The sequence below is a fragment of the Urocampus carinirostris genome, chromosome 15, assembly GCF_059441175.1.
Source record: "Urocampus carinirostris isolate Australia breed hairy pipefish chromosome 15, RoL_Ucar_1.0, whole genome shotgun sequence".
Taxonomy (NCBI): Eukaryota; Metazoa; Chordata; class Actinopteri; order Syngnathiformes; family Syngnathidae; genus Urocampus; species Urocampus carinirostris.
The window spans coordinates 23,629,297-24,042,514 of record NC_142363.1 but is presented as its reverse complement, the minus strand read 5'-3'; the positions used below and the strand labels follow the sequence as shown (position 1 = coordinate 24,042,514).

Here is a 413,218-nt window from a genome sequence, read left to right as displayed (position 1 = left end):
AATTAATAAAGCCAAATTTCTTTTAAATTATAATGCATTGTATTTATTATATTGTTCTCTCGTTGTGCCATATTTAACATATTGTGCAGAAGTCTGGGGCAATAATTACAAAAGTTCACTACAGCCCCTTTTTATCCTTCAAAAACGTGCAATAAGAACCATACACAGAGTAGGATATCGTGATCATATCAATATTTTATTCATGCAGTCCAAATTATTAAAATTGGATGATTTAATACAATTTTTCACTTCACAACTGTTATTTAAGGTCAACAAAAACATAGTGCCAGAAAACATACAAAGATTATTCACTCGGAAAGAGAGAAATTATAACTTGAGGGGCTGTGGTGAATTCAAAATCCCAAAGGTGAGAACCACTAGGAGAAGTATGTGTGTGTCTGTGTGTGGAGTCAGACTTTGGAATAATTTGCAAAATGAAATCAAACAATGTCCAAATATCCATGTGTTCAAATTTAAATACAAAAAAGCATTACTGGCGAAATACAGAGATGAAGAAAATGGGATATGAGGGAGACTGGAAATACTGCACTTCAAACTATGGCTAACTTGTTGTTATTGTGCTATTATCACATCAGAACTGTTATAAGTATTGTGTTTATTTTTATTGATATTATCACTGGTGCCGCAGTGACATTATGTGCATTATGACGTTGAGGGATAGGTATTGCGAAGATTAGTGTATAAAATATGTGATTATTGTAACTATTATAATTATTGATATCTGACCTATGTAATAAGTATATCCATGAGATTTTGGTGTATTGGACACAAGAGGAGCTATCTATAAAATGTATTTAATAGGGAAGATAAAGGGGTAGGAAAAATAAGCATCTGCTTCTGACTACCCCTTTTCGCACATGTTATGTGACATTATTCTGTTGTTGACTCATTGTTTTTGTCCTGTTTTTATTTTCATGTTCAAAATAAAAGTTTTCATTCATCCATCTATCTATCTATCTATCTATCTATCTATCTATCTATCTATCTATCTATCTATCTATCTATCTATCTATCTATCTATCTATCTATCTATCTATCTATCTATCTATCTATCTATCTATCTATCTATCTATCTATCTATCTATCTATCTATCTATCTATCTATCTATCTATCTATCTATCTATCTATCTATCTATCTATCTATCTATCTATCTATCTATCTATCTATCTATCTATCTATCTATCTATCTATCTATCTATCTATCTATCTATCTATCTATCTATCTGATCCTTCTGTCTATCTATCTATCTATCTATCTATCTATCTATCTATCTATCTATCTATCTATCTATCTATCTATCTATCTATCTATCTATCTATCTATCTATCTATCTATCTATCTATCTATCTATCTATCTATCTATCTATCTATCTATCTATCTATCTATCTATCTGGGTCTTTGATTGTTTTATTTTTAGAATTTTGATTGCTTGAACTTTAACAGTCATTTAATTGTAAATCTTGCAGTGTAAGCACGAACCTCCAAGTCTGGCCTCTTGAAATTTGAATATTTGGCTCCGACAAAGCGTTTTTGGGGAGGTGGCGGGTGCTAGGAAAACGAAAAAGAAGGTTGGTATGCATTGTGCAGGGGATTTAGGGAGGTTTCCGTACGGGAATGCGATTTGGGGATCAGACAGTTGTCTGTGCGCATCTTCACACGCACCCTTTAGCCATTTTTGACTGCACATGTGAGTTTTTTTTCCTTTTTTTCCTCAATCACGATAAACACTGTTGACAGATAAGGGTCAGATGTGTTTTTTTTGACAAACAGCGCAAGGTACGTGACGGGAAAGAGGAATTCGGTGCTTTTTCAAATGCATTTATGTCTGGAAGATGTATGCCCCCGCCCCCACTACATTATACAACCCCCCCCGAACCTCCCGGCCAGGCTCATCTCTCGGTTTCTTATCTCCTTTACAGGAGGCTTGGTGAATATGAATAAACATGTGAGAAATAAATCACAAAAATTCCCCGGTTTCCAGAATACAAGGAGCTAGGAGAAAATTTATTTTTAAGGGTTTGAAGTGCCATTGGGTTGGGGTAGGATGGGGTTAGTTGGAGAATGTTTGAGATCATTGTGAGAAAATTATGGCTTGATTATAGTTTGAATAAGCCTTTGTATGATATTATTCTCAAAGTACCTTAACGAAGCCAAATATTATATCCAGGCGTTGTCTTTTGTCACAAATGTATCAGCTCAGGTAGTTAATTTCCCCCTTCAGACTTGGAAATGACGCCTCACGGACTTTAATTAAAATAAATCCTTCAGAGATGGCGCCTGGCCGTCTCACCTCCCTTAAATGTGCCTCTCCTACCTATCTATGCTTCCTTAGAAATACCCTGCATCACTTTTGAAGCTTACCATAAATAATTAAAAGGAGGGCTAATTTTTATCTTCCAAGGTCAGTTGGGAGCTGGCTGGGTACTTTAACTTCCGTTTCTCATTTATTATGATGTGCGACACCTAGAGACCAGCATTATTTCGTTTCATGTAATCATGTGATCTTGTTTAAGCCAATCAGATGTGTTGTTTTACGCCTGTGTCTTGAATAGATGAGAACGTAGTTATCGGATGTGTGTGATTCCTCACTGAGCCGATTTTGGAAGCAGATGTAAGGGACAGCTCAGACGGGATGCGCCTCAGACGAAAGGGCTACCCAACTCAATCTCCGACACAGAGTGTTTCTTTCTCTACCTGACAGAGTTTCTTAATTTTTAACACAATCGCAAGTTTTAACCTTGACATCATGCCCCCAAATCACTAGATGATATCTACAACATACAAGGGTTAACTTAAATTTTTCTTTCTACCATGGAGGAGGAAGTTGCCTAACTCTTAAAGCTCATCTTTCAAAAGTAAGTTAAGCTCAACTTTATCTTTATAGAGCATAATATTTTATGAAATGTTTAATTTTTAGTACAAAACAATACAGGTTACTTTTAAAAGCCTAAAACATACCGTATTTTCCGCACTATAGGGCGTTATAGGGCGCACCCCCAAAAAATAGTTTTTGGTCCTATAACTTCCATAGATAAGGCGCACCGGATTATAAGGCGCTACAATGGGAACGTCGACAAAACAGTCAGATGATTCAGTCCAACTTATTACCCCCTTAATATTCCCAAAGCTTGCAAAGAAGCAAATACGTGTCGTAGACACGTGCGAATGCGGTGTCCGTACGATGTCACTCAAATGCATCGTTCCAAATATCATTCGGAAGGTTAAAGTCTTGGGATTCAAGAAATGCCAACCATTCCTTAGTTTCTATTTTCTTTTTCGCTCTCAACTTTACTGTGCATATGACAATAAACACTTGGAATTGAGTTGAATTCACTCAACTCATCACAGCAACATCAAGATCGTTCTAAAACAAGATACCGGGAAAATATAAAGCCGCATAGCTCACCTAAGTTCTCACGTTCAATAATGATACGCAACCATGGTCTTCTTACAACCGTGAGTGAAGTAAATCCAGGAGAGTAAAATATTTATACAGACTAATGAAACATGTTTCTTTATGGCGTAGTTTAGCAAGCTTGCTATTCACAGTCATCTTTTTCGGCCAATCGCAGGGTTTGTTTTGGCCTTCTAGCCTATCCGAGGCTCCGAATAACTTCAGCCAATAGCGACCAATTTAACTGATGATTGACACATGTTTTTCGGCCAATGGCAGGGTTTGTTTTGGCCATCTAGCCTATCCGAGGCTCCGAATAACTTTTGCCAATAGCGATCGATTCAAATGATGATTGACACATTGGTTAGCCAATGAAACGCCAGTATATAAATCCCAGCATACACCGCGGACTACTCCACGTTCGGGGGGAAATCGAGTCGGCGGCTGTTGCGTAAGTAACGAGACCTTGCGACTTAATATTGAGCCATATATAAGGCGCACTGTAATATAAGGCGCATAGTCAGCTTTTGAAAAAAATTAAGACTTTTAGGTGCGCCTTATAGTGCGGAAAATATGGTACTTATACAAACCTTAAATATACAAAATATAGCACTAAAGCAACTTACGAACAAATTCAACTTACGAACGATCGTACGGAACCTATCTCGTTCGTGAGTAGGGCAGCGTCTATATGTTGCTGTTCCTTGATACATACACCCTTATGCCGGCTCTGCTTCGGTAACAGATTTCATAAAAAGAAAAGGTTCAAGGGAGGTCTTTTAGAACAGGTTCTCTTCTCCCTGCAAGGCCAGAACCTTCCCTTTTTTGAGTGTCAACAGTAAAATTATCAGATTTGTAATTGAAGGTTTAGTTTTATCTAATTTCTTCAGATAAATCAGTTCTAGTGTTTTTTTTCCACAGCGCTTGACTACCCAAGAAATTCTGTGCATGCTATTTGGCTAATTAAAACGATACTGAGTCATTCCTTTGCATGCTACCCATTTCCATTTCGACGCTCTCTCCTTGTTTGCTTTTCGTCTTTGCTCATCAGTGAGTCAATTCTGGCGTCTGCTCAATTTTTTTTTGAGAGATCCTAGAACAGTCAGAAAATGTAGTCGTGTCCCCGGTCTCCCGTCGTTCGCATGTATTTGAGGACGGATCAGAGTGCTTCCATTTGCTCGTTAAAACGGCGGTTCCTCGCCAGGCAAAACATGAAAGGTCTCAAGCGTCTCCTGCCGTTTATGCCACGACTCTTTGTTTTTCCTTTTTTTTTTTGACGACGGCGTCTACGGGTAGACAAGAGTTCTCCTCGACATCCCGACTTGAGCGAAAGTGGGTCAGATGATGTTCTTTTCTTCTGAAGCGAGAGCATAAACCCCTTGCCAAGAGCTTCCGTGGAGACGTCTGGTATATCTGACACGCTTCCTAGACAGGAGCAGGCCGAGTGAGTCGAGGAGACAGCATGTAACCAATCACCTTTGAATTTTTCTTCTGATTCAAATGTGGAAAATATATATAGAAAACACATTTATTCACACCAGTTTAAGATATAAACCAATATAACACATTTTGACAGCTGAATTTTTGTAACAGATGTTAAAAATGTGATTCTGCATGGAAGGACTACTTTTTAATTTAGATGTTTCTTCTAAACCCTTAGTCACTGTCGCACATTTTGACACATAATTTATTTATATTTCAATTTTTGCTGCAGCTGTAAAATATTGTAGGCCTGAATGTGCGCCGAATTCAGTCATTACCTCAGATCACACGTTCTGACAGCTGATTTTTTTCAAAAAAATGTTAAAAAATATGGTTCAGCATGGAAGGCAAACCTTTGGTTGAAACCTCACTTCCGATTTCAGCTAACCTGCATTGGCTCTCTGTTAGCTTAAGCTGTGATTTTAAGGTTCGGTTGGTATTATACAGAATCATGCATGGACTGGAGCCTTTGCTCTGAAAATGCTGGTCTACTAGTGATCACAAGAGCCAAGAAGAGATCCGCAGGTTTGAGAGCGTTCTCCATTCGGGCCCTGGTGGTGTGAAATACTCTGCCCCCTGAGATTCGATCTTCAACCTCAGTGCAACTGTTTAAATTGTTGTAAAAAGTGGCCAAAAAAAAGCAATCCAACCATTTTCTTAACTGCATCAAATCCACGCATAAAACACACGTCTAGTCTATAGCTTATGAATGACCTTTATTTAATGTTGACAATATCTGTGTATTATTTGTTACTGCAACATCCATTGCAGCCTGGTCAAGCACGGTGGAGAACATGCAAACTCTGCACAGGTCACACATCCTGACAGCTGAATTATTGTAACACCCTTTGGGAATAACTTCAACTTTTGAGTTCTGTGTGCAAGCCAAATGCTCCTTTGCGGTCATATTTAAAAGCCTTAGTCCTGGGGTCTCCAACATTTTTCAAGCTGAGAGCTAGTTTTTGTTACTAATTAGTGCAAAGGGCACCCAGTTTGGGATCCATTTCTGAAATAACAACTTATCATGTTATTACTGTGTTGTTACTATGTCATTACCATTTTTTGGGGGGAAATCCACAGGTACCTCTGCTTACAAATGTCTCTACATACAAAAATTTCAGGGTGCAAAGTACCTGAAATGGAAGATTTTGCCTATTTACAAACACGCTTCACATTATAAGGTAAAATATACACTACAGTACGCGCTGCTATTTGCCGCTCCCAGAGTTCTGCATAGCAACCCGATGCATATACGTGAATCCTGGCATGCTCTGCGTGTCGCCAGTTAAAGTGAAAAGGTAAATGAATATTTTTGTTATTTTCTTTATTCTTTGTTTTATGTGGCTCTCGTTTTATGTTTATCGTGCGGTAATCTAATTTTAACATGTATTTGTTTTATTTTCTGATGTTTTTTTTTATAATTTAATTTAAAAATAGATCATACTCTTAGTGGCTAGGAACACATTATTGCATTTACTGTCATGATTACTAACTCAGATCACCTGGAGCAATCATGTGGCGCCTGGGTGGGCGCCTTCTGATTGGCTGGCACTCCTCTCTTAAGCGCCCTGCGCCCAGAGAGAAGTGTCAGAGCGTACATTCTTGTAACTTTGTGTTTTCTCCCGATTTCCCGTTCGTTTAGAACTCTGCTTACCTGATTTTGCCTGCCTCCGATCCGACCTGTTTCCGTCCCACGTTTTGATCTATTCTTCAGTCCCGGTAAACACGACCTGCCTGATTTCCGCACTACGGTTGACGACTCGTTCAGAAGTTATCTCCCTGGCGCCGCTGCTGACGTCTGACGGCCATCACGTCTCCCGCAAGCCCTGAACGCTTCCTTAATAAAAAGACTTAAACGAATGCTCTGGGGTCCACTGGTCTGTTCTGGTTTTCTGACATTTACACTCAAAAGGCGTCTCTACTTACAAATGTTTCAGGTTACAAAGGTACTCCTGGGAATAATTAAAGGCTTAAATAGACTCAGTCAACCACTAAGAATTAATTTTACTAGAAAATCATTAGAACCCCTTCCTTAGTCTTTCTCAACTCAAAGATACACTGCTGAATTCTTTCTACTATACGTAGCAACTGCTGGTAACCATTGTGGTCCGGTATGGAAGCCAAATACTTCTTTTTCAACTTAGTTCGAAACATTTTGTTTTTCAAAAGTAAAATAAATACAATTGGTTGGCTGATTTCTTTCAACCTTTTTCCGTCAAAACTTTAATAAATCACATCTCCTAAATATTGTGACACTGCAATTAAAACAAACCCATTACTGAAACCTTAAACCCATTTATACCCTCCAGAGCTGCGTTCTACAGTCTGCTCCACATTTCCGTTTGCTCTCTTCCACCAACTACTAAAACATAAATAGGTGAGACAGCATGAGTAATACATGAAAGAGGTCATAAAATAATACGTACACGCACATATCGAGTTTGGGTCCAATTAGTTTGCTCTGATAACTGTGTCAGATTATTGCAACGCACTGTAAAGCCTCCAGGCTATTGAAGTCGTGCCGTGTACACTCCTAGTCATGCATGTGAGGCCACAATTAGATTAGACGAATCAAGCTGAAACGCTAAACAACCCTTGTCTCCATAAATGTGTGACAAGGGCTTGAAACGATAGAATATTCAATACATTTTGGTATAAATTTCAAGTCCTGGAGCTTTTTCTCCTCCAAGGATTCTAATCAACATCTGGGTTGTGAGACTAGATGGGTTAAAAAGTGTGCCATTTCCGTCCTCAAAATAAAACAAATAAAATTTTATATATTTATATGTTATAATATATTCCTGGCTTGTTAATACAGAAAAAACTGCGTGTCTTTCACACAAACCATTGTCAAAATGGCGGGCGGTGTTTTCTTAAGAAATGGCCATAGTTTGTAAAGAACAACCCTTGTCTCCATAAATGTGTGACAAGGGCTTAAAACAATAGAATATTCAATACATTTTGGTATAAATTTGAAGTCCTGGAGCTTTTTCTCCTCCAAGGATTCTAATCAACATCTGGGTTGTGAGACTAGATGGGTAAAAAAGCGTGGCATTTCCGTCTTTAAAATAAAACATAAAATTGTATATATTTATATGTTGGGGCAGCACGGTGGCGCAATGGTTAGCGCGTGTGCGGCATAGCTCTAAGGTCTTGGGAACCTCCTGTGTGGGTTCAAATCCAGTGCGGAGTTTGTATGTTCTCCCCGTGCTCCTCCCACATTCCAAATACATGCATTTCAGGTGGATTGGCTGGTCCAAATTGTCCCTAGGTGTGAATGAGCAAGCGAGTTGTCTGTCCCTGTGTGCCCTGCGATTGGCTGGCAACCAGTTCAGGGTGTCCCCTGCCCACTGCCCGATGATTGCTGGGATGGGCTCCAGCACCCCTGCAACCCTACTGAGGATAAGCGGTGCAGCTAATGAGATGAGATGAGATATTTATATGTTATAATATATTCCTGGCTTGTTAATACAGAAAAAAACTGCGTGTCTTTCACACGAACCATTGTTAAAATGGCGGGCGGTGTTTTCCTAAGAAATGGCCATAGTTTGTAAAGAACAAAGCCTGGGATAAAATAAATGTCTTAACAACCTTGTTCTGAAACTCGACAGTAGATAGTTCATTCAAATATTCTGATAATTATAAAGTGAATTACCGTATTTTCCGCACTATAAGGCGAACCTAAAAGACTTAATTCTTTTCAAAAGCTGACCATGCGCCTTATAACACAGTGCGCCTTATATATGGCTCAATATTAAATTCGCAAGGTCTCGCAATTTACTCAACAGCCGCCGACTCGATTTTACCCCGAACGTGGAGTAGTCCGCGATGTATGCTGGGATTTATATACCGGCGTTTCATTGGCTAACCAATGTGTCAATCATCATTTGAATCGATCACTATTGGCTGAAGTTATTCGAAGCCTCGGATTGGCTAGATGGCCAAAACAAACCCTGCAATCGGCCGAGTTTAGCAATGGCGTAGCAAGCTTGCTAAAGTACGCTATAAAGAAACATGTTTTAGTCTGTATTTGTAAATATTCTACTCTCCTGGATTTACTTCACTCACGGTTGTAAGAAGACCATGATTGCGTATCATTATTGAACGTGAGAACTTAGGTGAGTTATGCGGCTTTATATTTTCCCGGTATCTTGTTTTAGAACGATCTTGATGTTGCTGTGATGAGTTGAGTGAATTAAACTCAATTCCAAGTGTTTGTTGTCATATGCACAGTAAAGTTGTGAGCGAAAAAGAAAATAGAAACATAGAAATGTTTGGCATTTCTTGAATCCCGAGACTTCAACCTTCCGAATGATATTTGAAATGACGCATTTTTAAGTGACATCGTACGGACACCGCATCCGCACGTGTCTACGACACGTATTTGCTTCTTTGCAAGCTTTGGGAATGTTAAGGGGGTAATCAGTTTGACTGAATCATCTGACTGTTTTGTCGACGTTCCCATTGTAGCGCCTTATAATCCGGTGCGCCTTATCTATGGAAGATATAGGACCAAAAACTATTTTTTGGGGGTGTGCCCTATAACCCGGTGCGCCCTATAATGTGGAAAATACGGTAATTCCAACTGAATAAATTGAATTATCAAAGTAAATAAAAAAATATTATTTATTAGAAAGAAACGTTCAGGCTAACTTAAACACTTTTTGGGTGAAGATTATGATGTTTTTAAATATTTTAATCAAATATAGCCTCCTGTAAAATAAAGAACACCAAGGCCCAGGTCTTTCCAAGGCAAACTAGCAGTTAGCATGCTATCTTATTTTTGCTAAACACAACATCTTACCTTAAGCTTGAACAGTTAAAATAGCAGATGGAAAACATGACATCACAACGAACCAATTAAAAGTGAACTAAAAGGAAATAGACGTAAACAAGCTGACAACAAGGTACCCCTAAACGAGAGCATAAAATAACAACAACAAAGAATAAAAACGGGGCTCTAGGGAACAGAACTGACGTAAACAGATGGCGGAAACGGGCTAATGAGATATGAACGAGGCACAAAGAAAACCAGAGTCGAAAAATGGATTCAAAGTAGTCAAAATGTTATAAAGACCATGCCAATTCATCATTAATATGTTTTAAATATTAAATCCAATATTTTGAACTGAATTCAAATAAATATATCAAGACCTTTACAACCCTCACATCACTCTTCAATGACTTTGGCGTTTATTGTTTTGACATTAAGGCTAGCTAGCTACAATTCGCTAACATCGCTACCTTTTAAATTTTGTTTTAAATTTATAGTTGTTATTTTGTCCAAGTCGTTTACTCTTAGTCGGTAAGAACGTCAACTTGAGGTGAGTTTGACCCTAGAGAGATTTTACGAAAAGGCTTTGCAACTTCGTGGATATTCACGTTTCGGGGGTGTTCCGCCCCCATTAACCGCAATCACAGCAAATACTGTATTTTACAGCTTTGTACAGATGAATAATGAATACATAAATACAAATTGTACTTCTATTTCATGCTGTCTGAAAACTAGCTTGAATAGCTAGCTTTAAAAACAACAAACGTTAAATCAAGCTTGAGTTTGAATCCTTTCTAAAGGACAAAGGTGCCTTGCAGGGGCAAAGCGCGACCCATAAAGAATCTCCCAGATGGGCCGTGACGGCGTTTATCACCTGCGCCTGTGCCCCATGAGCTTTTCAGGCCAGGGGCCCTTTCATATTTTCAGAGAAATAGCAGAAAAAAAATGTAGCGCTAACAGCGCTAATCATCACACGAGTGCTTCTGTTTCAAATAAAGAACATTTGATACATTAAGAATCACTGACTGTCAAAATCCAGGACTGTTTTTAAAATATTTCTCCTTAGTTTTTAAGGGAACAATTTGTATTTTTGGACCACTAAATGTCGCTGTATTTTGTAGTGCAAACAGAAAAACGAGTGCTACAAAGCACAAGGAAACATTATTCAATCAATAACAGGGTTTAGCTTTTTACGATTTTTTTATATATTTGTCAAACTATAATCTGGTTCACGACAAAATAGCTAGCTAGCGCGTTACCTAGCATAAAGGGATTCTTTCATCCTATAGTATAAGTCAGTGTCGCTCAACTGGTTGGTAACAGACCAGTTCTCAGTAAGTCGCAGGCCTTTCTGGTGGGAAAATATTGCTAAGAAAAAGATATCCGCGGGTCAATTAAACTCCTTAACAGTAGATGTCAATAATAATGAAAAACGTGACCAGTTCTCCAGATTATTCCCCCAAACTCAGGTTAGGGTTACTGCTAATGTAAAAATAAGTACCCTTTAATTTTCTTCAAAAAAAAAACGTTTTTTTAGTATTTACCTATTGATAAGATAAATAGAAAAAAAGGTTAATTTTGTGAACCTGAACAATTTTAAATCACCCTTATTTTGTAATTTATTTGAACTTTGTGAAAAATAAATGGGACAGAAACAATTGATTTTTTTTCACCCATATTGCAGTCTTGATTCTTAACATTCAGTAAGTGTGGTTTCTCTGCTAAAGGTACATACAGGTAGGTAAAGTTGTTTTGAGATATCCATTCATCCATTATCTGCACCGTTTGTCCACCGTAGGGTCGCGGAGGTGCCGGAGCCCATCCCAGCTATCTTCGGGCAGTGGACAGGGGACACCCTGAACTGGTTCCCGGCCAGTCGCAGGACACACAGAGACAGACAACTCACTCCCTCATTCACACCTAGGGACAATTTGGACCGGCCAAGTAACCTGACATGCATGTTTTTGGAATGTCTCCCACAAACCGGAGTGCCCGGAGGAAACCCACGCAAGCACGGGGAGAACATGCAAACCCCGCACAGGAAGGCGGGTAAGCTGGATTTGATCCCATGACCTCATATATATATATATATATATATATATATATATATATATATATATATATATATATATATATATGTATATATATACACGGTATATATACGAGATATATATATATATATATATATATATATATATATATATATATATATATATGTATATATATATATATATATATATATATACATATATATAGTATATATATTGCAGTGTTTGCATGTTGAGTCTGCTAAAATGGCTGAAACTACTGAAGCTGCAGCTTATTTAGCATTAAAGGGAATATTCTTACTAGCTGTTTTAGTTTTGCTGGGGATTTTGTTTAAAAATGTCATGATTTTATTCTTCTACATCTGCTTTTAATCATTTCATTCAAGAAATTTCAGAAGTGGCTTGTAATTAGGGTGGGATTGTGGGTCCTAAAGTCAGACCAGTTGAGAATCACTTACAGGAACAAATTCTGCCCGGCAACAGATCAGTCAACAGATGGCCACTTTGGTGAAATATTCAAAATACTGTAATTATTTCATTCAAATGTCGCACCCAATTACAAAAAGGAAATAATACCCTTTAAGGGTTCGCAGTTGAGACAAAATTTGTTCCTAACTGTAGAAAAACGAGCTTGTCACAGTTTACGTTTGATGAAACAGGACAGAAACTCATAATGTACAAAGAAAAAAGAAAAATGCATAGAATTTTTTTCCCACGTGCTAAAAATACCCTTTTAAATAAATAAAAGAGGAAAAAGGCTCCAGTTCTTTCATTGATTCCGCTGACTGTAAGATCGACGTGACGACAGTGACCCACTTTGTATCGCGTTTCTCAGCTCGTGTAAAGACGAGCGGGAAGCAAAATCACACAAGGAAGCTTAGCGTCTAATTAGGAGGAGAACGATGGAGGGACCCAGTACCTCCAAAAATATTTATTTTGCACACCCATGATTATTGGTGGTGTAGATATGCACACACACAAGACCACGTACACACACGCCTATCTGAGTCATGCCGAGGCCGTCTAACCCCATCCCCAGGCCTCAGTCCTGCACACCATCTGCACCGTTGGCTCTCTGCTTCACGGCCCTGATTACACATTGCAACGAACATGAACACACACACACTCAATGCTATGTATGTGTACACATGCAGAAATGAAATCTGTGAAATCTGCATGCAAACAAGAACAAAAAAACACCCGACTGACTGATGGCACGAGCCAAACGGTGACACGAATCCGACGGGACCCAACTGGAGCTCACGATGGATGGATAGATGGATGGTTCGATCTATGGATGGATGGTTTGATCTAAGGATAGATTGATAAATGAATATATACATTATTAGACAGATGGTCGGATAGATGGACGGAAGGATGAATGGCCCCATGCGCAGATAAATCAATGGATGGATGGATGGATGGATGGATGGATGGATGGATGGATGGATGGATGGATGGATGGATGGATGGATGGACAATTTGATCTATGGATAGATTGATAAATGAATCAATAGATGAATAGACGGATGGTCAGATATACGGACAGAAGGATGGATGGCCCCATGCGCGGATATATCAATGGATGGATGGATGGTTGGATGGATGGATGGATGGATGGATTGGATGGATGTATGGTTCGATCTATGGATGGACAGTTTGATCTAAGGATAGATTGATAAATGAATATATACATTATTAGACAGATGGTCGGATAGATGGACGGAAGGATGAATGGCCCCATGCGCGGATATATCAATGGATGGATGGATGGTTGGATGGATGGATGGATGGATGGATGGATGGATGGATGGATGGATTGGATGGATGTATGGTTCGATCTATGGATGGACAGTTTGATCTAAGGATAGATTGATAAATGAATATATACATTATTAGACAGATGGTCGGATAGATGGACGGAAGGATGATTGGCCCCATGCGCGGATATATCAATGGATGGATGGATGGTTGGATGGATGGATGGATGGATGGATTGGATGGATGTATGGTTCGATCTATGGATGGACAGTTTGATCTAAGGATAGATTGATAAATGAATTAATAGATTAATAGATAGATGGACGGAAGGATGAATGGCCCATGCGCAGATAAAACAATGGATGGATGGATGGATGGATGGATGGATGGATGGTTTGATCTATGGATGAACGGTTTGATCTAAGGATAGATTGATAAATGAATATATACATTATTAGACAGATGGTCGGATAGATGGACGGAAGGATGATTGGCCCCCCTTGATACATCCATCAATGGATGGATGGATGGTTGGATGGATGGATGGATGGATGGATGGATTGGATGGATGTATGGTTCGATCTATGGATGGACAGTTTGATCTAAGGATAGATTGATAAATGAATTAATAGATTAATAGATAGATGGACGGAAGGATGAATGGCCCATGCGCAGATAAATCAATGGATGGATGGATGGATGGATGGATGGTTTGATCTATGGATGGACGGTTTGATCTAAGGATAGATTGATAAATGAGTTAATAGTTTAAGAGATAGATGGACGGAAGGATGAATGGCACCATGCGCAGACGAAATGAAATGAAATGATTTGCATTTATCTTGCGCTTTTCAAGTCAAGGCTTACCAAAGCGCTTTACAGTGTGCTTCACATTTCCCAAGAGCGGCCGTGCAGTCATTTTACAGTCTACTCGGTATTTCATCAAACAACTAACTTTGGTCTATTTAGCTAATTCTTGCTAACCTGCTTATTGGGGGCATTAGGGGTTCAGTGTCTTACCCAAGGACACTTCGACATGTAACACGGAGGAGCCGGGATTCGAACTGCGATCTCTTGATCCCAAGACGAGCGCTCTACCTCCTGAGCCACTGCCGCCCCAATGGATGGATGGATGGATGGATGGTTCGATCTATGGATGGACGGTTTGATCTATGGATAGATTGATAAATGAATTAATAGACGGATAGTGGGATACACGGCCAGAAGGATGGATGGCCCCATGCGCGGATATATCAATGGATGGATGGATGGTTGGATGGATGGATGGATTGTTCGATCTATGGATGGACGGTTTGATCTATGAATAGATTGATAAATGAATTAATAGATCAATAGACGGATGGTCAGATAGATGGACGGAAGAATGGATGGCCCCATGTGCGGGTAAATCAATGGATGGATGGATGGATGGATGGATGGATGGATGGATGGATGGATGGACGGTTTGATCTATGGATAGATCGTTGAATGAATTAATAGATCAAAAGATGGATGTCGGATAATGGATCGATACCCCAATGACTGGATGAATAAATGGATGGATGGTTGAATGGAGAGTTTGATTGATGGATGGATTGAAAAATGGATTGATAGATCGATAGATGGACGGTCGGATAAATGGAGGGAAGGATTATGGCCCCATGGGTGGATGAATCAATGGAAGGATGGAGGGATGGATAGATGGGTAGCTGGGTGGTTGAATGGATGGTTTGATTGATGGATGGCCTAATTGATGTATTGCTTGATAGATGGATGGATGTTGGGTGGATGAAGGGATGGAAAAATGGATGTATTGATAGTTTAATAGGTGGATGGATCAATGGACTCATAGACGTATGGGTGCTTGGATGTATGGATCAATAGATAAATAAATCGGATGGATGGATTAATGGCCTGATCATTTATTTAGTGGTCGGATGGATGGATTAATCTATAGCCCGATTGATCATTGGATGGATGAATGTATACATGTCCCAATGGATGAACAGATCAATTGATAGATGGGTAGTCAGACGGATGGTTGGATGAATAGATAGATGGATAGCCCAATATTGCATCCCTGGTTGGATGTATGGATTCATTGATACCCCGATTAATACATTGATGGATGGATGGATCAACTGATTGTAGATAAATTTGGGTTTTGAATAAATAAAAACTTTTTCCATTAAATGGAAAAAATATCAAAGTATTAAATAATCCAGAAAAATTGCATACAAAATAAATAAACAAAATCAAATTACAATAAAAAACGACTCCAAAATAATTTGATTGTAAGTCCCCCAAATACCTACTTAACCTATTTTAAATCGTTTCATTAACAATTGCATACGCAAATTGCAAATTTAAGACAACATTGAGCCCAGGGTAAGAAGTTCTTCTGTTTTATTCAACAAGCTTATTGATATTAGCATCACACATCAACACATATAAAAACATAGCTCGTAAAAAAGAGCTGAAGAGATCAATAGCAGTAGTCATAATGTTAAATACATTTTTTACACTCAAAAACAAGACGTTTGATACTCAAAAGCACTCAAAAAATGCAGCGATGGCTTGTTAAATTAGAGAAGGGAGAAGACCTGAAGAAAAGACATGAGCACTGCGCTCTCAGAGGGATTTAGTAGGAAATAGCACAAATATTTTGTCAAACTGGATATTTTTATTTTGTTAATTTCTTTCTTAAAAAGAAACCTGGTAGGCAAAATGTAGATACAATTTCGAAAATTCCCTTGATAAGAGGTGGACCATTTGACATGTTGTAACCAGTGTTCCCTCTAAGCTGCTTGCATATTCTCAGCGCACAAGAAAATCTAGCCAGCGCACAAAAATCAGGGCTCAAAATTACTAATTAAGAAGTGACTTAAGTCAAAGTTACAGTGCATGAAGGTAAAAGTACATGGGTTCCCCTGACGTTGTGTCCTAAATGCGGTATTTTGAAGTCGAGTAAAGTTAGTACAGTTTGTCGAGAACCGGCTTCTTCGGGTCGGCTCACTAAAAGAAACCGGCTCCTTCGGGTCTTAAACGGCTCTTCGGGTTGTTTTTTCTTCTTTAATCCCAACATGACCAAATATTATGTAAAATTATGCACAGAATGACTTAAAGGAAGGGGGGAATAGAACAAAAAAGAAAAAAAAATACCAAAATTAAAAAGTAGTGAAAAGCTGAGAAAAAATAAAACAAAAGGAAGAGAAAAAAAGAAGAAAGAACTTAGAAAAAAAACAGAAAAAAAGAAAAGAAAGAAATGTAGGAAAAAAAAAGTAAATGGAGAACAAAAAGAAAAAAGCAACAGCTCGGAAAAAGTAAACAGAATGAGATTTTTTTGAAAGGAATTTAAAAAAAGTAGAAAAAAACACGGAAAAAAAAAGTAAAAGTTTGTGTTGTGTCAAGCTTGAGTGTCCGTTGTCTTTGTTGTTCTGGATCGAACTGCTCTGTTTCGACTCATGTTTGTGAGTCACTCCTATATAAAAAGACTTAAGTGGTTGAAAATAATGAAAGTTTTCATAAATAAGAATTCTTACGAAACTCAAAAAAACAGAGATCAATGTTTGTGCAGAATCCTACTAAATAATAATTCCACTGAGAACCGGCCTGACACGAAACGCCTTATAAAATACATTCCATTCATACTCTAATACAAAATTGCTTCGAGGAGATTGTTAGAAAATGGTTTGAGTAAAAATGTACAAAAATTAAAGCACTTGTAAAGAGATTTTGGATGGAACAACACAAAGTATGGTAAAAAGTTCATTTTATACAACCAAGTTGAAACTCAAAGCGTGGTTCTTCAACATGGAGCTCATTAATGTTTATTATGTAGATGACGCATTTGTATAATATACAGGAAATATTTAATTTACATTGTTGAAATGACTTTCAGGTTTTTATTTTTAAATTAAATTGCATACTTTTATTTGTACTGTCACGGTTGCCATGGCGCCCAATTGGCCCCACCTGTGTGGCACCAGCTGCGGCTCATTGACAGATTGCCTTTCTGTCTATTTAAGCTCAGTGCTCTCATTTTTTCCTTTGTCAGTCCGTCAAGAAACTTCTGCCCCGCAAGACGTGGGTTTCGACTCGGTCCTGTTCCTGTTGGTATTTCCCGTCCGGTATAGTTCCTGTTTATTCTGTCCTGTTTAATTTCGGTTTCCAGTTTTCTCTCATCTCATCTCATTAGCTGCACCGCTTATCCTCAGTAGGGTCGCCGGGGTGCTGGAGCCCATCCCAGCAATCATCAGGCAGTGGGCAGGGGACACCCTGAACTGGTTGCCAGCCAATCGCAGGGCACACAGGGACAGACAACTCGCTCATTCACACCTAGGGACAATTTGGACCGGCCAATCCACCTGAAATGCATGTCTTTGGAATGTGGGAGGAAACCGGAGTGCCCGGAGGAAACCCACGCATGCACGGGGAGAACATACAAACTCCGCACAGGAAGTCCGGTAGCTGGATTTGAACCCACACAGGAGGTTCCCAAGACTTTAGAACTGTGCAGCACACGCGCTAACCACTGCTGCCGGTTTCCAGTTTTGTTTCCGTCTATTTTCGTCCTGTTTATTATTTTCTCCAGTTTTCGTTCTCGTCTAGTTTGTCCTTTTCGATATCCTTTTGCCTTATCCATCCAGTCTGTCCCGTCCTGTCCGGTATCGACCCCATCTTTCCGATATCAACTCGGGCAATTGGTATCGATCTCGTCGGCCTTTGGCTTCCTATCATTTCACGCCACACGGCTGCCTAACGTGCATGCATGCCCATTTCCCGTAAAATAAAAGGCCTTTGTAAGTAACGTCACGCGTTTGGGTCCTGATCCTTTTCTGGTTCATGACATTTTGCACCACTTTACAATAAAAGCAGCTCTACCAGATGATATGATGGTAAATCTGCAATGGACAAAGTTTTTGCTTTGACAATGAGATTTAAAGTAATAACAATAATAATAATGATAAAAGTCCAGAAAACAGACTTAACCCGTCTCAAGAGTATTAATTCCCCCTGGTTAGAAAAACACAAATACACACAATTTTAGTTTTTAAATTATTGTTTTCTGCACCATTCCAGTGCCATAAAAAATACATAAACGTGTTAATTGACGTTGTTGTGCTTGAACTTTAAAATCACTAATGTGATCTAGATTTTAGGTATTAAGGTTAGGTTTAGGAAATGCACAGTTGGGATTTCAGGATTAGGAGTTAAGGTTCAGTGATAGAAAATGAGTATGTTTTAGAATTTCTGGTTTTGTTTTGAACAGTAGAGTTAAGGTCAAAGTTTAGGGTTGAGATTTCAGTAACATTTTTTAATTGGGAGCTTATTTGTTTAGGGATAAGAGTTTTAGTGTATATTACGATTTGGGTTTGACAGGGTAGAGGTCACCAACCTTTTTGAAGCTAAGGGGCCGGTCACACAGACATTTGCGGCTGAATCACGGCCAGAAATTTCTGCCTGTGAGGCAGACGCTATTGGACGCTTTGAGATCGCAATGCAGACGAGATACAGTAGTGCTTAACACGCGGTCGGAAATTCGCACGCGGGTGGCAGCGCGAAAAAGTTTTGCGCTGCTCAATTCTTCAGAGCGCGGGTACACAGCCTTTCACGAGCGTATCAAGGCTGAACCACGGTCAGAAAATTCTGGCCGCGAAGCGGATGCTGTTGGGCGCTGTTGGACGTTTTGAGACCGCCATATAGACGAGATACAGCAGTGCTTTACTCGCGGTCGGAAATTCACACGTGGTTGGCCGCGCGCAAAACTTTTGAGCTGCTCAAAAGTTTGAGCACGTGTTAAACCGCGTGCCGCACACGTGGTCAACACGAGGTAATGACGCGGAAATGACGCGGAAATGACGCGGAGCGACGTGCTCTGGCCGCGGCCAGGGCGTGGTTACACATGGGTAGGACGGGAAATTTCAGCGGGTAATCGTGGGTCGAGCATGGTAATAGCATGTTCTGCGCCTGTATCGCGGTGTTCTTACGTGAAATTAGCGTGTTACGCGTGTGACAGTCAAACGCCTTTCTCCGCGTATATACAGCGCGATTTGCCGAGCACACAAGCACACGTCAGTTGTGCTCGAGACGTCAAGGGGGTGAACATGGATCCCCGTCAGCGTAGTGACCTCGTCTTAATCCATTTTTATTTCTTGACATTTATTTTCAAGATAATAAAATAAAAATGATGTCATAGCTTGAAATCTTGATCTTCACGGGACTGTGTCTTGAGCGGTTATGATTTCTACAGCCCGGTGTTATCCGAGAAATGCATCCCTGCCGAGATTTGCATCCCCTCGCTACTACAACCACTTTTACCTCGTTTTATCTCACTTTTAGGGAATGTAATGGCGAACATATAACCAAAACCACTTCGTCTTGCATTTGTTGGAAATGTAATACAACTTAAACCATTCCGTCTTTGTTTTTGTTGTGAACGTAATCGAACGGTAAATCCTCCCCCCCTCGCGTGAACGCGCATTCTGCTGCGCTTCCAACGAAAGCGATCGTATTCTATATAAAACACTTATTAAAACTATAAAGCGAGCTAATTATAACAATTGGGAGATCCTAGTCTATATAACGCGTTTATTTAAACAATAAAGTGCGATCGTATTCAACAACATGCGTTTGTTAACGCGGATTAAAAAGTCACCAACGTCAATGCACGCTTACAACAAAAGCGATCGCAGCAGAATGCGCGTTCACGCGAGGGGGTGGGGGGGGGGGTGTTGCGTAGGAGTCGGATTTGGGCACAACACCGGCTCAGGAGCTTTTATACCCGTGGTCCACACGAGAAAATGATGCAGAAATGACGCGATGAGGAAGCGGAACAGTCGCCGGCGTCTGTTTTGCGGGCATACCACCGATGAACAGCGGGTTGGCCAATTTTGCGCATTTTCCATCGCGGGCAACCACGGGCAAAAAAAAAACGCAAAATTGTAGCCGTGATTCAACCGCAAATGTCTGTGTGACCGGCCCCTAAGAACTGTTATGCATTTCTTAAATAACATAATACTTACTATTTCATTACTATGTTATTATAATTTAACCAGGATCCTAAGAAGTAGGGTAGGAAAAGGTTCACTAAAACATCTTCATATGAGGGGATCAATTTACATATTTAGATTACAAGCACATTTTAAAAATAATTCTGGAAGAATGTATCATGTATTTGAAGACACTGATCAAAATTCCAGTTCAAAATCAAATTTCCTAGATAATGACAAAGACCCAAGAGAAAAAGAAGCTTTTTCAGAAGTGGTCAGTGGGCTACTTAGGTGTTTTTAGCAGGCACCACGTCCATGACCCCTGCAATAGGGGTTAAGAGAATCAGGGTCTGGGTTGGACTTGAAGATTCAGGAATAAAGTTGTATTTGACTTTATATTTCAAGGCTTAGAATTGGAGACTGATGGGTTTTACACCCCAGCGAGGTCCTGGTTCTTACTGGGTTAAGCTTTTCACAAATATTTGCCCCTCCTACGGGGTTCAGATATTTCTGTCAAAGTTAAGGGTTGTATTCAGGTTTAATGTTCATGGTGAGTGTTTAAGGGTTGGATGTTAGGCTGATCCATCTGGATACAGTTGATAGAACTCACATTAAATCTTGAACTAAGGGTTTACAGTCTGGTTTAGGATCATCTACCTGTCACCATGTTGGTGACCCGTGATACAGGGACTAAGAGTTTGGGGTTCTGGGTTGGACTTGAAGACCATAAGTTTACAGATAGAGAGGTGTAAGATTGTGGAACAAAGTTGTGTTTAAAGGGTTAAAGCTGGGGTGGGATGTTTTTTTGTTTAGCTTTAGAACACACATTAATTCTTAGACTGGATTTTAAAGACTAGGTTAGCATCATCTACCTGTATGTAGATGATATCACTCACTCTTGGGCAAACAAACACAGAGACAGTAGTGTAAGAGCAGGGGGTCCAGAGGTTCCCTGCCCCTGTGACTCTTTTTTTCTGGTAGTGTACGGTAATTGCACTCCAGAGAACTCTCAGTCAAACCAAATCAAATTAGGACAAAGCCCTAAAATCCCTCAGTGTAAGACTTGAGCAGAGGTAACCGCATTTACTTGGCTACATCTAGTGACCACGTTGTGTGATTTGAGGCCTTAAACTCCTGTATTCCAGTACGCCTGGATAAGGATGTGCAACTTACTCCGACTAAAATCCACATTAGCAGTGAGTGTTTAAGGCTTGAAAGTCAAACATCCACAGCAGAAAGTGTTAGGGGAACAAACAAAAGCAACAAACAGCTGCAGTCATCTTCAGCAACATCAGCGTAGCCCGCGGTTGTTTTGCTTTCTTGTCCTTCTTCGTCCTCTCAAAAGAGAACAGATTTGAACAAATCTGAGGCATTTCGGAAGTCTATCGCCTCCCACAGCAGCAGATGTTTTTTCCTTCCTCGTGGAATTATCTATCTTTCTTTCTTTCCTGGCCGTTTGGTCTCCATCCTCTGCTTCTTGCAGATAACTGATGGAATAACATCAAATGATTTAACTGGAGAACTCTCATGGATTTAGAGCAAATATGCTGTCCTGGATCGGAAGTTCCTGTCAACACGCGTCGCAATTCAAAAGAAAAGCATTCGCGCCCTACCCAAAGTCAACTGGCAATTTTGTACCAGTCTGAACAAATCTCACACAATAGGATACTGTTTATCAAAAAACTCAAGTTCATGAAAGACAGTGAAATACAAACTTATTTGGACATCTCCTTCCAACAGGGAAAAAGGCCAAATGACAAAATTGAAAAGAAAAAACTGGCATCTTCGAAGCTTGAGTTTTAACACTAACTCCTAATCTATCAAAACAAAATTGCTGAACAGACACAACTGAGTGCCATTGTTCCCCATTTCTCCTGAATGGTACTGGCTCATTGATTTCTAATAGTTGGATTTGATTTGTTTCTGCTGATTCATCAAAAGAATATGAGTGCAACACTCCCGTTAGGTGGCGTTATAGCATTCGTTCGTTCTGCAGCGCCTTGTAGTAGTGCTCCTGCTCAGCATGGCTGCGGGCCGAAACGGACGGCCGGCGTGGGAGTGTCGATGAGCGGGACAGCATCTGGTCATCGATCAGCAAGTCGGGGTGAGGCGGAGGGGGGAGCATGGCCGAGCACGAAGGGTGGGGAGGGGGTGGTGGAGGCATGGAAGAGGCTGGGAGTGGAGGCGGGGGTAAGGGAGACAAGGAAGTTATCGGGGACACCTGAGAAGGAGGATGAGAAAGCAGAGAGGTTTGAGGGGGAGGCGGTGGGAGATGGGGTGAAGAGAGTTGGGGTGGGGGAGGCAGAGGGGAGGTGGAGGTTGGATGGGGTAGTAGTGGGGGCTCCGGAGGGTCGCTGCCCTGTGACTCCTTTTTCACCGGGAGTGTCCGGTAGTCGCGGTACAAAGGGGCGTTGTCCTGCCCCCGCAGCAAACCGCGATGCTTGTCCAACGCTGCCGTGTCGCCGCCCATCAGGTTTCCGCTGATGGTGTTCCTCCATTCCCACGGCTTCCCGTTAGAGGCTGTTACTCGCACCACTGGGTGGTGGGGGGCATGGGCGTCTATGGTGACGATGCTGCCACTGCCGGCGATGCTGCCGGGGTTGCTTCCCATGCAGCTTTCTCGGTCAGAGGGGATCCGGTAGTAGGGTGACTCAGAGCAGTTGGAGCCGCCGCCGGATGATGAGCCACCACCCTCCAAAGGAACCCCACTGAGGCTCTGCTGCTTGGACATTGCTATTACCTGCAAGAGTGGAGATACGTTAGGAAGGATTTTTTTGACTCATCTGGAGTTTGTCCAGAAGGAATCTGATAGATGTCTGGGGTAAACCCCAAAATGGTCTTTGTCCGAATTCAAACAAAAAAAAACCCTTGGGCAACAGGGACTGAAAATCATGGGTAGGTGTACACTTGGAAGACACATACAGACAACTAGCCTTTTAGATTGACAGCTATAGAAAATTGAGAGTCTGAACATCTGGAAAAAATGGACAAAGTCTGTTGGTGTTCTTGCAACATCCATTACAGGCTGATGATCCTAGATGCAGAATTACCTCATGTACAACCCGTTTTTACGGATTTTTTCTTAACTTTTGTCATGCTGAGGTTTTTGTTTAGTTTTTCCTTGCCTTCATATATGCTTCAGATCAAGGGATGTTGTAATGGGGGTCTGTGCAGCACTTTAAGACTTTTAACTATTAAGGCTATACGGATAAACTTGACTCAAATTGACACAAGTATACAGAAAACATTGCAAGAAACAACACCTTGTAACTGAGTGGTAACTAATCAATGAGAGAGAAAGGATACGGTGTCAGCATCCAAGCTGATCTGCCCATTAGCAAGCTCTGTCGATACCTGCTTCTGATCTTGACCTTTGACTCGAGTTTGTTAGAGTCCCAAAAGGTTTCCAATTTTGGAAGAGCTGACTTCACTAATTATGGTCCATGGTATGTACCCTTCTGAGATGGACTCCAGCTGAGCCAGGATGAAAATGCATGAACGATTCATTTCACAGTTAGAACTCACCTGAGTGACTCTCGGCTGAGTGGGTGGATGAGCAGGTTGCGTGTTGGGCACCCTGGGGGTAGACACGGCAATGGGCCCCACGCTAGGTTCCTTGGTGCCACTCCTCTCTGCCTCGGTGAGTGACAGCCACTTGGCGCGAGTCTTGGCGCTCTTAGGGGAGACGGGAGGCGGGCGCGTGGCTTCTTCTGGGATGTGGACCAGTGGCGGGGACACCACCATCCGAACCCCTGTAGGTGTTGCAAGGCCTTTGTTGGCTTGCACTTTTGGGTAAAGGGATGAGGGCACCCCTTGGTCGCACGTCTCTTCTGCTGTGTCCGCCGCCTCTGCCCGTTCATTGGCCTCTTCTTCATCCCGGGAGCTTTGACTCCTCAGCTCCAGAGATCGTTGCTTCCACTCGGACACCAGCTGCCGGGATCTCTGTGGGTCCAGGGGCACGTGGAAGGTCATATGGCGCTGAGAGGTGGGTGGCTCGTCGGAAGGTGAGATGGGGCTGTTTCCGTTGGCCACCCGAGGTAGGGTGTTGCTGAACGTCACCATGGTCTCTTTGCCCATGGGGCCGCGAGTCGCCAATAACTCCACGTCTGCACTGGCTCGCTTCAAGGAGGCCAGGGAGGCTTTCTCTCGCCTCACTTTGCTACGGGTCCCGGAACCCATGGCCACGGCCAGTTCTTCACGGCTCTCGGACCCACGTGCGGGTTTTCGGTAAAGGGAATCGTGACTGCGCTGACTCAGCACCCGAAGGGTATCCTTGTGTGGAACCGCTGACATTTTGGGGTAAGGTAAAGTATCTTCTTCAGATGCTTTGAAGTTTGCCACTGCATACACAGCCTGGAGGAAGAAAGGTATGAAATCAGAGGCAAGATCTGATTGTGTAAGTCATCAATATTGCATGATTGTATAATAGTTTGTTATTTTTTTAATTAAAAAAAAAAAAAATTCTGGGGCAGCACGGCAGCGCAGTGGTTAACGCGTGTGCGGCACAGTTCTAACGTCTTGGGAACCTCCTGTGTGGGTTCAAATCCAGCTACTGGACTTCCTTTGCGGAGTTTGTATGTTCTCCCCGTGCTTGCGTGGGTTTCCTCCGGGCACTCCGGTTTCCTCCCACATTCCAAAGACATGCATTTCAGGTGGATTGGCCGGTCCAAATTGTCCCTAGGTGTGAATGAGCGAGCGAGTTGTCTGTCCCTGTGTGCCCTGCGATTGGCTGGCAACCAGTTCAGGGTGTCCCCTGCCCACTGCCCGATGATTGCTGGGATGGGCTCCAGCACCCCCGTGACCCTCCTGAGGATAAGCGGTGCAGTCAATGAGATGAGATGAGATTTTTTTTCTGAATATTGAGCCCAATGAAATCTGCCTAGCAACATGAACATGATCAATTCGATTGGTTTAGCACTTACCGGGCACATTTTACTTATAATTCCTTTGAAAATATATAGATTTTTAATTTGTAATTTTTCATTCATGATTGTTATTTATTTAATCATTTTTATATGAAGGCCCGACTTTTTATATTTTAAATTAAAAATTCTTTATCTTCTTATCTGCAACTTTGTACTTATGTTGAAAGTGTGCATTTTTCTATAAATAAATATATTTAAAAATCAATACTATTAGCCTTACTATGACTACTAAAACCAGAAATTGTACTACAACTATGACTTCTAATGATGAACATTTTATTATACTCTAAATTAAATGAATTGGAATATTTTCTGTGCATCCTAGTGTACTGTTGCTGGTGACAAAGGAAACAAGTTATTTATCCAGTATATATTCATTTTGAAAATGTTTTGGGTCACATATCATTTTTAACAATGTTGAATAATGGAAACTAAAAATTGATATATTCAAAAATATTTAAATATACATTTATAAAAACACAACCAAAAAATACATTTTTAAAAAAATCCACCATTAAGTAGTATAATAAAAATATTTCAATACCTTGAAATAGTTTTAACAGGCAAAATAGCCCATGTAGATAAAAGATTGGATTCGGCTGCTTGGTGTGGTCAGTGTTCGGGAGCTGCAGTGCCCAATTTGAACAGCAGAAACAGGTTACAAAAGAAGATGTTTATTGATTTTGTTGGTATTTACTTGGGGTGCCTTGACAGGAAACCTACCTGAAGTCCTAAAGTACAAATGTGTACATTTTCCCTGAAAATGTGTGAAATCTGGAGCCTATAAGCCACCAACACTCAAAACAAGATTTATAAAGTAGTTTAGATTTAGATATCCAAATTATATTTTCAATAAGGGTATCATATATCTAACTTTGGGTGGGCACAATCAATAATCCCTACCATAAAGCGGTAACATTTAGTTTCCTCTAAACTAGAAAAAAAACTTCCTCTTCTTTATGTGAAGGACATGAAGGAAAATCTGTGACAACCATTTTTTCCTTCTTCTTTTTCTTTTCTTTCTCCTCCCAAAAGTGTGAAATTGCTGCGGCAAATTCTTATCCGATTACCGCTTTTCTCTCTGCCGCTCTCGTAATAAGGAGAGCTAAAAATAGCTCGCCGGGAGAGAAAACCAAAGAGTAGGTGACGAATAAAGAGTTTGTGTTGGCGACCACAGAAAGACAAACACAACTTAAAAGTGATTTATCTTTCTAAAGTGACGGCGACTTTCTACCTTTTCCAAACACTGCCTGGTTGTTCATTTTTGTAATATCCTATTGGTGCCATGCAAGCTGCGCTTACACAACTCAATAACTCCATTTTTATCAAAATATTGAGTATTGCAGTGTGTCCCATCCTTGCAACAAATGTTCTGAATGTCAAAGTTCTTATTTTTAGCTTCCTACATCTCGAATTAATAAAAGCGTGCTTCCTGTTTAGCTTTCTAGGATGAAAATGGTGAAAGTAAGAAAAGAACTGTTTCAAATATGGTCGAAATGCCAACCCAAACCACAAATAAGATAAATAAAGAAGAGTTTATTTGAGTGTTTCTAAGAGAGACACATACATACACACACCATACAAGCAGCTTCACAGATGCTGCAATGATAATTTCAGCCAGAAGATGGCGTCAACAAGTAGAGTAATCTGAAGTTACGGACACCACTTTCAAAGTTGTTTTATCTAAATTAACGTTTTGATTTATGGATTTTCTTTTTCTCACATTATATTATGAATATAATTGATACAACTAGAATGTAACCTATTACTGTGCTGAACATCTGCAGATGCAGAATGAGGCCAGCAATTTTCTTGCCCCATGGTAGAGGGCGTCTGTGAGACCAAGGATTCTGATTTGTCGCTGGTGTTGGGAGTAACATGTTATAACGGAGCGCATTCCTAGAACGCCATTACTTTTCTCATTACTGAGTACTATAACGCGTTATTAGTAATATTTTCGAACACAACTGTTGTTACAATACGGTGCGTTACTCCGCTACTTTTTGAAATATACCTCTAATTTCAATGCACTTTTTTTGGTGAAATAACGATTCCTTCTCTGGCTTGTGGGAAAAAGATCTTAAGCGCCCTCTACAGTTCAACATGTTAATTGTTTTGAAAGCGAAAATGAAAGCAGCAGAAACACGGAGACTGTGAAGCAGAGGCACGGTGATACGCTCTGTAAAAATTCCTTAATTTTTTGTTGCTTTGGACAATAATTGTCTGTAAGTATGAAATAGATTGTGATGACTTTTATGGATATAATGTTTATTGTAGCATTTTGTACACATTTGCCTACTTTTATGACTCGGTATTAGCCTGCGTTAGCTTAGCACGAAATGTTTCTGTATGGTTAGCAAGTTAACAACACTTTTTGTAATATTATTTCAGTTTTACAGCGACCTTATAATGGTGATTCAGGACGTCTACTGTCTAGATTGGCCAAATCGGTGAAACTTGGGAGCGAGGGCAGCATACCAAAACAACTCCGAAAACAACATACGGGCATGTTTATATCTACCTACAAAATACAACTGAATACAGTTACTGTGGCATCGTCTCATGCATTGAATGGAGAATGTGTAATTTCGCCCCACTGATATTCTCCCTACCATACATACTCAGATCCACGCCATATTATCAACAATAGAATAAAACACTGAAATCAGGGGGTCAGATTTTAACAAATATATGTAGTTATGCGTGCCACCAGTAGTCAATGGTCGGAAGTGTTTGGGGAGTGGGCGTAGCTTCATCAGGAAAAACATAGGTGCGAACGGAGGATGAGAGTGCTTTTTTTCTGTTAAATTATTTCTGCAATGTGCCATGCTCTAAGAAAAAAAGAAAACATTACCTAGAAATGGAGACGGAAATTATCAGGTCGTTTGAAGACAAGCGCCAAAATTGATATGGAGTGTCTTGACTGTGTTAGTTTGCAAGATTGCACAAGCCAAGAAATATGAAGGCTTCACCGTTTCTACAGGTTAGTGTCCACATTTTTTTCTATTTCCTTTGTCACGTGGATATTTCTAAGCAGTTTTAGGGGGCTGGTTAAGTAAAAAATTTGTTCCGCATTTTGATTAACGGCTGTTTTGCATCATTATCGCTATTGGCCAATCATGTTGCTGTTCTTTGATACCACATCCTTTAAGGCTGATCTGTATTTGTATTTTGAAGAATTAATGAAAAAAAGAGAGGGCTCACAGGAAAGCTTTAGTAAGGGGCAAATTTTTATATGAAAACTCTACTCTCAATCCTCTTTGCAAGTTCAAAATCCATTGATGTCTTCTCACCTAATTTTGAGGTTATTGAAAATGTGCTTGGACTTTATTCAATAATTAAGGTAAAACAATAGTTTTTCTATGCTATAGTTTATATATTGCTTTTTGGTTAAGACAATCATATGATGTATAGGATAATGTTCATTTATTTATACTGTATATCTGACTGTGCCTAACAAAACACAATTCTCATTGCACGTTACTGGTACAAAATGGCCCTTTAGTGAAAAAATGGGTAGCTTTCTACACCAACTTACCAAGTAGACGCCGATTCCGGCTCCGATTACGTAGCCCACATAGACGTCAATTGGGTGACTCCGATGCTGGGTTATTTGCGTGAGTCCGGCTAAGCCCGCCGCCATGCAGAATCCAAAAACCAGGAGAGGCTTGAGTAACTTTGTGGTTGCTCCAATGCTAGCGTTGAAGTACATCTGGGGTACAAATTATAGAATATAATCAATATTCACTGCTATTCCAATATTATATTCTGTATTGTTTCCTGTTAAGTGTTTTAGAATGTGTTTACCCTGTCGTGCCACGTCAAATCTCGTAAGTAAGGTACGCTACTTTGTTATCAGTGAAAAGAATTCTATTCTATTCTATTTTATTCTATCAATATACCAAAGCTATATTTCGACACACTGACATTTACTATTAATTCATTCCCCTTTGCTCTTCCCAACCTGACACCAAACATTACGCTCACAGCATGAGGGGTGAGTTGCTGTTCCATGCAACCCTTCATCAGTAGGGAGGCTCGACAACAAACAACGGTTTACCCCCTCCGCATCATTTGCGTTGATATCAGTCAGTCTTAACTATCCTTCGCTATTCACATCCATCCCTAGCATGCACTCTTAAGTTCAGTAAATTAACTGACCTCACATCCAGAGCATGTTTCACCCCTTTCACTTATTCTTTTCCCCACGACTTCTGCACTAGATGCTCTTTTAGTCAAACGGCCTTCATCCATTCTTTCCATATGTCCAAACTATCCCAGAACGTTTTCATCAACCCTCTCAGCAAGCTCTCTCACAACATCCGTTGTTCACCTTACTTCCTCATTCCTTAGCGTATCCAGTTGTGTCACTCCACACTACCCAAACATCTCATTTCAAAGAGATTTAACCTATTATGCTCATTTACGCTCAAAGCCCACGCCTCTGAGCCATACATCACTGTTGTTACCACCACACCTTCATGCAATCCTCTATTTCCACCCATTTGCAGATCTCTACATTTGAACAATCCGTTCAGCACACCCATTGCCTTGCACCCTTCACCCACCCTCTTCACATCTGACTCTAAACCACCAACTGCTGCCACATACGAGCCCAAATACTTAAAACCGTCTACCTCCTGTAACTTTACACCATTCAACACAATCTTTACTCCACCTACATTAACACCTCTCAAACACCTCATTAACTTACTCTGGTCTACCTTCTTCTTTGGCTTCTTTCTATTAAAAACGCTATCAAACTCCAATACCAACCCAGTCAGTCCTGCTGCAGAGTAAGGCACCAAAGCAGTGTCTCCTGGAAACAACAGCTGACTTACATGTAACCCACTCTCACACACATTCTATTCTATTCTATTCTATTCTATTCTATTCTATTCTAAAAAGAATAATCTCCATATTTTTTCATGAACGGGGTTTTTATAGTTAAAAAACTGCAAAAATGCCAAACAAATTAAAATGCTCCAAAATACAGTATATGTCTTTTTGAAATAGCAAAAGAAGGACAAAGAATGTAGAAAAATTATATTAATGATTGATTATAACTATGTAGTTAAAAAGAAGAAAAAAATGAAATTCAGGGAAAAAAAACAACAACTCCAAAGCAGTGCAAGGCCTGGCAAAATAACCCTGATCTCCTAAAATATACATATTATCATGATGACTGATGCAAGGCACCTGAGTCTGCTCCTTTGGCGCCAATTGCTTCGGACGCTGATTGGTTATCTGTCACTTTCTATACCCCCGTGTTCCTGTCACCGGTTGTCAGTCCGTCTGCGAACCTGAGCTTACGCTAGGCAAGCCTTTCGACCCTGACTCTTTCCTGTTTCCTGATTTCTGTCTGTTTCCCGGCTCTGACCCATTTTCTGAACTTGACTACGATTTTTGCTCCCTCGTCCCGGCCACAGAACTGTTTTTTCCCGCTCTCGACACTGCCATCGATCGCCACGGAAATACCACTTCCGCATCTGAGCAACCTGCTCCCCGCAACCAGCGATCTACGGGTCGTGTGTACTATGCTTTCCCTTCTTCCAAATAAAACTAAGAGAAACACATGCAAGTGGGTCCTGTCCTCATTCTGGTCCTGACACACATACAGTAAAATTTACTTAATTTACTTAATTTATTTATGAGAAAAAAAGAAGCTTAAACTATTAAAAGAACTCCACAAAGTGAAAATGATACAAACACACAAAAATAAGCTAAATGAAAAAAAATTTGGAAAACACCATAATAATCATTCTAATGGTCAAATAAATAGTCAAAGAATAATTTTGTTCGTTTTTAATCCCTAATTTCAAAAATAAAAAATGTGATTTAGATAAATGTGATTGAAGGAAAAAATGAAATATAGTAAATACAACTTTTAAATAAACAAAAGTAAAACCCAAGTATGAAATGAATAATCCCTCATTTATTGCTTACAGGTAAAAAATGAAGTTGTTAATGAGAAGATTTTTTTAAGGCAACTATTCTATATTTCTTGCAATTTACCCTAACGAAAATACTTTTACATAAAAAGGAATCCCACAATGTCATGAACCGAAACAGGAGGGGAACCCAAATGCGTGACATTTCTCACACAAGCCTTTATTTTACGGGAAATGGGTCAGTCATGCACGTTAAACCAAACGCCAGTGATTCGGCGATTGTTGGGCGGAAGGCAGCAGTCTGGCGTGGAATGACACGAAGCCAGAGGCCGACGAGATCGATACCAATTGCTCCAGCAGATATCGGACAGATGGAGCGATACCGGACAGGATGGGACAGACAGGATTGAGACCAAAACTGGATATTTAAATTAAACAGGACAAACTAGACGGGAACGAAACTGGAGATCAATATTAAACAGGACAAAATAGACAGGAACAATACTGGACAGGAAACACAGGCAGGGAACCGGACAGAGACAAAACCCACGTCTTGCCGGGCAGAGGTTCGTTGACGGACTGACAACAGGCGAGTGAAAGGACTGAGCTTAAAAAGGACAAGGAACCAATCAGGAAGCCCGCAGTGGCTGGCGCCAAACGAGCTGGTACAGGTGATCCAAATCAGTCATCATGACACACAAACAGGAACAAAGTAATAAATTTACCAAAAAAGGCAAAAATTAACCCTGTAGTGAAGGCAAAAACTTATGTGAAAAATATCAGTTATAATGTTCCATGTTTTTGCTCAACTTCTGAGAAATAATATCTGTCATTACCATTATTAATGTTATTATGACTATTATTATTTTCAACAATTTGGAATCATGTATTCCCCATTGCATATACAGTTTATGAATCCACACTGAAAAACTAATAGTTTGTTTACTGAAAGAAAGCTGACATGGTAGAAACCTTCCTTCTGCTGTGTCAGCACTTATGCAAGACACAACAAAAAACTCCCGGATGATATTCGTCCACTGACACCCAATTTTAAAATCTCACCCATCCGAACAGCGTTGGTTTTCTTGCACTTTGCAAAAAATAAGAAAATAGAAATCGGCTTACGGAAATGTAGACGGCAGCAAAGCCAGACAGTGTTGCATGCTGGGACGGGAACGTTTTCCTGCAAAGGTAAAGAAAAAGACGATGAAATATGAGTTGGTGCAACACAAGCCAGATGTTTCATAGGGATTGTTATTAAGGTGCTCTATATTGTGTGTTTTTTTGCGTGGTGGGATTAGCTCGCTATCGGCGGAATTAGAAATAATCTCTATTGTGGTGTATAAGCCGCGTTACGTGGAGCACATGAAAGTGAAAAAGCTTTGAAAAATACAAAATATGATGTCCTACCACTAATACTACACTCATAAATGTATTTTTCTTTTATTTGTATTATTATTGGGAATTTTAATTGTTCTCTATACATTGTACCCATACAGATTTGAGTGAGAGGAAACATTTTTGCTTTTTGGTCACTTTGAGTCTCCGTAGTTTGTATTTTTCCTTGTGTTTTGTAGCACTCATAATTGCTTGCACTACACAGCTCAGCGACATCTAGTGGTCAAATAATACTACGGGCCGGCAGTAGCTCATGAGGTGAAGAACTCTGCTTGGGATCAAGAGGTCGCAGGTTTGATTCCCGGTTCCTGGTTATATGACGAAGTGGCAAGACACTGAATTCCTAATTCCCCCGTTAAGCAGGTAGTGTGTGAGTGTGTGTGAATGGGTAAGTGTGAAGCACATTGTAAAGCGCTCTGAAAAGTGATCTTGAATGTAGATTTGGGATTATTATGTAGGTAAGTAAAAGTTAAACACAACCATATTGGCTTTTAATAGAGAAATTTACACATACAATTTTATACAAACAATTAAAAACATTTCTTGGAAATGTAACTTTGTACAAAAATAATTCAAGTAAACAAAAATATGTTTTACATATTATCAATAAGAATTCACCAAACAAAATGCCCCATTTCTTTTTTTTTTTTAAATATTTAATTTTCACTTATTTAAAAAAAAAAATAAAACAAAATAATGTTTTATCCTATTATTTCGAAAAAAAACGATGAAACTCTTTTTCAAATAGTTTAGAAAAAACTTTAAAAAACTGATTAACTGATATGGGAGATACTTTTTCAGATGGTCGAGTAAAAGTCAATCATTATTTTTTTTCTTCCTTACTGTTGTTTTAGGTTGTAATGTATTCACTTACTACTAGATGGAAGTCATGACTTGATTGCGTCAATTGTTATTATGCCTATCACTACAAAACAGTGACGGGCAGTCAGGGGAGGCAGGTGAGGCAGTTTGCATCGTGAGGTTTCGCTTTTCCCCATGAATATATCTATTATATGCAGACAACCACATATTTGGGCTCCAATTTCAAATGTAAATGTAAATCATATAGCCCTTTTCAAGTCAATGAAGACCTCTCAAAGAGCTTTACAATGTGCTTTTCCCTTTTACGCACTAACTATCGGATAGCAGCGTTGTTGTAGAATGTAAACTTGCATTTGCAGAATAGATTTGCATATGAAATGAATGATCTGCATTTATATAGCGCTTTTCAAGTCAATGACTTCCCAAAGCGCTTTACATTGTGCTTCACATTTCCCAATAGCGGCCGTGATCTGTGCAGCCATGTAAGGCGCTAACCTGCTTATTGGGGGTATTGGGGGTTCAGTGTCTTACCCAAGGACACTTCGGCATGTAACACGGACAAGCCGGGATTCGAACTGGGATCCCTTAATCCTAAAACGATCGCTCTACCTCCTGAGCTACTGCCGCCCCATACATTTAGAAAGAAATGTAGAAAGACTTGCTTACATTTGGGAGAAATGTTGCTTACATTTCGGGAAGGTCTCGGCGGACGAATTAGTATAGACAATCCTCCTTAAGGGAGGACAAGAGATAACGGCAAAGGGCAAACTGACCCAAACTTAAAAATATTTCCAAGAATTGATGATTACTGAATCCGCATGTACACGTGAAAGGGACGGGGCTAAACCGGTTACACATGCTGTGTTGAAACTATAAAGACCCATGCATATCTGAGATTCTTGTTGAAATTGTTGTATCAATAAAAAAGAGCTCCCTCTGACGTCATCGATTCCTGCATTCTTTGAACACGTATGAGACGATTTCTCGACCTATCTTCTTCAGCGTCAGCCATGCAATTACCTGCTATGGGGGGCATTAGGGATTCAGTGTCCCAAGGAGGAGCTGGGAATCGAACCTGCGACCTCTTTATCCCAAAACGAGCGCTCTACCTCCAGAGCTAAAGCAGCTTCTTTAACTTGCTTAACTGTTTTCAGTTGTGCTAACATCATTGCACAGGGTTTTCTAATCATCTGTTAGCCTTCTGACGCAATTTGCAAACGTATAGTACTATTAGGGCACCAGGGTTGGGTAGGGTTACTTTAACTGGATTACTTTCAATTACTTTTGGATCACTCCAATACCAAATATGCTAATAAAAGACAAAAGAAACTAAATATGTATAAAATTATGACTCACAACACGTGGTAAGCTTTCTCTCCTAGCTTTGATCTCTTTGATCTCCGGTCAAACTAACATAAAATGCGACAGAAACAAAATGAAAATAAATCCAAACAGCTTGCCAACATCATTTTTGCCGTTCCATGTATTCCGTTACTCCCCAAGCCTGCACAAAATTTAGTAATTGTATTCATATTTAGTTTATTTTGTCTTTTATTAGCATATTTGGTATTGGAGTAATCCAAAAGTAATTGAAAGTAATCAAGTTAAAGTAACCCTACCCAACCCTGTAGGGCACTGGAGTCTTCATTGAGAAAAAACTGCTTTTTCTTAAAAAATAGGGAAACCTCGAAGCTACCATAAACTTTTGAACGGTAGTTTAAATACTGACAGGGAGCCAATCTGTCAACATCCTTTGCTGTCTGGTAATCCTGGAAGGGGGATACCACAAGTGCGGTTCCTTCTCAAGGTTTCTTCATTTTCCTCATGTTGAGGTTTTTGAGTTTTTCCTTGCCCTCATGTTGGTTCCAGATCAGGGCATGGTGTAATAATAGTCTGAAAAAATAGTCTGTGTAATAACCTGTGAACCCCTTTGAGACTCTTTGTGATTAAGGGCTATACAAATAAAAATGACTTGACTTTACTTGATTTGACTAGTGTGCATCTGGTGATTGTAGTCTTTTGGATGTTACCTCGCTGACAGGATAGCGTACTGGTCTTTGCCCATGCAGATGTCCTGCGTGACATAGGCGTTGTTATCACAGGCCACGCCCGGTGCCGTGTAATTGGGCTGGCAGACGGTGAGGAAAAAGGGTGCGTGGTACCCGGTAGCTAGCTGGATGACGTCCGTCACTAGCGCCGTTGCTAGGAGACCAAACACGTGAACACCTGAACGGTAGAAAGCAAAAAAGCCGTCAAGGTCATTGTTCAAAGTGTTGGTCCGAAAGCGAAAGAAACAAAATCCAAAACAAAGCGCACTGTGTTATTTTGCCACCTGAACGCGCAAACTAATGGAGTAGCTCAATTTGTGTGTGCCTCCAGATATTTACTACGATATTTAGCGCTTGGTCACCCTTCAATTAGCGCGTATAATTAGTTCATTACCCGACTCGGCAAAAACAGGTTAACTGAGACTCCCTCGACGCTCTAATATGTAAGTCTGTGCATATTTTTTGTCATCATTTTTTTCACGTTCAACAACAAATACATATTTTTAAAAGAAAGTTAAAAAATACAGTATTTTACAAACCTTTGTGTACCCGTCACTTGTCTTTTCACAATGTAACAATGAAAAGTAGTAAATAATAACCGCATGGATGTATTGTTCCCTCAAACTATAACTGAAATATAACCAGGGTTGGGTAGGGTTACTTTAACTTGATTACTTTCAATTACTTTTGGATTACTCCAATACCAAATATGCTAATAAAAGACAAAAGAAACTAAATATGAATAAAATTACAAAATTTTGTGCAGGATTGGGGAGTAACGGAATACATGGAACGGCAAAAATGATGGTGGCAAGCTGTTTGGATTTATTTTCATTTTGTTTCTGTCGCATTTTATGTTAGTTTTGCCGGAGATCAAAGAGATCAAAGCCAGGAGAGAAAGCTTACCACGTGTTGTGAGCCATATTTTTATTCATATTTAGTTTCTTTTGTCTTTTACTAGCATATTTGGTATTGGAGTAATCCAAAAGTAATCGAAAGTAATCAAGTTAAAGTAACCCTACCCAAACCTGAATATAACTATATAACTAAAAAGAAAGTACAGAGTCAGTATTTTTTGTCACTACCAATATTTTTTAGCACCATTTGGAAAAAATAAAATAAAAATAATACTTTTTGCTATGTAATAAAATATAACCATATAGAAATAAAACAAGTTGTATAAATGAATACAATTATGAATGAATGGTTGAATGATGTGACTTCTGTGACCCGACCACCAATAAGCGGAAGAAAATGTTGTCAGGACCAGAACAGAGACAGGATCCACTTGCGTTACGTTTCTCTCAGTTTTATTGGAGGAAAGGAAAGGATTGCACCCACGATCCGGTGATCGCTGGATGCGGTAAGCAGGTCCCTCTAAACGCAAAGTGGGACTTCCGTGGCGAGCAATGGCGGTTTTGGGAACGGAAAAAACGGGTCAGTAGCCGTAACTCAATTTCTAATACCTTACCCTTGGGCAAGAATGCCCAATTGGGCGCTATGGCAACTGTAGCAAATGGATGGATGGAAGGATGGATGGACAAAATAAGCCCAGGTTTCACCTGTTGATGCAATCCACATAACCCAAGACAGGAGAGCAAAAAACGTGGTCGAGATTGGAAACAAGTCGAAAGCCAGGAGAGGAGAGTAGACGTGGTTGAGATCAAAAACGGATCGTTATTTGAGGCGGGAGAGCAGGAGTGGTCGAGATCAAAACAGATCGTAGCGGGAGACAAACAGGAGCAAAAAACGGGACAGGCGAAAAATGGCTTGCCAGGTAAAAACAGATTCGCAGACGGACCGACAAAAGGGGTCTGACAGGACAGAGTTTAAATACTGACAGGGAGCCAATCTGTCAACAAGCTGCAGCTGGCGCCACACGGGTGGGGCCAATTGGGCGCTATGGCAACTGTAGCAAATGGATGGATGGAAGGATGGATGGAAAAATAAACAAATACATCAATGAAAAAAAAATCCTGCAGTGAAATAAGTTATGAAAAGAAAGCATAAAACGAAACGAGGACTATAAATAAATATTGAAATGTTAATATAATTTATAAATAATATTATTATAATATATAAATGCAAAGCTCATATTTAAAATTTAAAATTGAAACAATGAGTTTAAAATCAAAAGATATATAAATGTATCAACACATAAATGTACATACAGTAACTAATAAATATTCAATAATTATATAACTGTCATACTTTTTAGGAAAAATGGAACAAACTCTCAATAAATGGATAAATAGATACAATTTTCCTCTGATGAACAAATGATTAAAAAAAGGATTAACAAAAATACTGATCAAGATCATCATAAAATATTAGTATCAAAAATGATAATGACAATAAATTATTATTTAATGTGAAAAAAGTTTGGACTGTCAAGGGGGCGGGACCAAGAGAAACTTCAGCCTTTTCCCGTCACACTTGATTTTCCCTTTGTTTTTTAATTGTTTAATAAAGTTGCTTGATTATGAATCAATCGTAACCTGAAAAAATAAGTCAATCAAAAAAATGTCAATCAAATTAAAATAACAATAATTAACATACATTATAGTAAAAACACTGATACAATACTACAAATATAAGAAAAAAATATATAAAAATAATAATAATATACAAACAAATACAAAAACGAACTTTGGTGATCTGTGTCCCATACTACCCCACTGTCATTTCATGTGCCACAGGGTTCTATTTTGGCGCCAGAACTGTTTCCTTTATATCTACATCCCCAGAGATTTGTACGCAATAATCATTGTCTTTAAGTGCCTTTGTGAGTGAATAAAACCAGGTTGAGTTAAATTCCCAAAATAATAATGTCATGATTTCTGATTCGGGGCACCTGAGGCTGCCCTGTTGGCGCCAACAACCCTGATCGCTGATTGGCTCCTTGCCACATTTTAACCCCCCCGGCTCCCTGTTACCGGTGTCAGATCGTTGCAAACCTATGCTCCCAGCTAAGCAAGCTCATACCTTCTGACATTTTCCTGCCCTGTTTTTTCCTGCCTGATACCTAGTTGCCGACCTGTTTCTGGACCCGTTTCTGCCCTGATCTGCCATCCCGACTTGATACCGCCCCTGCTCTCCCTTCCCGGCTAGTGACTAGTATTTCTGCAGCCAACAATTATCCTCGCTTGACACGGAAGTGCCACTTACGCGTTCCAGCCACCTGCTACCCGTGTAAGGCGATCATCGGATCGTGGAAACAAGCATTGCTCTCCCTCTTTATAAATAAAACTGAGTAAACGAACGCTACTGGGTCCTGTCTCCGTTCCTGGCTTGTTCAAATAATACAATTTTGATGGGGTGCTCACCCACGAAACGCACGGTCCTGCGCAAAAAGGAGTTGAAACTGCATCCTCCGGCATTAATGCTGCCTTCTTTCCTGGGGCAGGTCTTCAGTTTGGACTGCATGCAGTACATGAGACCCTCCCCCATCATGATCTGTGGACAAAAAAAGGAAATAAACAATAGGTCAAACATCTAACTTTAAAAGCGAGCCAGTTGAGAACGGTGGCTAAAATGCTATCGATGTTAGCGATCGCCTCCAATCAAGGTGATGGATGACTTTGCTGCTTCTTTCAATGCTGCTGATGGATTAGCATTGTGTATGTGTGTGAGGAGATGGAATTATTGTCTCTGCAAAAATTCAGTATAATTATTCATGCATTGCTTCTCAGTGCAGTTGAAAATGGGGATTTTAGCAGGTTAGGACACTGGTTTATCCTATAGCTTACTGTAAGAATACAATCTCTCAAATTCATGTTTTACAGAAAGTGCAAATTTATTTGGAGATACGGTTTTGGTAACATCTGTAGAGCAAACAAGCCCAGCACAAAATTGACTTCCAGGTAACTCAAGACTTTGGAATGGATGGAACAACTGTGTCCCCTTTTGGACAATTCCCGAACGTACCAATTCACCGTGTACCATAAAGCATTCTCAAGTATTGAACATTACGCAAATTTCTCACTTCTTTGGCTTTCCAATAAGTTTAGCAACTTCAATGACCCGACACTGTGAGTATCAGATATCTAAGACTACGCTCATAGAGACATGATCTGGTCAAGCGTCCCTGGTCCATACAAAAAGAGGAACTGATCGATAGTTCGCCCTCTTTTCCACTGCCCTGCATGGCGGGCGCTTGATGCGGCCGTGCAGGCCTGCACTGGGGCCTTGAGTTCGGCATTCGGGTCATGCGTTGTGACGACACCAAATCTCTCCGCACAATGAGTAAGAGGACGGTTTCAAATTTGACACCATGTTTGTTGGTTCTTGTGAATGAGCGTTTTTTTCCATTCAAGGGAATCCCCCACAATCGACAAGGATCATAGCGGGAAACTTTCTTTTTGTGCTATAACTTCCAGCAGTAATCTCCGCCTCACACCTTTTTTTATATAATTGAGTCTCTGTGTTAATAAATTGTGTGTCTTATTTCCATCAGCCTGGTTCATTGATTTTCTTGGGTTATAAATTCATATCAGAACTAAAAGAACTCAAGTAATAACGCATTTTTTTTTCATCAGTGTAGGAAATTCTAGCATCCTTCAGAGAAATAAAAAGATTTATGGTGGAGCACGAGCAACACCTAGAGACAGCAGTAAAGAATAATTTGTTTCAACCCTAATGATTTTTCAAATTAAAGCTAGAAGAATCCCTAAACAAAACACAAAAACACTGATACTGTTTCTTACCGATGCAGCGGGTCCTGCAAAAGCCAGGCTGAGCAACATAAGCAGCGGGATAAGTTCGTCGCCCGTCTCCACGTAGGGCATGGAAAGTTGTCGGTCGTAGCAACGGAAGCCAACCACGGCCGGAGACAAGACATCAGTAAGCTCCAGGAAGTACAGCGACACCAACGATGATAGTACGATGGGGAGCTAAAGCGTCACAAGCAGAGGATTTATTCAATTGAACGTTCAAAACATTCTGAAAATGACGAAATAAGCCCAGGTTTCACCTGTTGATGCAATCGACATAACCCAGGCTAATTATCGGCAGACTTTGGGGGCAATTCGTACATGGACGTACCTCTACAAAGTAAAAACAGGGCAGCAGGGTCATGCTGTCTTTGGGAGGTTTCTTCTTGGTTCGGTTTTTCGGGGATGTCATCTTGGGGTGGGACCACTCGCAAGCTGGGTTGGACAAAAAAACATGGTACTAAGTTACTCATACATATCAAGGATATGTTGTGACCTTAATTTCTTCATTCTTTTGTCCTCTTCTGACATCCCAAAGATTTCGTTTTGGTCCCTTTTCTCCTTCAAACCCCTGCCATTGCCGTTGTTTTTGGTCTCTCCTAATATTTCTTGCCAGGATCTGGCATGGCCAAGGAAAGTGGGTAAACTGCGCACACCCGCAACCCATCTTTGCACACCTAACCTGGATGATTGCAGTACTTCATATTGACCGGGTCCGATGGCTTTCGCCCCGTTGTTTTGCCCTGGCACCTTCCTCCCAGCTGCCCTATTATCATCGTTGGCCGGTCTTAGACTTCTTGGAACCGTCTAGCCATTACTTTTCTGGACTATGTCTTTCTTTTCTCGTTTGTTTTCTCCTCCCGTGTTGGAGCACCCTCGGTTGTCCCTGTTTTCCCCAATAGTCTTTCTCCTAACTACGACCTAGCTCTTAGGTCTGCACCCCCAAAATGTAAAACAGTGGAACGTCGGTTTTCGAACGCCTCTCAGTTCGAACAAATCGGAGTCCGACCAAAAATTTCGAAAAATTATTGCTTCGCTGTTCGGTCAAAAATCGGAATTCGAACGCCGGTAATGCGTGAGTGCGTACGCTAGGGTGCGAAGCTGAGCGGCGTACGGGTGTTTTAGCCCCTAATTATTCCTCAGAAGAAAGTCACTGCAAGCAGCGAAGTTGCTACAGGTGAAAAAAGAAAAGTAGTGCGTACAACTATTGCATTTAAGAAAGAATTAATAGCAAAATATGAAGGTGTGCTGATCTTGCTAGGGAATACCCCACCATCCACCTGCGCCTTCTGCTGACCACCACAAAGGTAAGAAATCCTCATCATTATTCTTTTCTTCTTAATTTTTAATTTTACACGTTCGTGTTAGCGTAATCTTTTGTACGGAAGATTACGATAACGCGAACGTACGATTAGCCTGGGTTAGCGTTGTTTACGTTAAACATTCAAGTTAAACATTCAGGGTGTTGGAACGGAGCCCAACATTCAGGGTGTTGGAACGGAGCCCCCTTTCCAATGAAGTGCTAGCCACTTCTTGTGGAGACCCGGGTGCTAAATGACTTGTAAACGACCTGATTTTTTTTATTTTTACACGTTCATGTTAGCGTCATCTTTCGTACGGAAGATTACGATAACGCGGACGTACGGTTAGCCTGGGTTAGCTTGATGTTTACGTTAAACATTCAGACGAAACATTCAGGGTGTTGGAACAGATTAAAACGATTTACATTATTCTTAATGGGAAAAATGATTTTGGTGATCGAACAAATCGGTTTTCGAACAGGGTTCTGGAACGGATTATGGTCGAGAACCGAGGTTCCACTGTAATTACTTTCCCCCTCCCGGAATCTTCTATAATTTAATGAATGAATGAACCTTTATTTAGACCATGAAAGAAACAACGACAAAACATAAGTCTTAAAACAAAAACAATGTTATCATTAAATATTTTGACTCGTTTACCTACTGGTGACTCCGCCTTAAGAGTAATAGGGGGTTTGTTATCTTGCTTGGTGATACTTGGACACAAAGGCCCGGGATCTAACGCAAAAGCTTTGCATTGTGGGAGGATCATTGGAGCGCTCATGTCGCCTTCCCTTGTGATCTTCTTTTTAGTCTCTCCTTTCCTATGTAACCGCTACTAATTTATTATGTTGCCTAAGGGGCACTCCTTTTGATTATCCTCCTCAAGTTCATGCCCTTGAAGTATATCTACACTCTCTCTCCCGAAGTCTCCTTTCTGACGATCGCTTACTTCCCATTATCACTTTCCATACAATGTTTTACCCATGTCCCTTTTCTTTGAGGTCTTACAGATTCATCTTAGAATGTCTATTCCTTGCCTAAAGACAATATCCAGACAGAACTGGTCAATGTTTGAAGTTGTCTTTCCTAATGTCTCTACTACAATCCTGTTCCTAATGTCTCATTTCTATCCTTTTCCAGTGTCTAACTCAAGATTCCAAATGTCGCCTCGTTTTTGACAGTTTTCCTTCTTTATGATCCCATTTTCCAACATCTGCTTCTGCCTTGTCCTTCCTGATGTCTCAGTCCAGGCAATTTAGTTGAAATGGTCTTTCCCAAAGACCCTTGCCTAATGATTATTTTCCTCAAATTATATTTCCTTAAGTCAACTTTTTAAGATCCATTCCTCAAAGGTGGGGTGCATAGTTTAAAGCGTCCTTAAAAAAGTTTAAAATTAAATATTTTCTCTATTAAATGGGAGTTAACAATGCCCAACTTAGTTCAAAAAACGTTTATACCGTAAATTCCGGACTATAAGCCGCTACTTTTTCCCCAAACTTTCAACCCTGCGGCTTATTCAGTGATGCGGCTAATTCATGTAATTTTTCTAACGGCTGCCAGCGGCGCTCGAGTACAAAAGGTAAGATTTAGACCGGTGGAATATATGCGCCGAGGAAGACTGCAACTTCTTGGCTTGACTAGCGGCGAGAAATCTTTCACTAAAACTGGCCGCATGCGAAAGGCAACTTTTACGCAAGTCTGCCAGTGGATCCTGACAGCGTGGGGCAGCATCAAAAAATCCACCATCACCAACGGGTTCCGAAAAGCCGGTCTGCTGCGAGTGAGGCTGCGGGAGCGTGGGACGACGTCTATATGACACTGTTTCTCTCCGACACTGAGGAAGACGACTTTGATGGCTTCAGTTATAAGGAGGAAGATGAGGACGGTTTACCGTGATTTTTACAAGTACGGTAGGTTTTATTAACAGACCCGTTTACTGTGTTGCGAGCGGGTGTTGCTAGTGTGTTGCTACCATTAACTGCCCCGATGAAAGATATATTATTATTATTAAAGCTTTGAAAACTCTCTCGGTGTACCGTCTTTCTTTGTAAATATGTGTAACCATGTATAATATGTATTTGCAACTGTATATTTTTGTAATGTATTTATTTGAGACACTTATTCTGATATGTTTTGCAAATTAAAAAAGAAGGGCAGAGCAAACGCGGGCTGACGGGAAGTGGGGTAAAGGTCAGTGAGACCTGTTTGTTGTCGCAGCGGACAATAGTGGATATATATTTTTCCCACCCTTACCTTTGGAAATATACACTCTTTTCTTTGGATTACTTTCAACGGGACCCGGACTCTGCCGGTCTGCATCAAACTTTAAGTACCGGTATCATTTTCCGTGAATTTTGCCGGCTGTGATTTTTGGACTGTAAATATTGTCAGGTATAACGAAATTGTGAATAACGACATTGTGAATATGCTTAATTGCTGTTAAGATTGTCGAGAAAAATTGTTCAAACCTCACATTGTTTATTTGCTGTTAATAACATTGTTCAAACCAAAAAGAAGGATATTCAGTTACTATCGCGAGACTTCAAGTCGGGTCTGGGTAATTGCGGCTTATAATCAGGTGCGCTCTATAGTCCGGAATTTACGGTATATATTTTTTACCGCGCCTATCTGCTTTTATCTGACTTTTACCCTCTCGGCCATGGAGTGCATTAAGCTGGAGGAAAGGATGTGGGGGGGTTGGAGTATTGGAGAGCAATTTCATGCGTGTGCTGTCGTTCTTTTTTCATTCTACAATAAAAATGGTGAGAGTAAGAAACGGATTTTTATAAATACAGTCCAAATGCCAACCTTAACCCAAAAAACAATGAAAAAGAAAGAGTCACATACTTGCACGCGCAACAGAAGGAGCTGTGTCTTCCTAACTCAATTAGTGGCTTAAAAAAACCCCACCAAATCTCAATGTTCCTTTCCATACAATGCCTTTCCTTTCTGAATTTCAATTTACTTCTGTGTCTTTCCTTAGTATCCCTTGGTATTTCTTCTGAATGCCCTCTTGTTTTCTTTTATGATGTCTCCTTGTGTTATTTTTCTTTCTGTCTTGCTTACGGATCCTTTATCTCCTAATCTCAGATCTCTTTTGTCAAGACTCTTTCCCATGAACCGTTTCCCAATATCTCCATCCCAAGATTGATTTTCCAGTTTCTCCTTCCTTGGGATATTTTCTTTGGAGATATGACCTTTCCTCCCATCTCCTTTCTAGTTTTCTTTCTTGATGTCTCTGTCAGGATCTGGCACTCCATTTCCCCCCTAGAGGGCATTGTTCTTGAGGGAACACCCACCTGAGCCTAATCAATGTCCACACCTGCACCTCATTATTCCGGCTCCAACACTAAAGGTTGTCAGGTAATTGCCATTGCCAACTCAGCTTAGTTTTTGCTTCTTGTTTTAACATTTTGTTCCTTGTTTTGCTCTGTTCCTGGGTTTTCTCATAACGCATCGTCTTTTTTGAGGCATGTATGCCAAGGTTCCTGCTCCCCTGCATAATGGGTCATGACAGTCTCCCTCCAAATGTTGTCTGTCCTATGTAGTTTCCCCTAGTTCCTTACCCTACATCCTCTGGAAGACATTTTCCCTTTTAAACCTTTAATCAATATCTCCGTCCAATACTTCTTTGGTAGTTTTTCCCTTCTTAGGTTTTCTTTTTAGCTAGGAGAGATTTCCCAGCATCTCCTGCCCATTTTTTCCCTAATGGGTTTTTATGTTGTTTTCCCTTCTTTTTCTCTTTTGGATGAATTTTCTCATATCCCCTTCACAAGACTCTTCCCTTATGAATCTCTTTTGCTTATAACTCCATCTATAGATTCATTTCCTGGGTTGTCCATCCTGGGTTTCGCAATGACCTTTCTTCCTTTTTTGTTTCTATTTTTCTTTCGTATGTCCTCTTTCCTGCTTTCTCTCTTCAGGATCATTGTCAGGTTCAAAACGATGTCCAGAAAAAAATAAGAGACTTTTAAGTTACAATTAAACTTGTTTATTAAAGAAAAGCAAGCATATTGCAAAAAGGCAAAATTGCGTTCTTGGATTGCGATGAAAAATTCCCACAGACTGAAGCGTGGGCCTCGTTCTTATACTGTTCCATAGATCTCTGATTGGAGGATAGAATAAAACACGTGCACATAAGCACATTCTGATTGGTTTAGGCATTAATCACAGTTTTAAAGGCAGTGTGTAATGTTGGTCACTAGATGGCGTGAGAGTATAATAAATGATACATCCCAGCAGTTTAATGTTTGCACATAGATAGGAGTCTTGGGAAAATAACCAGTGGCCTCCAAGTTGTGGAGACAGAGTTAATTTGGCTTGGGAAAGTTAAGCTCTGGTCCTTGGGTTGTACGGGTTTGCTGAAAGGAGTCCTGTGCACTTGTTTGATAACAAATAGGGAGCCTCCAGAGCCGTAGTTAATTTGGCCTGGGACACCCACGCTCCTGACCCTCGAGGCGCTCGCTCCGGAAAACTCGAAAAAGCAAATCGACTATTATTGAGTGAATATTAATGTATAAAAGTAAAAGTAATATAGCATAAAAGGAACACTTTTTCGGAGCAGGACGTATACACAAAGGAGCAGAGAGAATCGAAATGAGAGGGGACACGTTGATTATTTCATCCAAACATTCAGTCGTGTTCCAAAGTTGTCCAGGCAACAGTGGCATTTATACTGTGTTCTGTCAGCACATGTTGTTTTTCTCTTGCCGGGCGAGCGATTCGAATTGCCCTGACCCAGCCAAATTCTTAACAGTTAAGCAAATAGTTGGAGTCGCCCTGACCCAGCCAAAGTCCTGTCAGTCCTGTTTCTACTTTTATTACACAATAACTTCGACCATAATTTCCCTTACAATCATTAATCTCAATCTTTTCCCAATATCTCCTTCCCAAGATTGCTTCCCTGGTTTCTCCTTCAATGGGTTTTTCAATTTACCTATGAGACTTTTCCTGCCATCTCCTTTCCAATGTTTACACTAATGCTGTCTTCTTGCGTCTCAAATAGTCTGATTGACTACAAGAAGTCCAGTGTTCTCTTTTGCCCGCGTCCCTGCGTCCTAGACGCATCATTTTTGCTGGGGACGCATAGTCTCAAATCAACGTGCGTCCCCGGGACGCAACCTTTTTGCCACAAAATTGTCATTATTACCCGATTCCTTTTTTTAAACAAAGATTTACTGCACTCCAAACTTTTCTTCAGGCAGATCCGCCATTGTTGTTTTGGTCTTGCGGTTCGAGTTTTCGTTTGCACGCCGATCTCGGCCCACAAGATCTTGTTGTACAGTGAAAGGAAGTCCGTCATTTTTTAGAGAACCGGCTTTTTTGGCTCAACTCATTAAAAAGAGCCGGCTCTCAAACGGCTCACTTGCTTTGATGATTCATAGTACGAATTATGTTGTATAAAGAAGTTAAGAAAAAAGGGAAGTATAAAAGGAGAAAATAAAAAAAAGACTGGTTTGTGGTTATCCCTTTAATCGGTATATTACCAACAATAATTTGATGCAGAAAATGAATTAATAATTTGATAATTAAAACTGAATGAATATATAGATTTATATTATATATTTGTCACCGATTTACGATTTCAACCTCGATAACACTAAATTTTGGGGACCCATAGATCTCTGTTGGGACCCATAGATTTTTTAGCATGTGAGTCCCCGGGACCCATCACTTTTCAGAGGTAAAATGAACACTGGAAGTCCCTTCTTTTTCCCCTCCAAGGTACACCATCCACCTCACCTTCTTCCTCGCCTATGTCCACTGAGCAACATATCAGCTAGAAAAGGATGCAGGGATGGATGGATGGATGGATGGTCTCCAGTGTGCCGGAAAAGCAGCTTAGCAAGAGCCAAGACAGCCCCCTCCCCAGTCTCATCTCAATGACCTGCTCCACTCACATACACTTAAACCTGCCCCCCACTAAATCACATCACAATCCCAGAAACGCACACACGCAGTTTTCCTCTTGGAGAACAGCGGCTTTTTGTTTATCTCTCAAAACAGAATTTGCCTCTTCGAGGCGATTTGCATGAATATGACAGTGAAATGTCGCTTGGGCCGGTGGGCTTCTGTCAAGACTTTAACTTTCTGTATGTGTGTTGTGGACACAATCACAGTATGTCAGTCTGCCAGACAGTCCGAAAGACCACCAACATAAGCGGGGGCGGGATTCATTCTCACGGCCGACACTGGAAGAATAATATGCAAAAAAAACTCCTCCGAGCTGCATTACACTGCCGGATACCACGCTGTCATGGAAACAGAATCTTGGGAATGTTTAAAACAGATTGGTTAGTTAGATTTAAGCAAAGGAAGGGAGCCAATCATTTGGCCTGGAAAGGGATGGGCACCACCGAGCTGGACTTGCCCAAGGTACACCACAGGAAATGATGCCCCATACAACCCTAGTGGTTAAGGGATTCACACACCCATCAATGTGGTAAAAAGTAATATCAAAGAGATAAGACGCTCAACAGAATAACCCAGAACGTTTTAGGTATAATAAAGAAGTCAAGTCATGTTTATTTGTACAGCCCTTAATCACAAAGAGTCTCAAAGGGTTGCACAGATCAAACACTATTGCAAACTATTATTACAGTTTATTATGACACCATCCCCTCATCTAAAACCTACATGAGGGCAAATGATACACATATTATCAACATAAAGTATAGGTTATTCATATGCTATAGAGTAGAAGTGTGTTTTAAGTTTAGATTTAAACATGTCCACTGAGGTTGCAGATCGAATCTCAGGCGGAAGAGCATTCCACAGCACCTGGGCCCGGATGGAGAACGCTCTCGAACCTGCAGATTTCTTCTTGGCTCTTGGGATCACTGGTAGACCAGCGTTAAGAACACTTGGAAAAACTGTGAACTGTATTCTATCTCTGTAAATGAGATTTTATAGGATGCCAATTTATTTTCCTACTATTGTAAACTGTTGTACGTTGTTTTCTCTGTTATAAACAGTTCACATCATTAACACCATCAGCCAATCATATTGCGGTTCTTTGATTTTCACACCCTTTAGGGTGGATTTTCCATTGTAACATTGGAGATTTAGTATAAAGAGAGGGCTGAGGTAGGGCCTACAGAAAAGCTCGGATCTATAATCTGAGGTTTAGCCTTTCTCCAGATTCTCCTTGCAAGTTCAAAACCAATTAATGTCTTCTCTCCTTATTTTGAGTGCTTAAAAAACTTGAAACTTATTGCTACATGACTGAGTTTTGTTATCGGGTAGCAGGAGTAATTCTTGGGATTTCTTCACTAACAGTACTCAATAAAACCTCCTTTTTTGTGATCATACATAATTAAAAAATTAAAAAAATAAAAATGTAACATTCATTGGCCTGTATTCAAAATTTATATTGACTTTGAGTGTCATTTTGCAAAAAACCAAATCATTAGCGCAACATGAATACTTAAATGTTAATAGACCCCCACCAGTGTTAATTTAGCACCTTTCAAAGTGTCTCTGTAGTTTTTCTCTTAACAATGAATTGGGTGTTGCCGTCAGCCTCAGTGTTAAAACGTAATTCTTAAAAAGTGTTAATTAAACACTTTTGGGTTTAAATGTGGCAGCACGGCAGATGGGTGGGTAGCGGGGGGCCCCACGGTGCGGAGATTCAGGGTTCAAGTCCAGCTACTGCAGCCTCCCCGTGTGGAGTTTGCATGTTCTCCCCCTGCCTCCCACATTCCCCAAAGATGCATGCCAGGTTAATTGGCTGTCCAAAATTGTCCCTAAGTGTGAATGAACGAGTGAGTTGTTCAGCTTGAAGAGGGTTAGGATGGGCTCCAGCACCCCCGTGACCCTACTGAGGATAAGCGGTGCAGATAATGGATGGTTGGATGGGTTTGGAATGTAGTTTGTCTGTGTGGATTTTCTTACACCTTTCTCACTTTTATCAAAATATTAACAAAAAACACCATCTTTTATGTAAACATTAAGTCTTCTTATTTCCTTCACCTGTCATTGGGAGTCCAAACGCCCTAAATCCAACCCCAAACGCCAAGCTCCAAGCAGGGAGGCAATGGGTACCAATGCTGCATGTCTTAGGAATGACTCTGCCAAGGCTGGAACCGGCAACCTCCAAGTCTCAGGACGGAAGGCCCCCGAGCTGGTTTGAATGAGGACTTTTAAATCAGTGCTAATATCAAGTTCCTTCTGCTATACTTTCTTTGTTGGTACATAAGAAGTCTTTAAGGGCCGCTTTTATATTAGCAAATAATATTTGCGTAATTCACCGCAGTGCAAATGATGTTTTTAACATTGTTTTTTAATGCAACATCCATTGCAGCCTGGTCATCCTGGAAGGGTATTACCTCCGGAACGGTCCCTTTTCAAGGTTTCTTTATTTTCATCATGTTGAGGCTTTTGAGTTTTCCCCTTGCCCTCATGTAGGTTTTAGATCAGGGGATGGTGTCATAATAGTCTGTAATTTCAATAGTCTGTTGTCTGTGCAGCCCTTTGAGACTTCTTGTAATTAAGGGCTTTGCAAAGTAAACATGACTTGACTTAAATTGTAGTTTAAATGAAGTGTACAGAATTTAGATCTCTGTTACTCTCCGCCGCCATCTCCTGGCTTTTGTCATCATTGCAGCCTCAGTCAGCTTACTCATGATGCACGTGCAAGTACCTGCAAATAAACTCTTTCTTTCCATCTTTTTGGGGTTTGTGTTTGGACTCTGCTTGAGCCAGGCCTTTTCTTACTTTCACCATTTTCACGCTATACTAACAAATACAAAAAAAAAAAAAACCTGCGAAGACGAGCATGAAAACTCTTTCACACATACCCGCCTTCTCCCATTCGTATCACCTCATGTGTTCCGGCCTAAAGAACTTTGCTAAAAGTACGATAAAAGCAGGTAGACGAGGTGGAAACCAAAAATTATAAGTGCTTTTTGAACTCAGTTGGGCATTGTTATAATGTCAGTTCTTCTGCTAGGATTTCTTCATTGGTACATTAGCAATGTTTGATTTTTAATTAATTACAAATCATCACAATGCAAAATTATATTTATGAAATTATCCAAGTGAAACAAAGTCTTTTTGACTCACAATATGAATTAATGTATGAATGAAAACTTTATTCGAACATCAAAATAAAAACAGAACAAAAACAATAACTCAACAACAAAATAACGCTACATAATATGTTCGAAAAGGGGTAGGAAGAAGCAAGTGCTTATATTACCTACCCTTTCATCTTCCCCACCAAATATACCAATGATATGACAACAAATGTAATGATATTAATAATAACAGTTATAAGAAAAGCAACTAGACGCACTATTCCCAATCTCCCGCACCACTCATACCCCACCCTCCTCATCTCTGTATTCCGCCAATAATTTTTTTTTTTGTATTTAAATTTGAACAAGTGAATAGTTGGACACCTTTTGATCTCGTCTTGCAAACCCTTCCAAAGCTTGACTCCACACACAGACACACACATACTTTTCCTGGTGGTTCTCACCTTTGGGATTATGAATTCACTACAGCCACTTAAGTTATAATTTCCCTCTTTCCGTATGAATAATTTATGGATGTTTTCTGTAACTATGTTTTTGTTGACCTTAAATAGCAGTTGTGCAGTGAAAAAATTTACTAAATCATCTAATTTTAATAATTTGGACTGCAGGAGTAAAATATTAGTATGGTCCCGATATCCTGCCCTGTGTATGGTTCTAATTGCTCGTTTTTGGAGGGGGCAATATAGCCTGTGGGTATTTAAAATGAAGATATAACAGTATAAGTAATTGATTAAAGCTTCTTAAAAGCTAAATCATGAATAATCACTTCCAATGAGTTTATCAATTGCATGTGGAAATATACACCCACGTACACAAACACAGACGCTCACCTCTATCCCGGGGGCTCCGCGAATTGACCGAGTCCCGTCTCCCCCTTCCTCCCCGGCGTGCTCTGGCGTGCTGCTCCAGTTTGGCGGCTCTCTGTCCGTCCGTCCCTTTAATCCATAATCACGTCCCCCTACCAAAAACCGAATCCCATTTGGGGTGGATGCTGGATTGGGATGCTGAGGATGATTTAAGAGGGATGCTGAGGAGGGGGAAGTCCACCAAAATGTGTTCCGATCCTGGAGTAAAATCTTCACGTGCTTCCACCGTGGTGATGGTGCAGGCTTGTAGAAGAGAGGCGGGGGTCCGGATCCTCCCCTTCTTCCCAGATTATCATCCAGCGGTATTCAGAAGAATTCCGAATCCCCGATCCTCAGAAATCATACAATCAAGGAGGAATCTTCAGAAATGTTTTCTTTCCAAGGGAGAGACCCGGTGTCGGGTTTATCCGGGTATGCAGTCACAAAGGCAGGGACGAGATGTGGGGGCTGGGGTGCGGGTTGGATGGGGGTGTTAAGGGGGAGGAGAGTGTGGTGTGCCGACGGTGGGGGGAGGAGACAGTCTGCTCCACACTTCTTCGCTTTCAATGAGACAAAAGGGGGCGATGGGTGGAGGGGTCTGTGCACAAGCATGGGATGAGGAGGAGGAAGAGGACAAGCAGGAATAAGTCAGGACCTCCTCAATGGAAAACGGGGTGTGTGTGTGTCTTTGATTGTGTGCGCCTTTGTCAATACCTGAAGGGTGTGTCCACGTGGACCCCCTTTCTGCAAGTCATCGAGAACTGGGACATTCATCCCCATGCAGGTTTTATATTCAATGCAGGGCATTGATTTATTGAAAAACTGCGAAACCATGGATGATTGTGGTATTTATGTTATAATAATAATAATTATAATAATTTCCTTTGTATTGTCATTCTTTGTAACAATGTACACAGAACGAAATGTCGATACACCTGACCCGTTGTAGCGAGTCGATGCAGCCGCAGCCAACAGAGGGCGCCGCCATTATACCAATTAGGTATGTCTCGGCCGAGGCGCAAACCAGCGACCTCCCAGTCTCAAAGCGGGCACACTACCATCTAGGCTACTGAGCTGGTATTATTGTGGTATTTATGTTGCCAGTAGCGATAGGTTCGGTAGGCGGCTAACAGGACAGGGTTGGGTAGGGTTACTTCAACTAGATAACTTTCAATTACTTTTGGATTACTCCAATACCAAATATGCTAATAAAAGACAAAAGAAACTAAATATGAATAAAATTACTAAATTTTGTGCAGGCTTGGGGAGTAACGGAACACATGGAACGGCAAAAATGATGTTGGCAAGCTGTTTGGATTTATTTTCATCTTGTTTCTGTCGAATTTTATGCTCGTTTTGCCGGAGATCAAAGAGATCAAAGCCAGGAGAGAAAGCTTACCACGTGTTGTGAGTCATCATTTTATTCATATTTCGTTTCTTTTGTCTTTTATTAGCACATTTGGTATTGGAGTAATCAAAAAGTAATTGAAATAATCCAGTTAAAGAAACCCTACCCAACCCTGGCGATAGGTGCGGTAGGCGGTGAACTGGAAGGGAGGATGGAAAGAAGGAAGGACGGAAGGAAGGAAGGATGGAAAGAAGGAAGGAAGGAAGGAAGGAAGGGAGGCAGAAAGGAAGGGAGGATGGAAAGAAGGCAGGAAGGTGAAAGGAAGGAAGGAAACAAAAAAGGAAGGTAGGGAGGTAGGAAAGAGGGAGAAAAGAAGCAAGGAAAGAAAGAAGCAAGGAAATAAGGCAGGAAGGAAGGAAGACAGGAAGGAAGGGAGGAAGGAAGGAAAGTAAGAGGTGAGGAAGTAAGAAAGGATGGAAGGAAGTAAGGAAGAAAGAGAGGGAGGAAACAAGGAAGGAAGGAACCAAGGAAAGAAGGAAGGATGGACGGAAGGAAGGAAGGAAGGAAGGAAGAAAGGAAGTAAGGAAAGAAGGAAGGAAGGACAGAAAGAAGGAAGGAAAGAGAGAAAAATAAACATATACACTGTAGAGATGTAAACACATTTAACTCAGTATACAATGCTTTTCCATTGTATTAATATTTCTATGTTATTCTTATTATGATTTGTCCATTCATGTATTTCTTTAAATTATAATAGTAATACAACTTCCACTAATACCACTCCAACTGATTTTTTTCTGTTTCCACATAAAAGTAGGAAACAAATGCCTGCCTCAAAACAACCTTAAACCTTTCACCAAGTCATACCAGTGACGTCACTTGTTAACAGGCAGTTTTGGGAGTGAATTCACTACTGCACGATTGGCCAATGACAACATTGCTTTATGTCAACTAAGCCTCAGGCAATTAACATTAGTGTAAAGCTTTTGGGACACATTTCAAAAGGAAATAACTCTTTTCTGTTTTAAATGGTAAATGGTGTGCATTTATATAGTGCTTTTTAAGTCACTGAAAACTAACTAACCCTAACCCATTCACACACACATTCACACACCGATAGCGGCAACAGCCATGCAAGGCACCCACTCTCGTACTCTCAGGTAGATAGGACATAATCAAGTACTCCAAGACGGCGAGACCATGAAACATAACTGAACAAACCATGAAAATAAGACGAGCACATCTTTACTCGTGGAAAGTCTGAAAACGAGGCCATGAAACGGTATTGAAACACCAACCACTTCTAACTGAACACAATATGGAGAAGGACAGCAAAGGATATGTTGAAACACTGACTAGCTCTAACTGAACAACACATTAAAGGAGGAATATTCATGATATGTCCTCACACGTGGCTACAACAATAACATCATTGCCAAGACAACGAGACTATAAACCTTAACAATGGAACGCTAACTGGTTCTAAGTAAACAAAACATGTAAGGAGAGGATTCAGGATATATGGTCACACATGGCTGTAACTATAACAAGAGTGGCAAGACAACGGGACCATGAAACAGAATGTTGGAACGCGAACTGGCTCTTACTTAACAAAACATTAAAATGAGATAAATTCTTTGAGGGAACGGTCTATTGCTCTAACTGAAAATAACATGAAAGAGACGGTTCAGGATATGTGTTCACACATGACTATAACAATAACACCAATGCCAAGACAACGAGACCATAAACCATTACAATGGAAAGCTAACTGGCTCTGAGGAAACAAAACATGAAAGGAAGACGATTCATGATATACGGTCACACGTGGCCGTAACAATAACGAGAGTGCCAAGACAACGAGATCATGAAACAGAATGTTGGAACGCGAACTGGCTCTTACATAACAAAACATTAAAATGAGATGGTTTATTTGGAACAGTCTATTGCTCTAACTGAAAAAAACATGAAAGAGACGGTTCAGGATAAGCGCTCACATTTGACTATAACAATAATGATAGTGCAAAGACAACGAGACCATGAAAAAAAATGTTGGAACACGAATTGGCTCTTACCTAATAAAACATGAAAATGACTAACTGAACAAAACATTAAAGTGACCGTTCAGGATATGTGCTTACACGTGACTCTAACAATAACGAGAGTGCCAAGACAATTATACCATGAAACAAACTAATGGAACACAAACTGGCTGTTACTTAACCAAACAATTTTTTGGGTAACAGTCTTTTGCTCTAACTGAACAAAATATGACAGTAAAGGTTCAGGATAAGCCCTCACACTTGACTATAACGATGACGAGAGTGCCAAGACAACGAGACCATGAAAAAAAATTTGGAACACGAACTAGCTCTTGCTTAACAAAACATGAAAATGAGATGATTTGGTTTTTTTGAACAGTCTATTGCTCTAACTGAACAAAACATTAAAGTGACAGTTCAGGATATGTGCTTACACGTGATTCTAACAATAACGAGAGTGCCAAGACAATTATATCATGAAACAAACTAATGGAATACGAACTGGCTGTTACTTACCCAAACAATTTTTTTGGGTAACAGTCTTTTGCTCTAACTAAACAAAACATGACAGTAAGGTTCAGGATAAGCGCTCATATTTGACTATAACAATAACGAGAGTGCCAAGACAACGAGACCATGAAAAAAAAAATTGGAACACGAAATAGCTCTTGCTTAACAAAACATGAAAATGAAATGATTCGGTTTTTTTGAACAGTCTATTGCTCTAACTGACCAAAACATTAAAGTGACAGTTGAGGATATGTGCTCACACGTGACTCTAACAATAACGAGAGTGCCAAGACAATTAACCATGAAACAAATTGATGGAACATGAACTGGCTGTTACTTAACCAAACAATTTTTTGGGTAACAGTCTTTTGCTCTAACTGAACAAAACATGAAAGTAAAGGTTCAGGATAAGCGCTCACACTTGACTATAACAATAACGAGAGTGCCAAGACAATTAACCATGAAACAAATTGATGGAACATGAACTGGCTGTTACTTAACCAAACAATTTTTTGGGTAACAGTCTTTTGCTCTAACTGAACAAAACATGAAAGTAAAGGTTCAGGATAAGCGCTCACACTTGACTATAACAATAACGAGAGTGCCAAGACAATTAACCATGAAACAAATTGATGGAACATGAACTGGCTGTTACTTAACCAAACAATTTTTTGGGTAACAGTCTTTTGCTCTAACTGAACAAAACATGAAAGTAAAGGTTCAGGATAAGCGCTCACACTTGACTATAACAATAACGAGAGTGCCAAGACAATTAACCATGAAACAAATTGATGGAACATGAACTGGCTGTTACTTAACCAAACAATTTTTTGGGTAACAGTCTTTTGCTCTAACTGAACAAAACATGAATGTAAAGGTTCAGGATAAGCGCTCACATTTGACTATAACAATAACGAGAGTGCCAAGACAATTAACCATGAAACAAATTGATGGAACATGAATTGGCTGTTACTTAACCAAACAATTTTTTGGGTAACAGTCTTTTGCTCTAACTGAACAAAACATGACAGGAAAGTTCAGGATAAGCGCTCACACTTGACTATAATAATAACGAGAGTGCCAAGACAACAAGACCATGAAAAAAATGTTGGACATAAACTGGCCCTCGCTAAACAAAAAATCAAAGTAAGACAGTGCAGGATATGTTGCAATACTCACTGTCTCTAACTGAACAGAACATGAAAGTAGAAAGATTCAGAATACGTGCTCAGGTGTGGCTTTTACAAAATTCAACAATACCATGAAACAGAATAGTAAATTTTTAAAAAAAATAATCAAAGCCCCAGCGTGTAATATTGCACTGTTGTCTAATGCAAACCAGTGGCACAGCAAGCAGCAAGACGGCCAACAATAAATAGATAAAATAAACATTGCTAGGTTTCTTAGTCGTGTTATTGAGTTCTTTGGTTTATTATACTTCCGCTAGCCCCTTGGCCTGGTTCTGAGAGTTGAGTTCATGTTCTGTTACTTTACTTTTACTACCTTTTTGTTACACGCTTGTTTGCCTCCATTCTTGCTACAGCACACTCAAAATCCCATTTTCCTGTATCAAGTTATTTCCGTTACTCGTCATTTAAAACCTGGTAGCGCCTACTTCCACAAATCAATGTTTTTGTTTTTTTACTGAATGAAAATGTTTTTGTACCTCACTGTCCCTTTAAGATTAACATTTTGAATTAAAAAAAAAAAAAAAAATCATGGTCACTTCCCCGAGCTTTAGTGTTACAACTGGAGTGCATGTGACCAGGGTTGGGTAGGGTTACTTTAACTGGATTACTTTCAATTACTTTTGGATTACTCCAATACCAAATATGCTAAGAAAAGACAAAAGAAACTAAATATGGATAAAATGATGACTCACAACACGTGGTAAGCTTTCCCTCCTGGCTTTGATCTCTTTGATCTCCGGCAAAACTAACATCAAATGCAGCGTTGGGTAGGGTTACTTTAACTGGATTACTTTCAATTACTTTTGGATTACTCCAATACCAAATATGCTAAGAAAAGACAAAATAAACTAAATATGGATAAAATGATGACTCACAACACGAGGTAAGCTTTCTCTCCTGGCTTTGATCTCTTTGATCTCCGGCAAAACGAACATAAAATGCGACAGAAACCAAATGAAAATAAATCCAAACAGCGTGCCAACATCATTTTTGCCGTTCCATGTATTCCGTTACTCCCCAAACCTGCACAAAATTTAGCCATTTTATTCATATTTAGTTCCTTTTGTCTTTTATTAGCATATTTGGTATTGGAGTAATCCAAAAGTAATTGAAAGTAATCCAGTTAAAGTAACCCTACCCAACCCTGCATGTGACACATTCCCATACATAGACTCCCGCAGGCCTCTACAGACGGGATGCTAATAGCTAATATCCGCACATTCCCGAGTGCTACAAAAACAAAAAACACCCTCACACTATGAATAAAGGCGCCATATTTATCCTCCCTGTTGTTGCCAGGGAATCTTTGGGGGTGGGGTATGGGGTTCAGGGGTCATCCCGCAGTCATTTCGGCTCTTCTCGGAGAACTAGCTCTTATGGCTCAGGCCGCCAAAAGAGTCGGCCTTTCGGCTCACAATCTGTTATTTGGATTTTTTGGGCATTAAAATGGCTCATTTTATAAATGTGTTACAATAGCCCCTGAAGTTTCAATATACAGTGAGTTTTTACCGAATTTAGATAGATAGATAGATAGATAGATAGATAGATACTTTATTCATCCCCGACTTTAATATTGTTTTTTCTAAGCACACAACAGAGGTGGCGCCACTCAAATCGGCCATTCATGTGCGCCTTCTTGAGAAAAAGAGGAGGAATGGAAAAAGATAGAAAAGAGAGAGAAAAAAAGAGAGACAGACAGAGGAAAAAAGGAGCGGAAAAAGTGAGGAAACAAGAAAGGAGATAAAGAATTAACGAAAGTGAGAAAAGAGAGATAACATGGAGATAAGGAGAAAAATCATACAAAGAGAAAGAAAACAAGGGATAAGAAAGAGTGATGAGAGAGAGAGTTTAAAGATAGAGAAAAGGATGTAAAGCGAGACAGAAAAGAGAGAAATCGAGAAAGAAAAAGAGAGAGAGAGAGACAAATAGAGAGATCATTTAAAGATAGATAAATAGAGGGAGGAAAAAAAGAAAGAGGGACAAAGAGCAGGAAATAGAGAGGGAAAAAAGAAAGATGACGAGAGAAAGAGAAAGTGAGAGGGATAGAGAGGGCGACAAAGATAAATTATAGAAAATCGAGGAGGCAAGAGAAAAAGTGAGAGAATAAGAGAGAGAAGGATACAGGGCAATAGAAAAAGAGAAAGGGAGCGAAAAAAGGAAAGAGAGAGAGAAAGAGAGAAAAAGAGAGCGAAAGAAAAGGACAAATAAAAAGAGAGGGACCAAAGAAAAAGAAAGAAAAAGAGTGAGTGAGAGAGAGAGACAGAGAGAGAGAGAAAGAAAGAGAGAGGCAGTAAAATAGAAAGAGGGAGCAAAAGATAATATAAGAAAGGTAAAAAGAGAGAAAGATAAAAGAGAGAAAAGAGAAGAGAGAGAGAGAGATAAAGAAAGAGAGAGGTAACGATAAAAAAAATTAAAAAGTGAATGTAATAAAGAAAGAGAGAGAGATAGAGATAAAAAGAGAACAAGAGAAGAAGAGAAATCAATAGAGATAGAGAGAGTTAAAAAGATAAAGGAAAAAAAGACAAAGAGAGAAAGAGAGATCAAGAAAGAGAGAGAAAGAGAGATATAAATATTGAGAGAGAGAGAGAGCAAGAGAGAGAGCGAAATAGAGAGCGAGGGGGGAGAGGGAAATCGAGAGCAAGAGAGAGAGAGAGAGAGAGAGAGAGAGAGAGAGAGAGAGAGAGAGAGAGAGAGAGAGAGAGAGAGAGAGAGAGAGAGAAAGTAAGAGAAAGACAGGGAGTGAGAGAGAAAGAGAGAGAGTGAAAGAAAGAGCAAGAGCTAAAACCCCTTATTAATAGGGATTGGAAAGAACCGGCTCTCAGAGGCTTTTCGTTCACAAACTACCCATCACTCCAACCTCACATCCAATAAGAGTCTCTGCCTTGGTCACAGCTGCTCACAACTAATAAACTCATCCATTCTGTTTAGCGGGTGCACAAAAAGCCTATTAGACCACAACCTGTGGGACTGAGGAGGCCATAGGGGGGGTCCAGAGAGGGGGGGGGCGGGGGGGGGGGGGGGGGTTCCCCCTACATGTCAATCAAAAGTCATTTCATTGCTGTCTTTCATTTTTTTCCCATGATCAAATGAAGATGTGCAAGTCACATTGGCAGTTTTAACAGTGTAGATGGAAATTCAGGGTGGGATTGGCTATTCTTCAATCTGTTTGCAGTTTTTTTCGTATTTCATTTGTAGTATCTTTGTAGTATTTCTGTATTTTGTTTTTTCAGAATAAAGGCAAAATACTATATCAGGTACCTTTCATAAGCACATAAATTAATATATTGTTTTTTAGTATTAATGTAGTGTTATTTTTGTAGTATTTTTGTAGTATTTCTGTAGCCAGATATCTGTAGTATATTCTATAGAATTAATTTCTGTAGAATTGCTGTAGTAGTATCTTTGTAGTATTTCTGTCTTTTCTTTTTCTTTTCAGATTGAAAGCAAAATTATATATCAGGTACCTGTTTTAAGAACATACATGAATATACTGTTTTGTAATATAAATGGATTTTTACAGTATTTTTGTAGTATTTCTGGTGAGTATTTTTCTAGAATTTTGGTGGTAATATTTTTGTAATATAGTATTACTGTAGTAGTATTTTTGTAGCATTTCCGTAGTAGTATTTTTGTGGTGTTACTATAGTTGGATTTTTATAGTATCTTTGTAATATTTCTGTATTTTCTTTTTCTTTTCGGATAAAAGTATATATATATCAGGTGCCTGTTTTAAGCACATGCATTAATATACAGTTTTGTAGTATTTCTCCGGATGTTTTTTTGTAGAATATCTGTGGTAGTATTTTTGTATTATAGTATTACTGTAGTAGTATTTTTTCGTAGTATTTCTGCGGTAATATTTGTGTAGATTTTTGGTATTTATTTCTCTTTTCAGATTGAGAGCCAAATAACAAATGAGCGCACTCTTCTTAAGCACTAAATTTGATATTTAGTTTACTAGTTATTTTGTAGTATTTTTTGTAGTATTTCTCTGGTAGTATTTCGTTGTAGAAACACAGAGGAACAATGTGGAAAAAACTGGCACAAAAATCGAAGATTTTGCAATCGGTAATATATTATTTACTATCAAATTTACTGTTGTTATATTTTGACGATTTTGGTTGGATTAAAAAGCCTGCCAGGCCGGCCGCATGAGGCCCGTGGGCCCTAGTTTGCCCACCTCTGGTGTACTTAATAAAGTGTCCATTTGTGAGCTGCATTAATTAGTTTCTTACCCTGTGGGGTTGGGGGGGGTTGATGAGAGGGGGGTGGGGCGTGGGTGTTCTTGGGGGATTCATAATTTTGATTAAAATTACCGCCGCTTGCACATGATCTTGCTACTCCGTGGGAGCTCTCACATATCATTAGTAAGTATAGATTGTTTTTTTTTACTTCAAATGGAAAAAAATTAAAAACAATTTCTTTACCTGAATTATTTCCCACCCAGGTTTCTGATTTTAGGCCCTAATATCACAAATAAACAGACGTTTGTATATGAGACTGTAAAATGTGTTTCAAAATAAGTATTAGTGCAAAAAAAAGGTCATTGTGATTTTCAATTGATGTTTTAGTGGTTGATTGAGCCTTTTTCGGGGTTCGCACAGGTGCTTAAAATCATTTAAAATGCTTGAAATGCAATGTTGTTGTTTTGAAAAGTGCAGTCTGACTTGGTAAACCATACATTAAATCAAGAAAAATACAAAATGTCTGGCTTTCTAACAAGTTTAGCCATTTCAAACACCATCATCCAATACTGGTGGTATCAGATATCTTACACCATGCCCAAAGAGGTATGTCCTGGTCAAATGGCAAATTAATTGTAGACTACATGTAAAAAATAAATAAATATTAATACTTCACATATTCATCCTCTCACGGATTCTTTTTGGAATTTTACCTCAAGTATATCTTATTATTTGTGTAATTCTCCCGAAATCTAAATTAAAACAAACACAAAAAACTTCCATCTTCCAATTAGAGATTTTGCTATTTTTGTAGTGCTTGTGTAGAATGCTTGTAGCATTACTACTATAGAGCAAACAAGCCCATCACAAAAAAATACTACCACATTTGGCTTTCTAACAGGTTTAGCAATTTCAAACACCATCATCCAATACTGGTGGTATCAGATATCTGATACCATGTCCAAATGGGTATGTTCTGGTCAAACTCCAAATTAATTTTATACCAGATGTAAAAAATAAATAAACGTTAATACTTCACATATTCATCCTCTCACAGATTCTTTTTGGAATTTTACCTCGAGTAGAGATTTCGCTACTTTTGTAGTGCTTGTGTAGAATGCTTGTAGCATTACTAATGTAGAGCATCACAAAAAATACTACCACATTCCTTTTTTTATCACCATGTCATTTGTTTTTCTTTCTTTTCCACGAAATAAAACTGAACAGTTACAGTTGCCCAGTTCAAACAACTCAGAACTTTGGAATGGATGGCGCGACTGCGCCCCCTTTTGAGCAGTTCCCAGGCATACCAATTCGCCATGTACCATAATGAATCTGATAACATGAAGTTTTGAGTGTAATTGAAATATCCAATAATAATTGATAAAATAATGTTCTCACGGTACATAAACATGTCGATTGGAGGGACATTCTTAAGTAAAGAACATTACTTAAACTTCTTTGGCTTTCTAACAGGTTTAGCAATTTCAAACACCATCATCCAATACTGGTGGTATCAGATATCCAATACCACGCCCAAAGAGGTATGTTCTGGTCAAACTGCAAATTAATTGTATACCACCTAGGGACAATTTGGACCAGCCAATTAACCTGACTCACATGTCTTTGGAATTTGGGAGGAAACCAGAGTGCCTGGAGGAAACCCACTTAAGCGCCAGGGAGAACATGCAAACTCCGCACAGGAAGACTGCAGCTGAATTTGAACCTGTGACCTCAAAATTGTGCTGCGTACGCAATAACCACCCAGTCGCAGCGCCACCCCGTGGTTAAGAACTGGTAATACAACCTCATAGAACACCACACAGCTTGAGAAGAGCAGGATGATGATAACAAGTATTATTGTAATAATATAGTCATTCACATTTAACCAATTAAGTACAACACAAGAAATAGAAATGATATACTGTATCACAATATTATATTACAAAAGGGTTCGATATTTGAATGAATGAATGAATAAATGAATGAATGAATGAATGAATGAATGAATGAGTAAATATGATACAATTATATTTAAAACTAATAAAGTAAGTAAATATTAGTAAATGTTTTCGCCAATAATCAAACATTGATGGCAAAGCATACCAAAATATTTTGGTTATGGGGTACTTTGACAGATAAAATATTTTATAAAATAAGAAAAATAAAAAGGTTGTACTCAATTTTTGCACTTAATTTGCCGTTTGTCCCCATCCCAAAAATATTTACCAGAAAACAGCCACATAAACCATTATAGAAACCCCTCTCAATTTATGAATTTCTTGATTTATGCCTGTCACGGTTGCTATGGGGCCCAATTGGCCTAGCCCGTGTGGCGCCAGCTTCGGCTGGTTGACAGACTGGTTTACCTTCTATTTGAGCTCAGTGCTTTCACTCACCCTTTGTCAGGCCGTCAACGAACCTCCGCCCCGCAAGACGTGGGTTTTGACTGTTTCCTGTCCGGTATTGTTCCTGTGTATTTTTGTCCTGTTCATTATTATCTCCAGTTTTCGGTCCCGTCTATTTTGTCCTGTTTAATTTTGATATCCTGTTCGATGTCAATCCTGTCTGTCCCGTCCTGTCCGGTATCAACCCCATCCGTCCGATATCTGCTCGGGCAATTGGTATCGATCTCGTCGGCCTCTGGCTTCCTGTCATTCCACGCCAGACTGCTACCTAATGTGCATGACTCCCCATTTCCCGGCTTGTGTGAGAAACGTCACGCATTTGGGTTCTCCTCCTGTTCCGGTTCATGACAATGCCCCCCCCTGCCACCATATTCATTTTTCAACATTAACATTTCTACACACAAGTTATCTTAAATCTCTCCTTCTCTTTCTCTCTCTTCCTCTCTCTTTTTTTTCTCTCTGTCCTTTTTCTCATTGGTTATTTCCTTTTTTTTCCTCGCACTTTTTCCCTGTCATTCTCACTCCCTTTCTTTTTCTGTCTGTTTCTCGTGCTCACTCTTTTTCTCTCTCTTTCTCTCTTAGTTTTTTTCTCTCTCATTCCTCTGATTTTTCTTCTCTTTTCTTTTTTTCTCTATTTTTATTTATGTATCTTTCTTTTTCTGTCTCTTTCTCTCTCCTACCCCCTCTTTATATTGTGCTTTCTCTATTTTTCTCACTCTTTCTCCCTTTTTATGTCTCTCTTACTTTCTCCCTCTTACTCTGTCTAACTTCTTCTTTTCATCTCTCTCTTTAGTGCTCTCTCTTTATTTCTTCTTTCTTTAAAACCTAAGATTTCGGCCCCCAAGATAATTTTTATTCAATCGTGTGGCCCCCAAGTTAAAATGAGTTTGACACCCCCGTTTTAAAGGAATAGAGGGCTCTAAATCACAATTACCGACACAGTCTTGCTATTATTAAGGTATAAACTGGACTTGGGCGTCTCTTAGTGGTAAAAACTGGTAATACAACCTCATAAGAGCACCTTCAACTATTGACGTTTATGATTTATGACCCCACTTCAGAAAAGGTCCTCCAAAGAAAGAGAGAGATAAAAAGAGAGAGAACAAAGGAGACAGAGTAAGAGAGATCGAGTATGAGAGACAGAGAGAAGGAGGGTTGTGTAGGGTTACTTTAACTGGATTACTTTCGATTACTTTTGGATTACTCCAATACCAAATATGCTAATAAAAGACAAAAGAAACTAAATATGAATACAATGATGACTCACAACACGTGGTAAGCGTTCTCTCCTGGCTTTGATCTCTTTGATCTCCGGCAAAACGAACATAAAATGCGACAGAAACAAAATGAAAATAAATCTAAAGAGCTTGCCAACATCATTTTTGCCGTTCCATGTATTCCGTTACTCCCCAAGCCTGCACAGTTAGTAATTTTACATACATTTTGTGTACCCCTTTTTTGAGCTCTGCCCCGCCCCCCCGAATATAAGTGAGATAGTATGCACCTTTCGTATGTATAGAAATGTTTATTTCAAAACATGGAATGATCCATAGCATAAAATCTCCATGAATGTGGTTACATTTGTCTATAATTTGATGAGTGAAAAGTAGTTTTTGTTCTTTAGCACGGCGCTCGAATGCAAAATGGTCAGTTATGAGCGGCACTGTTTTTGTTGAAAAGCCTTTGAGCAAAAACTTCGGAAAAACCGCAGTCATATTGCACACAATTGACTGGAGATGGGAAAAAAGAGGAATTCACAATGGCCGACAATATCTCAGTCTTGTATCCCGTTTTAAAAATAGATTTCTTGACAATTACTCTCATTCACTCAGAAAGGCGTCCATAGCTGCGGGAAAGGGAGCGATAGCGCTCTCTACTGGATAAGAGCAGAACTGAAATGCAATTCTGTACTTGAGTTAACTGCACTGCTATTCTGTATAGAATCAAATAAAAATACAAAATTCTCTGAAAAAATAAATACTATTCAGATGTATATGGCCAAACTGTAACACATTCCATATTATACTACATATATATTTTCTTAGAAATATGAATACATTAATGATGAATAATACAAATATAATACTTTTTTATCCCATTGATTTGAAAGTGTAATTATGCATTACTCATCCAAATATTTCTATCTTGTTAAAAATTCGTTATACTAAAATAAAATATGTTATTTATTTTTTTTTCCTTTAAGGGCCCACATAAACATATTTACCACGCAAATAAGATGCTTTTTGATAACATTTACAAAATAATACATCGACCTCTTAGAATAAAATAAATACATTCATTTTAAAAATATCTCTTAAAAATGAATAAATAATGATAGGAGAATAAAATATTTAAAAAAACAACCTTAATAATGAGGGAGGAAAATAATATAAATTTTAGTTTTGAATGCGCAATAAGTAAATTTAATCAAAACCAATTGATTGAACACAAACATGAAGCACAAAAGCGTTCCTATAAAAATGTATCTTATTTTAAAAATTAAAAAAAATAATACATTATTCAATTATTCAAATTACGGGAAGAAAAATTGAAATGCAATGCTAAATAAAATTGAAATACTTGAAAATTAAATTTCATAATATCAGATTTTTTTCCACAAAAATGTATAAAGATGGTCCTTTCTGAATCATTCTGAATCAAAATGGCTCTGTAATAAATCACAATACCTATTTTCCCGCAGCTATGAACTCATTCCCCTCAGTAGTGATCCAATCAAGCCCCGCCCCCTGCGTCTGATTGGCTAGCTCTTGTCCTCTCTAAAGTGCTGAGAACACGCGCCAGGTTGGCTTTCTGCCGGTCCAGGCTCAGAGAGTTCCGAGCCGACTGGCCGGGACCGGGCGGGCCGGGCCGACTTCGGTCCAAACTGGCAGAGGAAGATACGCGTGATTGGCTAACGCGGTTATCCATCACTGTGGGAACCGGGCGCGCTTGTAGGGCTCGCCCTCGGTCCAGACTGTTGATGGTGTTCAGTGGACCGGTTCTGCCGAGGTTAGCCAGGACGACCTGCGTAGGTTGGTTGTTGAGGGTCTGGCCCGGTCCTTCAGGCTGAGTGGCACTGGTTTTGTCCGTGCTGATGTTTTGGACCCTCAACCGGTCCCGATCCCGTTCTCGCTCCAAGCTCGTCTGAATCTCCGCCCTCCTCGCCAAAGCCTCCCTCAACTGGTTTCGGAAGATCTCGATCTTCTCCTGGAGCTCCTGAAGTTCCCCTTCCCACAAACTGGTCTGACCGCCCCTCACCGCCAGAGGGGAGAGCACCAAACCCGAAGAGGCCAGCGCAGAAACGGGACCCCCGTTGGCTTGAAGGCTCAAGTTCCCCAGGCCGGGGAGACCCAAACCGCCTAGACCCAACCCGGGTCGGCCCACCATGCCCGGGCGTCCTCGCACAGAGGCGGTGTGGGTGCGCAGACGGTAGCTGTGGAGGGTGTCAAGGTCAAAGTGGACCCGCTTTTCTTTGGGTTCGTGGGATGGAGATGAGGAACTGCCGCTGTCGGCCACCGAGCCGGATGCCGGGAGGGATTTGGGCGGAGACGGCAAGGGAGGCTGCTGGTGCTGTTTCCTGTGCAGGCTGCAGTTCTCTGAGATGCAGGAGGAGGCGCTAGAGGAACACAAAAGGAACCGACATTTTTATGCAGAAAATGTCTAACAAAGGGGTGTCCAACTCATTTTAGCTCAGGGGCAAAATAGTAGAAAAACATTCTCATGGGGGCCGGAATTAATGGCAATAAAGTACGCCTTGACTGGAGGGCTGGGCTCTTTTTGGAGGCTCACAATTAAATTATGATTCAGGGATGTAAGATTTGAGTATAAAATTATATTTGAGTTTTTTTTTTTAACTCATTATTATTTCCCTTAATTTTGATTTGATCTTTTGGCGTGCATTTGTGAAGAAAAAGCAAAACAACAATTGAATTAATTTCCACTACAATATATTTAATAAAGGCGGCACGGCGGCACAGTGGTTAGATAGATAGATAGATAGATAGATAGATAGATAGATGGATAGTATCCTTTTGTTGTTTATCAACAGATTACAGGATGGCCTCAGGGTGCTGTGTTGTAGTTTAGCCACAGTGGAGTGGATGAAGTCACACGCTAGTCCAAAAGTTCGACGTCCCTGCAGCAGATGGAAATCTTTGTGCCCAGGGTTACACTACCTCGTGTTCACGTATATAGCGAGTCCACCTCCTCTCCGCTTCCCGCAGGCTTTTGTGTCTCTGTCTAACAGCTCTGAAGCTGAGTAGCTCAGGATAGCTCCACGTTAGCGTCCGGGATGCTACACGTGAGCCACGTTTCCGTGAAACACAGCAAACTGCACTCCCTGTACGCTTTGATGTTTTTCACCAGCACAGCCAGTTTGTCGGTCTTATTTGGTAGAGAGTTCACATTTACCATGATTATGGACGGTACCGAAGACTTATAACGCCGCTAGCCGCTTAGCCTTAGCTCCGGCTCTGCATCCACAATAGGGCCCCCTCATCACGCCGGCACGAGAATTTCTCAGGGCAAGGAGTTGATTCCTCGAATAAACGCATTTTTGTGCGTTAACACCCATAACGATAGGATAGAAAGTAATCCAAAGTGTAGTTGTCAAATGGGACGAAAAACACCGATTCGAAACACCGGTTAGCCCGTGTGCGGCACAGTTCTGAGGTCATGAGATGGAACCTCTTGTGTGGAGTTTGTATGTTCTCCCCGTGCCTGCGTGGGTTCATTTCGGGTAATCCGGTTTCCTACCACATTCCAGAACATGCATGTGAGGGTAATTGTCCCTAGGTGTGAATGAGCGAGTTGTCTTTGTGTGCCCTGCGACTGGCTGGCAACCAGTTCAGGATGTCCCCTGCCCCCTGTCCGAATGTAGCTGGGATGGGCTCCAGCACCCCCGCGACCCTACTAAGGATAAGCGGTCTAGATGATGGATGGATGGATGGATGGATGGATGTTTCCCTTACTTCTGTTCAAGGCCCGTCAGCTCCTTGCCTTCATCCTCATATGCCGTGTGGAGGGCTCGATGTATTTTCTGGGAAATATAAAAAAAAAAAGACATTTACAGAAAAACAACAACAAACGAAGAGAATATTAAAGCCTGTCTGACCTTGCGAAGCTGACTGATTTATTGATTTATAGCGGCCTGGTGAGCCACGCCCACGAGCAATGACAAAATCTCCAAATCTTTAACGCATCCATTTGTTGAAAATACGTGCTTCCCATTTTGCTCACTGCTGGTCCAAATATTGAGAGCAAGTTTTTTTTTTTGAATGGGCCACTGGAATTCACAATGGCTTCTTCAAAATGGATCCCTGAATAATGCAAGAGTGAGGCTATTGTTCTTTAAATTTGGATTAAATATTTTTAAAGAAGAAAAATTCATTTAGAAATGAAATTATTTGTGAATGAGTTCATATGACAGAGGGTGGCACGGTGGGTGAGCGGCTAGAGCGGGTGTGGCACCGTTCTGAGGTCATGGGATCAAATCCAGCTGCCAGCCTTCCTGTGCGGAGTTTGCATGTTTACCCCGTGCCTGCGTAGGTTTCCTCCAGGCACTCCGGTTTCCTCCCACATTCCAAAAACATGCATTTCAGGTTAATTGGCCGGTTCAAATTGGCGCACTGTTTTAAAGGGCGCACTCTCCTTGGTTCAAATACATTTTTGGCAGCTCATATTTGCGCACTGGCATATTAGATGCAAGTCTCACGCAACTGCCTTTATCACCAAAACAAGTGTGCGTATTAAAAAAACAAAACAAAACAGAAAAACACCGGGAACAAAACTGAGTTTGATTTTGGTTTAATCAAGTCTTTATCACGCGCAAGAATAAAACAAAATTGTAAAAAAAAAAGTAAGAAAAAAAATATAAGACCAGTTTGGTAATGACATTTTTTAAACAAAGTCTTCAAACTCAGATAGTGGATGATAGTGTTGGACAGATAGTGAAAAGTGTCACTTGGAGGCATGCTTTCACAGTCAGTTTCAGACTGTCAGTGAAAGTTTTGGATTGATAATGTCATGATTTGTAAATTTCCCTCACCCGCGCTGACTCTTTCAGCCCCAGCTGCCACTCGTTCCCTATTTAGTCATCCTCCTATCTGTGAACGAGTTCATATGACAGAACATACAGGAGAACGGAGCTTGGATCGGGGATTGATACAGGAAACACAATCAGGTTACAGGTAGCCGGCTTATTCAGTGATGCGGCCAATTTATGTAATTTTTCTAACGCCCGCTAGCGGCGCTCGAATGTTGCTACCATTAACTGCCCTGTCAAAGATATATTATTATTATTAAAGCTTTGAAAACTCTCTCGGTGTACCGTCTTTCTTTGTAAATACGTGTAACCCATGTGTAATATGTATTTGCAACTGTACATTTTTGTAATGTATTTATTTGTATTTATTTTAGACATTTATTCTGATATGATTTGCACGGTTGAACGAAAAATGAGTGGCGGAACAAACGTGGGGTGCCGAGTTTGAGTGGGGACCGCTAAAGGTGAGGGACAGACAAGAAAAGAAGAGGGGGTAAAAAGTTGGTTAAAGAAAAAGGAGTTGCGTGAATAAATGTGTTCATCTGATATGTTTTTCCCACCCTTACCTTTGGAAATATACACTTTTTTCCTTGGATTACTTTCAACTGGACCCGGACTCTGCAGGTCTGCATTAAACCTTAAGTACCGGTATCATTTTCCATTCATTTTGCCGGCTGTGATTTTTGGACTGTGGACTTTAATGAAGGACATTTAGTTTCAATCGCGGGACTTGAAGTCAGATTTGGGTTAATTTTGTGTTACATGTTTGAATGTGGGCGCATGCGGCTTATATACAGGTGCGGCTTGTGTATGTACAAAATCGGTCTTTCCCTTAAAATGTGGTGGGTGCGGCTTATAATCAGGTGCGCTCTATAGTCCCCTTAAAATGTGGTGAGAGCGGCTTATAATCAGGTGCGCTCTATATATATATTTATATTTGTCTTCAAATGTGTGTCTTGGGCACCCATCCTTCTCCAAATTTGAAAATAGGCTCAACAACCTGAGACCGATCGTTTGATCGTCCCCGAGATGAGTGGAGAAACAAAATTATGAATTATGAAGAGCCATTATTCTTGTCACACAGTGACGGCTCATAGAGCCCGCTTTACATTTTAATCAAATTATCCCGACAGTCAATTCAAGCTTAAACGCGAAGCAGCTTAAGACTTTTCCCTCCAACGATGCATACGAGCACAAGAAAACGCAACGGGTGGGTTTGACCTGAGACGTAAGACGTGACGCTTTGGTATAAGAGCAGATTATGGGATGGATGCTGCAGAGCACCTTAAGGGGTTGCCCTTTTTTTTTAAAAACCAAGCCTTGATGTTCTTGCCACTGACACATTTCTAATAATAACTCAAAGCCACTGCCAAGAGCTTCTCATTTAACGGCAGGGCATGCGTGACTTTTACGCCGTCCGTTTTGTTGACTTTTTGTTGATGTCTCAGAGCAAAACTGCGCATCAGTTTTCTCAATAAAACATTGAAAGCTAGGACTTTAGAAAATGAAATAGCACTATGTGAGGTTGCCCGAGACTGTAAATATTTTAGAAACAAGGGCAACAACAGATATAGTATAAATGATGTAAACAAGGGCGACAGGGCGTGTGAGTGGTTAGCACGTCAGAGGCACAGTTCTGAGGTCATGGGATCAAACCTTCCTGTGCGGAGTTAGCATGTTCTCCCCATGCGTGCGTGGGTTTCCTCCGGCCACTCCGGTTTCCTCCCACATTCCAAAAACATGCATGTCAGGTTAACTAGCCAGTCCAAATTGTCCCTAGGTGTGAATGAGCGAGCTAATTGTCTGTCCCTCTGTGCCCTTTGACTGGCTGGCAACCAGTTCAGGGTGTCCCCTGCCCACTGCCCGAAGACAGCTGGAATGGGCTCCAGCACCCCCGTGACCCTACTGAGGATAAGCAGTGCAGATAATGGATGCTGTAAACAAGCTAAGAGCTGAGCTGCCAAATATTGAGAATCATATATCGCAATGGATAAATAACATTTCCAAATTTTTGATATTTTTTTCTATTAAGAGCACCGTTTTAGGTCGAAAGTAGTTCTTAGACTAAAAGAAACTGCACAGCAGACCGTCTGTTACTGCAGGGGTGCAGCAGATGGCGCCGATGGAGCATAAATAAACAAGAAACAATCAGCATTGTCAATACAAATAGGAGATATGTTAGGAGTTTTATTCTAATCATTAGGTGGTATCAATCAATCAATCAATCAATCAAAACAATTTATTTGTCTCCAAGGGGCACATACATACAATAATCTAATGTTCGACCGTAAAGTGCTAAAGTGCTGAAATCCATACAATAAATAAGACTGAATAAAATGTTTAAAAGCAGGTAGGCACCTATATAAATGCAGACCATTTATCATTTACCATTTAAAAGTGAATCAAATGTGTAAAAAGTACCAATATAAATGATTCAGAGCACTGTTGTGAATGATGCAGGGGGCAGAACACTACTGAACACTAGGGGGCGGGGGGCTGCAATTGCTGGTGCCGAACAGCCCTGGGGATGAAGCCAGTCTTCCTCCTTTGAGTCCTGCTGCCGGGGTGGCAAAGTCTGCGTCTTGACGGCAGCCAGACAAGCTCCGGGAACAGGATGTGTGTAGGGTAGGATTTGGTGGTTTGTTGCTCACACAGGGTTGAGAGACCTCTTAGAGGCTGGCATATTATTTTGGAGCAGACTTTTACAGTGTTCAACAAGCGGTTTCTATTCAGTAAACTTAAGGAGTGGAACCAGGAAATGAAGGAGAAGGTGATCACACTCTCAAGGAAGGAGTAGTAGAAGGTGTTGAGGATGTTACTACTGACCCCAAAATATTTGAGTTTCCTGAACAGATACAGTCTTTGTTGGCATTTCTTGAAGATCTCTTCAACATTTGAAGAGAACTTCAGCACGCTGTCAAATGTAGTGCCCAGGTATTTGTACATAAAATAAAGGGAGACCGGTCTGCATGACTCTATGCAAAACTGTGCTCCAGGTGAGGCTTGAACTCACAACCTCGGCATTGCTCAGCTGAATACTGTCATATAAGTACCGCGCGCTAACCGATTGCGCCACTGGAGCTCTGCAATATCATAAATCCAATGTTTAATGAGCATAGATAAAATAGGAACTTCTGAGCAACATACGGGGTCTGTAGTTTGACACCCTGACTGTAAACTGTGGTGGGAAATATTCTCTCTAAATACTGGACCGAACCGTTCTAAATACTGGTGCTACTTCACTACAGATGAGATTTGAGAGTACAATTTTATCTCCTGGTCCTATGAACTCATGGAAAAAGCCATATATGGCTCCGTGAGCCGTAGGTACCCGACCCCTGCTCTAGGGCATAGATGTCAAAATCTGGCCTGCACATAATTATATATGCAATGTATCTATATTTGGCCCCTAAGGCAATTTCAAATTAGTATTAGAGCTGACCAGCTTTCAAAATTTATCTCAGAAGTCTGCAAACCAAAAGAAGGCTTACAATTTTTAGTTATTATGCCATACATGCTTTTTTAATTCTGACTATGACTACTATTGTCATTATTAGACTTATTAGCTACTTGATTCTGCCCACATTGGTAAGGACATTTGCAAGACACAGGACAAATCTCCAATTCGAGACCGGGCGGAAGCACATGTTGGCACATTACCCAGTTTGAATTCAGAAAACACATTTGGTACTCTAATTGTTTTAGAAGATTGTAACGCAATATAATGACAATAAAAGGGAAATGTAAAATAGCTTTTATTGTTTGATAATAAAACCCTCTGGAGCTCATTGTTGATCAATTCATGTTAATCATTTACAGGGTTTGATAAGGTTACTTTAACTTGATTACTTTCAATTACTTTTGGATTACTCCAATACCCAATATGCCAATAAAAGACAAAAGAGACTAAATATAAATAAAATGATGACTCACAACACGTCTTAGATCTCTTTGATCTCCGGCAAAACTAACATAAAATGCGACAGAAACAAAATGAAAATAAATCCAAACAGCTTGCCAACATCATTTTTGCCGTTCCATGTGTTCCGTTACTCCCCAAGCCTGCACAAAATTTAGCCATTTTATTCATATTTGGTTTCTTTTGTCTTTTATTAGCATAATTGGTATTGGAGTAATCCAAAAGTAATTGAAAGTAATCAAGTTAAAGTAACCCTACCCAACCCTGATTCTAACCTAGTTACAAGCCTAGATGCAGATCAAGACAACATTTACACTCCTTAAATGTAATGAATGAAAGAAGAGTGCAACCCTGATCATTTATAAGGACAATTTCCCCTGCACTTGCAGGTTCCTGACAGTAGATGGGGCATGTTCCTTTGAAAAATAACTGCAGAAGCTAAAGTACCTACACTAAAACGTGTGTTTTTGTGTTTGCACTCACCTGGCTAGTGTGAAGCCAATACTGCATGCTGTGTCTGCGGCGGAGTCTGGGGATGACCAAGTGGTAGAAGGTGTGCTCCCCAGCCAAGGTCAGCAAAGCTCCGCCTACTCCCATGCACAGGAGCACAAACAAACCCGAAAAGTGCTGGATGCCCATCTGGAGCGTCTGCAGAGAGCAACGTTGGAATGTGAGAAGGAAACAAATGTGGAAATGAGCAGAAATGTCAGCTGAACAATGGAGGCAGCCAGCAGGGAGTCTTTCAAAAAAGAAAGAATGGAAACGTTTAAATGCAGGGAATAATCCCATCGGAAATGTTGGATTTCTGGAGAAATCCGAATGAACCGTCTACATCCCTAGAGAAAAATTAGTAACCCCATATAGATGGTGTTCCGATTTCAAGGGTGAAGCGGGAGCGACGTCGCTACAGAAATTTTCACATTTTATTTTGACATAATTAATTCATGTTTTTTCCAATGTCAGTCACCGAAAGAACTGTGCTTGTTCTATCCAAAAGTGATCTACATTGCTGTGTATCAAGTATTTTTAAGATGTGTTCTGACGTGGCTAGCCAAAAGTACACTATATACGGATGGATTCAACTGTGACTTCCACTCCTTATAGATAGACACACCTGTGGTATTTTTACCATGCAGGCAGAAGTACGTCCAGAAAAATTAATCAGTATAGATAGATAGATAGAAAGATAGATAGATAGATGGATAGATAGAAAGGTACTTTATTCGTCCCATTCATATAATTGGATAACAGAAGTCAAATTAGAAAATTCAGGGATTTTTTTCTAACATAGGTAAACATACAGCATGGTAAGCGTTAAGTATTACATTTTGTAGCTTAAATTGTTTGGTTGTTGTCTGTTAACTGTGAAAAATAAATAAAATAAAGCTAAATTAAAACATTTGATCCCCAAGTTCCGTGGCGAGCGATGGCGGTGTCGGGAAGGAAAAAAAATGGGTCAGTAGCCGGGATAGAAGAGCAATAACGTGATCGGGATCCGAAACAAGTCGAAAGCCAGGAGAAGAGAGTAGACGTGGTCGAGAACAAAAATGGATCGTTATTTGGGACGGCAGAACAGACGTGGTCGAGATCAAAACAGGTTGGAATTCGGGACGGGAAAGCAGACGTGGTCGCGATCAAAACAGGTTGGAATTCGGGACGGCAGAGCAGACGTGGTCTAGATCAAAACAGATTGGAACGGAAGACAAACAGGAGCAAAAAAACAGGCTAAAAAAAGGCTTGCCATGTAAAAACAAAGACGGACAGGACCGAGTTTAAATACTGACAGGGAGCCAATCTTTCAACAAGCTGCAGCTGGCGCCACACGGGTGGGGCCAATTGGGCGCCATGGCAACCGTGACAGTTTTTGCAATGTGCACAAGCAATTATTCCAATATTCTCCCGAGTATCTTAGTTGATTTCTGTTCTAAAAAAAGATCAGATTTTACCTGTATTTTAAGATAAATTCCCTTCTAAAACAACATTCATTTATTGTACAGTATTTTGATTTCCCTCACATATTGAGATTATATGATAATCACTTTAAAATTATTCTAATATGAATTATTATATTTACATTTGTTTAGAGCCTCAAGTAGTCCCTTGAATGTTCTTAACTGTCCCCAGACGGAAGAGTTTCCCATTTAACACCCACTACCTTGGGAGATCCAATGTAAAACATTCAAAGGTATCATATTCCAAAACCCTGCATCCTTAAGAGTCATATAAAATGTTTACCAGTTAACACAAGACAAAATGCTGCTGAACTCCTTGACCCAGTAGTTGTGTTTGTTGTTCAGGCATTTTTGTGTGTCCTCATGTGCATCTGTGTAATTGTGTGTGACAGTTGGCTCGCAGGCGGCGTCCCACAGGGAGTATTATTTCTAGAAGTGTCGCCTTTAAACGCAATACACGAAGACGGCCGGCTGGAGTCCAGAACCCCACCCGCGGAGCGCCGTCACTCACCTCGGTCACGGCGAAGACGCGTTTCCCGCAGGGCACCACCTTGTACCACTTGTCGTGCAGCATGTCCATGAAGCCGTCCGACTTGTAGCGGCTCACAAACTCGGACACGTTGCGGGTTAGGGGGGAACCTTGGGGTAGGCCGATGCCGTAACCTGGAAGAGACAGACCTTAGATGAGGACTTTGGTGAATGACGTGAAAGTCCTTGTCGTTTTCTTGACGCTTGAGTGATAATCATAGTCTTTATATGTCTTTAATAAATTATTATTATTTATATTTAAATGTTTCAAGATGGCGGTGCGCGTGAGTGCAGCGGCTTCACGGGCTCCAGTTCGTCTTTTGTTTTTCAGTGTTCTTTTATCCCTCATATTTTCCCTTCGACTCCTTTCGCAACTACAATAACATCCACAACATCCCGAGGGATATACAGAGACCACCGGATCTCCCTGGGTGATCTGCCTGCCGACAACGACGGAGCAAAAGAAAAAGGCTGCCAGTCGGGCCTGGGCTAAGAAGGCGACCACACAGACCAGCGCTCCCAAGCATGTTCCTAACCAATGCCAGATCCATCGTCCACAAAATGAGTGAATTTGAGCTGCGGATCGCCACCAACAACTTCGTCTGAAATTGGAGTATTTTTGTCATCACGGGGTCTTGGCTTCCTCGACGCCGCAGTCCAACTAGCAGGACGCACGCTTCACCGGCACGAACGAACCGGAGACTCCGGTAAAAACGGGTGGGGGACTATGCGCTACAATAACAGCCGAATCATCGACACACACTGCTCACTCGATATAGAGTTTCTAGCAGTATCGTGTAGACTCTTCTATCTACCGAGGGAGCAAACTGTGGTCATTGTGCTTGCTGTTTACGTTCCACCGGATGCTAACGTTCCACCGGATACTAACGTTAGAATAGCGCTAAATCTCCTGCCCGCTGCTATCAATAAACAGCAGCTTGCACACCCTGACGGAGCTTTTATCGTCGCCGGCGACTTTATTCGGGCATGTTTAAGGACTGTACTTTGCAAATCCATTCAATACGTGGACTGAGCAATTAGGGAAAAAAACACTCGACCGTGAGTACAGTAAGATCAAACTTCTAGTTGGATCCGCCATCTCTGTCTGTCCCTCACCCCCTCATACACCCCACCTCCAGAGGAAAACAAAGCCTATACAACAAGGACAGTACAAACATCTTCTTTGTTCCTTTATCTCTTTGTCTTCCTTATCCTCACTCTAAAATGTGGACCTGGAGTGCCAAGTCAAATTTCGTTGTCACAATACATCCCATGTTGTAACACACGCGTGGAGTTTTCAGGGTTGTAGTACACGTGGTTCAACATGGCCGATTTACAGATGAAGATTCTCCGAAAGAAAATCCAAAAAAGAAACAAAAAAGACAAAGAACGAAAGCGACTAAAAAGGTATATTCTATTCTATATCGAACTTGGCTGTCTCAAACCTCTTTGCGGTTTCATTCATTTATGGCGCTTTTCCATTACATGGTACCTGCTCAACTCAACTTTTTAGAATTTCGTTTATGACAAAGAACCTGGTTCCTGGTACCAGCTTTTTTGGTATTGCCTCTGTCGAGGTTCTAAAACACAGAGCGGTACTACAACGTGACGACTGTCACTTCTGACATCTAATTGGTCAGAAAGGCTCATCATCACTAGGAACAATAACAAGCTCCTGGCTTCTCGCTTAACAAAATTATAATTTGTATTACCGGAGTTAAAGAAGAGAAACCTCCAAAAACATGCAGGAAATACAGCTATCGAGAACTGTGTTGCCCACCCCTGGTCTAAACCACTCACATTGATGTACACTCAGAGTAATTAATTTAGCACAAACTTGGTCCCAACTGAATTATTCCAGACTATGTTTCGAACCAGGCAGCATGGCGGCGCAGTGGTTAGCGTGTGTGCGGCATAGTTCTAAGGTCTAAGGTCTTGGTCCTGTGCGGAGTTTGTATGTTCTCCCCGTGCTTGCGTGGGTTTCCTCCGGGCACTCCGGTTTCCTCCCACATTCCAAAGACATGCATTTCAGGTGGTCCAAATTGTCCCTAGGTGTGAATGAGCGAGCGAGTTGTCTGTCCCTGGGTGTCCTGCGATTGGCTGGCAACCAGTTCAGGATGTCCCCTGCCCACTGCCCGATGATTGCTGGGATGGGCTCCAGCACCCCGGCGACCCTACTGAGGATAAGCGGTGCAGCTAATGAGATGAGATGAGATGTTTCAAACCTTCAAATCTTTCGTTAGACTTTTCAAAATCTTGGATTAGATTTCATTCAGCAAAACTAGTTATCATTATTAACTCAGCCCAACTTGATTCCAGTTTTCTATCGTATTTGTCCGGGACAGTTTCAGTTGTATGGTGCTGTGGAATGCTCTTCCCCTGAGATCCGATCTGCAACCTCAGTGGAAATGTTTAAATCTAAGCTTAAAACTCACTTCTACTCTATAGCATATAAATAACCTACTCTTTTCGTGGGCTCCAGAGCAGGGGAATGTATGATAATATTCTGAAAAATAGTCTGTGTAATATAGTGTAATGATCTGTGAAGCCCTTTGAGACTCTTCGTGATTTAGGGCTATACAAATAAAAATGACTTGACTTGACTAATATTGACAGACATTGTTCATATCTTAAGTCTTGGTGTTGTCTTTGTCTCTTTTAAATACTCAAAGTTTTAGGCCAAAACATTTCCAAGTTTTGGACTGGACTTGGTCCTGCCATGTCAGGGTCTTTAGTCTGTTTCAAACACTCATATTCTTTGACCAGAAGTCCTTTAAGTCCTTTACTGGACAGGCCCTTGCCATGATATATTCATCAGTCTGTTTCACTCAACACTCAAAGTCTTTGACCAGAACACATAACTGGACTTGGGCCTGCTATGTCACAATTTTCAAACACTAAGTCATTCACAGGACTTGGTACTGGCATCTCCAAGTCTTGAGTCTGTTTTAAACACTCCAGGTCTTGGATCTTGACACCTTTGGGTATTTTACTGGATTTGGTCCTGCCATGCCACGATCTTTAGTTGGTTTTAAACAGTCAAATATTTTCCTTCAAGTTCTTCAATGGACTTATTCTTGTTCTTGACAGTCTTTAGTCCATTTGAAGCATCCGAAGTCTGGACTTGATCTTGCCATATCAGTATTTAGTCAGTATTAAACATGAAAACTTTTAGACAAGTCCCTTACGTTCTTGACTTGAATTGTTCTTGCCATGTCACAATATTTGATCGGTTTCAAAGACTCAATTTTTCAGACCAGAGCACATTTACTCTAAGTCTTTGACTGGACATGATCCTGTCATGTCACAGTTATTACTCTGTTTCAAACACTAAAAGTCTTGGATCAGGAATCATAGAAGGCTGAACTCGGTCCTGCTTTTATATTGACCTTGGAGAACATTACTATATTGAATTGTAGTTATGCATACTGATCACCGCTTTGCTAAAGGCAAATCATATAAGACCCAAGACTTTTGCATTATACAGTAAGGAAGAATTATTCAGCCTTGGTAGAGGTCAATTGTGCATGCATGGCTAGAGAGGCACATTGGTCCTCTCCTCACTGTGTGTGACAGCGAGGTAGTCATGTCGAAAGCAGCCGAGGCCTGCTGTGTTCGTTCCTGAGGAACAAAACCAGTCAGTGGGTCGGCCTCAATTAGCTAAAGGGCAGATGCTCTCTGAAATAAGATTTATTGGCTCACAAAGCTTCAGCTAGAATCCAAATCAAGCACTTTGCAGCCAAGTGCATTGTGCACGGGCGTGTGCACGCACACACACAAACACGGTAGGTTAGTGAAACATGGTGGCCTTTTCACAAGACATGATGGGCGAATACGAGACGCTTCAAGTGCAGAGCACGGTCACCGGTTTCTTCTTTTTCACTTATCAGTGTTGTTTTCTGATAACATTCTATTCCTTTAAAATACTTCAAATTTTAATTGGGTTTTGATCCAAATCTGTTTGGTTATAGTCTAGGCTCTTTCTACAAAGTTATTTTCAATGGGTATGAACTTGTCACTTCTGTAATAGCAAATTGTTCTAAACCATGACCCCTCAGAGTTTTGGTTCTGTAAAGTTTTCTCATCAACTCAAAGTAGAAACTGTTGTGGTTTTGGACTATCATTCTTTTGACTCCCTCAAAGTCTGTTGTGCCCTTGTCCCAAATATGTCCCATTACTTACTAAATATAGTCGGATATAAATCCTGACTTGGGCTTAAAACAATCAAAGTCTTGGTTCCATTACGTAATTGTCTCATCACGTCAAAGTAGACGCTCTTTTAGTTTTGGCCTATCATTCTCTAAACCTTGACCTGATCTTAACCCCACAAAACTCTAGGTTTTGATATAACTTTAACCTGAATAGGACTGATCCACTCAATGTAGTAGACTCCAAACCCTGAGTTGGGCTTAACCCCTTCTGGGTTAGGGTTTCATAAAGTCAAAGCTGTTGTACTTTTGGTCTATTATTCTTTAAACCCTGATTTTGTTTTCACCCCTGAAATGCTATGGTTTCATAATGTCCTTGAGCTGAATATCTCCCATTAACTCAATATAGTACGCTGTAATCCACGACTTGGTCTTAAACCCTCAAGGTCTCAGTTTTGTTAAGTCCTTGCCAAGACTGACTCATCATCTCTTAGTAACAGCTGTTGTAATATGCCCTATGGAGTACAATGCTCTGACTTGCTTTTAACCCCTGAAATCATCAAGGATTTTTTTTGTCAGGTACATGTCCTGACAATGTCTTATCACTTCACATTAGATAAGCTCTAAACCGTGACTTTGTCCAAATCAGTCAAAGTCTCAGTTTCGTAAAGTCTGTCATAACAATCTCACCTCTCCAAGTAGAAGCCGATGTAGTTTTGGTCCACTGAGTTCCAAGCCCCAATTTTCTCCTTATCCTACAAAGTCTTGGTTCCCTTAAAGTTTTTGACTCCTGACCGCATTGCAACCCCTTCAAGTGTTGGTTTTGGCTTTAGTCTTACTCATAGACAGTGTTTTCAGTTCATAAGAGAACATGTCTTATCCCACCATAGTCTTCGTCTTTAGATAGATAGATAGATAGATAGATACTTTATTCATCCCCGTAGGGAAATTCACACTTCCAGCAGTCTACCCCGTTGTTTATTAACAGATTAACATGATGCCCTAGGGGTGCTTGTAGCGGAGTGGATGACGTCACGCTAGTCCAAAAGTTCGACATCCCTGCGGCTGATGGAAATCTTTTCTTTGTGAAAATCCAGGGATACACCACCTCGTGTTAGCAAGTCCGCCTCCTCTCCGATTCCCCCCGGCTTTCGTGTCTCTGTATAGCGGCGTTGAAGCCGGATATCTCCGGGTAGCCCCGTGTGGCTACACGTTAGCGTCCGGAATGCTAAACGTGAGGCACGTTTCCGCAAAACACAGCAACTACGCTCCCTGTGCGCTTCGATGTTTTCCACCAGCACTCGATGATCTTATTTGGTCGTGAGTTCGCATTTACCATGATTACGGATAGTACCGAAGACTTATAACGCCGCTAGCCACTTAGCTAGCTCCGGCTCTTCTTCCATGATAGGCCCCTTCATCATGCCGGCACGAGAATTCTTCAGGGCAAGGAGTTGATTCGTTAAATAAACGCATTTTTGTGCGCTAAAACCCATGTCCATAGGATAGAAGTAATCCATAGTGTAGTTGTCAAAACGGGAAGAAAAACACCGAAGATAGGAGCAGACAATAAAACAATAGGGCAGCTGCTGGAAAAGGCAGCCGCTCGTGGCAGCGCCGCTTTGATCTTAATATTCATTTACTTGCTCCACTTGGAGAGTAAATTAAGTTAAACTTGCCTAAATTAAACCTATGGTTTGACTTCATATTGATTCAAACTCCTTGATCTTGACTTTGTATTGGTTTTGCCTTCTTGAAGTCCTGGTATCTACTTGCTGCCAATTCCTTAAACTCTTGGTAACCTCGTGGTTTAAATTGATTTGAACTCTTGGTTTGGACTGAGTACCAACCTTTCAAAACTCAGACTTAATTTGGTTCTGTACTAGGTGCACTCTCAGAGTGCCACAACACTAGTTCATTTTTCCAAGATGAAGATGCTACAACAGAAGACTGACATTTTTTCAGGTTCAGGATGACCTTTCAGTGATGTCAGAGTGATGAAGGGTAATACAAAAAAAACATCTGGTAAGGATGTCAACATGTGTGGGCCACAAGAGATAACATTTAAAACAATTAGCAGATTTTGAGTTTCTCTAGTCTGCTAGATAAGAACCCTTGCTGTAATACTGTCTTGAAACAAAAGCATGCAATGTCCTTTTCTGCAAATACCGCTTGTTCCGTTCTCATTTCAGTCTTCTGTTTATCTTCATCATTCCGTCGCTCTTTTCTCCTCGCTCGCTTATCGCTGCTCACTTTGTCTCGCCTCGTCCCCTCCTCCTCTCTCAAAAATACGTCACCATTGCTATTGCAAGCCTCAGTTTGCCCATTTAATGGAGAAATGATGGAATGCTAACAGGCCGACACTTATCATTCCTTATGGACTTAAATGCTGCACAAATCTCCGCCGCCGCTACGCACGCACGCACTTTAAGTTTCAATCTATAAGACTTCTGCGTGGGCTTGCTGACAGGAACGAAAATCAGGGACACTTGTATGGTCAAATGATAGTTTTCTGGTTTGATTGCTATCCCTAATGACATCTTTACTGTTTGAAGCTCCTGTCTTGGATTAGCAGCTTTGAACAAGTCCTGCAGAAGCTAGTTGAAGTCTGAGAGGCTTGCAGCCTTGAGGCAGTCAAAGACCATATTTCTGCTAGAAGCGGACCTACTTTATTGGACATGAGACAGGAGCTTAGCACATTGCCCTAAGGGAAAGAGAAGATCTTGACTTGGATCGAGGAGACAGTCCTGATTGAACACACAGGTTCTTGCCTTTACAGTATACTCCCGGGATTCAGCGTCCCTGCCTTACAACATTTTTAGTTAACGGTGTCGAATAGGATGTTTAGTTTCCCCCTCTTAATGGCAATTTCCCCACTATAAAACATCGACAACAAATAATTTCGAATGGCCTAAGAAAAATCAAACGAGATCGTGCGCATGGCACTCTAAGATACTTGTCTGCTATTGCAGAGCTATCTTCCACAATTTTTTCCTCTGTCCTCTCTCATTTTAGAATCTCCTGTGCTCTTAAAAGTCTTTGTGAGTCGGTAATATAGACGCTCCCACACTGACGGCCATTCGACTTACGTAAAACGGTAGATACAAACATATTTTTCGGGATGTCGAAAAATACCCGGACATTGCTGTCATGTAGATATGTGCACCTTTTTCCGAGTACAGGACGTTACTGTAGTGCTTCTTTCCACTGCTACCGGTGTGTGGCGCTGTGAGACGTCACACACCATCCACCTGGAAGAAAAAATCTGCTTCCTCTTCCTAGTTCTCTTGAAATGAAATGATCTGAAATGATCTGCATTTATATAGCGCTTTTCAAGTCAATGACTTCCCAAAGCGCTTTACATTGTGCTTCACATTTCCCAATAGCGGCCGTGATCTGTGCAGCCTTGTAAGGCGCTAACCTGCTTATTGGGGGTAATTGGGGGTTCAATGTCTTACCCAAGGACACTTCAACATGTAACACGGACAAGCCGGGATTCGAACTGGGATCCCTTAATCCTAAAATGATCGCTCTACCTCCTGAGCTACTGCCGAACCTCTTCTATACTGTCTATGTTTACAGGTATACTATCTCCAGCGCGCTAAGAACTTTGACATTTGTATTGTTTAATATCTCATGTATCCGCCCAATATGGTTGGTGTAAAGTGTAAAGAAGAGGCGAGCCGTTTCTTTTGAAATGAAAGTGGAATGAGAAAGCTTTTTACCATAGGGGGAACTCTTGAAGCGCATCTTCCAAAAGTAAGTTAAACTCAAATTTATTTATCTTTATAGAGCATATTATTTTATGAAATGTTTATTTTTTAGTACAAAACAATCCAGGTTACTTATACAAGCCTTTAACATACTTATATACATTTTAAACATACAAAATATAGCACTGAAGCAACTAACTAACGATCGTCCGGAATCTCGTTCGTGAGTAGGGCAGCGTCTGTACAATACTGTATTTATTTTATTTTTAGGTGTACCCAAACTACAGCCCAGGGGCCATTTTGGGCCTGCAAACCCTTTCTGGTGGCCTGCAGCATATGCTAACAATTCTCCTAAACATTGTTTTTGTTCCACAACTAATTTTTTAAAGTAACATTATTGAATTTTATCTTTTAATTTAAGCAATCTACTTTGTGGCATTTTATAATAGACTGAAATACATTCCTTCATTGATTAATTCTTGGGTAATTTTGCACAAACAAGCAGCAAAATGACACCCCGAGATTGGCTCATATGGTAGGAAATGAATAAAAAAGGGTGATTGCTTTAAAAAACACAAAACATTGGGTAGTTTTTAACAAAAAAAAAATCCCACAAAATTGGATGAAGTTCATTCAAGCACTGAGTGTTGACATAATTCGGGTTATTTTGGTATTTTCCGAGCATAGAAACAATTTATGTTTAAAGAAGGATAACTTAGTAACTTACAGTCAAAATATATTTTTATATATATAGTTATATATGGGCAGCATGGCGGCGCGGTGGTTAGCGCGTGTGCGGCACAGTTCTGAGGTCATGGGTTCAAATCCAGCTACCGACCTTCCTGTGTGGAGTTTGCATGTTCTCCCCGTGCTTGCGTGGGTTTCCTCCGGGCACTCCGGTTTCCTCCCACATTCCAAAAACATGTATGTCAGGTTAATTGGCCGATCCAAATTGTGCCTAGGTGTGAATGAGCGAGCGAATTGTCTGTCCCTGTGTGCCCTGCGACTGGCTGGCAACCAGTTCCGGGTGTCCCCTGCCCACTGCCCGAAGATAGCTGGGATGGGCTCCAGCATCCCCGCGACCCTACTAAGGATAAGCGGTGCAGATAATGGATGGATGGATAGTTATATATATGTAGTTTTCATCTTATCAAAACTAATTTAGAATATAGTTGTTTATATGAGACCTATAAGCTGAACTGATTTTCCTGAAAATTGACACAATTGTTCTTTAGGCTTCTGTGAGTGTCTTTAGCTAGCTTTCCCGTCAAGGCACCCCCAATAAATATCTACAAAATGGATAAACATCTGCTTCCGTGTACTAGCGGCTCTGGTGCTGCATGCCTCCCTTTGGCTCCCTGGCACTTTTTCAACAAACCATGATCCCCAAATCCTCGCCAAAGTAGAATGCCTGGCAACGCCGAAACCGGCAACGCCAGGACATTATTCTTGTCTAGATATAAATGTCCCTTTTAACCTTCAATGTTTCTTAACAGGGCCCTCTAGGACTTTGCTTTACAGTATTCATATTGATGAAATGAAATGAAATGATCTGCATTTCTATAGCGCTTTTCAAGTCAATGACTTCCCAAAGCGCTTTAAAATGTGCTCCAGATTTCCCAATAGCGGGCTTGCAGCCATGTAAGGCGCTAACCTGCTTATTGGGGGTATAAGGGGTTCAGTGTCTTACCCAAGGACACTTCGACATGTAACACGGACGAGCTGGGATTCGAACTGGGATCCCTTGATCCCAAGACGAGCGCTCTAACTCCTGAGCTACTGCCGCCCCAAAGTAAGGAATTTTTTTTGCTCCTTACTTTGAGCTTCTATTTGACTACAAATACATTAGCTAAAACCAACAAACATATGCAGTTTTAGTATATAAAGAGTGAATTTATTATCATTTTGTCATTTCAAACTTGGGGATTTCCACAAATTTGGGATGGCTTCTACTCTTCACCTCGTTAAATTCGATCCACCCCTGATCGAAAACCCAAAATTTTAGAAATTGCATGCAGTGAAATAACCACGTTTGATATTGATGATACCTTTTAGCATAGTTAATGGTATAATTTATTTAATAGTTCACACCTCCAAAGCCTTTTTTATTCTCATTGTTACAGGGGAATAATGCACAAGCCTTGTCAATCAGCCCTACCCCATTGCTACGACGCTTTATAATAATTACTACACAAAAGTTGCCTTGTCCAACAAAGTGTCAATCAAAAACGTTTTATTATTCCTGTGAAGCAACATTGTTTGATGCAGCTCCAGCGTATCGGATCTCATTAGGTGCGGTCCCTAACGAAGTGTCTGGCAAGCACGGCTGTCCATAAACAAACACGGCCATCGGGGGCCCAAGTTGTGCTTCTCCTCACGTCGCCGATAGCTTATCGTCGTAGCCCGAGCATCGGGGAAAAACTTTTGAGGAAGGTGCTGACGGCCAGACAGCGCCATCCATTTTGCTTTTTTATCTGTGAACGGGGCGTGGCGATGATGTAGTGAAAGCATAAACAGACCAGGACGACATTACCGGGATATATTTCAGATCTTTGTATATGATCTCTTAATTGTTTTGGGGATAGGGAGAACGCAACAGTCGACTGATTTTTGAAGGACATGACTGAGTTTTGCAGAGGGATCAAAAATGATCCGAACAGATTTCTCCGTGGTATTAAACTTGTTGGACCTCAAGATGTGAATAAACGCTATCTAAAAAGAATCAAATTTTGGTGATGATTGCATGGGAGTCAAAACTGAGCGAGTGCTGAGCGAGACTGATGGATGACTCGCCAGCGGCACAAACAAACGTAGAGATAAACTTTCAAACGTTCTTACTTCATTTTTTTACTGAGCGCAGACGCAGCAGATAAAGTCAGATGGCCTGATTAATGTTGTGATTTTGAGGTTTTTGGCAATGTCTAGATCTACAAAATTAGGGATTTTAAACAATTTGAAGTCCAAAGTTGTCTTATCTCATCTCATCTGCTGCAGCGCTTATCCTCAGTAGGGTCGCGGGGGTGCTGGAGCCCATCCCAGCAGTCATCGGGCAGTGGGCAGGGGACACCCTGAACTGGTTGCCAGCCAATCGCAGGGCACACGGGGACAGACAACTCACTCGCTCAGTCACACCTAGGGACAATTTCCCCCGGGCACTCCGGTTTCCTCCCACATTCCAAAAAACATGCATTTCAGGTGAATTGGCCGGTCCAAATTGTCCCTAGGTGTGAATGAGCGAGTGCGTAATCTGTCCCTATGTGCCCTGCAATTAGCTGGCAACCAGTTCAGGGTGTCCCCTGCCCACTGCCCGAAGATTGCTGGGATGGGCTCCAGCACCCCGGTGACCCTACTGAGGATAAGCGGTGTATCTAATGAGATGAGATGAGATATTATGTCAATAAATCATAAAGGTGTTTTTCTATTCTAATTTAATCTATTCTATTCTATTCTATTCTATTCTATTCTATTCTATTCTATTCTTAATATTACATGAATTGAGGTCTTTATCTCAATATATCCCAGAGTGAGATTGATACAAAAGTGGACAATACTATATTGGCTTTGAAAAATTTAATATTTGTGTCATTCCATTTTTTTTTGTCCTAAATAGTTTTATTTATCTCAGCCTATCCAGATTAGCACTAAAAAATATAAAAATATTTTTTTTCATTACTGGCACCTTGGATGTTTCCCATTTAAAAAAAATAAAAATAATAATTAGAAAAATAATAAATAAAATAAATAAATAAAATCTTTCCAAAAAAGTATGTATACATGAACTGAATAACTTGTGGAAAAATAATTCTGAACAAGCATAAATTGTTTGATGCATAATAATAAGTAATATAATTAATAATAGAATACTACTAAAATACTACTAAAAATATACATTAAAGTCAATGAAAAAAAACAACAAAATAAATCTATACAAAAACATAACTAATGGAACTGCATACATTTTACATTATATTAAATTTATTATACATATATGTAAATATACATATATAAATATACATTTCAAACAAATCAAAAGACCTGTCTTATTCGGCCAATCGAATCAAATGCAATGAAGTTTGCACACCGCTGTGTTAATCGCTACCCCGCTGCGATGCCCTAATTAAAAGTTCCCCTTTCAGGTTGACTTCCTCAGATATCGTGATCTCTTCAAAACGCATCCCCTTCCCCACTCTCGACTTTCCAAAGTAGTTAGCAAGAGTCAAAATTACGCTTTATTGAACTTTTCCCATTAAAAGTCTCCAGCAGACGAGACGTGAGCGGCCTGATCAACATCTGTCGGTAAAAGAAACGAGAGAGAGAAAAAAAAACAACAAAAATTCAAAAGCAGACGGTCGTCCGCTTGTTGTGATATAATTAATGGGCCTTTCTAACCCATCGCCCCTTTTTGGAGAAACCAGATTTCAGGTCGTGTTCTCACCTGGTGAGCCTGCTCAGGGTGAAAGTTTCTCTTGATTAGACGACTCTGCAGACCGCCTCTTTTATCAGCCAAATGAAGGATTGCCCCTATCTTCCGCGCCTTTGCAGAGTTTGTGCTTTTATTTTTGTTTCAATTGTGTTTACTGTGTAATCCCCTAGTTTTTATCTGCTCTTATCACGTCCTCATGTGCCTTTTGAATCAAACCCAGGTCGGGATAATTTAGTAACCCGAAATGCTAATCTAACCCTCTAACGCTAACCCCTTAACCCTAACCTTTGTCCTGCTGAAGGCCTGTGCGTTGGAGCTGGGAGACCCTCTACAGCGCATCTTCAACCTGAGCCTGGAACAGGGGAGGGTTCCCCAGCTGTGGAAAACATCCTGCATCATCCCAGTCCCAAAGAAACCCCGACCTGAAGAACTCAACGACTTCAGGCCGGTCGCCCTGACATCACATGTGATGAAGACCATGGAGTGGTTGCTGCTATGCCACCTGAGGCCACAGGTCCGCCACGCTACTGACCCTCTGCAGTTTGCCTACCAGGAGAAGGTGGGAGTGGCGGATGCTATAGTCTACATGCTACCCAACATCTACTGATCTGCTGAACCCTTGCAGGACTGAGGAGATCATTTCTTCCTCATGCCATGAAGCTCTTTAACTCCACCCGGGGGAGTAAAAGCCCACATTAAACCCCACCCCCACGTTTGCATATTACCCTATTTTTATTAGAGTGTGTATTTTCCGTAGGACTATTTAAATACTCTACATACACGTTATATTGGGTATTTTTGTTTTTTATATCTTTTATTTTATTAGTTTATTTTTCAACACAAGGATAATCTGTGCAGAAAAATGATAAGTCAAATGTTGCGGTTTGGTCGCTTTGAGTCTACCTAAATTGTCTTCTTCTTTGTGCTTTGTAGCACTCGTTCCTGGATACAAATAACAACTCAGCAACATCTAAGGGTCAAATCATACAGACTGTCCCTTTAACAAAACAAAATATTTAAGTAGAAAATAAAATGAACATTATTCAGATTCAAATGTGTGTTTTTACTGTCTTAATCCTTTAACCTTCTGAACACAAACGGAACTTTTAAAGTGTACTGTTCTGCACATGGCTTCTCGCACAATAATTTATAGTGACATTAAATTTTATCTGCACTTTTGTGGCTGAAAGCAGCAGCCGGCACACAAATCAGACTCCTTAACGTATGACCACACGACAGAAGCAAATTCAACCAACCATGGTCGAACAGATAAAACATGTTTAACAAACTCGGCTTAAACGCAGAAACTCACTGAAATGTAGGTGCATTCGCTCTCCTCTAAGCTTTAGTTCAACGTCAACTCTCAACTTTCTTGTCAAATATGCTTTATGCACAACATACAGCAACAATGATATTACTTCCTCTTCCCTGTGTGGAAACATGCAATAAATAAGACATACCCTAAATTCCGGACTATAGGCCGCTACTTTTTTCCCTAAGTTTCAACCCTGCGGCTTATTCAGTGATGCGGCCAATTTATGTAATTTTTCTAACGGCCGCCAGCGGCGCTCGAGTGTTGCTACCATTAACAGCCCTGTCACAGCCACCGTTTGGGATGAAAGCTATATTATTATTATTAAAGCTTTGAAAACTCTCTCGGTGTACCGTCTTTCTTTGTAAATATGTGTAACCCATGTATAATATGTATTTGCAACTGTATATTTTTGTAATGTATTTATTTATATTTATTTTAGACACTTATTCTGATATGTTTTGCACGGGTGAACGAAAAACGAGTGGCGGAACAAACGTGGGGTGCCAAGTTTAAGTGGGGACCGCTAAAGGTGAGGGACAAACAAGGAAAGAAGAGGGGGTAAGTAGTTGGTTAAAGAAAAAGGAGTTGCGTGAGTAAATGTGTTCATCTGATATATTTTTCCCACCCTTACCTTTGGAAATATACACTTTTTTCCTTGGATGACTTTCAACGGGACCCGGACTCTGCAGGTCTGCATCAAACCTTAAGTACCGGTATCATTTTCCGTTCATTTTGCCGGCTGTGATTTTTGGACTGTGGACTTTAATGAAGGACAATTAGTTTCAACGAGAGGCATCCTTGTTTGAATTTAAGCTTTAAGTTGAAAAATATAGTGAAATAATACTACTTACGTGTTTTCCACGTTTCTTCAGGTTCTAAGATCTGATTGTCATAATTTCTCTCACGCAATGGCTAACAGGCCGGTTGCATGTCTAATCTATCTCCATCCATGTTGAACAGTTAACAATGCAATGTCGGATGTTTCTAAAGGTGTTTATATTATATATAATCAACTATATCTGATTATAGATGTAAAGTTTTATGCACTTTATTTTGTGGACTTATTGGCACATAGTATCAATAATTGTAATGTACTTTTGCAGTTTTCACCATCCGGAGAAGGAATTAATGCATCAATTACATGTCCACTGTGGTCACGGTCCTTTTTTGGTGCTTAAGCTTGGTATCATATAGATGACACTACAGTCATATTATGGCGGGGGCGCCAAACTTTTGAACAGCGTGCGGCTAATGGACCGCGGGCAGCAAGTTTGAGACCACAGATCTAAATCAAAGCTTATCAATCAATGCGGGATAACATTACCTCGAAGAAATTCGCTACCAGTTGCGCCTCACCTTGAAGTTACATCTTTCATTGTCGCAAAATCAAGCCCCGGCTTTGCTCAGAATGGCTCGATTGGAAGTTGAGCATCTTAATCGGGTTTGTGAGCTAGCGAGACCACTTGGGGGTTTACTTCAGGTCGTCTCCAGGACGTCACGCTATATTTTGTCTTTTGTGCTGCAGAGTGAGGTGCTGACACATTTATTCATTTTAAAGTGTTTTGACATTTCTAACAAAGGCCTTATTGTGCTCCCTGATTACACACAAACTAAATCTACGAGATGAAAAAATAAGCCCTTTGCAATGAGGGATAAAAAAGCTTTTACTGCCCTTTTCCATTCTTATGAAATAAATCATAAACAGCAGGTTCTTCAAAAAGCAGCCGGTTCTTTAAACTTTGCTGATCTGATACCCCACTGTTGCCATCTACTGGTGATTGTGCATTAGTAGAGTGGTTTTGACTCCGAGAGCCAAGAAGTCTGCAGGCTTGAGAGCGTTCTCCATCCGGGCCCCGGTGCTATGGAATGCCCTGCCTCCGGAGATAAGATCTGCAACCTCAATGGAAGTTTTAAAATCAAGGCATATTGTCCTGTCTTTTTCCGACTGCCTGCATGGTGGTGATACGAAGGAGAAGGACGATTTGAGATGAGTCAGCGGACCAGCGTTTGACCTGAAGCATATGAACGCCTGCATGGACCAGCTGGCAGAGATGGGAAGCTACGTCGTGGCCGTCATAGACTTTCTGGACTAGTTTACAGGGTAGGGGCTCGCTATTGTCGTGCACTTTCCGGACAAATTTTCAACATGTTACCTAGTGTTTACTATGTTTGTGTTCTGTAATGCTAAATGTAATTCACCCTGGTCATCCTGAAAGGGGGATACCACTTGTGAGGTCCCTTCTCAAGGTTTCTATTTTTCCTCACGCTGAGATTTTGAGTTGTTCCTTGCCCGCATGTTGGTTTAAGATCAGGTAATTGTGTCATTGTAATCCTGTGCAGTCCTTTGAGACATTTTTGTGATTAAGGGCTATATAAATACATTTTACTTTACTTGACTTTTGAAATATTCACCACCAACCATGCAAGGTAAAAAAAAAAAGCAACAGGACGATTTAAACATCAGACGCTGCCCTACTTACGAACGAGAGGTTCTGGACGATCGTTCGTAAGTTGATTTTGTTCGTAAGTTGCTTCAGTGCTATATTTTGTATACTTAAGTATGTTTAAGGCTTGTACAAGTAACCCGTATAAAATAATATGCTCTAGAAAGATAAAGTTAAGTTTAACTTATTTTTGGAAGATGTGTTTCAAGAGGTGCTCCTCCTTGGTAAAAAGTGGCCGAAAAAAAGCGTTTCGACCATTTTCTCAACCGCATCATCAAGCTTTCTTATTCCACTATAATTTCAAAAGAAATGGCTCGCCTTTTCTTTACACTTTACACCAACCATATTGAATGGATGCAAGAGATATTAAACAATAAAAATGTCAAAGTTCTTATTTACAGTATTGAATGTTTACACACGAACTAGGAAGAGGAAGCGGATTTCTTCTTCGGGGTGGATGCTGGGTGACCTCTCACAGTGCCACCACACGCCGGTAGCGGCGGAAAGAAGCACTACGGTAATGTCCTGCACTCGGAAAAAGGTACACACAATACAAAATCTAACTTACAGCAATGTCCGGATATTTTTTGACATCCCGAAAAAAATGTTCGTATTTACTGTTTTTCGTAAATCGATTGGCCGTAAGTAGGGGAACGTCTTTATTCAAATTTGCCAGAGTTGCTAACATTTCTTTTGTCTCAGATTTATAGGACGGACCAAATATATATGCACCTATAGAAAAACAAAACAAAATTGTCAAAAATAAATGACAAGAATGATAAAAATGAATCAAAAATACACAGTAACTATAAATACAAATACATGATTTCCAAGAAATTTTAAATACTCTAAATGTTTTATTGTTCTCTATTTTATAGAAATAAAATTGCTAAATCTATTGTAGAAAATGTATCAAATAATATGTAACTACCTGTCAAAATAAACCAACAAAAATGAATAAAGAAATAAATAGACATATGCAATTTTCTAAATATTTAAATCAACGTTTAAGTGAATTAATGGATAAAACAACTAATAAATGAATCAACAAAAGAAAAGAGGCTGAAAGATGGATGTATTATTATATTAAATCGATACATTATATTCCAAAAACAATTACATGTATTCATAAAGAAATATCAGAATTTAAACAAAATTATTTAGGAAATTACTGTGATCCATCAATAAATACATAAATGCGATATGAATATATAAATGATTTCCCAGAAGGTTTAAATAAATAAATAAATAAATACAACATTTTTTCAATAAAATATGTTTACGAACAAATTATACAACATATGAATATATGCAGGCAGCACGGCGGCGCAGTGGTTAGCGCTTGTGTGGCACAGTTCATGTCATGGGAACCCCGTCGTGGGTTCAAATCCAGCTCCAGACTTCCTGTGCGGAGTTTTTATGTTCTCCCCGTGCTTGCGTGGGTTTCCTCCGGGCACTCCGGTTTCCTCCCACGTTCCAAAAACATGCATTTCAGGTGAATTGGCCGGTCCAAATTGTCCCTAGGTGTGAATGAGCGAATGAGTTGTCTGTCCCTGCGTGCCCTGCGATTGGCTGGCAACCAGTTCAGGGTGTCCCCTGCTCCAGCCCCCCCCCGCGACCCTAATGAGGATAAGCTTTACGGCTAATGAGATGAGATGAGATGAATATATGCAAAAAAAAAAAAGACATTAATATATAAACTGATTAGCTCCATTCTTAAAGCAAACGTCTGAATGAATGCATGAACGAATAAAGGAACTTATAAATACATGGATGGATGATCAATGTATATGATATTTTTTGTGTTTAAATTTATTTTGTTGAAAAAAAGGGACTTAATCCGAAGGTCACATCATCAACATTAATTCACAATTTGTGGAAATTTGCACAAATAAAATAAATGAATAAAACAATACTTTAAGGCAGCACAGCAGGACAGTGGTTAGCGCGTGTGCCGCACAGTTCTGGGGTCATGAGATCAAACCTTCCTGTGTGGAGTTTGCATGTTCTTCCCGTGGGTTTCCTCCGGGAACTCCGGTTTCCTCCCACATTCCCCAAAAATGCATGTCGGGTTAATCCGCTGGTCCAAATTGTCCCTAGGTGTGAATGAGCGAGTGGGTTGTTTGTCTCTGCGTGCCCTGCGACTGGCAACCAGTTCAGGGTTGCTGGGATGGACTCCAGGACCCCGCGACCCTACTGAGTATAAGCAGTGCAAATAATAATAATGGACAATACTTTAACCGAGAATCACCTAACCCCTCCTATAATGTATTCTTGCAAAAGATCACCACACAAAGCTAATTCGAACCGCCGGGACCTCCGTAAAGGTCACTTTTAGATCCTTGGATTTTTTACAGTAAAAACGAAAATCTCTCCTCTATCACACTTTCATCCCAACCTCAAAGATAACCTCCAGCACCTTGCCTACCACTCTCCTAACGTCAGAAAAATCCCGAATTACGCCGGTGGATGACCCCTAAAAAAAGGTTATTTGGTTGTTTTGTGAGCAGGGACGCAGGATGTTTGTACGTTTATGACTCGTGTCTGAATGTTCTATGCGTCTGAATAATAGATGGCGCCCCGGGTAGGTTTACCCCACGGTAGAGGTTCATGCGGTGAATCACGACTGCCACTCACCGAGATAACAGACTATTTGATGGTCCTACCGTCTCTCTCACGGCAGAGTGTACATGCGTCAGAATGAAGGCAGCCCGTGGCCGGTGAATAATGTGCAGCTCTTGCCGCCATGCAGGTACATTACTTATGGTGCAGATGTGCACGTGACCCATATTGTACAGCGGGGGTGTTATAGGTTATCCAGTCGGAGATGAATCATCTCGGGTGATTCTATATGGTTGCATCTACTTCGCCCTGCCCACTAATACCTACACCTTTGAAATATGTTCTGGGTTTCTTTCGCCTTTCCTCTGGGAGAGGTTCATTTCATAGGACAGTATATGTTGGCCAAAAGATGTATCATGTGACGAAAACGATAACGGTTTGATTCAACATAGCAAGATTCAATTCGCAAGGCAATGGTGTGGGTATTTTACATTGATCTGAATAGACAATGGATTTGCTGTCTCAATAAGATGCAGATATTATAATTCATAAATTCATTACTTGATTACTGTAATGTATTGCTTTCTGGTCTCCAGATGTCAAGCATCAAAAGTTTGCAGCTGGTTCAAAATGCTAAGACAAAAAAGTTGGAGCATTTTACTTCTATATTAGCTAACTTGCACTGGCTCCTAGTCCGCTTAAGAGGTGACTCCAGCAAGACTCCCAAGAAAAGGAGGATATTTTTTTATGTCTCTAGGTCACTAATGTGAACAGCCAGACTCTTTGATGTTTGACAACATGACAGAAGCAAAATGTTGAGTTGTTTTATAAACAGGGTAAAGCAGGAAGAAACCATTTTAACAAACAGTACAAAGGCAGAAACCTAATGAAAGTTACATACAAGGTGCATCCACCAGTTCAACAGCAGTGGAAATTTCCTCTATTTCCCCCCGCCACCTCCCCAGTCCCTTTACCACTTTTTCCTGGTGCGTAAACTCCAGCTCACATGTGCACTTACTATCATTTACTTAATATCGTGGTAACATTGACTTCAAAACACCACGTTTAAAACACACCACAGAGGGAACCTGCATTGTACAGTAATTTTCGACAAATTTCCCCGTGAATTAATTATGCGATTTCAAGCCCTGATTTTTATGCCCTGGAAAGATTTGTTTTGTGCACTGAGATGGTCTGGGCAGTGCGCAGTTTCCCACGTGCACAGCTTAGAGGGAACGTTGGATCTCAGCTGTCCATTGGGGGCACATTGACAGAGATTCCTATTCTTTACTATTATAATTTTAGTTTGTAAATTATGTGTTTTAACTCACCTTCAATGGCAAAGGGCTTTCCAACCGTTAACAGTTTGCAGTCGGCATCAATGGACACTTCAAAATCCAGCAGCGCTTTGTCCATGATGAAGGCATCTAGCGTAGGAGGATTTGTCCTTTAGCACAATAGAAACACACAAAAACACTCATCATATACGTTAGCATCTTAAAACATGATCTGCTTAGTTGGATTCAGAAGCATAGCTAAAGGCATCTAGCCAAGATGAACCTGTCCTTCCCGGCTAGCGGGAACGCTAACAGAGTAAGAGTCCGTCCCAGCATCTTGGAACACGGCTTCACTAAAGCGTAAATATAAAGCGTTGAACGCCATTAAGCTAGGCCCAGTGTAAACACATATATCATTTGGCTAAGCCGACAGCTTCTGTGGCAGGCCGATAAGACTCCGGACATGCTGCCAAAGAGTCTTCTTCTTCTTCTCTTCCTATTGATCGGCCTGAACCTAATTGACCTCTAATTATGGAGCGCTCTTCTACGCCGGCCAACAACGGGCGGCTGGAGATAAGCGTCCGCGCAACAAAGTGGATTTAGAAAGTCGAAACACGGCAGGGATGTCCACTTTGGGTAAAACAATTACACCGGGGAGGATAACAACATGCGAGCCGTGTTTACGTTTCTGAGAAGGTTGTTAATCGGCTGAATTACAGCCTGAATATATATATATGTATGTATTTTCAGCTTTTGGGAAATAAACCCTAATTAGAATTAAGAAAATTGAATTTGGCTTTTACACAGAAAACAGCTTCTTTGGTGCATTGGATATTGCGACAGTTTAATAATTTGATAGTTGTGAGTTCTATCCTGATACGGAGCATTAACTTCTCATTTTCAACTTTTGGAAAGTAATCCCCCCAAAATGAGAAAAAAAAAGATGTTTTTGCCATTTTGTATGAGTAACAGCTTCGTTGGTGCAGTAGGTAGCGCGCCAATCTCATAATCTGGATGAGTTCAACTCTAATGCTAAGCATTGATTTATTAATTCAAGGATTTAGGAAGTATTCCCCCAAAATTTGAGAATAAAAATATTATGTTTTTTTTGCAATTTTCACAGGAAACATATTCATTGGCCCTTTAGGTAGCCCGTCAAAATCTGAAGGTCACGAGTTCAACTCTTATGCGAAGCATTGAATTCTCAGTTTTATCATTTGCGATTACCAGGAATAGAGAGCAAAAGTAGGAAATAGTTTCGTGGCACAGTAGGTAGCATGTCAAGTCAGAAGGTTGTGAGTTCAACTCTCATGCTAAGAAATTAAATTCTTAATTTAAGCTTTTGGTATTACCCCCCAAAATTGAGAAAAACTTTATCATGTTTTTTGCAATTTCAGCAGGAATAATGTCTCTGTTGGCGCTCTTGGTACCGCATCTTGTATATTGAACGCCAGGAGTTCAATTCTCATGCAAGGCATTGAGTTTTTAATTAAAATTTTTGGTAGGTATTACCTCAAAAATTGATAAAAAAACTGTATTATGTATTTGCAATTTGAATAAAAGTAACTGTTTCGTTGGCGCAGTAGGTAGCACCTCAATCTCATGAACTGAAGGGACGACAACGACCATTAATTATGGTTAATGTGGACCAGAAACCCTTCAGGAATCGCGAAAATCCGCCAATAACCTGCCTTCAATTTCTAACAGGCGCTCTACTGGCCCCAGCTCATAGAAAAACTCAACCAAGGATAATAGATCACGGCAACAAGGGCGCTGTTCATTTTAGGCAGGCCACAATGGCACTCTTTAGCGGCCCAAACAGAAATGAATGTGCTCTGTCCGCCCCTTCTCTCAGCAATAAGTAATTGGGAATAATGGATCGTGTCCAGAACCGTGCATTTCAGTTTGGGCTGGCCAGAACAGCACCCTTCCCGACAAAAGTGCTCTTTGACGTTCCCTGCTCGCAGCAATATGCAATTGGGAATAATGGATCACGGCCGCACAAGTGTTGTTAACTTTTTGTAGATAGAACGGGAAAAAGAGCACACCAAGCTTGATGAAATTGCGCTCTGCCAGCCCCCGCAAGACGCAATATACAATCAGGGATAATGGATCACGTTATATTTTTCAACCCGCACTGCAATGAAGCCCCAATGTACAGTAAATACAGAAAATTTCATTCAATGTGATCATTTAAGGCTTTTTTTCTAAAAGCTATAAACAAAAAAAGATTTCCACTTTTGTAATTTTTGTCATTTCAACTTTTCTCTCGGCGTTCAACTCACACTCACTTTCCAATTTATTTCTCTCCCTTTTATTGCGTTTCCCTCTGATTCTTTTTTTCTTTTTCTTTTTTTTTAAATCGTTCATATATTTCCAGCGAGCATGGACACAATCAGACCTGATTCCTACTTGTTTACAATTCTTCACCTACAAATGTGCGGAGCTGCCGCCACTTTTGTGGAAGAATGCTTCCCGGAGGACACGTAGAGCGAAAGAAAGTGAAGTTGAGTGAGAGAAGTGAATTGGATGGCGGATTTGAAGTGTTTCTTACCATCCGGGGCGATGTGAGGTCTCAATGGAGAAAGTGAACGCTGTTATAAAAAGTCAAGCTGTTTTGTATTCATTTACTGAGTATATTTTATTTACTTTGTTTATTTCGGAAGCCAAAGCAAGTGACATCAAGCAATTATGTGTTTAGGGATCCATTATTACTGTTTCCTTAATTAAATTATCAACCCTTTTTTTAATCGTATATTATCTTGTATTTCTTTGTTACATGTTTATCTTGGGGTCCCACATCTCATTTCATGGTCAATTCATGGTTAACAATGACACAAAAGGCTATTTAAATTGTAATTCTATTTAAATAAATAAATATGCCATTATTTTTGGGTTGAATTAAGTTTTGAAATATACAAAATTGGTGATTAAATACAACTATAAGAAAAAATCATTATATCGCTTAAGGTAAAAATATATGTATTTTTTAGAGTCCTATTTCTGACGTGATATTTTTTAAAAACGTTTTACATATCTATAAGAACAAAACAGCAAAAAAAAAATGTTTTCCATTTCGCGGGGATAAGTCCTTATTTTATGATATTCAGACGCTCCCCTACGTAGTCACGAACTACGGTACATACAAAAACATTTTCGGGATGTCGATACATTTCTGGACATTGCTGCAAGTTAGATTTTGTTTTGTGAACCTTTTTCCGAGTGGCACTGTGAGAGGTCACCCAGCATCCACTCCAAAAAAGAAATCGGGCTTTTACTTCCTGGTTTATGTGTATACACACTGCACTGTATCTCTAGCAGGCTAAGAACTTAGATGTTTTTATTGTTTAATATCTCCTGCATCCATTCAATATGGTTGATGTAAAGCTTAAAGAAGAGGTGAGACGTATCTTTTGAAATGAAAGTGGAATAAGAAAGCTTGATGCGGTTGAGACATAATACAATACAAGCCTTGAACATACAAAATATAGCACTCTATCAACTTACGTAGAAATTCACATTACAAACGATCGCCAGAAACCTATCTCGTACGTAAGTACGGCAGAGTCAGTAATAGCCATTCACATTTTTAAATTGAAAAAAAAATGTTTTATATGAGATAAGAATCATTTAACAAAAATACGTTTTTTTTTACATTTGCTTGTAAGATTAAATGGCAAATTAAAAGACATAAAATTAACTATTCCACTAAAGTTTAAAAAGTATTTTTTCCGATATGATAGCTATTTATATAAAAATAATTATAAACCATATTGGATGAGAATGACTCAGCAAAACATGAATGTAGGTTTCCCTAATGAGGATAGAATATATAATTGCAATCTTACAAACTTAAATCAAAACAAAATGGAAAAACTTGAGTTTGTAAAATGTAACAGAAAATTATTTTAAACATAAACATAGGTTTTTAAAATCATTACTATAATGGTCTTTTTGAGCAAAAAAATGGTTATTTTACGTAAACGTGGCAATACTTTCAGATCTTACATTCAAGTTCCTTTTGACTTTAATAACAGTAATTATTTTTAGGGCAGGTCATTTACTTTAATTTAAATTTTTATATATTTTTTGTGATTTAATAAAATGTTTTATATTTTGAAACTTTGCTGACTTTGAAATGAAAAGATTTTTTGGGCAACAAAAGATCTTGCATTTTACGGGGTATTACTCTTACTTTTCTGATAATATCCATCAAAAAATGACATTGTTGTTGGCATTTATGTAAGCTATCACAAATCATAGGCAGGGATAAAACGAGAATTGCTCTATATTGGTGGGTTACACGCCCTCTTCGTCCATGCCAAAACTACGCCCCTGATGGCAATTTATTCATATATTTTTTTAACTTATCACTAAGGACGACATACGTGAATCCAGAATATACAACTACATTTATTTCTCTCCTTATTCAATATTGGAAATGTTTACCTGCAGACTATAGATAGGCTGAGGTTATTTATTTATTTATTTTTTGCCGCGCTAGCAGAGCGGCAGTGTTTTATTGTTTACCTCGAGCCCGGCCTGTCAAGCTCAAAGAAACATCGAGGCGAGAGGGGGAGTGGGGTATATGGCTTTGCAGATTCCCGGGACATGAAGACAGTAAAGCTAGCTGATGTTCCACCTGGGTGGCAGCGCATCACAACGAACACTGCAATAAATCTCCGATAAAAACACCGTATTTTCTGGACTATAAGGATAACCGTAATTTCCGCACTATAAGGCGCACCTAAAAGCCTTTATTTTTTTCAAAAGCTGACCATGAGCCTTATAATACAGTGCGCCTTATATATGGATCAATATTAAGTCGCAAAGTCTCGCAACTAAAGCAAGCAGCCGCCGGACTAGATTTTCCCCCGAAGGCGAAGTCGTCCGTGGTGTATGCTGGGATTTATATACCGGCGTTTCATTTCCTAACCAATGTGTCAATCATCATTTGAATCAGTCACTATTGGCTAAAGTTATTCGGAGGTAAAGGGGGCGGATCCTTTTTATCATTTACAGGCTCGCATAGGCTAAAGGGGCGAAACAAAGCCTGCAATTGGCCGAAAAAGATGAATGTGAATCACATGTTGGGTTGCACTACGGCATAGAGAAAACATGTTTTAATATTCTGTATTTGTAAATATTTTACTCTCCTGGATTTACTACACTCACGGTTGTAAGAAGACCATGGTTACGTATCATTATTGAACGTGATGGCTGCAAGAGAACGTAGGTGAGCTATGCAGAGCGGATTTATATTTTCCTGGTATCTTGTTTTAGAAAGATCTTGATGTTTCTGTGATGAGTCTATTTTTACACAGTGGCCAGCAAAAAATAAAATGGAAACTAAGAAATGTTTGTTTGGTGACATCGTACAGACACCGCATCCGCACGTGTCTACGACACGTATTTGCTTCTTTGCAAGCTTTCGGAATGTTAAGGGGGTAATAAGTTTCTGACTGTTTTGTCGACGTTCCCATTGCAGCGCCTTATAATCCGGTGCGCCTTATGTATGGAAAATATAGTGTCAATACAATTGTTCAAACAAAAAAAAAAATAAAAAATGTATGGAAAATATAGGACCAAAAACTATTTTTGGGGGTGCGCCCTATAACCCGGTGCGCCTTATAGTGCGGAAAATACGGTACCTAAAAGCACCAAATTGGCCTGAAATTTGAAAGGGATAAGATTAGAAATGCATACTGTATTTATAGGTGTACGTTACTAACCAAGGTTTTACGAAATAATCACTGGCCTTAATCACTGTACGTTGTATGCAATGGGATTCAAACTCGGGTCGTGGTGGTGAGGCCACCTACACTGTACCACTAGACCTCCAGTGGTACTGATAATATCTGAAAATGCATTAGAAATGATTTCATTCTTACTCTATTTTTAATCGGAATGCCAGAAACAATAATTTGCATAGTGCATTCTGACAGGTTACAGTCTCTCCACTTTTGCACCCATGTGTCAATAACGTTGCGAAAGACAGACACAGAAAACAGAAGGTTTTCCGAAAAAATACTACACAAGCTTTTTTACGTAAGCAAGCAGAACAAATCAAGCTGAGAGGTTATTGATGCACAGCTGAAGAAGTATAGCGTATACTCATCAAAATGCACTATGCAAATCAGAGTTTCTGGCACCATGAGTAAAATTAGTTGGATAATGACATGAGCTCTCATGCAGGGGTCTCTATTGTGGTGCCCAGGGTGCCCTCTAAAGACAGCTGATGTAACCGCGGACCTGTTCTGAAACCAGCTCAAGCACCTTTGCTGGGTCATTGTGATTTACTAGTAAAAAATATATTTTTTTATGGTTGACAAAGTCTATTTAATACTATTTCCAATAACTAACCAAGTAAATACATAGTAATAACATGATTTGTTGTTATTTCAGAAATGCATACCAAACTGGGTGCCCTTTGCGCTAATTAGTAACATAAAGTAGCGCTTAGTTTGAAAAAAGTTGGAGACCTCTGCTCGAATGCCTTGTCGTATGCTATCCGTACCATTGGTGGTCTAGTTGTCATGATTTGCCCATTGCCCTCACCTGTGCCCACTCGTTTGGCACCAGCTGCTGCTCGTTTCCTGATTGGTTCCCCTCCTATTTAAACTCGGTGCTCTCATTCACTCCTGGTTGGTCCGACTGCAAACCTCAGCGATTGCAAGGCAAGTACTTTTGACTCTGGCTCCAGTTTTGATCCCGACCTGTTTCCTGTATCGTTCCCCGATCCAATCTCCATTCTCCTGTCCCGGCTACCCATATCCTGATTCCGTTTTCTGTATCGATCCCCAATCCAAGCTCCGTTCTCCTGTCCCAACTATCCGTATCCTGATTCCGTTTTCTTGATCGATCCCCTATCCAAGCTCTGTTCTCCTGTCTCGGCTACCCGTATCCTGATTCAGTTTTCTGTATCAATCCAAGCTCCGTTCTCCTGTCTCGGCTACCCGTATCCTGATTCCGTTTTCTGTATCGATCCAAGCTCCGTTCTCCTGTCTCGGCTACCCGTATCCTGATTACGTTTTCTGTATCAATCCCCGATCCAAGCTTCATCTCCTGTCTCGGCTACCCGTATCCTGATTCCATTTTCTGTATCGATCCCTGATCCAAGCTCCGTTCTCCTGTCACGGCTACCCGTATCCTGATTCAGTTTTCTGTATCGATCCCCGATCCAAGCTCCATTCTCCTGTCCCGGCTACCTGTATCCTGATTCTGTTTTCTTTATCGATCCCCTATCCAAGCTCCGTTCTCCTGTACCGGCTACCCGTATCCTGATTCCATTTTCTGTATCGATCACTGATCCAAGCTCTGTTCTCCTGTCTTGGCTACCCGTATCCTGATTCCGTTTTCTGTGTCAACCCCTGATCCAAGCTCTGTTCTCCTGTCTCGGCTACCCATATTCTGATTCCGTTTCCAGTATCAATCCCCGACCCACGCTCCGTTCTCCTGTCGTGGCTACCTGTATCCTGATTCTGTTTCCTGTATCCATCCCCGATCCCTGGCTTCCTGCTCGTCCCGGCTACCCGACTTGTTTCCGAGCTCCAACCACGCACCGTCTCCCATCCCGGCTGCCCGACTTGTTCGATCTCCGACCATGCTTCGTTCGCGAGGGCTTCCCGCTCCTCCTGCCAAGCGAGCACCAGATTCCTGTCTCTTTTCCTCTCGCCCTGACTTCCCAGATCCCTTGATAAAGCATTGTGTGAAACATTACACATTTGGGTCCCCTGCTTGTATCGGTTGTGACACTAGTGGTGAAGTGTCAGCAATTTTGGCTAACCTGCATTGGCTCCCAGTTAGCCAAAGATGTGACTTCAAAGTTCTCTTAGTATTGTACAAAATCATACATGGACTTGCTCCCTCTTATCTTTCAGATCTGATTTGCCCCTATGTCCCGGTCCGAAGCCTACGATCTGAGAGTGCTGGTCTTCTGGTGATCCCGAGAGCAAAGAAGTCTTCTGCTGGTTCGAGAGCGTTCTCCATCCGGGCACCGGTGCTGTGGAATGCTCTTCCCCCTGAGATTCGATCTGCAACCTCAGTGGAAATGTTTAAATCTAAACTTAAAACTCACTTCTACTCCATTGCATACGAATAACCTACTCCTCTTGTCGGTTGAAAATAGTTTGTGTAATATAGTGTAACAATCTGTGAAGCCCTTTGAGACTCTTCGTGATTTAGGGCTATACAAATAAAAATGACTTGACTTGACTTGACCCTCACCACCACAATCCGGGTTCGATTCCTCTAATCATCCTCTACTTAATTGCTGTAAGCAAAACATACAGTATAACAGTCTTAATTTCATGGGTCTTATGTATGAAATATATATGATTAAAAATTGTTTTTGGCCTTGTAATCCGGTGCACCTTAGAGTGCGGAAAATACGGTAATTCCAAAACTTTTTCCCCCATTTGTCTTACACTTCATGTAATCGTTCTGTTTTTGGGGATTCAATTAATGCAGTAAACCTGAAATAATTCCGTGATAACCTTTATTTAAGAAAGCTTTTCGGTTCATTATTTGCAAGCGACGGTCTTCACCTTGTCCCATCTGAAGGTCGCGTTTATATTAGTGTTTGCAGTCTTTTTTGCGGTGTTTGGCCTATTTGGCAGGCTGATCGGCATACAAGGTTTTTTTTTTTCAATAAGTAAACTTTCCCTAAAGCTTTTTTGCGCCTGTTGCTTTTTTCCATAAAGATTTCCATTAAGGAAGCGCGCCATTGTGTGCTTTTCTTTACTGTTTGTTTGTTGCCTTTAAAAATGGAGACGCAATTTCAATTGTTATGCACAAGGGAGCGGATCTGATAGCATTTTACGCACAAACACACACCAAAGACACCTTTGGGGAACGGAGGTGAAAGTTATTGGCACTTTAATACTGGTTAGTCTTAACAGGGTTAAGTTATGGGTCACTCTGATATATATAAGTTCAGGGTTGGGTAGGGTTACTTTAACTTGATTACTTTCAATTACTTTTGGATTACTCCAATACCAAATATGCTAATGACAGACAAAAGAAACTAAATATGAATAAAATGACTAAATTTTTTGCAGGCTTGGGGAGTAACGGAATACATGGAACGGCAAAAATGATGTTGTCAAGCTGTAAGGATTTATTTTCATTTTGTTTCTGTCGCATTTTATGTTCGTTTTTGCCGGAGATCAAAGAGATCAAAGCCAGGAGAGAAAGCTTACCACCTGTTGTGAGTCATAATTTTATTCATATTTAGTTTCTTTTGTCTTTTATTAGCATATTTGGTTGGAGTAATCCAAAAGTAATTGAAAGTAATCCAGTTAAAGTAACCCTACCCAACCCTGTATAAGTTATAGTTGACATGTTAAAATATTCTATAATCTAGTACATCTACCACTACGTACTGGTGTAATATTATATATATACCACAGCCATACCTTCTAGTGGGAGGTGGCTAGAGTCATTGCTCACTTATTTTGGGAGATTGATTTAGAGGAGGGGATTCCCAGCCCCCTCGCTCAACCAAATGAGATGTTGGGAGTCATTAGGTAACCAAACCCCCCAATTACAACCCCTAATGCTGAACGCCAAGCAGGGAGGCAACGGGTACCAATGTTTAAGTCTTAGGTATGACTTGGCCGAGGCTTGAACCACAACCTCCCAGTCTCGGGGCGGGCGCCATTACCCCAAGGCCACCGAGCTGGTGTAATATAGTTTGTTTAAATTACTAGTCGAGCTTAAATTATTATCAACAGTGCCGTTGGTCTAATACATGTTTGTTTGAGTTACTGGTTGGCCTTAAATTAGGAGTATGTGGTAGTTATTGTTGTAGTACTGTATGATTAGAGAATTTCTTTATTTAGTCGTAATTATTTAATTTGAGTTGAGTTTATTTGGTCACTAGAAGTGGCCTTGAGCCCTATTTTTAGCTCTACTTGCTTACTTATTTGAATAGAAGATCGCATAAAGCAAACTCCAAGTCTTAACTCTGGTAAAATGCAATTGATCCCCTCGGGCAAAGAACAAGCGGCTTTTCCCCTATCTTGTTTAAGACAATGCTCTATGCAAATGTGGCATCCCTGTAACTTTAATATTTAACTTTGTAGGAAATGCATAATAGATTTCTAAGCAATTTATAGACCACCTTTTTGCATAAGAATGATGGTAATGCACCTATGTCTTTGCACTTATGCATTTCTACAGCCATTGTTCTGTGGGTCATTTGTGCCCAGGATATTCTGTAGTAAGAACTTAGAATCTCTCCTACCTTTATTTTGACACAACTAATGTTTAACAACCTGGATACAATCAAAAACGAGGACAAAGAATGGAGCTTTCTTCTTCATTATTAAAGAAGTTAAAAGCATGTCCACATTATTAGAACATTAGATACATTTAGTACCATTTAATGTTTGATTTAAGTAGTCCTATATACCATAATCATTTATGGAAGCATTGGTCAATCTACAATACTATACTTAGCATACAAGAAAAAAAAAAACAGTAAAAAAGTAAATTAAAAAAAAAAACAATCTTCGATTTTGTCCATTTTGCAATTTTTGCTTTTTACGAAAAAATATTTCTTAAAATTAGGACAATGGTAATTAAAAAAAGTAATCTTGAAATTATAATTAAATACTACTGATAATTTAAAAAGAAGTTTGCAAATAACTTTAAAAATTATTTATGAAATGATAAATTATGGATTTGTGCTCATTTTAAATATTATCTTAAAATAATTGTCATGAACCAGAACAGGACGAGAACTCAAATATTTCTCACCCAAGCCTTTTATTTTACGGGAAATGGGGAGTCATGCACGTTAGGCAGCAGTCTGGCGTGGAATTACAGGATTTATATCGAAACAGGATATTAATATTAAACAGGACAAACTAGAGGGGAACGGAACTGGAAACCGATATTAAACAGTACAATATAAACGGGAACAATACCAGACAGGAAATACCAACAGGAAACAGGACCGAGTCAAAACCCACGTTTTGCAGGGCAGGGGTTTGTTGACTGACTAACAAAGGGTGAATGAGAGCACTGAGCTTAAATAGAATGGAAGCCAATCTGTCAACGAGCCGCAGCTGTTGCCACACGGGCGTGGCCAATTGGGCGCCATGGCAACTGTGACAATAATAACAATAACAACAACAAAACATTAAAATAAAATAAATTAATACTTAGAATCATTATTATTATAATACTTATTTTAATAATGATAATACTTTTGATAAATCATTTTTAAAATATATATATATATTTATATATATAATTTTTACCTAAAATGCCAAATTTTAAGTAATATATTTACACAAGAATATATATATCGTCAAAATACTTTTGATAAATTATTTTTTAAATATATATATAATTTTTACCTAAAATGCCAAATTTTAAGTAATATTTTTACACAAGAATATATATATATATATATATATATATATATATATATATATATATATATATATATATATATATATATATATATATATATGTCGTCAAAATGTATTCTGCAGCTGGAGCAAGATTTATTTTCATTAATTTCCTCTTTTTTCCCCCACAGTGTACAGCATTTGTCTGATATACTTACCACCGTTTGAGTCCAATACAAATACAATACAATACAAAATACAATGTAATTAAAACGCGTCTTGCTCTGCTGGCAGATAGTTTGGATACCATTATAGTAAAAAACAGCAAATAAATGATTAATTAACAATTTTTCATATATATTTTACCGAACATTTTGCACTCTTATTATTAAAATGAATTAATCAAAAAACACCTAAAAAACATACATAATTTGTCCTGCAATTCTAATTAGCTTGCAGGTATTGGGTGATTGGGATGAAAATCATATGGAGGGTCTTACTTGAGCATGTGCACACCCTCAGGGGTGGTGGGCTGGTTAAAACGCCGCATGTAGTCGTGCATCTCAGGGAAACTCTTCTTCATGTAGTCCTCGGCGCTGCTTTCTCTCACCGTGCCAAATCGGAAGCCCAGCGACGGGTGGTGCAGCTGTTGCGATTGCAAAAAGTATCAGCCCGTTTTTGTTTATTACGACTCAGAAGGTCGGATTTTGGTTGTATTGATAAACCTTATCGGCAAGGAAACTTTGCAAATTTGCAGCAAAAAAGCACTTAAAAAAAATATAAGTTGACCTTAAGACATACTTATCTAGCATTATTGTACTTTCTACTCAGTAAGAAAATAAGGATAGGAAATCTGCTTATTGTTATTTTACTAAAAAGACAGTTGATCTTTAACATTGTAAATGTAAATGGTCTGCATTTATATTGTGCTTTTCAAGTGAATGAAGACCTCCCAACGCGCTTTACACTTACCCATTCACACTCACTCACACACCAATAGCAGGGTCAGCCTTGCAAGGCATTTACGTGCTTATCGGGGATTCATTGGAATCAAACCTGCGACCATTTGTAAAGTATTCAACGTTTGGTCAGAATTCCGTTTTGCAATGTCAGAAAATTATCAAACAATGTCAAAACATGTGAAGTGAATAGATTTAATTTCCCCCTATGTTCCGTTCCGGAGCCTTCGCTCTGAAAATCCTGGTCTACTAATGATCCCAAGAGCCAAGAAGAGAACCACAGGTTCAAAAGTGTTCGCCGGGCTTGCCGGGCCCCGGTGCTGTAGAATGCTCTTCCCCCTGTCATGATCACCTGTGCCCGCTCATTTGGCGGCAACCGCTGCGGGCTCTGATTGGCTCCCTGTCCCTAGTTAAACGCAGTCCTGTCAATCCCCTGTCGTAGAACCGTCTGCGAACCTCTGTGTATACAAGGCAAGCCTTTTTCGACCCTGACTCCCACCTGTGCCGTTTTTGCTCCCGTTTGTCTCAGGCTTCGACCTGTTTTTATCCCGACCATGTCTGCTTCCCCGTCCCAGCTTACGATCCATTTTTGTTCCCAACTACGTCTACTCTCTCGTCCTGGCTTACGACTCATTGCCGACCCCGACCACGCTTTGCTCTCCCAGTCCCGGCTACCGACCATTTTTTTCGTCCCCGACACCGCCATCGCTCGCTAAAGAAGATCCACTTCCGTGTTCAGATCACAATCCGGGTACGAGAGCGACTTGCTTCTCGCGTCCAGCGAATATCGGATCGCGGGCGCTGTCCTTCCTCTTTCTATTCAATAAAGTTGTGAGAAACGTTACGCGATTGGGTCTACCGTTTGTGATGGTTGTGAGACCCCTTGAAATTTGATCTGCAACCTCAATGGAACTGTTTCAATCTAGGCTTAAAAGACATGACTAACGCTCTATTCTATAGCTTATTAATGACCTTTATTTCATGTCTACAATATCTGTGTATTATTACTGCAGCCTGGTCATCCTGGAAAGGCGATTACCTCATGTTTCTTCAATTTCCTCATGTCAAGGTTTTTAAGTTTTCCCTTGCCATCATGTAGGTCTTAGATCAGGGGTTGGTGTAATAATAGTCTGTAGTTTGCAATAGTCTGTGGTCTGAGCAGCCCTTTGAGACTCTTTGTGAATAAGGGCTATACAAATAAACATGACTTGACTTGACAAGCACTTTACCACCTGAGCTACTGTTTACTCCGATTTTGATGTGGAAAGTCTCATATTGCAGTTGAGATTCTGCACCTGAAGCCCATATTAATTATTTCATTGTGTTTTGAAATGTTTTTTTATGAACAGCTACAAAAAAAAAAATTGTGTCCCTGTTCAATCATGATCCGGCCTAACTGCATTTATTTCAAAATATGTTCCTCATCTCACCTTATCGTCGTGGATTCCCGACACCTGCTCAAAGGTCTTCTCGCCCACCATGACGGCGGCCAGGTTAGCTGTATAGCTGGAAAGCACTAGGAGACAGAAGATGGCCCACAGGTTCATCAGGAATCGACCCGTCCAGCATTTGGGAGTCTGAGAGAAAAAAATGCAAAAAAATATATATAATTGTTGATATGACCTTTTCGGGTGGAGTTATTTTTTCTCCCATGTTTGTTTTTTGGGAGCCTTCCAGGTATTGACAAGCTCAGCCTCCACATTCAAACCTCTCCATCTTTACAAATCCCACATTAGCACACAATTAAGTTAATTGAAAAAAAAAAGACCCGGCGTATTAAAGGAAATGCAACAAAGGCCCATCCCTCCATGAAATTGTCAGCCCTGGGGAGGCATCCGCTTCCTCTTTTACCTCCCGCCATCACTTTCTTCCTGAAAGCCAATAATTTATTCCACCAATTAAAATCAGACGGTCCTGAGTGTTAGACAGGCGGACTTTCTCTGGTTGTAAAAGTGCCACGCTTAACCGTATACCTCGCTTGTAAGCTCTTATTACAAGGCGAAATGATGGGAAAATTTCTCCTAACAGCAGAACATTAATCAATGGCCGACCTCGATGCTGACCTTATTGTAGAGATGTAACAATAAAGGTCATCTTGTCTTTGAGTAGAAAGGGAGGATTCGTGTTTGCTTTTTTTGGGGTCTCTAACTAATACAATAAAAAATATAGTTTTAAAAATGTATGGCAGATTAACACATTGCAGCGGCAAACAGCTCTGCATTTGTGTTTTATACGATTTGCCAGTATCCTTTATAATATGAAATAAAGAAATAAATACAGATGAAAAAAAACACATATATTTCTTGTGTAAGTAGGCTCTTCTATTGGGAAATTTGTGACACGGATAAATACAGGGAGTAAAAATAACTGTGATTTCGACAAGGCCTTGAATTATTAATCAGAGTTCCCACTATTTCTTGAAATAATTTTCCCGATTTTTTGGGGGGACTATAAAAGGACATTTAAAAATGGCTGCTGCGGCGATTCATTGAAAAGTAAGGGATAAATAAAGTGTCCTGTTGGAGATCCGAATGCAGGCTGTAGGAAATGAACCACAACTGGTATTCCATTTAAAAATAAATAAGTAAAAGATAAATTAAAATAATCCATATTAAAAACATATATATATATATATATATATATATATATATATATATATATATATATATATATATATATATATATATATGTGTGTGTGTGTATAATAAACATTGTCCAGTTCATACTCCCCCCCCTTTTTTTGTCTTTAAAGCAATATATATAACTAAAAAACTATATAAATAAACACTTCCCAACCTTTTTGGTCAAAAAATGTAGCATATTTTATGCAATATACAGGATGTATGTACCGGTCTATTTTTTCTTCCGTTTGTATTGAGTAATTTGTTATAATCTTGAATGATTTTGTACATTTGGGAGAATGTAGGTTGTGTTTGGTTAATGGAGTCAGATAACTAATTTGAAAAATTTGGTAAACGGTACATTTGGATATTTCATTCCCAACAGTCTCCAAACTTTTTAAAGCCGAGAGCAATTTCTTTACTAACTAACTAACTAACTAACTAACTAACTAACTAACTAACTAACTAACTAACTAACTAACTAACTAACTAACTAACTAACTAACCAAATGTAACCCCATTTGCAAAAAAAATTAGATTGTTTTAAGAAAAAAACATTTAAACACATATTCTTAAGTAATAAACATAATACTTAAAAAGGAAAAAGATAAAAATAAATGCATGCAAAAAAAAATATTGTCAAATAATAAAAAATAACGTATGTATCGAAAATAAAATAAAAAAATGTGTGGTGTGTTAGATAGAAATAGAAATTTGCTCATTTTAAAATACCATTATATGAGAAAACCTGGGTAGCACGGCTGAGCAGTGGTTAGCGCATGTGCGGCACAGTTCTGAGGTCGTGGGTTCAAATCCAGCTACTGGCCATACTGTGCGGAGTTTGTATGTTCTCCCCATGCTTGCGTGGGTTTCCTCCAGGCACTCCGGTTTCCTCCCACATTCCAAAGACGTGCATTTCAGGTGAATTGGCCGGTCCAAATTGTCCCTAGGTGTGACTGAGCGAGTGAGTTGTCTGTCCCCGTGTGCCCTGCGATTGGCTGGCAACCAGTTCAGGGTGTCCCCTGCCCACTGCCCGGAGATGGCTGGGATGGGCTCCAGCCCCCCCGCGACCCTAATAAGGATAAGCAGTACAGCTAATGAGATGAGATGAGATGAGATGAGATGAGAAAACCTAATACAAAAAAATTAGCAGCATAGAAAGCACAGCATGTCCCTGAATTAAATGAGATTGTGCTTGCTGTAACTTTTTATTTCACCGCTTGAATCAATGGCGCTTCGATCCGTGGGCAAACTAAGACATTAAGGCTGATCGACGGGTTTGCATAAATTGAAGAATATCTGCTGATCTGTTCCAGACCTTCATATTTTGTTGTCACATCAATTTCTTAAAGAAACGGCTGCAGTCGAGAGTGAAAAATACACATTTTAATAATTTTAAAACTTGATTTAACATTAACCTTGCATCATATTAGAAGATACTGTATTTTTATGTACTATAATGCGTACGGGATTACAAGGCCCACCCCTCAAAATAGTAATTTTTCATACATTTTTAAAATATATTCCCTCATTCCACTTCTTGGGTCGCTGTCCAAAACTTGGCCCAGAAGGGTGTAACTAGAATAGAATAGAATAGAATAGAATAGAATAGAATAGAATAGAATAGAATATACCTTTATTGTCATTGTAACAAAATGGGTTAACATATTGTGACAACGAAATTGGGCATGACACTCCAGTTTCACACATTCACAGTGAGGTAAAAAACCCAAGCAGATAAAGGAACAGAGAAGATAAGGTTATAAAACAAGGAGGATAAGGTTATAGTTATAATTTACACAAAATTTACCCAAGAAATGTCGGCATATCGGATGTTACATACAGTTTGGTATCATAGGGTTTGTGCAATATGCATTTGGTGCAAAAATAGTCATCATAGTGCAAAAATGATTTTCCGCCGATTTTCTGGGCTGTTTTGATGACCTTCTGGAGCGTTTTCCTGTCTGCTGCTGTGCACCCAACATACCACACCGTAATGCAGTACGTCAGAATGCTCTCCACTGTGGCTTTGTAAAAGGACACCTGCAGCTGCTGTTTTAGCTGCTTTTTCCTGAGCACTCTCAGGAAATGTAGTCGCTGCCGGGACTTCCCTACCACTGCTCTGGTGTTTGCAAACCAGGAGAGGTCGTCGGAGATGTGCACACCCAGAAATTTGAAGGAGTGGACTCTCTCTACACAGTCTCCTTTTATGATGAGTGGTGCTGGATTCCTGCCAATCCTTCTGAAGTCCAGTATCAGTTCTTTTGTTTTTGTGGTGTTTAGTATGAGGTGGTTTTCCGAACACCACGTTGACAGTGACTCCACCTCATCCCTGTACACCGCCTCGTTCCCTCCAGAGATGAGGCCGATCAAGGTGGTATCGTCGGCGAACTTAATGATTGTGTTTGTGGGGTGGGTCGGTGAGCAGTCGGAGGTGTAGAGGGTAAAAACCAGGGGGCTCAGTGCACAACCTTGGGGGAAGCCAGTGTTCAGTGTTAGGGTGGGAGAGACGTGGTTATCGAGTTTCACGGACTGTGGGCGGTTCGAGAGGAAGTCCACTATCCAGTGACTTTCTCTTAAGAAACCTTCTACTGTTTCTTTAGGATTGGTCAGACTTCCAGATCTTGCTTCCCCCTACAAGGGTTTGGTGAACCTTTACGGGTTTTTGGTGAACCGAGCACGTATGACCTCTGTCTCCTTTCTCAGTCTCCGAGAACTCTCTGCCCTTCTTAGCCTGCACATTTGCCCCCGGAGTCTATTGGTCAGGTCTTTTATGCCCTCCTTCTCTCTGGGAATGACCTCTTTGTTCAGCAAATTGGGAGCCTTGATTTCCCTTCTCAACTGCTTGATCTCTCTTTCCCGTCTGTTAGTAAGTTTTGCAGGTGCTGTATTGCTGCCCCTTTTCTCCTCTGTACCAAAACGCTCCGTTGCCATGGTTTAGACACTAGCTCTTGATTTTCCTTTCCGATGATCTTGCCAAAGTGACCTCTAGCACTCTATCATGGTCCTGGTCAAGTTGGGTCCAAGCAATGTTGTTGTTTGCTGGGGGGTTACTCTCTCTTTCTCTGGGGTTGGGCGACTGGGGTAGTGGGAGAGGGGACCCTAAGACCGAGGGGTGCCGCAGATTCAGAGAGGTCTCCTGCAATGTTCCCTCTAATTTTGCACGAGTCTGAGCGTTCACACAAAGTCGGTGAGCAACGCTTGAAACAACAGTGAGCAACGGCAATCCCAAGTGTGGCAACTAAATCATTATCAAACTTGTACAAAACTTGACATCTAGTTACATTTTGCTGAGTTTCCGGCCAATGCAAAAACATTTTTCTCTTTTAAATGAATTAACTAATGTATAATTGCAAGGGTTGTACGGCCTACAAACGTCATTTGTTTTTACTACAATTCTTTCACAAGATTTTCATTTGTTTTTTTTTTCCTGGTATCTTTTGTCGCATAATACTCACATTTTGGGGGGCTTATTTAGTCGGTTGCACGATACAGAACTGTATTTCATCAATTTTTTTTAGTGGAAGTACAATGTTGGCAACAAGATTGACTTGGTTTAATTGGAAATTATTTGAACGCAACACAAACTTTTTCTTCTTTTTCCTGTTTTTTTTATAATTTTTTTTAACTTCTTTAAAACATCTCATTGTGTTTATTTTTTCCTAGCTGTTACTTTTTCTTTTTTTTCTTTATTTACTTTTTTTCCCTTTTTTTCTTTCTTTTTTTTTCTTTTCTTTTTTTTCTTTGTTTCTTTTTTCTCAGCTTCTCACTACTTTTTCATTTTGGTATTATTTTCTTTTTTGTTCTATTCCCCCCCTTCCTTTAAGTCACATATGTCAGAGTCAAGGCCCGCGGGCCACATTAGGCCCGCGAGAGGGTTTTACCTGGCCCGCGTGACGATATCAATATATTATGAGATCCGGCCCGCAGGCCGCTGCAAGCCGGCAGCCCGCAGTACGCATGAATACTACATTTCCCACAATGCAACGGGGACGCGCCGAGCGGGAGCAAAGCGGGAGGCGGTTTGATTTATTCAGCAGTCGATCAGCAGCAGTCATTAGCATAACAGCAAAAATTAGCCCACAGATACCCATCAACAATGGCTAAACGGAAGGTGGACACTGAAAACCGGGGCTTTCAAACAAGGTGGGAGTTGGAGTACATGTTCACGGAGGTAGCTGGAAAACCTGTGTGTCTGCTATGTGGAGAAAGTGTGGCGGTGATGAAAGAGTATAATATTAGACGGCATCATGAAACAAAACACACGCCTCAAACAAGTAATGTAGAGTTGTAGTAATACAGTACTGTATATAAATGTATGTAAATACAGTAATAATACAGTAATGTTTCCTGTGCAATTACACATTTGAAGTTTTTACTCCGTTCAAGTTTAAAAGTTAAATTTGCACATAAAGAAGGTCTTGTTTTTTGTTGTTCCCCTCGGGAATTTTAAAGCTTTATTGTCTATGTTGACTATGTTGTTTTTGTTTGCCGACTCTGTCCTGGGAGTGTTTCTTGTTTTTCGGCTTTTCATGGAAAATAGATCTTGATGTGGACAACAGTCTTTTGATAAAATTGTCTCCTATTTAGCAGAAAAAATGACTTTTGATTGTTATTATTTGTTAATCAGTAATTCCTTTTTTTCACACTAACCCAGAGAAAGCACAGAAAGGAAAGTCAATGTACATTTGAGCAGGACAGATGAGGTCCAGTGTGTTGATTGCTATTGGTTTTAAGTAACAAGAGATTTTTGCACTTTATTTTATTGTATTTCGAGGCAATATTTCTTTTTAATAATTTCAGATGATTGAATGATAGAAAATAGTTATGAGTTGTTGTTATGAGATATGTTATGAGTTTTTTATATAAAGGACATTTGTATTTTGTGCCTGCTGAAATTTGAAATGACTGACAGAGTCATAAGAAAATATTGCTTTATTTATGCAATCATATTGTAATATATTTGTTGTGTTTTCAGTAGGTTAAATCTTGGTTTCAGTAAAGATTGGACAGTCCGGCCCTCGGCTTGTAGCCAAATGTTTTATTTGGCACTCCGTCCATTTGACTTTGACACCCCTGCTTTAAGTCATTTTCTGCACAATTTTAGATAATATTTTGTCGTGTAGGGATTAAAGAAGCAAAAACAACCTGAGAAGCCGTTTGGGACCCAAAAAAGCCGGTTCTCTTTAGTGAGCCGAGCCGAAGAAGCCGGTTCTCGAAAAACTCTACTGACTTTACTCAACTTCGTTCGACCTCGACCTTGACTTCAAAATACTGTATTTAGAACACAACGTCAGGGGAACCCGTGTATTTTTAACTTCATGTACCGTAACTTTGACTTAATTTGCTTCTTAATTAGCAATTTCCAGCCCTGATTTTTGTGAGCTGGCTAGATTTTTTTGTCCGGGGAAAAGCTCTGGAAAGTGCGCAATTGCGCACACACGCAGCTTAGAGGGAACATTGGTCTCTTGTACTGTGTGGGGTTCTTCCTGACTGGAATCCTCCTGTGTCTCACTGAGTGTCTCCAACCATCTGCTGCATCTATTTATCCCTTTTCCCACAGATGGTTCTGAATTGATGAATCTTACGGCCCCTTGCATTTTTGCAGATTTTCCCGCAGTGGCACTTTGTTTCAAACAAGTCCAAGTTTTTGTGGTTCAGGTAATCCGTCTCGTCGTCTTTGTTCTTGCCGTGGCCGCCTCTCGAGTCTCTCGTCTGCTGTTTTTGTAACGTAATGCCTGTCGTTTCCCCCGGTACAGTCGGTGAAAGTGAATTTCCCTAAGGGAGCCAACGAATTAAATCTAATTTAGTTGCGCCATCTCGTTCCAAAAATATGGTAATTGTATTGTAAATTATTTTGTTGGCAGCTTTAGAAAGATGTTTCTGTCTTGGGCTAGCTTCCGATTGTTTGACTGCCAAGCTGCGCAAAAAATATGCCAGGAAGAAGTCGTTTCCATGGGTGGTGAGATCGCTAATGGGGGCAAATCTGCTCATCAGCGAGGATCAAAGGAACGACCTTTCAATTAGGGGAAGGTCTCCCTAATAACCTGGCCTCTGTTCACGCTCATCCCGGAGTCATTTGCAAGGCTTTCCTTCGGGACGCTCAGGGATTTTGTGTTTATTACGAAGGATTGCCAACAAGCTGAGTGAATGACATTGGAGTTTCGTGTTTGGATTTGTGAACGCGCCTTTAGATGCTTTCCAAACTGATAGCAGGAGGGATTGAAAGTGACCTTGTGCTCAGAAAACTTTAGCAAATTGGATACGTCAAGTGAGAATATTTCAACTACTTTGATCTGTTTACCGATCTGAAACATATTCGGAGAAAAACGTGAGTTGAACCCATGCTAGCTGAAGAATGGTACCTCATAAGAGTCAGAGGTGGACAAACTGGAGTGGACAAAGTGAGCAACTCACCAAGCTCCAATTTGGAAAATCTAATTGATTTAACCTTCGATTATGCATTACTATGTGAATTGCGTGTTATTTCGACGAATAAAAGTCAATAAAATACCGTAAATTCCGGACTATAAGCCGCTACTTTTTTCCCAAACGTTCAACCCTGCAGCTTATTCAGTGATGCGGCCAATTTATGTACCGTATTTTCCGCACTATAGGGCGCACCGGGTTATAGGGCGCACCCCCAAAAAATAGTTTTTGGTCCTATATCTTCCATAGATAAGGTGCACCGGATTATAAGGCGCTACAATGGGAACGTCGACAAAACAGTCAGATAGTTCAGTCAAACTCATTACCCCCTTAACATTCCCAAAGCTTGCAAAGAAGCAAATACGTGTCGTAGACACGTGCGGATGCGGTGTCCGTACGATGACACTCAAATGCATCGTTCCAAATATCATTCGGAAGGTTAAAGTCTTGGGATTCAAGAAATGCCAACAATTCCTTAGTTTCTATTTTCTTTTTCGCTCGCAACTTTACTGTGCATATGACAATAAACACTTGGAATTGAGTTTAATTCACTCAACTCATCACAGCAACATCAAGATCGTTCTAAAACAAGATACCGGGAAAATACAAAGCCGCATAGCTCACCTAAGTTCTCACGTTCAATAATGATACCCAACCATGGTCTTCTTACAACCGTGAGTGAAGTAAATCCAGGAGAGTAAAACATTTACAAATACAGACTAATGAAACATGTTTCTTTATGGCGTACTTTAGCAAGCTTGTTATTCAGAGTCATCTTTTTCGGCCAATTGCAGGGTTTGTTTTGGCCCTCTAGCCTATCCGAGGCTCCGAATAACTTCAGCCAATAGCGATCGATTTAACTGATGATTGACACATTTTTTTCGGCCAATTACAGGGTTTGTTTTGGCCCTCTAGCCTATCCGAGGCTCCGAATAACTTCAGCCAATAGCGATCGATTCAAATGATGATTGACACATTGGTTAGCCAATGAAACGCCGGCATACACCGCGGACTACTCCACGTTCAGGGGAAAATCGAGTCGGCGGCTGCTGCGTAAGTTGCGAGACCTTGCGACTTAATATTGAGCCATATATAAGGCGCACTGTATTATAAGGCGCATGGTCATCTTTTGAAAAAAATGAAGACTTTTAGGTGCGCCTTATAGTGCGGAAAATACTAATTTTTCTAACGGCCGCCAGCGGCGCTCGAGTACAAAAGGTAAGCTTTAGACCGATGGAATATATGCGCCGAAGAAGACTGCAACTTCTTGGCTTGTGCACAAATTAAATTAGCGTAAACATACCCTCATCATGCAAAATGCAAAAAGAAAGGCGAATCAAAAAATCCACCATCATCAACGGTTTTCGAAAAGCCGGTCTGCTGCGTGACGGAGAGGAGGGCACAGAATCAGGAGTGGATTAGAGTTCAAGCGACAGTGACAGCGCGAGTCCGGCTGCAGGAGCGTGGGACGACGTCTATATGACAAAGTTTCTTTCCGACACTGAGGAAGAAGACTTTGATGGCTTCAGTTCTAAGGAGGAAGATGAGGACGGTTTACCGTGATTTTTACAAGTACGGTATGTTTTTTCAACAGACCCGTTTACTGTGTTGCGAGCGTGTTGCTACAATAAACTGCCCTGTCATAGGCACCGTTTGGGATGAAAGTTATATTATCATTATTAAAGCTTTTAAAACTCTCCCGGTGTACCGTCTTTCTTCGTAAATATGGGTAACCATGTATAGTATGTATTTGCAACTGTATATTTTTGTAATGTATTCATTTTAGAGACTTATTCTGATATGTTTTGCACGGGCGAATCAAAAAGAAGGGGCGAAACAAACGGGGGCTGATGGGAAGTGGAGTAAAGGTGAGGCGTGTTTGTGGACGCGACGGACAATAGTGGATATATATTTTTCCCACCCTTACCTTTGGAAATATACACTTTTTTCCTTGGATTACTTTCAACGGGACCCGGACTCTGCAGGTCTGCATCAAACCTTAAGTACCGGTATCATTTTCCGTTCATTTTGCCGGCTGTGATTTTTGGACTGTGTACTTTAATGAAGGACATTCAGTTTCAATCGCGGGACTTAAAGTCAGGTTTGGGTTAATTTTGTGTTTGTGTTAAATTTTTTAATGTGGGCGTATGCGGCTTATATACAGGTGCAGCTTGTGTAAGTACAAAATCGGTTTTCCTCTTGAAATGTGGTGGGTGCGGCTTATAATCAGGTGCGCTCTATAGTCCGGAATTTACGGTAGTTGTCTTTGGAAGACATTTTTACCATTTGGATATGAACAGAACCCATAATCAGGGCCTTGACTTGTCTAAGAGCAGACTTACCATTTTTCAGGGGATTCAATTTTTTTGTTATCTTTTTGATGAACTGGAAAATAGGTCAGTGCCATGCGCATAATATGCATACAATACACTTCCTACTTTTTGGACTACTGAGTACAGAAAATGGCAAAAACAATTTTCAAATAAATAATTATAAATAAATGCATACAGAAAATAAAAAACAAAAATCATTAAATAAATATATGAACACATATTATTACATACATAAATAAAATAATAAATGCAGGGAATGCAACGAAAGTAAACATGGATCGTTCAAATACAAAATACAAATAAAGTCATTTAAATTGAAATGAAACTAATACATAAATCAATCAAATGAAATCTATAAAACATAATTCAGAAAGGAAATAAAACAAATCAGTATATTTAAAATGTATGTCAATAAATAAATGCTTTTATAAATCAATCAAATGATCATCATTAATGATTCCATACATACATATATGAATACAAACAAAAATAGAATGAAAATAAAAACAGATGATTGAATAATTTCATATATATAAAAATTTAAAAGAAATAAATGAATATATTAATGGATATATATTTATATGAATTAATTCATTAATTAAATGAAGATAAATAAAATAAATTCAAGCAAATAAATAAAAAAGTAAATAAACAAAACAAGATTCATACAAGATATTAAACAAATATGAATAGATAAATAAATCTATTCATAAATCAATCAACTCGTACATAACTACATGAATAAAATATAATAATGAACGGATCATTAAAAACATAATCATAAACATGTAAATTCATATAAGGAAAAAAAGAATGACAAATAAATAAACAAACAATCAAAAACAGATGAATAGAACTTAATTCAAACATCAAATCCAAATGAATAAATAAATATGTTAAATTGGAAAAAAATATTTATGGAACCTAATTGAAAAATGAAATAAAAATAATGGTAATGAAAAAACTGCTTAGTATATTTACATACATAAACACGCTACGAACTATAAAAATGTATAAAGTTTAATTTCAAAATAAAGTAGAAAATAACTATGTAAGTACGATTATATTTTATGCTCTAAATCAAAAGCTGTTATGTACACTGTTATGTACAAATGAAGTAGCTGCCTTAAGCGCAGTCCCCTATGACTTGGATCTGAAACAAGAAACCAAACAGCCTTGACTGCCTTCTGATTGCCCCCAACTTTAGTTGATATTTGTTATTCATATTTGACATCGTTTTCTTTGTAATTACTTCTGCTTTGTCCCAAACAGTGAGGCAAAGGAGAGCAAAAGCAGAACTGCTGTTTGGAATTACAGTGGAACCTCGGTTTTCAAATGCCTCTCAGTTCGAACGAAAAATTCGGAGTTCGAACGCCGGTAATGCGTGAGTGCGTACGCTAGAGTGTGATGCTGAGCGGCGTACGGGTGTAGATCGTGTAGCTCGCCCCCACCCCTGGTGACCAACTGTTATCGCGTGCGCACTTGCCTCTTTTTGCTTTCGCTTTAAATATCGGTGAACGGAGTGTTTTAGCCCCTAACTATGCCTCCGAAGGAGGTCGGTGCAAGCAGGACAGGTGAAAAAAGTTGTTCGTACAACTATTGCCTTTAAGAAAGACATAATAGCTAAATATGAAAGAGGTGTGCGAGTTTCCGATCTTGTTGGGAATACAGCATGCGCCTTCTGCTGACCACCACAAAGGTAAGAAATCCTATTCATAATTATTTTCTTTATCTTTTTATTTTTTATTTTTACACGTTCGTGTTAGCGTAATCTTTCGTACGGAAGATTACAATAACGCGAACGTACGATTAGCCTGGGTTAGCTTTATGAATACGTTGAACATTCAGGTAAACATTCAGGGTGTTGGAACGGAGCCCAAAATTCAGGGTGTTGGAACGGAGCCCTCTTTTCAATGAAGCGCTAGCCACTTGTGCTAAATGACTTGTAAACGACCTGATTTTTTTATTTTTACACGTTCATGTTAGCGTAATCTTTCGTACGGAAGATTATGATAACGCGGACGTACGATTAGCCTGGGTTAGCTTCATGTTTACGTTAAACATTCATGGTAAACATTCAGGGTGTTGGAACGGATTAAAACGATTTCCATTATTTTTAATGGTAAAAATGATTTCGGTGATTGATCAAATCGGTTCTCGAACAGGGTTCTCGAACGGATTATGGTCGAGAACCGAGGTTCCACTGTACTTGATATGCTAATTGCCCAATCCGAAGACTTTAACTCATTCACCGTCAACAGGCGTTAATAACAGTGAATAATTTAATGCCAAACACATCTCTGACTCTCATCGGCAGTAAATGAGTTAAAATATTTGGACTGGACCCAATAGGGACACAAGACCATAAGGCCACAGACCTTAACCAGACACTTGACTGATCAAGAATCTTCTCTTGACTTCGTCCGGGAAAAGAATCCTCTTTTATAGTCAGAAGTTGGCCAAGCGACCTTAGAGTGACTCGAGTGTATAAAGTTTTATATTACCCACCATCTTCAGAGGCACACACTTTACGGAACCGCGACGTTTTATTCACTCCGGCATCAAATCTAACCCTTACGTTCTACTCGTTAATTACAGCAGAGATATATGCTTCAAAAATACGAGGAGAAGAACTTTCTTCTTTCCCGGTGATGCGACCATGAGCCACCTGTTTGTCATTTCCATTTCTTATCTCTTCTTCAAGCTTTTATTAAACCTTGAAAACACTATTAAAATTCACTCATTTTCAAGGATTTCAAGCATCCGTACAAACCCTGACCAGACCATAAGGCAGTTGACCATAACCAGACACCAGAATTGTCAATAAGCTTCTCTTGACATTGTTTTGAAAAAACATATTTTTGTAGTGGTCTTGTTGGGCCAGGCTTAAAATGTCAATTATTATGTTTGGGTTCGGGCCGGGCTTTTCACTCGCTGACTTATCCACCTCTCATTGTTGTTTTTTTCTTTTTCTTTGTTAATAATCTGAACGCTTGTCAGTGCGTGCACTCGTCAAATCACCCTTCCTCCTGCGAGTACTCAGAAATAAAATGTAAACATTCGGCTTTAACGTTCCTGTACAATTCATTTAGAATCTCTATCCAAGATGTACCCGAAGTAAGTGTAATGCTGTTCTTGAAACATTTGAAAAATATGGTTTTGGTCTCTTTTGAAAGGTAGCACTGCAAGGGCCTACTAGCATTCAGTAATCAGGGTTTGAACATGCAGAAATATAAAGTTTTTATTTTCGCCTGAATTTTTTTAGCAATTAAATGCCTTCAGATGAGCGTAGCTTGGGCATCTTAGCTAGAAAACAGGCGAGACAATTGCTTGAAGCCTTACCTGGTATCTTGTCAAATTTGATAATAATCTGAAAAACTAAACATTGCATTTTACACATTTTTGTAAGGCTATGCTAGGCGTTTCTATACGTGGCCATTTGGAGACGACTACTTTACCACACTATAAAATTTGCAAATTTGTATTTTACTTTGGCCAATATTTTAGACATTGTGAATGAATAGTAAATGGTTGACTTCTCTTTCCAGTCAAATCAATGATTGTGGACACTTGCGCGTAATAATTGTGTGCAAACATTATTCAGGGATTGCCATCTTCACATAATTTTCGGCCCTGTTTTAAATAAACCCCCTGGAAAATGTCATAAAATTATGTTGGAAATTCGATTGGCTCACCATCGTGTCAGTCATCATTCGATTGGGTTACTACTGGCCAAAGATATTCGGACCTGTTGTAGCCAATATCCGTTTTTATCAAACAGGCTCGAATAGGCTAACCTGGCCTGCGGTACTTAAAAAAAGCCTGCGATTGGCCGAGAAAGGTGTCAATCAAAACGGGAGAGCTAACTACCTTATTGAGAATCATTTTAGGAGTCTGTTTTTTTATTTCGGGTCGGCAGTGGTTCAGGAGGTAGAGCGCTCGTCTTAGGATCAAGAGATCGCTGTTCGAATCCCGGCTCCTCCATGTTACATGTCAAAGTGTCCTTGGGTAAGACACTGAACCCCTAATACCCCCAATAAGCAGGTTAGCGCCTTACATGGTTGCATGGCCCCTATTGGGAAATGTGAAACACACTGTAAAGCACTTTGGGAAGTCATTGACTTGAAAAGCGCTATATTATCAATAAGTAACATCCAAAATTCCAGCGTCAGAAAGTTATGGGGTTAATTAGTCGGGCTAGGCTAGGCCGGGCTGGATTTTCTAAACCCGATCTTACGTCTTTATTCTTTTTGATAGTCAGAAGTGAGCCAATCGACCTTTGAAAGACTCAGGTGTATAAAGTTTTATATTACCCACCATCTTGGGAAGCACACACTTTAAGGAACTGCAAGGTTTTATTCACTCCGGCATCAAATCTTAGCGGGACCCTTGCAATCTACTCGTTAATCATAGCAGAGCAACGTTCTTCGAAAACACGACTGAAAGAACATTCTTCTTTCCCGGTGATGTGACCATGACCGACCTCCGTCTCACTACTGTTTCTCATCGCCGCTTCCTTGATTAAGCTTTCAAGTGGACAGCTTTCTGTCTTATTACTCTTCTAGTTTCTTTATGGACTCTCACCTGTCTCAAATTTTGTCTCGCCGAGAGACAACGTCCTCCCTACTTTCCCAATTTTGTCCATTTTAATCCCGGCTCATAAGTCTTCCAATCTCTGTTGCGACACTTACCCTTGCATTATCCTCCCGTGGCTCTCCACTTCATCACTGCCGATCATCTAACCCAGTCCTCAATCAATCTTTTCTGCTCCTTCTGTGCATTTTTTTCTTGTTATTGTGCCACAAAAACCCTCTTAAGTCCTCTATTACATTAATTTGACTCCATTTGTCTGATTGTCTTTTGCTCCTTGCTTTAAGGGACATTGGGAATTACAGAGCACATACCAGCAATGTTCCCTGTAATTTTCCACGGGTCTGAGCGTTTACACAAAGTCGGTGAGCAACGCTTGAAACAACAGTGAGCAGCCATAATCCCAAGTGTGGCAAGATAATTATCAAACATGTCAAAAACTTGACATCAGGTTACATTTTGCTGAGTTTCCTGCAATGCAAAATTATTTTTCTCTTTTGAATGAATTGACTCGTGCTATTACAAAGGTTGTACGGCCTACAAACGTCATTTGTTCTTACAATTCTTTCACAAGATATCCATTTCTTTTTACTTCCTGATATATTTTGTCGCATAATATTAACATTTTTGGGGCCTTATTTAGTCGGTTGTAAGATACAGAACTGTACTTAATCACGTTTTTTAGTGGAAGTACAATGTTAGCAACAAGATTCACTTGATATAATTGGAAATTATTTGAATGCAACACAAACTTTTTCTTCTTTTTTCCGTGGTTTTTTTCTACTTTTTTTAAATTACTTTAAAAAAATCTCCTTGTGTTTATTTTTTCCAAGCTCTTACTTTTTTCTTTTTGTTCTCTATTTACTTTTTTCCTACATTTCTTTTTTTTCTTTTTTTGTTCTATTCCCCCCTTCCTTTAAGTCATTTTGTGCATAATTTTACATAATATTTGGTCATGTTGGGATTAAAGAAGCAAAAACAACCCAAAGAGCTGTTTAGGACCCAAAAGAGACGGTTCATTTTAGTGAGCCGAGCCGAAGAAGCCGGTTCCCTGACAAACTCTACTAACTTTACTCAACTTCTTTCTCCTTCGACTCGACTTCAAAATACCGCATTTAGGACACAACGTCAGGGGAACACGTGTATTTTTACCTTCATGCACTGTAACTTTGACTTGAGTCGCTTCTTAATTAGTAATTTGAGCCCTCATTTTTTTTGCGCTGGCTAGATTTTCTTGTGCTCTGAGAGTGTGCGAGCATTGCGCAATTGCGCACGCGCGCAGCTTAGAGGGAACACTGCATACCAGTAAAATAAATCTTTCATAATCGATGATTACCCATCAATTTTTTAGTTTGTATTCCTACTTGTGCTTTGAAGCACTCGTTATCAGTTGCACTACACAATGCAGGGATATCTACTAGTCAAATATTACTCAGTGTCCCTTTAAGAAACCCTTCGAGCGATGTTACCTTGGTGGCGACAGTACGCCCGAACAAGATGGCGTAGCAGAGGTTGAGGGCGGACGAGTAGGAGAAGACTCGAACCCGGTTTCGCCCGTGGGGGGTCATGCCGAAGGGGCTGTTCCATTCGTACAAGGTGAGGAAAAGGGCGGTGAGGTGCAACGTGACGAATATGCCAACCCACATGGACCAGTGCAGGGGCCACATAAAGGCACCGATGGGGGCCGCCGTGTCTCGGCTGCGTACCTGGAAAAAGAGAATATTTTTAAACAGTATACATTCAGTCAAGTACCCCAAAATTAACTAGTAGAACATTTTGACCAATCGGAATCCATCCATTATCTGCACCACTTATCCTCGGTAGGGTCGCGGGGGTGCTGGAGCCCATCCCAGCTATCTTCAGGCAGTGGGCAGGGGACACCATGAACTGGTTGCCAGCCAGCCAGACAATTCACTCGCTCATTCACACAATTTGGACCGGCCAATTGACCTAACCTGCATGTTTTTGGAATGTGGGAGGAAACCGGAGTGCCCGGAGGAAACCCACGCAAGCATGGGGAGAACATGCAAACTCCACACAGGAGATTCGATCTCATGACCTCATAACTGTGCCGCACACGCGCTAACCACTGTGCCGCCGTGTTGTCCACCATTCGGAATATTAAGGGGTAAAAAACAGTCATAATTTTGGAAAACTATTTGATCAGACTTATTCAACTAACTTAAAATTAAAGCGCCAAACATTAAGAAAAAATATTTCAGAACATATAAAAATAATTTGAAGATTTGGAAATGTTTTTATACTCCATTTTTTTACTTTTATGTAGTGGTTCTTAGCCCCCCAAATATATTAAACACAACAAACGTGTTGTTACTGCAAGTGTCCAGCAGATGGCCCCAGCACAACCTAAATAATCAAGGATCCGTCAACATTTTCAAAGAATTATCATTTTTTTCCCCAGTAATTTTTTTTGGTAATCTACTTTAAACCAGTATAGTAAACTACGAAAGATGTGTTATATTTGGTAGCACTGTATCAATAATTATTTTGTATTTTTTTCCATTTTGCATCTCCTTTGTAATCCCCCTATTGTATTGGTTCACAACAATTTTATTTTGAAGGGAGGGTTATGTTTTTTATTTTTTATTTTATTTTAGCCAGGTACCCAAACCTGAGTATGTTTCTTTTAGGGATACTGACAAAACATATTTTTCTTAATATCAATGTTAATGTTTCATCCAATTAATTAAACTGTGTATCTTTATTTTGTAATCATTTGAAAAAGTAATCCTCACAGAAAAAGAAATAATTAAAAGCAAAAAATGTGGACACTGCTAATATCCAAAAATGTATTAAAATTATTTAGAAATGTATCCTCCCAAATAAACGCTTTTCATACAGTTAGCAGATAATTTTGCTTATTTTAAAATAACACTTATAAGTCATTTTTAGATTTTTTGGGGAAAAAAAAAAGTAATACTTAAAATAGCCAACAGTACCTGCTATACAAGTTAGTATACGTTTTTTTTTTTGTTTGGTTTGTTTTTGAGCCAAAAAATAAGAACAACACTACTTCAAATTAGATTTTTTTTCCTAGTGTACACATAACTTAAAGGGACAGTGTGAAATATTTTGTGCCTCCTAGTGGTTGAAAAACAAAGACATTTTGATTTGAATATTATGCAAAAATACCCAAATTATCATACCAATTTTATATTTTATATAAAAAAAAAAACATAATTTGTATTTATTTTACAAGGTGGAGTCCGTACCCAAGGTCGCTGCCATTTTTGACCGGCAACTTGCTGCTATGCTGGCAATGGGTTTCGTACAAATTAGACAATACAGTGCTATCTAGTGGTCAAATATTACACAATAGAGCTTTAAATATTTGCTGTAAAAAAGAAACAATTTATAATGAAAAATAATTACTGTTTTTCCAGATAAGGCTCAATGGATAATTAGGCGCACCTATTTCAAGTTTCTGGCAAATTTTTGGTGTGCCTTATTGGTCGAATAATATGGTACACTTACCATAGAATCAGAAATAATGAGAAAATTATACATTCAATACAATATAAAATGTTTATTTAATTGATGATTCATTTATGTATTACTTTATTGAGTTAATTATCTATTTAGTCAGTTAATTTAGTTAAAGCTTCATTTAGTTAACACTTTATTTAGAGGTTTCATACACATTTTTATCGCCAAATTCAAGAACGTTTTAAGGACTTTAAAATATATTTTTTTTCCAATTTCTCCAGTACCATTAAAAAAGAAAATCTGGTGTGAATCATGTATTTTGCAAATCCCACAAATATATTTGTGACTAACAGATTTCTGTGTACCGCGTGTGCGATTATCAAGAAATATGTTTAGATCTTGAGTATATCTCAAATATCTTTCTGGATCTGAATTATCTGTGTGCAAATGTTTTTTGAGACAAACCTCTGTCCATATAGGGGGCCGATGACGATTCATGGTACAATGCCATACAAACTAATGCCAACTGCCGTTAATCACGAAGGGATCGATGCAACGACAAAGCGAAGCCACCAGAGAGCCGTTTCTGCATTATTTTTAAGCATAGTTGTTGAGAAAAACGGCAACCATTTCAAGCATTCAAGCACTTCCGCCAAAATTAAAGTACTACTCAGTCTATGAAAACACAACAGTAAAATTTAAGCATTTTCAAAGATTTTTAATAACCGTACAAACCCTGTGTTTAGTAAAAACGTTCTTTTAAATCTCACGTAGCTCTCAGACACCCTTATTTCTACCACAGCCCACTAAAAACAGACAACTTACGCAACTAACCTTGTGTACCATTTTCCTCCAAAATCCGAGCAGAGCCATTTTAGTATCTGCATCGTATTTTTACCACCTGCCCGAGGTGCCTTTTCAGTAAACACAGCCGGCCATAATTAGCTTGTAAAAAGCATCCACATTGTTTTACATTTTGCACTATTTGTCTGCTCTGGAAGGGCAAGGGAGTTTTTGGGGGTCTTTTTTTTGTTTCTCAGAGACAGATGAGCTTTTATTCCGAAATGGGACCCCAGTGTCATATGAAATTATACATTGTTGAGCGTTAGCTGCATAGGGAGATGTTAACAAATCGCAGGCATAACGGCAGCGAGTCTCGGGGTTCCACTCACTTGTCTCCTCCCGAGCCGTTACGGCGTCTAAAAACTGCTGCCGGTTTTTGGAATTTCTATAATTAATAGTCCCGGCGTAGGGATAAACTCATTATTCACTTGCTAATGAACTCCTGTTGCCGAATGAGAAAAGCCGAAGGGTGAAATCAGGCGGTGGGGGGTGCAGACACCTGTTGACACTTTTGTACGAATCCTGATGGTGTTCTCATATTTATCAACTCTCATCTCATCTCATTAGCTGCACCGCTTATCCTCAGTAGGGTCGCGGGGGTGCTGGAGCCCATCCCAGCAATCATGGGGCAGTGGGCAGGGGACACCCTGAACTAGTAGCCAGCCAGTCGCAGGGCACACAGGGACAGACAACTCGCTCGCTCATTCACACCTAGGGACAATTCGGACCAACCAATCCACCTAAAATGTATGTCTTTGGAATGTGGGAGGAAACTGGAGTGCCCGGAGGAAACCCACGCAAGCACGGGGAGAGCATACAAACTCCGCACAGGAAGTCCGGTAGCTGGATTTGAACCCAGACAGGAGGTTTCCAAGGCCGTAGAACTGTGCCACACATGCGCTAACCACTGCGCCGCCGTGCTGCCCATATTTATCAACTGTAAAAGTAAAATTTGCGAGTGGAAAACAGGCATTATATGGTGGGAAAAAAGGAACAGACTCCTAATTGTGATTTTAACTTGTCAAAAAAATGTCATTATTTATTTTTTTAATAGATTAAGAGTAAAGAGGCACATTTCAACTCTTTTTAGCCATATCTAGAAGCGGCCACATTGGGAATGATGCTGAAAAACACACACACACAGGATACGGAGAATGACCAATTAAGGCTCCACTGACTATAAAGATATAAATGAACCAAAAAGAGCGTAACAAGGGAAACAACTCCCCCATGTATATCATCATGAATCACACGATGCAGTTATTTATATTTTTCAGGATAACTTTGTGTGTTCTCCTTTCTCTAACATTCGTTTCTGGCACCGTGATTCAAATAGTGTGGTAATGAGATACAATTAAATGCCTTTTCATGGGTCAACTGTATCACTTGAGGTCTGGGGTTTAAGTTTGATACCATTAGCATATAATGTTTTACAATTTTGGTCACCAAAATGTCTCCATGTATCAACCATTGCACTAATATATAAAGTAAGTTGGTAAAATGCACAACCTTTATGTAGGTCTTACATGCGCCTTATAGTTCAGTACGCCTTTTGTATGAGAATAATATGTAGTTTTGATTTTCATGTGTCTTATAGTCCAGTGTGCCTTATATAGGGATGAGGTGGAGTCACTGTCAACGTGGTGTTCGAAAAACCACCTCATACTAAACACCACAAAAACAAAAGAACTGATACTGGACTTCAGAAGGAATGGCAGGAATCCAGCACCTCTCATCATAAAAGGAGACTGTGTAAAGAGAGTCCACTCATTCAAATTACTGTGTGTGCACATCTCCGACGACCTCTCCTGGTCTGCAAACACCAGAGCGGTGGTAGGGAAGGCCCAGCAGCGACTAAATTTCCTGAGAGTACTCAGGAAAAATCATCTAAAACAGCAGCTGCAGGTGTCCTTTTACAAAGCCGCAGTGGAGAGCATTCTAACATACTGCATTATGGTGTGGTATGCTGGGTGCACAGCATCAGATAGGAAAACGCTCCAGAGGGTCATCAAAACAGCCCAGAAAATCGTCAGTTGCTCTCTGCCCAGTCTGGAGGACATTGCCTGCTCTCGCTACCTCAGCAGAGCAGAACACATCATCAAGGACTTTTCTCACCCAGGCCACCACCTCTTCGACCTGCTGCCTTCCGGCAAGCGCTACAGGTCACACAAAACAAAAACAAACAGACTCAGGGACAGTTTCTTCCCCAGAGTCATTACCACCCTAAACACACACCGCACAAAAAACTGAAAACTCTTGCAAACACACTACCTCATACGAACGTAAAATGGTACTCATGTCTGTTTCTTGCACAACGTTGACTGCACTATGTTTACTGCTCACCTTGCACAATGTTGACTATTTTTTTGCACTATGTTGACTATTTTTGCACCAAATGCATATTGCACCAACCCTTACGATACCAACTGTATGTAACATCCTACACACCGTCATTTCCTTGAGTAAATATTGTGTAAATTATAACTATAACCTTATCCTCCTTGTTTTATAACCTTATCTTCTCTGTTCCTTATCTTCTTGGTTTCTTTACCTCACTGTGAATGTGTGAAACTGGAGTGTCATGCCCAATGTTGTTTTCACAATATGTTAACCCATTTTGTAACAATGACAATAAAGGTATATTCTATTCTATTCTATTCTATATGAAAACAATTATTATAAACTACTGTATTTGGAAGGTGTACCTTATAGCATAACATTATAGTGCAGCACATAGTGCAATCTGTCATATAAACCATTGTTAACCTTACTTTAATGAAGCTTTTATTTTTAGTTCTTTTTTGGCATTCTCTGTGAAGGGATACATTTGTGTACTAATGTATGCTTTCAAAAGAAAAAAACGAGTCCCAGAAAAAATGTACGATTGAGTAAAGACACATCCACTGACAGTAAATTACTCATACATACCGTCACTGGCGGAATAAAAGAAACAGGGCTGACAGAAGATTGTCAGGCATGCTTTCATTCCCCGTCATCGTTAGGGTGCCAAAAATACCACAAACTGGAAGTAACTATGAGCCACTGTACCATGATGCCCAGGCTGGTGGAGTAGAAAGGCGAAGTAAAGTCAATGACTCTGCTCCTGGCCGAGTTGATGGAAAACGAGGTGACAGCCATGTCGGCGATACCGTTCCTCAGGTCGCCCACCAGGCCGGTCCAGCGGCCGCCGCCACTCATCGCCCCGTATTTCCCGTCCCCGACGATGTAGAGGTCAAAGGTAAATCCCATATCCTCCGCCAGCTTCTCCAACAGGTCGATGCAGTAGCCGTAGCAGCATTTGCGCAGGTCCTCCGGCAGGCCTGCGAGTGGTAGATCGTGATGTGGTGGGAATTTTGATGAAGCTCAGAACCGCAAAATTAATTCAGACTCTTGTCAGCCCTTTTTCACATTGAGCAGGTTCAGAGCTAAAACAAGCTGTCGGACTACCAAGACCTCATCGCTGGCCTCGAGAGGAGAACACCTTGGGGGTTAGGTGCAAGGGTTGGGAAGTAGGTTAGGGTTTAATTGGCGGTTAGATTTGGGGTTTGCTTGGGCAAAGAGGAACAGGATTAAACTCCAGAAGCCAATAAAAAATGCTGCAGGACAAATGAGGTTATAGTTTAGAGCAGTGATTCTCAACTGGTTGGTTAAGTCACCAAATTGGGTTGCAGACCCATTTTCAGCAAGTCCCGGGCCCTGGCCTCGGGAAAATAATGCTAAGAAAAGTAAACAGTAACTGAGGGTCATTTAAACTCCTTAACAGTAGATGGTGATAATTCCCTTCAAATGCCAGTTCACGCCCGCCATTTCACACTACAGAAAAAGACAGACATACAGTGGAACCTCGGTTTTCGAACGCCTCTCAGTTCGAACAAATCAGAGTCCGACCAAAAATTTCGAGAAATTATTGCTTCGCTGTTCGGTCAAAAAATCGGAGTTCGAACGACAGTAATGCGTGAGTGCGAACGCTAGGGTGCGATGCTGAGCGGCGTACGGGTGTAGATCGCTCTTTTCGTGACGAACTGTTATTGCGTGCTTACGTGCTTCGTTTTGCTTTCGCTTTTAATATAGGTGTACGAAGTGTTTTAGAAAGTCAGTGCAAGCAGCAAAGTTGCTACAGGTGAAAAAAGAAAAGTAGTGCGTACAACTATTGCATTTAAGAAAGAAATAATAGCAAAATATGAAGGAGGTGTGCGAGTGTCTGATCTTGCTAGGGAATACTCCACTGTCCACCTGCGCCTTCTGCTGACCACCACAAAGGTAAGAAATCCCATTCATAATTATTTTCTTTATCCTTTTTTTATTTTTACACGTTCATGTTAGCTTAATTTTTCGGACGGAAGATTACGATAACGCGAACGTACGATTAGCCTAGGTTATCTTTATGTTAACATTAAACATTCAAGGTAAACATTCAGGGTGTTGGAACGGAGCCGGACTTTCAGCGTGTTGGAATGGAGCCCTCTTTCCAATGAACCGCTCACCACTTTTTGTGGAGACCCGGGCGCTAAATGACTTGTAAACGACCTGTTTTTATTATTTGTAAACGTTCATGTTAGTGTAATCTTTCGTTCGGAAGATTACGATAACGCGGACGTACGATTAGCCTGGGTTAGCTTTATGTTAACGTTAAACATTCAGGGTGTTGGAACGGATTTAAACGATTTACATTATTTTTAATGGGAAAAATGATTTAGGTGATCGAACAAATCGGTTTTCGAACAGGGTTCTGGAACGGATTATGGTCGAGAACCGAGGTTCCACTGTAGTTTGTTTATATATGTTGAGTATGGGCAAACGCATATAGGGTGAAAACTATTAAATCAACATTGAAAATTTAAGCACAGTATTAGTTTTAATGGTCATTTTCCGTTTTTATTTTTGATTTTGGAAAATATGAATCTATTCTACTTATCTGGTTCGAACCGTACAATCCTTACATCCAATACATTTGAGAAGTGAATATTTCTTTCTTGACTTGGGTCATGGCTTGTAAATACGGTTGCATGGTGGGTCCAAAAGTAAGACCGACATTAGGTAATAGTAATGTTGGGACTAAAACAATTACTTTTCTCATTAACAAGTACTGTATTGTATTATTATTATTAATACAATTTTGTAACATGACTGTTGTTACAACATGGTGCTTTAATTTCATATTACATCATAAATTACGTTCCCTGACTGCCTAGTGTTCCTCTTTCGCTCATGATATAACACTTCAGAATGGTAGGCGAATTTTTGTTACCTCCAATGTACAACTAATTACAATTACTGTGGCACTGTCTAAAGCACAATGTACAAGGGCGGTGAATTTCTCCTCATGGAGATATTCACCCTACTGAATATAATCTCATCTAAGCCGTATTTATTCAAAATTAAATACTGAAATCAGTGGCTCAGTTTTTATGCGCATATTTGGTTTGGTTTGGTCTGTCACCAGTAGAATATGGTGGGCAGTGTGTTGGGAATGGGGATGTCATTTGTGGGGGGGGAAGGGCGCCATTTGCATTCTGAAGCCACACGTTTGGCACTAGGTATGCGCCAGGCTTAAAATGTATAAAACTGATGATAATTAGCTAATTTTAATGGATGTTTAAGCCTGTGGCTTAAAATCAGGTGAGGATTGTCCAAAGAAAAAAATTGAGTTTTGTTCTTAAATATGAGCATGTGGAGCACTCTGTAGTTTGCAGTTTACTGTAAATTGTTTTCATCAGATGGTTCTTCAAGTTTAAGATCAGTTTCAGAGCTAAAATCATATGTGGTATTTAAACCCTGACCCAGGCAGGGAAACCATAAATCAGACTCACCATTGCCTTCCCAGTCTGTGGTTGTCGCATTGGGGTTATGCAGCTGGTTGAACAGTCCGTGTATCACCTCTGACCTGTTGGTTCTGGGATCCAGGCAGAGCTGTCCGGCGGGACACAGCCCGTCCTCATCCACTTCCCGAGTAAACACAAAAGGGTGCTCCACCAGTGTCACCACACGTAAACGGTGGCCCTCTACCGAAAGTCCGGGTCGCCAGCGTCCCCCGGCGCTCAAGTCCCCTTGACCATCACCGCCCCTGACTCCTGCACCGAGACCTTGACCCTGACTGCTACTGAAGCCTCCCACGAGCCTATGGGCACCGCCTTCCAATTCCAGTCTGCCACGGGACCACTGGCCGACGGTGACCCATGCTGGCTGGCCCAGGGCGCCCCTCTTGAGACTCCAGACGTGGAAGAGCTGTGAGGAAAGTATCCTGGAGAGACCAGCGTCCACCTGAATCAGCCCCGTTGCACCAGTGAAAGATGTGTTGGGAAAAAACCTTGAAAGGTAAAGAAGATACAGTATAAAGACCCATTCTTAAATTTAGGTCACATTCACGTTTATATTCAAAGTAATTGGGCGAAAACCAGTTGCAGAGATAAAAGAAAATAGCAACTGCACAATGCACTTAAAGCTACTGTGCGGAATTTAGAACTGTTTTACTCTCTGACGCCATCTTCTTGTGTCATTATTGCAGCCTCTGTCAAGCTCCTTATGGTGCCGTTCAATGTTCCCTCTAAGCTGCGCGCGTACGCAATCACGCACTGCCCGCACATTTTCAGCGCACAAGAACATTTATCCAGCGCAATGTTCCCGCTAAGCTGCGTGTGCACAATTGCGCACTACCCATAGCTTTTCCGCGCACAAGAAAATCTAGCCAGCTCACAAAAATCAGGGCTCGAAATTGCTAAATAAGGAGCGAATTAAGTCAAAGTTACAGTGCATGAAGGTAAAAGGTTCCCCTGACGCTGTGTTCTAAATGCGGTATTTTGAAGTATTTTGAGAAAAGTCAGTAGAGTTTTTCGAGAACCGGCTTCTTCGGCTCGGCTCCCTAAAAGGAACCGGCTCTTTCGGGTCCTAAACGGCTCTTCAGGTTGTTTTTGCTTCTTTCATCCCTATATAACCAAATATTATGTAAAATTATACACAAAATGACTTAAAGGAAGGGGAATAGAACAAAAAAAAATATACCAAAATGAAAAAGTAGTGAAAAGCTAAGAAAAAAAGAAACAAAAGGAAGAGAACAAAGAAGGAAAAATTCAGAAAAAAAGCCAGAAAAAAAGAAAAGAAAGAAACAAGTAAATAAACAACAAAACGAAAAAAGTAACAGCTAGGAAAAAATAAACACAATGAGATTGTTTTTTAAAGAATAAAAAAAAAAAACACAGGGAAAAAGAAGAAAAAGTTTGTGTTGCATTCAAATAATTTCCAATTATATCAAGTCAATCTTGTTGCCAACATTCTACTTCCACTAAAAATTTGATTAAATACAGTTGTGTATCGTACTACTATCGACTTAGTTGCCACACTTGGGATTGCTGTTGCTCACTGTTGTTTCAAGCGTTGCTCATTGACTTTGTGTGAACGCTCAGACCCGTGGAAAATTAGAGGGAACATTGGTGCCGGTGTAAGTACATGCATTTCTTAGACACTCTCAAATATACTTTTATTTTTCATCATTTTTGGAGTTTGGGCTATAATGCACAGCTCTGCTACGAGTAAGATAAAAACAGCTAGGCACATTGGGAAAAAGGGCTCCTGTTAAACAATATCAAGTCTGTCTTAGTAGGCTAGGATTTAGCTAACTTACCTACTAAAAAATTGTGATTATTTTGACTGGTACACAACTACCTGAAACTTTGAAAAATCAAAACAATTTAGGGATGTAACCCAAGGTTTCAAACGGACAAATATTAACCCTACACGAGTGGTATTTGGAACAGTAATGTGCAGTCAGGGGAGGCATCATAATCATAACAATGTACAAATTCAAATCCATTAAATGGTTATATTTATTCAGTATTAAAGTTTTTCTCACTTAACTTCACAATTTCTGAAATTTCTTTATCAAAATTCCCTGAATTTTCACATCATTTCACGACTTTCATAAAACAATTACATATTGCTGTGCTGATCGTCAGCATATGCATGCAGTGTAAGGAAATCAATTCTCTTGGCTTATGGGAAAAAGCAATAGTGGGACCAATGGTTCTTATTTGGCAATCACCTGAGTCAAACAATAGAATTATTCCTAATATTAGCATGCTAACAGCAAGTCAAGCCAAACACTTCATTCATAACTTGAGATAATACAACGTTTGTTTCGGCAGTTGCTTCAGTTTATATATTAGAATAGAATAGAATAGAATATACCTTTATTGTCATTGTTACAAATGGGCTAACATATTGTGACAACGAAATTGGGCATGACACTCCAGTTTTACACATTCATAGTGAGGTATGAGCAAGAAGATAAAGGCACAGAGAAGATAATGTTATAAGACAAGGGGGATAAGGCTATAGTTATAATTTACATGGTATTTACACAAGAAATGTCGGCATGTGGGATGTTACATACAGGGTTGTCGTGATAACGTTGGTATCGTAACGGTTGTGCAATATATATTGATTTCTTGCTCTGCCAATGAAATGATAACACTATGTTGGTTCATTTATTCGTAAAATTGACTCTGCCTCATTAGACGAGAACCTCACTGCAAGTCACTGACGTGTAAAAAAGCTCACATACTTAGAAATAAGCCAAAAAACACACATGGTTTCCAAACCACGGAACAGTGAGGTAATGGTGATGAACGCTTGGCCACTGCACTGACAGGAGAATGAACAACCCGACTTTATCCAATCGAACGAATGGAAAAACAGGCAAAGAGGCAATCAAAAGGTTAAAACGGATAATGCAGAGGGCCCCTGACTGATAACGGAGCTTTGGCAAGTCATCTCGGTTGGAATTGCATCTCCCGGAAAGTCATAATTAAAAGTTAATGTGGAGCAGCGCGGGGTCTCCTCCGAATTGGAAAAGTCCGCAAAGGCAAGATATTGGTATGCGGCACACTTGCCGGTAGCTTCCACATGGGGCTCTTTACTGGGAAATACATTAGGATGAGCAATTCTCCCTAGCACATGAATCTGCCTGTGGCCTCTTGATTTGTGTAACGAGCATTGGTTTGCGGCATTTTTATAAGGTTTTCCCCAAACAGATTTTTTTTCAATAAGGGCACAAAACGTGTTGTGTTTCCCCACACAATCCTCTGAAAAGTTAACCGAACTTTGGAGCTCTGACGTCATTGAAGGAAAATTACACTTTCAAATCGGCGAATCCCGTTAACACAACATGTGACGCACCCCCGAAACAGACAGCAATTGTAGAGGGCCATAATTGCACACTGTTCGTTTGGATATGATTTAAGATTATATTTGAATTGAATTTAATGGTGCCCCTAGGGAAATTCACTTCTACCGACGAAAACAACAGGCATTAAATTACAAAAACAGCAGAACGTCAAAGGAATATGACAGTGGGACAATGAAGGCAGACTGATTGGATGGCCTCGGCGAGGCCTGCAATCTTATTTTCCTGTATCTGCACCCTGATGGTAGTGGGATGAAGTATTGCTGTAGTAAGTGACTGATATCTTGGACTATTGTGTTATAAAAGAGTGGATGTCACTCAATTTCTTGCGTCTTAACTCTGAAAAGACCGAAATGTTATTTATTGGTCCATCTAAATGCCGTGACTTATTCTGAGTGACTCAGTTAAAAATTTAGGTGTCATATTTTACCCCGATCTGTCCTTTCAAACACATGTGAAGAAAATTACTAGAACCGCTTTCTTCCATCTTCGTAACATTGCTAAAATTCGTCCTATACTGTCTCAGTCGGATGCGGAGATCATAATTCACGCGTTTGTTACCTCCCGTCTCGATTACTGTAATGCACTACTCTCCGGTCTCCCGAAGTCCAGAATCAATAGTCTTCAGCTGGTACAAAATGCAGCAGCGAGGCTTTTAACTAGGACAAACAAGTCCGATCACATCACACCAACTTTGGCTAACCTGCATCGGCTCCCTGTTAGCCTAAGATGTGATTTCAAAGTTCTCTTAGTATTATACAAAATCATACATGGACTTGCTCCCTCATATCTTTCAGATTTGATCTCCCCCTATGTTCCGGTCCGAAGCCTTCGTTCTGAGAGCGCCGGTCTTCTGGTGATCCCAAGAGCCAAGAAGTGTTCCGCTGGTTCCAGAGCATTCTCCATCCGGGCACCGGTGCTGTGGCATGCTCTCCCCCCTGAGATCCGATCTGCAACCTCAGTGGAAATGTTTAAATCTAAGCTTAAAACACACTTCTACTCTATAGCATATGAATAACCTATACTTTTCGTGGACAATATCTCTGTATTATTTGTGATTGCAACATCCTTTGCTGTCTGGTAATCCTGAAAGGGGGATGCCACATGTGCGGTCCCTTCTCAAGGTTTTTTCATTTTCCTCATGTTGAGGTTTTTGAGTTTTTCCTTGCCCTCATGTCGGTTCCAGATCAGGGGATGATGTAATAATAGTCTGAACAAATAGTCTGTGTAATAACCTGTGCAGCCCTTTGAGACTCTTTGTGATTAAGGGCTAAACCAATTAAAAATAAAAAGACTAGAATTGACCAAGGCTTTTTTATACAGTAGTAACAGGAGGTGAGGTGCAACATATAGTCCTTTGAGTTTACAGATGACTGACGGTATTTGTTGTCTCCTTTTTTCAATGTCCGTGGTATACTGATCAATGGTGAGCTTGGTTACTCTGTCACTGGGGGCCTTGTGACTGATGTGTTGGTAAGTTTACCTGTTTTTGCAACATCGTTCGTCCTTATTTACTTTTGTCTCCTTTTTGGTAAGCAATTTTTGCTTTTGTGTTTTTCACCTCGTGTGTCACGAATGGTATAATTTGTTCAGCTAGTTCCCCGTTAGCTTTGCAAAGGGCTTTCCTGTTCTGTTAGCTTCCGATTGGTGCTTGTTGACTGCCCGTTATATGTTGTTTGGCTGGCTAGCCTGGCGTTAGTGCTGTTTTGCCACGCCCTTTGGTTTATTCTTGTCCAGCTACGCGTTTATTGCTATAACCCTGTTGCTTTTAAATGCTGCTTCCCTGTTAGCCTGGCTGCTCACAATGTGTATTTTTGAGGGGCTAGCCTGGTGTTAACGCCAGGTTTGCCGTGTTACTTGCTTTGTTTATTCCCAGCCGTATTTACGTTTAACTCCGTAGCCGTTGCTGCTTTTTTTATTTGGTTCCCTGATGGACTGGCTGCTCACTGCATGTTTTTTGGTCGGCCAACTTAGCGTTCCTCTGCCAAAGCTGCAGCCGGCTTTTGTTGATCTTCCCAGCTAGCCTTCCTTTAGCAGCTCTACGTGTGTTTTGTTTTGCAAGTTAGCCCCGTTTTGACTGCTTGCCTTTTGTTGTACCATCACTCCATCCACAATTTACACAATACCTAGTGATTCTTTACAAAAACTATCAAAACTCTGCAGGAAATACTTGTAACTTCTTCTTCTGGTGTTTTTCACCTGACATCACGACTCGGTAAGTCAAAGAAGAGACAGGCTGTTTTCAAAATGCATTATCTATGAATGAGTACAGTGGAACCTCGGTTTTCGAACGCCTCTCAGTTCGAACAAATCGGAGTCTGACCAAAATTTTTGAGAAATTCTTGCTTCGCTGTTCGGTCAAAAAATCGGAGTTCGAACGCCGGTAATGTGTGAGTGGGTACGCTAGGGTGCGATGCTGAGCGGCGTACGGGTGTAGATCGTGACCAAATGTTATCGCTTGCGGACGTGCTTCGTTTTGCTTTCGCTTTTAATATAGGTGTACGAAGTGTTTTAACCCCTAATTATGCCACGAAGAAAGTCAGTGCAAGCAACAAAGTTGCTACAGGTGAAAAAAGAAAAGTAGTGCGTACAACTATTGCATTTAAGAAAGAAATAATAGCAAAATATTGTGGAGACCCGGGTGCTAAATGACTTGTAAACGACCTGATGTTTTTATTTTTACATGTTCATGTTGGCGTAATCTTTCGTACGGAAGATTACGATAACGCGAACGTACGATTAGCCTGGGTTAGCTTTAAGTTTACGTTAAACATTCAAGGTAAACATTCAGGGAAAATGATTTCGGTGATCGAACAAATCGGTTTTCGAACAGGATTCTGGAACGGATTATGGTCGAGAACCGAGGTTCCACTGTATTTGGAATATACAGATGAAATATACTGTATATTGATTTTATGCAAAAAAAATATGGACTAATTCCTCACATTTAACAGGTTTAAGAATTTGAGAATATATTTGAATAATTCCCATTGTGGAATGTTTGATAAGATCCCGATTACGTCGGGTCACTGGAAAGAGTACGGTCGGTGTTTTAAATGCTAAAGAAAGCAGGGATCACCGTCTCGATAAGGGCGGCCGAAACCGCGAGCGGACTGCCGATGATCTCTGGCGAGAGATTACCTCGTCTTTCCGTGTTTTGGACTCTCCCCTTCATGGGCTTTACACGGGATTCGACGTGCGTGGAATGTAATCCCCCTCCCCATTAAGCATGAGATATGCTCTGTGAAATAAAAAGATTAGATTGATCACGCGGGTCATTAACCTCAGCTCTGAATGTTCTTCCTTTTGCGATTCCTCATGGTTTTAGTCTCTGCCCTCGGCGTTGTTATTTACTTCAATAATCAATTTCTATGATCTGTCTGGGCAAATATCTGATTCCAGATGCATCTGGTGTCATCCCCATAGCCTACCGCTTATGATTCCTCATCAGCCACCTAGATAACAAAAGCAAGAGCGCTTTCGTGGCTCGGGATGCTGAAATCACTCATGGTAATAGCGGGGCTGAATCATCATATAGCGAAACATAGATGATTCATCACGCAGGCGACAAAGGAATTAAATTGCACTTTTCTCCAAAGTTCCCCTCAAATTTGTGAGATTTATGTGGAGGCATAATCATTTGTTACTGAAGATTTACTCGATGGGTGAACAAAAACAAACCATTGTTGAAGGGATGTTTTTTGGTGGTGTGTATAAACTACATGAATAAATAAATACATGAAACAAATAAACAATAATCTTGAATAATTTCAAATACCTCAAAGGAGCTTTAGAGAACTTTCTGACTCACTGCTGTCATCTCCTGGCTTATGTCGTTATTGCAGCCCCAGCTCATTCATGATCAGCGTGCAAACACGTGCATTTATTAGACATGCTTGGATAAACTCTTCTTTTTTTTCTTTGATTTTTCTGATGGCGTTTTGAGTATACTTGAAGCAGGCATTCTATTAGTTTAACTATTTTTATGTACTAACAGATAAAAACAAAAGCCGAAAAAAGTTACTCTCCAGCACCACTATATCACTCATACCCAGGGTTGAGTAGGTTTACTTTAACTGGATTACTTTCAATTACTTTTGAATTACTCCAATACCAAATATGCTAATGAAAGACAAAATAAACTAAATATGAATAAAATTACTAAATTTTGTGCAGGCTTGGGGAGTAACGGAATACATGGAACGGCAAATATGATGTTGGCAAGCTGTTTGGATTTATTTTCATTTTGGAGAGAAAGCTTACCACGTGTTGTGAGTCATCATTTTATTCATATTTAGTTTCTTTTGTCTTTTACTAGCATATTTGGTATTGGAGTAATCCAAAAGTAATTGAAAGTAATCCAGTTAAAGTAACCCTACCCAACCCCGCTCATACCTAATGTGTTCCACCCCTAACAGCTTTGCTAAAAGTAGAATAACAGCAGATAGGTGTGGTGGGGAAAGAAAGAAAGGCTCTTTGAACTCAGTTAGGCATTGTTAACACATACTTAATGGAGAAAATATTTAAATTTCAACTTTTGTAATGACACCTCAAACGTTGCGCCTCACTCCTAAAGAATTACAGTGGATATATTCAACTCTGTTGGGATAAAAACTATGTCAAACAATTACGATTTATTTTCCTTACATTGCAAAAAAATGAAAATTAATCAATTATAAGTATTGTTTGTTAATTTATTTTGTGGAAGGACAAGAAAGATTGAAATCTGTCACAATCACCTGGATTGGGAACACCTGTGCTCAGGTTTTGGCGCCAACAGCCAGGACAGCTGATTGGCGCACCCTGTCCATTTAACTCCTCAGCTTCCGGAAGCAAGTTGTCTGATTGTACTAACGCTACCTGTTGCCTTCAGCTCAGTAAGCCCGTACTTCTGACTCTTTGCCTTCTCCCTGTTTTCTTCTGATTGATCTCCGTTGCAGACCCGTTTCTGTAATTGCCTACGACCTGCACTGCCCGTCTGACTCCTGAACTATTTTCCGAATAGTACGACGCCCTTCTTCTCCAGCACTGGCCAACAACACTACGGTTACGCCTGTCCGCGACCATTCCCGCCAAGCCTTCACCCGCCTGTCAAGTTCCGTCAATCCGCCAACCAACGTATCGAAGAATCCCACCTCGTCATTTCCTTCCTTTAAATAAAACCAAGAAACGAGTGCAAGTGATCTCAGTCTTCCTTTCGTCCTGTCTGACAGAAATCATTAACATTGTTTGTATATTTTGCACATTTTAAGAATTTTCTTATGGTTCAAGTATCTTGTTCACAATTGAGAGCAAGATGGACCAGGACTTGACTAGTGAATCTATTTTGGTCAGGCAGAAGCTTATTGTAGATCTTTTTTCCAATTCGAGTATAGGATCTCTTCCTAAGTGGAACATTTCAAGTATCTTGGTGTTTTGTTTATGAGTGAGGGCATGATGGACCAGGACTCGACTGGTACGGACTCTGTATGGATAAATTGTGGTCAAGCAGAAGCTGGTTTTAGTTTAGATACTTTTCCGTTTCATGTATGAGATCTTGGCCAAAGTAGAACATTTCTAGTATTTTGGTGTCTTGTTCTCGATTGACGGCAGGATGGACCAATCGACTGGTGCGGACTCTGAGTGGATCCATTGTGGTTAAGCAGAAGCTGGTTGAAGCTTCTTTCCCAGTTAAGGTATGATATCTTTCCTATAGCGGAACAGTTTAAGTATATTGGGATCTGTTTCACAAGTAAGGCCTGGATGGATCAGGAATTGACTGGTCCAAGCTCTGCATGGGTCCATCATGGTCAACCAGAAGCTGCAGTTCAAGCCATTGAGGCGTTGCTCACTGGTGAGGGCAGAATGGACTATGAGTAAACTGGTGCGGACTATGTATGGGTCTATTGTGGTCAAGCATATGCTAAATTACAGTGAAAGCTCTTGATTTTCCAGTCAATCTGTGTTCCTGCCCCCGTTATTGGTCACCAAACATTACAGTACATTAAGATCCCGAATAAAAGCAGCTGAGTTTTCTCCACAGGATTTCCTTGTTTTCCCTTATATAGTTAATGCAATTTCTTCACAACACACCTAGCCAGCTGAAGTGGCTGGGGCATATGAATGCCTCCTGAAACACTCCCAAGAGAGAGGCCCCGGGATGTCTCTTTGGGATCAACCAGGACTTGCTGAGCAGATAGACAGATGGATGGATAAAAGGAAAATAAAACTTTTATCTCTGATCGAAGGCTTTTATCTGGGATCCTTCTCTGAGCCGGGCCACCGGCCACCTCTAATGGATGAGTGCATGCCTATAAGTATCCCCGACAGCGTCCGAGAAGGATGGCTCCCTGTCAATAACACCTGGCCCGCCCGTTGCCACGCTCAAGACTGAATGTCAACAAAGCGTCTCCGGTAAGTAATGACTCTATAAAAGGCTCTCAGGCATTCGTCTCGCCATTTTATCGCTCCATCTTACTCCGGAGGGAAAGTTTACTCCCCTTGGGGATGATCCCCGATCAAGCTTGTTTTGGGGCTTTTCATCCCTCACAGCGTTAGAATCAACGTCCAACGGGATGGGAGCCATTTCAAATTTCTCTTTATCAACCTTTTTTGAGCTGCTTCAACTTCGTTGTGAATTCATTTGTGTTTATTTTTCCTCCTCTTCTGGGTTTCTGTGTCCCTTGTGCATGTGTTCTATTTAATGATCCCTTAGGAATTAACAACAGTGTTTTTTATGATTATTACAGGCAGGTAAAATTGTTGTGCAGCAAAACTTTTTCCACTTTTGTTAAAGCTTCAATTTTCAATTTTTGGCATGAGGAGTTAATGCACCCTTTTCTATTATTACTCGTTATATTTTTATTTCTATTTATCTTCCTGCTCAAGATGTCACATACTACTGACCAGATCTTTATTACACACTTAATATGTAATGTGACAAAATAAATATTATATTTTCAGCAAATTATTCCCTTTCACCAGTGCTTCACTAAAGATCTTTTTACTATGAAAATATAAATTTGTTGTAGACTGATAAATGTTAAGTTTAGCTCAACAGTTTGAAAATTATTTTTCTGAAAAATGTGAGCTACTCTTGTTGTTTTATTCATATTAACTGAATGTAATTATATAGAATATATTTTAGACATTTGGATGTATTTGTATTTCATTAAATCTATTTGAAAAAAATACATAATTTTACTAAATGAATGATTTCGTATGAATTCAAGATTATAAACCACCCGCCGTTGTACAAATTTAGCTCATTTTAATTGTTTTTCTTATTTCACCAGAAACATCAATAAAAAATATAGTAAATTTTGCAGAATTGGTGTGTAGTTTTTTGTACTTATAATATTTTAACTTGTTTTGTTTAGTAAAATAAGAAAATTAATACATATGAATAATTTTTTATGTAATAATTCAAATAAAGATAATGTCATGTAAAAATAATTATCATTTTTGTAAATTTGTTTTCAATTTTTGGGGGATTTATGGAATATTAGCAATGTAAACTTCGGGAAAAAAATAAAAATAAAAATAAAATGTATATATCAAAAACGTTTTGAATTTACTGAATGTTCACAAAATAAGCAAACAATTAAAAATTGTATTAAAATCACAACAAAAATATGTATAATTTATCACAAAAAGTTTGTTTTTGTTTATTTAAATTCAATTATTTTTTTCTTGTGTAAAAATAAAACATACTGTACATAAAATATTCCAAATTATCTGTCAACTGCGCAAAACCATTTTTGACACTGAGTAAAAGGCTTACTTCAGTTGTTGGCTCTACAATCAGGAGACTTGTAGAAATCAAAATAAAAAATATAATACAAAAATATAATTTTGTGTATCGCGGGGGAAATTCTGGTCTCTATTAACCGGGACGGATTACGATACCTAATAGAATAACTCTCTGTTACGTTTTACCATTGTCCACATTCTCAAAATTCCTAGATAATCACAATTGACTCCTCATTGGTGAGTTATTTTTAAAAACAGTCCACAGGCTCTTTGGTGTGCTCCTAGGCGCCCGAGAAATGAGCTGCTACCTGAAATGCAAACATGTTACTGTTCCTGAACAAAAACAACTGTCACTCTGTTGTCACTATGGCAACAGAGCCAAAATGGCTTCTTCCCTGGACCAGGGAGTCAAAAGCTGGGATTGAGAGTCAAATGACACTTTATTTGCTTTACTGGCATTGTTTTTAAAACATTTCTGCAATGGAAGGTATTTTAGTTGACTTTTTGACTTTGTTATAAAGTATTCTTACTGTAGTTACATTTCTGCCTTTGTTTTATCTTTCATGTCTTTTGTTCTGAGGTTATAATAGGAATATGTTTACTCATTTTTTATACTGTTAAAGTTTGCATTGTAGCGCTTAAATTCTCTAAGTTGTAGAAATCTGGAGGCTTGCCTTACTGAGATTCAAAGATGGATGTCACTTAATTTTTTGCGCCTTAACCCAGAAAAATGTTAATTATTGGTCCAGCTCATTGTCGTGAGTTGTTTTCAAACACTACCCGGGAACCTAGACAAATGTAATGTCACCCATAGTGAATCGGTCAAAAATCTAGGTGTTATATTTGATCCTAATCTGTGGTTTCAGTCACACGTAAAAATATTACTAGAATAGCTTTCTACCACCTCCGTAATATTGCGAAGATTCGTTCGATGCTGTCCCAATCAGATGCAGAGGTTTTAATTCATGCGTTTATTACTTCTCGGCTTGATTACTGTAATGTATTGCTTTCTGGTCTCCCGATGTCTAGCATCAAAAAGTTTGCAGCTGGTTCAGAATGCAGCAGCTAGACTTTGGACTAAGACAAAAAAGTTTGAGCATATTACTCCTGTATTTGCCAACTTGCACTAGCTCCCAGTCCACTTAAGATGTGACTTTAAGGTTCTCTTATTAACATATAAATGTTTGCATGGACTTGCACCCTCTTATCTCTCTGATTTGATTTCCCCCTATGTTCCTGTACGGAGTCTGCGCTCGGAAAATGGCGGTCTACTTGTGACTCCGAGAGCCAAGAAGTCTGCAGGCTTGAGAGCTTTTTTCATCGGGGCCCCGGTGCTATGGAATGCCCTGCGTCCGGGGATAAATGGAATGAAATGATCTGCATTTATATAGCGCTTTTCAAGTCAATGACTTCCCAAAGTGCTTTACAATGTGCTCTACAATTCCCAATAGCGGCCTAGTATAACAAGGGATCTAAGGGATAAGATCTGCAACCTCAATAGAAGTTTTTAAATCAAGGCTTAAGTCTTTTTCCGACTGACTGCCTGGTGGTGATACGAAGGAGAAGGACGATTTGAGATGAGTCCGCGGACCAGCGTTTGACCTGAAGCATGTGAACGCCTGCACGGACCAGCTGGCAGAGATGGGAAGCTGCGTCGTGGCCGTCATAGACTTTCTGGACTAGTTTACAGGCTGGGGGCGTCGCTGCTGTCATGCACTTTACGGACACATTTTCAACATGTTACCTAGCGTTTACTATGTTTGTGTACTGTAATGCTAAATGTAATTCACCCTGGTCATCCTGGAAGGGGGATACCACTTGTGGGGTCCCTTCTCAGGGTTTCTTTTTTTCCTCACGCTCAGGTTTTGAGTTGTTCCTTGCCCGCATGTTGGTTAAAGATCAGGTGATTGTGTCATTGTAATCCTGTGCAGTCCTTTGAGACATTTTTTTTGTGATTAAGGGCTATATAAATAAATTTGACTTGACTTGACAATGAGCATGAAGTTTCCAAGCAAAAGTGCCGGAATCGATGGATACTACCCTGTATTTTTTCGTATCGTATCGACTGCAAAAGTGTCGCCCACCCCAAGTAGGAGCCCCATGGTGCAATATTTATTAGGTTTGAAGAGTGGATACGAGTTCTGCATCAGCAATTTGTTGCAGATGTTGAATTGCAATGTTGCCATAATCACTTTCACTTACTTTGATTCTCCTCAGAACACTCGTAGAGCACCTTGGAAACGTCCTCCCCCGTTATTTTGCAGACTTCATTAGCGACAGCTCAACAGACGACGCCCCCCCACTTCAAACAACGCAGTCATCTGCTCCTATTGCCTAGTATCCCGCAACAGTCCCTTGACTCGTTCCAGCCGGCAGCTTCCGACTCTAAATTGTTCTGGCAGGCCCGGCGTTTGCCTCAAATCGCCGACGACGGGGACTCTCCTGTTAGCGATTACGCTGCTGCTGTTGCCGCTCAGCATCACCATTGATGCAAATCCTTCGCCGAGAGAGAATAGAGGACATGTCGTTTCATCCATTGTGCCTCCTTAAAGGCATTCCCAAACTGATTTCTTTTCAACTAGACACATAACATGTAGTGTTTCCCACCACAATTATGCAAATATGTTGTGAAATATTCCACGGGCCGTGGGACTTATCTCAAAGTTGACTCATCTGGCTTGTTTCCTCTACACTTCAGACACCATTAAAGGAACACTACAGTTTTAAATTGGTGAATCCCATTAACATGACAGGTGAGACAGCTCCAAAACAGACATTAATTGTAGGGCCTCATAACCAATGTTCCCTCTAATTTTCCACGGGTTTGAGCGTTCACACAAAGTCGGTGAGCAGCGCTTGGAACAACAATGAGCAACCAAAATCCCTAGTGTGGCAAGATAATTAATTATCAAACATGTCCAAAACTTGACATCAAGTTATATTTTGCTGAGTTTCCGGCAATGCAAAATTATTTTTCTCTTTTGAATGAATTGACTCATGTACTATTGCAAAGGTTGTACGGCCTACAAAAGTCGTTTGTTCTTACATTTCTTTCACAAGATATCCATTTCTTTTTATTTCCTGATATATTTTGTCGCATAATATTAACATTTTGGGGGCTTATTTAGTCGGTTGTAAGATACAGAACGGTACTTAATCACAAGTACAATGTTGGCAACAAGATTCACTTAATAATTGGTAATTATTTGAATGCAACACAAACTTTTTCTTCTTTTTTCTGTCTTTTTTTTCTACATTTTTTTACAATTCCTTTAAAAAAATCTCATTGTGTTTATTTTTCCCCAGCTATTCCTTTTTTTTTGTTCTCTATTTACTTTTTTCCTACATTTCTTTATTTTCTTTTTTTCTGGCTTTTTTCTAAATGTTTCCTTTTTTCTCTTCCTTTTGTTTCTTTTTTTCCTCAGCTTTTCACTACTTTTTTCATTTTGGTATTTTTTTCTTTTTTGTTCTATTCCCCCTTCCTTTAAGTCATTTTGTGCATATTTTTACATAATATTTGGTCATGTTGGGATTAAAGAAGCAAAAACAACCCGAAGAGCCGTTTAGGACCCGAAAGAGCCGGTTCCTTTTAGTGAGCCGAGCCAAAGAAGCCGGTTCCCCGACAAACTCTACTAACTTTACTCAACTTCGTTCTCCTTCGACTCGACCTCAAAATACAGCATTTAGGACACAACGTCAGGGGAACCCGTGTATTCTTACCGTCATGCACTGTAACTTTGACTTAAGTCGCTTCTTAATTAATAATTTTGAGCCCTGATTTTTGTGCGCTGGCTAGATTTTCTTGTGCGCTGAGAATGTGCGAGCAGTGCGCAATTGCGCACGCGCGCAGCTTAGAGGGAACACTGCTCATAACTGTTTTTTCTGAGTCTTCGACCTCCGTTTCGTAACATTACATACTGCTGTTACAGTGTGCGTTCCTTGTTTGCCTTTTCATATGTGTTTTTCCCCTGGATGCGTTGCAGTTGGTATATGTTTGCCAGGCTAGCACCCCGTTAGCGTAGGGACTGCCAAGGGCTTTCCTGTTTGGTTTGCTCCAGGTTGGCGCTCGTTTGCTGCCCATCGTGTGTTGTTTGGCTTGATAGCCTGGCGTTAGCGCCAGATTTACCACGTCTCTTGGTTTATTCCGGCTGGTTTTGCATTTGTTGTAGCTGTTGCTTGTTTTTGGTGTTGGTTTCCAGTTACCCTAGCTGTTCCCTGCATGTATTTTGGTTGGCTAGCCTTTTGTTGACCGGTCCTGGTCAGACACTATTGGTGTTTTTTTCAGTTGCTTGCTCTTTGTTGTACAATTACCACGTCCACCTACGACACAACGCCTAGGCATTCTCAACAAAAAATACCAAAACTTGGCTTAAAGGATTTGTAACCCCTTCGACTAATTAACACTTTAAACATTATGGCGACAAGCTTTCTAGGGTGCTGGTGTTCCTCCGATGACGTAACAGCTCAAGGTGATAAAGACATGCTGTCATTTATCTCGGGGCAATAGTTAGAATATACGGAATTATGGATTTTATGCAAAAGCATGTACGATTTCCTCACATTATGCATTTGTAAGAATTTAGGATTATCTTTAAAAATACTGTCACCTCCGTGTCTCTGTGCATCACTCATGCCACAAAAAGCTATGTAAACATGACAGGATCGAGGCTTTGTTCGGATTTAAGTGGAAAAATCTTAATGACTTAATGCGAAGCTCAGGACGGCTTGACAGAATACCTCAGAGGCCGTCAGTTTTTTTCTTTTTTAAATCTGCAGTAAGTAAAGGAAAAGCAGCAGGAGCAGCAGGCAATGAATCCTCTCGCCCTCTGTAGAAAATCTGAAATCTAGCCACATACCAAATTTGTCACTCAAAGAGTTAATAGGCCCGGAAACGTTCACACCACATGCCTTTTGCTGAGCAAAGCTGTTGGAAAACATATGTATTGTTTTTGATATATGAGACAATGCATTTTTGTTGTGCATTGAAAATTTAATTAGGGAAGGGGAAGTCCCTATATCAGGCATCATATAAGGCAATCTGTCTGTTATGGCTCCTTCCACCAGAGGGTGCCAACCAGGTTTGGAACTGGGCACAGGACTATTCAATCACAACACACTTGTCCCTAATCATCCTGACCCTTAGTAATGACATTTTGGACAGTACACGTCGTTGGGTCAATTGCATTTCCACTGCCGCGCCAGGTTTGTTTTCATTAGTTTTGTTTTTCTCACTTGGACACTCTAGTAGTTGTTGTTGAGCCCACTTGTCAGTTTGTTACTTTGTTTCTTAATTTTCCGTTTCAGGTCCGGTCTTTGTTCCCGGTTTGGAGTTTGTCAGGTTTCGTTTGGTTTGGACATGTCATGTGTTACAAAATGAAATTCAACTGTTGTTGTGTGTGTAACCTCTGAAATAAGGCAATTAGAAATAAATAAAGGGATGATTTGACATTTAAAAACAATGTTAAAACTTGATAGAAAACACATTGTAATAGTTATTTGATCATATGACTAAATTATCCATTGAAACTAATTTACCGTATTTTCCGCACTATAAGGCGCACCCTAAAAGCCTTTATTTTTTTCAAAAGCTGACCATGCGCCTTATAATACAGTGCGCCTTATATATGGATCAATATTAAGTTGCAAAGTCTTGCAACTAAGGCAAGCAGCCGCCGACTCGATTTTCCCCCGAAGGCGATGTAGTCCGCGGTGTATGCTGGGATTTATATACCGGCGTTTCATTTCCTAGCTAATGTGTCAATCATCATTTGAATCAGTCACTATTGGCTAAAGTTATTTGGAGGTCAAGGGGGCGGATCCTTTTTATCATTTATAGGCTGGCATTGGCTTAAACGGCATCACAAAGCCTGCAATTGGCCAAAAAAGATGAATGTTTATGGCACGTGGCTGACGGCATAGATAAAGCATTTTTTTCTATTCTGTATTTGAAATTATTTTATTCTCCTGGATTTACTACCCTCACGGATATAAAAGGACATTGGCTGCACATTATTATGAACACAACGACTTCGGTGAGCTACTCCGGCTTTCTCTATTATCCCTGTATCTTGTTTCAGACTGAACTCAATGTTTCTGTGATAAGCGGTGCAGATAATGGATGGAATGGAGTGTCTATTTTTAAATTAAACTCAATTCCAAGTGTTTATTGTCATATGCACAGTAAAGTTGCGAGCGAAAAAGAAAATAGATACTAAGGAATGGTTAGCATTTCTTGAATCCCAAGACTTTAACCTTCCGAATGATGGAACGATGCATTTGAGTGACATCTTACGGACACCGCATCCGCACGTGTTCTCGACACGTATTTGCGTCTTTGCAAGCTTTCGGAATGTTAAGGGGGTAATAAGTTGGACTGAACTATCTGACTGTTTTGTCGACGTTCCCATTGTAGGGCTTTATAATCCGGTGCGTCTTATCTATGTCAAAAATAGGACCAAAAACTATTTTTTGGGGGTGAGCCCTATAACCCGGTGCGTCTTATAGTGCGGAAAATACGGTAATTAGCGAATTTGCAATTCCTTCTTTCAATATTGTGAAAAAAAACACAGTGAGTGTCATTAACATGTCATTGATTGCTGCGGGAAGAACATGCAGCCCAGAGTAGACAACGGCCAGAACCTGTGAATAGCATAGCAATCGTTAGCATGGCATACTGCCAAAAAACCTTCGTTTTGACTCCAACCGGTGACGGCGTCATTTACAAAGGAGGAAATGCCTGAACTAGACAAGTTTTCTATTTGTAGTTTTAAAGAAAACTTTGCTCGTGGAAACATATTTTAACATTTAAAAAGCTTTGAGCGTTTCGAGGGTTTGTAGTGACAACATTTTCAGATGGCCAGAAAAAGAGAACTTTCGTGTGAAATTCGACACTATAGTGTTGTCCTAAGAAACGAAGGCTTTTCTGTGCAAGAAACTGCCAAAGAACTGAAGATCTCCTATTATGGTGTGTACTACTCCCTTCAGAGAGCAGCACAAAAAGAAGGCTCCTACCAAAATAGAAAGAGATGTTGCAGGCACCGCTAAGCAATAGGACAAGTACACAAGAGTCTATAGTTTGATAAAACCCACCAGTTTCATCTTCGGCACGGGTGTCAAACAGGCGGCCCGCGGGCTAGAGGGATTGAATCCGGCCTGTGAGACAACACTCAGAGAGGCGCGTGAGAAAAACGAGCTGCAGGTTGAAATATGTCAACTTGATGTTGCCAAAGCCAGGTGCCTCGAACAAAGACAATGTACTTGTATTCCTCTCTCTCTCTCTCCCTCTCTCTCTCTTTCTCTCTCTCTCTCTCTCTCTCTTCCACCCCTTTTCTCCCACTCTCTGTCTCTGTCTCTTTCACTCTCTGTGTCTCTTTTTTTCTCTTCCTTTGTTGCTCTTTGTCTCCTTCTCTCTCTGTGGCTTTTTAACTTCTTTTGCTCTAACTTCCTTTTTTCCTTTTCTCTTTCTCTCTTCCTACCCTATGCGCTTTTTTCCTCTTTTCTCTCCTTCTTTCTATTCCTCTTTGGATTTCTTTCTTCCTCTCCCTTTCTTTTCCCCCCTCTCTCACGACTTTTTATCTCTTTTGTTTCTCACGCTCTCTCCCTCTTTTTCTTTCTTTGTCCCGCCCTCTCTCCTTTTCCCTCCCTCTTTCTCTTATTTCTTTATCTCTCTATTTCTTTCACTTTAATCTACTAGTCCAGCCCCCGACAGAATGTTAGTTCTATCGAGTTAAAATGATTTTGACACCCCTGATCTACAGTGAAGAGGTGACTCCCAGATGCTGGCCTTTAAGTCTGAGTGGCAAAAAAAGCCGCATTTCAGAATGGCCATACAAGGAAGAGAATCAAATGGGCAAACGAACACATTGGGCAACTCATTTGATAAATAAAAGTGCTTTTTTTTCATGCAAAACAGAAAATCTTCTGGATGACCCCAAACCTCTGAATGGTAATGTATGTTTACATATTTATTTGAGCTAGCAAGCTAGGCAAAAGAAAAAAAAAATCTATAACATCGTTAAACCTGAAGAGTTTTAAGGGACAATGTGCATTATTTGACCACTAGATGTTGCTTTATTGTGTAGCACAATAAACAAACGAGTGCTATGAAGCACAAGGAAGAATTCAAAGTTGTAATTTACTCATTTTGCAATATGAAATCTAACTGTACCTGGACAAATACCGTCCCGAAGATGGCGGATCCCGTCGGGGAGGCTTATCGTAACAGTTCACGTTGTTCTGTATGAGCGCCAGGTCGGGCCTGGCCACGGCCGCCACAGTGACGGCCCGTCCGACCAGCTGCAGTGCGTCACGGATGTAGAAGCTGATTGGCTTGCGTCCTACTTCCCCATATGCAAGCAGCCCCAGTGGTCCTCCCAATGTGTGCAGAGAGTCCGGCGACAGAGGGTACCCCATCACCCACTGGAGCGCCGGCAGCGACGGGGCGAGCCGTTGCGCCACCCGCAAAACCGCCGATAAACACTCCGGGTCAGACCCAAGCAAAAGGACGCTGGAAACGGGCGAGGTGGCACCGACTAGGCGCGAGGAGAGGATGCCCAACACCTCCTCTTCCCGTTGGTCTTCCCGCCTCTCCTCGCTGGCCCCAACTCTTCCGCTGGAAACTTGAGTCAGATTGAGTGTGTCCCAAAGGTGCCAGGATGCTCCGCTGTGGGTCCGCAGGTGGGACAGCAGACCGTGGCTGCCTTCCTCCCAGCCGGGGCACAGGACGGCCAAGCCCCCCAAGCCTCCCTCTTCTGGAGCACCTCGGTCTCCGTCGCCCCCCTGCAGGACTGCCAGCAACAGTCCGGCCAGGGACGACGGGGGCACCCGGGCCGACATCTGCAGGTGGAAGGCGTTCTGTTAGGGAAGAATACAAGATCATGTTAAAAATATATCTACAATGGTACCTCTTTATATGAGCACCTCTTAACACGAGAACCTTTTACTCCCAATCAATGTTCTTAATCGCCCGCACACAAGAAAATCTAGCCAGTTCACAAAAATGAGGGCTCAAAATTACTAATTAAGAAGCTAATTGAGTCAAAGTTACAGTGCATGAAGGTAAAAATACATTGGTTCCACTGACGCTGTGTTCTAAAGGCGGTATTTTGAAGTCAAGGTCCAAGTAGAACGAAGTTGAGTAAAGTCAGTTTTTTCAGAACCGGTTTCTTGGGCTCAGCTCACTAAAAGGAACCGGCTCTTTCGGGTCCTAAACGACTCTTCAGGTTGTTTTTGCTTCTTTAATCCCAACATGACCAAATATTATGCAAAATTATGCACAAAATGACTTAAAGGAAGGGGGGATAGAACAAAAAAGAAAAAAATACCAAAATGAAAAAGTAGTGAAAAGCTGTGAAAAAAGAAACAAAGGAAAAAAGTAAATAGAGAACAAAAAGCAAAAAAGTAACAGCTAGGAAACAAATAAACACAATGAGATTTTTTTTAAAGGAATTTAGAAAAAACGGAAAAAGAGGAAAAAGTTTGTGTTGCATTCAAATAACTTCCAATTATATCCAGGGAATCTTGTTGCCAAAATTGTACTTCCACTAAAAAATGTGACAGTTCTGTGAATTCCCCTGCGGGGATGAATAAAGTATCTATCTATCTATCTATCTTGTAACCGATTTAATAAGCCCCCAAAAATGTTAGTATTATGCAACAAAATATATCAGGAAAAAAAAGAAATGGATATCTTGTGAAAGAATTGTAAAAACAAACGACGTTTGTAGGCTGTACAACCTTTGCAATAGTACATGAGTCAATTCATTCAAAGAGAAAAAATTATTTTGCATTGCCGGAAACTCAGCAAAATGTAACTTGATGTCAAGTTTTGGACATGTTTGATAATGATTTAGTTGCCACACTTGGGGTTGCTGTTGCTCACTGTTGTTTCAAGCGTTGCTCACCGACTTTGTGTGAACGCTCAGACCCGTGGAAAATTACAGGGAACATTGCTCCCAATACAAACAAAAATCCAGTTCACGAGCAGTAACTGAGGCTGGAAACCATTTGAGACCGCTCGAGACCGCTAATTGCTCAGGATGCTTCCTGCAAGAATCTGCTCGCCCAGTTTGTGCATGCAAACTAATACAGGAAAAACGGTGAAAACATGTGCTATTAAAATTGTCGGTGTCTAATTCGTTTAAAGTTACGGTGTCTTAGATTTTGAGTGTACAGTAAGTGCTTAAATATCAAACAGTGTCTCAATCAATCTCATACCGAACAACTTCTGCCAAATGCTCCCGTATTGATGATTTCAAATCCTAGAAAAACCTTACGAACACGAGAACATTATCAATCTACGATTTTCACGGTTGCCATGGCGCCCAATTGGCTCCGCCCAAGTGGCGCCAGCTGCGGCTCATTAACAGATTGGCTTTCCGTCTTTTTAAGCTCAGTGCGCTCTCTCTTACTTTGTCAGTCCTTCAACGAACCTTTGCCCCGCAAGACGTGGGTTCAGACTTGGTCCTGTTTTCCTGTTGATATTTCCAGTCTGTATTGTTCCCGTTTATTGTTGTCCTGTTTAATATCGATTTAAAGTTTTTGCTCCCGTCTTGTTTGTACTGTTTATTTTCGATATCCTGTTTCACTATCAATCCTGTCTGTCCGTCCTGTCCGGTATCGACCCCATCTGTCCGATATCTACTCGGGTAGTTGGTATCGATCTCGTCAGCCTCTGGGTTCTTATCATTTCATGAGAGACTGCTGCCTAACGTGCATGACTCCCCATTTCCCGTAAAATAAAAGGCTTGTGTGAGAACATCACGCGTTTGGGTCCTGATCCGGTTCTGGTTCTTGACAACGATGATGTTGTCATCTGCTACAAGTTACAGAGAGGATCTGGATTAGAGCTGAAATGTTCAAAAGGATATTGGTCTTTAAAAAAAAAAAAAAAAAAATCCAGTTTAAAAATAGGTTTATGCCGTACACAACGTGAATTATCAAAAAACATAAAAAATACAAAGAAAATACGAAAGTTGACAGGTTTGCAATCTCCACGATTCCATGTAACCCAACACACATACACACGCACACACAGACACACACACACACATTTTTTGCAGCGCTCATAAATTCACATTCTATTTCATAAATAGCATCTAATTTATCATATTATTGTATTTTTTACATGTAATTGCTATTTTTATGTATCTAGAAAGATGTGCAAATCCAGCTACCAGCCTTCTTGTGTGGAGTTTGCATGTTCTCCCTGTGCTTCGGTGTGTTTCCTCCAGGCAATCCACACACATTCCCAAACCATGCATGGTAGGCTAATTCGTAGTTGTCTGTCTTTGTGTGCCCTGCGACTGGGTGGCAACCAGTTCAGGGTGTCCCCTGCCCACTGCCCAAAGATAGCTGGGATGGGCTCCAGCACCCCCGCGACCCTACTGCGGATAAGCGGGCCGGATAATGGATGGATAAAAAGATGTGTTTTCAAGCTCTTCAGAGTTCACTTCCATGCTTTTGTGAGAATGCGAGTGGACCTATTACTATTGATTTAAATTCAAATCAGGGAAAGGTGCACATTACACAAGCAATTTGAGTTACAAGCCCGGCCCAAGAACGAAGTAAGCTTGTAAGAAGAGGTGCCATGGTATATAGCAAAGAATTAGCTTAATACAGAGTTCTCTGTTTAATATTTTGTTGATTACCGTAATTTCCGGACTACAAACCGCAACTTTTGTCACGCAATTTAAACCCTACGGCCTATGTAAGAGATGCGGCTAATGTAAGGATTTTTTGTTTATTTTCTAGCCCCATGTTCCTTTGTTACTGCTGTTTTTGCTGTGTTATAGGTCTTGTGTTGTTGCGTCCCTTGAACTTTCACCAGGTTTTTTTTTTAACCGTGGCTGTTATTTGTTTAGCTGCTGTTGGTTTTTCCTGTGTTACTTGTGTCGCCGCTGTGTCTCAGTGCCCTTTTTCCCCATTTGTGTTTGCTATTAGAAATTTGAAAACACTTTCTGTGTAGCGTGTTTCTTTGTAAATATTTCATGTTCCGTTTGGGCAGATACGGCTTGTTGCCAGGTGGGGGTTATGAACATTAGTTAAATGTTTTCCCCCTTTAAATGATGTATTGGGTGCGGCTTATAGTCAGGTGCGGTTTGTAGTCCAGACATTTTGGTAATTATTTCTGTTATTTTTCACAGGCACTTTGGTACCGTTGGGTGTCCATGTTTTTCTTTGCTTACCATTAAGTTTGTTTTTGTTAGCTAATGTATTATTGCTAATGCAGCTAAAAACTGACGTTATTTCATTTATTTTTCAGTTTTAGAACATCAAGGTTTTGGGTGCTCTGAGGAGAGTGATGGACAACAAGAGTATGAGTATGGATGTTAAGAGCGGACTGTATAAGAGTGTGATTGTGCCGACTGTGTTGTATGGTGCAGAGACTTGGAGCCTGAACGCAGATTTAAGAAGGAAGTTGAATATTTTTGAGATGAAGTGTTTGAGGACTATGTGAGGAGTGACAAGATCGGATAGACGGAGAAATGAAATTGTGAGAGAGAGAACTGGAGTAGTCGTGGAACTGAGCAAGTGTGTGGATAAGAGAGTACTCGGTTGGTTTGGACACATGGAGAGGATGGATGAGGAGCGAATGTTGAAGAGGAACTACAGAGCAGAAGTCAATGGAAGAAGACCAAGAGGAAGCCCGCGATTGACGTGGATGGATGGTGTTATGAGTGCACTGCAGGAAAGAGGTCTAACTACAATGGAAGCTAGAGCTCTTGTTGGTGATAGAAAGGAGTGGAGAGGTGTTGTGAAAGGATAGTGAGATTGTGGACACGTTCTTAAGGATGGGCTGGGCACCCGTATGATGCGGCAGGGGTAAACCAGTGAAAGCTGTCGGGCTCTGCTGTTGAACAAAAGAGTGTGTTGTGTCACCCTGACCCGAGTGACATGGCCGCTTTCTGGTGTCCCATTTCATCTGGAGGGACGAAAGCATGACCAACTTGGGTGCCGAGGTGCTTAACTTGTTTGGGTGTTTGGGCAATTGGGTAGGCTATGGTCCCCAAATTTTTGTGTGTTTTTTTGCTATTTATTTCCCTTTAATTTTCTTTTTTGTTGTATGTGTGTGTCTTGCTGTCGGTCACCCCTTTTGAGGAATATGACCAAGGTAGGTAGGTAGGTAGGTAGGTAGGTAGGTAGATAGATAGATAGATAGATAGATAGATAGATAGATAGATAGATAGATAGATAGACAACATCTCCAACGATTGTAAATGTGCCAGGAAGACAAAAACAGTCAAGCATCTCCTTGACTTCAACATCTGAAAGCTTGTTTCATCATTAAATGTACGCTATCTGTTTAAATCACGCTGATACGTGTGACGGCATCCGAATCACTATATGAAACCGTAACCGTTACAGAAATACTCGGTCGTAAATTTGTTAATCGCCGTCGATTAATTGATTAGGTGCTACACAGTGAGAAGAACGTGCTAATTGTTTGCTAACCGTGCTGCCGCAGGGATTTCCCTGCATGAAGCCATCCTCACATCATTTTGGACTCCAGCGCTAACACATCTGACAACTAGCGTTGCGTCACTCGGGTGCCATTTGCAACAGCAATTGTGCTTTCACAGACGCAATGGTGCTGAAACAAAAACAGACGAGAGAAGAGAGCGAGAATTTTCTTTCGAGACAATTCGGGGAGCGTATGTCTTCGCTGCATATAGTCTTGTAAGGAAGTAAAAGGGATCAATTTTGTAAGATAATCTTTCTTAAAACACAGGTAATTTTGTCCTTTTGTAATTAAAATTCCAACTCAAAATAATTCAAAAAAATTAATTGAAAATTGGTCTTTCAAAGTCTTATTTTTTTATTTTATAATTCATTTACATTATTTACATTCTATTCTTATTTAAAATGAAAACATATCCTGAAATGATCAAACTTATTTGCCGTATGAAATAATTGAGATCATTCCGATATTTTTCCCCCAATCTTATCTCGAACACAAATTCAAAACTTGAAAAGATGCCTAATTAGGGAAAACGAATCCATTATGTTATCTTTATGGGATAACAAAACTATTACAAAAATAAATATATAAAGACCATTTTAAAACATAATGCAAATACCTCACACTGGATGAATGAATTTAAGCATAGTATTTTTTTATTCATGTAGTAATACAATTATGTTCTAAAAAAAATATATTATAAGACAAGTTTCGAATATAATTAAAATTTGTATCCTTTGAAAAACAAATTAAATTGAAATAATAAAAATAAAAAAATAAAATATGGTATTTATTAATTATGATAAAAAAAACGAATTAAACAATAAAAAATGCCAAATCCTAGAAAAGACAAATGAAAATATATTATTTGTTTTATTTACCATATGTAATAAGAAAATATTAAACAAATACAAATAATAATAATATAAATAAATTGAATTAATGAAAGTAAAAAGAAATGGATATATATATATATATATATATATATATATATATATATATATATATATATATATATATATAAATATTGAGAGAAAACATTTCTTAATAAAAATACCTAATCCCAGAAAAACAAATCCAAATATGGTATTTCTTATTCCTGTAAAAACAAAATTATTTTCAAATACATATTATAGAAAAAGAGACATTTAAACTACACAATCCTAGAAAATACTAATTAAAATATAGTGTTTATTTGTATTCCTCTAACAACAAATTATATTTAAATGAATATTATAGAAAGACACCATTAAAACATATTAAAACATTGACTTAGAAAATAAAAAAAATAGCATTCATTATCATTTATGGAAAAACACAAGTTTTAAAATAATGATTATATGAATATTTGTGATTTTTTTTGGTGCTTAAAGAAGAGTGATATAATTATTTTGCACCCTCATTACTAAAATTATTATATAAGATGTTTCTCTATACAAACAATATTAAGTTAATTTTTATTTTTCAAAGCGATTTTTTAAATTGACTGTTTTGTTCCTTGCTTTATTGATTAATCATTTACGAAAACAGAGTAAAGTACTATAAAATAACAAATTTTTTTAAGATGAAAATACACATCTGGTATAAATATTTTTATCCTGCAGCACTGGTCAAAATGTTGTTGTGTATTGTTCCTTGAGGGGTAAAAACTACTCTTATAATTAACCTGACTGAATATAAGAGTGTGGATCAAATTATCCTTAAATCACACCAAAAGAAAAAAAAAAACAGTTCTCATTTCTTTCTTCCTGACTGAAAAGGTTCGCACTGATTTTGTGAATTTTAAAATTAGTAATAAGACCCCTATTGAGAAGTTCTAATCACCCTCTCACCTTAAAACAAAGTATTGGATCGAAGAGAGTGAAGAGGCAGAAGAAAGACGGATGAACAAATACGCAGGAAGACACAAATCGCCGACATCTAATGGAATTAATTGCGCCGTTTATGGGAAGCAGCAGACAAATTGACACTTGCCCGCAGTTCTTCGCCACAATTCCTGGCACAAAACAAACAATCACGTCAGAGCACTCCAATCAGGAATTACTGAATTACTTGTGGCGTGCTTGATGTCCTTGAAATATGCTATTCCCTTTTAATACTGACCCGAAGTGCCACGCGGTGTCAGACAGACCCAAATGCAGGACACAAGGAGACGAAGGAACAGGGGACGTTTATTCAATGATAAAAATTAGATTCACTAATCAGAAGGGAGGGTGTAACCCGGATTGCTGAGGAGGGGAATTTTTGAGAGAGAAACTTGAGATGGTGGTCTTGGGGTGGCAAAAACCTTGAAAAGAAGATATGAAAAATATACCTGGTGAAAAAAGTGAGCAGAGTATCTAGATGAATAAGCAACTTAGAGTGAGGGAGTGTTTATAGTATAATTAGCTTGATATAAAAATCCTCCCTAGATGAACATTAAATGGAAGATGCTGGTATTAGTAAGACACCATCAATAGCCTAAATTTGATCATTTAGCAAAAAACAAAAAACAAAAACAAAAAATAACGGAACAGGAGGAGGACCCAGATGCGTAACGTCTCTCACACAACCTTTATTTTACGGGAATGGGGCAGTCATGCACATTAACACAAATGCCAGTGATTTGCGATCGCTGAGCGGAAGAAGAAAGACAGAAGTCCGGCGTGGAACAACAGGAAGCCAGAGACCAACGAGATCGATACTAGTTACACGAGCCCATACCATACAGATGGTGTCTATACCGGACAGAACGGGACTGACAGGGTTGATAGAAGATATAGGACACTGGAGACAGAGATCAGACCGAACGAGATAGACGGGAACGATACCAGACACCGGAGACCGGAGATCAATTTCAAAACAGGACGAAATGGACGGGATCGATACCGGACAGGATACACAAACAGGATACCGGACAGAGTCAAAACACACGTATTGTGGGTGGAGGGGCTCGTTGACGGACTGACAAAGGGTGAGTAAGAGCTTAAATAGGAGGGAAGCCAATTAGTCAAAGAGCTGCAGCTGGCGCCAAACGGGCGGGGCCAATTGGGCGCCATGGGCAACCGTGACACATAGACTACAAGGTGAATCAATGTATAGTTATAGAATAAACACTGATTCTTGTTATGTGATACAATAATTATTCAAGATCATTTGAGAGGCTGGATGTGGCCCACAGGCCTTTACTTTGACATATGCGATGTATTATATGCAGCCTGTCTTAAAACATAATTATTTCGTCTTGTTTATTCGTATTTTTCATTGAGTGGTTAACAATCGCGTCAACAATCATATTTTATTCATAGACTGACTCAAAAGAGGCAACGGAGAGACATGTTTACTTTCATTAATTCAATTTATTTAACACATAGTCATGATTATTTGTATAGCTACTTTTTTACCTGATGGGAACTTTGTCACTTCTATAAAAACAGGTAAATTATTGAAAAAGAAGAAAACAGTGTTAGTTTTAGGCGTTAATAGAAAACTTTAACACTTTAACATACTATACATATATACTATACTATATACCAGGGGTCGGGAACCTATGGCCTGCGAGCCAGATATGGCTCCTTCTATGAGTACCTATGGCTCAGAGACAAATTTAATTGCATGCAAATTTTCTCCATCTCGTTCAAAACTTGAGCCATTGATCCTGTTCAGATACACGCAAACCAAAGCAGAATTACTAAGTAGTACTTTTCAGAATATATAGGGCACGTTTTCACTACGATTTACAGTCAAGGTGTCACACAAAAAAACTCGTTTTGGCTGTACAACGCTAAAGAATCCTTTATATAAAAGCTCACTATATAATCTGTGTTCAGTGTTCAGATACTTTTTGATGAATCCACGGAAAAAGTTGTAAATACGCCAAAACACCGGAAGAGAACTTAGTTATTTGATTGGGTAAGTGGGAGGGATGGGTGGAGCTATGCTAAAAGTGCAAGCACTCCCTCCCATCTCTCGCCCTACTTCGTCTGCACCAAAGGTAAGCACATCAGGCTCCCTGTTCTCAGAATGTTGTGACGTTTTTACAAAATAATTTGTGTTGCATTTTCATGTTTCTACTTTTGACAGGAGATATATTAAGGAGAGCAAAATCTTTTGGGATATTTAAGTTTTTTTAATATATACATTGACATAGGAGCAAAGGAATTTGAATGTTATTTTAATGTTAAGTTGTTTAAGTTAAGTTCTAAGTTGTATAATTTAACAAGATATTTTTTTTTTACAGCAAAATAATAAATACTGTACAAGTGATTTAAGGTTTAAATTTAATATTCTTGTCTGTTTTTATTCATATTTATGTTCCAAAAACATTCAGTTTACGTGTGTTCAATAAATGTTTATCCTGGTTGGCCCGCAACCTTAAGTGTGTTTTGAATTTTGGCCCCTTGAGTTCGACATCCCTGCTCTAAGGGCTGCACAGACTACAGACTACAGACTATTATGCTTCCGGCACCGTCGCGAATGGCAGCCACTCCAGCAGCTCCCGTGTTATTTTCGCTACTTTTGTGATTTATTGTTTTTGTTCTTTTGCTTACTTTTTCAGTGGCTGCCTTGCAACACTTGTAGCACTTTGGATTACTTTCTATCCTATGGATATGGGTTTTAACGCGCAAAAATGCGTATATTCAAGAAATCAACTCCTCGACCTGAAGAATTCTCGAACCGGCGCGGTCCCCCTTATACCTAACGAGGTGAGGCGACCCTACCGGGGGTGCAGAGCCGGTGCTAAGGTAAAGGCTAAGCGACTAGCGGCGAAGTGGCGATATAAGCCCACGGTACCGTCCATAATCATGGGGAATGTCAACTCCCTACCAAACAAGATCGACGAACGGGCTGTGCTTGTGAAAGACATCAAAGCATACAGGGAGTGCAGCTTGCTTTGCTTTACGGAAACGTGGCTCACAACTAGCATCCCGGACGCTAACATCGCGCTAACCGGCTTCTGCGCTGTTCGGGCTGACAGAGGCACAAAAGTCAGTGGGAAGCGCAAAGGAGGGGGACTGTCTATCTACGTGAACACGAGGTGGTGTAACCCCGGGCATGTAAAAACAAAGCTTTCTATCTGCTGCCGTGATGTCGAACTTTTGGCCGTAAGTCTGCGTCCCTATTACATGCCCAGAGAGTTCGGACACGCCATTGCTGTCATTGTTTACATCCCACCGCACGCTGATGCGGAAGTAGCGTGTGACGTTACTAAATACAATTACTACATTTTGTGCAGGCTTGGGGAATAACGGAATACATGGAACGGCAAAAATGATGTTGGCAATCTGTTTGGATTTATTTTCATTTTGTTTCCGTCGCATTGTATGTTAGTTTTGCCGGAGATCAAAGAGATCAAAGCCAGGAGAGAAAGCTTACCACGTGTTGTGAGTCATAATTTTATTTATATTTAGTTTCTTTTGTCTTTTATTAGCATATTTGGTATTGGAGTAATCCAAAAGTAATTGAAAGTAATCCAGTTAAAGTAACCCTACCCAACTCTGTTCATAAGCTACGGAATTTAAGAGTGTTTTAAGCCTGGATTTAAACAGTTCATACGGCAGATTTTAGATTCATGACAAGCAGAATCAATTTTATTCATTTATTGATGTGAAAACTTCTGAAACAATCAAAAAATAAAGAAAGATAAGACAATGATAAGGCAACAGAATAACATATCTCTTCATTCGTTTGTTGCTATTTACGGAGCAGACCTATGGACGACTCCAGTTGTCCTTGGGGTTAACTAGAACCCACTGCCATTTCCTATTTTTGTTTGGGGACAATCCGCATGAGTGAACACAAGAAAATCACATCCACGTTTGTCATATCTCTTTGGTCTCTTTCCCTCTTTCTACGCGGAATCGCTCATGCGTATCCATTGCGCCGCTCAATTAACTTGAAAGAGGCAACTCGTTCCTGCAAGTCGGCAAGCAACCAAGAAAATGGGTCTTTTCTTAGATGTCCCCTCAGCTCATTACCGATGACAGTCGGCATTAGTGCTTTTATTTCTTTATTTTTCAACCTTGATCTTTTTTTTTATCTGGAGTAAATCGTCAAAGCAGTAATTGGGTCGTGCCTTATCAACGTATGAAGGATTCTACGCTTTCTTGCAAATAAGCCTTTAGTTGCATTAGTCTGTTGCGTGTAAATATTGAGTGTTTTCAACCTTTTTGCTCATTTTAAATAGCATTTATTTTTATTTTTGTATCTATTTAAATGACTGTATATCGTAAACAAAAAGAAACAATGAAATGAGAAATAAAAAGTCTGCGTTATAATAACTGTACATTACTTAGACTTATGTTTGTTATTTTGTTATGAAAGCATGTTTGAAATCTAAAAAAATATATTCTAAAGTATTAAAAAAAATATAATAATATTATAATTACTTATTTTAATAGCCAATAAATAGAAATAGGTTATTCAAAAACTAAAACATTAACATAGAAAATGTTAAAAAAAGAAAATAAATAAGTCATAGAATAAGAAATAAAATAGAAACAAATTCAATTAATTTAATTTAATACAATTAATTAGATAAAAACAATTTTAAAAATAAATCTGCCATTTATCTGTAGATAATTTTGGCTCATTCTAAAATTGTATGTTTTATTTTATCATAAAAGCATCTTTAAAATTTAGAACAATTAAAAATGCTTAAGTTTTGAAAATTAAAATTAAGATAGATCTCATCTTGCTAGCAAATACAACCAATACAAATAAATCAATATAGATGAATAAATAAAATACATATTCAAATAAATTAAGAAAGGTAAAGAAACAAAAAAATACATTAAATTTAATGAAGGAAATAAAAATAAATACATTCAATTTAAATAAATCTGGCATCTATTCGTGACAATTTTGCTCCTTTTAAATACATATTATTTTCTTATTTTATTTGAAATTAAAACAAAATTGTAGTGAAATAAGTGAAATAGGACAATTTCAATTGGAAAGCTAATTACTTTCCTTGTTTTTATTAACTTTACATTTTGCTGTGTAATAGTTAGAATAATTTTCTCTATCAAAACAAGACCTTTTCTACATTTAAATTAAAAAAGAAGAGAACAAATATTTTCCTGTGCTAACCCCACATTTATATTTTGGGTCTCATCCAAGAAACTAAATAAATTGATCAAAGACAATAAATACATAACAATACAAAAATAACTGTGCTGCTTATCCTCAGTAGGGTAGCGGGGGTGCTGGAGCCCATCCCAGCTATCATTGGGCAGTTGGCCAGGGACACCCTGAACTGGCTGGAAACCAGTATGGAAAAATCACTCCACACAACACACCAAATAATCACTAAATATTCAGGATAATCATTGTCTACCAAGTGGAAAAACTGTCAGGACCAGAACAGAAACAGGACCCAATTGCGTTACGTTTCTCGTTTTTTTTTATTGAAGGAAAGAGGAAGGACTGCGCCCACAATCCGGTGTTCGCTGGACGCTGGAAGCAAGTCGCTCTCGTACTCGCATTGTGATCCGAACATGCGAGTGGATCTTCCGTAGCGAGCAATGGTGGTGTTAGGGACGGAAAAACGGGTTGTTAGGCGTGGTCGGGGTCTGAAACGAGTCGTAAGCCAGAACGGGAGAATAGACGTAGTCGGGGACAAAAAGAGGTCGTAAGCCGGGACGAGAGAGCAGACGTGGTCGGAATCAAAACGGGTCGTAGCCAGAGACAGACGGGAGCAAAAATTGGACAGGTGGGAGTCAGGGTCGAAAAAGGCTTGCCTAGTATACACTGAGGTTCGCAGACGGACTGACAACAGGGCACTGACAGGCCTGGGTTCAAATAGAGATAGGGAGCCAATCAGAACCCAAGGCGGTTGGCGCCAAATGAGCGGGCACAGGTGATTTCCATCAGTAACCATGACAAAAACGTTCATATTTAGTCTTATTTTCATTGATTGATCCACTTGTCGAACTGACTAACTTTTAGTCCATAACCAAAAGAAGCAAATCATTTTCCCACCTCACTTAACAGTCACTAATTCCAATCCCTGTCCCCATCTCGCAATTTGTGACTTGGCCCAACCAGTTGTTGACCACGCAGCTAATAATTTTCCATCGTAACTATTGACCAGTTCTCACATTTACGATAGTTGGCCACTGCCGTTTCCAAACAAATCAGTGAGGCTTAAAAAATAGACCAAACAGTGAAGGGACTGAAGGGAAATCGCTTGGCATAATCTTTCAAGTCCTTAATCTGCAATCCCACCCCCTGCCGACCACACTGGCTTGTTTCATATGGTTCCAATCCCGATAACACTGATGTCCTTGAACGCAGCACAAAAAACGCTCGCCTTTTTTCCATGAAACTCCACAGCCAACCACTTATTCCTTTGGGGAAAGCTGACAATATTTCATCTCATCAACACTCCAGGCAAGCTTTATGTAGACCTCTTTCCAGCTTACCTCACCACCGGATCAACATAAGATGCATATGGGTTGTTGACCGAAAATAGCGGGAGTAGGAACACGAGTTTGAATAGAGCAAGAGAAGATTTGTATATTGTGTTACTTTTTTCGAGGCGTCGGAGTCATAATTTACAAAAATAGCATGCCCAGCCGTTGTTGTCAAGGACCAGGTTGAACTCAATTGCGTAACGATCAGTTACTTTTATTAAGGAAATAAAAGTTGTCCAACATGCAGGGACAAAAACAAAACAAAAACAGACTTACAGGCAATCAGAAATTCAGACTAGGTAATGCTCACAAAACAGGCTTAAAGTTACTAACTCAGACAAACGGACATGACAAGTCTTCTTGAGTCAAACAAAACAGAACAGAGCAAAACAGAACAGAGCAATGCAATGATCCAGCAACCGGCAGTCCCCAAAACCCGCCCTTAAGAAGCACACACGCAATTTAGACAATCTGTTACAGCTGGTGCCAGCTGGTTGTCATGGCGACCATGCTGGACATGACAGTTGTATGTATTATCTATCTATCTACCTTGGTCATATCCTTCAAGAGGGGTGACCGACTGCAAGACAAACACGTATACAAAAACAAAGAAAAGAAAAAAGGAGAAAGTAGCATAAAACACACGAAAAATTGACCATGGCCAACCCAAATGCCTAAACACCCATACAGGTTAAGCACCAAAGTTGGTCATGCTTTCGTCCCTCCAGATGAAACGGGTTACAAGAAAGCGGCCATGTCACTCAGGTCGGGGTGTCACGACACACTCTACTGTTCAACAGCAGGGCCCGACAGCTTTCGTTGGTTTACCCCTGCCGCATCATACAGGTGCCCTGCCCATCCCTTAGAACACGTCTAAACATCCCACTATCCCTTTACAACACCTCTGTTGTATCTACAGGTGGACAAAATTAAATGAACACATTTTTGGGGGGCAATCCCCAGAAGAAAAGGGCTTCTTCAAAAGCATTAAAAAAACTGATGGACCGACAAAATCATCAGCCATGTCTGTGTTTGCAGTGCCCATTACATATCTAGTAAATCATCGTGGTGGTTTGGTTTGGATTTACTTGAATGCCCAATGCCTTAGAAAGTGTAAGTATGACAAGAGTCAAGCAAAGGTTTTCGCTAGCAATGCCTACTATAAATTGTAGGTTTTGCTACTACTGGCTATAGGTGGTACATATTTTATCATTATAATCATATAATATACAACTATTGGGGCGGCGGTAGCTCAGGAGGTGGAGTGCTCGCCTTATGATCAAGGGATCCCAGTTCGAATCCCGGCTCGTCCGTGTTACATATCGAAGTGTCCTTGGGTAAGACACTGAACCCCTAATACCCCCAATAAGCAGGTTAGCGTCTTACATGGCTGCAATACAAGGGAAATGTGGAGCACATTGTAAAGGCTTTGGGAAGTCATTGACTTGAAAAGCGCTATATAAATGCAGATCATTTCAACTAATTATAATATTAATATCATTGTTAAAGTTGTATACAATTTAGAATGTATAGTTAAATAAAACACATTTTTATATTGTTTAAAAGTACTCTTATTGATTCATTATCGTTGTCATTATTATTAGCGATTTCACAAACAAAAACAATGTTTTTACGATGAGTGCAAGCTCCGAAAGTCAGTTTTTCTAAAGTTTAACTTTAACTCTAATTGTAAATTGGTCATCTGAACCACTTATTTCATATTTTACTCATTACATACCCTATTGGAACCGTCTTTGTCTAATAGGTGAAAATTTCATACACAAAGCTTTCACAAAATTGTTTGCACGATCTATGCATAGCGCCGATCAAAATGACTTTTTTCCCCCTTTGTTCATTTAAATAAAGTATTTTGTGCTTATTTGAGAAGTTACACTCTCCATTTTTTTTCTGTAAATCGGCTGCTACAAACTGACATGAATTCTGCCAAATTGCCTCAACAATGGGCGTGTTGGCGAGGAAAAGGTGTTTATATTCAAGCACGTTGGCTATTTGAATACCTTTTTAGCAATATGCACATATAGTTTGATGAGGCATTTTCCTGAAAAGAACAGCGAATTTGTCGTTTGAGGTAATTGTTGACCAGATATCTAAACTTTATTGTTTTGATTCACATTTTTTAACACTTTAAGTCCATCAGATCTTATAGTGCATTGTTTTTCAACCTTTTTTTTAGCCAAAGCACTCTCTCTGACCAGACGATGTCGATTGGACTTGGTCACCGTTTTGAAAGAAATAAGCTCTGTTGAGGAGTTAATTGCCAAATACTATTTGTCCATATTTCACAATTCTCACATCACTGCTTCACTATGTCTACTTGCCATACAGGGCTGCCTACACACATTCATTTGCCTAAAAAAGGAAGCAACATTAGGAAGTGGGGGCTTCCTCGATGTGTGGACAAAGATCTAGTCAAAGCCACTCCTGCCTTCATGGTAATTTATCATAGTGAAATACTTCCCAGAGGCTTGCTAGTTCCTGATAAGCACCACAAAACGAAAAAAAAAAAGTTTAAATAAAAACAAAAAAATGCATTTTCACGTCTTGGCATTTAGAGACAATGCTTCTTAAAACCTATTATTGTCACGGTTGCCCATTGCGCCCAATTTGCCTCGCCCATGTGGCGCCAGCTGCGGCTCGTTGACAGATTGGCTCCCCTCAGATTTAAGGTCAGTGCTCTCACTCACCCTTGGTCAGTCCACCCGCAAGTTGTGGGTTTTGACTCTCTCCCTGTGTTTCCTGTCCGGTATCGTTCCCGTCTATTTTTGACCTGTTTAATATCGATCTTCAGTTTGATTCCCGGCTATTTAGTTTTATTTGTTATCGATCTCCAGTGTCTGGTAGCATTCGCGTCTAGTTTGTCCTGTTTAATTTCGATCTCCAGTGTCTGGTATCGTTTCCGTCTATCTCGTCCTGCTTGTTATCGGACTCCAGGCTCCAGTGCCTGATATCAATCCTGTCTGTCCCGTCCGATGTCTGCTCGTGCAATTGGTATCGATCTCGTCGGCCTCTGGCTTCCTGTCATTCCACGCCAGACTGCTGCCTTTCGTCTTTCGCCCAACGATCGCCGAATCACTGGCGTTTTGGGTTAACGTGCATGACTGCCCCATTTCCCGTAAAACAAAGCTTGTGTGAGAAACGTCACGCATCTTGGTCGTCCTCCTGTTCCGGTTCTTGACAATTTAAATGTTTTCACTCAAGCCTTTTGATAGGTTGGTCGTTTTGGTTGTAATATTTCTCAGAATTCACAGTGTGAATATAACTTGTTTTTATATTCCTAAATATAAAATCAATCTTTCACACACACATGAAGTAACGTTTCAATAATCAGTCTAAATGCATCTCTTGTACGTTTAGCAGTCTTGTACTCTTTTATTTTGAAGTCGCATTTCCGGTGTATTTTTCTGTTTCCTGTGTGAATAAAGTTAACTACACACACGGGAGGGGGGCAGTGCTGCCGAGGTCCAGGCCCGGATGGGCCACCGGACAGTGGTCTCCCTCTTGGGAATTTTATTTACCTTGATGCTTCTTTTTATTTGAGGCAACAAACATAGAGTTTATATAAGTTTTAACTTTAACACCTTTTCAAGGATTTCAATCACCCGTACGAACCCTGAGCAAGGGAAGCTACTCTACACAACAGACAGAAGGGAGTTATCCCCTGTCTTCTACCAAATTCCACGGCAACAACGCCTTTCCTCAGGGAAAGCTGACATTATTTTATCCCATCAACGCTGCGAGCAAGGTTGATCTTTCATATATGTGAAAAGTGCAAAGTTCACCTTTTGAAGACGGATGGCAAAATTAGCATGCCCCTGGCGCACAACAACAAAAAATCTGCCCGTTCTCTGTAAGCGCCTGGGTAAAAAGGCATGATTGAACGGCCCTTGAGTCGATTGGCGCACATTCGCTCGCTACTCATATCCTCATATGTCACCTGCAAGTCTTTTAAGATGAAATATTCGCACAAAAAGTGCAGATTGGACACATTCATTCAAATGTAAATTTCCCACCCGGGAGTAAACAAAAGCAGCCCACCGCTGAGTCTCTAAAGACGGGAAACAAAGTGAGTGAAGTATGCCGAAGCGAGTTTGATGTAATACCGGGGGGTGGGGGGCCATTGTTATCCGAGGAAGGTGTATAAATAAGACCTGACAAGATGGACCTCTTTGAATTCAACCACAACTTCCAGTAGTTGGAGTAGTCAGGGAAGGGGGCTCGCGATAATCAAATAAACGCCTACGCACCGTATCCGGTATAATATTTACGCCCCTCGTGCTGATTTACGACTCTCAATGAAAAGCTCGCAAACAGGCAGAAAGCCTGCAGCTGCTCCTTAGAATGTTTTACCTTTTTATCTCCAGGGTTGGGTAGGGTTACTTTAACTTGATTACTTTCAATTACTTTGGGATTACCCCAATACCAAATATGCTAATAAAAGAGAAAATAAACTGAATATGAATAAAATGATGACTCACAGCACGTGGTAAGCTTTCTCTCCTGGCTTTGATCTCTTTGATCTCCGGCAAAACGAACATAAAATGCGACAGAAACAAAATGAAAATGGCAGCAAGGCGGCGCAGTGGTTAGCGCGTGTGCGGCACAGTTCTGAGGTCGTGGGAACCTCCTGAGTGGGTTCAAATCCAGCATTTCAGGTGAATTGGCCGGTCCAAATTGTCCCTAGGTGTGACTGAGCGAGTGAGTTGTCCGTCCCTGTGTGCCCTGCGATTGGCTGGCAACCAGTCCAGGGTGTCCCCTGCCCACTGCCCGATGATTGCTGGGATGGGCTCCAGCATCCCCGCGACCCTACTGAAATCCAAACAGCTTGCCGACATCATTTTTGCCGTTCCGTGTATTCCGTTTCTCCCCAAGCCTGCAAAAAATTTAGTAATTTTACTCATATTTAGTTTATTTTGTCTTTTATTAGCATATTTGGTATTGGAGTAATCCAAAAGTAATTGAAAGTAATCAAGTTAAAGTAACCCTACTCAACCCTGTTTATCTCTTGGAATAAATAAAGTGGGCAGGCCGATTTGAGATGAGTACGGACTGTAATGTGAAATAATATTAAAAATCATGAAAATACGTGTAATATGTGAACAAAAAATTGCTGAGGTCCAATTACCGTAAATTCCGGACTATAAGCCGCTACTTTTTTTCCAAACTTTCAACCCGGCGGCTTATGCAGTGATGTAATTTTTCTAACGGCCGCCAGCGGCGCTCGAGTACAAAAGGTAAGATTTAGACCGGTGGAATATATGCGTCGAGGAAGACTGCAACTTCTTGGCTTGTGCATGAATTAAATTAGCGTCAACATACCCTCGTCATGCAAAATGCAAAAAGAAAGGCACATGACGCAGCACATGAGGAAGGTGAGGACGGTTTACCGTGATTTTTACAAGTACGGTATGTTTTTTTAACAGACCGATTTACTGTGTTGCGAGCGTGTTGCTAGCGTGTTGCTACCATTAACTGCCCTGTCACAGGCACCGTTTGGGATGAAAGTTATATTATTATTATTAAAGCTTTGAAAACTCTCTCGGTTTACCGTCTTTCTTTGTAAATATGTGTAACCATGTATAATATGTATTTGCAACTGTATATTTTTGTAATGTATTTATTTGTATTTATTTTAGACACTTATTCTGACATGTTTTGCACGGGCGAATGAAAAAGAAGGGGCGGAACAAACGCGGGGTGAACGGGAAGTGGGGTAAAGGTGAGACCTGTTTGTTGATGTGGCGGACAATAGTGGATATATATTTTTCCCACCCTTACCTTTGGAAATATACACTTTTTTCCTTGGATTACTTTCAACGGGACCCGGACTCTGCAGGTCTGCATCAAACCTTAAGTACCGGTATCATTTTCCATTCAATTTGCCGGCTGTGAGTTTTGGAGTGTTAACTTTAATGAAGGACATTCAGTTTCAATCGCGGCAAGTCGGGTTTGAGTTAATTTTGTGTTTGTGTTACATTTTTTAATGTAACACAATTATCATTATTATTATAATTATCATCATTATTATTACTATTGTTATTGCGGCCTATATGCAGGTGTGGCTTGTATAAGTACAAAATCGTTTTTATTTTTTAATTTTTTTTCTTAAAATGTGGTGGGTGCGGCTTATAATCAGGTGCGCTCTATAGTCCGGAATTTACGGTATTGATTTTAATACTAAAGGATTTTATACAATTGACTACAAGTTACATGTATTCAGTTTTATTCAGTTTAATACAATAAAGATATTCACTGACTGTGCTTTAGTTCAATGTACAATAAAAGGTCAGGGCAGGCTGTTTGGAAGATGTTTTGTCTAGGACATTTCTGATAACAGGATGCCTGGGTGTGCTGACGCGGGACGACCAGAGATTGTTGGGCACAAAACAACTAACTTGGCACGGCTATGGGAGGAGCCGACACGCCATCATGCGGGGAGAAGACAGCCAATAAGAGAAAGCTAAAGTTAGATACAGATAACACATAGCCAATAGGGGAATAGTAGGGTGTCTTTGCTTTGTTTGTTGAAATGTATAATTGATCCCGGGCAATTTGGATGGGGGCCGTGTCCTGTTTACACTTAGATCTGCTGTTAGGAATAATAAACATCCGCCCCATGTGGAATTCCCGGGTCCTGGTCATTTTCTCTCAAAAAACGAGCGCACATAATTGTTGGATGAATGTAGGTCGTGTTTGGTTAATGGAGTCAGATAACTAATTCGAACAATTACGTAAACTGTACATTGTAAGACGCAACTTTTTTCCCAAGCTTTTAACACTGCGGCTAATTTAGGCATTTTTTCTAACGGCCACCAGGGGCACCCAAGCAGTAAAGGTAAGAGCAAGACACGTGGAATATGTGTGCAGAGGAAGACGCAAGTTTAATGTAGCTTAATAATAATAATAATAATAATAATTTCCTTGTATTGTCATTCTGTGTAACAATGTACACAGAACGAAATGTCGATTGCACCTGACCCGTTGTAGCGAGCCGATGCAGCCGCAGCCAACAGAGGGCGCCGCCGACCACTTTTTAAGTCTTAGGAATGACTCGGCCGGGGCGCGAACCACCGACCTCCCAGTCTCAAAGCGGGCGCCTTACCATCTAGGCTACTGAGCTGGTATAATGCTTTGTGCTTGAACAAATTTACTATGAAGAGACCCACATCCAAAAAAAGGTGTCAATCAAAAGGGGAGGGGTAACGACCATAATGGGAATGATTTCACGTGTCTGTTTATTTATAAACGGTAATAATGTAGTGGAACGAATGGATTACAAGAAGCAACGTCCAACGAAACTGCCATGATTACCGATGTGAATCACCTGTGCTGGCTCCTTTGGCGCCAACTGCCTCAGACTCTAATTGGCTCCCTGTCCCTATTTAAACCCACTCCTATCCGTCCCCTTTTGTCAGTCCGTCTGTAAACCTCAGTTAACACTAGGCAAGCCTTTTCCGACCCTGACTCCCACCTGTTTTTTTCCTCCCGTCTGTCCCCTGGTTTTTGATCCTGACCACGTCTACCACTACTTCGATTCTCACATTTTCATTTAAAAATCTAATATAAGTCTGAGACATCAGCCGTTGAGTCAACCTAATTTGTCCTCTAAGGAAAAAAAAGTCAGAGTTAAACAAAAAAAGAATTGATGGTGGAGAAAATGTTCGGTTGTGATACAAAATATCAAGTTACTAGTTGTTTTAACAAAAATACTTTACATTACCAGGGTAAAAAAAACTTTTAAAATGGAACATAATTGTGGTATTTGGATTTCAAGAATTGTGATTTATTTTTGTCTTTACTTTCAGACCCAATCATAACAAAATGACACCCCCATGCATCCATCCATCCATCCGAACATTCATCTGTTCATATTTAAGTTTTCCCTTCCTTGGTGGCTTAAGTAATCGAATTAGCAGACGCAGCCTAAAAGTGTTAAACGTCCGTGACCTCCCAGGATCTGTATGCACACTATCCCCTTATTTTTTTGCCTTTCTCAGGTAAAAGTTCCATCTGCGAGCGCAAAGGCTCCAAAGGAAGAATGCAAGATAAGCAAGAGAGAGGGAACGTCAGCATTATTCCGGTGTAAAAGAAAGTCCAACGCCCTTTCTCACGCAAATTAGCAGCCTTGGATGCGCGTCTTTATTCTGTTGAGCTGCACTTCCTGCAAAAGCGCACGGCGTGACGAGCACCCACTACGTAGAAACAATTGGGACTTTTGTTAAGTAGAGTTGGCAAAACTAAGATATCGGGTAAAGCAACTTGAAATCGCTATGTCAAATTGAATTAAGATTTATCATCATTGTGTTTTTTTTCTCAATTTAGACAAATAACCACAATTGTTCACAGTGCCCTTTTTGCCCTTTCAACATATACAGTGGTACCTCTACTTACGAATGTCTCTACATACAAACATTTCAGGTTAACAAGTACCTAAACGGGAGAATAACGCTTCTACCTATGACGATTGCTTCTAGTTATGAGGTCAAAAATACACTTAAATATGCGCTCTTATTTGCTGCTGCCAGAGTTTCAATGTACATGTGTGCTTCCAGCATGCTCTTTGTGTCACTGGCACAGTTCAGAGTTCAGAAACGAGGAGGAGAAGGGTTTCCGGCAAGATAGCGGGAATGTGGACACAGCCCATCATTCCATCAGCCCAAATTACCGTATTTTCCACACTACAAGGCACACCTAAGAGTTCATTTTCTTCAAAAGCCGACCATGCTCCTTATGATACCGTGTGTCCAGGGTTGGGTAGGGTTACTTTAACCTGATTACTTTCAATTACTTTTGGATTACTCCAATACCAAATATGCTAATAAAAGACAAAATAAACTAAATATGAATACAATGACTAAATTTTCTGCAGTCTTTAGGAGTAACGGAATACATGGAAGGGCAAAAATGATTTTGGCAAGCTGTTTGGATTTATTTTCATTTTGTTTCTGTCGCATTTTATGTTCGTTTTGCCGGAGATCAAAGAGATCAAAGCCAGGAGAGAAAGCTTACCACGTGTTGTGAGTCATCATTTTATTCATATTTAGTTTCTTTTGTCTTTTATTAGCATATTTGGTATTGGAGTAATCCAAAAGTAATTGAAAGTAATCCAGTTAAAGCAAGCCTACCCAACCCTGATTACAAAACATTATCATAAACAAAAATCATCATTTAAGTAATCACATTACATTCTATATATACGGAAATTTGGCGCCTGAGCTGAGTTCATAGTCTGGTGCTTCTCTTTTGTTTCCTTTAAGCAACAAACAATTAGCATATTAACCAGAAGAGGGCACGCCAAGACCACTCTATATGTTTCTCAAAGGCAGAACAGTTACCTTAGGCAGTATTATTTAACTGTAACGGAACACATGGAACGGCAAAAATGATGTTGGCAAGCTGTTTGGATTTATTTTCATTTTGTTTCTGTCTCATTTTATGTTTGTTTTGCCGGAGATCAAAGAGATCAAAGCCAGGCGAGAAAGCTTACCACGTGTTGTGAGTCATCATTTTATTCATATTTAGTTTCTTTTGTGTTTTATTAGCATATTTGGTATAGGAGTAACCCAAAAGTGAATTGAAAGTAATCCAGTTAAAGTAACCCTACCCAACCTTGCATTTCAGGTTAGCAAGTTCCTAAACGGGAGGATATTGCTTCTACATACGACGATTGCTTCTAGTTACGAGGTCAAAAATACACTTAAATACACGCTCCTATATGCTGCTGCCAGAGTTTCAATGTACATGTGTGCTCCCAGCATGCTCTTTGTGTCACCGGCACAGTTCAGAGTTCAGAAACGAGGAGGAGAAGGGTTTCCGGCAAGATAGCGGGAATGTGGACACAGCCCATCATTCCATCAGCCCAAATTACCGTATTTTCCGCACTATAAAGCGCACCTAAAAGTTAATTTTCTTCAAAAGCCGACCATGCTCCTCATGATACCATGCGCCTTATTAATGGATCAAACTTGAGTGGCAACAAGTCTTGCAACTACGGAAGGCAGCTGCCGACTCGATTTTCCCTCGTAGAAGAAGTTGTGTGCGGTGTATGCATAGTTATATATACAGGTGTTTCATTTCCTAACCAATGTGTCAATCATCATTTGAATCGGTCACTATTGGCTAAAGTTATTCGGAAGTAAAGTAGGCGGGTCCTTTTTAGCATTTACAGGCTCGTATCTGTTAAAGAGGGGTAAAACAAAGCCTCTGATTGGCTAAAAAGTGAATGTGAATATTAATCACAAGTGAGGTTGCTCCACGGCCTGGAGAAAGATAATTGTATTAGTCTGTTTATTTGTGAACAGAAATGATGGTGCTAAACAGACAGCTAACAAAAAGGAAGGTCCTTTGACGGAGATATTTTTTATTGTCGGCAATATCACGGGTTTTGGAGTACGTACATATTTTACAATGGGTTCATTCACTACACTCACGGATGTAAGGGGACCATGGTGGCGTATTATCATCGAATGTGATGGCTGGCGAGCTACCCCGGCTTTATTTTTGTTTCAGACTGATCATGATATTTCTGCGATGAATATATTTTTATACGATAAGCATATCTTGAATCCCAAGAGTTTAAGCTTTCCAATGACATGTGGTACGACATATTTCAGTGATGAGAGACATTGTACAAACACCGTGTCTGTAGGTGTCTAAAACACATATTTGCTTCTCAACAGTTTGCCGATGGTCCGTCAAAACAATAAGGGATTATGAAGTTTGACTGACCTATCTGACTATTTTGTTAACGTTTTTACTGTTGCGCCTTATAGTCCGGTGTGCCTTAAGTATGGAAAATACAGTAAAGACATTTTAGCAAAATTACACAAAGTCTCTGGATTTGTAGAAAGGAATTACCCGGAAAAAGAGTTGAGGAGTCGGGGTATCGCTACGTCTGCCTTGCGCATTTCTGTCAAAGTGTCAAAAGCCGGCAAAAGCAGACAACATTGGATTTTTTTTTTTTTTTCAATAAAAGCGATGCAAACAGGTCTATTAATACTTTTATGATTTTCTTTATTCTAAGGTTTTTTTTAACATTATGTGCCTATCGTTTTATGTGTATTGTTCGTTAATCCGAGACATCTGGTCAACAGCCTGGACAAAGCATCAAGCGAATTACGGGATGGAAATTAGCACAGAAAAAAAAAAAGTAGAGACAACTTTCCTTGTACAGAAAGTGTTTCGTAAAAGCGATGCTAAAAGTAAGATGCGAGCAGACAGCTAGAGTGGACACAATTATAAAGGCTCTTCAAACTCAGCTGGATGATGTCAACACATACTTAGAGAACATATTCTACTTTCAACATTTTAGATTTAGGTGTAATTTATCGGGTCCCCTTAGGGAAATTGACTTCCATCGGCTATACCGGGGGAAACAATAGGCATCACATTGCAAATACAGCAGAATGACAAGGATATATGACAGTGGGACAATGAGGGTGGACTGATTGGATGGGATAGTGGGGACCAGTGCTCTGCTCGCACATTCTCAGCGCACAAGAAAATCTAGCCGGCGCAAAAAAATGAGGTCTCAAAATTACTAATTAAGAAGCGACTCAAGTCAAAGTTACAGTGCATGAAGGTAAAAATACACGGGTTCCCCTGACGTTGTGTCCTAAATGTGGTATTTTGAAGTCGAGTCGAAGTAGAACAAAGTTGAGTAAAGTTAGTAGAGTTTGTCGGGAAACCGGCTTCTTCGGCTCGGCTCACTAAAATGAACCGGCTCTTTCGGGTCCTAAACGGCTCTTCGGGTTGTTTTTGCTTCTTTAATCCCAACATGACCAAATATTATGTAAAATTATGCCCAAAATGACTTAAAGGAAGGGGGGAATAGAACAAAAAAGAAAAAAATACCAAAATGAAAAAGTAGTGAAAAGCTAAGAAAAAAAGAAACAAAAGGAAGAGAAAAAAGAAGGAACAATTTAGAAAAAAGCCAGAAAAAAGAAAAGAAAGAAATTTAGGAAAAAGGTAAATAGAGAACAAAAAGAAAAAAGTAACAGCTCGGAAAAAATAAAGAGAATGGGATTTTTTTAAAGGAATTTAAAAAAGTAGAAAAAAACACGGAAAAAAGAAGAAAAAGTTTGTGTTGCATTCAAATAATTTCCAATTATATCTTGTTGCCAACATCTTACTTCCACTAAAAATTGTGATTAAGTACAGTTCTGTATCTTAAAACTGACTAAATAGGCCCCCCAAAATATTAATATTATGCGACAAAATATATCAGGAAATAAAAAGAAATGGATATCTTGTGAAAGAATTGTAAGAACAAATGACGTTTGTAGGCCGTACAACCTTTGCAATAGTACATGAGTCAATTCATTCAAAAGAGAAAAATAATTGCCGGAAACTCCGCAAAATGTAACTTGATGTCAAGTTTTGGACATGTTTGATGATTAATTATCTTGCCACACTTGGGATTATGGTTGCTCACTGTTGTTTCAAGCGTTGCTCACCGACTTTGTGTGAACGCTCAGACCCGTGGAAAATTACAGGGAACATAGGTGGGGACTGTTGATTAGAAGGGTGATGGAAGCCGAGATCAGGCTTTTGAGGGCACCTCAAGCGAAGTCCTCCCTCATTTAATGCTTTCTTTCATTTAACTACTTGGAGTCGCAAATCAATCCAAAATGTCCCTTTAAATAAACTGAATCATGACACGAAATCCAAGCTAGGTAACCTGATTTTTCCGTTATCTCTGAAAAAGGTCATGGAAGTCTTGTACGCAAGCTTCATGATCCCGACAAACCCTCCAGGATCTCCAGGGTTTCCTGGTGCTAACGGCCTGACACGGGCGTTGCGGATCACCACGCCAGGGAACGGCTCACGCTTACTAAGCTCATTCCTTATTTAGGAGTCGGAGCGTAAAGCTTCAACCCGACGCACCTCCGTACACAAAAATAGATTATCGAACACAAAGCAAAGCGCAGCGCCCGCAGTTTGAGAGCTTATTAAAGGCGTGAAGTGGAGGCTTAGCCTTAAGAGCTGGTGAGTGGACGTGGAGGGCAATGGCGAGCCTCAGGTGCACCTCAAAAGAGGTAAGGCTTCGAGGTGCTGACTGCGGGTTTGCTTCAATAACTCATGAGCGAGCCCCTAGAGGCGGCAGAACCCCCGGCAAATTCGTCAATGAGAATTGTGCATTACGAATCGGTTACTTTGGAATTATTCTTGAAATATACATTACACTATCGGTTACCAGTTTAGTAGTAGAAGTACTTTTGTTTTCTTTTTCTTCATGTCGAAATAATTCTTATATATTATATTTACCGGAGCCATATCCCCCTAGTGGGAGGTGGCTAGAGTCAGTTCTGACTCTTGTTGGGAGATTGATTCAGAGGAGGGGATTCCCAGCCCCCTCGCTCAACCCAACTGAGGTGTTGGGAGTCATTAGGTGACCAAACCCCCCAATTCCAACCCCTAATGCTGAACGCCAAGCAGGGAGGCAATTGGTACCAATGTTTAAGTCTTAGGTATGACTCGGCCGAGGCTTGAACCACAACCCCCCAGTCTCGGGGCGGGCGCCATGCCCCCAAGGCCACCGAGCTGAAATAATTCTTAAAATGTGAAAAATTACCTAACATGTGCTGTATCAGAAGAACGTGAATTATCTTACTAGAAAAACAAGGTAATAGTATTTTAAAAATGTACTTATATTATACATACAATGAGCACGGCGGCACAGTGGTTAGCATGTGTGCGGCACAGTTCTGACGTCATGAGATCGAACCTCCTGTGTGGAGTTTGCGTGTTCTCCCTGTGCTTGCGTGGGTTTCCTCCGGGCACTCCGGTTTCCTCCCACATTCCAAAAACGTGCATGTCAGGTTGATTGGCCGGTCCAGATTGTCCCTAGGTGTGAATGAGCGAGCGAGTTGTCTGTCCCTGTGTGCCCTGCGACTGGCTGGCAACCAGTTCAGGGTGTCCCCTGCACACTGCCTGAAGATAGCTGGAATGGACTCCCGCACCCCCGCGACCCTACTGAGGATAAGCGGTGCAGATGATGGATGGATGGATGGATGGATGACTTTACTGTACCACAGTTGGGCTAGGTCAGAGATGTCAAACTCATTTTAGCACAGGGGCCACATGTTAGAAAAACATTCTCCCAGCACCATACTAGTAAATTAATCGCATAAAACCTGGCGGGCTAGGGGTCCTTTCAGAGGCTCACATTGAGTATTCGTTGACGTATGATTTGATAATAAAACAGTATTTTTTTTCCCCTCAATATTTTCCTTCCTTCGTTAAGATCTCTTGTAGTGTTTTTTAACAATAATTCATGATTTTTGGTCCCCTTAAGGATATTCAGTGCTGTTGCAGCTGAGCGTTAATATAAGACAAATTAAATTTTTTTGAATGCAGTGGGGATTTTTCACAGAATGCTGAAGGTCGCGCTGTTCGAAGTGTTTTGGCTGGGGAATTTTGATAGCGGGGCGCTGACGAGGGAATTAGGCCTTGTTTTGATAAACGCTTGGCATTGCTATGAGCTGATAAGCTTTCTTGTTGTGGGCCCTTCAGACATGGCGGCGTCTTCCGGCGAGGAGGAGGTGACGTTGGCACCTGGCCCGCCCCAGGGGAGGAGTCAGCACGTCCAGGGGACGTATCTAAAGGACGGAACACGGAAGATGGAGGGAAAAAAAAGACAGACAGACAGGAGCAGAGACGAAAATATGGGGGGCTCGACAAGACTAATTAGACTAATTCGATAATAATTTGATTCGAAGGAATTCACTTAAGAAATAATTTAAGAAAATAAATCTGCACCCGTGTCTCTTGTCAATATTTTTTCCCTAATATCAAGAAAAAAGCACGCATTGTTGGGATAACAAAGTTTGTGTCTGGTTAATGGAGTCAGATAACTAATTCGAACAATTTGGTAAACGCTAAATTTATAACATAGTTTGTTTTCCCTAACAATGTCAAAACTTTAAGAACTTCAGCTTCTCTTCCAATACATATTTGTGCCTGACCTTAGCCCCGTTGTAAGACAAGAAGTCCACTGCACTCAAATAAAACCAGAAAAATCAATTTCCAGGATACTGACCTAATATTTATACTTTATGACTTCCCACCACACATGCAGACGCACCGCCGGCCGGCACGATTCAAAACATGGCCGGCTGCCCGGACTTGTGAATAGCTTCCTTGCTTCCTCCCCGGACCAGAAACAAAGCTCACCAAAATCGGAAGGGTTGGGACGCTATTGGGGAATGAAAGGGTGAAGGCTGCGTTCCAAGACAACACTCCAACAAACGCATGAATATTTCAGCAGGAGTTCGCGCAGATAGCGGCAGTAAATACACGTCAGCGATGAAAGACGGCCGGCCGAGACTGATATGTGAGGTTTAATATCCGTGTTTGTGAAAAAAAAAAGAAAAAAACGCTAGATACTTTGCGGCTTGAATGAGAAAGAAGAGGTGTTGCGTGTCTGTGTTTTCACGGCGGGGTGCAAAATCTGATTTCAAACACCATAAACTTAAAATAATGCAACCTGTTATGCAGCCAGCCCCTGTGTTTTTTTCTTTTATTTTGATATATAAAAACACATTTATCATTTCCCAAAACAAACTTTAGAGTAAGTGCCAAATAAACAAGTGGTGTCAGAACCAGAAATATTGGCGCGCTTAGGAAAATCAGACATTTTTGGGTTTATATGAGGGGAATGCACATTGTGATTATCATAACTTTTAGGGAGGGGTTGTTGGGCGGCTTAATAAGATGATCTTAAGGGATTATATCAGGAGTTGGCAACCTAAAATCTAAATATTGGCAACCTAAAAATAAAATATTCTATCTATATATCAACATATCGATATAGCTATATAACTATTGCAATCTATCTATTTAACTGTATCAATATAACTGTATCAATATACAGTATCTATGTATAGTAACTATATATCTATACAAAATATGTCTATATCTATATACATCTATATCTATATACATCTATATATATATATATATATATATATATATATATATATATATATATATATGTATATGTCTTTAACCAGAACAGGATCAGGACCCAAACGCGTGACGTTACTCACACAAGCCTTTCTTTTGACGGCTCATCATGCACGTTAGGCAGCAGTCTGACGTGAAATGATAAGAAGCCAGAGGCCGACGAGATCGATACCAATTGCCCGAGTTGATATCAAACAGATGGGGTCGATACCGGAGAGGACGGGACAGACAGGATAGATAATGAAAGAGGATATTGAAAATACACAGGACAAACAAGACGGGAACGAAAACTGGAGACAATAATAAAGAGGACAAAAATAGACGGAAACAAAACTGGAAACCGAAATTAAACAGGACAAAATAAACGGGAATAATACCGGAAGGGAAATCCCAACAGGAACAGGACCGAGTCTAAACCCACGTCTTGCGGAGCAGAGGTTCGTTGACGGACTGACAAACTAAAAGAGAGCGCACTGAGCTTAAAAAGACGGAAAGCCAGTAAAGTCTGTAAAATTTTCACTGATATTCTGTTGTGCAAGGCAGCACAGCGGCGCAGAGGTTAGCGCGTGTGTGGCACAGTTCTGAGGTCGTGTGTTCAAATCCAGCTACCGGCCTTACTGTGCGGAGTTTGTATGTTCTCCCCGTGCTTGCCTGGGTTTCTTCCGGGCACTCCGGTTGCCTCCCACATTCCAAAAACATGCATTTCAGGTGAATTGGCCGGTCCAAATTGTCCCTAGGTGTGACTGAGCGAGTGAGTTGTCTGTCCCCGTGTGCCCTGCGATTGGCTGGCAACCAGTTCAGGGTGTCCTCTGCCCACTGGCCGATGATTGCTGGGATGGGCTCCAGCACCTGCGCGACCCTACTGAGTATAAGAGGTGCAGCTAATGAGATGAGAGATGAGATTCTGTTGTGCAAAGCATTCATCTTATTTAAAGATCCTGGTCCAATTTTAATTTTTAAACTACTCGTGAAGTTAATTGACCGTTTTTATTTCAGAATGACAATCGATCATTCACATAAACATAAAGCAATGTTTGAGATTAAAATCGGCAAAATCCATTGTCAAAAGATAATCAGAGGATTTGTTTTGGGGTCTGGCACAGATTGGGAGAGATATCGACTCAGAAAACAATCAGAATGGCAACCCGAATCTGATCTAACCTGCTGTCCACCAAAGGACATTTGACTAGGCAATCCGCACACATTCAGAATAACAATCTGTCGAAGCGATGAATTGTTTCGTCCCCGTCTAAATGAAGAATAACGATCAAGAACCGCCTGCCATGTTAGCACGGTTGACAACTCCACGTTGATAAGGGCGCCTTCGTTGACTTGGCTGCCATTTTGTGTAATTACATGCAATAACAATGGTATTAATTAAACAAAATTGCAGAGGGGCTAAAGTTCGAATGGTGACCACTATTAGGGGACTGACACGCCAGCAAATGTCAATTATCTCAGGGGTTGATCCGTGCCTAATCATACATGGTCAATTAGCTAAGTATATTTTGAAAGTCAGTGTACCTTGACACTGATGTTATGAAAAAAAAATGATCCCAGAGAGTAAACATTTATAATTACAAATTACATATCATCAAAACTTTTGTTAATGTCATGTATATAACTAAATCGAAAGGAAAAGTAGCCCACTTAAAGTTAATGTATCTACTCAAAGCTGAAATTAGTATTTTATCCCACTCTAAAACCTAGAGTCGACTTCTTCTAAGCAAGTATGGTCTTCTGATTTCCCCCTATGTTCCGGTCTGAAGCCTTTGTTCTGAGAGCGCCGGTCTTCTGGTGATCCCAAGAGCCAAGAAGAAATCCGCAGGTTCGAGAGCCTTCTCTATTTGGGCCCCGGTGTGTGGAATGATCTTCCCCCTGAGATCCGATCTGCAACCTCAGTAGAAATGTTTAAATCTAAGCTTAAAACACACTTCTACTCTATAGCATATGAATAACCTATACTTTTCGTGGACAATATCTCTGTATTATTTGTGATTGCAACATCCTTTGCTGTCTGGTAATCCTAAAAGGGGATGCTACATGTGCGGTCCCTTGTCAAGGTTTCTTCATTTTCCTCATGTTGAGGTTTTTGAGTTTTTCCTTGCCCTCATGTTGGTTCCAGATCAGGGGATGATGCAATAATAGTCTGAAAAATAGTCTGTGTAATAACCTGTGTAGCCCTTTGAGACTCTTTGTGATTAAGGGCTATACAAATAAAAATGACTTGACTTGACTTCTTCTACAGGTGTGTTTAATCTGTCCCATCCGGTATCGACCCCATTTGTCCGATATCTGCTCGTGCAATTGGTATTGATCTCGTCAGCCTCTGGCTTCCCGTCATTCCATGCCGGACTTCTGCCTTTCGTCCTCCACCCAACGATCGCCGAATCACTGGCGTTTGGGTTAACCGCATGACTGCCCCATTTCCCGTAAAATAAAGCTTTTGTGAGAAACGTCACGCATCTGGGTCCTCCACCTGTTACGGTTGTTGACACTTTGAGACTCCTTGTGATTAAGGGCTATAAATATGAACATGATTTGACTTGACTATTCTAAAAAATGTTACAATTTCCTATCTACCCTTAAAACTAACACTGTTTTATTCTGTTTCAATCATTTACCTGCTTTTTACAGAAGTGGCAGAGTTCCCAACAGGTACAAAAGTAGCCATTTATTTCAGAAAAATAATTATAGTCAGGGTTGGGTAGGGTTACTTTAACTCGATTACTTTCAATTACTTTTGGATTACTCCAATACCAAATATGCTAATAAAAGACAAAAGAAACTAAATCTGAATAAAATGATGACTCACAACATGTGGTAAGCTTTCTCTCCTGGTTTTGATCTCTGTCAGTAAACGGATCGGGAAGCAGGAAGTCGGAACTCATTTGCGTAGCCGATCTTTCACTTTAATTGAGAAATAAAAGTTGTCCAACACACCAACGGACCAAAGACAAAACAAAACAGGTTCAGAGGTAATCAAAATTACAAAGTAAGCATTTACACGGATCAAACAGGCATGATCAGGTCTTCAACATAGTAAAGCAGTGGTCTGGCAACGGGCAGTCCCAAAAGGAGCGCTCAAGTACTCCACAAGCGATCAGTTAAATGCGTCTCAGCCGGTGTCAAGAGGCGGGGCTAGCTGGAAGCCATGACAACCGTGCAGGACATGACAATCTCCTTGATCTCCGGCAAAACTAACATCAAATGTGACAGAAACAAAATGAAAATAAATCCAAACAGCTTGCCAACATCATTTATGCCGTTCCATGTATTCTGTTTGTCATAGCCAGCATGGTCGCCATGGCTGAAGTAGATCAGCTAATTTGGGTGTGTGCTTCTTAAGGGTGGGTTGTGGGTATTCCGGGTGCTGGTTCATTGCGTTTTCTGTTCTGCATTATTCTGTTCTGTCTGTCTGGAGGAAACCTGTGTTTGCACATTTTGAGTAAAACCTTTTTTGTGAGTATTTTTAGTCTGAGTTCCTGTTTGCCTGTAAAGCCTGTTTTTGTTTGTTTTGTCCCTGAGTGTTGGACGACTTTTATTTTGCTAAATAAAAGTACGGATCGTTAACGCGAATGAGTTCATCCTTCCTGCCTCCTGCCTCCGTTCTGGTCCGGTCTCTTGACACCGTTACTCCCCAAGCTTGCACACAATTTAGTTATTTTATTCATATTTAGTTTATTTTATTAGCATATTTGGTATTGGAGTCACCCAAAAGTAATTGAAAGTAATCAAGTTAAAGTAACCCTACCTAACCCTGATTATAGTAAACAAAAGCAGTGGAAATATGGAATATGGTAATCCAAACATTTTCCGGTCGTCATTTACCGGCTATTTTTTCCGTGGCAGGGGCTCTTTCACCGATGATATATTCTTTACACAATTTGTGAAAAGCCACACTAAGTGAGTTCCTCCGACAAAACGTGGCCTGGTTTTAACGAGTCGAGAGTTATTACATTATTACCGCGCATAATACGCAACACGCCGTCGAACAAAAACCAAGCGGGAATCGCACGTTTCCCAGCACACGCGTGCAAACGTGACGTGGAAATCACGATGCGCAGATTGCGGCTGGGCTGAAAGGAGCAGGAGGCGCTGGAAAACAGCATCCGAGTACGTGGCGAATTACCTTTGATTGGACGGAATGGAGGCCCGGGCGTTCGGGATGCCCGGGGACAATTTGGTGGCGGGGAATGGCGGCTATGAGTGCAGAGAGGCCATTAAAGGTAAGGAGTCTGTATGGTGAAAGAAGACGCAATTGCGTTGTAAAGGAATAACCATAAACAAAGATATACAACACGCACTATGCTCGTGAGGAGAAGCAATTGGTCGAAATACTTTACTTGGGATTGTAAAACCGAATCTCTCATTTTCTTCGTTTAACTCCGCCCGTGATTCACAGCGGACGGAAAAAAAAACAGTCTGAACGAGTTTTGGTGATTTTTGTTTCCGTTTGCAGTCTTAAAAAGCAAACATTGCTTATGGTAACATATTTTAACATTAAGATCACATTTGTGATCTCATTTTAATATTTGATGTCTGTGTTGTTTATAAGTTTGTAGTGTTACTTGACTTGCCTACTTTTTTAGTAGATTTACAAGTTATTGTAACTAACTAGGACTACGAGTAGTCAACTTTTGCATGTCTTTGACACGTATAGCCGTGGAGAGCTCGACATTGTCAATGTCTAGTCTTTAAAAAACAAAAAAACTCCCGTGAAAATTCCTCAATCCCTTGGAAAATTAAACATATCAGTGATCCAAGTAGCAGGCTACCCCACACCACAAATCCAAAAATGATCTGATTCATCATAGAGCTTCACATCAAACACAGACATTGAAAATGCTGTACCACCTTTTAAGACAAAATGCAAAAAAAAAAAAAAAAAAAAAAAAAAACATTTGGAAGGGAAACTAAAGGACAGGGAAATAACAAAATGGAAATGGAGTGTCTCGGCTGTGTTCGTTTGCATGCACTCAAGATTGCCAACAATTATGAAGGGTTTATCACTTCCACAGGTTGGTGTGCATATTTTATTCTATTTCTTTTATGATGTGGCTAGTTTTAAGCAGTTTTAGGGAGTCGGCTTATGAGTGTATGCATTAATTTGTAAGTAGATTGTTAAGATCTAGTACGCCACCCTCCATTAGAGGGCGCCAACCAGGTTGAGAGCTGGGTACAGGTGTGTTCAATCACCACTTATCCATCCCTAATTATCCTAACCCTTTACAATGACATTTTGGATATCACTTCATTTAATTTCCACTGTCATTGCTCCCGTTGATTCAGTTTTTGTTAGTCCGCTACTCTGTTCTTTGCATTTTCCATTTCCAGTCTTTGTTTCTGGTTTGGACTATATAAGGAAGGGGTGTCAAACTAATTTGAGCTGGGGGCAACATGCTAGAAGAAAAAAATCACAGGGGCCCGACGAGTAGGTTAAGAAAAACAGAAATAAAGAGAGAGGGAGAAAACAGGAAAAGAGTGATAAAAAGAGATAGAGAACAAGGGAGACAGAGTAAGAGAGAGAGAAGGTAAGACAGAAAAGGGGAGAAAGAGTGAGGAAAAATGGAGAGAGCACAATAGAGAGAGAGAGAGAGAGAGAGAGAGAGAGAGAGAGAGAGAGAGAGAGAGAGAGAGAGAGAGAGAGAGAGAAAGATAGAGAGAGAAACACTAATACAGTTGCTTTATGAGTGGTGCTTGGCTTGTCTAACATCAAGTGTACATATTTAACACTGCAGCTGATTTTCCTCTCGCGCTTCTCTCAGTGTCGTCTTGGGGGCCTGATTGAAACTCCCGGCGGGCCTGATTCAGCCCGCAGGCCGCCTGTTTCACGCCTATGGTGTAAGGTTGAATTTTGTTTGGACCGACATTTGTTCCATGCCCCCTTGTTTGTTTTTTACTTCCTGGTTTGGTTGATATCATCCTTATTTCGAGTACCCCTGCCTCAGTCCCCGCTTCCCTCACTTGGGTCCACCCCTGCAGAACCTAACATTTAGAGTAACACACTACTTTTGGGTTGCAATCATTCATTTTTAAAAGGGGTAAATAGTAACCGTATTTTTCAGTAACACGTCCAACCAGTGCTCCCTCTAAGGTGCGCGCGTGCGCAATTGCGCACTGCTCGCACATTCTCTGCGCACGAGAAAATCTAGCCGGCGCACAAAAATCAGGGCTCAAAATTACTAATTAAGAAGCGACTTAAGTCAAAGTTACAGTGCATGAAGGTAAAAATACACGGGTTCCCCTGACATTGTGTCCTAAATGCGGTATTTTGAAGTCGAGTCAGAGTAGAACGAAGTTGAGTAAAGTTAGTAGAGTTTGTCGAGAACCGGCTTCTTCGGCTTGGCTCACTAAAAGGAACCGGCTCTTTCGGATCCTAAACGGCTCTTCAGGTTGTTTTTGCTTCTTTAATCCCAACATGACCAAATATTATGTAAAACTAAAAGTAGTGAAAGGCTGAGAAAAAAAGAAACAAAAGGAAGAGAAAAAAAGAAGGAAACATTTTGAAAAAAGCCAGAAAAAAAGAAGAGAAAGACATGTAGGAAAACAAGGTAAACAGAGAACAAAAAGAAAAAAGTAACAGCTTGGAAAAAATAAACAATGAGATTTTTTTTAAAGGAATTAAAATAAAGTTGGAAAAAAACACGGAAAAAATAAGAAAAGTTTGTGTTGCATTCAAATAACTTCCAATTATATCAAGTGAATCTTGTTGCCAAAATTGTACTTCCACTAAAAAAATAAGTACCGTTCTGTATCTTGCAACCGACTAAATAAATGTTAATATTATGCGACAAAATATATCAGGAAATAAAAAGAAATGGATATCTCTTGAAAGAATTGTAAGAACAAACGACGTTTGTAGGCCGTAAAACCTTTGCAATAATACTTAAGTCAATTCATTCAAAAGAGAAAAATCATTTTGCATTGCTGGAAACTCCGCAAAATGTAACGTGATGTCAAGTTTTGGACATGTTTGATAATGACTTAGTTGCCACACTTGGGATTGCTGTTGCTCACTGTTGTTTCAAGCGTGGCTCACCGACTTTGTGTGAACGCTCAGACCCGTGGAAAATCGTAGGGAACATTGCGTCCAACACTCCTCGGGTAACGTCGTGGAAAAAAAAAATGAGACTCTCGTTTCCCACTCCAAGCATCTATATTACACGGTAGCCACAAAAGCTTCACTGTGACTAAAAGCAGAGCTTCACAATTTTAATCAGGGCATTTGAGGTACTTTTGTTTCACATTAATCAAATTACGGGAAACGGCGAGGAAACATCATTTGCAACGGAGCCCCTTCGAAGCGTATCATTTATGCAAATGCAGGAAATGTGAAATATATTTCTGATGAAAATTGATTTCACCAAGCCTGCGTATTTATGGATTCGCTTCCACAAATGTATTTTATGATTTTTAGAGGGACGTTTAAGTACTCGCTTTTAAGTCCTTGTATTTGGGTCTCTGGGCACATGATGGATGCGAGTTGAGGAGATTCATTTTGTACTTTGTCATCATCGTTGTCGTTTAAAAGTAGGATGAAATCCTTGGATACATTTTTAGCGCCTTTGTTCTTGGTATGCTAATGGTAAATTGTTCTAGAGCTTTGCCTGGCAGTATTTTATTCTATTTGTTTTGTTTCAACCCTACTTTTAGGATAACTCACAGAACAATCAGTTTTCATCATTGATGTTAAAAAACAATTAAAAATCAAATCACGATACAAGTAAAAATTAAAAAATAAACAACCCTAAAATGTCATGATTACCGATGTGATTCACCTGTGCCCGCTCCTTTGGCGCCTCGGATTCTGATTGGCTCCCTGTCCCTTTTTAAACTCACTCCTATCTGTTCCCTCTTGTCAGTCCGTCTGCGAACCTCACTTAACTCTAGTCAAGGCTTTTTCGACCCTGACTCCCACCTGTTTTTTGCTCCCTTCCGTCCCCCGGCTTTGACTGGTTTTGGATCCTAAACACGTCTACTCTCCCGCCCCGGCTTTCGACCTCTTTTTGTCCCCGAAGACTTCTACTCTACTCTCCTGGCTTACGACCCGCTTACGGATTAAAACATACCATTGTTTCCTATGGGAACATTTTTTTTTTGATACTCAACCAAATCGGTACTTAACCAACAGCCAGGAACGCATTGTGATTGAGGACCGAGGTACCACTGTACTAATTCCGAATATCTATCCATCTATCCATCTACCTTGGTCATATCCCTCAAGAGGGGTGACCAACAGCAAGACAAACATACAAAAACAAAGAAAATAAAGGGAAAATAGAAAGAAAAATAAATGAATAAATAAATAAAATTAAAAAACAAAAACAAAAAAACTCTCAAACATTTTTGGACCATGGTCAACCCAAATGCCCAAACACCCAAACAAGTTAGGCACCTCGGCACCTAAGTTGGTCATGCTTTCGTCCCTCCAGATGAAACGGGACACCAGAAAGCGGCCATGTCATTCGGGTCAACACACTCTTTTGTTCAACAGCAGGGCCCGACAGCTTTCACTGGCTTACCCCTCCCGCATCATACGGGTGCCCAGCCCATCCTTTAGAACGCGTCCACAATCCCACTATCTTTTCACTACACCTCTCCACTCCTTCCTATCACCAACAATTGCAAGGCTAATTCCGAATACCCTTTAAAAAATAGCAAGGCTAATTCCGATTACCCTTTAAAAAAACAGACAGAAAAAACACCCCCACCCTATCATTAATTCTCTGTGTTAATAAATTGTGTATTCTATTTCAATCAGCTTGGTTTATTGAATCCATTTTCTTGGGATTAGTAATTCATATCAGAACTCAAAGAACTCAAAGTAATAATGTATTTCACTCAGGTCAGGGTGACACAACACACTCTTTTGTTCAACAGCAGAGCCCGACAGCTTTCACTGGTTTAACCCTGCCGCATCATACGGGTGCCCAGCCCATCCTTTAGAACGCGTCCACAATCCCACTATCCTTTCACTACACCTCTCCACTCCTTCCTATCACCAACAATTGCAAGGCTAATTCCGAATACCCTTTAAAAAATAGCAAGGCTAATTCCGATTACCCTTTAAAAAAACATACAGAAAAAACACCCCCACCCTATCATTAATTATCTGTGTTAATAAATTGTGTATTCTATTTCAATCAGCTTGGTTTATTGAATCCATTTTCTTGGGATTAGTAATTCATATCAGAACTCAAAGAACTCAAAGTAATAACGTATTTTTTTTTTATCAATGTAGGGAATTTTATTTTATCATCCTTCAGAGAAAAAAAAAAAACAGATTTATGGTGGAGCACAAGCAACACCTAGAGACAAATTTGTTTACTGATTGCAGTAAAGAATAATTCGATACAATCCTGACGATTTTTCCAATTAAAGCCCGAAAAATTCCTTAAAAAAACTGAAAAAATATCAATCCCACACCCTCCCAAAAAAGAAAATGCAAGGCTAAACCTAAAACAACCCAAAACAAACAATCAGAAAGACAAAAACTAAGCACCAAAACCACATTTTAAATGAAATTCAAAATAACTTTAAAGAAAGACAAAACCGCCCAAAAGAGGAACGAAAATAAACCATAATGGCATACCCCATGACCCTCCAAACAAGATATTGGCATCCTGCTTTGTAATGAGCCTCGCTAGCATTATGATGAGGGGAGAGTGACAGTCCGGGGGAGTGCTGAGTGAGTTGACACCCGCTCGTCTTGTCATCTCATCGAGATGCTTTGCTGTCTCTTTTGTGGAGAGCGCCTTTGATGGTCTCTTTCGCCCAGATACGAGTCTGCAGCCACGTCAGCTCCCCAAAATCTGCTGAATGGATTTATGTCAGCGTGCAGACTCTGATGACGCTATTAATACTCCTGTTATGCTTTTAATTGCTATTTTGTTGAAGTTGGGTTAGCGCTGCTATCAAGTCAAGTTAATTTGTATAGCCCTTAATCACAAGAAGTCTCAAAGGGCTGTAAACAATGGAGAAAAAAAGGAAAAAACAAAAGAAGAAACATGAAATCAAATAAATAGATAAATAAAAATAAAGATAAAGAGAGAGAGTGGGATTGAAAAACTGAGAGATAGAGAAATAGAATCACAAAAAGAAAGAAAAGACAAAGGGAGAGCAAGAAAGCGAGAGAGGAAAACAAAAGAAAAAAAAAAGACTATCAAAAGTACTCAAGTCAAGTCAAGCCATGTTTATTTGTGATCACAAGGAGTCTCAAAGGGCTGCACAGACCACACATGATTGCAAACCACAGACTATTATAACACCATCCCCTGATCTAAAACGTACATGACGGCAAGGAAAAACTCAAAAACCTCAACATGCGGAAAATGAACCTTGAGAAGGGACCGCACATGAAGCAACCCAGGATCACCAAGCTGGGACAGATGTTTCAAAAACAAATAATACATCAAAATAAATATACATGTAAAGGAAATTTGAAACTCTACCTTTGGTGTGGTAGGACTTGAGCTAGTCAAGTGGAGTAGCGGGTGGATGCACACAGGAAATGCAACACCGGTTTAAAATGAAACCGATTTTAAAAATTTCACGTGTTGGGAGTGTCATGTCCTTAGAATTTTCAAAAGTAAATATATCTGCCTTGCTATTGTCAACGTGAAATATAAGTCATTCGTTAGGTATAGAATATAAGTATGCTTCAAGCCTAGATTTAGGTTTTAGATTTGGTAGGAGCTAATCGAGTGGAGTAGCGGGTGGATGCATACACTGCAACACCGGTTTAAAATAAAACAGATTATAAAACTTTCACTTGTATGGATTGTAATGCCCTTAGAATATTCAAAAGTAAACTCAGTCGAAAATAAATTCTTCCTTGCACATTTTAAGTAAAATTCTCCTTCTTTTTTTTTTAACAAGGGAATAATAATAATTCTTAAAATTGGCAACATTTTCTGACAAATATATGTGTTTTATTCGCACTTTATATTTCTTAATCTTATTTGATCTGTAATATGCTTTTTTTCTCATTTTCAGTAAAACAATAAAACACATTTTTCATATTTTACCTTTGTTTCCTGATTCGTCAGATAAATTAGCAAAAATAATAGCAGGTATTTGGTCAACTATCTAATACCTGCCATCAATTATGCTTATTTTTAAACTTTGATATTGGAAAAACACTTGAATAATAATACTGATATTTGTGCCAATTGTATATATACTTCTTAATTTCCTTATTTATATTTTCACATTATGATTTTTGTTCTTCCTTTTTTGCTTTTAAATTCCAACAGAAATATAGGACACAAATCATTTTTTTTTCTTATTTTCAGTGAAATATGACAAATATTTTGTAAAATCTATTTTTGGATTTTGTAATTTTGAATTTATTTGTATGGTAAAGAAACATATTTGAATTTATTAAACAATCTTGTAAATGCCATCCCTTTGGCTAAATAATTTTGGTCCTTTTAAGTTATATTCTTCTTTGTTTTTTTTTTTTTGTTTTTTTTTTTTTACTGATAAATTAGAAAACTACTTGAAAAATAATCCTAAGAAACATTTGATACCAAATAGTATACTTGTCTTAATAATTCATTGATCACCATGGTACTTTTTTTCAAAATCGTTTTAGTAAATTACAAAAAAAAAATCGATTGTTTTTATTATTTTCAGTAAAATTAAAAAAAAATACTTTTTAAAAATATTTATTTTCAAAGTAAACCAAGACAAAAAATCTGCAATTTTATGTACTAAAAATGTGTTTTGTTTTGTTTTTTTTTAATTGGGTAAACCGTGGAAAAACAAACAAACAAAAAAAAAAACTTTCATTTTAATTTTATGAATATTCTTTGTTAAAGTTCGATATCAAGATTGGATGTATTTTTCCCAAATTCAAACAGTATGAAAATAAATTAAATAATGTATTTTTTTTTCTTGTATTCAGTGAAGTAAAACACAATTATTTTGTTAATTTTTTTTTTTTTTAACTTTACATTTTTTATTTTTTATTTATTTTTTATGTGTTTATTTGTTAAGTAAAAGAAAATAATCTGCGGGGCGACACGATGGCCGAGTGATTAGCTTGTTAACTCAAATAATTCGTAAATGTGCATTACCGTTCAAAAGTCTGCGGTCATCCAGGCTATTTTGTGTTTCGTATGAAAAAAAAAAAAAAATCACACTTTTATGTATCAAATGAGTTGTCCAATATGTTCATCTGCCTTTTTTGATTCTCTTCTTTTTATTGGCCATTCTGAGCTGTGACATTTTAATTTGCCACTCAGACTTGAAGGCCAGCATTTAGGAGTCGCCTCTTCACTGTAGATGGTGAAACTGATGGTTTTTATAAGACTATTCAACCAAGGCGTCTTTTTCTCAAACTAGAGATTCTTACATACTCGTCCTATTGCTTGGTTGCGTCTGCCATTTTTCTTTCTATTTAGGTTAGAGGCTGTTTGGGCTGCTCTCTGAAGGGAGTAGTACACACCGTATTAGGAGATCTTCAATTTCTTGGCATGGAAAAGCCTTCATTTCTTAGGACACAGACATACTGACGAGTTGCTCATGAAAGTTGTCTCTTTCTGGCCAGTTTTGATCACACCCACTGATACTCAAAACCCCACGACTCGCCAGTTTATAGCTTCTTCCACCAGGTAAACTGGTTTTCTGCTGAGGTAATATCATTGCACGAAAAATTTCCCATTCATCCAATAGCCTTTAACACAATTTTTATATTCTATCATCTTTTTATCATTATTTTTATCTTATTGCCTTAACTTATCTTGAGTTAATCTTGTATTTTATTTTTTTAATATTCCTAATATTATTTTAGGCTTTATTTACCTCTATTTCATGTTGACAGTATCTGTGTATTATTTGTTAATGCACCATCCGTTGCTTGGTTGTCCTAGAAGGGGGCTTACCTCATATGCGGTCCCGTCTCAAGGTTTCTTTATTCACCTCATATTTGGGTTTTGAGTTTTCCTTGCCCTTATGTAGGTTTTAGATCGGGGATGGTGTAATAATAGTGTGTGATTTGCAATGATCTGTGGTCTATGCAGCCCTTTGAGACTCTTAGTGATTAAGGGTTATACAAATAAACATGACTTGACTTTTATGTGTACATGTATATGCTTTCTTAGATAATATTTTTATACTGGCAACTGTTTGGACAGCAAAGTATGAATTTAATTGTACAGGGAAACGTGGTTCTTTACTGTGACAATAAACACTTTAAATTTAAATTTCCACGAGCAAAATTTTCTTACTGCAACACGGAAACCTTTTGAAACAAATTCGCTGATGTAATTTATTTCAATAGATAATTTATTCATGTGAGCAAATAATTGGGCAGCACAGAAGATGAGTGGTTAGTGCGTCCATATCACAGTTCTGAGATCATGGGTTCAAATCTAGCTACCAGCCTTCCTTTGCGGAGTTTGTATGTTCTTCCCGTGCTTGCGTGGGATTCCTCCGGGCACTCCGGTTTCCTCCCACATTCCCAAAAACATGCATGTCAGGTTAATTGGCTGGTCCAAATTATCCCTTGGTCTGAATGAGCGAGCGCGTTGTCTGTCCCTGTGTGCCCTGCGATTGGCTGGCAACCAGTTCAGGGTGTCCCCTGCCCACTGCCCGAAGATAGCTGGGATGGGCTCCAGCACCCCCACGACCTTACGGAGGATAAGCGGTGGAGCTAATGAAATGAGATGAGATATTATCTTCTAGGTATTTGAAAAATATTTACATTTGAATCTCCTTCTTAGCACTATTAGCTGAGTGATTGATTCCGATGTGCATACGAAAGCTAATTCCGACTCTTGATCCGGTTCGTCATCGGAACGCGGAGCGCCATCGGCATCCGATTACATCGTACATCTGTCAATAATAGCCGGCGCACGGCGGCCGTCCTCGACACTCTCCGACGGGAGCTCCCGTCGCCGCAATTTTCCAGATCATAACTCGCCGCTAGCCGCCAAGATGAGCTTTGAGCATCGTCGGTAATCGTCTCGCCCATCGCGCGAAAATAAGCTGTTTGGGGCGTTTCTGGGCCCCCGGCAAGATTGTCGGCGTGGAAAATAGCCTCTTGCTGGATTGGAACGGCGACGGCCAGTCAGATGACAACGTGATTTAGTTTAGCGAGGGGTTTATACAGAGCGCGGATGCAAAGTGACACTGAGCCGAGAACAGTCAGCCTGCAGGGAAATGAGGGGAAATACAGTAATCGTTCATTTTCCGTGGGTGTTGAATTCAAAAAATGGTCCTGCAATAGTCAAACACTGTGACTTGGAAACCTTTATTTGCCTATTTATTTAATACTCGATCGTCCTTTGAAATAAAATAGCAAACCCAATTTAAAGGCTCAAGCATTTCGCAGGGTTGGGTAGGGTTACTTTAACTGGATTACTTTCAATTACTTTTGGATTACTCCAATACCAAATATGCTAATAAAAGACAAAAAAAAAAAATATGAATACAATTATGACTCACAACACGTGGTAAGCTTTCTCTCCTGGCTTTGATCTATTTGATCTCCGGCAAAACGAACATAAAATGCGACAGAAACAAAATGAAAATAAATCCAAACAGCTTGCCAACATCAATTTTGCCGTTCCATGTGTTCCGTTACTCCCCAAGAGTGCACATAATTTAGTCATTTTATTCATATTTAGATTATTTGGGTGTGACTGTGTATGTGCGACTGCATGGACTGGTGAACCAAAACAAATCGGGAAGCGAGGAGACTGCTAGCTTTTAGCTTTTGGACACACAAAAAGCAAATGAACAAAAATACACAAGCCACCAGAAAAGCAAAACCAAACTTTAAAAAATTAAAAAAACTAAAATATCAAAAACACCAGCCTTCCCCAAATAAGAAAAAAAAAATCGAAACAAATACAAAAACACTCACCTAGCAAAAACGAAACCAGAAAACCTGTATACATTTCTGTTTATTTATTTGTTTATTTATTTCTAAAATGGGAAATCAATTAAAATCAACAAAATCGTACGCAATATGTTAACTTTTTTCGATTAATTTGATCTATTTATAGCAATATTAAACAGCTTAATCAGACAAAACATGTTATATATTTCTCTGAACTATCTCATGAACAGATAATCTGTATATTAAAGTGAAAAAATGGAAATCTGCTGCCACCTACTGATACGGAAGGAATGCTATAGTTACTCGGCTGATCAATGGACGAAAGAAAAAAATACAAAAAAAATCGCTTGCTTTTTAAGACAAGACAAGATCAAATTGGGCAATTTTCTGTGGCATATTATGTCACGATTGCCCAATTCCCTCACTTGTTTCTGTTTCCGTGAAATAAAGCTTGGTGTGAAAACGCTACGCGTTTGGGTCCATCATCTGTCCGGGTTCTGATACATTAAACAAGATGTTGTGGCAAATTTTAAACAAATAAATGTATATTTTACCTTTTTTTTATAGAATTACAATCTGCTTATGGACCACCCTTTTTATGTAGAATGATTGTAAACCACGTCAGGTTTAGTGGATATCCACAACCATTGTTCTATAGCTTTTATGTACCCGGCATATTCTGTAATATTTTTTTTTTTAAGTAATCATGCTTTATCAGGCCTAATTCTAAAAATCTACCCCTCGCCACCCAGATCGAACCGACACGCAGCAGAAGAAAAAGACGACTTACAACAATATCGAACCAATACTGAGGTGTTTAAAACGATTTTTTCTTTTATGTGCATATTTATGTCTTGCTGCTCTTTCTTTTCGATTAGTTGCATAATCTAAAGTATGAGTTGTGCCAAATTAATTGCGCCTCAGAGGAGCGGAAATCATTTTTGAAACCTTAAGTGAACAGAGAACACTTTGGTCTTCCTTCGGTTGCCTTTCCGCCGTGTGTTGACAATTGAAAATGCTAATTCAATAGTTTCCTGCACATTTAAAGTATTTTGAGGGGAAAAGCTATTGAAACGGAAATCACAATTATTTTAGTTTTCTTGTTTCCTGAAACTATTTACACTGTGGATAAAAAAGATAATTTTAGAGGTGCGCCATGATTATTGGATAGTTGTTTATCAGACGGCAATCATTTGGCATCACAGTAGGCAAAATGGTGGCAGATCAATACAATAACAAACAAGAATTGAAATAAAAATGGTCACTCACAGTCACAATAAAATCTTTCAAGCCGACAATTATTTTCAAAGGCACGATATCGAAGTAGAGTGTTGTTGTTGGGAATGAGAACAGAAATAAAGACTTTCAGTGTCATGATGACTGATTTGGATCACCTGTGCCCGTTCGTTTGGCGCCAGCTGCTGTGGGCTACCTGATTGGTTCCCTGTCCTTTTTTAAGCCCAGTCCTTTCACTAGCCTGTTGTCAGTCCGTCAGCAAACCTCTGTTTCTACAAGGAAAGCATTTTGACTCTGACTCCCGTCTGTCCCACTTTTTGCAACCGTTTTTCCACCCGTCCGTTTTTGATCTCCCCGTTTGTCTCCGGCTACGACCTGTTTTTGATCCAGACCACATTTACTCTCCTGTCCCGGCTATTGACCTGTTTTTTCCTATTTAGTTACAATCGCGGATCGGAGTTGCATTAATCCTGTGATCGTGTTACATGTTTTAATGTGGGCAAATGCGGCTTATATACAGGTGCGTTTTGTGTAAGTACAAAACGGTTATCCTCTTAAAATCTGGTGGGTGCGGCTTATAACCAGGTGCGCTCTATAGTCCAGATTTTACGGTATGATGTTTTTCATACCTCCTTCTTGTAGAGGTAATTTCGGTAAATTTCGACTCCTGATGTAAACAACTAGGACGTCAACAACCATCAAGTCAGCATTCCTGTTGTGCAAAACAGAAATTTTTTATCCACCACTCGTCCATATGTGACCAAAACGCTCTATCCATTCAACCTCGTCAAAATCCCTCGAATAACTCCGTACACTCGAGTGACCATAGAGTGGAAACGATAACGTGGCGGCCTCTCTCTTTAAAAGACCGTTGCGGACCAGTGAAATAAGACAAGGGACGGATGAGAAAACGGTCCGACGTCTCGGTATTCGCTCAGCAGCCCTTCATCCATCTCCATGAACTCGACGGACGATGGAAGGAATGAAGTGGTGGACGGAGAAGAGCGAATTGGTCCTTGTACAAAACCCGACATGAAAAGGGGTCTAATTACAGACGTGGCAGGGGGAAAAATTAGCAGGCAGGGTGACAGCGACTTAGTTAAAAAAAAGCCTATTAATCGGTAATCTGAATGCAAGGCTGTAAGCAAATGAGAAATGGCGGCCGGTTAGCGAAAGATTTGTCAGCTAATGTGACAGAGGGTCGCCTGGGGTGAATGTATCTGGCGTTTGAAAATGTCCATTCGTCTTATTTGGTTGTGGTGTAACATACTAATCAAGGTGAAGACCTGGGGTCTGTCAAAAAACGCTGAATCTCACTCTGACTTTTGAGTTGTTAAACTCTGAGTTTTTGGTTCAGAGCTGCAAATTTGAGTGAGCTCTTTCAAATCTGTTTAGTTTCAACTGGATCAATGGCTTTTGATGGAAGCCATTCAGTATGGCAACGGGGAAGCCCAATGACATTTTTTTGATCCTCCCAAACTGTGGGGCTGCTTTGCTGCTTCAGGACCAGGACAACATGGTTGACGGAATTCTGACCCTAAAGGAAAATATATGGCCATCAGTTTATGCTCTTAAACTCAAGCACTCTTGGATCAAGCAGCAGGACAAAAATCCAAAACAGACCTGCAAAATAAACGTCCTGGAACGGCGATTCAAAATCCGTATTTAAATCCAATTGAGTTGCTATGGTGTCACCACAAATGGGCAGTTACGCTAGAAAACCCTCCAATATGGCAGATTTGAAACAATTTTGCAGAGAAGAGTGGGCCCAAATTCCTATATAGTGTGGTGAAAGACTCACTAGCAAGCTTTGTAAACGTTTGATTTCTATTATAGCTGCCAAAGGTGGCCCAAATCGCTTCAGGGGGCAACTAGTTCCCCCGGCCACACCCAACCCTACAAAAAGCATTATACCCTGCACAGCCATGGATCCCGAACATGGCTGTGCAGGGTATAATTGATTTATTTAAAAGCTTAAGCTTATTATAATTCTGACAAATCAAGGAAAAATGTTTCACCACCTCGTACACTGTTTTAAACAACCACAATGTAGTTTAGTTACTTGCTAGCAATGCTAATGCAACTACAAAAAGGCCACCAGCATTGTTTTAACGGTCGTGGTCTCTCCTAGCTTGTAAATGTGTCTTCCCTAAATCCAACATTTACTGTTAGCCTCCATTTAACAATCTCAAACTTAAGGGGAAGGTAGTTAAATGTATTTTGGTTTTGTTAGCTTAAGGTTAATTTTCCAGTTAAGGACTTTCTCCAGCTTCTAAAATCCTTTTGGATTTAGGTCACTGTTTGAATTGGAAAACTAATTACACCGCAGTGAAAAGAGCATGTAAACATTTACCAAGGATGTATTAAATTTTTAATTAGCAGTTGGCTAGCGAGCTAATACTTCTCTGAGTGTGCGCACAGTAATTACGCTCATGAAAAAAATGCTAGCAAATTAATAGACAATGTGAACCCTTGAGCAACATTATCTATTTCAGGCGTGGCACTTCAGGAATCAACTCGGTGCGGGGTTCATACAGGTGCTTGAAATCCTTAAAAATACTTGACTTTACTCCAATACCAAATATGCTAATAAAAGACAAAAGAAACTAAGTATGAATAAAATTACTAAATTTTGTGCAGGCTTGGGGAGTATTGGAATACATGGAACGGCAAAAATGATGTAGGCAAGCTGTTTGGATTTATTTTCATTTTGTTTCTGTCGCATTTTATGTTAGTTTTGCCGGCGATCAAAGAGATCAAAGCCAGGAGAGAAAGCTTACCACGTGTTGTGAGTCATAATTGTATTCATATTTAGTTTCTTTTGTATTTTATTAGCATATTTGGTATTGGAGTAATCCAAAAGTAATTAAAAGTAATCAAGTTCAAGTAACCCTACCCAACCCTGGTCATAAGGGATTGAAACATAATTGAATTTTGGGTGAAGTGTTTGTAAATGCTTGGAATTGTTGTCATGTTTCTCAACAAGTCTGCTAAAAAATGCTTTCTGGTGGCTTCGCTTTGACATTCCATTGCTTTCCTTGTGACTAATGGCGGCCAACCTTAGTTTTTATGGCATTTTCCTCTAAAGCATTATCGCCCCCTACAGGACAGGTGTATGCCACACCTAAACAGAACACTATGAAATATGTAAAAGTGCAAGGAATTATGGACATTTATTATGGACTGTGCAAGAAAATGAAGGTAGCTTTTCATATGGCATATTTGACAGTAAAGTTGAAGTTCTGGGGAATGATTTGTCTAAAACGTATTGTTTAGACCCTTAATATATATTTGCGATATACTCCAGATCTGTAAACCATGTGTCTTGATAGATAGTCGGGCAAGATTAAAAATCAAATATGTAAATGAGATATATATCTGTGGCCCTGCAAAAAACATGATTCACACCGGATTTTTCCAATGGTTCTGCAGAAATTGGAAAATTGTCACGGTTGCTATGGCGCCCAATTGGCCCAGCCCCTGTGGCGCCAGCTGCGGCTCGTTGAGAGATTGGCTTCCATTCTATTTAAGCTCAGTGCTCTCACTCACCGTTTGTTAGTACGTCAACAAACCTCTGCACTCGCAAGACGTGGGTTTTGACTCTGTCTGGTTTCCTGCTGGTTTCCTGTCCGGTATTGTTCCCGTCTATTTTGTCCTGTTTAATGTCGATCTTCAGTTTCGTTCCCGTCTAGTTTGTCCCGTTTAATTTCAATATCCGGTTTTGATTTCAATCTTGTCTTTCCCGTCCTGTCGATATCAACCCCATCTGTCTGATATCTGCTCGTGCAATTGGTATCGATCTTGTCGGCCGCTGGCTTACTGTCATTCCACGCCAGACTGCAGCCTTTCGTCTTCCGCCCATCGATCGCCAAATCACTGGCATTTGGATTAGCGTGCATGTCTGCACCATATCCCGAAAAATAAAAGCTGGTGTGAGAAACGTCACGCATTTGGGTTCTCCTCCTGTTCCGGTTCCTGACAAAAATGGGTTTTGAAAGTCCTTAAAAGTGCTTGAATTTAGCCATGAAAAACGTACAAACCCTGAATAGACAATGTGAAATGAAATGAAATTATCTGCATTTATATAGCGCTTTTCAAGTCAATGACTTCCCAAAGCGCTTTACAATGTGCTCCACATTTCCCAATAGCGGCCTTGTATTGCAGCCATGTAAGATGCTAACCTGCTGATTGGGGGTATTAGGGGTTCAGTGTCTTACCCAAGGACACTTCGACATGTAACACGGACGAGCCGGGATCCGAACTGGGATCCCTTGGTCCCAAGACGAGCGCTCTACCTCCTGAGCTACTGCCGCCCCTGATCCTGTTCCAGTTCATGACAATGTGCTAAATGTATAGGTTTTATATAATGTTTTGGGTATTTTTAATGGGATTTTCTTCTTTTTTCATGAGTCCTACCTCCACTGGTACAATATTTCTGCCAGAATTGGCCGGTATTTGGCTCAACCATCTTCTCAATTCTCTTACACTTCTCTGAGTGTTGTCTCGCAGGCCAAATTCAATGTGAAGCTATGAGCTAAATTCTGACATGCTTTGTTATCTATTTAGGGCGTGACACTTCAGGTATGAAAAATAATCGGAAATTACAGTAGATAACATTTCACACTGGTATTTTTTTTCCCTCCCAGCGTACGTTTACATGCGTGCAAACACGGAGTCAACATCCAGCCGCTGATAAGCTTCCATCTAATCCCTTTATTTAGCCTGCAAACGGCAATCTCTGCCTCCCCAATCTATACGGGCCACCCTTTGCGCCTTTGTTGATGATAACACCAAGTTATTTCCCGCCACTATGAACTCGTCCAATTATACCCTCTGGCTGGAAGCCTTTAATAGCAGATAAGTGATTAGGACCTAATGCAGAGATTTGCCCCATTTGCTTGATGCCGCAATTAATACGGGAGGTAGCGCCAAAGCAGATTAGAAACTTAATTTTCAGCGTGTCCTGAAGGGAGGCGACCGAATGGACGATGATGGTGTTGTGATTACATTTCTGCAGAGACGGGAGGTCTCGTACCTGTCCGGGGAGCTTCATTTATCATCCGGGGGACGTCGGGCTTTGGCAGGAAAATAACACAAAAAGCAAAGTATGGAGAAAAAACGCCTCAGTGTTTTTGGGGGGATCGGATTCCTGAGGGGCGGCGAACGCTCCATTGAGCAACAAAGTAGACTTTTGTTGTTGCTAATCCCCATTAAATTAAACATCTTAATAAAAGCATAACATGTCTGGGGTGTGCTGTTTTGGAAATACCCGAAGGAAAGGAAATATTTTTCAACAAATTTATTACAGTTGTTAAATGTATTCAACGCAGGAGTACATGTAATCAACTGTAGGCCCTGCCCCATTAATTGCTGGTCCAATAATGAGTTGGTATTCCATTACCAGGTTGATAAAAGCAGATAACTGACTGTGTAACCCTAAAGTAAAAAAATACAAAGACATCCAAAAAACAAAACGCATTATTACCTTTGACCACAACTCAGAAAATTGTTCCAGTTTTGTCAATAAAAAAACTGGAGGTAGGACTCATGAAAAAAAAAGAAGAAAATCCCATTAAAAATACCCAAAAGATTATATAAAATCTACACATTTAGCACATTGTCATGAACTGGAACAAGTTCAGGACCCAAATGCATGATGTTTCTCACACAAGCCAGGGGAAAAAATACACGAAATGTATTACCAGTTCTAAATGTAGGCACAGAAAATACAAAAACAATATATCATGAAATCATCAATATGAAAGGTCCTTGGTTCGAGACTGGGTGAAAATATTTGTTGGCCTGGATTGGCTGTACTTGCCCAAGAGTCAAGACACATCGCATTATATGAAATGAAATGATCTGCATTTATATAGCGCTTTTCAAGTCAAGACTTCCCAAAGCGCTTTACAGTGTGCTTCACATTTCCCAATAGCGGCCGTGCAGCCATGTAAGGCGCTGACCTGCTTATTGCGGGTATTAGGGGATCAGTGTATTACCCAAGGACACTTCGACATGTAACACGGAGGAGCCGGGATTCGAACTGCGATCTCTTGATCCCAAGACGAGCGCTCTACCTCCTGAGGTTGCAATGATGTTGCAAATACACAAACATCCTCAACATGAAATATAGGTCATTTATAAGATATAGAATCCCGCAACGAAAAATAGAGGGAAATTGAATGTATAATACCGACAGAACCTTAAAATCACATCTTAAGTTGACTGGGAGCCAATGCAGGTTAGCTAAAATCGGGGTAATGTGATCAAACTTTCTTGTCTTAGTTAAAAGCCTCGCTGCAGCATTTTGTACCATATGCAGACTCTTGATTTTGGACTTTGGGAGAGCAGAGAGTACTGCATTACATATATAGTTGAGTGTCATCTGCCTAGCAATAGAAAATGATATTATACTTGCGAATAATATCACCTAATGGAAGCATGTAAATGCTGAAAAGAAGTGATAACATCTCTCTCAAAGTTAAATTTCCATTCCTTCAAATTGCTTGTTCCTGAACTCTAATAAAACAATAGCAGGTTTAAATCTTTGCATAAATTATATCTCGCAGCTATGTTAAGATAGCGAGCACAAATCGATTAGAGCGCCTTGAGTGAGACGAGGCATCAAAATGACAAACGATGCGTTGAGGAGACACCGGCTGAGTGCTTTTTTGTGTTTTACCGGCGGGAGTAATCACTGTTGTATATTTCTCATCAAACTAATTCCACACTTGTATGGGAAGTATTCTACTTTGCATCACACAAAAATTGTTTGTTTAATGGGTTTCTTAAATGAGCAGCGAAGCAGCTTATTATCCTCTGCTTATTTTTGTCCTTTATATGTAGGAAATTGTCTTTTTTTGGGGGGTGGGGACAGCCACTTTACTCTGACAATGCTCTGGAGGTCGTAAAAAAAAAAACAGCTTTCATGATTGTTTTTGTCTTCACGGACTGAACAATGAATTCTGAAGAAAATTCAACCTGCCACATGCGACCATATGGAGGAGCGGTCTTTCCAAATACTGTATAGAAAAAAAATGTAAAATCAGGTCAAGTCATGTTTATTTGTGACGCCCTCAATCACAAGGAGTCTCAAAGGGCTGTTCAGATCACAGACTATTGAAAACTACAGGCTATTATTACACCATCCCCTGATCTAACACCTACACGAGGGCAAGGAAAAACTCAAAAACCTCAACGTGAGGAAAATGAAGAAACCTTGAGAAGGGACCGAACATGAGGTAATCCCCCTTCCAGGATGACCAGGCTTCAACGGTTATTGCAATAACAAATAATATATAAAAATAAATATACATTTAAAGGACATTTGAATCACTTTTTACCTTGTGGTAGGGCTTGAGCTAGCTGAGTGGAGTAGCGGGTGGATGCACACAGGAAATGCAACACCGGTTTAAAATGAAACTGATTTTAAAACTTTCACTTGTTGGGAATGTAATCCCCTTAGACTATTCAAAAGTAAACATATCTGCCTTGCTATTGTCAACCTAAAATATAGGTCATTTATAAGGTATGGAATATTAGTATGTTTCAAGCCTAGATTTAAACAGTTCCACTGAGGATGCAGATCGAATCTCATTGGGCAGAGCATTTCACAGCACCGGGCCCGAATGGAGTACGCTCTCGAACCTGCGGATCTCTTCTTGGCTCTTGGGATCACTAGTAGACCAGCATTTTCAGAGCGAAGGCTCCAGACCGGAACATAGGGGGAAATTAAATCTGAACGACACGAGGAAGCAAGTCCATGCATGATTTTGTATACTACCAACAGAACCTTAAAATCAAATCTTAAGCTAAGAGGAAGCCACTGCAAGTTGGCTAAAATCGGGATCATGTGATCAAACTTTCTTGTCTTATTTAAAAGCCTTGATGCAGCATTTTATACTAGCTGCAGGCTCTTGATTTTGGACTTTGGGAGACCGGAGAGTAGTACATCACAGTAATCGAGACAGGGGGTAGCAGACGCATGAATTATAATCTCCGCATTAGAATGGGAATATATGAATAAATGCCTTTAAATATATACCATATAGTGTGTACATAAAATGCACTCAGAAATGAATCACGTTATAAAAAATATATGACATGAATACAATTGATATATTCATTTCAACATTTTGTCATTTATCTAGTTTAGTATATTTTTGTAGTGTATTTTGTTGTTGTGTTATTTAAATGAGAGGCAGCACAAGCAGCCTGAGCTATTCACCAATTGGTTGATCAGCCCGTTTTACTCGCCCCCTGGTTCGAGTCAAATTTTGTTACAACAAAATACATGACAAAATATTTTTCACTAAATACATGAGAAAATACACTATGAAAATCAATGAAAAAATGCACCACTAAATACACTTTAAAATGAATTAAAAACCCATGACAAAATAAAAAACTGAAATACAGAATATACTACAAAATACGGAATGACTTAAATAAAACAAAAAACACAAAAACATACACTACAAAATACAGGATAAAATAAATGAAAAAAAAATACTTTAATACAAGACAAAATGCGTGACAAAATCACTGAAAAAAATACATGAAAAAATAAGACCATTAAAATGAAACTTAAAAAGCATGTGACAGAATAAATAAAATCGATAAAATACATGGTAAAATACACAACAACATACATGGCAAAATACGCTACGAAGTACACAACAAAATACTTAAAATACGACAAATTACTTGGAAAAATACACAGCAAATACATGACCTCTCATGATTACCGATGTGATGCACCCATGCCCGCTCCTTTGGCACCAACTGCCTCGGACTCTGATTGGCTCCCTGTCCCTATTAAAACCCACTCCTGTCTGTCACCTGTTGTCAGTCCGTCTGCGAACCTCAGTTAACACTCGGCAAGCCTTTTTCGACCCCGACTTCCACCTGTTTTTCACTCCTGTTTGTCCCCCGGCTTCAACCCGTTTTTGATCCTCGACCACGTCTACTCTCCTTTCCTGGCTAACGACTCGCTTCCGATGGCGACCACATTTTTGCTCTCCTGTCCCAGCTACTGACCCGTTTTTCCGTTCCCGACACCGCCATCGCTCGCCACGGAAGATCCCCTTCCGCGTTCAGAGCAACCTGCTTCCCGCGTCCAGCAATCCCCGGATCGTGGTCGCAACCCTTTTCCTTTCCTCTAATAAAACTTGAGAGAAACGTAACGCAAGTGGGTCCTGTCTCCGTTCTGGTCCTGATATGACTAAATAAGACAAACTGAAAAAAACCCGACAAAATAAATCAGTTGACGTCAGAATACACCATAAAATAAATGACAGAATAAAAGAAAAAAAAATGGAAAAATAAATGATAAATTGCATAAATATACAAATTATAAGTATGGCATTATTTACACAAATTAATTACATTCATGGCATGCATTTAGGTATTATGGGATTTATTTGTGTTAAATTTATTACATGGCATTTATTTGTAGGTATTACTTTTTTTGTTATTGTTATTAATCCTATTGATACAGTGCATTTATTTCTACATATAGCAGGATTGGTCCTCCATATTAGCACCAACGGAGGGCGAAAACATTTAGCCCCGAGGGCTATTTACCGCAAAACAGCTATTAGCATTCACCTTTTTTGATGAAAAGCACAGCGTGACGTGAAGGTCACCGGTTTGAATCCCGCCACCGTAAATGCAAATGCAGGGGTGCTCTGTTATATTGGTTAATGAATACGTGTCAGCAAAAACAAACCCTCCGCAAATCACCGCAGGATAAATAAACTGTATATATCCCTTTAATGGTTTTGGTTTTTTGTTTTTGTTTTACAACCCTGGCCGTAAGGGGAGCCTAAGTAAGTTCAATTTGTGCCAAGCCTGAGATCATCCCTGGAAGTAATCCCATACTGAAAGTTAATCATCAGAACTACATTAGCTCAGTTTATTCACAGCCTAATAAGAAGCCCTGCTAATGGCTGGTCGGCAAGATGGATGTCCGACCCGTGTTTGTGCCAGGGGGGAGCCGACAAAGGACAACTATGATTGATTAAACTAAACAAAAATGTTTTCATACCATAAAATCAGGGTTGGGTAAAGTTACTTTAACTGGATTACTTTCAATTACTTTTGGATTACTCCAATACCAAATATGCTAATAAAAGACAAAAGAAACTAAATGTGAATAAAATTACTAAATTTTGTGCAGGATTGGGGAGTAACGGAATACATGGAACGGCAAAAATGATGTTGGCAAGCTGTTTGGATTTATTTTTATTTTGTTTCTGTCGCATTTTATGTTAGTTTTGCCGGAGATCAAAGAGATCAAAGCCAGGAGAGAAAGCTTACCACGTGTTGTGAGTCATCATTTTATTCATATTTAGTTTATTTTGTCTTTTATTAGCGTATTTGGTATTGGAGTAATCCAAAAGTAATTGAAAGTAATCCAGTTAAAGTAACCCTACCCAACCCTGCATAAAATGCAGTTTTGGAATTGCAACCAAGTCGTAAAACTACAAAATAAATTAATAAAAATGCTTGGAGAGCTTCTCAAACTCAAATTTTTTATGTGTCTTATTAAGAGGTGGTGGGGACATTTACTCCGTCACCTTTACTTGAGTACGTATTGGGACATTTTGATCTTCTCGGAGTATTTTTAATACTTTTACTTTTACTTGAGTACATTTGTCAGGAAAAAAAACGGTACTTTTACTCTGCTACATTGAAGTCGTTACTCCACTACTTAATGAATCCCCGTAATTACACGTCTGTCTGTCTGTCTCCGCTAAGGCGCATTTGTTTTGACGCAAAACTCCGGCAGGCTCGACCATGTTTAACCATTTAAACGTAGCCGCCTCGTCGCGTGACCATATTCAACTTCAGCGGGGTGAATTTTGTTTACGGGTGAAATAAATGGAAAATGTAGCTTAGCAATATAGTCTATGAAAACCCAGAAGAGGGAGAACACGCCTGGCCTCACATCAAAAATATGTTCTCCTCAAAAAGGATGCAGAACACCAGCTACAATATGCAATGTCTCCTATGTTCGAGTTCATAGGCTAGCTTGTTGTTCTGCTTGCAAAGCCTGTTATGATAAAAATATGCGACTTGGTGCGAAATGTGCTTAATTTATTTATTTGATTCATACTATTTTCCTTTTATTGTTAATAAAAACACTTGAATTTACGTTGATTATTTTAATCTACTTTTAAATTAAATGTTTTTTGTTGATTGGATGGACTTTGATAATTTGATGATCTTATTGGTTGTTAAAAAAACAATAAGTATGATGTTGCTACAGTTACTCAGTACTTAAGTAATTTTTTCACCAAGTACTTTTTTACTTTTACTCAAGTAAGTATTTGGATGACTACTTTTACTTCTGATTGAGTAATATTATTCTGAAGTAACAGTACTTTCATTTGAGTAAAATTGTTGGCTACCCACCTCTGGTCTTAGTGGTAGGCGATATAACCATATTTCGTTTTGAACGATCATCTATATACCATATTCTGGACTCTGGAGCGCATGCTTAAGTTTAAGGAAGAAACTCAACCTTGTTTTTGTACGTAAAACATATGTATCATTCACTTTTCTTTCATTAAAAAACCCTGTGCGGAACAGTCCAGGACAAAGAAGTAACTGTCATGATTGCTGATTCAGGGTGCTAAATTGGCGCCAACATCCCTGAGAGCTGATTGGTTCAGAGACTCCTTTTAAACACCCGGCTTTCAAGAGGAAGCCGTCAGATCGTTGCCAACCGATGCTCCCAGCTAGGCAAGCTCATTTTCCTGCCCTGTTTTCTTCTATCTGATACCTTTTGCCGACCTGTTTCTGGACCCGTTTCTGCCCTGATCTGCCATCACGACATCCGACCTGTTTTGGCCCGTTTCCTGTTCCCGATCTTTTTCTGAACTCGATACCGCCCTTGCTCTCCCGTCCCGGCTAGTGACCAGTATCCCTGCTGTCCTCGATTATCCTCGCTCGACACGAAAGTGCAACTTCCGCGTTCCAGCCATCTGCTACTGGTGTCTGTCGATCATCGGATCGTGGAAGCAAGCACTGCTCTCCCTCTTTTCGCAATAAAACTGAGGAAACGAACGCTACTGGGTCCTGTCTCTCTTTCTGGTTCGTGACAGTAACACATTGTGCCATGATTAAGATACTTGTTTGCGGACTGTGTCTTTCGCTGTCAAACTCAATTAACTAGCACAGCAGTCAATATTAATTAAATTGGCATTAAAAATAAACGCTGGAGTGTAACAAAAATAATAAAAATTATATGCTCGGAATCTTTCTTAGTGTTTGAGTGTTAGCAGGTGACTGATTACCGGGGATATTTTTCTTTTGGGCTGAAAAATGTGACGTCAAATTGGGCTGTGATCAATCCGATAACTGTTAGTACATCTCCTTATTTAGTAAATATTGTCGGTAAGCAATGTTCCCTGTAATTTTCCACGGGTCTGAGCGTTCACACAAAGTCGGTGAGCAACGCTTGAAACAGCAGTGAGCAACAGCAATCCCAAGTGTGGCAACTAAATCATTATCAAACATGTCCAAAACTTGACATCAAGTTACATTTTGCGGAGTTTCCGGCAATGCAAAATGATTTTTCGCTTTTGAATGAATTGACTCATGTACTATTGCAAAGGTTGTACGGCCTACAAACGTCGTTTGTTCTTACATTTCTTTCACAAGATATCCATTTCTTTTTTTTCCTGGTATCTTTTGTCGCATAATATTAACATTTTTGGGGGCTTTTTTAGTCGGTTGCAAAATACACAACTGTATTTAATGCAATTTTTTAGTGGAAGTACAATGTTGGCAACAAAATTGACTTGGTATAATTGGTGTTTGAATGCAACACAAACATTTTTTTCTTTTTCCCGTTTTTTTCTAATTTTTAAAAATTCCTTTAAAAAGATCTCATTGTGTTTATTTTTTCCTAACTGTTCCTTTTTTGTTTTTTACTTTTTTTTAACTTTGTTTCTTTTTTTCTGGATTTTTCTGAATTTTTCCTTCTTTTTTCTCTTCATTTTGTTTCTTTTTTTCTCAGCTCTTCACTACTTTTTCATTTTGATATTTTTTCGTTTTTGTTCTATTACCCCTCCCTTTGAGTCATTTTGTGCATAATTTTACATAATATTTGGTCATATAGGGATGAAAAAAGCAAAAACAACCCTAAGAGCCGTTTAGGACCCGAAAGAGCCGATTCCTTTTAGTGAGCCAAGCCGAAGAAGCCGGTTATCCAAAAACTCTACTGACTTTACTCAACTTCATTCTACTTGGACCTTGACTTCAAAATACTGCATTTAGAACACAAGGTCAGGGGAACCCGTGTATTTTTACCTTCATGCACTGTAACTTTGACTTAATTCGCTTCTTAATTAGCAATTTCGAACCCTGATTTTTGTGAGCTGGCTAGATTTTCTTGTGGGCAAAAAAACTCTGGGCAGTGCGCAATTGCGCAGACACACAGCTTAGAGGGAACATTGCGCCAGATAGAATTTCTTGTGCACCAATAATGTGCGGGCAGTGCTCGATTGGGCACGCGCGCAGCTTAGAGGGAACATTGTCGGTAAGTAAAATGATTTTTTTTATGTGGTAGTAGCAACACTTGGTCCCCTATCTATCACTTTGTCATGTGCGTAAAGGATGGAAGAGCTTAAGATCATTCACATGGCACAGAAAGTGTACAGTTTGTTGCGATTGAACGGGCTTCTGAATTATAGTGAGTACAGTTCAATTAATTTTGTTTTTGAGAGTACTTTTATCGCAATCCTCTGTATATGTTAATGCTACTCTAATAATTATTAACTGCTGTGTAGGTTGAGAGATGCAAACAGAGTCCAAAATGACAGTTTTATTTGCAGCACGGTATGTTAATTTTCTTACTAGACATTTCCCCACTGATTCTGCCAAGATAGCGATCTTACTCCATACGGACAGTGGAAATTTCGTTCATCCATCCCGACGCTTCACTAATTTGATGTCGCGGCAATTGGCTACCGTAGGAAGTCATAAAGACTCCCGCCGTTTACCCGTGCTTCATTGAATTTTTTCGCCTTGACAGTCAGAGCACTTGGCAGAAATCACATTGCATTGTCACCCGCTGCGTGCCCTCCCGATGCTTAGTTTTAATCAAAGAGTCTGATTCCCTGGTCCGCATTAGGTCTCACGAGGGATCCAGGAAGAAAGTTGACGGAGCTTTCAAGACTCAACTATTTTCTACACTTACTACACAAAGCAGCGGTCTCCAATGCGGTGGCAGTGGACACCAGGGTGCCCCGTAAGGACAACCGAGATACCAACATACCTGTTCTGAAAATAGATCCCCAGTGCTGGGTCATTGTGATTTTCAAGTAAAATGATTGTTTTCAGTAGTTGACTGATTATATTCAACCTTCCTTCCAGTAGCCTTGTAATAACATAGTAATACTATAGTAACAACATAGTAATAATATGTTCTTATTTTCAAGGTTCTCACACCTTTTACATGGGCCAAATTCAAGTACTTTTTATAGACGTTCAAAGCCAGTTTTCCAATTTCTTCAGTATTATTGATAACATAGATTAGTTGAAGTCAAAGCATAGGGCTAAGGATTGATTCATGCTAGACACTTTGAATCACAATGAGAGCAGTGTCGGCGTCATTTTTAAGCAGACTCGCTTGTTTTTTTTCTTCTTTTGATGCCTAGTGTATTGAGTCGGACTTCCAAGAAGGAAAACAACGATTCCAAGCATTTACAAGCACTTCATTCAAAAATCAAGCACTTTTTAAAACTTGAAAACTCATAAAATTTTAAGTATTTAAGGATGTAAAACACTCGTACAAATCGTGCAATTTACATTGTCCCCTTTGTGCTAAATTCTAACAAAAAAATATCTTTGGATTCGAAGAAGTCTATTATTTTTTTTTTACACCGGAAAGGTGTTTTACACTCATCGCTTTTGCATTAACTCTAAAATTAATATGTTAGAAGCGGCGCTGCAGCTGGGTGGTTAGCACGCAGCCTCACAGTGCAGAAGTTGAGAGTTCGAGTCTAGCAACTGCAGCCCACCCGTGTGGAGTTTGCATGTTCCCCCCGTGCTTGCCCCCCACATTTCGAAAACCTGCGTGTCAGGTTAATTGGCTGGTTCTAATTGTCCCTAGGTGTGAATGAGCCAATGGTTGTCTCTCATTGTGTGCCCTGCAACTCGCTGGCAACCAGTTCAGGGTGTCCCCTGCCCACTGCCCGAAGACAGCTGTGATGGGCTCCAGCACCCCCGTGACCCTACTGAGGATAAGCGGTGCAAATAATGGATGAATGAATTAATATGTGAGAGTGATTGTGTAAAATATATGTGAACTACCAACACTAAAGATTATTGTGTGTCATTTTACTCTCTCCGTTGCTAGAAGACAACAGACGAGTTAAAACTCTTTGACAATTCTTATTTAACTCTGGTAAATGTGCGGAAGTCATTTTCTCATTCCTGGCCTTCATGTTCAGCATTTTTTACAGCGGCGAGCATCCACTTGGCAGGCCACAGCTGCAAAAGCAGGTGCCGTGTAGGTTTGTTTTTTTGCAACCCTGAACATCTGCCAAGAAGAGTCCTGACTGTTGTTTTTGGCCCGTAACTTCGCCCTACACCTCCCTGGTGTTCTGTCTCCTGATCTGTTTTGACGTTGTTTTGCAGATGCTCTGATTTAATAGGCACCCGAGTCTAAACGGTGGGTATACGTAAAGATGCAATTAGGACAGGTCCTTATCAATTATGCATCCTTCGCTATATATTTGTTTGTGGTAGTTCCCTTCTCTGGCATTGACGGTCGTTCCAAAGACAAATGAGAGCTTCCCATTTAAATTCCTCTTCTACCAGAAGGACTTGAGTCTTGTTTTTTTTTTTTAAATCACCTTACCGGTCTCATTTTCTCCTCCCCGGCGAAAAAACGGAACCCTGGTGTCGAGAACAAATGAGAAATTGTGTGGGAACAGATTGGTTTGCTTGGGAAAAAAAAAGGTAAACACGTACTGTAGCAGACCTGAAGGACATTTACATGCTGGGTTTTATTGGTTTTTGCGTTTTATGCGGCGTACAAAAACAATTTTCCAAGGGTAAGCATATGCGCGTAACACGTTGATGCCCCCAAATCATTCTTGTTGGAGGTGAGGGAATAAAATCTGATGTCGGTAGGTACTCTCGCAGGGTGATATATAGGATCGCATCGTAACCCAAGGCCTGGTGGAATATTATCACAACATATATGTAATCTAAATTTAAGATTAAAAAAAGATTAAAAAACACTTCCGGAGGCTGTTCTACATCAGATATGATAATGTATTGTCTTATCGAGGTGTACAGTCAAAAAGATGCTATCATTTTTCTGTAAAAAGGAAACACGTCTGCAAGTTTTAAAGGGATAGATGAAATTCAACCATTTATTTTATTATGGTTGGTGGTTTACATCAGGGGTGGCCAACTAAATGGAGTCGCGGGCCTATATGGGGGCTGATCCTAGAGACCTTTGAGTATTTTTCCATTTATGAGGAAAAAAAATAAATAAATATATATATATATATATATATACCACAGCCATATCCCCCAAGTGGGAGGTGGCTAGAGTCATTTCTGACTCTTTTTGGAAGTTTAATTTAGAGGAGGGGATTCCCAGCCCCCTCGCTCAACCCAACTAAGGTGTTGGGAGTCATTAGGTGACCAAACCCCCCAATTCCAACCCCTAATGCTGAACGCTGAGCAGGGAGGCAACGGGTGCCAATGTTTAAGTCTTAGGTATGACTCGGCCGAGGCTTGAACCACAACATCCCAGTCTCGGGGCGGGCGCCATACCCCCAAGGCCACCGAGCTGGTTATGAGGAAAAATACGAGCAGATATTATCCATTCATTTTCTGTGCCGCTTATCTTCACAAGGTCACGGGAATGGAGCCCATCAAGCTACTCGTTCATTCACACCTAGGGACAATTTGGACCGTCCAATTAACCTGACATACATGTATAATGGAAATTATGGTGTAAATATGCCTTTCATACTATCTTCTATCCAATATATATGTACTTTTATACTCCTTCTATATCTTTTTATGCTTATATTTCTCTAGTGCTCAATAAGTGTGTGGTTTTGCAATTTCACTTGGTGTTCAGAGGCAAGCACCTCCAAGGTCAAAAGATGGCTTCTCCTACCACATTCTATACTTATCAAGTTTTGGTTTTGGGAGAGTTTGACTCCCAAATTTCAAGCCAAGAGCTTGCTTTTCTCCTCACAGAGACGCATTGTGTTTATAAAGTTACTCATTTATTATACTCGCACGCCATTTAGCTACCAAAATTAAACACTGCATTTAAATATGTGATTCCTGTCCAAACCAATGAAATTAATTTCCTGTGTTCATATAAACCAATCAGATGTGTAGTTTCCTTCTTGTGTTTTTCAATAAATGAGCCTTCTGATAAAGGAGGAGCGTGTTCTTCATTGAGACGATTCTGGAAGCACGTACCTTCAATGTTTCTGACCGTGTTCTTTTCTTGTCTAAGTTTTAACCTTGACACATGTTTTTGGAATGTGGGAGGAAACCCAAATGCCTGGTACAAACCCACATAGGCACAGGGAGAACATGCAAACGCCACACGGAAAGACCTCGGTACCTGGAATTGAACCCCGAATCTCTGCAGTGTGGGTCTGCGTGTTAACCACCCAGCAGCCATGCCGATACTTTAGAATGTTATATTTCTTTACATTTGTTTTTGAATTGATTAGTTTCATCGAATTGGTTTTGAAACTCTAAAAATAGGTATTAGGCCCTCGTTTTAAGCACTACATTTTGATTTATATATATATATATATATTTGTAGTATTACTGTAGTTGTATTTGTTATTGAACTTCTAGTCAGTTTTTTTAAGTATTTATATAGTATTTTTCATAGCATCACTGTATTTTTATGTGTGAAGTATTTCCATAGCTGCATTTTATTAATATGTCTGTAGTAATTTTATAGCATTTCCATTGATTAATCATTTTGGTATAGCTATATTATTTCTGTAGTATTACTGTATGTGTATGTTTGTAGTATTTATGTTGTATTATTTCTGTAGTATTGTATTTTTGTCACCATATATTTGTAACAGCATTTATGTGGAAGTATTTTTGAAGTATTTTCATTGTAGGATTTCTGTAGTCTTTCCATGGTAGTATTTTATTAATATGTCTTCAGTATTTTTGTTTTATTACTGTAGTTGTATTTTTCTAATATTCCGCATAGGGTTTTTTGTATCATTGTGTTACTGTAGTAGGGTTGTTTTTAGAATTTCTGCATTATTTTTAGAATAAAAACAAAATAGTATGTTAGGTTTTTGTTTTCAAGCACTCAATTTATATTTAGTTTAGTTTAATTTTGTAGTATTTTTGTGGTAGTATTTGCATCACCTTTGTTTTACATTGTCTAAAATCTCCACTCATTGGGTTAAACCCATTTAGGCCTGTGTCACATTTACACAATAAATAACTGTTATTTAACCCCCCCCTGTTTTTACCCAATGGAATGCAATAGAATAAACACATGAGGATATCGTAAAAACTCCTGAATGGTTTTGGAGCCATTTTGTGACAAAAACAAGCTTGAGTTATGAGAAAGATAATAGAAAAACGATGGCCTTGTATAATTTCAAAGAGACAATGAAGATGATTGATGGCTTTATAACTGCTTGAAGCACATATATCAGCGGATTGATTCCCAAGGCTTAAACGGGGAAAAAACCTAAAGGTTAAAACAAAAAAACAAAAAACAAAAAACGTTACACGTTTGCACATCTTGTAAATAAAACAAAAACTAAATTAAAAAAATGCAATAATTAACCACAATTGACATAGTGATACAAAAACGAACATTACAGTTCATTCGTGACTGCACACACAAATTCCAACAAAGCTATTCATTGATCATGTTGCACACACTATTTATAATTATTCCATTAAATCATCAAACTTCACAAAAGTAACAAACAAAAACTTTAAAAAAAATACAATGATATAAGCCAATGTTTCTCTTTTGAGACGAGACTCGTTTTTTATTGAAATCATTTTAACTGTAGACTATTTTTCAAGTAAACTATTAATAAAGATCTTTAACTTGTTCTCATTTAAGTGTATTGTGTATATCAAGTATTAGTGGTGAGTTGACCTTATCTATAATAAATTGAATAACACATTTTGAGGTTATTTTGATATTATTTTTACTATTTTAAGGTTGTTTTATAGTTTTGCTAGATTTTAAACAATTTTTTTCTCATATCAATGAAAAAAACTTACATGTATAAAATTATATATATATATATATATATATATATATATATATATATATATATAATATTATTAATATTATTATTATAAATAATAATGAATTATAATTCTTGTTTTATTAATTGTGTTTATTCTTTAATTATATTGCTAGGATTACAATTATACTTATTATAAATTAGTTATCTTAATATGTCATATATAGTTAACTTATTAACTTATTAAAATTATAATTATAATCACTTTAATAAATCAATCTAACATATATATTATTGCTATTATTAAATTAAATATAGTATACTTTTTGTAATAATATCATTCTAAATTATAATATTATTATAATAAATTATATAATATAATAAGTTATAATTACGGTTATAATTTAATTGTATTTATTATTTAGTTGTATTATTAAAACTATAATTATGATTTAATTATATGTACATTTAATATTTAATTATCTTATTTAATTTATAGAGATCATTATTATAGTAAATCAATATATTCTACATAAATATATTTTGTATATTTTCGAATATGTGTATTAAAGTGTTTTCAAAATGTATTCACAATTAAATGTGATATGGTCGGAAAAATGAATCAACAACATGTTAGCGCGTTCATTGTACATCTGGTCAGCTGCTCCTCTTGCACTCTTTGCAATACTGTAAAATACTATACATAGCTATAATTATTTAGTATATGATTAGTACTTCAATACTCCAACTCAATACAACATTTTATTTATATCTGTGCATTCAAGGAAACTGTGTGGGTCAGATGTATCGACATTTCGTTCTGTATACACAGGTATAAGAATGACAAAGTATATCTGAATTTGAACCTGAATCTGAATTACTGGTATGATCCGTGTGGTTCAGGGTTGGAGCTAACTTTCACTGCTCAGTGACATTTGGCCTCGGCCGCCTCTGACAAAATGAAGACTAATGATCGCCAATCAGTACCACCCCCAACCCCCCTCCATCCCTCGCCTCTTTATCACCATCCCTTCCACGTCCTTCGCTCGCAATCAACATTGAAGAGCGGCCATTGTAAACGCTGATGGATGCTGATTGAAACATGTAAAGGGCATCAAAGAGCAGCCAACGCTGGCTTGTCTGCAAATGCAAATTAGTTTGGCGGCGCTCGCGCTAGCCGCCGCCGCGTTGGTGCGTCCGCTCGGCCATCGTCCACTAAATATCAAAGATGATCACGTCCAGATTAACAACCCCGTTGTGATTAACGCGCACTGTTTAATTAACTCCGCTTTGGGTCACGGGAAACGGTTGGACCCTCTTCCCCGAAGTGTACTAAACAAGAAACAGGTGCATCATGGGAGACAATCCAGGAAGGAAGTAGGTTGCATTTCATATTAATCTCTCGGGATGCAGTTTGCAGGCTTCTATAAAGGATGAATAATTAATGCCATACCCCAAAAATGAAGAGTATCAAAATAATAAATAGGTTGTGAGCGTGTAATAGACAATCTTTGCACAATAAAATTGTGTGTGTGTGTGTGTGTGTGTGTTCCTGTGTAAGCATTTACCAAAGCGGCAGCAGATTATGCCAACAGCGCTTATATTATGCATGAGCACGCGTGAACTGGTATTATGTTAGCGATTATACGCTCCTCTTACCATCAGTGACGTTTCTTTTCGAGTTTACGTTATTCTGCCACCAGTAAAATTAAACAGCCTTGATGCCGGTGGACCACTTGTTTAAAGTTTTCACTATTGGGTATTTGTCTAATGAACTGTAATCTAGCTTTCGGTTTAAAATTGGAACATTGTTATATATATAAATAAGCAGGGTTGGTATTGGAGTAATCCAAAAGTAATTGAAAGTTAACAAGTTAAAGTAACCCTACCCAACCCTGGTACTAATTAATAATATAAAGACTTGTCAACTTTTATTTAAAAGGCATTATGTGTTTACACGCCTTTTAAGATTCCCACAAAAAACGGAATTCTGTAGGTGCTGCTGTTTCAGTCAGCAACATGTTCTTTATTTATCTGTAGATGTGTGAAATGTTTATTTTGCTTTTAATTTTGCACACCTGAATAGCAGATGGCAAAGGATGCCATTTTGTTATTTTGACTGTTATACCTCACTGTTGTTCTGACTCTAATATACTGTTTACATCATTGCCATAATTGGCCAATAATTTTGCTTTTCTTTGATAACCACTCCTTTTAAGGTGGATCTGAACCTAGGAGATTCAATCAAAAGAAAGAACCCATGGGAGGACTTTTAGAACGGATATGGAACAGGCCATTGTGATGTTGTTTTTTTAAAGTTCTCTCCTGATCTTGCAATTTTAAAAACAAATCAATAATAATTAACAAACTGGGAATCAAATTCATTGTCAACTTTTTGAAAAAAGTGATTATTTATTTGCAAGCCTGTTAGGTGGATTTATTACAACTAATTTATAATCAAATACGTTGTCAACATTGTAGATCAAATTATTAGTTTCCATGTATTTTATATGGCAGTAGCTCAGGAGGTAGAGCGCTCGTCTTGGGATGAAGGGTTCCCAGTTCGAACCCCGGCTCGTCCGTGTTACATGTCGAAGTGTCCTTGGGTAAGACACTGAACCCCTAATAACCCCAATAAGCAGGTTAGCGTCTTACATGGCTGCAATACAAGGCCGCTATTGGGAAATGTGGAGCACATTGTAAAGCGCTTTGGGAAGTCGTTGACTTGAAAAGCACTACATAAATGAAGATCATTTCATTTCATTTCATATGAAAACATATTTAAACTGTATCTTATCAACAGTAACGATTGTTGTGTTTTATATTGTTGTGTTGAATAAAAATTAAACATTTTGCCCAAGTCCAAAAATTAAAAAATACATTACTTGAAAAATATTTGTAATTGTATGATTATATAATAGTAGTATAAATACAGACGCTCCCCTACTTACGACCATTTGAGTTACAGTACGTAAATCGGTAGATATTGGGATGTCGAAAAATATTCAGACATTGCTGTAAGTTAGATTTTGTATTGTGTGCACCCTTTTCCGACCACTGGACAGTACTGTAGTGCTTCTTTCCACGCTACCAGCGTGTGGCGCTGTGAGAAGTCACCAAGCATCCTCCTAGAAGGAGAAATTTGCTTCCTCTTCCCAGTCCGTGTGTTTAATATCTCATGCATCCCTTTAATATGGTTAGTGCAAAGTGTAAAAAAGAGGCTAGCCGTTTCTTTTTCAATGAAAGTGGAATAAGAAAGCTGGATGTGGTTGACAAAATAGTTGGATTGCTTTTTTTTGGGCCACTCTCTACCACGGAGGAGGACCCAATGAAGCCCATCTTCCAAAAGTAAATTAAACTTTATTTTATGTATCTTTATAGAGCATATTATTTCATGATTTTTTTTATTAGTACAAAACAATACAGGCTACTTATACAAGCCTTAAACATACAAAATATAGCACTATAGCAACATACGAGCAAATTCAACTTACTAACGATCGTACAGAACGTTCGTAAGTAGGGCAATGTTTGTAATAATATTGCTTATTTTTAGTTCTTGGACCAACAAGTTAAACACACCCTAAGAAAAAAAGTGTAAAATACAACGTTTAATGTTTCAGATTGTGATCAAATTTGACAAGGTAAGGCTTTGAACTTTTGTCTCACCTGTTTGCGAGCTAAGATGCCCACGCCACAGAAAAAATAATAAATAATATCAGGCGGGAATAATAACTTATTTCTGTGTGTTCCAACTCAAAATACTCTATGATAGTACATTTGCAGTGATAAATCTGAGTCTTACATTTCAAAATAGACCAAAACCGTCCTAACTCTCCAAATGGTTCGAGAACAGCATTCATTTTACTTTGCGTACGTCCTGGACTGGGATTGTTGGCGAGATTTACAGGAACGTTCAGGGGTTCAGACATTTACAGTTAAAACCTGTTTGTTCTAAACTTTAAAAAAGTAGTATTCCCATACTTAAAAACAAACTACAAAGTACTCTTCATGGGACATTCATTTAAAAAGATGAAGTGCTCTCTTATTTACAGGGTTGGGTAGGGTTACCTTAACTTGATTACTTTCGATTACTTTTGGATTACTCCAATACATAATATACTAATAAAAGACAAAAGAAACTAAACATGAATAAAATGATGACTCACAACTTGGTGACTATGCAGGACATGACAGCTTTAGAACTGGATTTTCCTAGAGCAAGGCAGATTTTTGTTATAATAAGATAAACTACCCAAATTCTCATGTTTATATATAATGAGGTTTCACTGTATTTACCTCCCAGATGTATTTCTACCTGCCAACTGACACCCCCCACATTCTCAAACCCCCCAGCTCTTTAAACATGAGGACAAGCTCGCCAAAGACATTGATTTCGCTGCCTCCTTCTCCAAACCTGACGGATGGCCCAGAGCCTTCCCATAACCCCACTCCAACACCTCTACTCCCACAGCGCACCCCTCTTACAAATGTCAGCTTGTACTAGAGTGACTGAAAGAGGGATGGCTCCTGTTGGCTAGAATAAGGATTGAGCATGATGCAAAGATTGCAGTCGGGACGAGGTCTCACTTTGCACAGAACACTCCGAGAAATATGAGTGACGGCGGCAAGCAGGCCGACAATATCGTAACATGCTGCATCAACTTTATGTTGGCTCCGATATGAAATGTTGAAGGTTGCCTTGAAACTAATCAAAATCCTCTTTTTGGGAGACTATACACGCACACACTACCCTTTATACCATCAAGTCTTCAACCTGGAAGCCATGCCTTTTCAGGTGCTGCTGTTTTGGTCAGCCACATAAATTCTACTTGTGTGCTGACCTAATCAATTGTTTAAGTAATTAACAGGGTTTGGTAGGGTTACTTTAACTTGATTACTTTCAATTACTTTTGGATTACTCCAATACCAAATATGCTAATAAAAGACAAAAGAAACTAAATATTAATACAATTTCTAAATTTTGCGTAGGCTTGGGGTGGAACGGAACACATGGAACGGGAAAAATTATGTTGGCAAGCTGTTTGGATTTATTTTCATTTTGTTTCTGTCGCATTTTATGTTAGTTTTCCCGGGGATCAAAGATATCAACGCCAGGAGAGAAAGCTTACCACGTGTTGTGAGTCATAATTGTATTCATATTCAGTTTATTTTGTCTTTTAATAGCATATTTGGTATCAGAGTAATCCAAAAGTAATTGAAAGTAATCAAGTTAAAGTAACCCTACCCAACCCTGATAATATTGCAAATCATTTAAAATTACAGTAACCTTAATTTTAAGCATACAGTAAGTGCTTATCTATCATTAACAGCCTCTCTATCTTATATCTATCAACCTCCGCCAATTTCTACACTTAAAGTTGCAAATCTTCCTTATTAAGCGATAATAAACCATAAAAACAAAACACGCCACCTAGTTACTCACAGACTACGTGGAATACCGAGACAATATCACCAGTCTATGAGTGATACCAGTAAACAGATGGGAACCGAAATGGGCAGGATGAGATTGGCCTTTTTTGAAAAATTATTTCCACATATAAAAATGGATATGCAGCGTACTCAAATTAAAACAGTCAAAAAACATATGAAATACTGGGAACACAGTTGACGATCTATGTTACCCCACATCCCCCTCCCCCTGAAACACATGCACACATTTTGCTTTGGGGATCATAATAAACTCGCATGTCATTTAGATAATATCATCTAATTAATCCTATTACCGTATTTTTGTGTTTAAATACTATTCAAATGTGTTTTTAGTGATCAAAAATATGTGTTTTATACCTATTTAGGGTTTACATGAGTGTTTGGGCGGGAAAATTAGCTTTGATTTATTTCATCTTGGTGAAATGTGCTTGTTACTCATGCAATTTGAGCTACAAGCACAATCCTGGATCCAATTAAGCCCGTAAGAAGAAGTATCACAGTCGAGGATGGAAAACATTTGCAAGCACAATTACAATCACACTAAACATCCAAGCTAAGAGTGAATCTGGAAAAACGACAACCTCTTCAAAGAGATGGAATTCTGAAGGACGGCCAGAAGATAAAATGACATGTACCTATCTGGACTTCACACATTTTTCATTATATGTCATCAGGTGGTCAATGCTTCGCTAGCCTTGGTAGCAATCCAATCATTTAGTCGGATGGAAAAGGAGAAAAAAAGAGCACGAACCTCAGACTGGGTTCTAATTCTTGTTGGAAATTAACAGAGTACCAGATTCCATTCACCAGGTATGGGTGATACTGGTAGTATTGGTTTTGATCTGATCCAAGTAAATACAATACAATTGATAAAGATCCAATTCCCATTGCTTAAAAATGTTATCATTTAATAATTAACAACCAGTAGTCGATAGTTACGACAAAAAACAACAATTTTAGGGACTAAAACATTAGAACTTTTATCAAATAATTAGTATGCAAAAATTAAGCAGTACAAAAATAAAATATAGAGATTTATATTTAGGTTAGAGAAACAGAATTAAAACTAAAATGTAGCTAGAAAAAAAGCTCTTATCGTGCAAACAGTGTGGACAATACCCACAAAAATTCACATAAAAAATTAAATAGTTTTATTCATAAACTTACAACATAAATACAAATATTTTAATACAATTGTTACAGAAACAAGGTCAAACAATAATACAAATTCAAGTAACAAAAATAGAAATCGAACAAATTCAAAATGACAACTATGTTACCTTTTATGTCACAATATTTTAAAATGTAGTCAAAATGCAAATAGTGTAAGCATTACTTTATAAAACCTTCACTTCCCTTTCAACATCAACCCCTAACATGGTCTTACCACCCTTATTATTATTTAATAACAGCTTAGCTAACTTGCTAAATGTAGCAGGCTAGTAGCTATGAACTTCACTCGTTAAAATTGCCAAATCATACTAAATAACTTAGCTTAGCCACCTTCCTAAAAATGGCTGGCTAGCGGCTATGTACTTCACCTATTACAAATGCCAAATCATAAGAAAAAACTTGGCTAAGCTAACTTGCTAGAAGTGGCTGGCTAGCGGCTCAGTACATCACTTGTTTGAAAATGCCAACTCATACTAAATTACCGTAAATTCCGGACTATAAGCCGCTACTTTTTTCCCAAATGTTCAACCCTGCGGATTATTCAGTGATGCGGCCAATTTATGTATTTTTTCTAACAGCCGCCTGTGGCGCTTGAGTAGAAAAGGTAGGATTTAGACCGCTGGAATATATGCGAGGGTATTTAGCGTGTTTTTGAATAAAGGAGCGTAAGACGACGCTTATATGACTAAGTCTTTTTCCCATACTGGGGAAGACGACTTTAATGAGGTCAGTTTTAGGGGGGGGGGAGGGGGGGGGGTGTTTACGGGTTATTGTTCTGTCTTCTTTATTCATTATCCATTATACGTTATCGGTCAGTTCATAATACGCTGCAAAGCCTAGGTGCCGGGACCCTGACTCTCAGCCAAAAGGCCAAGCTAAGGTCCTAGCCCGAAAGCCTTGCTGCGATCATTGCGAATGCACCGTTCCCGGAGGTACTGCAATACCGGGCGGATGCGTGGAGTGGACAGAGCAAGCTCTTATTCCATCTCCGGATTGCAAAATTCAATGATCATGCCATCACATTATCACTAACACACCAGTCAGAAATTTCTGGCTGTGAAGCAGACGCTGAAAGATTTATTCGAAATGAAGAGAAAGGGGGAGGATGAGCACAGTTTACCATGATTTTTACAAGTACCGTTTCCTTGTATTGCGAGCATGTTGCTAGTAGCGTTTTGCTACCCTTCACAGACACGGTTTGGGATGAAAGTTATAATATTATTATTAAAGCTTTGAAAACTCTCTCGGTGTACCATCTTTCTTTGTAAATATGTGTAACCATGTATAATATTTATTTGCAACTGTATATTTGTGTAATGTATTTTTTTTAGAGACTTATTCTAAAACGTTTGCCACGGGCAAATCAAAAAAGGGGCGAATACAACGGGGGCTGATGGGAAGTGGAGTAAAGGTGAGATGTGTTTGTGGACGCAGCGGAAAATAGTGGATATATATTTTTACCACCCTTACCTTTGGAAATATACTTTTTTTTTCCTTGGATTGTTTTCAACTGGACCCGGACTCTGCAGGTCTGCGTCATATCTTAAGTACCGGTATCATTTTACATTCAATTTGCCAGCTGTTGTTTTTGGACTGTGCACTTCATATTCAGTTACAATTGCGAGACTCAAAATTGGGTTTGGGTTAATTTCGTGATTGTGTTACGTGTTTTAATGTGGGCGCATGCGACTTATATACAGGTGCGGCTTGTGAAAGTACAAAAGCGGTTATCCGCATAAAATGTGGTGGGTGCGGCTTATAATCAGGTGCGCTCTATAGTCTGGAATTTACGGTACTTGGCTTAGTGGCTGGTTCCTAGTTACGTCCTTTACTTCAAACGGCAAATCCCAACTAATAACAAATGACAGCACCTGAGGGCAAGAAAGTACAGCTAATCCATGCAAAGCGCTAATCTAACTGAAAAATAAAGTAGCATATAAAATAAACTAAGCCAAAAACCCTTAACCATTTATGACAAAAACATTGACAAACCTAAAATAATTTACCTAAAAGGAAAACCCTAATTCTTAAATGTACCTGAAAACAAATTTAAATAAGGTAACAGCACCTCCACCCCTGCAGGTGATGCTGTTCCACATCCCTCTGAATATGATGACAATAAATGATTTCCCTGAAGGCTCATTGAAATACATAAAGTAAAACCAATAACTATAAAAACCACATTGGTTGTGGCAGCAAAACACATTTCCTGCTCGTGTAAAAAAAACGACCCAATCCCATCAGAAGTCACAACAAAAAATATTTTCTCATGTTTACGTCCGGTGGTCACCTTTTAGGGGCACTAAAAATAGCCCCGCAGCATGGTGTCATAAATGCTAAGCAGAAACACTAAAGGATGGCGAAAAAGAATCATGTGCACGACAGCGAACAGTGATTTCCATTTCCTGACCTGTCACGGTGTTTCTACATTACGTTGCCAGAAGACGGGAGCAATACTGAGAGGCCGGCCCCCAGCGGCCCTACCATGCAGGTGGGGAAATGAGCAGTGGCCAAGATATAATAGAAAACCAGAGAGGGCCGGCGCAAAGAAAGACACAAAAAAATTGAACAGCGGGGTGCCACGGGGGAGCAAAAGCGACAGGAGATTGGACTAATGGACAAAAGCCAGGGAGAAAAAGGGGGAGGAACGAGGACGAGGTTCTGTAAGTGTGAGGAATGAGGTCGGGACGGGTTTGTCCAAGAAATCTTCTGAGATGATATCTTGTGATCTCATCTCTCACCTCATCTCATGATTTTGGCCAGCAAACTGCTGCCCTTGGTCACTCAATGAAAACGTATTATAGTAATGGATTAATCTATTGATTGATTTGTTCATTAATCAGTTTGATTATGTAATCAGATATACAAAAGAGGCCGGTTCGGGTTTGTCTAAGACAGGGGTGTCAAACTCATTTTAACTCGGGGGCCACACGATAGAACAAACATTCTGTCGGGGGCCGGACGAGTAGATTAAAGAGAAAGAAAAAGAGAGATAAAGAAATAAGAGAAAGAGGGAAGAAAAAGGAGAGAGGGCGGGACAAAGAAAGAAAAAGAGAGAGAGGGAGAGTGTGAGAAACAAAATAGATAAAAAGTCGTGAGAGAGGGGGAAAAGAAAGGGAGTGGAAGAAAGAAATCCAAAAAGAAATAGAAAGACAGAAGGAGAGAAAAGAGAAAAGAAAGCACGGAGGGTAGGAAGAGAGAAAGAGAAAAGAGAGAAAAGGAGAAACGGATGTTAGAGTAAAAGAGGTTAAAAGACACAGAGAAGAGAAAAAGAGAGACACAGAGAGTGAAAGAGACAGAGACAGAGAGTGAAAGAGACAGAGACAGAGAGTGGGTGAAAAGGGGTGGAAAAGAGAAAGAGAGAGAGAGAGAGTAATAAATACAAGTACAGTGTCTTTGTGAGAGACACCTGACTTTGGCAACATCAAGTTGACATATTTCAACCCGCAGCTTGTTTTTCCCTTCCACTTCTCTGAGTGTTGTCTCGCGGGCCTAATTAAATCCCTTAGTGGGCCTGATCTGGCTCGCTGGCCGCCTGTTTGACACCTGTGGTCTAAGACATCGCATGAGATGTCGTCTCTTGAATTATAGCCAGCGGATTGCAGCCCTCGGTCTCTATAAAAACAAGTATTTTGTTAATCAGTTAATTTGTCGACTAATGTGTTGATGAATCAATGATTTTACCAGAGAAACAAAAATGGCTGTGTTGGGTTTAACCAATAAATTGTACCCAGCAGATTGCAGCCATCGGTCACTCAACTAATTAGTATTCTAATAACTGAATAATCTATTGATGAATGAGTTAGATCATTTAATGAGGGGAACCAAAAAGGCTGGGACGGGTTTGTCAAACAAATCTCATGAGATGACGTCTGTCGGATTTTGGCCAGCAGTATTTTAATCAACCGATTAATCGATGAGATTATTTAATCAGAAAACAAAAAGGCTGGTTGGGTTTTTCCAATAACTCTCACGGTATGATTTATTTCGGCTGGCAGATTGAGTGACCGAGGGATGCAAGAAAGAGTTATTTCAATAATCTATTATTTGGTCGATTAATCTATTCAATTAACTTAGCAGAGAAACTTCCTTTCAATCTGTCCAGTAGGAACCAGAAATTGTGTTGTAATTTTCCTCATTGCAGTAAACCACAAGTGTTTTCAAAAAATGTCTTCTAATGGGAAGCAAAACAAAAAAATGATAAACACATTTGGAAAGATTTTACTCATTCTAAGTGTTGACCAATATATTAAAAATGAAGAAAATATATACATTTTGCTAACAATGACATACATATCTCCTACTAACACTGGTAAAACTTTTTGTTTTCGAGTAAGAGGACCTAAAACTGTCTGAATTTCGATCATTTTCAATTCAAAATACTGAAAAACATTTATGTTTAAATGGATTACCAGCACAATAATAAACTATGCTATTAGCTACATACTTCACTTATCACAAATCACACATCATGAGAACGAACCTAAGCTAAATACCTAGAAGTGTTTGGCCAGCAGCTACATACTTACATACATACATACAAATTATAAATCATAATAAAGTATTAAGCTAAGCTAACTCTTTCGAGGTGGCTGACTGGTGGCTACATACTTCTTGTTAGAAATGCTGAATCATACTAGATGAATCAGCTCAGCCAAGGGGCTAGCTAGAAGCTAAGTCTGTTAATCATTACAAGTGCCTAATCATACAAAATTACCATAAGCTAAGCTAACTTGCTATAAGTGGCTTGAAAGCAGATACAAAGTAGACTTACAAAGTCCTGAAAATGCCAAAATAATGCCAAATAACAAAAAAAGACTGCACTCAAGGGCAAGAAAGGACAGCTAATCCATGCAATGCGCCAAATTATCTGAAAGATAAAGCAACACATCAAGAAAAAGATAAGCGCTAAAGTAAAACAAGTGAAGAGGAGTTGGGCCAGAGCCCTCGTTACAAACGGTATATTGGAATGTAGGTAGCCTTGGCGTTGCTCCATTGGCTCCTGTCGGCAGTCCCATTCCTTATTTAATGGTCCGTACGCTTCTAATGAAGAACATTTAGCTCGCGTTTTACGCTCTACCTTTCTCGCTGTCGTTTTGACGGCTGCATGTGCAGGACAATGTTTGGGCGATACCTGAACGTTTTAAATCTTTAAGAAGAGTTTTGGAGGTCAGATTTGGAGAAATTGACGTCCTCCTCAAGTATGCAACACGGGTTTTCTTCCAGGATTCGAAGAACTGGACCGACCCTGCATTTAAGCAATGGGTCCGCCTCAATCAATTCAATCTTGTTTGTAATCAAAACAGAGGAAGGATCTCAATTTGAATTCACCTTGGGTTTGAATGATGCCACTAAAAGTAGCCTTGCCTCTTAGAAACTGTCCAAACTTAAATCCTTGAGCAGTTGATTTAAAAAATAAAAAAAACTCCGACAAGTAAGTCTCAGTTTACACCAATGACATTTGGATTCATGAAGAACAATCATATTATCAATATCAGTTGTTCACTTATAGCCATGTTTGAAAAAAATACAGTTCACAAAAAATTGGTTACACGTCCCAGTAGCTCAACTAGTGCAGCACTCCGGTGTCACACAAAGGGTTGTTGATTTGATCCACAGCCATGTCAAATACACTGGTTTCAGTAAGATAGTACGATAGCTCACCTGGTTAACCCCTCACTTACCGTACAAAAGGTTGAGAATTTGATCCCTTACCAAGCCAACTAAGCCTGAAGAATACAACATGCTGGTTTACCAACCATAGACTTATCGACACAGATTTGTAAAAAAAAAATCTGGCAAACAAGACATTTGCCATCTGCATGGACAAAATCCCTAGTATTAATGCTACCAAATAAAGCAAACATCCAAATATGCTCCAACTACAGAACCAACCGCCTCATTATCCATGCAAGTAAAGTTATGGTAAAGGTCTTACTGAAGAGCCTGGAACAACTGGTGGAAAATATCCTAGCCAAAGAACAGTTCGATTTCCGGAAGAGAAGGAGCACCATAGGACCGATTTTTAATCGGTTCATCCTATGCAAGAAGTTTCAACAAATCTAGAGATACCTCAATCATGTATTTGTGGATTTCAAAAAAGTGACCGACAGATTATGGTAGGTCGCTATATGGGCCACCATGCAGAAGTACAAACCACAGCCACACTTGCCAGACTTAAACTCAACTGGAGTGACAAGAACATAGCAGTTAAATTAAAGATTAGACTCATGCAAGCGCTGATTACTTTAATGTTACCCTATGCTTGCGAGAAAAGCCATGCTTTGGAGATCTGACACTTAAGGGAATTTCTAGACATCAGCTGCATAGCCCATTGGACTCATAAAATGGTGCTCAACTCCATTAAGGAGAACATTGGATCTTATGAAGAACTGTTGTCAACTGTGCAAAAGATCATTTCCAGGGGCACAGTCCAAAGGGGCAGGAGAAAGGGAAGACTGAAAAAGAACTGGGCCAACAACAAAAGGATTGACTGGTTTGGAGAAGGAGGCAGCCAACTGACTGGTGCCAACTTTGCTATGACCCAAAAACAGGCCAGGAACTGTCAATAGTTGACAAATCTGTCCAGAGTTGCATCCCTACTGGTGCCCTGACGACCCAGGTTGTAAGGGGTCCGTGATCCATGAATAGTTAAAAAATCAGTTCATTCCAAAACCACAGCAGCTCAACTGGTTGGGTGCTAACTTGCCTACACGGTTCTGAGTTCGATTTTACCTGGATCAACTAAAACTAATCTAGTTTTACAGTTCTACTCTGCAATCCCTGTTTTTACCACTTTACCTTAGCATTATTTTCCTTAATTTGTCTTGTACTTTGTCTACACTTAAAACATCTTTCATTAATCAGTAAACATTCAACAGAAAAATAAATCACATTACGGAATATGTTATTAATATTGCCATTCATGTTTTTTACCCAGATCCTGACACTGCAATGACTCGTTCAAATTATGTAAGTTTTAACACATTTCTGCTAAATTGTTTTTGTACTTTTTTTTCACTTATCAAGCATTCATTAGTAATCAGCAGACATTCAAAAGAAAGTTCCAATTAACCCATTCAACTCCATACTTTTCTCTCGATCGGGAAGAACCGGTGCCAGCCAATTAGGGCCATTCTGACTCATATTTGAAGGCCTACATAAAATGATAGGAGATATCAAAAAGAAAGCTTGAACCCTCATCTTTCATTAAAAAACTATGTTTCTTGTTTTACCGTTAAAAAACAATTGAAGATTTCCAGGTCTCTTGAATACAGACACTCCCCTACTCACGACCATTCGACTTACTAAAAATGGTAGATCCGAACCTTTTTTCGGGATGTCGAAAAATGTCCAAACATTGCTGTAAGTTAGATTTTGTATCTTGTGCACCTTTCTCCGAGTAGAGGACATTACTGTAGTGCTTCTTTCCGCCACTACTGTTGTGTGGTGGCGCTGTGAGAAGTCACAGAGCATCCACCTCAAAGAAGAAATCCACTTCCTCTTCCTAGTTCGTGTGTAAACATACTTTACTGAAAGAACTTTGACATTTTTTTATTGTTTAATATTTGGTGCATCCATTCAATATGGTTGGTGTGAACTGTAAAAAAGAGGCGAGTCGTTTCCTTTTAAATGAAAGTGGAATAAGAAAGCTTGATGCGGTTGAAAAAAAATTTTGATCGCTTTTTTTCGGCCACTCTCTAACACGGAGGACTTCTTGAAGCTTTTCTGCCAAAAATAAGATACACTTAACCTTTTTATCTTTATACAGCACATTATTTTATAAAAGTTTTGTCTTTTTATTAGAAAACAATACAGGTTACTTATACAAGCCTTATACATACTTGTATTAACCTTAAACATACAAAATATAGCACTGAAGCAACTTACAAATTCAACTTAAGAATGATCACCCTACTCAATCGAATGATCGTCCTACTCATTCGTAAGTAGGGCAGCGTCTGTATACTAGTCTCTCGGATGTTTTATGGTTATTTGTGAAATTATATGCGGCACGGCGACTGAGTGGTTAAGACGTCCGCAGCACAGTTCTGAGGTCATAGGATCAGATCCATCTCCCAACCTTCCTGGGCGGAGTTTGCATGTTCTCCCCGGGCTTGCTTGGGTTTCCTCCCACATTCCAAAAACATGCATGGCAGGTTAATCGGCCAGTCCAAATTACCATAGGTGTGAATAAGCCAGTGAGTTGTCTGCTCGGTGTGCCCTGTGACTGGCTGGCAACCAGTTCAGTGTGCCCCCTGCCCACTGCCCGAAGATAGCTGGAATGGGCTCCAGCACCCCCGCGACCATACTGAGGATAACAGGTGCAAATAATGGATTGATGTGAAATGATGCATTTCAAGCAGAACTTTCACGTTAGTGCTTTTTTTTTTTTGCATTGGTAATCACTGTTTACAGGAAGCAAAACTAGAGAGTATGGGCTTCCTTGATGTGTGGACAAAGATCTGTTCAAAACCACTTCTGGCATCTAAGGGTGATTTTTCATACTGAAATCATTCCAGCTGACGAGCTGCACACAACCGCTTACAGTAGTTTACAAGACACCAAAAAAATACCTTTTTACGTATTGGCACTGTCAATTATTCTAAAATTGTATTAATATATTATGGCACTGAATGAGTAAATGGAGGTTTTGTAGTAGTACCATCCAATGTTTTTTCCTGGATCCGGCCACTGCCATGACTCAAGTTGTCCTAAAAAAATGCCTTAGCGGACATCCATTTTCCCCCTAAGTGAGCATCAAGGCCCTCCTTGTTGTGCAGAAGCTAATTAGAATCTTTACTCCGAGAGACCATCCCTTGGAAATGTGACAGATTGTTCCGCTCTGCTATCTTATTATTTTTGGCCTTGGAAAACAGGGCTAATCATGTCATTTTTCACCAAGACCATTTGTTGTGCCTTTTGTTAGCTAACTACAAAAAAAAATGACCCTATCAATATTCCAAGCACATCAGCGGCGTCTGCGTTGGTATGAGGCGCTGTCATCAGTTGCCTCACCTTGCTCTATTTGTTGACAACGGGGCTATTTCCAGGAGATATTTTTTAAGACGAAAAAATGTGAGTTTTTGCAGCACATAGCAAAGAAACAAATGCAAATTTCACCAGGGTCTCCGATAAACAAGGGGCAGAAGAATTGTATGTCTTTTGGCCCACAGGGATGGAGTCAACGACGTACATGAGCGCTTGCATGCTTTCAATTACCAAATCTGCCACTCAATGCAGTTTGGCTATCACGGAGTCATCCGTGCTGAACGTTGCCATCTTCGATGTGGACATTTATATGTTGCCAAAGAAGAGATCTGTGCTCATGTTGGAGATTTAGGACCTGGATTTGTTGTTGGACATACAAATGTCAAAAACAATGGATTTTTCTAAAAGACATCATTTTCATAGCTTGTTTTCATAAGGTGGTTCTAAACCAATAGTTAGGCATTCAAGTTAATAATCAACCGTTTCAAAATGGATTCAAGTTACATACCTAAATAGAACCTTCAGCTTTAGCAAAAGTAGTTATTAGTCAATTTTTATTTTCCATAATGCAATGAAAAATCAAAGGCCAAAATTGAAATATAAATAAGGTTTAATTTAAAAACTAGAGTCTGTCAGGACCAGACTGGAAATAGGACCCACTTGCGTGATGTTTACCACAAGTTTTGTTGAAAGAGAGAGGACCCGGTGTTTGCTGGGTGCGGGAAGCAAATCGCTTTCGTACTCGGATTGTGATCCGGACAGAAGTGGATCTTCCGTAGCGAGCGATGGCGGTGTCAGGGGCGGAAAACTGGTTGGTGGCTGGGACTGGGAGATCAAGACGTGGTCAGGGTCGGAAACGAGTCGTAAGCCGGGAGAGTAGATATAGTCGGGGACAAAAAGAGGTCGTAAGCAGGGACGGGAGAGCAGACGTGGTCAGGATGAAATTAAATGTAATGATCTGCATTCATATAGCGCTTTTCAAGTCAAGACTTCCCAAAGTGCTTTACAGTGTGCTTCACATTTCCCAATAGCAGCCGTGCAGACATGTTAGGCGCTAACCTGCTTATTGGGGGCATTGGGGGGTAACAAGGAGGAGCCGGGATTCGAACTGCGATCTCAAGACGAGCGCTCTACCTCCTGAGCCACTGCCGCCCCAAAGACAGGTCGTAGTCGGAGACAGACGGGAGCAAAAACGGGACAGGCGAGAGTCAGGGTCGAAAAAGGCTTGCCTAGTATACATTAAGGTTCGCAGACGGACTGACAAAAGGGGTTTAACAGGACTGGGTTCAAATAGTGACAGGGAGCCAATCAGAACCCGCAGTGGTTGCGCCAACTGAGCGGGCACAGGTGAATCACATCGGTAATCATCATATAGGCATATAGTTTACGACATACTATATTATTTTAATGTTTTTTATCTAATTTCATTTGATTTAATTTCATTATATTATTTATTTTTTTGCATCAATATTTTTGTCTCAAATTCGATCGTATCCTGTTTTATTTATTTTAATTACGTGATGCCGCTTTGAACAAACTGGTCACAAGCGGTAGAGATAATGGATGGATCGATAGATTGTATTTTGTATTTTCCCTCTTGAAATACTTCTCAATTCAGGGGGAAAAAAATAAAAATTAAAGTTTTCTAATCTCTTAATCAACGTGATAATATTAAAGTCATGTTCTTATGTCAGAAATTATTTTAGTTTGGAAAATATACATCCAAATTTAGGCATATTATGGGACAAACTAGTCATCAAAGCTGTTAAATTGATGTTAAGATCATTTTTAATATTGTGTTTTAGGATACAGGGATTATCTCATCTCATCTCATCAGCACTTATCCTCATGAGGGTCGCGGGGGGGCTGGAGCCCATCCCAGCCATCTCCTGGCAGTGGGCAGGGGACACCCTGAACCGGTTGCCAGCCAATCGCAGGGCACACAGGGACAGACAACTCATTCGCTCATTCACACCTAGGGACAATTTGGACCGGCCAATTCACCTGAAATGTATGTTTTTGGAACGTGGGAAGAAACCGGAGTGCCCGGAGGAAACCCACGCAAGCACGGGGAGAACATACAAACTCCGGAGCTGGATTTGAACCCACGACAGGTTCCCATGACATGAACTGTGCCGCACAAGCGCTAACCACTGCGCCGCCGTGCTGATACAGGGATTATTTGCTCTAAAAATAATCCACTGATAAATCCAGTATTAGATCATTCATTTCTTTACTGCCACTCCAAAAATATTTTTTTTTGCAATTTTGTTTAGTATTATACTTGTTTTAACAGTAAACATTCCAGTAAGGCAAAAAAAAAAAAAATGCCCCAAAAGGGAGATACTATAAATCTCTTTCGAATAAACAGCGACAAGTTGCATTGATTTAAGCAACATTTCAGAAAAGTTCAACTAATTTTTCTCTTACTAATTTGAAGCAGATAGCTTGCAAGTAAAGACTGTTTTGTGTTGTCATTTTGGAGGTTTTAGGGTAACAAGTTACTATATACGTACGGAAACTTTACTCGCAAAGCATCACATATCGAAGATAGACCGATTTTTCCAAAGCAAGAGGGCAAGGTTAGTTGTCCGATGCATTCACACGTTTTTCCATACACACACATCAAAATAAATAAGGATGCACTTTGAAAGACCTCAATGTGTACAGGTGCTCCGTGTGCAAGGGGAAGCAAAGGGCAAAAAGAAACTGGAGTTTGTTTATTTCCTTCCTGCAGTTCCTCTGAGGACACCAAAATCACAATCGCGTCGCCGACCAAAACAAGCGTGGCTTGACTTTGTTAAAGAGGTGGTCTCCACTGCTGATTAAACACAGAGAGAAAATGCCATCTTTTTTATCTTTTATCATACGGTAACTTTTAGCTGGGACAACAAAAGAAGAAATAAAAATCACCCCCAATAGATTAACTTCTCTAAGTTTCTAGATATACACTACTATTCAACTATGTCATTTACAGGGTTGGGTAGAGTTACTTCAACTTGATTACTTTCAATTACTTTTGGATTACTCCAATACCAAAAATGCTAATAAAAGACAAAATGAACTAAATATGAATAGAATGACTAAATTTTGTGCAGGCTTGGGGAGTAACGGAACACATGGAACGGCAAAAATGATGTTGGCAAGCTGTTTTGATTTATTTTCATTTTGTTTCTGTCGCATTTTATGTTAGTTTTGCCGGAGATTAAAGAGATCAAAGCCAGGAGAGAAAGCTTAACACGTGTTGTGAGTCATAATTGTATTCATATTTAGTTTTTTTGTCTTTTATTAGCATGTTTGGTATTGGAGTAATCCAAAAGTAATTGAAAGTAATCAAGTTAAAGTAACCCTACCCAACACTGGTCATTTATTTGAAACTAATTTAAACAATTTATAAAGTGTGCCCTTTTAATGGAAAACAATTCTGTCTAGGTGACCCCAAAACTATGTAGTATATTTAAACATAAAAAGGTTCTTTTAAACGAAAGCATGTTTTTTCGGGTTATACGATTTTTTTTAAATCAACATTAACGTAAAGCTATATTTGTCCATGGGCAGCACGGCGGGGCAGTGGTTAGCGTGTGTGCGGCACAGTTCTGAGGTCATGAGATCGAACCTCCTGTGTGGAATTTGCATGTTCTCCCCGTGCTTGCGTGAGTTTCCTCCGGGCACTCCAGTTTCCTCCAGCATTCCAAAAACATGCATGTCAGGTTAATTGGCCAGCCCGAGTTTTCCCTAGGTGTGAATGAGCGAGCGAATTGTCTGTCCCTGTGTGCCCTGCGACTGGCTGGCAACCAGTTCAGGGTGTCCCCTGCCCACTGCCCGAAGATAGCTAGGATGGGCTCTAGCACCCACACAACCCTACTGAGGATAAGCGGTGCAGATAGTGGATGGATGGATAAAGTGTGACCTTTTAATGGAAAACATTTCTGTCTAGGTGACCCAAGAACTATGAACAGTAGTATATTTTAACATAAAACGGTTATTTTAAACTAAAGCATATTTTTTCGGGTTATACGATTTTTTAAAATCAACATTAACGTATTGCCATATTTTTTCATACGAAAAGATAAAAGACACACAATTATTGCCATTATGCGGTGGATACCAGCTCGGTGGCCTTTGGGGTAGGGCGCCCCGATTCAGAGAGGTTGCTGGTTCGAACCTCAGCCGGGTCATACTTCCATCATTGGTACCCATTGCCTCACTGCTTGGCGCTCAGCATTAGGTGTGGGGGGTTTGGTCAACTAATGACTCCCAACGAGGTGTTGCAACACATCAGTTGGGCTGAATAAGGGGCTGGGAATCCCCTCCTTATCAATCTCGCAGAATTGTCAAAAAATGCGAATGTGTTCTTGACTCTAGCCACCTTCCACTGGCTATATGAATTTATCTATGTGGCGTTGCTCTCCTTCCCCCCTCCCAACAAAGAAATGTAAATACATTTTCCAGCAGTCAAAAATTACATGAAACAAAAAATGGCTAATATTAAAATCTGTGTTAACTTTCACCGACTTAAATATACTACATAAGTACTGGAACTAAATATATGGACATTTTAATTCATGAATAAAGACATGCAATAATGGTATTATTTTGTCCAAATTGAGACTTTTTTCCCTAGACAATGTCACACAAAACCAACATTTATTTAAAAAGATTAAAAATAAATCTAAAAACAATATATAACTGATTATAAATTAGGTTTACAAGAAAGTTTGATTACATCAACCCGATTTTAGCGAACCTGCATCAGCTCCCTGTGAGTATAAGATGCTATTTTCAGGTTCCGTTGGTATTATACAAAATTATGCATGGACTTGCCACCTCATATCTTTTGGATTTAATTTCCCCTTATGGTCCTGCTCGGAGCTTTCCCTCGGAAAATGCTTGTCTAGTAGTGATCCCAAGAGCCAGGAAAAGATCCCCAGGTTCGAGAGCCGCAGTGCTGTGAAATGATCTGCCCTTTGAAATTTGATCTGCAATCTCAGTGGTACACACTTAGAGCTTATGAATGACCTATGTTTAATGTTGACAAAGTCTGTGTATTGCATCAGCCAGGTCATCCTGGAAGGGGGATTACCTCATGTGCAGTCCCTTTCCAAAGGTTCTTCATTTTCTTAATGCTGAGGTTGAGTTTTCCTTGCCCTCATATAGGTTTTTGGATCAGGGACGTAATAATAGTCTGTAATAGTATGTGGTCTGTGCAGCCCTTTGAGACTTCCTCTGATTAAGGGCTATACAAATAAACACAACTTGACTTGAATAGACATTAAAAATAATCTTCTGACAACGTGAAAGTGTTTAATAGTTGTCCTGCTGAAACTATGAGAAAACACACATTTTTTTATTGAGTACAACTGCAAAAATACAATTACGCTATGTCCATTGAAATGAAATGAAATGATCTGCATTTATATAGCGCTTTTCAAGTCAAGACTTCCCAAAGCGCTTTACATTGAGCTACACATTTCCTGTAAGGCGCTAACCTGCTTATTGGGGGTATTAGGGGTTCAGTGTCTTACCCAAGGACACTTCAACATGTAACACGGAGGAGCCGGGAATCGAACCTGCGATCTCTTGATCCCAAGACGAGCTCTCTGCCTCCTGAGCCACTGCCGCCCCGCTTGAAGACTAAAATAAAGACTTTCAATCCGATTACCCTCCCTTCCCCTCAATTTTACCACCAACTCTAGCAATGCACATTAACGATTATGAAATAGTCTGAATTCTCCACAAAGCCTAGCGTACGGTGGAAAATGAAGGACAAAACTTTGTTTCACAAAGTGAGGTCAGGTGCACCCTAGCTTCTCCCAATAATAATAATAATAATTAATAATTTCCTTTGTATTGTCATTCTTTGTAACAATGTACACAGAACGAAATGTCGATACACCTGACCCGTTGTAGCGAGTCGATGCAGCCGCAGCCAACAGAGGGCGCCGCCATTATACCAATTAGGTATGTCTCGGCCGAGGTGCGAACCAGCGACCTCCCAGTCTCAAAGCGGGCACACTACCATCTAGGCTACTGAGTAAATCCCCTCCTTGGTATCATCAACCAGGTGGAATCAATCGTAGAAGGAAAGAAACCAATTATATTTAATTAATATAAATCAAATATATTTTTGGGTGTAAACTCCCACAGAGGGTCCTGCAAAACAAGGTAAAGCACCAAGGTAGGAAGAATGGTCACAGAGGAGACAATTAAAAAAATAACGATTAAGCACAATACTCGCCTGGCGGAATACTCAATATAGGTAATACGACATCCTAACAAATGTGCATCTATAACCATATATTTTCCAGCCCCTGAGACAAATTAGTTGTTACATTAAATAACCTTGACACGAGTCACTGGAGACCCTACGGCAACATAAGGGTTAAATAATTCTATTTCTGTCATGATTACTGATGTGAATCAGCTGTGCCCGCTCTTTTGGCGCCAACTGCCTCGGACTCTGACTGGCTCCCTGCCCCTATTCAAACCCACTCCTTGCTGTCACCTGTTGTCAGTCCGTCTGCAAACCTCAGTTTACTCTAGGCAAGCTTTTCGACCCTGACTCACTCCTGTTTTTGCTCCCGTCTGTTCCCTGGCTTCTACCCGTTTTTTTTTATTATCTTGACTACGTCTACTCTCCTCTCCTGGCTTATGACTCGTTTTTTTTCCGTTCCCGACACCGCCATCGCTCGCCACGGAAGTGCCACTTCCGCGTTCAGAGCGACCTGCTTCCCGCGACCAGCGGTCACCGGGTCGTGGGTGCAATCCTTTCCTTTCTTCCCAATAAAACTGAGAGAAACGTAACGAAAGTTGGTCCTGTCTCCGTTCTGGTCCTGACAAGTTTTGTGATTAAATAATCTTATATTTTGTGTAATAATTACATTGAGTTTTCATTCCCAAACTCATTCAAACGTTTCCCGGACAAAATATCGAAAACAGCATCGACATCTCTTTTGGAGAGAATTTTTCATCCTAATTGCAACTTTTAGCTATGTGATGAGTAACACCATTCTACAGAGGAAACCGAACGCTCATAATAATGTCAAATAAACCTTTGGTCATTGAGAAAATCCTCAGGAATTGATTAAAGGGGAAATGCTCGGTGTAAAATAGAAAGGTCTTGGGCCGTAAATGACAATTGCGAAAGTGTTACGTGTTTGCAACTGTAGAGCCGTGCTGGGACGGATAAACTGACGCTAGCGCATCGTTAAAAATCTGAAGAAGAGTGCGCTAGGGTACAAGCGCCACCGCAAACTTAAAAGGTATCACAACCTTCGCACTAGAATAAAAGCAGATGATCAGAGCAAATGCGGCTTTCAAGGGCACTTGATACAAGTCATTAAAATGAAAGATGACATGTTGGAACAGTTTCAATGTGGAATCTCTGTGTCAACTTCTAATCCCTTTCCTGTGGTTTCCCCACCCCCCACCATTATCCCTGCCAAAAAACCCTCGCAGGTGGAGGAACGGATAATTGAAAAGTTGTGACACTCGTGACTTAAGTAAGAAGTAGTTGACAGGAGATGAGTGAATTTGCCCCGGAATCGAGGACGTCTGTGTGGGCGATCGAAAGGATTTCGTTAAGAAATCGGCCATATCTAGGCAGTTGGCTGCTATTGAGTAGAGTCCAAAGTCAGGCATGACAGATTACGACTTAAAACACGGAACTACCTTTGGCAGGTTTGGATGGGTGGACATTAATTGATCAGTAGTAACTCATTAACCGCCATAAACTGCTACCTCACTCAAGATAGTGAATAGGTGCATTCTAAAAACCTCAATAGCTGCCATTGCCAGGGAATGAGTCAAGTGTCCTATGGCTTACAGGTAACAAAGTGAAATGAAATGATCCACATTTATATAGCGCTTTTCAAGTCAAGACTTCCAGAAGCGCTTTACAGTGTGCTCCACATTTCCCAATAGCGGCCGTGCAGCCATGTAAGGCGCTAACCTGCTTATTGGGGGCATTAGGGGTTCAGTGTCTTACCCAAGGACACTACGACATGTAACACGGAGGAGCCGGGAATCGAACATGCGATCTCTTGATCCCAAGACGTACTCTCTACCTCCTGAGCCACCACCTAGACCATTAGTTTTGTGCCTTTGAAGGTAAGGGTGTTTATACCGTTTCATCATACGAGCAATTTAAATAATAATAAATAATAATTATAATCACAACATACATTTACAAAGTGCCTTTTTGAAAGTGCAAAGTTTCTATACAGAGTATAAAAACAGTAATATCAATTAAAAAAAAAAAACAGTCATTAAATACAGAAAATGAAATCTAGCTACAGTATAAATGTTCCTGAAGGTTTTAAGGATTTGTACAATCTTTAACTAAAAATGTACTCAAATTAAAGAAGAGGAAGGGAGTTTGTATTTAAAAAAAACAAATTCATGTAATCAAATGTGTTTCTGTCAGGACCAGAACGGAAACAGGACCCAATCGCGTAGCGTACCACAAGTTTTATTGAAGGAAAGAGGAAGGGCTGCGCCCATGGTCTGGTGTTCGCTGGACACGGGATTGTTATCCGAACATGGAAGTGGATCTTCCGTAGCAAGCGATGGCGGTGTTAGGGACGGAAAAACGAGTCGTAAGCCGGAACGGGAGAGTAGACGTTGTCGGGGACAAAAATAGATCGTAAGCCGGGACGGGAGAGCAGACAACGTGAGGATCAAAACAGGTTGCAGCCGGAAACAGACAGGAGCAAAGACGGGACAGGTGGGAGTCAGGGTCAAAAAAGGCTTGCCTAGTATACACTGAGGTTGGCAGATGGACTGACCACATGCGACTGACAGGACCGGGTTTAACTAGGGACAGGGAGCCAATCAGAACCCGCGGCGGTTGGCGCCAAATGAGCGGGCACAGGTGAGTCACATCAGTAACCAGTTTCATCAAATTAAAAGACAACAATCGAATTGTAAAACATGTCAACACCGTTACTCAGGTCAAGCCAGTATTTTTTCCAAAGCTAATAATGTTGCAAAGAAATAATAACCAAAATTGTAGTGCTAAAATGTTACATTTCACCACTAGATGGCCATCTAGTGAATATAAAGCACTGAGTCCACTTTCCCATGATCCACCCTTTGTGACTTATGTGATGCACCGGTAGATCACAAACGATGTAATGAGCACCCTTGCTTTAATTCAACAAGTCATAAGAGTTTCAACTTATCTTGAGAAAAAGACATTCGGAAACAGGTACACAACTTTCAACAATTTGGCTGTTTTTGACCCGATTTACAGCTTTCCATAAACAAGCCAAATATCAGACCAATTTTTTGAAGATTGTTCTAGAACCAGCACGGTGGTGCAGTGGTTAGTTCACACAGTTCTGAGGCATTGAGATTGAACCGCCTGTGTGGAGTTTGCATGTTCTCCCTGTGCTTGCGTGGGTTTCCTCCGGGCACTCCGGTTTCCTCCCACGCTCCAAAAAACATACATGCTAGGTCAATTGGCTGGTCCAAATTGTCCCTAGGTGTGAATGAACGAATGAGTTGTCTGTCGCTGTGTGCCCTGCGATTGGCTGGCAACCAGTTCAGAGTGTCCCTTGCCCACTGCCGAAGATAGCTGGGATGGGCTCCAGCACCCCCGTGACCTTAGTGAGGATAAGCGGTGCAGATAATGTATGGATGGAATGTATGGATGAATGTTCTAGAACCGGGGTCACCAACCTTTGTGAAGCTGAAAATAGGCTCAGGCTAAAACATGTGACTCCTAGGGTACAATAAATATTAAAAATAATTTTGGACCAATTAATCATGTATTCAGAAATGCTAATCAGGTCAATGATTTTTCATGCCAGTTAAAAATCAAATTTCCTAAAAACAATGACCCATCGCCAGTGAGATGTATTCAGAAGCGATCGGCAGGCGGCTCAGAATTTCTTAGGGGACTATTAAGGTTGTGGGCCCAATGTTCTTAAAGATCCTGTGTTGATTGACCACCTTAATTCAAGCACAAAGACCTTCAATGTTCCAAACTTTTTTCATTCTAAAACATGATCCACATTATAAAACACATATTAGGAGAACATAAAAATGGATGACTTTGTCGGGAGTACAAAAAGAGAGACAAGTTCTGGAGATATTTTATGGGATAAACTTATAACTATTATCTAGAGACCAGTTTTTTGTTTGCGAACAAGGGGTATATCATGAGCAGGGTTGGGTAGGGTTACTTTAACTTGATTACTGTCAATTACTTTTGGATTACTCCAATACCAAATATGCGAATAAAAGACACAATAAACTAAATATGAATACAATTATGACTCACAACACGTGGTAGGCTTTCTCTCCTGGCTTTGATCTCTTTGATCTCCGGCAAAACTAACATAAAATGTGACAGAAACAAAATAAAAATAAATCCAAACAGCTTGGCAACATAATTTTTGCCAATCCATGTATTCCTTTACTCCCCAAGCCTGCGCAAAATTTAGTAATTTTATTAAAATTTAGTAATTTTATTCAAATTTAGTTTCTTTTGTCTTTTATTAGCATATTTGGTATTGGAGTAATCCAAAAGTAATTGAAAGTAATCAAGTTAAAGTAACCCTACCCATCCCTGATCATGAGACATGTACCAGGTGGTGAGACAAAGCACCTGTCTATATAAGCACGTTCCTAGTGGATTGCCCAATCCACGTACTGCTTAGAATTTAAGGATCTTACTTAAAAATGAATATTTTAAGGCAAAATAATGAAATTGGAACAAATCATCTCATCTCAAATAAATCTCATCCTCGCTAATTGATCAGCAGCCCCATAGTAAGGAGTTGCTTAGAATATATACATTTTGAAAATACAACTGGATACTGTTCTGTGTTCAAGAGTATCAATGCCACCAGACTATGTAGATACAAGCTATTCAATTAGCAGCCTGACCAAGTCCACAAAGACCCAAGCTGTGGTCATCAAAGAACCTTGATTTTAGTTCAAAAGATACAGAAGATTTTAAATAGTCCTGCAAGGTTTGACACCTTGCTGGCAATACTTCTTGTAGTCTAGCTGCAGTTTTCCCACATTGTTTTGACGTATCGCTAGCAGTGTGAACAAGACTGAATAAGGCACAGATCTGTACCTTTTGAATTTGAAAGAAGCACGTCTGGATTAAAGTTCTACCGACAAAGTTGATTGCTGAAACTTTTCATTAGCCGCCGTTTGTCTGGTGTCCACTGTGTCTGGCCTGGTTCCTTGATTAGGAAATCAGCCGAACCGTTTAAGTAATTCCATAGTCCTGTTTTAAATTGCGCCAAGAAAATATGTAAAAATATGTCCTCCTGGATGCATTTCACCGTAAAAAAATTAGATAGATAGCTAGATAGATACTTTATTTATCCCCGCAGGGAAATTCACATTTCCAGCAGCATCCCTTCGCTGAGAACAATACAATGATAAAGCAAAAGGAATACAATATACAAATACCCAATGTGACGTGCCTGCCGGGTGGAGTTAAAGAGCCTCATGGCATGAGGAAGAAAATATCTCTTCAGTCTGTCCGTGGTACAAGACAGTGACAGCAGTATGTCGCTGAAGCTGCTCTTTAGATTATTCTAAAGCCAAAAATCCCAGTTTTCCAAAGGAACACACTCCAAAGAAACATACCCAGAAATTGTGTTTGATATCCGTTTAGTTGGGAAAAGAAATCCCCAAAGTAAGCCCATTGACATCATTTTATCAGTTGTCATCATCTGTCTCTGTGTGTCCTGCGACTGGCTGGCAACCAGTTCAGGGTGTCCCCTGGCCACTGCCAAAGATGGCTGGGATGGACCCCAGCACCCCCGTGACCCTACTGTGGATAAGCGGTGCAGATAATGAATGATTCAATGAAGTTATATCTATAGTTTAATGGATAAAAATTATCGTACAAATGTTTTTTTCTTCTTCTTAATGTCACTTTATTTACTGACAAATGTCCTTTTTAAATTGTGGTATGGATATATGTATTTTTTTACCATTTCAATTTCAGTGTCACATTTTTCCTCTTACAATATTTTTTAAATATATTCCAATGTGTATTTTGAACACATTTATTTTTGTTTTCTCTGCTATTGAGTTTTGCTCTCAGGATTCGTTTTGATTTAATAGGCTGTTAGCTGTCATCTTAAATGATGTTTATCGAAATAATTTTTTTATATGTTCCTTGTAATGAACTACTGACCAGTCCGAAGTGTAACCACCCATCTCACAGCCTTTTCAACCTGCTGCCGTCAAGGAAATGACTGTGGAGTCTCAGAGCGAAAACCAGCAGGCTCAAGGACAGCTTCTTGCCTCATGCTGTTAGGACTCTGAACATGTTCCTGCTCTACTCCCTTATTCAATGCTAAATTTTGGCCTTTACTTTGCTCATATTTTATTCTAAACTTTATTTATTTTCAAATTGTATGCGCATCCTTTTTTACTCTGTAGTTATTTTTCATTTGTACCGTATTTGTTGTGTTCGAGCACGCAGGGTGGAGCCAGTGATGTTATCCCTGCTTTACAAAATACTGCTGTATCTCCTCCAAGTCCACTCTACATGCCATGCTAATTTTCTTTCATAACGACAAAATCGTACCATGTCTACTATTATCAGAAAGTTTCCCAAGTACGCGGAATTTTTTTGAATAATGTTGTGCATATAGCACATTTGACAAGGTTGACGTTGAAGTACCGTATTTTTACTATATCTCCGCTGAGGAGAACTGACCAATTCTCATAGCCAAGCTTAGGAGCAAGACTGGACAGTTGTCCATAGCAAAAAGTGAAGTGTTTGTAGTCAAGGGAAATTGATTTGACATAACTATGAAAGCATTATTACTTATGAGAAACAAATATGAATAGACAAACCGGATGGTCTCTTGCCACCCGCCTAGCGAATGTATGGGCAGAGTCTTTCAGTGTTTAACTACGCAGAGGGACTTTTAATCTTAGCCAAAAGCAATAAACAGCCAGTGTCTGTACTCGCCCGATTGGGGAGGGAGAATGGAAGCCTTATCTACTTTAGCCATCGCTGCTGTCCACTGGCTCGTGGTTTAATACCCACTTATGCAAATGCTTTCCCGGCTCCCCTGATACAAGCGCCCGCCACGACAACACTTTGGCTAAGTGTGTTTTCCGTGTTTTGCCGTTGTCCCTTCCCGCACCCTTGGGGTCATTATATGGACCGGCCAGGTAAAACAAGGGGAAGACAGACAATTGAGAAAAATCTGAATTGTGACCAAGTGAAGATCCCCTTTGGGGGTTAGTATTGATGTGTTATGCTTTTACTCTAATGGCTTCTGTGACTTGGTGTACCTTCCGTTTGTTTGCAGGGGCTTCCCTCTCTGCAGCCACTTTCTCAAGCTCAAGTCAGGGAGTCCCTTGAGATATGCTTTCACGAGCATGTCATGGGTTATCCTTGTGGCGTCCTTTCAGTTGGCATACCTAGTAAAACTCCAGGGATCCAGAAGGGCATTTAATAAGATGCTTGAGTCAACTCAAGGGTGTGTAGCCCTTAGAGACTCTTCTGTGACTCCTTGATTATCAGCAAGCATCATGTCATTAAACTGGTTGAGCCCATATGCGGGGAACCAAGAAACAAGGCAGGTGTGCTCAAAAAATAGTTGTTTAATTATAAAACCTAGGTACAAAGTAACAAACATGGGGTATCAAAACTAATAAAGTGTGCAAACCAGAAACTAACCTTTAAAAATATTCCATGATCATGACAAAGACAAGGACTATGACTTGACAACTTATATCGTCAGGTACAGTCAATATAAAGAGGGGGAACAATGAAATGCATGTTAGGAGGCTGATTGGGCAATCTCAGGCCACTCCCACCGGGTTGGCAATCGCGCACTGCCCGCACATTCTCAGCGCACAAAAAATCTAGCCAGCGCACAAAAATGAGGGCTCGAAATTGCTAATTAAGAAGCGAATTAAGTCCAAGTTACAGTGCATGAAGGTAAAAATACACGAGTTCCCCTGACGCTGTTTTCTAAATGCGGTTTTTGGAAGTCAATCTCGAAGTCGAACGAAGTTGAGTAAAGTCGGTAGAGTTTTTCGAGAACCGGCTTCTTCGGCTCGGCTCACTAAAGAGAACTGGCTCTTTAGGTTGTTTTTGTTTCTTTAAACCCTACACGACCAATTATTATGTAAAATTGTGCACAAAATGACTTAAAGGAAGGGGGGGAAATAGAATAAAAAAGAAAAAAATGCCAAAATGAAAAAGTTGTGAAAAGCTGAGAAAAATAAGCAAAAGTAAGAGAAAAAAGAAGGTAAAGTTCAGAAAAAGCCAGGAAAAAAAAGAAAAGAAAGAAACAAAGGAAAAAAAGGAAATAAAGAACAAAAAGAAAAAAGTAACAGCTAGGAAAAAATTAACACGAGATTCTTTTTAAAGGAATTAAAAATATTATGTGACCAAAGATACCAGGAAAAAAAAGAAATGGAAATCTTGTGGAAGAATTGTTGTAAAAACAAATGACGTTTGTAGGCTGTACAACCTTTGCAAAAGTACTTTAGTCAATTCATTTATGAAAAGTGAAAAATAATTTTACATTGCCAGAAACTCTGGGATTGCTGTTACTCACTGTTGTTTCAAGTGTTGCTCACCAACTTTGTGTGAACGCTCAGACCCGTGGAAAATTTAGAAGGAACATTGGTTGGCACACTCTGGGGGGAATTGATATGCCAAATTCGGACATAGTAGCCAGTTTAGTATTGACAATAATACAAATCTTCCAATAGTCAAGGCTCTACCCTCTGACCATTGAGTAATGATGATATTCAATTCTTATATAACATATGCACACAGGACCATGTTTATTGGGTACATACAATCTATAAGTTGGATAAAGCTGAATACTCTGTAATGTCAGCCGCTTGCCCCACTGGCCTTTCAGAAGTTCAGAACAAATACATATATAAAAAACATGAATCCTACGCCAATACAGAACTCCGCGGCATTTTCTGTCCTTTATAATGAACTCGATTATCGAAGTTACTTGATCTTAATCAAATGTGCAGTTGTAGCATGAGTGATTTGTCTTCCTTGACTTTCCTAAAAACTCTAGGGACGAGCATTCAAGTTAAGTTGATGTTGGATAACAAGTCCTTCCTCCAGAAACAGACGTTTGGATGTGGAGCTATTGGTCTGTTCCATTTTAGACTTAATGAATGTATTCATTGTCTATAGCTGTTCAATGGTCAAAGGGTTCCTGTAGATCATCACAGGTAACTTCAGGCACTTGGCATAGGACACTCAACACAATCCAAATTGTATTACAAAAATAGCAGTTCTTTGGTTTACCTTGTTTAGTGTCATCCAAATTTAATCTGAAAAAAGTCATTTAAAGATGTCTTTCCTGAATGTTCTGTTTTTTCTTCAACTCTTGTGTTTTAACCAAATAGCTTTTGGACAGAACCTCTGTGTCTTTTCAACATCTTTTGAACCGGTTTTGGGCTGATGGGGAATGAGGATCACTGAGAAGGGTGAGCAATGGATCTGGGGGGCTTTTCTAGTCAGTATGACATCCAAAATGTATGTTTAATTGTAATTGCAGAACAAAAGGAGAATAATCTTGAGCTGAAACGAGGCCATGTCTTTGTAATCAAGGTAAGTCAAATGTAATTTTGGTGAGGTTTTATAGTTCATTTAGTTATAATCTTATGATGCCGGGTAGGTTAAAAGTCTGTTTTACATTGACTAAATTCACTTAAAGGCTGATAAGCATACATGTTATAGTGGTTATGATTTTAAATAGCATCCCTCCCTACGGCACACGAGTCAAACTCATGCCAAGCAGGCCTAATGTGGCCCGCCACATGAAATGAAATGATCGGCATTTATATAGCGCTTTTCAAGTCAATGACTTCCCAAAGTGCTTTACAGTGTGCTTCACATTTCCCAATAGCGGCCTTGTATTGCAGCCATGTAAGACGCTGACCTGCTTATTTGGGGTATTAGGGGTTCAGTGTCTTACCCAAGGACACTTTGACATGTAACACGGACAAACCGGGATTCGAACTGGGATCCCTTGATCCCCAGACGAGCACTTTACCTCCTGAGCTACTGCCGCCCCACATCATTGTATGTGACCTGTATGGGCTTAAAATGTCTAAGGGTCCAGTTACAAGAGATACAAAACTGCTTTGACCGGAAACTACATTTCCTAGAAAAACCTGTTGACTTCAATACCGATAAGCAGACAACTCAACGCCACTACACTGCAGTGTTTCCATATCAATGCAAATTAGTGGAATTGAAAAATTATCTCACTAAAGTTCTTGGATATTTTATTAAATTTAGTTAATAATGTATTATATACGTGGAGCTATATTTTTTTCCTAGGCAACTGGAATGTTTGTGACTTTAGGTAAAACATTTACCGTAAATTCCGGACTATAAGCCGCTACTTTTTTCTCTAACTTTCAACCCTGTGGCTTATTCAGTGATGCGGCCAATTTATGCAATTTTTCTAACGGCCGCTAGCGGCGCTCGAGTGTTGCTACCATTAACTGCCCTGTCAAAGCTATATTATTATTAATAAAGCTTTGAAAACTCTCTCGGTGTACCGTCTTTCTTTGTAAATATGTGTAACCCATGTATAATATGTATTTGCAACTGTATATTTTTGTAAAATATTTATTTGTATTTATTTTAGACACTTATTCTGATACGGGTGAACGAAAAATGAGGGGCGGAACAAACACGGGGTGCCGAGTTGAAGTGGGGACCGCTAAAGGTGAGGGACAGACAGGGAAATAAGAGGGGGTAAAAAGTTGGTTAAAGAAAAAGGAGTTGCGTGAGTAAATGTGTTCATCTGATATATTTTCCCCCCCCTTACCTTTAGAAATATACACTTTTTTCCTTGGATTACTTTCAACGGGACCTGGACTCTGCAGGTCTGCAACAAACCTTAAGTACCGGTATCATTTTCTGTTTATTTTGCCGGCTGTGATTTTTATACTGTGGACTTTAAGGAAGGACATTTAGTTTCAATCGTGGGACTTGAAGTCGAGTTTGGGTTAATTTTGTGTTTGTGGTTGTGTTACATGTTTAAATGTGGGCGCATGCGGCTTATATACAGGTGCGGCTTGTGTATGTACAAAATCGGTTTTCCTCTTAAAATGTGGTGGGTGCGGCTTATAATCAGGTGCACTCTATAGTCCGGAATTTACGGTAGTTATTTACATTAAGTATTAGTTCCATTTAAAAGCTCCATCAGGCCCTTTGAGGACAACCATTAAGTTGATGTGGCCCTCTGTGATGGTACGTTTTGACACCCCTGCTTTAGAGGATACCAACTTTGACTGCATGTCATGATTACAAGCCATACTGAATGACTGGCTCCAAAGTTGCTTTATTCTTTCTTTTCTTAGCAACTGCTTAACTTGTGCCCATGGTCGACCACCCCAGGACTATTTGGACTTTGCCAACCATGAATGCTTCCAGGCTGTGTTATTTCTTTTGCTTATTGACTCTGCCAGCTGTGACTGTGTTTCTATTGATCGTGTACCTCTCCCCTTCTTCCAAACACTTTTTGTTGTAACCTTTTCCCCAAATCAAATCATTTCTATAAGCTCTGCATATTGTATCACCGCTTCGGTCTGCATCCAACAACCATAACAATAATCGTTTAATATGCCAAATCCCAAATTGTGGTGAAAACCAAATTAACGATATTAGCAGTTTGCATATACCTCAGCCAGTGTTCCCTCTAAGCTGCGTGCGTGCACACTGCTCGCACATTCTCAGCCCACAAGAAAATCTAGCCAGCGCACAAAAATCAGGGCTCAAAATTACTAATTAAGAAGCGACTTTAGTCAAAGTTACAGTGCATGAAGGTAAAAATACACGGGCTCCCCAGACATTGTGTCCTAAATGCGGTATTTTGAAGTCGAGTCGAAGTAGAACGAAGTTGAGTGAAGTTAGTAGAAATTTGTTGAGAACCGGCTTCTTCGGCACAGCTCACTAAAAGGAACCGGCTCTTTCGGGTCCTAAACGGCTCTTCGGGTTGTTTTTGCTTCTTTAATCCCAACATGGCCAAATATTATGTAAAATTATGCACAAAAAGACTTTAAAGAAGGGGGGAATAGAACAAAAAAGAAAAAAAATACCAAAATGAAAAAGTAGTGAAAAGCTGAGAAAAAAAAGAAACAAAAGGAAGAGAGAAAAAAAAAGGAAAATTTAGAAAAAAGCCAGAAAAAAAGGAAGAAACGTAGGAAAAAAGTCAATAGAGAACAAAAAGAATATAGTAACAGCTCGGAAAAAATAAACACAATGAGATTTTTTTTAAAGGAATTCAAAGATAAGTAGAAAAAAAAACCACGGAAAAAAGAAGAAAACGTTTGTGTTGCATTCAAATAATTTCCAATTATATCAAGTGAATCTTGTCGCCAACATTGTACTTCCACTTAAAAATGTGATTAAGTACAGTTCTGTATCTTGCAACCGACAAAATAAGCCCCCAAAAATGTGAATATTATGCGACAAAATGTATCAGGGAAAAAAAAAAGAAATGGATATCTTGTGAAAGAATTGTAAGGACAAACAACGTTTGTAGGCCGTACAAGCTTTGCGATAGTACATGAGTCAATTCATTCAAAAGAGAAAAAATGATTTTGCATTCCCGGAAACTCAGCAAAATGTAACTTGATGTCAAGTTTTGGACATGTTTGATAATGAATTATCTTGCCACACTTGGGATTATGGTTGCTCACTGTTGTTTCAAGCGTTGCTCACCGACTTTGCGTGAACGCTCAGACCCGTGGAAAATTACAGGGAACATTGACCTCAGCTCAGCATCATGGAAACCCTGACTAAATCTTCAAGCTCACATTTTCCACAGGTCCAGCTTTTGTCTTTCCCTTACCATCTCCAACAGTGCCCGATCAATCGCGGCCACTCAGCGGACTTTGTTTGCAGCCGTCCATTTAGCGGTTGCTTGTGTGGAAACCCGGAACTGCGCCCAAAAGGGGTTTGTTGCCCCTTCTTATTAAATAGCCGGAGGACTGAATGCCGGGAAACTCCCTCCCTCCTGTTGATAATAAGCCACCATGCAAGTAGCATACGCAGCAAGCAAAACTAATCACTTAGGCGCGCTCAATCTCAAACATGCAATCATAAGAAAAACTGCAGAAGGATCATTGGGTTTGGGTGGGAGGGGTTCATCCGTTTTCACACTGGTAGGAAATGACAAAATACATTTGCTTTATCTGTAAATTTACTCCTTACTTGGTGAAAAAAGGCAGGCTGGTTATTTTATTTTTCAATCCCAGGCAAGGACATCTTGACGTGAAATAGACGCAGGGGGAAAAAAAATTCAATCTAGGCTGAGGTTTTGATTGATTTATTTATATGTGTGAGATGGAACATTTGCAATGATGATCACAACTGAGAGGTAAAATATTCATTCAACTGTGGGGGGTTCCTTAAGGGGAGCGAGAAATAATCTGCACTGGAAATGTTTGTCCAGCACTCTGAAACATTTAAAATAAAAGCTCTAGCTTTCCCTAACAAAATAAAAGTTATATATTCTTATCTATTCATTAAATCGTTTTCCCAAACAATTAAACACATTCAAAAATAGCTTGAACATCATATATATATATATATATATATATATATATATATATATATATACCACAAGAAAAACTAGCCAGCTCACAAAAATCAGGGTTCGAAATTGCTAATTAAGAAGCGAATTAACTCAAAGTTACAGTGCATAAAGGTAAAAATACACGGGTTCCCCTGACGTTGTGTTTTAAATGTGGTATTTTGAAGTGAAGGTCGAAGTAGAACGAAGTTGAGTGAAGTCAGTAGAGTTTTTCGATAACCGGCTTCTTTGGCTCGGCTCACTAAAAGGAACCGGCTCTTTCGGGTCCTAAACGGCTCTTCAGGTTGTTTTTGCTTCTTTCATCCCGACATGACCAAATATTATGTAAAACTAAAAGTAGTGAAAGGCTGAGAAAAAAAGAAACAAAAGGAAGAGAAAAAAAGAAGAGAAAAAAGAAGGAAACATTCAGAAAAATACAGTAAAAAAGAAAAGATACAATGGAAAAAAAGTAAATAGAGAACAAAAAGGAAAAAGTAACAGCTAGGAAAAAATAAACACAATGAGATTTTTTAAAAGGAAATAAAACAAATAGATAAAAACAGGGAAAATTAAGAAAAAGTTTGTGTTGCATTCAAATAATTTCCAATTATATCAAGTCAATCTTGTTGCCAACATTGTACTTCCACTAAACATGTGATTAAATACAGATTCAGATTCAGATTCAGATCTACTTTATTGTCATTCTAGTACACGTGTATACAGAACGAAATGTCGATACATCTGACCCGCCCAGTTTCCTTGAATGTACAGATATAAGTAAAAGTTGTATTGTATTATGGCTACGTATAGTATTTTACCATAGTGCCACAGTTGTGTATCGTGCAACCGACTAAAAAAGCCCCCCAAAATGTTATTGTTATGCGACAAAAGATACCAGGAAAAAAAAGAGAGATGGAAATCTTGCGAAAGAATTGTTGTAAAAACAAATGACGTTTGTAGGCCGTACAACCTTTGCAATAATACGAGTCAATTCATTCAAAAGTGAAAAAAAAATTGCATTGCCGGAAACACAGCAAAATACAACGTGATGTCATGTTTTGGACATATTTGATAATGACTTAGTTGCCACACTTGGGATTGCTGTTGCTCACTGTTGTTTCAAGCGTTGCTCACTGACTTTGTGTGAACGCTCAGACCCGTGGAAAATTAGAAGGAACATTGGCTACAGGTCCTTTAAAACAAGGACAAACAGGCTGAGAGACACTTCCGTCTCCAGGGCCATCACCGCCTAATGTCATTGCACTACTGTTACAATGCACTACTTTTCATTGCCCAATCATTACAACGTATGGCACTCTCCAAGCAAAGCATGGCGAATATCTATCTTGACATTCTTATGTTATTTTTTTCTTTTTCAAGTCTGTATTGCGCGTTTACCTGATAGTGCCATGCATAATCTTATTGCAGACAATGTGCACTGTGTTATTATCTATGAAAACTAAGACAATTTTGTATTTTCCATCTCTATGGAGACAATAAATAGTACAGTGTTCATTTTAGCTGTGAAAAGTGATGGGTCCCGGGGACTCGCATGCTCAAAAATCAATGGGTCCCAACAGAGATCTATGGGTCCCCAAAATTTAGTGTTATCGGGGTTGAAATCGTAAATCGGCGACAAATATATAATATAAATCTATATATTCAATTAGTTTTAATCATAATTTACTAATTCATTCTCTGCATCAAATTATTGTTGGTATTAAAGGGATAACCACAAACCTGTCTTTTTTTTTTATTTTCTCCTTTTATACTTCCTTTTTTTCTTAACTTCTTTATACAACATAATTCGTAATATCAATCACCAAAGCAAGTGAGACGTTTGAGAGCCAGCTCTTTTTAATGAGTTGAGCCAAAAAAGACGGTTCTCTAAAAAAAGACAGACTTCCTTTCACTGTACAACGAGACTTCGTGGGCCGAGATCGGCGTGCAAACGAAAACTCGAACCGCGAGACCAAAACAACAATGGCGGACCTGCCTGACGAAAAGTTCAGATTGCAGTAAATCTTTGTTAAAAAAAAAAGTAATCAGGTAATAATGACAATTTTGTGGCAAAAAGGTTGTGTCCTGGGGACGCACGTTGATTTGAGACTATGCGTCCCCAGCAAAAATGATGCGTCTAGGACGCAGGCAAACGAGAACACTGATAGTACACAACTGGTTGTTTTTTTTTTTGCACAGTTTGTGTCTATACAGTACTGTAAAGGAGGCTAAATTATTGTTGGTATATTCCAATCAATACATCCTTCACCTTTTAAAATCAAATCAAGTAACAAAATAAATGAGTGCTGATTTTTTGGGAGTCTCGTATTGATCAACTTGGACTGGTTTAATTTTCAAAAAGGTGAAGAAAAGGTCAGGTAGTTGTGTGACATTCCAACATGTTTCAAACATGTGTCAAAGCCGCCTGTGGGCACAGCAAAGGAGATGTTTAGCTCACTAGAGAAGGATTTCTGCAGCTGTTAGATTTGTGACCTGCACAGATGGTGGAAACTGGTGTCTGCAGACTCGGTACAGACAAAATCGAAGCCCGCAGGTCTAGTCGTGTCAAATGTTGATACAGCAATGTATTACCGTATTTTCCGCACTATAAGGCGCACCGGGTTATAGGGCGCACCCCCAAAAAATAGTTTTTGGTCCTATATTTTCCATACATAAGGCGCACCGGATTATAAGGCGCTACAATGGGAACGTGGACAAAACAGTCAGATAATTCAGTCAAACTTATTACCCCCTTAACAAAAGCTTGCAAAGAAGCAAATACGTGTCTCAGACATGTACGGAAACAGTGTCTGTACGATGTCATCAATCACTCAAATGCATCGTTCCAAATATTATTCGGAAGGTTAAAGTCTTGGGATTCAAGAAATGCCAAACATTTTTTAGTTTCCATTTTATTTTTTGCTGGCAACTGTGTTAACAGCAAAGTAAGAATTGTATTGTACAGGGAAACTGGGTTTTTTACTGTGCATATGACAATAAACACTTTGAATTGAATTTAGTTTAGAAATAGACCCATCACAGAAACATCAAGATCGTTCTAAAACAAGATACCGGTAAAATGTAAAGCCGCACAGCTCACCTAAGTTTTCTTGCAGCCATCACGATCAATAATGATACGTAACCATGGTCTTCTTACAACCGTGAGTGTAGTAAATCCAGGAGAGTAATATATTTACAAATACAGAATAGTAAAAAATGTTTTCTCTGTGCCGTAGTGCAACCAAACGTGTGATTCACATTCATCTTTTTCGGCCAATTGCAGGCTTTGTTTCGCCCCTTTGGCCTATGCGAGCCTGTAAATGATTAAAAGGTTCCACCCCCCTTTACCTCCGAATAACTTTAGCCAATAGTGACTGATTCAAATGATGATTGACACATTGGTTAAGAAATGAAACGCCGGTATATAAATCCCAGCATACACCGCGGACTACTTCGCCTTCGGGGAAAAATCTAGTCGGCGGCTGCTTGCCTTAGTTGCAAGACTTAATATTGATCCATATATAAGGCGCACTGTATTATAAGGCGCATGGTGAGCTTTTGAAAAAAAATAAAGTTTAAAAACTGTATCTTAGATGCCGTTTGCTACTAGTTGATGTCATGAGATGCTGGTCTGCTTGGTTTGTGTCATATAACTCTAGATTTTTTTCTTATTTTATCTTTGTGCATGTACTGAAAGAAGCCCTCCAATTTTATTTTTATACAATAACAATACAGGCCATTCATTCATTCATGGCATTAGAATATCCAAATATGCTACTGGCTGCGCTTTCTCCCTCAATCCTCGATTTTTCTCTTTTCATTCAGGTCGAAATATCATGTAACAACCTTTTATTTGTTTAGCAATGGGTTCCAAGACCTGTAATGATGCTGAAGGAAGGAAACATGATAACCATGGTAACGATGCTCACAATGATCGAGAATAAGAAGGCACATGGATTATTCCCCTGGCTAATGAATATGGCCGTAGCCAATACCCCAAAAAGTGTTTTAGTAACACGACAATCCTCATTGAGTAGAATATAAATCACTTTTGATTTTAATCCACCGCCCCCGCATCCACCTACTAACTCTATTGTACCAGCTCAAGTCACGTCACACCCAAAGTAAATGACATTTCATTTTTCCTTCATCTGTACTGTTAACCATTGATTCTCACACAGATTACGTCCCAAAAAGAACCCTTGATATGGAATTTGTGAAGTAGAAGCCTTTATTTGTTTTAATTACTATACAATTTAAGACACTTCTATACATCCATCCATCCATCCGTCCATTATCTGCACCTCTTATCCTCAGTAGGGTCGCGGGGCACTTCTATACATTTAAACCCCCCCCAAAAAAAAATTATATTTATATATATTACAGGCCCAAGCATTCATTTGACAAATACAAGAACTGTATACTGTTCCTGAAAACATTAATTTACGAAAACCTACTTTGTTACGGACTGTTTATGTCAAGACCAGAACGGAGACAGGACCCACTTGCGTTGCGTTTTATTGAAAGAAAGAGAAAGGGTTGCACCCACAATCCAGTGATTGCTGGACGCGGGAAGCAGGTCGTTCTGAACGCGGAAGTTGTACTTCCGTGGCGAGCGATGGCGGTGTCGGGGACAGAAAACTGGTCTATAGCCGGGACAGGAGTAGAGTAGACGTGGTCAGGTTCAAAAATGGGTCGAAGCCGGGGGAAAGACGGGAGCAAAAAAACGGCGGGAGTCAGGGTCGAAAAAAGTCTTGCCTAGGAGTGGGTTTAAATAGGGACGGAGAGCCAATCAGAGTCCGAGACAGTTGGTGCCACAAGAAGGTGAAGCATATCGGTAATCATGACAGTTGAGCTAATAAGGATACAGAACGCAATGCATGAGAAAAGTCTGTGAAATAGCGAGACTGCGAAAAGTGAATGGTGAGGGATAAATTGTAATAATTTGTAATGTTAATCTTATACATTGGCAGTGCAGCGGCGCAGTGGTTTGCACGTGTGCGGCACAGTTGTAAGGTCTTGGGAACCTCCTGTGTGGGTTCAAATCCAGCTACTGGACTTCCTGTGCGGAGTTTGCATGTTCTCCCCGTGCTTGCGTGAGTTTCCTCCGGGCACTCCGGTTTCTTCCCACATTCCAAAGACATGCATTCCAGGTGAATTGGCCGGTCCAAATTGTCCCTAGGTGTGACTGAGTGAGCGAGTTGTCTGTCCCTGTGTGCCCTGCGATTGGCTGGCAACCAGTTCAGGTTGTCCCCTGCCCACTGCCCGATGATTGCTGGGATGGGCTCCAGCACCCCCGCAACCCTACGAGGATAAGCGGTGCAGCTATTGAGATGAGATAATGAGATTAGATTTTATATATGTATATTGCATTTAGGAAGTACTTATTATATTCACGTTATTTTTCATGTATCTGAGGATCAGAAGGCATCAGCAAATACTCATGGTTTATTACCCCACCATAAAACAAATTTCACCATACAACCCTTTCCTCAAATAGGACTAACGTTATATCCTGTGTGTCTACTGTACACTGTTAGTTTTCCCAGTTGATGCTTTTTTATACATAACCACCCATGAGGAATACAAGATGGACCCTCCCGTTCCAAGTCATAGTTAATGCAACAGGACAGTGACTGGTCGAGGGGCACGTCAATCCCAAAGTGAGTTACGCAAAGCAAGAAAATAAGCTGCCCAAGCCCGGGTCGATATTTCATCCCTTAAAGTGCCTGCAAAAGAATTAGAACTGACCAGTGCATGACTGGAATTGTAGGACAGCAAACTAGCACATTCCATGGACACTTTTAAGTGTTTTCTGTTTGTTTGTTTGTTTTTCCCACAGAGGGAGTCATAAGACATGTTAGGAACTATGAAACAATTGCGAAAAGTTGTCACATTTCTCGCGGCACTGTGCTTTCTGGGTATACTTAGTTTATTGATTGGAGTTTGCATCCTGGAGTCTTGGCCATCGACCTTCCTGTCAAGCAGCATCAGGGATTTTTTTTTTCTTAAAGAAGGGAATAAAAAGGGTTGTGAGCTATTGAACAATGAACAGCAAATTAATGATGAACCTTGAAGGAAGAAAAATGCTAAGTTAGCTGAGACTTACAGGTTTGAATTATTTGAAAATATTAAATCACTCTTACTGTATTCGGCTGATGCATTCATATTGAAAAAAAAATATGTATACATGATCTAATCCCTCAATTATAGCAGTTAATTGGGACCAGGACCACCCATAATATGCAAAAATCTATTTTTATCTCTGTTCTGGCTTACGACTTGTACAAGGCTAGCCTTTTTCGACCCTGACTCCCATCTGTCCCGGTTTTTTCTCCCGTTTGTCTTCGCCTACGACCTGTTTTGAGACCGACCATACCTTGCTCTCCCAGTCCCGGCTACCAACCAGTTTTTTCCATCCCTGACACCGCCATCGCTCGCTACGGAAAGTCCACTTCCGTGTTCGGATCACAATCTGAGTACGAGAGCGACTTGCTTCCCGCGTCCAGCGAACACCGTGCTGCTGTTTTATGATTTATTAAGTATAGAAATTATACTTTTGCCTGGCTTGGAACTGATTAGCACATTCAAAAGGCTTCTCTACCTCCAAATGTTTCTGGTTACAAAGCTACTCCCAAAATTAATCAAAATCGTATGTAGAGCTACCACTGTTATTTATGAATATTATTTGTATTGTATCTTTTCATCAGGTTACTTGCTAGTCAGCAAACGTTTGCAAGCAACTCTCCATAATATGGCCCAAAAATAAAAAATAAATAGAGCTATACCTCTGAATACCATCAGCAATGTGCACCACTGACGATGATTTGTGATATTTCGTTCAATTCGGGCAAGGCGGTAAAACAAATGATTGCCTGAGAGAACCCAAAGTGCTAAAATTGCTTGTGCCAAGTAGAGCCTCCGCTAGGCAGTGCGGTTATGAAGCATAAAATGCAAGTAAATAGTTGGCAACAAGTGTTTCCACACATTTCCGCAGAGAACTCCAGCATTTGTAAGAATTAGACCAACATTTGCATATCGGCATGATAAGGAATAGGAGTTCACTTTGAAGAATAAGCAGGGCGTTCGAAATCATTTTCAAATCAGAAGTATTGACAATAAAACACGGGCTGCAATCGCAAACGGCGAGATCTGGCAGGGTATCGGGTGCTGCCGGGAAAAGTCCTTGGAGGAGGGCCAACTGGTCGCAAAGGCTCCCGTCAAATGCGTCTGATTGGGTAAGACAAAAACAAGGGATGGTAATTAGTTTTCATTTAGGAACTGACCCTTGTCAAGACCCAATCACGGGGGCGGCAGTAGCTCAGGAGGTAGAGCGCTCGTCTTGGGATCAAGGGATCCCAGTTCAAATCCCGGCTCGTCCGTGTTACATGTCAAAGTGTCCTTGGGTAAGACACTGATCCCCTAATACCCTCAATACGCAGGTTAGCGTCTTAGATGGCTGCAATACAAGGCCGCTATTGGGAAATGTGGAGCACATTGTAAAGCGCTTTGGGAAGTCATTGGCTTGAAAAGCACTATATACAGGTACAAGAATGAATAGATACTGCATATATTTAGAGTGACCAAAACCACAGTTCTTCTAATATTTTTGCCCAGCCTTTCGTTGGGTTATAGGTTTTGGGGGGTTCTCATAGCAGCACACTGGCCGTGAGGCTCATATTATGTAAATAAATATACATATCTCCAATATGTGAACAGCTTTCTGTTAAATATGTAAACATAGTCATTAATATACTGACGGTTGAGAGTACAAAACTGTCGTCCTCCCACAAGTGTAAATCAAACTCGAGTGTCTTTTGTCTTTGCTGTTCTGGAGTGAAGAAGCCCGAAGGAATAGGACTCGACAGCAGTTTTATTTCAACTAATGTTTGTGCGTAGCAACAGGTCACTTATGAGATAGATTGTTTTTCAAATTCTGGTCAATAGTACATTTAACTGAAATTAAAAGTGTCAACTAAAGCTCGTAATAACACACCATTGGTTGGGTAGGGTTACTTTAACTGGATTACTTTCACTTACTTTTGGATTACTCCGATACCAAATATGCTAATAAAAGACAAAATAAACTAAATATGAATACAATTACAAAATTTTGCGCAGGCTTGGGGAGTAATGGCAAAAATGATGTTGGCAAGCTGTTTGGATTTATTTTCATTTTGTTTCTGTCACATTTTGTGTTAGTTTTGCTGGAGATTAAAGAGATCAAAGCCAGGAGAGAAAGCTTACCACGTGTTGTGAGTCATACCTTCTATGTACCGGGAGAGTTAACTGTGGTCTTTGTGTTTGCTGTTTACTTTCCACCGCTAACCGTTTCACCGGATGCTAACGTTAGCATAGCGCTAAATCTCCTGCCCGCTGCTATCAATAAACAGCAGCTTGCACACCCCAACGGAGCTTTATCGTCGACGGCGACTTTAATCGGGCATGTTTATGGACTGTACTCCCAAATCCATTCAATTGTGGACTGGGCAATTTGGAAAAACACCGGACTATGTGTAATATAAGATCAAACAATCCGGCAACTCTTTATTCATATTTAGTTTATTTTGTCTTTTATTAGCATATTTGGTATTGGAGTAATCCAAAAGTAATTGAAAGTAATCAAGTTAAAGAAACCCTACCCAACCCTGCACACCAAGTACAACATTCCACCATCTTTTCAAACACCAGCACCCAAAACATTATTTTACAGGGTAATTATACCGTTTTATTATTTGGAAGCGTTCCTCCCACTCATGTCTGTGCTCACGCGAGCTGAAAGTTAATTAGCCTCATCTTCCTCTCGTCACTTTAATCCAACGCTGTCGCCGTCGCTCCCTTTGGCAGTCAAGTTCCATTTTCATCGAGATGCGTTCCCACCTGGGCCAAGCGTTACTTTTATTTCGTCCTTTTTTGACGATACCGCTTTGTTTGAAAAGGATTTGTGGAGTTCGACTTCCATCTACGGTCGTTTCACCAGAGTAAATTGAAACTCGGGTTTACGAGAGACTCCAACAGCTTCTACAGAAATCGTTTGAAGTCCGTCTGCTGGGATTTTGTCTATTTATCTATCTCCGGATCGATCCTCTGTGTTTGTGTTCCTACCTGTATCGAGATTCGGCTTAATCCTGTTCAGTGTTGTACTCAGAACCTGGTTTAGTTTTCAGAGGTCCAAGTAACAAGTTCTTTGAGCAATAGCAACAAGTTCCAAGAATAACAAAAACAAAAAACAAGAGAAAACTTGGCCTTGGCAGCAATAATACGCTAACAAGGGCAGGTAGCTAACATAAAAAAACAACAACACGATTGCTAACGAGTCAACGAGAGACACCTGGGGAACACACATGAGGCTGATTGGATGACATGTATTGGGGAAAATAACGGGAAAAAAAGCGGGACAGAAGCCGAAAAACAAGAAAATCAGACAGAAAACCAAACCACCCAAACAAGACAAAGAATTTCCGACATTTACACTATCAGTGTGAATACCTGTCTAGTTTTTATAAGGTTCTTTGCTGAAATACTTCAATGAAACTGTCTTCAGAAATGAGTTTGACTCAACATGCCAGTGATGGGTCAAATAAAGAACATGTAAAGATTGCTGATCAATAGGAATTATTTTTGATTAATGAAATTTAAAAAAAATCCGGTTTTCTACCAAATAACAAGGTGACCTAACCACACAGTTTTTCTTCCTATTTTTCCCCCCAGCACTTTTCAAGGTTTTTGGTTTTTGGGGCTACCCTTGGCAGCAATGTGGCCAACAATTAACTTTCTTTAGGTGATCACATGTTTAGGTAAAATAAATACTCGTTCCTCACCTGAGAAGTATACAGAAAATATAACCGGGTCGAATTGTTTGTGCATTTATGTTTACTATTCAAAACCATGTTCTTTCTTTTGAATGAACGCTAAATAATACACAACATCCCTTTAAATAAATATATCTCCCATTTGCTAAATAAGAAAAAACTATGAAAATCAAAGGTATAGTGTGTGATATTTAGTCGCTCCGAGTGATACGAAAAAAAAACCTTTGTTCAGTTAAAAAAAACATTGATTTGAATAATGGGCAAAAATACATGATTATCATACCAGTGTTCTCGTTTGCCCGTGTCCCTGCGTCCTAGACGCATCATTTTTGCTGGGGACGCATTAGGTCAAATTGTTATAATGGCCGGATTCCTTTTTTTTTTTAACAAAGATTTACCGCACTCCAAACTTTTCGTCAGTCAGATCCGCCATTGTTGTTTTGGTCTCGCGCCGATCTCGGCAAACGAGATCTCGTTGCTCCGAGATGACGTCATTGTTTTGGTCGTTGTCGAGTGAAAGAGAAGTATGCCTCCGTAAAAACAGTTGGTATTAGATGCAAATCAACAAAAAATTGGTAATTTCTTCAGTGTCGGTAATAATTTGAAACATAATACAGAAAGTGGTAACAACGGCAATAATTCCGGCACGAAAAAACGGCGGAGAACTTCTTCAGAAGACCGCGAAGGCAAGGAAAACACGTGTTTTGAAGCAAACGATTCGCCGAAAGATAAACAAAAGAATACTCCTAACAAGAAAATGACTTTTCTGCCAAAATGGATTCAATTATATTCCTGGTTACGCTATGAGGAGGATGATAATGAAGGCTACATGTTCTGTGATGCGTGCACCCAGCGTGACAAAAAAACTGGATTGCATAAATCATTTCGCAATACCAACTTTCAGAAAAGCACATTGAATCGTCAATTCGACAATGGAAACCACAAATTAGCTATGGAAATTCCGTTGCTGCAATTGGACCTTGAGAAGGCATTACAACTGTGGCGGGACAGCAAACCACGAAGAATATATGAACTGAAAAATCTGAAGTGATAACTGCTACGTATTACCAATTAACTGTGATGATTAAAACTGAATGAAAATATAGATTAATATAATATTTCAGCAATATTATTTTGTAAAATGTACTATATTGAATGAATATATAGATTTGTATTATATGTTTGTCGGCGATTTACAATTTCAACCTCGATATCACTAAATTTTGGGGACCCATAGATCTCTGTTGTGACCCATAGATTTTTGAGCATGCGAGTCCCCGGGACCCATCACTTTTCACAGGTAAAATGAACACTGTCATACCACTGCTAATTTTTCGAGAAATGTGTATTTTTTTTACATCCATACTTCGTAGTCGCCGCCATCTTTGCCTGGCATCTTGCTGTTACTCTGGGCTCATTTAGCAGTTTTTTGTTCGCATTTGGCAATGAAGTGCCATCTTGTGGTCAATCCTTACACAATGTAACTTTAAGGATGTTTTAATTCATTAATAAGAGAAATAATATAAAATCTGTCATGAGAAAAATAATACATACAAAGTGGGAAGTGTTTTGCTGTTTTTATTTGTATTTATTTATTTTTTTAAATCAGGTCAGAGACAAACAAGAAAATGAATTGATCACCAGAGACCTTACAGAAACGACAGGCCGAAATGGATGACCGTCCATCCCTTTAATCAGTCAAGTGTTGGCACTCGATCCTTTCTCTTTTTCAAGCCAACTTTCCTTCCCTAGAGCTATCGCACCTGAGTTAAGATTTTCTTTAATCCAAGACTTCTGGTGAGTTCTCTCCTGCTGTTGTTTGTGATGTTTTTCTCAGCTTCCACCATCCGCAAACAATATTGCCAGCTTAGTCTTTTCAGGTATGACATTTTTCCAAGATTTTGACGCTATTTCGCTACGGTCAGGACAAGCATTCAAGCTGGAATTGAAAAGCCAGGCTCTGAATGTTTTTTTTCTGAAAAATATTGAGTATCACTTTAATCAGTTGGCAGTTGGCACACGTCTTTGCATCCTCCCTCACGTGCGGCTTTGTTATAATCCATTCCTTCTGTGCTATTGTTTTCCCAAGTTTTGATGTGTTAAGTTTTGTCTCCATTACCTTGGCTCTAAATACAAATACTGTACCAACAAAAATGTATTTCTTTCCAATAGTGGTACTTTTTTCAACAGGAAATAAACAAAAAAGCCTAAATTTTGCATGTTTTATCTGACAACATCTAGAGCCCTAGAATTTGTCAAATCCTGTCATTTCCTTGTATTTTGTGTTCCTTTTTTTAAAAAAAATCTGCATAATGTATGTCAACTTATTTCGCTAAACTAAAATCTAAAATCTAAGTTCATTAAAGCTAAGTAGTTAAAAAAAGTATCTACCTGGGCTAAAATAAAGAGTAACCTCTTATTTTTTTTATCAATGGACATCATTCCCAAGGTGTTTAGAAAAAAAAACACGTCTTTTCGGCAATATCTGAGCATATTTTTTGATGATTATTCAATGTGGCCATTTTGGGGATGAAATAACACATACACATATAATCCTGGCACAATTGAGATTTGTAAAGAACATAGTGATGCCATTATGCTACAGAAAACACTAGAGGAAATATTCTTTTGAAAAGTAGTAAAAATGTTAACTCCAAAGTTATAGAAAAATGTTTTATGACATATACAGGGCCCACATTTTAAAGCTTGTTCAAATAACCAAGCAGGATAAAAATACTTAAAGAGTTTGTCCTTAGAATCGAGAACAAAAAAATATATTCCTAAAAAAGTATGTATAGCTGTCCAAATATATATTATAGTCAATATAAAACTTGACATACACAAAAAGAGATGAAGTTGATGGAATTTAACAGAAGCCGACAAGTGCTACTAAAATTGAACTAAAAGGTTACTACATAAAAAATAGTCGTTAAACTACTTTCATATTGCACATGTCCTCCTGGCACAATTTGCAAAAAGTATATAATTGTCAAATCTTTTTTTTTTCTGAAGGATGCTAGAAATTCCTAAACTGGTAAAAAAACAAAACAAAAAAAAAACAAAAAACGTCATTACTTTGAGTTATTTGAGTTCTGATATGAATTGATGATCCAAGAAAATAGATTCAATGAACCGGGCTGATTGAAATAGGACATACAATTTATTAACACAGAGAATCAATAAAAATAAAAAGGGGGGGGGGGGGGTTGTCTGGGGGTGCAGGAGATTAAGCGAGTTTTCGACTGTTGAAAGTCTGGAAGTTACTAGCAAATAAAAGAAAGTTTACCGCCATAATTCTCCTTGATTTGGGGGGATTCCATTGTACAAAAAAAGTGCTCATTCCCAAGGACCAGAAAACACTGGGTTGAATCTTACTTGTCATTGTGGAGATATTTGGTCTTGTGCTCCAAATGGTCAAAACGTACGGCCCTCGTGCTGAGCTCAAAGCCGCAGTGCAGGCCCGCACAGCCGCTTGGCGCAGCCGTGGTGCGAGACGAACAATCCAGGTAGAAGAAAAATGGACGAGCTATCGCTCAGCTACTCTTTTTATATAGACCAGGGACGAGATCATGCCTCTTTGGGCGTGGTCTCAGATATCTAAGACCACCAGGATCGGAAGACAGTGATTGAAGTTGCTAAACTTGTTAGAAAGCCAAATAACTGAGAAATGTGTTCTGTACTTGAACATGTCCCCCCCAATGGATCTGCATTTATATAGCGCATTTCAGGTCAAGACTTCCCATAGCGCTTTACATTGTGCTTCACAATTCCCAATAGCGGCCGTGCAGCCATGTGAGGCGCTAACCTTCTTATTCGGGGTATTAAGGATTCAGTGTCTTACCCAAGGACACTTCGACAAGTAACACGGAGGAGCCGGGATTCGAAATGCGATCTCTTGATCCCAAGACGGGCGCTCTACCTCCTGAGCCACTGCCGCCCCATATCAATACATTGCCTTGGAAGTTTCAGTTACATTAAAAACTTATTGTTATCATATTTCAGAAGGGTACATAGTCAGTTGGTGAAATGAAATGAAATGATCTGCATTTATATAGCGCTTTTCAAGTCAATGACTTCCCAAAGCGCTTTACAATGTGCTCCACATTTCCCAATAGCGGCCTTGCAGCCATGTAAGGCGCTAACCTGCTTATTGGGGGTATTAGGGGTTCAGTGTCTTACCCAAGGACACTTCGACATGTAACACGGAGGAGCCGGGATTCGAACTGGGATCCCTTGATCCCAAGACGAGAGCTCTACCTCACCCCAAGAACTGGCCAAAAGGGGACGCCGTCGTTCCATCCATTCCCAAGTGAGTTTTTTGAAACAAAGAAGGGGGTAGGCATTTTTGCTCTCCAATTTTGAGGCTCCAAATACCGTGTTTCTGTTCTATTAGCATAAGCTCTCCCATCCAAGTTTTCCCCAAAAGTCTTTTTATTAGGGACCCATGTGAGCTGGACTTTGTCCCAGCTGACTCAGAATAAGACCCAAAAGTGTTTACCAGCCTGCTGGCGCAAAGACAATCCGTTATAGAAACGATGAAAAGTAATTAAAAAGAACCCAAAATTCAGAAGAGCAATTAAAATGTTTGGGCCGATTCCCGAACAATTAAAAGAATGATTAATTTGCGCTAAAATATCTCTGAAGATTTGATCAAATATACAGATTGATTTTTCATTTCTGCCCTGGTTTGTATTCCGCTAAACTGCACGATTACATTAGAACTCTGATTCCGATTGGCTTCGAACACAGCGACCTTTTGCTTGGAGCTCTCCGGCTTTTTCGCTTTAATCAGCCTTGGTTATTATCGCAGCTAAGCTTTCTTGGCGATAAAGGACGTGTTTTAAAACCTGACGCGACGCAGCTGGATAACGATTGTATTGAAGGATAACGTCCCCGACAAGCGATGGAAGATTTTTTCCGCTGTAGAATGTAACGAAGGAATGACGGCTCAGCTAGTTTAGCCGTCCATCCATCTTATATCACGCTCATTGGGACGGTAGAGAACAGGTACGGCACGCACCCCGGATTGCTCGCCTGTCAATCCTATAAATTATACGGTGTAAGTGCCTTATTACAAATGAAAGCCTCAACCACAAGGGTCACCAACATGGGGCCTGCAGGGCACCAGTTAACCCACGTAAAAAGAGCTGAGTAGCCTACAGACCGGTTCTGAAAATAGCTCACCGGATCATTGTGTTTTTTTAGGAAATTTGTAACTGGTATGAACAATCATTGACATGATCAGAGTCCTTAATGAACATTCAATTACCGTAAACTCCGGACTATAGAGCGCACCTATTTATAAGCCGCACGCACTACATTATTCGGGCATTATTGGTTTTGTCCTTACACAAACCGCACCTGTATCTAAGCCACACGCGCCCACATTAAAACATGTAGCAGAGTCAAATGCTTATCCTAAATTTGACTAGGTGCCACGATTGTAACTATAGGGGTTTTGGTGTTTTTAAGGGTTATTGTTCTATCTTCGTTATTCATTATCCATTATCCGTTATCGGTCAGTTCATAACACACTACAAAGCCTAGGAGCCGGGACACTTACTCTCAGCCAAAAGGCCAAGCTAAGGTCCTAGCCCTAAAGCCTTGCTGCAGTACACAATTCAAACACCACAATCGGCAACATGAACGGAAAATGATACCTGTAATTAGAATTGAATGCAGACCTTTAAAGTCTGGGTCCCGTTGAAAGTAATCCAATGAAAAAAATGTATATTTCCAAAGTTAAGGGTGGGAAAAATATATACCGGTATCCACTATTGTCTGCTGCAACAACAAACAGATTTAACTCAGCTTTACCCCAATTCCCGTCAGCCCGCGTTTGCTCCGCCCCTTCTTTTTGATTCGCTTGTAGAAAACATATCACAATAAGTCTCTAAAATAAATACATTACAAAAATATACAGTTACAAATGCATATTATACATGGTTACACATATTTACAAAGAAAGACGGTACACCGAGACAGTTTTCAAAGCTTTAATAATAATAAAATTTTCATCCCAAACCGTGCCTGTGAAAGGTACCAACGTGCTACTAATAACACATAATGCATATCTATTATAAAAAGCCATACCGCAATTGCAAAATTCACGCTTAACGTCCTCATGTTTCTCCTTATAACTGCTGCCATCAAGGGCGACTTCCTCATTATCGGAAAGAACCTTTGTCAGAGTTACATTTCGCACGCAAACTAAGAGGATGCCGTCTACCCCGGCGCACTTATTCCACCGGTCTAAATTTTACCTTTTGTACTCGAGTGCCGCTGGTGGCAGTTAGAAAAATTACATAAATTGGCCGCTTCACTGAATAAGCCGCAGGGCTGAACATTTGGGATAAAAGTAGCGGCTTATAGTCGGGAATTTACTGTATTTCGTAATTCTTTTTAACATTATCCTACAGTTGTACATACAGTACAGGGTGGTCCAAACATCAAACAACCATTAAGGATATAAATGCATATCTAAAATATTCATAAAGCTTGTAATCTCAATTTTGACATGAAATGTTCAAAGATATTCAATGTGAGCATCATGCCAAATGTGTTGCCAAATATTTTCCAGCATAGCATTGTCAATGGTGGCAACAGCTTCTTTTATTTGTGCCTTCAGCTCATCCATGTTTCTTGGAATAGGCGACACATTGAGCAATCCTTTCACAAATACCCAAAAAACAAAATTGCATAGTGTGAGATATGGATGCATGTAAGTTTTCCAGGGTCATTGCACGAGCCACGTTTCGTGGTTGACTGAGCCAATTGAACGATACTTTTAGTAATAACAACCTGGTAATAGCATACACAATAACATAGTCACATTATGCTAATAACAGTACGCATAATGACATGCTTAAAGCAGATATTATTATTATATTGTCATAATCGATTCTAGAAACTGTTTGTTTGTATGGTCCCCATACCCGGTGTTGCCCTATCATAAAAGTTTCCTTGTGTTGTCAAATAAGAATTTTCATATCGCTTTTATACAGACGCTTCCCTACTTACGACCATTCGACCTACGTAAAACGGTAGATACGAAAAGAAATTTGGGGATGTTGAAAAATATCCCGACATTGTTGTAAGTTAGATTTTGTATTGTGTGCACCTTCTTGCAAGTACAGGACATGAAATGAAATGAAATGAAATGATCTGCATTTATATAGCGCTTTTCAAGTCAATGACTTCCCAAAGCGCTTTACAATGTGCTCCACATTTCCCAATAGCGGCCTTGCAGCCATGTAAGGCGCTAACCTGCTTATTGGGGGTGTTAGAGGTTCAGTGTCTTACCCAAGGACACTTCGACTTGTAACACGGAGGAGCTGGGATTCGAACTGGGATCCCTTGATCCCAAGACGAGCGCTCTACCTCGTGAGCTACTGCCGCCCCCTACATCACTGTAGTGTCACGAATCGGGACGGGAAGCAGGAAGTTGGAACTCATTTGCCTAGACGATCTGTCACTTCAATTGAGAAAGAAAAGTTATCCAACACACAAACGGACTAAAAACAAAACAAAGCCGGCTCAAAGGCAGGCAAACTTACAATCTAGGCATTACTCAGATTAAACAGGCATGAACAGGTTTTCAACAAGGTTAAACAATGATCTGGCCATGGGCAGTTCCAAAAGGCGCGTTTAAGTACCCATAGGAGTAATCGGGAAATGCGTGTCAGCCAGTGTCAAGGGGCGTGGCCAGCTGGGCACCATGACAACCGTGCAGGACATGACATGTAGTGGTTCTTTCCGCTGCTACCGGCCTGTGGTGGCGCTGTGAGAGGTCACCCAGAAGAAGAAACCTGGCTTCTACTTCCTAGTTTGTGTGTAAACATACAGCATATGGTTGGTGTAAATTGTAAAAAAGAGGCGAGCCGTTTCCTTTGATACAAAAGTGAAATAAGAAAGCCTGATGCGGTTGGGAAAACGTTCGGAATGCTTTCTTTCGGCCACTTTTTACTACGAAGGAGGACCTCTTGAAGCCCATCTTCCAAAAGTAAGTTAAACTTAACTTTATCTTTATTGAGCATATTATTTTATGAATATGAATTATATTTTTTAGTACAAAACAATACAGGTTACTTATACAAGCCTTAAACATACATTCCATACAAAATATAACACTGAAGCAAACAAATTAAACTTACTAATGATCGTTGGTACGTTGGACAGCTCTCTAGGTGTTTCCCCAAATATTTATACTATAACTTTAATAATGAAAAATGAACGAACCTGTACATTGTTTTAGGGTTTTGTAGTGGGTCAAATATATGTCTGCATAAACTCATCACTGCAATCGTATTTGCCCATTTGGATTGTATATTTTTTATCCAGCTCATATCATGGCTAAGAATAAAATCGAGAAACTTGTTTTATTTAAATATTAACTATCTGTATTTCAATGTTATTTCCTGGATTTCCCAAACGCCATAGCTTTTGTTTATGATATGGTTATGATAGTTTGCTTTAATTCGCTTGTATTAGCCTTTAATTTTCTCATTTCCAATTGTATTAACAATATATTCTGTTTTTTAAGACCTATTTATTATAAAGTACACTTACAGATTTCTGGTATTTCTTTGTTTTTAAGTGCGCACTATTGTCTGGAAAATACCATATGATCCACCTTTTTGTCCTCATCTCACAAGTTGGGTTCTCGACAAACAGCCTATAAAATGCAAAACAAGTCGTCCACGTCAGTCTGTCACCGTCACAATCTTCTGGATGTTAGAAATACAATTATAATAATCTTGACTGTTGTGGATATCAACAAAGTAAACATTGTGTACAACCAAATGAAACATGGCAGTCCAGGAAAAACACCATAATAGACTCAAAAGAGAAAGAAAAGCTATAAAGAATGTCAGGATAAATAGGCAAACATATTTATTTAAAAGGTAGTAGTAGAATTATGAAGTATATTACAAGCAAGCAGGCTGTTTGTCAGTTTGTCAGTTTTAAATATACTTTTGTCATGATTACTCATTGCCCTCACCTGTGCACGCTTATTTGGCGCCAGCTGTTGCTTGTTGCCGTATTATTCCCCTGCTATCTATACCCAGTACGCCAGTCTCTCCCTGTCAGTCCGTCAGCGAACCTCTGCATACGCAAGGCAAGCACTTTGACTCTTGCTCCCGTCGGTTCTGCTTTTCATCCGTATACCACTCGTCTGTTCCTGATTCCCCGTTTGTCTCCGACTATCGACCCGTTCTGTCTTTTTGACCATGCTCTGATCTCCCGCTACGGCTACGTCCCGTTTTTGACCGACCACCGACTACGCTCTGATCTCCTGCTCCGCTCCGGCTAACGACCCATTTTTGACCACTGACCACGCTCTGATCCCCCGCTCCGGCTATCGACACGTTTTGCCCGTTTGACCAGGCAACGATCCCCCACTCCAGGAGATCCACTTCCGCATTCCGTTCACACTCCAATCTCGTGAGCGGCCTGCTTCCCTCGTCCAGCCAGCACCGGATCGCTGGGGTTTGTTTCCTCTATTTCTCAAAAAAAATTGTGAGTAAACGTTACGCATCTGGATCCTCCTCCTGTTCTGGTTCTGACATCTTTTGCTCATTATTTATGTATTTTACTTTGCTGCAACTCAAAAGATTGCATATGGTAGATTTATGTACATTAAATTAACTCGAATAAAATGAAGTCATGTACCTGTGCTTCTTGTCATGATAACTGATGCGAAGCACCTGTGCCTGTTCATTTGGCACCAACTGCCTCAGACTCTGATTGGCTCCCTGTCACTATTTAAACCCACTACTTTCTGTCACCTGTTGTCAGTCCGTCTGCGAACCTCAGTTTACTCTAGGCAAGCTTTTCGACCCTGACTCACTCCTGCTTTAGCTCCCGTCTGCTTTCCGGCTTCGACCCGGTTTTTGATCTTGACCACGTCTACTCTCCTCTCCTGGCTTTCGACTCGTTGCTGATCTTGACCACATTTTTTTTGCTCTCCCGTACCGGCTACCGACCTGTTTTTCCCTCTTCCGACACCGCCATTGCTCGCCACAGAAGTGCCACTTCCGCGTTCAGAGCGACCTGCTCCCCGCAACCAGCAATCACCTTATCTTGTGTGCAATCCTTTGACTTCTTCCCAATAAAACTGAGAGAAGCGTAACGCAAGTGGGTCCTGTCTCCGTTCTGGTCCTGACACTTCTACATACATCACAAAAGCAGTAGTAGCTATTTTCATTTGGGGGAGCAAATCCCTACACACACAAAAAAAAGCCTGGAGTGGGATTGTCTCCGCCAGGCTATACTTGCCCAAGACCAGGGTTGGGTAGGGTTACTTTAACCCGATTACTTTCAATTACTTTTGGATTACTCCAATACCAAATATGCTAATAAAAGACAAAATAAACAAATAAATATGAATGAAATTACTAAATGTTGTGCAGGCTTAATAAAGATAAAGTTAAGTTTAACTTACTTTTGGAAGTTGGGCTTCAAGAGGTCCTCCTTCGTGGTAAAAAGCATTCCGAACATTTTCTCAACCGCATCAGGCTTTCTTATTTCACTTTTGTTCCAAAGGAAACGGCTCGCCTTTTCTTTACAATTTACATCAACCATATGCTGTATGTTTAAACACAAACTAGGAAGTAGAAGCCAGGTTTCTTCTTCTGGGTGACCTCTCACAGCGCCACCACAGGCCGGCAGTGGAAAGAAGCACTACAGTGATGTCCTGTACTCGCGAGAAGGTGCACACAATACAAAATCTAAGTTACAGCAATGTCGGGATATTTTTCAAAAATGTATTTTCGTATCTACCGTTTTACGTAGGTTGAATGGTCGTAAGCAGGGTTGGGTAGGGTTACTTTAACTGGATTACTTTCAATTACTTTTGGATTACTCCAATACCAAATATACTAATAAAAGACAAAAAAAAAAAAAAAATGAATAAAATTACTAAATTTTGTGCAGGCTTGGGGAGTTATGGAATACATGGAACGGCAAAAATGATGTTGGCAAGCTGTTTGGATTTATTTTAATTTTGTTTCTGTCGCATTTTATGTTCGTTTTGCCGGAGATCAAAGAGATCAAAGCCAGGAGAGAAAGCTTACCACGTGTTGTGAGTCATCATTTTATTCATATTTAGTTTCTTTTGTCTTTTATTAGCATATTTGGTAGTGGAGTAATCCAAAAGTAATTGAAAGTAATCAAGTTAAAGTAACCCTACCCAACTCTGCCCAAGACACACCACAAGAAGTGGTGCCTCTACGACCCTGGAAATGAAGGGATCCATATGCCTTGAGGACAATGAGACTTAAGTATGGCGTTAAGTACAATGGCTTTAAGTATCCACAGCAACATTTAACAACTCAGAAAAATAAATCCTCCACCGTCCTTATCAAATAAATATTAAATCATTGTTGCTTTTATTGTGCGCAAACAAAAAATGTTTTCCTCTCTTGTGTAAAGTACTTATTAAGTGATTGATTCTCCTTCTCTTTGCTCAATACGCTCATATTGCTTTGTTTAGCTGAATACTCCTTGCTGATTTGTTGCGTTCTCTCCCAGAGCCGCGAAAGCCGAATAAATCTTATTGTCTGATACATTAAGGTAATTCATGCAGTTCCCCAACCTCTTTTTTTGCTTGTTTAAAAGGCACAACGTAATTGAAAGAAAAACACATCCGAGCTCACCTTAAGATACAGTGCCTTGCAAAAGTATTGCCCCCCAAGAAATGTTTGAAATATTACCATATTTCAGACTTCAAACTCAAACCATTTTTTAAAGAATCAACAACATGTTGTGTGAAAAGAAACAAAATGTAGTTAATATTTTATATTTTGCAAACAAATACAGAATAGAAAAGAAGCATTGCAAAAAAATTGCTCCACTTTGAGTGAATACTTTGTACAACCTCCTTTTGCTGGGACAACAGCCACAAGTCTTTGGCTATGTATGTCATGATTACTGATGTGACTTAGCTGTGCCAGCTTCCTGTCACTATTTGAACCCAGTCCTGGCTGGCCCCTGTTGTCAGTCCGTCTGTGAACCTCTTTTTCGACCCTGACTCCAGCCTATCCCGTTTTTGCTCCCGTCCGTCTCAGGCTACGACCTGTTTTGATCCTGACCCTGTCTGCTCTCCCATCCCGGGTCCCGGGTTACGACCTTTTTTATCTCCAACTACGCCTACTCTCCCGTTCTGGCTTACGACTCGTTTCCGACCGCGACCACGCCATGCTCTCCTAGTCCCGGCTACCGACCAGTTTTTCCATCCCTGACGCCGCCATCGCTCGCTACGGAAGATCAACTTCCATGTTCGGATCACAATCCGAGTACGAGAGCGACTTGCTTCCCGCGTCCAGCGAACACCGGATCGAGGGCGCAGCCCATTCTCTTTCCTTCAATAAAACTTATGGTAAACGCTACGCAATTGGGTCCTGTTTCCGTTCTGCTCCCGACAATGTATAGGTTTTGCAAACCTTAAAACAGAAATATTTCCCCCTTTTCCTTATAAATCAAATTAAGTGTCTCATGTAACATATTGATGAGACATACGACTTTGTAGTCTCAGGATTAATTCCTTTGAGCTGGGCAGAATCCGAACAGACTGTGTTTGTGTCAATAGGAATTAAGGCACTTCCTTAAGTATTGACTGCTACGGGGGCCTGTGAAGTACATTTGCCTTACTGCGCTTAACTCAATCTTATTTAAACATATACACAATACATATGATATATATTATAAACCAATATATGTCACATTTGTCATAATGACTGAATAGTATCACCTGTGCCTACTGGTTTGGCGCCAGCCACTGCGGGCTACTTGATTGGTTCCCCATCCTTTTTTAAGCTCGGTCCTTTCATTCGCCTGTTGTCAGTCCCTCAACGAACCTTTGTTTCTACAAGGCAAGCACTGAGACTCTGACTAAGGTCAGTCCACTTTTTGCAGCCGTTTTTCCACCCGTCCGTTCCTGAATGCCCCATTTGTCTCCGGCTATGACCTGTTTTTTATCCCGACCATGTTTGCTCTCCCGTCCCGGCTTACGACCCGTTTTTTATCCCAACCATGTTTTTGCTCTCCTGTCCCGGCAATCGACCTGTTTCCTACGTCTTCGACACCACCATCTCCCGCTCCGCAAGATCCACTTCCGCATTCGGAACACGATCAGATTCTGGAAGCGGCTTGCTTGCCGCGTCCAGCGAGCACCGGGAAGCAAGCCCTTCCTCTTTCTCTCAATAAACGTGTGGTTAACATGATTCTGTTCTGGTCGTGACAACATTAAGGTTTGATGGTGCTCGTTTGTGCACAGCATTTTTTCAGATCAACAATATTCAAGTTTTCAAGTTTAAATACAAAAAACAGTACTGGTAGAATACAGAGATGAAGAAATTGGAGTATGAGTGATACTAGAGATTGGAAACATTGGGTAGCAAATGGATGGTTTACAACTATAGTTAACTTTGTTGTTATTGTTACTATTATTATATCATAACTGTTATTATTGCTACTGTTGTTATTGTCATCGTGCTATTATTATAATTGTTGATATCCGACCTATGTAATATGTAGATCCGTGAGATTTTGTTCTATTTATGCACAAAAGAGGAGCTATCTGTGAAATGTAATTAATAAGGAAGATGAAGGGGTAGGGAAAATCAGTGTCTGCTTCTTACTTAACTTTTTCGAACATGTTATGTTAACATTATTTTTGTTGTTGAGTCATTGTTTTTGTCCTGTTTTTATGTTCGAAATAAAGTTTTCATTCTTTCACCTTTCCACAAATGCTCTTTAGCAGTGCTTTTTAGAAATTTTAGCCAAGCATATAGTTGCTCCCCTGGCTTTGGTATATTGATTAATTTATTGACAAATTATAGGGCAAACCTACCTGTTGGGGCAGCCGTTTATTCAATTACATAAACTATTATATAAACGTGCATTTCTTTAATACAAGTAGGGCGAGAAAATTGTATTCATTTGATTATAATCTGAGGCTCACTTAGAGGGAACGGATATGATTATCAGCCATCTTGCTGCTAAGGTTACCCCAAAAAAACCTAGTGAAAGGCTAAGTAAGAAAATGAAAAAACAATGGTGCGGTTCGGTCACTTTGAGTCTTCTTAGTGTTTTTTTCTTTTTGAATTGTATGGCGGTTGGCATCCACCACTTTGGTTCATTACCGCTCCCTAATAGTTTAATTAGTAGTAGCGATATATGATAACATGCACATATTGTCTTACCTTATCTGTGGATGCCTCCAGGTTATCGGATGTGATAATGACCTCTTGGTTGCTTCTCTGAATAGTTTTCTCCTTGTTTGGGCAAAACGTTTAAAGGGGCGGTCAGGTCTTGGTAGGTTTGCAGTGGTTTATTCTCTTTCCACTTTTATATTATTGCTCGCACAGTGCTCCAGAAAATGTTTAAATGTTTCAAATTTTGTGAATTAGGTCGACATCGGATAATTCAGGAGTAATCAAGGAACTTCTGGAGTGAGTTATCTGAGCTGAGAGAACAGGAGGGGGGGGCAATGTTTTAACAACACCTACTTTTCAGTTTTTGCCATCGTAAATGTAATGTATATATTTGAAACATTTTTTTTCCACTTGTGTCTCGCATATTGCTGATTTATAGAAACTATTTTAAGTGTTTTAACTTGAGGTTTGCAACCTGGAATGTAGCAATATGACAAGAAGTTCTTGGGAGGGGGGCGATGGTTTCGCAAGGCTTTTGCAGGTATTGAGTGCGACAGGTTTTAGCGCTACCTGAAGGACGGTTTGTCCTCGGCCTTGACGGGTAATAAAGATGGAAAACACACAACGTTCAGTACATATTTTTTTGTTTTCCTGTCTTGAGCTCTTTTTCGTTTTTGCCTTGTTTTTTTTATATTATCTCCGTTTCCGTTTTGCCGGGGTGTTCTTAGTGCTTGCTGCTGGTTTTACGTTGCATCTGCAGCTGATAAATTGCGTTTATGTGCCGAGGTGTTGCACGTATGAATATCAGATTGTCAGGTTTAGTGGTCCGTCTGGGGTTGTCTCTGCAACCCTGAGTTATGGGTACGCCTGCGACACGGGGGTCAGCTGCACAAGAACGAGAGAAAGAGGACGTGAAGGTTGAGAGCTCTTCAAATAATGGAGCTCGGATGCTTTTTCTTAAAAAAATAGTATGACTATGTTGTTTTTTTACCAAGCTAAAATGTGTATGGACAAAATAAAATGAGCAATTTTAACCAATATTAAGATATTGGCTGTGACTGGCTGGCAAACAGTTCTGCTTGAAGATAGCTGGGATGGGCTCCAGTACCCCCGCGATCCTACTGAGGATAAGCGGTGCAGATAATGGATAGTTACCATGTTATTTTTCAAAAGCAGAATGTTACATTGCAAAGACTTAAAATAAAAAATAAATACTAGAAGCTTCAGAAGATTAAAAAATGAACAATTAAAATAAGCTTAATCACTAAAAAAAATAATTTGTTATAGTTCCATTTTTTGTTTTGCTATTATTAAGAATCATTTCATTTTTCTATAATATTTCAAAATGTTAAACTTTAGCTTTTTGTAGTGCGGTTCCTCAACCTTTAAAGAAAATTATATTATATAAGAAAATCATATTCAAAACAACATTATCTTTGAATCGTTTATTTTTGTTTTAAAATATGTTGTTGATCTCAAAACTTTTAACTAGAATTTTTTCTTTGTAAAGAAAAAAAAAGTCGAGAAAAATGATGAATATAATAAAAAAATGAATACATGAATCGAACATAGAAAATCTACAACTTTTTCAAGTTCGTCGTCTTCGCAGGCAAACATACAGTAGATAAGTCAAAATACAAATAACCAACAGCAGCAAAAGACTTCAGAGTACAAAATGCCTGATGGAAAAAGCTGTCCTTTAGCCTGCTGGTTCTGGCTCTGAGAGAATTCAATGTCTTTTAACAATGTAGAGGCATGTGTTGGCATATTTTTAGGTAGCCTTGATAAGACACATGGCAACAATTTCAAGAATTGTAATGGACCTTTTGCAAAAGACCTTTAACAGTATTCTATACTATAAACATATGTATCTGTTTATTTTCTTTTTGTTTTTTTAAACCAGGTAGTTATTTTTTACATGCACTTCACCCAAAATTCAAGCACTTTTCAATTCTTGAAATCACAAGCACTACCAACGATTTTAAGCAGCCGTACGAACCCTGTGCTTGTCCCATTCACTGCCATCAATATCAATAAATGGAATGGAATGAAAAAAATGCAATTAACATCAATATCTATCAATGGCATTGAATAAGTTTAAGGCCCATCCTAAAACCAAAATATTTATGAACCCCCGCCAACTCCTCAAATATCTCAGTACGCTTCAAACAAACACGTCGACTCCAAAGTTAGCCCCGAAGCGCAAGAAACATCGGAGTTTGTTTGAGCGAGTAACTTCAGGGTTCCTAGCTTAAATTCGCTGCAGCCCTAATGAGCCTTACCAGGCTCATTGCAAGGCTCAGCGAAGGTCGATTGAAATCTGACTGAGCAGTGGGCGGATCCCATTATTATCCTGTTTTCTTAATACCCATTAAATCTCACGTGCAAAGTGGTCATGTCATTAAGTAGGGCCCACGAGCCGCCTTTAATTGATCGTGTATATTCACTTTAGTGTAAAACACAGTTGATCAACAGTGCTAACTCTTGTAGCTCGAAATTCAAACATGTCTTCACTGGGTCACATGAAATACTAATATAGATGCTGATTGGTTAGAGGCAGGATTTAATAGAGCTGACAGCACAGCGGCTGATTGGTTAGTGCATCCGCGGCACAGTTCTGAGGTCATGAGATCATACCTTAATGTGTGGAGTTTGCATGTTCTCCCCGTGCTTGCATGGTTTTCCTCTGGGTACTCCAGTTTCCTCTCACATCCCATTAACATGCATGTAAAGTTAATCGGCCCTAGGTGAGAATGAGCAAGTGAGTTCAGGGTGTCCCCTGCCCACTCCCTGAAGATGGCTGGGATGGGCTCCAGCACCCCCGCGACCCTACTGATGATTAGCGGTGCAGATAATGGATGAATGGGTTATTGCAGATGACTAAATCAATTGTGAGCTAATGTGCTAAATATCTGAAAAAATAAATCAAAGTCATGAATTCCGGGCATACTTTGACTATTAAATAGCATTTATTTAGTATGTTTTAACTTTACAAAAAGTGTGAATGCCATCAAAATTGCCCTTAGAGAACTGAAAGTATTTTTAATTTTTCAGTCAGGTCTGAATACATTTATAAAACGTTTTTTGGTATTTTGGAAAATCATTTTTCTCATTTTAAGATTTATTTCTATTAATAAGAAAAAATGGCTGGATTGTGGATCTGCAAAAAAAGTAAAATACAAAAATGTAAACTAATTAAAATGTCACAAACCAGGGCAGGAAACACGATTGAGAACCCAATAGCGTAACGTACTCACAATTTATTAGGGAGAGGAGGAATGCGCGCACACTCGATCCGGGGATCGATAGTCGTAGATGTGGATTGAAATCCAAACAAAAAAGTGGTAATAATCAAACAAATCAGGCCAAAAATAAAACAGGATCAAACACAGGCAAATTTACAGACTAGGCATTTTACAGAGTTCAACAGGAGTCTTGCAGAAGTTACCCAGATGCTCAGACTGGCTCAAAGGACCGCGTTTAAGTACTCCCAAGGAGCGATCAGTCAACGCGTCTCAGTCGGTGTCCATGGGCGGGGCCAATTGGGTGCCGTGGTAACCGCGACCGAACCGGCGCCACCCGGCTGGGACTGACTGGGCACCATGGCAAATATTTTACCTTTAAATTTGTCCTTTTTTAGTCTTTTTATATTTTATTTTTATCATTTTAAATTTTTTCTGTATCACATTTTTACTCAATTTTTTCTTTCCTAAAGAAGTGTTTTTTTATAACCATTTAGTTTTTCATGCTTCCTAAATAATATTGGTATATATGTGTGTATGTATATATCTCATCTCATCTCATTAGCTGCACCGCTTATCCTCAGTAGGGTCGCGGGTGTGCTAGAGCCCATCCCAGCAATCATCGGGCAGTGGGCAGGGGACACCCTGAACTGGTTGCCAGCCAATCGCAGGGCACACATGGACAGACAACTCGCTCGCTCATTCACACCTAGGAACAATTTGGACCGGCCAATGCACCTGAAATGCATGTCGGAGGAAATCCACGCAAACACGGGGAGAACATACAAACTCCGCACAGGACACGTCCGGTAGCTGGATTTGAACCCACACAGGAGGTTGCCGAGACCTTAGAACTGTGCCGCACACCCGCTAAACACTGCGCCGCCGTGCTGCCCCTATATATATATATATATATATATATATATATATATATATATATATATATATATATATATATATATATATATATATATATATATATATATATATATATATATATATATATATATATATATATATATATATATACTTTGAGATTTATTCATTTTTTATTTTTTATATTTTTTTTTGTTTTTTGGGGGGGTATTTATGTTATTTTCTTTTATTTGTCTTCATATTGTTTTCTTTTTTCATTTGTTGTGCTGATTTAGACCATCAAGTTTAATAATATCCCCATTTGTCTCTTTCAAGATCACATTGTGTATTGCAGCATTGTGTCGTGAAACCTAAATGGAGTGCTACAAAGCACAAAGAAAAATACAAACCACAGAGACTCAAAGTAACGAACATGCACCATTTTATGCCCAGCCTTTCACAAGGTTTTTGGAGGTAGCCGTAGTAGCAAGATGGCGGAAAATCATGTCAGCTCCCTCTAGGTGATGTAGAATTGATGCAATTTTTCCAGCCTGCAAGTACTTTAAAAAAAACATATTTATAGAATTGTTTCAATATTTGAGATTATATTGTTTTGTTTTGTGAAATATGTTTTTATGACCACTAGTCAGCTCTAAATAATACACAATGTCCCTTTCAGTCCACGCCAACAAAAGTTGCTTTTGACTCCATTGTGGTATGATTCAGCTGGCGCGTTGGCGTAATTTTCTGTTTGCATGCTTCCTCCCGTCTACAGTTTTTGACACGCATCACTTTGTATTTTTCACGATGGGTTGAATTTGGCTCACACATGCGCCCGATCAAAATGGATGGTGAGAAGCGGACGTCCAATGGCAGGTCGTCCGTAAATGTCTCCTCGAGTCGGAAACCTCTGTTGATATTCCACTCGTCACTAAGAGGGATCCCACGCAAACCTAAAAAATGCGATACACTCAAATTGTTTTAAACAAACTCCTATGACCTTCAATTGACACCATATATCAATTTAGTTTTACATTTTATAATTTTCCGTATTTTCTGGACTGTAAAACGCAAGTAAATAAACAAATTGGACAGCTATTTTACCCTCAAACTCATTTTAGATCAGGGGCCGCAATGTAAAAAAAAAATTAAAATTATTTTAAAGAAACATGAAGAAAAAAAGAGAGAAGGAGTGGGGTGAGAGAAACAAATAAAGAGAGAAAAGAAAGACAAAAAAGGAAAACACAGAAATAAAGAAATGCATCAATAAAAAAAGGAGGGAGTTAATAAATGGAGAGAAAAAGACATTGAGAGAGAAAGAAATAAGGAAAGAAAAAAAAGAGGAAACAAAGTGAAAAAGAAAAAGAGAAAGAAAGAAATAGTAACAGAGATAAAGAAAAAGAAAGAGTGGAAAGAAAAACAGACAGAAACGGCAAAAAATAAAGAGAGATGAAAGAGAGAGAGAGAGAGAAAGACAACAAAGAGAAAGATGGGGAAATTTAAAGACAGAATCAAAGGGGAGATAGAGAGAGAGAGAGAGAGAGAGGGAGAGACAAAGAGAGAGAGAGAGGGAGAGAGGGAGAGGGGGGGCCAGAGGGGGAGAAATAGAGAAGAAAGGACAGAGGAAAAAATACAGCTACAGATGCTTTAGGAAAGGCGCCTGTCTTTAATAACATCAAGTGCACACATTTCAAAATACAGCTCATTTTTTTTCTCAGGCCTGTTCTGCCCCTTGGCCACAGGTTGGACACCACTTGGATAAACAACCTCTCTACTTCTTCACCTTTGCGTCAATAATGTTTGGAAAGACAGAAACAAAAAACAGGTTATTGATGCACATGTGAAGAAAGTGAGGGACTGTTTATTCAGAATGCACTATGCAAATCAGTGTTTCTGGTACCATGACTAAAACAGTCTGAGAATGAAATAAGCTGTATTAACTAGTTCTTTTTTTCCAATTCTATTTCGTCAGTAGAACTAGTGGTCTAGTGATAAAGTGTGGGCACCCTCGCCTACGCCACTCGCGTTCGATTCCGGTTGCCAATGATACTTTTGGATTTTAATCAGCGGTATACTCTGATTAATCATTGCACTATTATATTCCGTAAGTCAGTGTTCATTTTACCTGTAAAAAGTGATGGGTCCCGGGGACTCGCATGCTCAAAAATCTATGGGTCCCAACATAGATCTGTGGGTCCCCAAAATTTTGTGTGCTCCATGCCCTTACAAACTGTCGTATTTTCCCTTACAAAATACCAAAAAAATCTTTTTTTTTTTCGAACATATTTATTTATGTAATTTAACATGTTATATTGTACATGTGTTTCCTTATATCAGATATTGTTAATGAACATTTTGTTGTGAGACACTGAGTTCCTCGACATGAATGAGGTTTCTTATAAAAAAAGTTCAAAAATAAAGTCGCTTGGACGTTCACTGTAGAAGGAAAAAATACATGCAAATATAATTAAGTAAAATAATACATTTTCTTATTCAAATTATGAATTCATTTTCTGCATTAAATTACTGTTGGTAATATACTGATTAAAAGGGATGACCACAAACCTGTCTTTTTTTCATTTTTTCCTTTTATACTTCCTTTTTTTCTTAACTTTTTATACAACATAATCATTCGTAATATAACGCATCAAAGCAAGTGAGCCGTTTGAGATCCGGCTCTTTAATGAGTTGAGCCGAAAAAGCCGGTTCTCTAAAAAGAGACGGACTTTCACTACACAACTCGAACTCGAGATCGCCGTGCAGACGAAACCTCGGACCGCGAGACCAAAACAACAATGGCGGATCTGGCTGACGAAAAGTTTGGAGTGCGGTAAATCTTTGTTAAAACATGATAATGACAATTTCGTGTCAAAAAAGTTGCGTCCCGGTAAAGCACGTTGATTTGAGACTATGCGTCCCCAGCAAAAATAATGCGTCTAGGACGCAGGGACACGGGCAAACGAGAACACTGCGTGAGTGTATAAAGAGGATCTACGCATGTCGGTAGCTCAATTTAGTCTCAATTGCATGCGTGTGTAAAAAGCACCTGACAATTGGGGGGGGGGGGGTGCCTTATAGTGCGGAAAATACAGCATTTTATTTCAGTAAATTGTATGTCAAACTAAACTTTCTAGTTCTTTTTTTCCCAACTCTACTTCAGGCAAAAGGCAAAATACAGTTGTATTGACTTCAATTACGTTGCAATATAAACCCTTAATACCAATTACCCAGAAAATAAACTATTTTCCTGGTTTCTAATGATGTTTATCCCTGCTGAAATCAGCTCTGTGAGCGTTTTCGTACAATCCCGCCATTCTAAAATTATGGACACCAATTATAGTGTCATCCATAGACTCCACATCAATGACCCTGGAAAGAAAACGAGTATTTTACCGATTTCTGTCTCATTTAAAGCAATTGATATTTGTTTTTACGACGTACTATATACAATAGGGTGAGTTTTTCTTATTTCTCACCCACATCCTACACATCCCTTCTTTCCTTCGCACGTTTTGTTTTTTCTTCCTAGAGCATTAGCAAGTCCTCAAAGAGTAAATACGGGATATGTTTGAAATGAAAGCAAGTGCTAGAAGACATCCCTAGTATCATAGATCTTTCTTAAACGGGTCCGATTTTAATTTGAAACTTTGTGGAATTGTATGAAGGAACAAACAATCTGGAACTAAAAATGAATAAACAAATACGTGAATTGCCACTGTTGCCATGGTGCCCAATTGGCCCCGCCTGCATGGCGCCAGCTGCGGCTCATTGACAGATTGGCTTTCCGCTTATATATGCTCAGTGCTCTCACTCTTTGGTTGTCAGTCTATCACCGAACCTCAGCCCCGCAAGGCGTGGGTTTTGACTCGGTGCTGTTTCCTGTTGGCATTTCCTGTCCGGTATCGTTCCCGTTTATTTTTGTCCTGTTTAATATCGGTTTTCAGTTTTGTTTCCATCTATTTTTGTCCTGTTTATTCTCCAGTTTTCGGTCCCATCTAGTTTGTCCTGTTTTATTTCGATATCCTGATTCATTATCAGTCCTGTCTGTCCCATCCTGTCCAGGATCGACCCCATCTTTACGATCTACTCGGGTATTTGGTATCAATCTCGTCGGCCTCTGGCTTCCTATCATTTCACGCCAGACTGCTGCCTAATGTGCATGACTCCCCATTTCCCTTAAAATAAAAGGCTTGTGTGAGAAATGTTACGCGTTTGGGTCCTGATCCATTTCTGGTTCTTGACAGAATAAAAATATAAATAAATACCTAATCAGAAGTAAAAATAAAAATACAGTTTGAAAATTAAATACCAATACACATCAATGGAAATAAATAATACTCTCTCTCTTTTTGAGTATCTTTGTCAGTCATAGCTAAACGATCCATGCACTTAGAGGACGATCATCTCACTATCATCCCAAAGCAATGAGACAAAGCTGAGGTTCTTAACATATATCACCAATGTTTGGTCATTGTGATTTTCTAGTATTTACGACTAGTATTTTAATCTTTTACTTTTTTGTGGTCGTGAATTTGTGAATTTATTTAACCCTACTTCAAATTATTAACCTAGTAATAACATAGTAACGACATTGTAATAACATGTTAAGTTGTTATTTTTAGAAATACCTGTACATGATAAAGAAAGCCATCGTAAGACCCATTTTAGTATGTGTACTTTCCATCATTGTGTTGAAATAACATATTTATAATATCATAATTATTTGTTTTTCAAATGTTCCTTGTGGGGAATGGTGCTGTGTTACAGCTTTGATGCGCATATATGTTTTCCTTGCAAGGAAAACAAAATAGAATAGGGGTATGCATTTAAAAAATCCACCTTCAGTCTACTCCCTTTGGGCATATGTTTATGTATATATTATCGTATATCTGCTTTTTTGTTGTTGTTGTGCTAATGTTTTCGTCTGTACATTGGTAAATTGATGCTGCTTTTTGTGCGTGCTGTGCCTGAATAAAGGCTCAATGAATCAATCCATCCATCCATCCATTAGCTGCACCGCTTATCCTCAGTAGGGTTGCGAGGGTGCTGGAGCCCATCCCAGCTATCTTTGGGCAGTGGGCAGGGGACACCCTGAACTGGTTGCCAGCTAGTCGCAGGGCCAATCAATCAATCAATGCAAAGAAGTTTTACTGAAATATATTGAAAATGTAATCATATATTCCCAAGTTGTTTTCAATATTTTAATTAATATTTTCTATTCAGTTTATATTTCATGTTTTTTTTTGTATGATGTTTTGGGGGAGGGAATTCCGAAAATGGTTCCAAATCCCAAAAGTATCAACATTCAGAACAGGAATCCAAGAATCAAATTACTTGGGGGCTGCTTCAGCTAAGGTTTGACTGAGGTTGGGCCAAATCAGGTTGTCCACAAAAAAAGACATTACACTGTTCTCAAATAGATATATTTATTATTAATAAACACAAAATAAATATGAAAAAAACAAAAATATGAAAATCAATCAATCAATGATTCATTTATGAATCCATAATTTGAGTTGTCACAGTTGCCATGGCGCCCAATGGGCCCCGCCCGTGTGGTGCCAGCTGCAGCTTGTTGACAGATTGGCTCCCTGTCAGAATCTAAACTCTGTCCTGTCAGTCCCCTTTTGTCGGTCCGTCTGCGAATCACTGTTTTTACACGGCAAGCCCTTTTTCGCCTGTCCTGTTTTTTGCTCCTGTTTATCTCCCGCTACAATCTGTTTTGATCTCGACCACAGCAGTTCTCCTGTCCTGAATAACGATTTGTTTTTTACTTCGACCACGTCTACTCTCCTCAGCTGGCTTACGACTTGTTCCCGATCCCGACCATGTTTTTTGCTCCTCTGACCTTTTTTTCCCCGCTCCCGACACCGCCATCGCTCGCCACGGAAGTGCCACTTCCGCGTTCAGAGCGATCTGCTCCCCGCGACCAGCGATCACCGGATCGTGTGTGCAATCCTTTCCCTTCTTCCCAATAAAACTGAGAGAAACTTAACGCAAGTGGGTCCTGTCTCCGTTCTGGTCCTGACAGGACTGCATTTTCATCGAACTTTCATAATTAGGCGAAGGTCTCAAACAATCAAGGTTGCAAGTTTGAGACCCCTGATTTAGACAAAATAAATGAAGTTACTTAACTTGCCCAAACAATTAAGGTTTCAAAGAAAATCTATCCATACCAAGGGTCTCCAACGTGATGCTAACGACAGCTAAGGTGCCCGGTTCTGGAAATAACTTACCAGTGTTAGATGATTGTGATTTTCTAGTATATTTATTTTTTAGGGGGGATGATTTACTTTTTATTCAATTTATTCAACCCTACTTCAAATGAATAAAGGGGATGAATAAAGTATCTATTTATCTATCTATGTATCTATCTATTTATCTAGTAATAACATAGTAACAACATCGTAATAGCATGGTGAGTTGTTATTTTAGAAATACATGTCACGCTGGGCGACCTTTGTGCTAATTAATAATAAAAAGTAATTCTCGGCTTGAAAACGGTTGGAGACCCCTGATCTATACATTGCATCTATACGCTTGCATATTTAACAAGGGGTCATTAATCTTCAAGGAATGTCTCAATCCTCTTATTTTCTGCAACGCCGTAGCCACTCAACCCCTTTTTCGATTGACGTCAAGTTTGAGATCTAATTTTGTTCCATTACTTTCAACAAGTACACCATTAAAATCTAAATCTTGTTGGATAAGACAATTACCCTAAATTCCGGACTATAGAGGGCAACTGACTTTAAGCCGCACCCACCACATTTTAAGAGGATAAGCGCTTTTGTAATTACACAAGGCGCACCTGTATATAGGCCGCATGCGCCCACATTAAAACATGTAACACAATCACAAATTTAACCCAAACCCAATTTTGAGTCCCGGGATTGTAACTGAATTTCAAGTACGCAGTCTAAAAAACGATAGCCGGCAGATTAAACGGAATATGATACAGGTACTTAAGGTTTGATGCAGACCTGCAGAGTCCGGGTCCTGTTGAAATTAATCCAAGGAAAAAAATGTATATTTCCAAAGGTAAGGGTAGGAAAAATATTTATCCACTATTGTCCGCTGCGTCCATAAACACGTCTCACCTTTACTCCACTTCCCGTCAGCCCGCGTTTGCTCCGCCCCTTCTTTTTGATTCGCCCGTGGAAAAAATATCACAATAAGTCTCTAAAATACATGCATTACAAAAATATACAGTTTCAAATACATATTATACATGGTTACACATATTTACAAAGAAAGAAGCTTTAATAATAATATTATAACTTTCATCCCAAACCGTGCCTGTGAAGGGTAGCAAAACGCTACTACGAACACGCACGCAACTCAGTAAATGGGTCTGTTAAAATAACAATACTTGTTTGTAATAATCACGGTAAAACGTCCTCATCTTCCTCCTTATATCTGACGTCATCTAAGTCATCTACCCCAGTATGGGAAAGAGACTATGTCGCAGAGTAAAATTTACGTGCAGTAGCTCTGTTTCCTTTTGTATCGGACCGCTCGATTGCATTTAGCTTTGACGCTGCGTCATGTGCCTTTCTTTCTGCAATTTGCATGGTGAGGATATTTCTATGCTAATTTAATTTCTGCACGAGCTAGGAAGTTGCAGTCTTCCTCGGCACATATATTCCACCGGTCTAAATCTTACCTTTTGTACTCGAGCGCCAGCGTGGCGGCTGTTAGAAAAGTTACATAAATTGGCCGCATCACTGAATAAGCCGCAGGGTTGAACGTTTGGGAAAAAAGTAGCGGCTTATAGTCCGGAATTTACAGTATGTGTTTTACCATCCAATAACCGCACCTAATTATAAAAAGCCTCAAAAGGGGCTCCACCGACCACCATTACAACATCCCCTGAACTGAAACCTACATGAGGTCAAGGAAAAACTCAAACCTGAGCACAAGAACAATTATAAAACCTTAAAGCGGCCACCCATGAAGAAAACCCCCTTTTCCAGGATGGTTGTTGCAAGGGCATCAATAGAATTCAAAGAAAATAAATATTGTGCGATTGTAAAAGGGGACATTTTTTTTCTATGTCCCTGAGATGCAAAAAGAAGGAGCAAAGGAAGGAATCAGGATGTGGGCGGCAGGGTTGGGTAGGGTTACTTTAACTTGATTACTTTCAGTTACTTTTGGATTACTCCAATACCAAATGTGCTAATAAAAGACAAAAGAAACTAAATATAAATAAAATGATGACTCACAACACGTGGTAAGCTTTCTCTCCTGGCTTTAATCTCTTTGATCTCCGGCAAAACTAACATAAAATGCGACAGAAACAAAATGAAAATAAATCCAAACAGCTTGCTAACATGATTTTTGCCGTTCCGTGTATTCCGTTACTCCCCAAGCCTGCACAAAATTTAATAATTTTATTCATATTTAGTTTCTTTTGTCTTTTATTATTATTTATTTTGGTCAGCGACATATTTTAACTGATCGATCAATACAATAATATATACCGTGAGTTTATAAAATGTGAAATGGTCATATACGAGTTCAAAGGGTAGCTCTTACTGTGATTTAATTCCATGAGTCTTATAGTCCAGTGCGCCTTGTATATGAAAACTATATGACAAAGAATTATCCCTGTTCCAGATCAGGGGATGGTGTGATAATAGTCTGAAAAAATAGTCTGTGTAATAACCTGTAAAGCCCTTTGAGACTCTTTGTGATTAAGGGCTATACAAATAAAAATGACTTGACTTGACTTTATTAGCATATTTGGTATTGGAGTAATCCAAAAGTAATTGAAAGTAATCAAGTTAAAGTAATCCTACCCAACCCTGGTGGGTGGTGAAGGGACGTTTCAGGTATGGTGTCGCAGTTTTGAGGTTTTCCTCCCATTGACTGGTTCCATCCAAATGCGCCGTTTAAAGGATTAGCGGCCGATAACCTGCCTGCTATCTCCACGTCCACATGGACTTTGTGCTCTACTTCCCCTTTCCTGGCATCGTACCGCAATTCCCCTCCCGACTTTGTGTGGCGAACCCGTGTGCGGTGGAGCGTGGCGCAACACTGGCGGCGGAGGCCTGCTGGTATGCCGCGATAAGTGTGCCGACTCCCATAGGTCACAGGTCAAAGGCGGTAAGACTGTCGATGGAGACGTGCCCCGGCCTGGAATTAAACAGATACTGACGGATGGCGAAGGGCCTGCCTATAAAGAAAGGGTCGCCCGGGGGGGAAGGCTCCAAAAAGCAAACCGTGCGGAAAAAAATACGTGAGAAAGATGGCTAAAACCCAACACAGGCTTTGTTTTGATCCGATGGTCTTCATAATCTTGTATATGCAGTAAGAACTGGGCAAATATGGAAGTATTAATAAACTTCCTACCCTATAAGTTGCAACGATGTAAAGTGGATCATATTTAGTTAATTGTGTATTTCTCTGTCTTCTTTGTTACAAATAATCCTGATGAATTTAACTCACACTTTAACTTCAGACCATCTCATCTCATTAGCTGCGCTGCTTATCCTCAGTAGGGTTGCGGGGGTGCTGGAGCCCATCCCAGCAATCATCGGGCAGTGGGCAGGGGACACCCTGAACTAGTTGCCAGCCAATCGCAGGGCACACAGGGACAGACAACTCATCCACTCATTCACACCTATGGACAATTTGGACCGGCCAATTCACCTGAAATGCATGTTTTTTGAACGTGGGAGGAAACCGGAGTGCCCGGAGGAAACCCACGCAAGCCCGGGGAGAACATACAAACTCCGCACAGGAAGTCTGGAGTTGGATTTGAACCCACGACAGGTTCCCATGACATGAACTGTGCCGCACAAGCGCTAACCACTGCGCCGCCGTGCTGCCCCTACCTGAGTAATTCATTACTTAAAAAAAATAATGCAAAATAACTTAGCGGGCTATGCCTGTTTAATTAACCTTAACCACTAAGGCTACTGTTAGTTTCGTGAACTCCGCCACTAGCCGCTAATGCTCGTGTATTTGCATTACTACGTAATAAACTATCCAGAGTTTGATTGCAAAAATTGTCGATTTTAATGTTTTTCTTCATCAGTCATGATCAAAATTATCAGAAATTATTAGTCCCTGAAGAATTTTCATAGAAATGTGATAAATTTATATTAACGCGACCCTACTGAGGATAAGCGGTACAGATAATGGATGGATGGATGGATGATATTAACGACTAACTTATTAATTCATAAATTAATCCTAAATTGTAGAAGTAAATATTTCTAATGGAAATGTTATAATTTTGGAATTCAGATCAGTTTCTATTTGACAAAAAAAAAATTATAAAATCAAAAAAGAAGACCGATCACAAATACCCAAGAAAACACCATAGCTTAAACCCATTGACACTTATGTATGAAAACATACGTTTGAACAATTTATATACATATGGTGACTCCAATCCCATTGGTCCTAAACAAACATATGTGGGACTAGCTTCACGAGATGAAAGCAGCACGACGAGGACTACAGGGACCAGAGTCCGTAACATCTGCAACCTTGGCAGATGTTACGCATAGATGCCATGAGTGTAGTTTTGTTCCTCCATTCCATTTATGCCAATGCTTAAAGTGATGGACTCTTGACTTCCAAGATGCTTCCATGACATGTTATCTTATTCAATGCCATGACATGTGTTTTATTTTATTCAAAAGAAATATCAAGAAAGTTTTGGCGCAGCTCATCAGTAAGTATCACGCCTCTGGGAATGATTTCAATATGGAAAATCACCATTAGATGGCAGGAGTTGCTTTGATCAGATTTTTGTCCACACGTTGAGGAACCCCCACATTGTAGTGTCCTGTATTTCCGGGGAATGAGAGTGTGTGAGCGGTCCAACATGGCGAGTAAGCGTACCGAAGCAGTGTGGTGAGAGAACAGAGCTTTTCGCTTTCAAAAAATATGACGAAATCCCATTATCATTATCTAGTCGGGGAGGGATAACGTTTCGTGTAAGTTCACAGGAACGCAGTTGCCCGTGGGAACGCAGGCGCCATGGTGACCGAAATTGGGTGATGACTTCAATGTAAACATCGGGCGGTGAAAAGTTCTTACAAGGTTCATGCAGCGTGGTGCACAAGTTCAGTTTTCTTGCAATTATATGTTATCTTGCATTGGAAATCGCTGTTTTGTCACGGTTGCCATGGCGCCCAATTAGTCCCCGCCGTGTGGCGCTGTCTTGTGAGTCGCCTGGTGTCTGTGCGTCTGCAAAACTCTTGAAAAACTCTGTTGTGATATGCCAAGCCTGTGAATCCCCGTTTTCCCTGTGTTTTTTTTTTTGCTCTTGTTATGTCAAGCCCTGTGAATCTCCATTTTTTTTTTGCCTGTGTTTTGTCCCTGTTTTGTTCTCGCCCTGAGTTGTTTGATTTTGACCACTTCCTCATGGCGATCAATCTACTTCCGCGACCACTCAATTCACCGATCGAGTGTGCCCTGATTCCTCTTCTCCCCAATAAACTGTGAGTAACGCTACGCGATTGGGTTCTCCTTACTGTTTCAAGTCCTGGTTCTTGACATGTTTAGCTATTGGAGGTATCACTAATACAAAAAAATAAAGACAAGGAAAGGTTAAGAGTAATTCAGAACATAGACCTGTATTTGGGGTTTTACCTGCAATTTGATTCCCAAACATCGTAATCTGCTTGATATACCGACTCAACCTATACACCCTAGTTGGCTTCGATCGCAAAAGCCTTGAACCAATTAACCAGTTTGTTAGTGGCCGGTTAAGAGGAGTAAAATCAATTGACGGTCGTCATTTAGTTTTTGGACGGGTTAATATTGTGGAAATGTAATTACTGTAACAGGATTTCAGTCTTTCAGTGAAATATCAGAAAGGTATTACTGTGTAGCAACACAGTTTTTTCCTTTCACTACTAAAACCTGAAAACAAAGCAATTGAGTGTCATTTGCGAATGTAATGGTTTCGTGAGCTACCTTTGAGACACTTTTCATTGTTCATGTGGTGTCATGTCTGTGTCTGGAGAAGATACGGTTCAATACAATGGACAAAAATAAAGTACCGTAAATTTCGGACTATAAGCCGCTACTTTTTCCCCTAACTTTCAACCCTGCGGCTTATTCAGTGATGCGGCCAATTTATGTAATTTTTCCAACGGCCGTTAGCGGCGCTCGAGTGTTGCTACCATTAACTGCCCTGTCAAAGCTATGTTATTATTATTAAAGCTTTGAAAACTCTCTCGGTGTACCGTCTTTCTTTGTAAATATGCAGGTTGAAATATGTCAACTTGATGTTGCCAAAGCCAGGTGCCTCTCACGAAGACACTGTACTTGACACTGTCTCTCTCTCTCTCTCTCTCTCTCTCTCTCTCTTCCATCCCTTTTCTCCCACTTTCTGTCTCTGTCTCTTTCACTCTTTGTGTCTCTCTTTTCTCTTCCTTTGTTCCTCTTTGTCTCTTTCTCTCTCTGTGTCTTTTTAACTTTTTTTGCTCTAACTTCCTTTTTTCCTTTTCTCTCTTTTCTCTTTCTCTCTTCCTACCCTTTGTGCTTTCTTTTCTCTTTTCTCTCCTTCTGTCTTTCTATTTCTCTTTGGATTTCTTCCTTCCTCCCCCTTGTTTCCCCCTCTCTCACGACCTCTCTTTTTATCTCTTTTGTTTCTCACGCTCTCTCCCTCTCTCTCTTTCTTTGTCCCACCCTCTCCCTTCTTTTCCCTCCCTATTTCTGTGATTTCTTTATCTCTCTTTTTCTTTCTCTTTAATCTACTAGTCCGGCCCCCGACAGAATGTTTGTTGTATCGTGTGGCCCCCGAGTTAAAATGAGTTTGACCCCCCTGATCTAAACCTACATGTATTTTCATCTTCTTCCATTTTTGCTTGTAATCCAATATGGCCACCGCTTTAGATGTCACATGACCCTCGAAGGCCTCTAAAGTCCTCCCTTGAACTACGCCAAAAGCACCTAAAAAAATGTTCTACGATCTTGGTCTCCCTACTTATTTTTCATAGACTGTATGCTAATCCCAGTGTCTTGTGTAACCATTAACTTTCCTCGAGAAAACGTGTTCAAACAATGATGAAAACGAGGGAAATTATAATTATCTGACTCGATGTTGGGTCAATATTGAACTGTCGTGCTTTTCCTTGAACTGTCCTTACTCTGTCTTTGCCTACCAGTTCTAATTTATCAACCGATCTTTACTGGAACCTCCCTTATTATTTCTTATCTATCCTTTTATGTGTCGTGATAATTTCCTCCCTTCCAAATCCTTTAGTCCTTCTTAATCCCTCATTTCCTCTCCCTGCGTTCAAATTCCTCTTTCCATGGACTTGGTATGTTTGGTGTGTTACCATCATTACGTCTTTCATTTCCTGTCCATCACATTCCATGTCATTATATCCCCCTTTTGCTCTATTTTCCGTCTTTTTTTTTCCGATCAGCGGACATGCTAGGACATTGCTAGTTGATTCCCGGTTGTGCTGGACAACTATCTATCGTAGTGGCAAAAACATATGTTTAGGTTTTCAGTATGTCAAATATTTGATGATATCAATTTCAATTTATAGTTGATTTTAACAATAAGTATAACTAGACCTAATGCATTGTCGACAAAATCTCAACGGCAATATCAAGCACTTTTTAAGTACCGTATTTTCTGCACTATAAGGCGCACCGGGTTATAGGGCGCACCCCCAAAAAATATTTTTTGGTCCTAAATTTTCCATACATAAGGCGCACCGGATTATAAGGTGCTACAATGGGAACGTCGACAAAACAGTCAGATAGTTCAGTCAAACTTATTACCCCCTTAACATTCCGAAAGCTTGCAAAGAAGCAAACACGTGTCTCAGACATGTACGGAAACAGTGTTTGTACGATGTCACCAATCACTCAAATGCATCGTTCCAAATATCATTCGGAAGGGTAAAGTCTTGGGATTCAAGAAATGCCAAACATTTCTTAGTTTCCATTTTATTTTTTTGCTGGCAACTGTGTGGACAGCAAAGTAAGAATTGTATTGTGCCGTGAAACAGGGTTCTTTACTGTGCATATGACAATAAACACTTTGAATTGCATGTAGTTTAAAAATAGACTCATCACAGAAACATCAAGATCGTTCTAAAACAAGATACCGGGAAAATATAAAGCCGCATAGCTCACCTAAGTCCTCTTGCAGCCATCACGTTCAATAATGATACGTAACCATGGTCTTCTTACAACCGTGAGTGTCGTATATCCAGGAAAGTAAAATATTTACAAATACAGAATAGTAAAAAATGTTTTCTCTATGCCGTAGTGCAACCCAACGTGCGATTCACATTCATCTTTTTCGGCCAATTGCAGGCTTTGTTTCGCCCCTTTAGCCTATGCGAGCCTGTAAATGATAAAAAGGATCCGCCCCCTTTACCTCCGAATAACTTTAGCCAATAGTGACTGATTCTAATGATGATTGACACATTGGTTAGGAAATGAAACGCCGTTATATAAATCCCAGCATACACCGCGGACTACTTTGTTTTCGGGGGAAAATCTAAATGCACAAAAGCCCAATTAATTCTTAACAAAAAAATACAGCTACTTATTGTTGGCCTGATTTTCTAAGATGCCACAATTCATGGGTCGGTAACCCTTATTTAAAATATAACACCTGCTTCCTCTAATCTTGATAAAACTCTTAAATTACTGTCAATTTTACAATTTAGCAAAAATAATCCTTTTGATCTGTTCGATAACCCATTGTTATTCAATATTTACATTGGTACTACATGTATCATCTTTTTATAAGTTTAAAGTTTAGTTAACATTCAAAATATGGAAAGAAGATCTGTATGGAATTTCAAACTCTCAAGGAGAACAGGAAAGAAAGCCTTCAGATAAGAAATTCCAACCTGTTCTAAAGGTCCTCCCTTGAGACCCCCTTTTGTTTTTAATATCCTAGCATCTGGGATTCTTGCATGTGTGGCTCTTCCACCAGACCAGCCCCTACCATTATTGTGGAGAAACCCCCTCGCCCAAGATTGCTCATTCTCATTCAGTTGAGCACTGACTTCAGATGAAAGCAAATGATCTGGATAACCATGGGGAAGACCACGTGCTTGACTGGACCAACACCTCAGCAGCCCTCCCAGAAAAACAAACATTTTGGCGCTCTAGTTTTCAGAGTTGATGAGGATGGAGTGAGGTATCACACAGCTACATCTATTCACCTTTGCAGATCTCCTTATTACTTGAGTCAGCTAGGAGTCAAGAATATGCAGCAATAGCCAAAATATTTTTAAGATTTATGCTAAGGAGCACAAATACCGTAAATCCCGGACTATAGAGTGCACCTGATTATAAGCCGCACCCACCACATTTAAGAGGAAAAAAACGATTTTGTACTTACACAAGCCGCACCTGTATATAAGCCGCATGCGCCCATATTAAGAAAATGTAACACAAACACAAAATTAACCCAAACCCGACTAAGTCCCGCGATTGAAGCTGAATGTCCTTCATAAAAGTACACAGGCCAAAAATCACAGCCGGAAAATAATACCGGTACATAAGGTTTGATGCAGACCTGCAGAGTCCCGTTGAAAGTTAGCCAAGGAAAAAAGTGTATATTTCCAAAGGTAAGGGTGGGAAGAATAAATATCCACTATTGTCTGCCGCGTCCACAAACACTCACTTTTACCAGTCTTCACTTCCTGTCAGCCCGCGTTTTTTTCGCCCCTTCTTTTTATTCGCCCGTGGGAAACATATCAGAATAAGTGTCTGAAATAAAGACATTACAAAAATATACAGTTGCAAATACATATTATACATGGTTACAGATATTTACAAAGAAAGACGGTACACCGAGAGAGTTTTCAAAGCTTTAATAAGAATAACTTTCATCCCAAACGGTGCCTGTGACAGGTAGCAACACGCGAGCAACACGCGAGCAACACGCGAGCAACACGCGAGCAACACAGTAAACGGGTCTGTTAAAAAAACTTACCGTACTTGTAAAAATCACGGTAAACCGTCCTCATCTTCCTCCTTAGAACTAAAGCCATCGAAAAGCAACTTTGTCATATAGACGTCGTCCCACGCTCCCTAATTCCAAAACATGCTAGCAACATGCTCACAACACAGTAAACGGGTCTGGTAAAAAAAACATACCGTACTTGTAAAAATCACGGTAAACCGTCCTCATCTTCCTCCTTAGAACTGAAGCCGTCAAAGTCGTCTTCCTCAGTGTCGGAAAGAAACTTCGTCATATAAACGTCGTCCCACGCTCCCTTATTCCAAAACACGCTGGCAACACGCTGGCTCCTTCTTTATCGGACTGCTCGTTTGCTTTTAGCTTGAAATCTGCGTCATGTGCCTTTTTTTTTTAATTTTGCATGATGAGGGTATGTTTACGCTAATTTAATTTACTGTATGCACAAGCCAAGAAGTTGCAGTCTTCCTCGGCGCATATATTCCACCGGTCTAAATCTTACCTTTTGTACTCGAGCGCCGCTGGCGGCCATTAGAAAAATTACATGAATTGGCAAGCATCACTGAATAAGCCGCAGGGTTGAACGTTTGGGAAAAAAGTAGCGGCTTATAGTGCAGAATTTACGGTACATGCACACATGTACACTGTTGCATATCTCCATGTGACACACTTTGCTATGAGTTACTAAGCCTAATGAGGCTTTACAAGCCTGCTGCCTCTCTCATTTTCTTTCAGATGAAGAGGGGATTTGCTCCACAACCCACTAAATGCACAGAGGAGGGTTGCAGGGCTTTTTATGGGGTAGGGGGTGACCCCAAAACTCAGGCCAGAGTGACAGGATGCTCCAAGCCAGCCACTTAACTGGAAACAGCTCCAAGTGCTATTGTTGGGTTTTTTTCCAAAGCCGCTCGTCTTCTTCTTTATTAGCGGCCTGGCGACAGTTCGGCAGGGACTATTGGGGGCCTGTCTCAAGCTCTTAGTTCAATGTTCCCTGTTTATTTAGGGAGTTTTTTCCCCTATCTGTGTCTGAAATCTTGTGGTACCTGGGTGATAAGTTCATTCTGTTTTTTTTATATATTGGACACCTGCAAATGAGATTGCATAGGGTGCTAGTTTATTATTCTGACACTTTTGTTTGCTGTTTTGATTATTTTGAACTGTTTACATCATTGTCACTATCAGCCAATCATCTCATCTCATCTCATTAGCTGCACCGCTTATCCTCAGTAGGGTCGCGGAGGTGCTGGAGCCCATCCCAGCAATCATCCGGCAGTGGGCAGGGGACACCCTGAACTGGTTGCCAGCCAATCACAGGGCACACAGGGACAGACAACTCGCTCGCTCATTCACACGTAGGGACAATTTGGACCGGCCAATCCACCTGAAATGCATGTCTTTGGAATGTGGGAGGAAACCGGAGTGCCCGGAGGAGACCCACGCAGGCACTGGGAGAACATACAAACTCCGCACAGGAAGTCCAGTTGCAGGATTTGAACCCACACAGGAGGTTACCAAGACCTTAGAACTGTGCCGCACACGCGCTAACCACTGCGCCACCATGCTGCCCATCAGCCAATCATGTTGTTCTCTAATTTCCATACTCTGTAAGGCAGATCTACTCTGGAAGCTTGGGTTGTACTGTATTTATATATATTTTTTGGGAGAGCTCAGTGTCAATATAATTGCTCCTTTATTTATATAAATATATTACCCACAGGGCAGCACGGTGACACAGTGGTTAGCGCGTGTGCAGGCACAGTTCTAAGGTCTTGGGAACCTCCTGTGTGGGTTCAAATCCAGCTACCGAACTTCCTGTGCGGAGTTTGTATGTTCTCCCGGTGCTTTCCTCCCACATTCCAAAGACATGCATTTCAGGTGGATTGGCCAGTCCAGATTGTCCCTAGGTCTGGTCCTGTGTGCCCTGCGATTGGCTGGCAACCAGTTCAGAGTGTCCCCTGTCCACTGCCCGATGATTGCTGGGATGGGCTCCAGCACCGCGACCCTACTGAGGATGAGCGGTGCAGCTAATGAGATGAGATATTACCCACAGTAACCTTGGAAACTGTGGTCCCAGCTCTTTTCAGGTCATTGACCAACTTCTGTCGTGTAGTTCCATGCTTATTCCTCACCCTTCTTAGAATTATGAGACCCCACGAGTTGAAATCTTGCACGGGGCTCCACTCCGATTGAGATTGACCGTCATGTTAAGCTTCTTCCATTTTCTAAGGATTTCTTCAACGGTGGACCTTTTTTCACAAGGCTGCTTAGCAATTGCTCCATAGCCCTTTCCAGCCTTGTGGAGGTGTACAATTTGGTCTCTGGAGTCTTTGGACAGCTCTTTGGTCTATGCCATGTTCCAGGATAAAGTCTTACTGATTGTATGGGGTGGGCAGATGTCTTTTAAAGCTAATATCCTCAAACAGGTGATACGTGGAGTGCCAGTGGACTTCTAATGGGCGGACTAACAGGTCTTCAGGGTCATACACAGGTGTTCAAATATTTATTTGCAGCTGTATCACATGAATAAATTATTAAAAAATAATACAATTATTTCTGGCTTTTCTTTTTTGTTTATCTGCCCCCTGAGATTCAATCTGCAACCTCAGTGGAACTGTGTTAATCTAGGCTTAAACACACACTTACATTCTATAGTTTATGAATGACCTACATTTCATGTTGACTCTAACTTTGTATTATTTGTTATTGCAACATCCATTGCTGCCTGGTCATCCGGGAAGGGGGATTACCTCATGTGCGGTCCCTTCCCAAGGTTTCCCCATTTTCATCATGTTGAGGTTTTGAAGTTTCCTTTGCCCTCCTGTAGGTTCTAGATCAGGGGATGGTGTAATAATATTCTGTGGTTTGCAATAATCTGTGGTCTGTGCAGCCCTTTGAGACTCCTTGTGAGTAAGGGCTATACAAATAAACATGACTTGTCCATATATATTTATATATATATATATATATATATATATATATATATATATATATATATATATTAGTGGGAATGTCTGGGAGCGCCGATGTCACAAGGAGAGCCGTTTTCCAGCATGGGTCTACGGATTAAAATGTCACTTCATTCAAGTAATTTTTCCCCCCAATAATTTTCATATTGCTAGTAAAGAGGATGTCATTAAAAAGACAGCAATAATAATGAAGGATTCTGCACGTGCCAGGCGGACCGGCATTCTGGGTTTGTGATAAAAGTCTTAATTACTACGTTCAAATAAATTACGGCTGTGGGAAAGGTGTTCGGTTAAATCATAGGAGGTTGATCACGTGGGTTATGGTAATGTAATAAATGCTGAATTGTGACTTGGAGTGATGCATAAAAAAGGAGTTTGCTTTCGGATGATTTGTTTTGGGCTACACCTTGTCTGGTCTCTTAGACCTGAATCAGACAAAAACCATACGTCTAAAATGTGACTTCTCCAAGCTAATGTGGCCTAAACTGAGTCTAAATATAGTCATTTTTGTGTTTAGTTCATCTAATGGGCTTAGCGGTGACGTGCAATCATTGGAGGCAGGTGAAGCTTTGCCTTACCTATCTTGTTGGAAATACAAGATTAAGCGTTTTAGAGGAACCACTCTGCCACAAATATATTTCCACTAACCTTTTTCGAACAACTGACTGCCTCAAAAAACCCGCAATCCATTCACAGCGAGTGACCGGATTCTCCAGCTGTATAATAAAGATTTGAAACCTCAAAGTTTAATAGGTAATCAAAAGATTAACAACCTGCATCTGTGTGTCATGCTCATGCCATTCTTTCACAGTGTGTCTAAAATGAAATTTTGCTCATTATCATTAATTATAATTATTCGGATAGTCCTAATCAACCAATCGGAGAACTTTATTTTGAAAAGCTTCAAGAGGATTTTACTAACAAGACCCGCCTCCAGTGACCGTGACAACATCCCTTTAAAAGCAGACGCGGCAACAGGTTTCTTCCTCTCACCAGCGAGACAGAACGTGGAAAGGACATCGGAACAAGTCGGGCAGCCGGGACAGGAGACGGAGCGTAGACCAGAGATCGGAACAAGTCAGGAGACAATCGGGAAGCCAGGGACAGACGAGGAGGATACGGGAACAGGTCGTGAGTAGAACGGGAGCCAGGGTCAGAAATGCTTGCCTTGCATGTGCGGAGGTTTGCTGACTTACTGACCAGGAGTGAACGAGAATGATGTGCTTAAATAGGAGGACGACTAATTAGGGAACGAGTGGCAGCTAGGGCTGAACGAGTGAGCGCAGGTGAGGGCAATTGGTAAATCATGACAGATCAATCATTACCCATATCAATGAAATGTAAAATTAAGAATTTCAAACTAAAAATGAATTTTGTTTTGATTGTTGCTTCCCTTATGATAAATATTAGACAGCATATAAGGCTATTTCAAATTAATTCATGTGGGAAACCAACAAATAAGATTTTGAAATAAATAGATATAATCTAAAGAAATTTTCTCTCCAACATATATAGACTTGTTGTATTTATTCAATGTTCTTTCTCATCTAACTTCATCAACTTCAGCACTACTGATGAAAGTTAATTGCAAGTCAAGCCACACAGGATTATTTTATTGTGGCAATATTTTTTTTTCTTTTGTATAACACAGGATTTGTTCACCTTTTCCATGGCCAAATTTTGCCACATTTCAAGCACTTTCAAGGTCAAATTTCCATTTTTTCCAGTACACGCAAAGGAAGAAATTCAGGGCCGATCAAAAGTATCTTTATTTCCATTGACTTTAATGACTAAAATAAAGTTGCTATCTTGCTGCTAGCACATTCTTTCAGCTGTTCCTGATCTACAATCTTTTTGTGTCAGTGGGCAGCTATAAATTGACATGAATTCTGTCATTCTGTTGCTTGGCTACACCACCCTTGTTTATGGAACGGGCTCTATAGGTGTTGGGTAATAATTGAGTTTTTAAAAAAGACAGGAAGAGTGCATTCAATCTGTCTATCCAAAAGACTGATCACCTTTTGTTTTTTCTTTCTCCTATTTCAATTCATATTTTGCGCCTGTTTTCCAGAAGATCAGTGTCTAAATTAGGTAAAATTAAATTGTAAATAGTTCATGTTTTTGCATTTTCTCATTTATGTATAGAACTGAAGAGTTCATGTTTTAATTTCAATTGTATTATTTTGCATTTCAAGGGATTTTGTGTTGTTTTTCCACTCAAAACAATTACGTGAATAAAGACTTTTATTATTCATTATTCATGATATGATTCATATCATCAAATAAGCATATACAGTGGAACCTCGGTTCTCGACCATAATCCGTTCAAGAACCCCGTTCGAAAACCGATTTGTTCGATCACCAAAATCACTTTTCCCATTAAAAATAATGTAAATTGTTTTAATCCGTTCCAACACACTGAATGTTTACCTTGAATGTTTAACGTAAACATAAAGCTAACCCAGGCTAATCGTACGTTCGCGTTATCGTAATCTTCCATACGAAAGATTCCCCTAACATGAACGTGTAAAAATAAAAAAATCAGGTCGTTTACAAGTCATTTAGCACCCGGGTCTCCACAACAAGTGTTGAGCGGTTTATTGAAAAGGGGGCTCCGTTCCAACACCTTCAATGTTGGGCTCCGTTCCAACACCCTGAATGTTTAACGTAAACTTAAAGCTAACCCAGGCTAATCGTACGTTTGCGTTATCGTAATCTTATAATAGGATTTCTTACCTTTTGCGGTGGTCAGCAGAAGGCGCTTGCACACCTCCTTCATATTTGGCTATTATTTCTTTCTTAAATGCAATAGTTGTACGCACTACTTTTCTTTTTTCACCTGTAACAACTTTGCTGCTTGCACTGACTTCCTCCGGAGGCATAATAAGGGGCTAAAACACCCATACGCCGCTCACCTTCGCACCCTAGCGTACGCACTCACGCATTACCGGCGTTCGAACTCCGATTTTTTGACTGAACAGCAAGAATTTCTCGAAATTTTTGGTCGGACACCGATTTGTTCGAACTGAGAGGCGTTCGAAAACCGAGGTCCCACTGTTTTAAATTTAGAGCTACTAAAGTCAAATATTTACAAGTGTTTAGCAAAGCTAGATATACACTCATTACTGTTTGTAAACTATATGTCCACAAACTGTTAGGAAGCCTAAAAGCTCAATCCCAACACATTTGATTTGATCAACAGTTATCATTTGAATCAGCTATCTTGGAAGAGGGTGACATGGAAAAACCGGCATTCCCTACACTAAACGTGACCAACTGTCCTTCAAAAACCTCTTAATTCTAGTCTGCTCAACTGCCACTTCTCTGAAAACCAGTTTTTCTAATTGCCATTCAGTTGCAGACTTAAAGCTTGTAATATTTATAGACGGTGCACGGTGTTAATGTTTATGATCATTTTTAATATCCTCTGAAAGGGAATATTACTTTCACCGATCGACAGGAAATTTGGCGAACGTGTATCATAACAGCACGCTTGATAAATTCTCAAGCAGCCCGGCTGGAGATTATGCAGGAAGTCAGCCATTTTGCCATTCCAGGACGCGTTCCTTGACAATGTTCTCCAAGGAAACTCACTCAAAGGAGCGCTAAATGGCAACGGGTGTATCAGACAGATGGGCAGGTCGGAATTGTCAAGCTTTTAACGTAGGCGGGGTATAGAATGGGCCCCTGACACCACTTTAATGGCATGACTATTTATCATAACGAGAATGGCACAGCTCAATGATAACATGCTTCAAAAGGCCAGATTACCTTAACGCGGAAAAGATGAAAACGCTATATTTTGCTGTAGAAGAAGAAAAGGCAAGACAGATTATTGCAAACTACAGACTATTATGACACCACCCCCTGATCTAAATCCTACATGAGGGCAAAAAATTCTTCAACATGAGGAAAATTAAGAAACCTTGAGAAGGAACCAGGATGGCCAGGGTTCAATGGCTGCTGCAATGACAAATAATACACAATCAACAGGAAATATAGGATATTCAGAAGAATTGAAGAGTGTCTTAAGCCTGGATTCAAACAGTTCCACTAAGAAGCTATTATTCAACATAGAAAACATTGGTAGCTTTCCCTGATATAGACGAAACCAGCATTTTTTTATGATTTTTTTTTAATTTATGATACATGTTGCAAGAACAGCAATCCTACAAAAAATTTAAATGATCGTTCAGAAAATATGCGACTATGAGATATGTCTTCAAATTTTGATGACTTCAATTACAATTCGTTAATCTCATTTTATCATATTGTTGACCTTTAATCGGCTTCCGGCTAAGACTTGTCCTTTTTTCGTTGGGGAAAAAAACAAAACGCTGGCAGACAGACACCTGCAACAGTTACCCACCGCCAGTTCATATCATAAAACCACAGGCTGAATTATTAATAACACGTCTCCTCGGAAAGGATATTTACCACATTAGCCCGGAAACAACAATCACTGCCAATGGACCGCAAAGGCGAACCGTACTATCACGAAAATAAGACTGAAATGAAACCTTGTGAAAAATTCCAAGGGTGTATTTCAATACTATTAAGTGAGGGCGTGGGCGTAAGCAGACAGGAAAGAACATCGGTAAAAATAATGAACTCTGCCCACAGCGGCATCCTCCCCTAATCACATTTAGCAAATCAGGAAGAAGCATGTTCTTTCCTCACTAGGGGTGAGTAGTTTTATCTAAATATCAATATTATAAATACTGAGTGAATACTTGGATTGGATCGATACTATTGTTGTCAGAACCCGAAAAGACGGAGGACCCAGACGTTTTCACACGAGCTTTATTTTAGGGGAATAGGGCAGTCATGCGCGGGAACACAAACGCCAGAGGCAGACGAGATCGAAACCGGACAGGACAAACGGGATCGATACCAGACACAGGATACGCAAGCAGATAGCGGACAGGAAAGGACAGACGGAATTGATAAACAAGCAAGACGGGACAGATGGGATCAATACCGGATACTGGAGCAAGATACCGGACAAGACGAGATGGATGAGATCAATACCAGGTTTGGGAGATTGGAGCAAGATACCAGACAGAATGACACAGGCAGGCTCGATACCAGATATTGGAGGATGGAGCAAGATACCGGACAGGATGAGACAGGCGGGATCGATACCAGATACCGGAGACACGAGTAACATACTGGACAGGCCGGGACAGACGGGATCGATAGCGAATACTGGAGACTGGAGCAAGATACCGGACAGGACGAGACAGACGGGATCGACACTGGATACTGGAGCAAGATACCAGACAGGACGAGACAGACAGGATCAATACCGGATACTGGAGCAAGATACCGGACAGGACGAGACAGATGAGATCAATACCAGGTTTGGGAGATTGGAGCAAGATACCGGACAGAATGACACAGGCGGGCTCGATACCGGATATTGGAGGATGGATCAAGATACCGGACAGGACGAGACAGACGGGATCGATACCAGATACCGGATACACGAGCAAGATACTGGACAGGACGAGACAGACGGGATCGATAGCGAATACTGGAGACTGGAGCAAGATACTGGACAGGACGGGACAGACGGGATCGATATCGAATACTGGAGACTGGAGCAAGATAGCGGACAGGACGAGACAGACAGGATCGATACCGGATACTGGAGCAAGATACCGAACAGGACGAGACAGACAGGATCAATACCGAATACTGGAGCAAGATACCGGACAGGACGAGACAGATGAGATCAATACCAAGTTTGGGAGATTGGAGCAAGATACCGGACAGAATGACACAGGCGGGCTCGATACCGGATATTGGAGGATGGATCAAGATACCGGACAGGACAAGACAGACGGGATCGATACCAGATACCGGATACACGAGCAAGATACTGGACAGGACGAGACAGGCGGGATCGATAGCGAATACTGGAGACTGGAGCAAGATACCGGACAGGACGAGACAGACGGGATCGATATCGGATACTGGAGCAAGATACTGGACAGGACGAGACAGACGGGATCGATAGCGAATACTGGAGACCGGAGCAAGATACCGGACAGGACGAGACAGACGGGATCGATATCGGATACTGGAGCAAGATACCGGACAGGACGAGACAGGCGGAATCGATACCTGATACCGGATACACGAGCAGGATACCAGACAGAGTCAAAATACACGTCTTGCAGGTGCAGAGGTTCGTTGATGGACTGACAAGGCCTTAATGAGAGCACTGAGTTTAAACAGGAGGGAAGCCAATCAGGCAACGAGCAGCAGCTGGCGCCAAACGGTAATAGTGAGGGCAAATAGGCAACCGTAACAATTGTCTTAAGTTTGATAATCTCATCCCACTTTAACAATCCCTGTAATGTTGTTAGGGTCTCGTCAAATTAACCATTATTACTTATAAATTCAATCAAATTTTGGTCACACTTTATTCGCACAACTGATTTGATTTTCTAAATATTATATGATGAAAGATATGGTATTTTTTGGACTAACTGGAACACTCCGGTGTGGAATAAAAAACGCACTTTTGAGGAAGGTATACTTTCATATATAAAGTGAACATTATGGTGCAAAACAGAAGATAAAAAACATATTTCATAAAAAATAATAATTAAGGAAAGGAAATGAATGGATTAATTCACAAACGGTTTCTGTATTTAGAAGCATGTTGTTGTTGTTGTCTGCGTTGCCAGCTTTATTCACCGTATTTCTTTCTCTATAAAGGCACACTGGATTATAAGTCATACTTTCAAATACCTGCCTTATAGTACAGCAAAATACAGTATTTAATAATAATAATAATAATAATAATTTCCTTGTATTGTCATTCTGTGTAACAATGTACACAGAACGAAATGTCGATTGCACCTGACCCGTTGTAGCGAGCCGATGCAGCCGCAGCCAACAGAGGGCGCCGCCGACCACTTTTTAAGTCTTAGGAAGTTCTCTTGTTGACCTTTTGATACCGTATTTGTTTTACAACTATTTATTTGTTATACTGTTAATTTTGTTTACATCATATTGTTTATACTATGACTTAAATGTGAATTTCCCTTCGGGGATGAACAAAGTATCTATCTATCTATCTATCTATCTATCATTCTCAAAATATTGTGCAATTGGAGGTATTATTGAGTGTAATGTTGACTTTGTTATAGTTGAGTCTTTTTTGTTCGACTGACACATTTGTAATACAAATATTTATTTTTAATGTTTTACAGTTAAACTCTGGTGACTGGTACTTAAAATGTTGCTACTCTCTGCCGCCATCTCCTGGCTTGAAGTCATAATCGCAACCTCAGTAAGCTCATTCCTCAAGTACTAATAAACTCTTCTGTTTTTCATCTTCTTTCGGGGTTTGTGGTAACGTTTGGACTGTGTTTGAAACAGTTCTTTTCTTACTTTACCATTTTTAAGCTACACTAACAAACAAAACCCAGGGACGAGGATCACTCTTCACCAATGTTCCCTCTAATTTTCCACAGGTCTGAATTTCACTTTTGAATTAATTGACTCTTGTGTTATTGCAAAGGTTGTACGGCCTACAAACGTCATTTGTTTTTACAACAATTCTTTCACAAGATTTTCATTTCTTTTTTTTTCCTGGTATCTTTTGTCGCATAATATTAACAATTTTGGGGGCTTATTTAGTCGGTTGCACGATACAGTACTGTATTTAATCACATTTTTTTAGCGGATGTACAATGTTGGCAACAAGATTGACTTGGTATGATTGGAAATTATTTGAATGCAACACAAACGTTTTCTTCTTTTTCCCTGTTTTTTTAATTCCGTTTAAAAAATCTCATTGTGTTTATTTTTTTCCTAGCTGTTACTTTTTTATTTTTGTTCTCTATTTAGTTTTTTTCTTTGTTTCTTTCTTTTTTCTGGCTTTTTTTTTAATTTTTCTTTCTTTTTTCTGTTCCTTTTGTTTATTTTTTCTCGGCTTTTCACTACTTTTTCATTTTGGTATTTTTTTCTTTTTTGTTCTATTTCCCCCCCTTCCTTTAAGTCATTTTGTGCACAATTGTATATACTATTTGGTCGTGTAGGGAATAAAGAAGCAAAAACAACCTGAAGGGACCCAAAAGAGCCGGTTCTCTTTAGTGAGCCGAGCCGAAGAAGCTGGTTCTTGAAAAACTCTACCGACTTTACTCAACTTTGTTCGACTTCGAGATTGACTTCAAAATACCGCATTTAGAAAACAACGTCAGGGGAACCCGTGTATTCTTACCTTCATGCACTGTAACTTTGACTTAATTCGCTTCTTAATTAGCAATTTCGAGCCTTGATTTTTGTGCGCTGGCTAGATTTTCTTGTGCGCTGAGAATGTGCGCAGCTTAGAGGGAACATTGCTCTTCACCCCTTTATACATTATGACACTGAATGGGTTCATAAAGAATAGAAACTTTTAAGGCTGATTTTATAACAATTTCAAACTAAACTCATTGGGGGAGGGGCTCAATGATCATGAGATTTCCAAGCAAAAAGTTCCGGTACTATGCTTTAGTTACTCTGATCGGATCGATACCAACAATTTTAGTGTCGCCCGTCCCTATCCTTCACTCCAGGCTTACATTTCCCGCCAGAGGAATCATTCAGTGATAATATCAAAAAGTGTTTAGCGAGGCCGCTCTTGAAAGCATGGAGATTGCAAAGATGCAAAGAAACGGAAAGCGGTGCTGTTTACACACCAACCGGGAAGGTCGATTCTCAAAGCGGTTTCATTCATTCAGGGGATGAATAGAGGTTACATTAGCTTTAACATCAAATATCATCGCATCGCTCGAGAGGGAATATCCAAGGCCGGCTTCTGTTTCGACTGCAAACGCACCACCCCCTCCCCCCGCCTCACTTTTTAACACTCACGCGTCCTCTGTGTCAGAAGATAGACAGTGGAGATTTACAGTTGGGGGTCACACACTGCTTCTAATTAGCTTAAGTAGAAAGGAAAGGGAGGGGGATAAAGGGCTTCCAGGCTTCAAAATGAGAAGCATCTTTTTTTTTCGCCTTGCAACCTTTTTTCGCCTTTGTCCTAGTTTCAAATATACTCCTTGACTGCCAATGACGGCTCGAGACGATTTTGGTGTTAGCTTATACACTGCTATTGAAGGATGCCCTAATTTGCTGTTAGTTTGCTAATTATATCAATAATGTTATTGGTTGGAGCTGAAGTGTGTACCAAATCAGAGTCCTCTGGCGTGAGGCAAGAGAATTACGTGCCTCACTCAGCAGATAAATATGTTAAATACTGCTCCTTTTGAATAAAGCTTCATAGACAGTTAATCTTCCATTATTAAGAAATTCCATGCAATGACACAAGAAATGGTTTGATAAATCAACTGTCTGCTAGCTTACTGATACAATAAATACCTCTATTGTTTGGGGCTGAGGTGTACACCCTATTAAAATATTTGGTCTCATTATCGCCCTCTGTCATGATCGAGATAATTGCACGTTTCACTCTGTATCTGCAGAAGCTCCACAAAGTAATGTGTTACATTCAAATGGTGTTAATGATTTCATAATATTATGTATTTTGAAAACATAAGCCACAAATTGTAAAGTTAAATGACAGCTTCACTGTATTCGGTATTGGTCCCGTCCTGTCCGGTATCTTGCTGTTTATCCGGTATCGATCCCGTCTGTCCTGCCCTGTCCGGTATCTGTTTGTGTATGCTGTGTCTGGTATGGATCCCGTCTGTCCTGTCCGGTTTCGATCTCGTCTGCCTCTGGCGTTTGTTTTCCCGCACATGACGGCCCAGCTTCACTGAATAAATATAACCATTTAATATATGAGTGTTATATTTCCATGATTTTAGGTATAGATTTCTATCCATCCATCCATCCATCCATTATCTGCACCGCTTATCCTCAGTAGGGTCGCGGGGGTGCTGGAGCCCATCCCAGCCTTCTTCGGGCAGTGGGCAGGGGGCAGGGGACACCCTGAACTGGTTGCCAGCCAGCCGGTCGCAGGGCACACAGGGACAGACAATTCGCTCGCTCATTCACACCTAGGGACAATTCAGACCGGCCAATCAACCTGACATGCATGTTCTTGGAATGCGGGAGGAAACCGAAAAGCTCGGAGGAAACCCAAGCAAGCACGGGGAGAACATGCAAACCCCGCACAGGAAGGTTGGTAGCTGGAATTTGAACCCATGAAATTAGAACTGTGCCGCACACGCGCTAACCACCGCGCCGCCGTGCTGCAGGTGTAGATTTTTTTTTTTTTTTTGAACAACTTTTTTTATGATAGTTTTTTACATTATGATCAGTTCATACTTATTAGTACACATTTTTAACTGAAATAATTATTGAATTGTCTTTTACTTCTTGGCAAAACTTTGTGACTAAACAAATCATATGTGTGAAACTAAAATTGGATTAATTTGTTGTTCCAAATTATTTTTTTCCTTTGGAGATTTTATTAAATAAGTGTGAAAATACTGCAAAATAGCAGTAAACGTGTTAAACTCCTTTAAATGTCCCATTGTGGGCCTGCCAAGTATACTTATTTTAATTCACTTAATGGTGTAAATTATCGACAATTTTCACGGTACTTGTCATCTGGATGACTTGATTACGCCATTGTACTCATCCCTCTGTTTCTCAAGATGCTTCCAGTTTTGCAAGATGTAGATCTACTATTCCTGTTTCCTCTTCTATTTGTAACCCCACAATGGGTACAACAAATATGTATCAATAGGTATCCAAAATATCGCAGGATTTCATAAACAATAGCCAAATAAAATCACGTTTAATGAAATAATACAATTTTCACTCCTTCATATTAAAATATTTTAGCAAAAACAGTAGTGAATACGGTGAAATCCAACTGATAAGAATCAGAAGCGATATTGGAACAAAACGAGACAAATAACTCAAAGATTACACACAAAGTCGGTGAGCAACGCTTGAAACAACAGTGAGCAACCATAATCCCAAGTGTGGCAAGATAATTGATTATCAAACATCTCCAAAACTTCAAGTCTCATTTTGCTGAGTTTCCGGCAATGCAAAATTATTTTTCTCTTTTAATTAATTGACTCTTGTCAAAGGTTGTACGGCCTACAAACGTCGTTTGTTCTTACAATTATTTCACAAGATATACATTTCTTTTTATTTCCTGATGTGTTTTGTCGCATAATATTAACATTTTTGGGGCCTTTTTAGTTGGTTGTAAGATACAGAACGGTACTTAATCACATTTTTTAGTGGAAGTACAATGTTAGCAACAAGATTCACTTGAGATCATTGGAAATTATTTGAATGCAACACAAACTTTTTCTTCTTTTTTCCGTGTTTTTTTTAAATTCCTTTAAAAAAAATCTCATTGTGATTATTTTTTCCGAGCTGTTACTTTTTTCTTTTTGTTCTCTATTTACGTTTTTCCTACATTTCTTTATTTTCTTTTTTCTGGCTTTCTAAAATGTTCCTTCTTTTTTTTCTCTTCCTTTTGTTTCTTTTTTTTCATTTTTTCATTACTTTTTCATTTTGGTATTTTTTTCTTTTTTGTTACATTCCCCCCTTCTTTTAAGTCATGTTGTGCATAATTTTACATAATATTTGATCATGATGGGATTAAAGAAGCAAAAACAACCTGAAGAGCCGTTTAGAACCCGAAAGAGCCGATTCCTTTTAGTGAGCCGAGCCGAAGAAGCCGGTTCTCGAACGACTCGACTAACTTTACTCAACGTTGTTCTGCGACTTCATTTAGGACACAACGTCAGGGGAAGCCGTGTATTTTTACCTTCATGCACTGTAACATTGACTTAAGTCGCTTCTTAATTAGTAATTTTGAGCCCTCATTTTTGTGCGCTGGCTAGATTTTCTCGTGCGCTGAGAATGTGCGAGCAGTGCGCAATTGCGCACGCGCGCAGCTTAGAGGGAACACTGCCACCCAGTTCAATTGGGTCTTTGATGTCAATAGGAGTGATTAAGAAAAATTCAAGTCCTCACCCTAAGAGTGATTTGGATATTCAAATTCAAATTGAGTCATGAAAAGATGACCCCCCGACGAAGCTAAATCAATAATCACCAAACAGAGCGCAAAAAAATCCTTTATTCCTCCAGACTAAATTAGCATACTTCACTTTCCTCCGGCATCAATCATAAATTGCCACCTCGCCAGGAGCTGAGAGTCAAACAATCGTTGCATGGTTACATCGGCTCGCAGGTTGCGCTAAAATCGTTGAAGGTGGTAAGATACTTTTCAGCAGGTTGTTGGATCCGAGATAGCAAATGACATAAAATAAGAAAATCAGTGTGTCAAGAACCAGAACAGGATCAGGACCCAATCGCGTGACGTTCTCACACAAGCCTTTTATTTTGTGGGAAATGGGGAGTCATGCACGTTAGGTAGCCGGTCTGGCATGAAAAGACAGGAGGCCAGAAACCGACGAGATCGATTCCAATTGCCCGAGTTGATATCGGATCTGATGGGGTCAATACCGGACAGGACAATAAGGACAGGATAGATAACGAATCAGGATATCGAAAATAAACAGGACGGTAAAGAAAACTGGAGAAAATAACAAACAGGACAAAAATGACTGAAACAAAACTGGAAATCAATATAAAACAGGACAAAAATAAAAGGGAACAATACCGGACTTGAAATACCAACAGGAACAGGACCGGGTCGAAACCCACGTCTTGCGGGGCACAGTATCGTTGACGGACTGACAAACTAAGAGAGAGCGCACTGAGCTTAAAAAGACGGAAAGCCAATCTTTTAATGAGCTGCAGCTGGCACCACACGGTCAGGGCCAATTGGGCGCCATGGCAACCGTGACATAGTGGTGCCTCTAAAATCTATTCTTGAAAGGACTTGTTTAGTCGCTATTGCAAAGTTTTTTTTCATTATTAGATGATAATTTTTAGACCTGTAAAAAAAGGAAAATGGTTGCCGATTTTATCATACGCTCTTTGTCCTCACTTTTTGACAACACAATATTACAAACCAAATAAGGAAATATACATATACATTACCCCAAATCTGCCATTTTATCTAAAAACACATCAACCACATATAAAAAACAGCAGCTTGCTTGTACTGTAGCTGTCATATTTTAAATGCTATAATTGCCATTAGTATTTTTATTTACTTGGCATCAATATTGATTTATTTCATCTCTTTTGTCTGAAACGCAAGCCAAGTCAAGAAACATTTATTTGTATAGCCCTTAATCAGAAAATGTCTCAAAGGACTGCCACAATTACACTATACCCTGATCTAAAACTGACAGCTGGGCAAGGGAACACTGTAAACCTCAACATGGGGGACCGGGTAACAATACACAAAATATTTGAAATATATACATTTTTTTTAGGTACAGTAGGCATGACTGAGTTAATGACTGAGTTATCAAAATATTAACTCTACAAAAAATGGCAAGAAAAAATATTGTCCTATTGTCAGAAAACGTTGCTTTTTTATAATTTTTGTTTTGTTTTTCCATATTTTCCATTTTTATAGCAAAGAAAGAACAAAACCCAAAATGAGGAAACGTTTTTCCCCTTTCTTTTTTACATTTTAGGGAAAAAAGAAGAAAATTACCTAAATGTATGTGCATCCATTGAACCTTATCAATAATGTTGTTCAATTTGAAGATATGTTTTCGTCTTTTACTGATTATAAATACAGATAAAATAAAAATAATTTAAAAAAGGAAAGAATACAACTTACATTCTTTGAAATACAAACATTCTCAGCCTGACCAATAGTACTCTGGTTAAATTTTAATTTTCTTATTCCTGGAGTTTTTGTAGATATCGGGGTCCTGTTTTTTTTAATATATAGTCTTTCGTTTTGGCATATAACAATTAAAATTGTTAATAGGAACTATAAATATATATATATATATATATATATATATATATATATATATATATATATATATATATATATATATATATATATATATATATATATATATATATAGATAGATATAGACAGATAGATAGATAGATAGATAGATAGATAGATAGATAGATAGATAGATAGATAGATAGATAGATAGATAGATATTTTTTTAACTTGCTTAACTGGATATAAGTGGGACATATAATAGATGGATGGATCAATAGATCAATGGATCGATGGATCGATGAATATTTCGATAGATGGAACTTTGAACAAGTAAAATATTTTAAATAATTTGACATAGGTTCAATAAAAAAAAAGTAATATATTGTTTGGAAATTCTTCAAATTCTGGCTCTATTTAGCCTGTTTTGAAGATCTAGAAATGTTGGTAATTAATGCTAGAACTTTTCGAAATGTACTTGCTACCTGAAACTTAGCTCGATAATGTCATGATTACTGATGCAAGGTACCTGAGTCTGCTCCTTTGGCACCAACTGCCTCAGACACTGATTGGCTGCTTATCTCTTTTCAAACCCCTGTTTTCCTGTCACCCGTTGTCAGTCCGTCTGCGAACCTCAGCTCCGGCTAGGCAAGCCTTTTCGACCCTGACTTTCTCCTGTCCTGATTCCTGTTTGATTCCCGGCTGCGACCCCTTTTCTGTACTCGAGTACGTTTTTGCTCCACCGTCCCGGCCATCGACCTGTTCTTCCCCCGCTCTCGACACTGCCTTTCCTCGCCACGATAGTGCCACTTCCGCGTTCCGAGCAATCTGCTACCCGTGACCGACAATCACCGGATCGTGGGTGCAAGCCTTTTCCTCCTTCTGAATAAAACTGAGAAAAACGAACCCAAGTGGATCCTGTCTCCGTTTCTGGTCTCTGACAGATAAAGTCAGTTTGGATGCACTTTTAAGACTAAATGTATCCTGGGTCAAAGGACAGAATTGTTATTCCTGAGAAACCAGCCAATCGCAGTTAAGCTAACCAACAATTATTAGCGTTCTTACAGGACAAAAAAACACCGCTGTGACATAACTCTGCAGTTATTCTATAAACACAATTATAAGAATGCTAAATTTACTCGTATCAACCAAAAGTTGATTCAACAAGCTATGACAAGATCCAGTGGACTCCAAACAACAATATATATTTATCACATATTTTGGGAGAATATCTTCATGTGGATTGCACTCTAAAAAAAAGAGTTGTGACAAGCTGTGCTACATATTGCTTCAAAATAAAAAACCTGCAGATAGGCAGGTTAAAAAAAGGCTGATGCATTCAAAACACCAAAGACTGATGGTTGTTTCTTTTTGCCCTGTGGCTGGTAGCCAGAATCCCGCAGAGCTCAAAGTCTTCCTTGCAGCTGGAGGAAGCCTTCAGCTGTGTCCTGCCTCACCCTTTCCGTCTCTTTGCTTATCTCACATCTTTCACTCTCTCACATCTCCCTGCCCTGCTTGCCAAGAGACCTCATCGTCTCGTCGGGGTGACTCTTATTGAAATCAGATACCACTAAAGTTCATTGTACGACGTTCTCATTCCTCTCTGTTGTTTCGCGTTTTGCTGTTGTGTTTCTTAATAGTCATTACAAGCAACTGAATGCTAAATCCATACGTATGCCTTTTAGATTCCTGAATATGTTCCTGAGCTCTGAAAGAACAACCTGGAACAGAAGAAGCTGGTGTCATTCTACAGTGGTGAGCATTCTGGGTGCGGCATCATGTAGTGGTATCCTAGGAGCACGGCAGCAAACAGGAGAACCTTACAAAAAGTCATCAACACAACCCAGAAAGTCATCGACAGGTCTCTGCCCAGTCTAGAGGAAATTGCCGGTCTGTGCTACCACAACAGAGACAACATATTAAGGCCACCACCTTTTTGACCAACTCTCCTCTGGTTGACCCTACAAGTCTCTTAAAACTAAATAACAGTCTAAGAGACACTTTTGTCCCCACTGCCATCACTATCCTAAACAAGCATACAAGACTGAAAAATAATTCCCCTGGGTAAATTCCTGAGCTCTGAGAGAACAACCTGGAACAGAAGATGCTGGTGTCATTCTACAGTGGCGAGCATTCAGGGTACGGCATCATGTAGCGGTATGCTAGGACCACGGCAGGAAACAGGAGAACATTACAAAGAGTCATCAACACAGCCCAGAAAGTCATCGACAGGTCTCTGCCCAGTCTAGAGGAAATTGCCGGTCTGTACTACCACAACAGAGACAACATATTAAGGCCACCACCTTTTTGACCAACTGTCCTCTGGCTGACTCTACAGGTCTCTTAAAACAAAATAACAGTCCAAGAGACACTTTTGTCCCCACTGCCATCACTATCCTAAACAAGCATACAAGACTGTGAAAAATAATTCCCCTGGCTAAATTCCTGAACTCAGGAAGAGCAACCTGGAACAGAAGAAGCTGGTGCCATTCTACAGTGGCGAGCATTCAGGGTACGGCATCATGTAGTGGTATGCTAGGACTACAGCAGGGAACAGGAGAACATTATAAAGAGTCATCAACACAGCCCAGAAAGTCATCGACAGGTCTCTGCCCAGTCTAGAGGAAATTGCTGGTCTGTGCTACGACAACAGAGACAACATATTAAGGCCACCACCTTTTTGACCAACTCTCCTCTGGTTGACCCTACAAGTCTCTTAAAACTTAATTAAAGTCTAGGAGACACTTTTGTCCCCACTGCCATCACTATCCTAAACAAGCATACAAGACTGTGAAAAATAATTCCCCTGGGTAAATTCCTGAGTTTTGAAAGAACAACCTGGAACAGAAGATGCTGGTGTCATTCTACAGTGGGGAGCATTCTGGGTACGGCATCGTGTAGTGGTATGCTAGGACCACGGCAGGAAACAGAAGAACCCTACAAAGAGTCATCAACACAGCCCAGAAAGTCATCGACAGGTCTCTGCCCAGTCTAGAGGAAATTGCTGGTCTGTGCTACCACAACAGAGACAACATATTAAGGCCACCACCTTTTTGACCAACTCTCCTCTGGTTGACCCTACAAGTCTCTTAAAACTAATTTACAGTCTAAGAGACACTTTTGTCCCCACTGCCATCACTATCCTAAACAAGCATACAAGACTGTGAAAAATAATTCCCCTGGGTAAATTCCTGAGTTTTGAAAGAACAACCTGGAACAGAAGATGCTGGTGTCATTCTACAGTGGTGAGCATTGTGAGTGCGGCATCATGTAGTGTATCCTAGGAGCACGGCAGCAAACAGGACAACCTTACAAAGAGTCATAAACACAACCCAGAATGTCATCAACAGATCTCTGCCCAGTCTAGAGGAATTTGTCGGTCTGTGCTACCACAACAGAGATAACATATTAAGACAATCACCTCTTTGACCAACTGTCCTCTGGCAGACCCCACAGGTCCCTTAAAACAAGAACTAAGAGTCTAAGAGACTGTTTCTTCCCCACGGCTATCACCACCCTAAACAAGCACACAGGGCTGTGAAAAATACTATTTTGCCTATGTCCAGATAGATATACATGCATATTTGATTTATTTACTAATATTTTTGCTCAACAATGCTGCTACATACCATTGCACCATTCCCTTTGCATTGTTTTCTGTCAACTTAGGCAAGTGTACTATCACTACCTTATAAATGCTTACCTATCTTAAATATTATTTTTTTTTACCTTTTTTTTTTCCGTATTTCATATTTATACAGAAGGGCCATGTCCAATCTTATTGTGAAAAAATGTACTCCACGTTGTAGTGAATTCAAATACAAACTATTCTATTCCATACTATTCTATTTTTTTGTTTCCGGAATATTAAGGACAGAAGTTCTCACAATTTGTAGCTACTTAAGAAAATGACTCTACTCCTCAAACGTGATCTACCCAAAAAAGCAAAACGTATAATTTCATCCAATTTCAAATAGATTGAGGAGTATCAGTACATTAACACCAAAAACTACCTAAAACAAATGATTCTAAGGCAGTTTAGCTTAAGTGGAAAGCTTACTAATTTGCATAATGAATTGTCTATGATAAATATAAACGCAAGCTTAAATAAATTGATTGTGCTGAACAAAAATACAAGTATTTAATACTATTGTCAACTTGTGACAGTTGTCATCACCCTATATCAATTAATGTCAATCAGTTTTACCGCAAATAACACAAGCATAAAAAAATATATGATACTTATGTTATTATTGAATTAACACTATTCATTTTTTAATTCAAAAGACGGATTGTTAAACTCCAAATGCTGTGGGATGCTCTGCCCTCTGAGATCCAATCTGCAACATCAGTGGAACTGTTTAAATCTAAGTTTATAACACATTTATATTTTATAAGTAATAAATGAGCTATATTTCATGTTGACAGTAGATGTGTATAATTTTTATTGCAACATCCCTTGCAGCCTGGCCATGCATCCTTGAAAAGGCGATTACCTCATGTGCGTCCCTTATCAAGGTTTCTTCATTGTCCTCATGCTTAAGTTTTTGAGTTTTTCCTTGCCTTCATGTAGGTTTTAGATCAGGGGTTAGTGTAAAATAGTCTGTGGTTTGCAATAATCTGTGCAGTCCTTTAAGACTCCTTGTAATCACGGTCTATATAAATAAACATGACTTGACATGTATATATTACATTTTGGTTAACCTTTGATTATCAATTACCCACAATATCCCAATTAAGAACTATTATTTACTACTACAGTGGAACCTCGGTTTTCAAACGCCTCTCAGTTCGAACAAATCGGTGTTCGACCAAAAATTTCGAGAAATTTCTGCTTCGCTGTTTGGTCAAAAAATCGGAGTTCGAACGCCGGTAATGCCTGAGTGCGTACACTAGAGTGCAATGCTGAGCGGCGTACGGGTGTAGATCGTGTAGATCGCCCCTACCCCTGGTGACCAACTGTTATCACGTGCCCACTTGCCTCTTTTTGCTTTCGCTTTTAATATCGGTGAACGGAGTGTTTTAGCCCCTAACTATGCCTCCGAAGAAAGTCGGTGCAAGCAGGACAGGTGAAAAAAGAAAAGTTGTTCATACGACTATTGCCTTTAAGAAAGACATAATAGCTAAATATGAAAGAGGTGTGCGAGTTTCCGATCTTGCTAGGGGGAATACAGCATGCGCCTTCTGCTGACCACCACAAAGGTAAGAAATCCTATTCATAATTATTTTTTTTATCTTTTTTTTTTTTACACGTTCATGTTAGCATAATCTTTCGTACGGAAGATTACGATAACGCGAACCTACGATTAGCCTGTGTTTGCTTCATGTTTACGTTAAACATTCATGGTAAACATTCAGGGTGTTGGAACAGATTAAAACGATTTACATTATTTGTAATGGGAAAAATGATTTCGGTGATTGAACAAATCGGTTCTCGAACAGGGTTCTGGAACGGATTATGGTCGAGAACCGAGGTTCCACTGTGTATACTATTATTTCAATAATATATATCCAACTGTAACCATACCTTTCATTACCAAACTTTGGTGGTCCCCAACTACTTATGTTGCATGAGCAATGTTGATATCGATGCTGGCATGATGCATTTAATATAAGGTCTCTTGATCGACCAGTACTTCCGGTGGGATCAACCGGTAGAATGAGATCTATATCATGAGCAAACATGATTTGGGACTACTCAATGTACACTGCTGATAAATTGTGTGTGTGTGTGTGTGTGTGTGTGTGTGTTTGTGTGAAGAAGCCACACAGCACAAACACATAAATATCGGTACACACACACCAACATGATGCAGGCGCCGCACATCTTGGCAGCGTCAATCTAGCTGCAATTCAACTGTGGGAGTTATTCACTTGGTGGGCTTCTAGAGGGGTTTGGGTGGAGCTAAACAACTCATCCCACTCTCACACAAGAGACACCTTGATGGAACAAAGACAAGTATCGTAAATAAAATATTTTCGGGCTGTAGGTGAAGGGGGGGTCTCAAATGCAAAGTGAAAGCATATGAAACATGCATGTGAGGGGCTTCACCTGGTCTGAGAGGTCACAGAGATTGACTCCAGAAGACCCTTGAAAACATCAACTTGTATTTCCCAACAGATATTTAATTGAAAAAATAATACACAAATATGCAGGGTTGGGTAGGGTTACTTTAACTTGATTACTTTCAATAACTTTTGGATCACTCCAATACCAAGTATGCTATTAAAAGACAATAGAAACTAAATATGAATACAATAATGACTCACAACACATGGTAAGCTTTCTCTCCTGGCTTTGATCTCTTTGATCTCCGGCAAAACTAACATAAAATGTGACAAAAACAAAATGAAAATGAATCCAAACAGCTTGCCAACATCATTGTTGCCGTTCCATGTTCCATTACTCCCCAAGCCTGCACAAAATGTAGTAATTGTATTCATATTTAGTTTATTTTGTCTTTTATTACCATATTTGGTATTGGAATAATCCAAAAGTAATTGAAAGTAATCAAGTTAGAGTAACCCTACCCAACCCTGCAAATATGAAAAAAGGCCATCAAATATCATCGTGTCACCTTTATTTCCTCCCAAATGAAAAAAGAGTGACATCTCAAAAATTGATATACAGGTGACTCAGTGTCATCAGGAGGAGGTAGGAGTTAATAGCACCTGCTGCCCTCTAATGGTAGAGCGTGTTATTGTTGTTCTTTTACATTTCAGGCAATATTTTATCCTCCCGAAAAATTATATATTATTACTCTCTTATTCAGAATGAATTAACAGTGTACTTAATTATTCTGCATGGTTTAGTGGTCTGTAAAGATAACTGGAGGATATCACATGCATTGAATTTAATTCAGCTAAATCATTACATTTATATACAGGTCAATTCGATCTAGACATATTATATTAAAATCAATTTAATCTCATTTTGAATGAATATACATGTATTCATGGAAAAAGACCATAAAAGAAACAATCCAAAATGTAATTATTTGATAAGGAGTCAAATGGTTAGGGTTATTTAGAGAGTTTAATTTATTATTGTTGATTTAATGATTGTGAATATTGAACAACCTTTATAATTATAATTCATGGTATGTACATATTAATGACTAAGTATATTAAAATATTTTGGAAAAATACTCTCAAATACCTGTGAAACTTAAACTTCCGGACAACAGTCAGATAATAATAAAAAAAAAAAAACTAGAACATATTTTGGACGTTAAATAATTGGGTAGTTTTGTGTAAAGATCCTCAATGCCACTTTTTTGAGTAGTATTGAAACCGATACCAGATACAGACAGCACTAATACAATAAATATGTAGATTAAATGACATATATTTTTAAAGACTGGTATTATAATACTGGTAAATACCAATGACTCAATAAGTGAAACTAGTCATACCGATTAATCGGTGCACTTGGATCAAGAACTACGGATAGCAGGGCATACTTTTCATTGAGAGACTCAAATCAGTGGAGCTTACGTTATACTACAAATTCAAACCGCTAATCGATGAATCAAAGATTAGTTGGTGATTCATCAATTACATATGCTAACTTTGAAAAACGGGAAATAATTTTAGAAAAATAAGCATATTCAATACCACAATTGTTCAGAAAGATAACTTAACCAAAATCTCTAAATAAAATTCCCCTCCCCTTTGCAAAAACTGGCAGATATTTACTTCCAAAATGTTTGCCTGAGTGTTGTATTAGTTTCAAGAAAATGTGCCGTTCATTTAGTGTCATGATCCTGATTGTTAAATAGCCACTATGGATTGCTTCTAATACTGTTTTTGCCGATACTGGTATTAAAGGTGCATGTTTGGTCTCGGTATCGGTGGTGATTTCCTTAAGAGATCACATAATGGTGGGGACAAAACAACATGCATGTCAATTAAAACGTTTTCCCTGATTTTATACTTGTTTCATTCCAAATGGCACGTGTACCCAGTTACAAACCAGTTTAGCCTCCTCTGGTGGAAGGATGGGATACCACACCCAAACAATATATTCACATCCATACAAAATTACCAGCAAACCAAAACCAAAAATGTAATGCGAAATTGGCTGCATTATTTGAAGAAAAATCCAAAACGCTTCACTTCAATGGGATTATCTTCAAGATAATAAAATCTATATGTCATATAGTACCTGCTGTATATGCATTTGGGCATGCTCAACATGTGTAAACAAACGTTTTTTTTATGTTCTGTGGTATTTGAAGGCAGGTGTCAACTTGCGTTTTGGGGGAATTATCGTCATCTTCCGTTAATAAGTTTAAATGACTTTCAGATTGTTTTTCCTTAGCATTACTTTGCTAAAGCAAAGTTTCTCGACCCACTTTTGGGTCCCGACCTACCAGTTGAGAATCCCTGCCCTAGACCTCCCCACCAGCTGAACATTTCCTTGCGGGACACCTGATGATTTGTATGTAAAACAACTTGGAACAATGACTTAAAAAAGTAAATGCGCCTACCTTTGTGACAAGGGGCTCGGTGTCCTCCAGGATGGAGATGAAGGGGGTCTCCAGGAAGGAGGAGAGGAACTCCACCTGGACAAGCTCCTCGCTGGAGCGCGGGAAGGCGAGCACGGCGCTCATCCCGCGCACCACCAGCTCTTGGCAGGCGCACCGGGCCAGCGACGCCGGCTCCCATCCAGCCGGTGAGCGGGCCACTACCTCCAGGCTCAGGTTGTAGGGGAGCAGGGGGGCGCTCCGGGCCGGGTTACTACCGGGGGTGGTAGAGGTGATGGAAGAATCCGCTCCGGCTCCGGTGGTGGCGGACGCGCTCTGGTGCCGGAGGCTAGCTAGGGCGCGGTTGAGTGCGTTCTGTATCCGGGCCGGTTGGCGGGCGGGCAGGAGCGCGCCGAGACGCACGGCGTGTCCGATCCGGGCGAGGACGTGGCAAGACGGTGGCGGCAGCGTGCAAGGCTCCGGTGATGAGAGCGCACCGAGCAGCAGGAGCAAGAGGAGGTGGTAAAGGAACAGGGGTCTCCCAAGGGTGAGGTGGCAGGTCCAGGGTCCGGAAAGGGGCACCATGCTGCAGCTCCGACACGCGACGCAGGAGGACTGGGCTCCGCTCTGCAGGAGATGGCATAGCTCCCTCCGTTGGCTCCCGGCTCCACCGCTTCACCGGGACTTGATTTTGCTTCCTTTGTGGTGCAATGGACTTCTTGTTTTTGTTCCGTATTCTTGTCTGTCCTGTGTCGGACCTCTGTCAAGTTTTGGATTGAACGCGGAGGAAAAAGACGCGTGTCTGGCTCGGAGCTCGGTGCGGCTCCTCTTCGGCTGTCTGCTGGAGAGATGCACGCCGGCTGCGTGCGCGCTTGCCTGTGCGCGTGCACAAGAATCCTCCCGCCCTCCAATAATGTTACCTCTTTCAGGGACGGGCTCTTTTTGAATGTTAATGGAAATTCGGAGGGTAACTGAGGGGCTTTGTTTATTCACCAAAGTAGAGAAATCGGAATACTCAAATGCACAAGTTAAATAATAAGAAAATGCATGGACTTCCAGATAGATTGTAAAACTTAAATTTTAAAACCATAAAATATTAAATAAGAGTAAGCATTGTATATTTTTTTGTGATATACATGTGGTATGATCTACTGAATAGGACTTGGAACATTTGATTCATATCCCAAAAAACGTTGGGTGTTGGATTTAGACAGGTCTGACATTAAAGTGAAAGTTTTACTTGGTCTTGGTCAATGGCATATGTTTGGTCTTGGCATTGTTGAGGACATTACATGTTTAAAGGGATCACATTATATTTTTCGGGTAAAAACAATGTTTTATTTATATTTATGGTAACTTAGCGCATTGTTTAAGTGATGACATAATATTGGTGGAGGGCAGCACGGCGGTGCAGTGGTTAGCGCGTGTGTGGCACAGTTCTAAGGTCTTGGGAACCTCCTGTGTTGGTTCAAATCCAGCTACCGGACTTCCTGTGCGGAGTTTGTATGTTCTCCCCGTGCTTGCGTGGGTTTCCTCCGGGCACTTCGGTTTCCTTCCACATTCCAAAGACATGCATTTCAGGTGGATTGGCCGGTCCAAATTGTCCTTAGGTGTGAATGAACGAGCGAGTTGTCTGTCCCTATGTGCCCTGCGATTGACTGGCAACCAGTTTAGGGTGTCCCCTGCCCACTGCCCGATGATTGCTGGGATGGGCTCCAGTACCCCCGCGACCCTACTGAAGATAAGCGGTGCAGATGATGAGATAATATTGGTGGAGACGATACAATGATTGCTCAATATAGTTGAGGACACATCCACTCCTTCCATGCTAAAACTACACCCTAGGTCTGGAAACAAGGACTTGGACTCACAGTTATGAACCAGAAACTTAACTTGGAACCATACAAACTTTGACTTGACTTGGACTTTGTGTTATGGACTTGTTAATTGATTTGGAACCTTAAAACAAGAACTTGGCTTGGACTAATTATTAATGACTGAAGACTTGACATGGAATCTTAATTTGGACAGGTAATAACGGACGTTTGACTTCCTTTAATTTGATTGTTGACTCATAACCAAAGAAGGAAGTTTGATAACTCACGTTTAAAGACTGGATACTTGACTTAGGACCTAAACATGTGGACTTCACTTGGACTCTTCGTTAAAGACCTGGACGTTGACTTGGGTTTTAAACAACTTGGACTTGACTTGGACTTGTGGTTAGGTACTTGAGTCTACTTGGAACCCAGAGACTGGGATTTGACTTTGACTCATAGTTAGGCAAAGTCAAGTGGACCTACACACTTGGATACCTGGGTAGAGAGTTGACTTATGACCTGGAAACTTGCACTTAAATGAGATTTGTGATTGGGGAGGTGAGACTTACATCGGAGCCGGAAAATTTGGAATACACTTGGTTTTGTGATTATAAATTCACACTTAATCTGGAGCCTAAAGACTTGGAATTGACTTGGACTCGTGGTTGAGGTCTTGAGACTTGATTGAGAATCTAAAACTTAGTCCTTTACTTGGAGTTGTAAGAATTTTAGCAAATGACTTGGTACCTAATGGCCTGGACTTGACTTTGACTTGGACTTCACTCGTACTCAACAATACAGATTTGAAAATTGGCTTGGATTATAAAAACCTGAACTTGACTTGGACTGGTGGTTTAGGACTTCAGGCTTGACTTAGAATATGTAAACTTGGACTTGACTTACACTCGTCATTCAGGACTGGAATCGTGACATGAAACACGCATGTATTGTCTTCTACTTGACTTGGACTCCGTGATTAGGTTATTCAAAATTGATTTGGAACCTTAAGACTTAGCAACTTGCAACAGGACTTGAGAGTTGACATGTAACCAAAGGCTTTGTTTGTATAAGTACTCATATTGAGACACTTGTACTTGAGTTGAACTAGTAATAGAGTATTTGAGGCTTGATTTTGAAACCTAAATCTTTGCACTCGACTCTGACTCCTCCTATGCGACTTTAAACTTGACTTGAAACCTACAGGATGTTGCTGGTTGTCCTATTGCTCAACGTGTAAACTCTCTTTAGCACACAGCTGCCGTTAGCGCATAATTGACAAACCCACGCATTTCAGTTTGCGCTGGTTTGTTTGTTCTTCGGTGACGATAACACTGCCGCTGATATGAATATTTAAAGACGGACAACAAGCAACCTTACCACATCGACATTTTTTATTCCACACTAACAGGCTTGGGTAAACATATAAAAACTCCCTCTGCATAATAATATGAGAATATGACAAAAATTGATATCGGCGGTCCGTTGAATGCATTATCAGATTGAACTATGAATTCAGTTTGTCGATTTATTAGAAAAAAAAAAAAAAAAAAAATCAATTATAACTGCACCTGCATTCTCTATTGTATTTGAGTCTGAATATTGATCATGTGTACAACTTTTCTCTTTATTTTGTGGTTGTGTTTAGGGAGTTCTTGCAATCTTTAAGCTGCTCACCTTCTTTACCATTAATCTCTGTAGACATAAAAAATGAAATTATCATGGACTGATAGTAATTGAGATAATAAGGGACTGTATTCAGATTAGAATTACATTTTAGGAGTGTTCAATAATTACAACAATGTAACTACATATTGAAAACAAATTGTTATTTAATTTATCTCCCTTTCTCTCTCTCTCTCTCTCTCTCTCTCTCTCTTTCTATATATATATATATATATATATATATATATATATATATATATATATATATATATGTAATGGGTGTAATAATAACTTTTGTTTTATTGAAATTCCTGCTGAAATATGTTGTATAGTTTTTGTGTAAGTGTCCTGCAATGATGAGTCCAACAGTGCCACCTGCTGGTATGGGGTAAGGTTTGGTTTGGCTTTTGACATGTGACCGGAAGGCGGGGTTTGTTGGGAGTCTAACAGCGAGCTGTCACCGGTAAGACACGATTTCTTGGTGCTCCGAAAAAAGTCAATTTTAAACATTAAAACCACAGCTGACAAATCTCTCAACATGCACAGTAAAGTGATTGATGTTGTCAAGCTGTTTGGATTTATTTTCGTTTTGTTTCTGTCGCATTTTATGTTAGTTTTGCTGGACGTTGCATGTTGTGCTAAAATGTTAATTCCCATTATAGAGATCAAAGCCAGCAAAGAAGCTTACCACGTATTGTGTTGTGACTCATTCATTTGCAGGCAAATTGTACCCGTTTTTATACTCATTATTGTTATTATTTCTATTTTCTCATATATATAAAAAGGATGATGTTGGTTGAAATTCAGACTAAAGAGAATATTTTGAATTCATTGTAAACGTTAAAAACCCATTTTACAATCTCTTGTTAAAAGTATCTTGTTAAAATGGATGTAAAGATGTATTTTGATGGTTGATATTCTAAAATGTGTTTCATGTAAACAGAAAAGAAAGCTCTTTGATACGTTTTGTGGGCAGTCTACAACGAGCTGTCAACGAGACCAAAGCCAACAAAGAAGCTTACCACGTGTTGTGTTGTGACTCATTCATTTGCAGCAACTGTAATAAAAACCTCATCATCCAATCCAGCGTGAATGTGGATCTTTGGTGGGACAGGTACACCGTGGTTACGTATATATATATATATATATATATATATATATATATATATATATATATATATATATATATATATATACGTACAACTCAGTTTGTGTAGCAAGCACAGCTGTTAGATGTCAGAGCAAACAACTGTTCACTATATTTTGTTTAAACTTCTTGTCCTTGACAAATAAGTTTTGGCATTGGGCTTAGCTGTTGTTGGTGTGCACCAGCAGTCACTCAAAAAGACAACAAAGAAATTATTCAGGCAAGCCTTATATTACATATTTGAAAACGTCTAGTCCGATGCTTTACAACCAATGCACAAGGGCTCACTAGTGTGCTTTGAGAGGTCTTTTACTCTTACTGCTGTTGAACCGACTCCAAAATGATTATGTGAGAGTGACAGTGTAAAACAAATGTGAACTCTACGTTTTACACCCAACTCTAGGAAAAGGTACTGTGTGGAATTAACTGAAAGTTTTCCATTATTTGCTTTCATGTATGTATTGTTTTACAGCGGTTAACATTCCTCTGTGACAGACCCCAATCAGTGCGGATAGGTCAGAACAGTTCAGATGTCATCTACCTCAGCACGGGCTCCCCCCAAGGCTGCGTCCTAAGCCCCTTGCTGTTCACCTTGATGACACACGACTGCGTCCCTAGGTCCGCCACAAACCACATCGTGAAGTATGCTGACGACACAACAGTGGTGGGCCTCATCAGGGATGACAACGACCTGGCCTACAGAGAGGAGGTGGAGCAGTTGGTGGGCTGGTGCAGGGACAACAGCCTGGTCCTGAATGTCGACAAAACTAAAGAGATCATTGTCGACTTTAGGAAAAACCAGCCCAACCATGCCCCACTTTGCATCAACAACAAGGCTTTGGAGGTTGTCAGCAGTATCAAGTTCCTAGGGGTGCACATTACAAACAAACTCACCTGGTCCGTGAACACTGCATCACTGGTTAAGAGGGCACAGCAGCGCCTGTACTTCCTGCGGAGGATGAGGAGAGCCCACCTGCCCCCACCCTCCCTCATTACATTCTACAGGGGCACCATAGAGAGTATCCTGACCAGCTGTATCTCTGTGTGGTGTGGAGGCTGCAGCGCTACCGACTGGGGTAGTGTGAGGAGGGTAACAAGGACAGCAGAGAAAATAATCGGGACTACACTTCCCTCCATTCAGGACATTGGCCAGAAGCACTGCCTATCCCATGCTAAAAACATTACCGGGGACCCCTCTCACCCCCATCATGGACTGTTCACTCTGCTAGCCTCTGGGAAGAGGTACAGTGTGCGGTGCAGGACCACCAGGCTCCGCAATAGTCTAGTCCCCCTGGCCATTAGACTGTTAAATGGTCAATCTAACATATAGTTAACTTAAATCTAAACGGCTGCTAATCTGACTTTTTGCACTACTGGCAGTTTTTTTATATAGCTTGCCACTCCTTGCACATTGCTCTCTGCACTATTGTAATTACAGCGTTATTGTTACAGTGTTAATGTTACTGTGTACCTGACTTGTTAACCTGACTGCCCATTTTGCACATCTGGTTAGCTACTCTTCTTGCACTATCGGCACTATAGTAAAATACTATACGTAGCCAAAATACAATACAACATTATTTATATCTGTACATTCAAGGAAACTGTGGGGGTCAGATGCATCGACATTTCGTTCTGTATACACTTGTACTAGAATGACAATAAAGTAGATCTGAATCTGAATCTGAATCTGAATTACCCTGACAATAAAAAAAAAAAAAATCAAAATGCGGGGACGGGCATTAAGTTACTCTACACCAGGGGTCGGTAACCTTTTTGACTCAAAGAGCCATAAAAGCAAAAAATATGAATTTTATTTTGGGAAAGAGCCACACCGTATATTATGAGACAAATTTACTAAATTGCTAAACCGGCGCCCCAGACAAAACCCCTGTCCCAAAATCAACAAACATACCACTTTAAACTTGTCTCTTTCTTGCAATTACTCAAGATCGGTTAAACTCCTTTTGACCCTTTTTATCATACATATTGGTTTCAAAACCAGATGCAAGCAGTTATTGTGTAAACACGTCACAACATTCTGCAAATAGGGAGCCTGATGAGCTCACTTTTGGCGCAGACGGCGTAGGGCGAGAGATGGGAGGGAGTGCTTGTACTTTTTGCATAGCTCCACCCATCCCTCCCACTCACCCAATCAAATGACTAAGTTCTCTTCCGGTGTTTTGGCGTATTTACAGTTCTGTGGATTCATCATAAGGTATCTGAACACTGAACACAGATTATATAGTGAACTTTTATATAAAGGATTCTTTAGTGTTGTACAGCCAAAACGAGTTTCCCCCCCCCCCCCCCTTTTTTTGTGTGACACCTTGACTGTAAATTGTAGTGAAAAACGTGCCCTATATATACTGCAAAGTAATACCATGTTATTTAGCTCTGGTTTGGCTTTGCGTGTACCTGGATAGGATAGACAACTCAGGTTTTGAACAAGATGGAGAAATATTGCATGCAATCAAATTTGTCTCTGAGCCACAGATACTCATAGAAAGAGCCATATATGGTTCGCGAGCCATAGGTTCCCGACCCCTGCTCTACACCATACTCCCCTCCCCCAAACCACCTACCCAATGTGTACTGTGGAACAGTTTTGCAGATAACGTTGGTGGAAAATAGATTATCGGTACCCAGTTGCTCATTGTTAACATACTCAATAAAGACAATATCCTATTGTTTAAGGACACCTCAAATTACACGCTCCATCTCTAGGCTTTGAAAAAAAAAACACTTGAAACATGTGCTGGGAGTTACTTTTTAACATTATCCATTTATGGTGTGCCTAGAGATTCTTTTTTTGAGTCTTGGCGTGAAAAAGTTTGTGAAACGTTGTTCTAGTCTATCAGGGGCACTAACATATTTGTTTCTAGCAGTAAGAACGTGTTAAAAAGATTTTCTAAAAAAGAAGCCTCAGAAGGCGATGTTTTCCTGGACAAATTGAACTGTGTGTTTTAACTGGGCTTCTCTTCACGAGATAACAGCCAGCATTTATAACAGCACTTGCACGCCCTCCGCCGTGCCAGGCTGATAGCCGCTTGGCATGCCAAAATATTTTGCCGAGATTTATATTCCCACTTCGCTACTGGGCGTCTCTTTCTTTCAGCACTGCGGACAGCGCCAGTTTGCAATAAAGCTGAGGTGGAGGATGTGCATGCTAATTTAAACCAGGGACAGCACTGCCAGTGTGTTTGTCCTTGTGTGTCTATGAGTGTGTCTTTGTGTGTGTCTTTGTGTGGTGTTTGTGCGTCACCCCGACTCATGGAAGTGGAACCAGAAGTGTGCACACAGCTGCCGGCGATTCTTGGGAGGTCCAACTAAGAATCTCGGTCTTTCATCTGTGCAGAATTCTTTATGCATGACTTCCCACCTAAGGATTTTTGTATATCAACCTGGATTTTTTCCCCTCCATGTATAATTTAAGTTTATGATGGATAGGTGTTCTCATTTTAGTGACAGGCAACAGCAGAATTATGTTCTAAAGTTTTTTTGATTGTTTTTGTTTTTGGTAAAATGAAAAATGCATTGGTCAAATCAAAATATTTTTAGAAATCATCAAGAGGAAAAATAAAAATAAATGAAATGAAATGTCTTTTTCATTTTCGTTTCTTCTTTGTGAAAAAAAATAAAACTTTTAAAAAAGGATCATAAGATAATTAAAAGTTAAGTTTTTGGAAAATAAAAAAATAATATTCCATCCATCCATCATCTGCACTGCTTCTCCTCAGTAGGGTCACGGGGGTGCTGGAGCTCATCCCAGATATCTTCAGCCAGTAGGCAGCCTGAACTGGTTTTATATATATATATATATATATATATATATATATATAATTATTATATCTATTATTATATCTATCTTTCCATCCGTCTATCTAGGTGACTATAACAATTCCTTAATAATGACCCCGCCATCACATTTTATACGGTGTCCGTCAGGCATAGTCAAAGGTCGAGTACAGGTTCACTTTATGTATTTTTCCTCTTATTAGATTCTCAATAAATTATACATTACGAATGAAACTTCTTCTCTTTCTCATTATTGCCATTCCAGACTGGAGGCGTTTACTCATTGATTTCTCAGAGATAAATATTTGAGCCTTCTTATTCTTTTTCAGCCAGGGCTTTTGTTTCTTGATCGCCCATTGCTTGTCACCTAAATCGGTGGTCCAGTGCCTCAGTGAACTGGGAAAAACCCGGAGGTACACAAATACAAACTCACACAACTTGGAAGTCATTTCACAGCCTGCTGAGGCGACTCAGTTAGCGCTATCGCGTCCTACTTCAGTGACAAATCTAAGACTGTTGCGGCAAAATGTGTTTTTTTTCTTTGCTCAGTGTGCATAAAAGGGTAAGAAACTAACACAAGCAGTTTTGTGAGTGGGGAGCAACAACATAAGCATTAATCTTGAATTGTTCCGCACACATACACATTCCCAAGCACACACACGCTTAACTTGTTGAAGCAAGGTATTGTAGTCGTATAAAATTATAAATATAGGCTATATGCTGGGTTGGTGAGATATAACAGTGGATATACATGAGGTTTATTGCGAGGTTTGACTTGGTACGGCCAGTGCACCAAAATGTCAAATCTGCTGTTTCAAAGGTTTTGTGGAAGATTCTAAATGTCAGAACACATTAAAAGCTTGTAAAAATTCACAGTAGGAAGCAAAATGTCTGCTGCCTGGAATCTTTGTCAAGTTTTCACTGTTTTAAATTAAATTATATGAGTGCCTAGAGTATCACGGCGGCACAGTGGTTAGCGGCACAGTTCTGAGGTCATGAGATTGAGCCTTCATATGTGGAGTTTGCATTCTCTCCCCGTGCTTGCATGGGTTTCCTCCAGGCACTCCGGTTTCTTCCCACATTCCAAAAACATGCATGTTAGGTTGATTGGCTGGTCCAAATTGTCCCTAGGTATAGTACAGCGAATGAATTGTCTGTCCCTGTGTGCTCTGCGACTGGCTGGCAACTGGTTCAGGGTGTCGCCCGCCCACTGCCCGAGGATGGCTGAAATGGGCTCCAACACCCCCGTGACCCTACTGAGGATATGCGGTGCGGATAATGGATGGATGGAGTGCCTAAAGTTGCATTGTGGAGGTTGACTGTCATAATTACCGATATGATTCACGTGTGCCCGCTCATTTGGTGACAACTGCTTCGGACTCTAATTGGCTCCCTGTCCCTATTCAAACCCACTCCTACCTGTCCCCTTTCGTTAGTCTGTCTGCGAACCTCAGTTAACACTAGACAAGCCTTTTTTGACCCTGACTCCCACCTATTTTTTGCTCCTGTCTGTCCCCCGGCAACGACCCGTTTTTGGTTCTCACCACGTCTACTCCCCCGTCCCGGCCTTCAACTTCTTTTGTCCCCGACCACGTCTACTCTCCTTTCCTGGCGTACGACTTGCTTCCAACACGATCATGTTTTTGCTCTCCTGTCCCGGCTACTGACCCGTTTTTCCATTCCCGACACCGCCATCGCTCGCCACGGAAGATCCACTTCCGCGTTCAGCAATCACCAGATCGCGGGTGCATCCCTTCCTCTTGCTTCCAATAAAAGAAATGCAACGCAAGTGGGTTCCTTTTCCGTTCTGGTCCTAACACTGTTTTTACTCATGACTACCATATCTGGCCAAAAACGTAACTACGTGATGATTTAAAAATGGTTTAAGTCCAAATTCTGAAAAATGGTTAAGTCTAAAAATTTTGCCCCAAGCAAGTTAAATAATGGCCCCATATTTTACTTGGATCAATTGAATTCAACTTTCTGTGTTGTTTTTCACAAAACCACCCAATTTTCGAGCTTTTCAATAAAAGAAAAGCTCAGTTATGTGTTGTTTTCTACAACACGACCCACTTTGGAATCGTTCTCGTCAGGTTTTGCGGGTGTCCGACCAGAAAATTGTGTATTACCCGACTACCAAAGGGTTGAGCAGGAAACTTCCATATCCTCTGTCCCTTTTTTTTGGCATCAAAGAGCTGTTCGTCCTACCCGTTCCCCGTCCTGGCAGCAAGGAGGACGTCCCTCGGCTGCTTTTTTTCCTGTCCTGGTGGCAAGGAGGACCCTGGGCCATTTCTGTTTCCTGTCCCAGGGGTGAGGAGAATGTCCCTCGACCATTTCTGGTTCCTGTCCAAGCGGCGAGAAAAAGGTCCCTTAGCTGTTTCTGTTTCCTGTCCCGGTGGCGACAGAAATTGATATCATTTTGTGAGGTTACTCTGTTTTGGTGGGGGTGTTGTTGTACATTCTGACCCAGATTTTGGATTTGTTTTTTTAAAAAACAACTGAATAAAGGAAGAGTTATTTTACAAGAAAATATATACAACTATGTTTCTTATTAATTGAAATGAAAAAAAAACAACAATTTCATATTCCCCCAAAAAATAGGGGAAAAATGTGGGTCAACACAACATATTGTATTTGTATTTTGTAGAAAGGAATACCCCCACCCCCACCCCCATTGTTTTAAAAAAAATGTAAAGATATATTTTCCAAAAAAATAGTATTTTTGTTTGAAATAACACCCACTAAGCGGGATGTGGTTCATACTAAACGGTCTGTGTCCCTTTTGTTTGGAACAATCCAAACAATTGTGTTGTTTTGGCTAAAGCGACCCTGAAAAATGTGTTAAACTGATTCTAATATTGGGATATCCCTGTTTTGTGTCAGGACCAGAACAGGAGGAGGACCCAGATGCGTAATGTTTACTCACAAATGTATTGAGATAAAGAAGAAAAACAAGCGCCCGCGGTCCAGTGCTCGCTGGGTGAGGGAAGCAACCCGTTCACGGGATCGGAACGTGTTCAGAATTTGGAAGTGGATATTCCAGAGCGGGAGATCGTAGCGTGGTCAAACGGGAAAAAAACGGGTCGTTATTAGGGACGGGAGATCAGACGTGGTCGGGGTCAAAAAACGTGTGGTTAGCCGGGACGGGAGATCTGAACGTGGTCGGGGTCAAACAACAGCTCGTTAGCCAGAACGGGGGATCAGAAAGTGATCAGGGTCAAAAATTGGGTCGTAGCTGGAGACAAACGGGGAAATCGGGAACAGACGAGTTCGAAACGGGTGACAAAACGGGACCGACGGGAGTCAGAGTCAAAAATCTTGCCTTGTGTAAACAGATGTTTGCTGACAGACTGACAAAAGGAGAGTGAAAGCACTGAGCTTAAATAGGAGGGGGAACTAATCAGGTAACCAGCAGCAGCTGGCGCCAAACAAGCAGGCATAGGTGAATGTAATGAGTAATCGTGACATTTTTGAGTCTTTTTAACATGCAGTGTTACAGGTAAGATCGGGACTGAAAAATCTATCCCGAACCAAACTAACCCGAGGGTGTGAAAGCTTAAACCAGCCCTTGCCTGACAGATTATGTCTATTTAAAAGGCAGAGCCCAAAATAAACCCTAATTATTACATTATATCGACTGTGCCTGACAGTGCTGCCGAACAGCGTCAGCACCGAATTTTATTCGCAAAGCCAATCGGCCGGCGCAGCACATGTGCGGAGCAGCGTGAATGATGCATGGATCTTCCTCAAAGAAAAAAAATCAGCGAAAGAGAAGCCCGGCCTGACCTGCCCCCATTTATTAATTAACATCCCGGGCCCAAGATTTTAGCGCTAACAGAGTGTTTTCATTTTTGTAAATACGCAAGAAGTTAGGTCAAACTAACCCAGGTCATGAATTTTTCCATGCTTGACCCAAATTGGGTTATTTTTAACTTGCAACATGCTTCTTCAATCTTTGATGGCTCTCAGAAATCTTAAATTTTGACATTCGTTTACACAGCAACGTCTCATCACAGTGTAAATGGTGACATAAGGTTTCAAGACCTGTTCTTAAGATCTAAGATCCCATCACTGCATATAAGAACCTGCACAAAAAGAACCCTTAAAAAATGTCACTCATCATTAGTGAACATCTTGCGCCCACTCTCCTTGACCGGTGAAAACCTCACAAACTGCCAACTTCAGCTACTTTGCCCAGAAACTTTTTTTTTTTATATTCAGCCGTGTATGCTGCGCAAATTAAGACCCAGGACCAGAAACAATTCTGAGCACCATTAAATGCGAGAGGTTAAATGATACCTGCAGTTTTAGAGGTGAGACATTAGCAAACCCATTCCCGGAACACGACTTGCGAAAGTGACGAACAGTAAATCTGGAGTTAGACTCAATTAGCGGACTAGAATCAACCCAAAAGTGGCCCAGCCAGTGAGCTTGCTCACCTAAATTGAATACCAGTCACATTCCTACAGTGCTTACAGAATAAATGCAGCACCACATATGAACTTGTCATGTTCTGCACGGTTGTCATGGCGCCCAGCTGGCCCCGCCCCTTGACACCGGCTGAGACGCATTGGACTGATTGCTTTTGGAGTACTTAAACTCTCCTTTTGGGACTGCCCGTTGCCAGATCATTTTTTAACCCTCGTTGATACCCCGTTCATGCCCGTCTGAGTAATGCCTAGTTTGTAATTTTGATTGCCTTTGAACCTGTTTTGTTTTTGGTCCGTTTGTGTGTTGGACAACTTTTCTTTCCTAATTAAAATGACAGATCGTCTACGCATATGAGTTCAGACTTCCTGCTTCCCGGTCCGTTTCGTGAAAGAACTAGCCTAGCATTTTAGGAAACTGTTTCTGAAAAATAATATTTTTTTGTGATTTTAGTAGCAGTAGCGGGATGAGTGGTCAGGGCGTCCGCGGCACAGTTTTGAGTTCACAGGATCAAACCTTCCTGTATGGAATTTGCATGTTCTCCCTGTGCTTGCATAGGTGTCCTCCGGGCACCCTGGTTGTTTCTCACAAAATCTAAAAACATGCATTTCAGGTTTATTGTTCGGTTCAAATTGTCCCTAGGTGTGAATGAGCGAGTGAGTTTTATGTCTCTGTGTCCCCTGCCCACTGCCCGACGATAGCCGGGGTGGGCTCCAGCACCCCCGTGACCCTACTGAGGATAAGCGATGAGGATAATGGATGGATGGATGTGATTTTAGTAACCCTGAGTAAGCCACTTTCAAACCGTTTTCCCTCAGCAAAATCTTGAATGTCGAAGACCAATTTGTCTTCCACAAATCCTACTAAATCCTGGTAATGCATGTGCACCTCAAGGTTGCTTACAAGCTCGTGCTGGATTTGCTTCCATTTTGGTTTTCTTTGTTGAATATGACTGGCTTGTCTTTGGTTATTTTGTTTTTGTTCTTTCAAAACAAAATGGCCTCCCGAATGCATGAGTAGCTGCGGATTAACATAACGAAGTAGAAGGGCGAGCTGTGGAAATTATATTTAATAACCACAGCAGCTAGAGAGAAAATATTTAAGGTTATTATTTTGTTTTGAGGCAAGGTGACTCAGTTGTATTTATTTTTTTTCCCCCTGCGTGGATAGGAAGGCTTATTGTGTGTTAGACATTAATAATGTCCCATAAAAAGTTTTTTCATCCAATTTCCTCTGCTTTTTTCGCTGAATTACTCCATGATTTGGCACGAACATATTTTTTAGGGATGTGATACAAAAAACTTACAGAACTTTCATCCATCCATCGATCCATTCATTATATGGGGTGCTGTAGCCCATCCCAGCTGTCGTTGGGCAGTGGGCAGGGGGACAGACAACTCAATTGCTCATTCACACCTAGGGACAATTTGGACCAGCCAATTAACCTGATATGCATGTTTTTGGAACCAGAGTGCCCATGCAGGAACGGGGAGAACATGCAAACTCCACATGGGGAGGCTGCGGTAGCTGGACTTAAACTCTGAAGCTCCGCATCGTGCGGCTGTGCACTAACCACCCAGCCACTGTTTTGAATAATGTATTTTTCTTTTTTGCGGTAGAATACAAAATAATGGTTTTAGAGCATTGTGATATTAAGAAAAGAGTCATTTTAAAAAAGGAAAATTATTTGATTTGCCTAATAGAGGATAGTTTTCTTATTTTGTTTTAGATGGTTAAAGTTATTATTTTTCTTTAAATTGTTTTTGTAAATTTTCCTTAATTTTTGAAAAAAAATAATTTCAAAAAACTTGCATAATTATCTACCTAAATCTAGTTAATTAATATATCAGTATATCTAATTGTGCCCATTGTAAGGATAATATTGCTTATTTAACATGTAAAAATATACAGTAATGGGATCGCTCCACCCAGTTTTAAAAATCGATATAAAATGGGAAATAATGTTTTATTGCAACATATCACATGGTTTTTGTACACAATCAAAATACGAAGTATCAGTCAGCCGTAGTAGCCAGTATGAAAAGGTGATAAGTATACCTTGTTGTAGGGATCTTGCAAAATAAACCTTAAAACCATTTTGTATTGTTAAACTTTTCAGACGGGGCCAATTGCTTTGAACCCAACCAAATAGAAAGCTTCTTACACTGTCCAGCCGGCTTTGCGTTCACTTTCATTCAGCTTCTTCTGAAGCCATGGAGCTCACAGTTTGCTTTTGTCCTCTCTTTTCTTATGCCGGCCCCTATCACGCAGCGCAGTAACACAGGAAATAGGTAGGAAAAAAAGCAGCTTTACTCACTATAAATGCAGTAAAGCTCATAGCTGTGACTCTTTCACAGAGCCCTTCTAATATAGTTAATTGAAGTTGTAGTACAAGGCGTGAAGACCATGTGCTAAGTCCTATGAACATAAGTAAATATTGTCAATTTGATGAAATAGTCTTTGTTTGAAGCACTTACAAAGGAGGTGCAAAGAAAATTTGAAGGTTCATAAAGATTAACTGCAATTTTTAGGCAAGGTGATCTTGCTTAAATCATAGCAACTCACCAGGACCAGAACGGAAATAGGACCCACTTGCATGACGTTCTTCAAGTTTTATTGAAAGAGAAAGGAAGGGCTGTGCCCACGATCAGGTGTTCGCCAGGCGCGGAAGCTAATCACTCTTGTACTTGGATTGTGATCCGAACATAGAAGTGGATCTTCCGTTGTGAGCGATGGTGGTGTCAGGGGTGGAGAACTGGTCGGTAGCCGGGACTGGGAGAGCAAGACGATGTCGGGGTCGGAAAACGGTCGTAAGCCAGAACGGGAGAGTAGACGTAGACGGGGACAAAAAGGGGTCGTAAGCCGGGATGGGAGTGCAGACGTGGTCAGGATCCAAACAGGTTGTAGCCGGAGACAAGTGGGAGCAAAAACTGGACAGGCGGAAGTCAGGGTCGAAAAAGGCTTGCCTAGTATACACTGAGGTTCGCAGACGGACTGACCACAGGGGTTTGACAGGACTGGGTTCAAATAGTAACCGGGAGCCAAGCGGGCACAGGTGAATCACATCGGTAATCATGACATTATATATGTATGGCCATCCGACTTTGAAGCCCCGCCATGACGCGAAACAAGCTGACCCGGAGCCGAAACATGAACCCGGGATTCAAGCCACACTTCCCCAAGCTGTATGACTCTCAGCCGTGGATATATATATATATATATATATATATATATATATATATATATATATATATATATATATATATATATATATATATATATATATATATATATATATATATACATATATTATATATCTCATCTCATTAACCGTACCACTTATCCTCACTAGGGTCGCGGGGGTGCTGGAGCCCATCCCAGCAATCATCAGGCAGTGGGCAGGGGACACCCTGAACTGGTTGCCAGCCAATCGCAGGGCACAGAGAGACAGAAATTCATGCCTAGGGACAATTTGGACTGGCTAATTCACCTGAAATGCATGTTTTTGGAACGTGGGAGGAAACCAGAGTGCCCGGAGGAAACCCACGCAAGCACGGGGAGAACATACAAACTCCACACAGGAGGTCTGGAGCTTTGAACCCACGCAGGAGGTTCCCAAGACATGAACTGTGCCGCACAAGCGCTAACCACTGTGCTGCATATATATATATATATATATATATATATATATATATATATATATATATATATATATATATATATATATATATATATATATATATATATCAAATGAAAGTGGGCATACAAATGTAATTTAATCATTCTATTTAACCATTATATCTTTTTAAACATTTTTTCTGGCCTTTGAGGATGGAGGAATCACGCACACATCCTCGAGCAATCACGTAATACTCATGCTCGATACCAGATTTTTTTCAGAACGATATACTGATACCCAACTCTTTGATACTGATACTGCTTACACTGACAAAAAGGACTGAGACTTGTGAGGAATATGCATTGAGCCTATCATGGTATAGTACTGTAATCCCTCATATATCACTGCTAATGGGGACCAAAATATCTGGGAAGTAGTAACCACCATCCATATTTAACATACACTCTGCCCGCAAAGGAAATAAATTGCTCTGCCAGCCCTTGCTGACAGAAATAATCAGCCGGGAACAATAAAGTGTCCTCAACTGTACATTTTAGGCAGGCCAGAATGGCACACCTCCTGAGAAAGTGCCTCACCAGTGCAAGTCATTTTAGGCAGAAATACAGAACGCCATCAAAAAAAAAAAAAAAACACGCCAGTCCTGACAAAAGTGAGCTCTGCTGGTCCCCCACTTCCAGCAATATGCAGTAGGGACAATGGATTGTGGCCGCACAGTTCACTTCTTGGTGGACAAAATGGCAAAAAAAAGCCGCCAGGGCTGACATGGCCGCTGCTCGCAGCAATATTCGATCAGGGATAACAGACGGTATCCAAAACAGGAGTGAGTCAGGCCCGACAAGCTTGCCTAACGTAAACTGAGGTTCGCAGATGGACTGAAAACAGGTGACAGCAAGCAGAGGGTTTAAATAGTGACAGGGAGCCAATCAGAGTCCGAGGCAGTTGGCGCCAAAGGAGCGGGCACAGGTGCCTGGGATCAGTAATCATGACAATGTTTGTGAAATTACAACTGCCAATAGTTGTTTTTTTTTCCATTGAAGGGACACAAAGAGAACAAAAAGTGAAAGGTATTTTTCTGTTATTTATCTTCCTGCTATTTTGATTGAAACATGGTTTTCTAATTAGACAACCGGGAACATTTTCTGCATCCAGAAAATATTTGTGAATCTTCACATTTTCTACAATTTTTCTACAATTTGGGGGAATCTGCACGTAACATCCTTAGTCTTAGCTACGTTTAGCATAAAAATGACCGTACTTAGAGTATATAAGCACACATTTGAAGATAAGTGCATTTTGTTTCACTGATCATCTTTTAAAAGTCTCTGCAACTTAATTGGATTCAATTAGATTAGACAAGATTCGTGAAGACACACACACAAAGTCCCTTTAGCAGATATGACGTGTTAGCGTACAACAAGGAAGAAAAGGAATTGCCTGGAGGCAAGATCTGTTCAAAGAACAGAAAAATGTCTCCTTCTTTGAAGGTTCCAAAGAGAACAGTGGCTTCCATCATTGAATAAATCAAAGTGGGGTTGGGACTCGCGATAGGTTGTGCGAGGAATATTGAAGAAGATGGGAAAAAAAAGATAGCCTATTTATAGATAGACATTTGTGTTGTTGTACTTTCTGAATGCACTGCCTTATAAAAATATAGATGTTTGAAATTGCGGAAAAAAATGTTTAGAAAAAAATGTTTAGAAAAAACATTTGTTTCATGTTCTAATGGCGAATAATTTTGCTCATTTTATCAATCATTTTTCAATAAAAGTAAAAGTATTCTGAAAAACAGCAAAATGGTTGAAAAAAGTAATTAAATAAATAAATTATCAGCAAATATTTTCCTGAAAAACACACAAATATGCTCTGAAAAATTTAGAATTAAAACATATATGACACATATTTAGGCCAGACCTGCAGCCTCGCTAATATCGCCTCAATTGCTTCCGGGACCCGATAACAATCCACAGAGCACAAGCTGGTGATAACCTTTTCTTCTTTCGCTCTTCTGACTTTTCTCAGAGTCCGTTTTAATTGATGAATTTATTTTCAATACAACTAGCCGCCACAGCTACTAGATTTCACCATGATACCAGTTTGTTTTAGGTGAATACTTTGACTGGTGTGCCCACATTGCTGTTTGACTGAAAGCATATACCAGTCTACCACAGTCACACACACAGTCAGCCACGCCCATCTAACACACACAGTGCTCCCTAACCTTCCCTTGACATAGCATTTGATGTGTGCTGCCTGCTCAGAACATAATTCAGCTAGTACAAAATGCTTTAGAGAGATTTTGACTGAGACAAGAAAGTTTGATCACATCACCCCGATTTTAGCTAACCTGCATTGGCTCCCTGTTAGCTTAAGATGTGATTTTAAGGTTCTCTTGGTATTATACAAAATCATGCATGGACTTGCTCCATCATGTCTTTCAGATTTAATTTCCCCCTATGTTCCGGTCCAGAGCCTTCGCTCTGAAAATGCTACAAGTGATCCCAAGAGCCAAGAAGAATTCCGCAGGTTTGAGACCGTTCTCCATTCAGCCCTGGAATTCTCTGCCCTATGAAATTGGATCTGCAACCTCAGTGGAACTTTTTAAATCTAGACTTAAAACACACTTAACTTCTATAACTCATGAATGAGCTATATCTTATGTTGACAATATATGTTTATTGTTTGCTCATGCCACATCCATTGCAACATGGTCATCCTTTTTATTTTATTTTTTTATTTTAAATTATACTTTATTATTTTATATTTTATTTTTAATTTTATCATTTTTTTTGTCAATCTAAAATCCATTGCAGCCTGGTCAATCTGGAGGGGGGATTACCTCATGTGCCGTTTTTCCTTGCCCTCATGTATGTTTTACATCAGGGGATGGTGTAATAAAAGTCTGTAGTTTGCAATAGTCTGTGGTCTGTGTAGCCCTTTGATACTCCTTTTGATTAAGGGCTAGACAAATAAACATGACTTGACTTGACTTTTACTTAAAATATCAATGACAATAAGAACAATTTATTTCAATTCAAAATCAGTGAAGCAGTAAACCAGTGATAACTGGAGCGTGGAGTAGCGAAGGGTCTCCTTATTCCATCAGTCTGACCCTTCTGTTTTTGTCAATTTTTGTACCCATCCATTCGTTTGACCGTGACACCTCTGATTTAGATCTAAAACTTAAAAACCACTAGAAATCGAATTTTGGAGCCATGCCATTAAACAAACCGCAAAATAGAATCCCGCAGCAGACATCCTTCGAAAGGTTTCTTATTAGCTCTTTCAAATGTGATTGACAGCCCAGTAGCTGGGATGTGGCAGCCTTGGATTGCCCTTAAAGGAATCTCGTACTCGACCGTAGGGTGTCCGGCTTTCCTCAAATGGAGCGCTCCTTGCCCTTTTGCTACTCCTACTTGTTTGGATTGTTGTGTTGGGGTTAGGAGGAAGAATAGGATTAAGCAGGCATCAGGAAGCCAATTAAAGAAGCTCCTGATCGGCATTAGCCGGATCGTTTTTGTTGTCGTGCGTGTACATTACTATTTGTGTTATTCCTGTTCAGTTGTCACATCATGCTCTTCGCTTTGACCTCACTCTCACACTCTCCATTTGCCATGCTTTTTCTTACCGTGAACTTCATCTAAACCTTGAATTTTATAGAATAGTGTCCCTCAACATTTGTGAGCCAGGACGAAGATTTTATACCGAAAAAAAAGGCAAACCACCTGTGGAACCATATTTTTATTGTCAGCTCAAGTTTTGTTATTAAAATTTAAAATATTTTCAAAACAGGCAGATCTAAATTGACTGTATAAATCTCATCTCATCTCATCTCATTAGCTACACGGCTTATCCTCAGTAGGGTTGCGGGGGTGCTGGAGCCCATCCCAGCAATCATCGGGCAGTGGGCAGGGGACACCCTGAACTGGTTGCCAGCCAATCGCAGGGCACACGGGGACAGACAACTCGCTCGCTCATTCACACCTAGGGACAATTTGGACCGGCCAATTCACCTGAAATGCATGTTTTTGGAATGTGGGAGGAAACCGGAGTGCCCGGAGGAAACCCACGCAAGCACGGGGAGAACATACAAACTCCGCACAGGAAGTCTGGAGCTGAATTTGAACCTACGCAGGAGGTTCCCAAGACATGAACTGTGCCGCACATACGCTAACCACCGCGCCGCCGTGCTGCCCCTAAAACATATAAAAATATGTATTTTCTTCCCTATTCTTTTTCTGTTTCCAATCATTTTTGGAAAACGTACCATGGAGCCCCCTAACCCTAATTCTAACACTAACCATTAACCTCAAACCCTAACCATAAGCTTACCCCCTAACGTTAACCCTAGGTCCAAACACAAACCCTATCTATCCCCTTACACCTAACCCTATCCCTTACACCTAATCCTAACCCCTGACCATAACCTCTAATCTTAACCCATAACTCAAACACTAACACTTATTCCCAACTCCTAACCTAAGGCAGAAATGAAAGCTGTCATGAACCGGAACAGGATCAGGACCCAAATGCGTGAGGTTTCTCACACAAGCCTTTTATTTTACGTGAAATGGGGAGTAATGCACATTAGGCAGCAGTCTGCCGTGGAATGATAGGAAGCCAGAGGCCAACGAGATCGATACCAATTGCCCGAGCAGATATCGGACAGTTGGGGTCGATACTGGACAGGACGGGACAGACAGGATTGTTATCAAAACAGGATATTGAAAATAAACAGGACAAACTAGACCGGAACGAAACGGGAAACCGCTATCAAACAACGAGACGGACAGAATTGATATCAAAACAGGATATCAAAATTAAACAGGACAAACTACACGGGAACAAAACTGGAAACAGATATTAAACAGGACAAAATAAACGGGAACAATACCGGACAGGAAATACCAACAGCAAACAGGACCAAGCCGAAACCCACGTCTTGCAGGGCAGAGGTTCGTTGACGGACTGACAAAGGAAGAGTGAGAGCACTGAGTTTAAATAGACGGAAAGCCAATCCGTCAACGATCCGCAGCTGACGCGAGCAGGGCCAATCGGGCGCCATGGCAACCGTGACAAAAGCATGGTGCCATTTTGAATATCTGCACTTTTTACAAATATTTTGTAATTTTAAGCACCCTAGTATTTATTGTAATGATAATATTTTAAAAAGGATAAAAATCAGCTCATATTTATTAATGCAGCTTTTCAAAAATATCATTTTCATCTTTACTTGTTCCGATTTTGGGTTAGGTTTCCTTATAATTTTTCAAAAAACTAAAGCAATTGAAATCTTTCCAATAAGACCAACCCAAGCCCTTATTAAATATTCTGACAATCGTATAATAAAACAATAACAACAAATCAGTTTCATGGGGCAGGAGCCTTATCACCACCTTGTATCCATCTGTGCACAACACTTACGTACTTCATCAAGATAAAGAAAACAAATATCACAGGCGGGTGAGTCTAAAGCAGGGGTGTCAAACTCATTTTAACCCGGGAGCCACACGATAGAACAAACATTCTGTCGGGGGCCAGACTAGTAGATTAAAGAGAAAGAAAAAGAGATAAAGAAATAAGAGAAAGAGGGAGGGAAAAGGAGAGAGGGCGAGACAAAAAAAGAGAAAGAGAGAGAGGGAGAGGGTGTGAGAAACAAAAGAGACAAGAGTGAGAGGGGGAAAGAAAGGGAGAGGAAGAAAGAAATTCAAAGAGAAAAAAAAAAGGAAGTTGGAGCAAAAGAAGTTAAAAAAACACATAGAGACAAAGAGACAAAGAGCAACAAATGAAGACAAAAAGAGATACAGAGTGAAAGAGACACAGAGTGAGAGAAAAGGGGTGGAAAAGAGAGAAAGAGAGAGAGAGAGAGAGAGAGAGAGGAAGAGAGAGAGAGAGAGAGAGAGAGGGGAGAGAGAGAGAGAGAGAGAGAGAGAGAGAGAGAGAGAGAGAGAGAGAGAGAGAAAAAGAGAAAAGAGAGAAAAGGAAAAAAGGAAGTTGGAGCAAAAGAAGTTAAAAAACACATAGAGACAAAGAGACAAAGAGCAAACAAAGGAAGACAAAAGAGATACAGAGTGAAAGAGACACAGAGTGAGAGAAAAGGCGTGGAAAAGAGAGAAGAGAGGAGAGGAAGAGACAGAGAGAGAGAGAGAGAGAGAGAGAGAGAGACAGAGAGAGAGAGAGAGAGAGAGAGGGAGAGACAGAGAGAGAGAGAGAGAGAGAGAGAGAGAGAGGAGAGAGAGAGAGAGAGAGAGAGAGAGAGAGAGAGAGAGAGAGAGAAGAGAGAGAGAGATGAGAGAGAGAGAAGAGAGAGAGAGAGAGAGAGAGAGAGAGAGAGAGAGAGAGAAATACAAGTACAGTGTCTTTGTTCGAGGCACCTGGCTTTGGCAACATCACGTTGTCATATTTCAACCTGCAGCTTGTTTTTCTCTTGCGCTTCTCTCGGGCCGGATTCAATCCCTTAGCGGGCCTGATTTGTCCCGCGGGCCGCCTGTTTGACACATCGGTCTAAAGGGTGACACTCTAAACTCGTGTATTTGTTTTCGGGGGAAGAGGTTTTGTCTCGGCCGCTTGTTTACAAATTAACGACACGAGTTAACTTTCATCCTCGGCTCTCGTTGATGAACAAAGACGCTGGTCTATGGAGGCTGACTTATCTGGAGGCAGCAGCAGCGCCTACTGTGTCTTTCTGCCTGTCTTTGAATATTCCATCTACGTCTTTTTGACACGTTTAAGTAGCCGGGAAGGAATTCAAAAAGGTCTTTTATGGTTTTTGGCATTAAGGTGAACCACTACCAGGGTTGGGTAGGGTTACTTTAACTTGATTACTTTCAATTACTTTTGGATTACTCCAATACCAAATATGCTAATAAAAGACAAAATAAACTAAATATGAATAAAATGACTAAATTTTGTGCAGGCTTGGGGAGTAACGGAACACATGGAACGGCAAAAATGATGTTGGCAAGCTGTTTGGATTTGTTTTCATTTTGTTTCTGTCACATTTTATGTTCGTTTTGCCGGAAATCAAAGCCAGGAGAGAAAGCTTACCACGTGTTGTGAGTCATAATTTTATTCATATTTAGTTTCTTTTGTCTTTTACTAGCATATTTGGTATTGGAGTAATCCAAAAGTAATTGAAAGTAATCAAGTTAAAGTAACCCTACCCAACCCTGCCAATATGTCTGGATGCCATCTAGGCGAGAAAAGCAATCTTTTAAGACCTCAGCAGTTCTTTAATGACATCTGCACACACTGTTTAGAAATTATTTGTTATAAAAATAAGGTCTTGTGAGGTTCATCAATAAAGCAGTAGGCTACAGATGCTAACTGACAGCTAGTATGCCAGCTGACATCAGGAGCAGTGTTCCCTCTAAGCTGCGCACGTGCGCAATTGCGCACTGCTCGCATAATCTCAGCGCACAAGAAAATCTAGCCAGCGCACAAAAATGAGGGCTCAAATTACTAATTAAGAAGCGACCTAAATCAAAATTACAGTGCATAAAGATAAAAATACACGGGGTCCCGTGACGTTATGTTCTAAATGCGGTATTTTGAAGTCGAGTCGAAGTAGAACGAAGTTGAGTAAAGTTAGTAGAGTTTGTCGAGAACCGGCTTCTTCGGCTCGGCTCGCTAAAAGGAACCGGCTCTTTCGGGTCCAAAACGGCTCTTCAGGTTGTTTTTGCTTCTTTAATCCCAACATGACCATATATTATGTAAAACTATTCACAAAATGACTTAAAAGAAGGGGGGAATAAAACAGAAAAGAAAAAAAAATACCAACATGAAAAAGTAGTGAAAAGCTGGGAAAAAAAGAAACTAAAGGAAGAAAAAAAAAGAAGGAAAAATTTAGAAAAAAGCCAGAAAAAAAGAAAACAAAGAAACGTAGGAAAAAAGTAAATGGAGAACAAAAAGAAAAAAGTAACAGCTCTGAAAAAATAAACACAATGAGACTTTTTTTGAAGGAATTTTTAAAAAAGTAGAATAAAAAAACAGGGAAAAAAGAAGAAAATGTAACTTGATGTCAAATTTTGGACATGTTTGATAATGAATTATCTTGCCACAGTTGGGATTATGGTAGCTCACTGTTGTTTCAAGTGTTGCTCACCGACTTTGTGTGAGCGCTCCGTGGAAAATTAGAGGGAACATTGATTCACGGGTGAGCGTAGGATGGAACAGGTGATTAACAGACAGATCGGTGCAGCGTCTGCGGTCAAGCGGACCCTGTTTTGGTCCGTCATTTATCATTTTTTTCTGGGGAATACGTCACAGGAACAGCCAACCATATTAAAAAAAACATTAAAAAAATTTAGTAATTGTTTTCTTGACAAAGTTCCCATAAGTGTCGTGGGTTAATACCTGATAATATAATAACAATAGGGCAACCAGGCGGCGCAGTGGTTAGCGCATGTGCGGCACAATTCATGTCTTGGGAACCTCCTGCGTGGGTTCAAATCCAGCTCCAGACTTCCTGTGCGGAGTTTGTATGTTCTCCCCATGCTTCCTCCCACATTCCAAAGACATGCATTTCAGGTGGATTGGCCGGTCCAAATTGTCCCCTATGTGTGAATGAGTGAGTGAGTTGTCTGTCCGATTGGCTGGCAACCAGTTCAGGGTGTCCCCTGCCCACTGCCTGATGATTGCTGGGATGGGCTCCAGCACCCCCGCGACCCTACTGAGGATAAGCGGTGTAGCTGATGAGATGATGAGAGATAAGAACATTAACACAATATATATATATTTTTTGTACAATTTTTTTGCCAAAAATTGAGTCATAAGTTTGTGTGGTAACTATTTACAACAAAATATCATGGGATGAAACGAGTGCACCATCCAAACACACTCAAATGATTACGACAAGGGAATGCTTTTAAGAAGTGAATTATTTGACTAAAAATATATGATTTTAACTATTGAATACAAAGGGATAAAATATTAAAACTAGCAAAGTAATGTTAAAACCACGCTGCGCTTGTTTTGAAATGTATTTTTAAAGCTTGATGTTAATATTTGATTCGGTTGTGTGTGTTGACAAGATGAATGAGCCCTCAAATTCTTGTCGGAACATTTTCGGAGCGTGTTTGGGAAATTCCAGTTTGGGAATTTTTTGGGGGACTCAGCTCTGACACCAGAGGGTCAATGAGAGTACTGTATTGTTATTGTATTTCTGTAATGCCCTGCTGCCTCATGCTTTGCCCTTTGTGGCCTCAGTGCAGTGCGGGTTCAAAAATATTCTGCAATCCATTATCCCTGATTGCCTATTATTGCGAGTGGGGGCGGGCGAAACACATTTTCTCAGGTTTTGCGGCTCTTTTATTCCTGTCTGTCCACCTAAAAGTGAACTGCTCTCATGCGACCACAATCTATTATCCCTATCACAAATTGCTACAACCAGGAGCATATAGAGTGCACTTTTGTCGGACCAGGCCATTAGGGTATTTCCAACAAAAATTAACTCTACTTGTTTGGCCTACTCCATTATTCCCAATCCCGTATATCTACCAGCAGAAACCGGCAGAGCTCATTTTTGCCAAGCCAGTTGGGGAGGCTTAAGCGTGCCATTGTGGCCCACCTAAAATGAATTGCTCTGTTTTGGTCGTGATCCATTACCCCCAGTTTTTTATTGCTGAGCGGGGGCTAAGACAGAAAATTTGTGTCATGCAGGGAAGCACTCAGTAGCCTAGATGGTAAGGCGCCCACTTTGAGACTGGGAGGTCGGTGGTTCGCGCCCCGGCCGAGTCATTCCTAAGACTTAAAAAGTGGTCGGCGGCGCCCTCTGTTGGCTGCGGCTGCATCGGCTCGCTGCAACGGGTCAGGTGCAATCGACATTTCGTTCTGTGTACATTGTTACACAGAATGACAATACGAGGAAATTATTTTTATTATTACTTATTTCCGATTCTTTTCTCTTAAAATGAACAGTGCCTGTGCGGCCAAGACTATTATCCCTGTCCAATTATTGCTACAAGCATGGGCCAGCAGAATGCATGTTAAACACGGGGGCTACTACAATTTGGTTTTGAGATAACCTAGTGTTTTTTAGAGAGTTGACATTTTTTAATCAGATCCTGCAGCCATAAAAAAACAGACGGTTGTGTATCTCCACGTTTTGTCTTGTTCATGTGGTCTGATTTGACTTACATTCTGTCAAATGGCAAAAGTGACGCTAATATTGGAGCATATTTATGGTTTTATCCTTTTATTTTTAGCAAGTATTTAGCAGTTTTTAGCAGGTTTTTGTTCCAAGATGGCGGCGCGCGTGAGTGCAGAGGCTTCAGGGGCTAACTGTGGTCGTTGTGGTTCCACCGGATGCTATCGTTCCACCGGATGCTAACATTAGCATAGCGTTAAATCTCCGGCCCGCTGCTATCAATAAACAGCAGCTTGCACACCCCGACGGAGCTTTTATCATCGCCGGCGACTTTAATCTGGCATGCTTAAGGACTGTACTTCCCAAATTCATTCAATACGTGGACTGAGCAATTAGGGAAAAAAAACACTGGACCGTGTGTACAGTAAGATCAAACATTAAGTTGGATCCGCCCATCTCTGTCTGTCCCTCACCCCCTCATACACCTCCCCTCCGGAGGAAAACAAAGCCTATACAACAAGGACAGTACAAACATCTTTGTTCCTTTATCTCTTTGTTTTCCTTATACTCACTGTAAAATGTGGACCTGGAGTGCCACGTCCAATTTCGTTGTCACAATCTATCCCATGTTGTAACAATGACAATACAGGTATATTCCATTCTATTCTATTCTAAGTAAACTAAATGATACCTAACTAAAAACACTAATGGAGGCATGAAGACAAACACGCACACAGACACGGACACACACACACACACACACACACACACACACACACAAACAAACACACGCACACAAATCAGGATTTAAAAAGTTGTTCAGATATATTGTTATTTAATCAATATTATTGTCATATACATGGCAACCAGCGCACTGCGGCGCAGTGGTTAGCGCAAGTGCGGCACAGTTCATGTCTTGGGAACCTCCTGCGTGGGTTCACATCCAGCTTCAGACTTCATGTGCGGAGTTTTTATGTTCTCCCCGTGCTTGCGTGGGTTTTCTCCGGGCACTCCGGTTTCCTCCCACATTCCAAAAACATGCATTTCAGGTGAATTGGCCGGTCCAACTTGTCCCTAGGTGTGAATGAGCGAGTGAGTTGTCTGTCCTCGTGTGCCCTGCGATTGGCTGGCAACCAGTTCAGGGTGTCCCCTGCCCACTGCTTGATGATTGCTGGGATGGGCTCCAGCACCCCCGCGACCCTACTGAGGATAAGCAGTGATGAGATGAGATGAGAGATGAGACATGGCAACCAAGTGTCATGTTCTTTTTTGACATATTTGATGTAACCAACTATGAAAGGTATTTTTTTCCATTGCCACTGTTTATATGAAAAGCACCCGCCGGCCTAATTAGTAAGTCGTTTGCATTATAAACAGCTTTAAATATTGAAAAAAGGGAAAAAAAACAATTACCATTTTCATGATTGAGTTCACGAATTACGACTGTCAAGGTGAGCTCTAAAGAATCCTGAATTTAGTGAGCGAGACAAAGTGACTAATGGCAAACTAGCGCTACTGATGGGCTTTAATAGTCTTAGGGGGGTTCTTGAGTGTCTGAACACGTTTAGAACAGCGGTAAAATTGCAGGATTTTTGTTCCTGATGAGTTATTAGAAGTGTCAGAACATGCATTTGTCCTCTCGTTCACCTCCCCCTCGAGACTTTCGGGGTTGGTGCAGGTGACGCGTCGATCGGAACCTCTTGCGCGCTAGCGATCGACGTACCCTGCGGTTAATACTCGAGGGGGTATAATCTGTTCTGTTTGCATGGGTGCATACTTGGGTATACTGTGTTTAATTGGCATGGCGCATTTTCATAAATATATCCCGAGGTATCTCTTGGGAAGAAGGCTTTATTTGCATAAATATTCGAAATAACATTTTATCTGTTTCAGGTAGGGTAAGCTCTGCTCGTCGAGTTCCCACTCGATGGAGGCATGCATAGTCTGAGTCAAATTAGGGAAAAAAATGAGCAAAAAAGTTTTTAAATCCTGCTTTCTACGGTATAGGTTTGTATTAATACCTGATATACATCAGTGGCTATCAGGAAACCAGAACAGACCTGTGGACCCCAGAGCATTCGTTTAAGTCTTTTATTTAGGAAGCATTCAGGGCTTACTGGAGACGTGATGGCCGTCAGACGTCAGCAGCGGCGCCGGGGAGATAATTTCGGAACGAGTCCGGAATCGTAGTGCGGAAGTCAGGCAGGTCGTGTTTACCGGGGCTGGAGAGGAGATCGAAGCGTGGGACGGAAACAGGTCGGATCGGAGGCAGGCAGAAACGGGTAAGCAGAGCTCTTAAATGAACGGGATATCAGGAGAAACACACAGAGTTACAAATGTACACTCTGACACTGCTCTCTGGACGCAGCGCGCTTAAGAGAGAAGTGCCAGCCAATCAGAAGGCGCCCACCTAGGCGCCACATGATTGCTCCATGTGATCTGATTTAGTAATCATGACAGTGGCATTCCCATTTATTTGTGGACGAGTTGAAGAAAGAATAGAAAATCCTTTAATAAGAAAGTATTTCAATACGCAAGCTTGTTGAATGTAATGATAAAAAACAATACAGTAACCTGAATTTTAAAAGAAATCAACAATACATTTGTTTGCAACATTATACACATGAGTTTTACAATATCTCACAACTTTTCTATTGAAATGAGAGTCCAAGCTGGAAAAAATCAAGTTTACCTACCGTATTTTCCGCACTATAAGGCGCACCGGGTTATAGGGCGCACCCCGAAAAAATAGTTTTTGGTCCTATTTTTGACATACATAAGACGCACCGGATTATAAGGCGCTACAATGGGAACGTGGACAAAACAGTCAGATAGTTCAGTCCAACTTATTACCCCCTTAACATTCCGAAAGCTTGCAAAGACGCAAATACGTGTCGAGAACACGTGCGGATGCGGTGTCCGTAAAATGTCACTCAAATGCATCGTTCCATCATTCGGAAGGTTAAAGTCTTGGGATTCAAGAAATGATAACCATTCCTTAGTATCTATTTTCTTTTTCGCTCGCAACTTTACTGTGCATAAGACAATAAACACTTGGAATTGAGTTTAATTCAAAAATAGACACTCCATTCCATCCATTATCTGCACCGCTTATCACAGAAACATCGAGTTCAGTCTGAAACAAGATACAGGGACAATATAAAACCCGGAATAGCTCACCGAAGTCGTTGTGTTCATAATAATGTGCAGGCAATGTCCTCTTATATCCGTGAGGGTAGTAAATCCAGGAGAATACAATATTTACAAATACAGAATAGAAAAAAAATGCTTTCTCTATGCCGTCAGCCACATGCTATACGCATTCATCTTTTTCGGCCAATTGCAGGCTTTGTTTCGCCGTTTAAGCCAATGGCAGCCTGTACATGATAAAAAGGATCCGCCTCTTAACCTCTGAATAACTTTAGCCAATAGGGATTGATTCAACTGATGATTGACAGATCTTTTTCGGCCAATTGCAGGCTTTGTTTTGACGTTTAAGCCAATGGCAGCCTGTAAATGATAAAAAGGATCCGCCCCTTGACCTCCGAATAACTTTAGCCAATAGTGATCGATTCAAATGATGATTGACACATTGGTTAGCCAATGAAACGCCGGTAAATAAATCCCAGCATACATCGCGTACTACTTGGCGTTCGGGGGGAAATCTAGTTGGCGGCTGCAAGTTAGTTACTTTAAAATTGATCCATAAATAAGGCGCACTGTATTATAAGGCGCATGGTCAGCTTTTGAAAAAAATAAAGGCTTTTAGGTGCGCCTTATAGTGCGGAAAATACGATACTTTAATCAGCAAATACCAGCTCGGTAGCCTAGGAGGTAGGGTGCCCGCTCCGAGACTGGGAGGTCCCTGGTTCAAGCCTCGGCCGAGTCATACCTAAGACTTACAACATTGGTACTCATTGCCTCCCTGCTTGGCGCTCGGCATTAGGGGTTGTAATTGGGGGTTTGGTCACCTAATGACTCCCAACACGTCAGTTGGGTTGGGCGAGGGGGCTGGGAATCCCCTCCTCTGTATCAATCTCCCATAAAGAATCAGGAATTTGTTCTTGACTCTAGCCACCTCCCACTATGGCTCCGGTATATATATATCAGCAAATAATGTTGGTGATAGCTGAAATGGGTTAGAAAGGAAAAAAATCTACACTTACTACCAGTGTCTGAAACTCGTGACAAAAAGTTACCGAACACCGCAGACAACTCTAAAAAGTTCCCTGCCCAGCCATAAAGCCGAATACAGATTTGTTTTTGGACGTTACTTGCAATTAATTTCAACTCTTCTTATGCTCACCGAAGGTCAGAATGACTTGTAAACGCACAAATGTTTGTTTTCAAAAACGGGGAGACAGTTCGGCCAGCCACCACTGCTGTGTACCTCAATGTACAGCATCGGCTACTTGTGATTCGGTCCTAACCTTTCATACGTTTCCCCAAAACTCCGAATTACGAAAACGGTGGGTCAACAAAAATCGAAGAGACAACTTCATTGTTAAAAGTAGCTCTCGAGTGTGTAGCCGACATTTTCAAAGGTTTGTTGCCAGCATAACATTGAGACCAGCGCTGACCGGAAACTTCCAAACATCCTGAGATTTTTCCGGAAATACGTCATCGTCTCTCGTGCATAGAGCCTATTCTGATCGGCTGCCGGGTATGCAAATTGCAAAACGAACCGAAATTCAGAAATTTCCAAACCGAGCAAAGATTTCGAAATCGGAATAAAGCAAACGTTTGGATTTGAAGAAAAATCGTTTGTTTTTGTTTTTTTATCTAGAAAAAGAAAAACCAGGGCGGAGAAGTTTTGTATGTTGTACGCCCGGCGTAAAAGATGTGCTCGCCCCAGGCGTCCGGGCAGGTGTCATTTCAAACACTGCTTACTACACAACTTCTGGAAATTTTCGCACCCTAGTTTGTAATTCATGTGTATTCCATTGGCATTTAGCACATAATTTCATGATGCATGTAGTGTACTGCATATGACACTAAGCTAAACCAATAAAGAAGGAATGAGACCATAGGGGACGTTTGATCTAGGCTTCAATTCCTTCTCTGATGGTGAAAACTGTAAAAGTAAAATACATTGCATTGAGACCATGTGCCAATAGATTCGCAAAGATAGAGTGCATAAACTTTGCATCCGTCTGAACGATTTACAAGATATAGTTGTTTATACATCATATAAAGACTTTTGGAAATGTACGCCATTGTATTGGTAATCCTTCAAGATGGATGGGGATATATTGGACATGCAACAGTCTTGTCAGCCATTGTCTAAGTCTATGTTCATGTTGAGCTGGCAGAACCTGAAATGACTATTATTTGTCCTAATATTATGTATTCAGTTTTCCGGAGCATGACATAAAGCTCCCTGATCTTTATGTAGAACACTTCCTTACTTCAGGCACAAAAGAAACAAATGCTTCCTAAAAACACTGAAAACCTTACAAAAATGACAATAATAATTGAAAAAAATAAAAATATACTAATTTATATGTTGTTTTTGAGAGGGAAGAGGTGGGCATTTTTTCCCTCTTTAAATTCTCAAGTTCATGTTTACCCTGAAGTTCCATGTCTAATCTCGCTGCATGCAATGATTTTACACAATTAAACCAATGACAATCAAGACAATATAGATAGAAATATAGATAGCTAGATAGATAGATACTTTATCCATCCCCGCAGGGAAATTCACATTTCCAGCAGCATCCCTTCGCTGAGAACAATACAATAATAAAGCAAAAAGAATACAATATACAAATACCCAATGCGACGTGCAAATGCCCACTGTAGCGTGTTATATAGTATATCTAAATAGTGCTACACAGAATACATATTGCAATCAAATTCTGTAATATGCAATGTAGGGGGTGTGGTTTAATGTGGGCTTTTACTCTGCCAGGTAGAGTTAAAGAGCCTCATGGCATGAGGAAGAAAAGATCTCTTCAGTCTGTCCGTAGTACAAGACAGTGACAGCAGTCTGTCGCTGAAACTGCTCTTCTGTCTGGAGATAATGCTGTGTAGTGGATGCGATGGATTGTCCATGATTGACCGCAGCTTTTCCAGTGCCCGTCTCTCAGCTACAGTTGTCAGGCTGTCCAGCTCTGTGCCCACAACAGAGCTCGCTTTCCTCGCCAGTTTATTGAGACGAGAGGCATCCTTCTTCATGACGCTGCCTCCCCAACACGCTGCCGCATAGAAGAGGGCGCTTGCCACAACTGTCTCATAGAATATTTTCAGGAGCTTTTTGCAGATGTTGAAGGAGGCCAGCCTTCTGAGGAAGTAACTTTGGCTTTGGCCTTTCCTACATAGAGCTTCTGTGTTGGCAGTCCAGTCCAGTGTGTTGTCCAGTTGCACACCCAGGTATTTGTAGGTCTGGACAAATTCTACACATTCTCCTTTGATGGTTACAGGAACCGGGTGAGTTCTAGTTCTCCTGAAGTCCACCACCATCTCCCTGGTCTTGGTGGTGTTCAGGTAGAGGTGGTTTGCGTCGCTCCATCGGACAAAGTCCTGAATCAATTTCCTGTACTCCTCCTCCTGCCCATTTCTGATACATCCCACGATCGCAGTGTCATCGGCAAACTTTTGCACATGGCAGGACTCAGAGTTGTACTTAAAGTCCGATGTATACGGAGTGAATAGGAACGGAGAGAGCACGTTCACCTGCGGAGATCCTGTGGATCCAATAGGAGCACTTTATATGTTAGCCATGTCAGTATTTTTTTAATTATCATTGCTAGGTTCTAATTGCCCACATTTACAAATCTAAAGGCTAAGTGCCTTAGTTAATCTCATCAATGTCAAATCCTTTTTTTTTTTATTTCACTATTCAAAGTTTCTTTGTAATCACATTGATGCTCCTGAATCTGCCTAATGTGTAAATTATTTAAAAATGATGAGTTTATTATGCCAAACAACTTTCCCCTTCAAAAATAAGATTGAGAGCAAATTCAGAATACAATGGTTTCTGTCCGTCCCAACCACCTCCATGTATTTATAATTAGCTATGGACTATGTTTTGTGTTTATCGATTTCTCCCTTTCCATCATGTGCAGAGCACTTTTTGTTAATTACCTTTGCCCAGTAAACTCTTGTCACTCAGCTCGTGTTTCTGTCTTTCAATTGACATTTGGTGCGAGGAGTGGAAAGTCATCTCTAATTAGGTTGGTTCGCACATTGCTAGATCCAGCCAATCAATGGGCCACTAATGGGCTAGCAGTCATCAAGTCATGAGACATGTCAGGGTTGCCTTTTGTTTTCCAAGGCGATGTGGTTTGCAGAACTATGGATGGCAAGAACACAACCTGCCTAACGATTATTTTTCAGGATGAGCAAATGCAGGTACGAGGTATCGGTGTCAACGCCAGTATCAGCTGCCCTTTAGTGGCCATTTAACATTTAGGAACCTGACATTAAAGGAAAGGTAATCTGCCATTTCATAATTATTTAGGACAATCACTATGTTGAGATTTAAAGGTAGAGTGAACCGTTATTTATCGCGGGTGGAGGTTCCAAAAAATAACCTCTGATAGGCGAAATCAGTGGAGTAAAAACATTTAATTTTTTTACAGTAGACTCCTTTCATACGAACTCTTTTCTGAGGTAGGGAGAGCAAGGTGGAATTGCCATGTATTTGCGGATGGAAACTTATGGTAATTAGCTAATGCCTTTTGAAAATCAGTACTTAGAGTTCTAACTTGCTATGACTGTTATACCCGGGGAAGATTTCCTTGCTTTTTATCGCCTCCTTTTCCTTACTAATTATCACTGTTGGTTATGGCCATATAGCTTAGCAAGAGCTACGATTCCCGTGCCATCTTTGTGTTCAAGCCTTGTTCCCTTTTTTCTAGTGTTTTTGCTTCTGTATTAGCATCACTGAAACTGTGGTATGGACAGGGTTGTGTAGGGTTACTTTAACTGGATTACTTTCAATTACTTTTGGATTACTCCAATACCAAATATGCTAATAAAAGACAAAAGAAACTAAATATGAATAAAATGACTAAATTTTGTGCAGGCTTGGGGAGTAACGGAATACATGGAACAGCAAAAATGATGTTGGCAAGCTGTTTGGATTTATTTTCATTTTGTTTCTGTCGCATTTTATGTTAGTTTTGCTGGAGATCAAAAACATCAAAGCCAGGAGAGAAAGCTTACCACGTGTTGTGAGTCATCATTTTATTCATATTTAGTTTCTTTTGTCTTTTAGTAGCATATTTGGTATTGGAGTAATCCAAAAGTAATTGAAAGTAATCAAGTTAAAGTAACCCTACCCAACCCTGGGTATGGAGAGGATGCAATTTTTATTTTTTTATCACAAAGGGAAATTATTTTAATCCAGTATTGGTATTGGTATGTGTTGATTGTGAGTATTGGTCTTAAAAACTGATATTTAAGAACCCATCCATCCATTATCTGCACCACTTATTCTCAGTAGGGTGGCTGCGGTGGTGAGCCCATCCCAGGCAACTTCGGACAGTGGGCAGGGGACCTCCTGAACTGGTTGCCAGCCAGTCGCAGGGCACACAGAGACAGACAACTCACTCACTCATTCACACCTAGGGACAGTTTGGACCGGCCAAATAACTCGACATGCATCTTTTTGGGGATTGTGGGAGGAGACCAGAATGTCCAGAGGAATCCCACGCAGGTACGAGGAGAACTTGCAAACTCCACTTGAGGAGGCTACGGTAGCTGGACTTGAACCCTGAACTTCTGCAATATGGGGCTGGGCGCTAAACAACACTGAGCCACCGTGCTGACCGTATTCAAGAACCTTAATTGTTTATTTACCTTTAACCCAGGGGTCACCAAGGTTTTTGAAGCTGAGAGCTACTTTTTGTTTCAGATTGGTGCGAAGAGGTTTCAGATTAAATGCATTTCTGAAATAGCAACTTATGTTATGACTATGCTGTTAAAATGTTAGTATTATGTTATTACCAGGTCGGGTTAAACTAAGCTTACTCAACCATTTTGTTTCAAAGACATTGATCATGTGAATCATTTCTCATGCAAGTTAGCTATACAGGTGCTCTTCAGGGGCTACCTAGTGGCCTCAGGCACCATGTTGGAGACCTCTTATCAAGGTGGAACGAGACTTTCTTGTCCTTTCATTGTGTTTGTTGACGCACTAAAAAAACAACATTGAAAAGATCTGACACAAAAATGTCTGAGTACACAAAAAAAACAAAAGGACTGACACTGCTGTTCCAATATTTTTGGAGGGCAACAAGATGATTAGCCAGGAAAAACAGCGTGTGAGGACCCCTTCAATGCAGCTTTGCAGCTTCAGTTCTTCCTTTCATTCATTTTTCCGGGGTACACGGCAAGAAAAACAGATGAAAAAGCAAAAACGCTCACAAGCAGCGGATCAAAGGGAGCTTTGTGTCATGCTCGGGAAAACTAAGCTCCTTGTCGACTCGGCGATTTGTTTGTGCGCAAAAACTGACATCAGTGCCGTTGACATTTACTTAAATTCGGACTCGCTTTGGCACATGCTCGAATTTATTGGCTGGAGGAAATCCCTTCGCTGGATCCCAGTATTTGACACTGACGAAACACTTTATTATTCATGACACGAGGCAGGTGAAATGGATAAATTATTCACTCTCCAGCAAACATGAACAAAACGGCAAATACAGCTGCGGCGGATGCATAAGTAACTAAACAGTTCATTTTCTCCCGGTGGCGGAGGGAAAACGTGCGATTCTTTTTTTTAATTTTCCTGCGGCCTTCATTAGGAATTCGCAGTGGAAAAATGACACCGCTCATAACAATAGCGACTGGCAATTGAACCCCGGCGGCACGCTAGGCTGTTAAAAGAAGTGCATACATTTATTTTAAAAGAGCAGGTGGAGCCCAGAAGTAAATGAGGCTATAAAAAATGATAATTTCTTGCGTTTCTCTTGGCTTTTTAGAGCCGTTTGGTCAGCAAACAGACAAGTTGAGCGAGCAAAGAGATGCAAAGTGCTGATGGACGGAAAAAATGCCTAGCATCATTCAAAAGTGGTAGATTAGACTTTTTGTTTTACATTGGTAAGATAAGACCGTGGTTCTCAATGTACACGTGGGAACCTTACAAGTTTAATGATCATTTAATTATTGAAATACGTCATTTTTACGCCGTGGGCGGCACGGCGGTTGAGTGGTTAGCGCGTCCGCGGCACAGTTCTGAGGTCATGGGATCAAATCCAGCTACGGGCCTTCCAGTGCGGAGTTTGCATGTTTTCCCCGTGCTTGCGTGGGTTCCCTCCAGGCACTCTGGTTTTCTCCCAAATTCCAAAAACATGCATTTCAGGTTAATTGGCTGGTCCAAAATGTCCTTCGGTGTGAATGAGCGACTGAGTTGTCTGTGTCTGTGTGCCCTGTGACTGGCTGGTGTCCCCTGCCCACAGCCTGCAGATGCCTTAGATGGGCTCCAGCACCTTCGTGACCCTACTGAGAATAACTGGTGCTGATAATGGATAGATGGATCTGTTTGTGAAGAGTGGAATGTTTAGAAGGCTATTCCTTTTTGTGTACATCAGTTAAAAATAATGATTCACTACATCCCGTAAGAACACATGCAAAATGGTGGTCAACTAATTATAGACACCAGTGTTCTCATTTGCCCGCGGCGTCCTAGACGCATCATTTTTGCTGGGGACGCATAGTCTCAAATCAATGTGCGTCCCCGGGACGCAATTTTTTTGGGCACAAAATTGTCATTATTACCCGATTACATTTTTTTAAACAAAGATTTACCGCACTCCAAACTTTTCGTCAGGCAGATCCGGCAGATGTTGTTTTGGTTTCATAGTTCGAGTTTTCGTCTGCACGCCGATCTCGAGTTGTGTGGTGAAAAGTCCGTCTCTTTTTAGAGAACCTAGTTTTTGGGCTCAACTCATTCAAGAGAGCCGGCTCTCAAACGGCTTACTTGCTTTTATGCATTATATTACGAATAATTATGTTGTATAAAGAAGTTAAGAAAAAAAGGAAGTATAAAAGGAAAAAAATGAAAAAAAGACAGGTTTGTGGTTATCCCTTTAATCAGTATATTACCAACAATAATTTGATGCAGAAAATGAATTAATAATTTGATGATTAAAACTAAATGAATATATAGATTTTTATTATATATTTGTCACCGATTTACAATTTCAACCTCGATAACACTAAATTTTGCAGACCCATAGATCTCTGTTGGGACCCATAGATTTTTGAGCATGCGAGTCCCCGGGACTCATCACTTTTCAGAGCTAAAATGAACACTGGAAAAGATCTGGCAAACGGGACATTGGCCACCGAAATGGACAAAGTATCTTGGAATTATGTTACCGAAGAAAGGAAACCTTCAATTATGCTTCAACTATAGAAATAATAATAATAATAATAATAATTTCCTTTGTATTGTCATTCTTTGTAAGAACAAAATGTCGATACACCTGACCCGTTGTAGCGAGCCGATGCAGCCGCAGCCAACAGAGGGTGCCGCCATTTTACCAATGTTATAAGTCTTAGGAATGACTCGGCCGAGGCGCGAACCAGCGACCTCCCAGTCTCAAAGCGGGCGCCTTACCATCTAGGCTACTGAGCTGGTATAAATATCAGCCTCTTCAGCCTCTATCCAACTTTGGACCACATGAAGGTACAGTCAGCATTAGGGGACACAATATAGTAACCTCAGTTTTGCTGATAATACTGCAGAATTGACAGGAGAACAACAGGAACTCTGAGATCTGGTCAACCAATAGGATTGAAATCAGCACAAAAAAACAAAAGAAATGACAAAATCCCCAAGGTATTACCACAATCATCAGCCTCCCTCCAACATTGGACCAACGTGAAGGTGCAGTCAGCATTAGGGGACAAACCATGTTAACCTCAGTTTTGCTGATAATATTGCAGAATTGACAGGAGAACAACAGGAACTCAGAGATCTGGTCAACCAATAGGATGGAAATCAGCACAAAAAAACAAAAGAAATGACAAAATCCCCAAGGTATTACCACAATCATCAGCCTCCCTCCAACATTGGACCAACGTGAAGGTGCAGTCAGCATTAGGGGACAAACCATGTTAACCTCAGTTTTGCTGATAATATTGCAGAATTGACAGGAGAACAACAGGAACTCAGAGATCTGGTCAACCAATAGGATGGAAATCAGCACAAAATAACAACAGAAATGACAAAACCCCCAATGTATTACCACAATCATCACCTTTACCCACTTCAACCTGTAACCTAATTTAAATATATTTTAGCTGTCATATCAGAAGAGAGGTCAGAACCAGCCACAGCCACACTTGCCAGACTTGAACCCATCTGGAGGGACAAGACCATAGTACTAAAATCAAAGATAAGAATCATGCAAGCTTTGGGTATTTACATCTTCCTATACGCTTGAGAGACATGTACTCCTAAAGCAAAACTAGCTAAGAAAATCCAGTCCATGGAGATACGATGTTACAGGAAATTTCTAGGTATCAGCGGCATGGCTCATGTGACAAGCTAAACGGTGCGCAACACAATCAGAGGGCACTACGAAGAACTGTTGTCAACTGTGCTCAGACGGAAACGTCAGTGGTATGGTCACGTCACAAGATCATCAGGACTAGCCAGGATAATGCTCCAGGGCACAATCCAAAGTAGCAGGAGGAGTTAAAGACTGATAAAGAATTATCCCTAAGTGTGAATGAGTGAGTGAGTTGTCTGTCTCTCTGTGCCCTGCAACTGGCTGGCAATCAGTTCAGGGTGTCCCCTGCCCACTGCCCGAAGATAGCTGGGATGGGCTCCAGCACTCCCGCAACCCTACTGAGGATAAGCAGATAATGGATAGATGGAAGTGTGCCTTGGCTCAAAAACTGTTGAAAATTCAATTCAATACTGAGTACGACACAATGATGTTAAAGCTATTATGCTCAGGTCAAACGGTGATATAGTGTTGCATAACAGACAGCGAGCACCAAATAAGAGTTCAATTTAAGACTTTGGGTTTCCCGCCTGCTCCATCTCAGGCGGCTTAATTTCATGCCATTGTCGTCACATTTCATCATCCCTTCCTTTTGATCAGCAATATTTGCCCTTTCCGTATCATTTTTCTTCTTCTTTCTTTTTCTTCTCAACTTCTCAACTGCCGCTTAACGTCACGCTTTTGAATCAATAGAAAATGTAAAATGACTAAAAACTACACATGCTTGAGTGTGTTTTAATATCATGCCTTGCTTGTGTGTGTGGTAATATCTTTGAGAAAATACGAGGTTTTAGTTATTAGCTCTACATGAACGTGTATCCCAAATTCACCCCTTAGAAATACCCACTGTCTCGTTTCTCTAATGCTGCTCAAAGTCAAGCTACAGTGCTGTTCAAAATAATAACCGTGCAATGTGACTAACTAGAATATCTCAGGTATTAGTATATTTTTTATTGTTACATGCCAGACAAGTTACCAGTAGGTGCAGTAGATACTCAGAAAACAAACAAGACCAAGCATTCTTAATAGACATGCTCCGAAGGCTGTGCAATTGGACAAATAGTTCAAAGGGGTGTGTTCAAAAAAATAGCAGTGTCTGCGGTTGACTGTACAAACTCAAAACTAGTTTGTATTTGCAAATAAAAGGTAGGATTTTGCATTCCTAATATTTAGTTATTAACATTTCTTGGTTTAGCTTCACAAACAGCATTTTTGATATACCCCCACAAGTTATTGATTCGATAAAGATCTAGGGATTGGGCTGACTTGTCATGATTGCCGAAGTGAAGACACCGGTGGCAATCGTTTGGCGCGCTGGAGCGCGCTCTCTGATTGGCCGACGTTCTCTTCTTAAGCGCTCAGCGTCCAGAGAAGGATGTCAGACCGTACTTCTGTGTTCCTGTGTGTTTCGCCAGATTACCAAGTACCAAAGACTACTCTCCTGTTTTGATTCCTGCCTTCGGTTCCGACCTGTTTCTGCCCCGCGTTTACCATCTACTCTCCTGCCCTGGCCATCGACCTGCCGGCTAAGACATATTGATTATGCCTACCTGTCACGGAACTGCCGTTCTGTCCAACGCTGCTAGCGTCCGAAAACCATTGGCTTACAAAGCTAGCTCTGTCAGCTCAATCCAAGATTCCTTTAAAACGAACGCAATTGAGTACAAGATTCCATTCTGGGTCGTGACATGACTACTCCCATAACATTAAAAGTATTCGTTTGGAAACAAGACTTTGCTCGTCTATTGGTGTGTTTTGGGTCATGTTGAAACACCCATTTAAGGGCATGTCATCTTCAGCCTAAGGCAACATAACCTCTTTAAGTATCTTGACATACACCAACTGACCCATGATCCTTGGTATGCAATAAAGCAGAGTAGGAGAAACAAGACGATATTTGCATCACCATGCTTCACTGTCTTCAATGTGTACTGAGGTTTCAATTTAGAGTTTTGGGGGTTGTCTCACTATTGGTCTGTGGCCCTTGGACCCAAATAGGACAATTATACTTTCATCAGTCCACAAAATGTTCCTCCATTTTTCCTCCAGTTGATGTGTTCTTCCGCAAATTGTAACCTCTTTTGCACATGCCTTTTTTTAACAGAGGGACGTTGCGTAGGATTCTTGAAAACATATTTTCTTCACACAGACGTCTTCTAACCGTCACAGCACTTACAGGTAACTGCAGACTGCGTTTGATCGCCCTGGAGCTGATCGTTGGCGGAGCCTCTGCCATTCATGTTATTCTCTGGTCCTTTTGCACCCTGACTCAAATTTTCTGTTCAAAATAATAGCAGTGCAATAGATATATACCTCCCTTCTCGCAAGCATTTTATTTGTGGGGGCAAAATGGCAGCGGAGGTCAATAGCGCACACTGTAATTGTGTAAAATATATTTTACCATTAACCATGTCTATGGGTTTTGCCATTTTGTCTAGTAATGTCAGCCTGAACGCATTGAAGTCAGGGTACATACTTTGCAACTACGACCTCTCACCTCGAGTGTCATTTTAGTGATATTTTACTGGTCGTGAGTTAGAGAACTCCCACTTTTCCCTAAAAAATTCCCTAAAAAATTAACAAAAACTGCATGTGCTTGAGTGTGTCTTAATTTAATGCCATGTTCGTGTGTACAGCGAAACCTCGGTTTTCGAACGCCTCTCAGTTCGAACAAATCGGAGTCCGACCAAAAATCTCGAGAAATTCTTGCTTCGCTGTTCGGTCAAAAAATCGGAGTTCGAACTTTTTTTTTTACTCCTTTTAATTTTCTCAGGTGCAATTGCACCTCCAATACACTTGGGGACGTCCGAGATAAAACAAGTGTGTAGCAAATGGGCTGAGTTACAGAATTTCACCACACCGATGAAGCTGCAGTCACCAGAGTCATCATGACTTTAATGACACTGCCATGAACCACTTCCGAAAAGTTCTAAAAAGAAGGCAGAAGCAAGTGTCATTGGATAGATGTTTTAAGAGAAAAGAACATCCTGTAGCCAGTCATCCGTAGCAAAGAGATTTGAACGTGTGAGCACCCCTCAGACAGAAGAGCTCCCCGAAGTTTTTGTGGAAGGGGACTCTCCTTCCAAACAATAATTTTCCTTCCTCCTCCATCCCTCTCCCCACCGTCCATCTGCGCCTTCTGCTGACCACCACAAGGGTAAGAAATCCTATTTATAATTCTTTTCTTTATGCTTTTTTTTTTTTTACACGTTTATGTTAACGCGAACATACAATTAGCCTGGGTTACATGTATGTTATTTGTGTCTTAAAGGTAAACAAAGGCAAACATTCAGGGTGTTGGAACGGATTAAAACGATTTACATTATTTGTAATGGGAAAAATGATTCCTGTGTTTGAACAAATCGCTTTGCGAACCGGGTTCTGGAACGGATTATGGTCGAGAACCGAGGTTCCACTGTACAGTAAGGTTTTATTAATTAGCGCTACATAAAGGTGTTTTCTGAATTCACACCCAACAATACCCACTGAGTAGTACTGCAACCATACCAAGATAAAATATATTCCCGATCCAGGCCGTTGCACTGGAGAAGATCTACTGAGGACTTCCGCAGGTTAATGTGTCCCCCGGCTAAACGCGAGCCGAGATGATCGCTAGCCTCAGAGGCCGTTAGCGCCATTGTTGCGACTGTGCTGAAGTTGCGCCGCTACACGCTAAGGATTAACATATATAAGGTATTTGACATAAGCCACGGCGGCCTCTCGGCGGTGTAAGAGAAGCGCTACGGCAGCAGAAAAGGTCCCCAAACCGATTGCAGGCCAGCTGGCTCATAATGAGGCTAATGGAGGCTCATCTTTGTCTTCTTTGATATATTCAGATCTAATCAGCCGCTTTTCCCTTGTAGGCCGTTTGTTAATGCTTTAACGCCGTAGTCGGTCATAAAACCGATGACAGGCAGACAAGACCGATCGCGACTCTTTGTCGGATCCAAAAAACTGACATTTTTCACGCTGACAGAGTATTTTTAATACCCTTGCTAAGTAATTCTCGATGTCGACATCACCCACTATGTTTAAAAGTCTAATAATCATCTTTTTGCCTCGGTACAAAATACATTTTATACCCTCCGCCGGTTGGAAGGAGGCCGTAAATCTGCTCAATGGCCGCCATCCATAGAGGAGAAGGAAATTGAAAAGTTACTTTTATGTATTTGCAGACGTTAAGTGGAGAACGCGGACAAAGCTTGTCTCGGGCTCTACGAGGCACACCGGAGTCCTTTAGCTTTTCCCGTGGCATGACTTTGGAAAGTTCATCTGCGTGTCACGGTCGCAGTTGTCCTGTTTGGACCAGGTACCGGGTATTTGAGAGCAGGTCAGACTGAGGCAGAGTGTGGCTTTAGAAAATATCAAGGAAACATGTGGGCATGCAATATGGACTTCGATATAATAGTAATGGACCTCTTCATTGTTGATCTAGCAATATTCCCTTTCCAGGATTCATCCACCTTTTTCTTTGCCAAATTCAAGGACTTTCAAGCCAATCTTTAGATTTCTTCAGTACCATTTAACGTAGAAATCAGGTGTGAATAATATATTCTCCAGATCCACGAATACATCTGCAATTTAATAATGAGATTTTTAATCATGAATGTTGTCTTGCTATGAAAGGATAGTGGGATTGTGGACGCGTTCTTAAGGATGGCCTGGGCACCCGTATGATGCGGCAGGGGTAAACCAGTGAAAGCTGTCGGGCCCTGCTGTTGAACAAAAGATTGTGTTGTGTCACCCTGACCCGAGTGACATGGCCGCTTTCTGGTGTCCCGTTTCATCTGGAGGGACGAAAGCATGACCGACTTAGGTGCCTAACTTGTTTGGGTTTTTGGGCAATTGGGTTGTCCATGGTCCAAAAATGTTTGCGTGTGTTTTTGCAATTTTTTTCCCCTTTTTATTTTCTTTGTTATTGTATGTGTGTGTCTTGCTGTCGGTCACCCCTCTTGAGGGATATGACCAAGGTCGATAGATAGATAGATAATCATGAACGTACATGTATCAAAACATATGATTTTTAGGGTAAATCACGAATATATTGTGGATCTGAGAAATTCGTGTGTAAATATTGTTCAGACACATTTCTCCCCCTACAGGTGTTGGATAGAATAATGGTAATATGTAGCTTACATTTTCAGTTGCAGGAAGTTCATCCCATTATATTTTACCACTGTGAAACACTACCTTAATTTTCCAATAAATGCTCATATTTGATAAGTAACCCCTGCACTGATTAGCATTTCATAGTGCCCTGTTTAGGTGAAGTATGACTTCGTCCACTTGGGCGTGACCTGTAGAGGGCGATGAGGCTTCGAAGGCCATACAAACTAATTTCAAGTGCCGTTAAGCACAAGTGAAAATGAATTGCAATGGCACCGCGAAGCCACCAGAGAGCAATGTCAGTGTCATTTAAATCAAACTTTATGCAAATATTTCAAGCTTTTACAAGCACTTCACCTAAAATGTAAGCACTTTCTAATACTTGAAAACCACATTAAAATCAAGCATTTTCAAGGATTATAAGCACCGGTACCAACCACGTTTTTTGTTTTTCAGATGACAAAGGTGGGGAATAATTTGTTTAGGGCTCAGGATTATGGTAAGGTTGATGGTCTAAGGCTGGGTTAGGGAAGAAACACAATTCTTCATAAACAATCGGCAAATAACAACTTCTTCAATATGTTTTATTTTGTTCTTCGGTTTTTCTATACTGTTCGATATGTTTCATTCTGTTTTCAATATGTGAAACCTGTAAAGGAGATTGCATAAGATGCTAGTTCATTATTTTGACTATGAACGTGAACTGTTGTTTGTTGTTTCAACTAGTATAAACTGTTCACATCACTGTCACGATCGGCCAATCAGGATTCTGCTCTTTGATTTCCATACCCTTTAGGGTAGATATGATTTGTCACCTAGGTAATTTAGAGATAATTTAAAAAAAGGGATCAGGGCAGTTTGAACAGCTACGACAGCTTTCTTATCTTGAGCATTTTCGTACATAACTCTTTGGTTCAGTAGACACTTATTGTAAGAGAAGACATCAATGGATTTTAAACTTGCTAGGAGAAAAGAAGAGGACACTACAAAAAAGCATGACCAAATTCCAAATCTGTTCTAAAAGCCCTCACCTCTTTATTTAGTTAAGAATCCATGGTTACAAAAGCAGATCTATGCAAGTCAAAGAACAGAAACAATACTGACAATGATGTAAACAGTACATACGAGTTAAAATACGGAGTCTTCACTTGGCAGGTGACCGGTATTGGAATCTGAAAACAAGTATATTCATATTTTTTTACCCTTATTTTAGTTCCTTGTGTAGCGTTGCTTTCGGTTCTCGCCTTATTGGGAGTGTCTACACAACCTTGACAAATATGAACATAAAATGTATATTTTTCCTTCACCAGAGGCACTATTGATTTTGGTTACTATTCCACTGACATTGTATTGTTAGAGAATAAGACATTATTGATATTGCTTCCCCTAAAGAACTCCCTTGATGAGGAGCATACTTGATTCAGGTTTCAACGATCCAACATCAATAAGGAGTCATAAGAGCCAACAATTCAATGAAACTTTAATGGGCAAATGACGGACTTATGTTGACGTAATGAGCAGCAATTGAAGGCTAGTTTTAAATTGACTTTTCAGGAAATGAGAGGTCAAAAGTTGAAGGCACGGCACCTGACGAATTATCAAAGCTTGAGGACCATTTAGGTCCCTTCGTCCGGTCAGCCAATCGACAACGGAGAAAAACAATTGAACCGGGCCGTCGCTGAAGGTTCTTTGCACTCTTTTACCTCGTCACGGTCCGTCTCGCTTAAGTCGGCATCCCGGCGGAGATCGGCAAGACTCGTTTCACACCACCAATCTATATCGCCGGCTCAGCTTTTGTCTCGCTTAATCACGGACTTACTCCGACATTCCCCATCGTCTTTTGTCCTTTCGCACCCTGACTCACATTTGAACCTTTTCCCCCATTTTTTTTTAACTTTTAATCTCAACCCCCCCTCTCTTCATTTCTTCCCCTTCCGCCGTCCTTTCAGCCTGGGTTCCTTATGGAATCACATTCATTTACCACACTTAGTATATCCGTCCTCCTGACCTCGCTTGCCGTCTTATTTGCTCTCCGTAGCGTTACTCATCCCTTTTGTCCGTCCTATCTCCCTCTCCCCCAGCTCACCCCCATCCTCTTCCTTCATCCATCTTTGTCACTTTGCTTCCTTTTCAACTTCTTTACTTCAAACGCTCTCGTCGGCATTTCTAGACGTTCTCTCTCTGAAATACCAGCGGTAGCTCTAATGGTGAGCTCTGCTTACTTCTTCCTTTACCTCACAGCCACAATCACCCCCCCTTGCCCCAACCAAGGCCAGATCCCTTCTCCTCGTCCTGTACATTTCTCAGTGTCTTTCCGTCCTTTCTGAGTGATGGCTCTATTGATCGGGTCCGTGATGATATTACCCAAGGACGACCACAGGGCAGAGGAGAAAAGAAATACCATTCCTTGTTCATATGAGGTGTGCTTGTGTGTTTACGTACAATTCCAGTGCCTCCCAGACGCTCCTTGTAAAATGAAATGTCCAAGGGTATTGATGGGGTTGTCGCAAGACCTCTGGAGATGTTTTTGAGTTACCCTCTGGGCCCCACACATATCTATACCAAGAGTACCTTGAGGAAATGTACGATCTGACTCGGGTTGCAACTAATAACTATTTTAATAGTCGACAAGTCACTGAGTATCAACACTATTAGTTGAATAACTGACTCATTTTAATACACCTGGTATCAATAGAGTTCATTTGATTTAATTATGTGGGAAATTATCATAAACATGAGAAAAATGGGTGCAATGAAAATATTTTATTGAACGTAGTGTGCTGCGGTACAAAACCTAAATCAAAATGCCCTATCTAAAACCAATTAGGCAGAGTGCTTGGTCAGTAGAGACATAAATCCATGAATAAATATGTGTTCATTTTTTAGTGACAGGCAAATAAATAATGACATAAAATCAAGTTTTATTCCTGTAAAGCAGGAACAGCCTCATTAGCAGCAGTAAGACAGTAAAAAAAAAAAAAAGTGAATTTTGTGAAGTACATTCAGCGGTAAACTCCAACTTCTAATACAAAAGAACTTAACGATTCTTAACAGCTTGAAATGAAATGGTTTTCGCAACTGATGCTATTTGTTTGTAACTTTTTTAAAACGGACCTTAGTTCTTCTGAATACATGCATATAATATAAAATACGTTTCTCCGGCACGGTTTCTTCATTCTTTTTTAGCGAAATATACTTGTATACGTAATGTACAATGCATGCTATCAAAACCCTATTGGCTGGAATGTTACTTGAATATTGCCGAGGCGAGTCAGACTCCGTTTCGTTCACTATGTCAAGGTTAAAACTTGAAATTGTGAGAGAAAGAAGAATAGAACACGCTCTGAGTCGGAGATTCAGGTTTTTGATAGCCCTTTTCATAAGAGGTACGTGCTTCCAGGATCGACTTGAAGAAGAACACGCCCCTCATTTAGCAGAAGGCTAATTCATTGTAAAACACAAGAAGAATGTCATGATGACTCAAGACTTTCACCTGTGCTCGCTCGTTTAGCGCCAGCTGCTGCTGGCTAACTGATTGGCTCCCCGTTCTACTTAAGCTCAGTCCTTTCACTCGCCTGTTGTCAGTCTGTCAGCGGACCTCTGTTTCTACAAAGCACTTTGACTCTGACTCCCGTAATTCCCGCGTTTTGCACCCGTTTTCCACCCGTCTGTTCCTGATTTCCCCGTTTGCTCCGGCTACGACCTGTTTTTTGACCCCGACCACGGTTTGCGCTACCGTCCCGGCTTACGGCCTGTTTTTGATCCCGACAAGGTTTTGGGTCTCTTGCCCCGGTTATCGACCTGTTTTTTCCGTTTTCGTCACCACGAGCTCCCGCTCCGGAAGGTCCACTTCCGCATTCAGAGCACGTTCCGATTCTGTGAGTCGCTTGCTTCCTGCGTCCAGCGAGCACAGGATTGCGGGCGCTGCCTTTCCTCGTTATCTCAATAAACTTGTGAGAAACGTTACGCAATTGGGTCTACCCTTTGTTCTAAACGTGACAAAGGAAACTACAAATCTGATTGGTTTATATGAACGCAGGAAATGAATCTTATTGGTTAAGACAGGAATCACATATTTAAATGCAGTGTATAATGTTGGTCGCTAGATGACCTGCGAGTATAATAAATGAGTATTAAGGACAGTGGAACTTTTGTAAACACAATGCATCTCTGTAGGAAGAATGGACTTTGGGAGTCAAACTCACCCAAAACCGAAACTTGATAAGAATGGAATGGGACCTTGGAGGTGCTTGTCTCTGAACACCAAGTGAAATCTAAAACCACATACTCATTGAGCACTACAGAACCACAAACACACAAAGATATAAAAGCATGAAGTATATACTGGGTGTAAAATATAGAATATAGTATAAAAGGCACACCTAGACCATAATTTCCCCCACACCCACTCCTACGTTCTTTCTCTTTAATTGTTCTTGCATCACTGAGGTACTGCCATGATACACAAGATCTGCTTTGTAAGCTTTGCAAGCAGTCTAATATCTAAAGTCTAAAATTATTCTAAAGTATTGGTACTCTCTTGGAAAAACATGTCTGGTGACAATAACGTTCGATGTTGACTATTTACATTCGTGATTTTTGTAAACTATGTCAATTAAGCATTGCAGCCCAGGGTTTAGCTGCAGAATTATTTTTGATTCCAAAGCAAAAATTGGGGCGTTACTGAGATATCGGGCTGGCCGCTCGAAAGTCAACTAGGTGAATCACTGCATTATTAATGACAACTTTTACTGCAGAATCCATACAAGCGTCTTCTATAGAATTGACAGTTCAGGAGCTGGAGGCGATCGCAACTGACTTAGAGTGAAAGGTAGTATAACCCCAATGCGGTGAAACGGCTAAGTTAAAGGGACACAGTGTAATTTTTGACCACAATACATTTTGATTTGTGTGTAGTGCAACCAAAAAAGAGTGCTACTAGCACAAGGAAGGAACTAAGGAGACTCAAAGTATTTTACAAATGAATACAATTTTTATTTTATTTTTTTATTGAAAAAAAATATTTTGAGAAAAAAAAAAACTGAAGACTGCAGTTAAAAGACTGAAATCTGCGAAAAGCAGTTTTATTAATGCCATGTCCTGCACGGTTGTCATGGCGCCCAGCTGGCCCCGCCCCTTGACACCGGCTGAGACGCATTGGACTGATTGCTTTTGGAGTACTTAAACGCTCCTTTTGGGACTGCCCGTTGCCAGACCATTGCTTTACCTTGTTTAAGACCTGTTCATGCCTGTTTGATCTGAATATTGCCTAGTTTGTAATTTTGATTGCCTTTGAACCTGTTTTGTTTTGTTTTTGGTCCGTTTGTGTGTTGGACAACTTTTCTTTCCTAATTAAAGTGACAGATTGTCTACGCATATGAGGTCCTACTTCCTGCCTCCCGGTCTGTTTCCTGACATTCAAGTTGTTTGCATTCTTAGACTTTTTTGTGTGTGTGTTTGCATTTTTAAGGAGATACTTACAGCATAATTAACCTGATCTAACAAAGGGGCATGGACAAATATCTTGGAAAAGGGACGCTGTGTATTATTTGACCACTAAATGCCACTGTCTTGTGTAGTGCAACCGAAAAAGAGTGCGACAAAGCACAAGCCAGAAAAAAAACTACGACTCAAAGTAACCAAAACCGCACAATTATTATTTGTATTTCTTTGCCTGCCTTTCACAAGATCTTTTGGTATATGAGAGTACCTGTAGCAGCAAGATGGGTGACAATCCTGTCAGCTCCCTCTTGGTAGGTCTCTTGCTACGTAAAACAAATACAGATTACGAGAGGGATGAGTATGTAAAAAGAATGAACGTTTGTATGAAAGTAGGTGTATTTCATTTCTATTTTTTTAATAAATTAAGTTTTTTACAACTAGGAGGCGCTAAATAAGACAATCTCACTTTAATCTCACAATAAAACTAAAAAATACATTTGAAAAATAAATAATATCAAACATATATAAAAGTAAGACATACATACAAATAAATGTACTGTCAAATATAATATTTTTATTAATTAATATATATATTTGTTTTATATGTGATATATGTATATACAAATATAATAAATAATAATTGTTTGCACAATATTTTTCATATTTATATTTCAAAAAGGTATTTCACATATATAGTTTATTTATTCTTATATTCTGTTTATCTATTCAATCACTTAATTTTTATTTTTAAATTGATTTTAATATGTATTATTATTTATTATTTGTCATGATTACCGATGTGATGCACCTGTGCCCGCTCCTTTGGCGGCAACTGCTTCAGACTCCGATTGGCTCACGGTCACTATTTGAACCCTCGTCTATCAGTCATCAGTTGTCAGTCCGTCTGCAAACCTCAGTTTATGCTGGGCAAGCTTTTCGAACCTGACTCACTCCTGTTTTGGCTCTTGGCTGTTTCCCGGCTTCGACCAGTTTTTTTGATCTTGACCACGATTTTTGCTGTCCTGTCCCGGCTACTTACCTGTTTTTTCCGCTCCCGACATCGCCATCGCTCGCCACGGAAGTGCCGCTTCCGCGCTCTGAGCAACCAGCGATCACCGGAATATGTGTTCAATCCTTTCCTTCTTCCCAATAAAACTGAGAGAAACATACGCAAGTGGGTCCTGTCTCTGTTCTGGTCCTGACAATATTTTGTTATTTAGTCAAATTATAATAATGATTGTTCTATATTCTTTTTAATTTATTCAGTAGCATTTTTCTCTTATTTATTTTTCATTTTTTTAATACATAAATGTTAGGCAGTATAATCTTAATAAGAAAATCACTGGCAACTATTTTAATAACTGTCCAAAGCTTCTTTCAAGGCAGAATTCCCAATAATTTATCTTCCTTTCTGCAGCTTTATCTAAGTGCTACTAAACCGAGGGCTATTACTAAGGTATTTGTGTGAAGAGCCTTCTTTAGTGAATTCAATGGAAACAATAACTAAATAATTTCATATAGGTGAATAAAAACGCTGAAAATCCCCTGCCAACTGCTGGATTCCATATTATATTTTATTTATATGTTTTTTCTGTGAGTCTTGCAGGTCAAACATAGCCAAGTTGGGGCGTGGCAGAGATTTTGGGCCGGTTGCCAAAGCCAATTAGTTGGATCACTACATCGATGATATATACGACTGTGGAATCCATCAAATTATCCTCTATAGGAATGAGGATTGGAGAGTTGGATGACATCACAGTTGTTCTAGTTGTGCTTGATTTGCCCATGTTTATTTTTCTAGTATCTTCTATTTCCCGTTTTAGTTGAGTCTATTGAGATTTTGCACGGTTATTATTTACCTTATCGATGCCAGGTTTCATTGCAAAGCCATATAAGTGAACCCCTAGGTTTTTGAGTAGCTTTCTAAGCAATTGTTTTGACAATGTTGAGAAAGATGTACACAAGTGAAGCAACCGTTAGCATGAATAGTACTGTTAAACTTCAATTTGTGTTTAGTAGATTCTTAATTTTTTGTATTTTGTCAGAAATGAGTCTTGTTTTACGTTTATTTTACAAAATTACTGATGGAATTTGCGAAAAGGTACACAAGGGAGACACCGTTTACGATGAATAATTCTGTTATGATGTGATTTTAAGGTTCTGTTGGTATTATACAAAATCATGCATGGACTTGTTCCCTCATATCTTTCAGATTTAAGTTCCCTCTATGTTACGGTCCGAAGCCTTCGTTCTGAGAGCGCCGGTCTTCTGGTGATCCCAAGAGCCAAGAACAATTCGGACCCCGGTGCTGTGGAATGCTCTTCCCCCTGAGATCCGATCTGCAACCTCAGTGGAACTGTTTAAATCTAGGTTTAAAACACACTTCTATTCTATGGCATATGAATAACCTATACTTTATTTCTGCATCTCATTTGGTTTTCAATGGCCTTGGCATTGAATGTCGTATATCATGATATGTTTCCATTTTCTGTCGTCAGGTTTTTCGTCTTTTAGCTTCAACAATACTTGATACGAACGTAAAATCCATGTCAAAGTTCATCTACCCTGGTGACCTACAGCAAGACAAACACATACACAAAAACAAATCCACAACTGATTAATATTTTCACTATAGTAGATTTTTTTGGCTACTTGTCTCTTACTACTGTCCTTAGGTTCCTGAGGAACAACCTTGTTTCCATTTTGGCACCTTAAATCGCTGGTTCAAATCCGGCTCGAAGGACCAAATAATACATTTAAACTTTTGTAGACAATCAAAATAAGGCGAGAACACATTGATAGATTTTGAAATTTCAAAGAGGACAAGAAATGCTGGTGTACTAGTGATCCCAAGAGCTAAGAACAATTCGGGCCCCGGTGCTGTGGAATGCTCTTCCCCCTGAGATCCGATCTGCAACCTCAGTGGAAATGTTTAAATCTAAGCTTAAAACTCACTTCTACTCTATAGCATATGAATAACCTATACTTTTCGTGGACAATATCTCTGTATTATTTGTGATTGCAACATCCTTTGCTGTCTGGTAATCCTGAAAGGGGGATACCACATGTGCGGTCCCTTCTCAAGGTTTCTTCATTTTCCTCATGTTGAGGTTTTTGAGTTTTTCCTTGCCCTCATGTTGGTTCCAGATCAGGGGATGGTGTAATAATAGTCTGAAAAATAGCCTGTGTAATAACCTGTGAAGCCCTTTGAGACTCTTTGTGATTAAGGGCTATTCAAATAAAAATGACTTGACTTGACTTGACAAGCTCTCAGGTAAGAACATTTCTATATTTTCTGAGTCCCCTCTTTTTGTTAAATCTATAAGGTTAAAAAAAAAAACAACCCTAAAGGGTGTGCTACTCAACAAACATCAACATGGTCAATAGCGACAATGATGCAATAATCAAAACAAAGAACAACAATGAATCAAAAGGTGTCACGGTCGCCATGGCGACCAGTCTGCCGCGCCCCCGAACTCAAGCTGAAGCAGATCAGCTGATTGCTGGTCTGCTACTTAAGGCTGGGTTGTGGGTTTGGCGGGCGCTGGCTCATTACACATTCCCCGGTCTGCTATGCCTTGTCCTGTTTTAGTTTTTTAAAACATTTTCCGTCTGTTATTCCCTGTCCTGTTGAGTTCGTGCCGGAGGAACTCTGTACCGTTCTGTTCTGATTGTAAGAATGTTTTTGTTTGTCTTGTCCCTGACTTTTGGACAACTCTTATTTTGTTAATTAAAACTTATGGATCGTCACGCAATTGAGTTCTCCCTTCCTGCCTCCTGCCTCCGTTCTGGTCCGATCACTCCTTCCACTCCACTCCGCCTCGTGACAAAAGGAGGAACTAGCATCCCATGAAATTCCCTTTGCCCTCGTCCTATAGCAACAAACGTACAAATTTTTAACGGCCTTGCTGCATTCAATTACGACATTTTATATGTTTTTGGTTGTCAGGTTTCACCCTCTCTTGGGTTAAACAATAATTGACACAAAGGTAAAATCCTTGTCCAAGTATTTGTCCTCATTTATATGCGGAAGCTTTAAAAAAAAAAACGCTACTTGCTCTCCCCCTAGATTTTCCTCAGCGGGCGCATACTAAATCTCCTCCCGTCCTCGTGGCCAGACATCTGAAGCCACCGGTGTGCGCTGGTGATAATTCCTACTTCTTCTCCCGCCTCCTCTCTCCAAGCGCTTGGAATGACTTCCTCGCTGCTGGCTTTCATGACCAGGGGGACACACGGCGGGATGGATGCAGATGTCTTCCTGCACAAGCCAGACTGCAAGCTCAGCTTTCTTGTATTTTGGCTCATAGATCACGCACATACCCAACCAGCCATGCAAACAAGTCCTCATGGAAAGACAGGACAAGGAACGAATCTTGTTTTGCTTTCTCATTGAATATTCATATGGCTGAATTTGTGAGCTGAGCAACAGATCTGTTAAAATAACTGAAAATAAACTTGCACGGACGGCAGTTTGTTGGCAAGTAGTTTGCACCTACTGTTTGGCAGAGGAAAGAAAAACTACTAGGTTCTAGGTTTGATGAGTGGTAAATTTAGTATCCGAAACACCAGAGTCAAAATTAATTCGAACAAAAGCCGGTAATATAATGAACAGACAACACAATAGACAACATTTAACATAAATGACAGTCAGAGAACATCTTATTTTGTTTAAAGTGCTGAATGTAAAGTTCTAAGTTTGGTCAGTCCTTATTTAATAATCCGGCTTTATGTCCATTTCAGTTTAATGACTGGTCATCTACTCTAATTTCAGTGATAAGCTATTTTTAGTCCAAAAGAGGACATTCATTGTCAGGAACCAGAACAGGATCAGGACCCAAACGCGTGACGTTCTCACACAAGCCTTTTATTTTATGGGAAATGGGGAGTCATGCACGTTAGGCAGCGGTCTGGCGTGGAAATACAGGAAGGCAGAGACCGACGGGATCGATTCCAATTGCCCAAGTTGATATCGGACGGATGGGGTCGATACCGGACAGGACGGATAGACAGGATTGATAATGAAACAGGATATCAAAAATAAACTGGACGGGAATGAAAGCTGGAGATAATGTAATGTATTTATTCAGCCAGAATAAACCATAAACATGATATATACAAGAAATCATTTGACACGCGAACTCTCAATAATGATGATATAATAGATGTAAAAGAACAAAAAGAATAGAGTAAAAAAGATATTGTAGTATAATACAAGGTAATTATATAGAATAGGTTAAAAAGAAAGAATATGTAAATAACAAGACTAGAGTAGAATAGGTCGGAGGAACCGAATAATAAACGGGACAAAAATAGACGGGAACGAAACTGGAAATCGATATTAAACAAGACAAAAATAAACTGGAACAATACCGGACCAGAAATCCCAACAGGAAAACAGGACCGAGTCAGAACCCACGTCTTGCAGGGCAGTGGTTTGTTGACGGACTGACAAAAAGAGCGCATTGAGCTTGAAAAGACGGAAAGCCAATCAGTTAATGAGCCACAGCCCGCGCCATATGGGCGGGACTATTTGGGCGCCATGGCAACCTGATAGGGTTATAAAATCAACCGACATTTGTCTTTTTAACAAAATTCAGGGGCAAACAATAATTAATGCACTTAAAATTTCAATAATAATTCCAACGAATAAAAAGTGATTCAGTGCATGACAAACTAATGGGTATCACTGGTTTCTTGGACCAAGAAATAATCCAATTCCTACTGCCACCTTAATAAATTATTTGTTTGATTCTTCGCCTGGGCTACCTCACCACTGGGATTACCTGGCCAGACTTTGTCAGGTTTTGGTTTTTCATCCTTTGTGAAACACTCGGCCACCGGGTGAAATCTAATGAAGAAAAGGAGATATTTGATTTCCAATTCCGAGTAATGTATTTCTAATGGTTACTATTGATAATCTCAGTTCCTGTCTAACAACTACGCTTCAGTGAGCAATGACGAAAGACTTCCTATCAGCACTCGCTATGAAGTCTATGGTGTCTTTTATGTATTTCTATCTATCTATCTATCTATCTATCTATCTATCTATCTATCTATCTATCTATCTATCTATCTATCTATCTATCTATCTATCTATCTATCTATCTATCTATCTATCTATCTATCTATCTATCTATCTATCTATCTATCTATCTATCTATCTATCTATCTATCTATCTATCTATCTATCTATCTATCTATCTATCTATCTATCGACCTTTGTCATATCCCTCAAGAAGGGTGACCAACAGCAAGACAAACACATACAATAACAAAGAAAATAAAAGGGAAAAAAATAGCAAAAAAACACACAAAAACAATTTTGGACCATGGCCAACCCAAATGCCCGAACACCCAAACAAGTTAGGCACCTCGGCACCTAAGTTGGTCATGCTTTCGTCCCTCCAGATGAAACGGGACACCATAAAGCGGCCATGTCATTCAGATCAGGGTGACACAACACACTCTTTTGTTCAACAGCAGGGCTCGACAGCTTTCACTGGTTTACCCCTGCCGCATCATACAGAGGTCTAAATATAATGGAAGCTGGAGCTCTTGTTGGTGATAGAAAGGAGTGGAGAGGTAGATAGATAGATAGAGAGAGAGAGAGAGAGAGAGAGAGAGAGAGAGAGAGAGAGAGAGAGAGAGAGAGAGAGAGAGAGAGAGAGAGAGAGAGAGAATAGATAGATAGATAGATAGATAGATAGATAGATAGATAGATAGATAGATAGATAGATAGATAGATAGATAGATAGATAGATAGATAGATAGATAGATAGATAGATAGATAGATAGATAGATAGATAGATAGATAGATAGATAGATGGTGTTCACTATAAGCACAGTCTTGGCACATGGAACAGGCAAATGTCTCCCTCGGTTCATTTCTCCCTCGTTAAATCCAGTTAAAGGCAGTGTGGAGCTGTGAAACCACCCGCCCTGTTTCGGTTTATTCTACAACCAACGAGCAAAGATAAATATGAATAGGCTACCCTGTAAAAATGTAAAAAAACGCAACGCACAATAATCATCGGACCAATTTTTATTGGACATGTAATAACAACAATTAGGGCATTATTATCAGTCCGCGCTTGGAGGCCTGCAATTAAATTCTGAGCCGACACTATTTTATACACGATTTAAGTTATACATTTTTAGCAGAGTTTTACAATGTTATTTCGAATGCTTAAAAAAAGGAAAGACGCTTATATGAACAATAATAGTCAATCCTCTATTTTTTTCACGGATCTCTATTTCCTGGGCAGAACAATTGTTTGATACAAGTGACATATATTGTATTTGACCATATTTGAAAATTAAATCTTGTCCCTTCAGCTGAATATTTCAATTTCATATATATTTAATCAAAGAAACTAAATAATAATCCTTAAAATGAGAGGAACAACTCAGATAATAGTATGCCAACTGTGCTAATTATGCTAAAGTTAGGGGCGGCAGTGGTTCAGGAGGTAGAGCACTCATCTTGGGATCAAGAGATCGCCGTTTGAATCCCGGCTCCGTGTTACATGTCGAAGTGTCCTTGGGTAAGACACTGAACCCCTAAAGCAACCAATAAGCAGGTTAGCGCTTTATATGGCTGCACGGCCGCTATTGGGAAATGTGAAGCACACTGTAAAGCGCTTTGGGAAGTTTTGACTTGAAAAGCGCTATATAAATGCAGATCAATTCATATTTCATTTCATTTTGGCCCAACTGAGATAGAACATGGAGGTTAGACCTGCATTGGCTCCTTGTCAGCTTAAGATGTGATTCCAAGGTTCTGTTGGTATTATACAAAATCATGCATGGACTTGCTCGCTCATATCCTTCAGTTTTGATTTCCCCATACGTTCCTGTCTGGAGCCTTCGCTCTGAAAATGCTGGTCTACTAGTGATCCCAAGAGCCAAGAAGAGATCCGCAGGTTCGAGAGCCCCGGTGCTGTGGAATGCTCTGCCCTCTGAGATTTGATTTGCAACCTCACTGGAACTGTTTAAGTCTAAACTTGAAACACACTCATATTCTATAGCTTATGAATGACCTATATTTTATGTTGACGATATCTATGTATTGTTTGTTAATGCTACATCCATTGAAGACTACTCATCCTGGAAGGAGAGTTACCTCATATGCGGCCCCTTCTCAAGGTTTCTTCATTTTCCTCATGTTGAAGTTTTTGAGTTTTTCCTTGCCTCGTCAATGTTACTGCTGCTGGATCTCAGTGCTGCTTTTGATACTGTCGACCACAACATATTACTTTTCGTCTGGAATGCATAGGTATCTCAGGAACTGTACTCTCGGGGTTTAGGTCCTACCTGTCAGACAGGACGCAATGTGTTAATTACGGCAATATGACCTCTAAACACTCTAATGTCCCCTGTGGTGTTCCACAGGGCTCTGTATTCGACCCCCTTTTTAACATTTATATGCTTCAGCATGGTGATATTATCCGCAAGCATAATATTAGTTTCCATTGCAATGCGGATGACACTCAACAGTATCTGCCACTGGAGACAACTGGACAGTTAAGTTGTAGAAATCTGGAGGCTTGCCTAACTGAGATTCAAAGATGGATGTCACTTAATTGTTTGCGTCTTAACCCAGAAAAAACTGAAATGTTGATTATTGGTCCAGCTCATTGCCGTGAGTTGTTTTTGAACACTGCCCTGAACCTGGACAAATGTAATATTACCCATAGTGACTCGGTCAAAATCTATGTGTTATATTTGATCCTAATCTGTCGTTTCAGTTACACGTGAAAAATATTACTAGAATAGCTTTCTTCCACCTCCGTAATATTGCGAAGAGTCGTCCGATGCTGTCCTAATCAAATACAAAGGTTCTAATCATTGCGTTTATTACTTCTCGGCTTGATTACTGTAACGTATTGCTTTCTGGTCTCCCGATGTCTAGCATCAAACGTTTGCAGCTTTTGTGATTAAGGGCTATACAAATAAATGTGTCTTGACTTTAGATCAGGGTATGGTGTAATAATAGTCTGTAGTTTGCAATAGTCTGTGGTCTGTGCAGGCCTTTGAGACTTCTTCTGATAAAGGGCAATAAAAATAAACATGACTTGACTTGACCTTTCTTGGTCGCTTGTTCCGTCAGAACTGAGTTGCGAAATATGGGGGATTGGGGAAGTTCAAACCGTTTCAGTGTATGTGCCCCTCTCGCCTTGCACAGTGAAATGCTGTCCAACGTTGATGCACCATACACATTCTATGCAATCTCCTTGGCAGTTGTCCAATATTAAAACATAAATAAGCAGAATAAACTTGCCACGGCCTTTGTATGTTTTTTGGCCCCCTTTATATCTGTCTTTTATCAATCTTAATCTTCCTGAAGTTTGCCAGCCTTGAATTTCTCTCGGACTGTGTTTTGTGTTTATTTTTTTCTCCCTTCCTCCCATGTACTGAGCTTTTTGTTATTTACCTTTGCCTCCATAAACTTTTGTCACTCAGGTCGTGTGCCTACTGTTGGGTCCACTTTCCTCAAACCGTAGATTGATTCCTCTGTTTACTTTCACAGTTAGTAAGCGCTCTAGAAACCTAAGTATTTGCAATTAAAAAAACAAACCTTCGTAATACATTCCCCTTTAAAACATCTTGACCCGCCACTCTCCACTGATAATCCCCCCCGGAGACTCACTGTTCGCGATAATTGCTCGGCACCACAGGTGACAGGGCTGTTTTTCCTTAGATCAGATAACGGCGCGTGTTGTAATGGAGCAAAGGAACCGGGCGGGGAATCGAACAAGAGCAAGGGGAAACCCCTCCGTCTTCACCTTCAAGCCCAGAGGTGCATACAAATGGCAAGCGCAAATAAGCTTGGCTAAACCAATAACACAAAGTGAGGGGAGCATAAATTCTCTCGGTTGGTCCTGCCTCATCCTGTGAAGGTCAACGAGCTAGCGCCCGGCGCTATCTGCATGTGCACACGGCCTTCTTGGTCCTCGTAGCGTCTCAGTTTTACAAAGTGGCACTTCTATCTCCTTAAAGACTCTCAGAGCCTTTACGTTCCTTCACTGGATTACATCCTTTGATTTTCAACTCTTTTTATGTCCATTTTTTTTACTTTCCTTTCAAGTCCGAGGGAGGCGAGGTCGGGAAAAGCCGGCTTTATCTCTACTGATGGAGCGGATAAAACCGACAAGAGCAGGACTCTTGTGATGTCCTCTGTGGTTGATACACTCGCCGGTCAAATCGAATTAAGTATGCGAAATCCATTATGCAGTCTGGTCAAAGAACAAACTGCTAATTTATGGTAATATCTCAATTAGTCACTTTGACTCAGACTCCATTCTTCATTGCCTCGTGTCATAAACTGTCTAAATAGAACGCCCCCCAACACCCGCTGCGAAAAAGCAACCGTTTTTCTTGACTAGAGTGGCATAATATTGCCAAGTGGGATATATATTTTTTTCCCATAAATATGATGTAAACTTTATTAATGTTTTATCGAAGGCAGCCGGTGAAAACGCCGGACCAAATTGGACTTCGGCAGCCTAGCAGAACCAACACAAACACCAACAAATACAAGTCAAGTCATTTATTTGTATAGCCCTTAATCACAAAGAGTCTCAAAGGGCTGCACAGGTTATTATACAGACTATTTTTCAGACTATTATCACATCTTCCCCTGATCTGGAACCACAATGAGGGCAAGGAAGAACTCAAAAACCTCAACATGATGAAATAGAAGAAACCTTGAGAAGGGACCGCACATGTAGCATCCCCCTTCAGGATTACCACACAGCAAAGGATATTGCAATCACAAAAATTAGAGATATTGTCCACGGAAAGTAAATGTTATTCATATGTTATGGAATAGAAGTGTGTTTAAGCTTGGATTTAAACATTTCCACTGAGGTTGCAGATTGGATCTCAGTGGGGAGAGCATTCCACAGCACCGGTGCCTGGATGGAGAATGCTCTCGAACCAGCGGAACACTTCTTGGCTCTTGGGATCACCAGAAGACCGGCGCTCTCAGAACGAAGGCTCCGGACCGGAACATAGGGGGAAATCAGATCTGAAAGATATGAGGGAGCAAGTCCATGTATGATTTTGTATAAAATTAAGAGAACCTTGAAATCACATCTTAGGCTAACAGGGAGCCAATGCAGGTTATCCAAAATCGGCGTGGTGTGATCGGACTTTGTCCTAGTTAAAAGCCTTGCTGCAGTATTTTGTACCAGCTGAAGACTCTTGATTCTGGACTTCGGGAGACCGCAGAGTAGTGCATTACAGTAATCGAGACGGGAGGTAACAAACGCGTGTGACCTCATCGCCCAGCTGAAACATGCTGAGGTTCGGTTCGGGTCCGTTCGGTTTATAGACCCGCGGTGGCGAAGGACGACTTGGAGACCGCAGAATCTGGACTACGTCACTTCCGCTACTTGCTCTGTGACGTCAGGTCCAGTCAAGTCAAGTCATGTTTATTGCATAGCCCTTAATCACAAAGAGTCTCAAAGGGCTGCACAGACCACGGATTATAGTCAGGACCAGAACAAATGGTAGACCCATTCGTGTAACGTCACTCACAAGTTAATTGAGATATAGAGGAAAAGCCAACGCCAGCGATCCGGTGCTCACTGGACGAGGGGAAACAAGCCGCTCACGTGATCGGAGCGTGTTCTGAATGCGGAAGTGGATCTACCAGAGCGGGAGATCGTAGCGTGGTCAAACGGGAAAAACGGATCGTTAGCCAGGACGGGAGATCAGAACGTGGTCGGGGTCAAAAACGGGTCGTAGACAGAGAAGAAAGGGGAATCAGGAACAGACGAGAGGGAAACGGGTGACAAAACAGGACCGACGAGAGTCAGAGTCGAAAATGCTTGCCTTGTGAAAACAGAGGTTCGCTGACGGACTGACAACAGGCGAGTGAAAGGACTGAGCTTAAGTAGGACGGGGAATCAGGAATCAGGAATCAGGAAGCCAGCAGCGGCTGGCGCCAAATGAGAGGGCATAGGTGAGTGTAATGAGAAATCATGGCAATTATTGCAAACCTCATATTATTATGTCACACCTCACGAGTAGTAGTTTAGGGTTTTTGAGTTTTTCCTTGCCCTTATGAAGGTTTTAGATCAGGTGGTGAAATATCAGTCCGTTGTTTGTCTGTAGTTTGCAATAATCTGCGGTCTGTGCAGCCCTTTGAGACTCCTTGTGATCATGGGCTACATAAATAAACATGACTTGTCTTGACTATTTGAAATTGATTCTCACAAAATTAGAACAAAACGTACACAACACTAATTATTGTTATAAAAAAGGAATACATCTGGATATGTAAAAAAAAGGGAAAATTAATTTGTGTGTTTCTAAAAAAATATAAAATTGACTAAAAAAATCGTGTCACATTCATCTCATCAGCCGTACCGCTTATCCTCATTAGGGTCGCGGGGGGGCTGGAGCCCATCCCAGCCATCTCCGGGCAGTGGGCAGGGGACACCCTGAACTGGTTGCCAGCCAATCGCAGGGCACACAGGGACAGACAACTCATTCGCTCATTCAAACCTAGGGACAATTTGGACCGGCCAATTCACCTGAAATGCATGTTTTTGTAACGTGGGAGGAAACCGGAGTGCCCGGAGGAAACCCACGCAAGCACGGGGAGAACATACAAACTCCGCACAGGAAGTCTGGAGCTGGATTTGAACCCACAACAGGTTCCCATGACATGAACTGTGCCACATTGACAAATAAATTTGATTAAAAAATAACAATATTTTTTTCTCATTAAACTAAATAAAGGATAGATTGAAAATATTGAAATATTTTAAAAGTTACATTTGTGAGGATTGTCATGCCCTTTCTTTAATCGCCTTATTTTCAATACTTGTCCCATTTGTGTGCCTTCTTTGTATTTCTTGCTAATTGCAAGCTCTCTTTCCATGGTTATCATGTTATTGCTTCACCCTTTAATTATCATCGCTGCAAACCTTGGGAGCCATAGCAAAAAAATACAGATGCTCAGTCTGAGCTGAACAAATAAAGAGAAAAGCATTGTGGGAGGTAATTCAACCCATAGCATATCACATTTTCATGATGCTGTGACGCAAACCAGTAGGAGAAAGGTATATTATATGATGTCCACTAATAGCAGACAGGCATCTTAGAATCGTGACCCGTCATATTCATGAACACAAACAAAGTTTAATTTGATATTTTTGAGCATGCAAAATAAGTTGTTGATGTCATAATGTGGGGAAAATACCTTAAAGGGGGGCAAAAAAAATGTATTCCACACAGTGAGGTTAAACCATCGTAGGCAGGGGAAAAGTATCCCTAGTGTCTTTATTATTATTATTTTTTTTTACCCATATTGAATTGAATTAAAAGCCTTTATTGTCATTATATAATAGAATAGAATAAAATATACTTTTATTGTCATTGTTACAAAATGGGTTAACATATTGTGACAACGAAATTGGGCATGACACTCCAGTTTCACACATTCACAGTGTGGTAAAAAAAGCCAAGAAGATAAAGGAACAGAGAAGATAAGGTTATAAAACAAGGAGGATAAGGTTATAGTTATAATTTACACAATATGTACAGAAGAAATGTCGGCATGTAGGATGTTACATACAGTTTGGTATCGTAAGGGTTTGTGCAATTATGCATTTGGTGCAAAAATAGTCATCATAGTGCAAAAAATAGTCAACATATGCATTTGGTACAGAAATTTGAGCTTTACTACAAGTGCACGCATAAATAGGAGGACAAAAGTATGTACATCTGAAAATATAATAAAATAAGTTAAGAAAATGTGTGCAATAAAACCAGTATTAAGCAACTGTCGGCTATACATGATAAAAAGTGAAAAAGTAATGGTAGGTGGAAATATGCTATCATATGGCATTGCGAAATGATGAATAATTCTTGTTCAGTTTTTTGAGTCCAAACTTTTTGAGCTTGTATGGCCCTGTAGCACCTACCAGAAGGGAGCAGCTTCAAGAAATGGAAGCCAGGATGTGTGTAGTCTTTGTAGTCTCTGATGATAGTTTTTGCCCTTACCAGGCACTGGAAGTTATAGATGGTGGACAGGAGTGGTAGGGGGCGGCCGATGATCCTCTGTGCTGTGTTGGTCACCCTCTGCAGTCTCTTCCTGTCTGCCTCTGTACAGCTTGAGTGCCACACAGACACAGCGTAGGTCAGCAGGCTCTCAATAGCTGACCGATACAAATTCACCAGCAGGTTGATGTTGAGTTCCTCCTTCATGAGGTGTGCCCTAATCTGTGCTGAGTCCAATACCTCATCTCTTCGGGCACAGGTGTCAAACAGGTGGCCCGCGGGGCAGATCAGGCCCGCTAAGGGATTGACAACACTCAGAGAAGCGCAAGAGAAAAACAAGCTGCAGGTTGAGATATGTCAACTTGATGTTGCCAAAGCCAGGTGCCTCTCACAAAGACACCGTACTTGTATTTATTTCTCTCTCTCTTTCTTTCTTTTTCACCTCTTTTCTCCCACTCTTTCTCTGTCTCTTTCACTCTCTGTGTCTCTCTTTATCTCTTCCTTTGTTGCTATTTGTCTCTTTCTCTCTCTGTGTCTTTTAACCTCTTTTGCTCTGATTCCTTTTTTCCATTTCTCTCTTTTCTTTCTCTCTTCATGCCCTTCACGCTTTATTTTCTCTTTTCTCTCCTGTATTTCTATTTCTCTTTGGATTTCTTTCCTCCTCTCCCTTTCTTTTCCCCCTCTCTCAGGACTTTTTATCTTTTGTTTCTCACGCTCTCTCCCTCCCTCTCTTTTTCTTTCTTTGTCCCACCCTCTCTCCTTTTTCCTCCTTCTTTCTCTTATTTCTTTATCCATTTTTCTTTCTCTTTAATCTACTAGTCCAGCCCCCGACAGAATGCTTGTTCTATCGTGTGGCCCCCGAGTTAAAATGAGTTTGACACCCCTGTCTTAGGGACGGTTAAGCAAATCAGAAAGCTTAACACAACACGTGATAAAAATCTCTAATGCATAGAGACTGTGAAAGCAGAACCGCGTCATAGCGGGGGAGTTGCGCACTGTAAAAGTTTGATCCTGTTTGTCTCGTTAACGTTTGACGTGCCCGGGCCCCGGCTGCAGGAAATAAATAAATAAAAATCACATTAAATCCCTCATCTTTGAACCTCTGCACAGCACACTGGCCAGGAGGTCTAACACTCTCTCATGCACATTAATGGGCGCACATGCGCTTACTTTACATTTGTGACCAAGGAGAAGCTTTATAATCCTCAGATTTGCGTGTCTTTATAGTGTCACTGCGTCTTAGCGCTACATGGCCCAAGTAATGAAAATGTTCCCTTCTTTTTAACCTAGGGTCTGGTTCTGTCCTTTTGCTGGTGTCAATAACCTCAAACACATACACACGCACACAAATCCAATAAAACCTTTGTCATGCTGCCCCTGCCTGTGCCTGCAGGGGGAGCATTGATAGTGACTAATGGTGGAGTTGAAGAAAGAAAGCAAACATTGAGTGTTTATTTGAAAAGTGTCTCCATTTACTCAACAACGGGAGATGAATAGAGCCTGGATGAAGGAATGAAATGTATTGTGTGTGTGCTGGATGAAAAAACTGACAAAAAAGGAAAGAAAATGAACATTTTATAATCGGGTTCACAATTCACGGATCCCTTAACCACCTTGGTCGTCGCTGCACCACTTCCTGTGGTGTATCTTGTTGCCCATCCCTCTCCTAGCTATGAAACAGATATTACTGGTTTCCATGATTACCGGTAGCGGGATAAACCTAGATCGACCGGAAGACCGAGAGCTTTGCCTTTTGGCTCAGCTCCCTCTTCACCACGACGGATCGGTACAGGGTCCGAATGACGGCAGACGCTGCACCGACCCGCTGTCGATCTCCCGTTCCATCCTACCCTCACTCGTGAACAAGACCCCAAGAGACTTGAACTCCTCCACTTGGGGCAAGATCTCATCCCCAACCCGGAGGGAGCATGCCACCCTTTTCCGGCTGAGTACCATGGCCTCGGACTTGGAGGTGCTGATCCTCATCCCGGCTGCTTCACACTCGGCTGCAAATCGCTCCAGCGAGAGCTGAAGATCACGGCCTGAGGAAGCCAACAGCACCACGTCATCTGCAAAAAGCAGTGACGCAATGCTGAGGCCCCCAAACCGGACTCCATCCCCACCAAGGCTGCGCCTAGAAATTCTGTCCATAAAAGTCATGAACAGAATCGGTGACAACCCTCGCTTACTGCCGGCAATGCGGACCAGACTCTGGCACCGGGCATACAGGGACCGCACAGCCCGGATAAGACTGTGCGGTACCCCATACTCCCGAAGCACCTCCCACAGGGCCTCCCGAGGAACACGGTCGAATGCCTTCTCCAAGTCCACAAAACACATGTAGACCAGACAGGCAAACTGCCATGCACCCTCAAAGACCCTGCAGAGTGTATGGAGCTGGTCCAGTGTTCCACGGCCAGGACGAAAACCACACTGTTTCTCCTGAATCCGAGATTCGACTTCCTGGCGGACCCTCCTCTCCAGTACCCCTGAATAGACCTTACCAGGGAGGCTGAGAAGTGTGATTCCCCTGTGGTACCGGGCATACAGGGACCGCACAGCCCGGATAAGACCACCTCGGTGACTTCAACCCCACGGACCTGGGCATGCCCCACCAGCAGGAGGCCCAAGGGGAGACGCAGGACACGTTGGATAGACTATGTCTCTTGGCTGGCTTTGGAACGCCTCGGGGTCCCGTCGGATGAGCTGGAGGAGGTGGCTGGGGATAGGGACGTCTGGGCTTCTCTTTTAAGGCTGCTGCCCCTGCGACCCGACCTCGGATAAGCGGAAGACAATGAATGGATGGATGGATGAATGGGATAAACCTCCTTATCTGACCCAACACCTTCATCATTCGGTCCCCGTTGCGTTTCGTCCCGCTCTTTAGAAATGTGCTCGACTTTAGAATTGACCTGCATCGTGAATGTGTTATTTGAATTATTTTTGCACTTCATCTAATCTAAATGTAATCAATTTTAGGTACTTGTAAAAATAAATCTGTGTGTGGGGGTGCATGTGTGTGTTTTTGAGAAATTACTCAGTTTTACGTTAAGCCTCTGCAAGTGTGTTAGCTAGGTTTCGTGTCAAGGCACAATAAAAAAACAACAAAATCGCTAAACATTTGCTCTCATGTGTTATGCTTTTGTGGGGTCTCTGAACCCTCTGGCGGCCAAACTGGGTCCTGCAGCTCCCAACTACCAACCACTCCGAGCAGCCGGATGCAATCTTCTATTAGCCTGGCACGTAAGGTCATAAAACGTTTTCTCAAAGTTGAATTTATAATTCCACTACTAATTCCAGTGAATATTTACATAGCACCGTGCTCTGAGCATTACTTTGTATTCTCCATTTTGAAACTGAACGCATCACCGTTCCACTCTTGGCCTGGGAAATCCCCCAACCACGCTGCCCTGATGAGCCAACCCAAATTCCGTCAGTGAGCCAAATGATTTTACAATGCCGCGTGCGCGCATCACCTGCAGGCCTCGATTCATCTCGTGTTTAAGACAATTGCGATCATTGATTAGCCGTCAGTCAAACGTGCCAGGGGGCCTGAGGACGTTCATGAAAAAAAATACAAATTCCAAAAGTATCGACCATTCATTGTCCCTGGCAAAGCATTCGTTCTCAAAAAAAATAATTTACCTCTTTCACTGACAACTGATTATTATTGATCGCCTCAGCATTTTCCACAAGTTAACATGTAGTCTTCCCAAAATCAATGATATTTTACTTAGCATTGCGTTCTACTCTACAGAGCTAAAGTCGGCCCTTTAAAAAAAAAGCCGCGTGAAAGACTCGATCCGCTTCATTTACGTCTGAACACCGCTACCGATGACCGAGGGGTATCAATAAAGTTATAATCAGGCCTCCGGCCAGATGGAATTTGTTTACGATGCGTTTAAAGTGCCGTACCGAGACACAACAACGCTCTTCTGAGGTTCTTTCTGTCCCTCTGATCGTTATTTTATGTTCGGTTGTTTTTTAGCCCTTAGGCAGGATTATTTCAAAAGATAAAGATAGATCCAATTTGGATCATTACGAATATGCATTTTCTGAAAAATTGATTGGATTCAGAGTTTGTCAAGAACAGTGGTTTTCAAAAGGGGGATTTGGTAACCCTGAGGTTCTTGAAAGCATTTCGAACTACAGGATATTTTAAAATTGTATCTTCAAAGAGCGCACCTGATTATAAGCCGCACCCACCACATTTTAAGAGGATAACTGCTTTTGTACTTACACAAGCCGCACCTGTATAAAAGCCGCGTGCGCCCACATTGAAACATGTAACACAATCACAAAATCAACCCAAACCCAACATTGAGTCCCGCGATTGTAGCTGAATATAAAGTACACAGTCTAAATGCCACAGCCGGCATAATGAACGGAAAATGATACCAGTACTTAAGGTTTGATGCAGACCTGCAGAGTCCGGGTCCCGTTGAAAATAATCCAAGGAAAAAAAATGTATATTTCCAAAGGTAAAGGTGGGAAAAATATATACCCACTATTGTCTCCTGCGTCCACAAACACGTCTCACCTTTACTCCACTTCCCGTCATTCCCGTTGTTTTACACCCTTTCTTTTTGATTCGCCCGTGGAAAACATATCATAATAAGTCGCTAAAACAAATACATTACAAAAATATACAGTTGCAAATACATATTATACATGGTCACACATATTTACAAAAAAAAGATGGTACACCGAGAGTGTTTTCAAAGCTTTAATAATAATATTATGACTTTCATCCCAAACCGTGCCTGTGAAGGGTAGCAAAACGTTACTAGCAACACGCTCACAACACAGTAAACGGGTCTGTAACAAAAAACATACCGTACATGTAGAAACCACTGTAAACCGTCCTCATCTTCCTCCTTATAACTGATGTTATCAAAGTCGTCTTCCTTCAGTATGGGAAAGAGACTGTGTCATATAGACGTCGTCCCACGCTCCCTTATTCAAAAACACGCTAGCAACAAGCTCGCAGAGTAAAGTTTATGTGCAGTAGCTCTGTTTCCTTCTTTATCGGACGGCTCTATTGCGTTTAGCTTGATAGCTGCGTCATGTGCCTTTGTTTTGCAATTTGCATGATGAGTATATGTCTACGCTAATTTCATTTGTGCACAAGCTAAGAAGTTGCAGTCTTCCTCGGCGCATATATTCCACCGGTCTAAATCTTACCTTTTGTACTCAAGCGCCGCTGGCGGCTTTTAGAAAAATTACTTAAATTGGCCGCATCACTCAATAAGCCGCAGGGTTGAACGTTTGGGAAAAAAGTAGCGGCATATAGACCGGAATTTACGGTGGTTTAATGCAAAATCACAGCATTGGCTTCATTTCTACCTACGTTGTGCCAACGGTAGACATTTTTGCTCATTTGATAATTGTGTTGTTATCAGATGTTGTAAAAAATAGTCTGTAGTCTGTAAAGCCCTTTGAAAATTCCTGTCGTTAAGGGCTATACAAATACACATGACTTGATTTGACTTATAGATAATTTTAATTTTCATAAAATAAAAATAAAAAAGCAGCATGGCAGTGCAGTGGTTAGCGCCTGTGCGGCACAGTTCTGAGGTCATGAAATCGAACCTTCCTGAGTGGAGTTTGCCTGTTCTCCCCGTGCTTGCGTGGGTTTCCTTCTGAGCACTCCTGTTTCCTCCTACATTCCAAAAACATGCGTGTCAGGGCTATTGGTCGGTCCAAATTGTCCGTAGGAGTGAATGTGTCATGAATACTAACTCAGATCACCTGGACCAATCATGTGGCGCCTGGGTGGGCGCCTGTGATTGGCTGGCACTCCTCTCTTAAGCGCCCTTATGTGGCATAAATAAGTCAGCACAGTGAATTTGAAAACTTTTATTACATTCTTGTAACTCTGTGTGTTTCTCCAGATATCCCGTTCGTTTAGAACTCTGTTTATCTGATTTTTGCCTGCCTCCGATCCGACCTGTTTCCGTCCCACGTTTTGATCTCTTCTCCAGCCCCGGTAAACACGACCTGCCTGATTTCCGCACAACGATTGACGACTCATTCCGAAGTTATCTCCCCGGCGCCGCTGCTGACGTCTGACGGTCATCACGTCTCCAGCAAGCCCTGAACGCTTCCTTAATAAAAGACTAAAACGAATGCTTTGGGGTCCACTGGTCTGTTCTGGTTTTCTGACAGAATGAGCAAGTGAGTTGTCTCTTTGTGCCCTGTGATTGGCTGGCAACCGGTTCAGGGTGCCCCCTGCCCACTGCCCAAAGACAGCTGGGATGGACTCCAGCACCCTCGCGAACCTACTGAGGATAAGCGGTGCAAATAATGGATGGATGGATGGATGGAATAGAATAGTATTTTCATTGTAACATGTGAGAAACACAAGTCAAGACAAGTCATATTTTTTTTGTACAGCCGTTATTCACAAGAAGTCTCAAAGGGCTTTAAAGGCTACGGACTATGATTACAACATCCCCTGATCTAAAACCTACATGAGGGCAAGTAAAAAAACTCAAAAACCTAAGCATGAGGAAATGGGAAAAAAACAGGATGACCAGAATGCAATGAATTAATGTCATAAGGGAATCAACAGACAATACACAGACATTTTCAACATGAATTATAGGTAATCAACAGATTTTTGGTTGACAGCTTCCTGAGGCCAACATCATTTAAAAGCAATGAGTTTTAGGTGTGTTTTAAGCCTAGATTTCAATACTTCCACTGAGGTCGCAGATCAACTATCTAAGAGCAGAGGATTCCACAGCACCGGGTCCGAATGGAGAACACTCTCGAACCTGCGGATTTCTTCTTGGCTCTTGGGATCGCTAGTAGACCAGCGATTTCTGTACAAAACATGAACATGTGCAAAATGAAATACCCCAGTTAAAAAATGTGTTAAGATTAGTAGAATATAAATACATTTAGGTTAAAATACATTCATTTTTTAGTCATCTGCCTTTACCTCAAAATCTTCCGTAATTCTGACTTATTGTTACATAACAGTTGGCCCTTTGGAGCATACTCTAAATCAGTTTTTGTCAATTTTATGATACCTAACTGCTCTTGGTCGGCAGTGGCGAGAGAGCGATTATGAGCATACATGCACAGGCAAGTGTACGAATGGCTTCCTCCTTAAACGCACGTACTTTCAACGTCTTTACAGACGCTTGTTTTCCTCAGTACTCACCTTCCAAGTGTAAAAATGCCGGATAGCACGCTCGCTTGCGACAGGATGACAGCCAGGGGACATATTTCAGAAAATTGACTTTTTAATATCTTCCGCAAAAATAGTTGGGTGCCCACCCATCAGGTGTGAAATTGAACAACAAGTTCCTCTTTTGTTACTTTCACATTTTATAGTCCTTATGCATCTCATTCAAAGCAGCTTGGTTCATTTACAAAACAACAGACTCACTTTGCTATTACTACATTGAAGCTAAGGAGGGTGATGATTCAGAGCCACCTTCGAGCAAAAAAGGTTGATAGGGGGAAATAGAATAAGTGGAATTTATTTTTCAAAGTGGTGACGCTCCAAAAATATTGACAATTATTAGACAGTGAAATACTCTACAGTACATTAAAATCAAAGAACAGCTTTTTACAGGCTCAGGCATGCGTTTAACAAATAAAAGTACTCTACAGTGGAACCTCGGTTCTCGACCATAATCCGTTCCATTTCTTTGTACGAAAACCGATTTGTAGATCACCGAAGTCGTTTTTTCCCATTAAAAGTAATGTAAAATTGTTTTAATCCGTTCCAACACCCTAAATGTTTACCACGAAAGTAAACATGAAGCTAACCCAGGCTAATCGTACTTTTGCGTTAGCGTAATCTTCCGTACGAAAGATTACGCTAACATGAACGTGTAAAAATAAAAAAATCAGGTCGTTTACACGTCATTTAGCACCGGGGTCTCCACAACAAGTGGTGAGTGGTTAAAGGATAAAGAAAATAATTATGAACAGGATTTCTTACCGGTCGGCAGAAGCCATGCTGTATTCCTGAAAGAAGGGAAACTCGCACACCTTCTTCATATTTTGCTATTATTTCTTTCTTAAATGCAATAGTTGTACGCACTACTCCTCTTTTTTCACCTGTAGCTACTTTGCTGCTTGCACCAACCTTCTTCCGATAATTAATTAGGAGTTAAAACACTTTTGAAAAACGAAAGCAGAGAAGGAGTGCGCGTTGCCGTGACAACAGTTCTTCACGAGGGGCGGGGGCAATCTACACTCGTACGCCGCTCAGCATCGCCCCTAGCGTACCGGCGTTCGAACTCCGATTTTTTGAACGAAAAGCGAAGCAAGAATTTCTCGAAGTTTTTGGTCGAGAACCGATTTGTTCGAACTGAGAGGCGTTCGAAAACCGAGGTTCCACTGTATACTGTATGTGAAAACATTTAACTTTTAAATCACAATACAGTACACAATGCATGATAGAAATCCATTAAGCTGCGGGAGTGTGAAGGGGAACGGGGCAATAACAAGGGATTACTGTGCTTCGTATTCATCGATGTATTTATGTATATATGTATCTATTCATCTATGCATCTATCTACATCTATGTGCCACATCTATGTATCTATATATCTATTTATCTATGTATCTCTTGTTCTAAGGTCTAAATATAGTGGAAGCTGGAGCCATTGTTGATGATAGGAACGAGTGGAGAGGTGTTGTAAAAGGATAGTGAGATGTTTAGTCATGCTCTAAGGGATGGGCAGGGCGCCTGTGTGATGTGACAGGGGTAAACCAGTGAAAGCTGTCGGGCCCTGCTGTTGAACAAAAAAGTGTGTTGTGTCACCCTGACCCAAGTGACATGGCCGCTTTCTAATGTCCTGTTTCATTTGGAGGGACGAAAGCATGACCGACTTGGGTGCCGAGGCGCTTAACTTGTTTGGGTGTTTGGGCATTTGGGTTGGCCATGGTCCCAAAAAATATTTTCTGTGTGTTTTTTTGCCATTTTTTGCCTTTTTTCTTTTCTTTGTTTTTGTATGTTTTTGTCTTGCTGTCGGTCACCCCTCTTGAGGGATATGACGAGGGTAGATAGATACACGGAGATAGATCTCTTGTTCTATGTATTTAATCATCTATTTATCTGTTCATCTATTCATCTAAGTATCTAATCATTTGTTTATCGGTGTACTTATTATTACATATATCTATTTAGCTATTTATCGATTAGGCTGTTTATCTTTATATTTTTCTTAAGTCGATTTTACTTAACAGGCGGCACAGCGAGCAGGTGGTTAGCGTGCAATTCCACGGTGCAGAGGTTCAGGGGTTAAGTCCAGCTACCGCAGCCTCCCAATGTGGAGTTTGCATGTTCTTCCCGTGCCTTCGTGGGTTTCTTTCGGGCACTCCGGATTCCTCCCACATTCCAGAACATGCATGTCAGGTTAATTGTCCCTCGGTGTGAATGAGCGAGTAAGTGTGCCCTACGACTGGCTGGCAACCAGTTCAGGGTGTCCCCTGCCTACTGCCCGAGCACAGCGAGATTGGCTCCAGCACCCCTGCGGCCCTACTGATGACAGGCGGTGCAGAAAATGGATGGCTGAATGGATTTTACTTAATCATACTTTAAATAGAATTCAAGGAAGTACAGTATTTTATATTTATCAAATGTATCTATGTATCTATTTAGATAATTAGCTTTTAGCTATGTATTTATTTATCTATTTAACTTTTTAGCTTTTTAGCTTTTTAGCTTTTTAGCTTTTTAGCTATATTTGGGTTTGGATGTCACATATTCAGTTTGATTTATTAAAAACGATTGATTTAAAACTACATAAACTAATATAGACTGGGAGGTCGGTGGTTCGCACCCCGGCCGAGTCATTCCTAAGACTTAAAAAGTGGTCGGCGGCGCCCTCTGTTGGCTGCGGCTGCATCGGCTCGCTACAACGGGTCAGGTGCAATCGACATTTCGTTCTGTGTACATTGTTACACAGAATGACAATACAAGGAAATTATTATTATTATTATTATTATTTAAACATAGTGCTTGAGACATTTGCCTTTATCTGGAATGGAATAGAATAGAATAGAATAGAATAGAATAGAAAATAATAGAATTGAATTGAATAGAACAGTGTAGAAAACAATAGAATAGAATTGCCTTTGTAGTCATTGAGAACGACGTAGTCATCATTGTTTACAACTAGATTAAACATGGCACTGTAGGATAAAAAAAAGACTTAAAAGAGAGAATAATAATAATAATATCTAAAAAAAAATTACTGGAAAAATAGGCAAAATAATTGAAGATACAAGTTTATGGTTACAATAGTGCAGTGAACAATAGAATAATATAATAATGATCATAATAGTATGAGCTTTTCCTAGAAGAAGCTGACATTTTGCTGCTACGGAAAAAATGGAGAGCAAATGTTGCTTTTTGATCTCTTTGAGCCTCTGTAGTTTGTATTATTCCTTTTGCTTTTTTGCACTAATGTTTAATTGAATGACAATACAGAGACATCTAATGGCCAAATAAGGCTCACTGTCCCTTTAAATCACACTTTCCAGAGCCGAAAGATGAAAAAAGATTTAGTTAAATTCTGAGTGCTATGTCTAACTTACCCATTAAAGGGTTTCACAATGCCATCATAAGAAGAGTCAACCCAAACAATCATTGTGCCGTTCATTTATATTAGTCATCATTGCAGAGGATAAAGAAAATACCACTGTAAATGAAACCTAAAAATTTCCATCATTCATATGTCTTCCTCCGGGTGCCAAAACGCCGTTCCGGATTTAAAAGGGGAATCAATAATCCCTCTGCAGAACATCTTGGCACCAAAGAGAGGAATTTCTGCCACTGTAAAGAATATCAAATAGAAGTGCGCTTTTTTTTCTTTTTTCTTTTTTTTTTTTTTACTGCCGCGTGTCAATTAATTGCTGCAGAGTCAGACTAAGCACGCTTTATGAAGCAAAAACACGCATTAACATTATTCCTGTTTGATGAATCACTCCATAAAGTTACAGAGAGCCAGGAATGTTAATTTAGACGTCGACATAAAGTGACTGGACGACGAGCAGACTTTAGGGTTTCGAATGATTCCGATTCGAGAATAAACAAGATTTACATGCGTTTTGCGAGCAATCAACTGATTGTCCTCAAGCAGGAGAAAACTTTAAATCATCTAAAAGCAATATAATGGGCTTACCGCCATCGCTGACCTCTTTGTCTTCGCCTCCTTCCGAATTATTGGTGCTCTTTGTTGCCTCGAGTACTTTCTAAAATGAGGAGGCCTCAAAATTTCATTCGGAGAAGGCTCGGCGCCCCAACCGGCACTTACGTTTTCTTTCTCTTTTATTTGAAGGCATTGCGGAGTCTCACGGAAAATCAATAGGAAAAGATAGCATATCGTCGAAGACACAGGGAAGCCGGATCAAATGTAAATAGGACCCCGAAAGGCTGTGGGCAGAAATGTCGTAAAAAGCAAACCGTATCGGAAAAGCTGTGATCATTCGCCGCCATTAAGCTAATGCTTTAGGCTAAAATCTTATTGAACCTGAAAAAATTGTCATTTCATTGTGTTTGATCCGTGGATAGAATAAACACTGTATTTGGGCTACTCCCTTTGTGAACTCAGAACTTTGAGACTGAAAATCTTCATTCTGCTTTGCCGTGTTAGCGGATTGAAATGCTAGCTACTTATTCAGTGCCATAACCAATGTTCCCTCTAAGCTGTGTGTGTGTGCAATTGCGCACTACCCAGAGCTTCCGTGCACAAGAAAATCTAGCCAGCTCACAAAAATCAGGGCTCAAAATTGCTAATTAAGAAGCAAATTAAGTCAAAGTTACAGTGCATGAAGGTAAAAATACAAGGCTTCCCTTGACGTTGTGTTCTAAATGCGGTATTTGGAAGTCAAGGTCAAAGTAGAACGAAGTTGAGTAAAGTCAGTAGAGTTTTTCGAGAACCGGCTCCTTCGGCTCGGCTCACTAAACAAAACCGGCTCTTTCAGGTCCCAAAAGGCTCTTCAGGTTGTTTTTGCTTCTTTATTCCCTACTCGACCAAATATTATCTAAAGTTATGCACAAATTGACTTAAAGGACAGGGGAATAGAACAAAAAAGAAAAAAATACAAAATGAAAAAGTAGTGAAAAGCTGAGAAAAAAAGAAACAAAAGGAATAAAAAAAGAAGGAAAAATTCAGAAAAAAGCAAGAAAAAAAAGGAAAGAAAGAATCAACGGAAAAAAAGTAAATAGAGAACAAAAAGGAAAAAGTAACAGCTAGGAAAAAATAAACACAATGGGATTTTTTTAAAGGAATTAAAAAAAAATTGAAAAAAAACAGGGAAAAAGAAGAAAAAGTTTGTGTTGCATTCAAATAATTTCCAATTATATCAAGTCGATCTTGTTTCCAACATTGTGCTTCCACTAAAAAATGTGATTAAAAATACAGTTGTGTATTTAATCACATTTTACCAGGAAAAAAAAAGAAATGGAAATCTTGTGAAAGAATTGTTGTAAAAAGAAATTACGTTTTAACCTTTGCAATAGTACATCAGTCAATTCATCCAAATGCCGGCAATTCAGCAAAATGTAACGTGATGTCAAGTTTTGGACATGTTTGATAATGATTTAGTTGCCACACTTGGGGTTGCTGTTGCTCACTGTTGTTTCAAGCGTTGCTCACCGGCTTTGTGTGAACGCTCAGACCCATGGAAAATTAGAGGGAACATTGGCCATAACGTATTCGTACGTTTTCAGAAGCATTGTCCCTAAGGGGCCTAAATGTAAAACTAAACTATTCGAAAGGCTTTGGCACTGGTGATCAGTAAGTATATGCCTCTGGAAACGATTTCAGTATGATAAAACACTACTAGATGGCAGGAATGGCTTTGAATCGATCTTTGTCCACTCATTAAGAAACCCCCGGTTCCTCGTGTTGCCTCCTCTATCCAGCGGTTGAGAGTGTGAGGGCGGCCCTCGAGTGACCGAAATGTGATCACGTCACCGGAAACATCAGCGCTGAAAGTTCATGCAAAAGTTCAGTGTTCTTGCAATAAAATGTTGCTTTCAAGCAAAGTGCCTTTGTGTTTATGGAAAGCATTGTTTTGATATCAAAAGTGTCACGAATACAAAAATTAAAATAAAAATAAAAAAATCCAAAGTAAAAGCTCTGCTTGAAATGCATTCGAGGTAAGATGGTTTCTAGAAAATCCAGCCCGACCCGACCCGAGCCTTGGATATAAAAACCCGAACAAGCGTGAGCTGTAAGCAATTTCCATATTTATTTGTGAAGACTCGGGATGAGAAAGGAAGGGTGATTTTGACTGACTACGCCCTCCAAGCCCCCACATCTTATACTTCTCATATCCTTCCTGAGTATACTTTGCCGTCAATCTTTTTTGCATTTCCTGAACTTTGCCAGCTGTGAGTGTTTTCCACACTGTGTTTTTTTATCTGAGCCTTTTGTTAATTTATTTTGCCCCAAATAATCCATTGTTACTTCGCTCATGTGTCTGCATTTGGGTCCGACTCATCAAAACATATAAAAAAAATATAGTAAGAAAAAATTGGGTAGCATTTTCCAGCACCGCCCACATTATTATGTTGTCATACAAGTAAATACAAAATATATTTTCAAATAACCGAAATTATTTCTCCACATGCCAAATTATTTTTACTAATTTTGTAATAGAAAAATAAGTAAAGAATGATTGTTCCACGTATTAAAAAAGGTGATGTTTTTTAATATTGATATTCACTATATATGATACATGTTTTACGTAAAATATTATAATCGTTTAGTTTCTATTCCTTCTTTTTCTAAATAGTTAAACAAAGCATTTGTGCAAATGAAGTTCCTAAAAGTAATAAATTAGAGAACGGCACTGCAATCCGATTGAAGTCTGTTGTTTGTTTGGGGCTGCTTTGCTGAGAAAAAAAAAACAGTTCATAAAGGTTACAAACCACTTGATTAGCAAATTTGCTTTCGGTGTTTATTAAAGTCTTTCAAAGCCATGTTCCCCTAAATGTTTTTGAAGCTCATCCCGGCCTGAAATTAAATCCTTGTCCATTAGCTATTTTTGGCCTCAACTTCTACCTCACTGTTTATGCAGATGGTAGCCTTCATTTGATTTGCTTCCAGACTTTGTTGACCCAATGTGGTCATTTCTACACAAGAAATACATGATGCTTTTTTTACTGCCACAAATTAGCAATGTGTTTGCAAGCTATACCGAGAACAATGAATGAAAATATATCATTTAAAAAAAGATTCCATAGTATCAAATTGTATCAGTATTGTTATTTTATCATCACTACTTTGACAATCCCATTATTGTTTCAGTTGTTATAAAAATGCTCTTTATGTGTATCCATGTATTTGAATTATAGATGTACTTTTTGTATTCATTTGCTATTTCAATTTATCCTTTCATTCAGTACTTTCCCAGAAATGTTTCTAAGTGGTGTTCTGATGAGTCTGCATCTAATCCTATTATACGACCTTGTCAACAACCGGAACAGGAGGAGGACCCGGATGCGTGGCGTTTCTTCCACAAGCTTTATTTTACAGGAAATGGGGCAGTCATGCACGTTAACCCCAACGCAAGTGATTCGGCGATCGTTGGGCGGAAGACGTTAGGAAGCAGTCTGCCGTGGAATGACAGGAAGCCGACGAGATCGATACCAATTGCACGAGCAGATATTGGACGGATGGGGTCGATACCGGACAGGACGGGACAGACAGGATTGATATCAGGCACTGGAGACTGGAGTCTGATAACAAGCAGGACGAGATAGACGGAAACGGTACCAGACACGGGAGATCAAAATTAATCAGGGCAAACTAGATGGGAACGCTACCAGACACTGGAGATTGATAACAAACAGAACAAAATAAACGGGAAAGATACCGGACAGGAAACACAAGTAGGAAACCGGAGTCAAAATCCACGTCTTGCAGGTGGATTCAACGATTACCGGCCCGTTGCACTGACTCCTATCATAATGAAGTGCTTTGAGAGACTGGTTAAAGAGCACATCACCTCCAGTCTCCCCTCCTCATTCGACCCCTTTCAGTTTGCCTACAGGACAAACCGCTCCACCAGGGATGCCATCTCCTCTGCGCTTCACCTGAGCCTGACACATCTAGAGGAGAAGAACACCCATGTGCGGATGCTGTTCCTGGACTTCAGTTCAGCATTCAACACCATCATCCCACAACATCTGGTAGACAAAATGAGACTCCTGGGTTTCAACACCCCCCTGCGGAACTGGCTGCTGGACTTCCTCTGTGACAGACCCCAATCAGTGCGGAAAGGTCAGAACAGTTCAGATGTCATCTACCTCAGCACGGGCTCCCCCCAAGGCTGCGTCCTAAGCCCCTTGCTGTTCACCTTGATGACACACGACTGCGTCCCTAGGTCCGCCACAAACCACATCGTGAAGTATGCTGACGACACAACAGTGGTGGGCCTCATCAGGGATGACAACGACCTAGCCTACAGAGAGGAGGTGGAGCAGTTGGTGGGCTGGTGCAGGGACAACAGCCTGGTCCTGAATGTTGACAAAACTAAAGAGATCATTGTCGACTTTAGGAAAAACCAGCCCAACCATGCCCCACTTTGCATCAACAACAAGGCTGTGGAGGTTGTCAGCAGTATCAAGTTCCTAGGGGTGCACATTACAAACAAACTCACCTGGTCCGTGAACACTGCATCACTGGTTAAGAGGGCACAGCAGCGCCTGTACTTCCTGCGGAGGATGAGGAGAGCCCACCTGCCCCCACCTTCCCTCATCACATTCTACAGGGGCACCATAGAGAGTATCCTGACCAGCTGTATCTCTGTGTGGTGTGGAGGCTGCAGCGCTACCGACTGGGGTAGTGTGAGGAGGGTAACGAGGACAGCAGAGAAAATAATCGGGACTACACTTCCCTCCATTCAGGACATTGGCCAGAAGCGCTGCCTATCCCATGCTAAGAACATTACCGGGGACCCCTCTCACCCCCATCATGGACTGTTCACTCTGCTAGCCTCTGGGAAGAGGTTCTGCAGTGTGCGGTGCAGGACCACCAGGCTCCGCAATAGTCTAGTCCCCCTGGCCATTAGACTGTTAAATGGTCAATCTAACATATAGTTAACTTAAATCTAAACGGCTGCTAATCTGACTTTTTGCACTACTGGCAGTTTTTTATAGCTTGCCACTCATTGCACATTGCTCTCTGCACTATGGTAATTACAGCGTTATTGTTACAGTGTTAATGTTACTGTGTACCTGACTTGTTAACCTGACTGCCCATTTTGCACATCTGGTTAGCTACTCTTCTTGCACTATCGGCACTATGGTAAAATACTATACGTAGCCAAAATACAATACAACTTTATTTATATCTGTACATTCAAGGAAACTGTGGGGGTCAGATGCATCGACATTTCGTTCTGTATACACGTGTACTAGAATGACAATAAAGTAGATCTGAATCTGAATCTGAATCTGAATGGAGAGTTTCGTTGACCGACTGACAAAGGGTGAGTGAGAGCACTGAGCTTAAAAATGAGGGAAGCTAATCAGTCAACAAGCCGCAGCAGGCGCCAAACGGGCGGGGCCAATTGGGTGCCAATGGCTACCGTGAAAGACCTTCAAAATCCAGCTAGTTCCAGTCTTAAAGGTATTTTGTACTGCCTTAGTTTGACTAAAAGTTAAGTTTCAATTTTCAGTTAATTTTCATTTCAGTCAACCATGCCCCCTTTCCTATAAAAACGGTGGTCAGAATTTTATCGGTGCTTGTTAGGGAGGACATTGTCCATGTGACAATCCCAGAATATTGTTTTTTTCTCAAGTGATTTTTCCTTCTTTGTAAAACTTTTCAAAATAACTGCTTTATTAAGCTCTTGTTTCTACGGCCAAATACTCAGGCGAAATCCTGGAATCCTGAATGCACTATGCATAATCAGTGTTTCTGGCACCCTTAGTAAAAATTGTGATAATGAGATAAGCTCCGATGCCTTTTTGCATGACATCTGGTATTCTAGTGGTAGAGTGTGTTGGCGCCCTCACCGCCGAGTTTAAATCCTGGTACGTTATCGCGATTTGGGCCGGCAATGATTCTAGATTGATTAATACAGAATACCTCGTATAGTGACACACACCTGTAAATACTGTATGCATGTGTTTCTCAAAGGCAGAACAGTTACCCTGTGGATTATCATTTAATTGTAACCATGCATTTTCTGTCGTATCTACTGTATCCTTTGGTATGTATATAAGGTGCACCGGGTTATAAGGCGGGCTTAAACATTTGTGGCCAATTTAGGTTTTTAAGTGTCAAGTCAAGTCATTTCTATTTGTTTAGCCCTTAATCACAAGAGTCTCAAAGGGCTGCACAGACCACAGCTTATTGCAAACCCCAGACTATTATTACACCATCCCCTGATCTAAAACCTACAGGAGGGCAAATAATACACAGATATTGTCAACATAAAATATAGGTTATTCATATGCTATAGAATAGAAGTGTGTTTTAAGCTTAGATTTAAACGTTTCCACTGATGTTGCAAATCATGTCTCAGGGGGAAGAGCATTCCACAGCACCGGGGGCTGAATGGAAAACGCTCTCGAACCTGCGGATTTCTTCTTGGCTCTTGGGATCTCTAGTAGACCAGCATTTTCAGAGCAAAGGATCTGGATTGGAACATAAGGGGATATTAAATCTGAATGATATGAGGGAGCAACTCCATGCATTATTTTGCATATTACCAACAGAACCTTTAAATCACATCTTAAGTTAACACGGAGCCAATGCAGGTTACCTAAAATCAGGGTAATGTGATCAAACTTTCTTATCATAGTTAAAAGCCTCACTGCAGCATTTTGTACCAGCTGACGGCTCTTGATGTTGGACTTCAGGGGACCGGAGAGTAGTACATTAGAGTAATCGAGATGGCAGGTAACAAACGCATGAATTATATTCTCTGCATCCGACTGAGACAGCATAGTGTTCCTTATAGGTGCTCCTTATAGTCCAGAAAATACAGTACTGTTATAACATATAAAATGTATGTCTGTGTACAGATGCTATGACCTTATTTTTGCGATAATACATCAAAGTTATTTTTCACATGCCTGCATGCAGTGTCCACCAGCCTATTTGGCTTAACATACAAAATATATGCTGGCACATGCATACCAATCAGCAGGCGTTCATAGTCCCGACTCAAGCCAAACATGCACATGGCGTGAAATATTGCAATTGCAGTCTGGCATGTATCAGCACGCGCACACGTGTGCACGGGCTAAGCAGTCCGGTGGCCCTGGGCTCGCCCGTCTTTATCAGCCTAAGCCGGTGCCGACTTAAGCAGAAGCCGTGGAGAAAAAAAACACTGAAACTGACACTTTCCATCGATTTTATATGAAATCCTGCTGCTCGTAAATGATTAAGGCTGCTATTTCACATTCCGCACGCGTCGTGCAAAGTTTTCTCACTCAATGTCTTTGCATTGACTCAAAAATGCACAAGTGTATTGCAAATTCACAAAGGCTGTATTTTTTTCGCAATGGAGACAGGTGGTGCGAAGTTACTCTCTCCCTGAGGTCTTAAAAAAACCTGATTGCGTTCTTGCATTAAATTTGCCATTGGATTGAGTAAGAGTTTTAAAAAAAACTGTCTAGGAATCTTAGTTTGGAAAAGCACGGCGGTCGTTCCCTAGCACATGTCTAAATCCCCTTTTTCTTTTTTACCACCCCGCCGATTAAGCAGGGAGCTGTGTTGGCGGAGCAGCAGCATGACTCTTTCGGCTTCCCCACTGCATATGATTTCATTTGTCATCATATGAGAAATTACAATTGAGATTTTAGGTGTACCATCTCTCCATGTGAAAGAAACAAAAGCTGATTATAAGCCCTTCCTCTTAACTAGTATGTATAATCAGAGCTTTCACTTTTGGAAATATCACCTATGAGAACACTTGCCAGCGAGATGCAAAATAGCTTCTGGAAAAACTAAGAACATCCATCCATCCATCATCTGCACCGCTTATCCTCAGTAGGGTCGCGGGGGTGCCGGAGTTCATCCCAGCCATCCTCGGGCAGTGGCCAGGGGACACCCTAAACTGGTTGCCAGCCAGTTGCAGGGTACACGGGGACAGACAATTTACTTGCTCATTCACACCTACAGATAATTTGGACCATCCAATTAACCTAACATGCATGTATTTGGTTTTTGGGAGGAGACCTGAATGCCCGGGTGAAACCCACCCAAACACGGGGAGAACATGCAAACTCCACACAGGAGGTTTGAAAACCAAGAACATACTTTAATATAATTTAATATACTGTACTGTTTTGCAAACAAATGCTGGAGAGATGTGCACACTCCCCAGGAAGACTCATCATGTTTTTAGGCATAGACACTGATTAAAGCCACAGAGGTGAACGTATCCCAACTGGACCCAACCAACCTTCTTCATCACTTACAAGAACCAGTCCACTGTTTTATACTTTTGCCAATTATATTTTATAAAGCTGCCCAGAGAGAAAAGGAGATCACCAAGCTGGGGAAGAGGGCGCAACAGTCCCTAAGGAACTGGGTGAGGCGGCCAATGGCCGAAAGTAAGAAGGGTCAAGTAATGTTTATCTGCATAGCCCTTAATCACAAGGAGTCTCAGATTATTGCAAGCTACAGACTATTATTACACGATCCCCTGATCAGAAACCTACATGAGGGCAAGGAAAAACACAAAAACCTCAACATGAGGAAACTGAAGAAACCTTGAGAAGGGACCGCACATGAGGTAATCCCTCTTCCAGGATGACCAGACTGCAATGGATGTTGCAATAACAAATAATACACAGATATTGTCAACAGGAAATATAGGTCATCCATAAAATAGAGAATAGAAGTGTGTTTTAAGCCTAGATGTAAACAGTTCCACTGAGATTGCAGATCAAACCCCAGGGAGCAAAACATTCCACAACACCAGGGCCTTAATAGAGAACGTTCTCGAACCTGCGGTTCTCTTTTTGGCTCTTGGGATCACTGCTAGACCAGCATTTTCAGAGCGAAAGCTCTGGACCGGAACATAGGGGGAAATTAAATCTGAAAGAAATGAAAGAGCAAGTCCACGTATGATTTTGTATAATACCAACAGAACCTTAAAATCAAATCTTACGCTAACAGGGAACCCATCCAGGTTAGCTAAAATCGGTTCATGTAATCAAATTGTCTTGTTTTAGTAAAAAGCCTTGCTGCAGCATTTTGTACCAGCTGCAGGCTCTTGATTTTGGACTTGGGGAGACCGGAGAGTAGTACATTACAGTAATCAAGATGGGTTGTAACAAACGGATGAATTACAATCACTGGGACAGCATAGGGCGAAATTTAGCAATGTTGTAAAGATGGAAAAAGCTATTCTAGTAATATTCTTAACGTGTGTTTGGAAGAACAGATTAGGGTCAAATGTAACACCTAAATTTTTGACTGAGATGTTACATTGGTCAATATTCAAAGCAGTTTTTGAAAACAAGTCACAGGACTTAGATGGACCAATAATTAACATTTTGGTATTTTCAGAGTCAAGGCGCAATAAGTTGAGTGACAGCCATCTTCTTATCACAGTGAGGCAGGCCTCCAAATTTCCACAGTTTAGTGGGGCAGATTCCTCCATCAGAAGATATAATTGAGTGTCATCAGCGTAAGAGGAATTCCCTTTTGTCCTTAGTAAAGAGAAGTCAGGACTGGACGGAAACCTGACCTTTCGGGGAGCGCTGGAAGGCAGGCATGATTTGATTTAAACTGTTTGCTCTCTCTGCCACCTACTGCAGGAAGCCTAACTCCGTTTAGAGAAGAGCCTTTGCTTTTTTGACCTCATCCCCCATTTCGCCTACCCTTTTTGTATTAGTCAATAAACTTTCTTTTGTTCAAATCTCAAAAGCTGTCTCCTGGTTGTGTGTTTCCAAGTTTAAAACCTGCCATTGATTCCCCGGTTGCCGCATCGTGTACAAACGGCTCTGGAGGTGCATATGGCATGTGGCTCTTTGGCGCTCCCAAGTGGCTCTCTGGCGCTTTTTCAACAAACCACGGCCCAAGCAACCTTGCCCAAGGAGAATGCCCAGCAATGCCGGGCCAATCCTCTTGTGTAAATTAAAGACCAACTTCCTAAGACACACAGAAGAGGAGACAACCACGTGGATGACTGGAAAGTAATGCTCAACATGTTCTTACTCTTACACTCTTTAGCAAAAACCAGTCCACACTAACTGGCAAAATTACAGAAGATGGAGGGCAAGTTCCTCTTAATTTTCTGGTGAAATCCTGACTGCTGTGATGCAGGAGGATGAACTCACTATCGATCTCATCTCATCTCATTAGCTGCACCGCTTATCCTCAGTAGGGTCGCGGGGGAGCTGGAGCCCATCTCAGCAATCATCAGGCAGTGGGCAGGGTACACCCTGACTGGTTGCCAGCCAATCGCAGGGCACACAGGGACAGACAACTCACTCGCTCAGTCACACCTAGGGACAATTTGGACCGGCCAATCCACCTGAAACTCATGTCTTTGGAAGGTGGGAGGAAACCGAAGTGCCCGGAGGAAACCCATGCAAGCACGGGGAGAACATACAAACTCCGCACAGGAAGTCCGGTAGCTGGATTTGAACCCACACAGGGGGTACCTTAGAACTGTGCCGCACACGCGCTAACCACTGCGCCGCCGTGCTGCCCTCACTATCGATATTCACCCCAATTTTATTTAGAATGTCAGATATGAAAAGCAGAGTAGGCAAACGGATCAACAAAGACAAAAAATATTTTTAAAAATTATATAAATAATGGAAAAAACAATCCAAAGCATGCTGTATACAATTTGTATCCATTGCCTCCTGTAGTAGAGAAGTGATGGCTTCCAGGTTCTGTTTAGAATTGTTTTCCAGGCAAACAGTTGATCACTGATAAGGATACGTTCTGGACTTAAATACACAGTGAGAATTAATGAGACAATTAGCCTGCACTCGTGTGTGACATCATCGATTATACATTGCAACTACTTGATGACTACAACGGTCCGGTCACTTGTTAGGGACGTCCAAGGACAATGGGGCTGTTTTGCGTAATTAAACTGCAGTACATTAATGAACTAGATAAACTTACATGGATGAGGAAAAATTTGATTGTTGGTTGTGAATATACAAGCCATATCTTAAACCATATCGTTTTATGTGTGAATTAGTCTAATTTATTACGCGTGTTTGGAGCCAAGTTTTGGTATTTTTTGTGGAAAATGCCTAGGCATTACCGTATTTTCCGCACTATAAGGCGCACCTAAAAGCCTTTATTTTTTTCAAAAGCTGACCATGCGCCTTATAATACAGTGCGCCTTATATATGGATCAATATTAAGTCGCAAAGCCTTGCAACTAAGGCAAGCAGCCGCCGACTAGATTTTCCCCCGAAGGCGAAGTAGTCCGCGGTGTATGCTAGGATTTATATACCGGTGTTTCATTTCCTAACCAATGTGTCAATCATCATTTGAATCAGTCACTATTGGCTAAAGTTATTCGGAGGTAAAGGAGGCGGATCCTTTTTATCATTTGCAGGCTCGCATAGGCTAAAGGGGCGAAACAAAGCCTGCAATTGGCCGAAAAAGATGAATGTGAATCACATGTTGGGTTGCACTACGGCATAGAGAAAACATTTTTTACTATTCTGTATTTGTAAATATTTTACTCTCCTGGATTTACTAGACTCACGATTGTATGAAGACCATGGTTACGTATCATTATTGAACGTGATGGCTGCAAAAGAACTTAGGTGAGCTCTGCGGCTTTATATTTTCCCGGTATCTTGTTTCAGAACGATCTTGATGTTTCTGTGATGAGTCTATTTTTAAACTAAATTCAATTCAAAGTGTTTATTGTCATATGCACAGTAAAGAAGCCCGTTTCCCTGCACAATAAAATTCTTACTTTGCTGTCCACACAGTTGCAAGCAAAAAATAAAATGGAAACTAAGAAATGTTTGGCATTTCTTGAATCCCAAGACTTTAACCTTCGGAATGATATTTGGAACGATCCATTTGAGTGATTGGTGACATCATACAGACACTGTTTCCGTACATCTCTGAGACACGTATTTGCTTCTTTGCAAGCTTTGGGAATGTTAAGGGGGTAATAAGTTTGACTGAACTATCTGACTGTTTTGTCGATGTTCCCATTGTAGCGCCTTATAATCCGGTGCGCCTTATGTATGGAAAATATATAACAAAAAACTCTTTTTTGGGGGTGCGCCCTATAACCCGGTGCGCCTTATAGTGCTGAAAATATGGTTTGTCACAAGTGGATGCAGAAATGGTGCAACAAATTGGCCCGAGCCAAACCACTGCCACTTCACATCAACGGGGTCAGGATGGAAAATGTCCACTCCGTCTGATTCCTGGGCGTGCAGATCTCCGAAGACATCACCTTGTCGGTCAACATTGCGACAGTGATAAAGAAATCCCAGCAGCAACTCCGCTTCCTGGGGGAACAACCTGAAAAAGCTGTTTGTGAAATTCTACAGCGCTACTATAGAGAGCATCTTAATGTACTTCATCATGTTGTGGTACGCATGGACTGCAGTTTCTTTATAAACACAAATAAATCACCTATTGCCCCTACCCATGCCTGGATGATGTTGCCAGATCCTGCTACCTCAGGAGAGCTGCTACCTCAGGAGAGCTAAACACATCCTGAAGGACCCCTTACAGTCCAACCGCTTTTTCAACTGTCAGACCAACAGTTCAGATCCCAAGAGGCCCTAACGAACAGACTGAGGGATAGCTTCATCCCAGAGCTATCAACACATTAAACCAGTTTTGGAACAGAGGTTTTGATTTTAGGTGGAATATCTCGGGTGTAGTAGTTTTTATTTTAGATTCGTATATTTTATATTGGAGGTGAATGTTTTATTTATCATATTTTATACTGTATATTTTGATAACTGCAGTGCAAACCCAATTTGAATGTAGCAACACAATGATATCAAAGCGGTTTCCTGTGCACCAACTCCAACCAAAACTATCTCATCATGTTGCCAGCTTTTTTGGTTTGTTTATTTGTTTGGGGGGGCTAATCTGCAAATGTGTCACCTTTTGTTGCTTTGTATCACACACCAATCCATCTCCTCGTTTTCTCCCAAAAATCCGTCTCTCCCTCACCTTCCACTTCAGTTCATCTCAGTTCAACAGCTCCCCGCCTGCCTCTCAGCCTCCCTGAAAAAACCGCCCCGCAGGCCCGGATCAAACGGTGAATCACAAAAAAAGTCCTTGAGAAAAAGCCCCGACTCAGGCGGCGGTTCCGTGTCAACGCCGCGGCCCTTTCTCGTCGTTTTTTTTTTCCGCCTTCTCCCGTCCATCTATTACTTGCTCTTCAAACAACGTCGTTTTAGCCCATCCTCTCCAAAAACCCACCTCAGCACACTGAACGCGAAAAGGAATAAAAACACGGCTGCCTGCACACAATGGCCGGGTAGTCACATTATCTGAGCTGTTGGGTGCAAAATGTTCGACTCCTCGCTTCTATAAGAGCCCTCAATTTGCATTTACACCAGATAAGATAATTCCATTATCGCTCACTGGCGAAATGGACACGCTTTTGAGCAAAGAATGAAAGCAACATGGTAGAAATAGTCAAACTTTGGGACTGTCATTATTTGAGGAAGTAAAGAAAGCTGCTCTTTTATTGTTAGACCTAAATGAATACGTCTGAACAGAAGAATTACCATTTTATAACAGAAAGTCATTCACAACTTAATGCTAAGACCATGTTTAAATTACAGTGCATGTGGTCCAAGGAGGATTTGAAACATGTGGGTCATCATACTTTATTGTTCATGATTAGTAGGATTTAAAATGCTTAGTGAATGTATTGGCCCCAGCAAGAACGTTTTGTCATATTGTCACATTTCAAGCTTCAAACTAAAAGCTGAAAAATATATTTAAATTTATATGTATACAAGCACGGCGGCGCAGTGGTTAGCGCTTGTGCGGCACAGTTCATGTCATGGGAACCTGTCGTGGGTTCAAATCCAGCTCCAGACATTCTGTGCGGAGTTTGTATGTTCTCCCCGTGCTTGCGTGGGTTTCCTCCGGGCACTCCGGTTTCCTACCACATTCCAAAGACATGCATTTCAGGTGGATTGGCTGGTCCAAATTGTCCCTAGGTGTGAATGAGCGAATGAGTTCTGTCCCTGTGTGCCCTGCGATTGGCTGGCAACCAGTTCAGGGTGTCCCCTGCCCACTGCCCAAAGATGGCTGGGATGGGCTCCAGCCCCCCCGCGACCCTAATGAGGATAAGCGGTACGGCTAATGAGATGAGATGAGATATGTATATTTTTTTTTTTTTCCTAAGAATCAACAACATGTGACTGCCTTGATTACCGATGTGATGTACTTGTGCCTTGGACTCGGATTGGCTCCCTGTCACTATTTAAACCCACATCTATCTGTCACCTGTTGTCAGTTCGTCTGCAAACATCAGTGTACTCCAGGCAAGCTTTTTTAACGCTGACTCCCACCTGTTTTTGCTCCCGTCTGTTTCCCAGCTTCAACCCGTTTTTGGATTCTGACCACGTCTACTCTCCTCTCCTGGCTTTCAACTTGTTTCCGATCCCGACCACGTTTTTTTGCTCTCCTGTCCGAGCTACTGACCCATTTTTTTCCGTTCCCGACACCACTATCGCTCGCCACGGAAGTCCTACTTCCGTGTTCGGAGCGACCTGCTTCCCGCGTTCAGCAATCACCGGATCGTGGGTGCAACCCTTTCCTTTACTCCAATAAAACTGAGAGAAACGTAACGCAAGTGGGTCCTGTCTCCGTTCTGGTCTTGACAGTGACCCACAATTGTGATATGGAACCATTTCATATAGTATTTACAATGAAAAATTTGAAAAGTTGCCTATTACAAAAATATTGGCCCCCTATTCTCTCAACTCAGCCAACTGACTCCAGAAGTTCCCTGATATCGTCTGCATAATCCAATGTCTAAATAAATGACTAACAATAACAAACTGAGTGTACCTATGTTTCATCAGGTCTCAGTTTAAATGCCCCTGCTCTGCAATTGACTCAAAAGTCTGTTAAAGGAGAACAGACAGCATTGTGAAGGCCACAGAACACAACAGGCAGGTCCGGGATAAAGTTGTGGAAAGGGTTAAAAGCAGAAACGGGATACATCAAAATTTCGCAACATTTACACATCACCCAGAGCACTGTGCAAGAAATAATATAAAAATATAGAGAGAACATAACACCCCTGCAAACCTACCGAGACCTAGCCGTCCATCTAAACTTTTGGCCCAAACAAGGAGAAAACTAAGAGAAGCAACCAAGAGCCCCATGATTAGCTGCAGACATACACGGCTAGGGTGGGCCACTTATTAGTCATACTCCATAAATATGCCCTTTATGGAAGAGTGGCAAGAAGAAAGCCCTTTCTGAAAGAACAGAATAGAATCGAATAGAATAGAATAGAAAAGGCTTGTCCTTATTGTCATTGATATCAACATTGTGACAAGATTTGACATGGTATTTTGTTGTTGTTGTTTTTTATTTATTCTGAATATGCATCACAAGCAGTGCAAGGCGTCCTGATCATCCATCTATCCATCCATTATCTGCACCGCTTATCCTCAGTAGGGTCGCGGGGGTGCTAGAGCCCATCCCAGCTATCTTCAGGCAATGGGCAGGGGAGACCCTGAACTGGTTGCCAGCCAGTCGCAGGGCACACAGGGACAGACAATTCAATCGCTCATTTACACCTAGGGACAATTTGGACCGGCCAATTAACCTAACATGCGTGTTTTTGGATTGTGGGAGGAAACCGGAATGCCCGGAGGAAACCCACGCAAGCACGGGGAGAACATGCAAACTCCACACAGGAAGCTCGATCTTATGACCTCGGAACTGTGCCGCACACGCGCTAACCACTGTGCTGCCCTGCTGCCCGCATCCTGATCACTGCAACAAATTTAGGGAAATTAAAAATGGAAAAATGGAAAAAAACAAAAATGAGGAAACTACACAAATGTTGACATGTTTAATCATCTGTTTTTTTAATGAAATCTAAAACACTTTAATTCAGTAGCTTTG

The 413,218-nt window shown here is 40.2% G+C and overlaps 2 protein-coding genes, 1 non-coding gene and 1 pseudogene across 3 annotated transcripts; all 4 read right to left on the bottom strand.

The window, feature by feature from the left end:
* Window positions 1-20,474: 20,474 nt before the first annotated feature.
* plppr3a (phospholipid phosphatase related 3a) lies at window positions 20,475-51,557 on the bottom strand. Its single transcript, XM_088354336.1, has 9 exons — window positions 51,445-51,557; window positions 40,604-40,707; window positions 40,267-40,452; window positions 38,887-39,016; window positions 35,543-35,738; window positions 32,418-32,475; window positions 28,940-29,113; window positions 24,002-24,829; window positions 20,475-23,216 (listed from the first exon to the last, which is right to left on the bottom strand). Exons 2-9 carry the CDS (start codon window positions 40,682-40,684, stop codon window positions 22,449-22,451), a joined length of 2,421 nt encoding a protein of 806 aa, XP_088210462.1. The 5' UTR covers window positions 40,685-40,707; window positions 51,445-51,557; the 3' UTR covers window positions 20,475-22,448.
* A 13,165-nt stretch (window positions 51,558-64,722) lies between these two features.
* Window positions 64,723-323,379, bottom strand: grin3ba (glutamate receptor, ionotropic, N-methyl-D-aspartate 3Ba). The gene is made up of 12 exons (XM_088354891.1): window positions 322,577-323,379; window positions 153,124-153,809; window positions 133,858-134,354; window positions 131,096-131,367; window positions 125,227-125,463; window positions 109,215-109,361; window positions 107,326-107,471; window positions 95,520-95,635; window positions 75,567-75,718; window positions 73,587-73,751; window positions 68,112-68,179; window positions 64,723-66,757 (listed from the first exon to the last, which is right to left on the bottom strand). Exons 1-12 carry the CDS (start codon window positions 323,135-323,137, stop codon window positions 65,875-65,877), a joined length of 3,930 nt encoding a protein of 1,309 aa, XP_088211017.1. The 5' UTR covers window positions 323,138-323,379; the 3' UTR covers window positions 64,723-65,874.
* Window positions 72,173-72,266, bottom strand: trnai-uau (transfer RNA isoleucine (anticodon UAU)). Its single transcript has 2 exons — window positions 72,229-72,266; window positions 72,173-72,208 (listed from the first exon to the last, which is right to left on the bottom strand). It is a non-coding gene; the product is annotated as a tRNA-Ile (tRNA).
* Window positions 225,664-225,801, bottom strand: LOC148351925 (U2 spliceosomal RNA; annotated as a pseudogene).
* Window positions 323,380-413,218: the final 89,839 nt, after the last annotated feature.

Bases quoted from the DNA above. Each gene is read 5' to 3' on its own strand.
- plppr3a (XM_088354336.1), bottom strand. From the start codon at position 40,684: ATGACATCCCCGAAAAACCGAACCAAGAAGAAACCTCCCAAAGACAGC. The intron at 32,476-35,542 runs GTAACATCCAAA...TTACCTTTGCAG, and splicing joins TACGCTATCCTGTCAGCGAG to GAAAACGTTCCCGTCCCAGC. The intron at 29,114-32,417 runs GTAAGCCGATTT...TTTGTACCCCAG, and splicing joins TTGCTGCCGTCTACATTTCC to ATGTACTTCAACGCTAGCAT.
- grin3ba (XM_088354891.1), bottom strand. From the start codon at position 323,137: ATGGTGCCCCTTTCCGGACCCTGGACCTGCCACCTCACCCTTGGGAGA. The intron at 134,355-153,123 runs GTACAGTTAGAT...TTACCTTTCAAG, and splicing joins TCGGGACGGTATTTGTCCAG to GTTTTTTCCCAACACATCTT. The intron at 75,719-95,519 runs GTGAGTTAAAAC...TGTCTCTTCCAG, and splicing joins AAAGCCCTTTGCCATTGAAG to GTTACGGCATCGGCCTACCC.